This window comes from Strix aluco, chromosome 4 (genome assembly GCF_031877795.1).
Source record: "Strix aluco isolate bStrAlu1 chromosome 4, bStrAlu1.hap1, whole genome shotgun sequence".
Taxonomy (NCBI): domain Eukaryota; kingdom Metazoa; phylum Chordata; class Aves; order Strigiformes; family Strigidae; genus Strix; species Strix aluco.
In genome coordinates this window covers 129,837,658-130,414,373 of record NC_133934.1, presented here as the reverse complement: position 1 = coordinate 130,414,373, position 576,716 = coordinate 129,837,658, and the positions used below count along the sequence as shown (strand labels likewise).

Below are 576,716 nucleotides of genomic sequence, written 5' to 3'. Positions count from 1 at the left end.
AGAGCTGTATGCCCTCCGGCACATGTAAAGGCCAAGCAGAGCGGTGCCTCCTGGAGGGACAAAGCGATGAATTAAAATCTTCTGCCAAAACTGTGCAAGCACTGTTAGTGTGGCTGAGCAGAGCTGCCTCAGCGCCGAGAGCCGGCCCCGGGTACGGCGCAGGATTACCCCAGTGCTGTGGCCTGGGTCAGCTGGCTCTCACCACGTTTGGACTAATAAAAATCCTGTGCTGGCAGCAGCACAGAGGTACCTTTAAAGCATGTTTTTCTTTGTCTGTAGGAGTATGTTCCTCTAGCAAGGGCTCCAATCCAGCAAAGCGCAAACGTGCTTTATGCAGAGCTCTCAACCAGGGAGGTTGTGCTTATGCCTGGGGATGCCTGTGTTTGGCTTCATACCTGTCTGAAAAGAGATGCTTAGGTGTTAACTTGTTACCTTTGCAAAAGCTACCCTAGCTAAAGCAACACTTGGCACCCATGATTATGTTTTGCTGGCGGATATCAAAATTATTGCTACTATGGTTAAAAAAAACGAAAAGGACATCTGGACATCTCTGCACTGCAGTGGTGAGCGGGTTCTCAGCATTTGTGCTGATCTCCCCTGCGATGTTCAAAGCTGTCAGCTGAAGTGAGACGTCTGAAGGGACAAGTGAAGAGATGTTCTTTGAACTCATGTAGGGCACAGGGTGAGAGGGAAGGGAGAGCAACAAAGTCACAGAGGAACCCTCTGTACAGAAGGTAGGATCTGGAACAGATGGAGAAGCAGCAACAATCAGAACTGTTGTGCAAAGATTTCAGAAAGAGCTGAAAACTCAGAAAAATGATCCTACTTGAAAAATAACTGTATGCTTCTTGAACTTGCTCTCAGTTCTCTTAAAGAACATACAAAACATTCAGGAAACACTTTGTCACTGTGAGGGTGAGTGCTGGCACAGGTTACCCTGAGAGGTATCTCCACCCTTGGAGATACTCAAAAGCTATCTGGACACAGTCCTGAGCTCTCAGTGGCCCTGCTTGAGCAGGGGGGGTTGGACCAGATGACTTCCAGAGCTCCCCTCCAACAACAACTGTCCTGTGATTCTGTGATTAAATGGACGTTTCCAGGTCACTGATTCCCTGGTCTTATACGACCTCAAGCAGTGGCAGAGTGCTGGAGGTCTGCACTCTGTAGTAAACTGAAATTTGAGGAGTTTGGTAGGGTTTTAGGAACAAAGGGTGTCTCACAACTAGTTTAATCTCTTGAGAATCGTTTTGTGGCTTTTAGTTTTCTAGAAGTGGAGAAGCAAAACAGTCCAGCAGACTCAGGTAGAAGAAGGGTGCACCCAAGGATAGTTTCTGACTGAAACAGCACTCGATGGCATGGGGCAGATTTTCTAGGGCTATGGGTCTAATGTCAGGCTGTTGGCTCCTAGGTGTGACTCACAGATAAAGCAGTGAAAAAACCCCACCATCTGGGCTCCTGTTGCTGAGCTGCACTGGATCATACTTCCACAAGGGCCTGTGGCAGGGGTGGAAGTCTGGTACAGAGAGGATTACCAGGTGCTGTGTGTTTTTGTAGTGTACTGCGGTAAACTAAACCTAGGAAATGCCTGTGTGAGGTGGGCTGATCCAATACTTACCTGGATTCCCCTGCTTGTATCTCGAGTTAGTGCTTATGCACGCCAGGACAAAAAGCCCAAATCAATACATGCCAAAAGCATAGGCATGCATTTACAGCTCTATGTAGGATGAGATGGTAATTCAAGATCGAAGTTTAGTATTATACAGAGGGGAATGAGACCAAGGTTGTATTTGACTTGAGGACTTTTGGTACCAGATGAAAACATTGTGGCCCCAGGAGGTCAGAGTGCTCATCTTGCGTAAGCTAGCTCTGATAACCTGTTAAATCATATTTCACTTTGTGCCTGCATCGTGCACCCTCTTTTTCCTGCTGCCTTCATAAATCTTTCAGAAGAGGGGAAAGTCGGCAAATTTTCTTTATCACAGGTCCCATCTGAATGTACTGTATTTGTATAAAGTAGTAGTGTATGGATCTAGCATTAATGATTTTGGAAACACAACCTCAAACCTTCTGTGGGAGGGAGAATAAACCCAAAACTCTGCTCTTAAATGTGTCAGACTTGGTTAAAAAAAAAATGAAGAAACGGTGGTGTTTGCTCAGCACTGCACAGAGTACCAGTCTGGATTATATGAGTAGCTGCTGCAGGAAGTTAAGAATTTAGCAGGATTAAAAGAAATAATGATATTTAAACCCAGTTTCTGAAGGTTTATTAACCGCAAGTACCATTGAATAAGCTAGTTGTTAAATACTGGGATTAGAAGGAAACTGTTCCTGAATAGTAAGCTATTTTGTTGAAGTTGACTGAAGAATTTCTTTCTTAGCAGCCCTGAGTTTTACTGTAAGTTGCTTGGATGGACAGATTTTGAGTATGATTCTGGGTTTGAAAGCTTAGCCCGAAGGTCTCTTGCTAAAACCACCAAATTATACAGAACTCTAACATTCTAGAATTCAATTCAAATACTTCCTTTACATATTTTATTTTTAAAAAACAAAAATACAGGAAGCTACTATATGCAATTTCTGTATTAAAAGTTTTTTGCATGCCTGAGAACCACAACTCACATCATAGGAATTTAATAAGACGTATTAGGGCGTTATTTTTCCCTTGACAAACTAATGGATTTTACAAAAATGTAGAGTAGCAAATGGAAAAATTGCACCAATTAAAAATGAATCCTAAAGCTCAGACATTGGAACTCAATTGTCAAAATAGAAGTATTTCCAATGAATCCATTTTATAAAGACAAATAGGAGAGTTGCCCCCTCAGAAGGGTATTCCAGACAGTAGCAAAAATTTGACATTAGATGAGTGAGAAGGATGAAAAATTGTCTAATTTACAGTGTTGTGAGAGATGACTGTAGAGGCAACTGGGTAAGAGTCTTTCAAGGTTAATGAAACCAAACATTTAATTGGAAGGAAAAAAAAAAAGTTATTTTCTATTTTCTCACTTCCTCAACTTCAAAATATGAGCCTGACACTGTAAAACTTCCAACTTTTTCTGGGAAACATTGCTCTTCTTGGCTCCTACTTTGGGTTTCTCCTGCAGCAGAAATACTCATACAGCAATTGTGCATCTTTCCGCTGAAGTCACGATGAGTTAGGTGACACCCTGAATTAGCAGAGTTTGACCGACCATGATTCGAGAAGTAACTGTGGGTTTTGTGGAGTAAGTTGTGTTACAGGTTGCATGTGGTTGTGCCCCGTGTGAAGGCGTTTTCTGCTCAGTGCTGGTCTCCTCTGGCAGAAGGTGAAGGTATTTGTAGGCTGTTATGGACATGCTGAAGACACCATTTTGCATTGGTAGTGTAGCAAAACAGGGGTATGGTCTTTAGGTCAAAGTGGCTTAGATATTAAGAGTTGCAATACTCTGTGAGCTCTTGCACCAATTTGCATTTAAATTTTTCTAATGTTCAGCACTGTCAGTGGCAATAACCTCAGGACACGGGGGATGTTTCCAGCATTGCTGGTGTAAATCAGTCTATACCGACAGTTCTGCTCAAGCTCTTGAGCAAGCTCATGGCTCCTCTCCTTGCTGGTGAGGTATGAGGGATGTCTGCAGGCTCCCGGCAGCGTGCCTGCTAAATGGCCCTGCAAAAATTCACAAATTTGTAACATTTACAATGGAGTTTATTTTATAGCTCTAATAAAATCCTTCGGTGATAAATTATTTACATTAGTGTTGTTACTCCCTACTATGAATCTACCATTCAAAGCAGCTGATCAGTCACTGCAACAGCCCCATTCTTTACAGCAATAATTCCCTGGGGAGCTCGGCACGGACAGCCACGGTGCATGGGCTGTGCCGTGGAGGGGCTCGGGCCTCTCTGTACTCGTGAGCAGCTTTCTTACCCCAGCAGACAGCGATGTATTTCAAGGAGCACAACCAAACAGCAAGAACAGGTTGGGTTTGTGCTGTATAAAGCACTTTTTATATCAGTAGTGTCGGTATTTTTATTTTATTATAAAAGACAGTGTCTTACGCTGTTTCACCTAACAAATATAAGTTTGCACACCGAACGCACGAGAGCCTCCTTGGGAATGTGAGTGTGCCAGATTCTCACTGCTGCACTGTACTGAAAATCGCAGCTCTACAGTAACCTTGATTCTTGACAACAGAAAAGGAAAAGTTCAAGACAAGACCTATAAATAACCTGGCCTTCTATTTCTACATCATGTGCTGGATTTTCGTATTTCATAGTCTTTTCTCAGGGATGAATAATTTAGTATGTTTTGGGGGTATTGCCAAATAAATCCTAAAGAAAATAAAAGAATAAGATGGGGGAAAAGCCTAGCAGGGTTATTCACCCATTGAAAATTAAGTCTGTGAGAATGCATATAGGTATGTGCATGTTGAATTTACAGTCCGTTCACATTTGTTGAAGGCCCTGGCCCACCGCTCAGAGTCGAATGTTGAGTGCCACTAAAAATTCAGCATAAAAGTCACCTTGGGCACACCAGTCCTGTCCTCTGAGATGGAAAAGCCATTCTGGGGATGGTAGTCCAGGAGATCCACTGAGTCTCAGGCTGTGAAGTATTTTTGCAAGTTCTTGCCTTAGGGATATTCAGAGCAGAAATGCAGATGAGTGAGGAGAAAAAAACAGGTAGAAAAGCTGCTTAGAACAACTGGCTAACACAAAAGAACTTGTCACCACAATTTGTGATGGGTTTTAGAATTAATCGCAGTGATACAGCAGCATGCAGAGCTGTGAGGTTTTCTACTCAGGTGTAACAGGGTGATAATGCACAGGGTGAAGCCGGGAAAAGAAAAACAGACCTATTCTATTCTATTCTATTCTATTCTATTCTATTCTATTCTATTCTATTCTATTCTATTCTATTCTATTCTATTCTATTCTATTCTATTCTATTCTATTCTATTCATGGGGTTTGTTCATCAGTGAGCGTTTTACCAACTCCGAGCATGTCTGTAACAGAAGGAGATGGTGTTGCTGTTGGAGTTGGCTTCTCAGCTTGTTGCTCGGGCTGTTACTGATGCTTTTTTCTTCCTCACTGGTGGGCTGGATGGGTCAGCATTGTAACCTGAGAGGATTTCTTTGCAAGGAGTCTAAGAAATTGCACAACCTTCACTGTATAACTGACAGTCTCCACCTTCCTACTCTGGTTCTTGTGGCTCCGAATTTATTGGGGATGTGGGTTAGAAGATGAAGATCAAAATATAATTCCACACAGAGATAACTGAGCTCAGCTACCAGCAGCCGCACGGTTTCTTCTCACCAGGATAAATCACCCCAGGCAAAGCTCAGCTTCTCGCTGCGGTGCCTTGGCTGTTCCCAGCAGCCAGCCCTACTGAGTTTTACAGCTGCTTTAGTGCATCATTTCCTCTGTATAAATAACTACTCCAAACATTGAGGACTCGGGAAAGAAAGAGACTGTCTAATCACCCTCTTGGTTCCTTGGATATCAGAGCTTCACCCAGGGGTCCCTGAGACCTCATGGCTCTCTGCTTTAAAGGTTGTCACCCAGCAGGCATCTAGTCCTGGATGGAGGAGATGAAGGGTTCATCAGTCCTGCTAAAGCTTGTGCTCAGCTACCGCTTCTTCTAAGATGTTCAGCCTGGTTTCTCATTTTAATTTTCCTGTTCTGCCTTCCCTAGGATGGCAGAGAGTCCTCCTGTACTGGGCATTTTTCTCCCCATAGAGGTACTTATCCCACGTAATCACATTTCTTCTCCAATCGAGCTTTCAGGCTATGGCATTTTTCCCAGTCTTTGAGTAATTTCTGTAGTTCTTTTCCACCCCAATTTTTCAAGCTCCTTTTAGAAATGAAAGCACAAGACCTGTATTCAGTATTGAATTCCCAGCTACACCACTGTCAGATATATGGAGAGAAAATAATTTTTTTCTTCACCTATTTAAGCACATCCAGGGATGACCATGGCCCAAATCACCAACTTCCCTGAGGCTTCTTTCTGGTCTCCTCTGTTTCATTCACTGTGCCTTAAGCTTTTGTCACTCCATGCTCACACCTTGGATTTATGCCATTCCCTTACTGGGGTCAAACACACCCTTCATCGGAACTCTTTGGTGGCTCTGCAGAGCACTGGGCTCTCACACTGACTGTACATCCTCCTGATGACAGATGGGGACTGGTGACCAGCGGGCCCCTTTCCTCTGAGATACTGCTTGTTATAGCTGCAGATAAAAAAACCCAAGAATTAAAGTAGTAAACCGAAAGGCTTACCAGCTCCAGGCAGTAACCTTGGCAAGCCTAACATCTTAAGAAATACCAGTGAGTGTTAATTTTTCAGCCTCTTGGACAAGTCTTCTCTATGTCGAGAGAGCAAGCTGCAAAGCTGGTTACCCTTCTGCTCTTTAATGTTCTTAGGCTTCAGCCCAAAACAGATCCTGAAGGCTCAGCAGGAAAGTGAGCCAGAGACCTCTCGGCAAACGGCCGTGTCCTCGCCCCTCCCTTGCACTCGAGGGGGGAATTGCCAAACACTTGTTTTCTCCCCTCATCTCTTGCCCCAACAAACATGTTGACCACCACATCGCTCTGTGAGCCTGTGTTATTTTTCTTGCCTGCTATGAACATGTTTTATTCAGAGTCAGTCATTTCAGGGGGTGGGTTCCAGTCTTGCAGGGGTGACCTGCATTGTCTCTCTTTATATGTGCTCAGCTGTAAAGACACTCAGCTTCTGTGCGCATCGATCTCTACATGAACTATATTGCCCTAAATAAATCTCTCATCTGTTTTGTCAATCTTCCTGGCAGTGTGTAAGGAAAGAAAAGAGTTGATTTGTTATTTTGTTGTACTTTCAGCTCATTAATGACTATAGAGCATATGCTGGCTTCTAGCTGAGGCTGCCAGAAAACTCTTCCACAGTTCTCTACTGCCAACATTTTTTGAGATCCACTAGTTGGTCAGTGTTTAATCATTTCAGGTATTTTTCACTCATGTGGTCTAACACTAAGGCTTGGGAAGGCTTATTTGTTAAAACAGAAAGGTATGTGAGTCTCAGTCTTCTACAGCTATTCAATGGTAGTAATAACATACTGTGTTTGAGGTATGTCAATTAATCTGTCATTAATTAAAAGTGAAGATGCAGGTACAACCTCCGCTTGAGGAGGGTAGTAGACAGGAGTGCTGGAGGTTGAGACAATGCGCTGAGGGCTATCACAGCACGCCTTCCCTTCCTTAATCCTCTCAACCATCTACAGTTGGCCACTGCCAGAAGCAAGGCTGGGCAAAGTGAACCTCCTTTCTGACCCAGTTTGGCAATTTGCACTTTCTTGTGTAGTTACAAACTCTTTACTTATTTACCATGTTCTCTACCCGTAAAACACTGAAGACATTACAATATTAGTAGCTGAGAGCAAGCACTGCAGGAAAATATTGAAGAAATGACACTTCCATCTGCCAGCATCTATCCAGAAACATCAGTAATCTCTCCAGGAGTTGCAAAATGACATTCATATGCTATTGCTGGAAAAAAATTATAATATTGAAGTCTCTTTTGGTTCAGTTTTCTAAAAAATGGGTGGAAATCCCTCCCACTCAGGATATTGTCTGAGGCATCCTGCATATATGTTACCTAGTGAGCTTACCTCTGGTGTCACAGGACACAGTGGATCTCCTTTCTGTAGGGCTTTCCTGCCTTCAAGCCTGTGCAATGCTTCAGGCGAACATCTCGTCATACCCCCGGGTGGTGAATCCTCTCCTTCCCAAACAACGCTGTCAGGGCAATCTGGGTGGTCAAATTAATCCCTCACCTTTTTGTATTTGGCAGCAATTTGTCAGGGATGATGGCACTTTTGAGCACAAGCAGAGTGAAATCCAGGCGGTTCAGCCAAGCAGCCAAAGTTTCAGACCTTGTCTCAATAAATCCTTCTGCAGTTCATTCATCAGTAAAGGCAGTCTTGCTTGCAATTTATAAAGACTTTGTGCATGGCACAAGAGTTTTAATAATCCGAATGCTGTCTTTTAAAGACTGAAGTTGAAATCGCATTCTCATTGAAGCCATTGATCAAAGCTCCCATTGCCATAGAGGGACAGAATTTCAAGTAAAATATTTAAGTGTTCTTTTCCCAATTTTTTGGTGGCTGTTCCGAATTGCCAGTGATTTCCTAGGGCACTGCTCCTCTTGGCATGGTATGTGACAAGTCTCACTCTACCCAAACAGTCTTGTCACTGCAAAAGCTCCAAAAAGCAGTGCACTGTTCTGAAAGAAAGAACAAAAAAATGGAACAAGATAAACAAAAGTAAAACAACAAAGAAACCCTGCTAAGACCCCATTCCTATATATGAAGCCAGGTGTTAGGTAACTGTCTTCCATAAAAGAAAATAAAAGGATTTCCCCTGAGGTGGAAATAACAATATTTTTGTTGAAGCCTTCTGAAATAGCTCTCATTTTCCCTGTAATAAAGCTTTGACTGTCTCATGATTTCAGCTGCATGGTGGAGCCCTGTCGGCATTGCACCCCTTTCCCGCCTCCACGTTTTAATTTCCCCTCTCGCCTGCCCTCCCACCTGCAGAGCTCGAGCTGCGAAGAGGTAGGGAGAGGGGGGGCTGCAGCAAAGTGCTGCCCCTCCTGTGCCACCCCCAGGGCTGCTGAGCATCACTCCTGTGGCCGCTGCATCTCTAGGTGCCTACGGACTAGATAAACCACAGGCACTCCATTTGATTGTAGCTTTAACTTGTCTTTTTTAATAAGAAAAAGGGAATTGATAGGGCTAGGAGGTGCTTCACCCCCTTGCTGTGGCAGCATGCTTTTGCTGGGGATGTTCCTCTTGTTTCCTGCAGCAAAGCTGCTGCATTAACTTGCTGGTGCTGCTGTGCCTCATCCTTCCATCATTCAACTGCCCCTGGTGCTCCTGGGCTGTCTGAGAGATGAATGCTTATTTTTATTTAACTACAGCTTTAAAAAAACACATCCAGCTTCACTCACCCCCGCTCACAGAGTGACGAACAGCCACGCCAAGCCACCCTGGGTGGCTGAAGTTTCTTCCTGGCCAGATCCAGTGTGTTCCCATGGAAGGGGAATGGCCAGGAAATGCATTGCTCGCACACAGCACCAGCAAATAGCAGAAGTCATTTGTTTTCACGTCAAGCCACAAAGAACTGCGTTCTCTGCTCCTAGTTGCAAACTGCTTTGCTATTTTTACCTGTGGCTTTCTGCAAACTGGCTCTCCCTGTGCAGAGCATCTGTGGTGAGGCGGCTGGCCAGGACAGTGTGTCACAACCCATCACGTCTACACATGGCAGGACGCTGCCTCACGCAAAACGCAGGTGTGATCAGGCCTTGGTGTTGAGCTGTAGCAAGGCTGAACTTAGGCTTGGGAAATATGTGTGGCCAACAAAGATGATGAAGAGAATGAGTTATCATATGTGCTGCATGCAGGGTTTGGAAGAAATGGAGCTAAACGCGAGCTTTTAGTAAATGGTGTTTGCTACAGAGGTGGAAAGGGGAGGGTGAAATATGGGTGTGTTTTTTTGCTAAACAGCTGTGCAATGAGTCTCAAGGGTTCAAACAGCACCGAGAAACAGTCTGGAGCATCATTTTCTGTCCTGCTTTCTGCTGATCGATCCCATAGCTCGAGGTAAAATGCAGCATTTTTGTCTCCACAGATTTAGTTGGCTTTGTTCACAAGTAAGGATTTGTTTTCATAAGGGGATTATGATTTATTTACATAAATACAAATGTTCAGTCATGACCCAAGGAGGGTGAGAGAAGTGCCTGGACCGTGGCAGTATGGAGTAGTGAGTGCCAGGAAAAATACTGGTGTGGATGGATGCTGGAGTGAGACAGAATAAAAGGATGAAGCACAGATCTCATTAGGGCCTGGGAGGTTACCTGAACCTTCAATTTTCACACGTTCAGTTGCTGTTTTAGCTATAGAGGAGTGTCCTAGCTGAGTTTTCTTTCTGGCCACTGAAGTCTGGTGTGTTATTAATTATTTTAGGCTATGCCATTGTATATCTTTGTTGGTTATAGCAAAAGCAATTTCCAACAGGAGAGATCCTGCAGCCTGCTATACCAAGATGAGGGCAGCACTGAGCCTTTAAATACCCCATCAAATTCATGTTCATCTTCTCTTCCTTTCCGAGGTGGTGCATCCTTTTGTCTGAAGGCAGTTTTGGTGGCTGACTGGAAAGATCGAATTTCATGCATGTGCAGCAGCTCAACCATGTGGCTGAGCTGGAACTGACTGGTCTGGAGCATGCACAGATGGGTGTTTTGGGTGGGCGTGGGGGGAACTGGGAGCCAAAGGAAAGGCTACGCATAATTTGAGAACTGATCTCTGGTATTTCCACTGGATACCCCTCGAAGGTACTTAACTGGGAGAAATCTTACTGGAAATAAGTCTTTTTACATAAGAATGATAAAAATATTACTTGAACATGGATATTGGATTCTTGCACTGGAGAGCTTCCTCTGGGAACAAAATTTTTGGAAGTGTGCAGGACAGTAAAGCAAATAGACTGCCAATATACTGTCAGAAATTTGCTTTCTTGGATGCAGTTGCAGTATTGGAGTAATAAGTTTTAAGATGCATTTCAAGTCTTAGACGTGTGCAGTAGTCAGGCCTCCCAAAATCTTTTCTGTGTGTTTTCAGTAGCAAAGTATAATAATCCCTTTTGGCCTAGCACAAACAAGTCCAGAAATGCCACATTTGTAAAGCAAAACTAGGTGTATTGTGAGGTGGCTTCCCGTGCCGTAAGAGAGCTGCCCTGACACATCTGTAAAATTCAGACACCAAGGCTTTATGCCAGTCCTGTAAACATCAGGACTCTGTCTCCAGAACAATCAAACCTCACCTCGTTGCTTTGGAGCAGCACCTCGAGGCACCCAGTTCCCTGCATTGGCTTGGACACCGCCACAGCTGCACTTCTGCTGGCTTTTTTCATTACTGGCTGTGAAGAGTTGCTGCTACTTAGAAATCTGGAGTGAGCTGCACGGTCTGAAAAAGTTCAATTTAGGGTCAAGTGTCCTGAAATAGCACCAAGCTGCGCAAGGCAGAGGAGGACCCAATCCTCCTGTCACGGGGATGGGGGTCTGGATCTGACCCCCTGTGGCTGCTGCATCCGTTACTGAGCATCTGCGAGCGTCGATGTGGGCGCTGTCACTCATCAGGGAGAAATCCGCATGCATACAAAAATAGATGGCTCATCTTCATACCGAGGGGTTCAGCTTTGTACTGCAGATCAGCTGAGCTTCCCGATTTGCCTGCAGAGGTAAAAACCAGACCTATAGCTGCTCTGGTACCAGTGCAAGTCCAGCCGATGAGTAGTAAATAGATGGACACGCAGGGGTTCATCCTGGTGTGGTCTCTGGGCTGAAATAGCTCTGTGATCACACAGATGCTGAGCACAGGGAAGCTGAGGAAGGAGAAAACCCCCCATTTCTCATCTTGAATCTCATTCACAGGCTAAGTAGGATGGACGGAGGATATAGCCTGGAGCAACCCTGAGGAGTTTTAAGGCAACTGTGAATTAGGCTCTTTAGGGATGGGGGATGCTGGTCTGGGGACTTTTGCCCCCTCTGGAGACCACTCTGCTAGTCCAGAGATGATCCCACTGGAGACTTTTTTTTTTTTTTTGCCTTGAAGAAAATGACATTTTTATTTAGAGACGCTGTTCCTCTACACAGATTTTGGGTGTGTTGGAGAACTTTGCGGCTGTCTCAATATTTAGCATGAGATACCTTATTTATATTTTTCCCTGTAACTGCATGAGCCTAAATAAATTCTCTCCCCTTTCCTCTGTCAGTGCTCTCTCTGTCCCTCATGCTTCCCTGTGTGTACATCTCCTGTCACTGGAGATCGCTCTTACACGGGGGAGCAGAGCATCCAGCACCTCCCTAGCGGAGAGGGACTATCAACATCGGCTTTTGTTAGTGAGAAGTATGGGAAGCTGCTATCAGCTTCTCTGATGCATTCCACATCTCATGGGTGAACTGGAGCCAGACTTGTCTGCTCACCAGAGCTTAGTCAAACTTAAAGGCCCTTCCAGCCATGATTCTGCCAGCACAGCCTGGCTGATGGGAGCTCTCCTGCCTGCTTGTCAGTCCCAGGCGCTTTGCACTGAAGAGGTCTTTCCCCCTGGCCAGCCCTTGGGCTGTCTCGGGCTCCAAACTTGCCCTTCAGTTCATAAGAGGGGAATGGGAGAAAGTTTCCTTTTGCTGTGGAACAAATAAGCTGACGGATGCATTGCACGGTTTTGGTCAGGCAGGGATTGCAGAGGAAGGTGGTGGAACAGATGTTCTGCTTCAGGTCCCTCTTTCAAAAAGCTCAAGCAGATCAAAAGCTGCCTTTGTTTCTAAAACTGTCCTCATGCCCTGATTTCAGGGATCTGCTGAACAAGTATAGGTGAAAATAATGAGACATCTCATGGTCAAATGCACACAGAGCAATGCAAAAGGCAGAGCATTTGAGCTGTTTTCAAATAAGTGTGTTTCTTGCACAGATAACCGTGTAGCCAGGAGAGAATTTAGTGTGTGAGGTGTGTGAATTGAGAGCCTTGCTCTCAGTCACTGGAGAAAAAGTCTTCCTGGGGTGACTGCCAAAGTAAAGGTGGCACAAAGATGTGCTTGCAGACCTGCAGTGCTTTAGTGGCAAATAAAAGAAGGGACTTTGTAAGTGATATAGACTGCTACCAATAGACAGAGCTGATTTGTTTCTATGGTGATTTTGGTCCTTTTTAAACAGGACTCCTTGGCACCATGGGCAGGTTTGAGGAGAGCTGTGCATTTTTCCTGGGGGTCCCCACCTCCCTCAGAGGGTGCTGCTGCAGCAGTAGGAGGTAGGGCAATACCCTGCTCCTGCAGTGCAGCTGAATGCCAAAAGTTGGCCCTTTTTGGTGGGGCAGTAACCCTTGGTAGGACAAGATGGTCACCCTCGCAGTGACAGTAGCACTTTGGGTTCCCTGCTTGATGTGAGGTCACATCTCGCTTTCCCAGGAAAGGTGAGGAGGTCTCCAGGCTTCCTCTGAAGAACAAGAGGAGCACTGAAGGATGGGAGGGCTCAGAAGCTGCTGTGTGAGGGACACCCAGGCTCATCGTTGGCTGCTGGTCATTACATTGTGGACCTTCCTCCCCAAGACCTTCCCAGGGAGATCATCACATTGCAGCATGGCAGTGCAGACCATGGCACTTCTGTCTGCTGGAGCATGAAAAGGGCTGGGATAGCTCAAGGACTGGATGCTTCTGACACTACCCCACCACCAAGGGTCATGTCAGTTAGGCTACATATTCAATTTGGTATTTGGCTGCTTGTTGGCTGGCCCCCATGCCTGTTCTTAGCAGGTGTGGAGATCCATGTCCACTGTCCAGCCAAAAGCATGTCCCTTGAATGCTTTTCAATGGCAGGATTGCCATCCAGGAAGCAACCGTGGCTCCCTGCCTTTTCTTCTCATAGGGTGACGTGCACCTTGAGTCTTCTCTCCTGAACACTGGTCTGCAAGATGGGGAGGAAAGCTCTTCAGCTGCCTTAGTGGTGACAGTGTCTTATGTACCACTGCCCTAAACTGTAGGGGCTTGGCATATTCTTCTCTGATGAATCGCACCTCCAGCTCCTTGGGAGGAGGCTGGTTGCTGTGTACATGAACAGGAGATGACTTCTGAAGGATGAATATGTTTGGTCTTGGAAGAGTTGGTAAAGCCTAAATCTAAATGGAAACTAAGATATTCCTGGTGGCAGATCTATGGATGTGGCTGGTTTAGGTCCCAAACTTATATTTATAGGCAGAAAACAGAGTTTGAGATAATACGTGCAAATATCTTCCTCCTGGGATGTTTTTAAGCTTTTTCTCTTTTGACTGAAGATCTCAAAAATAGTAAGAAAATCAGAGGATGGGGAAGTCGTGGTGCGTTTGTAAATAAATTAGAGAAAAATCTACAGAAAACAGGACACGTCTGAGTCTGGAGATGCTGAAGCGTTGCTGAAGTTCCTTTTGTTCTCTAATGACAGAGAAGTCTGCCAGTCTTGGCTTTGCTGCAAGCTTCACTCTCTGTAATTAAAAATCAATTAGTATGTTTAGCAATTATCTAATTAACTTACTAAAGCTATCATGTTAGATTCATATCCAAACATGCCTCTAAATTGTATGTGTTAGTAATAATGCAAATGATGCATTTATTGCTCATGTAAGTTGGAATTAATTGAAGCGCGTGACATTTTTGTTAATTTGCACGTACCTAATACACTGTGTTTAGGGATATTTGAATAACCAATTAGGATCGTGAAAACTTTCCTGGGAGCACAATTTTGCAAGTCCTCTGTACATAGGACTTGCTCCCTGAAGCTCAAGAATGAGAAATAGTGCAAAATGTTTCCTGACATTGTCGTCAGCTTGCAGGAGAATTAAAGTCAGTGCAGTTTGGCTGTCCTTGGGCTTACTTTCAGGCAAGTTGGTGGCCCAAAGGACTGAGTGCCAGGCAACACATCCAGTCTCCCTGTGCTTGGCTAGTGGAATCGCACCTGCTACTTCTCTGTTTGATTTAGGCGGGGATCTCTGTGCAGCAAGAACCACTTCCTGACCAGCTTTGTTCACAGCATTTACTGTGTGTACCTGCTCGCAGCCAGATCCTCCTCTCAATAATAATAGAAAAAACTGACTGATGCCAAGGACCCGGTTGTTTACTGCATTCAGAGGTGAGGTCAAATTCATTATTGAATTAGCATTTAGAAAGCCATCTATTAAACCAGCTTAGGTAGTTTTCTCTGCTGCAGCTCTAACAGGTACAAAAAAAAAAAAAAAAGGAAAACATTCATGTTTTTGCAACTAGCTCTAGAAAGGGAAATGGAAACAGCTTTTACAGCCTCTTTTCTTTCTGAAACTACCCGGGTGTCAGCCCTTCCCTGGGAACCTTGTGGTTCAATGTATAAATGAGCGGGGTGTATAGGAAGGTAAACCAGCCTTGTAATATGCACCAGTGGCTTTGCAGAGCCACATGTTTATGTAGTCAAACTTGATGGCTTGAGTGTTTGCTAATGGGAATTTGAGAAAAAACAGAGCAAAATGCATGGCCAAATAATACAGATTCCATTTCAAAATATGGTTTTGAACTATCAGTCTGGATTACAGGGAAGGCTCCCTGTGTGTTCAGGCAGAGTGACTAAAAGATGACAGAAACTGCTGGTGCCACTGATCAGAGCTCACCCCTCTGCAGCTTTGGGATAGTTGCAATTGCAGGTGTTACCAGACAGTAATAAAGACAGAAAGAAATGCTCCTGTAAGGCCTCAACTGTCTGAAAAAAAAAGTGGTGAAGCTCTAGAGGTTTTGAAGACCTTAAACCAGCACTTTTGTCTCCCTCTGATAACAAAAGCAGTTTCCAAATCAGACATCTGTATATTCAGCAGCTTCAGCACTACTGAGCGGGACTTATGAATCAGTGTGCACTTCAAAGCTGGTCACTTCTACCTTATTAATAGCAAGGAACATGGTCAGAGAGAGAGCATATAGCTGCTAAACAGTGGTGATAAAGCCATCTAATTGGCTTCCTAAATTCCCTGGGAAACATTTGTCCTTGGTAAGAGGTAGGCTCAGGTTGTTTGGTGATGTTGAAGCCAGAGCTGCGTGAGATGTAATGGTGTGTGTCAGATGCCTGTCTGAGTTGTTCCAGTCTGTACTCCTATGGAAGCTGGATATCTTAGATCCTTCAGTCAGTTAGAAATCTCTAAGGTGAAAAAAATACAACAGAAAGGGCTCTCCCTGGGAAATATAAGCATAAAGTGACTGTGGGCCAGATTTGTGAAGGTCTTTAGGTGCCTAAAGATGGAGATAGATATTTCTGAAAAAAGCTGCATCCAGCAGTCAGTGGAGATGGAGAAGAAATAAGAGCAAGTTCAGAATATGAATAAGGAGCTCTGAGTTAGCAGGGTTAAAGAGAGGATGGGAGGCAGGTGAAGAGATGAAGCTCCAGATTTACCAAAGCAGGACTGATGTTTAGGAGCGTGCTTAGACCCAGTGTCTGAGCTTCAACAGGGATGTGACTCCAGTGTCCTGGAAGCAAAACAGCCCCATGGGGCAGTGAGGGGATGGAGCCAGGCTGGGGACGGGGCTGCTTGGAGGGGAGGGAGATGAGCTGGCAGTGGTTCTGGTGATGGCTGGGAAGAGAAAGACAAGAGGCAGCCAGATTAGTAAGTACCAAGACTTTAAAGAGAGATCTTCTGATACAGTTGTATTTCAAATTCAAATCACATATGAAAATCAAAGAGAAAAGTTCTATACTCACCCATTATAGTGCTGTAAAGCTGTGGCTCGGAGGACTGTCCAAACAAGGATTTCTTCACCAGTAATTATGGAACTGTAAATTGTATGCGAAGTCTTTAAAGCAGATATAGGTTTCTGTTTTATGCAAGATACGTCTTTTTGCAAATAAATATTCCCTTCTGTCCTCAGATCCTGATATCTTAAAGGGCATTTAATATTATAATTGTTATTGAGAAGGAAACCAAACATTTCTTCAGTATACCTGACCTCTTACAGCACTTAAAGCATTTGGAGTTAACAGCAGGCACTAAAACAGGTGACTGATTTTATCATCCTTGACATCTTGCTGACATTCATAAGCGTCTGCCAAATGCACTTTCTGTGTTTGGTGTTTCGTAGCTACATGAGATGTTCTTAAAAATTTATAAGTGTATGGCACAAAAGACACAGTCTTCCAGGAGCAGAAGCCCACTAACTTGCATTCCTTTTATGTCACCCAGAATAGAAAATTCATTAAGGCCTGTTTAAAGTTTTCATTATTTTCTTTGTGGTTGCTTTACAACCTACTAGAGCTGCTGAATTGTGTCATAAGTTTGGAATAATGTAAAGATTGTCTCCAAGAAGTAAGCAATTATCCTATTTGCAGCTGCCTATTTGCAGCATGTTCTTCACTGGAGAACACAGTTTTGTTTGTGGCTCTGGAAGCACCAGAGAGGAGCAATAGAAGCAATAAACTAAACCTAAAAACATTTATCAGTTTTCAAAATGTGGCCATAGAAGGATCTCCCTTCTCCCTCCCTCCAGACCACTGTACGGCCACTTCCATTTGGAAATAGAATTTCTCTTGTGGGGACTTTTTCTCAAAGGTTTGATGTCAAATCCTGATGTCTCCAGTAATTCACGTGGGAAGTATTTGAACACCTTTATAACACTTACTGCTTCGGCATGTTGCGTGGTCCCTAAATAATGCATCCTCACTGCTTCTCTCTGCGGAGAGCAGGCGCTTCATTTCACAGGCAGAAGGCTGCATTTAGAAAGAAAGACAAAGTAATTTAACCAAGGCTATAGATCAGGTCAGTAGCACCGCTCAACCTCATCTGCTATTATTCTACAGTGTTTGTTCCTCGGTGAATGCTTCATTTTTTTTAGTGTAGTGGAAAAAGGATTAAAGCTATAGATGCTTGAGGGGGAACTGAGATTTTTCTCTCTTCCTCTTCCCCTCTCCCTCTCCAGTAAGCCTGCCTTTGGCACACAACCACTGCTTATATTAAAAGTACCATGTAGAAGTAATGTAAAAAAAAAAAAAAAAAAAGATTTGACTTTAAGAGAAATTTGTTTCCTGCTTATATACCTAAGAAGGTACTGAGCAATTCTGAAGCTTGGCCTGGGCTGTGATCCCAAATACTGAGCAGACTGATCCGTGGGCTGATGCTTACGTGCTGTTTTTCTCTGGGCTACTAGTGACAAGTGACTAAGGGCTTGCTAGGATAATCCTTGTGGTGGCTTGGAACTTAACCGTACCACTAGTACCAGGCAACTTCCCCCCCCCCCCCCCCCCGCCCCGCCTCCAAGCCCCATCAAAACCCCTTCTCAGTTCTGCAATATATCAACAAATCCATGTTTTAGAGTTCTCAGGCTTGCAGGCATCTGCAAAATCATTATCTATAGGTGGGATAGCAAAACTGTAGGATTTTTCTGTTTCTCTCCAGGCTCAAAAGCAAGAGCCCACAGGGGTGTGGAGGATGAGAGAGGATGCCTGGAGCTCGCTGCCGTTGTCTATGCTCTGTGGCTGTGACTGCTGATGCTCCAGCAGCAGATAACTTACTGAAAACAAAAAGTTGCTTGGTAAATCCCTGACCAGGTCCTCTGGCTTGCATGAAACCTAAAATCATGGGGAGATTTCCAGTCCTGGGGATGGGGTGAGCTAGCTGCTGAAGGGCTGTTGAGCCATCCAGGGAGAGGCGTTGAAGCTAATATTCAAATATGCAACTTGGATAAGAAAATGGGAGCTTCCAGCTTTGATTCTGAGCAGCAGGAAAAACTGGCTGAGAACGTGAAAGTAGAAGGTAGGCATGACCATGAAATACAGAGGTCACAAACCATAGGAAGACTATGGAAAAATAATAAGTGCAGAAAATGGAAAAAAAACCCCCAAACACTCAAAAACCAAGGAAAAAACCCAACAATGACCTTCAGTAGGGCAAAGTCCAATAAACTCGGAACTGGTAGGTAAGATCCTTTGGGAAACAAGGCCAAATGAAAAAAGGAATTTAGGAAAGCTGGCAGTTCTTTAAATATGCTGTTAAGGACACAGGTACAATCCATCCCAATGCTGGGGAGCAATAAGAAGGGTAGTAAGAGACCACTGTGGGTAAATCATGAGCTCTTTTATTGACTCTGAGCAAAAAGGAATTGTGCAGAAAGCAAAAAGTGGATCAGCTGTCTGAAAAGCAGAGCGTAGGAGAGTACTGTAAGCATAGAGGAAAAAAGCAGGAAGACAAAAGCACAAAGCAAGGGTCAAGTAGAAAGGCACTCAGAAGTGCAGCTGCATTAGCTGCAAGAGGCCCAGGAAAAATCTGGTTCATGACTGGATGAATGCAGAAGGGGGGGCTTGCAGATGGTGCCTTCAATGGTGGCTGAAGCGCCAAGTGCTTCTTTTTCCTCCCGTCCTTGCTGAAAACAGCAACAGCCAACATGGTTAGCAAAGAGGTAAGCACTCGGGTGAAAAGAGGGGAAGGACTTTTAATAAAGTATTTGTATAAGGCAAATGTTGTTGAACCTGGTTTGACAGCACCATTTTGTTGTCATTGAGCTTGCCCGGCGATCATTAGCGGTTACCTGTGAAGAAGATGGGAGGGGGTGGCTCAAGATTGGGAAATGATTAACAAGATCAAGGATGAAATTATATCTGGGGTCACCTTAAGTTTTGGAGCAGGGGGCTGACCCCAAGCAGGTCTTGAAAGAGCAGGGCTCTGTGCCACAGGTGATGTCAGTGAAACTGTCCCCATTTACACCATTTACTTGTCCCTATCTCAGCTTTACTAGATAAAAATTGTATTCTGAAAGGTCAGTGCTTATGTTTTAACTGTAAACCAGAAATACCGTCCCAGACAAATGTTAGAGCTCTAGTTTACCATTGCGCAGAGTTTACATGGAAATTACTTACAGAAGTTCTTTGGGAATTTTACATGTTCATACTCACCAAGAAGGCTTCAGTGAAGCAAATAGCAGTAGTGCAGCACTAAAAAATTATCTTGGCGTTGATAGGCATTAAATTGCAGCAGAAATTCATGGCTCCTGACCAGGCCATAGCTACGCTGCGTGTGTTGAAAAAAAGGTGTTTTTCTGGCACGTTGCTAAGTAAAGGCACTGTTGGCAGCTGTCTCCAAAAATCAGGTAAAACCCTCCCTTGCAAATACGCAGCTAATTGTGGGTATGGAAATGCAGTTGCCCAGGGAGCGTGTGTGCAATGGGCTGCACGAGTCTGACAAATGAAGCAGATGCTTGTTCTAATTGAGTAACCTGACCAGAACCGGAGCCTTTATTATAAAGCCAGATGTATTGGCCAAGGCTCTCCCGAGGACAGTCATCTTAATTGTGGGGAGGAAGAGGAGCCTGGGAGAGGCAGTACTGGCAGAAGCGATTTTTCTAGCGCTAAGGTAAATCACAGCCTTTCACTAGGTTCTATCTGGGAGCAGGGAATATATCCCTACACTGACATTTGCCTTTCCCCACTCCCCACCACGTCCATTTCTGATGATATGCAAATGGCTGAGAAGTCCAGATTTTCGTGTGTAGCCAGATACTTGTTCTTGCAGGCGGGGTTATTGATGAGCTGAGTGCCTGATGGGCTGGCAGACGCTTTGTGTGCAGGGGTAAAAGCAAGCATCTGTAGATGAGCAGACTTGGGTTTAGGATCCATTTTGTCTTATTTATCTCCACTGTTTTCTCTTGACAACACAATTGACTGTCATGGATGGTATTTTCCTCTGGAGAAGAAATGGAGAGGAGAGGCATGTAGAGGTCTATTTAGGTATCTCATTAAACGAATGAATTTTTCAGTTTATTTTTTCTTGATAAAACTTCATCTGCTTACTGTGATGGGTTGACCCTGAGTGGACATTAGGTGCCCACCAAAGCCTCTCTAACACCCCCCTCCTCAGCTGGACAAGGAAAAGAAAATATAACAAAAGGCTCGTGGGTCGAGATAAGGACAAGGAGAGATCACTCACTGTCATGAGCAGAAGAGACTCAAATTGGGGAAAAATTAATTTAATTTATTACCAATCAAATCGGAGTAGGATAATGAGAAATAAAACCAAGTCTTAAAAACACCTTCACACACACCGCACCCCCCCCCACTTCTTCTTGGGCTCAGCTTCATGCCTGATTTTCTCTACCCTGTACCAAGTAGTACAGGGGGACGGGGAGTAGGGGTTGCAGTCAGTTCATCAACCATTTTCTCTGCTGCTCCTCCCTCCTCAGGAGGAGGACTCCTCACACTCCTCCTCTGCTCCAGCGTGGGTCCCCCACGGGGTCACAAGTACCACCAGCAAACCTGCTCCAGCCTGGACTCCTCTCTCCATGGGGCCACAGGTCCTGCAAGGAGCCTGCTCCAGCGTGGTCTTCCCACAGGGTCACGAGCTCCTTCAGGCACATCCCTTCTGCTCTGGCATGGGGTCCTCCCCAAGTGCAGGTGGATTCTGGTCCCCTGTGGGCCTCCCTGGGTGCAGGGCACAGCTGCCTCACCATGGGCTGTACCACGGGCTGCTGGGGAATCTCTGCTCCAGTGCCTGGAGCACCTCCTGCCCCTCCTTCCTCACTGCTCTGGGTGTCTGCAGAGTTGTTTCTCTCATGTATTCTCACCCCGCTCTCCCATCTTCAATTGCTGTTCTGCAGCAGTTTTTTCCCCTTCTTAAATATGTTATCGCAGAGGTGCTACCACCATCACTCATATTCTTGGCCTTGGCCAGTGGTGGGTCCGTCTTGGAGCCGGCTGGCGTTGGCTCCATCGGACATGGGGGAAGCTTCTGGCAGCTTCTCACAGAAGCCACCCCTGTACCCCCACTGCCACGCAAACCCAATAGAAACACTTACAGCGGTATCAGGCTGTGGCACACCATAGCTGCATATCTGCTCATAGCCGTTCTGAAGCAAATGTCAGCAAAAATGTCCACACGATTAGATCTACTCACATTTATGGAAGATGACCAGGAAGAGAAATAAGGAAAATGAATGGGGACCAAAATCAATTCTGTGAAGCACCATGGTTCCACAAGAAGACTGTAGAATAGTTGATACAGCTGTTACAGATGGTTTTGTTTCTAGAGCACGGTTATGTCCCCCAAGTGCCTCTGCTGTTACCCAGATGACCTGTTACATGGCTTGACATGTCAGGAAGGCGTTAAGCTGTAAGGAGGCAGCAGATGAGCAAACAGGGGCTGAGTTATACCCCTGACCTTGGTCTTCTCATCCTTTGCGTCCCAGAGCAAGTCATGTAGTCTCGTTGTTGCATGCTTTGGAGAAGAGACTTCAGACGGTTGATGCTCTTGCGGTGCAGCGCACTGAAGTCCTGAGTTTAGGGGCAGAGCTGCTCCTCCCTAGTGTCACACCAACGCTTTATGTTTACCAGCTCCAGAGCTAGGTAAGCTCGATGTCACCAATGAGTCCAGAACAGAAATGCACGCGTAGCCTATTTTACCCCATTCCATTGCTAGTTACATTTCATTTATGTGATTAAAGAAGGTTGAAACAGCAGCATACACACAGGTCTAGCATCTTGCAGTTGTGCAGTAACATGCCCAAGATTTTTTATCCTCTCTAAACCCCCTCTTTCTGACCCAAGCGTACAAATAAGATGCCGAACAACATTGCTGAGGGAGTAGATACCTCGTAACCGAGCAGGTGCCTCACTTTTCATTTGTGCCCGTGTGAACATTTATGATTTTATTTTATAATGGCATTGCAGTGAGCTGCGCCTTTACAAATAGGAAATTAAATCAGATGGTGATGTAAACCTGCAGAGGAGAACAGGCAGCTGTAATGGTTCTTTATTGCTTATTTCATCTGCTGTTGCATTTTGCCATCGTCTGGTGCTTAGTGAAGTGTATGATTTATTCATAGAAGACACTGTCACAGCCAAAGGGTTGTACAATAAACCACTGACAAGGCCTATGCCAAAAGCCATTAGGAAAAGAGAACAATAATCTAGACACAAAGTATTTACAGACCAAGTTGTCTTTAATTTAAAATCCTTTACTAAAGCTTGATGATAATTACATCACATTTCAAATCAGCCAATGCTGACAGGCTTCTGTGTTTTCCTCGTCAGTATTAAAAAAATCTGCAATAATTGAAATCTACCTTAAGAAGCCGAAACAAATTAATGTCATCTTAAGGTCATTGAGGCACTCATGCATGCTGATAAGAGCCAGATTTTTCTTACTTAATATTAGTGCCAGGCTGGCAGAGGAGTTGGCATGGCAGGTAGGTGCTTCATTATGTCTGTTGGGCTGGGTCCTGATCAATGGTCTTCCTTTCTACTCTTCCTTCTTCTCTCTCTCTTCCCATAGGGAGATATTCATACATATGTTTAAAATATATATATATGTATGATTTTGCTTCTTTGTGAAGGGGTGTGGTGTTTCACTAACGTAGGGATGGAGAGATGCTTTAAAGTCTGTAAACCCACTGGAATTCCCAAAAGGACCATGCCTTGGAGGACTGCTGTTCCCCTTGCACCTCCCTGTTTGCTACAGCTCTGTCTTGATCACTCCCCACTACAGATTATTTTAGGAGGCTCTGAGTGCCAAGGGTATCTCTGTGGATTCAGTGTAATCCAAGAGGGTGAAACACTGATATCAAAAATGCAAAGGGGCTCTGGGAGGGAGGTGTCAGTTTGTCATCATTCCCTTTGCTTACCTATACACCAATGCGCACCTGGAAATGGAGCCGTGCAGATCTAGCTTTCCAGTAAACGGGAATTGGCAGCTGATAGGGTCATCGTAAAGCCACCGTGCCGTGGATCCTGCAGCAGTGGTGGCCCCACAGGCTGCCCACAGCTCCCACTCTGTGGTACGGTCCCTGCCTAGCCATGGGCAGGTCCCTGTGTCACATCTTGTTTTAGGTTTTCAAAGTCTTGTTTGCATTTCTCATTTTCTGAAGCCCATGCTCCAGAACAGCCTTCACAAGCAGAACTCACTCTGGTCTCTATACTGTGATGGGAGGGGAAGCCCCAGGGAAGGGGTTAACAGCACAGGGCATGTCTTACTAATGGGAATTTTTTGAAATGCTGCAAACAGGCTATGGCTTTTTCCCACACTAAGATGTCTCTCTGAGGACAAGGGTGCCCATGTTGCGCATATCTATCTGGAAGATAGACTCATTTATTATTTTGAACATTATTTATTTTTTTGCTAGACAAGGACATCGGTGGCAGCACATCAGGCACCGGAGATAGAAAAACCTTTTGGTACCTGTATGATGTTAGTGACACCTTGCTGGTATAAAGCAGGTTTTAGTGATCACTTTGTTGAAGGGTAAATACCTGTATTCTCTACAAATGGTATTCTTTTTTGACAGGAGCCTTTAATTTCACTGTACCATATTGCTTCTTCTAAGAAATAGGGTTATTTTCTCTTATTGAGGGTCTGCCTGCACTGTCAGTGCTTAGAAGTGGAGATAACTGCTTGTCCTGTGCTTGTTCAGTCTTATTTTCACAAAATCTTGGTCAGCCCAGAGGTGACTGGGTGCTCCAGTGACCATACCAAGAGTCACAGAGAAATTACGGGATTCCATGTTACAAAACCACATTGTTATAATTTTTAAGGCTCATGTAATGTTGCATGGGTCAAAAAAAACCCCTAACCTGGATAGAGAGAGCAGATGTTGAAGAAGAGCCATCAAGTCATCCCAAAGGCAGAAGTGTTGTTTTGGAGTGGAAACTGGATATTTAGACTTTTCCCCAGTCTGCTAAAGCTGTGATTCCTCCTGCACTGTGTCCTTGGAACGAAATAACAGTCAACAGAGTATAAAATGTAGATTGCCTGTGCATAAAGCGTAGCAGAGTTTGGTGTAGTTTTGTTTGTTAAAGGGTTAATGCCACCAGATGTCCCTACGCTGTTTCCTACCAGCATAGATTTCATCCTGTTTTATGGCTACTTTTTGGAGACAATAGAAGAAAAATGAGGAGTCGTCCGACCTGCCTCCTTTGTCACTGCAAGTTTGTGGGTGATGCAGTGCAGCATGCAGGTAATTGCTATGCAGGTGTGTGCAGTTGCAGGGTTTTGACGATTGAGAGCAGTATATCCATTGCTCAGCGTCTGCTCTCAGGAGCCCCATGGAAGAGGAAGATGAAGTGCAGTCTCTTGCTAATATTTACATTCGCTATAACTTTGTTCTTGCTTTATTTCTCTGTGATCTCAGATGTTGCAGAGCTGTAAGGAATTGTTAAGGACTTTGAAAGAACGCATTCTGGTTTCTTTGTGATGTACAACGAAAGCAGTAGGAGTAAGAAATCTGTTTGTAAATCCAGCAATGTAAAAAAAAAAACTTTAATTAGCAGCCAACCTAATGAAAGTACTCCTCTTCAGAAACAAAATACATCTAGAGGTCTACCTCTGAGTGGGAATGCATGTTGTGTTTATGGGCCCTTCTTGAAACATTTGAGGGTACTTTTGTTGTAAATTATAACACTGTTCTTCAAGGAGTTTAAATAGTCTTTATTACTCCCAGCAGTTCTGCAGAGAAACTCATATCCTTTAAACAGGGTTTGTAGCATATGCAGCAGCTTTTGTCACACCTTCTGCTCAGCAGATCTCCAAGCTGGAAGCTGGATTAGCCATGACCATGCCTGGGGACAGGAGGTTAGCCTGGATGGACTTTTGGTCTGACCCGGTAAAGTCATACAGTCATTCTTGTGTTTTAATCAGCTTTAGATAATATTTCCTAAGAGTTTTCAGCAGCTGATGTGGGCAGGCTGGGGAGGGAGATGGGGTGGTGAACACCTGGGTGACCATGCTGATTCTACCAGGGTTGGAAAAGATTTTGAGGATGATTGTTTCATCAATAACAAATTAATTTAGACATCATGAATTCTTACTCTTCTGTGCAAAATGGTTTTAGACAGCAGATTTAACTAGGTGATGACACTGGAAAAAAATGAGCAGTCAGGTGTTCAGGCACACAAGCTCCTGGAAATTCAGAAAGATTCTCCTGATATGAGCTCCGAAAGCTTTACACAAGTAGAAGGGTCCAGTTGGAATTTTTATTGAATGTTGGGGTTTTTAAAAAAAGCAAACAGAAATCTCCACCTCCTCATTGCCTCTGAAACAAGTGGAATTCTTCTATTTGAGGTAGTTGCTACAAGAGTAAAGGCTGAGGGGGTCTGGCCTTATTTCTGAGACTCAGATAAGCCAGAGTCTCTGTTTCAGAGCAAGGGTTGTGACTCATCCCTTTGGGGTATTGTGTGACAAGATCAGATGCTGTCACTAGTTGGGCCACGACCTCCCACCCCAGAGTCTTCTCCAGCAGTGGTGGGAGGAGATGGGAACTCATCTTTGCCCAGCAATGAAGGCATTCAGCAGCTGGTAGAGGTCTGCAGTGTATTGTGCTTTGGGGGATGTTTGTAGGGCCCCAGCAGAGATTTCTCCTGGAGCTTATGCTGCTTCTCCAACCAGAAGGTACTAATGCTAAAAACAGACCAAGAGTGAACCGACAAAAAACACTCAGTCAGAAGCATGAAAATGTTCCCACTTCTCTAGGAAATCTCCCTCTACCTCCTCTCTGAGGCTGGAGGACCATCCCACTCCTGGTGTCTTCATCCTTCCTCCCTGATACCTGTCCTCCAGATCCCTCATGTGCCACAGGACTCCATGTGAATACAAACAAAACATGTGTCTGCCTCCATCCACAAGGATTAAGAGATGGAAAATGTAAAAAAAAAAAAAAAGAAAAGAAATTGTTATTTTCTGGAAATAACTGTCACCGCCTGAAGCTGGCGAATTGATAGAGGTGGTTTTAGTGGAGCTGACGATGCTGTCACTGTTTCTCACATCTTGTCTGTCTTAAGCCAGTGGCTGTGGGATGGGATTAGGTTGAAGCATCAGCCTGGCACCATGGCTGGTGCACTCCAGGGGCCAGGCAAACTCCGGCCTCTCCCCCTGCTCATTTCTGAAGCTCCATATCTGAAAATGAATCCCTGCCTCTGGTGTTTTCCACGCTGATTATTTTGCAGGAGATTCTGACTGGTTTACCATAGCTTCCCCCAATTTCTTCAGAAATTACATTGAACAACCTACTGTTTTTCATCTGTGAGCATCACACACTTTAAAGGACTTCTCTGTAAAGAGTTTTCTGCAGCCACTGTTTTCAACAAGCATGAGATGCTGATAGCTTCAAAAATCCTGCTTGGAATATGGCATTAATATTTGATCTTCATTGAAGCCAAAGAGTTGTCTGACTTCTGCAGACAATGCAGAGAATAATAAAGCTTTTGTTTGTTCTTCCTTCAAGAAAAAAGAAGGAAGCTTCTTTTCTGCTGATGTAGAGTGAATGTTAATGAAGGCGCTTGTTAGCGGAGAGGCTGCAGCCAAGCTCTCCACTTACAAAAATTTTCCAGAGCTTTAAATAGAGAAGAAGGTGAGGGAGGAAATCTGAGTGGCAGTGAGAGTATCCTGCCACCGATTGATTTGTATGGCTCTAATTTTCTCTGTGTGTGCATTTTCAGAACTTCGCTTGAAAAGGGAAAATGCAACAGGTTTGGGGTAACACTTTGCCGATGCGGAAGTCTCGGACACAACTTAGATGACCAATGTGATCAAGTTGATGCCACTTTATTAAAGGTTACACAGCAATTTATACTCTATCTCAAACTTCACGCGCCGCTATCTTATTGCTAATAGGCTAAAGCTACTTGTTCACGCGCCCTTTTGCCCCCTATGATTGGTCCCGGTGTGGCGTCCACGCGCTGCTCTCCCCCCAGGTAGACCCCCTGTTTTCGACATTCCAACATCTTTATCTCTTGGGAAGGAATGTAGTTTCTCCGGCCGTCTCGGCCTTGTTTTTGTCCTTGAACACAGCTGCAGCTTGTTGTTACAGTGAGGCCCCTCGGTTTGGATCGCTCATAATATGTCCATTATTTTCCAGCCATTCCACAACACTTCAGTGAAGATGTGTTACTGTATCAAAATAAAGGTATTAAAATGAGTAAATAACCCATTTTCACAATAAATGATTTTTGGCAGGGTGGTGAGGAGGAGGGTTTTTCTGGAGTTTGGTCAGCAGAAGTTCTCCTGGTTATTGCGCTGTGTCTATCTTGAAAAATAAATAAAATAAGCAAAAGCTAACGGAAAAAAATACTAAATTAACACAAATACACTATGAAGGCAAAGTGGTTGTATACGTGCATGAATTCTGAAAATTAAGATTTTTATCTGTCTTTTCTCACTAAAATTTCAGCTTGACAATCCAGTTGCCACATTTTAACAAATTACCGTGTGTTTCCGTTCCTTAGGAGGACGAGCGCGTCGCCCTGCGCTTGCCCGCAGATGAGCTGAATAACAGCAGGTGCCCTTGTCCTGCGCCTCTGGAGGGGAGGGCAGCAGCTTCTGCTTATCACCATGGTTGGTTCTTGGGGAAAAAGGAGCACTGGATAAATTACAAGAACAATCTTACTTTTTAGAATATCTAGATGCTGTATTCTTGATCTATATCCTTCCTGTTGTGCTAATGCTAGAAATGTTTGGGTTTTAATTACTTCCTTGCTATCATAAAAGGTTGAGAGGGGAGAAAAGTAGCTATAAAGGCAGGAGTGGGAAGGCTTTTGGCAGGAAGAAAGGAAGGAGAAAGAAAGTTACTGCCTACTTAGAAAGTAATGATATGAGCAATTACTACTGTGGTGGAAATGAGGTGATCTCAAATGAGTAAGTCACTTCTGAGACACCCTTAGCAAATGCATCTTTCAAGGATGGGACCTTCTCCAAAAAGCATTTTAACAAAGTATTTTTCATGGGAACAGTTTTATCTTTGGATTGGGAGAAAAACATGCAAAGTCTACTCTTTCCAAGCAGAAACATTTATAGTGTTAAAATAATGCTGAGCCAATTTTCTGGAAACCTCAATTATTTTCCCTTTGTAGATTATAAAGTCAGCTGAGGGTCTGCTCTAATGCCTATAAATGTCAATGGGAGATTTTGCATTAACTCTCCAGAGAGCTGGATCAGTTTGGTTCTCAGCTGCAAAGCCTTTAAGCTTTGCTATTTTTGAGCTATGTGAAAGTAAGATTTACATATTGGTAAATTGTACCCTGTGAGTTACAGAAGGTTGGTGCTAATTTTCCAGCATTTTGGGAAGAAATAAGATATGCGAGTAAGACCTAAAAATCAAATATAGATGTCCAAAGCATATCCTTGCTGTTGTGCTAAAAGTACTACCAGGTAAGTGCTTTGTTTCTTTTCAGTTTTTACATCACGTAGTTGAGACTGGGAAGTGATTTAGGATAACAAGGTTGTCCATGTAAGCAGAACGAGTTGCCTGCCACAGCAGTTGTCCCTTGTGCTATTTAGTGCCTGCTGTTCTTGAGGTTTTAGGAATGAGTTGTCGGATTTTTCTCTCTAGCCATCAAGTGGGACATTTCTCACTTCTGCCTTTGTCTGTATTGAGTAATTATAGGACATTTTTGATCTTAATGAAGATTTCTGGGTTTTTATTCAATGTTTATATATTAGAGTTCAGAAGCTTTATCCAGTTTAGGGCTTCACCGTGGCAGCAGATGTGCAAGTCTGTAGAGAGAGACGCTCCTTGCCTTAAGAGTGTGTGTGCTAAAGGGCGAGGTTTTCAGGGATTGGTTGGACCAAGCACATTTTTCACTAGAAAGAAAGATACTGGGATGCTTTATCCCTCTTTGTAAAGCCCCCTTAACGGTTGGACTAGATGATCTTCAAGGTCTTTTCCAACCTAGATGATTCTGTGTAGCAGGAGTTCTAAAAACCGTCTCTTTACTCCTGGGTATTTTGGCCAAAATAAAAGTGATCTCTTTAAATCTTGCCTTCCTGATGGCTGGTTACCAGTAACAAAGAGACGCGGTTGATGGTTTGGTCCTCTCCAGCACAGCCAGCAGGTAGAGCGGTGCACAGGAGGCGGGTGTGCAGCACGGGCACACACACACTGAAACGCGCTGCGCTGTAAATCAGGCACTGCCGTGTCTGCCTGCAGCCAGCCCTCTGATATACCAACGTTTACCATATTTTTCCACTGTGCTCGACTCCCCTCAAATATCCCAGCCATGCAAATACTCCTAAAAGCACATTTCCACTGGGAACAGATGGGGACCGAGGAGCAAGAGCTGCCGGTGCCGGCAGACCTCGAGCAGTGATGGATTTGCTCCATTATTTTCACTGTGTTCTGAAATGTGCTGTCGTCTCTTAGGCAGTTATACTTGCTTCCCGGCTCCCTGCTCACTGGCTTTTCAAACTCTAATAAAAGTCAGCCTGCAGGTAAGGCTGCTTCTATCTGCGGCCTCCAAGCTGGCTCCAGTGTGCTGTAAACGCGGGCTTGTTACACCTCTAAAACATAAATAAATCTGGAGGTCTCTGGCCCGGGTATGGCGGCTGTGAGAAAACTTATCATGTTCCACTTCATTTCTACCTGGTCTCATCAGAAAGCACTACCTGGACAAAAAGCAAACGGTGTGATTGAAGAGGCTGTCCTCTCTGCGCTTACCGCTGCTCAGCAGTCCTTTTGATGGAGTTATTTTTTAACCTGTATTTCTCTCATGTTCAGTGGAAAAAATGTGAATTAAAAGGGAGTCCCACCCATCTTCCCAAATTCACAGCACCCGAAGGGGCCGTGTGACAAGAGCTGTCATTAATGTCTCGTTTCCCCATCTCGGCTTTCTTCCTGCTTCTGCCATCCTTCGCACACTGCACCAGCAGCCCAGAAAACGTTCCTGCTATTAGCAAGTCTATTTCCATTGCATAAAACACACCCATCTTGGGCATTTTTTGGCAAAGAGTTGACTTTAAAAAAAAAATAATCCTGGTTTTACTTTGTTTCTCAAACACCTAGAATGGTTTTGACAGGTAGTTTCAGGGAAAATGAAGAAGAAGCCCCACCCATAAATAGATAAATAAAATTTTCAGTGTGCTTAAGCCTGCATCTAGGGTTTCTTGTCATGAAACCAGTCAGGTTTTGCATGCAACAAAAGCAAGCAAGACCCATCTGTGAAGGTCATGGAGAGCAGAAACAGGTTTTGCTTTGCCCTGCTTACCCCGTGTCCTGCCAAACATGCAACTAAGTCAAGGGGGGCATCCCAGAATGGGATCACAGCTTTTATTTTATTTATTTTAAATGACATTTGTTGAAAAAAAATTTGCCTCCTTAAATTCAAATAGAAGAAAAATGACTGAAGCTGCCTGGTAGGCAGTGGGTCACGCTGTCTGTGTCAGGGACCCAGGACAGAACAAAATACATTAATATTCTGCTGTGTTATCGTTTGGTTTTGGTGTGCAGCACATGCTGGGGGAGGAAAGTGTGTTGCAAGCACGATCACTGCTTTATAGGCATATTGCAAGATGCGTGTGGACAGCATAGTTGCGAAAGAGAGTCCTGGTGATGTCTCGTATTAAGGAAATATCTTCATTTAGTAGTGAGGAGACTTACACGTGCCATGGAAGTTTAGAGCAATACCAGCCATATGAACATGCTTTGAGATGAATTTCTAAGGTGCTTGCATTATTTATGTTTTAGTTTTCCTCTAGCTAGCTCGGTGGAGGCTGATTCTGATGTAGGATTAATGTTCTGCACACGAATGGCTTTTCATGGTTAACAGTCAAAACCATTGCTCTGCCTGGTTCTGTTGGTTGTTCCATTTTTAAAAGTCTGACCCTATTAAAAAAAATCTCCAAGACTAATGGCAAAAGCAACTAAAAGAAAAATAGAATGGGGATTAATTACCTGTTTGCAAATTATGGTCAAGTTAAATATTTAAAAGACTGAATTTTTAAAGTGCAGATACGATAAACACTATTAATGTAGGAAAAAAACATTAAAATTACATTAGATGCCTGACATTTTTTCTATACCTGTTTGAAGAAAACTGTCTCTTGATACTATGCATGGCTAGTGGGAACAGTCACTTTTATTGTTTGATTTTCATCTCAAAGGGATCTCTACCTCAAAGGTCAAAATCATCAATAGTTAACCAAACTGATTAATAGCTCTTAGTATCATTATTAAACACAATTTTTAACATAATTTTTATTTAATTCCTCTCATGTCCACCGACTTGAAAAACTTTTTTACAAGTTCTGTGTTCTAGAAATTTAATCACACTTTTATTGTTGTGTTTTGAGTTAATTATATAGCAAACCAGGTTTATCTCTTATATATTTAATCTAGCAAGTGCTCTTTTAACAATCAATTGATATTTAATTACCACAGAGAAGCTGCCCTATTAAATCTAAATTAAATGCTCATTCAAGGCTATTAAAGTGTTACCAGACCATCAAATAGCAAATGCGATACAATGCAGCATAAACCATTATGCGGTTGGTTTTCCAGTGCAGCTTTGTAAACCTGCGTAGAAAAGGTGACCTCAGATGACATTTTCGTCAATTTTTGGTGAATTCCTCAGCAAAATTACCTTTACAAAATCAATTTTACTTAATGAATGGTAGTGACAACACACGACCTTTTTTATATCTTCTAGCTTGAACATAATAGTTTAGAAGGGAAGAATTCATGAGCAGCTCAGGAGCATGGAGAAGGCAGGAGACACCCCAGCTCTCTGCCTGTTTTTCTCCTCTGACAGCTCAAGAGGAGCGTGATATTTGCTTTGAAGCATTGGTAATGGTGGGTGGTGGGCAGACAGGGTGACGTGGATAGCTTTATGTAAAGTTAATGGGTAAATAGACAGATAAACATTAAATTAAAATGCCAAAACTTGAATTGTTTAGGAAATATCTGTGGGACAGTTGTTGTTTTCCAGAGCAAACACAGAAAAATGCATCATATTTCATTAAGGTTTTGCATGGGCAAAATTCCTATATACTTCTTGATCAGAAAAAACAAGTCTGGATTTGACCAATTCCCAGTGCTGACCAAGTCTGCAGGAGCCATCTCTACTACTGATCACTGATCCAAGCTGTTGTTTTGCAGAGCCCCAGGCAGTTCTGGGTTCCTTGTTCTGCCTGAGCCACTGCAGTAAAACAAAATGTGCATGTGGCTGAATATGGGTGAAAAAACCTGCAACTTCTTAAATGTATATAACGCACCAGGCAATGCCATTGTTTGATCATCCTTTGTGTGTCCACAAAGTTCCACGAGGCTAAAGAGAGCAATGTCACTCACAGTATTAACTGGGTCTTAGCAATATCCTCACTCCTTTGGCTGAGCTCATTCTTCATCTCCGCCTGAGTGAAGGGACCTTCTTTATTTCTGATGTCTCTCCTGGTTAAAAGGGAACAGGCCCCCTTCCCCTGCTTTGAACAAAGAACTGCCAAACACTGACAAATCAATGACAGCAAAGCCAAAGATGATGCAAGGAAATAGGGGCTGGAGTATCTATTTTGACTAATGGGGCACCATTTTTAAACCAGGAAGAGTTTTTTTGAAATTCTTATAAAGAAAACAGTACTTAAGTTAAATAACCAAAAGGTTTTTTTGCAGTGCGATGTGGAAAGCATTAAGTGACTAATGTTTCATCTTGAAAGAGGAACCTCCATTACTCAGTGTAAGCCATTACTTCTGATGAGTTACGGGTCATTCGTCAGTCAAATCTATAATGTATCATACATATTCATGCCTGTACGTTCATAGAAGACTGATGTTAATTTTCGTTTCCCTTGACTTGTTTTCCATCTTCATTTACCTGTACTCTATAAGCTTCCAGTTTAAAAAGAATTGAGATTTCTGTTTGATAATCTTTATTGGGTGAATTAACAGTGGAGCAACCCTGCAAACAGTTAGGGATATACTAATGTCTGTGAAAAGGTGTTTGCTCACAGAGCAGAGCACAAGCACTGGCCAAGCTCAGCACTTCAGGCCTAATAGAGTCCACTACAGAGATCAACAGATGTAAGCTTTCAGTTTAAGGTGTATTTACCCTCAAAATGCACTTGATTACAGCAGAATCTTATGATCAGCTGCAGGTATAATATTGACATGTGAATAGGAAAAGAAAATTAATAGTTCCCAAATTTTCCCCTTGCATCTCCCTTTCTGAGGTCGGGACGTCGTTTCAGCGGCACTTCTAGGCTCACAACCTTACAATTGATCAGTGTTTTCTGAGGCATAAAAATAAAGGCTTCTAAAAACCCAGATTAAATACCCTTTTGATCTGGTCCAGGGAACAAGGAACAACATGATAGAGGGAGAAGCGCTGGCTGCTCTTCTTGGCTTTGCCACTTACCTGCTGGGTGAGGCTCAAACAGCCTCTTTATTTCTCAGTGCCTGTGTTTCCCTTTTGTCTCTTCAGATCAATAGCCAGTCTGGGCAGAGGCAATGGTTTGGACAACATGGTTTGCTCTAAGTTTGGACCTTGAGGTGCTAAACAATTTTTCTTTTAAGTAGCAGGCTTTGTCGATTATTCTTTTTCTTTTTTTTTCCAATGAAAGAACAAAATTGATTCTTTCTTTTGCACGGTGAGACAAAAAAATGCTCTTTTTACACAGCAGGATAGGGAGGGGGGAAAATCTCTTTGAGTAGAATAAGAAGAAAGTCTGCTCCTTGAAAGAGCATCCAGGGAGTGTTTGTACTGCTAGTTCAGGAGCCAGATCTTTTACAAAAAAATATCCCTTAAACAATGAGAGGGTACTTCCACGTTTAGAAGTCAGGAAGAAATGGATTTAACTGGTGATCCCCTTTCTTTTAATCAGCTTAGCATTATGCTCCCGGCTTTCACTGAGTAACAGGAGGTAATGATCCATCTGTCAATATTTAAAGACATTAAACACCAGAGGTGTGCCAAAGCAGACTGGAGTACCATCATGTGCCTAACTAGCAAATGAAGGTATGCAAAACACCAGGTTTTCAAGCAAAAACCACTCGGCAGCAAACCTGCTCTCACTGTGCAGCCCAGAGCTGCTCTGGAGACTTTCACTCCTCCCTTACTACCCTCAGTATTTTTTCCCAGCAGATTCAGGGAACATGCTGCCACATTTCCACCTCTCAGCTGAGAACCTTGTCCATGCTGGATGAGGAGTTCCAGGAGACCTAGGTTGTCTTTGGGCTCAGACAAAAGCAAATGGTAATTTTGGGGGAGTTTTTGTTGGGTTTTTTTCTGAGAAATAACATTCTTGTTTTCAGACAGCTCTAGAAAATTATTCTAAGCTTCCACCAACTGCCTGATTTGTGTTTAACTGAAAGCTAACTTACTTTTTTTACCATGTATAAATGATCACTGCATGTTATTCACACCACTGGAATAAGCTTCTACTTTTCAGCCATAGTAGTACCAGCACAACCCAAAAGATGCAAAACTTTTATTTCCCAACTGCATGTTTCTGAACTCCTGAATATTTTCCCTTTACAAATCTTGGCTTAAAGAAAAGGCTCAACAGTTTGGAGAACAGATGAGTCTTGTGGCCCTGTTTTATTTCCCTCATCTTCTGCCAAAGAAACTGCTCTGATCTTTAATTATTACCTAAACTGCTCTTTCTAATTTACTGGAACAACTTCAAAACGAATGCAAGTGTCTCTGGGCTGTCTCTGTGTATCTCTGGCCATAGTGTTTCTCATACCTTCCCATAATGTGTGTGCTTGTCTTAGGGCAGAAAAGCCTTGAGAGCAGTTTAGTTATTCCACCAGTGTTTGCAGTAAGGAAAGACACAGTCTTTCTGGCCAAGCAGACATATGAGCGCATACTTTAAGAGCAGCACTTGGCCAATTTTTTATTAATGTAGTCCAAGCGCAGCTCAGTTGATCTGAGGACATTTCTAGATGGAAAAATGTTGTGCAGGTCATGCTCCTTAGGCTATCCTTTGTGTGCCCAGTCCAAGCATCTCCCCAGAGATGGCCCATACCATGACAGATACTGTGGTGATGGGCTGCTGAGTGCAAACCTGAGACTCCTGTGCTACACCTTACTCACACAAACCAAGTCTGAGACTTACAGTGGCAGCTCTGGGAGCTTATTGCTATTCACTTTATAGAAAATAGAACATTTGTGTATATGAGGTGTTACTGAAGAGGACAGCTAAGAGCTCAGCTAAGAGCTGCTGTCCTGGCAAGGCCAGGCATGTTCTCCAGCTACTGATTCATGGGTGGGAATTGCCCACATTCTGCAAAATTAATTGCAACCTGAGACTGCCACCGCCTGTGAAGTCTCTCAGAAATCCCACCCCTCCCAGGCAATCAGTGTCACCAGACCTTCCAGGATAAGGTTTCAAGTGTTTTGTGACAGTTATCTTTGAGGGATGAAGGTTTCTGCACTCAAGTGTGCACTGACCTATAAGTTTTTAAAGCAAAATAGCGAAATGGAACTTCTTCTCATACCATAATTTTTAAATGTCCTAGAATTGATTCAATGGAATCTTACGTATGTGCATGTGATAATGCAGAGGTGAGTGACTGAAGAAAAACCCTTGAGTGAAACAGAAACAAGTTTGAGTCTTGTGTTTTTCTTTAATAGCTTCTGAAGAAGGGGAAATAGTTGACTTATAGCTTCTGTCATGAAGAACATGTATTTATGTTTTACATTAATCATTTATGTGAGGCATAACCAGGTGCATCGCATTGAACGAAAAGATGAAGGAGTGGTGCCTCTGAACCCCTACAGTGCCTCGCAACCCCATCTGCAAACTGAGGTTTCACCTGTCATTTGCATGCCTCCAGGCTGCAGTGTGGACACGGTGCCCGTGGGGTCCCCAGGACACCCCAAACTCCTTCTCAGCAGTTCTGGTTTCAACGGTGTGGACAGCGCATGGCCACAAGTGAGGGAGAGACGGGACCCGTGGATGGTCAGTGCTCTGAACATCTCCTGCTGTGTCCTGGCAGCTCATGGTAAGCATATCTCCACTTGCTTTAAAAGTTCACACTTCTGCTGAATGTGTTTCCTTCTAAGCCTATGTGTGTATTAACCTGACTTTTTCTTAATTGAAATCACATGGGTCTTAATGTCTTTCTGCAATATTTCCCTGTCCACAGTGGATAAAAATCTCACCCTATTAGATAGTGCCACCAACTCAGCACATTAATATTCATCATTAACTTTTGTATGCTGCCGTTCAATTAATTTCCAGCCCACATGAAAGTGCCTCTATCTAAGCCTATTTAATTAGTTTTCAAGGTAGAATTTCTCTGAGACAGTATCTGCCACTTCACTCCAGATATAATACAGATTCCTTGAATCTTCTTTGATAAGTCTATTGAAAAAGACAATCAGGTTTGGCTAGCAAGATATATTTTTGATAAATTCTACTGTCAGTGCTTTTCTGAACTGCTTAAGGATGAAAAGAGCTCAATCATTGCTGGTGTGGAGAGAAACTGCCTCAAAAGCCATGCTTTTGTGCAAAAAAGTCTTGACAGTACATCAGCCTCCCTGTGCTGTCACTGTGGGAGCAAGAGGGTTAAATGCTGCCCAAGCCACATATTGACCATAAAACCTCTTCTTAGATCCCAATTTGTGCTTCAAAAGAGAGCAGGGGGTGAAGAGCTAATATTTTCATTTTCAAACAAGTGGTCAATGAATGATGGAAAGATTATAGCTCTGCTGTGTGCGCAGCTGATATATCCTTAGTGCATTGTGCTGGGCAGAGCCCATAGACGGGGTTTGTTTTTTAAGCAGAAGCAGCTTGCAATAATGTACATAAATTTGGGAAGATGCACTGTGTAATGTACCTCATTATAGGATGTAGCTGATGAAACAAGAGTGTTTGGGCTTGGATACGCAGCCTGCGTGACGGAGGTGCTGCTTACAGGCTGGGTACGACCATCCTACCTCTTCGTTGTGAGTTTAAGTAGCCCCATTTATGGTGGTCCTCTGCATGCAGATCGTCAAACTTATTCTCTCCCTTGTTGTCTATGCTGCATTTGAACCCTTCACCTCAATCATAAGAGAATATATCAGTGCGTGACCACTATAGAGCCCTTCCTTCTGACATTTCTCAGACAAAAAATAAGTAGCATTCAATGTCACTCTAGCTGGCTTTCAGAAAGATTTATGGCTTTTGTTGTTGAGCTAGATATTATAAATAATGACTTTACTTTGAGTAAAAAATTATTGGACAGATGCTGCCTTCATGTCAAGTTTGATTGAGTAAATGCCAATGAAAAGTAGTTCTTCATAACAGATTCATCTTCTGACATAGAGGATATGGTTGTATCCTTGACAACAAAACTAAAAAGAAAAGCAAAACAAATGTTCTCGTTATGTTGGCTGAAAATTAAGTGGACCAAACCTGGATTGATCACTTCCTCAATGCACAGTTCAGTAGCTGTCAGTGTCCTCTGCTCACCTTTCCTTCAGTGTTCTCGTTATTGTATTTCAAAAATAACAAGCAAAGCAATGAGCTGGCTGAGATCTGGAGACAAAACCCATGCCAAGAATATAAGAAAAGAATGTGGTATAGGTATTAACCCAGGGAGCTTGTCTATAAAATTCATCTTCTGAAGCAATGAGCACAGCGTTTACATTTACAGGTATAGCTGTTGGTGATAGGTCAGCATGTAACAAGTACATTAGTTCCTTTCCTGATTTAGTTTTATATATATACACATAATCTACAGTACACACACATATATGTGTGTATATATATGTATTTTATATATACACAAAGTCTACCTCTACAGACATAAGTAGAGGAATAGGCACATTGTTCAGTCTCTAAGCTTGAAGAGCTGTACTTCTGCCAGATGTTGGCTGTGTGAGATTTACTGCCACTAAATGTTTTAGGGGGAAAAGTAATGAGTTCTCAGCAAGGTCAGAATCATTATCAAGCAGTATAGCTGGTGGATTGTGCTTTAAGTACTATTTGTATTAATAAATACCTGCTTGTTACATGGCTGGTTGTGTCAAGTCATCCAGGCAGGTATAATGTGGGTGACTAAACTTCCACCAGTTAAAGTTCAGGATCAGTTCTGGGTCAGAAGGAAATTGGAGCAAGGGGAGAGACCATTTATGAAACATGGAGAGTGTTGACACTTTGGGAATGACTTGGTGTCCGCAAGGGTGGTCTGGTTTGTGAGCTGCTGTGTCACTCTCCAAGCTGATTCCTACTGTACTTCACAGGAATCTTCTTGATAGTAAAGAGCATTAAAGGAGGTCCTAAATTATTTGCTGTTGACTGTGTACTGCACATAATGCAGATCAGAAATCATCTGTGTTATGCTGCATTTCTGAGAGTAGGAGTATGTTGTGTTTGTGGAAAGAAAGGTACTTGCTAAGACTTTTCCTGGGGTCTGGTGGAGCTGCACATTCCGTAGTGCAACGTGAATGTCTCTGATGCTTTGTTTGTTCGTGGAAATTGTGATTCAGCTTTAGATCCCCAAAGTATTCCTTATACCATGTCTTCTGGAAAGGACACAGGTCTTTCAAGCTGAAGGCTGTACATTATCTTTGAGCAGGTACCAGCCAGGTTTGATATGTGAATTGCTACCTGTTATTGCTCATAGTCAAGGAGATGCAAAGGTGAGGGATGGCAGCCAGACTCAGAGGTGGAGTTCAGGAGGGAGCATGAGGGGCACAGAAAGAAAGAACAGGGGCTGCAGGGACCATTCAGATTTCCAGAAGCGAGGGAAAATACACAGCGAATGTCATATATTTTATAAGTAATTGGTCAAGAAGATTTTGCCCTTCCTATGAAGCACGGGTGATGGATTAATGGCTGGTCCCCTCTCGGACACTGTGCAGAGAAGTAGGCAGTTGCTTTATTCTCTTTGTTTAAGAAAACCGTCACCATGGTGTTTTGGTGCACAGTTAATGAAAGTCAAGATAAAGGCTAATGAACCAGTTATAAGCAAGAGTATAAGCTCATTCCCAAAATTTAACTATGGACTTAATCAAAGAGATTTACAGCATCCATTTGAAAAATTATTTACATTTTCTCTGGTGACTTGCTATTAATGGAGCATACATCACTAATAAATTCCAAACTCTTCCAAGACTGTATAAACTATAAAAAGTCATAGGAGGCAGTTCACAAATAGGTGACTGGGATAAACATGTAGGCAATGGCAACTGCAGCTTTCCAAACATCCAGGCACTCGGACATTTCCAAAACCAGGCAACACAAGTATCAGGTATTCTGGTGACCGCAGCACACAGGGATGGGGCTGTGTCTAAGTAGCATCCACACATGTACTCCCTCCTTCTCCTTCCCTCCCTCCCTCCATCCCCTGTCCTCCTCACTTTTTCAATGCACAGCCCTGGTTGGAAAGGCCTAATGCAATCCCTTACAGCTAATGGACAGACTCCCATTAACTCCCAGTACACTCTGAAGTAGACCCTTAAGGCACAATCTCGCTCTTAACATTGCTGTACAAAAAGGTCATTCCTCTAACACTAATAACATACAAACACCCATTTACTTTGAATCGCAGAAACATTTTCTCTTGTTATTCTCAGGTATTTGAAATGCATCCTGTGTGCATAGTAAGTGGGTGGGGAGCGAAAGGGGAAGTTGCCTCCCTGGCAAGTTTTCTTGTTTCTTCTAATGTTCAGCGACTCCTGTGCACCCACCAACCTTGCAGTACCAGTGATGGATCCCACACATGCACAGCTCAAGCCCACCACACAGACTTCAGACATCCAGGCATTAAAAACACCCTAGTTCCTCCAGGGAAATAGTTTTATACAATGCCCAAGCACCAAGTACATCACCTGCAGCACCGTGAGGGTCAGGGGGAGGTAATGGTTGTGGTGGGAGGTCAAGAGGGGTTTGTGTGTCATTAGGAAAAGCCACTGAACTGCCAGCTGCAATATTGTGGTTCTCCAGTTTAGTGAAACCATGTTTTGACAGGAAAAGCTGAGGCAGTTTTCATAGCCTTCCCCGGACTGCATGCCCTTAATTCAGCACGGCACAAAAGTAGATGTCGACTTGCTTTCCAGCTAGGGAGGTTTGACTCCATTTCCAAGGTCTCCCTGATACTTGTCATGTCTGAAATCCTCTGTCTGGGGTTTTATTGCATGAGATCTCTATGTATGTTTCTCCCTAGTCACCACCGATCTGCTGAGTGCTTCCCATGGACAAGAAGATGCCTCTACAGCAGGGTGGTGTCAAATGCAGAGCTTCAAGAACCATCAGGGTGGTGTCAAATGCAGAGCTTCAAGAACCATCAGGGTGGTGTCAAATGTAGAGCTTCAAGAACCATCAGGGTGGTGTCAAATGTAGAGCTTCAAGAACCATCAGGGTGGTGTCAAATGCAGAGCTTCAAGAACCATCAGGGTGGTGTCAAATGCAGAGCTTCAAGAACCATCAGGGTGGTGTCAAATGCAGAGCTTCAAGAACCATCAGGGTGGTGTCAAATGTAGAGCTTCAAGAACCATCAGGGTGGTGTCAAATGCAGAGCTTCAAGAACCATCAGGGTGGTGTCAAATGCAGAGCTTCAAGAACCATCAGGGTGGTGTCAAATGCAGAGCTTCAAGAACCATCAGGGTGGTGTCAAATGCAGAGCTTCAAGAACCATCAGGGTGGTGTCAAATGTAGAGCTTCAAGAACCATCAGGGTGGTGTCAAATGCAGAGCTTCAAGAACCATCAGGGAGGTGTCAAATGCAGAGCTTCAAGAACCATCAGGGTGGTGTCAAATGCAGAGCTTCAAGAACCATCAGGGTGGTGTCAAATGTAGAGCTTCAAGAACCATCAGGGAGGTGTCAAATGCAGAGCTTCAAGAACCATCAGGGTGGTGTCAAATGCAGAGCTTCAAGAATCATCAGGATGGTGTCAAATGTAGAGCTTCAAGAACCATCAGGGTGGTGTCAAATGTAGAGCTTCAAGAACCATCAGGGTGGTGTCAAATGTAGAGCTTCAAGAACCATCAGGGTGGTGTCAAATGTAGAGCTTCAAGAACCATCAGGGTGGTGTCAAATGCAGAGCTTCAAGAACCATCATGGACAGCAATGGTGCGTCTATGGAAAAGGAGCTGCGACCAGGAGAACTGCTGTTGTGTTAGCTGTGCTAGAGACCGTGGCAGTCAGGCAGCTCGCAGCAAAACAACCATGACCATTCCTTAAAAATGATCTAAAACTTGACAGCCTGCAACCTGACAAACCTTTTAGGAACACAGTTTCTCATTAACACAGGCTGAGGGCTCCTGTCTCCAGCAATACTGAGCATAAAGTTGGTGAAGGTAAGACTTAGGTTAACCCTGAAACATTTTCCAGTCCTGCTTCTTATTTTTCCTTCTTGCTGTTACTTGTTTAACTGCCCCATTTGAAACTTGGATGCACTGGATGAAGGCAGGCAGGGATGGCAGAGATTTTAAATTATTTGTCCAGGTGGGCAACCGAGCCCTAGAAAGGCCAAAATTCCCACATGAGGAAATTTATTTTTGCAGCAGTTTGACCTAGATCTGATAGTAGAAGATTATCCCAAAATAAGAGCAAAGAAATGTCATCTTTAGTGTTTGCAAATGATGTTTGTGCCTCACTGTGTGACTACAACTTGAGAGCAGACAGGCTCCTGGGTGCTGCAGAGAGCTGGGCCTGAGCTGAGCAGCCCCTGCCCATGGTATGGAGCTGCCATGGCTTTCTGCCTCCAGGATCAGAAGGTCCTCCAGGATCAGAACCTTGCCACACCAGGTTTATGTGAGCAGCTGTAATGCCACAAAAACATGGAAAAGTGAAGTTTTTGGACTTGAGATGGCTCAGTAAACTAAATCCATACATTAGTACCAATTTACCCTCATATATCTCTTTTCTGAGTGTGGTTTGTGCCAAGTTGCAGCTTCTTCAGTGAGGCTAGTCTCTGAAATAAATTTGATGCTGCAGGAACAGCTAGTTAAAAGAATACGGCCTTACACAGGATCTTAGCTTGGTGATTTGCTGAACTGTTGTTATGATTATTTGGAAAAATCTGATAATGACTTGGTTTAAAATGCATCAAACGTTCTTGGAGCTTGCTAACTGATTGTTGCGAAAATAATCATTATGGTGCATTATGCTGAAGTGTTTGTTTTATACTAATTGTTCTGACCTTCTTCATCTGTATTTGATGAGATTTCTATGCATAATTAAAAGGCCCTCCAGGAAAAAAAAAAAAAAAATAGTCAGCAAACTAATCTATAGGACAAGTAAATGCAGATCATTCCTATCACCTTAATTAATTTAAAATTCAGTGTTCCTTTTCCTTTAAGTTTTTCCTTCATCAGTGCTTAGCATGAGCTAATTATAAGCCACTTTAGCCTGTTATTAAGATGCATGCAGACTTTTTTCCCCCATTCTGAAGCCTAAGTTTTTCGTTTCCTTATATTTTGAGGCAGCCAGATGTTTTTTTTAGGAAACCCAGAGCAGTGTGTGGAGGCTGTATCCTCTGCACAGTATCCTGCACACCTTGTGGAGGCCACCAGGTAGAAGCAGGGTGCTTCTGGCCAGTGCTGCTGCCTCCAGTTGGACATCCCTCTGCTGTTTCTGGGGTACAGGAATGAGCCTAGAGGGAAATATTTTGTTTAATCTCTATTAAAATAACAGTACTGCTTATTTTGAGAGGAAATTTAATTGGAAAGAACCTAATCTTCTCAGGCCTTCAGGATGTAAGTTCAAGTCTGGTAGGTCCTCTCTTAGAGATTTGGGTTCATGGTCTTCAGGAAAAGCCACTTGCATGTGGCTAATGTGTTATGACTTTGGAAGAAAAAAATTATTTTTTTGTGTGCGATTTCCTTGTCTCTGAAGGGTGTTTGCTCACTGAGGATGCTCGGTTCCCTCTCAGCAAGGCTCACCGGTCCACCAGGCAGGTGTGACTGGGACAGGGATGTCCTTTGCAGCTCCTGTGGAGGGGGAGAAAGCAGCTAAGGGAAGGATGACACTTGCAGAGATCAGAGGGAAATGAGAGGATGAGAGGAAATCTTTCCAGAGGAAAGATCTGGAGTCTCACCAGAGCAAGAGAGGAGGCTTGAGACTTTTTACATCACAAAATCCTCTTGGAAGCTGCTTTGCCTTCATCTGCATTCCACTGAATTTCTGGAGATCGTTTCACTGGCTTATGTGAAGTTTGACTGGATCATAATTTTTTTTTTTTAATTTCAATTCAAAAAATATAGATATCTAAAGTGGTGATTTCATTACCACTAATGTGGATATTGTTCCTTACAATAATGAGAGGAGTCTGGGGGCTTTTTTTATTTTTTGCCTTAGTCTTATCAACTTTAACCAACATAAACACAATGCAGTAGTCCTGAGACTGAGATCTCTGGACTTTATTGAGAATTTCAGTCTGTACTTTCAATTAAGGAAGCTACTACTGTAGTGGTAGTTTCTGCACTTTCAATCAAGCAAACTACCACTGTAGCGAACAGTAATTTAGCTAATTTGAAGTCTTAAAACGCAGCTATTTGCTGGCATCAAATCTGCGTGGATAGGTGCTTCTATCCTTGAGTAATCTCGGTATTTCGGTTGTGCCATTCTGTCTAGGTGGTTAAAAACCCAACCGATTTGTTGCCCTGTGTTAATCAGCAGATAATTGCATCAGGTCTTTGGCAGCCTCAGCAAAGGAGACCTCTGTAGACAGAAACTACATGTTGTTATGGGGGGAAAAAAAAGCATTAAAAATGACATGAATATCCTGTGTTGGTTTCTTTCTTTCATGCTCAGATACCGCAGTGGTTTTGGGGTGAGCCGTGTTTTATCTTCTCTCCGCAAAGTGCCTGTCGTCTTGTAGACATTAAAGAAGAAAAGGTGCAACAAATCTCTGGTACACTGTTAATGAGTGGTTAGGGAATAAAAAAGCTGGTTCAAGATGGAGATCTAAGTAAGGACTGAATCTTGGTCGGACTTTGAGTTTGCTGGGGAGGGTGTAGAGCTCAGCCTTAAGTAGCCGTGCTCATATCGTGAATGAAAGCGAAGTGCTGAGCCCCTGTTTAAATAATAAATGCTGCGTGTGACAGATTTTGTCTCCATAACTGGAAATGCACATAAGCACACACATTTCTAAATCAGACCAGGATGTTTTCCAAGGTGTTATAAATGCATATGATGTCTACTATGTTCGCTAAAGAGAATTAAAGGAGATAAAACTTAAAAAGACAGGAACCAAAGCTGAGAGCTGAGTGTTTAGAGCCAAGCGTCCAACAGAACAGTGCCCCTGTGCCTGCATAACAAGATTTGCATCTCTTTAGTGTTCTTTCCTACCACAACCTTGACATTTTAAATTGGTCAATAGATGTAAAATTGCATTGATTCATTAATTTTTAAAAGCAAACTTTGAAAAGCAGCCGAGATGCGTTTTAAAGAAAGGCGCATAGTTAGAAAGGTTAATTGTTGTTTCAAGTCGCTTGGTAAAATCAATAGGACTTGGAGCTCTAACGCTTTCTGTGCCGGGCTTTTGTGGAGAAGCAGCTAATGGCTGTAACTCTCCCTGCTGCAGCCCACGAGTTTAGTGCCTTGTGAAAACAAAGCAGTGGCTATGTAGGGACTCAGGGCTCATTCTCTGAGCAGGATAGCTGGTTCAAGCTCCTTGTGAATAACAGAAAATAAAGGAAATGTTATTTTTGCAAAGGACGGACAGGGTTACTAGGAGTCTTTGATTATATGTCTGCATGTGTACCACCCAGAAGCTGTTTTAAAAGCCACTGGTGGAGGTCACAGAGAGTCCCTCAGGAAGCAAGGGGCAGAATTAAGGATTTTTATCTGTTCCTCTTGAGGGACATGAATTGTGGCACAACATTTAAGGACATGGTCCGTTTTTCCTCCACTGAGGACCCTCTGAAGGGTACAGAAGTGGCAGTTCTCACTCAGCATCTGTGCTCTGGTTTTCTTTGTGCTGTTTACACAGTCTGTGGCTTCAATGTTCATCTGCTGGGCAGAATTCAAACCTGGCTCTAGATGGGAAACAGGTCACAATTTCTTGGAGGTGTAAGGGCTCAAGCACTTACTACAGGATCGAAGTGCTTCATTGATGTGGTTTTTTTTAAGAAACTCTTAGGTGAGAAAACAAACATTTTTTCTCTCCACATGAAAAAAGAACGGAGACTAAAAGAGATAAAATGAAAAACATCCCCTAATTCTAGGTGCCATGTTTGGCACGCTGTGGTCCTGGTTTTGTTGACAGTTTGGTGCCCATGCTCAGAGCGCAGCTCCCACTGGACCCTTCTCCTCTCTTCACCCAACCCCTGCCTGGCCCTGGACGCCTCCAGCACAATTCTGCCATTCACTTAGTGCCATCTCCAGCCTGACTCGCAGGAGCATAAATGTGATAACAGCTTTGAGATTGACTTAATAGATTTAAATGATAAAACACAACGGGAGTTTTGTTAAGAACCTGAGTGCGTAGCTCTGAAAAGATGAAACTATATAAAATTAATGTCATCAAGACAGAAAGCAGAGAGGCACTTCTGGTACTTCCAGCATGCAGAAGTTCAAAGCACCCTCATCAGGGTTGTTCTTTTGTCACCGCTCCCACCATGCAGCCATCTTTTGAGTGTCCTGATCCCAGAGCTTGTCATCCGAGTAATTCTGCTCTGAGCATTACTTTAACCATGAATCTAATCTGTTCCCACCCCTCTCCCCACACTGATCTTATTTAGATGGAATGATACAAAAGAAAAAGTTCCAGTTGTCTGAGCTAATCCAATGGATTGGAATTATTTAACATCCTTGTGTTCTTGCTCTGTACTTAGTGCATGTAGCACATGCAGTAGATTTTTATATACGTGTATTTCTGCATATGCACAAGGATACACTGATGAAAGCTCCTGAATGCCAGAAAGCGTTGAAATCATTGCTAATGCCCATTGAAACCTTACATATGAGTTTTAATTAGATATTGCTGATTAGATCTAGTTCTAGTGTACCTGGTTTTATCCCTTTTTCCTTGGGATTTAGCAGTAATTTGTATTTGAATAGCCCAATACTGTCTTTTTTTACAGCTCTATAAGCCTACTTTCAGATTTTATCCCTCCTCCTTTGATAGTAAGAAAAATTCCACAGAATTTTCACAATTCAAGCATTACTCTGGATTTTTATTCATTGTCCGGTATCTAAGCTTCCCTCGGGCATGCTCTTGGTGAAGATGGAGCCTTCAGAGAAATAACAAATGTTATCTGTACGAGCAAATGGGCTGATGCAGTGACACAGAGAGACATGAATTAAAACTGGTGATTAACTTGGAGTCTGGTGCTTTACATGGCAGCAAGCTTGCAGCTCCTGCGTGTCAATGAAGAGCAAAAAGTGCAGTCTCGTGATCTTAGAGCTCTTTCAACTGCAGACAATGTTCACTAAGTGTGTTTTGGACGCCACTGGCCCTATATACAGACTTGGAATGGGTTAGGGGTTGGATCTGATCTGAGACTGGATAGAGGGCACCTTTTCTGGTGAAGATTCAGTTCAAAAGTGAGACATAATGTGACAGAAGCCTTTTGTTGGGAGATGATGCCAGAGGAAGCTGGGGGAACTAAGTGAGCTCTTACCAAAAACTAATCACAACTGTGTTTAAGCAATGGGCCCTTGACTTGGGTCAAGAAGTACTTCCCAGACCTGGGAGCACACGTACCCCATTGGCTCTTGTGTCTCCAGGACTGTGTCACCTCTGTCACCAAGCCACCCGTGTGGTTAGTAGATGGAAAATGAGGACCCATGTAAATAGATCCTTGCTAGTGCTGCCCTACGAGAGCGCAGTCCTCACCTTTTGTGTAGGCGGTCACTGAGTTTTCACAAATGGAAGTTGTGTTGCTTTTTGAGCTTTACTTTAAGTTCCCCAGTTTTGGTCAGCTCCCATTGCTGTGTGCCGGGACAGATGAATTTGTGGTGTCTGACACCACCAGTGCTCAGACAGAGCCAAGAAAGGCTGCAGGCCTGGATCCTTCCCAGGCCTCTATGGGGTTAGAAGGAAAATTCCCCTTGTGTTTTGGACAGGAGGAGTCCAGCTTGCTTTCCTTACTGCCTTTGCTTCCTGCACTCAGAAAGAGCTGGCTTTGCTCTGCAGCATGAACAGCCTGGCAGCCCTGGATGCTCAGGGTTTGGATGAGATGTCTGTGCTTTACATGTTCCTGCCTCCAAGCCAAAACCCCAGCTTCCTCACACCCCAGGCCTTCCCTCCTCATCTGCATCTTTGCTTTTGCACTTCCTGGATGACATTGTTTTCCATGATACAAACAAGTTATTTTTAGACATCAAACATTTCAGTGTTGGGGGCCAAAACCCAAACAAACCCCTGTGACATTTTACAAGTTTCCGTTCAGTGGCTGTGGTCAAAGAGATGAAAGAGGTATTTTTCTAAAATAGGAGAAATAAAGGAGTGGTACCCCTACTGATCAGGAGGGAGCATGTGCTCTTTCTCTTTATGACCCCTTTGATGTTTGTTTCCACATTGGTTCCAGTTCTTTGTTTTAGTCCTCTCTAAATAAAGCATGACTTTTGGAGAAACAGTAATGCAAAAAAACCCAAGCCAAACAACAACAACAAAAAGCTTTAGAGAAAGGGCTCCAGGGACCTAGGAAAATAAGGAAACAGCCTGAAAATCAAAGGCTATATTTTATCTGTCCTATTTCCACAGCAGAAGTCAATGAATTTTAAGCGTGTGGATTGATGGCTAAAGCCATGATGCCTATCTCAGCAATGGTGAAGCTACGTGCTCGAAGAGAGAGCTCATTTAGTTGGTAAGTGGGAGTTTTGTACCTATGGGCAATGGTTAATCACTTCTCAGTTTAGTTTGGTTCCTCAGTCAAATTCTGTAGGGGCTTCAGTAGAACTTGCCCACCTTCCTTGAACTTCACAAATTTAGGATTTCTGTGATGCAGTCTTTTTGCAGGTTCTCTTGGAGAAGGAGAGGGTGAAATGAACAGCCACAAAAGTTTATTTCAGTTTCACTGTTTTGTGTTGTTGCTCAATGAGATGCAGAGGAGAGTTTCCATCCAGGCAAGCTTCCAGATGCAGGGAGCAGAGACTACTTCAACTTAATAGATCCAGTTCTACAGAGCCGATCTGAAACAAAGCCATAGCTTGGAAGGATGTTTCTTAACACAGGTTGCCCATGCTCATTGGTCTTGGCCTCCTGCAGTACCCAGAGATTTCTGCTGCACACACGTTAACTGATTTAGTTAGAAGACATCTTTTAGAGAGCCTTGAACTGCAAATTAGAGGAGATTTAGCTGGAGGTATGAAGAGCCTTGTAGCCAAAAGGTTTTAAACCCCCAAAAGTCTTCAGATTCAAGGTAAATGCTATGTCTACTTGATCATGGGTAACAGAAGTATATGCCATCTGCTGTGATTTTTGAGAGAGGGCTGGTTTTGGTACTTAACTCCAGGAGAGGTGGTTTTACATTATATTTTCCACTGTTTTCTTGTTTCCAGGCTTACAGCTCCCATTGGCTTGGGAGAAAGCCAAAGAAAAATGATACACCCACCAGAGCAAAGAGACACCCGCAATTTCAAACTCCAAGTCCAATGGGGGTGAGGTGAGCAGCTCCCAGACCTTTCATACATCAATGTTAGGGAGCAGCAGGGGCTGGCTGCTCCCTAAAGGTGGGGAGCCAAGTGCAGAATAGCGGGAGCTCAGCACCCGGAACCCATCCCACCATGATATGGGGCAGGTGAGCAGAGCAGTGACAGCAACAGCTCCTTTTGACAGTCTGGTGATTGTCAGGTAGAGACAAGGCAACAAGTGAGGTTTAACCAAGAGTACAAACCATCAGACAGGTTTGTGGTGATGGGCCATGTCCAAGGTCAAGCTGGGAAGTCAGTCTGCAGGCTAGGGTCTGGAGCACCATGGTCCATGGTTGGGCATGGACATGAGCATGGCGGTAGCTGATCGGGAGCCATTAAAGCATATTAGTGCTCTTAGGGCCCTGACAGTAATGAAATGTATCATGGATCCAATCTAACACTGCCATGTGATCGGGACTTCATTCTTTTGTCTTATTCTCCTTTAAAATAGCAGCAGGGCACATCCTTCAGGCTTTCCTTGTTTCTTGCCTTTGGGTTTTCCATATATTTTTGCTTGGGCTATTTTCATGCCCTGGATAATGTAGTGTGCTGTCACTGCCAGAACAGATCTGCTCTGTTCCTGGTTATGCTCTCCCTGGGTTGTCTTCCAGCTGATTTTCTGCCTCTTGTCTCTCCCTCTACCTCCCCAGCTTTCCTTCTCTACTGGTCCCTCTGGTTCATGCATCTCTAATACACTGTATTTTGTTTTCTCTCTCTTTTTGTTTCTGCTTTCATGCAGCCTCACTCTGCTGACTTTCAGCACACTACTGCCTTCCCCCTTTGCCTTTCAAGCACAAACAGAAAGGTGGGATTTGCTGTAGGCAGGTTGGGTGGGCTTCTCTGAAGCTAAAACGACTAAAATTGGACACGGTGTCTTACTGCTGGCCCCGACTAAACTTGGTACAAATGCACCCATAAGTAATTCAAAGTAATCTAAGACTTTGGTAAGTCCTAGGTCAGAGCTGGCCTTGAAAACCGTTTTTCATTTGATACCGCTGCGTATAGCAGGGTGAATTATTCGCTTCACTGCAAAACGGAGCTGAGCTGCAGTACTGCATGAGTTTGGGTTTGGGTGGGGGTGAGAACAGCGGGGAATTTTAAAAGTTGCTCTAGGCAATGTCACTGTGAAGTAAATGTAGCTGAAAGTGGAGCAGAAAACAAGATGGGACTCTGCCACTGCACACGTCTGGTATCATTTTTTCTCCTGGCATTCCCAGGCTGCGCATCGTGCATGCTCGCTTACAGCTCATTAAAGAAGCACCTGAACGCTCTCCCTGTCCAAATCCTCATATGTACCGATCCAAAATGCACAGCTGCAAGAGAGGTATTTGTTTCCCTCCGTAATTCTAGTAAGTTTTAATAACCAACTTGAAATTGGGTTCCTAATGTAATTCTCTGAATTTAAGCAATCTTAATTATGTTTAGGAAAGAAAAATCACTAATCTGTGGTTTGAGCACAGCATTTCAGCAGTTTGTATCAATTCATTCCCAGTATTTCCTCTATAATTACACATCTTTTTTTTAAAAAAATGGTTGATTTTATATACAAGTTTATATGCACAGACGTGTAAGCTATCTCGTTCCTCTTTAAAACAAAGGATATATATATTCACCAGACTGTCTGACATGTCTCCAAGTTTAAGAGTATGCTAAGCTTATAACTGTCTACGGTTATATTCCTTTGGGAAACAGGTCAGAGAGAAGTGTGAGTTCATCAGATGCCTCTGAGGTTTGTAAACGTGTAACCTTGTTTTCTAAGCCATGTGTTACTGAAGCAAGAACAAATCAACAAGTGAGAAAATGTAATGTTTCACTCCCAGATATATATTTGTTCAGAAAATAGTGATTTCACTAATGATATCATGTTATCAAACAGTTATCACTGGTCAAGGTGGTATCGTTGCTAAAACTTTGTTTTAAAATTAACTTTTTTCTACAAATATTCTACGTGGCATCCAACCTGAAAGTTTGCAAAATAGGCATAAGAGGATTTTTAGCAAAAAAAGCCTGAAAGACTGGGTTTTTTTCCACAAACAGGCTGTCTCCAAAGCAATTCTGTCCTAGCTAATTCATGAACATTTCAGTTAAATCGGTCTGTGAAGTAATAGGAGCCAAAGCATTTTTATTTTGTCTTTTTTGTGTAATTGAAGTATGAGAGGTTATGCTACCCTGGGAACGAAGAATCTGTCTTTTCTACTGTGCTATTAATCATCTTGCAATTATATGTCTAGAGACAGCGGAGAAGAGAATCACTGAATCTGGCTAGCTGAAATGGTAGTATTGTGGTCTCTATTTTGGTGAAGAGAATTTTCAGCTATATATCTGGGCTTATACAGTACTGGGAAAAAGCTATTTTGTAGACTTCAGCAAAGAAATTTTCCAAAAGGACTTGAACATCAGATTTTGATGATATGTAGGTGGCAATGTCTTTTATATACCTGTATCAAAGATGACTTTTTCTGTGTGTCAAAGAGGTGAATAAACCATTTCACTTTGCCTACAGTCATGTGGAGGAAAATTAATGACATTTGGTCATGAAACTTGGGTAATACTTTCCAGGAGGCAAAGCCCTTTGAAAGCAGTGAAGAAAAGTTTTCAAATTCTGGGTGTGTCCTCTTCTTTTAATCTTGTGTATAACCTCCGTGGGGTGGTTGAGGGAGATGTGAACAGATTTAGCTCTCCCAAAGGCTCTTGACAGTCCTTCTCTTTGGAGTGAGAGGTCGAGACCGCTCTGCAGCACCATCCCTGTATAACAGTGTTGTGCTCGTAATGGGGAAACAAGTCTGAGAAGGTTTGGGAGGGGATGATGATTGCAGGGCTGTTGCTCTTCACACGTCCTTATTTTTCCATGAGTCCAGATGCTTGTAAATGAAGAAGTAACAGAAATGTGTCTTTACTAACCTCAGTTCCTTATGGAAATCGGCTCTATCAGCCTGCAGCCCAGCAAGCAGAGCAGCATGAGAACAGAAACCTTAGACTATCGCGTCCAAAGAAGGGCAAGGAAGCTGGTGAAGGGTCTAGAGAACAAGTCCTATGAGGAGCAACTGAGGGAACTGGGGGTGTTTTGCCTGGAGAAAAGGAGGCTGAGGGGAGACCTCATCACTCTCTACAACTACCTGAAATGAGGTTGTAACGAGGTGGGGGTCAGTCTCTTGTCCCACATAACAAGCAATAGAACAAAAGGAAATAGCCTCAAGTTGCACCAGGGCAGGTTTACATTGGATATTAGGAAAAATTTTTTCATGGAAAGGAATGTCAAGCATTGGGACAGGCTGCCCAGGGAAGCGGTTGAGTCACCATCCTTGGAGGCATTTAAAAGACGTGTAGACATGGTGTTTAGGGGCATGGATTAGTGACAGTGCGAGGTTAATTGTTGGACTCGATGATCTTAAGGGTCTTTTCTAACCTAAATGATTCTATGATTCTAATGCCAAGTACTCACATCCCTTGAGCACAATTCTGCATGCACTGCAGCTGTGCCTTGCAGGCAGGGCCATCCTCACTGCCCCCACTCTTCCCAAATGCACAGAGGGAGATGGAGGTTGGGGCCTTTAGTCTTCTGGAGGTGGGTGTAGCTGGGGAAGAGCATGCCAACATCCCCACCAGATTGGGGCTGTGAAGCCCTGCTCTGCAGCAGCTCTGTCGCTGGGGAGGTGACTAATGTGGTCACTGGGGGCATTTTGGAGGCATGATTTTCACTGGTTAATATACAGGTTGGTTTTGTCTCCTTGACCTGATGCTACACTGGGATCCCTTTGCCCCTCCATGAACATTTAATTATTTAATGAAATGATCCTTAAAGTGATTGAAACTGCATAAACTCATAATCCGTACCTCTTTTATGGTCTCTTCATGCTGCCAAAGCTGTGTAAAGCATCTTTGATGTAGCTGGCTGCTAAGAAGCCTCAGTGAGTGTTTGAGGCTAAACAGGTCGGCACACATCAGCTGAGCCTCAGGAGCTGCTCAAGGGTGCGCCTTTCACCATGGAGTAATTTGACTTGTTTAAACCCATTTTGCTGCAGCCCAAGAGAGGTTGAATTAGTCCATTTGTTGCTGCCTAAATGCGCACCCATATGGACAGCTCGTCTGGCTCAGCTGACATATGGCATCATGTTGAACCTGACCCTGTGGCTGAGCTCCAAGAATGAGTAGTGCCGTGTCCAAGCTGGCTATCATGGCGAGGTTAATATCTGGGCCCTTTTCCTTCTCTGCACAATTCAATCATCAACTGTTTATGTTCATAGCCACATGCACTAAAAAATAGTTTATGGCAGCACTGTAAGAAGGGAACATGGAGAAAGGCCATCACAATAAACACCCTTCAACACCCATTACCGTGAAGAGCACTAAAGCTTAAGTGACAGCCTAAAAAGAAAGAAGTGTAATCTTTGATTCATGCGGCTGTTGAATTAAGCAATATAATCACTGACAAATCAATCATTACCAGCCATAAACAACTGGTTCATTAGTCGGCCTTCCTAAGGCAAATCTGTGGACCATTAATGTGTTACATGTTGGGCTGTTAACAGCAGTAAGAATCAGCTCAACACTGTCAGGAGAATTACCAATAATAAAGACCAATTTCTAACATTATGAGATGTAAAGCAGAATCAGAATCAATCAGAATAAATCAAGAATAATTCTTCCAAGCACAAAGAAATCACTGTATTGTAAATATCATTTTGGGAAAGATAAGACTCTGAGATTTTAAACAGCTCAAACAGTATTTTTAGGGGAATACCACAGAATCACAGAATGGCTTGGGTTGGAAAGGACCTTAAAGATCACCTAGTTTCAAACCCCCTGCCACAGGCAGGGTCACCTTCCACTAGCCCAGGTTGCCCAAAGCCCCGTCCAACCTGGCCTTGAACCCTTCCAGGGAGGGGGCAGCTACAGCTTCTCTGGGCAACCTGTGCCAGGGCCTCACCACCCTCACAGGGAAGAATTTCTGCCTTAAATCTCATCTAAATCTCCCCTCTGTCAGTTTAAAACCGTCACCCCTGCTAAAGAGTCCCTCCCCCCTTTCCTGTAGCCCCTTGCAGTCCTGGGAGGCCGCTCTAAGGTCTGCCCGGAGCCTTCTCTTCTCCAGCTGAACCCCCCCAACTCTCTCAGCCTGTCCTCACAGGGGGGTGCTCCAGCCCTGTGATCATTTTCGTGGCCTCCTCTGGCCCTGCTTGAGCAGGTCCGTGTCCTTCTGATGTTGGTGCCCCCAGAGCTGGACCCAGCACTGCAGGGGAGTCTCGCAGAGCAGAGCAGAGGGGGAGAATCTCACCCTGCTGCCCACACTGCTCTGGGTGCAGCCCAGCACACAGGTGGCTTTCTGGGCTGCAAGCACATGTTCATAGCTCACAGTCAGTTTTCCACCCACTAACACCCCCAGGCCCTTCTCCTTGGGGCTGCTCTCAATCCACTCCTCACCCAGCCTGCATTTGTACTTGGGATTGCCCCGACCCATGGGCAGGACCTTGCCCTTGGCCTTGTTGAACTCCATGAGGTTTGCAGGTCCCCCCTCTCCAGCCTGTCCAGGTCCCTCTGGATGGCACATCCCTTCCCTCAGCATGTCACCGCACCACACAGCTCGGTGTTGTCAGTGAACTTGCTGAGGGTGCCTCGATCCTACTGTCCATGTCACCAACAAAGATGTTAAACAGCGCCAGTTCCAACGCTGACTCCTGAGGAACACCAGTCGTCACTGCTCTCCACTTGGGCGTAGACCCTGAGGTAAGCAGAATTATCAGCACTTTAAAATTACCATTTTATTGGAAAGGGCATAGACCTATCTTGAAGGGCTAAAATTATATGTTTTACATGAACTGGCAAATTTCTTAAAGAAACAGAGAAATTTAGGGCCATTTTTCTTTCACTTGGTTCAGTTCCATTATGAGTGATTTGAAATTTTAAAAAACACCTCTACTGTAGTTTTTTTTTGGAGATCATCCTTTGCTGGATATTCCCTTAAATCATAATAACATTATCTATAACAAAATAGATGGGTTTTATTAAAGCAAGTGGAAACGCTGATTTCCAACAGTGATGCTCATTCTGATTGCTGAGATTCAAGGCCATAGATAGCTACACACCCACAAAAGGGACCTTGGACAAGCCGAAGTCAGTGCCAGAATTTTACCTTATTCATTGTAAAAAGTTTTAATTTCTTGATGGATGTGCTTGTGTCTTTGCTTCCTTCTCATATTTTGCAGCATCTCAGCATGCCTGTTTGACTGTCTTTCTATTTTTTCTATTTCTAATACCTCTTCACTTATTATGCATAGGAAGAGGCAATAAAAAAACGCATAAGAAAGCAAATGAACACCAGAGCAACATGTATGCCTTCACTCTTCCTCCTACATCTGCTATAATTCTACCCTATCGTATTTCCATCCTTGTCCTTCCCTCTTAAATCCACAGGAATCAAGAAATCTGTCACACTGCCCATACTTTTGAAATACACTTCTCAAAAAGAAAAAGTTTTTAAAAAAATTTGCCTAAACGCCAACAAACCTGAGAAGATTATTACAGATAACAGTATTTGATTCGGTGAGAACCTTTGGCAATTTCAGTAGACAAATCCTCTTCATTTAGCCTCTTGCCTCAGCTTTACTAAATTGGAAGAGCATTAGCACAGGATACTCAGCCATGGTACTGACCCGTGTGTCATGAGACCACGGCCAAGTTAACTGTAGCTGCAAGAGAAAGATCAAAATGGCAAATTCTGATTGAATCTGGAAGGGATCTGGAAAGCCACTGCAGACCTGGAGTCTGTACACACTACTTACCCTTCAAGACTACTGATGATATCCTGTATTATCTACAGATGTGCACTTTGAACTCTTGGGTCAACTCTTGGGTCAAACACTTGGGACTATTGGATCCCATGGAAGCTTCAAGTACAAAGTCCTATGAGGAATCATTGAAGAAGGGATCAGCTCCCTGATCTTTTATTGATCCCAGTTGCCTGCTGGAGGGCTGGTGAAGCATTGTTTAGGAACAAAAACTGTCCATGAGAGGAGAGCAAAAGTGCAGAAGACGGCAAAGCAGAAATGCTATCAATCAGCATGCAACACAAGCAGCTGTCCAGGCCAACTAGCCAAGAGCACAGAGAGGACTCTGCAGTGACAGCTCATCCAAAATGTGACCCGCTGCCTGGCCAGTTTGTTAATACAACTCCAGAGCTTAGGAGTTGTTTTTATTAAAGCTCTCTGTCTGAAAGAGAGGAAAAAAAATCATCTAGGACAGTGCTGATTAGGCATAATCTGTGCTGGTTGGGTGGTTGACTGCCACTTTGGGTTAGTGTTGAAACAGTTGTACATCCCGGTCTCCAGAAAAGATCAAGAAAGACAATCAGGCTCAAAAGAAAGGAACCCTCAAATCAAAGACTATTTCTGGAAGATAGAGTTTCAATTTGCAGATTAATTCTGGAAAGTTACCAGGGTTTGCTTTGCTTTATTTATTTGTATTATTTACCTTCTTATAACATGAGCTTCTCAGTTCATCTCTGCCTTCACTTGTGTATCTACGGAGCCCAGCACAAAGCAAATGGGTCTTAGGTCTAGCAACACTAACGTGTTACAAATTATGCATAAACCTTTTTAAAATCTAAAACTGTAACTCTCCCAGATATGAAAACTGTCATGTTGTTACTCCTTGTTTTTCTACGTGCACTTATGAATACTTTATATCTTTCTTGAATCACTTTATTTCTTCGGTCAAATGGTTTTTGTATGAGGGAGGTTGTGAGCAGAGTAGTCCCGGGAACTATAGATGCAAGATTATTTCTGTATTTTGGAATAAACGCTAGCAGGTTTGTTGTGCCTTGATGCAAATGCAAAATGCATCACATTAATGATGACTCCAGATCAGGGCCCTGTACAGCGGTCATGTTTTATGCATGAGATCTCTGCTCCTCCAAGGCACATCAAAGGTTCATCGCTGACCACTGATAAACACATTCATCCTCATTTGAAAACTTTGTTGTAAGCTGTGTTCTTCTCTTGTCTTTCCTAATGGTCTCTGAGTAAACACCTCTCCTGGGAGATGCTGCAGTCCAAAGCCAGGTTTCAGCTGAGTCATCAGCTCTCTCAAGGTTTCCTTGCAGCATTTAAGGTGCATTGTTTTTCAGGACTTCTGAGAATTTTCACGTTCTTTGTCATGCGCTTTTCTTTCAGCCTAGAAACGCGAGCGATTTGCCAAGCTCTGGGCCTGGATTATTGCATCGCACTGAGCTGCAGACATGGTCGGCGGTTTGCTGGGAGCTGGGTTGTGACTAAGTCCCACCACAAAGATGTTTAAAACCAGCTGGAGAGTTCCAGCCTGCAGACTCCTCTGCAAAGGAGGGAGCTCCAGCAGCAGTGTTTTGGAGAGGAGAGGGGAAGAGACTAAAGTACCTGCCTCCCCGTTGTCTCCTCTCATTGATTTGGGCCTTTCTGGAACACATTAACCTGGCTGTTCTCTTCCTTAGTTCTCACTTCTGCCTGGTTTTAGGTGTCCATTCTGACATGAAGGAGCATGTCCTTTCTTGAACCATCTTCTGATGGGTCAGGACTTGTGCTTTTCCCTGTTTGATCACCCACTTTTCTGGACTGACTGAAATCTATTTGCCTGGCACATAATGACAGAAGCAGGGCTGAGATGTTGTGTGAGATAGATAAAGCATATCATGTCTCGTCTATCACAGTGAAACAGAGTCTATGCAGAGGTAAGGGTGGGAAAAGCAAAATAATTTGATTATTAAAATTCCAAGGTGAAAGGTGTGTCTTTTTTTTCCTGAAAATGGTGTTGGGGCACTGTGAGATCATAGAATTAATGGAGACTGTCCTTATTAAATGGGTAGTTGCTTCTCATAGTAATAAAAGGATTTATGGAAGACCACAGCAGTTCAGCACATATCAGCTTAAAATACATTCAGAGGCTAATCATACAGCTGCCTGAGAGCTATGCAGAGAGTACTGAATTAATCAGGTGCTTTGGACTATGAAACACTGCAAAAGAAAAAAAAAAAAAAAAAAAAAAGAAACTGAATGAAAAGTGAAAAAGGAAAACATGTCTGCTCGCTGAACTGCCTGTAACTGAAATGGTACCCAGGGACCCCTTTAACAGGAGTCAGCAAAAGAAGTGACCTTCATTATCGAAGTGCTGACTGGGCACTTTCTGAGGTCTGCTTTCCAATGTCTCAGAAAAAGAAATATTGGGCAGAAAAGTGTGCTTGGAATAAACAGCGATTCACAGCCTGTAAATGGACTGGTTTTAAAGGGGAATCCTGGCAGCGTCCCATTTTGGGCCTGTAAATGACAGAAGGATTTGCGCTTTGTTGCTGACTGGCTGACATGTTATTTAGTCTATTTAGTCCTCAACTCTATAAGGGAAAAATGGGTGTAATAATTCCTCTTTTCTCCCAGCTTCTGTCATATCTATTGGGCTTGAAAGCACTTCAGTGTAGGAATAACCTTTTTTGCTATAAATACCTGTACTCGGCATGTGGTGTGTGGACACCCTGCAGAAATCCTGTGCTATCTGTCTCGTTTAATAAGTGATAGGTGTGTTTTTACTCGCTTGATCATTAATGTAAAGTCAGTATAGAGTGACATATATAGTCCTATATCCCTGCCAGCACTGCACAGAGCTCATTGGCATGCAAGTGGACAGCGGAGGGTCTCACATGCAGCTTTCTGGGGTAGATCTCCTGGCAGGGCTCTGTTCATTCAGGTAGCAAGTGCACTAATTGCGCACGGTGCAGCAAATTTATTCCAGCCAGGAGCATCCATACAGCAGGACATGGGAAGCTGCTTTGAGAGAATTGCTGCAGAGCGATTTATTTTTCCATAGCTGCTGCAGTCAATTGCCCTAAGCGTGTTAGCGGGGCTCTCCATCAGGATGTGGTCACGGAAATGCCAACCTCGCTGAAGACAGCCGGCAAAGAGAGCCTTGGGGTATCCCGGGACATTGGAGGGTTTTGTTCAGATCACTGCCTGGAACAAAGCAAATGAGTCTGCAGGTTCTTGTGATACATTTGTCACCCCACTTTCCACGACACGCTCTCCACTGTGACTTTCAACACCGCGCGGCTGACACTTGAGGTACAGCATCCTCTTTATGAAATTGTTTTGCCCTTGAAGATTGTAAGGGGTCCTCTGACTTCCCTGTTCCCGTGGGCAGGTCACAGTTGGTGGCAGATCCTGGACAAATGAGAAGGTACAACATTCACTTCCTCTTTGCTGCTCAGACCTGTAGCTCTGGCAAGGCCAGGGTATAAGTATTCATGTATCCCAATTTTTTTGAAAAAAAATAGTGGGGTTCATATCACTGGACTTTATTTAAGGTACATAGTTTAAAAGTAGTTCCCCACTACACTTAATGAGAAAGATGCTACCGCAGACGTGTCCCTTAGGAGGGGATGAATCACTCATAGGCACCGCCTGCTCTGCAGTTTTTTCAGAGAGCAGCCCCCATCCACCCTGAGAAGGATTCTCACCCTTGAGACTTCGTAGCTTAGGCAGCAAAAAAGTTTGGGAGAAAGTGATGGTGATGAACACAGTCGTTGCTGTAGAAGAGAAAGATTAAGCCCAGCTCCTCAAAGATATATTTAGGCCTCTAACTCCCATGGCAAGCAGGAGTCCTAAGGGGCTTGGCAGAAGCTGATAGAGTTACAAAATCATCAAGATTAGACAAATCTGCGTTTGCTTTCCTTTGATCTATAATTCTCTCCTGGATTTTAAGAAAAATGGGGAGGGGGGGCAGGAGACCTTTCCAAGACTCATGCCATTGTTTTGCTGCCAGGCGCTGCCTACAGGCAGCACAAACCTGAGCTCCTGCTTTCAGGTGGGGTCCATGGGGACGTCTGAGGAAAGGTATGGGGCAGGACTTGAGGCAAGGACTTGTGTTCATGGTGCCACCCATCGGGAAGGGTGTCAGATTTGCCATTAAGGGACAAGCAGCACTCCTAAAAAATTCCCCAACCATAAAACAAAATTCTGCTGAGCTTTAAAACACTTGCATGCAAAAGTATTAATAAGCAATTCAAAATTTTAGTTTTGCCCATTTTATTTCTTCTACAAAAGCTAACATTTTAGAAACAACAGAAAAATTAGAAGGGTGAAGAAAGCAAAGTCACATGGGATGACAAGCACTTCTCTCTCGGTGTTCAGGACTTACTCATTAGATGGTGTCTTCTTTCATTGACTCATCCCCCAGATGTATGTTAAAGACAAAATGGTGTGGGTATAATGACCTGGATGAATTCTGCATTTCTTGTTCCTCTTTTTCTAACCATTTTCAGTTTAGAAGCTCTGTCAGTGTCCAAAGAGCTTCTAGAACCAACAGTGCTGTTACCATGATCACTCTTAACCTGGTATAAACTCTGGGATGCATGTCATAGCAGAAAGTGAGGGGTTTAATGATTTCTCTATGCTAACTGCCATCTTTTGTATTCCCAAATAGTTTTGTTGTTGTTGTTGTAGCCTATACTGTTGCATCTGATGGACGAACAGCTGGTCAATTATTTCCTACAGTCAGAAGCAACGTTAAGGGAGTCAGTAACTGGACATAAAACAAAATCTGGACAATGTAGGACTTGGCTCACTTGTGTATTGTATACTAAGAACTAGCACCAGCTGCCTTAAACTGATGGGTACATACACCAGTTAATCTTCCGAGGCTTTATTTTAATAAGTAGATTGAAGGAAGGAACCCAGGTGCAACATAGATGAGGAAAGAAGGTCTTCTCCAAATGATCACAGTATTTGGTGGCCTCAAAGTTTCCAGCAGATGGGTTCATACAGTACTGGTCACAGCTTCAGCTGTCACTGATTTTTCAATTTTGTTTGACTTCCAGTTTGTTGCCTGCCAAAGCCCAAATAAACTCATCTGAAAAATGACAAACAGGATGGTTTGGAAAGTGGGGAAGTGGGACAATAACAAGGTCAGCTGTGACAGAATCAGGACCAGTCTCGCCATCATCTGCAAGTATCAGGTTTGTTCTGTTGGTAATGCTTCAGCACTTTTTTCCATTTCCCATATTTTTCCTATAACAGTGTGTGAGTGCATATGTTCTGATCGGATAGGAACTAAAGAGGCTGTTAGGACAATGAAAAGTAAGACCAGATCTTGATTACCTTCCACAGTTTTACTTATGTAAATTGTCAGGGATATTGCAAAAAAATCTTGAGTAAGAAATGAAGGATTTGACAAGGGAAAGTGGGAAATCACTTAAAGCCAAACTTCCTTGTTTGCAAGCACTGACAACCTCTGTAGCATTACAGCGTTAATTTACAAACTTTAATAGAGGCCCAAAACCGTAAGGTCCTCTTTAGCCCATGAGTTTCTTCTCCAGCTCTAATGCAATCTGTGATGTAGTCCTGTGTAGATTGGTGTTGTCTAATGCTTTGCTGAGAGGACATAGAAATGAGAGTGTGAAGGAATCCATGTCAGAGTTTAGAAACAACGTTTATTTCTGAATTTCTTTTTTTACCATAGAGCAAAATGATGTTTCTACACTTTATACATGACAAAAATGTTACAACATATCTATCAGACAATAGATGATGCATACTGATATCTTTCTTAAAGAAAGGATAATTCAGAGACCCAACGGTCTTTATTGACAATTGGTCAGTGGCAGTGACTATTGTTGCAGAAAAAATATTTTCAAAACTATGAGTTTAAAAGGTGCAGAACTGCATCATCATGAACTGCCTGATGGAATGGTGCCATCCAAAGCTGAGGAGTTACACTGGCAAGACACTAGCTCATTCAAGTTGGTAACCACCAGCTGCTTTTCAGGTGTCAAGTAACTAGACGTATCAAAATGAAGTTTAGTTCCATTTGTTGATCTTTTAGAAAGACATAGTTATTGTAATTGCAAAATGAATATTTAACTTTCCCATTCTTTGAAAATTAACGTTCAAAGCCCGTCATTTACAAAGGCAGTGACAGCCATCTTATCCCAAGATGAAGGACTGAAGAGGAGCAAGGCAGAATAGTGAAGGCTTTCTGCTAGGTCAGGGAACAATATTGAAATGATGAACTGGAAATTACTAAGGAAATAAAATTGCCTAAAAAATTTGTTGAAATTTTCCTAAGAGAAATTAACATGATGGAGAAAATTCAACAGAGGGAGGGCAGAGCTGCTCCCCAAGTGTGGGAGGTGCTGGGGAGGAAATGAACCAAATGCATGACTTGTCCTTGGGTACTGGCACAGGACATGTCTGTGGTAAGAGTGGAACAGTCAAGCTGAACTACCAGCTGAACTGAAGAAGAGACCACACACTATGGACAAGAGAAAGATCTCTGGTAATATCCTGGCTGAATCAGGAGTCTTATTCCTAAAATATGCCTCTACAGCTTTAGGCAGAGCCAGTCCTCTCCCAAGTGCTGAACTGGCCAGGGACATGTACAGTGGGACAAAAGCCCAACAGGAGCCTTTTCCTCTTCTCATCTAATGCCTAATTATAGTGTAAACCATTCATAATAACATCAGTAGCTTCAGCTGATGGGATAGGAAAGATTGATATTTGCTTTAGGGTGCTGGAGGAGAGGGAAGGAGCCTGAAGCAGAGGCAATCCCAGTAGTCTGTGGAGCACGACTCATGAGGGGAATATCGCTTTGGATGGATGGTAATGAATTGGTCACTATGAAAGGACAAATAAATCTAATGCCAGCTTCCCAGGCTGCCTCCCCGTGTTACAGATGTGCATATTGAGGGCAGCGGTGGCTGTGGAAAAGCTCTATCTGAAGAGCCATAATCTCAAAAGTTTTGCATGGTCTTTGTGACTATAACTCTGCTCTCTGAAGTAGGGCCAGTATTTCCTTCTCAGGCTTCCTTCAGAGGAATTCAGCACAGCTTGACTATCTCTATCATATATGAAAGGTGCATAGCTAGTGCTGTTCTAGGTGTTTGCACAGATGATCTCTTTGGGCTTTTCCTAGGCATAACACGAGCACTGGAGGTATTATCTTCAGTTCCCCTTTGTAGCACTTCATTGTGCAGAACTCATTGAATTTGATATTTACACATTTTTTCTGATGCTTCGTAAACACAAAGCACCTCCTACTAAAGAAGATATTAGGGAAAGTTGTACCGGTATAAAATTTTAGAAGCTCCATTCCTTTTGTGGAAATTAATACTGATTTGCATCAGTGTTGCTGCTGAGAAGAAATTGTGGTCCACAAGGAGGATGCTGGAATTTCCACTGTGAAGGGAAGAGTTCCAGTAAAAAATGCATGGGAAGTTGCATTGAGTAATCTTGAATATTAAATGAAAAAATAGAAATATATGTAACTTTTTGAAAGTAAATTCTGTCTGATTAGAACGAATGATTTGGGAATACTCTATAAGGTAATTAAGCACCTATTAAATTACAAGGGGTCAATGCAGAAGACTGGGAACATAACCATGTCCAGAGTCTGCATTCCTGCATCATGGTTAATTTAACGTTGCACCCACATTAAGAAGGTCTCAGCCTCTCCTGGAGTCTCCCCAGCCCGTCCCCTTTGCTGGCTTCGCTGGAGCAGCATCAGAAGACCTGCTGCCAAGACACGGGATATCAGCTGCTCAAACACAGCTGAGGGAAAGTGCAAAACGTAAGGTAGGGTGTCAACAGTCAGCGTTTTGCTGATCAATAGCTGCTGATTTTTGAAGGATACACAGTGAATGCTCCAAAATTAATTGCTGGAAGCTGATATTAATGCATAGGGGAAAAAAAAAATCAAAGGAGAATACATTTAAACTCCACCCACGAGTGATTTCTCCATGCAGAACACTCTAGGTTATATTTTTCTGCCAAGGGTAACTCAGCATCTTTCCTCAGTAAGAATGAATTAATAGTTCAGTTCTTAAGGCAAAGGCATAAAACTTACCTTTGCTACTTAATATTTTAAAAGTGCCACCTGCAGGTGTTGCTTTGGCCCTTGATAATTTTTTTCATTTTTCTCTGCCCACTGACTCGCACTTCTTTGTACAAAGGACCCTAGAATACCACCCTTTGACCATGTAGGTGTGTTTGCAACATCCCTTCTGGAGCTTGATGCAACTGAGCTGAACCCCTGGTCAAGTCAGAACATTCACAACCACATTCATTAGATCCTGTATCTTTAAATGGAAAGGAAATCCACTGTTTTATCATGAGAGCATGTCCTCCTGGGAAGCGGGAAAGGAGAAAAAATGCTATCATAAAAGTAGTTTATAATACCCAAACATGAATATACTGAAATATACTGCTTGTAATTTTTTTTAGAGAAATACAAGAATGTATATACTGGCCACTTTGCCATGCTGCAGACTAGAGAGCAGAAGTGGGTTTTGAAAATGGGGGCTCAGGAGAGCTAGAGTACCAAAAAAGTGCCAAAACTGAAAAATTCTCATGCACTGCAGCTTGTATTTTTCTGCTGTCCTGAATACAAAGATCTTTCTAGGTTGGGTTTGGGTTTTTTGGGGGTTTTTTTTGGTAAAAACAGTTCCTTTGCCTATGCACTCATAAAGCCATTTAAAAATCCTCTTATTTTACTGCTTTTTCTGTGACAAAGAAAAAAAAGCCCATAAAATCAATTTTCATTTAAAATTTTACAATTTTCATCCACAGGATTTTTTGAGCAGATCAATGTTTTTTAATTAGCTTCAGTTCACCTTGTAGGTTCATGTAGAAAAATTTGTAACTGCAACACAGGGAGGTCCACCAAGGTGGAGTGTGTACTTGCTTCAGAGGGCTTGTCAAATATTTGTCTGGAGAGCTCTGGGGAAGCCCATGATTGATAAATGAGTGGTAATAAAGGAGAAAGTAAGTTGTATTTTGATGATATGGAGTACAACTCCACTGAACAGTCACCTCCTAAAGCTTTACCAGCCCAGGAGATAATGGCCTGGCTCATGTACCCACAAACGAGTAACATAGGGTTCAGGTCTAGATGGAAATCTTTGCATCTCGCAGCCTTTCAGTAATATTTTTGGCCGGAATTACAGCTCACATTGCATATCATCATTTTTTCCACATGAAGAGAAAGCGTTGCCGCATTTGGAAGATTAAAAATTGCAATTCATTATTCAAGATACCTACTGAATTGCCTACGTTTCCTTTGCCTTCATTAGTAGTTATTAGGATATTTGTGGGTAAACAGCAGCTATTCCATTTGCACTTAGCCGGAGTTCCTGCCCTGTCCATGCAGTAATGTTATAATCAAGTTTTTGTGACATTACCCATTTGTCACCATGGGAACAATTTTGAGATCACAAATATGGGCTGTGGCACTAATGAATAAATAAGGAGGAAAGAGTGCTGATTACAAAGAGGGCATTAAAAATTTTTGCAATCAGCAGTAATAACAATAGAAAAAATATGCATGACAGATAATAAATGAGAAAATTCTCGGCATTACAGTTGGAAAACTCTGTGTCCTGCACTGTTTCTGTGCATTAGGCCAAGATGAATCTTCATGAGGCTGCCATCCGCCTTGGAGAAAAATAACTGCTGATCAGAGCTTCATTTTAAAGGATGAATTTTCATTACAAGAATAACATTTAACCAGTATCAGCTTCCAAAATGTTGTGAAGAGAAATATAAACCTGAAAATGACCTTGAACAAAAATATTTTCCTTTCCGCATATGATTTTAAAATACTTAATAATGATGGATTTTTTTTGTTTGTTTTTGTTATTTGATGAAGTGAAAAGAAACCAAGTAGGACCCTCAGGCTAAAATATCTTCTTATATTAGTAGAAGAATTCTATTTTGACCAGATTTCTGGTCTATCTACAGGTTATAAGGAACCTTGGCTGCTGGTTGATGATGCTGGTTGATGATGATGTCACATCCCTACAGACAGTGATTATTGTTCCTGGAGTGGGCTAGACCTCTTCTTAGACCTGTTCTTCCAAAGTCTTCAGCATCCAGCATAGGCCAGTGGGTCAGGGGGCTGCACCCCAGCCAGCAGCCTCGGTGATGCTCAGGGACTTTGCAGTTCTTCTGACCCCCATGTGCACACCCAGGGGAAATACTGGGTGTGGGGAGACTTATTTGCAATATAATCTACGTCACAAACGTGTTCATCTGCATCAGCTGAAGAGCCTGGTGTCAATTCTTCCTGGTGGTGTGGGTAGATGACAGACCTTCATGAGTCAGAGCCAGGACTGGTATTAAAGGGAGGACCAAGCAGCCCATCCACAAGATTTTTTAATACCGGGTTCAGAGTCTGGCTCAAGTGCACTGGAAAGCTGTAAGCTTCTTCCTTCTCTCTGCCAGCTGCTGCTCCCAGCTTTGCTGAAGATACCACGATCACTGGGGTTTAAAGACTTTCACAGCAGCAGCAAAGGCCAGTCTGCTGGCATGTCTGATGCACAAATGCACACCCCCCCTCCCTGCTGCTGCCCCGCTGGCCTCCATGTTCTCATCCAGCACTTTCTCTTAATTTCTCGTTATGAAATAAGGCAGCTAGTTCATGCCACAGATCCTTTAATTCATTCTCATGTGAAAACATTTACAAAAGGCTTGTGGGTTTTGGCTGTCAAGCCATGGAAAGCTGGTGTTTCTGACAGTGCGTTTAGTAAACATCCTTCCTCCCACAGGGAAGGGAGAGAACAACTACAGTTTCCAGCTCTATTAGGGTAAAGACTTTTAATCAACAGATTTTAATCAAGAAGGTAGGCAGGATAAACCACATAACTAATATATTTGGCTGTCATGCCAAGCTCCAGATAGTGTCTGTTGAGGATTGTAGAGGCCAGGGAGGACAGGAAAACATTAATATTGACAATTATAAAACTCAATTATGCCGAAACTTAGAAGAACAATGGAGCAAAAGCAGATTCCAAGGCTCATATGGGATAAGCAGTAACAGCACAATGGAATTATGTCTTCTCTGCATTTCATTAACAGTTGGCATTAATAATAGGAACACTGCTGTCACGTGAACTCCTGCGTCACTGAGTTCAATGTCCTGCTACTTTAGCACTTCACTGTGAAATCCCTTCTATAAATTTATTCAACACAGAGTAAGCACTGCAACAAATAAAACACAGTGCCAGCATGTGTCTTGTGTGAGCAGAATCTGAGCCTCCCTGTAGCCTCCCCTCCTGGAGATGAGGAGGTTGTAGACCAACCACCTCCAGCTTTTTGGAGAGTACCAGTGCAAAAAAAGTCCATCAAGTCCCTGACACCACTGCCATGATCCTCGTTATTCCATAAACTTTTTAGATTTTGCAATAAGCCAAATCATCTCCTCACAAGCTTCAGTAGTTATTCAGACAGGGTTTGCAACTTTTTTCCTGGGTTAAGCCACCTGGCCAAATAGTGGAGTTTCATCCCTGTCTCCATCTGTGATTGTGCAATCTTTTGCAATTATCTTTTATGGTAAATTCAGAGAAAATAAGTCCAACTCTGCAAACAGTTCATACATTGATTAAATTAACTCATATTCTTGTTCCCATTGGAGTGGTCCATAGTCTTGTATCTGTACAGAGAAGCTGTCCTCACTAAGATTTTCTTGTCACTGTTGGCTTCTTCTCTGAACACTCATGCATTCAAAATCTATTTGTACGACAAAACAAATGTAATTTTTCAAGAGTTTATGAAATCACCTCTTCAATTTGTTTGTACATAATATACACTACAGGAACATACCATTAGTACATACACAGATATTACTGGATGCGTTTTATTGTTCGAGTATACAAGTTGCCAAAATCACACATTTAAATATACTCAGAACTAGAACTCACATCTGGAAAATCTGTCTACCAATATTGCAGAGAAGCAGCCACCTACTCTAGGATTTTGTATTTTTCATGGTTTTCTCTGGAAGAAAGGAATACAAATGACCTTCAGATCTTAAGGGGAAAAACCACTTTTCTCAAATGTTTAAACAACAAGTGTATGTAGAGTGCTGGACAGAGATAATTCTGTAATATGCATTCAGTGATATTAATGTAATATGCTAATATGCATAGCTTATTTTATACGTCTTCTCTTTAAAGAAGTTAGCATTGCAGTCCTCATGTGTATCATATCTCACTAGAGCAAAGAAATGTGACTTTATTTCCTATTATCCCTATTATTTTAAAATTTATTTCTTTCAGAATCCTCAGAATTTTTACCCCTGAGGGTTTACTGTTCTTTAATTTCTTGTGGTTTTTTTCATAGCTTCCTCAGAGACCTCAGTCTCTGCCAAGGCCTCATTCTAAGCTCCCATGGGAAGTGCCCTTGGATAAAGAAATTTTGCATTGTATTTTAAATGGAAAGGCAAATTGAAACCCCATCAGCTCACTTTCCAGCTACTTCACCATCCTTCAATCAATTCATTTCCTATTCCTTATCAAGAGGTCCCATAGTCATCCAGTAAATTTTCTTGTTACTAGGAATTTTGAATAACTATTACTTCTTTATTCAAAGCTCTTTGTGATGTAAGTGAAGGTTTGAAATTGTCAGCTTATTTTGGTGACAAGAGTGTTACCATACTCCAAATGGCCTGACCTGTTGTTTGGCAAGTTCCCACCCTGCAGCAAAGACAGACTTGCAAGGTGACCTGCTCGCTCTCTGCAAGCTCAGTTGAGTTTCATCAAAAATCCAGGCTAAACCTGCACACAATTCCAGCTGAGCGGCTGGAGGGGTCCAGCTGAAGCAATGTGTCCATGTACTTTGTGCCTGAGGGCAGAATCTGGCTTTTCCCTATTTTTCAGCTAAAACAATTAGGACACAGGAAAATCAGCTTGAGAGCCACTCTCTTTCGATTTCACAGAATCTCAGAATCATCTAGGTTGGAAAAGACTTTGAAGATCATTTAGTCCAAGCATTAACCTCACACTGACTGTTCTCAACTCCACCATATCCCTAAGTGCTATGTCAACCCAAACTTGAACCAAATTTGATGGGATATTTTCAAGTAGTCATTTTTCCTTACAGTTCTATATTATCTTTTCAGCATTATTTTTTTTTTCAGCTTTAGTGCCCATTCTAGTTGAATAGTGTCTTTTTAGAGTACATAGCATCTTGCTCTACCATAGAAGTCCAGTAGATGTTTCCAAGCAAAACACACCTACAAGACCTACCAACATATTTTCACCATGACTTTTACACTTGTTACCTTACACCTTAACTGTCTGTGGCTAGTTAGTTATGTGGCTGTTTCCACTTTCTGCCTCCTCATATGAAATTTCTTTGGATGTGTTCTTCACTGCACTGGCTGCTGAGCACTACCTTGGTCTCTCTCAGGGTGCCATGCAGTCAGTGTTACCTTCTCTTCCTTTGAGGGAAACCCTTGTTGCACGTATCCGTGATCAGATGACCACTGTTCACATCTGGTCCCAAACGTCCATTAACACTCTGGGAATAAACAGGACAGAGTTATGCTTACACTGTATGGGAAGAAATCAGAACTTTAGACCGTTCATAAAAGTGCATTTATATAAATGACCTTTATGTTCCACAAAAAAAGTGATTCTGATAAAAATAATGCTGAAATCATATACTTTTAAAGTAGAAACCTTGATGCCAAAAATATTTAAGGCTACAAAATCATTTATTTTTCTTTTTCAAGGTTGAACAATCTGAACATCTTTGAGTTGCATAAATTTTCCACAAATATTAGTTTATATAATATTCTGTAATATTCATCATATCAGAAAAGATATAATCAACCCATTTGACCATTATTAAAATGTGAATTATATACAATCCCCTCTCTGTTATTATTACAGTTCTTTTATATTTCTTAAGCCACATGAAATTTAATAAATCTTTGCAGGACTTAATAAAGAGCAGAAGATTTATATATGTACTGAGACATTCATTTAGTCTTCATAGCCTATTGAATTTATTTTCATTGGATTCCTCATCACCTGCTAGTTACCATATTTATTGCATTCTCTCCATTGCTTCTCAAAGCACGTACACTTTGAAATGTTCTTCGAAGACTATCTGTACAGATGTTGTGTTCATCAGGTAAACATAACAAAACCGCCTGGTCAGCCAGGACATTTGACTTAGAGTAATTGAGAGGCTGTGGGTTCAAGGCATCACTGTCCATTGTGTGACAGCTCCTGGAAGGCATAGTTGCTCTTTTTTTTTTTTTCCAGAAAGGGCCCTACGATTTCAAAGAATAACCAGAAATCTGCCTGAATATTAGCAAGAAACAAGTGTTGTATTTGATAGCAAATGGATTATTTATGATGATTCAGACCCAGTTCTGAATCCATTAGTTCCTCAACAATTACAATGTGCAGGTTTTTCCAGAGAGGAAAAAGTTTTCTTCTGAAACCAGTTACAGCAGCACTGCCTCCTGCAATGATCCCCAGATTGACTGTGCGACTGCCTGGGACCTCTCCTGGAAATTAATGAGTATGTCCAGAGATTAATAGGAATGAAATTGCTTGAGACTCCAGACTGATGAGGATCTGAGAGATCCACCCTGCCTTTGTAATACCAGTATCTCTCCTTGAAACAAGGGACTTCAGGGACAAATTATGGGACTGTCCACATGCTCTCCTGCCAGCACAGAGTGGCTTTCAGCTGTGTCAAGAGTACAGGGCAAGTTTGCAGCAGACACTATGAGAGCATCAGTCTGGCTCAACTGCCAGCTACTTCAGCCCTCTGACCAGGTATTGGTCACCATTAGTGAAAAATTTACCTTGTGAGGAGTAAAATATGTTGCATCTACTCAGGCTAAAGTTGTGTTTAAAATGCTTTTCTGCCCTAAGGCATGAGAGATCCCGCTCCTTACTAGCTGCAGGAACAAAAATAGGTTCTATTTGTAAGAAGTGATTCTCTCCAACTTCCACTTCAGCAACTTCTTCATCAAATAATACTATTTGTCTTCCTTTTCAACCTGGCCTACAGGGCTAGACCAAAAACCCCTCTGGAAGGGAACCACAGGTCAGTCCCTGTTCGGTGTTGGGTCAGCTACACTTAAAACAATTCAGTCATGGCACTAAAAAATGTATTAATTGCCAGCTATCTTATCTCTAATCAGCAACGGAAAAGAAAATCAGACTACCTGGGTAAAAATCTTTTTGACTGAATCACTTCAGATCAAAATTTCATCTACTGCATCATCCTGCCCTCAACTACAGCCAACAGAGATGGTTAAGTAAGAGCATAACACAGTGCGAATAAACAGTGAGACTTGCCGGAAAACATCTTTTTTTCTTATTTCCAATGACTAAAACTGTCTTCTTGGATGAGGTTTGGCATATACAGAATGATGAATCGTGTATGAGAACAGACCCTAATACCATGACAAGATTTTAGTTAGCAATTGTTCCCCACTGACATTCAGTTAAGTGATGCCCTGCTCTCCTATAAAAGCCCTTGATGTCTTAACATGATTAAATTTATATTATTTGAAAAGATAACTCTAAAAAGAAACAACTTACCATACAAATTTAATGCCACTGGGACAGGTCATGTTTTGAACTATGTAAAATTTTCTTGAAATGATTAACTTGTTTCCCTGTTTTATGCAGATACCTGGCATTAAGCATTTTCATGAAATTTCTAATTTTTTCTATTTTTCGATACTGCCTGTCTACAAAAGCGTTATTTATTTATTTTGCTGCCTGTCGGCAAAGATACAATCCCAACTCAGGAAAAGAAAGAGTCAAAGTATTGACTGAAGCAGTACCAACAGAAACACAGAGAATATTGCTTGTGGTTGTAAAAAGGCAGTTTTATTTGGAGAAAATGCAACTCTGCTAACACTGTGGAACTACACATCTGTCTAAGCATTTGTAAAGCTGTTTCCATACCTCAGAGAAAGATTGCAACATGCCTCACTCACTGAAATAGAACAAATATGTCCTGGAAAATTGTATTAGAATAGCCCAGATGGAGATTGTCAAAATATAAATCTTTGTAAGTAACTGATATATATCTCAGGGAAAAAAGAAACAAACAGCACATGTAGGCCACTGCTAATGAATCACATTATTCATAATGCTGTTAATGACTCAGGCATGGATACCTTGTGTAATTAAATTATAAGGAAGCATAGTTTAAGCAGATGGAGCTTGTCAGAATTTTAATATGCTGCAAACTCCATTTCATACTAGAAACAAGGCTAATTGTTTTGTCAAGATTTATATTCTAGTACTGTTTTTATATATTACAATCCAGCAGTTTAGATTTTATCTTTCCAAATAGCTACATCCTATGCACATCAGCCTGAGAGTTGCTCAAATGACATTTCTTGATTTTTTTTTTTGTTGTTTCAATGACATCTCCTGAATCCTTAGTTTAGCCTCCATTTCTACATTCCTCACAATATAGATAGGAGTTATATCGGAGTAAAAGTTTTATTCTGAAAAGCTGTACCAGCTTCCAGTTCAGGGATTCCCAGGGAGCAAAAAAAAATTATTCTGATAGTAGCAAAGACCGCAGAAGTAACACCATGCTAGATACACAGACAAGAAAGTGCTATTAAGGAATTCTGAAAGGTAGGCAACCAATTGTGTCCATCTTTTTTTCAGATAGATGAAACCGAGTAAACACCAACAACACTCTTCAACAGCTCTTGACCCCTGGTCTCTGTGATTTGCTGTCAGCATTTGCATAGGGCTGGGTGTGAGTTCAAGGTAAGAACCCATGAGACCCTTCTCCATGGATGCGAAAATGTAGGACAGTGACTTTCCTTCAATAATCTGTAAGTAAGAAAAATCTCTGCCTGGTTAAGGACACAGAACAACAAGCAGTAATTTTTGGACAGAAAATGGAATAATATTTTTGGTAAGTGTGTGTCCTTTCAGGCTTCCTTTTTGTCCTATGTCCTATTTTCAATTGATAGTCTTAGAGTATGTGAAAATAAACACACTCAGTGTGGAATAAATAGTCAAATAGGATTGCTGCATAGAATCGTAGAATGGTTTGGGTTGGAAGGGACCTTAAAGCCCATCCAGTCCCACCCCCCTGCCCCAGGCAGGGACACCTTCCACTAGCCCAGGTTGCCCAAAGCCCCGTCCGACCTGGCCTTGAACCCTTCCAGGGAGGGGGCAGCCACAGCTTCTCTGGGCAACCTGTGCCAGGGCCTCACCACCCTCACAGGGAAGAATTTCTTTCTTATAGCTAATCTGAATCTACCCTCTTTCAGTTTAAAACCGTTACCCCTCATCCTATCCATACCCCCGTGATGATGAGTCCCTCCCCCCTTTCCTGTAGCCCCTTTCAGTCCTGGGAGGCCGCTCTAAGGTCTCCCCAGAGCCTTCTCTTCTCCAGCTGAACCCCCCAACTCTCTCAGCCTGTCCTCACAGGGGGGTGCTCCAGCCTGAGCATCTTCGTGGCCTCCTCTGGCCCCACTCGAGCAGGTCCGTGTCCTGTTGTTGGTGCCCCCAGAGCTGGACCCAGCACTGCAGGAGGGTCTCCCGAGAGCGGAGCAGAGGGGAGAATCCCCCCCCTCACCCTGCTGCCCACACTGCTCTGGGTGCAGCCCAGCACACGGGTGGCTTTCTGGGCTGCCAGCACACGTTGCTGGCTCACAGTCAGTTTTCCACCCACCAACACTCCCAAGTCCTTCTCCTTGGGGCTGCTCTCAATCCACTCCTCACCCAGCCTGGATTTGTGCTTGGGGTTGAGGCACTTGAGGCATTTTACACGATCCCTGTCCATGGTCAGATCTCTTCTGACATCCTGTACATTATAGACTTCTATATTTCACCCACATACCTCTACACGGATCCCAGAAAAGTCATGTAAAATATACCATTTTTGTTCTCACGAGACTAAACAAGAGACACTGAGGTCTACCAGTACTGAAGACTCTGGGGGAGATATGATTAGTTGAGGTATGAGGAGATCAAGGACCTACACTTAGAGGAAGGCAAAATCCAATATCAACACAACTGAAACTAATAAAATTCTTACTAGGAACACCCCTTTTACCATTTGTCTATGGCCAGCCATCCAAACATACTCCACACTTGCTTATGCTCTGTGCCTGTGTTGCGCTTAGGGTGAGAATAAGTTTGGTAAGAGATAAATCCCCTTGCATTCTAGCTGGTCCTCAGAGATTAGAGGGGCTAGGGATGGCTGGATTTATTCCTTAATAGGTCTGTCAATTGGAGCCGTAACTATAGGTCTGACCTGGACGCCCAAACAGCCCGTATGCTGTAGGTCCGGTTGTCTTCAAAAGAAGCTATCAGATTCACAAATAGTGCGGCTTAGTGGCCGTCACTATAGGTCTGACCCAGCCCAAACAGCCCATACACTGTAAGTCTGGTTGCATTCAAGAGAAGCAGTCAGATTCACAAATGGTACAGTTTATTTTCATGCAACATCTACAGATTCTTTAAGATTGCCTACGATAAATGCACAAACTGCAGGTTGGCTCTATAGCACTACACAAAAGAAAAGGATTGCAATCACACACACACAGTTCCCGGGCATACACTCGGCGTAGCCGAGGAAGTCTTACCAAAAGACGTCCCTTCTGGGGGGGTGAGAGCACAAACCCATCCATCTGTCCCTCCGATTTGGTGTCGGATTATCGTTCCTCCAACTTAGGTACAAACTTGGGGTACTATGTATCTTAGTAGGTATGGTGAGTGGGTGGGACGGTAGTCAAATCATTATTCTGTCAGTAATGACATAATTAATTTCATGGTGCCAAGGGGTACAGATGGTTTTTGTGGGAAAAAGAGGGAGGATGGGAAGCAAGGTCGAATTGGTACGATGGGTGCAGCTGGGTTGTGTGGGAAAGAAGGGAGGATGAGGCACAGAGTTGGACGGTTGCTACAAAAAATCATATTTTGAGGGAAACGAGTAGAACAGGAGATAAATCTGTCCTTGAAGTGAAAGAATGGGACCATGCGACCTGCACCCCGCTTCGCATTCCTCATTGGTGCCACATCAAACACAAATCACTGGACCTTCATCCCGTCCTGTGTTTATTCCGGGCACTCTGTGTCAAGGAAAATGTGTGCTTCGCAGATTTCTCACTATTTTGCTGTTTGGCCTTCCTCACGCTTCCAATACCTAACAGTCTGAAAAATGGAGAAATTTAGAAGTGATCCTCAGCTAGTTCCTTTAAGACTCAGATGTGCTATGAAAATGTTTAATTTTCCTTTGTTAACTCCTATCTCATCAATGCTAAAATGGAAAACGGAAGTATCTATTGAACAATTCTTCCTTTTCTACATCACCACTCAAAGGGTTACAGTCTGTATGTAGCAATGTTCTATATGCAAAACCTGGCCTGAAGAGGTTTTTTCCTAATATTTCTAATGACTGTTACTTATCTTTAATCCTGATAGGGATTTCCAACTCATTCCTAACTCTAGCTTCCCCGGCCAGTTGCTTCCTTTTTCAAACTTTGAATTTATTTCCTTTTCCGTGATGCCATAGCCCTCGGTATTCTTTTAACTAGGATGGTTTTTCAGTTTTGAAACCATGAACAGCTAATAGGGTATTTTTAAAAACTGCGGTCTTTATACTTCTCATTTTAAATATACACCCCTAGGCTATACTGCCAGCAGCTCCATAAACTCTGGACCATTTTCTTTGAAGGCGCGGGTCTATGTGGTCTGAGTTTGGGTCAAATCCAATGATCACTGGTCCCCGTCGACCACCACCTCACTGTGCACTGCTCACTTTAAAATCTTGACTCAGAGTCATTACAAGAAGGTTGTTTATCAATACCAAGAGGGTGTCTATGTTGGTTTTTTGCTGTGTTTCTGTGAGACATATTTAATAAGGTGTCTGTCTGATGCTGCCTCATGTGACATTTTCAGAAGCTGAAAAGTGGGGTTATATGTGAAACCACCATATGGTAAGCACGATCAGTGTTTTGTTGTCAAATTCAGAGGACATTTCGAATGAATTCCCATAAGATTTAGTCATGAGTTCAGTTCTATTCAATGCTTTCTTAATAGCCTGCATGATGGAATAAAGAACTCACCCACACAATTTGTGGATGACAGCTATGAAGGACTGCGAGAGCTTTGAAGTTAGGATGGAAATTTTGAACTGGACAAATGACACAAGAATCATAGAGAAACGATCCAGCCAAGACAAGGGCTGTGGTGTGCTTTTAAGAAGGAAACATTGGAATTTCATGTAGAAAACTGGAATTTCCTGATGCAGAACAGTATGGGGTTAAGATGAATACCACAGATAGCCAGAGAGATGTTGCAGAGCACACAGACACATAGCAGTACAATTCCACATGTAGGACCCAGGGACTTGGGAAAGGATCCCTAGGGATCAGGAAGACTGCTCCCCTTCCCAAAAGCAGGGCAAGCTGATCTCGAGATGTAAGACCATCTATTAATGCAGATTTTCACAGTCTCGTCATGTAATTTATTCCTCCTCCTTTCTTCCCCCACGTAAAACTCATAGTATATGAATCTGATGAAATCAGAAAAAAATAATATTTACCTGTTATGTTTTGGGACCTCTGAGATAACTTTAGGAAGTCCTTCTTCTTCCATCCCTCTGGCGGCAGTATGTCATCCAGTTTGCAAACCTTGGTCCTAAGGCACATCATTGCCGTGAGGGAGTCCCAGGTGTGCTGGGGGTTTTCTCCCTGTGAGGCTCTACATCCCTGAGCTCTAAGCCTCCTTCCCCCTCCTCCCAAAGCACAGGTTTTCAACTCTTCAGTGCTTTTTTTGGTTACTCAGGCCACAGATTGCTAAGACATGTCTAGCCAGAACATGCTTATAAATCATCCTTGTTTGGAGGGGAAGCTGTGCATATAATGTTGTACCATTTTCCTGGTTTGGGGTTGGTTTTTTTTTTAGTTCCACATCTCTTAATTAAATCATGCATTTACAGTCCAAGGCATAATCACCTCACTGTACTGAACAAGTCACAGCCTGCACTTAGATTATTACATAGCTATTCCATATTAAATTATATTCACAGCTATTAAAGGTGAAAGAAAAAGCAGTACTGAGAAACACGTGGCTACTGCTGGATGGCAATAGCCTTACAGAAGGCATTACAAGATCCACAAGGTCATTTGCAATTCACCATGCCTAATTAAGTTGTTCTCAACATTAACAGCTGAAAAGCCATTCAAAGTAGTTTATGTATCAGCTTTGTTAAGTAGAATATTAGCTGTATGGGGGTAAAAGGAAATAATGGACAAGGGAAAATTCCTCACATCTTAAACAATCAGAACATGATCCAAAGAAAAACTAATTATAATGATTCCTTTCTGTGCAAGTTAACAGATTTCATATGGGGAAAATACACTGCCATGCCAACTTTGGGACCTGACAAAGCCAAAACAACTTTCTCTCTATTACAGCTCTGAAGAAAAGAAGACTGAGAGAGGGCTTTCACAGCTCTTACTGTTCTCATTACAGCCCAGGAGGCTGCCTGGAACCACAGTCTACTATTGGAGTAAACCAACAAAATTCAAGCTTTTAATGTTGGTTATGCGGAAACATAAAATACCATTTCCATCACTGCATCCTTCTTCCTTTGAATGCATGAATATACTTTAGAAAAATGTATAAGGAACTCCAAAACAGTAGGAATATTAAAATAAAAGTGAACACTGAGGAGACCAGACTGTAGATTTGATCCACTACAACAACACCCTAAAGTTTAACTCCCTTCTTATTCTCTGCTCATGGCAGCTACAAAGAATAATTTTTTTTTGACTGAATGCGTTTTTTCAGGCATTTCATTTCAGTTGAATGAAAAAGTGTTTCTCCAGAACTGAAATTGTCTCTGGGAATTCTACCCTCCTCCTAATAAAAAAGATGATCTTATTGAGATGTTTACTTTCAGGTCATTGAGAACTGAAATAGAATATTTTTATTTTTTCAGCCCAGTCGTGGTCTCTGCACCACTTCTACAAAAAGTCCCCAAAGTCTCACCAAATTCCCAGGCACACGATTTTTCCTGCATTGCTTCCAGGAGAGCCCGTATTTCTCTGCCAGTCTCCCAGCCCCTCTGCGGGCAGCTGGGGAGTGATTCCTGCCTGCTGCGAGATTGGTATGCAGAGCCTGTCCTCACGGCAGACCTGGAGCCAGCGGACTGCTTTCCACCCAGATGACCTCGATAAATTTATCCAGTGAACTGCAATTAAAATGAACTGAGTAGTTCCGCTCAAACCGAGACATTTAGACCATCTCAGTAGACGACATTGGGACATTCGGCATGAAAATGCCAGCGATTCATAAGTTGGCTTTGTTTTACACAATGCAGAAAATTAAATGTCTCTCTGCCTGAAGAAAAAGTCAGCTTGTTCACACTGTTTTCCTTCTTAATATGAGTCATTGTGACACAGGAAAGGAAAGATGTGGTGGAGAAGCCCAAATCCAATTGTCCATTGAAGCTAGTGCATATTGGAACATATATAATTATTCAATTTAAACTGTCCATTTGAGAGGACAATAATAAATGGATAAAGACCAGAGATACAAAATAATCTAATAAGTAATTATTAATAAAATTCTGACCAACCCGCTGTTTTTAATTTTACCTCTCAAGTCTAGAACCAGCATTTCTTTAAAGTACAAAAAAATTTCCAAAAATTAATCACTCTTTTTGTTCTTTGTCCTAAGTAACAATTTATTGTATTTTACAATCAGCAGTAGGACTTTGGGAGTTTATATCTGCAGCTGTTCACTGCAGCTCCACAGCCTCATCTGACATAATTCAATGCAGCATTTGTGACTTCAGTGGAGCAGTGTATAGTTACACTGCCTGACAATCCTGCTTGCAAATTTTTGTGATGCTCTGAAATCCTGCAGGATCTGCCACCATTTTTCCTTGATAACCACCTCCACGATGCTTCTGAGACCGTGCAGTGTGTATGTGACAGGGAAACATGCCTCGCTGCCTTTGACATGGGATTTCTATGCCAGGCTGTGCCGAGCATCGCATTCAACTGCCGGCGTTACATCACAAGCTGATGCAAAGCACAAATCCAGAGCTGCTGAATTGATGGTTCAGGTGATTCTTTAGCTGTCTAAATGCTAAAATAGCTGCAGTAGTCAGAAAATGCCAAACCCAGTGATACACTGTCTACTTTTGAATTATTCAGGATACCCTTCTCAAAGATCTGAAAGGGCTTCTTTGATGTATTCTGCAACATTCACCAGGGTGCCACATCTGCACAGGAGTCTGCTGTTTGCACATGTTAGGGTAGAAATCCCGTCTTTGAGCGTATCCCTTGAAAACACAGCACTGTATACAGGGCTCTATGCATCGTGCATCACTTCACTGCCTTGGAGGATGCTCTGTGGATGTGTGAGCTAAAAGCAAACCGGTTGATATTAACATGTCAGTTTTCCAGTTTCATGTGATCTCATTCTTAGAATCATAGGGTTGTTTAGGCTGGAAGTGACCAAAAGATCATTGAGTCCAACCGTTAACCCAGCACTGCCAAGTCCACCACTAAACCGTGTCCCTAAGCGTCACATCTTTTAAATACTCCCAGGGATGGAGACTCAACCACTTCCCTGGGCAGCCTGTTCCAATGCTTGACAACCCTTCCAGTGAAGAAATTTTTCCTAATATCCAACGTAAACCTGCCCTGGTGTAACTTGAGGCTGTCTCCTCTCATCCTATCACTTGTTACTTGGGAGAAGAGACCAACCCCCCCCCCCCTCGCTACTACCTCCTTTCAGGGAGTTGTAGAGGGTGATGAGGTCTCCCTTCAGCCTCCTTTTCTCCAGGTTAAACACCCCCAGTTCCCTCAGCTGCTCCTCGTAAGACTTGTGCTCCAGACCCTTCACCACCTTTGTTGCTCTTCTTCGGACATGCTCCAGACCCAAAATGTGTTTCTTGTAGGATCTGCCTTTCACAAACCCATGCTGTCTGGGCCTGATCGCTTGTTTGTCCTGTATGTGCCATGTGATGGCACTCAAGATGATCTGCTCCATAACCTACCCTGGCACTGTGATCAGGCTGATAGGCCTGTAGTTCCCCAATCCTCCTTCTGGACCTTCTTGTAGATGGGTGTCACATTTGCCAACCTCCAGTCACCTGGGACCTCCCTGGTTAGCCAGGACTGGTGATAAATGATGGAAAGTGGCTTGGTGAGCACCTCCACCAGCTCCCTCAGCACCCTTGGGTGGATCCCATCCAGCCCCATAGACTTGTCTGTGTCTAAGTGGTATAGCAGGTCACTGACCATTTCCCCTTGGATTGTGGGGGCTTCATTCTGCTCCTCATCCCTGTCTTCCAGCTCAGGGGGCTGGGTACCCCGAGAACAACTGGTCTGACTACTATAGACAGTGTGAAAATATGCTTTACTGATCATCTTATTCCACAGCCTCTTGGAGCTACTGGGGAAAAAAAAGTTTATCGAACAGTCTTGTGGTCTCAGACTTGCAGAGGTGCTGGTGGAGTGGGCTCTCTACCATGTAGGATATGAGGAAAACAGCACACGTCCTACACCTGCTCTCACCCCTGACAGCCATGGCTTCGCAAGGCACTTCACTGCTTGTGTTGAGTGTGTTCAAATGCCATTTTCACCTGCAAATGACTAAGCAGACTCTATATAAATTTTAAAGTCAGGGTTACTGCCCTGCATACGTGTCTGGCATCAGCACTGTCTCTCCACAGAGAGAATCTTTTGTAACTCAGTTAAGAAAAAGCTGTAATTGTTGACTGTCAGTTGCCCCCCCATCAGTCCCTGAGGGATGCTCTTTGGTCAGAGCCCCAGTCCCATCCCACACAAGTGCAAGAAAAGAAGAGCACACAGCAGTGTGTGTAATGAGCAGAGAGCTCATTAACAATTAGGACATCAAATTTGCAGAAAACTTACAGTATTTATTCATGCTTTCTTTGCCTAAGCTCGAATTCATTGTGAATCTGGAAAGGGAAACTGGACAAGTTTACTGACAGGAAGGAAGTCTCTGCCTCTCAATGAAGTGTTGGAAGTGGGGTGAGTAACCTGGAGAAGTGCAGCAGTTATTCTCTTCCCTGAGTACCCCTTTTGGTCTTTGAGATGGGAATACCGTGCTACCGAAATTACTGCGCTGAACCAGTACATTGTTTCTTAAACTTTTGCTGTTATGCAGAAATGTGTTTATATTGCAACACAGTTAATTGAGTGGGAAAAGGACAGAGAGCGCAACAAATACAAGTGCATTCCTGTTAATTCCAGTACTCTGCCATGGCATGCTCAAATAGTAAAACTGCTATTAACATATTGTCAATATGTAGAGCAGGGAGAACAGCCGGAACTCCTTTGGACTCTGACCCAACTCATGCTGCAGTGTACCTCCCAGCAAAGGATGGGCTTGCTTACCTTTCTGTAAGGACAGGGTTGGAGGATTTACATTTATGTGCAAAAAAAAATCAATTTCTAAAGTTGTCAGCTACAACAAAAAACTTCTATGGTTGTTCTACACCTGAAATGAGTGAGCAAAACAGTGGGGGCAGATCCTGGGTTGGCCAGGGTTCCTTGTGTTCTGCTCTGGGGCAAAATGAAGGCATAAATAGCTGATATTGATGAAACTATGCAGATTTATATGCATAAATGCTCTGGGTTGCTACCTATGGACCAGTACAGGCTGTCAAAACCAGGCAGCTCCTTGTATTTACTCTAAGCATTGAATCCAACCCTACTACTCTCTAAATTACATGCTAGACTGGCTTGTTTTAACCAGCCTCTGTGCTTACAGTACAACTCAATCTCTTGTCCCCATCTTCTTGCTACTTATGTTTCAGGTGAAGCAGCTTTATGCAAGGAACTAACTGGGATTTGATGAGGGAGATGGACACCAGCCAGGGCAGGAGGCCAAAAGCTTACCTGCCACGGCCTTTTGATTAGCTTGGCAGTTAGTGACTTGCTGTAGCTTTGCACAGGATCCCAGCCTCCACGGTGAGACACCTCATTGCTTTCATGCCCTTACCCCAAGCCCATCATCCTGTGGAGCTGGCAATGAGCCCACTGCCACCTCCCGGCGCCTCCCTGGCTGTAAATTGCCGGGGTTGGCTCCCATGTGCTGCATCCGCTGTGAAAAATGAACTTTCAAATAAAGAAGAAATGCAGTCCTATAAATCTGTTGAGGAAAGGGAGAGGAATATACTTTGCACGTGCTTGGGTTGTAGAATAAGCGATTCAGCCACAAAGCTTTTCTTCTAAGAATAAAGCATTCAAAAAAAAAAAAAAAAAAAAAAAAAAGACGTGCAGAAAACGAGAAGCCTGCAAAGGCACAACTGGTGCTTTTTCAGCTTGGTGCTGAGTGATGGGTCAGAGTCACAAAACCTCCTTCCCCCTGCAATGCAGCCATGCTCTCTGGCACGCCGGGAAGGTCGGTCAAACCGAGCTGCCCAGTGGCAGGGCCCCAGCTCTCACGTTCTGCACGCAGTGGCAATCCCCCCATCAAAACACACTGCGCTCTTAAACGCCGGGTTGTGCCATTTTTCAGGTTGTTCAGAGGAAGAGGAAACTGCCTTAATTTCTGTACTGTTATATTTCACTCATTATATTTATTGTTTCTTACTGTGCTCGTTTATTACAAATGCATATTCTGCCTTGAAGTTGATTGTCTCGGCAATTCATCATTCCTGAAACCGCTTTGCTTTGCTTCCCTGACTTACAGCCCGGAGCTTGCCTCATCTGAATCGCTTCTCTTTTGTTATTGACTTCACTTTTAGCCACAGTTTTTCAACCAGGCCAGTAATCTGACTGCCTGATCATCCCCGAGTGCCTTAACACGTGGCTGTGTTGCAGGGGAGAAGAGGTCTTGAGGCTCTGACCCGTCATTCAGCACTGAGCTGAAAAGGTGCATTTATGTCTTTGCAGAAGTCTCATTTTCTGTCCGTATTCTTTGAGTGCAGTATCTTCAGGAGAAAAATGTTCTTTTTAGATGGTCAGTCAAGAATTATAGCTTCTTACCTTACCTGAGTGCTCTTTTTGTACTTCTCTATGTTTATTCCTTCCTCTCAAGGATGGATAGAGCAGACATTCAGTGAGTAAAACACTTGCCATAGGAAACTGTAATGTTAGCCTGAATGCCTGAAGTGTTCTGCATTCATCCCCAGTAATACCTTCCTCTGCAAGTGGTGTATCTCCCCTGGGCTAACAACAGAGCAACCGTCAGCTCACAAGTAGCTTTCAGGGGAAATTTAGCCCTTCCTGTCCAAAACCCTGATTCCAAAAATGGTTCAGCTGTTACTAAATGGTGAAAGTGTCTAAAATCCATCAATCTGCTTTTTAAAACAGTTATGGGGTTTGGTTCCATCCTTACACATAAGAGTAGTTATGCTTTGTTTTTACTTGATTCGAGTAAAAATAAAGACACCTGTGGTCATGTCACTTCATGGTAGATTTTCTCAGTGCATTTAAGTGACTTCACCCCCTGATGGGCGTTATGGGGAGTTGTAGGTCCACCCACAGCACCTGAGGGACAGTGGAGATGGGCAGGACCGGGGCGTGCTGGCATGCCTGCAGCACCCTGGGCTTTATCCCTGAAGCTGCCCAGAAGCAGGGCGTGCAGGCACAGCTCAGTACATGAATGACCCCAGGCACTGCAGTACCTCAGCCCTTCAGAACATTGCCCAAAATAGCAAATATAGCTCTCAGGTTTAGATAAGAAAATGTCCATGAAAAAACCTAGAGATACAGTTTCTTCTTGTTGTGGAAGAATTTGTCAAATCTGCACTGAAGCCAAAGCACTGTTGCTGATCGTCCTGAGTGCTTCACTAAGAACTGGTTATTTCACAAAAACTTCCAAGCTACTGATCCCTGGCCATCTGCTCTCTGGAGGCTTAGGCTGGCCTAAATGCTCTGCTCAGCTTCTAGCACAGGTCAAGGTGCTTCAGCTGATGGCGGGGGCTTGTCAACCTGCTGGGCTGGGAGCTGAGTTCAATAAGAAAGTGTGTTTCAATTTTAAATATGTTGGGTCAAAAGATCTATTTCTTAAAAACAAACAAATAAAAACAACTACAGTGACGACAACAACAACAAAACCACTTAAAAAGGGTTGGTACCTAAAATATGAAAGTCATCATTAGAATAACTTGTTTTAGTTTGGAGAGAAGAGTCTAATGACCTTTTTTTTTTTTTTTTTTTTAATATTAGCTCAATTTCTATCTTACACTATCTAACAAAGAAATAGTTGCAGGAAGACATAAATTATTTAAAAAAGATAATTTAATCTGACTTTTGTGTGACTTCATTTTAGACTTGATTGATCTAAGGTTGAACAAGAAAGTTTAGTCCATTGAAACCAGAATTACCAACTGTGATGAGAACTATGCTGGTGTTGAATTGTGGTGGTTTTGTACCAACTATGTTTTAATTTCAAATTAAAACTCTTCTTATTCTCCCAAAGTCTGCCTAGTTTTGCCCACAGGTCTCCTGCACACCAGCATCAGCATGTTTCCTGAATGTTACCTTGCAAACCTCATACATGTGGGAATTACTATGAAATAAAAATAAGCTTGGGCTTGTTCACATCCACCTGCTGTTTTCAAGATGAAAACACATAGGAAAGCAATTTAGAGTGACAGAACACTTTTTAATTAAAAAAAAAATGTTTTTATGGAAGCCTAGAGCATCAGATGAATTGTGAACCAGAGGAGAAACATTATGTTTTGGACTTACTAACATCTCCTGTACGGCACAGTACTGTTAAATACCTTGGAGGTCCACCAGGAATCTAAAATTCTCCACTCAATTAAAGCAAGCTAATTCAAGGCAGCAGCATATGTCAGACCTTTTTTATAAATGTTTCCACAATTTAGAACTTTTTATATACTGTATCTAAATTGTCAAATATTTCAAAGCTGTATTTTCTTTACTTTTGTGGGTTTTTTCCCCACAGACTTACTGAGACTTCCTGCAACTAGAAAAGACTCGTTTTGGTCTTCCCCCAACCTTTTGTAGTTTACCGGGTTTCAGTATTTCTTTTGCATGTTTGAAAACATACCACTGGGATAGATAAATGCCTTTGCTGACATACAGTGTTTCATCTACAGGTGCAGCAAGGCGTATGCTTCACTCCAAGTCCCATTAATAACATAACTTCAATGAGCAGCAATTTTCCATAGTCAGTTCTGACTTTCCCAACTTTTAACTAATTCAGGCAAAAAGATACTTTTCCACTGCAACAAAACTAATCCTGTAGAAAGTCCTGAAAGGGGCTGTCTTTGTTGTGTCCTGCTCATGAGGCCTGCCTTTCCACATGGTGATATCCTCTTCAAGACGGTTAGAGTGCAAACAACCTCTAAGCAAACACCTTATAACTCTTTCTAAAGCCTTTCATGTCTTTGCCCAGCAGGTCTTGGTGTCATTTACCTCCACTTTTGGTCCCCAAAGCAGCACTGCATGTGGGTCAGCAGGTCCCCCAGCTATGTCTGTCTGTCCTTGCAGCCTGACCTGATCCATAGAAACACGTGGCAAACAGGACCCTTGCCCAAACTCCTGCCTGAGATGCAGCTCTGCAACAACAAGATGAATCTGGTTAGCTACTCACTGCTTGTCTACCAGGAAGCACGTCAGGAGCCAACTAAAAGTAAAATATTTTGACATATCGGGAACGTTCAGATTGCACAATTTCTATCCATGAGTGTGTACTCGCACCGCTGCCCCCACCTCTTCCCAAATGTGCCTGCAGGACCTCAGCTGTGTTTCCCCCCCCGGCCTCCCACCATCCAGGTGGCCAAATTTGTGCTTACTCAAGTCAGGCTTTAAGTCTGAAAACATTTGTGTAACATAATGTTAAGTGTACGTACTCCACTCACGTGACTGGATATGCTGTTGTATTGACAGTCACACTCTGGTGTAGGGTTTGCTCGAGAGCTTCTCAGTTTGGGTGGTTTAGGAGCAAATATAGAATGTTTCCAACCTCACTCATGAATGGGGCAAAACTGAGAAGTGGTGCTTACGTCAGTAATTTCTGGTAGGCATTTGTCCTCTTATTGGTTAATAGACACTAAAGTACTTGACAGAGATATGCTGGTTTTTATTATTTTTTCTATTGGAAGACAAACAAGTTAACACACAAGAATGAAGTGGGTTTTGACTTTGCGTCTTCTGTTTCAACCTGACGGCTCAAATATGTAGTTAAAGAGGAAAAATAAATAAATAAATATTTTCAGTTTATTGAAATATAATTTTCAGCTGACTCCAAACATACTTGTGATGGTTTCTCTTCAGTAGCTTTGTCTGTCCTCTCTTCAAAACCAGACAGTTTTTAAATGCCAGATTTTCTTGAGAAATACAGTTCCTGCCCCAGTGCTGCTTAGTGCCAGTTCAGCTGCTTTTACAGGGGAGTGCTGCACAGGGGAGTGCATCCCTTCCAAAATCAATACTGTAAAACATAAGAAATATTTCCAGCCTTAACTTTGTGCAAAAAAGTGTCAAGGTTTCCTGGACAGCTTAGGGCTACCAGGATCTAAGCAAGTACAATTAATATCTAAGCTATAGGAAGGCTACCAAAGAGTCCTACTAGCACTGAAGCTGCTTTGACTCAGAAGGATCAATAACACTTATTTGCAAGTGTTTAGAGTACATTATTTGCATTTGTGAAGGTAATGAAAAAACTATTGAATTTTAATTAGCTTTTTCTGACTCTTTTGGGAGAACTCTGATTCAATCCACTGATACTTTCAGTATATTTCAAGACAACATTGTGGGCAAAATTCAGAATAGTTTCTGATGTTCTGCCATTACAAAAAACACCTCCAAAGCATAGATTTCCATAAGCTACCCACTGCCACAAGTTATTACAGAAGCATAATAATGGTTCTATTGTACTATAAATTGTTTTGTCATTTTAAATTTCTGGTAACTGCTGAGAAGAAAAATTAAATAAATAAAATGACCAATTTTCTTTTATGAAACCAAGCTTCATCTGTGAAAATGATTTTTTCTACTGCACGTAATAACATTTAGATAAATAGATCAGCTTTTTCTCTACTACATGCTCCAGAACAAATAATTGTACTAGATGTCCATGTAAATGTTTTAGATAGAAAAATACACAATGGGAAATAATAAATACTGTAAGTCAGAATGGTCACACAATGTAGGATTGCTATTCATCTGATGAGAATGGGTGTACTGTGAACAGGCTTTTCAGGTAAGAAAGGTAGATAGAGTAATACACAGCTATTTTAAAATAGACCATTAAAAAAAAAAAAAAAAGCAAGCAGTAAGGTTGTGTTCACAGAAAAAGTGAAATGCCTCCATTGCAACGAATGTTATTAATGTGTAGATAGAGTGGAGACATTCAGATTCCTTAACTCTCAATTTCCCACTTTCAATCCATTTATATCTTTAACTGTTCTTGGCTCTACGCTCCAAGTGGGTTTTAATTCTTATTTTAAATACATGTTTCCACACTAGGAACAAGTAAGTAAACTCTTTTTTATTGATCATCATTACTTCAGCAATGAGAGTGAAGTAAAGCTTCAGACTCATCAAGAATCAATCGCAACTTCTGTCAGGAAAGACACGACCCAAGTGAATTTTCAAAAGAACAACCTCCTGTGCCCAGCATGGAAGTTCTCCAAGAAGAAAGAGCTTCAACAGAACTGATGTGGTCCTTATCCGGTCCGTAGTTTAGGTGAGTAAATCCCTTTCAGTCGGGCCTGGATGGTGTTCTAGAAGCTGGCAAGAATAGCTGGTGCTCTGTACATGGGTGTGGTTTTTCAGGATTAGACGTATATTCCTATAGAGGAGGTTAAACAATAGAGGTGAAATCTTTGTCTGAATCACTTGGCCATAGGTAGAACAGGAGCTCAGAGAAATAATCTAATCTGAAGACTAGCACTGCTTTAGAACTGAAAGAGGCTATAATCAAAGCCGTGCAGATCAATGCAGAATGAGATGAGCATGACAGGTGATCTCCAAACAGCTCATGCCAACAAAACACAATAGCTTTTCCTGTAACAGCTAATTTTATAAGCATAAAACCCACCGTAGGACCTATATGTTGGGCTTTCAGTGTAATGTTTACTGCAGTGACACATTTCTAGTCAATTTGGAGATCAGAGTGTAAATTCAAGACGACGGGCTTAGTATAAAGAATACAGTGATATGATGTCCATGGCTGTGGGAAAGGACCTGATGGCTTTGTCTCAAACCAGAGAGCCTCTGTGGCCTCAGAGTGTGTGGTCCTCAGAGAAACCACACTGAGTAGGGATGTTTTCAGGCTCACCCTGGGTTGCTCTGAAACCTGGTACCTGATGAAACAGCACATCCCTAAGAGAAAAACTCTGCAAAGGGGTAAGCATCATCAGAGTACTCTTTTTTCCAGTCCCTCTTCCACAAAGGGTGTCTGAATGGACCATAGCCTTACACCACACGCTGCTTGGTCCCAAGGATGAACACAGGTGGTTTATGGCATTTACAGGGCAGAGTTAAGAACTTCAGAACAGAGGTTGGCATGTCTGGAATACATAAGAAGAAAACCAAAACCAAACAGTCTTTGTGATGCCCATCTTCCACAATTTGCATAATCTTGGTATTCTCTGTCAGTATCTTCGATGTGTCTTATACACACATCATCTGCATCACGTCTGCACACGTATAACACCATCCAATGCCAAATTAAACTGTGAGAACTTTGGTACGTGGTTAGAAATAGGGTGTCTGTCAATAGTTTGAAGTAAATAGCTTTGGCTCTACACGCTTGGAAGATGATCTTGAATCATCTCTGCTACCTGCTAAGAATGGCTAGTGCAGTTTTTTAATTCCTCCATTGAAATTCTGCCCCAGCTCTAGTCCCCTCGTTGCAAGCATCCCATTCATCAGCTCTCTCATGCTGCTTCAATTAAATCCTATCGCGCTCCGAGGCAATGTAGCATCCGCTCTGGAGAAGAATTTCAATTCGGTAAACAGGCCTGTAAATATGCTGCTGTGGATAAATTGGCCATCAGTGTGATAGAGAGAAGTAAAGTAAAATGTGTGATTACAGCTAGTTTTTATGTGCTAGGAAGCCACTGAGACATTATTGAGAGCAGGAACTATGTTTTTGCACCCCGTGCTTATCAGGCAGTTTTGTACCTATTTTATATTAGCTATTTTCAGGCAAATGTTCTATGTCTGACTGATACTTCTCCCTTGGAAAGCTACTTTTAAAATAATCTTGACCTAGATTTTTGTAATGAAAAGCAGCAGACAGTGCCAGAAAATGTTGTGCTGTTAGTGCCATTTCATCTCCATTCCTTAAACACAGTTCATTTAAAAGATACGACTTTAATCCACAGCAGAAGACTGATGGACAAACACTTAGCTTTCAGGCTTGTGTGGATTTCAGGCAGAGTGCTCGACTCAAACATGTGTCTGCTGGTGGAAGAGAGGGCTGTCCTTTTGCAGAGGGTATTTCTGGTTGCATCCTTGCTTGGTTTTGGACCTCTGCTGGAGGCAGTAACGATGCAAAGACAATTTTTGGTGGCTTGGCCATCATCCAGGAGGCCAGGGTAGCACTCCTTGCCCATCTTGTTCCCTCTAAAGCTGATCGCAGAGCCTCAGCAGTGAAAAAGGATAAACTCTTTTTTTGTAGTTCACTGGCCAGGAGGACCCCTGGGCTGTGGATCAGCAGTAGCGACCTCATTTTGGCACCCTGGGGACCAAGCAAGTGCAGTCTGGCACTTTATGCCAAAATATTAGTGACTGCCTGAATGCCTTTCCCATCTCCCAGAGGGATCTGTACGCTGCAGGAATTACATACATCAAACATTCCACTGCATCCTCATAATCGTTCTTCTTTATAGCAACATGTCCAAGAATGAGGAAACAGCCCTTAGGAGCAAAATAAACTTTTACCTTTTACCAGGTAAATCTTGCCCCAAGCCCAGGTTCTCACAGACAAGCACAGAAAACTACCACATCTCTGACATGGCAAATGGCAAACAGAGGAAAACACCGCAAACACAAAGATAAAGCAGTCTCGTTCCCAAGCTGAAGTCATCTGGTGACTTTCCTTCGAAATGCTGAGTTCAGCTACACTCAGACTCCTGAAAGCAGGGAAATGTGCAATAAATAATTAAATTACAACTTTATTGTCAAGGTGTTTCCCAAAATAGAAATGTTTTCAGAAAGGATTAGCCATATTCACAGGAGGTAGGGCCTTCGGAGCGTATTAAAAATGCTGATTTGGAAATAGCTTAAACTGCTTATTGCTGGCAGCAGGGAGAATATCTTGGGGCGGAGGTGATCCCTCACACACAGTCTTCCCTGGCATCTGCTGTTGCTCACCTGCAGACAGGACACCGCGATGAAGGATCTTTAGGGGTTTTTTTATGTAGAAAGCAGTTGATACCCACTGATAGGCATTCAACTGTTTCCCTATGCAGATGAGGAGCAGCTTTTACCCATTCCTGCATCCTGCCACATCTGCTCAGGTCACATCCTGATGCACGGAGACTTCCACGGGGGAAGTGATGGGGGAGTGCATTAAAGCTAAAGCTGTGCCTATACCATGACTTTTCAATTATACACTCTCCAGAGCTGGAGTTTAACTTTCTTCAAGGTCACAAAGCGCCATGGACCAACCTTATTTCTGCAATGACCTTTGTCCTTCTCTGTTCAGCGGTGCCTGGAGCAGTGATGGGCTGGCTGTTGGCTGCAGTGATGAGGGGCTCTGGCATGTGCCCAAGACCTGCGATCCCTTTGGGGAGGCTGGGAGCTTGTGGGACTGACCATGTGTCTCGGCAACGTTCATTCAACCTGCTGAATATTGATACATTTTGCTTATCCCTTCATACCTGTCAGGATGCATTTCTCTGGAAAAAGAGGGAGAAAAATCCAATATGTGAATGATTTCCTTGGACTGTCTGTGTTCATCTTGAAATCATCTGTGTATATATGAATATGGGGTATAACAGTTAGAAAGGAAAGGGGAATTGATTTATCCTGTTTGTTGGTGGTGGATTAGCCTGAGTTTCACTGCTGCATATTGGTTATGTTCGAACATGAATTCCTGTCTGTGCTATCCTCACAATACCTAGAGCATATGGAGAGTACGTCTATAAACAAATAAAACAAGCACATGAAATATTGTTCTTTTATAGCGTGCTTTGCCTAGAAGAGCTTGATGATATGCCATTGCAGGGGTGAGAATTCAACTGCAATAGTAAGGCCATGATATTCAATGAATTAAATTTTGACAAGCTGTGTCTATACAATTCTATGAAGGCGGAAGAATCCCAGTTATTATGATTTCAGTATGATCTGACATTGAGACAGCTCTGCATGGGCCAAAAGCACCCATCAGAGCTCCTGGGAGTGCTCTTCCGTGGCCTTGCTTGAGATCTATAAAGTACATACAGCTGCATTAACTGCAAGCAAGCTCTATCCGTTGGGTTGATTATAGACTCCTAGTCAATCTTTTCAATCTGCTCTTGCAGTTTGAAATGCTTGTACTTCCCTTCCTTCTTCACCTCTTTCACTGCAGCACAATAGTCAAGAGAAACATTAAAGGTTCTCGCTGCCAGATGAAAAAAAAAAAAAAAATACTGCACTGTCTCCCAGTTGCCCTTGCACAAATCCCTCAGGTTGCTGATCATTTTAGCCAGTTTTCCAGTGTCTTTCATAAGATGCTCCTTGTAAGGCATTTTATTTCCCTGTAGGAACCTGAAGCTCAGCAAAATCCATGCCCTGAATAAAGGAGTTATCCACTGGAGCTGCTGCATCCCTTTTTCCTCTCAGTAGATTACTGTTTTATGCAGTGAGATGTGATGAAGGACAGCATACAATTCAACTCTGATGGGAAAGAAGGAGCTCAGAAGCAGCTTGCACTATATTTTGGGGGAGCCATATCACCTCGTCAGGACCTACCAAATGTCAGCAGAGTACTGCACACTGGCAAAGCTGGATCACCCAAACACCAATTGAAGGAGGACTGCCCAGGGTTGGGAGCACTGGGAAGTATTAACTGGTTTATTTATGGTCCCTGTTAGATACTTTCAGATACCCTTCCTCTTAGCCCCAGACATTTTAGGTGCTTAATGCTGTGCTATGAATATGTGAGACCACTTCACCCAAAACGAGATCTGTCATAGTGAGTCAGATGAAATAAACATCTAGCCCTGTATTTTGTCTCCTATACAACCAACAGGGAAAGACTATGAGGACACGTACAGAATGAACCTTTCTCTGGTATGTGCCCTCCTGTAGAAGGGCTACAGCTGGCACAATGAGGTTAAAGTAGCTGGACATGTGCAGAAGATGTGTGGCAACAGATACATGATGCCATAGTGGCTGTTGTCTGGACACCCTTGACCCATGGTACTTGCTGGAGCTACCAGCAGAAGGACATAGCATTTGCAGGGTTACTCACTTCCCAAGATAAGTTTTAGAAGGAACATGCACAAAAGGAAAAACAAAGGCACCAAAAAACCCTCAAAAATATTACTACAGGGCTTTCCTGTATTATGAGCCTGAAGACAGTAACAGGAGGAGAATTATGTCAGAATTGGGACCGCAAATGAAGACACTTGAGAGTTACCAGTGTAATGTGTTGTGTGTATTTTTTGCGTTAGTTTCTAAGTGTATTAAAACATTAATTTCTAGCTCTGCCTAAAAGCTCTTCTGCCAAACTCCCAAAAGGATCTGCATATTAAAATCACTCAGGTATTCATACCCTTCTCATGCAAATTCAGTTCCAAATTAAAATAACTTGTGCAAAATCTTGTAATGTATCTTCTTTTTTCCACTTTCTGTTGCCCAAGTTCTTTCTTTAATGAGTACCGGCTGGGATAAATCAACCGGAGGATGCTCTGTTTGTAAATAGGTCATCAGTCAGTCATTAGTCATCATCCAGCATGACAGCTCACCTCTGCTGATGTTTTAGTGCATTGGCAACAGTCTGGGGAACACAACTCAAAAGCTCAGTTTAGGAGGAAGTCGTAAAGTTTGCGGCCTCCACCACCTTGAATGAAAATGAGCTGGGAAGGTGGGAAGGGAAGAAAGCTCTCTCGTAATTTGTAGAGGTGATCCTGGTTTCAAATGCCACTTCAGGGATTAAGACAGGGATGCTGCTTAGCAACATTTCAGCTATGGTCCTTTGTGGATATAATCACTGTGATCTTCAACAATTGTATTGCTGTAATATAGAAACTTAACACGTGTTATTTTTACAGCTATTTTCTTCTTCTGATCATCTTCCTAAAATGTTGCAGGGTTTTTAGGTATTCCTAAAATAGATTTCTCTGCCGCGCTTTGTGTTCAACTTGAAAAACAGCAACAAATTCTTCTTTTTTAATTTTTTTTTTTCCCCCATCACTGAAAGGTCATGAGCAATAAGAGATTTCATGTTGGCAGCATCCAGCAGTCCCACTTGCACATGCAACACTATTGTTGACCTGGCCTCAGCTCCCTCATCTCTCACCTTAGCCAGAAGATGCTCCCCACAGGTGTCCAGAGCAGCACTGCTCAAATAACGGGGCTGGCAATGCTCCATTTCTCTGTTGTGCATCATCTAAAAATTACCAGATCTGATCCACTTTTTTTTCTGTCCTCTGAATTTACGGTTTCTAGCAGGCACTTCACAAGAGTTTTGTTGGGGGTGGTCGGTGTGTATGCGTATTCTAAATTTAAACTCTAATTTTGCAGAAAGGCTTCAGCAGAACGGAAATCTGAAATTTTGTTACCAAATTCAAACAGTGTTTCTATTTTTTTTACCATTTTGAGTTTATCCAGTGTAATGACTGCCATTCTTTACTGCACATACCTTGTTTTCTGGAGCCAACTATTCTCTTGCAAAATGCTTATTCTGAGGTAGTTTGGGAAAGGAACTGTGTTTTCACTACATGAAAATTATATTTCTTTACCAAAGACTATAATTGCTTAGAAAGTGATACAGATGGATTATTGTTCTAATTGTCCAAAAGCTGTATTGCATCTCTGTACCAACAGGTGGGAAATTCAATATTCTTGACTCTTGTTATTAACTGGAACAGCGTTATGTCCTCTAGGGTATGATAAGAGCTGGGGAATAAACAAACCACCTGTAATGAGTTACCATAGAAAATTAAAATTCTCAAAATCAGTTTTCTTTACTGTGTTAAAACAGAAAATAAAATTTCCATTCTCATTTTCATTTAAAGCATTTAATAAATAATTTATTAACATTATTTTATATTTTTTTTGCATTTTCCTCCTTTTTTCTTTGTTTTTGTATTCAGTTTTTTTTTTTCCTTTTTTTGCTTTTCCCCCTTTGGCTTCTTTTTGTTCCTATGACACAATAGGAATGGGAAATGAAAAGAAACAGAAAGTGCAAACCAAACTTTTTTAAGATTTAATTTTTTATAAAATACTTAATAAATTAAAAAACCCTATATCCTCAAAGACCTGACATTTACAGTGGTTATTCCAGCCCTTTTCCTTCTTTTCTTTTCCACTTTTAGGGTTCACACTGTCAGAGACATCTCAACACCTCCAGCCTCCACCTGGTCCTTTGGTTACACCCTATCTTCCTTTCTCCAGCTTGCTCTTACAGGGATTTCCTCAAGCTTTGCTTCACTGACTGAAACAACCTTCATCGAGTCCACACAGAGCTGCAAATACATCCTGTCCACAAAATAAAATGTGAATCTGTCTCTATTAACAGCAGGGTAAATACTTCCTACGTAGCCTTAGGACAAAAGTACGTCACTAGGACCAAAGAGTATTGGTGTTTCAGGTCCACTGTCACCTGGTGCTGTGCTTTGTCATGACTTTATGAGCTCTTTAATGATGCCAAAGTGGACAGTCCAGCATTAGGATAACATGAGGATTAGTTACTTACTATAATTAGGGCTAGTTTGCCCATGATTGGTGTCTACTCGTGATGACTCTGGAGAGGCACCCAGTTGCTTAAGTAGTATTCTGATCTTGTATACTCCTACCTACCAAAAATCTGCCTGGAAACCTCACCACTATCTTTAAGGTACTGTGACCCTCACTGTTCCGACTGTCCTGTCTCCAGTTAAACACTAACACCGACACGCAGCATCTTTTCAAGGAATATGTATTTTTCAAACTGTGACATCTCACTAAGCACCCAGGTTCCAGCTCAGCCTTTAGCTTTTGATTTGATACAGGAAGCATGGATCCAACACTCGGAGCAGCCCAGAGGTTGGCCCTCCTGCCTTTTGGCAGCAGCCAAAAGAGAAAGAAGTTAATTTTGGTTTATTTGAGTTTATTAACAGGCTTGATGTGACGAGGTATCTCCAGGTAATGTAGATCTACCTTGGCATGATGTTGTGTCATTTCTTGACCCTTCACCATTGCAACCCAACACGCAGCAGTTGAGCTACTGCCATCACCCAGGGACAGCAGCTTTGTTTTTCCTGGCACATCAAGATCCACAAATTCATTGCTGATTAAGAGGGTGATAGCTTCTCACCCAGGCTGTGCTGCACTGAATCATGGCACTGCTTTCTGAGCACCAGATTTATCGGCCAGCCCCATAATGTGTTAAATTGTTATGACACATTTTGCTTGTTTAGAGCAACTGCAGTTCTAATTAAGATTAAAAGCAAGTTATGACTCAGAGTCCAATAGAAATACAATGTGAATTACATCGCCTTAAATTTAATTTACTTACCCATAGGCTGAATATCCTCATGAATGTAGGAAATGCAGCAAAACAATTATTCCAATTAAAAGGAAAGATTTGGTTAAGCTAATTTACATTTTAGTCCAGTCTCAGCTGTCCATTAAGAGAGAAAATCAAAGTGGTTAAATTGAATTATAGATTAGGATCTTGTTGACAAACCCTAGAGAGCAAGAGACCGTCAGGAATAAGCAGAAAAGCAGCTGTAACAGATTCATGGGCAAAGTCAGAAGAGTTTCAAAAACTCCTGGCACTAGTTCAGATGTACAAGTTATAAAACCTGAGGTGACCACTGACAATTTGTCCTTCCACACAGCACAAACTGCTGGAGCTCGAATGAACACAGGACAGAGTAAAGCAGGGCTGGAAAACCAAACTATCAGAATAGAGAATTCACTGGTGACTTCTTTGCTAAATTGTTCCAGTGATTAATTAACTACCACTGGCTGAAGCAAGCAAGGAGCTGCATGGTTACATCTGGACTGGGGATCAACTTGAATCCTTCAGAAGAGCCGCGGGAATGCTGGTTGGACTGGTGGAGGCAAGACAAGGAGCTCACCGAGTGTCCAGGCACCGGTGGGATGTGAAGGAACAAACACTGCCCAGTTTGGGACCAAAGGCTGGACTGCGTGGGTCGTTAATGAGAGCCAGCTCTCAGGCACAGAAACAGACACCTGAAACTTTCCCGTCTCTGGACATACCATTAGTCTGTCAGTGATTTATACAGCACCACCAGACCGAGCAACAAGAGTTTTTTATGTGTTAAAGAAATGAAGCACAAAGCATACCTGAGTACCCCAGAGCTACATGTCTTTCGAATAATTACCAGTGGTTTGGGGATGATGATTGCAGGGGCAAAATTTATGTAAAGACATCCACCTCTGAACACGTACAACCTGGTAAGTGTGTACATAACTGAGGAAGGCACAAGAACGAGATTGTCTCCTCAGTAGCGTAGAATCCATCAAAAACTGCTGTCCTGAATTTTTATGACCTGACTTCTTTAACACTTATTCAATATGGAAATTTTTATGTAGTTCTCATTAACAGATCGCATGGCAGTGCTGTTACACACAGTGTTAGGCCACCAAGGGAGAAAAGTCTTTTTCAACGGGCAATAGATACGTTTCCCATAAATACATTAGGCCCTCTAACAGAAAAGTATGACAACATGTAATACATGCGACTGGTGCCTGACTCGTGATGACCAAGACCTTATACTCTGTTTCTGGTTTCTTTGCCTTTCTGTTCTCTGTAACACAGTGAGATTTCAACAATGATTATCATCAATTTAGAAGATACATGGAATGATAAAGACAAAGGCAGGCAGAATTATATTATTTCTGGTGAAAATTAGAACATAATCCTGCTGGTCACAGACTTATTATAGGGGTAAGATTTTCAAGCTTCCCCTGTTACAACATAACCATGTAGTTCTCCTGGATACACTCTTCTGCCCCAGGATTTTCTAAAACTGTCATTCTCATCTTGCACCTCTCATTCACTACCAAAAAAATCAGTTCATCCTCCTCTCCTGCTATTCCTCAGCTGACGATGTGACTTCTGCTGTTACTGGGTTTTCTGTTGTGCTGTTTAGAAAGTACTCTGTAGGAATACTCTCGCAACTGTTTGAATAGCTATTTTATTACTTTTGATCCAATTCCATTTATCTTGAAAAAATGAAAAAATCCTACCAAGAGATTACATTTAGATATCCGTATGGTATAACGTTTATTCTACTGTTGGCCAGTATAGTGCTGCTTATCTGCTGCATGAATTGGAAAATGTACTTCAAACAGGGAAGTGCGAAATATAAATGAAGCACAACCGACTGTCTGAAGGGATTCTGTGGGTAAGCCACTACTTGTGATAAATGGTTAAAAAATGAATTGGTTTTGTCTGTATTTTTATTATTATTATTTGACTTTTGTTGTTGCTGACCTGCCAAATAAAGAAATCAATTTCCTGAGAGGTTTCAGAGTTAGTTTTGTGGAAAGTTCATGCCATTTTTTTTTTTCTTCTGATCAGAAGTGTTAATTATGGGGGTTTTTCTCCATTGGTTTCTTACAACACATGTTCCTATAGTATGATGGTAAACTAATATAATTTTCCATTGAAGTCCTTAAGACACTCTCTTTTTTACAATTTTGACATTACCCTTCTATATTTATTAGTGAAAAAATGTAAAACTTCACATTCAGAAACTGTGGCTTTATGTTTTTCATGCTAATTCAACAGCTTTTTATACTAACATTGCAAAGGAGAGCGCCTGGCTGCCCCAAGGAAATCCATTCTAATTTTGATTTTGGATTTCATAGTTACGTTAAAACTGGAATTGCATAAAACTGATTTTGGAGAACAATTAAGAATTTCATTTCTACATTCTTTAAATAGAAGTCTTTAAATATTCATTTAAGTTGCAAAGCAATGTTTATTCTTCCAGCTGTAAGTGAAATAATAAAAAATAGCTCAGAAATTCTGAGTCTTAGTTCTTGTAATCTATCTTTATGAAGGAATCCCTCCTCACATCACACTGCAGACTCCTTCACAGTTTCCTAATAAAAGAAAGGGAATGAATTTTGGTTAAGGCTTTAAATTTTAGGTTTAGAAACAGCAGGGAAGTGTTACAGGCCTGGGAAGTTATAAATGTGATCTGGAGATACTGAGTCCTGTTAATGCCCACTGAAACTGCAGCAGATTCATTATTTTTTAACCAAATATTTTTAACCAGAAAATCTCAAATTCCTGAAACTGAAAAACCTAATGGGAAACAACTTGTTTCAACTAATAATCCACAACTGTACTAAAAAGAAACAACTATTTAACATGGTCAAAATGTCAGAATTGAAGGTTTCATTTTAATTGGCGGTAAATGATCTAATGCATTGATCTAAACATGCACGGGCACACAAAACCAAACAATATCCTTTTTGTGGTTTCTTTTTCCATTGCTGTTGGCAATACATTTCAAGCTATTAATTTTTCCGCTTGAACATATTTCTCTTCCTTTAAATAGCAAGGTTTAATATAAGCTGGAAAAAAGCTAAAAAAACTACTAAAAAACTACTCCAGCCACCTTTGGCAGGGGCGAGCCCAGCTTCCATGGCAGTCAGGCTGCTGCATACACCTCTCGTGCTGGGTACACACTGTTGCTAGCTGATGCAAAAGGAGAAATAAGTGTTAAGAATCATTCTCACTCTATTCTAGACATCCTTAAAGCTGGCATAGCTGGAGGGGAAGATTTTTTTTCCGTGTGATTTATAACAGAATACTATGCACAGTGGAGAGCCTGTGTTATGCTTTGTATTTGATTTCTATGGGATTGAAAGAAAATAGAGGAGCCCTACCTGTGTGTCACGAACACAACGATGAGAATGGATGAACCCTGTGTGCTCTTGTGCGATTGCGGCAGGGTGTTGGATTTGATTTGTTTAAAAACAAGTGTTTTCATTGTGCTGAGGCATGTTGGGGAGGCTGGAGGTCTCACAGACTCTGTCACTTCCCAGCGCCCCAGGGTAAAACCAACAAAACCAACACCAACATGAAAAGCTGCAAATATTGTCCAGTTAGCAGACCAAGACAAGGGTTGGAGATAAAGCAGATAAACATTAGCTAGATTGTCTCCTGCCAAAAGGTTAAGGACAAATCCGCATTTAGGGGGAGTATGAAGGCAGCAGAGGCCGCTCCTGGGCTGGAAGGACAGACTCGGTGGCAAAGCATCTCCCAGGGTGATGTTCCACCAGAAATGCAGGTTACAGAGTGGTTCTTCACTTTCACATGTTGTGTTTCTACCAGCTTGGCCCAATCCTGCCGTGAAATCCATTGCAGCATGAAGCCAGGAGATGCTCTGTTCAGGGCAGGAAAAAAGCAGTACTTCCTCACACAGTATGCTGCTCTGGCACCACTCGGTCTCAGGACACTGCGGATGATAAAACTTGACATGGGTTTAAGAACTGATTAGGCAATTTCATGGAAAAAATAATAAATATTTGTCTAGGGCTTTGCATTAAGAGTAGAGATATTGATGGTCACTCAGACTGCCCCGTTTGCCCCTGCTAGAACCCTGCTCTGAGCTGGGATCCCCTGTGCAGTACCCTCTTGCAGACATCGGCCATGCATGCCACCTCTGTCAGGTTTCCATGACAACATGGAGATGGATCCTCCGGGAGGGAGGGAGGGAGGGAGGGAGGGAGGGAGGGAGGGAGGGAGGAAGGAAGGAAGGAAGGAAGGAAGGAAGGAAGGAAGGAAGGAAGGAAGGAAGGAAGGAAGGAAGGAAGGAAGGAAGGAAGGAAGGAAGGAAGGAAGGAAGGGAGGGAGGGAGGGAGGGAGGGAGGGAGGGAGGGAGGGAGGAAGGAAGGAAGGAAGGAAGGAAGGAAGGAAGGAAGGAAGGAAGGAAGGGAGGGAGGGAGGGAGGGAGGGAGGGAGGGAGGGAGGAAGGAAGGAAGGAAGGAAGGAAGGAAGGAAGGAAGGAAGGAAGGAAGGAAGGAAGGAAGGAAGGAAGGAAGGAAGGAAGGAAGGAAGGAAGGAAGGAAGCTGAACACCCAGAACATGGCATGCCTTTCACAGTGTCACAAAAGTTTCATGGTCTCCCCAGTAAATTGCAATCCTATAATCTCTGAGGGGTGTCCCTCTGCCCTTTTGCTTTTTATACTCACCTGCAGACCTTTAAATGTTAAACAGGAACATGATTCACCATATAGAAAGATTGATGAGTCTCTGGTAGTTGATGAGCTTCAGACTTCCCCTCAGGAGGCTCTATGGGACCATACCAACCTCCTTGCGTTCACATGGAGGCAAATATTTTCCCCTTGCCTTGCCTGGTGGTCATGGCTTTCCACATTAGCTCTTTCTAGCGACTGTCAGGCAGCAGAATACATTTTGTTTTTCATTGGCATTTGTTTCTCATTCAAGGTTTAGGCCATGCTCTTCCCAGTGTCCTTATGATGTCAGTGGTGAAAACAAATGAGTAACAGGAGGCAGAGGCTCACGCAGATACATCAGTGTCAAGTTCATGGAAGCATGGATGAAGTTAAACAAGTCACAGTATTGCCATTATTGCTGGTGAACTTTTCAACTAGGAGAGTCTGTGAGCAATTGCCAAAAGGCTCCTACCACTGCAGCATCTTCGCAATTGCACTGAGGTTTGGCTTATTTTGGACCCTTTCAAATCAAGCCAGTGAAATACTCTGCTTTTTTTGACCTAGTGTATGTCACCTGCAGAAAATGAGATTTAGTTTGGATGCCTCATCAGTTCATCTGTCCTGGAAGCTCATGAACTCCTGGGCACATCATTTCCTCCTCTGTTTCAATGGATGATAACTCCTCACCTGATGAACCACTGCAGGTTTTGAAGAATGAAGACTGTACGTGCATCTGCCAAAAAGCTGTAGCAAAAACCAGAATTAAAACTTAGCTGCAAAAATAGTGGGCTTTTTACTTTCTTGTTATTGGTTTTAAATCTCACCATTTACTTTCAAAAATATGGCAGAATTAGGAAGTTTATTCCAATAAGCTGTTCCAATGACTGCCCAAAGAAGCCCACTGCCATGTGGCCTTAAAAAAAAAAGCCAAAGTTGTTTCTTATAAATGAAGAACACAGGGAGCACAGGATCATTTGATAGCAATAGCTAATATTTCCAAATCCTGTTATAAATGAAAACCATCCCTTGTTATCGAGATAAAAGAAGAGCAATTTTAAACTCCTGAAATTTGCTATCAGGTTTTATGTTAAAAGCTTTCTGTGAACATACATGCAGACGCCCTTAAAGAACTATCATTGTGTATGTTTTTAGCTTTTATGAGAGATAGCATTATCTGATAGAATAAAACTTAGGATAAAAGGGAATAAATGCTGATGTTGTTTTTAATAAAAATCCTTTAAATTCATATGGCATCATATTATGTTTCAGTGTATGCTTGTACAAAGCCTAATACAAGTGGGTTTCATACTCTGCAGTGATTTGCAAGTGCTGTTGTAATAGAGAATAAAAATGTTGCCTTTTGTAATATAGATAAAAAATTATCCTTTTTTGCAATTTTCGGCTTGATTTGAATGCACATTTTTACTTAAAATACTGCTGAAATGGTTACTAACGTTTTTAATTATTCAAAAAACAATTCCATAAATATATTATACCGACTACTACAACGGTTTTCTTAAACATGTGGATTGAGTATGCTGTTAGGAATGTGTTATATTAAAAGAATTGTTCTACCTGAATTCTGAAAAACCAAACCAATAGTGATTTCTTCCAAAAATACTTTTCTTTTTTCTTTTTTTTTTTAAGTGGATCTAATAATGAATGAGAAAGGTAAGCATATTTAACACAAGTAGAACAAAGAAAGCATTCTGGTATTTTCATTTTCTCATGACATGTAAATGCCATAAAAAAACCACCAGAAATTTGTAAGGCAGCATTCAGGATAGAAAGTAACTTTTTTTTTTTTTTTTTTTTTTTCTGAATTGGAAAGTAGGCTGTACTTTGGTTAGTTCTTACTTTATTCAGGCACATTTCTCAGGAATATCTGGTGCAGTGATATTGCAGGCCATAAAATTGCATTATTTACTTTCTGTCATTTGTGAGGACCTGAGTTTATAGTCATAATTCACTGTTGTTTCCTTTCACACCTCGGTGAGATTGATAAGATGAGACAAATAGTTTAGCATTTCCAGCTGCAAGACACAGTGCCTGGAAGCATTTAGCTTCCAGAAATAAAACCAAAGCTGCTCCTTTGGCCAGCATTTACAGCTAATTTCCTTTCTGGTGAAAGCTGGAATCAATCACCTTTACGATATTTTATCACCAGGATCTGGAATAGACGGGCAGATGGATCTACTCCAGAATAATCAGATGTTTGCCTTTTCTCATGCTTTTTGCTTTTCATGGGGAAGTGTCTCCAAAGGTGCAGAAAGGCTGGTCTGGAGAAGCACCTTAACTAAACTGCTGTAGTGCTCTGGGTTTGCTGAGTGTTACAGCAAGAAGAGTCACCATACACAATTTCATCCTCTCCTATTGCAATGAGAATTTGGAAATACAGAAAAAGACATATTGCTACTTTGTGAAGCGTGCCCACTTTATCCTTAAAGCATTCATAATTCAGGGCAGAAGGTACTGTACTTTTCCCAGGAGACAATCCACCAGCCTATTTTTTTTCATCTAATCTCTACTGGTTGTATCTTTGTCATCTATTTTTTCTTAGCTACATCTAGCAAGACTCTAGCAACACATTACTGAGCAGTCATTATGTCAGAGTAGTGTCGCAGCAGTAGAAATCTCAGTATACATTAAAGAGTATGCAATCTATCATATGGGAGACCTGGTCTCACATTCTGGAGCTTGAAATGGGCCACTTCTAGGAACTGTTGCTAAAATAGACTTGGGTACTTCATAGATAAGCAGAAGTGATGTTGTTACTTATGTTTTCTTCTGTGCCACTAGAAAAAAGCCCACTGGAAACTATTTTTTCCATTTTACAGGTGAACCTCTAAAAAAACCATGTATGTTTTGCCATGCATTAATTTCCCCTGGACCATATTCCTCTATTTTACTTACACAAGTATCATAAAAGTCAAGGTCAAAAGCTTTACTAAATCAAAATATAAGATGTTCTTACCTCTCCCCAATCCATTGAGCCCATTACAATGTCACAGAAAAAAACTGAATCAGTGTGACATGATCTGAATAAGCCATGTTGAATCTTCCTTCCTTGACATCTCCTAAGTCTTTATCAATACCTGTTTCAGGACACATTGCAGTATTTTTGCAGGAATTGAAGTTGGTTGAGGTTGAAGTATAAAAAAGCATTACAAATCTTGACCTTCCCTGAATTATCAGATGATAAGTTTTCATACTTCCATTGCTGGAGGATCAGTTTGCTCTTGTTCAACTATTAATAACTCAACAGAGTGATTTCTTGATGTTTCTTTCTCTGCAGTATCTCATCTTGTGTTTCATACCTTCTCATTTTTTCCCATCATATGATTGCTATTTTTTTTACTCCTTTGCAATGAGGTGAAACAACTTTCAATTTCTGTGGCCTTGGTCATCATCTTGTGCCCTTCCTCGGCCCTGCTAGGACAGGCTGGTGGATTCATGGAGCCGGAGTTGCTGAGGTAAATTGCTGTAGGCTTTCCACTGATGGGACTGTGTCCCCAGCTTCGGAGTATTATGCACATATGACCAACCCAAATTCAGCTCCGTATTCACCAACCCTCCAAGCTGCTGACTGGCTTAGTAAAGTCACTAATCAGCTTGAGTTGTTATTGCAAAAGCATGCAAAAATCAAACATATCCTTTCAGTCAATCCTAATTTCTCAGTTCAGAATTTTTAGATTTTAATTTTAACACACAGTTCAGAATGGTGAAAATATATCCTTATATTATTATATTAATCCAGTTGGTAAATAATTGTTTGGCAATAATGTAAAAAGGGTATAAAATGTAAATGTGTGTTGCTTACTTTTCAGCCCCAAATAGAGAAATGTTATTGGAGTTGTAGGATTTGTTTGGGGTTTTTTTATTTGTTCATGTTTGGTTTTTTTTTTCAAAAATGATATGACTAAATTTTCACTTTAAGTAGTAGGAGAAAATGTGAGATTTTTTCTTTGAAGGAAAAATAATGCAGAGAAATGTTTGAATCACGAGTGACTGAAATTGTAGAGTTAGAAGAATTTTTTAAACTATATTTTATATGTAATCAGTTAAATCAATCAACAAGGTTGATTTCTGATTGCATAGGGTATTTAAAACACAAAGTGAGAATATTGCAACCATTTACTTTTCAGGCTGAATTATGTTTGTATTTTCATGGAAATATTATGCTGTCTATGACTGACAGAAAGATTTCTTGGACTTTTTTTAATGAGTTTTTGTAAATCACTTCAGTATGTTACATTATTGCCATCTCCTTAATGGCTTTGTGATTTTTTTTTTTAAAGGTTATTGAATATTTTTTTAAAGCACAACTTACTGCTTTTTAGTTTTACTAGGAAAAGATAAACTGATGTGGAGGTTGAGTGTAGCTTAGCAGAAAGAAGAAGTCTAACAGTATGAAGACCTAGGTCAAACACAAGAAGTTGTAGAGCAGGCCTACCCATCTGGCCACAACTTTCATTACTTCATATGAGAGTTTCTTTCTGCAGAGAATGTTGTAGTGCTGATCAAGCACCTGAAATGAGATGATGAAGGGTGCTCGCAGCAGCCCAGGAGGATGTGGGCTCCTGCTCCTCCGGGATATCTTGATGGTGGCCAAGCAGCCTGCTGGAAAACATAGCCAACTTTGAAGCCAACTTCATTTCTCCACATCCTGGCACGTACCTTGGGCCACTGTGGCATCTCTGAGATCATCAACTGCAGAACCAAGGAGAAACATGAACTGTGGTTCACAGCAGGGCAGAATCTTCACGTCTTTTGCTCTTTTGATCAAACAAGATGAATATGTATACAGGACTCTTCTTCTGTCTTTGCATGTTACCTACAGACACATGGTTGAACCGAGCCACTAGGCAGGACTTCTGTTCTGCCTTTTGCCTATGCTTTTTAACTTCTTTTATTTCTCTTCTGATCATCCCTTATATTCTTTTGCTTCATTCTTTTATTTTTGTTTTATGGGAAGCTTGGTACCTAGTGATGGTCCTGGGCCATGAAGGCAAAATCATTTCTTGGATGATCTGGGGAGTGATTTGAATACCACACAAAGCCAGAAGACAGAAATATTGCAAACTGTCTCATATGGAGGGACTACTTGGTCCTTTATTTATGGGGGTACACCGATCTTTGATGTGCTGGATGGAAAAATTTGTGTTGCTTGAGGCAGCAACATGAAATAGCAAAAATTATCCATCTATTTTCTATTTGCCATCGGTGTATTTGTTCAAAGTCTAGTATGGGTAGGGTGGAGCAATAAGGAAAGGTGGTGAATTCTGAGCATCATAAACTGAACACAGAAGTCTAGCCTTAGGAAGCCTAAAAAAGAATAAGGAAAGTCACAAGTATATAGAGGAAAAAGCACATTTCTTCTGGTTGGGGTTCTTGGTGTTCCTTTTCAGTATCTGTGAATTCATCGTCTGACTGAATTAACTGAATGATTTTATCCTCTTCCTTTTGATTTAAAAAATAATCTAAAGCAAGTAAAAAAGATATGTATTTTTAAAAAAAATCACATTCACTCCTTTTTTTTTATTTATGAGCTATGCAATTCCTTCTGATCCATGTGCATATATGTCTCCAGCCTCGGCCACTTTTAGTCTCTTCAGTATATATCTAAGCAGGAGCTGGTCATTAAAACGGTTTTGCTGAGTCCCACCGAAAGTTGTCTAAAAATCATATTTTACTTTTAGCAAATTCATTAGGGACTTAGAAGTAGGCAAGGAAAGATGCTGAAATACCTCAAGCACACAATCATTAGCTTCCAATAAGGCCTTTGAAAGTATTAACCTTTAACTGACTGATCTATTTATTGAGTATTGATCCATGGATTTGCTAGATGGAAGATGAAAAACTCTGGACACTCTCTCTGCTTCTTTGTGAAGAGTAATAGATGCACTCCCTGATGCCAACCTCTAAGGCATCACATCCGCTAAAAGCTCCTCTTCAGCTCTCCTGAGCACTTTCAGATATACCTATTTTGGGAGGCATTTTTTTAAGAGCTCCCCTACATTTTGAACTATTCTTTAAATCCCACATATTCAAGTAAGTTTTGCATGAATGTGTAAATAAAACAATTTTTTTTTCTAAGAAATAAACCCACACAAACCCAAACATAATACCTATGAATATGTTTTGCCTTGAAGCCGTGATCATAAAAAGGCTGTGCTAAAGGTGGGTGTTGCCTGCTACAGAGCTGGTTTGTTTTCCTTCTAAAATCATAGTACTTCTGTAATTTCAGGGATGCAGTCTGCTCTCCGTCATGTAAGAAAGACCCAAATTTGAACCAGTTTTGGGCATGCAGAGAGCTAATGTAACCGGCTGGAATCTATACAGGCCCTTTAATGAAGAGAAAAGCTTTTGTGGTGAGTTAGAGCACTGAGCTCCTCAGTGTCTCAGCAGATGGTCCCAAATCTGGCATCCAGCAGGACTATGTGTCTGCTAAGGAATGCCCACCTCTTTACTAGCTTATAACTCTCCTCTAAAGCCCTGCAGACATCTGCAGAAAACAGATAATCTGGCAATAATCACTGAGGACAAGCACTGGTTTCCAGTACAGACTGGCAAATGGCTAAACCCTGGGTTTGTCACTTGATCACGATCATTGCCTGAAAGTGGGGTTGTCACAATACTGTCCCAGTATTAGAAGGGTTTTTTTTCAGGAATACAGACAAATCTCTTCTTTATCTGAAGTCTTTACAAAGAAAAAAAAATGAATTTAGGAAGCAAGAGACAGTTTGTTCACTGTAATGGGCTGTCAGAGCTTGGGAATCTCAAGCTATGACAGCCCATTACCGTGAACAAACTGTCTCTCTTCTAGTTTGCATAGGCATTGTATATTCTTTTAATATTAATAATGATATAGAATTAATGATTCTAATAACCAAGCTATTGTAAACACATCACAATGTACCTTTCTCACATTCTTTCCTAATGGGGTTATTCAATTTTAGCTCTGTAAGACTGCAAAGCAAGAAGAATACTTGATCCCAGACCAAGAAATTCATCAGGTCTCCCAGAGACTATCAGCTGTTTGGGCAAGACTTACTGTGTAAAACAGTGATTCTCCATTTTATCGGAGGAAAAGGAGATACATTAGCTACTGCATGTCCACAAATGGTTCTTGTCTTACTGACACTGGAGACACCAGAGCAGGGAATGGTCTCCTTTGAAAAATCCAATATTGCTTTGTTCGTAGGCTGGTTTCCATTAATACACACACCCATGAGAAGACAACAGAATATGACCAAAGTTGCCTTCCATGAAACCAGACTGTTTTGTCTAAAAATGTTTTAACTCTTTCTTTTCAGACCTACCTTGATGGTCTCAGAACAAAACCCAACCAAACTTTCATATTATTAACCATGCTGACTTCTCTATTTTCCTTTGGATCATCTCTCCATCTTTTTTAAAGTATGAGGACAACACTGGAAAACAGTTAACCATTAAGTATTAACCCAGCTTTCCTTCAAAGTAAAGTAGTTGTTCACAAACCTCCTCAATATTTTCCTTTGGGATGCTTGTATCCTTTTATCTGAGATGTTTGATTTCAGCAGATACTATCTCACATCTGTCTTGCTGACAAAGATAAAACTCTCATTCCACATACAACAGCAAAAAGATACCTGCTGGATACATCTGCATTTTCCATGTGATCTAATTCCCTCAAAGGCCTCATATTTCATTTTTAAGAAATGCTACAACTGCCCACTGGGCACTGCCTCGTCCTTGCTCTATTTGCCTTCCCTTATCAGTCATTCCCATACTCCCTTTTAACGATGAGAGCAGTTTGCCCTGCATCGCTTTTATTGCATCTGTGGGATTTTATCGTGTGTGAGCACATGTCCTTGAACATTTCCTAAGTTCCATAAATATTCCCCGCATTACATTGGCAGGGCTAATCATGCCAAAGATTGCTCCGAGCTTTGGAAGAGAAGTTTTGATTATCCATACTCTCTGGTGTCCTTTTTGTCAAATACTCTCCAAGTATCAGAGCGAACACCCAAGCCCACAAGCAATAAAACACTGTTGAGGTCTACAATGTCTCTCTCACTATGACAGTGCAAGAGTTAATGCACTTTTATAGACTTGTAGCTCCTTGAGTGTCTCAGAGTGCGTAGTTCTCCTTGCTTTTAGACACCTCATGGAGAGCTGGAAGGTTTCATAACCTGGTGTCAGGCATGACAAATGTGCTAGCTGAGTGGGGCACTCAAACTATAAATGAGAAATGATTACTCCAGGAGCACCTTGATGAATTTGGAGAAAATCAGAGATCGCTTTCTGTCCAGATAGTCAGTGAAACAAATTAATGGAAAGGTTGCTGAAATGATAATAATCTGTAAAAGCATATGTTATGAGTAGCTAATAATGTCCCTTCTTTGTTGGAAGTGATTATTTTCCTTTAGCAGATCTGAACAGCTAAGTAACTTGCATCTTTTGCTCGTTCCATTCCTCTGTACCAAATTACAGTACAAAGAGTGAAGTTATCCTAAGGGTAAAAAGAAAATAGAACAATATATTAAACCTAGTTGTAAGTAATTGCATATTTTCTTAAATAGTCCTTTTAAAAATTACATTTTCTCAAATCCTTGAATTATGCAGCGCATTCAAGACATGAAAACAGACACAACTTACATGCTCTGAAAAAATAGCTGCTATTTTATTTACAATCTTTACATCAGTGGGACAAAATTACAAACGTTTTAGAGTAAAATTTACAGGTCTAAGTGAGGACAAACTAGGGATGGATTGTTAGCTATAAAGAACAATCAGTTTGCATAGAATGTCATCATGTATTAATTGCTTTTTATGGATTTGTGGTATCGCAGGTCTTACTATATTAAAGTTTTTGTCACTAGTTTTCTTGTTTCCTGGTGATTAAGGGGAACTGCACTGGATACCTTGTTATGTAGTCAAAGCCTGGGAGATACTGAGATTTCTTGTCCAGGCTAGTGCTATGATTATGTCTGCAATGATGTACCCACTGCTTCTTACCAACAGTCAATGACTATTGTTAATACTCCGTGTTAAATTAAATTCAGTTGTCCATTAAAATTGTCATCACCATCTCTCCCTATTTTAGGAATAGTAGTGTCAGCTCTAGCTTTGAGGACGTGTATGTGAAATATAGGATGCTTGACCTTGGAGAGGGAAATTTTAGGTGTGGCTAACTGAGGTTTTATATGTAGACTTTTTTGTTCATCTTTTCCTGAAGATATCTCTGTTCAGATATCTTCTTAGAAGATTCTCTGTCTTACTGTTGATGGGGATCACAAACATCTCTTTCTAGTATGTGCAGAGAGAGACTTTCTTATCTCTCACTTTAGGATGTGAGATCTTTCATGTAATAAATTTGGACTTTTAAATTTTGCCCTTCTTACCGTCCTTTCCTGTTGATGTATCCAATTCCACATGAGAATATTCTCAGGGACAGTCACTGTTAGTCCGTATTTTGTGTTTCCAGATAAAGCAGATAGGATGGGCTCTTCCTGATGTTCCTCAGCTTCAGAAGGACAAATGTTTCCTTCTTTGGGGACCATTAGTAACATGTGTGGTGCCTCTGTGGAAAAAAAAAAAAAAAGTCCAGTAAGAGGTGTCTGTCTGGAGTGGAGGCACAGAGGGAGACTGAACAAGGTCAGAGCAACAGGAGGTGCTCCATGGCAGAGCAGGTACAACCCCGAAGGGAACGCGGCCCAGGGATTACCCATGCCAGTGCAGAGGGAAGGCATAAGAAGGAAGGAGCAGCAGAAGAAAAGAATAAGAAGAAAGGAGTGGCACAGAGAAAACACTACAGTTTTCCATAATTTTCAAGGAAAGATGATTTGAAAACTTCCCACATTTATCCAGTTACATGTCTGAGTAAATTTTCTATTAATAATTAAAAATACTGCCATGGTTTGGAGGTAAGGAATATATATTACCTCTGTTGTTCTTTTCTTCTGAGACTGAATGCATAATCTCCATCTATATTAGAAGTGGTTCCCCTGTCATTACAGAAACATGACAGATTGATACCTCCATTTACCAGCTAGGTTACTGCTGCAGCAAATTAACATGAAATACACAGAATTAAATTAAACAGATGTCCAAATGTGATCACATACGAACAAAATTTAAGCTTAAATAATATGAAAATCCATCAAAGCTTTCTGACTGTATGTTTTCTTCACCTAAGAAGGTCTATGGTTTCACTACAGTGAACATTTCAGTCTGCTTTCATTTTGGGGGAAACCACAGTTGCCCGTCACCTGCAGAGGGGAAGTTTTTTGTCTCCATGTTCCAGGAGAATTCCTATCTAACTTTCCTAAATTACCAGCAGCATTAAATACATTGTAAGAAAAAATACAACAATTTCTCCTGCTGCAGGGCATGACAAATTTCACTTAACCATAACAAAGCCATATCTTAGGCATCAATTCTCATTTTCTGTTCTGGATGATCCATCATTTTCAGGATAGGCCAATCTTGCTCAAAGAAAGGAAAAAATTCCTATTCTTCTCCCTGACAAAGCTTTCAGATCCATTACACTGGCATTTTAATAGATGAACACCTGCAGGGTATGAAGCGTATTCATCCTTTAAAAGTTAAAACATACAAAATAAGGTATATTATACATAATAACTCCTCCACCATCTCCTAAGCATTAAAATGTAGAGTAGATTTATGCAAAAAATGTCACTACTGACATTACTGATAATATTAAGCAACGCTCAGCTTCTTGGCTAAATTATATTTTAATATCATATAGTCTTGATACAAAAGGCATAACAACTCTCTCCCAAGCTTAGGTCCTAGGAGGCCTGGCTTTTAAAACCCAACCAGGGGAAGAGTATTTCTTCAGTTAACTTACATAATGGATGCTTGGTAACTATGTACCCCTCGTATGAATTTCAAGTATGTTTGGCTGGAGAAGCCTTTCACAGTCAAATAAAAATGCTTGTTGAGCAGTGCTGGTAGCCAGACTCATTGCAGTGGAAAAGCATCTGCTGCTGGAGTTCAATCTGGATGAGTCTGTAAGAAGCCAAATGAAGTTCTAAAGCCAAATTCAATGACTTTGTGGGAATGGAACAACGATGTCCTATGGAAATGCTTACTATTGTATTTGTGTAATAGAGTTATCCATTCTGATTGATTAATCATGGAAGGAAAAAAGATAAAAGGGGAAAGAAGATGCTGAGAACATTGTACAAAGTCCTTTTCATCTAGAGAGACTTACGCAATCTTACTAAGTAAAATTTCCCAAGGAAATGAACGACCAGAAAAAACACAATTACTTCAACCAAACACCTGTTTTAAAACAGCGTATTCCCATGTGGAAGGCTGGTCCTGCCCTAGGGAGATCCTCTGTGAGATGATGGAGATGGAGGCCTGCGATACTGGACATGTACAACCTCTACACCCCAAGGGACAAACAGGTCCCTGTCCACTCTCCTGGGTCTGACTTTGGTGCTGCCGTGGGATGTCTGGGAAACACTCTGCTGTGCAAGCAGTCATTCACCGCCTCACAGCACTGGGACACAAATAAAGGAAGAACAAAAGCAAAACTGCAGAGAATAGGGGTAAATTAGGAGAAAAAGAGTTACAGCTGGAAAGAACATAAGGCAAAGTAGCAATAAGACACTAGAAGTAATGAGAGATAGAAAAATGTCATTTTGTTATTTCATGGGCAAGAAGAAACAATGAATAAGAAAGAGGCTTGAATGCTTAAAGCCCATTTTTCTCAGTCTTCATAGGAAAAAAAAAAGAATACTAATTAGGTTCTTCTGAGAATTAATATTAATGTAGCTAACAAAAACACAACGCAGAATCAGTGCAACATTATTTATCTGAGTTATAAATATTCAGCTCATCAAGACCTGGTGAAATCCATCTGAGCACTCAGGGAGCTAAACATAGCAATTTCCAAACCATTAGTGATTACCTTGGAAAACTCAGAAAGGGGTGGTAAGGTCCCCAAGGTACAGGAAAGAGCAAATACGGGACCTCTTTTTAAAAAGAGAAAAGATAAAGAGACAGAACTATAGACTTATCAGCATAACCTCTGTAAAGAAGGACACTGAAACATTGTTTAGCAATCTATTTATAAGTGCTAGGAAAAGAGTAAGATGATAAAACATCCAATGTGATTTTCTCAAAGGCAGTAGTGTCAAGCCAACAAATTTTCTGTTATCAAAAGAGTAATTGGAGAGAGAGGAAAGAGTCCCTATTTTTGCTCTAGCAGCTCTTTCTACATAGTTGTACGTGACATTCCCATGAATGAAATATGATGAAGGTGAAATCATCAGATTATTGATGGGTCATCAGCTGAAACACTCTGAGATTAGTTATCAGTGGTCTATTTTAGGGCATGTGAAATGTGTCTTGCAAAGGGCTGTCCTGGATTTAAATATTTTCCTTAGCATGCAGATAATGAAACAGAGAATCTGGGACACACTGTGTGGCTGCGAAACCATTGATAGTGGTGATACTAAAGAGTATTTTTTTGTGTTTGACAAAAATATCCTGAGGATTGCTTAGAAGCTTTTGATCCTGTTTTAGAGCAGGGAGATGGAAAAGATGACCTCCCAAGGTCCCTTTGAGATGTATTTTCCAATGACCATATTACTCTCAAACTTTGATAATTTACTAAAGAGATTGGAAAAATCTGTCTTGTCATTAGAGTGATGGTGATTATCTGCCTTTGGGAAGATTGTTGTTCATGCTTATAGAAATGAGATATTAAGACGACAAATACATTACAATAACACTACCACTACAAAGTGGGAACAGAGTTATAAGTACTGAGCCACCAGTTTGCGTGATTACCTGGATAGATGTGGTAAAAAATGCACAACAAACTGGAAATTATTGACTAATAAATATGAGGGAAAATGAAACAGGGCAAGACACGGGAGTAGTTAAAAATCAAAATTGTGTGGTCATATAGAAGAACAATTAGCATCGCTCAAAGGCTCTATATTAAGAGTATTAACAAAAGTTTTCTGTTTTCTCATATCGTTTGTTAGTCAAATGGAAAGAGAGTCTGGCTTCATTCTGAGCTGTCAGTGATTATAGCTGTGGCTTTTATCTGGTTTTAATAAAGCAGATTAAAGGATGTAAAAAAATGGTCATACCGGGGGGAAGCACAGCACCTCTCTGCTCATGGATGAGTTTTTGAAGTGGCCGAAGGAGCTGAGCATGTCAGCCACAAAGCCAGCTCCCTTCCTGTTCCATGGCTTTAGTAAGCCTGGGTGGTTCCTCTCCATCAGCATCCTCCTCCTGGGGAGGAAGGGTTGAGCTGGGTCTTGGCTCACCATCAGCACTGCAAGAAAAGCTCAGGGAAGAGGAAAGACACAGGGAAAAAGAGGGGAGAAATACTGGAAGGACAAAGAGAAATGTGCTGCCTCTGGAAGGATGCTGCTGCAGTGTACGCGTGGTGAGGTGGCTGTGATCTACAATAAATGAAAAACAAAGTCCTTGTCAGCCTCTCGAAGGGACTCTCCTTCAGTTGTTTGGTTACTGTCCTTTCTCCCATAGCAAACTCTCTCTCATTTGAGAAAGGGATAACATCCAGAATCGCTGTTATTTTATTCAAGAAATAGATCCTCCTCACATGCAAATTTTGGTCCAGGTTTGGTTTTTTTTGGTTTTTTTTTTTTTTTTTTAATATGTCCTTAGACTATGTCACTAGGCATATATACTTGAATTAAATGCGGCCACTACTCCTTCCTTTTGGTCTCTCCAGGCATTTCATTGATACAGAGGACTGGCACACTTGATACATGCCCTTTGGCTTATTTTGAGCACAGCTTTCAGCAGGCAGGGCACTGCTGGTCTGGGGGACACAGAGACCATTCTGGGGTCCCCCTGCCCTGCACGGCCACAGGGTCATGGCTCCCTGTTGCCCATCCTGGCTTAACCGTGCATCACAGTTTGTTGTGAAAAATGCAGAGATCTCGTCACTTTATAACACAGTATGAACATGCAGGCAAGCAAGTGCTCAACCTTGTTTTTTACAGGGTGAGAAATGTGCTGGAAGCTCCACTTTGAATATTTCAAGCCTCTTTAAAGAGAAGCACTGCCACCAGCTCATGGGAGCTCCTCAGCGATTGTCCCAGGGAACGGGCTGTTGTTTGTTCCAAGTGAAGGTAAAATAGCATCTGGACTATCACTCAAAGAGGTAACAAAATGCTCAACTAGGGAGGACTATTCCCTGCAAGCAGAACCCTCAGTAGGAGCCGTTGTTATTTCTCCACTGTGCTACTGGGATCCTCGCACCCCAGCTGCAGGCTTTCACCTCAGCAGTTTGCCCACATTAGCAAAAAGATGTATCTGACTTGCACCAAACTTCCTGTTTCAGCACCAAACATCCTCCTTCAGTCTATAGCTGCAGAAAAAGCTGGTTTTCCCCATTGCCTCAGGCTTTGAGAAATAGCTGTCATCACCATGCACCTTCTTCCACCGTACACAGAGAGGGCAACCTACACCCAGCTCTGAGTTTCTGGCTTTCTCTGCATGCAGCGTTTCCACTCTGCTTTTCCTCTCTCCCTCTCCTGCTCATCCATTTAGATATAGCGCTAACAAAGTCTCAGGAGTTGTTAAAAGCACTGGAGGGAATTTTTTGAAATATATACACTGTTTGTGTAGAAGGATTTATTTATGCGCTCATTTCTAATTCACCCCAGTAGCCTCACTTTTCCTTTCGTGTGGTGTACGTTAGTTTATGAGTTAGCACGAACTTTAAAATACTTCAGGTTTCTGAGATCAGATGTGAAATAACGGTCTTGGATTTTGATACTAGCCTCAATATTGGAAACACGGTTTAATTTTAATTCTATTTAAAATGTCCTTTCTCTGATCTTGCATGATTTTCCTACCCATGTAATGAGAACAGAAGTGTCTCCTACCTCTCAGCCTTTGGCTGTCTGGTGCACTGAGGCTATCGATGCTTCAGAACAGAGGTGGTGGTGTCAGGGGTAGCTCCACTCTCTGCTGTGATGAGTTGGTTGTCTTGGCGAAAGCGTCTGTAGAAATGCAATAATAATTATCAATATGAAGATGTAAAACATTGCTACTTAGCATAAATGAAAACAAATTCTGAAACATGAAATTTAAGCTCCGGATTTTGAACTCCATTGCAATTTTGTAACTCCTTGGGACTTGCTTTACCATTTATTTTTCTTATTTTTTTTTTTTTTTATCTTATACACAAAGTATTTTGTGTCAATAGAGTAATTTACAGGGGGCTAGTAGAGTTCTTGGCCTTTTATAAATTAGTGTAATAGAATATTACCTCCTTCTTTCATTCTCAACCAGGAATCCTCATGATTTATGACATTTAATGACACTTGATGGCATAACGCACTTATTTATTTTAGAATCTCTGCCATGCAAAGCACTGCACAATGAAAAATGTCATTTTTTAATGGTGCCTAGAAGATTCAGAAATAAAATGTAGAAAACTGCACTTTATTTCCATTCTGGCAGTCACATTCATTAAAGCAATTAAATTAAATTGAAATTAACTTCAGAAGATCTTCCACATGCTTAAAACAGCATATTTCCCTACAGTCTTTTGTTGTTACTATTCTTTTGACATTACTGCCTGATCAGTTCAGAAATGGTGATTAATGACACTTAAGAAATGAACTTGATTGCCCTGAATGCTTGAACCGATTATTTACGAAAATATTGGAACGCTGAACACAGAATATTGATTCTCTTTCACGAGATGGTAGACCTCAGTCCCATCCACGCTCACAGGGCTTGTCACTTTACTGACATAATAAGTAATAATCCCTCTCAGTTTCCCCCTTCACGTCTCAAAGCACTTCACAAACATGACTATTTCTCTTCACATTAATGAAGCAGGTTAAGGAAAAGGACTCAAACGTCCTTAAATCTAGAGCGTTTATGCTCCACCGCTATGCCTGATCCAACAACTTAGCTGAAGTCTAGCACTGAATGGCTGAATAAAGGGAAAATCCCCACATACACCGCATATCCTCAGTTCTGCCTTCTTCTGAGTCAAGATCACTTACTGAGAAAATGTTCTTCTGCTGACCAAATAGCTGAAAAAAACCTGAAAAACATCCTGTCAATGTGCATAACGCAAAGCACAGATTTAAACATCAACTTGAGCAATGATAAAAGTGAACATTAGCAGTGATAGAATCTTTATAGTTGCTTTGGTATCTGAAGGATTTGCAGTATCTGGGACAAATTTTACCAACATTTAAAGTAATGAAACTATGGACAATAACAGATGCCCAGATTTTAACAATTCTCTTGGTACAAATATTAATTGAATGGAGGATAAGAATTTCCTTTTTATTGGCTATAAGCTGCAGATCACAGTTCTCATTAGGTTTTTTGCTCTGTAGCTGTTGCAGGCTGTAGATTTTCATGCAGGAAATTTGTGTATATCATCCCTATATACAGTCATAAAGATAGCAGGGTGAAAAGTTTCCAGGCAGAGTCCTGGGTACCAAAGGCCGAAGGGCTGAATATTTGTGGATGCAATAGATATCAGGCCACTTACCAGCAAACCAGCAGCAACATAACGTCAGCAAATATAAGCTGATAATTTGGCTATAATAAATGTTGTGGTGTTTCTGTATCACTCATCAGTGGCGCCGTTCACATGTGCTGTGAGGGTATATTTAAGAGCATTTTAACTCAGGGATGTGAAAGGTGGTTGTGGTGCTCCTTACGGATCCAGGAGTGGACAGAGGCTTCCTTAGGGCTCTGTACAAATGGAATTACTATTAATTACTGCACAACCTGCCCTTTAAGGGCAAACACCCCACTTCCAAAAACCAGGTTGGGAAGTCAAATAGAACAATGGGGTGAGCTGCCTTTTACCCTTTGTTTAAGTGATGGACCCTGTTTCCCCTTGTAAGCGTTTCCACAGCAACAGTAAATAGTACCCCTGTTGAGACAACAGTATATTGCACTCCTGCTGAGAGGAATTTGCATTTCATTTGCAGATTATTATACCCGAGGCTTAGTCTAAACTGCTTTCAAATTTCCTTTGCTTCTATTGGGTATTCACGCCTGTGTCTAGATAGAATTTAGAAACTCGAAATTATTCTCATATCACGTACAAGACCATATGTTTCACCATAAGAAGTTTGAAATAAGAAATGTCCATCATTTTGCATGGATAGCTAATGTAAAATGGACAGATTAATAAATCCAGTAAGAGCCACATCCTCTTTCATCTACACGGATATACTTTCTGTGGATCAAAATGGAGTTACAGAAAGTAGCTGGCTATCAAATTTAAAAGTTAGGCTGAATTTGTTTTGGAAAAAAGATATTTCACAGAATCGCTGAGGTTGGAGGCAGCTCTGGAGATTGTCTCATCCAAGGGGCAGTGAGAGCAGGTTGTTCAGTGCTGCATCCAACTGGGTTCTGACTGTGTCCAGGGATGGAGACTCTACAACCTCACTGAGCAACCTGCTCCAGGGTTCAAACACCCTCATGATAAAAAAAGGTTTTTCATATGTTTAAGTGGAGTTTCCTGTTTTTTTTTAATTTGTGCCCATTGTCCTGTTGCTGGGTACCACTGAGAAGAGCCTGGCTCCATCTCCATCATTGCTCCCCACAGAATTACAGAATCATTCAGGTTGGAAAAGACCCTTGGGATCATCGAGTCCAACCATCAGCCCTACTCTACAAAGTTCTCCCCTACACCACATCCCACAACATCTCATCCAAACGACCCTTAAACACATCCAGGGATGGTGACTCCACCACCTCCCTGGGCAGCCTATTCCACTCTCTGACCACTCTTTCTGGGAAAATTTTTTTCATAATGTCCCCATCAGGCTGTGGATAAGATCCCCACCCTGAGCCTTCTCCTCCCCAGGCTGAGCAGTCCCAGCATTCCCAGCCTTTCCCCATGATGCTCCAGTCCCTTCATCACCTTTGTGGTCCTAAGCTGGACACTCTCCAGTAAGCCCATCTCTCCTCTACAGGGGGGCCCAACACTGGACCCAGCACCCAACTGTGTCCCACCAGTGCTGAGCAGAGGGGCAGGATCCCCTCCCTCGACCCAGAAGGGTGGTGGCCAGCCTTACCACGACGACATGTTGCCGGCTTGTATGCTGCCATCTAATATTACAACATCACTCTTCTTCCTGCCTGTAGATTTGATCTCCTTGTTTGTATTACTCACTTCCGTAGTCCTTTCGGTTTAAAGCATTCTTGTGAGTAAACGCCGCTCACAGTGAGGAGCTGGTGAGTTGGGACTCGCTGTCAGAGTCCTGGTGCATGTCAGCAGTGCTATCTCCACACCCTATCTCAGGTTCTGCCGTGCTGTATCTTTTGCTTGAGGTCTCTTGCTTCTGTCCCCATCACAGAAGTCAAATGCCATAGATATAAGATAAAAATCAACTAAATAGTTCTACTAAGCAGATGAGCAAGGCACATTATTAGCACAATATTGTTGAGTTAAAGCATCTTTGAGAAAAAAAAAGGGAAGATTAAATACAAGTTCTAAGTGACACACATATAAAGCAGCATAACCAAAACCTTCAGAGCACTTCTAATTCCACCGCAGTTGCTCAGAGGCTCAGTCAGACAAAGCTGCCCTTCTGCTGGCAAGGGTGCCCAAACCCTCAGCCACATCACCCTACTCTCTGCCAATGAAAAGATGAAGGTGAAATGCTTTTCTGATCATTAAAATGTTGTAAAATATATTGTACAGAAATGAGAATTCAGGAAGCAGGCAGACATTATGTTTGGTAATTCTTGTATCATTACTAGTTTGCTGGGTCACTTTGCTTTTGTAAATAAGTGCAGTGGTACAGCTCTGTTTTACCAGTGATATGCAAAACCACTCATCAGGTCAGGTAATATCTGTAATAACACCATTAGGGTATCAATTGTTATTAGAATATCTTTCTATCTAATATGTTAAAGGGAAAATGGCTGGTTTCACATTCAAAACTGTTCTTGGAAAATGCCCACTTTAACAAAGAACTGTATTCTATTAAGAAAATAAATCAAAAGTATGGAAAGACTATGTCTTGGGTAACTAAATTCTGAAAAATGTTAGGGCTGTGCTAGGTTGCCAAGTCAGGTGCTTAGTTTCTATTATGGAAAACTAAATTGTATTATTGCTGCTGTTCTTGCAGGTTTTCATATCCAAGTGAAAATTTGATACATGTTGGAGAAACTTGGGAAAACCTATTTCTTCACTAGGTATTTTTTATGGTAAAAAACCGTGCTAGGCAACAAAATCCATTACTTATTATCAACACAGAGGCAGACAGACATTACTGGAGTAAAATTTCAGCAAGAGGATGAATTGGGGTGATGCTCTTTCCAAGACATGGTGGTGCAGAATGTGCCCTCATCCAGGCTGGGCAGGCACCAGGATTTGCGTAAAGCAAGAGATCAGTCTCTGTCCTGAACTTTCCCCGAGATCAGAGCAGTTGCCAAAGTGCAAAGGTAAATTCTTGAGACCTGTTCCAGTCCAAAACCTGTAGGATCTCAAATGGAATTAATGAGGAGGTGGGAAAGGGCAGTAGAGAAGGACTGCTCAGGACCAGCCCTGGGGAGGTGACTGGGGACCACTCCTGAAGGCTGGGAGAAGAGCAGATCTGTTGGTATCACCTTGTTCAATAACAGGGACATGGAGAGCACGGACGGGCCAATCCTACACTCAGCTACAGAGATTTTATGCATTTAATCTCCAGGGCCGGGGCAAGAAGCAGCATGAGACCATGCTGCCTTGTATGACACAGAAGGACAGCAGGGATCAAGGTGCAGTAGTGGGTCCTTCGTGGCCGTGCTCTGTTGTTTCTCCGACCTCCCCACAAATGAGCTACTTCATTTTCCCTAAGCCATAAACTGTTTGGACAGTGACAATAGTGGCTGTGTTTTGCTTTTCATCTTACAAAACTGTGATAGATGTAAAGATTTAGCTACAGGCTTTTTCCAAAGTAGCGGTGAAGACCTCACATGTATGAGCTGTTGTCCCTTTGCAGTTTTTTCCTTAGGAGAAATAAGCATGGTAATATTTCCTCCTTAAGATGCCCAGGACTTAGAGCAAGTTCAGCATCCAAATTACTTTTTTGATATTTCTAATTACCCTTTGGCCTTCAGTTCTGTACATTTGACATGGACATGGCTGTCCCCTGCCACCACCCCACCTGGGAGCAACGTACCTTTGCAGAACTCGAAAACATTTTTCTTCTCTCTAAGATAAAAGATAGAAAAAGTAACTTATTTCACAATAATTCTTCTTCTCTCTCCCTCTTTTTTTGTGGTTTTTTTTTTGTTTGTTTGTTTGGTTTTTTTTTTTTTTAAATGCAGGTAAGAACTAGATCCTATTCTGTGAGAGAAGACTCTGATTCACCATTAACCACGTTCCTGACCCATAGGGCTATTCTACAATTTTATGGACCTTAATCGAAAGGAAAAAAAGCCAAATGCTGCTTGACTGCACAATAACACGAAACCTTATTAATAGTTACACATTAGTTATTAACCCCAGACATAGCCTGAATCATTTACTGAGGCAACCAGTCTCTTTTGTGAAATTTAGGTAGTGTTTGGGCAAAATAGAAGATGGCCCTGAGAAGGAAGCACCCCTCCCTCTTTCTTCAAGTGACAGCCAGTGGTCAGATAGGAATGTTTCTGTCCCTGTGAATTGTCATTTTTTGTGTTTTTCAAGCTTCCACAGCTTCAATGAAAGGAACAAGCAGCGTTCTCAGTTTTTCCTAGACCAGCCTGAATCCTGATGGTTGTGGTGTTCCCTCTAGCACCCAGCTGAGGTCAGCAATAAAGGCAGAAGTGTCCTGGTCTGTGTGAATGTTGCAGTCAACCTTGCATGGTGATTTTGTCTGGGGAGCTGTGGCATGTTCAGAGCATGGACAATCTGCTGGGCAGGGAAAGGAGGAACCATGGCTTCCACCTTCCAACCCACAATCCTGAGGACAGAGCAGTCCCATCCAAATCTTTTTTCCTGGTTTGATTTAAAGCAGGTCTTCACCACCCTTTTTGGTGGCACTAAAGGAAATGTTCGGTATGTACGTACAGACAGTGGCTCACGTCCCCAGCTTCCTCCATTCTTGTGTTCTTATTGCCCATCTCACCTCTCCGTAGCCCATGGGATGCAGCAGTGTCCTCTGCACTGCAAGGGCTGCACAGAGGGAACCCCAACTCTGCCAGCTTTGAGACCATCTACTTACTGCATGGTGGTTCTGAAGAAAATGTTGGAAGTCCTACAATAAATAAGTTGGGAAAATAATAAGAATAATACATTTTCTCATTCCTCACTGCAAGCTGTTGACTTATTTCTTAAGGAAGGTGGGTTTATATCCCTTCCCAAAATAATCATGGAGCATATAAACCCATTAAATAATTGAAAAACCATTGAATATCTTACAAATGAAATATAGAGAACTAAATGAATTTGGAGGAGCATTATTCTAATGTCCTTCAAAAGTGTGTCAAATGCTTCTGTCTTACTGCCTGTTACATTACCCAGTCATTAAACATGTATTATCTTTTGAAGGAAAAGCAGAGATTAATGACCTGAACCAAAATGATGAATTTACTGTGCGAGATGAGGTAGACTTCTGAAACAAGCCAGCAAACAGAGAGAAGAAATATTAAAACTAGATAAATAATAGAACAAGAAGGTCAAAGAAGGAGAAATTAATAGGCTGTTATTTTAAATTATTTGAATTCCATTCCCTACAGTTTAAAAAAATATTAACCAGATATATATTTATATTTTCTCTGCTCTGACTTTCCTCTAGAAGGAAATCTCTCCCTATCATAGTGAAAAAGTCCATATTGCAGTAGAAACCGAGGCTGTTTTAGATGGAACCTGAGAAGGGAACTTGTCCTTTGCTGAGGCTGTGCTGCTTCTGACAAGGATCCTGGGGCAGCAGGGCTGGGAGACCGAGGGATTCACTGCATCGGGCTCATCCTTCTGTGCAGCACGAGCCCCACCACTGCCACAGAGGGAAACACAGCGAAGCAGTTCTGAATAACCACACTTTGCCTTTAGTGTTTAATCATCTCCTTTGTATGCCATACATGAATTATAGTCGCTGAAATTGAAATTTGTTACATAAAGGATATTAATGTAGTTAATAAGACAAGCAATCGCCCACCAGTGGCCCTAGATATATCCAATAAGTTTTTAATGTTTTTTCATTGTTGCAATTTGCTACTATAAAATCACTAGGCCAATTTATGTCTGCTTCATCTTTAACAGGAGGTTTGCTGATGCGAGTAGCTTTAAATATTGGTCCTTTTTCCTAACATTTGGGTATGCGATATTTTCAAGTAGCACTGACCATTTTCAGGGTCAGTTTGCTCCAGTGTTCATTTAACTCTGTTCAGAGGAATGTATTTGCATTTATGGTAAGGAGTATGCGCTGAGTGGGCTGTAAGGCCATAAGGTGCATAAAGTTGAAGCAATTACTGGAGCTTCATGGCAAGCAGTGACACAGGCAGGTGCCAGAGCAGCATGGGAAGCCACCATGGCTGTCCCATTGCATGGAGGAAGGCACCACTCGTTGCAGGTGTCAGACCTGTTGCCTCTCCAAAATTGCAGAAGCCATTCCAGCTGGGGAGGACACACATCACTTCTTGACAAAGCGAGAAATTTTTCTATGCTCCTCCCGTAGCGGTTCACACAGGTGCGTAACACTTCACTGCCGGTTTGATGTCTTCGGCTCAAGTGCAGGGTTTGCAGTAGAGAGAGGAAAGCCAGGAGTTTGTTCCCTACTAGCAATCCTCCCTGGGAACTGCAGTGAGGAGAAACAAATGTCAGGAGAACAAAAATAAATGGATATAAACAAGCCATTTGCCTGTGCTGGGATGGAGACGGAAACAAAGAGAACTGTAATAGCAGGAGATAGGAGGGGTTGCTGAAACAGTCACTGCTGCAGAAGTCTGCTGCTGTCCTCCCGGATTTGAAAAGGTATCCCAGTTTAGAGCTGCCTTTGGGGCAGAACAGCGGGAGACCATGCAGAGAGCAAAGCGAACAGTGATCAGTGCGCTCCCGAAAAGCAAAATGACTGTTAGGGAGGAGAGAGGCAGTGCTCAGCATGAATGCCGGTGGAGACTGAACCTGATGTACAAAGAAACAAAGTAGAAAAATATCATCGGGAAACTAACGGAAAAGTACATTCTCAAGGTAAGGAGTGCTACACACATGAATAATGCTAATTCGGTGAACTGCAGCAGCATGCCTGGTGCTGCCTTTGGGGTATTTAAAATATATATTGGTTTTGTAAACCCATATTTGCAATTCAGCAAGTCTGTGACATTCCAGGCAGCGAATAGACATGTTGATCAGGGTAAAGTGCAGTTATTCATTCCCTGAGAGGAACACATTTTAAGGTGTGCTGAGTACCAGCTAAAATCTTCACCCATCCACTCTCCTGTTAAGAACACCATCAGGTTTCCCAGTGATGGTGCCAAAGCAGGAGATGGTGGGAGTGCGTTGGGCAAGGAGTGTGGCTGGTCCCAGGGCGTCCCGTCCCCAGGCAGCGGCCGAGCCCCTCACCGTGCCCAGGAGCTCCTGGCAGATTGCTGCCTGTTAGCAGGACTGAGCGTGCTGTACTGAGGAATGAAAGAGATCAAATATCACAAAGCAGAACATAGTGCAAAGTGGTAAGGTTGCAAACATGGGATATATCGAGATTTCACAGTTCGCATCAAGAAAAAAGCATGACCGCAGTACCAGCGCTCTTCCTTTGTAGGTGAAAAAGTATTTTACTGCTTACTGGGAATAATGACAATTTCTACTCGCTGTGCACTGTTCTGTGGACAGATACTGCATGGTTTTAGAAGACTGTTACTGCGAAATAGCATTAAAATGTTTAAAACTAGCAATCTCTAAGGCCTTGAGCTACTGACAATAACGATTCAAGTTCAGGCATGACACGATGCAAACGAAAGGTACCTATTGCAGCAAAGTCCTTCAGAGCGCCTGTAAAGAGCTCTCTGACTTCTGGCCAGAGCTTGGCAGGTAGAAAAAGAATTAGTGATTGAAATTATACCACAAGAAAAATGCCACAAGTATTAATTTTGCAGAGTTGCAATGGCAGATCACAAATTATTAGAGCCCACACTTAATGAATCATGAACAGGATCTGCTAGATCAGAGGACAATACTATTGCTATTGAAAAGGAATTTTTCTGTGGTCTCTACCAGGACATAGACCTGTTGTGCTGGGTCACACAGTAGGGAACAAAAGCACACACTGACGGATAAGAGAGTGATTGCTTTTAAAATAATTGAGATACTTGACAAAGGGATTAGCTGGGACCTGAGGTCCAAGGATACAAAATGCCGCAGCTCATCACACAACCTCACGTAGTATTATTACTAGCAGTGGGAGAAAAGACACACTTAGTAGATTGTGAGACATTACCTAAAGGTCCACTCCTAACTTGAAGTAGCGAAGAGCAATGGTAAGACAAAGGAGTCCCCTACTGAGTATTCAATTTGTGAATCAGATTTGAATGTTTTGTGCATCATATTGAATATCTAGTTTCTTGTAGTAAATAAGATTTTCATCACCAGGTATGAGTCTCTCTTTCCTCTCACTCACAGATGCTGATGTTTCTCTTCTACTTTTCCTCCTGGTCCCTTCACCCTAAACCAGTCCACCCTTTCACAGTCTTCCTTGTATCCTCTTTAATTCCCTTATTATTCTCTATTTTCACCTCTCATTGTCCTTCGGATGTTTGTTTGCATGACAGAAGCATTTACACATCTCAAAAAATACCCCAGTGACTCTACTGATCTGTTTCACACAAAGCCCAGAAAGTGTTTTTATCCTTTGTAACCTCACAGCTGTCTTTGAAAATACACAGCTATAAGTCTTTTTGCTGTTGTGTCCTCATTGTCTCTCCTCTCAGTGGCCCTCACCCTCACCTTTCCCGCTTCTCAGTCTAGGTACCATAGGACTGAGAACTGTAGGACTCCATTTCCTTCCTCTCCACCTTAACCACAGAGACTTCAAGTTCAAGCATAAGTTTAACTACTTCTAACAACTCTTCAGCTCCCAGTCTGTGTGTGCCTGTCCCAAATTAATCAGCAAATATCTCAGATTTTTATTATTGGCTGTTGAACCATGAACTCGTGTTCAACACAACTAATAAGCTTCCTACTTTTCCAGGATCTCTTTGCTCCTACCCAGGACAACAATACAGTTGCTAATATTGCTAACAATCAAAGCAATTGATCACTATGTATCTGAAGCAAAAAAGGATCAAGGAATGAAACAGAAAACTTTTGTTAGTACCTTTTGTGACGTAACACGTACCCATCCTAATCCTCTATTCCCCAGAAGGAAAGAATTTCACCAGAGGGAAGTTCACCTGGCTGAGAACCAAAAGCTTATTAACAGGGGGAAAGAGTGGTCCAGGAGTGTCTTGCCCATTATGAAATAAACTGTAAATATGAAACACACATTACATTAGAATCCTGACAGGTTATAAAGAGCTATTGAACTCTGATGTCATGGTTTAACCCAGCCAGCAAGTCAGCCCCACACAGCTGCTCTCTCACTCCACCCTGGGGGGGATTGAGGAGAGAATCAGAAGAGTAAAAGTGAGAAAACTGGTGAGATAAAGACAATTTAATAGATAAAGCAAAAGCCATGTGCACAATCAAAGAAAACAAGAGATTCATTCCCCACTTCCCACCGGCAGGCTGGCGCTCAGCCATCCCCAGGACAGCCGCACTCCATCACACATGTTGGTGACTTGGGAAGACAAACGCCATCACTCCAAACCTCTCCCACTCCCTTTTTCTTTCCCCAGCTGCATGTGCTGAGCATGATGTCATATGGCCTGGGACATCCCTTGGGACAGTTGGGGTTAGTTGTCTTGGCTGCGCCCCCTCCCAGCTTCCTGTGCACCCTCAGCCCGCTTGCTGCAGGGGGGCAGTGAGGAGCAGAAAAGGCCCTGACACTGTGTGAGCACTGCTCAGCAATAACGAAGACATCTCTGCATTGTCAACACCGCTTCCAGCACAAACCCAAATCCTAGCCCCATACTAGCTACCATGAAGAAAATTAACTCTGCTCCAGCCAAAACCAGCACACCTGGGAAGATAGATCTTTTGTGGGAGGCAAAAACCTACACAACCCTAATGGCTGGGAAACGCAGTCTTTATCTTTAAATGATAGACCATGGAACATGGGAAGAAAATCTAGAAATAATTCCATGGACAAGGCAGTGTTCCACAGAGAGAGGAATGAGAAATCTGTATTACGTATTTTTTCATCAACAAGTCTGGCCCGTGACTCTCATCTTTCATCACTTTTATCTTTCTTGACAAGGTCTGGTCTTTGGGGAAAACGTTCTCTTCTCTTTCATGATACACCAAAGGAACAGCAATATTCTTACACATTTTTTCCTTGTGGTGTTAAGAGGAAAGGGAAAAAAAAATAAAAGACTTAGCTGCAGTTGATAAATCAAATCACTTATTTTCCTGTAAACACTTTTGTTAAATCTTGACATATTAACTTTGCCAAGTATGACACACGGCTGGCTTTTCCACCCATACCTCCAAGCCAGTTCTGCCAATCATTTGTATGACTTTGCTGCTCATCATAGCAGAGACAGAAAAATAAGCCTTTGGCTTTTGACTGCCTTCTTTTTTTAGCAAACTTGATAGTGAAAAAGAAAAAAAAGACAACATAAACAAGAAGACTAGAGGGGAACAGAGATTTGGTCAAGCGATAGCTCCAAAAGGCAGCCTCTAAGAACCCTTTGCTCATTCTCCCTTCCCTTGCCCAGTCCCTCCTTTTCACTGCTGAAATCTTGGAGGTGGCTTAGCTTGCAAATATGCCAAAGAAAACCTGTTGCTGATCCATTTTGAGCCTTCTGGGCAACTGGCATTTGTCTGCCATCCTCTCACAGGCTCCCTGCCACCTCCCCAGCCTGGAGGTGTGTTCTGGTCAGGAAATAACAATGCACCTTGTTACAGCTGGAGGAGGATCTACTGGTTTAGGTCACTTCATGGTTAATTTTTTGGCTCCAGTAAATCCAACCAGATAGTGATTTATTATGAGCTTCTATTTTGTGTCATTTGTTCTACAATAATAATATTCAGAGATTCATGTCCTTGTTGAGAAAGAAAATCAGTATTGCAAATCCCTCTGACTTTCACCCAGCAGCTGCTTTGGGACATTGCAGTGTCTCACTGACTTCGTGCTTTCCCTAGTGCTCAGGCTAAGCCTTCCTTGCCTTGGGGATCTGTTCCCTTCTTTGGTGTCTGCATCTCCCAGAGAGCCAGAGATATGACGTTACCTCTGCCATTAGGAAGGTAATCCACCCTGCTCTTTAATAATTTTTAGTCTTCTGTCAATACCCAGACTACCAAAACTGCTCTAGATTACTTGCAATCATATTCTAACCATGGCCATTCTTCCACCCTCTGTCATCTGCCGTGTCAAATCCAATGTGTCTTACATGTAAATGCATCTCAGGACAACAGACATGGGAGAAAGGGACTCTGCAGGAATACAGAAATATCAACAGTAGGACAGATGAGGGTCCACTCTGACTATACCCTTTATTCCATGTGGGAGATAAGGACAGAGCATTCTTTCAACTTCGAAGGAAGAAAATAGTTAATTTAGCTGAAAAACTTTTATAGTTGTTGGCTACTGTGACCTAAAGTATTTCAAAACAAGTGATTTAATTTAAGGATTAGTCCATTGAAATATAGTGAATTTCCAGGGGAAAAGAGTAAGAGAGAGACAGGGATCAATTTCTCAATATTTACACATTTCTGCTTATGTCTCTCAGGACTCAAACAAACACACAGGTGAATCTCTCAAAGATAGTGTTAAATCCAGCGCTGAACCTACAGTTTTCTACAGATAACCTCAGATCTGTCCCTCACTCTCCTCCCCGTGGTGGCATACACCTTCATACATTTTGATGACAGAAAAAGACTTTTAGATATCAGATCCCTTTGCTCTTAGATTGAAGGAGGAAGTTATGTGACATACTTGCTGATAATGTTTCAATAATAAAATTCTTTCTACCAAACTATTAATTTCTTTATGAATTCAGCCAGCAATGTAATGTGTTCTATACCACACCAAAACACCATTTTGAACTGTCACTGCTTATTCTAATAGCTTGATTCTTTCATACTTCATTATTCTTTTAATTGAAGAGACATTTTCTTCCTTCCCTCACTGTCATGAATTTAAGGTTGACAGCTGTTTAATTTTTTTTGTAGCACACCTAGATTCAGAAACCATTAAAGAGCAAGGTGCTACCCAGGGCAAATCTGAGCTGAACATGGACAGTATCCATCCCTCCATCTGACGGCTCAGCAGGGTTGAGTGACACAATTACTGCAGATGCTGCAGTAAAGACTCCTTGAGTTGTAGGTTTTAGGGAAATTTTGCCTGAAGTATTGCACTTTTAATTAGTGGAGAATTCCACTCGCCAACAGACTGAGTATTGCTATATTCCTCAAGTGTACAAGTTTTACTGCTAATCTGCAAATGATCTGCTTTTATTCCTCTGTATGCCTCTCTGCTGCTGCGAATATCATCATTCAATCACCCTTGTTTCAGAATCTCCTTCAGCTATTTTTGTATTTAATAGGGCACATCTCAATCCAGAGAAGTTAGTGTGATCTCAGAAGACCTGGAGATGTTGGCAGAGCTGAGATAACTCTGTAAAACTGCATAAAGCTCAAGCTGTGCCAGGGGATGAGGGAGGCACCAACGCATCCAAGGGCTGTGGCTGGGATGTCAGCCCAGCAGTCATCCCGGTCCAGGGATTGGACCCAGCAGTGCCAACATGTACCTATTTGATCCCCATGTCAGAGACATGGGGGGTCCTGGGGGTGTGTTTTAGCATCACATTTTCAACTCTCACTTAGGATACAAAGAAAACTTTTACTTCTTGATTTGCCAAACAATAATGGAAAATATGACTTCTAAAGGCTTAGAGATCAGAGAAGAAAATGGAAAACAGATGTATTTTAGGGGGGGAGAAGCAATGGAAAGATTTTATCATTTGAATCCACTGATCATGAATACAAATTAAGGACAATTGCTGAATGAGTGTTGATAGCAGTATATTTACCTGGTATGTCAGCAACAATAAATAGCTTTTTTTCCCTTGCTCTAACAAACACTATGGTATTTTAGACTGGCTTCTGGAAGGCTGGAGAGCCTTCCTGTGTAAGCTGATGCCTCCAGTGCTGTGAAAAGCTTGGCTATTGCAGACCTTGTCTGATCCACTCACCGAGTGCAACCATACAGAGATGTCAGCTGGAGCTGAAAAGCAGTCAATCCTCAGCCTGGGTATCAGGAGCAAATCAGCCAGAGCAAAGTGCCACTCTGCTTTGCTGCTCCTCGCATGTGAGACTGCCCAGTTATGTGTTGGACATCATCCTTTTAAGGCTGATGAAACCAGCAGCAGAAGCAGAAAATGCAATGCCCTATGCTGGAACTATTCCTTACAGGGTGCATTTCCTGAACTGGTCCACAATACCAGGACCATCTACCTCAGAGCTACTGCCCTTCCCTGGAAGGCTGTTACCAGCACCATTTTGTTTAAGGTTGAAACATAAAAGTCTACAGAACAAAAATAATAAGCAGCAGGATAAGGAAATAGCAAACAACATTTGGACAGGACAGTTCAGTCCAAGTGAGGGAATCTAGCTGATTCAGCAATCTCAGGATCTTTCTAGACAAATCTTCCCCATTATAACAGATAACATTCCTTGAGATAAGCATCTGGTAAAGACAACAGGAAAAGAGTCTGTAACTTCCACTCTTTAAGAAGAGGGTTACACAGAATAGGAAGGAGAAGGGACACAGCAGTGACAACTGCCCTGGGGATTCTGGCAGAAATCCTGAAGGAATGTATAGAAGAACTGGATTATTTCTGCAGCAGTTTATCTCCTTAAAGATGTTATTTTGAAGACTTCTTTCAGTTCACAACAAGATCATGACCTCAAAGGAGCTGACTGATAAAGATGTAGCAATTGTACCATGGCTCCAGTCTTCACAGTATCTGCTTGACCATTCAATGGAAGAGTACGCTCCAGGAAACAGACATGACCAGGCTTAAGCAGACCTGTTGTACAGCTGATCAAAAAAGAATGATAATCATTTTGGAAGAACTCAACACATTTTTGGCACAGCAGGAAGTTGCCTTGTTGATCAGTGCAGGCACATGGTGGCAATCCTCCAATGTCTATTCTGCTGTCTAATGCGGTGGCTGAGTCTTAAACAGTGCCTAAATCTCCATCCACCCCGCAGAAATACATCTTGCCAAAATAAAACATTCCACCAGTCTCTGTGCCAGTCATCCGCAAAGCTGTTTTGATGGGGATAAAGCAGAGGCAGCAGATACTCATGGCTCATCCATGAAATGCAGCCTTCATGCAAGCAGCAGTTTGCATGCAACACTCTCATGGTAATAAGTGACAAAAGTTTCTTCTCACCTCAGGGTCCTGTGCTAGAAACTGAAGGATCTATATGCCCAGGAAAAAGGCCGTATGATCTCATGGAGTTCAACAAGGCCAAATGCAAGGTCCTGCCCATGGGTCGGGGCAATCCTAAGCACAAATCCAGGCTGGGCAAGGAGTGGCAGGAGAGCAGCCCCGAGGAGAAGGACTTGGGGGTGTTGGTGGATGGAAAACTGACTGTGAGCCAGCAACATGTGCTCACAGCCCAGAAAGCCACCCGTGTGCTGGGCTGCACCCAGAGCAGTGTGGCCAGCAGGGCTAGGGGGAGAGATTCTCCCCCTCTGCTCCATTCTCATGAGACCCCCACTTCAAGTACTTCATTTAGCCCTGGGAACCCCAGTAAAAGACAGACATGGACCTATGGGAGCAGGTCCAAAGGAAGGTCACAAAAATAACCACAAGGCTGGAACACTTCTCCTATGAGGAAAGGCTGAGAGAGTCAGGGTTGTTCAGCCTAGAGAAGGGAGGCCTTATAGTGGTCTTTCAATATATATGGGGCTTATAAGATGGAGAAAGACTTTTTATCAAGACCCATAGGACAAGGGCCAATGGTTTCAAACTGACAGAGGGGAGATTTAGACGAGATCTAAGGAAGAAATTCTTCCCTGTGAGGGTGGTGAGGCCCTGGCACAGGTTGCCCAGAGAAGCTGTGGCTGCCCCCTCCCTGGAAGGGTTCAAGGCCAGGTTGGATGGGGCTTTGGGCAACCTGGGCTAGTGGAAGGTGTCCCTGCTGTGGCAGGGGGGTGGGAACTAGATGGTCTTTAAGGGCCCTTCCAACCCAAACCATTCTGTGATTCTATGATGTCAAAATAGCATTCGAAAGCAAATGAAGCATACCAGTTTTTATATGAATTCTTCCCAGCCATTTCAGGTCTGTCACCCCAGATCATGCATAAAGCTATTAGTTCATTTATTCTCTGAATCATTACTACCAACTGTGCTAACTAACATAAAAAAGACTAATGGATTCCTTGAGGGAAAATTTATATGCAAGGGTCAACTGTTTTTTCTTTTTTAAAAGAGGCAGGCAATTATCACTACTTTTATTTAATGATGCCTTCTTTGAATATATGTCATATTTCTTGGAATAAAAGGCTACAAATTTGAGCATTCACTTGAAATAGAATTATTAATTCATTCAACATCAAATCTACTGTCTCATAATTACAGACAATGAAAAGCTCATCTCTCCCTCCTAACAGTGTCAAGCTGTTAATGCCAATCAAAAATGCTGAAGAACATTATAAAAATTGAACAACGCAAGATGAATGTTGAGACTTACTGTTCAGCCCAATCGTATGAGATGCTGAATGTCATCAGGGCACATGGCAAAATGTCAGTGTTATTTTCTTGTAATCTGTAAAGGAAAATAACACAATTGTGTTGTAAGAAAGATTAGTGTATATTTTGAGTGTAATTACAGCATGGACTATATATCTTGAGCTAGTATTAGAGTTATGGCCAAGAGAAGATTTCTTGTAAAATACTTTTGACAGAGAATGACCTATGGTGGGGTTTTTTTTAAAGTAAATACTGTACAATTTTAATTTCATTTAAAATGTCCTGTTTAGCACTGAAACACAAATAGCAGCTTTTTTAGTTTTAATTTAAAAATACAAAATTTTATTTTCTTGTCAGCTAGGAAGTTTTCGTGAAGGTCTAGGAGAGGCCACACTTCCACTTTTTTTTGAAGTGTCAGTGACAGCATGCAGCAGTCATTGTGAACTCTTCATTCTTACTGGCTTCTCACTAGCACTATCCAATGAGTAACTACGACTCAAAACACCTACTTAAGCAGCACAAAACCTTCATGAAGTTTAGGTTTAAACTTGCAAAATCTGTGTTTGTCTTGCAATGCTAAAAGCAAAGGTATTAAAGCTAACGTACTAAAAGCCATGTAGTTGCTTTTCAGACGTGTCAGACCTCTGTGCCCTCTCTGCCTTCTGGAAAGAACAGAAACTTGGCGTCTCTGAAAACGGCCTGTACAGTTTTAAGAGGTTAAGCCTTGCATTTCACCCACAAAATACTGGCATACCATGCAAAAAGACACAAGATCTTAAAGAAAATACTTTTGCTTGAGGAGCTACTCACCCAAACCTTATTCTGGATTTGTGTTACTGAACTCCAGCCATGGCTGGTGTTGCCCTGTACGAGATGTCACCTAAGTGCTTTGTATCAGACAGCCTCAGCTCAAGTGCTTATGGTTCAGAGAGACAAGGTGATGTACCTCTGGCACTGGGACACTGAGGCACGACTGCTTCAGTAGCCAGGATGGCAAGGGATCTCCAACTGAGGCAGGGCCCAGTTCTCCAGAGCACAAAGCCCTTGCCCAAAGCAACTCACATCACTCCTCTGCCGTGGTGCAGCACTGGCATGGGACAGCCATTAGAAGCCGCCCAAACTTGTTAGGCTCCCAGTAAAAAGTGGAGCACAACCTCCCAGCTTCCCAAGAGAGTTTTCCACCCCTTGGGTCACTGCTGTGCATGATGACTGCAATGAGGACCCACGATCACCACAAAGGGGGTCACAATCCTTCCATTTTCTTACTGGTCTGAAGGTTGTTGTTACCTGTTCATCTGCCCTTATTTAATAGATCAGACTGGGCTGGTTTACTCCAGGTCTCCCCTTCAGGTCCTGCAATGAGTTGTAAACATTGCATTTGAAGGCAGGCTTCTGTAAAACGATGTACAGCCACAGCTTAATAAAGCAGCCTGAAAACATGACACTTGGTTTAATAACAGTCTGTGTGCTTTGCTATCTTCCCTAAAAGCTTAAGCAGCTCTACCTTGTACCCAGCCATACATCTCTTATTCGAAATATCAGTCCTTCTGTTATCTTCCAAAGTTCTCTCTTCCAACCCAGCAACTGGTCTCAGTACCCAGCAGCTCGGTCTATCTCCAGAGGTGGACTTCAGCCTGTGGATAGGAGGCTCCAGCCTGTTCCTCCCAGGGTCTATAACGTGACAAACATACTATGGAATGAATTCAATAGGAATTCACAGTAAACTCCAAAATAACCACCATCTTTCACAGAACTATTTTGAGCAGCTTCGTATTTTTTCATATGATGGATTACTCATTTCCCGCCTTCTCCCATAAAATCATCTCATATTGGCTTTAAACTAAGTTGCCCAAGTCCATGGAAACGTACTGCATTATTTGATTCTATAGTAGGTGAGTCCCTAGGTTTTAAGATCAGTTAATCATACATTTCCCTGTCCTTTACAATTCTCTCTGTTACATCATGCTTTTCCGCAGCAGCGGTGTCCAGCAACTAAACCTTTTGCTGCACGCTGAAATTTTTGCTCTTGCAGATATTGCTGAATGACGTGATGTTCTGGGATAATTTTGTTGTCGCCAGCTTTCTCTCAAGTCCAGTGCTTCTTGGTATGCTTTGTTACATTATGATGGGCATGTTTTATGATGAATGGAATATTGTTTATTTCTAACATACAGCTATTCATTTGTTTTCCATTAGTTGGAAAGAAATGAGGCAAACCTACTTACCTGCTGGTCCCCAGGCAGAGTCTAGAAGGAGGAAGAAAGATTTTAAATTATGTGGGCTGATATAAATGCTAACTTTTAAGCACAAGAGGTTGAAAGTATGAAATCAAAATGAAGGAAAGAGAAATAACAGCCAGTCTGAAAGATTTTAGTAGGGAAACATTTTCACCTCTGCTCCTGAAGAAAGGGTTTGTCCCCAGCCTCCAGAACAAAATGACGTGTAGAAGAAAGAAAATTGCTGCAAGAAGGAGTAAGTGCATTGTGGATGGGATTTTCAGAACAACACTAAATGCTAGTTCTTGCTGCACTCACTGGAATACAAATTAAAACTCCCATAACCATTGTCAACTGTAAGTAACTTACCTCTTCTGCATCAACCTACAAAGAGACTGTAGATGCATTAACTCTGCTCTGTTCAGAGCTGAGGTACGCTCATGGAGTGCCTGGGTAGGAGCTGAGAGAGGGACCTCTCCTATGTCCTGCTCCTGCAGTGAATCACTAAACCCCTTATGCCTTGATTCTAAGCCACCTTAGAATCAATTTTATCATCATAAAATCATCATCATAGAATGGTTTGGGTTGGAAGGGACCTTAAAGATCATCCAGTCCCACCCCCCTACCATGGGCAGGGACACCTTCCACTAGCCCAGGTTGCCCAAAGCCCCATCCAACCTGGCCTTGAACCCTTCCAGGGAGGGGGCAGCCACAGCTTCTCTGGGCAACCTGTGCCAGGGCCTCATCACCCTCACAGGGAAGAATTTCTTCCTTAGATCTAATCTAAATCTGCCCTCTGTCAGTTTAAAACCAAGACCCCCCATGCTATTTTGCCCTTACACACATATCTGACCACCAGTCAAATCAGAAAAATGGAAAAATTACCTAATGGAAAACAATAAGATCTACCTGCCTAGCAGGGATACCTCCTGTCAACTCAACTGATCCATGAGGAATGGGATTGCCTGATGGACACCATTAGTACAGAGTACAAGAAAGAATACTTCTGTGAACAGTAGAAACTCTTGAAGTTAGGCTTGACGTAATGAATGTGTAAAGCCTTGAACGCACTCCCTGGTGCCTAATATTGGGTGAAATAAGAAAACAACCATTTCTCAGTTACTGGAGAAATTCTGAGGAGGAAGTAGGCTACAAATTCCCTTGAAGAGCTTATATACCTGGATACCTGTACATCACTGCCACATTTGTTTGAAGCTGACTAAAAATTTGAAGATATATTAAGGAAATGCGAAGGATTTTGGCGGGTGCTCTCAGGGCTGGATTGCTTCTTTAGGAAGCCAGATTAAAGTTGCATTAATTAAATTGGAGAAAGTGAAATCACGCAACAGCTGCCAGACTTCTGTTTCAAAATAAACTGTCCTTGCCCAGGAATAATCTGATTCAGTACCTTTTTAAGGACTAAATATTTTGCAGTCACAGAAACCTATTTCAAGCAACCCAGAAATACAGCTCCAGGTATACAGTATTACACCTGTACAAATTACAAACACTGGTTACGTGGATTTTACAGAAATCTGGGATAAGACCAAGCAAACAGCCCTGTTTTGTGGGGAAGAGAGGCTGCCCTTCAGCGATCGAGTTGGCAGCACAGCCATACAATACGTTGCACGGGGGCCTGGGGTGGGGGCACACAACAGTGAAGGACAGGAGGGAGCAGCAGCCACGGCTCTGCCTCAGGATGTGGGTGCCCGCAGTGGTGGCACTGGGTGGCTCTGGAAAAGATGGGACCTCTAGCTGTTATTTCACTCCCATCACCAAGTCAAAGCCAGGGGCTCGGGGTTACATGCACCAGTGGTTTATCGCTCCCTTGAATATAGACAGTGCTAAGGACATCCTGGACATGGCATTTTGTCTTTTCTACCTCTCCTGCCTTTTATCTTCCTTTTTAGGTTGTGAATTCCTTGGATCAGGAATATTTCATCAGAACAGCATTCTGCACCTGGCATTGCAGAGCCTCCACGGCTGCAGAAATGCAAGTAGTAACAATAATAGTAACAGTAATAATAATATAGTAGTAATGATATAAATTACACAAAGCTGACACACTCACCACTGAACTCATGCCAGCAGATGCTGCTTTAGCAACTAAAAAAACTCCCCAAAAAACAAGTCAGCAAGGTGAGAAAGCAGAATCTTTGCTCACCCAACTTGTGTCAGACTGTTAGCCAGGTCATGAGAGACTATAACAGTAATTTATTAAATAGGGTATGAATTAGATATATCAAATTAATATTGCACAAGTATTTTTAAAGCCCATGTTTTGGAATGCTTCAGGTAATCAACTAAACATTGGAGTAAATTCATCCCCCATCCCACCTTCTTTAATTTGAAAGGAAAATGGGGGGAATAAATTATGCACTTACTGCAGGCCCTTATTGCCACCTGTATGTTTGCTAATAGCTTTTCTTTTCCTTCTGAATATGTATTATTTATGCATGTTAAAGAACAGCACACAGCACAAAAGGACCTGGCCCTCAGCCTGCTCTCTTAAAGCAGGAAAAAGCAAGGTCATGCTGCAGATTCTCTGTTTCATAGTGAATGACTTTATATGCTAATTCTGTGGGCTGGTAATGTAGATTGAAATGTCTTAGCATTCCTCACACACATGGCAAGGTGGAGTGGGATTATTTTATGTTGCATTTTGTTTTGAGATTCAATAATGTGGGGAAAAAAAATAAAAATGTGCTTCATTCCCCATTTTCCCCCACTAGAAGCTACCAAAAACTCATGGAAACTTCACAATTGAATCAATACTGAAAACATTTATTTTCTTTTTGCTTCTTCCGTTTTTATTTTATTGGTTTTGGTTTTTAATTGAAGCAGAACTATTCTATTTCAAGACTAGCTGCAATTTTGCAGCAACAGTAAATAAAACCCAAGTTACTCTGGCTCTATTCCACACTGTTTATAATTTTGCTCACCAGGTACATCTCACCTGAAAGCAGTACTTTGAGCAGCAAAGCAAATACTAGACTGGTAGAGCTGCCTGTGGACTCACGCTTCTGTGGCTTCATGGACCTCTGCCATGGTGGAGACACATAAACCATCTGAAGCCTCTGGTTCAAAGACATGAGGTGCTGATGAGCATGAATGTCTGTGCTTACCTTACCTGTCAGGGAAAAAACACATGTGGCCATGATCAAAGCAATGCTCACCAAGGAATACCTTTACTCCCTGGGCTTTCTCTGGAGGCAGGAGTGCTCTCAGAGCAGATTTCACCATTGCTGGATGTTCACCTCCACCCCAAAGAGCATGTGGCTGGGCACAGAACATGGTGGTGGAGGGGGCTCCCCTGGCCCGCCCTTGGCAAATTGCATGGATAAAAACACCCAGCATGAAAGGAATGTGGGTGCAAGCCACACAGGTGTGGGCAAACACGCTGTTCTGGAACACACTGGGACCCAAAGCTGACCATGTTATGGAGGAAGATGACTGCCACCTGGATTAAGCAGTAAATCAGTGATCACAAAAAGACTTTGGGAACGAAGAAGCTTGAGAAGAGGTAGCAAAGCAGCATGAACATTTGTAATGGTAGGAAGAGACCTTGGGTGGACAGAAGTAAAAGCTGGTTTGATGCTACCAGAAGCAGCCCAGATGCCACCATGACCTCTCCAAGGCCACACAGAGCAGTCTTCCTGTTGGACACCACATTTGGGAGGAGTTTGTACACACACATCCTCTGTGTTTGCATGTGTGCACTGTAATTACAACTTTCTGGGATTGAAGACAAGTGTTCAGAATTTTGTAGCATTTATCACCATTTTGTGAGTGTCTAGCACTGTGGCTTACCTGTGGTACCACTGGTATTGATCCTGAATGTGCAGTTCACTGATTGCCAGTTAATTAAGTGTTGTTAATAAATCAATAATCCACTTCAGCCCTGATTTGGTTTAAACTATGTGAGCCAAGCAGGTTTTTTTTCCTGCAGCAGAGGGGTCATGGCGGTAATTCCCCATCAGGGGATCAGCCATTTCTAGTGAGTGCAGAAAGAGATGGGAGGGAACCTGGGCTGCATCCATGATCAGTTGTATGTGCTACGAAGACTATAGTTGGGATGGACATGCAGAGCAGGGGACTCCCAATCTTCCCATTTTTCCCACTGCATGAATAAAGCAAGCAAAAGAGATGAAGCTTCCTACAAATGGCACCTTGGATGGGACCTCCTAATATGAGGAGCATTGTGTAACAGGAATGTTAGTTATATATTAAAAATTCAAAGTGCTAAACCTCATGTGCTGCTTCCACTCACTTTGCTGTTGCAAGTTATTTATGCTTAAATGCCTATTTCAGCAAAACATATACACAAACAGCACGTTCACTTCTGTCCTACTGCTTCTGTCTTTCTGATGCGGCCATGAGACACTGCCTGTACCATAAGAACTCATCGCAGCCTGAGCAGAAAGGCATCAGTGCAGCACATGTTGTGGGCACAAGCAGATCCCTGCGAGCTCGGGGTCCCTGTGGACCTCAGCAGCAGGCACTCAAATATCACCCTTCCCTGTGAGGTTTGCCAAACCCTCCCTTCACCCTCCTGCACCCCCGTTCTGTGCACAGGATGGGCTACAGAGTGATACAGAGAGTCAAGAGCTGAGCAGAACCTGGAAACATCCCTCATACCATCCCTCTCCCTAGGCTGCAGCGCACCCCGGCACAGACCCAGCATGCCAATACAAAGCAGATACTTCCCCAGCAGTAAACACTAGATGAGCCCTATAAGGCCCAGAGGACAGTGCTAACTCAGAGCTCTCCTTGACACACCTCCAGCAGCTACAACACCCCAGGATGGCCTCTAAGTCTTGAATTTACAAGCTTGGGCTCTCACCCTCATGGCTCAGCTCTTCAAAGAGAGCAGGCTAGGACATACTAGGCTTGTGGGGCACAGGAAAGCTGCGGGCATTAATTGCTTTGCCTTTTTTTTTGTGTTTTCTCTGTTTTATTTTGGAGAGTGAGTCTGGGTAGAAAGATGGGGTTGGGGATGGGCATGTAGCTGCAGGTTCTGTCCCAGTTCTCTCTGGCAGGCAGACACTGCAAAGAGCCAGTGGTGCCTGGGTGGTGTCCCCAGGGCTTGCAAAGCTTGGAGAGAGCCCAGGAAATGCTCTTTACAGTTTGTCTCCTGCAGCCTCTGCTTAGCACAAAGATGCAGCTGAGCTGGGAGGGATTAGGGAGGAGGTCTGTAAACGGACCAGAAGTTTCTTCTGGGAGAGAAGAGGAAGAGAAAAAAAAAATATCCCAAAACTGGTAGGAAGGAGAAGTTACCATAGCAACTAGCACCACTTTTGCCAGAGAAAGTGAGGAAAGAATAAAAGATAAGAAAGTAGTAATCAAACCAGCTTAAGGAATATAAAAAAATAGAAATTGTTTATGAATTATATATAAGTCTGCTAAGAACTCTTATAAATCAATTCAAAGGAAAACAGATATGTTGAATGAATTTAAAGAAAAGGAAAAGATACTATTTGCATTCTAACACTTCACTATAAATTATGGATTTTTTGTTTGGCATTGCTGCTTTGTTTGGGAAACAACTCTGTGAGGCAAGTGAATTAATGAAAGTTCAAATATGTAAATATAACTCAGACCCTGTGATGGAGCCATCTTGCTGCTTACACCAGCACAGGATAAGCAACCACCAGTTTGGGAGAGCAGGCAGAGAGCCACTTCGGTTTTCACTGTGGCTCTTGTGAGTACCCCTGTGGAGAGACTGAATTACCCTGAGAAGTAGCTTGCCCTAAAAAGAAAATATTTTCTGGCATAACAGATAGTCATCCTAAGAAATTAATTGTCAGAAGAGACTCAGTGGTAAAAAGGACTAAATATGGTTAAGAAGAACAAGATTTTAAGTTACAAGAGTGAAAATACAAAATCTGAGCAGAGTCTTCATTACAGAGTTTTGCAAAGATTATGAAATCCTCATGCCTGGTACATAAAGCAGTTTGAAATCCACAGTGATTGGAGGAAATGAAGCTGAAGGTTATTGCACACCCAATGCATCCTGCCTTGCACTTTCCCAGACCGGCGGGTGCTGCCAGCACATGGGATGACAAGGACCATGGGGCTGGCTCACACCCACAGTGCCTCTGTTCACCTGGAGCTGGGTTTTCCCAGTGATGTGGAGATGTTTTCTGTTTGCCTTCCCTTCAGGAGCGAGTCTGGGTGGAGGGCAGCCAGTGCATCAAACCCATGAATTTTTCCTGACTTCCAAAACACATCCCTGAGGTTTCATTTGCATCTTCCACTTGTGTACCCAAAGCAACTGAAAGACATGTTGTTGCTCTCTCCCAGTGTCCTAACTAATGCCATTAATCACAGGCCTCTGCAATCGTATTGGCATGCTGCTTGCATTACTTCGTGAGCAGCACACACTTGCTTCGCCGCTCCCTGCTCCGAGGACGTCCTTGACGCAAGACCTCTCTTTGCATTCTGCTCCTCTGCCTCACTGAGGTACATTAAAGTCTTTCTCTGTAAGAAGTGTCCCACTCAAATACATAAATCTTGAGCTCCTAAAAGCAACTTCACAGAGCAGGTGGTTTATTTATTAATGCACACATTTATATAAAGTGCCAGTTGCTGCAAGGGCTTACTGTTTTAAATAAATATACCAGCCAGACAGTGCCAGACAGAAGAGGTCAAACCGCTCTGTGTTAGCATGCACACTGCAAAGGCTTCAACACTCACTCATGGAGATGTGCTGGCCTCTGAAGAGGAGCCTCATCGCTTGGTGGAGGCAGGCTCAGCAGCATCAGGAGAAATCCACTCTTCATGATTTCACCCCAGCACAAAAACCCCCTACTTCAGCTCCCTGGGTTTGGATGCAAGTGAGCACCCACAACAGCAGGTTGGACACAGGCTTTTCCAGAGTATCTTTTTTAATCTGATCAGAAGTGGTGAAGAGAACAAGGATTAAGTTCCTAATGGCCATATCTTCTAGGATACTCAGGCATGGGAAGATGCAGGCAGACCTACAGGCATACAGCTGAACTGAAGAGTTGCTTCGTTACGTATACATGAGGATACGTTACGTATACATGAGGATACTGGGCACAAGGGCTTGATCCACTTGGGTCACCAAGTCTCAGTAAACGGTAGCAAAGGGAGATCCTTTCTTGACCATTGCAGACCCCACCTGTGCCTCCTCCTGCATCTTGAGACATGACCTACTTTTGAAATACCACTTTGGGAACCCAAAACTGACACCAATGGATGTGAGACACTCAAGTGCTCTGTAAAACCTACTCCTGCCTGCCACAGTCCCTTCCATAAGGGGAGACCTTTTTAATATTGTATTACATTGCACTATGTGGCAGCTTCATAATAAATACATGCATTACATACCATATTGATATCAATCATATCATTAATATTTCATATTGCACTGTGCATAAGATCTACTAGAAAAATGTAATAGAACATGGAAGTGGTCACATAAGGGTGAAAGTTTTCATAAATACCAAGAGCATCCAGATGTAGAATATGAAACATGAGCAGAAATAAACAGAGTTTGGGACAGTCTATATGTGATGTTCCCTACATATGTACAGTTGGCTACAGGCCTACAGACAGCGTTTCCTAAAACTTCAGACTATGAAAAATGAACAAGTTTATGCCCATAGTGCCTCACTGCTGTCCCACGGCTCTTCTAGAAGCTGACCAGACTAGGTGGGTTTTTTGAAAGAACAAATGAAACACCTTTCCCCTCCATAAAACTGTTAAGGTATTCCTAAAAATTGCCCATCTTTTTTTTTTTTTAGTTCCTTTAAAGAAGGAAACCCTCAAAAAAGTCAAACGGTAAGTTGCAGCTTCAGCTTATGTTTTTTTTCCATTTAAAAAAACAAAAACCACCCAAACTAAAATATGTTTTATTAAAAAAAAAAAATCAATAAGAAATGTATACTGTGTTCTACAAAATTATGCTTAAATCTTTTAAAAAGTTTCTTTTCCATAAAAATTAGTTCAGTCACAGGGTAGACACTCCTTTGATAAGCATCAGAATATAACTGATTGCTCTTTTACAGGGTTTTTTTTCTGTATATTGAGGACAAGCAATGCTACCTCAGCAGAAGAGGTGGAAAACTGAAACTGCACCTATGAGTCTCCTGAACCCATTTTTTTACCTCTAGAAGCCTTTTGAAAACAGAAGTTCTGCAGTATGTGAGCCCCACCCCAGAAACCTCAGCTCAGGGAGGGGGGAGGGGGTTGAAAAGAAAAAAAGCTAAAGATGGCATTTTACTAATTTAGGAACATGACCCAGATTTCTGAGGTCAACACATCACCTTGCTGTAAATAGCAGAGGAGGAGCCAGTGGTGGGAGAGGTATTTTCCTCTGTTAGTTCAGATCTTTTTTACTTTCCGTTGGCTTCTCAACGCACCACTAAATCTGTCATTTGGTAAATTGGAAGATGTGTTAAAAGCTGTTCTGAGTACAGCTACGTGAGCAAAGCCAGCGCCAGCAAAGGCGACCAGGAAATAATGCTGAACATACACGTTGGAGTGTGCATTGCACAAAATGCAGTAAAGCATTTCACGTGCCACAAACCAGCCTGAAATGGAACCACTGACTGATGCCAGGCAGCGCCTCTGTCACTGCCGATATCAAACTCGCACACACTACAAATTCCCCATCATTTCCATGAAACTGTTTTTGCTACTGAAGCAGCTCAGAAGCAGCAGAAGCTGAAATCAATACCTGGAGCTTTTAATTAATAATTTTCTGCTACCTCCAGTCAATTATAAGAACATTTTAAAGGAATGCAGTGGGACGTTATGACATTGGAATTTCTTTCCATTCCGCCAATCTTTGTTTCAAGTGTAACTGAATATTTTTTTTATAGGGATGACAAAAGTTGATGTTTGTCACCCTCACATGGCCTGCAAGACAAAACTTGATCGCCAAGTTCTAATCTATAGATTGGGATGATGAAAATATTTTTGTTTCTTGGGGAGGCATGCAGAAATAGTAGGGAGAAGGAATCAGTTTGCATCAATAATGGGAAGAAAAATGATTTTTTTTTTTTTCTTGATAAAATAAAAAACTGAAAAATTCTGTTTCATCTGAAACATTGCGAAAAGGCACATGACAAAGCTTTTTTCAGGCATAGTTAGTGCAACTAAATGGAAGCAAGGTCTGGCGCTAGAGTGCTTTGGTACGAGGCAGCAGACAGGTCATAGGACACTTGCCCACGGGCACACCATGGCTCAGCACGCCTGCTTTCCAAGGAAACATTGATGGAAGTATTCATAACTACTGCTGGTTAGAGAGAGCGCGCGTGCTATTGACATCTCCTGTCAATGCTTTTCTGCTGTTGTACTGCACAGGTATTCCCTGGACCCAATGGAGAAACAGCACCATTTTCCCTGATCAGTTTTCAGATTCATTTTCTTGGATTAGACAGTGATTTTCTAAAGGATGTAAAAGAGGAAAAAAAAAAGCAAAACAAACTTGCGTGAAGATTAAAATTTCAAGGGAACTGTAAAATCCATATTGTTTACTTGCCTACTAAGGATTCAAGCCCATTGAAGACTTTTCAGCTAATTAAATTGTTTAATTGGCCAAAAATTCTGGCATTAAATAATGAAAATAATTTTCCATTCCCAAGACAGAGTATCTAATAGAGCGGCTCCTAGAGTACAGAGAAGAATGACATTAATTCAGTCTTGGGGTGCTCACTGTGAAGACTTATTATGTCAATTCAAGTGTCCACTTTTCAAACTATTTACTTGATACAAAGACGTGCAGGGGAAGATGGGCTGTATAAAGTCCCCCTGGGTGGGGGCAGGAACGTGCCACTCGGTGGAACGTTTAACCTGTCACCTTTACCAGTCCTGGTGGTCTTTGTATAGATTGGCTGAATATTTCTGTGGTATCAAGTCTATGTTGCCCATTTAAGTAACTTTGAAAGAACAAAAATATCAGCCACTCCATACAGACTCATTCAAACCCCTTAATTTCAGACCCATTTCTATCAGTCTATCAAGTCAAAAGGAAAGTGCAAAATGCATAAAGTAACAAAGATAAATTAAAGTATGAACAGCCTTTCATAGGAGTAATAATTAAATAGCCCAAACTCAGCTTGGAAGGAAGCGCATGACAGAAGTCTGTAAAGTCAAGAACGGCCTGAAGAAACTGTGCAGGGAATAATTGTTCCTGTCACTTCCAATAAAAGAGCAAAGTAGCATCAGAAGGGAGAGACTCACAGCGGGCACAAGAGGTTCTCCTTCACGCACCGTGCAGATAATCTGTGACATCCCTTTCAGCAGGTTCTTGTGGATGTTCGTGTTAACAGGGACTCAAAGAGCAATTGGATAAATACACGAAAGAAGAAAAATATTGAGAGCTATAGTGTAGAGAGATACTTGAAGTCTCTTAGCTGCAGCTCTCTAGGGAGTACTCTAAGGAAATATGAGCACACACGTGTTTTAATTTTTCTTTGTTATTTCCTATTGACACTGCTGAGGACAGCATGTTACACCTGATAAATCTTTATTGTGGTCTTGTAAAGCAGTTGGTGTGGTTTTAGTTTTGGGGAGCTGCTGCTGAGGGTGTGGGTTTCTTTCCACAAAACCTATTAGCTGATGGAAAAATTAATTTCCCCTTTCTAATCATTTTGTGTGTTCTGTGGTCAAAACACAGCTGTTGCCTCTGAAGGTCTCTGTGTCCCAGTGCTGTTTCCACAGGGCACAGCATCTGTTTTAACAGCTGCCTGCCAGGAGAGTGAGACCAGAGAGAGAGCACTTCAGGCAGGTCAAAGCATCACTATAGCCTGGACATCGCTATGCAGAAGCAATATCGAAGGTGTTATGGGCCAAAAGAACACAACTACACCAGAAGCAACCACCACAGCTGTTAGTTCTTCCAAGACCTTTTCTCTTCTACCTGGAATGAGAGCAAAGGTGCATTCCCCAAAGTGCTCCTGTAACGCCTCCTCTGAAGGCACATGGAGAAGATTATCTTCCTTTTGACCAGTTGTGGCAAACCTACACCAGAGTTATTTTGATATGCTACTCCTTACACTTCTCACAGAAAATTTGTAGTTACCTTGACCCTCACGTTAACTCTGAAAGACATTGCCAACTGGGATGGGTAACGCAGAAGCAATGAAGTAGTAAAATAGCTGTTTAACTTTTAACTAATATATAGTTACATGCTTGAAGCATTTTTTGTTTTTCACTCCAGGTCTTCAAATGACAGGAAAAATTAGAAGTGTATTCTGTTGGGTTTATTTCTAAAATTCTTGACCTGCATTATTTTAAGCCCTAACTTTTGAAGTAATCATAGATACAGCCACATCCCTCAAAGGCATGCTGCTATTAACAGTGTACTAATTTTAGTGGATGCATTATTGCTACAGAGCGCAAGGAACTAATTCATATTACAGTAACGTAACCTCAACTGTATCCTGCATAATGTTAGCAACACATGGAGTCATAGTCAAGGATGAAATATTCCAGTGCCAAACCATATTCTCTTTATACAATTTGTTCAGCAGGTTAGACACTTCTTCCCACTGGTGAAAGTCATCAGTCAATAAAATTAGTCTAAATGATCATACAACAGAGGGCTGTGGCCTTTCATCACAGATAACTAGGCCTCTACCCACTAGATGGTATTTAGATGGACTTCAACTGCATGGGTGAGTTAATTTCCACAGGCTTCAGAGTATTTTTAGTTTTTATTTTAGTTACTTTAGTTACTTTAATTTTAGTCACTTCAACACATTCATTCTTTCCCCTGCTCCTGAGCTGAAGACTATTAAATATGTTACAATGGAAGAAATTTATCCCTGCCTACTACAATATAAAGGAAAATAAAATAGCATACAGCAGATGACAAGACGCAGGTCTGATTCTGCTCTCACACTGACCAGTGACATGGACATGCAGTTTCTGTCACTGATGCAGCATCACCACATTTATACTAGCACAATCAAAAGCAGAGCTCAGCCTGAAGGTTTTGGGTTTTTTTCTGGTTTGGGTTTTTGTGGGGTTTTTTTTTGTTTGTTTGTTTTTTTAAATACGGGAGCACATTGTTTAAAGGCTTTTAATCTTAAATGAACTCGGTTCATGGATAGAGTGAACTGGTATTCCATGAATGAAGTTCTGCCTTTTCTCCAGGCAGCCTGAACACTAAGTTTACTGTCCCAGGGATATAACAACCCAGGGAGCCAGTTATTTCTGCATGAGAAAGCCCCATGTTGAGCAAAGGATGCATATTCAAGACTACAGTCACCTTAAAGCACATTACCAGGGGATTTCACTTACTTCTCACTAATTTCACATTAATTTCACACATCTGTCTTAATAGAGTCACTGCATTTCAAAAATAACACATGGGGGAAAAGATTCGCAGAGTGAGTAAAACACTTCATAATTTCTTTACATGCCACACAAAAGCTTGCTACACTTTCACACAACCCCCAAAGACTGCACCCCTCTTTGAAAATGAAAATAATAAAAAGCAATTTTTGCTGCTTTTGAGCTGATCATGTCCAACCCTGCTATGAACAGGGAATGAATCCAGGTCCAATATGTACACATGCACTATGTGACAGAAGAGGTAATTCGTTAGCCAGAACGGGAACTGGGCTGTTACTAATTAGTAAGCTGTCCCTAGGAAACTTTCCAGAATATATAAATGCTCTAGTGCATGAATCCAGGTTGTCATGAAAACAGTCAATGATGAAATTATTCCAATCCAGAGCAATTTAAAGTAGCTATGACATATCCACCTTCCTGATTCAACCAATAATAAAAAACAGTTAGGAAAACAGTCCATATCGATATGTAGTTGGCAATAAAGTTTTTCAGAGATGAAACAGCAGAATTTCTGTTTTTCCATAGTCATTTTGTTGACTAATGTTTAGCAGCTCTTGCACTGACATAATTGCAATGTAAATAGTCCAATTAATTAAATTATGAAAGAAAGTGGGGAAAAAAGGAGGATAATGGACTTCAAGAATGAATAGAGAAAATATACCCAAAAACAGATTATCACATCAACATTAGAGTCAGTGAACTTGATAAATCACAATTAAAACACCCAGAGAGCACTGATAAGTAACTCCTTGACATTACTACAAGAACAGAGAACAAACCAGAGACCAGCCTCCAGAAGGACCCAATTTTCACATGGGGTACCCAGTACAGGTTTACTTTATGCTTCACAGCAGCTATTACAAACTCAACTAGGATTCAGTAAATTTACGTACCTGAATCAGTAAATCATTATTAATCAAGAATTAAGGTGCATATATTTAACAATAGATAAAGGGTGAGATTTTTCCAGCAATTTTCAGCTTTCGCAAGGCCTGTTGCAGACTGCAGAACCTGAGCACAGCTAAGGGTCTGAACTAAAACCCCCCTTGGACCAGTCCAGCTAAATCCTCAGGCTGGCTTTGGCTCACTTTGCTTCAGGCCAGTTTTTCTCTAGAGGGAACAGAAGCACCAGTCACCTCCAGGAAGCTCACTCCATGTTGCCATAGTTGTCCAAACCAGAAAATTAAATGGTGGTTTTGGCAATGCCTCTCACTCCCCAACCACATGGTAGGCCTAAGCAAGTAGACTTTTTTTTAGCTAAATTTATGTAGAATGAATCCTTTCCTTAGTTTCCATCAACTATATCAACAGCAAATCCCATTGCTGACAATTATTTTTTTCTGTCATAAACCACATTGCACAGAATGGTTGAGGTTGGAAGGGACTTTGAGGTCATCTGGCCCAACCCCCTGCTCCAGCAGGGTTAGTTATAGCAGGTTGCCCAGGGATGTGTCCAGATGGCTTTTTAATATCTCCAAGAACGGAGACTCTAAAACCTCGTTGGGTAATGTGTACCAGTGTTTGGTCAACCTCACAGTAAATAAAATTTAAGCGGAATTTCCTGTGTTCCAATTTGTACCCTTTGCCTCTCATCCTCTCCCTGGGCACCACAAGGAGAGCCTGGCTCCATCTTATTTTCACCCGCCCTTCAAGTATTTATCCACATTGATAAATGCCCCTGAACCTGATCAGTCCCAACTCTCTCAGCCTCTCCGCAGATGAGAGATTGCTCCAGTCCCTTCACTATCTTCATGACCCTTTGCTAGACCCTATCTAATATGTCCCCATTCTTTCTTTTCCTGGGGAGCCCAGACCTGGACCCAGAACTCCAGGCGTGTCCTCATTGAAGTAATTTGTCATCAAGTTCACAGTTAAATCACTACCATGTCATCAGCAAAGCTGATGACCACACACCAGGAGGCTGCTGTCTGCTTGTCTCATGGGAATAAAATCATACAGCTAAAATAAAGTTGTAACACCAAAAACTTTTTTTTTTTAAAAAAAGGAGTAAAACATTTTTTGCTTATCAGTCAACAAAAATACTGGGTAGCAGGAAAAAAAGAAATCTGATTAATTCATTGTCTGACAACTGAAGATAAATGGTTTTAAGTAAAACCAACAGATGTGTATATAATCACTCTATGGAGGTGAAAGAACAAGGAAAGAGCTGATGACTGGAGAGAAAGCTGAGGCAGACTGGCCACGTTCAAGACAATAAACTTGATTAGGTTGGATGGGATCACTGACCACGTTGCTTGTGTCACACTGTTTACCGACTTCTTTTTAAAACCATGAGAAACTTCTTTATGAACTGTCTGATTACAGGGCAATTTATATGTACACAGTATGCTGCTTATTTATATTAGTAAAATTTCTTGATGTAGCATTCAGAGCTTGTTGTTTTAGATTCTGTATGTATAGGCAGGAAAAACAGACAAAAGACCTAACTGACAACGATAAAAGACAAAAAATGAAAAATGGAGTGGAAAAGCTATGTAAAGAAAAATTCATGGCATTTATACGTGTATTGGAATAGGTATACGTACCCTTCTTATCAATAGAGAATGCGGGCAAGTCATACAAAGAACCTCATTTTTGCAGCTCATTCCTTTTCTATTATTACAACTTCAACTTCTTTTGGGCAACAAGGAAGAATGAGACTTGAGAATTTGAAGGAAGATGGATAGATACTCTTTTCTACCTCTTCCAGTCAGAAGGTCACACCATCTGATCTTGTTATAACGTAATCTGTGCTTTAATTGTACACTTGGGTTTTTCAAAGAAATAGATTATTTTATTTTTAAAGGTATTTTAAACACTAAAGCATGCTGGTGCTGGGCAGACTATTCCCATTGGCTATTTTGATAGCACAAAAAATAACTTTACCAAGGTGTTAGTTAAATTTCAAAAACTAAATCCAGTTAGCTAGATTCATAAATAAAATATAGCCAGCTGGAGACAGAATGTAAGTTATCATCATTCAGAGTTTGGAGAGTACAAGATTACTACTTTTAAACTAAATTGTTTTTTAGGTCAACCTCACCTTGGAGAGAAAAATCAGAAGTCTGATATTCTTAAGCAGTCAGCCAGGAACTGTAAGACTACATAAATTTCCAAGAAGTATGTAGCTGTGTCATTAACAATGCAACTATTAAATATAAGCAAAACAAACGTTGCCAGCATGTACCAAACATTTGCACGCAGACTTGCAAGAGATTACCATGAACGTTTTGCTGTCAGACCACACGGGACGATCCAAAGCATCTGTAACGCATTTAATTCACTCTCAGGACTTTGGAAGAGAACAGGGATCTTTCTCCTAGGGCACTTGAGAGCAGTCACCCTGTCATCCAGACTGTTGGATAAAAGTTGGATAAAGTTGGACACTAAATGCTTTCAGCGTTGTGAGTTACCCTGACAAGTTTGGGCTGCAAATCAGGCCCATAAACACCATACAATTTAAAAGAAAAATCCAAAATACTCTCTCTGAGGTCTTACTGCAGAAATACCCACAAAACCACTTCAAAATCATGTCTCAGGTAAGCTTTCAAGTGCTCTTTTCCTCTGTCGCAGTAACACAGGGTAGGACATTGCCCAGCTGTCCATCCTCTCCCACGATGGGCACTGATGGGCAACAGGAATACACTGCTCGTGGCTGGCCCTTGGTGACTGACTGTGTGTGTTTCAGGTCTCTGACCTTCCACTGCTCTCATTGTAGCCTACAGACAATGATATTATTTCAGAAATCTCTCTAACATTTTTTTTGTTTTCAGTTAGAGGATTGTAATGGCTTATTCAATGTAAAAATTGTGTTTCAAAATTGGTACAAGTCCCTGGAAAAGTTCCTCTGTTAAACAAGTTATTTAAGTTTCAAACTTGTATCTTACCTTTAGCTTTCTAAAATATTTTCCTTCTCTTTCTGTATATGTATTACCTTAGAAAGAAAAAAAAAAAAGAATGTTTGGGCTTTTTAAAACTGATTTGACCTGCTCTGTACATACCTCAGCTTACCCCTAATGCATTTCTTTCTATATTTTGTACAGTTTATAACAGGGTATGAAAACAGACAAGACACCGATATGATTTCAAGCATGCAGAAGTGAACAGTTCTTACCTGGAAAGAAAACTATGTTTAAAGGATAAAATAAATTATTTTAGATTTGGCTCATAAATATATAGTTTCTCATTTGGGGTGTAATGGGTATATGGGGCTTCGATGAAGTTAAGACTTTTTAATAACACAGGAGATTGATACTAGCTGTCCATCAGTTAAATTAACAATTTCATCTTCTGACTCATTCACAACATGCTTTTGTAGGACAGACAGCTTCGCTCTTCAACAATATTTTTGTTTCTTTTTAGCCTGCGCACACAGAAAAAAGAATTTATCTATAGGTAAATGAGAGGCTTATCTGACAGGTCAACAATAATTTTCTTTAGAAACCTGCCTATGTCCACAGCCCAGTGAAGGCAGAATTTACCTCACTGAGCTTTAAGCAAGCCAGTTCGGGTACCTCAAAAAGGTAAGGTGTAACAGCATAGGTCTGGGCTACAGCTGAGATACCCGTCTCCTGATTCAAGGCATACCATAGCTTTTACCCATAGAGTGAAGATACAGAACAAGGGAAAAGACCCCAGATTTAACTGATCAATGGTTTCTTAAACGCAGATCTATAAATAATTCAAATTCTTCTCATTTATAATAGAGACATTCATTACTACATTGGCTTCATTTGCAAGTAGCTACAGTGAATAAACTACCTGTCTGGCTGGAAGCTGGCAGACATAGTTGTAACCATATCATTCACATATTCATCAGTATTTCATGGCTGCTAAATCATTCGCCTTCTTGGAGACTTTGGTCCTACTCTGATTTGTATAGATTTCATGGCTGTATGACTTTTGTATTTCACTTTGTATCTCAGTGACAGAATAATTTTGCTGTACCAAAGCCACCTTACAATGACAGACTATGGTTTAGTTTGCCCAGAAATAATCTTGAAGGGGAAGAAACCCAAGACATATGAAGATTTGCACGTATGGTAAGTGAGAACATACAATGGAAGTGATCTTTTCAACATAGCAGAGATAAAGCATAGAGAAATATTCCCCCTTGAATCTGACAAAACAGGAAATTAAATAAATCAAGACATTTTAATGGTGAGAGATATTAACTGTAGAGATCAACTGCTAGGGAAAATATTTGGTTTTAATCTCTTAAAAATCTTCAAGCCTAAACGCCTTTCCGGAAAACACATCTTAATCAATCACCATTTATAAGGCAGAATTCAAAGGTAATGGAGAAATATGAGACCTTTGGCATAAAAGTTACCAAATCAGAATACTTTGAATTTCTGCTTCCAGTTACAATATTTCTTATTGCAACTTACCCCCCACGCATTAAAACTTCACACAAGGAGAACTCATTCTTTGGAAAGTTCAGTCCCAGTGAAACCAAAAGCACCCATGTAGGGAAGGCTGTTCTTGTTTTCCCCTTAAATTAAACTGAAGTGATTACAAAATTTGGAACAGCTGGAAGTGGTCAGTGGTCAGCTGAAGGAAATCACAGGAGTGGTTCCTCAATTTGTTAGGACATGTGCTGTGTTTGAATGAGGGTTCCCTTTTTGTTATCATTAGTTCTTTATGACTCTAAGAAAAGGGAAAAAAAATTAAAAAAAAAAAAAAAAGGAAGAGCAGATCTTAAATTTCTTAAATATTTGTTGCTCAGTTGGCTGGCTTGTTCCCAGTATCTTTAGATCAGCAAAAAATCCAGGGCATCTTTTATGAGCTGCTGTACCTACTTGTTTCTCTAAGTGGCTTACTGGCCTTGAAAAAGCTTCCCGTTGTTCTTTTGTTGAGTAATGGAGAATTTTTCACACAAGAAAGAACTACCTTGATTTACACTGAGGAAAAACAAACTGTTACCATTCGCGGGCCATATATCCTCTAGGATATGGCCATTGAACTCTTCATTAAAAATTTGTTAGCTTGAAGATTTATTACCAAACCTCCTACAGAGCTCTAAGCAAAGCCCTGGAGAAGGGCACGGGAAAATCCCCTTAAAAGACCTGGCTGGGAAACCCAGACTGACTTCTTCACTAAAATTAACTAGAACCGATACAGCCCAAGGAATATTTCAGTACTATTTACTAGCATTTTCCAGCAAACCTCTCCCTTGACTTCCCATCTCTTAGAAGACTCCTAACTACATCTCGTCACAGCAAATCACTCTTGGGGAAGGTTTGCACCTCGCCATTGTCAAATCAGCTAAAAGCCCCCCTGGGGTGGAGGGTCTATAAGTCAAGTTGACCAGTAAATGCATCCATCGCAGCTCTTGCATTGAGGCTTGACCAGGTGCCCCTGGACCACGCCAGGTCTAATCTGCTCCTAAGGAAACCTCTCCATAGAGGTGGAATCCTGATGATTTCACTGTCGCAGATGGAAACGGTTGCATGATAGACAACCTCACCTCCAGCGCTCGCCTTAGTCCTGCCGCCCCATGCTTTCCTGTTGACACAGGCAGAGAAAGGGGCTGAGTCTTTTGATAACAAACTCTCAGATGCTACAAGATTCACAGCCTTACTAATCTCTGTTCTCCAGTGATCCGGGACAACTGATCACCATCACTCAGATGATCATCAGGTCACCCTGCTCATCTGTGGACCACATGGATGTCTGCTGATACTTTCTTGCCAAAAAGGCTTATCACATCCCCTTTCATCATCTCTCTTCCAGACAAGACAAAGCCATTTCTCACACCTTTCCTCAGGAGAAAGGCCAAGTTGCTCAAGCACCTTCTCCATCATGGCAGTGTCCTGTAGGATACCCAGCTTCTCTGGATATCTCCTGAGTTGTAATGCCCCAAACTGAACACAATTTTCCAGACCACTGTTAATCAGTGCTGAGCAGACCCCAGTAGTTACATCCATCTTGTGTTGACACGTTTCCTAACAATCCAGAGCATTTTTTTGGAGATGAACCATGGTTTATTTCTGCACTAAGGAAGTCAACGCATTCTTCTCTGGAAAATCATATTTTACTAGCAAGTAGAATAAGCATCTATTCCTCTCCTGATTCCCACTACATCTTCTTACACCTCCTGCTCAGCAAAGGACACAGTGCTGAGAGAGAGCATACTAACTCCTCTCTTCTCATCCAGATTAAACCTACTGTGTTGTTGTGTGTTTTTTTTTTTTTTTTCTTCCCAATGAAAAGCAAATAAATGAATTTTCAGCTAGATGCTGAAAAGTAGCCTAAACATAGTAGTTCAGTCCAGGGTTTCCATGAAAATATCTTACCAGAATATTTCCATTTCTCCCCTCCACCCTTGACTGCGTCTCTGATAATGAACTGTATCTCATACTAGTTTTGAAGTGTGGAGCCAGGTGTGATTTTCAGCAGGAGATAATCTTGGCTTTTCTCATATGTGAAATGAAACTCTCAGATCTTAATTATAATCCATTTGAATGAATTTTCAAATAAAGCAATTGGAAAGAATTTTAAATAATTTCTGCCTAGATGAAAAAGAATAAGCAATAACTTTTGGCTTAAAAGAAAGAGAGAAAAACAAAAAACAAACCCACACATTTCGGCTGGCATCTAGTCTTAAATTTATAGAAGGGAAAGCCAAGAGAACAGTGGATATGCTAGTGTGCTGCTCACAATATCTTTGGAAAGGATAGCAAAAGCATGGAGACACTGGAGTTTCTCTGCAAGGATTCATCTCACAACTGGAGGCAGAGGGATCTTGAAAGCAAAAGCCAGCACAGCCAAGAAGCAGAATTTGTTGGCTTAGGAGCACTAGAGAGAAAACATGCCCTTTTCTGCATCCAGACATAAGCTCTAATAAAGTTGTGCTGCATGATGTTTTCTAGACCTACATTGGCCAGTCGTGTGGGTCTCTCTGAAGTGTACTGACTGATAGATATACCCTTAAAGTCCCAGGTGCCAGAGATTTAGGCACATGAGTGTGTGAACATGATCCCTTCCAGAGGATTGTTCACTTGTGCAAAACTGAACATTTGCATAAATCTGGCAGGATTAAGAACTTCAGTTGCATTTTCCAAGTTATTTCAAAGCAAAGCATAACGGGTGTTGGTGAGACTCTGAAGACTCATCCAAAGCTGGAATAATTAGAATTGACATGAGTTTTCCATTGGATTAAAGTAACCAAGATTAAAAGAAACATGAGCAATACTGCCAGTGCATGGAGGTGTGCTTGGAAAACTGATTAACATGCATTAAAAAATAAAGAAAGATGGTTACTTATGAAGTCTTGTCTCCTTTAAGATTAATCAAACGAACCAATAAATCTAATACATTCTGAGTAATGTCTACAACTCAAAGAAAAATGCAGGACTTAGTCTGGATCTCAATATGATCATGTTCCTTAAGGGACTAAAATTAAGGTTTATTAGAAAAATAAATATACCACTTAAAAAGTGAAATGGAACACGTACTTTTAGTAATGAATTTAAATTTCACTACATACAGCAACAGCAGAAGCAGGATGATTAGTTCTTCAATTAATTTTTCATCTTAAATAAAAGAAATATCTCTATATTATAGAGGAAATACATTTAATATGCCAGCTAGGTATAGAATATATGTCCCAGATGTGAGAAGATTTTCATTAGGAACGACAAAGCAAGAAAATATGGTCTTCTGCATATCAGCAAAGGAAGATCTCAATTCAATTAATAAAATTGAAGGAAGTTTTACTGAGGTACCAATTCTTCATCCTTCTCTGAAGAGATTATCGTTGTCCCAAGGAGTATGTCCATGAATCATGTAATCATCTTGCAAAATGAGCCAGATCCTGTGCTTTGCTTAGGCCGTGCAAAGACGTTCAAGAGGGGCTGTACAAGAGGCACACAGCTCCAAAGTGCGTGTTCCCCTTCCTTTTGCACTGAAGCCCACACACTGCTGTATTGGCTCCGGGGGGAGGACGCAGCTCTCCCTGCTTCAGCTGAAGCTGCTGAAGGTGGCACAGCCATGCTGCCTTTTGTGGTTACACTCTTTAATGCTGCGAATTTTGTGATTTTTGCTGAACAGGCCAAATGCAATCAAGGGAAAAGTGGCCATCTGGACTCATCTGGCCTCTCCATTGCAGAGACCACGATGAGAAGCGATACAGTGCGATACGAAAGCATTCATTAGATGGAACTGGCTAAAGCTGCGTTTGCAGGGAGCACAGTCCTGCTGGCACGGAATACAGCCGCACACCACAGAGCCCCTGAAGAGGATCGGATTGGAGATAAAAGCCTGGCTAAACCTGCTGAAACTCTAAAAATTCTTGGCATGCTCAGAAATTATATATGGTATGCAAAGGCTGCAAGGTGGGGGTGGCAGGGACATGTTTAGAGTGCACAGGCAATTCCAGGACTAAGTGGTATCTGGCCAGAGGTTATTTTCATTGCAATTTTGGAATCTTGTGCCAACACCTCTATCAAATAAAGCCCTTGAGCACTCAACCACAACACTCTCACTGGACCAGGGCAGAAACTGCCAGCAGGAATGTGGTCAGTCTCATCCTGTCCTGGCTTAAGGTATGGGTTTGCAACCTCACCCACGTACCCTCTAGCCTCTCACTGCTGCTGGTGCTCATTTCTCACAGGGAATGAGGGCAGATTAGCCTGGAGGAGAGAGTCGGCACCAGTGGCAGTCAGCAGCCTGATCACCATGTACATCCGAGGATCCAAGCGCTGGCCAACCCTTTCTTTCCCTTCAGGAACACACCTTAGTACCAACCCTGGCTCTTATCTCCAGGCCCATCCTTGCCCTCAGCGCCAGCATCCAGTCAACCTCCCCAGATAAGCCAGACCTCTCACTTGCAGACTCCCTGGACAACATTCAGTCCTGCTGGGACAGATTTCACAGCCTACATCTGCTTGGAAAATGTCTCGGTGCCTTCAGCTTCCTTCTTCCTCAAGTTGCTTCAAGCCTCGATGTCTCACAACATCCAATGAGGTGGAAAGGCAGCGGTAGCAGTGCAGGAGATAGTGGATGTGTAGAGAAAGACCGATCTTTGAAGGGGGGAGTGGAGGAAGGAGGTGGAACTCAGTCATGGGGCTGGTCCCAATAAAGTCAACAGCCACTACCATATTTATTTAGAGTGTCATATGCTCAGCTTTGACCATGCTGTGATATGACATACTGGTCATTAAATGACAGCAGCCCATGGAAACAGATGAATTGCAATCATAAATTCTCCACACAAGGTGACTTAAATATTGTTATCTCCAAAGCCAAATTCTGCCAACTGCTCTACAAACACCAGTCCCATGTATGTCTCCCTTCCCAGGGCAGGATAATGGATTTGTATGATTTAAATCCTGGCATTAGATACACAGAGAAGTCCTAGCTAGGTAGGGCCTCGTTTTACAAGTCTATAAAAGACTGAGTTACCATCAGGAAGGCACCACAATGTTTCTGCTTTTAACCACATAACAAATATAAAATCCTGCCTGATTACTGATTTGAAAAATATACTTCTGCTGTGAGGCTCATGTCTACACTAAGAAAAAATGCATACAGTTTAAGTGCAGATGAAATTCTTAGATCACCTGGGTCGTAACCTGAATGTCACAGATCATTAAACTTCATTGGAAACCCCTATTTCACTCTCAGGGCAGTAAGTGAATGGAAATCTTTCATTCTTTGCAAAAGGATCAGCTGTTCTGTGCCACAGGAGACCAGCACACCATGGATGCATGGGCTGGGCAGGGAATGAGATAGATGGCCCATGCTAGACTGTCCTGTGGAGGAGAGCAGGAAAGAAGAAAACAATCTCTATTAGTTCCATCTGGTTAAAAATTCCTGAATGACCTGCAAATACTCCTGCTTACCCTACAAATGTGAACAAGAACCATCTGGCAGGCATCCGGACGGAGCAGCCACAAGCAGAACCTGCACAGCCACCCTGTCCATCTCCAGCTGGGGCAAATCTCTGATGCTTCAACATAACAGCGAGCAAATATAGCCAGAATGAGTGTGAGCAGCTGTGCCTGGAGGTGGATTCCTTCCTGGCACCTGCAAGCAATTGCCTGAAGCTGTTAGACATGAGATTTGATTATAATCATGGTCTTCACGTGTTCGGAGCGTGCTTTGGGCAAGACAGGCTTTTCTCTCCTCTCTTGCCCATGAAGGGTGGGTGGGAGGTTGCAGAGAGTCACAGACCCCAATGTCAAAGAGGACCACAAAGGCTGACTATGGCTGGATTTCTCTTCCTGGAATAAATCCTATCTTTTACAGTAAAATCTAATCTCACCTGACACACCCAAACTGATGGTAAACTCACCATTTCTCCTGGCAAGCTGTTTCAGTGTTGGCACCTACACCTGCTAGCAAATTGCGCCCTATTTCCAGGATTGATGTCACTAATGCAACTCCTGGCCTTGGGAGGCAGAGCTGGTCCCAAAGGAGGCCAGAAGGGGTTGGATACCCTACGCAGTATAGCAATAAACTTCTGCAGATTTTCAGTAGCCTGGTTATGGCAGTGCCCTGTCTTTTTAGGTCAGACAAAGGAAACTTTGCTCTCCTCCTCCTAATTTCCCAATAAATACTAAGACTATAAGATTAATCATTCTTGCCAACTTGCTAATTTTACTAGGAAAGGGATGATCTAGCTAATAAGAGATATCTTCATGTTCTCTACTTTTCTTCCTTGTCCTCACGTCCTGTGAGTCTAAGCAGGAAACTGAGCCACCTTTTTGATAGACACTGAATCAAAATATCCAAAACCAGGCACACCTGCATTCGTTTCTTATGGGTGAAGTGGACTTGGTCTAGTATTAAGACTCTCAGAGACATACCTGGAGTACGGCATAACTAACGCTACCACTCAAACCCTCACAACATTGACACATGCAAGGACATGTGGTCTTCTAGCATCCAAAGCACTGTTTGCTGAAAATGGTGCTTTCACAGTGGGTTCCTGGTGTGCAAGCTTTCACATGTAGCTTTGGGACAACTATGAGCTCTGCAAACACCCACCAGCCCATGCTGTACCCAGGCCCACAGAGTCAGGCCCCACTTCAGAGAGCTGTCTCTATCCACTAAGACTCAGTGACAGGTAAAAATCACAGCATCTTCCTATTTTCCTTTATTTTTTGAAAGATGATTAAGTCTTCGTTATCAAAAGTCAGACCTAATGCAAACAGCCGCTGCCTCTCTTCCTGACAGTTCCTATGTCCCACAGGGCATTGCTATCATTATTATAATGCTGTTGTTACTAGAAACAGCACTAATATCAAATTTACATCCGGTGCTCCTTTCAGGCAGCCTCATTATACCCAATATCGAACAAATACCCAGGGACGCATGTTCCCCGCCACGCAAAGGGATGCTGTCCCAGATGTTCCCTAGACTGAATCAAACAGAAAATGTCAGACTGCACTTTCAGCCGGTTATCCTGATAAATAAGTCTCTTTAATTAAAAAGAGCTCTTGATTTTTTTTTAATCTAATCAAATACTTTTTTTCCTTTCAAGTGGTCAATCTCCCCTGCATTAGCTCCATATTAGTATTCGTCTGTGTTCAAACCCAGCAGGGAATGGGACTTGCACTGAGAAGCCTCTTGCTGAGTGAGCAGCCGGACCCATAATGACAATTAGAAAGAGGTTTAGAGGCTATTTAAGCCTCAGTCAGTCTCTCTCAGTGCCTTCACACAGGATGCAATTACCACCTATTAGCAATGAAGACAATTTATTAGTAAGTTTTTGAACTTTTTGCCCTTTAAAGCAAAACAGGTTTTGTATTTGTCTTATTTCTCACTTTCTGTAAGGAAAGGGAGTCTAAGGACATTATTAACCCTTTGGATGGATCTCTCCAAGGTTAATGAAATGAGGCAAAGGTGCGAGAGAGCATCAGTGATGTTTCACAAGGGAATTGGAAGAACAGCACTGAAGGAGAGTTGGCAGAGGTGATAATAACCAGAGGAAGAACGAGGAGGACATACAGGGTAGAAAACCCTGACTGTTAGAAGACATTCATCAGCCTGAGAAGAGCTCCTGGAGAGGTTTCTAAGCGTGAATGTCCTGGTCCAAGTCCTGGACTGCATTTGCGAAGTTACTGTTTGCCTTTGCTCATTGAAAGCCAGGAGGGGGAGGATGTATGTCCAGAGGAAGGCAACAAAGCTGGTGAAAGAGCTGGAAGAAATGTCCTATGAGGAGCAGAACTTTGGGTTTATCAGTTTGGGGGGAAAGGAGGTTGAGGGGTGACCTCATTGCTCTCTACAGCTTCTTGAGGAGGGGACATGGAGAGGGACGTGCTGAGCTCTTCTCCCTAGGATCCAGGGACAGGGTGTGTGGGAATGGTTCAAAGATGGGCCAGGGGAAGTTCAGACTGGACATGAGGAAGCATTTCTTTACCGGGAGGGTGGTCAAACACTGGGACAGGCTTCCTGGAGAGGTGGTCGATGCCCCAAGCCTGTCAGTGTTGAAGAGGCATTTGGACACTGCCCTTAACAACATGCTTTATCTTTTGGTCATCCCTGAAATGGTCAGGCAGTTGGACTAGATGATCATCATAGGTCCCTTCCAAGTGAAAACATTCTATTTCCATTCTATTCCTATTCCATTCTATTCCATTCTATTCCTATTCCATTCTATTCCTATTCCATTCTATTCCTATTCTATTCTGATTTCATACCAGAAGGTGCCTGCCTGTGGGATCTCCTAGGAAGTAGGTGGGGAAATGCAGGACAAGGCAGCCAGGCTGGACAGCAGTGTATCAGCACATGGTATTTGTTGCACATTGAGACAAACTCAGGAGGAAAAGTTATTGTAAGGCTGAGTAATTCTTTTTGTATTACAAGGAATATGAGCAATCATTCCCACCTCTTTTCCAGACCCTGCTAGAGTTAGCAGACTTCTGTTATGCCCTCTCTCAGTGCCTCTTTTTCAGGCTGAAGAGCCTTGACTTTGTCTCCCCCCCATGCAAAACCTCTTTGAATCCTTTCCCTTACCCTTCTCCGTGCAGATGGCAAAGGCAGAAAGTCTCCAGACCATGAGCCCTTTCAGGGCTTGGTGCTTGGGAGCATGGCAAAGCTGTTTGGAAATCTGGCTGATTGAGTCCTTAGAGTGCCTTATTATCACCTAATTAGCAGTGTAAATATTAAGTAGTGCCTGATCCTGTCCTTAATATCAAGTCCTCGGTCCCTAATGGAAGAACTGGATGCTGGCAGCTACACTGACCCCAGGAGATTATGGGGGCAAACCTAAAATAATAATAATAATAAAACACCAAGGGATTCTCCCTTCTCCATGGCCACTGTTCCTTAATGTCCCTCCTGCCTTAATTCAGCTATTGCAGGATTGGGCCTGCTGGTATTTTCAGGCCACTGCATGAACCTGGCTTCCTCTCAATGCATTTTCCCTCGCTAGACTTTTTGCTGGCCACTAAATCTTCCCCACACTCAAGAAATATTCACTGTAGACTCCCCCTCCCCAGGGAGCAGTAACAAAACAACATTACCTGGTGGCTCATTTCCAAAAAAAAAATCGCCATTTTTAAATAAACAAATTGTTGTGATCTCAACTGCCCTTCAAGCCCATTTGAAATAGGACAAAAATTTCAGGACTTATGAAAATGAAAGGACAGAGATACAAAAACGGTTCACAGGAAGATTGTGTAAGCCTTGTTCCCAGAGGAGTTAGGCTGAAAATGTCAAGTATTACTGAACACAGCAGAAACACAAATTTTTGCTGCACTCAAAATACATTGGGATTTACATCCCTCATCAGAATGTCATTTTTATAGCTATTTTTTATTAATTTTCCCTCTGTAATTAAGGAATATGAGAGAAGCATTGTATTCTGGTGGGATTAGAGCAAATAATGGGGATTGTGAAAGGCCTAGAGCCACTACAATAATACTTTAATCCTTGCAAATACACCACTGTCCTTCTTGTCATTAAAAAAAAAAAAAAAAAAAAAAAAAGCAACATGCCAAAAAGCTCCAACAAGAATAAAAAGCCTTCCCTAGGGAGACAGATCTGACAGTCCTGGCAGCTCGACATGCTGTGCTACTCACGTCCAGAGCACTAATACACCAACTCCACAAAAAAAAGCAACTGATTAGGGCTAAGGATTGTCCTAAACATGCAGTCTATCCTACAGGCTAGGCTTGCCATTCAGTCCTAGCTAATTTTACTCTGAAGGGGTCCTTTTCCCACTGATAAAAAGTTTCCACAAACCGAAAGTCAGCTAAAACCTATCCAACAAATTTAACGGTGGGTTTTTTTTTTTTTTTTTAGGAAAACAGTGCCAAAATCAAACATTTTTGCATAGATGTTTATGTCAGTCTACCAACCTCCACAAACCTTCCTAGAATAGTCTGAGGCAGATTGTAGACAGGGTGACAACTGCAGGCAATGATGCACAGCACCTCCGTTTGACAGTGGATAGCTTAGCTGGGGTGTAAATATGATATATATAATACTTCTAACAGTAACATATATAATACTGGCTGTCTTCATACTTCATGTTATGTGCCCCTGGATCTCTTCTTGGCCCAATGTGGAGCTAAGACATAATTACCATGAGCGGAAGGGGGAGCAGATCAATGTGTCTGAAATGAAGAAAGGGCTGCAGCCCATCAGTGTGAGTACTGAACATCCTAAGGATAGGATGAGGGCATGGAGAACGGTTTCAGGTTGTGAGATCCAATGGGATAGTGGAATTTTTTAAGCTGAAAAAGAAGAGACCAGCAGGTTTATTTTTTTAAGATGTGAATTTCAGTGTGGTGCTGTTTGTCACCATCTGCGGTGGAGGCCACTGGAGAGCCAGACTTGCCTGGAAACTTGAGTTTTATCTTGTGAATTAATTTGAACATGTGCTTAGAAGCTGACAGCTGACAGTCACAAATCTAATCAAGAAAATGATGGAGGCAAGCACCGTAACTGAAAAGGGCAAAGAAATGTCAGTGTTTGCAAAATGTAACAAGAAACAAAGTATGGTCTTATTTATGTAGATTGTAGCCTCATTTCACCTACAATAAAAATAGACTTCTAATTCTGAAAGGTTATAAAAAAGTTTATCTCTGCACAGAGACCAACACAGCCACAGAAGGACCCACAAGGAGAGCTCCCTCTTCAATGCTGGTTCGCTCTTTCTGCGCTCATTCTTCCAGCAGCGTGACATGGACACACAACACGGCCAAATCAGAGCACAGCACTTTACCCTTGATTTGCACCAAACACCAGAGAAGTTTAATGGTTTACTTAGACCTTTTCAAAATATATAGTAGCTAGCCAGTGAAAACCTAGAGCGTTCATGTTCTTAAATGAGCTAATACCATAATTCAGGAAGAAATAACTCTTTGTTACAGTACTCTGGAAACCCCTTGATTAAAAGTAGGCCTGACTGTGCTGTACACGCACGGAGCTGGAGATGGCTCCAGGCCCCAAACTGCAGCCTCAAGAGCTGGATAAAAAATAGAAATGCCCAGATCATGCCTGCAGAGGAGAATGGGCATCAACCCCATGATTGCTGAGGTCCAGATGGACAACCTCCACAGAGGACCACGTAGCCACTGACCTTGACAAATCCAGACTCGACATGTAGTAAGGTCCGGGTTGGATCTGGGCATGCTGTGCTACACCACGCTGTTACACAAAGGCAGAGATACACTGGATGGCTGTGTGTGCCCATCGCATCTACACCCACATGGCTGGCACAGGGAGGAGTGCTCTGAAATAGCCGGGTCTGGCATGGCACACACATCTTCATGCAGTTTTCTCATGTTTTGCTTCGCAGGGATTGTGTGGGTATTATAGAAAGTCAAAGAAATGGACTTAAACCCTCAACTGTCCGTACAGCTGAGTACAACCTGGTTATTCTGCTGGCACCAGGCAAGGGAAGGAAAGGCCCTGGTAGAGAAGAGGGTGGCATGGTCTCTTCGTGGTCTAATCAAAACCTTTTAGTACCTAGCAAGAGGAGGAGGCATGAGATGGGGAGAGAGAGAGTCCTCCACTGTTACATCGCTCAGGAAGGCCAGGACACATCAAGCGAGAAATATCACCCACCAAACCGAGTCCCTCCCAACTGCCCTCCGCTCTTCACTGCAGTAGATCTGGGGTCAGGAGCAAAGGCAGCATGCAGCCAAAGAGGAAAAGACAGAAAATACTGCTGGCAATTGAAAAGGTAACCAAAAATACTGAGTGATTTTTTTTTTTCTTTATAAAATGTACATAAAGAACATATACCCTTTGAGGTAAAAGTGAGACCAGTTTGTAATTTAACCAGATACATTAACAACAATGACAAAAAATAAATCTACAGTGGGTGTGCTAGTAAAATAAGAGACCAAGTTTTGGCTATATACAATACTTGAGATCGTTAAAATGTAATAATCATTATATATACATTAAATACATACAATTACAGTTATTTATATAATATTTACACACACAAACACACAGATTTTTTCCCTTTGCAGTTGGTAGTGTGCAAGCAGAAGCGCATCTGATCTTTCCTGAGAAGGTGCTGAGGCTGCTAATTCCTACTCACAGCAACGTGTGTTTCTTCAATCTCTTTTGTGGTCATATCCGTCAAAACCAATTCAGTAGATTTACAGTCGTGGTTGTTGCAGTGTTCCTGTTTCTTCCCTACAAGCGGGGGACTGCAAACCTCCAGCCTGCAGAAGGTGAAGACTTGTTGCATGCAAAGATCCTGGATCCTGAGGAATCGGCGGTGATATTTCTCCCGTTGTCAGCCATGACCTTAGCTGTGAGCAAAGCTACATTAATATTCATTTGTCCAAGCACTTGCCAACATTCCAGTCTCTTTCTCAATGGAAAAAAATTTACAGAGAATAGAAATGGAAGGAAATTGGCTGCAAGTCACCTGTCATAGGTCCTTGGTAGGCTCCGATAAGGTGACATTCAACCTGACCATGTCATACAAAGAACCAGCTAGGAGAGACCATGTTAGGTGAGGTTACCAGGATGCATGCAGACACATCTACAGAGGGAACGCAAACATAACCGTCCTATTTATGTTCCTGTTTCTTGTCAGGCGGCAGACACAGATTTTATAATTAAAGTATTACGGTTGCTCTCAGTAAGTTCAGAATGTGGTGAATGACCAGGAGCTCATGGCTGAACTTGGATGTTTTTGGGTGTTTGAGGAGGGGCACAGGGGAAGGGGGGAATTACTGCCCACATGTACAGTGTCACTGTGTTCTCTGATGACTTGATCAGTTTGTTCTCACTTAAGTGGTCTCATTATAACACAACTATTGCTCTGAGAGGTATGGGTAAGATGCTATTTTCTTAAAGGAAAGTCTCAGTGTCACCACTGAAACCTCTGAAAGACTCGCTTTCCAGAAGCACTCCAGTGCAAGTGGGATGGCATCTTCACAGACTTTAGATGTGGTGTTCTGGGGAGAAAATACAACAAACTTCCCATGATATAAAGCTCCTAGTACAAGCTCCCTAATCTGACAGATACAAAGGAAAATTATATTGGAATTTAGTAAGTCACACCAGGATATACTATCTCAAGTATCCTGTATTTGGGCTATTCATAGCTCTAATTTTTTATTATATCTCTTTTCTAACCCAGAGATACAAATATTGTAGCCTGGCCAAAAACAGCCAAAGGGGGATCTGAACGTGGTCTGGGGATACAGAGGGAGAGTAGCTTAACACCAGAAAGGGAGGAAACGACGTTTTAACACTACTGGCACAGGAACAAAAGATGCTAAACTGACCGTGAACACATCTATGCTGGCAACAAGAATGGGGGTGGCAAACGTCCCAGCAGCGAGGATTTGCAACAGCCTTAAGAGGGCAAAAATCAAATGCATCCTCCCTCTTCTACCTTTTAATTGGTTTTAAGATTGATGAGTTTGTGAGCAGGGGCATGGTGGGTGGCAGCAGGCGTGCCCAGCACATCCCTCCTCAGCCCAAGTCCCGCAGAGCTCCTTTCCCTGCCTACACCTGCCTGTGCCAGAGCGCGTTCCCGTGGGATCTACGGGGTGACACCAGAGTTAGGGGTTTAGGGAAAGATGACATAAAACTTCCGAACACTGAAGGTCCGATGACTGTGGGAGTGCATGGACTGTGGGTTGCTAAGCTCCTTTGCACAAAGGAAAAACAAATTGTTAGGATGTGCTGGTTTAACTCCTTCTGTGCTGCTGAGAATGACACCGGCATCGTGGTGGGGCAGCCATAAACAAGGGAGCACGGTCCTGTGGTGTTGCTTTTTTACAAAAAAACAACCAAAAAAAAAAAAGAATTTAAAATGTAATAATAACCTTTTTTACAGCTTTTTATAGTTTTATGGGAAGATACAAGAATTAATCCAGATGGCACCCAATCTCTTTATTAGCATATATAGGCAGAGAGTGCTTATAATACCAAACTGTATCTTTTTTATTGAACTGCTCTAGAAAGCCATTCTTGTGATGGATCACAGTTCTTCTTGGGGAGGAAGAGAGTTTCAATTATCCTTTGATACATGAAAAAACATTACTAGCAAGTAAATCCTCCAAAAATAAAACCAGGTAAGCCTCTTCCACTAAGGGTGGAAAAAAATCTGATCATTCTGACTGAATTACTCACTACAAGGGATTTCACTGACCTTACAAGGCAGTAAAAGAGAAAACAAAGGAACAACAAGCTGTTTTTTCAACTGATCAACTTTGTTTTAAAGTTTGGGGATACCAACTGCTCCAAAAGCTGTTCAAACTAAACTACACTATTTACATTGGTGAATGCAGCAGAGATTCAAGTGCTGGGTGTCAAGAGGGAAACTGGTCCACCAGTGGAGATTGGTATTTGTGCGTGGGGCTTGCAGCCATTTGGGGACTGGCAGCTGCAGATCCATTTCAGTTGGGTGAACCAGCAGTTCCTTTCCCAAATTAAGAGGAAATTTCACATTTCCAAGGATTTCAGTGGGCCTGACAGTAGCACACCCTTAGATAACTGTCTCCAAAAACTGGCTGATATGAGATGGGCTTGGCATAAAGACCCTATCCTTCACTAGTTAACGTCTTCATCACATAAGCCATTGGCACTTCGATGGGCTCTCAAGGAGCTGCTCTTGCTTTCAAATAATTGTAGTGGGATTTGTAATGTGTTTGCCCCCTTTTAGTCTATGCTCTTTTATCCCCCCTTGTGTCCCATCCAGGATCCAAGCCTGGCTGGAGGTGGCTGGAGAAGTGGTGGGTTGGGAGCACAGTGAGATCAAAGTGCTTCATAACTGTATGTGGGATTTCACATTCCAAGGACATGCTTTGTGAAAGAAATGAACTTGCATGGCTTTGTTGGAGGCAAGGAAAGGGAAGCACTCCAATAAGGTCCTTATTCTCCCAGATCATCCTGAGAAAGAATTAAGAAAAACTGGAAAGTTTATCATAGGCTCCACCTACCTTTGCCTTGGGAACCCACAGCTAACTCCCACAGCCACTCCCACAAAAAACATGGTCGCCGATCCCAACAGCCAAGTGCTGTAGATTCTGCAAAGGCCACATTTGCACAATCATGTATTTGATGTCCAATTTAAAAATACATCAGAAGCATTACTGGATTGGATACCCAAGAACTGAATCATAGGTTTTCGCAAATTTCATAGAAGAGTGTCCAGTTCAAATTCCCTTTGTCAGACTGTCAGTCCAAAAATTTTACAAATACTACATTCATTTTCACACCAAAATGAAAAAGAAATAAAAGATCAAGACTAGGAAATACATATCTCACTTTGTATTTCTTACAGTTCAGACAAAGTAAAATCCCGTTGCCTTTTCAGTGGCTTATATTGGGAATGTAGAGGAAGATAACACTACTCCTAAATCAACACCTGAAAAAGAAAACCAGCTTCTGCACCCAAGCAGAGTAAAATGGAAATAGGCAATGGGAAATAAATTTCCTTCCGCACAAAGACCTGGGCTTTTCAGGACAAACAGATTATCCTGCCCCAAAAGAAGATGTCTGTGGTCTTTGTCTGTCAATCAAAAATCTTTATCAAATACTCAATGTGGTCCTCGACCAGAGGAAAGAAAACTCAAAATACAAAGAGGAAATATGAATTTCAGCTTGCAGTCTTAGCTTGGGATCTAAACAAGCAAGCACAATCTCCATTTCATTATCTTCCGGCTGCCTTCATCACAGCTGCCCAAGCATGAGAGGACATTGCAGGGAGTTTCCAAATCCTCCCTTCCCACAGAGTTCCCCGTCACACCGCTGCCATCAGCCCTGGAGCTGGAGCTCTGCCTGCCACTTCCAAGATGCCTCTCCTGGCCTGTGGTGATCAATTGGCATCCAAATTTCAGTTTACTTTGAGTCTATTTTTGGAAGGGATAAAGTCAAGGGAAAAACGCAAAAATATTTTAAAGGAAATAGAATGCATCACATTTTACTTCAAAATGATTGACAGATTGCCACTCTTTTTTTTTTTTTTTTCCTGTATTCCTCATTTCATCTGAGCAGGACAGTGAAATCGGGTGTCATAAAACACAGCAGAACAAGGTTTGTCATCAGCTTAGCGTGGCAAGGCATCCCCCTGAGTGGCAGGGACCTCAAGCAACACCCACCAGGAGCATCCCTGCAGCTGCTGCCCAAACCAGAAAATGAGCAAAAAGGAGCTGCCTAGATCACACGATGGTCAGAAACAGAATAGGAAACGTAACGGGAGAGTCTGCTGAAAAATAACCCCGTGCATCCACTTCTGGAAGGGCTCCTAGCAGCCTCGGGCAAAGCCAGCCCCTCTGAAGAGAGTCACAGCAAACACACCACAGAGAAGCCTCTCAGATGATCCCGCAGTTCTGTGGCTTTCACAAGAGATCAGCGGGAGGATACGGGTGAAGGTTGGGTTTCCACAAATCCTGAATTACCAGACACACCAACCTCCTAAGTAAAAATATGCATCAAGGTCTCACCATACCTGACCTGGTCCTCTGTTCACAGTCAAAATCCAGTGCTTGCCAGTGGGAAATTTGGGGGTTTTTTAGGGTGTCAAATCCCACAATCCATCCAGACTTGGGGCTCCCACCGTCTTCCAAGCAGCCTTCCCGCCGCAGTGCGGGGGATGACAAACTGCCTACAAACCAGGGAGCTGACAGCATCCTCGGAAAGCTCCAGCCCCTGAGCATCACCAGTATGGACCATTATATCTTCAGACAACACCAATTTATCAGGGGAAAAACCAAGCCATCCCAGTCACACCCATCTGGGGTGCACGGGCACATTGCTCAACAAACACACATACCACTTGGCATACCTTACCTGGAAAGAGGCTTTATTGAACATAGCTGTAAAATTATCTCTTCAGTTGAATTACTGAATTTGCACAAACATTTCTCTACAGAATAAAAAAAATCAAGCCTTGTCATTGTTTTACTGCATCTTGTTGTGCTTTTTATACTCATATTTGCAAATATTAGACTCGTTTGTTTGTTTTTGTGTTTGTACTCCAATTACTTGCATATCAGGTTTTTTTTAATCCTAGGGTGCTGAGAGAACACAGAATAATAATTATAATAATTATAATAATTATAATAATAATACTCTTCTTTAGACAAAAGTCTTTTTTTTTTTTTAAATGAAGTTAAAAGCTGAGATAATTTAAGGAAAAAGGTCTTCAAATTGTCATAACCAACTGTAAGGGAACTTTACAATGCAGTGGAAAACCGGCTGGCTAACGGTACGTGTTCGGGTAGCTCAAAACCATTTGTACAGCTTTTATTTTTTTGTTGTAAAAGTGGATTTTTTGTTTTTTTGTTTTTTTGTTTTTTTTAAATTTCGCTACAGTAACAAAATAATCTTTCGCGATCTGCACAGAGTCTGGCTCCAGGGCAGAGGCACGGCACCCTGGGTGCTTCGCTGGCGCCAGGTTTGCAGAGGTTTGCCAGGTTGCTGGCTCTGCGGTTCGCTCGGGGTCTCGGTGCGCACCGCCGTCCCCCACGCACGCCTCCCCGTCCCGCTAACGCTGGGGCCGACCGCCTTGCGAATGGAGGTTAGAGTAAGAAAATCACTTCTGTGTTTTACCACCTTCTGCGCTAAGTGTATCTTAACAACCTTCTCCTCTGGTTGACCCACTTGATAACCTGAAAAAACAACAACAACAACAAAAAAGTGCTGCTCCCATTTCCAGGACCAACGGAAGCTATTTTCTAATGGATAATAAGCTGAAAGGCCATGGCTGTCTGGAAGGTTAAACAACAAACATCTCATCCGAAAGGGCTTATGCAGCAGCTTAGGTCCATCCATCTCCAGAAGCGGCTTCGTCTCCTTGCCTGCAGTCTGCACACCCAGGCTCCGTAGTTTGTTTAGAAAATAGTTTGCACAAACCACATTTTAGCAGTGCAAGCTTCTGTGTTGAAACTATTATTATTATTTTATTTTATTTATTTTTTTTTTTTTTAAATCAGGCTTGTTTCATTGAAGGCACTTGGTTTCCATGGCAATTTATAAAAGATGGTGGTTTGGTTTCTTCACTTCATTAGAACAGATGACTTAGTCGGGGAGGGGAGAGGGGTGTTCGAGTGGCCGCAAGCAAACTCCGATAAGCCTGTGTAATATGTAAGCCCAGGTCGCATATCCTGGATAGTAATGCATGCAAAAGGAGACAGCATACAGTTATCAAGCATAGCCATGAGAAATGAAACATAAATGTCTTAAAACAGCTCTGATTTAGGGTTATTCTCTAGGGGAGGTGACAGCCAAAGTAGAAAGGGCCTACAATTATTTAACTCTATACTAAAAACCTTCTTGAAGGGAAAATGAATGCCAGCTCTTCACATACCCTGTTTACAGTGAGGTGTTTCTCTCTCTCTCTCTGTTTTTGTTTTTATTTCCTCTCTCTCTCTCCTTCCTTTTTTTTTTTTTTTTGGCAGGCCATTAGGTTTCCATGGTAACAAGCAAACTATTCATTTGAAACAAAACCAGCCATGACTTTGTGCTTTGACAAGGGTTTCTATAGCTCTTTTCCGAGAGTTCAACCAGATGATGCTGTATTCATTATTGACCACAAAAGCACCTGAAGGTCTCTTCCTTACTTAGGCCAGATCTCGTTCTCACACGTGGTTCATAGTGAGTTACACTCCCGTGATGCCTTTTATGTCCCCAGTGCTTTTTAATTTTTTTTTTTATTTATTTATGTATTTATTTAACTTTTGAGTCAGTCAGTGGAGGAATCTTTGGTAGTTTGTTTTTAAATGTCCATTTTACAAAGACTCTTTCTTCATGCCAGTGCCTGGTGAATCTTTTGTAGCCTCTGTCAGGATAAGGTCACCTCTGATGACTTAAGACAGACATGAGGATGATAACTGGGATAAGTCGTATATGCGCTAATGTCCCAACAGCACCTGATCGTAAATCTACAAAAAGGGGGGAAAAAGGTAGAATTAAAGAGCTGCCCAGACACAGTCAGCATTGCTACAAGGCTTAGAAGACAAAGGGCTCAGCCACCATAATCTGTCCTGCACACCAGCACGGAGGCAGTCGGGGAGGACAACGGGGTGGTGCTCACTTGGGCTGTGCCCGCTTGTCACAGTGAGTGCCACCAACCTCCCTGGCAGAGCCCTGGTCTCTGCACGGACAGCGCTCTGCAAGGTCACCTCCTACAAAGAGGGGACGAGAATAGTGCTCGCCAACCAAATGAGGCAGGAGACGTTGGGATAAAAAAAACCACCTCGCTGTGTAGTTAAGGGTCTGTATTGTAATACACACATGGGGGTGGAAGGATGAAACAAGGTCCACAGGGAATCACAACACTGATATTCATTAATTTCATATTGTTTGGACCCCCTGAATATTTTTTTAATGGTGCTTTCTCTGTCTTCCCACCGCCAATCATGGCCGTCCAGCTCAGCCCCACCATGGAGTGCAGCCCACTGCTCTTGCCTCTGCCAAATGCCTATCAGTCCTTCACTTGCATCTCTGCTAAACCAGCATTTTCCTATCTGAACAAAGACATTTTGACTCCAGAGCTTGCTTCCAAGGGAAACAGTTCACTTAAAGCCTCTCCAACTGAATCGAACAATATATTATTCTCCTGGAGAAAATCCATTTTAGAAGATGTCTCAAATTTATAACCACGAGAAGCAATTTGCTCTCCCCTACGTGTGGAAGAGCCACTTACTGTTGGCCGGTTGGTCTGATTTCATACACTCTCCTTCTACAATTGATACATCATCAATAGCAATATCACCTTCGATGCCGGGACCCCGGATCCCTTCAAATATGAGCTGCACAAAAATAAAGAAGCAACAGATCAGAGGATGACGAATGGAAAACGTTCAGCTGCATTTTGCGCAGCATTACACTACATCAATGGGCTTGGAATAATTTACAAACACTTTCTATGGTGCAAAAAAACTGCAAATGAGTTCAGATGTACTTGTAAGGTGAACACAGAAGATATGTGAGCTGTGGAGGCTTTTACTCTTCAGAATGAGCTGAAAAATACCAGAGATACTAGTCATCTGCCTAGTTGTCTACCTGGTGCCTCCAGGTCAGCTTCACCACTATGTTAACTGTAACATGTACTTATGTAAGTATGATATTTCTGGAGCCAAGAGCAGGATTAAACGGAGGAAAAGATTTAAAAAGATTTGGGGTGTTTTTCCCAGAAACTCCTGCCACCTGAAGTGAGTCACAGAGGCACAGGCACAGCTTGAAGAACAGCATCTGTGACGTGTTGAAGGACTGAGCACCCACTTGACCACAGACTGCATGAAGACACACAGAAGCCCAAAAAACTCCATAGCAAAATGAGGTTTCTGGCTCTTGAAGGTAGCCCAACCAGTCCCTCCACCCCATCTCCCACACTGGGATCCCATCTGCCTGCCAGTGGTGCTTTTCTGCAGGCAGGAGAAGGACAGTAGCTGCCCCCCTGCAACCTTCCCCTGGCCCATGAAAGCTTGGGAGAAACCTCTCAGGAGCCAGGTTGGTGTCCCTTCACCCGTAACACAAAGCTGTATTTATCTCAAGGGGTCAGGAAGGGACCACCTTTGATTTGGAACCCCTGAGGTCCCACAGTGATCTCCTGCGATCACCTCGGTGGATTTTAACCTCCCAGATACCCTGCTGTGGCAGGAATTGATGACGGTGACAGCCATGCTTCTCTTCTGCCCCTTTCAGTGGCTCATCATCATGTCTAGAAGCTTTGATCCCTTCTAGGAACGGTCTTATATTTATCAGAGGACATTGTGATGTGTTTTATGGCAGAGAGGGTCAGGGTATAGATTTTATTCCTCTTTAAGGCTTTAACCTCTGCTAAACAGATGCCTGTGATTTCAAGGTCCTATTAATCACTTTCCATCAAATATTCCTAGTCTGAAACCCCAACTGCTAAAGCTGGGAAAGGAAATGGTGTCTGTATGGAGATGGGTGGCTTGTTGCAAGGTCAGTAACATTATTTGTCGTGATGCTTGTTATTAGCTATGGATTACTATTGTACTAAAGAAACAAAGTTATCCGCTCTCCTTCCCCAAACCCAATGTGATGCTGGCCTGCCATACTGCTGCTTAATTAGCTTTGCAGAAGAGAGGACTCATTCTGTGTTGCGAGAAATTTATTCACTAGAAAACTTCAAAGCCTTTCTAAAGAGATGAAGGAATTATGTAAGGAATATATTTCCCAAGCAGCACCATTTGCACAGTTATCTCTCCTTTCCCTTTCTTCCCCCCTCCTCAGTCCTTTGAAATATTTTTGGTTAACTTAGATGACAAGTTTTTTAACTTTAATCTGCAACAATATATGCATGAAATTCAATGAATATTATAAGGGCGTGCTGTGGCACTAATGGAGACATTAACTCTAGGGGGTAGAGTCAATTTGAAAAAAAAAAATTAATTCCATCTGGAGCAAAATACTTAAATTACACTTCATAATGATCTAACTGCATCAGGGAGATGTCTGGGGCACTCAGATGGGCTCTGTTGTCATTGATTTCAGCAGGACACAGATCCAAGCCTCTTCTTTTGGCAGCTTCCAACATTTCTTTGCTCATTAATACAGTTCAACCAGAGCTGCTCGTTTGAAATGAATACCTTTCATTATAAATGACGAGTAAACACTCGGGGCAGTGGAAGATGACCCTGTAAATCACAGGGCTCCAGCAGCGAGTCCAGCTGGATGACTATCACCCAAGGACCGTATCACAAAGGTGCACGATGCCACCGGCATCGCACTGCAGACGCAATTCTCCACTCTGCCTTTCCACGGAGGGCACGTCCCTCAACCTTGGCCACAGATACATCTCGTCCTTTTGCTAAGCTGAGCGTCTCCAGGGGGTGCCTGACCCTGCAGCCGTAACCTGGCAAGGTAAGGCACGTATTTACAGCCTGCCTGTTGTGTCCTAGGCCAGGCGGCAAGGTCTGTGCTGGGAGCACTAAATAAACGTGAAAGCTGTGCATTTGGAGCCGGAGACTCCATCGGTATTTTATTGAAGTGCGACGCTGTAGGTTAATTACTCTAACAAGGTGGATATTAATGCAACAGGGAACTGTAATTGGGAAAACAGTAAGTTTTTCCATAATTTACCCTGTTGTCTGAAAACAGTGTCTCAAGTAATTATCCCTCTGACAATTTTTCAACTCTACCTCTGATGATGGGAAGTATTCAGCTCGAGAGGAGGGTGTCTTCTCTTCTCCCCCAAAGTACAGCTTGCCCTCCTGCTCCTTGGCAGCAGGCATATAACCAGCCAATGGAGTTTAAAGTCAAATCTTTCCTGATAATGAAAAACACTGTTTCCAGACAAAAGGACTCTATACAAATACAACGGCCAGCATTTAATTAAAATCTCCATTTGGCAGTGCGTTTTATGGGCCTCAGAGACGAGTTGCTCTTAGCCAGCTTGGCCACATGCTCAGAACAAATCACCACAGATGAGTGTTGGCAAGGCCTGGAGCACAATCCAGCCTGCAGTTCACAGCTATTTGTGGGACGTGCCAGATGATCAGAATCCCCTATCAGTATCCTGCAAAAGCTATTATCTGCATGTCCGTGACTTTACAAAGCTGCTGTTAAAAATACTGCATTGAGCTGAAGAATAGGGGGGCTTGCGTGGACAGCAAAGGCCACTCTGCTCTCTTAACAGAAGAAATGGAAATAAGCCCCGAGTGCCTCCAGGGGTTCAGCTTGTGCTTCTTCAACAAGATTTCAGACAGATTTTACCTTCCTGGCCAGTCTCCTAATGGTAGAGAGGAGCCTCATGACTGTCCCCAGCCGGAGAGCGTGATGATAAGGCTGTAAGCCCCTTGCACTCACTGTAAGGGGATGAAAATCTCAGTGGTCATTTAGTTAAGGGCAGATCAGGCCCTCTTTTGCCAAAAATGTCTTTGACACAAGAAGGTGTCAAGGAAAGTGTAGCTGAAGGTGGTGGTAGTGCTCCTGCTCAAATCTGGACAAAACCTGACACCTTCCTCGATGCCAGCGTGCAGTGTATCACTTCCACTTGCTCTTTTTTTGGTGTTTATTCTTTAAAAATACCTAATAAGTGAATATCTTACTGAGATTGATTTTATGCAATACTTTTTCTGATTCAAAGCACTGTTGGCCTCTCAGTTCTTCATGAGAGAAGCTTTGGTATATATCACAGGGACCGGGAAGGTATAAAACAAATCTGAGCTGTGCTTTTACCCATATAAATTAACACATAAAAAGTTTTAATTTCTGTGTCAGTGTACTGTGTTACTACAAAGATTCACTTCAATTCATTCTCTTTAAATTTAACTGGGAAGTTTATATTCTTTCCTACTTAGACTCCTAAATGGAAAATAAAGTTTGCTTGATGCAAGAGCTGCTAAAAAAGTAATTTAAGGTTCCAACCACTCTGACATTTATTTGTTATATTTGTGCAGAGCTTTATGGCTTTACATTCATTTTATGCTGAGGCCTTTAAACACAACAATGTAAAAGGTGAAAAACAGCCAAGTAGAGGAGCTTCCATTTTGTGTACCAGCTAGTGGCACCAGTGAATATAGTTTTCTGAGTGAGGTGCACCAGTAGCAGAAGTGACCCCTGTAACTTTTCTGAAAGCGACGGGGCCCTGTGCAAGGGCTGATGCTCAGACTCCACGGTGAAAGCAGCAACCTGGGTACTGGGAGGTGCTGGCTGTGGCCTCTGGCTGCCCTGCCAATGCCTCACCCCGGACGGCCCCCTGCAAGGCAGACACCCCAGCTTGCCCCCCCGCCCCCCATGCGTTCCTCTCCATGCTGATGAGCCCCAGGTGTGCACCTCATCACCCTCCTCCGCTCCTCTGCGTTGCTGGTGCCAAACCCTTTGCATCTTTCTGCCTGGGGCTGATGTCCTCGTCCTTCCCCTGCTTCTGCTAAAGCCCATCCCAGGTCTCAGGGACCCCTCTCAGACACAACTGCAATCACTTCAGTTTCAGCTTCCACAGCTGTCTCTCCTCTCCCTTTACCAGTCCATTTATTACGTTCAGATACTAAATCATTTTTCTCTCCTTCACTGTTCAGACTTGTTTGATTTAACCTAACTTCACCAAAGCAAAACTCACCCACACTGGTCAGCTCCCTTCTACTTGGCCCCAAGCTCTGAGTGTACATTAAGACTCGTATCCCTCTTCTCTGCACTCTTCTCCCCAGTTCTGCTACTTTGTTCCACTCAAACATCATGGCAACACCATACTTCGCACACCCCTCTCCTGCAATTTTCCTCTAATTTTCCCCCATGCAATGCTTCTGCGATCACATATGCCAAATCATTTCTCTCTGTCGTTGCCTCTCATGCATGGAAATAAAAACAAAGGGTCAGGATCAGTAATTACCCATAAAGTGAATCCCAATCTGCATGTTTAAGATAGCAGTTTTGACGTGCACTGAATGACTCTTTTTTTCCCAAAAGCCATTATCTCCCCCAGGAGACCTGAAGGTTACAGAGAGGGGAGAGAGGACCCCGGAGAACATCGCACCGCAGGGCACAGCTTGTGACTCCCATCTTCCATCACGATACTCCCAGGCTCAAACACACGAGGGCTTGCTCGTGGCAGCTGCCTTTTTGGGTTTGTTCCAGTTACAAACAGCTCACAGCGGGAATGAGAACTGCCCATAATAGTCTATCAGCATCTCACTGTCAAACCAAAAATGAAATGTGTGAAAACCTGTCATAACTTGCATGCGCCTGGTGAATGAGGTGTGCAGCTCTGCCGTGCCAGGAGCTCTGCACAGGCAGCACTGCTGCTCTGGCACCTTTCAGTAAAGACTCAGAGATCATTCCTTTTTCTGCAGAAAACGCATGTATTTCGAGACCTCTAACACAGGCACTGTGCCATGGACCCTAAATATTTTTTCACAGGAAGTAATTTTGTATTCTAGTTGCTAATCTAAGATAGAAAAAGGTTTTATATTGGCTGCTAGCATCTTCTGAAAACTGAAAGACATTTTGCCTTCAAGGAAATAGCTGCTGCTCTGCCATTAAAGTGGGCATTATTAAGCTCTATGGTGCTCACCTATTTAAAGCAAGGAAAGGAATTGTCTGTCCATAAAGCAGCTTTCAGAGCTGAAATGAAGCTGTGAAATCCTGTCAGAAGGAAAGGGTCAGTGTACACAGGCTCCCCGCTCTGAAAACCAAATATTCCCGCTCCCGGTGTGCAATGCACAAGCCATTACCTGAAATGAAGTCGGGGGGTTTATATTAACGCGGGCTTGGTTCCAGTGCTGTCCCTTATTTCCACTTGAAGACCACAACGGGTTCTCTATCGCAGTCTGACCTTTCAACCGCAGGTAAACGTTCAAGCTTCCTAGAAAAGAGGTGGAGAACTGGAATTGGTTAGGCTCGCTGATGGAGCTGGGTACAGCAGCAGTCCCCTGCCCAAATCCCCTTCCCATTTTGCATGGGCCTCTGCTGGGTCTGAGTGGATGTGGAGAGTTTCTTGTTGTAAATTCAAAAGCTTTTAAACCTGGGAACACTGTGAACTGGTGATGTGAATTCACAGCGGAGCTAAACTGAGCGCGCGGGGAGTGCACTCCCCCGCTGGGACACGAGGCTTCCCAGGGTGAGGTGGGCAAAATGAGTTCTCCATGCTTTAGTGAAAATGAGGCATTTATAACCTCCTTACCCAAGGAAAATAAGCAAGTTGGTTGCTTTATGCTTAGCTCGCACTTATAAAGACTGTCCAACTTCTCATTTACTTTGTACATCGTTTAACTAATCAAGTGCCATAGAGTCTGGCAAATCTATCTCAGAGATAGATGTGATGTCCTTACTCCTGCTAAGGAGTATTTTTGAAGGACAACATAATCCTCTGAGTTAAAATAACCTCGGTAAAGTCCCTCATTGTGGAGAAAAACCCCACAGACCTGGGTCTTGCCCCTCTGCTGACCATTAAGTTACTGGTTCCAGCACAGACCTTATTTGCAAGAGGTAACAGATCATCTGCATTCAGCAGCCCTTCTCTCTGGTTAACGTCACTGGCTCAGACCATGAACAGAAACCAGACTGTCTTGGTGCACCAAGAGACAGCAAATGCATCGACTTCATTTATCAGGGTTCAGTAATTCACACAGTTTGGAGATGTTGTTCCTTCTTGCCCACCACTGTTATCTGCAGATGTGCGGGGCAGTGGCCTCTTTGTACTATGTAAAACATTGCATTTGCCTTCATTCGAGAAAGTTCAGACAGTCAAGTTCACACAAGACTACTGTTTTTTTAGGGTGTTAGACATGGCAGCTGGGAAGCTCATACAAATTATATTTGCAATGAGACCTCTCAGATCTGAGGCAGCTGCACAGTGACTCAGCTCCTGCTAATAAAAAGTTCTTATTTCTAGCAATAGCAAAAGTCGGTGCCTTGAAAAACATAAGGCTAGACGTGTAATGGAGCAGCAAATATTCTCATCACGGCTATTTCACCAGGGTGCCCAGAATGAGGCCATACATCTTCTTTGAAGGAGGTGGGGGAAGCAATGCTCGCCAGAGCGACTGGGCAGCACCGTGTCTCCCACCTACCTCCCACCGCAGCATTTTATTTTTCAAATGCAGGGGAGGGTGCAGAAGCAGCACAAAGGAAACACGGCTTCGAACGAGGACATTCCATCCCTGCCTATATGCACACTACTGGGTAAAACAAAAAGACCTGAAACAAAAAGGGCTTGCAAGAAGGGGAATGCTCAGGAGGGTTCCCCGGAGCAGCCCTAGAGCCCAGCCCAGTAATACGTCACAGGGTTGTGCAGGGCTGCTCACAGCAAGTGCCTGCTCGGCCTCAGCCCTCTTCCAGACAGCAACAACAGCTCTTGGGCAAGGTTTATATAGGTCAGCTACAACAGTTTTCCTTTCCTTCCCATCTGCTGCTCCCTAAGACTTTTTTCAACAACTGCACTGGGTCTGTGGTCTGAAAGAAGGCAGAGTCTTAGACAAGACTACTTAAAGTTATAAAATAGAGTTATATATAATGTTATTTTTCTAAAAGACAAAAAGCAATGCCCATATCAAGCAAGGGGTGAACTGCCAGCTAATTATTTCACCTGTTTGTGCAGGCTGATACAGCCCATGCCACAGGGCTGTTTGGAATAAGTGAATAATTTGGGTAGGAAAAGTATGCAATGCCATTACTGAAGAGGTTACAGAGATTTAAGATTGTTCATGGCATATTCAACCTCTCTGTGTCACATAATTTCTTCAAATTAATCACAGAATGATCGCAGTCTGACTTAAAATACAAAATAGCCATTACTGTAGCAGATATGCTCGGTTGTTGCCCAGCATGTTGGTTAGTACGGATGTACCTGCCTGACCCTCGTTGCTGGAGATGCACACACACCTGCCCGAAACGTCGCTGACAACTTAACTAATGACATCTGAAACAGATGCTTATCCTTGAAATTCTGCCGGTAAGGTTTTGGAAAAGTTACACGGCCTTTGCAAAGCTGATGCTGTGGGAGAGGATGGGGTGGCCATAGGGTTCACACTGAGGTGTGCCCAGCAAGAACCCATCTAAAGATTTCAAACTATTCCAAACTCTAAAGAAATAGCTAATGAAGTGACTCTTGAGTAGGAGACAAAAACAGCGGACAGGAGTAACAACTGTGAATTAAGGAACAAAGTTTACTTCCTGACAGCATCCTGCCAAGAGAGCACGGGGTGCTCCGGAGATGTCGCCAGCCACAACACTGGGGTGGCACTTTGAGCGCTCATCACTCTGCAAACACAAACAGCTCTCACACTGGGCCCTGACAGCATGTTCCGCTTCCATTTTTTGTTTTGTGATGGCTCTCTAATGACAAGAAAAATTACTGTTCTTAGAGCATCAATTAGAAGTGCCCCATCTTGGGGTGTAGATGGAAAAATCAGACCTATAGATTGTTCTACAAGATGGTGACAGCTCTAATGGAACTATAACCTATTTCTGTCTTAACATAGAGACACGATAAGGACAGTGACTCTTCATTTTCTTCTTCCCCAACAATGGCTTATTGTTTGCTGCAAATCAAGTAATGGGAACTTTTATTTCTGTTATGTTTTAGGGATAATCTACCTTCTCCTTTTGATGGGTGTGGAGCGAAGCGCACGCAGTTTCTCTGGCAGCCAGCACTCTGAGAGTTAGCACTGTGCGATCTGTCAGGAATTACAATCTGACTTCTAAGTAAGAGCCATCTATTTCAGGTAAAGAAACACTTTATCTCTCTGAATCTAACTGCCATGGCATGGGATGTAGGTCCTTGTTTATCTCATCAGAGCTGTGCTGTAGCGTTAAGTGCTAATCTCAGATCTGTGCTCTGCTCTCTGCAAAGACTCCCAAGTACCTCTCCTTATCACTACAGAAATTTTCAGCCTCTTCTCCAGAGACACCGAAGACCTGAACAGAAGGCACAGAAGCTGAGCTGGATAAACTAGTAGGGTGTTTTTTCCCAATATAGGGCAACAGGCATATTCTCAAATCGATGTCACTGGAGTCACTTGTTTTTAAGAATGGAGAATGAAGTATCTTCGCCCCAAAGCCTCCAAGGCCAGTCCACAGAGGATCATTCCCAGATGATATTTTGTTTTATTAGGGATCCTTCAAAACCTTGTCAGAAATGCAGAAACATTTTGAAGACCACTGAAACTGTTTTGGAAACAAAGTACTTTGCCCCTGAGACACGGGAACAATAACCCAAATACTATTTGGAAATCTTATGGATACTGATAACTAGGGAGAATAAAGCAATCCAGTGGAAATGCACCAAAGTCTGCTGAACTTTGCTACAGCACTTTGGATGAAAAATCAGAGGTTAATGGCCATGCAACTTCTCTGAACACGCTGTCACCAGGTCCAAGGAGGAAAAGGCTGGAATTTATTTAGCCAAATTCCCCTGAAAGACACTTCCAGTTTTCAATTAAGTCAGGTCAAGAATCAACAGCTCACAGTTATTCAAAAGAGAGATCCTACAGCACAGAAATAATACACGAAGTCTCAGCAGCTCCTATCCTGCTCTTGTGAAGAAATCTCTGAGCTGGCAGCACATATTACAGCCAATAGCTGCCCTGACTGGCAGCGCTCATTCCCAAATGGGGATAAGAAACACCTTCTATATGTCAACTGCAAATTCCAGAACAGGCATGAAGGGTCAAGGCTTCTAACAGCCTGTGATAAAACAGTCAATCTGTTCTAGCAGTAAGATTCAGAATTATTCATGGGGCATTAATACTTAATTAAATGTAATTCTTCTGAAAAAAAATATTACCAATTAAATATTTCCCACAGAATGGTTGAGGTTGGAGGCACCTCTGGAGGTCGCCCCATCCAAACCCTGGCCCAAAGCATGATAGATCAGAACAGGTTGCCCAGGACCATGTGAAATTGGATTTTGGATCTCCAAGGACAGAGACTTCACAACCTCCCTGGGGAACCTGTGCCTATGTTTGACCACCTTCACAGTGGGGTTTTTTTTTTCTTATGTTTAAATAGAATTGCCTCTATTTTAGCTTGTGGCCACTGCCTCTTGTCCTGTCCCTGAGCATTTCTGAGCTTCAGCTTCTTTACACTTTCCTTTCAGGTATTCATATACATTGATGAGATCCCCCTGACCCTCCTCCACGCTGAGCAGTCCCAGCTCTCTCAGCCTTTCTTCATCTGAGAGATGCTCCAGTCCCTTCATCGCCTTTGTGGTCCTAGGCTGGACTCTCTCCAGTAAGCCCATGTCTCTCATGTACTGGGGGGCCCAGCACTGGACCCAGCACCCAGCTGTGTCCCACCAGTGCTGAGCAGAGGGGCAGGATCCCCTCCCTCGGCCTGCTGGCCACACTCTGCCTGATGCAGCCCAGGAAGGTGGTGGCCATCCTTACCATGAGGGCACATCATCTGAAACACAGAAGGAGGCTGAGGGGAGACCTTATCGCTCTCTACAACTACCTGACAGGAGGTTGTAGCAAGGTGGGGTTGGTCTCTTCTCCCAAGTAAATAGTGACAGGGCAAAAGGAAACAGCCTCAAGTTGCACCAGGGCAGGTTTATGTTGGATATTAGGAAAAATTTCTTCACCAAATGGGTTGTCAAGCACTGGAACAAGCTGCCCAGGAAAGTGGTTGAGTCACCATCCCTGAAGGTATTCAAAAGACATGTAGACATGGTGCTTAGGGACCTGGTTTAGTGTTGGACTTGGCAGTGCTGGGTTAACGGTTGGACTTGATGATCTTAAAGGTCCTTTCCAACCTGATTCTATGATAAGGTTTGATTTGTCTGGGCAAATCACTGTGTGATAATAACCCCTTTCCTAACCCAAAGTAATTTCTAAGACAACAAACCTTTAAAAACTCATTCAAGTAGTTACCTCATCAATATAACTATTCCTACAATAATCATGTGCTTAAATCATTGAAGTCTTAGAATTTCATCACTCATTAGGTTTTTCTTTTCATTATCCTCATGTGAAAAATTTCAGTGACAGTTCACATCTGGGAAATCAAATGGTATATATTTTCTGATTTCATAATTTATTTCTTGTATGCATGTTGCATTCTCCTGTGTTTCATAACATTTTATCATTATAAGGAATTGAAATTTTGAATTTAGTAGACATGTATGAGCATTCAAACATGTGGCTGACATTATTAATTTATTATTTTTCTGTCAGTCTGCTCCTTAAAGACAGAATAACATGTTTAATTTTGTACAAAACTATTCAAAAGTAGATAATTTTGAGCATTAGCTAAAATGATGGTAACTACATTTTTTAACATTAAGGAACAAAAGTGATATTGAGCCATTTTGGCTTTTGACAACTAGGTATCCACATTGCCATGATCAAATCCGATGCAACTATGATCACTAATCATCACCATCTTTACTTGTGGGTCAGCTCCTTCATCAGTCAGCATTATACATGGCAATTCAAGAAATTACACATAAAGAGGAAAGGGTGGTCTCAGGAAAAAAGCTAAGGACACAGACACTTGCTGAAAAGGTAGCCCGGGAAAAAAAAACAAAATTGCATCAATGAGAAGTCACTGTTTTCTGGCAGATGTCAGCCTCAGTGGTTGATTTTTCTTATATTTTATCCCAGCTGTAAGGTATTCCAGAAAAACTCTTTGACCCTTTATGTTTATAGCTTTGCTCTTCACTGTCATACACCAGAAATAGTCTGGTATATGACTATATAGGCAAGTTTATATTTTTTCATTAAGCATGGCATGGCTCAATCGCTTCCTTCCAATAAGCAGCCAAGCTCCCACTGCAATACCGAGTCAGGAGAATTTAAACCTAGGGCTGTATTCACACACTTGCAGTGCAGAGACAACTGAAAAAAAACCCTAAGTGAACTTGTCTGCTCTATTTAAAACCTGAACTCTGCCTTGGGTCAGAAAAAGGTTTTCTGAAGCAACCACCAGAATGCACTGTGAGGATGTGCTTGCCCTTGAAATATATATAAAAATATATCTAGTTGGGTCAGCTTGGCACTGGAAAGCCTCTTGACACACTGGTAAGCACCAAGCACCCCACAGGGATTTACAGGATTTATAAAAATTGGTTTTCTATCATTTATACATTTATATTTTCCCACACCTTTTTTTCATACCATGCCAAGAAATTAAATGTGTGTGTTGAAAGAGCTACGACTAAAAATAGACTTACAGATACACCTTGAAAATATATACTCCCACAGCTTGTGAGCAAATTGTTCACGACTTTTACAAAGGAGCCGTGTGCTGCTGCATCGCACACGGGCTGTGCCACTCCAGCTGCCAGCACATGAGGAGTGCTGCTGATAATTGCTTGATCCTGAATCTAGCCAGGAGTGACTCAAAACACCATGTTAGTATGAGGCAAAGTCCTTGAAAATATCACCTTCTCTGTTTTCACGCTCTAAAGTTCCCTGCTCAAAACCTCACATGTGCACTTCCCAGCTGTAAGAGGGGCCCCTGCTAGCGTGCTGGTTAGTGGAAAACACAATTTTACAGCGATTAGGGGTTATTGGGCACCTCTCTTGCCCGCTTTGGTTGTAACTGGCCCTTGCAGGTGTTGGCAGTCCTCCCGTGCCTTTGTTCCATACAAGTGGCCATTTCTCCTGCTATTTCTCCCAAAGTGAAAAGACAAGGTCATTGGCTTTCTCTCACCTATGTGCTGTCCATACATGTGATAGTAGAAGCTAAAACAATAGGCTGTGTTCGTAGCTCCATAAGGATTTTTTGGAGCGACACTGAAAACAGGACTAACAAGTCTGGCCTTTTCTCCTTCCAGCCTGGGGCGTGATGTCTCGATGTACATGTAGAAACCTAGGGGAAGTCCAAATGGAAATCATTAGGTTACAGTCTTCAAAATCCAATACATATACATGCAGGAAGACACCAGGGCTATGAAGCATCTTGATTCATTTTTCACATTCATCTGACATCACCGTGTTTTCTGGAATATATTTCTTCTGCATTAAGCCCATGTGCTTTCCACAACTGCTTCAAAGATGCATTTTCTACCGAGAGTAAAATCAGGGCTAGCAGGTCAGTACTCGTAAACAACTTCAAATCGATGTAACGTTGTAAATGCACAAGAAAAGAAAAAAATCTTTATGACGGGGTTCAGCCTTCAGTCTCAAGGTTGCAATTTGTTCCTATAAACAGTGTGCAGGGAGGACTTGTAAAGCAAAGGGAAAATATCTCGATGGAAACCTTTCAAGTAACATTTTCAACTGGCCATGTCAATCACATGTTCGAAAGCTCACTTTCACGAAAGAAGACATTATTCATTTATTCTGATCCTGGACTGTGCCCACAACAGAGGCAGTATTTACTTAATCCACCCAAGCAAATACAATGCAGAGTGATTTTTTTTCCCCTTTGGTAGTGCAGGCAGGGGGCATACAATAAAATAGCATGAGTTACTGCAGTACTTGATAAATTCAGCACAATATGTCTGACTTTTCAAATGCAAATATACACTGCAGTCAAGATGGCACACTTCTGTTAACCAGGGTAGCAGATTGAAAATTACACATTTTAGCAACACCCAAAGTAAAAATGGGGCAAAAAAAATTCTCATTGTGACAGTCTGAGAGAGTCCAAGTTAGAATTTAAATGACATAAGCCAGAAGAATATTTCAAGATGTGCCAGAATATTTCCCCACTAGACTATAACACGAAAGCAATCGCTTTGAAAATGGCACAATAGAAACAATACAAGATGCTTAATGGCACCATTAGCGGGTTGTGCTTTGGGACCAGCCACACGCATCAGCACCAGCAATTTCTTTTAGAAGTCCTTGAAGTATGTTTATTCTTGGTACGATCAGGAAAAACGAAGTAGCTGGCTGAATTGGCTGTCCTGGGCAGGTCCCTCACCCCAGGAAGCAGCAGTGCCGGGGGAACAGGCACACCGCTGGCGCTTACCTTCCTTAGAGCCAGTCCGATCTGCGTTTGGCCCCGTGTTCGGGGTGTATTTTGTGTCTCTAGTGGCAGTGCTTTGTTTTGTCCAGTCAAAATTGTCCGTGTCATCTTGAGTAAAAAGGCAAATGTTACCATCCTCAAACCCACAGTGGAACTCTCCTGCCAACACAGAAAATGAGCAGAAAGTTAGTGGCTGACGTTATTCATCCTACGCTTCTTTGTCAAAGTACTTGTCAATTATAGCAAACACATCGTGGGATGATGCTTATTAGCAGCACTGGAAAATCAACGTACATTTATTTCACGTCAGCTTCTAGTGTTTAGTGTATGTTTTCTTTTGCAGTAACCTCAATGAAAAAGAAATCATGGTCATCGATGTGTGTTGGTGTAACTTGAAATTGTATTCAAATCTTATTGTATAGCTGCTCCTCACGTACTCAGATGTATACAACTGCCCTTAGAGACATTGTCTCTTCTTACCCAGCTAGCATTTTTAAAAATCTAAGAACAGGCAGCATGTCCATAAAACATGAACTAAGGGAAGAAAAGCGATAAGTGGATTATTTTGGTTTAGGGGTAAGAACATTAGGCAAAAGAGGACAGCAACTTTTCAAAATGAAAACGTTATCCCCAAGTGACATCTCCTAAACTATTATTGGTTTTCAATAGGGAAGGGAAAGCAAGTAATAGCTAAAATGAGAGCAAAGGAGCTTTAGTGTAGACATGAAGAAAATCTCTAAAAATCAGGACAGTGAAGCACATGAATGGATTGCTCAGGAAGAGCACTGAGTCGCCATCACTGGATTATAATAACCAGTTAGACAAACACCTGAGAGGAAGGTTTAGGTCTATCTGAACCTATATGGGCAGGACAGGTAACTGTATCATGTCCTGAAGACATCTCCTAGACTTTCACTAAGATTTCTGTTAGGTACTTGACGTTGGGTGGTAAAAGCTTAAGTCTAAAGAATAAAAACACCAAGAACCCCAGAGAGGATTACTGGGAACATCTCCTTTGCAAAACAGAGGTCCCTGAGACACACCAGTCCAGTGTTCCTACCTTCTGGGTTATGATGGGACGAGAAAGTCCTACTGTCAGACATTTAGGAACCAAAATAAAACTTCAAAGTTCAGTTTTCATCCCAGAACAGAGTAAGGCCCCATGTAAAATGTGCAAAAGCTTAATTTTATGCACATGAACAGTTCCTGCCAAGTTTACTCTTCCAGCAAAGTCAATTGATTTATCTGAGAAAACAAGCAAATCTCTCTTCTCTAGGGAGAATGCAGCTGTCTGCACACTGTGTCAGCTATGGCCTTCTTTATAGGGGTGCAATTTATATTCATTGTTATGAGGAACTCTAACACCAGGCGCCATGGGATTATTCATCTGTGCTACACTGAGAAGGTATATAAATGTTTGCAGGTTTGGGGTTTCAGTGAACTATAAATCCACTTAAGCCAGTGGAGCTTCACTGTAAATCAGTGAAGACAGAGGGACCTGGAGCTTAGCTTCGATATGTACTGCTAAGCAAGGATGCTGGTCTGAAGCTTATTTAAAATCAGGTAATACTGCAGACTGAAAAAGCAGGCTTGAAAAATTCATCCCAAAGCACAAGGTGCATTAGGAGTGATTTCCAAATCTTCCTCCTTCTGCTTCTGCCTGTCCAAAGAGCAACACAAACTGTACTCCCTCCACAAGTCCATATAAAACACCATTCTATAAAACCAGGTGATCACAAAAATGCAGTCCACAGAAACTTCCTTGGCTATTAGTACCTTGAGCAGATTGGCTTGATTTCTCAGTCAATCCATCAACTTTATTAGATCCTCCAGGAGAATTAATTTCCTAAAACACAGTTCTTTAACTGGCAAATATAACTGATAACCATCAGCACGTTGGGGAGCCAATTTCAGGACCTTGCACCTTGGTTTGGTTCTGGAAGCAAGGTCTTCTCAATCGTGAATTTTGAACGATGAAGAAGTGGCAATATAGAAAATCATTTGATGGAGGAGCACCATCATGAGCATTGCAGAGGAGAAATACAAGTAGAGGCCTGATTGTGGTTCTTCCTGAGAGGTGAGCAAATCAAAAAACGAGGCCACAAGGAATACACATGGGCAGATTACCTCCAAAATCCCTTGAGAAAGAAGCATGTGAATAGATGAATAGATGCAGACCAACATCTCCGTCTTTATCCCAAAGACCAGGAAGAGAAAGCAAAGACCCTGACAAAGCTCTTGAAAGACACAAGGACTCTGAACAAAATGCCAGCTGTGCCTCTCATCTTCAAGAATACTTTTTATGTGACTTGAGCTCCAAATTTGCTTGGTTTACACTATATTTTGTGCATTTGGCTTCCACCTCCACTTATGCAAGCCCTTCCCATAGCAAAAATGGTGCTGCTTCTACACAACATGATGAAATTAAAGGGCAAAACAGTAACTAAAGGAGAAAAGTTCTGACTACCAGATCCAGTCCTGCAGCAAAGTGAATTAACACAAAGATTTTTCAGCCATTCAGCATTTTCCAATACTGCCCCTCCAGTACCTTAAAAGCTTCATTTGCATGTCGCACCATGCCCTCAGAGCTTCATTAAGAAATTCCACATCAGCAAAACAAAAGATTTTTCTTCAAGTTAAAAAAAAAAAAAAAAATCAGGCCAGATGAAAAGAGGTAAGTAAAAGTTTGCCATTTATTTAATAGGAAAACACTAGTTTCATGTGGGACTCCGCCATTTAGAATACATTGGAAAAGGTTAGTGCTAAATATTCTTGGCACTAAACACTTCTTAAAAACTGACAGAAGAATAAAAATGGGAAATAGTTCCTGAGGATCAGCTCAGGACTTTTCTTACGCAAGAAGTAGGAGCATTTAAATAGATCTGGATGGTCTTGACCTGTTCATTAATGGGGCACACTGAGTGCAGGAGGAAGAGCCAGCCCTTCCCCAAGCACCCATGGGTGCTCCAGCTCATGACACTGCTCAGACACTATGGTTTGCTGAAAGCACTAACAATGGTGTAACTTAACATTAAAGATAGTGGTCAGTGTTTGTCAAAGCAAATGCCAGCTCTGGAAGTAGACTCAGGTTATTAATAATTTCACTGGCAATTAGGGCAAAATCTGAAACTGTTCTCAAGGTGAAACACTCTTCATTATAGTATGAATTTTTGTCATCTATTTCCATAAAATTCATAGTCATTAATAAGACTAACATCTAATCTCTTCCATTATTCAAGTGTAAATCCTAGTTGTACTAATTGATTCAAAATCCTTATGATTTACATTAAATGGTTTATATTATTATATGTTACAAAATAAAATGTAGATCTGAGGCTAACTCTCAGTGTTTAAGTCATTTGATGCTACTTCCTTATGTATTGCAGAAATTTCATAAAAAAGAAGGATTTATGCAATGTGATTATTCAAGAACTGAAGCAGGAAGAATGTGACTTCAGTTTCCAATACACGTATCTTATCCCAGTTGAATACAGCTCTTATTTTCCATTCACAACAGTGTAAATAAAATCAGAATTCAGCCCCACAGGTTTAGAAAAAAACCAGAACTTTTGTAGAAAGCACAGGTAACAATGAGATTGAATTCGTTATGGGAGACACAGAATCTCTCTTCTCCAGCTTACAGTTTTGAACCCAGTTGCAGACTGAGATTTCTTCCCTGTCAAAGGATTTCACTCAAAAAGTCTTTGGGGAAAAAAGGCAAACCAAAATTTTAACGTGTTTTGGTCATCGGAAAGAAGTTACCCTGGGCACTCTATAGTTCTGGTGGGCGAACTTTCCCAGCACTACCAGTGCAGACTTAGCAAGCAGCTGAAGGGTGGCCAGGATGCCAGAGCTGCCCCCCCCGCCCTGAGCTAACACACTCCCCATTGCATGGGCCATTTGGATGTCACCTGTACTCGACCACGTGGCCACTACAGCTACAGAGACGTTTTGAAAATTACAGTTTCAGATCTTAAAATCATAGTGGACTACAGCGTGAAGCACGTGGGATTGCAATGCGTTTTCTTCGTAACATCAGAGAGTATATATTTAATATATTAATTAGCAAGGATCTCATCTACTGCTCATTTAAGTCAATGGGAGTGGTTCCTTCAGCTCCCGTGAGCTTTGAACTAAGCCCCGATTAATTATTAATGCATTGCACAGGATCTTCTGCAAATAAGTTTAAAATTTACAGATAGGCTTAGCCGTTGCGTGTGAGAGATGGAGAGAGAGGCTGCTCACACAGCCCGGTGCTGCTCTTCTGCCTGATTACGGCTGCACCACAGCACCAAGAACGGCAGAACAAACCCCACTCCCTACACAGGAATAGTTTTTGTATATGTTGTTAAAGCAAGAGTACTGGCAGAATATGTTGCAACAGCACAACATGTATTCGCTGCGGCGTGGAAGAAAATCAGGAAGTAGATCGATGTGGGGACTGTTAGGAATAAGGTGGTTTTACTGGGACATACTAAAGCTCCAGCCCAGTCTCCTGTCTGCAACATTTGTGGGGATTTGGTGCCCATGGAAAAGCGTAAGAACGAGCTGCAAGAGAAGTTCTTTCTACCCTGCAACATCCCTGTGCCCCAGCACCAGCACATTAGTGAATAAATAGAGTTTGCATTTTCAATCGTGCCTGTGGAGCTGCCTCCTGTGAATTTGCCTAAGCACTTTCACACCCTAGTTACACTTTTGGTCTCCACATTTCTCTGTGCAAATGAGGTCCATGATTCCTGTATGCGCTGCATAAAAAAACATTCTTCTTTTGGTTTTAAAGCTGCAGATGAGCTTCTGACTACCCTTGGAAGTATCAAAATAACTCAAGAACTGCAAACGTAGTTCTTATGCAAGGGCAAATGAATTTAGAACATTTCATAAACTGACTTTTCCTTCAAGATTTTTATCACACCTGTTGAGGCGCAGACACAGTTCCTACACAGTACTTGAACTTTCAGCTATTTAATTTATCTGTATGTAGCTACTCCCATGACTAAACCACAGCATCACCCATACACAGAGAGCTGTGACGCCCACAAGTGGATGTTATTTCAGAGCATTAGTATTTTCCTTTAGATGACTGTTTGGGCAGTGGGAAAGAAAGATGAGCTGGAGCTGTAATTTTTCCTTTCTCCATCTACTCTTGCTTTAGTGCCTTGGTATGACACCTTCAGCCACCAGCCCAGCTTGCACGCAAAACTAAGGTGGTCCCTGCAATCCACAGGCTGCAATTGAAGGTGAAATACTTATAATTTTCTTTTTAACTGTAAGGGACAACAGGTGCAAGGACAATTTTATGCACATAAAAGCTAAAAAGATAAAGAAATACTTACGTAGATGTGGATTTACTGGAGCTGGAAGACAGAGCAAAAAGAAAATTAGCACAAAGAAGAAATTCTAATTCATCAATATTCAGATTATCCTAAATTTCCTGTTGTTCCCACCCCCTCAAGACCTTGATCATGGCTCCTGCATCAACAACCAGCAAGGCTGGTAACATCCTTTTTGAGCAAATTTTGTGGCTCCCTGGCTATTCAAAGACAACGATTTCAGTGAGAAACAGTAGCCTCTCCCATCCACGATGTGTACGCTCCATCACTAGGACCTGCAGCTTGGGGAACAAGATGCTGTGGTTAAGCATCAAACCTAGATTATTGGCGCAGATACTGTAAGGGTGGGGACAGCTGCAGAGCAGAACTCCAGGGTGATGCCTTTGTATACGAACTCAAGAAAAACTACAGAAAGGAGGAATTCATCAAAAGCAGAGGTTCTGCACTGGACCTTGTTCATCACTTAAACTTTCCTTTTAGCACTGCTCAAGAATACTTAGCATAACGAATTACTGTTCTACTCAATAAATAATACTATTCTTCAAGATGTCTGTGTAAATATGAGTCTTAAGAAACAGACAACACTTGCATTCTTCTTAGAAATGCTGTTTTTTCTTTTAAATAGCAGAAAACATAAGCACAGCAAGTTTGTGAGGAGAGGTTTGATCTCACTAGACCAAGAGACACAACCAAGAAAACACATGAGAGTCTTCTGGCACATAAACCCTTTTCCAGGGAGGATATACTTGAAAGAAATTTAAGACAATGACAAAGGAAGGTGAAGTCTGCTGTCCTAAAAAGCTGCCAGCAGTGCCAGCACATCCTGTGCCTGCAGAGGAGCCACCTTCCATGACCAGGACAGGGACCTGCCAGCACAGCTGGGTCCTAGACGCTGCTCTCCTGGCGCTGTGCTCTCAGAGACAGGAGCACCACTGCAGCATCCCACCTCCCTGCATCCCACCTCTGCCCACTCCCCATCCCATGGCAGGAGAAGCCTTGAGATAACTTTGCTGAAAAATATTATTTCTGTCTGTTCTTTTATGGGCCTGTGAAATGCCCCGCATGACAACTGGGTATCTTTGGGGCAACTGGTAAAACCAGTACTCTTATTTCACAGACCCTTGGCAAAATTACAAAAACCTCTATGTACACAATTCTCTAATATTGAAGTTCATTTATTTATCACCTTAATAGGCTGAAACAGAATGAAAGTCAAACCTCAGTAGTACCTACAGATATCTTAACCATGGGAATGGCCACCCAGGCTGAGGTCCAGAGTAACCTCTACAATGCTAAAAACTGGAAATCAGGTTTGAATGAGAAATTAGTCTGTGGTTCTGTGCCACCTGTTTGCAGAAGGGTGAATTTGAGGATGGATGGCTTCGGAAACGGCCCTTCTGCTATAAGCCCTTACACATGGGAGAAACAGAAGGATGCTAAGCTCACAGTTGGAATTGCATGTTACTAACAGAAAATTTGAAATAAAATTTTATCTCCAAATAACGGGTACATCTGGTAATGCCAGGCACCATGTTGCTCCATGTTTTCTTGCTGCCCTTCTCACACCTTGTCTACAGACATGAACTCTAGGTTTGTGACAGATTCTGCATAGTTCTAGATTCAATCTAAAAGCTGCAAAACAGCTCTGAATTAGCAACTCTGCCATTTTATCTTGACTTTTCTGAAACAAATGAACAGTGATTTGCCCCAGTGCAATGTTCTTAAGAAATGTAGTCATTACATTATATTAGATAACCTCATAGCTTTTACCAACAAATTACCTTTCATCCTCCAAGAAACATTCATTTTGTGAAATCCTTGAGTGATTGAACTTGGAATTAGCTGAAATTGCTGGGAACTACATTTACTGATGCTTGATTTGTAACTAAACATACGGGCTTTTATGGAAACGATCATCAGCATGTAACCTTGAGTCATGCTATTCAGATTGTTCACAGCAGAGCAAAAAAGGCTTCTTGCCAAACTAGCTTCAGTTTGCACTGACTGACAAGAGCAGAAAAGAAAATTAAAGCAGTTAGGCTGAACTTTTCTAAGATCATAAAGTAGGAAAAAAAACCACCACAGCCAAACAAAAAACCCAGGCAGATCACTCCTCTCAGTAATACAGCACACTGCTGTAAGACAACGCGTAATGGCTCTAGCTCTCACTGCGGAAAGGTAAGGCTGCTGCGTGCACCACACACAGGTAGCAAGTTAAATTAGCCATAAAGGGAAATTAATGGATGCCTGAGAGAGTAAATTCCCAAGGCTGACTTTGAAATGTCTGGAAAATCTGCGCACCTCGGAGGGTTATCACTGCCCTGCGCGGCCGACCCGGGCTCACACTGGGAGGAAGGTTTTGCTGGCGGAGAATCTCGGGAGGAGAACAAAGTGTCATGAAATGTTTGAGCTTGGTTAGAGCCAAGACGGATGATCCCTTAATCTTCCTGCCTTTCCTCCAGCAAGCAGAGAATAAAACCTGCTGGAATTTCAGTTTTTTGGATGATTTTAGGTTTCAGTGATCTGTATTTGTGCAGATCACAGCAGAAGCACGTGGGCTGAATGTTTTTTCTGAATGCTTGCCCTTCTATTAGGTGTAACTGCATTTATACCAAGACAGTTAAATTTCCCACAGATCCTTCCCAACACAGACGCTTGTTCAGCTTACAAGTGAGGTGGCCTTCAGGGACTGCAACATGAAGTCCTTCCTTTAAAAAAAAAACAGCTGCAAACCAAGCTTTCTTAACCATGAAAAACATAAAGCCAGAGGTAAGTAGAAGCATGCTAGATGTTCAGTTGCTATGTTTTCTGCCACTGGAAACTGATTCCTTGTGGTAATTACAACCAGCACCTAAAAGCTTTAATCAAGATCAAGAGTCCATACCTCTAAGCACTTGGTTTGCACAGGAAAAGCAATCTTCACTGTAAATATTGCTAATCTACAAGGACAAGGCTTTCTTCCTCCCATAATAGCAATTATCCTAACTTACTATTTATAACACTGGATAATAATGGAAATATATATCTGTGCAGAGTTATAAATCCTATCATCTATGCCCTATTTGGTGCCAATCTTATTTTTCTGGGGCTAGAAATATAATCATAAGAATAGTAATAAATAATAACTACAATATATACACTCGTCGTCCATACAGAATCTGGGGAGTGTCTAAACCTCATATGAAAACGTGCAAGCTGGACTACAAAGTAACTGGCCACCATCATCTATCTGCTGCTGATTCTACAAACCAATAGTAGTAATGCTGAGTTGGTTTGTTTTTTTTTTTTTTTCATAGAAGGGATCTAAGCTTGCTTCTTTGATCACTGGTTAACTTTAAAAATATTTAAACATAAGTGCATGCCTAAAACAGCAAGTGCTGAAGCTTTAATTGGAGGAGTTGGGAGGACTTTACAGCCAGTTCGTATCAAATAGGCTGACACAGATTTATGTAAAGTGATGGAGATAATATTTAAACTGTTACTACGAGACATATCTCTGTTACTACGAGACATATCTGTTTTGTATTAGCCTACAAAACACTCATTAGTGCTACTGAAATTGCCCTGTTTGTATTTACTCGGCAGACTGTGTTCACTAGCAGAGTAACATATGTATCTACCAAAGAATTTGTCAAGTGATGTTTGGCTGTAATTATCAATGTCACTCCTACTGTGATGATTGCTCTTTTCTCCCGTCCTTTTGGCATTCAGAGGAGAGAATAATTCATGGCAGGCAAGGGATTTCCCTATGAAATGCCTGCACTATGGGTAAGTTTTTGATTCATGGGATTGGATACTGTGAAGTTTTTATTTTGTATTTACAGCTCCCACTTGGGATGGCAGGGTATACTGTAAAGAGCTCATTACTGAGGTTTTCCTGCTTTAATATCTCCTTATTTTGGACACTCAGATGGCTACCAGCAGGATAGCACATTGGAAGCTGTTATTTTTATATATTAGCAATTTCCACGTTAATCCCCAGTTGTGGGTTTTAATTTAAAAGGTGATGTGCTCTGCATCATGTACAAAGGAGTGTAACCCAATAAAAATGACTTCACAGGTAGGATTAATGTGGCTTAACCTTACAATCTAGAAGTTAGACACCTCATCTAAGAGTGTCATTGGAGTGTCTCTGAAGTCACTGGAGAGATATGGGCATGTCCAGAGGGTGATTCATACCCCAGAAGAAATCTGGAGAATCCTTCTCCTCTCCAGTAAGGCAGCAAATGCAGCCAATGCTCTAGAAATGTCACATTGATCCTTACACACTTTATTCTAGAGAAATCAGTTCTGCGCAGTACCTACCCAAGATTGTCCTACTACAAAAGAGAAGCGTAAGCTGTCAAAGTAAAAACTAGGCAGTGCGCGGCCTATCTATCCTCTATTTGCACAAAAATGAAACTCAACTGTAAAAGTTAAGGCATTTCTTAAAGGCAAAAGACTGCTACCATTTTTAGCAACTCTAACTACAATGTGTCTGATCTGCTTTTCACACTGCATTTCTTTAAAATGGGGTGAAATCCTGTTAGCCTGCTTAAAGTTTAAAAAAATGAGGGGAAAAGCGTTCGCAATGGGAATCCTCGCCAGCAATACAAATACATCAGTGCATTTATACCTAAGAAAAGCGCTTTTGTACTCCAAGGGTGATTGAGCACCAGACAGGGTGCCTAGAGAGATTCTGAAGTCTCCATCCTTGGAGATATTCAAGACCTGAATGGACATCGTCCTGGGTCCTGGTCCTCCAAAAAGAGTATTCCTAAAGTGGTGGGATGAGAAAGAAGGGGTGACACTGCCAGAGGCAGGTGTGCTTCTGGGGTACTGAGCCAAACTGAACACACAGAGGCACATCCACACACACAAAATCCCACTGGAACTATGAAAATTCAAATGTTTTCTTCCTTGCCCGAGGTCTCACAATCAAAAAAAAAAAATAATGTAATGGGAGAAAAATGTAAAAAATTATCTTAGTTCTCCTTTTAAGAAACATTCCCATGATGTCTTTTATTTCCTGGGTAATGTTTATAATTATTTCTTACATTGATGCAGGCCTGCTGCTGTGCATCCTGCTAGCCCATTAACTGCTTTTCTAAGACTCCAGCATTTCAGATTATAACTATTGGATTTACACTACAATAATGTATGTGATATCATTATTTTATAGCTGAAGCTATAACATCCTTAAAATTAGCTTGGTAACAGTTTGCTGACACTATAGTCATTGGACGAACGCTGAGATAAAATGCATATTTTAAGCACACAAAGCCTCATCGGTTCTGGGATCCCTCTTCAAAGGGAAGTCGCTTTAGGTTTATCTTATTGATTAGCATCTGGCTCATGATTTCTGAAGCTGTGAATTTGTCAGCACCAGAGTAATAGCACTGCGTATTGCTCCAAAAGCATCTCTCCATCTGGGGCACACGCAACGGCTTCCTCTCTCCTGGGTGGCTGGATTTTGCATTGGCACCTCATCAGCACGTTTGAAATGGGATGTTGTTCACATCTGCGCTAATGGCAGATTCTAGCAGAAAATTTTTCGGTAGACAAAATACGCCTTTTATGCTGCATGGAAACGTTCTTCCTGCCAGCCAGGGGCTAGAAATGTAAATCACATAATGTTTCCTTAAAACCTCAAACTCAGCACGGTTGTGAGCCATAGCTGAGACCTCAATCAACCTCCTGAGACTTGCCAGAGTACAACCACCACCAAAAAGGAGCATTAGTGACTGAGTGACCTAAATGGTGTTTTTTTCTCCTTATAGGAGTACTGGTCAGTATTTAAGTCATGGGAGAAATTTTGAGGCCTGTGGACGAGGGCAGCGGCTGCCTGGCACGAGCTGGCTGTGAGGATACAGGTCTCCCTATCACAGCCAGCATGGAGAGATTGGGATTGCTGCAGAGAAATCCCAAACGTCTGAATGAAGCTTCTGCTCCTGATCACCTTCGGGAAGACTCTGGGTCTTTCCCTTGTGCACGTGGGGAGCCCCAAGGAGACCGGACTCCTCCCGCTAGTGCCAGAAAATAGGCACTTATTAGGGTAAAGTGGTCCAACAAGGAGCCAAAGTCCAACAGGAACTGCAGCACAATGGCCATCATCTCCTCATTTGTATGTCCACAGATTTAGCAAACAAGTCCTTTCTTTAATTGAGAATTTGTTCTCAAGAGCTTTGGGAAACGCAGACTTTGCAAACACTTTCCTGTAACAGGCAAAACCTAAGATTCACTCACTGCCACCGTTAGCAAATCTGGCATTCAGTGAAATGTGCCACGACATTCTTTAGAACTGATACTTGAGATTGCTTAATGTAATTTTTCCCCTTGATATTAAAACAGTGATAAAAATAAATTATGATGAGATTGAGTACAGCTGAGCTAATGATTGATCAGGAAGAATTGCACACACAATGCACAAGACATTTAAATTTTTTTTCAGATTTGTTCACCACTTAAAATTATTTGATAACAACTTTTGAAAGTAATTCTTGATCCATGGGTGGTTTCTGGCCCTTCTGCTGCATGTGATTTCCTGCTTTGGGCTCTCTGATCTGCACAGCACTAATTACTGTTGGATCCAGCTCCTGGAGCAATTGGACCTATGTGGCTGGCTGTGACTTGTGCGTCACATGGCTTTTGTCTTGCAGGATTAGCAGGTTCCTCATGATAGAATCACAGAATGGTTTGGGTTGGAAGGGACCTTTAAGGATCATCTAGACCACCCCCCCTGCAATGAGCAGGGACATCTTCAACCAGACCAGGTTTCTCAGAGCCCCATCCAACTTGACCTTGAATGTTTCCAGGGAGAGGGCATTTACCACTGCTCTGGGCAACCTGCTCCAGTGTTTCACCAGCCCCATTGTGAAAAATTCCTTTCTTATATCTAGCCCAAATGTACCCTTCTTTATTTTAAAACCACTACCCCTTGTCCTATCACTATAGGCCCTACGCCAAAAGTCTGTCCCCAAATGATAAACTCATGCTTTCATGATTCCATGTTTACAAATATCTCCCCCTGCACACACTTTGCTTTTTCAATTATAAAACATTTCTGCTCAGCACATCAGGTTCCGTTGCAAACTGCACAATGATATCTTTAGCAGAGCTACCTTCTCTCTAAGGTACCTCTTGCCCATTCATAGTAATTTTTGCAAAAGAAAAACAGAAAAGCAATTCAGTTATTCATTAAATAAATATCCTAAGAAAGTTATTTTGAGGGATTTTTCAGAGCTTTAGGAATGAATTCCTGGTAATGCTGGGAGACTGAATGGAAGGATGTATGGATACTGTATTTGTCATGGCAAGACCTTTTAGAGGAAAATATCTAAATGGCCTTTTCCACTTGCATAGGACTAGAAACGGCCACTTTCTTTTTTAAATCATTCACATTCAAATAAAAACTTCTCAAAAAGTGCCCATTCTGGGGTGAAAAAAAGTATTTTGATGATATCACAACACTGATTTGACACTTGCAGATTACTACTTGTTTTGCAGAGTTCTCTTCAAAACTCATTGCCCTTCAAAGCAAGAACAAACCCTCAAAATGAGCTATTTCACAAAGCTAACATTAATCTGTTCTATTTTTTTCCTTTATTTCACAAAAACTTTGATACGATTTTGCATTTTGGTTGTTCAGATCATTTTTTTTGTTGTTGTTGTTATTCTGAATCTTCCCAGAGGTGGAGACTTTAATTTCTACCCAGTTTTACCCAGAACCTTCCTTCCTGGAAGCCCCTCGCAGCATTATTTGCAGGACTGGCAGTCAGTTCACAGCGTGCAACCCAGCCACCCCCTGCACAGCAGACAGAATTGTGCAGAACGCACCGCAACACATTCGCTTGTACACAAAGGTCTTCTTACCACTATACTTGATGACCCGAATAGTTGAGTCCCCCTCCCCAAATCTGGTGATGGGTGTTAGACGGACTTCATACGCCTCTGGCTTGATCAGCTCAGTTAGGTTGTAGGTAATTAATTCTCCCTTTTGAATATTTCCATTCACAGTAATTTCCTGTTCCCACCAACGCTGTTGTCCAGCCTAAAATCAAAAGAAGGATGCAAATGTCAGAGCTTTCGGGATAGATGTTCTCTGCACCTTAGAAATGAATGGGAGCACACACAGACCTGGGCAACCCCAGGTGTGTCCTTAAACCTTCAGACAGCCCACGAGAATTAGAAATACAGCAAGAACACAAACCTCCCTGAAATAACCCACTACTGAGCATTTCTGTAAGATATAGATGACTGATTGCAAACCCATGTCACCAAGAGGCCACCCTTGCCTGCCATCTGCCTTGTCCTCCTCTGCCCGTGCAGGTCCCGCACCAAACCTTGGGCAGCCCAATGGCATTTTTAAAAATCTCATTGAATCCTTCCATCTTTAGGACCCTAAATTTCTTTGCAAATCTGCCCCTCTCTTTAAAACCCTACTTGTCAAAAAACCTTAATTTTTTTCCTTAAAAATATGCTGTTCATTTCAGTTCATTTCCGCAGCTTACTGAGGCTGAGTCTACTGGCTCTCAAACGCTACGCTTTCAAACCTGACCAGGTAAATTGGCTCCTCATATTTAGTAGCCCCATTCCCTCCATGATTTTAAAATAATATTGGCCAGCTGGAGCGGCAGATGTGTTGTGTGCTGCTGTGTACACCAGGCTGGGACAGCCGTGGCTCCGTGAGCTGGGTGCTGCCTCCTCGTTAGAGGCAACGAGGTTTCACAGCTGTCATTTGGGACATCATTTGAAGCTAATAAGAGCACAGTGAAGAACTGAAATGCAGTTTGATTTCCAAGCACTTACCACTTTTGTTGATGAGTGAGAAAGAAATAGGCTAGCTATTAATGGCCTTAGTGCATAATTATCAGCAATCCTTGTAGTCTCAAAGATGGATGGATTTCAGAGAACAATGAAAGTCAATAGGAGCAATCAAGAGGCTGTTTTATTAAAAAAAGCAAAGCATAGATTTTTGTGCTTTATAGACTGCACATTCTTTTCAACATCAAAATCCATAGTTTCTTTTATTTATATGTCTTACCAAGAAATGAAAAGAAAAAAAAAATCTAATTAAGAAGAAGGCATCACAAGAAGAGAGTGCCACATTGTCTCTAACATTAACTAGTTTATAGATAAGCAGAAATCATACACATTTTGGGCAGCTGAGTGATTTGATACTGCAATATTACTTGCAGATACTCTGCCTTATTACAGACACTATCTGCAGAAAAACAAAGGAAAAATCATTAAATATTTACCGCACATCCCAAGACAACTGTACAGGTGCAGTGATGCTAAAATCAGATGTTCCACTAAGCTTACTACACCTGCCAGCGCGCTCAAGTTCTTACCTATTACATGCTCACCAATACAGATTTTTAAGGACAGCAAACTTTTTATTTCAAAACTTTAATTTGCTGATGCAATAAAAACGCACACTGAAATCGCTGAAATTCAGTACTAAATCTACCACATTTCATCCACATAAATTTGCAGCAACATTAACAGACTCCAAGCTTTAAATTCATAGCACTGGGACAGAGATGTCAATACTGTATCATCAATACATATTGTAAGTATATTACACAGGTACAGCTATATGCCCATTAAATAAAACTCAGACTGCAAAGCAAAGAAGCAAGAGAATTTCTTAAGAAAGTTGGGATGATGGAACAGCTCTAGACATCAGCTTTGCTTTGCTGCCACTGGTCAATGTGTGTTTTACTGCACTTTGAGTCTTTGCAGGGCTTGAGTTAGACCAATGCTGAGTGCATCTAAGATGTTACTTCAGGGTTTCTGCTCTTGCACGTGCTGGGTGAGCCATGCTATAAGGCTCAGGTGGCTTTTCAGGGCTGGCCCTGCAGGGGTTAAGTCATGCACAGAAGAAACACCAGGTAAAAAAAACTCAGATTAGGTTAGAAATGTAAAAACAAGTTACCGTAAGGGAAAACTGCGTTGCTGCCTGCCTGATGTGCAAGGCAGAGGGATGTTGGTTAATACAAATCCTGCACATGCACAGGGCAGTGATCTGCCTTTGAAACCTGGCCCTGGCACCAGAAAGCTTTGGGATGGACGTGTGGGTGTAGAGCAGGACGGGAGGTAAGTGCATTGCTGAGGGCACCCCAGTGCAGGGCTGGGAGTCGCGAGCTGCTGAGCCCAGAGATGCTGCAGCTCAGCAGCCTGCAGCGTCTGCCCCGAGAAGTACCACCAGAGCATCCAACCCCAGCCGTGTCACCTTCTCCCTCTTGCAAGCATTAAAATGACCCACTTCATAAGATGTGATATTAATGAAGTGTCCACCACAACTTTGTACAGAGCCTGAACTGTGGAGCGTTCCTCTGTTAATGGCTTCCCAAGGCCACTAAGCTATAGAGAGTTATTAAATGTAATAACGATACTGAAAATATGTATCTTTAAAAGATCATCCCAGTGGAGCTAATGAAAAATTTCAATTTGACAGATTCTGTTAGATGCCAACTCTTTCACAGCTCTTTGTACCCGAGTACCGAGACCAACAAAACAAGACGAAACCTAAGATACAGGTTGTTTAACAGAAATTCAGTCTTTTCTCCTTGTCTCTTCTTTAGATAGCCATGAATAAGAACGTGCCATGGACACCTGCTTCACCCAGGTTTTGCAGTGTGATATTTTGACATCGCACAGCTCGCGAAACAAACATCAGCATGCATTAGGGCAACCGTTCCTCCCATCCTCTGCTCTGTGTTTATGCCACACACACCAATCCTGCTCCCATCTCACCGAAACCTTCCAGGCACCGCTGAAACCCGGCTGCCCAGGAGAAAAGTGACAAACACTGTGTATGGTCAATACTACGTCTGGAAAAGCACGTGAAGGTGTAAGGCCAAGGCTCTGCTTCTCATGCACGCCAGGTAAAACAGCCATTGAATTCTGATCTGCATTGAATGCTCACAACAGAGATGCACAGATTATTTAAAACATTGCAAAAACCAAACGGAAACAGCACCGGGACCTTTCATATACGCTGAATAATGCATAAGCGCACCTTCACAGGCTGTCAGGGAGCCCTCCCGGTGACGGGTAAGCCCTGTCTTGAGTAGACCCTTATCACAGAATCACAGAATCAACTAGGTTGGAAAGGACCTTGAAGATCATCTAGTCCAACCAATAACCTAACACTGCCAGTTCCCAACTACACCATATCTCTCAGCGCTATGTCGACCCTACTCTTAAACACCTCCAGGGATGGGGACTCTACCACCTCCCTGGGCAATCCATTCCACTGCCTAATAACCCGTTCTGTAAAGAAATACTTCCTGACATCTAGTCTAAACCTTCCCTGGCGCAACTTGAGGCCATTCCCTCTTGTCTCTTATCCTTGAGAGCAAAGCGATGACTGTGCTGCAGAGACAATATTAAGGATAATTAAGAGAAGATTTAGACTGTATTTTTAAAGAGGTGCCTGAGGAACTTGCCCATATGGATCTTCTCGCTGGACCCATGTGGACAGACAGTCACCACGCCCAGCGTGGTCAAACTGCAAAGTGCTTCCAGAGAAAAGCTGCTGCACTCAGGAGAGGAACTGGAAACAAGCCTTTGTGAATGTTTGTAAATGTACCAAGTTACCCAGCTAGTCAAATAAAATTTTAAATGTACGAGTATTTTTGGGTTTGTATTTCTTAAACACAACTTTAAAATTTTCTAAACTCGATGTGGCCATTTTAAAATGTCCTTCAAGTAAAATGACCAAAGTAAATGAGAATTTTTTTTTCTCAAAGAGTAACTTTTTCATTCACACACCCCTGCTCCCACACTGAAAAAGAAATAAATAAATAAAAATAAAATTCCTGAGAAACTCCATTCTACCCAATATTTCTGACCCTACCAAACTGTGGTAGGAGCTGAACTCACAGTATCTTTCTAGACAGTGATTACAGTAAGGCACCTAGTGCTGTTCCTGGCACAATTTCTAAAATGTTTTATAATTAAGACTGAGTCTTTTATCTGAAATACGTGCTTGATTTTAAATTAAAATAATAAGCAGCAATTTATAGAATTCTCAAATGGGGAACAAATTTATATGCAACTAATTCAGCCCACAAATGGAAACCTAAATTCTATATATTTTTCTTATTTGGTCCAAACAGCTCCTCAAAAAATTTAAGTGATGTTTATATACTGGAACAGAAACTACTCTGCAGACCTCACAAAGACTGCTGGTCCTTCAAAAGGAAAATTCCTTGATCGTACTTCTGATTCCAATTTTTATTTTATTTTATATTCTTAAAACCAAACTATCAAGTTGAATACAAGCAGTCTTCACAAGGAAGATTAAAACCATTGACTATGTCCCCAAAGTGAGTGGTATACTACCAAACATAATTTCATGATTGTGTCTGTCCCTTTCAAAAAAATTAGGAATCGGAGAAACATAAAACTCTGAAGAAAATGACCTAATTCTCAACATTAAAAAAAAAAAAAATATACATCATTAGTGGGTTTTTAAGCCACATTTTTTATGCCAGCATGTTGGTTACCAATTACATTTGTGAGTACTGTATTAACAATACTGTGCTTCCAGTTGTGTGAGCTAATACTGACTTTCTGGCAGCTGTTTGAAGTAAGCTCACCTTTCCTTCAAGGTACTTCTGACTCCTTTACAGTCGTCTTGTAAAAATATTCCCTAGTACACCTCATCTTTGGATAAGGAAATACGAAAACAGAGATTTCAGCAAATATTTTTGATAATTAATACTTCATGTTTAAAGTTTACACTTAACAAAACTAGTCATGAATTTGTAGCAAATTCAGCTGCTGCTTTAGATTATCACCCTTTTCTACAACCACCCAAACAACAGCAATAAAGAAGCTCCATTATTTTATTCATTTTGCTAAAAGCAAAACAGTTTGATTTTTCATTTCAGTATTATGCATCCTAAGTCAGTAATGGATATTGGTATTTCTCCATAGGAAGCAACACACATCTTTTTGCCTTGCAATCAACACCAGATCCGTTCTAATTTTCATTTTTACCATGGAAACCAGAAAAAAACACAAACACCTCAAAACTGTCACTAGGTTTGGCACAAAATGTCCCCTTGCCTGATTTTTTAGCTCTGCTGTTGAACAAATAAATAAAGAAAATCAGTATCTGCACAGCTTTCGCCACATTCAGCTTTCAACCTTCTCTTTCCACTGGGAAATTAAACCCAACCTCGCACTGGAAGTGAAGCAGCTGAATGGAGGCATCGCTCCCAGAGCTGGGGACATCCCTGACAGACCCCTGCCAGTCGCTGCCTCCCAAATCTGGTGTGAAACAGCAGCAGCACCCTTGGCTGACAAATATTAAAACTGTTGAAAATAAGTGTAGCAGTTGAGCCCGTTTACTTGCTGATACAGAAAAAAATGAAGGTCAGATCTACATGGAATCGGATGCAACCGACTGGAGGAACAAGGGTTTTCTAGCACAACATTTTTAAAGGTCTGCATGATGCTGAGGCACCTAACGCCAACAATGAAATGCCCAAGACACCCTAAAAATAGGATTTAGATTCCTACAATGCCTTAGGGTGGTTTAAACTCCTAGCATGAAACTGGGCAGGCTCTGGAGGCACCCAAAGCTCTTGGTCACTCACTGGTTGGCATTAAAGCACCAAGAACAACCCAGCTTTCTGTCTTTGCTCCTGCCTCCAGAGATCTGGGCATCTATTCTGGGTCCCTTGGGTGGGAAGGAGCCTAATCCACATCACCCACTTCCTCGAAACCACCTGTACAGGCTCTCCCTAGCATTCAGGCTGTGCTTTTTTATATCAGAAAGTGAAGACTGATGCTTCAAAGAGAGAATACACAAGCAAACACAACTGTAAAACATCTGCCTGCACATCAAATCATGTGTCCAGATCTTTAAAATTAGTAAGAATCAGGATTTGCTTGAAAAAGAATTTTTGAAGGAGAAAAATTCTTATAATCAAAGCCCTTTACCTTACGAAGACGAGGATGAAACACATTTTGGGAAATTTACTTTGACAAGCTAAATCAACAGTTTTCCAATGGCTTTTGAATATTTGTAAAGCACTGAGGAGAAATCACATTAGTTTCTGGAGCATTTGTTAGCATTATCATGTGCCTAACCTGTCATTAATTTAGCAGAGCATACCTACGTTCAGTCAATCCAGAGCACGGAAGCCTTCACAGGGACTCCTTGGTTACCTCTGAATATTTAGAAATCTTTGTTCCCTAAAGCTAGCAGAAAAGAAAAATGTATTTCCCTGAAGCCTGAGAATGGGACTGTAAAAATGTGGCAGTGTTTTATTGCAGCAGGCTGAAACCATCTCCTCTATGCTGTCAATGGAAGGGTATTTATTCTGTGCCTGCTGCTGAGAAACACTATATTCTCTAAAATACTTGAACATATAGATTTCTTGAGAAATTAATCCTATGGGATGATTAAATATTGATTGCCTATATGCACAGTTATGTTTATAAAAAATAAACACATCCTTAGTCCATTGTACCTGGCCTATTGATTTCAACCATAAATTTCTTCATTGACTCAAAAAGTCAGACAAGCATCTCCTTAATTAATGACAACTGAATGCAATGTAAATTAATCTACTGTATACTCCTATAAAAAACTGTGGCAGTCTTTAAAGTAATTTCTTCACAATTTATAACAATGACGACAATTGATTTTCCTTAATAAAAAAAAGAGTTTTCTTTAGCAGTTATATATATAAAATAGCAATGTTCAGTTCATGGGCAAATACTTCTTCCATCTGCAGCACACCGCAAGGGAAAACTCCCATTTAGTGTTTGCCTTATTTCTGCTGTGGAAATCCAGTGGCTGCTCTTTACCAATTTTGCCCAGCAATATAATCAGAGCTATCTGGTCTTGAACATAAACCTTATCAGGTAGGTGTCTCCTGTGTCATCTTCATTTCAAAGGATAGTTACGGCCCTGAAATGACTCACAGTGACAAATATCTGTAATTCAGGCAAAACCAACAAGGCCAGCTGCAAAGCATGTTCTGCCATGCTCATCATCAGTTTATTTTCCACTGTGCATCCTGTAACACCACTCTTGATGACATCTCTTTTCTTTTTTGATGTTTTCACACACTATCAGTGGAACTGCCCAAACCTCACACTTGTTTCCGTGCCGAGCTGGTACCTGCTCTCTGCTCTCCTGCAGATGCCAGACGCTCTTGAAGCAACAGAGACCAAGAGGTCAAGCCCAGCGCGCCATGAGGTTTGCCAGGGACGTCCCCTGAGCTGAAGTGCCCTGCGTGAGGTTGGACACCGTTCTGAGGCTGGAGATATTTGCTGGAGGAGCATGTGGCCACCCCTCTGCTGGGCAGGACCTGCCTCTGCTGCCACCAGCACCCAGCGCTCAGCCTCCCTTCACCAGGAGACGAGGCACGTGGAAACGGCAGCCACACGATAAACCTCTTCCTTCCCTCTTTTCTGCCTGGAAAACAGTATCTAAAGCACATTTAACAGTGGGCACAATCCTTTTCAATTAGCTAACTTCTAATCCATAAGAACAATCGCAGGCATGTAATCGACTTTCTCCTTGCAGGATTACATTAACAATCATTCTGTATTTGCTCCTACCATTTATTTTACTTATTTTGTGTTTACCATGTTGTGTAATTGGTTTTATGTGGCAGACACAAAAGCATAAAAAATATTACTCTTTTTTTTTTTTTTTCTTTTTTAAGGAACTAAAAGTCCTTGAGTCTTTACTAATTAGGAACTTGGAGTCCAAAGATGCAGAATGTTATAGACACAGTTTTTATGGTCTACAGATTGATGGATGAGTGATTCAGATGTCAGAAACATCTGTCCATGATCCAAATTTATGGCCTGATATTTGAAGAAGAAAGAGACAGAAACAATTTAAGGAAAGCTGGTATGCAAAAGCTGGAAACTAGATGATCCAACAGTTAAGTCCTCTTTAAATATGCATTACATCTCAGGTTTTAAAGGCAGGGTGGAAAATGGTAGCCCAGGAAAAGAGAGGTCATTTTCATTAGATTAAAATCAAAATACAGCACAAATATCTGCTAAAAACTTTTTTACTGGAAGAATAAATACACTGCCTTCTGTTTTTCCATACAAATTAATGATAATAAAAACATCTGTTATGATATCAATTAGGACACTTCAGCCCATTTGCTAGGTAAACTGTAATTTAGGATATTTCATAGCTGGGAGGTTGTTGTTGTTTCTTTGCTTTTAACAACCTTACACACAGGGACAAAGGGCAAGCTCTGGATTTGTAACAGGTATGACTTTTTTTAACCAGAAAAGCAATAAAATTTATTCCCATTCACTTTTTTGTTTGTGGCAAAGTTGATGCACATCTGTACATGCACGGCTATGAGAACTATGCTATGGCACAGACAGAAAATTATATACTCCATTTTGCAGGCAGTGGCCATGCAACCTTCACAGAGATCCCTTTCACGAGCACATAATATGTATTTGAATACGTCTGACCCTGTACGCTGCTGAATGAAAGCAGAAGTTAAAAATACAATAAAGCCAAACGGTGACCAGAAGGAAGCACACAGAGAAGTGACCTGCTCCGGGCTGTCTGAAGAGACTTTCTTATTATCAACTGACTGGGACCACAGACATCTGTAGACTGAAAATAAAGGAAAGGTAGGAACTTTAATCTTTCAAATAACAAGCTTGAACAAGTTACTCTCTGGTTTACAGGTACCGCTTGACTTTTTATTACTTCTTTAAAGCGGAGCTGTTCGTTTTCTAGGTCACCGTGGCTGCATCGCTGCCGGCAGTCCGTGGAACGTGGCTATCGCCTGCTGAGGAGCAGAGCAGCCACCACGGAGATCAGAGCTGCAGCCCCTTCGTGTCTGCTCCGTGAAAGTCTCACTTGTTTCATTTGTGTTCATCCTGCTGACAGTAAATATCAGAGAGCTGGAAGCACTCGCTCATCGCTGCTTGAATGTTTGTGCAACTCAGGATTCGCTGTTATCATTTATAAAGAATTACCTGAATCTGTCTCCGGTGAAAGACAAACTATGGAAAGGAAACACCTCCACGTGATGCCCAGACAGCACCAGGACTGTCCTGAGCAGCTTCCACCCTCTCAGGAGCTGGTATGGAAAAGCACAAAGATATTCACAGCTGCTCAAGCAAAACTGAACATGTGCTCGGTGAAGCAAGAGCTTGAAGGTGAGGTTCCAAAGAGGGTTTGTTCTGGGTGGATAAACTTTCAGAAACACTCTGAGTGATGTTTGGGACCATTTTTGTATGCACTTTGAAAACATACAAGAAAATGTCAAGGAAATTCAACATGTAGGGTTTCATGGCCTTTTACACAGAATCACCTCAGTTGGAAAGGACCTTGAAGATCATCCAGTCCAACCGTTAACCCAGCACTGACAGTTCCCAACTACACCATATCCCTAAGCGCTATGTCAACCCGCCTCTTGAACACCTCCAGGGATGGGGACTCCACCACCTCCCTGGGCAGCCCATTCCAAAAAATTTTTAGCCCCAAATCCTGAATTTGCCTATGTTCCTAACCTGATGCACGCTATGCTATATGCATTTGCTAATTTATTTCATGATCTTCAGGCTCCCCCCATGGCTGAACTCCACTTTATCACTGAACATCTAATGAAAGCAACTACTGGAGCACTGGCCATCTCCAAAGGCTGACCAACAAACATGTACAAGGATGCTTTGAAATACAAAAAATTTGGAGGAATCTGGGTCACTAATTCCAAAGCCAAATCAAAAACTGAAATACATTAATGTCAGAATATTTTTCAGAGAGCTATTAATGAGACTGAAGAATGTTCCTTATGTGCAGACAATGTCTTGGCAGACCTCAGCACCTTCAGAAGCAAGCAGAGGGTGACCAAATCTATGCAGTTCACCATGATGAAAGACAGACAAAGTTGTCCTCATTCTTCAATTCCAATGTTAAGCAGGATAGTTACAAATGAAAGGCTCTGTGCAATAGTGACCCTGAGAAATGGAAACTCCCTGTACTCTACACTGCTTTTTCCATAAATGCTACACGCAGGAGGATTTATCATCTCCTGAGTAACACTGTGATACAGAACAGCTGCCCTGATGGTGTCGCACATGCCAGTTTTATTGCCAATTAGTTTGAACGCATCCTCACTCCATGGTTTAAATTAAAAAAAAAAAAAATCCAGTCTGCTATTAATGATAGATAAAGTGTTGTACCCATCAGCTAACTCTACTCACAGATCAGAGGCTGAACCTCACACTGACCATATTGCCCATCGACATTGCAGGACTGGTGATTGCTCGCTCCCAGACCCTGCCACAGCACCCCCAGTGCCACCTTCCCTTCCCTGGGGTTAAAGTCTGTTCTGCTCCAGGATCAAAGCTCACCTCAGCAGTACGGAAAACTAATGTTTCCTGATTATCATATTGATGCTTAATATCAACTGTCTGTCTGGGTTACTGGTTCCGGTATTGTTTTGGAACTTTTCTTGAAACAAAGTTATCTACAGTTTGAATAAAAATGTGAACGCTACTAAGAAGTCAAGTATAAAAACCTTTTGAAAAATTATTTTCTTTCTTTCTGTGGCTGTAATATGTGGCTCTGATCTCCCCAGAGAACAATGAGTATTTTCATCACTGCCATCACCCATGCAGTCCTAACCCTGTTAGATTCCACCATGCCATGTTTGGCTTGACCCACTGGAGATGCATCCTCTCTGCCTTCATTTTAATGGGAACAGTGGAAACACCCGTTGACTGAAAGTGGGTGGTATGATTTTGCTCTTGGTAGAGCAAATCTTGGTCACAATGTGACGCTAATGTGTGGACTCAGATCAACCACAACCTTGAATGTGATGACACTGCATTCAAGTCACTATCTTTTTTTTTTCCCTCCTTAAAGAATCCATTTTAAGACTTTAAAACTGGCTGGCTCCCAGATGAATTCACTGAAGTCTGCGGGATTTAACAGGAGCTGCACTGTTCCCAACCTCAGCGGGGCAGGTTCTCCTGCTCTTTCGCTACTGCTAGACATCTACCAAGAGTTTTTCATTTTTTAATCCCTGTTCTGTTGGACGTTCACAAAATGCGGCTTAATTATTAACCCCCGTTAAGGCTAGTTTTCAGAGAAAGTTTTCTCATTCCTTCTCAGTGACATATCAAATTTGAAGTTCACGTATTGGGAAACTGGGCCGGCACTGACTCTCACACTTCAAAGCTCATAGTACAGCCACATCACGGGTGAGCTGGGCACCGCCAGCAATGCTCCTGCCAACAGCACGATGTGGGTTTGCATATTAAGCAGCGGGTTCATCTATCTGCAATAGGCAGACTATTCTTTTTATCAGGGCAACAAGAGTTATAATTATGAAAGTGGCATCAAGATTAAGTTCCTGAGTTTAAATTAAACACTTCATGCTTATACCAACAACTACATTTCCATGATCAAGAATCTATCTGTCCCAAGACACATTTCATATTTCAGTGGCGACGACTTAGTGAGAATCCCACAGTGCTACAACCTTCTCCGGATGGATCTCGAATGACAGATAGTGCACTCCTGTCACTACTGAACTAACTAATTTTCTTGTGATTTCTAAAAGCTATTTACAAATGACCATATTTTTTCATACAAAATAATTACACAGTGACAAATTAATGACTGTAGCTGCAATCAAGATGACAAACCCAACCCTTTTAAAGTACGGCACGCTGGAGCTTCGCTGCTTAGTCAATACTATGAACAAGCAAGGTTGTCTTGGTAAATGAACTGGAAAAACAAGGCTGCATTTTAAGCAATCTACATGAGTCTCTGCACAAATAGATCAAGGAGTAACAATGCGTTAAGACAAGCGCATGATGCCAAAGTGCATTTCTAAGGAAAGTGAACATACTGATTTTGCTTAACTTTTTAAGTAAGAATGAATTTTTGCCAATAAATAACTGCTCAACTGTCAGATATGTATGTTTCAACAAAGCATTTTTTAAATACTTAAGACAATTGCTGCACAAAAGGAAAGGAAATAGCCACTAGATGTTTAATGAAGTTCTCAAAATGTAAATGTGATGTTTTAAATCAGCTCAAAAACACAGATGCATTGCAGTAGGGTGCTCATTTGCTTATTGAAAGGCAATATGGTTTGTATTCAATTTAAACATACGTATGTTTCAGAGAATAAACAGTTTTCTAACAACAAAAGAATGGATGAAGCAGTTGTCTATAGGAACAAATCACGCTCATCCCAACAATTTATAAGTTTTGTGATGCACATTATTTCACAAAAGGGCGTACTTAGTATACATTGGCTAGTATGTTCTGATATAACTACAAACATCCCTCACCTAGGAGCAAGCAAAACCTGTGTTTAAGGAATTGCCATGCTAATTGTGTTATTAAAGAAGGATAATTATCATTTACCACCTCTTCTCTCCAAACTGCAACTAAAATTTGCACAGGACTTTTAAAAACAAAGAAATTCTTTCTAGCCTCAGCTGGATGAACAGAGACAGTACAACACTGGAACAGAAACAGGTTTTGTTTCATAATGGCACTTCTCTCTTTTTTTTTTTTTTTGGCATAATGTATTTTTTATAATGAATTTTTTCCTAAATTACATATATCTGTTTCAGTAAGGACAGAATTTATGGTGAGAGGACAGCGAGACTATGTCCAGTAAAAAATACCCAAGTGTCTAGAAGACATCTGGGGTTCCTAATCTATTATCTTCAGATTGACACCAAAGTTAAGACTATACAAAAGTAATAGCTGGTTTTGCAGAAACCTGGAGACAGGAGACAAGGGATCATCCCAGCAAGAGTAAGCCCCGGTCTGCAGAGTTCCCAGTGCTGGGGTCTGTCCTGCACCAGCTGTCCCTTACTCAGTCATTAAGGCTGCTCACGGGGAGTAATGTTTGTCAAGTCTCAGCTTTGATCACTGGCAAACAGTTAATTCATCTCATTTTTATTTTTTACATCCAAAGACCTGCAGTGTTCATTTTGTAAATGCACTCATTAACAGCGCTAGGGAAAATCCAGGCAGACCTCAAACAGATTTAATAGTTTTTGTTCAGGCACCATATCTAGATGTGCAGATACTTATTCAACCTGAGTGGCCTCAGAAACAGGTCAGGGAGCTCAGAAGATAAATATTCCCTTTAAAGGTTGCCAGAATTGCTCATCCCGGAGGGGAGTGCAGAGGGGAGATGCTAAGGGATGTGACAGCTTTCTTAGCCACACAAGAGCAGTTCCATTTCTTACCAAGGACCAGAAATACAGTGAATACTCAATACTTGGCTGACAGAAAGAACACAAACTGGACTTTTTTCACCGCGAAGTATTGTGCAGTGAAACTCCATGTTCTTGTTTTGAGTTTGGTAGCCCTTGGAGTCTAAGCTCTTTTGTCATGCTCTTTAATTCTGAGAGCTGCCCCTGCCGTCCCTATATCTGGCTGCAGCGCTGAGTTTGAAGATAACTTGCCCATGAGACCAGATGCAAAGCCTACAGAAACAGAGAGATGTCTCAGGAGGGTGGTGAGGGGAAACACTGCACAAAAAAGCCCAGCATGAGAGTGACAGCATGTATTCTTGGTGACATGGGACATCCAGATTTCAGGTGAAGTGTCTCTGAGGGTGAATCTTGATGCTGCCTTTAAATACACAGAGGTAAAATCCCTTTTCCAAAGCGAGCCCTACTAGCAGTGAATATTTCTGACCGTTCTCTCTGTTTCAGTTTCATAAAATCATCTCAGAGGAATGATGTGAAAAAAGTTCCTTACAGCCCATGAAATAAGGCACGGATGTATCCTACTGACACGGGAAGAACGCAGCAAATCTATCTTTAGAACAGGTCTTGAAGGTGAGAGAACAAAGAAGACGTAAGGACACATATGGAACAGTCACAGGGAGAGTGCTGAAGCTCATTCAATGAGCAATATTTATCCAGTGGGTCAAACAGCTCTATTCTGGCATTATTTAATTTTGGGTCATGTGATGGTGTCAGGAATAGCGTTCTTTAGGCTACTTCTGCGTGCGTGAATGCCGCGTGCTCACTTCCCGTGCAAGGGGCAGTGGCAGCCAGGAACTCACTGACGTGGGGGGATACGGAGATCAAAAGCGCAAATAGTCCAAAGGGAACTCAACCAGTTCAGAGAAGAACGGTACATGAGGGGACACAAAATGTCACAGTTGAAGGACAACCTTTGGCTCAGACACCTTCCACCTCCATTCCTCTTTGGGTTGCACCTCTCCTTCATCACCCATGGCTTGTCTGGGGTGCCAATAAACTCCTGGGATAACGGACCTACACCTTGAGCGAGGGCAGCTGAGCTTTATCCTGATACCCTAACATATTTTAACAGGGTACCTGCAATATACTATGCAATTTATTTATGATTCCTAGGCATTGATGCTGCTCTGAAACTATCTTCACTAAAGAGGATGCATCCCTCATCAGAATTAAGTTTCTGTAATGCTCAAAGGCCTTTTCAAGTATTTATTTATGTTATATTTTACTATGACGAAAAGCATGCTGCATGCCAGACACACAACTCTTACTTGGCATGCATTTGCCTAAGGACACATGCCATAATTTTTATGTAGATCTTCAGTTTTCAAAGTTTCATTGCTCTGTTTCTCTGTTAGTTTTCATTTTTGCATGAATATTTCTGAGCAACTGTATGATATCATATGAAATCAACCCTAACAAGAAAATCATTGCTGTCATTTACAGATTTTTTTTAAAAAGTCCTGCCTCAAAGGAATTTATATAAATAAGGCAGAGTAATGAAAATTATTTCTAGGGAATCATATTTTTCATTTTAAACCTGGATCTGATCAGCGTCAAAATCCTGACTGCCTGCTGTTTGCATTCATTGGACAACTACACAGCAGCAGGGTGAAAAAAAACCAGTCGCGAAAACACACATCCCATCTTATCTGCTCTTCTGCTGTTTGTACTCTAAGTGAAGCATGTTTTCATTAAGGGCCCAGCTTCTGCTGGAGGGGTGCCCACACGTGCTAGACAATGTAAAGAACTGGATGGTGATGGTGATTTGTGCAACTCAGCCACCGCCACCCGAGGCTCTGGCTGCAGCCCACAAAGCCAGCGCTGTGCTTCGGTGCACGCACAAGGTACGTCAGGATGGGGAGCCTCAACCCTACCACAAGGGTTTAAATGTAGTCAAAAGCAAATAACTCATTTACTAAAACAAATTCCTGCAGCTTGAGTAATTTTTTTCTCGCTAAATTGCTCTTCAGTTTACTCCATTTTCTCCCGCATGTTTCCTAAAGTTTGACTGATGCACTGCATTTGTCAACAGTAATCAATTCATATTGCAGATTCTTCTGCTGAGACAGAATAAATGAAAGTTGAGTGTTACCACCACGCACAGGCTGAGGCTATAGCCTGGGACTTGATTCTGGCAATGTTGGGTGAGAGCGTATACTTCTAAGTACAAATAAGTCTGTATTTTTTTTTTTTTCACTGAAGGGAACCGTGCAACAAAAGCCTCAGGTTACATCACTGTTGCTGCTTCAAGCACAAGAGGGTGATAACCTCCTTCTCCTCATGCAGGACTTGTCCTTTAGGGAATTACCGTTTCACCATTGTTGGCAAAAGTCAAGAAGGAGACTTGGCAACAGAGATCTCTGGCTCCTGGAATGCATAAATGTACACAAAGCAATGTACAGATATGCCTGAGACACCCTGAAGACAAAGATCAGATATTGCCCAAAAATGCAAGGTATCCCAGGAGGGGGTTCCACAGAGCTTGCTATGAAGCTAGGGAACTCATACAGTCTGCCCCAGGTCCATGTTTTTTTCTTTTTGATTAATGTGATCCTACCCTTTCTTTTTTTTTTTTTTTTTTTTTTTTTTCTTCTATAAACATCTTTCTCAGCCCTCCTTGCCTGCTGCACCTCTCTTCCCTATCAGATCTGACCAAAACGATGAGCTGGGTTTAGAAATCACACGCAGTAATTTTAAGACATACTCATGTGTCTTGTTTCCTTAAGAAACCAGACTAAAAAGTTAATATGAATTAGGTATTAAAATTAGTAACGAAATAGCCAGAGTTTATGCTTATATAATGAAAATCAGACCAAGGCAGTCCCAGCAGGCAGTAATTGCTTGGATCAAATGAGTATGTTAGATTTTGCCTCTAAATTTTTGTGAAGAAAGGGAGTTTAGTTTCACGGTCCACGTTTTGTGGTAACGTGACTGGGCACAGCTCTGCCTGGGATGTTTTCTATTTGTATCTCTAGAAAATACAGTCCACAGCCTTCAAAACAAGCTACTCCAGAGGTGCACAGCTCAATTCCCAGACCAGGGAAAGTGGTTACCGTCAGGAGCCTCTTTGGGATCAAAGTCAGAACTTTGGGACCTGGCAGAAAAAGATGTATTTATGCGTATAACTTTTACCTCTGAATTTCTTAAGAGGTAATCAGTAGAATTTTTTCAGAATCATACGTAAGAATTTGCCTAATCTATCCAAAGACTGGGAGATGTAACCATTTTTAAATGGCAATTAAAAGACTTTGGTACAAAACTTAAATGGCAGTCCTCAGCCTGCTCTCTCGACAATCAAGCCTCAGTCTTGTGAAGAATGAGCAAAGGAGGTATCAGTATTGCAAACTGAAAATTGTAAAACAGAACCAATGCTTCTCTAATTCAATTTACCAAACCCAAGAAAATCAATAAGAAACATGCCTTTGCATGTTGCACTCTTATTTTTTTTTTTTTCCCCCCAAACTGTCTCTGTCTCATTTCACAAGTGCAGAGATAACAGAAAATAAAGCAAAGCCTTGTCTAGACTTCCAAAAAGAAATGCACGCTGTGAAATCTTTGGGACAGTTTACATCTCTCTGTAAAAGGCAGCTTAAAATTTTTCATGAAAACAACAGTAGAAATATTTCAATATACATGTGAATTTTCAACCCTCTCACTTCCGCCCCTGAAATTAATTACTACAGATGCAAGTAATTATTTTTGAATGGTTCTGAATACAACTTCTGGATACATTTGGATGTATAGCTATTTTACATGTTCTATAGCAAACCCAATGAAAATACCCACCTTGCAAACATCTTTCCCTTTGCAGTAAGATTGTGTGATGACAGCACCATGATCCTGATAGAAGGAACATCTGGAGAATTACTGCCTATCAGGTGGGGGCCTTGAGTGTGCTAAAATAAATTCCTCATAAGTGACTTCCATTCTAAATACTTCAGTAAATAATGATTTCCATTCATTTATTTCCATTTTCATTCTATAGGCAGAAAAATGACACTATTCTTGTGACTCCCTCCTTCAACTGACAGGACCTTCCCTCTCCTTTTTTGACTTTCTTAGCTTCCCTGATATGTTATTAAACCAAGCTCCACTTCTTTTCTCAAATAACTTTTCTAGCATTTGCTGTACCAGTTTCTCTCAACTTCTCTTTAACTAGTGCTTAAAATGGCAGATAAATTTCTCCTGTGTCCTGCTTTCCTACCCTTAAATTATCCTCTTGTGCCTGAGACATGCCTTTATTTTAACTCTGGTAGGTGACAAGAAGCAGGATCTGACAGAAATGTGTAACACTGTTCTGGTAATTAATACACGGTGGAGTCTGACAGCCCTATTCCAGGAATATTAAGAAAAATAAAGCAAACCCCAGAGAAAGAGGGCTGGAGAGACAGATGGAACCTGAGCCCTAATTCACTGCAAACACATGCCTGTGTGTCCGAGAGCTCTACTCATGGAACGCAAACATGTCAAAATCCTTGTGTTTTCAATATAATACTATCCCTTTTGGTCACTGCAACAGGCAATGTGGGCTCTTTAGGGGTCAAGGAGGTAACTGGACTTGCTCTGCCAGGTAAAGGCTGTGTGCAACCTGCACGGCCATGGTCCTGCAGAAGAAGCTGTAGAACCCCTCCATGACTAGATCAGGATCGCTGAGATTAACTAACTTCATTTGTTCTTCCTCTGCTTTCAGATCTGTATCTTCAAGTATGAAATGTCTTGCCCCCATTTTCTGCCAAGAAGTGGTCAGAGACTCTTACCTATTCCTCTTGACTATACCCTGCTCTTGCTGTATCCCTAATTTTCCAACTTACTCTGCCATACAAGACTCTGGCAAACATAAATGAGCATCTCAAATGGAGCTTAGTTTAGGCTTCATGTGTCTCTTATTTTTATGCTCAGATCTGTACTCAGGTTCTTCCTTCAGCAGTAGGAAAATTGCCACTGATGCTCTGAGGTACTAGAATGATGTGCTGCTCTTGAATCAGGAATGTGTCCTCCTCTCACTACCAGCCTGGAAAAACCTCATGAAAACTATGGGGCAGAATGGATGGGCTCAATTCTTTCTTTCCTTTCTTTGACACGTGGAACTCAGACAGCAGATGTTCTCGCACAGATGTACCAAGATAGCTGGTCACCACTTTTATGCTCTCTAAATTTGGGCATCACGCAGGAGAACGCATGGCAGTGAAAGGAATACTTTAATCTTTGCTTCCTTTGGCTCTGGCAGCCCAAGTAGATATTATATACATTGCGGTATTTCTCTGTCACCTTCTGAATCTTTCTTTATGGCAAAGGTTGGCAGCAGGACTGGCCGTACACTGAATCCATTGTCCTCAAGGGCATTCCTCCTTTCGGGAAAGGGACCAACCACTTCAAGTCCCTTTTACCCTGCCAAAATTGTCTAGACTGGTTTTACAAGAACTGCAAATCAGTCCAGGTCCCTTGCTATTACTCCTCATCAACTAAATGCTTTTTTTTTCTAAGTGAAGAAGCCAGAAATTTCCATGAGGAGAAGACCACATCCATAATAACTCCTTGGAGGGACGGGGCCTGGATGCATACTGCAGAGCTGTGCCGTCTCCTCAAGACATGCTTGAGGGCTCTGAGCACTATCAAAGCACATGAACAGCAGCTCTTACACTCACTCAAAAAGCAAAACTCTATGGCCACTTAGTTAGTGCCACATTTTTGAAAGTGGTTACTTGTCACTGTTCAATTAAAGAGGAGCGCAGCCAAGCAGACTGCTTGGTGGCTAGATGCTCCGTCACAGCAGGCTTGGCAGATAGTGCAGCTCAGCATCCTCAAAGCTGATTAAAACCCAGCACCGGGAAGCCACTGTCCATGTGCTGCATCAACTAGAAACGCAGACAAGAGCCTGTGCTTGTTAAAAAAATAACGTGAAGCGCAGAACGAATCCCCAAAAGGCAACAAGAGGAGTGTCTGGGCTTAAGCAGAAAGTGAAGTGCTCTAAATAATTCCTGTTCCTCCCTGATTCTCCCAGGAGGGAGCATCCGTCACACACTACCATGCCAGCAGGACAAATTCAACTGAACAGACTTCTGCTCACCATCAGTGTGCTGTACGTGCAGTTTGTAGCTTTAAATAGAGGGGTGGAGGGAGAGCTATAAACTGATCTTAATGAAAGACATATAGATAACATACATATAAATGCAGTGATTCTTATGGATTTTCAATTCACTTCTGAAATTGATTAGTTTTGTTCCTCAAACGTTTCTTTTCAACATTGCAAAGCAACCATGGAATCCTGAAGGTCCCGATAGCACAACAGCTGCTCCTGGCATCCATGGTGAAATAGCTCGTTCCTCCTCCTTGTACCTCTACGTACACAGAACTGAATTATTTTCATTGCATGCACCCTGCTCAGCACGGCATGGCTCCTTTGCTTCGGCATCTCTGTTCCACCTGCTTTCTGCCTGCACTGAACCTCTGGCTCTGGCCTTTTCTCTCCGGTAGTTTCTGTTCGCAGCAAAACTTTTCAAAACTCTTTTTGCCTGAGCTGGTCATTAGAGACATCTCCAGCTCTACAATCTTACTACATGCCAACCAGTGAAGAGACTTTCTTGTCGTTATAACACTGTATAATGTAATTATTCCTAGCAGAACAATCTGTCTTTAAGGAAAATCCTCAGTCTAGCACATTCTATTATCAGGCTTCTTTGCCCTTTAAAAGTTTCATTATTAAGCACATCTTCTGCGTTGCTTTCTACAACCACCTGGCAAATACAGAAATGGAGCTAAACCACTCTGCGTCTCCTAAGAAACTCTCACTTTTGTAAAATGGCATTAAAAATATTGTCAATATTACAGACTTCAACAAGAAAATTCAGCAAGCCTAAACCTGCAATCTACTAAATATTCCCAAAATCCTGCCTGGATTCTGTCTCAAGTGAAGCAGCAATGTTCAGGTCAGGTAAAGAGGAAGAGATGCTTGTGCTCTGATTTTGGCATTCTTAATACAAAAGCAATTTACTGATCAGATAAAGGTAATGGTGTTAATCGAATCAGAAGCAGCTACCGAGACACTCAGCCAGTGCATAGCCCACTGGCCGTGTTTTGCAATGCATTAGAAGATTAAAACGAAGATTAAGAGCAGTCCCTTCTTACAATAGCGGCACGCTGGGCTGCAGGCTGCTCTCTAGTTCAGACCCTCACTTCAACCTGGAAACCCTCCAGCCCTGACTCTGTGATGAACTTTGCGCAGCTGTGAGCTGTGTTTTCTGCCACTCCTGAAGGATGCTCGTCCCCACTTTTATTGTTAAATAAAAGCCACAGAAAACCCAGTAAAAAATACATTGCTAAGTCAAATAAACTAAACATAAACAGTGAAGAAGGCAATCTGCTGGTAGCTAGTACCAGTAGGTGCCAACAAAAATAAGAAGTTTAATTATCACCCTTGTTTCAGGGGGAATTACTGCAATAATGGATGAGTGTGTCCAGATAGCTCACTAGGTTCTAAATCACCCGCTTTTAAATGTAGCTTCAGATAGACGAAAGGAAAATATTTTGATTAGCCTGACAGAGAGTGTTGTCAAGGAAATTAGAGCAAAGTAACTCGAGATAATTATATAAATAGATAATTAAAAGTAAAGTAGAATGAAATTTAAAAAAAAAGAAGCTAAAAATCCGAATGCAATTAATTTAATTATATATTCTTTTACTTCAGCATTTTTTTTTTTAAATTTTATTAATTCCTCTCTGGTACTGGGAATAATGGAACTGATTTGTGCCCAATGATGCAAACACATATTGAGAGTCACCAATTTTCATTTCAAATTAGTTAGATTCAGTCAGAGACAAACTCTGAGTGAAGGAGAGCCAGCACCCTCCAGGTATCAAAGCCCTTCCCTGGACGTGTCCCAGTCAACTGCACAAGTACCACGGAAGTTATACAAGCAAAAAACCCCATCCACTCAGCATAAATAACATGCTCAATCGGTATATTTATTTTGCAGCTTACAAAGTTAATCACAGTAGGAGATCTGCGAGATAAGAAAATACTTTCTGCACTCACATTTTCAAAAATATATGTCTTCAAGAACCTGTCTTAATCCCCGGTCTCTTTCTCCCCGCATGAACTATTATTTCAGGCATTGAATAACCAAACATATACTTTCTGAATCAATCTGTTGTGATATTATTTGAAGAAAAGCAAGCTCAACAGGAGAGCATAAAACAAGACCAAAACAATATCAGATAGATTCTCACGAGTAAGCAGCAAAACATCCTCATTTGATTGTAGCTGGTCCTGGTTGGGAGCAGGAGCTGGGGGCACATGCCCAGGACCCAGGGTGGTGGGACCCCTGAGACCCCAACCAGGCACGGCACGGCACAGCCAGACCCCAAATCTGGCAGCCCAACTGGTAAGGTACAGAGGTGGACATGGTGGCCAAAGAGGTGTTCACAGCAAGGCGCATCATTTTCTAACCATACATTTGCCCTTGAGAAAGCCTAGCAATGCCGAAACCCAAGCCATCAGTATCAAACTGGCACACTTGTAGTGTTTGGTGTGGACACACTCTAGACAGGATCGTGAACGAGTGTTACAGCACAACAATTTTCTGCCTTTAGAACATAAAATTGTGAGATTTTGTATGGGCTTTGCTATAGGAAAGTGCAAGTGCAAAGATCACTTTGCCCTGCAAAGGGGAGTAAGCAGAGGTGTGGCCATTTAACGAGAGTTTAAGCAATGCACAGATTGGTTCTTTCACTTTAATTGACTATTAAACCTCAAGTTTGTAGCAATAACCTTCAAACAATTCTTTTAGAATTGTTAAAGGGAAAATTAACAGGGATGGTTATGTTAATTCAACATTTCCTCTGCAAGTGGGTCAGTCCCACGCTTCCTTAACAGTGCCAATTCCCATTGAAAAGTTCACAGTGAATCTATGAAGACACAAGTGTGATCAGCTTTAATGTGGTCAAAAAAGACATCTTGGTTCTCAGGGATCACCGCGTGCTCCCGTAGGAAAGCTACAGCTATCCCTGTATTTATCTATTTACATGGAAGATCTAAGAAAAAATATATAGATACATACAGAGAGATAAAAAGTTTAATTTCACTGCAAGTTTCTTTCATGTAATCTTTCCAGCATATCTTGAGCCACAGCCTCTGCAAACTCTCTGAGGAACAGCTCTTTAATCTCTGTGTTTCACACTGCAAAGGTGCAAATTAGTTTCCAGGATCTGCAAGTGGCAGAGGACTACCTCTGCAAGATGGCAGCAAACCTACCAGAAGGAGGAGGAACAACTCTGACTCACAGAAGATGAAAAGAAGGAGGAAAAAATAAATAAGTTTTAAAATAACATAAAATGAAATTTAAATAATAAATACAATACAATAAAATAAAGGCCTGGCAGTCCTCACAGAGGTCAGCAGACTTGAAAGGCACATCCTGCACCAACGAATTTCTTTCCTCACCTGCCTGATCCCTAAGCGATAGGCGAGGATGCGGTCCACAGCGTCGGGGTTCATCTGGGTCCACTGGAGACTGTAGGAGTAGACACGGGGTCTGTTCTGCCACAGCGGGTTGTAGGTGTCGTAGTAGAACTCGGGTGCGTAGGCTTTGCCTGTAGGAGACAGGAACAAAACCGGGGAAAACAAAGAAACCAGAGAATGATCAGGCAGCCAGTTTTGGAGCCAAGTGTTGAGACCTGTTGAGACCCAGCCTGCAACCATCCCCTCCCGCTGTGTTTTGAGTCATTTTGTTAAACATCTTCTTCCAGAAATACATTTTGGAATTATTTGCCTGCATCCACTTTTTTAAAGGATTTGTGGCTATGGTTTGCCTTTATCCTTACCTCACTCCTCAGTGGCACCCACGGCCCAGTTGTGGGTATGGGAGGGGAAAAATTAACTGAGCCCCTAGCAAAGGCAAGCTGGAGAGATGTACCATGCCTCTGCACTAATTTTTCATGGCCCAGCTGACTAAAATAGAGATATCAAACCAATCTGCACTAAACTGAGCAGAGAAAGACTCAGTGACAGCTGCTGTACCTGGCACAAATAATATGAAATGACAGCTGTGAGCTGGAAATACAAGATGGATATTTCTAGCGACCGCTGCCTTCATCACATCTTCCCCTCTCCAACTTCCCAAGTGAAAATGCATACAAGCTATCCTTTGTAACACCGCAGATGTGCACGCTTACATTATTTAGCTGAACATACTGATTTGCACAACAGAGGGAATCGACATCTCACAGTGCGTGTTGGGTACACTAGTGTTTCACCAGAATGATATTACAGCCTTCACCCTTTATAAATATGAAAAACCTAAGGATGATTTCCTGAACACATGCCAAAGTATTGCTTGAATTCAATAAATTCGAGTTCCCTTTGACTTAAACCCAGGAATGCTATACCTTTACCATGTAAGGTATGTAAAGGTGATACCTTTACATACTAATTACCTTTGTACCTGTATGATGTCCCATAAAGAGTGATTTGTCTATAATAGCAAAAATGACACAGGGTGCGCAACCTGTTTGCCGAGCCATGGGCATGTAGTGGCATCTGAGATGCAGTAGGGCAGCTGAGCCATCTAGACCGGGTGGATGATATGACACCAGAGCTATAAGAGACCCAGGACCTGCTAGAGCCATAGTTGGAGCTGCGTGCACCATCCTAGAGCATCTCATATGCCACTGGGCACCTACATACAGGCTAATAAGTTGAGTCCATAAAGGCTACAAATAGATGTGGTACGACAAGGGTGTCTGCAAAAACCTTTGAGGGAACTTCACTCCACTGGAATACACAATTCCAACATATCCCCCAAACAAATCTCAGTGGATTTGTCCTAAAGGAAAGTCAAAGAACCTTAGAGCACACACCAGTATGTGTCAGAGAGACATAGATCAGCTTTCTATTTTTAAGTCATTTTGCATTGATCTTTTTTTAGCATGTCATACCAACAACGCAGCATTGCTTCCGTTTCTTAAAGCAAAAAGGTTTGGATTGACTTGAAACAATTTTAACAGCTGCATTTGTAGGAAGCGTTGTTAACCACCAGTTTTTGTCCTGACTGTTACAACAGGAACGAAACCCCTTTGGTTACCAAAAAAATTGGTAACCAAAAAAATTAAATTAAAAAAAAAATAAAAATGGGTGCAGCCCTGCACAGAAGGGCTTGGGGGTACCAGTGGATGAAAGGCTGGACATTTGCCAGCAATGTGCGCTCGCAGCCCAGAAAGCCAACCATGTCCTGGGCTGCACCCAGAGCAGTGTGGGCAGCAGAGCGAGGGGGGGGGGATTCTCCCCCTCTGCTCCGCTCTGTGAGACCCCCCTGCAGTGCTGGGTTCAGCTCGGGGGGCACCAACATCAGGACACGGACCTGCTTGAGCGGGGCCAGAGGAGGCCAGAAAGATGCTCGGGGGTCTGGAGCACCCCCCTGTGAGGACAGGCTGAGAGAGTTGGGGGGTTCAGCTGGAGAAGAGAAGGCTCTGGGGAGACCTTAGAGCGGCCTCCCAGGACTGAAAGGGGCTACAGGAAAGGGGGGAGGGACTCCTGATCAGGGGGGAGGAATAGGATGAGGGGTAATGGTTTTAAACTGACAGAGGGGAGATTTAGATGAGATGTAAGGAAGAAATTCTTCCCTGTGAGGATGGTGAGGCCCTGGCACAGGTTGCCCAGAGAATCTGTGGCTGCCCCCTCCCTGGAAGGGTTCAAGGCCAGGTTGGACGGGGCTTTGGGCAACCTGGGCTAGTGGAAGGTGTCCCTGCCCGGGACAGGGGGGTTGGAACTAGATGATCTTTAAGGTCCCTTCCAACCCAAACCGTTCCATGATCCTATGATCTTTCATGGAATGGGTCCATCCTTGCCCTGCCTGGCTCTGCCTCCTTTCTCTGGAGTTTCTATGATTTGAGCTTAATGCTATTAGAAACAGAATGGGGGCAAACACAAACCAGGTTCTGCTGTGTTAAATGTTACTTTTTGTCACTTGAATTATGCAAAAAGGAGATGAAACATGGGAAACCAAAGCATTTGTAGATGTTATCCTCCTGCGAAGGTCTAAAAGAGACTTGTTATTAGAGAAAAACAGAGGCAGAGTGAGGTCTTTCCACCTCCCAAAGCTTATACCTCTGTCCTTCTGTTTCTGCAGGGGTTTTTCAGTAATTTCAGTAATTGTGAAATGCAGTGAAAAAACCAGAACAGCCTCATGGGAAGACGTGGTCTGCCTGCTCATGCCGACCTATGGGAGGGGTATGCATTCGTTACTCACCTCCTTTAATTCAGTTATTAGCTTGTGCCAAAACGCGTGCTGTATTTAGTTGGTTTTTTTTTTTTTTTTTTTGTCCTCAAAACTATTCTTATCTACAGGTGTAAATAGATATGGTTGGGGAGGCAATTTGACCTAGAAGTCTGAGAATTTCAACCATCAGAAAGGTAGACAGAAGAGGGGAAAAGTGTATAAAAAATATTTCTTTTTTAAAAAAGGGACAAGGGGAAAATAATGTGAATATATACCAATCTTGTAGTTATTGATAAAGCTTTTATCTTTGGGTGTGTCGTCCCCTCCAGCCATGCTTTTCTTTACAAAGGATGAAAAGCCCTTTTAGCCAAGATATTTTTGCCAATTGCCCAACAAAGCTGCACATTCAATCAGACAGGACTAAAGTAGGTATGCTAGTGCTGAAGTAGCAAACAACAGTACTCCAAGGACAAGCAAAGCAAAACTGCTGTTTTTAAAAAATGAAATGTAAGATAAATGAAAAGATCAGTGGTCGACAAGATTTGTTTTCCTTATTTATGTGCAGTGGAAATAATAGAGAAAAGCTCAAGCTGAATGCAAATTATAATCTTCCCCCTTCTATTGCAGGTGGACATAATGGCATCTTTGGGGGTCCACAGAAAGGATCCATAATTAGACGCTTCTCACAATATGGGCACTTGAACAACACAGTCACCTTTTGAGAAATAATGAGGACTCATGAAGAGTCACATTATTCTAAATCCCTCTGAACAGAAGAGCTTTCTGGTGTGAATGGAGATGTTGAAAATTTAACAACAAAACATTAAGATCTTAACTTATGAACTTCAGAAGTACAAGAAAGCTGGGCAGTGTTTCAGAGGGCACAAAAAGCAGACTTTGCCTTTGGAGGGGTGGGAGCTACGGGACACATAGGCACTCTGCCTGGGCTTGGCAGGCATTCCCCCCACCACAACCATTTGCTCTGACTCTGGACAAACACCCCAACCAAGCCTGCCACCACCCAACCGTGCCTCTTCCAGAGTCAAGGCTGTCCAACAAAGATAATCCTCCACTACAGAAATGAAGAAATGATGAAGAGTCGAACAGACCTAGAAACAGCCTTGGCTTAGCACCACTTGACTGTAGGAAGGCAGAAGCTTCCTTGGAAAAAAACACCTGCAGTACAGGTTAGCTCAGCAGCCCTGGCCATGCCTGGAAGAGGTTATCACATATTCTCCACCTGCAGAGATGTCCTCAATACCTCAACCAGGCATCCCTCAGGGCTGCCAGCTCTACCTCAACCTGCCTTTCTTCCTACAGCCATGCCAGCTTCACTTTTCAAAAGCAAACCCCCTTGTTTTGTTCCGAGTACAGGAAACATTTTCCTGGCTCACATCATTTGCCCTTTTTAAGCACAGGCAGCAAAAATGGCCTTCCTCTCACTCCCTTCAGCTTTCGCAGCATTCAAGGATTTTTTAAAACATTTTAGGACAGGCAGGCAGAGCTCAGCCTGTCCCTGGGACCAAACCTTGCGAGGCTGCACCTAACTGGAGGTAGTGGTAGCTGACCAACTGGCCACTCCTCTGCTGCCCATCTGCTGCTGGGAGGGACCCCCTGGTCTGTGCCAATTCAGATATATATAGGGGAAAATGGTGAAACTCTTCTCGGTCCTCAGGAGGCTGCTGGTGAGAGGAGCAGCACACTGCGGCCATCAGTCGAGGGGTAAAGGCAGGGTGAAGGCAGGGCAGCTTCTACGGATCCAGGAGCACTGCATCCCTGGGAAGGGCAGCCTCTCACTGATGTCCCAAGGCAGGAGAGTTTAATACCATGATATTCTTTGTTAAGGCAATCTGAACTTGGGTTTAGAGCTCCATTAACATGTACTAGTTTTAATTAATCCCTCCCTCTGTGCTCACGCTGCTGGAATCTGACTGTGATGCCTGGGGTTCTGCCAGGGAGAGGATTGTTTGTGCATTGTTTGTTTTCCTTTCTATCACTAACAAAACTTTTTTTTTTCACCTTCTGAATATGTAGGATGTGCAAAATAAAGAAGGTTGGGATTGTGCACACGGGGAGGGCGCAAGTGGGGTAAGGAGAGCTAATACTGTATGCAGTTTTGCTCATCTGGGCTGGCCCCTGCATGAGACAGAAATTCATAGACAGACCAAATGTTTCTGTTTGAAGACTACACTGCTAAAATAAAGTGTGAATTCCTCCCCGGCATGCTTGCAGAGGCCACCCAGCATGACCAGCACAATTACACATCCTGCTGCATTTGTTGCTGTTGTTCCATCAGCCTGAATGCATCTGCATATGAAGTCTACAATTATCAATTATGGCTAACGGCACTCCTGGGCACACAGGGCTTGCGCAGGATTTTAGCTGGCTCTCTCCTCAGGTTAGCACAGGGGGAAGAAATAAAACCCCAGCACCCAATTCTCCACTCCCATTCTTCTGGATTCACAAGCACATCCCAGCCCTGCTGAAGCTCCTGAATAGTAGAAACACTGCAGAGGCCTGTGATTACTGGCAGTGAGCAGCAATTTTTCCTTCTTGCATCTTTAATTTCTAGAGGCCAACCAGCTCTTTTTATGGGGCATTATGGGTGCATTTTCTGCATCTGCACTTAACACCCAGCAGCCAGGGGAAAGTCCTGCTGACAGACCCCCTTCCAGGGAAGCAGCCACAGGCTCTATAAGAGAGTCCCCCTCTCTGTCCTCTATCACCATAGTTAAAATTTGCTACATATTAATTTCTATGAAAGTCTGAAATAGGACTTTAGGGAGATGAGATACCAGGTCTCAAGAAATACTGATCTGAGGACATGACTGTGATTAATCAGTGTGGCACAAAGGAATGTAAGTCCCAAGGTCCTTTCTGAGTAGCAGTTCCCAATCACTAATGTGTCTTCTGGGTGGGACAAGAATATACTCACTTCTAAAATGTACTGAGCGTGAGGACTTAGTTGAAGAGTACTTCAAATAGTGGATAGCCAGCTAGGGACAACTTAAACAGGTATATTCATAGGAAGAAAAAGCTTACTGCCTGCAGACAGTAGCAGCGATCTGAGCCAGCTTCAAATGAGACAGCATCTCTACTGAAAGCAGTGTGGCTGCTCCATTGATGTGCGCAGGCAGGAGAAGCCAACGTGGCAGCAGGCAAATCAGTTCTGAACTCGTGCAGAGCGTGGAGGCTGCTGCCGTCCAGCAGAGCTTTGCCCCACACTCACCATCGGCTCTTGGTGTCTCAGGAATAAGCACCAACACAGGAATAAGCACCAAGCACTTCTCTGCTGCCGCATGTGCCTGCGGGCAAGCAGTAGGCACTGTACAGCTGCTTGTATGAGGAAGAAACTATTCATTATACAGCAAAGTGAAGAAAGGCCATGGAAAAATATACTTAACAATGATGAATTTGGAAAATACTTCCATAAAAGTGTTTTATTGGAAGTTTGTGTTTTGTTTTTCTGGTGACAGGTTGCATTTGTTCTAGGTGCGCTCCCTTCAGCACTGCCTGCCGCTGGGCAAGCAGAAACTCCCCTCAGACACATGCGCCGTGGGGATGGGCTGCACTGCTCAGCCTAAACCTCACTGAAATGCACCCAGGCCTGGCCAGGAAGGAAACAGTCCCTGGGTGAAGGTTTCACGGAAAAACATGGGATTTGAGAGAAGAGGAATGAAGTGACTCTGCAGAAGCGATGGAGCAAGCTGTTGCTGTTTCCCTGGGGGCCGTGGGAACACCCTTCTCCTGCCACACAAACCTTCTCTGGAGCAAAGCCAGCCCAGGGACAGGACACTCTGAAACGGCCCAGGGCTGGCTGGGGACACTTCTCAAGGTCGAGCAGCTCTGCTGCAGCTACGGCATCGCAACCACCCTCATAAATGAGGTAGCCAAAGTGCACTGCCTCTTTCTTCCTTTCTAGCATGAAGGCTCTCCACGACAAACAGGAGCATCCCTGAGTTTCTGCAAAAGTTTGCAAAACCGCCTCAACAGCTCTGGCACCGTCATCACCTCTGAGCCTTAACCACTTCTGCTCTTGATTTACAGAAATACTTGCCAGCATGGCGTGGGTTACAGCAGGACTTCCTCGGGCACTCGCTAATGCACAAGAAGGTACAGCTTATTTGATTACTGATATGATGTGTTTACCCATGTTTCTAAACAGAAATTAGTTTTTCATTCAATGTGCACCAGCTGACCAAACCATAAGCAGACATGCATCTTTTTCTGATGTATGGATGACAGCAGCTCACTAGTATTAAAGAGCATACTACAGCAGACAGTGCTAAAACATCATCATTTTCTGATGGGTGAGTCATTAAGTTGCAAGCCTAGTTTCGGTAATTACTTATTACATAATGAATCTGAGAGTGGATCAGGAAGAGGAACAAGCATCACCTGTCACCAGACCCAGTGCTGCAGAACAAATGCAGAGCTCGTCCCCAGTAACAGCCCCTCTCACTCACAGAGCCCTTTTGCAGTCATTGGCATCTGTTGTGCACCATTTGAATTCCTCCAGGCAGTACATCCAAAACATTATCTACCGACTCTCCACTAGTGTAAAGTTAAAAATGGTATGAAAGACAATATGGAACTGATCCACAGACAACAAGCAAACAAAGAGAAAAGCTGCTTCAACTGCTTACCATTAAATTCGTGCTACATCCCACTGCACCGCTGGGATCTCAGCAAATGCCAAAGTACCGTCCTGAACAGAAGTGGGTTGATGCACTTACTCGAATGGGTCCTGAACTGGTACCTATCAGAAAAACTCCTCGACCAGGCACAGGAGATCTTCCTGGGGTTCTTTTCAGACCACTCAGTCATTTATCCCTTAGAAACTTAGGGAAATAAAATAATCTTCTAAAAGGATTGTTTCATTTCAGTTGCCAGTACATGGTTTCCAAAGTAACGTAAGAAATCAAGAACATGCACGGCAAATTTAAATTGTAATGAGTGCAAACATAACCCACTGATTTCCAGCAATGGCAATAAACTAAACAACGACATTCTCTCCCTAATTATAGCAGCTGACTACATACCCCAGATGGAGTTTCAGAGTACTGGGTTAGTGTTTATGCTAGCTTGTCATGCAGAAACAAACAGTAGTAACTGTGCAGGCACAGCACCAGTAACAGTGACAGCTTTAGTAGACACGCAGACAGAGCACTAAAGGAATCATTTCCTTCCTTTGTCTGTTTATGTTCCCCTTATCTTCATATCTATTTCTGCTAATTCGCCTGGCGTTAGACGGTTTGCGAATGCAGCATCTTTGCCATCTCTGTTCCATACTGGTAGCACATATGCACTTTAGCTTATCATGACAAGGAGTTCAGTATAAGCGATGATCAGGGTGTCTTGAACTTTATAACAGCAGCTATAAACGTTTAGAGAAAAATAAAATAAAATCAGAGATTTACAAATACTTCCCCTTTTGGCAAATTCAGCTCCAGACCTTTCTATCTTTAAAATGCATGAAGAGTATAAATCCTAAACAAAACAATATATTTAACTGTGTAAAATACTGGGAGACACAGAGTTTATGAAAAATGCTGCCCATTACTGTGCTCTCTTTTATTACAGGATATATATTTTATGAAGGATTTTCAATAAGAAAGAGAAGATACTTTGTTCTTTATTTGCATATGTGAAAGGAAACATATGTCTTCTCCTAGATCTGCTCCTCCTCCCTACACAGTCCCACTCCTGCAGCCTAAGTATCCCTGTCACCTCCAGCCTCCCTGGAATCCCACACCTCTAGCTCTCCACATCCCTGTTTTGGGCTTTCCACCATCACTGACCCTACCGCCTGTGCCCATCCATCCCCAGTCCAGGCTGGAAGGTGGCTGATACACAAGCGGTTCAGGATGAACAACACCAAGGAATGCATTTCAACATTTGAAAAAGTCTCTCCCTATGATTTTTTGGCCAAAACTGCTCTTAGTGGCAAACATCCATTTTCATACAGCCTCAGTCCTTCTGGAAACTCCACCTGGTCAGGTACCAGAATCACCTGTCCACCCTTGTTCTCCCCAACTTTCCTCACAGCTTTCCTAAACCAAGCTTTCTCCTTATTGAAAGCTCATTGTGCTTTGCAGATCAGTCCCCACTGCGGCTTTCTGAGGGTCCTCTGCTCTGTGACACCATTTAGAGGCTCCACCTACAGTTCTCTTCAGTATTCTGTATTTCATACGCTACCAGCTTCACACCAGAAGTTAACAGTGCTTTTTCTTCCATAGCAGTCTAGCTCTAACCAAACTAAAAGCTTGGTTTATTCCCTTCTCCACCTACGCAGCTACAGATCCCCTCTTCCCCTGCTTGCAACCACCATCATCTTCACATCACATACTTTTGGATGGTATTTTTCATTTGGAACTTTCCACAGAGCCTCAAATCTTTCCATTCGCACTATTACGTCGCAGGTTGCATCTGCACAGCATCGCTAAGATATTGCCTGGTCAAAACTTGAGGATTGACAGCAAATAGTGCAGACAGGGCCTTCCCTTAGTCCTCCTAAAGAGTGACTCCAGGGAGTGGTAGTGTTTGGAGACAAATACAGAGCCTGAGAGTTGCAGTTCTGCAGTTCTACAGTCCGTACCTGTAGCCCCACTTGTGAGACCCAGGTAAATTCTGAAATAGTCATTTATGCTTGTATGAGAAAATTAACACTGATACCCGGCTGGTCAGACAGGAACAAGGCAGAGCGGGCTGCAAAGCAAAGCCCGGACTAGAGCCCAAAGCTCTAGGTCATAAGTTGGGGTTCCTGCCCTACCGAAAGCAGGTTTGCCCACAGGAAGATCTTTGGGCTTTGCTTTCCAGGAAAAGACAACCTAAGCTGTAACAGAACAGTCAGCTGAGCAGCTGAAGAGGCAGGTAAGTGCAGAGTAGTACTAAAGCTTATCGAGTACAAGAATTAATAATAAATAATCCCCACAAAGTAGGCGGATGAGGCCGCTCTTCTAGGGAATTCTTTACTGCAGAAACAGACAACCACATACCTGCTGCTCCCATCACTGTGAACTTGGGGAGGACACTTTACCACACTTTCCAGTAAAAGTCTCTTCCAAGGGATAAATAGATTTGCTAATATATTGTAACTGGCAGGGAAGGAATGATTTGGGAATCAAACTGAGCTTTCAAATGTTTCATTAGAGCACAACTTTAAATGTATGCGTGCTCTGTCCATCCTAAATGATTTAATAGGTTGCCATTCCAGGTATAGGAAAGTCTGCTTTGACCCAGTAAACCAACATCCCAGTTAACACTTACACTAATACAAGTTTAAGCCATGGAGTACACTACACATTTCATCCATGAGACGCCTTCTCCACGTGTTCTTTAATGATTTTTTCCCCTTTCTCCCCGCTTCTCCTGGTCCAATCCCGAGTCTCACACAGACCGCAGCACTTCAATCAAACGCCTCGCCACCGATAACCAAACGTGACATCTGCTGGCTGAGCCGCGGAAGAGCCCGCGCTGCTCTCTCTGCAATTCCTCCTCCTTCCAACACAGTAAAAAACATTCCTTTTCACATCGAGACCAGATCTCACCAAGAACTAAACACAGCGTGTTGCAGAGTTTCAATTCATTTGGGCCTAACGCGTCTGTGTTTGTTGACAAAAAGCTTCAATACAATTTGAAATCACGTTTATAACACGGTACAACAGATTTGGATTTCCTTTCAAACAGGTCGTGGTAAGACGTGACCTGTGCGATGACATTTTGAGGGATAAATAAATCTAGTTTAGAACAGTCTCTGAAGCTGGCAGATTCACACACACAGCCCCCTTTTTATTGATTGGCGAGCTTTCTGCAAGCTCACATGCACATATATACATACTTGCCATAATTTCATGTATTTTTATTGGTATTTACACACATACTTACATATACCCTACATATATGTGTGTATGCATGCATGTTTGCAGACACGTGTCTGTGCCTGACTAGAAAGCTGTTATTAAAGCAAGGTGAAATACAGCTCAACAGAAAACACAGCAAAGCCTCTGCTCAAGGTGGAGGCGGTAATTTACCTGTCACCAAAGTGAACTCTACAGAAATCCCCCAGGAACTGCGGGCGTGGAAGGGGGAAGCAGTGTCACTTGCCAGGAAGTGCTAAAGACCTGATAAACGAACGATGGGTAGGGAAACCAAAGAGGTGTCATATAGAGAGCAGGATGCTGTTGTGAAATCATAAATAATAACGTGTCACCACATGCACATAAAGAAAACTGTGGCCTCAGAGAAGGGGGTGAGGTGGGGAAACTCTGACAGTGCCTGGCAAAACACATATCTCGGGATCAGAGTGCAACCCTGAGTCACAGAGGAAAAATCTGCAGCCAGGAGAGGATGCGGCTCCGTGCAGTCCTTTGGGAGCAACACAAGGAACAGGCAGCTGGACCAGCTCCATTCATCCCTCAGCCAAGCTGCTCCACGAGTGAGCCTGGGGATCACTCATGCCACTCCTGAGCATCCCCCTGCTGCCGGGTACCACAGTTCTCCCTCCGCACATGCCTGCAGCCATGCCCACCCGTGGCTCCATCCATCGGTCCCAGCTCAAGCCCTGCTCCTCAGCCAGACTCCCCTGATGCTTCCTAAGCTTATCAGGTCTTCCTAGGCAGCTGTAAACTCTTGGCATGCAGAGTCAAGCAGCTGCCTTAGTGCCATCCCTTCCCTACCATGGGCTCCTAGTTCCTGGTAAATACAACAGCTCGTGGCTGCTCCAATCCACTCCAGAACCAGCATGAAATATCCTCACATCACACAAGCAAACAATCATTTTGGAGGAAGAAACTAAAGAAAATGCCAGCCAGCAAATGAACTGCCCCCGCTTCCCACCAGCAATATTGAACTGCAGGTTTTTACTCCTCCCTGGGCGTTCCTTGGGTCAGCTCCACAGTGGCGATGCTCAAGGGTTCCCTGTTAAATGCTCTTTAGTGCACTTTCTTTGTGCTCTGGGGGATTAAAACACTGCTGAAATTATTTGCAGCAATGACAGCAAGCAGGATTCTTCATGGGGAGGGCTGGGTTCAGCTCCAATATTAACTGGGGCATGTTCTTCACTCCCATGTATGAGGCTCCCCCAAAACACACCTTCTGGGTTGCCAGTAACAGAGCAGCCAGCCCATGGAAGGGATGTCTTTTGCTCTTCTTTTTTTTTTCTGCTTATCCAACATGAAATAACTATCACCAGCCCAGAGCATCGCACACACAAGCATCATCCAAGGAGGCAGCTCCATGCTCTCTAACTCTTGGGGTCATCAGTTTGGCACCCAGACATAGACCCTACAGCCCAGCCACCAAGAGCTCTCTACTTCAAAAGCTGCGCCATTCATCTTTATTATTCTGGTTGCACAAAGCATCCTGTGGTCAACAAGAAGGGACACGTTTACTCTTAGTTATCAGATTCTGGAGGGTACTTTGAAACATCCTGGGATGCAGTGGCAAAGTAGAGAGGCAGCAGCAATGTTGTGCTTGGGGACATCTGACTGCAGCTCGCCTCCTTCCCCTGGGGACCACACTCTATTATCCCAAAATGCTGCAAACCATGGAGGTCAACAGCACATCAGATGTTTAGACACATTCCTGGAGGCCACATCCACCAGTGCCCAAGAAACAGTGGTTTCCCATCCCCCTGGGATGGCAGCCTCCTACAGTACTGCTTGCCAGCAGACCGGGAAGCAGGAGATGGCAATGTCATCTGGAATCCAGACTCACACTGAGCGTGTGGGACTGGTCACTACTGGAAACCCCTGCCCAGGATCTAGCGTAGTGCTGGGATTTCCCTCGGATTGGCTTTATTGCACTGCAAAAGGAGAACCAGGCCAGGCTCATCATGTTCTGCCGTGGCTTTCAAGCAGCAACGCACAGAAACACGACTAAAGCCAAACAGTACATGCAAGTGGTAGTTTCTCAGGTGGTTCAATCCACTGTTGCATTCACAATCCTTTCCTTTTTTGGGTACACTAACTTTATTTTCCTTCTTCCCCCAGGGCAGACTTGCATTAAAAATTAATAAGTCTGAAGCACAGTGAAAACCTCAGATAACCCCTCCCTCCACTCCTCAAATTAGATACTTCAGCCTCAGGATGGAAATAATTAACTTCATTTTTCTCTTCTTACTAGATGACAGAAAAAGCACGGCTGAGATCCAGTAATAACACCTTGCCACTTTTGCTAAAAGGTCACATTTGGCACTGCCTGCTCCACTGATGACCTGCGAGAAGTAAACATCCCAAATTTTAAAACTCTGCCGAGTTTGGAAATTAATTGTCAAGAAGGCAGTCTCTGGCTCAGAGTCCACTGCCTTCGCTGGGCTTTGGACCAGGAGATTGGTGAAAAAACCTGTTAACACAGTAAGAACTGTCTTTCATATTTGACCACCCACAGTTTAAACTGCCCCGGTCAATCATGTGGGGTAGGGCAGCAATCTGCTTCTGAGGGGGCTGGCAAAGCTCCTCTTAATTCAGATTCTCCACCAGCAGGAGCGAGTTCAGCGGGAAACAAAACAACATCAATACTTGGCGTGCTTTGGAAATGGTCTTTCCTGCTGTACATTTTTAGGAGACGCTCTGGGCTCTGCAGCACTGTTATAATCTCCGCGGCCTTCAAGGTCTTTAATTAAAAACACATACCTACTGTGCTTAGCAGATGAATAAAAAATATTTTTTTAAATGGCAGCGATATTTCAGGAGAAATTTTAAAGACCACACAAGTGAGAACATAGGTGACATATGGTCTTTGACTATTTTTTCCACTTCCTAGAGTTCCCAGCCATCCATGACTGTCCCTAGATTGGCAAACTTGAGAAATATTTAAACAAGCAGGGAGATAAAATTACTTATTCTGACATTTTTGCGTGTATTTCTGATTTAAGGTAAGCATTGACTAGTTAATATTTAACTAAGGTAGAGCTTAACTGCTTATTCCTAAGGTCTGAGAATACAGCAGATCTCTTGCTGCAGCCAGGAAAGCTGTGGTTGGACTAAGGAGGGCTGCTGCTCCCAAAGTGGGGGAATACACAGATGTGGAGGACAGATGTGTCCTGCTCGTGAGGAGCAAACAGTGCTGCAAGAGACAAAAACCAAACCAAACCAAACCTGAAGAGGCCACGTGCTACTTTTCCTGGAGGAAGAGATGGTCCATGCCCGACTCCAGCTCCATGATGCGTTTTCCATCGGAAACAGGGCTGCCGCGAGGTGATGCTCGCAAGGGAACGAGGTGCATAGGAAAGCACTTCAAGTTTCAGACCAAAGACACCAGGTGGGTGGAAAAAAATAAAATAACACACACTGCCAGTTTGAGTTTGAGACATGGAACTGGGATACAAGACTGTTGTAATCAGTGACACAGTAAGAAATTTTCTGCTGTTCTTGGGAAAGATATAAATGTTACTGCAACCATCATTAAGCTTTGCATGAGAGACTGTAATTTATATAGTCAGTTTATAGCTTGTAATATTCATTTAGACTTACAGGAAAGCTACTAAGTTATAGCTAATAACTTATAGCTAATAACTTATAGTCAGCTTGTAATCAACTCTTCCTTAGAGGAAGTGCTACAGACAGCAAGGATTTACAGTAGTTTGTATGGGTGCCTTCATAAAGAAATAAATTAATTCTAACAGTAATTCAAACCACTCGCTCTACCAGCTCATCCCGTATTTAAATCTAACAGACCGTGGGTGCTAGAGGAGCCTCAGCTCCATACAGGCCCTCAAGGCTCTACCTCAAATTGACAGTTCCTCACCAAAACAGAGCATTTTCCACCAGGCTGGAAGGACCCAGCCCATGATATATATCTGTCCTGAGAAAAGGGAAAACAACACACTGAGCTATCAGTGACGTTAAACACCTAGTCATTTCTTCCCTCAGCTTCCCTGTGATAATTTTCCACCACTGTCAATCAAGACACTGATAATCCCAATGCCACCAGACTTGCAAAGCATCCACATGCCCCACAGAGCGACTGGGACATCTCTTGTAAACACGGCAACCTCCACAGGTACCACACAGGCACATGGGCCAATTTTAACAAAACAACCAGCAAAAAAAACCCCAGAAGAAACACATCAGACAGGGATCAGCTATCCCAGCTGTGCTCGGAAATGTGTCTACAGAAATCAAGGGTTTTGCCTGCTTCTAACATCGCTGCCCTGTGCACTTCTGCATTATCCAGGCACCCAGATCTTTAATGTGAGCAGTCCTGGTGAATTAAAAGCTATTTGCATGCAGGCAAAGACCCTGAGTGGAACAGCCGTTATGAACATGTCTGCACACGGCAGCATGAAAAAAGATGAAAATGCAAATAATGTAAATGGCTTGCATGTGTAATCTCTGAATTTCTTCTAAGAAGGGAGGATTGGGAAGAAGCAGTCCAGTCTGGGGCACACGTCAGGACGTGCTCCCACCAAGGCATGGTGAGATGATGCAGTGGAGGTGTACACGCTTGGGAGTTTCTCAGGACAGCAGCCGGTGGGCAGGACTGTGGGTGACCGCAGCAGGGTGCCACCCAGATCCCAGAGACAACACCAGCAAGCTAGCTCTGCAGTAGAGAATAAAACCACACCAACACAGCGCTGGGCTTCATCTCCAAACCCTACTTGAAATGCCAAGAGGTCTCCAGCGCGTTGGGGAGCAGACAAGGCATGAAGGCATTAGCTGGTGTCTCCATGCAGCACTGCAAGACCAGGCAGCCTGTGCTGGCAGTGGTTTGAGCATCTCTGCACGGGATCACGTGTGATCCACCACGTAGCACTGCCCAGGGTCTGGCTCAGATGCGCTGTGTAACACTCCTCCGCCTTGGCAAGCGACTGGCCGGCGAGGAGAGAAAGAGCAGGCGAACCCGATGGTCAAAGGGACAACGAGGGCTCAGAAAGCAAGAATACTTTGCAAAATCATTGATTTCAAACTAAATGAGGTTGAAGCAACCGATATAAAGTTCTGTCCATCAGTTATGAGAAATGCAATGGACAGATGAGGTATTAATAAAGCTGATTTCAGAAATGGGATTGCAAGCTGCTAACATGTTTTTCAAACACACCATTTCAACATACAATTTTCTCCATTTTTAAACACTGCATCATTTTCACATAACTTTAAGGAAAGTCTTGCCGGGAACTGGTTTTCGTTGTGCTATTGAATAATGGTAGGACGAGTCAGCTAGAAGGTGAATTATAAGGTACAGTTCAGCCTGGAGATTAACGCAGAGGCAAGCAATACCAGATGAACTCGAGTGAAAAGCAGCTGAATGCAAAGACAGTGTTGGATTTTGGACTCCACAGAACAGGTGGCAAATGTAACATGTAAGTTTTCCCCCCACCAAGTTTTCAGTCAATTCAGCGGGACTTTCTGAGGCCCAGAGTCTAACTGGTTGGACATAACTATTATGTTAGATATATTATACAATATAATTAATGCAGAAACAAATGTAATTATACTAGTGTTTCTTCATTTCATTTTACATTGTCTTTCCACAGAAAATTATCCTCAGTTTTGTGGCAAAATGGGACAGAGATGAATTTTCAAGGCAACGTAAAACGCTGAGGCAGAAGGCTGTAGCACATGGGCGCGTTGCAGCCCGGTCCCCAAGGAAGTAAGGAGGAAGGCAAAGGACCAGGCGGTCCCTACCTAAAGTCACAGTCATGGGCAAAGATCTCCACCCTGTCAAATCCCCTCTGTGAATACTGCATCCCCTTTAGGGGAATGAACCTTGTTGATATTTAAACATGTTGCTTCTGTGTCCCTGAATAGGCTTTGAGAAGATCTCTGCATGTGGCAGGCTTTGCTCCATGGCTAGATGCCAGCTTCCCCTCAAGAAGCCTAGATCCTTCTATACTAGTTATTCCTTCAGCTAAACCCCTGGATTTTGCCCGTGAGCAAGTGAAAGCCTGGGCCTGGCATCAGAAGCCCTGCACTCAGGGAACAGGGCTCCACAAAAAGGCAGTTTCTGCTCAAAGTTGAGGATAACCTGCTGTAATCCATCCCAAGATGATGATTTCTCAAAATGGCTAAACAACTTAAGAACCAGGCAAAAAATAAAAAGTACGCTACTTAAATTTTCTGTATGCACAGATAATTTAAATCCAAATTGCTGACTTCCATCTGCGGTTCTGACTCTTCTGAGGTTCAGCTATGCTCAAAGACTGCCAGGGAGGCAGCTGTATCCAGTAACGACTCAAAACACAGGCTACAAAACAGGAGTCACGTCACTGAAAAATGGCTTCATTCTTTGGCTGCTCTTGCTAATGGCAAAGCTTGGTGGATAATTTACACAGGTTATTTTACTCCTCAAACACAAGCAACAAGCAAAGGGGTAGGGTTGGTTTGTGCTCTGGATGATGAGCAGGAGCGTATCCCTGAGATCTGAGGTCATAATTCAATAACACACATGACTGTCAAAGCGGTCTTGAGTCTTGCTACAGTAAAGAAGCCAATGACACAGTGTGGACAAAAGGTCTCAGAGGAGTTTAATTAATTTAAACTGACTGTTATTCCACTGAAACATCAGAGCTGTAGCAATGCTCATGAGTTTGGCTACACTATTCAAGAAAATTAAAGTACATTAACCAAAGGTGAAGTGTGGCTTCAAACAGGTTTTAGGTTATGAATCTCCAACTTACTCCCTTTCTCAGTTTTGTTTTCCTTATTACCTCTCTCTTTCTTGTCAGGTTTCTCTGTCATTCTGTACTGTTCCTGTTTCAAATTGTGTTTGAGTTGCCCAGACTCTGAAGCATTTCAGTAATTTTTGGCAGTAGGTGGCTCGCAAAACATCACTGCTCCTCTAGCCAACCCTGCCACGTAGTCATACATAAGTGAATTTTTTTAACTAATTCTCAATTTCTAGCTGTAGAAAATATGCTAAAGACGATTTAGGAATGGACATAAACTTTTTCTTTGGTCAGAATACAGTCTTATTAATAGTCCACAGATTATGCCTTATGACTTCTCTATGCTGGGACACGCTAAGGTCTGAAAGTGTTTTATCAGTACTTTCTTAGTGCCAAAAAATTCTCTTCTATCAAGATAATCTCTTACATCGATTATAATCTGTCAGAGGCTTGGAATCATCTTACATGATTTTGTTGTACTGGGGTAAACAACCCAAAAAATCTTCAGCATACACCCAGTGTCTTTACATCATTTTTTAGTACTAAAAGAAAGAAAAACGTTTAGTTTAGATCTTTTAAACAATTTTGTTTCCTTTTTGGCATGATTCTATAAGGAATTGGGCTGGGACCAAAAGCCAACAGACTTCAAGGTTGCCTAGACCCTGCCGTCAGACAGAATGGGGACATCCCTCCCATCTTGCCTCACTGCAGCTCTCAATAGTTTGAGCAAGTTTTGGTAAATCTAAAATATCCCTCAGCTGAGAAGTACTGGGAGCTGCCTCTAGAAATCTGTACAGCATGACCTCCAGTTTGAAAGGGAATGGAAAAATAGCCAGGGTGGGGGGAGAAGCAAATGCCCCCAGCACTGTGCAGGGCTTTGGGGACAGCAAGACCTGGCATATTACTTTGCTGTTCTGTTAAATTATTACCGAGTCAGGGTACAGCTGAGCCCCATGCACTTACTTAACAACCTGCTGCCATCAGTCTGTTCATTTGTGGGTATTTTTTTATGTACGAAGAAGAGAGGGAGGCTTTAAAACACCAGGAGATGCCATTAGCAGCCATTCACACACAGAGGACTCGTTGTGCCACCATCACTACTTACCTCGTTGGAGGCATGGCAATAATAATCTCAGTCTCTGATTGCTTCTCAGAAATCTCCTCATGGGAGGGTTGGAGGGTTTTTGCGCCTATAGAGGCAGCAGGGAGCCGTCCAGCCCAAACCTCACGTGGCGTGCCAGATAGTGCCAGTGCAACGTGCTTCTATCCTTGGGGCTTCCCTTGATGTGGCCACCTGAGAGTCAATGATGCTCCTCAAAAAGAGCCAGGAGTTGCCTTGTATGGAGAAAAACACCACGGCCCCAAGATGAAAAACATAGTGGAAGACTGACGCAAGCCACTTTGGGAACCCTGCCACAGCATGTCCAGCAAGGCCAGAAACAGGCAGATGTGGCCACCAGACACAGTGCTGCCAGTCCTGGGGACAAGGAACCCACCTCTGAAGGGTCTCAGCCACAGCACACTAATCTACCCACCCCAATACCACCAAACAGAAGCCAACAGCGGAGCTGAACCACAATAAAAGATGCAATAAAGAGCTGGTATATTGAAAAGAGATGCACAAAGTTAATTATAAGAATTAAGTGAATAACTTTCTGTTGATTCTAATTTTAACTGCAAATGAAAAGCAAATTTTGATTGAAATCAAACAAAAATTGATGTTTCCCTCTGCTTTTGCTCTTAAAAACTGAATCCTGAAACAATTCAGTGTTGAAGACAAGATCCAAAGGACAAGGTTCCAAACACTCAACCTGGAAAAGAGCAAAGTGTTGATGATGGGGAAAGATGCTGCTGCTCCCACTTTCCCAGCAGAACCCCTTCACTCTTTATCTGAGCTCTGTAATGAGCTAATTCCGGTGCTATGAGGTGCATTGTGTTGGCTTTGGGGAGAAGGTAGGATGAGAGTGGAGAAACTTTCATCCTCTTCTGCTGACTTTGTTTTCTCCTTTGTATATGGCACTTGAACTTCTAGAGCAACAGAGATGTTGGGGTGTGCTCAACCCCCCTCTATCACCGTTGTGCTTCCCGTGGTGGACACGCTCCACAGCCACGTCCTTCCTAAAATGAAAGCATGAACCTATTGATTGCCCTGGATCTAGCTCATTATTTTATTTAGTTATTTTTTACCCTCAATCCTTCTGTATTTCAGGCTCATTTATCAAATAACTATGCCACTCATCCAAACCTCTACTCCACAAAGTAACGCTCCTGTATCCAGAGGGCTCTTCCCAGAGCACACATATATTCTTACTAGCCACAAAACTGATTGAGGAAAAAAATAACCCTGTTTTAAAAGATTTAACAGGACCTCATTTATGGACGCATATAAATTATTTAGATTAGCACAAACATGAATTCTGCAGTTGAGGAAAAAAACTATGTTTTACTGCACCAAAGAAGCTGTTTTGATGTTTGATTAGGTTTTCTTTGAACTCAGCAATTTTTCAAAAAACATACTTCATTTTACTAGGTTTAACCTCTCTGACTTAATCTTTGAAGGCCCCCATTTCTTCTTAATTCTGTTAAAAAGCCATTTCTGCTGTGTACCGTATCAGGATTTGTTTGGTTTATTTCCACACACACAAAAAGTTTCTCTTTTGTTAATATTTTAAGTTTTTCAGGACAGTGAATATTCCTTCTTGTACAAGTGTGAAACGCTTAACACAAAGCAGATACTACCCCACAGCTAATAATAAAACAGAATAAACAACAGCAGATTTTGGTCACGGCATAAACTGCATGATAACCAAAGGTGGCAGTTCTTTTGGACTCTAAAATCTGAAACTCGTTTCCTCTGGAAATTTGTGCAAGCTCTGGAAAATAAATATTAATGGAAAAAATGTTCCTATAGTTCACCTGCAAAAAACCCCACCTTCTGGATAACCTATATTATTTAAACATATTGTAAGTAAATAACAGGGCTGTGCTGCCAGCTCCTGCAGCAAAGCAGCCCGTGGGATGGAGAAAAGGACCTTGCCTTGGTCTGTGTCGAGAAGAAGGGGCCATGTTCTGCCTGATATCCTTCCTTTTTATTTGGCATTTTGAAACTACCCAAAGTTATTGACCTAATTAACATATTTGACATATCAGCCATGAAGCATGTTCTTAACAACAAGCTCATTTACATTTACTCCTCAAAGAAGAAGAGAAAAGATTCTCTACCTATACTAACACAGCACTTTCTCCAGAAAAACAGCACAGAGGTATTTTATTTGGTTTTGGGTGGTTTTTTAATCATATTTGATTTTTAAATTCTGTTTTCTGGAGAAAGTGGCACCACTAAGTACAGGTAGGTTTTCAGTAAAGCTCCCCTCACGGTCACGTATTAAAACATTAAAACAAAGCAGCGTTGACTCTTAACTGTTTTCAACACACAACTGCATCACTGTAAAGAAAGAGGGAAGAAAATATGGGACATTTTCATGCTTGAAAATCTATCTGCTACACCTTGAAAAATGGAAATGCCAGTATACCAGTCTGGGGACATGAAACAGCTCAGTAACTAACCCTGAACCCTTTTCTCTAAGCTGTCTCTAAACTTACCCTGTTTTCAGGAGCTCACAGATGTCAGACATCAGTTTTCCCCATCACACAGTGTTGAGGTCACGGGGTTGATAACACTGCAGTGATAGACCCCAAATTTCTGCAGCGTGCTGGAACTTGACTTTCCCAAGAGCACAGCACGCATGGGCAAAGGCAGCGTACCTGCAATTTAACAGTTTAAGCAAATTGTGCAGAAAATAGTACAAATGCTAGGGTTTCATTTGGTTGGAGAGGCTGTGTCTTCCTCACTGCTCCCGTTAGCTGTCCTGGCTGCACCACAGACAGCTCTGATAGACCACTGACTTGCAGGCATGGTTTGACCATGGCCAGGACTCTCCTCTTCAGTAAAGCACATGGAAGAAATCATCCCTCTGTCACTATGATATTATTAAAAGTGGTTTTGGTACTTTCTGGGGAACAGATACATCCAAATCCAGGCTGATCATCACACATGATCATCTCAGAGGGACCCTCACCTGAACAGAAGATGTGGGCAGTGACACAATATGTACAGTGTTACCGCTCAACCATCGCACAAGAGGCACAAAAGAGCACGTGGGTATCTCCAAACCAGTGCAACACCAGTTTCTTCCAGGGAGTCCTGCTCGGGAGGAAGAGCTGGGCTGGACCAGCTGGCACTGCTGGGTGGCTTCAATTCTCCGTGCTGCTGAGCACTCGTACATCCCATGAAGTCAGCGGGCTCTGCACTTGCTGACAGCCACAAAAATAAGACAGCTGGTCTTGTTAGCATTGAATTGAGGGTTTTTTTTTAAAAAAAAAGGACAAAAAGGAAAAAAAATGCATCATACTCCACTTTTGCATGGCTTTAAAGCAATTTTCCAAAACAGACATCACTGTGATAGCATCTTTGTTAGACTGTAAATCAGCAGTAAGGAGATGAAAATTCAATCCAAGGCTCTCAGTAACACTACCCAAGAGAAGAAGATAAAGAGCAAAGGGAATCGGACCTCAGCCTCGGCCTTGCACTCTGGCAGATTTCAAAAGGATAACCATCAGAAAATTGGCCATTAAAGCAAAGTATCTGAGTGCCTGCTGACAGACGGGAACGCACCGCTGAACTACCTAGGGCCAAACTACCAGAAGTATCTCAGCGGTTCAGGAAAATGTCACGGCTAATCTCGAGGCAGATGAAGTATCTAAAAGCAATAAGTAGGTTAGTGCTCCATGGTCTGGAGCCAGCAGCTAGTCACAAACAACCTGCACAAATTCAGGCAGAGAGTCCAAGCAGCACTTTGATTTCAGAAATGTCCTCAGACAACACGTACATGCTCTAAGATGATTTGGACTTTAAAGAGTAATACTAAATTGTTTTATTTAAAGTAATCTTTATGACAAGACAATGAATTAAAAAAAGAAATCATTTGTCTAACACTCAAAGAAGGTAAAACAGAGGATTTTGGGGCAGGAAGCAGATGGAGCACAGAACTGCAATGGAATAAAGAAGGATAGTAGCATCCCAGTACCCGACAGGGCAGGTCAGCTATTTTAAAAGAAATATTTGTGTATGTTGTTGGTATATTTGCGTGGACATTCTTTGACCTCATGTGACTTTTTTTTTCTATGCTTTGAAACCAGCGTGGGCCATGTGGGGAGAAGAGAGCGGGGAAGGGAGAGGATGAGAAGGGTGAGAGAGGGGAAACAAGAGGTCAACCTTCTGCAGGCCCCCTCCCCTTTTCATCCTTCAGTCTCCCCCACTCTTTGAGTACTAAATTTGGCTTAAACTAGAGGGAAAGGATATCAAGTGCCTAACAAATAGTCTAAGGGAGAAAATGGCTAAATTGAATTTTCTCATAATGTGGCAGAAAGCTGGTGAAGACCCGCTCTGCCTCTCTGTGTTGCCCTTCAGCAGTGGCCCCTGGGGCGCCCAGCTGTGAAGACAAGCCTTGCTCTGCATTAACATGATAAAATGACAAAAAACAAACTCAGGAGAAAAAAAAAAAAAAAAGCTGAAATAAACAAACAGGAATAATAACACTGAAGAGAGGATCTTTAGATTAAAAATTAATGGCAGCTAGCTAACGGGCACTAGCACACTACTGCAGGGCTCCCGCATACCCGTGCGGGGACTTGCTTGAACAGAGGGGACACAGAGGATGGATGCAAGAAGGCATTGGGGAGATATCACAGTATTAGAGAAGCAGACGCATAAAGAAGGAAGATTTCAACTTTAGAAAAAATAAAATCCACCAACCCTCAAGGCCGCTGGTGCTGACTCTACATATCAAATTTTGAATTCACCAAAGTGGATCAGTTTTCTTTAGACTTCAGTCGAACCAGGGTTTTACCCTGCCAAAAATATCAACAGTAAATGGTTTGGAGGGAAAATTTCACATATTAAAAAAAAAAAAAAAAAGATAAATATTTAAAAGAACAAAGCAAATATAATTCCTTAATTCCCACTGAGGGAAATGCGTATAACAGAAACAGAAGTGTATCTACCAAGGAGAATATTTGATTTATTCTATGAAAAGAAAATGTCTGTATTTCCAGCACTGCACTTGCCTTTCCCATATAAGCTTCCTAAAAGACCAACAGCTGTCCCTAACCAGCCCCAGTAACACCCCTGTGACTGTCATTTACCATTCCCTTCTGATTTTTAAAATTAAGGGGACGCTACCAATTGAACCACAAACATTTTTGTGCCAGCCAAATGGACTTTAGTGTTGCTAAGATAGAAACACTTCACAGTGTAGAATGGAAAGAGAAGAAAGAATATTTTTTTTCCCAGATTTCATTTTTCATAAGCACTTTGTGTTAATTGACCCGGGATGGCCAGCTATGCAGACAATATCCCTGTATATTTACTGAGGACATCAGCAGGAGAGAAAAAAACAGAGCTTTACGCCTGAAAAATATAACTGGATATGTTCCTATTAATGAGAGAGGGTGAGTGACAGGCCTTGGTATATGAAATTATTGTAATCTGATTCTTGAGCCTGATTAGATTTCCAGTAGATGCCTTCCTTTTAGCCATGACCCAGCAGCAGTCAATGATTTCAGGGGTTGGGTATTTTCAGCATGGGGAGGTGCATCCATCCTGGAGGATGCAGGGAACGGAGCAGGAATCCTGCCACCTCCTGGCTCGGGAAGCTACAAATCCCATTTGGCAACACTGAACCTTTTCATATCGACAAGCCAGAATAATTTCCTCCAAAGTCCCTGAGGAAAGAGCCAAGGAGCTCGCCTGCAGTAGCTGCCAGCAGAGCCTGGACTACAGGAGCACAGCCACCATCCCTGAACAGGGGAAGGTGAGGCTTTGACCACTGGCTGGAGGCTACCGGCTAGCAGGGCTCATACCCTGGGCAAAATAGCAGCGTGATTACCACAAGGCTTTCCAGACAAAGAATTAGAGCATAAAATCATATTATCACTCCCCACTTGCGCACATTTGAGGCTCATAGGTTTGTTTGGCAGAAGCTGTCCTTTCGGCAGGGGAGGACTGCAGCGTTACAGCACGGCAGCGTTGGGAGGAATAGTCAGGCCATGCTTGCTTCAGTTCTGGGTTACAGTTTTGTTTAGAAACAAACATAAAATGAATTGGCACGCACCTCCAATGGGTCAAAATCTTATTCTTTGGTAATTCTGCCAGGGACCTGGTTTTGCCCCTACATTATGATTACTGAGTTCTATAGACCCCTTAAACTCACAGTGTGTGAAGAGCTGGTGCTACAGAAAAGATAAGATGGTCTCTTATAGCCTTAAAGCTTACTAAGGTAATGAAAATATTCATTTAAACTGTGCTGGCATACGTCTCATTGAAGGAAAAAAAAAGTGAATAATTGTTTTCAACTCAGCAGTTAATCTTTCAGTAGTTTAGGAAGACTATTCTTCTGAAATATTTTAGACAGGTAGATTATTCTTGATCCCTACATTTCTACTTCCACGCTTGCCAATGAGCTTTCCTAATGTGTCCATGTCATTGTACTCATCTGAGAGCTGTTACCAAAAAACTGAACTGGTCAACCGAAACTCACACAAATAACCCAAAGCTCAAAACAACTGCTAGCAGTTATTGACTAGAACAATGAGGAGGAACAAATGGTTTCAGAAGAAAAACCAAGCATTGCAAGCAAGAATTCACTAATGCCTAGCACCCCTTGGCCACTGGTAGGGACTACCCAGCTGCAGTGACTCCAGTTTCTGGCACAACAGCTACAGGTTCCTGGAAAACGGAGAGGAAAACTGCTGAATTTGAAGCGTTTGTAAAGACAAATACAACACAGCTCTCGCATGTCCCTCCACCAGTCTGGACACTGGTCAATCATTCCACGATGGGTAACCACGCAGTGAGGAACAGAACCGACATTAGAGGCACTGCCATGTCTTCCAGGCCACAGACATTCAGTTCAGCTTGTGAAACTTGTGCTGATTTACTTGCCTTCACGCTGACAAAAAAACATTGTAGACTGAAAACAGTTCACTGGCAAAATCCTGACATTTTGGGATTGTGCAGGCAAAAAGAGTACAAAGAATCTGTTGCCAAACAAGTTTTCTAAAATAGGATTTTTCCTTGTTGCTTTACATGAATCCCATGGAGTTTTTAAGAAAAAAAAACAACTAAAATGGGAAGCTGCAAACAATATACACTTCTGTCCCTTAGTTCAGTGCAAAAGGCCTTCCCTAATAAAAAAGGATTAACGAAGCTATAAAACTTTAAATGGCAGAACACTGTTTAATTCAGCTAACAGGGCCATGGAGAAGAACTTGATATCCTGCAATTTCAAGTGTCTGCAATTTATTTTAAGGTGATGCCCTTGTGGCAAAAGCATCCCGGCTTTCACAAAAGGCTGGCTGGTAATTCTGATAGGATTTCAGCTCGATGCTGTACAGACCCCAGCAATATCACATATGGTGCCAAGGGCGAAGAAGAAACACCAAGGCAGAAATCACTGAACAGGTTTCTAGCGAGGATGTTCCCGCAAGGCTACGTGAGGAATCGCACAGCTCCTGCTGGGGATGGATGCTAGGATCATACAGAAGGGATGATTCAGTGTCCAGCTCCTCAGAATCAAATTTCCTAAGGCATGGAGGAAAGGAAGGCAGGAGATGGGAGATCCTCAGGCAGACTGAGCAGACACCCCAAGCTAGACTGCGGATGGACGCAGGCGGGTATGTGCATGCCCCCAGGTTTGCTCACAGTGTGCTCTGCTCTCTCTTTAATTCAGTAATGCCAGGAAGCTCCAAAGAAAGGGAAAGCTGTGGTCATGCTGGTAGCTAACAATTATAACCTACATAATTACGAGTTGATTGGCTTGACGTTGCTCTTGGCCAGAAGCACTGAAAATGTGACGCAAGACTGGAGAAGTAAATAATTAAAGATTGGCTCGTTAATTAATGCAATATTTTATGGTGAAGAAAATCCACAAAACAGAACAACACAAAATCAATATTCAAAACCGTCTTCGCTCAATGGTGGGATCAGAAGTTAGTTGGTAAAAGTAACTATATCAACATAATGCCATTAGTAGCTTTCTTTACTACTACCCAGTGTTACGGTTACTAATTGAAATAGTATCTCACAAATTATATATAGCATTGTCAAGCCAGCACCATAAACCACGGACAGACAAATTGCACGATGTAATTTAAGCAAGGAATCATGCACGGGTGTGTATTTGGCCCCTTCAAACATACCGATTAAGCAGCCGCAAGAATTTAACAGGGATGAAACAAAATATTGTTTCCCTGACTTAAAAAAACCTCCTTGGACAGCAAATTTTGTGCACAATTCAGCCTGAGGCAGCCACCAGCACAGCAAATTGCAGCACAAGTGGTTAAAGCTTGCCAAAGTTATAAGCCGCCGAAGATAAAGTGTTATGCCAAGACTTGTCAGGTAACCTCAATTATGGGTAATCTTAATCCTAAACAGCTCCCCAGGTGCGCAGAATATTGTTAAACAACCCCCGCTGTAGCACCAGCCCTTCTGACAGCAACGCAAGGGCTTGCTTGATCAATCTCTTGCACGCTGAGAACCTAGAAAATATAGTTTAACCTTCCCTGCTTTAAGGAAGCCCAACTTGCTGGGGAAAAGGTGTCTCCAGGGTGGTCTGGGCTGGCAGGAGCCAGGATGTGACCCAGGGAGGGCTCAAGTCTGCCCAGTGAGGAGACTTTCCGGGGAGGAGGACCCTGCCAGCCTCCTCCAGCACTAAACTCCTTCCTCCACCTGCATGGAGGCTTCTCAATAGTCAGTGCCATTCATGACATTTTCTGCATTTTTTTTTTTTTTTTTTTTTTAATTTGCTTCCAGCCTTGGCAGGGTTTAACACCACACCACCTGAAATGTACTTCTTGTTGCTCTTTGGATGTGATATGCACTAACAACCACTGAGTAAAATATATAGCTAGTGAAGCTATGAGTAGCATGAACTCAACTTTGCTTTCCCACAAATACAATTTTGCTTGTATGTTCTTATTTATCTTTAAGACAGTAGCAGGTTAAATCTGCCTCAGATTGGCCCACCTGATATAAATTAACCCCCTTTTCCACATGTGATTTATTTTGCTTTCATCTTCTCAAATCTGGCTCAAAATACAAATGCAGTAAAAACAGGTTTTGCAAACTCTAGGGCCACTATAAATCTTTTAATCCAGGCTGCTTTTAATACTGTACTGAAAACCTTTCTCTTAGCATACCAATGCTTCTCTGCAGCCCCTGCAACGTGAGCATTGCAGCACACTGCTACTACATGAAAACCTGGAAATAAAACCAACTAAAAATGGGCTACAACTCCCATTATTCCACCCAAAAGAAAAGCTCTCCACTATCACCAGATTCCTGCCATCAGGTTATTTATGTAGCTTTTTTCTTCATGTGCGTGTCTAAGAAGTGACCTGTTTCTTTTCTGTATTCACATTCCTGGTGAAACGTAAGCCTCCTTTTTAACCACTTTGTCATTTTTCTTCCACACGCTTTCAGTTCCCCAGTGCTTTAACTTCATCTGTCCTGATGAGACTTGGGACCAGAATACAGCTGCTGCTCTTTCCTGAGAGCAGTTTCAACTCCACGTGTCAAAGAATATATTTATAAATATGTCAGTTTTAACCTTAAAAGACTAAGGAAAGCATGAAAGTAAAAATGTTACTTTCAGCATCCTTAATCCAACCATACAGCATAAATTCGCATAATGGTATAAACTAAAAATGAGCAAGGCACACGGAGGGCTGCAAGACAGAGTATATCATAAAACCATTTTAGTACTAATTTTCAGTTATGTGGCTTACTTTGGCATGGTAATAAATCACAGAAAGCCACTCAGATTGCCCCAGTCTTGGCAAAATAATTGCCTTAGAATAGGTTTCCACAGTATCAGGTCCAAAGCGTGATGAACAGTAAATTGAACTGCATTTACTCATTTGAGGAAAAAGACTGTTTCTCTAGTTTCCTTCGGAGCCACCTTTTGGATTAAAGTCCAAAGATTTGGAGAAGTTGGTGGCTGTGAAAAAACTTCGACGCAGGCTCTAAACAATAAATCAGCCAAAGGCTTGATTACATTTTGAAAGGAGCAGAGCCATCCGTCACTGGGGTGCTCCCACCACATTTGTGCCGTGCACCATGTCCCGATGAAATCCCTGCCAACGAGATGCCATTCAGCTAACTCCAGAAGAGGAAAAAAAAAAAAAGTATCCACATGAAAGCAGGCCCACATTTTTTTCCTATAAAATCAAATTTTACTGAAAAACACCGGGGAGCTGAATCGAATTGTTTCTTTTATTCCCAGGACAGATGTGTACAGAGGGTCCACCCTGATATCCAGGACTTGTGCAGAACAGGGTCCCTGAAGGGGCTCTGCAGCTCATCCATTAAATCCATGCCCTTGCTGCTGGTACCAGTGAAGCTGAGAACAACTCCCATTTTCCTAAATAATGGCAGGGCTCAGGGAGCTGCCAAGTTGCCAGCAAACCCAAAAGCAAAACCTCATTTAGATTAGATTGTAGCTGGACCTGAGTTGATTAAACAAGAATAAAATCTCAACTAAGATAGGGGATCTTTCCTTCTAAGATAGCTCTCCTCTACATATTCTGAATTTCTTTTGTTGGTTTATTTTCCCATCACTCCTTTTCAAGCAGCTGATGGGAGGGATTTTGAGCTGAAATAGGGCTACACCTCCGACATCCTTAGGGAGGCTGGGACTGCTCGTGCTGACCTCCAGAGAGAGCCTATATAGGGCAAGTGGCTGGACACCTCTTTCAGCTGGTGCTGAGGAACAGGGGCTTCCTGACCCATTGCAGACCTTGGGAGGAGATGCTTCACTTACTAGAGATGCTTTTTTCCCTCCAGTGACTCTAAAAAGTGTCTGGACAACCAGCCTAGAGGGATGGGAACCTACAGCTGATGTGACTCCAGCGACCAGAGTATTTCAGCTTGGGCACAACATCTGCTGCAGGCACAAGGTGTTGCAGGATCAAGCAGCTGAGTCTTCAAGTCATGGTACCTAATTTCCAGTAGAGGAAGAATCAAGACTTTCACACCTACACACCCAGTTTAACATTTAAATCCAAGATACTAAAGATAAAAGACATATAAATTTTGTCTCAATCCAGTGCATTAATTACGCAACACGGAGTAGACCATGGCAGGGGTTGCACATCCTCCCCCAAGTCTGGGACCTTGTGTACTAACTTCACAAAGACCTTTGCTTTTTGAGAAAAGGAACAAATTTCCACACCCGTCTGTACTTGGGTAGCTTGAAGTGGCTTGAGACTGTGGTCTGCCCACCCCAGTCTCCGAGCTTGCTGACTGTACCAAAAGAGAAGAAGAAATTGAAGCCTTATTGCAAACTTCAAAGAGAAGAAATTTGCTGCCTGACGACTCTCTCAAAAACATACTGACAATGCCGGCAGAGAAGGGATATTTACATTTTGCACATAAAAATCTTTATCCTCAAACCACTGAAATAAGCTAAATCTCCTATTTTGTTTCCCACCTCCCCAGAATCCAAACCAGATGCCTTAAGCCATGACTCTACTTCCAAGGATGTATCTCTTTGGTAATTCATTAGTTGACGCAGGAGTAGCATTACCCAACGCCACGCAAGCCTGCAGCACGCTCAGTCCATCACCTTGGCCAAGACACCGCCAAACCTACCTGTCACGAGGAAGCTGCACCGGCCAGCGCCCGCTTCGTTGATGATGTTGCAGTTGTAGATGCCGTAGCTGTCACGGGAGAGGCTGCTGACCGTGTACTCGGTGGAATCCTGCACGTCAAACTGGCCGGTGCGCAGCAGCTTGCTGCCCAGGCGCCACTCGTAGGTGAGGACCCGGGTGGGATACGCCCTCAGGACTCGGCAGCTCATGGTGATGCTCCGGCCTTGGCCTTGCCGAATCTCCAGAAAAGTGGGCTCCACAGCAGGGGGATCTGCAGGGGACAGGAAGGGAGAGCAGGAAACTTGTAAGAGAATTAGCGTGAGAGATGGAGTTGACCAGCCACTGCTGGAAGGTCAAAGCACCACAGCATAACCCAGCATCCACGAGAGGGGAACTCAATAACGGTCAGTATAGAGCCTCGATAGATACCGATCAGCCAGTGACAGAGATGTACACATCCACAGCATTGCGTTCTGCTTATTGACCTTTTCTGGGGAGTACTTAAAGACACTGTGCTGCCTCATCGACTTTATCACTCAAGATGCAGCGAGAGATCCCGTGCCCGTGCAGCCCAGGAGGCTCAGCCCTCCCGAGCCTCACAGAGGAACCACAGACTCCGACACACAGGCTTTCTGGAAGAGGAAGGGGGAGAAAATTTTTCACAGAAAGAGTGGTCAGACAGTGGAATAGGCTGCCCAGGGAGGGGGTGGAGTCACCATCCCTGGTTGTGTTTAAGGGTCATTTAGATGAGATGTTGGGGGATGTGGTGTAGGGGAGAACTTTGTAGAGTTGGGCTGATGGTTGGACATGAGGAGCCGAAGGGTCTTTTCCAACCTGAATGATTCTGTGATTCTATCGTTCTATGAAAAGGAGATAAAAGCCTTGACTGGGTTTAGATAAAGCGCACAAGGCAACAACAACCCTGGCACAGAGTTGAGGCAGCGGTTCTGTGTTCAGTGGGGGACCTGACTGCAGTGGCAGAAGATGGATTGATGAAGCAGCACAGACACCCCTCCACAGCCCATCCCGGCAGCTGCCTTCAGGCTCCAAAAATATATATAATCATACATCAATCTTTTCTATCTACTCAACTGGTAGTTTTGATATTTCAGTAAGCACAGAATGGGCCCATTTTCCTATAACTTGAATTAAACTGCATTTTAAATAATTTAGATTTGCAGCTACAAACTGACAAACTTTTGATTCCAGTGAAATACAAAATAAATAAAATATAGCCTACATACTGTGCATGCAAAAACCTAACTTTACCCTCCGCTTTGCCTTTTGATAACTTAATCATTGCAGAAGAATAAGGGCAACCTGGACAGAATAATGTTGGCACTCAGCTCTTGTCAGCACAGTTATTTAGATCAGGTAACGTGCATGAGAAACGGGCATGTGCGTGCAATTGGATGCAAAACAGTGAGTGACAAGACATTGTGGTTCTTTAAAAAACACAGCTCATTTTTTAGCCCATGAGAAAGAAGAAATCCTGAAGGCCTCCTGTGCCAGTAAGATACATGAAATCTTTGCATCCATATTAAAAGAGCTGTCTTACAGACATAAAACATACAAATATAAAATGCCTGACAAGCTCTGCAAGAGAATGATCTTCACCGAGTCCACGCCGTGCTCTGTTCAGAAGGAGCTTTCTTTTACCATTATGTCTACAGGAGCATCTTGCCCTCAGGTTCATCATCGGTTGGTATCTCCATCACAGATACCAATAACCTTCAGACTCTTGATATTTATTTTCTTACATAGTGGTAGCTGTAAACAGATTTCCTCAGCTCCTGTAAATTAGGAACCATACTTGCACATATACTGCTGCTCGCCATCTCTTGCTTAGACAAGAATTCAGCTAAACACAGAGTACTTGAAATTAAGAGAAATTTTGGAGACTGCCATAGTAAGGCAACATTGTTCATGACATCCAGCTATCGTATTTGTAGCTCATGGCAGTAATCACCCTTTACCTTGTATCGTGACCCAGGTTTGGAATTACTGGGAGAGGACTGCCACGATTTGGCAGCAAGGTGAGCAGAGGGGCAGAAGTGGTGAATAGCATCATGATGAAACAGCAGATATTAACTCTGAGGACAACTGCGCCTGACTGAGATTCCCCAAAAAATGACTAATGAAGAAGAGATGATGTGGAAACTACCAATTCAAAACCCCATCAATCCCAGCCTGACCTTTCATCTGCGTAGACTAAATATCGTATGGCTTCGTATAATTCTGAAGCCAGATTCTTAACGGGTACATGGACTACAGCATAGCCACAGATAACTGCAAATAAAAGACCAGAAATCGTAAATCCTCAATACCGCAAGCCTTCTTTCCATCGATAATATCCCCCAATTTTGGGTCATCAGAAAATTCCATCACAGCGTGACTATTCTTTGTGCCCAGGTACAGAATAAAAACTACAAAAGAAGATAACTTCATGAGAAATTCCACTAGTCTCTCTCTCCAGCCTGATATTTGGCCTTTCAACGCAACCCAACAGTGTCTTCATCTGCCCTCACTGTACAATTTCTCCACCTTATTCTGCTTCACTAATAGTTTCCCAAGGCAGTAGCTTTGCAGGGAATTGTTGGCTTAAAGATAAGTGTTATTCTTGGGAAAGAAAATGTGCCAGATCTTCGCTTTCTTCTAAGGGAGAGCTGTTTAGCTAGTCAAGCCTGATCTGCCTTCACAGATTCTCTTATTTTCCTCTAACCACCCTGTTTTACAATTGCTTGTACTTTCCAGAAACCTTAGAAATCATGAGATATAACGGATATCAGAGAAATTACTAATCAAATTTACTACTATTTATTATTATCCAGTCATTTCTCAACCCTGAGAAGTAAACTCTCCAGGTTTTCTTTCCATTTCAGCTGTGATAATTCCATATCCATAATCTCTTCAACCCTATTGCCTTTACCCTCACAGCCAGCACCATAATATACTTTCAAATCCAGGTAAAATTATCACCAACTTTAAGCTGGACACAGATGAGCAGATAAAATGATACAGCATAAGGATGCTCAAACACCATCTGCCTGAAGACCCTCCTGGCCCAGCATCCTCCACTGGTCCTGAATGCCTGGGGGTGAGGGAGAGCACCGAGGGCACTGGCGAGTTCGGGACAGGAACTTTCTGAAAGCTCTGCGCGTGATGTGTTAAACCGCCTCTAACGGATGATTTTGTTATCATTTCCTCCCATTGCTTATAAACCCATTTAATGTTTGAACATCCAAAATTTGCCTACAATTTGCAATGATGTCCTTTTGTTTGTTTTGCTGCTTCCATTTGATGCACCATATTCAGTGAACAATAATTCTCCGTTCACCTCTCCATGGCAGCTCTGCTTTAATGACTTTCAGCATATATTGGTATTCAGTCTCCTCTTTCTTCTTCCCCTGCTTTATTTACTTATAAGATACTTTTAGCCTTATAAATAGCTTTTAAATGAAAGTTTCCTCTGCCTTTAAGGTCAAAATAGTCTTTAATATACAGAATTTTCATCTATCCATGAACAGATGATACGCAGTGACAGAAAAAGAAAATTAACTTTGGTTGCTCATTTCAGAGTTACAGTTTTGCAGGTAATAACTTTAATGGAAAAGGAAAGGGATGATAAAAACTACAATATATGATAGTAGCCAGAGCTCACAGCTTATTTTTCTGGTTTTTGTTTTTACAAGATAGTGACTTCGCAGCCAGTGAAGGTGCTAGTGTCTCAGCCATCTTCTGAGAGTAACGATGTTCAGAAGTAAACTTATTCTGTAGCTGTTCAGAACTTATGAGCGTTTAATTCATTTGTATTAGCTCTTCCCTAAGGTTTTAGCAATTTGATTTAATTTACTTTGCTGTTCTTATTCCTATCTTTCATAATTCTAGTATTAATTTTTGAAAAATATATGGAAAAGCCGCAAAGAGAGTACAGTTCATTCTCTTAAACAATTATCTGTGGGAAGCAAACAGTCTGAAGTTAAAACAGGTTTTATATTAATGTTTAATTAATTTTTTTAGCCTAAGTACATTCATGTCTTAAGGATTATAAAATGGAAAAAGAAGACTCCCTAGCTATCAAGAGAAATGACAGCAAGGATGCTTGTTTGTTTTAAACCAGACAGCTGCTCTTCGTGGTGCAGTTCCTACCATGGTCTTTATTGTAAGATTTGTTAAAGAGAAAACATACAATTCAGTGAATTTATTTTGACTGTGTGGCCTCGAGCAGAGAATTTACCTGCTGATTTGATTTCTCCAATTTGCATTCTAGCCTAAGCAGATTAATTATTTTCTCTCTCCCAGCTCTAGCAACAGGAATAAATATGAAAAACTGATGCCTCTGCCTCAGCGTCTGTTGTCTTTCTGGCCACTTTTTATTTGATTCACCCAACAGAAATGTTATTCTAACAACAATCTAGGTCAGCTACAGAGAAGGAGCAACCTTTAAATACTCTTGGGGTAGGATTTGCACCACAGAAAACAAGATCAGTAAATGAAAAAATCAGGCCAGGTGACACCATCTTATCAGGGGGATGAGAGTCTCGGTGGGCAGGGGACCACACCACTGCCTTGCAGACCAGCCCGCAATGGACTGGGCGATGTGGGAGGTGGGACTCACACCCTCCCAGCCAGAAAATGGTGCTAAACCGCCACATATTTAAAATACCAGTGAAGCTGAGACGATTTAAGCAAGCACTGTTTCCAATATCTGATTGAAACATAAAATAAATTATTTTATTGCCTGAGGGAGGTGCAGCGGAAAGTCAGGGTCATTCTAGCTTAAAAAGGCAGCCTTTCTTCTTTTTTTTTTTTTTTTTTTAAAGTTATTGAGAGCATTTTTGCCTGTGAGGGAAATTTACTTGCTAGGATTTGTATCCTGGCTGGTAATGAAGGCTTGGGCTAGGCAGTCAATTTTTTTTTTTTTTTTTTATTTTGTGTCTACGCCTGTGCCCTGATATATCATGCCCAGGCTCTGAAGATTACTCTCAGGAAAATGGTGTGACATTTCTTCAACTTCCAGCAGAGGCAGCACTTCGTCTCCCAGGCCACATCAGTGAGTATTTTATAGGTTACAAAGTAGGTATTACATATTATGTTGTTAGCAATGGGGTTTGTGTGCTTTTATAACAAAAAAAATGATTCATTGATACATATGTGTAAATATACCAGAATTGGATGCATGGGAGTCTGCTATCTGAGATGTGCTTGTATAGATCAATAGAGTGAATATAACATATATAATGTCTACTTAAATATTTTAATGGGTTTTACCTTCCTCCACTACTATTTGCTCTGAACCTAAAAATAAAGAAACTCTGTGCACTTTTGTTTGATATACAGCTCTGCAGACTTCCTCAGCAAAGCTGCTCAGAGAAGCCGCACTGCTGGAGTCCCTGTAGCAGACAGTCAGTAGATTTGACAGTAAAGCTGTTTTTCCTCTTTTTTTCTTTTTTTTCCAGTTCTAACAAGGTACCTTAGCAAAAGGCCTTAAAAAAACCCCCAAGCTCCCATGGATTAGGGTGCACAGGTGTGGGTGGGGGAGTCTTCTTGTGTATTCATAAAAGACCTGAAGACAGGAGATATGGGGAAAGAAGAGCTGCTGAGGTCACAGTACCTGGGATGTTGGCAGGTGTTGGTGGGGCTCCCAAAGATGCTCAAAGACACGCGCTGCTCACCTTCACGGGCAGCACGGCAGGCTGCAACACTGGGGATTTACATCTGAACCTGGCTAAGAGCGGCTGCAGAAGAATACTGCAATATTGAGTAAATCAGTAATAAAACTCTCTCACGTAATTAATTCATCAGTTGCAAAGGAAAACCCAGCTCCTAATGAAGTCCAATCTAATGGAGCCTAATCAAGTGGTGCCTTTCAGGAAGGAGATCTTAGAGCTGCCCTGGATATTTCTCTGAAAACAGCTCACTGTTCATTAACGGCGCAAACAGCCAACGATGTCCAGAGCTAACTGAAAGGAAGAGACCCAGTGAAGCTATCGTGCAGCAGGTTTAAGGCAAATGTCGGGAAATATTCCTTTAGACAAAGCACTGCAGCCATTTGGACAACTCATTGCCATTTTTTGTTCTGGAGGTTAAAGCCAGAACAGAGTCAGACCCAGCCGGGCATGATACGCCTACGAGCGGCTGTTAAAACCGGTGGTGGGAATACAGCCTCCAGCAGATCACTGGATGCTGAAACATGCTGGGGAAAGATCTCTCTATTCATCTGCACTGCAGGACTCATTACGATGCTGGCAAAGCCTTACACGATTTCCACCCCTCCGCAGTCGTTATTCCCATGTCTCTCCATCCTCCAGCTGTTCTTTCCGGGCGCCTCCAGCTATTCTGAGGATTATTTTCATATGCAATTGAAAACTAAAATGAAATGGCACTTTAAGCTTTCCAGGTCCTGACTTGGTTTTATTTAACGCAGTAGAAAACAAACCATCACCAAAAAATAAATTCAAATCAGCTTCCTGGCTATTGTGGAGAAGCAGCCAGACTGATGGTAAGGGCTGGAGAGCTCCAACAGTGCTCCCTTCCAAGGGATTTGTATAAATACTCAGCCGGGACCATTAAACTGCTCTCAACCCAGCTCTGCTAAAACAAACTACCCACTAAAAACCCTCTGATGGCAAAGGATGCGCCAAGCAGCACGGCTGGGAGCAGACAGCAGCTCTGCCTGCAGCATCCACCCTGTCAAACCTCCTCCGCTGTGCTCCTCTGGCGATGAAACCAAACCCCCCAAGCCCAGGACCCTCTGCCTGGGGAGGCAGGGGAAGGGGAAGCACCTTCGCTTGCCCGTCTGCTCTGTTAGGAGCCGCTGGAGAGCTGCCTCTGCTTTGGGCTCTGCAAAAACTCTATGAGTCAGTCCTCTCCCAGTGCCATATAAAATTGCTCTCAGATATGAGAATGGTGGAAGCACTATGCAAGTCTAGACAGTTAAATTATTTAGTCTTTACAACTCTTAAGTGATTTACAGCTGCTGTTATCCCTTTATACAGGCAGGGCATGATCTCCATGAAAATGCCTCCAACAACTTCCAGAAGTAGCTGGATAACAGAGCATCTCAACCCCAGCCCATCTGCACCTTTCTGAAGATAAATAAACACTGTATTTCTCTATATAAATAAAAGTCAAATATGCACACATTTGAAAAAAATAATAATAAGCCCTGTAAACTATAAATAACATTACAGTTTAAGGTAACAAAATGTGGGGTTTGGTGGCAGAACTGAGATTACGGGACATAATATTCCCTTGGTTCCCACAGAGGTCTGCAGAAAGCAAAAGCATATATATGAAAATAAGTGGGGGGGAAAAAAAAAAAAAAGCATAGGCTCTGTTTTGTGAAGAAGTTGAGAGATCCTAATAATGCTGAAGAGTTAAGCAAAAACCAACTGTGAAAATACTCTTCTGAGGCAATAGGAATCTTCTTACAGTGCTGGCCTTACAGATCTTGCTCAGTGTTTTTACCTAGGCAGAAAATTCAACGGGATTTGACCAGATTTTAAAAGTACATTTCAGAATTACTGTATTTCTGGAGTCTATACTGTAGTCAAATTTGCGGTTTTACTTAGCGACTCAGTTGGATGTGGAGGGGACTGAGTGAAACCTGAGAGCCAGGACACAGAGAAAACCAGACTAGATGGCCAGAGAGCTTCAGGAAACTTGAGTATGTAATGATTGTGATCCCCATGAAAATGACAACAGTAATTTTCCAGCCAGAGCTCGGATACAGATATTACAACCTTGGGTAATGGATTTATTTCAGTGAAATGAAAACATTATGTCCGGAAATGGAAAAAATCATTTGCACATCTACCCGTAAATTAAAATAGAATTGAAAAACCAACCTGGAACCATGCATTCAGAGCCCCATGCAGAGAAAACAACCCACGGCATGCCAAGGGGAATCCCTATTTGCATGGAAATTCACTTTCTAGATGTGACACCATAGAAGTTTTCTGAACTTTTTGGACCAATGGACAACCACCGAGCCTCAGTGTTTCTCCTCGGTGTGGTCAGGCAGGAGCAGTGCTAGGGAAGGGAGCGGTAAATGAGCTGTCTTTCTGAAGCACACCTTTGATAATTAGAGCTAATTAGGATAGGTAGCACCTAGACCAACAAATGGAGGAGGGAACATTCACATTTACAGTGTTTATCAATCATTGCTTTTACAATATACCACTGGCACTTGAAAAATACCCTAACAGGCTATTTTTAAAAATACATACCTACCACAAATTACTGTATTCTCATCAGTCCTTAAAAAACACCTTATGCAGGAAACATCTCAGTACTCAGGGCAGGTGCGCAGCTGGCATGAATAGCCAGGGCGCTGGGGGTTTCATCAGATACACCTATGGGTGCCGGCTGAGCATCTGCCCCAAGCTCTTATTCAGTTTCTGTCTACTTTCCCAAATCCTCATGAAGTAGCTTTCAGAGATCCTTTTCTTGTTGCGAGACTGTTGAAAAATATTTTAAAAAACTTTTATTTGGAAACAAAAAGGAAAAGGGAAGATCGTTGCCTGTGGTAGAACTATTTCAGGTAGATTTTCACACAGAATCTCAGAATCATCCCGGGTGGAAAAGACCTTGTAGAATCATCCAGTCCAACCATTAACCTCGCACTGACAGTTCCCAACTACACCGTATCCCTTCACTACAATAAAAACTGAGTAATATATAAAAAAATAAAAAAGGTATATTTTTAAATAAATAAATCACCAACATTTATACTTAAAAAACCCCCAAACAAACCTAGAAAACTAACTAGATATCTTAGAAACTACATGGATAACCTCAATCCTGCAAACTTGGCAGTGAGCATGCCGAGCCCCGCATCGGCTGTGCCAGCACCTCTGGTTTGCTGTCAGGTCCATCCCTCGGTCACCCGCATCCATCGGTGTGTCTCTCCCTTGGCTGAAACCCTCATCACACGCTCTCCGGGGCAGGACCCGTTCTACTGAGTAACACGGCTGTCATCCACACAGCGCGACACCGCCACGGCAGTGATTACAACTGTCAGAGAACATGCTAATAAATGAAATATGACAGCACTAACAAGTACGAAAACATTTTCCTCTGAGCCTGGCAATACTCTGTGTTGCCAAATTCAGTTTATAAGCAGTAATTATTCTGGAAAAAGGAGAACAGGGGAGGTGCATTGCCTTAGCATGCACAGATCTCTGTATGCCAGGAAGAGGAAGCTGAGAATTATATTACAGCCACTCAGGTAATAAGATCTATTTATTTTAGGTTATAGTGGTAAATTTAGCAGCCCTACCCATGTACAAAGGGTCAGAGAAATAAAAATCTGCTTTTACTCTTTAGCTTTTTTTAAAAAAAAAAAACCAAAACTTTTTCTCCAAATGAGGATAATTACTATTGCTCGCAGAGGATTCTTTACTTGACAAGTAAGTTGAGTCTTGGAGCAAATTCCCTTCCAGCAATTCTGGAGGCAGAGAGGACTGTTCAGCTCTCACCCCAAAAGCGTAGGGAGCACATTCATGAGTTTCGTCGCTGTGGAAGAGGTCAGAGATGAGCAACGCTCTGCCCAAGCTGCACTGTAAGGGTGATGCTCTGAGTCTCTCCTAGGCTCCTGTAGGGTGACAGTCACGGAGAACTGTATGGGGGAAATAATATATGAAAATGGGGAAGCTCCTGAATCTAACTCCTTCCAGATAAACATGATGGTGTGCATTATCACCTACTTCCCCCCCCGCCCCCCCCAATTGTAAAATTAATGTTAAATAGCAGTTTTCATTGATAGTGCTCAACAAGAACTGTCTTCAACATATCTCAATGGAAAATTGACTTTCCCCTAAATAATTTTCTTTTTCATCAAGCTGCTATTTTCTTCTTACAAAGTCAGGATCATCTGAAGCTCATCAGTGTCTAATTAGTTTTCAGATTATTTTGGTTAAAACCAATAGTGGTTTTCTTTGTTAGCGAATGCTCAAACACTTCTGTGGAGAGGGTCTAACAGATTCTCACAGTGAAAAACTTGCCGTTTTCTGCTCCAGGACTCTTAACAGTATAAATTAGACAAGGCCTGTGGGGACAGCATTCAGCAAGAGCTGGAAAGGTGAAAGAGGGAGCCTGAGCTCACAGCAGCGAAAGGTCACAGGAGACACAAGTCGCCAGTGCTTTTTTAGGTGCTTTCCATACTCTGTTTAATATACCAAAACTGAAATAACAGCAGCCTGGTGGGGAAGCTGCGCTGACACTGCTATGTCACGCGAAACCTGTCTGACATCCTAGAGGATGTAACAGGGTAAAATCAGCAAGAAAAAGGAGTCCTCTTAAATATATCATTCTTGTCTTGACATCCAGCCAGTGTCCCGGAGGAGGCATCTCTCAGAGGACATCTGGCAGGGCTGAGTTTCAGGTAAGAGTGAGCCGTGACCCCCCCAAAGAACCAGGGAATGCTCCCACTAGAGCTGCAAGCCAAAACCATGTATTACCTTCAGGGTCATTATGACAAAGACATGCCAGTGGGTAACTTCGGTTAGCTAGCGCAGGGAGGTGATCTCTCCTCCTAGACACAGACAAGACCCGCACGAAGAAGTCAGAAGACCTGACACAACCTGGTGTTTATTCCTGGCACTCAAAGCGTTGCACATCACCTTATCTACAGCACCGAGACTGGCTCTCAACTTCACCCAGCCAGGGGACAGCATATACCAGACTGAGCTTTCGATAGAGTCTAAAGTTTTCCAGCTAATCTAAACTTCAGACCTAACAAGGTCTAAATTTTAAGTCAGATGGATTTTGAGTTGGGTAGACTTCAGAGTAATTTGTCTTTTTTTTTTTTTTTTTCCCACTGGCTGCACCAGCCCATGTTAGTGTGAGGTTTGCAGAAGGGTTTACAATCGCAGAAGCCTAGTCACCACTCTCAAGAATTTGATAACTTTGATTTTGCAGTTCAAGTTGCATCTGCTGGCTGTAGGCATTTGCTGGGATTTTCCTGGCTGATGCCTCTGTCCTGGTCTGGTTTCTTGAGAAGACAATAAATTTTCTGAAAATACTGAACCAGCAGCAAGCGTCACACAGCAGCTCTGAGTTTTATAAGATCAAATATTTGTGCTAAAACACGTGAAACTTTTGCAAGTGAAAAATATTCAAATGAGTAAACAAACAAGAAATAACTTAGGACTAAAGCTGCAACATTAATTTCCCCACATATCTGCAAATCATTATTTGCTTTATTTGACTAGCTGTAGCGAGAATGTGATTGTTGAATAATGATGAGCTTCTTTAAAAAGCCACGAAGTGGGTATAATCCACAGTCTTTCAATAGCGTCTACTCTGTTGATGATCTTTTATGGGCTATGCTGCTCTTCCTTATATTTTGTGAAATGAAAATTGTAATGTCTGAAACTATAAATCTTGAACACTACTGTGGCAACTCTTTCTATCTTAAAAGATGTCACGAAGGAAGCAGTGTCTTAACCCTTAACAGCTGTGCCTCCCTCTGCACAGGCAAGTTGTGGCCCCCAAATTTGCCTCTCCCCTCCCCAGGACTGAAGAACATCTCTGGTGAAGCAGGGACCCACTGGTGACACCCCGCAGCCCACATGCTTTGCAGAGAGCTAGCTGGGAAAAACTCTTTTAACTTATTTTAAAGCATTTTTCAGCTGAAGAGATACTGCACACAAACATCATCTGCCAACTTTGCGGGGAGGTCTGAGTTGTATTTAGTTTTGCTAGCCGTGCACTTGGTCTCAAAGTGTTTTATGGACTCATAAAAGAGACTGCAATCCCACAACAACGCTGTGATGCAAAACAAAGGCTGTATGTCCCCATCCTGCGTAGCCATCGCGCTGTGCATGGCTGCAAGCCACGGGAGTTGCCTCTGCTCGGAGCTGCTCCCCACCAGCAGCTGACGGTCATAAATCAGGGCATTTGTTTTGGAAGTGGATGAACAAGTTGTGGAAAAAAAAAAAATGGCACTGAAGATTTGTCAAACCCCAGGAAGCTTGTTTTAAATTCAGATATGGGGGGGGAAGATTTCCATACCCGTCTCTCGTTCTCCCTGGAGCAGACTTCCCGCAGTTACCAAAGGGCTGACCTACCCGGAGATCAACTCAAAGCAACATCTAAAAGGAGTCCTACCAGAACCGCCTTTCTGTTGCACCTCAGTGTGGTCTCGTCACGTCCATTCTTCCAGACCAGCCCTAACCAAACTGCTGTTGATCAAATCTTCCCCTTCCCTGCTGCTAAAACTATATTGTTTCCCCTGTTCAAATGTCTTCACAGGCCTCCTGGATATTTAATCAGTGAATACAAGCTCCTCAGCTGGGGAGAAACTCAAGATTCAATGTGACTTTAAAGAAACTGGCAACATAACGACCTGATTAGACATGGGAACAGTTATTATTATTTTAGTACCAGACTTGCTGTCTCTCTCCATTACCTGTCCTCTAGTTGCTTATTTTCCCTGTTCTACAAGATGTACCCTTCCAGTTACTAGGGGGAACTCCCACCTCAGACCTCAAAAAAACCCACAAAACCCTGCTGCCTTGCAAAGACCAGAAAGGTCTCTGCTTCTTCTCAGGCCAATTTTTGATGTCTGAAGATAATTTAATCTCTCTCTTCCAGAATTTTTTTTTTAGGTAGGTTAAGATGGAAACTGAAAAACAAGCAAACCAAACTCACATAAACATAAAAGAATTAATGGAAATAGTACATAATATTTATTAAAACATATTGGTTTAACTCCTATTAAAGCTTATATGCCTTTCTAAGAGATAATCAAATAAACATTCAGGTAGACTATGTAAAAATGTTAATTTTAGAATTAAGAGATCCCCAATTCACACATATTGTTTATTTCCTTAAAAGTCATCCAGAAAATAACTACAAGATTTAAATATGTCACTGTTAAATATTATACTGCTTCAATCAAAAATCCCTAGGATTTAATTGCAAAGAACAATTTTCATAGTGGTTAAAGAAAACTACCACATGAAAGGTTAAAGAAAACTTTAACACACTTTATCACTTACATACTTAAATAACATCCACTATTCACTTAGTATGTGCTGTATCAAGCAACCTTCTTAAAAGCCTAATTGCAAATATTGAAAAAGATCTTCCCCTGCCTGGTGCCTCTGAACCAGGGCACTCAGCTCCCCTCCCTTAGTGATCCAGACAGGTGTCTACACCCGCGCTCTTCACTGAAGTGACTCATACCAGTTCCCTTGAAATATTTAGCAGTAAAATCAGTTTTTTAGGCCACTCAGTCCCATAATAAGCACTTCATAATTTCATAGAATCATAGAACCATAGCATGGTTTGGCTTGGAAGGATCATCTAGTTCTGACCCCCCTGCCATGGGCAGGGACACCTTCCACTAGCCCAGGTTGCCCAAAGCCCCGTCCAACCTGGCCTTGAACCCTTCCAGGGAGGGGGCAGCCACAGCTTCTCTGGGCAACCTGTGCCAGGGCCTCACCACCCTCACAGGGAAGAATTTCTGCCTTACATCTCATCTAAATCTCCCCTCTGTCAGTTTAAAACCATCACCCCTCATCTGATCCCTACCCCCCTGATCAAGAGTCCCTCCCCCCTTTCCTGTAGCCCCTTTCAGTCCTGGGAGGCCGCTCTAAGGTCTCCCCAGAGCCTTCTCTTCTCCAGCTGAACCCCCCCAACTCTCTCAGCCTGTCCTCACAGGGGGGTGCTCCAGCCCCGCGAGCATCTTCATGGCCCCCTCTGGCCCCGCTCGAGCAGGTCCGTGTCCTTCTGCTGTTGGTGCCCCCAGAGCTGGACCCAGCACTGCAGGGGGGTCTCACAGAGCGGAGCAGAGGGGGAGAATCCCCCCCCTCGCCCTGCTGCCCACACTGCTCTGGGTGCAGCTCAGCACACGAGTGGCTTTCTGGGCTGCGAGCACACGTTGCTGGCTCACAGTCAGTTTTCCATCTATTAACACTCCCAAGTCCTTCTTCACAGGGCTGCTCTCCATCCATTCCTTGCCCAGCCTGGATTTGTGCTTGGGATTTTTTGCAGGATCATGCCCTATAATACTGGGCACGTACAGAGCCGAGAGGATGCCCTGCCCAAAGCACCCCTCTGAAATGCAAGCACTAAGAAACAGCATGAATTGGGGAAGTTAGGGCACACATCACAAACTTGCATGGTGCAAAGAAGCAACGTGCCAATGGGGAGCAGTTGTACTACACGCAGTGCTGTACAGCCAATAAATCTCTGGCTGTGCCCCATGCCTGCTTCCCAAGTTCAGCACAGACTCAAATGCATTAGGACAAAGGCAGGCTTTGGAACCATTATCACCAATGCTCACATTGAATCCATATCTTTTACTGAATTATTTTTCTGGTCACCATCTGGTCCTTCAATAAAAGTAAGCTCTGCCAATCTATATGATTTCCTTTATTTCAGTCAGAGAAGCACAAGCATATTTCAGTTATTAAAGGTCTTCCTGCTCTATGCTTTTGTATTTTTAGTTAAAGTTCTTTGGAAATATTAGATACTTCAGTAGAAATCTCAGGCTACAAAACAATAAGGAGGAAGTCACCTTCTTTTAAATAAAATTTTGTTGAAAGGCCATCTCCTGATGATTACGTCTTTCATAAAAGAATAAAGAACTTCTAGTTCTTGTAACAAAAACATCCTCTTACATCAGATCTCGCAATCTTTGGAAACATTTTTTTTTCACAGCATTACCATGACATCATCGCATTTCATAGCACAGTCGCTGGTTGGTGCACAGAGCTCCCTGATGCTGCTACAGCACAAATTCCCAGTGGCATGGGCTGCTCTGCCAGTACTCCCAACATGGGCTCCCTTATTTTTCTCTCTTGCACTCTGAATCGGTGCACTTTCTTTGCAGTGTCACTAGCCTGCTGCTTGCTGAGTGAGTCCTTGACCTTGTTGACTGTATCCACTGAAGGTCTGAAATCAGGGGAGTCACTCAGAGCAAGGAGTAGTGGCCAACTCAGCTCTTACCAATGGTGCAAGACTCTTCAGGATGCCTACAGTAGGGAAATAACTAGGGAAGCTGCTGTAACAGCACCAGGATTGGATCGAGGTCAATACAGCACAAGGGTGCAATGAAATGGCACCATCCCAGCCAAGGGACAGGGTAGCACTGAGTTATTTTTACTTTTCCTCTCTGATTTAATATCTTCTACAGCTCAGAGCAGAGCAGAGATGACAGATGTATTGCATTTCTATCTCTGTCCATCTGAGCAGACAGATGATTGTGGTTCTCCTTCTCCCTTGAGTTCCTCATTACCACCCTAGGCCAAAAAAAGAAACAGCAAAGAGACAGGCTATGGAGTAGGAAAAAAGATTCCTGCATCTTGGCTAAGTCCCAAAAAGATAAAGTTGCCTGTGAGAGGTACCTGAGTTATTCTGCACTCAGATATTGGAAGGATGGCTGCTGCTCCCTGAAGTTAGGATGATGGCCAAAGCCTTCAAATTTTAGTGCAACTCACTAGCCACAGAATGATTTGATGGTGCATAGTGGAATAGTTTAAAAACAGATTTTCCAAGAGAACTTTTATGCAGATGGCGATGAAGTGTTTTTCAGCCTTAACAATCCATGAATATAAAGTCTTCCCGTTAGAACTATCATCACATTTCAGAACTATTATTCTCATAGGAGCTACATTTAAGCATTGTTATTGCTTAGCTAAAGCCAGTAATGCTACAGTGCTTTACACCAGCCCAGGAAAAGCTCCATGAATCTCATGTTGCTTTGCATTTACTAAAAATACCGTGCGGCATTAATACAAGATCCTAACATATTTCAACAAGTGCCTTTTATGCTTGGCTTTTGGATAAAAGTAAATGAAAGAAGATTTGAAAGGCCAAATAAGACAAGTAAATAGCATCAACTCTAGATTTGTGTGACTTTAAACAAAAGTTAAGTTCTGCCATTGTCCTTCAAGCGCTGGCACACAAATAAAAGTTCAGGACTTAAAGCAGCAAATCATTCACAACAGCATGTAATTTATAATGAAATCTTACAGAGCAATTTGCTAGTAATTTATGTCATGTAGCAGCCAGAATCAACCACTTATGTTTAATTTCCAACAAATTAGAATTGTCCAGGGTAGTAATTCTACCTGCGAAGTGATTCCTTTTAACGTAGTACATGTATGTAGGCATAAATACACGGTCATTGGAATCCAATTCCTACAGAAACCCCCATGGCAGCCATAGCGTTTTATTTGTGCTTTGGCTAATAGATCCTCTGCAGTGAATGAAGCTATGCAAATTTTTATCATTGTGAAGATACATTACAAGAATTAAAATGCAATGCCTGCATGAAAATTAAATGGGGTATAAAAATAGCTGCGACGGGTTCTTTCTAATGACTTCTATGACAGATGTAGGCATGATTAATGACGACACAATAATGCCTTGGCTGAACTTAATCACTAACACATCAGTTAATATTGACAAAGAGGAAATGAATGATACTGAGGCATCAACACCCAGAATCACTAGAACAGAGTGCATGTTAACTACTTGGGGAGGCTTAGCATAAGCAGAGGTGATACGTCATTCATAGCGCTGGGTCCAACTCGCCTGCATGACTTCTCGACGGGAGTCCTGCTGAACTCACGTCACCACCCATGGTCCTGGTGATTTCTTAGTCATCTGGGGGCTAATAAATCCTCCAGGAACCAATCCTTAATTTGTCACATTTTTTTTGTTTGTGTTTTGTAGCTGAAATATTTAGATGCATGAAATATGCTGGGACCTTTGAGTCTACAAACTATCTGGACACGTTCTGAGATCCAAGGGGTCCAACAACAGAAGGGACAATTGCAAGTAGCTGCTATGGCCCCCATGCCTCCAGAATTTAACTCCAGTATTTTCACACCATAACTCAACTCTGGGCTGGAAGATACAGACTTTTGCAGAAGACGTCCAGCTCAATTTAAAGATCTCTGACAACGAACATGACTCCACAAGCATTTTTTGGCTGTCCAAGTGATTCAAAAAATACATTTAATTCCTGGACCTTCCTCTACTTACTTTCAGAAACTGTATACTCAAAAAGTTATATATACATATAATCCATGTATTTTTTTTCTTGAATAAATTAAATAGAATTAGCTTTTCTGGTCTCCCGTGGCAAGGCAGTTTTTCCAGCTCTTGAACAGAAAACCCAGATCCCTTGCTGGATGTATGCCACAACACTGCATACCCTAACATTGCACTACATAGCTGATGGACACACATGGCCTGCGGAGGGATGTCACCAGGGAAGCAGTACACAGGGAGATTTCAATTAAATTCCATGGGTATTAGTACTACATCCTAAGTGGTTTAATCAATGACCAGGAAGGACACATGGACTTCTCATTGGGAAAGAGGACATACAACACAAGGATTAAATTCATATTAAATAGCAAAGTAGACGATGCAGTCATACCTAGAGCTATGTTAACTGGCAAGCTGGGCTTGTTCAACCAAATTGCAAGCTTCTGTACAAAAGCAGAGTTGCAAAGTTCTACACCAGCACCTGATGGAGACCAAGATGGTGCAGTGCAACCAGCCCAGGCTCTGCACTGCTGCCAACCTCGGACTTCTTCTGGGGTGGGAGAGGCATTAGGAAAGACCTTTTCATCAGGAGGGCAGTGCAGCACTGGGACAGGCACCATCTTTGGAGGTTGTGCAGTCCCCATCCTTGGAGGTTTCAAAACTTGGCTGGAAAAGTCACGGCTGATCTGGTCTAGCATCGGTGGTAGAGATGCTCCAGTGCCTCTGAAAAGTGCTGGCTGTATCTACAGGAGACTGCAAAAGCAACAGAGACATCGCCGTGCACAAGCGGTTCACCATGAGCTCCTGGCACAGCAATGAGCAGCTGGGGAAGCTGACAGGGGGAGAAAGGAAGGGACCGTACCTCTGCGGGCAATGCCAGCAACCCCGGCTTTGCAAACACTCCCGCTGTCTGCATGCTTAAAAGGTTGTTAGGGGAGAGCCTCAGAAAGAGCTGGAAAACTGATGTGATGGAGAGACAAAATGGCTTACCAGAAGCAGAAAAACAAGGAGTTTGATCTGTTTAACTTCTTGAAACAGGGATAAAGAAGTGACTGGATGGCACTCTATAAACACATCCACACTGTGCAAACGCTGCGTCCTACGAGGGCATTCCAATGCACAGGAAGGGAAGGCGAAACAGGAAAGAACAGGTGAGAAATATGTGTACGGGGAAATTTGGAGCAGACATAAGACGCAGATGTTAACAGCAAGACTGCTAAAACCGCAAAGAAAGCAATGGATCCACTGTTCCTTGTTATCCTCAGACGGAGCTATTGACATAAGTCATTGATACAAACGGTCAGTGACATCTGCAGCAGTATACAGGAACCCTGACTAAAGGATTTAACTGCTCATTTTAAACACTGCACCTCATTCCTGCAACTGCTCCTAGAGCTCTCTGCAGTTTTCCAGCGCGAGGCAGGGGAGTCACAGCCCAGCAGAGCAGTCAGCAGCAGCCCTGGTGTCCCGTAACTACAGACATGCCACCCGTCACACCCAAGGCTAGAGCAGCTCGGCCGTCCCGGGGCGACCTTCATCCCCCAGAGACCGTGGGAGCGTGGACTCCCAGAGATGCTGCAGGGTTGGGGCCACCACACTGCAGCCACAACCACGCATCGCCCCGCGAAGTGATGGAGAAGGATGCTACCGACTCTGGTACAACATGCAATGGGGATAAATCTGAAAAAAACATACAAAGAGGAGGCAGAGTAGAAACATGCTGAGTGAGGAGCAGAGTACATCTGGAAACACCTTGGGGGAGATTCCTGCACAATGTTTTGCAATAAAAAGCGTTTTTCACCTGGACAGGGGAGGCAAATAGATGCTCTGACAAGAGCAGAAAATGTAGGAATGTGAGCATAAAACAAGTGTATGGACTTAAAACAACGCAGAAAATTTTTTTACTGCTGCCCTGGATGGTGTTTGCAGCAACCTTTATTTGGCTTGAAACAGGTATCAGTTAATTCACCTACATACTTTTTTTCTCTTGTGGAAAAGGTCATTTTATAAACAAATGGGGTTTTCTTTTGCTGCTTTGTAGCAAAGAATCACCAATAAGAAAACAAATTTAATTCTTTTTTTGTCAAGGCTGGCTCTATTCTTGGGAGACTTTGGGCCATTTCACGTGCGAAAGTCATAGCATTAAGCTCCATTATGCTTGTACTTTTGGGCCAGGTTAGGCTTTCATCTCCTTTAGAGGCTGGGACATATAACAAACATCAAGAGACTACAGCCACACTGAAACCAGCTGAACTGGCCCTATTTTTTAAGCAGCCAAGGTCAATGCTTTCAAATTCAGAGGTCAGGGTTTTAAACCCTGGAGACAGCTCAGCCTGGGACTCTGTTACAGCCATGGAAAATGAGAGACAACAGGCTCCAAGCAGGAGGGCAAATTGTCTCACAGGTTACAGAGACAACTTTTGGCAAGTTTAAAAGAAAACAGGAGAAAGTAATTAGTGCCAGAAGAGAACAGCTCAGAGACACACCAGCAGAACAGGGGCAAAACAGTTTCACAGCCTATTCTCAGCCCAACCAGCCACTGCTCTCCTGGACCATTCCTTGGTGACTCCTCGAGCAGCAAGAGCAGAACGAGATGCCCTCAGCTGAGGCAGAATGTCCAGTTTTGGGTGTGTTTACCCTGTTTGAATTAGTTGCCCTGTGTTTAGCACATCTTAAGTGGTGGCACAAGAATGAGAAGTGGAGAAATAATGTGTTTGGTGCCTATAGCTCATGAGAGAGATGGTGAAATCTGCGCTCTGCAGTCCTACTGCAGGAATTACACTGCATAGCACTGAAGGTATTGAAGTGCAGCAGCACATCTTAGGGACAAGGGGAATGAATCACTTTCCCACTCTGGTTAACAAAATCCCTTGAGAACTGGCCACGGCACACCCTGGATACTCTCAGTGAAGCCATTCAGAAGAAGAAATAGAAAACCCCTTTCACTCCTGCCAAAACATCCCAGATCCCATCTGCTTTGTTGATCGTACTTGTTCTTCGAGGTATACAATGGCTGGAAATCCTTGGGCAGAAGAGGGAAGGGCATTGCAAATGAAGGCTTGGTTTTATAGGATAAAAGGGAAAATCACTTCCTCCCATAGGCATGCGGATTTAGTCTGAATTTCTTTGGAGTTTTTTGTTTGGTTTTTTTTTTTATTCTTTTTTTTTTTTTTTATGATTCATTTCTACATCCAGCCTCATGGGACTACTGACACAACTTTTTTTTTTCAGACGTAGCTAAATCTCTGCCTACCCCACTCAAACCTTTCACTCAGCAATATCCAGATAATTGCTGCCTAGGCTGCTCCAGCACCATGAGTTGAATTTTCCAGGCAAGCGATTGAAAAATAAACAGGTCTGAGAAGGCAAAGGGCAGTGCTGGGTCTGCGACAGGGATTTGCAGGGCATGAACTGAAGATCAGGGTCTTATGGTAGGTCCCAGAGTGACCTCAGGACAAAGCAGGTCCTGCCAAGAGTGGACGCTGCGGGAAAGAGCAGCGCACGGGGGCACGATGGAGATCCCAGGACAGGAGCAACTGGGGGCAGCTCCTGCAGCAAGTGCAAGCGTGGCACAGCAGATGTTTCTAATTGCAATCTCATGCATCGGTGCAAAACCCTATCCTCTAAACTGCAGGGTCCCTCCTTAATCCAGCAAAATGATCATCTCGCATGCTGGTTTCCTCTCCCACTGCTCTACAGTCCTGGCAGCTGAATGTCAAAGCAGCTCACCAATGACTGACTTACAGCCCAGAATGTCAATGTGCTGAGAAAAGAATAAGCATCAGGGACAAGATAGGCTGAAGTAGTTCCCTGGCCTGAAAGGAGAAGGGATGCTGTTCTCCCCCTACACACCATATCTTGCATCTTCCTGCCAGCTCTTCCCTCTTCTATGGGCTCTAGGAAATGAATATCATTTATCACTGTATTATTTATCATCATAAATGAATTGAATATCAGATTGGTGGGGGCTACACCACTTTTATAATTAAACCCATTCTCTTCCCCCCTTTCACCTGATCTGGAAGATGCAGAACAGTTCAGAGTGGCTCAGCGTGCATGAAGTGGTCTGCTAGGGAGTCGAGATACTGAGCTGAAGGAGAAATGCTCTCCTTTCAGGCTCTGTGGAAGAGCGAACTTCTTTTAAATCAACTTTTAGGCTTGTTCACTTCTTACAGCAAGCACTGCAAATGATATAAATCTACGAGTTTCTTTCAAAGCACTTGAATCAATGCTCTGGTAAACCAGATCACTTCTCCAGGACGGGTTGCAATCAATAACCCCATCAAATAGGCAATGGTGATCGTGAGAGCGTGTGAGAGGGACGAGCCAGCCGCCAGCGCTCAATTCACTGGCTGGTATCGAGCAAGGAGGGCAGAAAGGAAGCTGCCTCAAAGATATTAAGTTCATATAATTTTAATGAAAAAAAAAAAAAAAGTTGCTAGAGAAAGATTCAAGATCCTATTAACATCCTCACTGACAGGAAGATTGAAGTGCAAGCTTGACTTTATTAGCCATGGCAGGACGCAGATGGCATTGCAGTGGACTCAACATCATACCGTAAGCGCAGCTACAGCTGGAAAGCATCTTTATTAAATAAAATATAAGCTGGAGATGAACCCAAAGGAAGCTGTGCTGCTTGTTTCCCTCACCAGGAACTGTCTTACACTTTTTCCTATACATCCCTCACACACCAGCTTTTACTCCTGCTATCCTGAACCTTCGTTTCCTAACGACAGCTCCTTAGTCCTGCGCCAGACACACTGACACAAAACCAGAGTGAACCCTATTCCCATCCTACCCCTGTTCCTCTCCCCCAGGGTTATATTTTGAAGAGTTGGAATGGTTCAATTGTGTCCTTACTCCTGGAATGTCCTCCCCACTAATTAATTTTTTAATTTTTAATTAACTCCTCAAAGCAATGTCTTCGTGTAATTGCATTTTCTTAAGGACAAAGAAAACTTTGGGATGCCACTTAGCCGGTTTTGGAGAGGTTGTGTTAAAGGCTGCTGTGACTCGGAGATAGCACCTAATTGATGGGCCTGCCCAGAAGACAACAGCTCCCTTCCCAGGAAAAAATGCCATGTTTTGAGTTTGGTGTTTGCTCTAAGTCAGAATGAAAAATGATGGAAAATGGTGGCCTTTTAACACTTTAAAGATTAAAACACTCATGGAAAACAAACAAATAAAACAACTTTGACCCCCAAAGCTATGAGGATGTTTCAATATCTGTATTCAGCGCAAAATCCAGGCATCTATTTTGGAAAATTTGGCTGTAAAAGGTTTCAGCCACTTGTTTCTACCTCCAGCAATTAGGGTTTGAATAGCTCTTTTCGTTTTTGTAAGGATCTTACCAAAACAACAATTTTGGCTCTGTCACGGCCTTTAAGTGTACACATCAAGATCGCAAAAGCCCAGGTTCACCAAGCTGATGGATCTAGACTCTGAATTGGAAGCAGTTGTTCTAGCCTGTATAAACACTTATTAATTACACCACTCAGAAAAGGTGCCCAGTAATGAGGATTTCTATGTGAGATCAAACCCTTTCTCTAAATCAAGTAAAGCATGGACTTAAAAATACTAGTCTTTGACACTGCATGCAAATGTCCTAGCAGTTACCCTGTGGTTTGGTGTGGGTCTTTCTGGAACAGTATTGAAAAAAACCCAAAACAAAACCAAGCAAAGGCAACCCAGAAATCAGTCTCTAAAGCTTTTGTGACACTTTAATCCACCGCCAGTCTTTGCTTTGACAAGATAGCTTGCTGAAAGCATCATATTAGATCATCTAATGAGCTGGGGGCTGTGACAGCTCTGCTTGTGATTTTGAACATGCCATAATTCAATTGAAAAACAAAACAAAACACGCACTGCAGAAAATGTATCTGCTGCCCTCTCTAATGAAATGTGAGGCTCCCTAAAAATAAAACAGAGCAAATGCAATCACAATACATACACTGGGTAGTCCTAAGACTGCAGTATCCATTAACAATCATTTCTACCAAGAGGAAAACAAGGCAGTCCTGACCGGTATATACAACAGGTCTCTCCAGCAACCAACCAGTTGCTGGATTTGGGTCATTTTTGCTGACCTGAATACATGTTTTGGAAAGAACAGACACTAGAGAAAACGGGAATACAACAAAACCTCCAAAACTGTTTCCTTCCCTTGTTCACCTGAAGGATTCTAAAGGGAGCAAAGTATTTCACAGAAAGAAACATTGACAGAGCGATGGAGGTAGCAAATGACACTGGAGGCAGCAGTGGGATAAAAGAGCCCCCACAGAGGAAAATTTGGAGATTCTGGACAGGGGACACAGCAAACGGCCACCAGCGCTGGTGCATGAAGCACCTGCCCAGCTGCCCCCAGCTCTCCGAACGGGCTTGGTGCAACCACTTCCAGCCCCTCGCACACAAACCTGGGACCACCAGGTCTGAGAGAACAAGGTGCAGAAATAGAGAAACCAAGATAAATAAATCTTGTAGGCTAAGATTTCCATACGTCAGTGCCTACTGAGTCCTCCATTCAAAGACTGAGACTGAAAAATGGACTTTGAACAATTCTGCCCATTTATTTTTAAAACCCTTTGCCGGGCTCTGCTCCTTGAAGGAGGCAGAGTTGTTGCGGCAGTCAGTCTCACAACAGCTCAGCCTTCCCTCCTGTAAGAGATGAGGGAGTCTCTTGTTTCCACTGCCAATGGCTCCCACTTCCCTCCACCCTACTTTTGCTCACATACAAATGCTGGGAGGGATTTGCCACTGGAATTTTTTTGGTTTGTTTTGGTGACGGTGGGATGAGCTCTTTGAGTTTGTTCAGTTGTTTCTTATGATGAAAAACGCCCTTGCACAAAATTAAGGCCACAGCGTTTGCTGGATGCTGCCTCTTTCAGACATCCCCTTCTTTGAGTTGCCTCCAGCCTGGCCAGCAAATGGGCCACCACAACACGGGGAGAAGGGACATTCGTGCTTCCCACCCATCTGTGGCTCTCAGAGATGTTATTTGAACCCAAATATTCCAATGTTGTGGCTGTGCAGGTGCAAGTTATCCACCCCCCTACAGTGGCATCTCCCCATAACAGCCTCATCTGACACCACGGTGCTTCACACCCTCTGTGGGGACTCCAAAAGGGATCCGTTTGCTGTGATGTGTTTGCTCTGTGAAGCAGAGCAGTATCACCCCAAACCCAAGGTAGGAGGTGGCAGAACCTGCCAGCGACCCCAGAGCCAGCCCTGTGTGAGCAACGTGCCCGAAGCTCAGCCACGGGGCAGCAACATGAGCAGCCACAGGGAGAGAAAGAGTTACAACCTCCTAAAAAGAAATAAGCACACGATATCCCACGTTCTAAGTGTGGGTGAGGCCATATGACTCTGCACTTTAATGGTTAGCATTAAACCAGAGACTTGCTCTGAAATGAAACCACTGTGAGTAGATCAACCATCATACAACAGCAGAGAACCTATTTTTAAAGTTCACTTGTATTTTCCTAGTGCTGACCGCTGTGAATAATTTAATCCCCTTTCAGAAGACTGCTAATAAGATGCTGCCTTTCGAATGAAACAAGCTGCGCTTGTGAAACTTGGGCCTGGATTTGTATTCAGATACAATTTCAAATAAATAAATACATAAATAAATAATTGCATAAATAAATAAATAAAGCTTATAGCCTCTGTTTCTGGGGCTGGTTTTTGGGCAGCCACATTTGTCTTGTGTCCAGCAATTTTATGCAGAAGGGAATAAAGTCCAAGATTTAATTATTTGCCTCCTCCCACAGGATTCCATAAAATTTTATGTTATTTCTTCTAAGTACGGCTTTTTTTTTCCCAATGTTTTACACATAATTGCCTTTTTGTTTTCAGTAAATCTATATATTGCTATTCTCTTTCTTCCAGCTGTTTCGTCTACTGTTCTAGTTCATCTACCCTCTCAACCAATTTTATCAAGCTCTGTTTTATCTCCAAAATTGAATTTTCAAGGTTATTGAAGAAATATGTTTATCTCTATTTTCATTTCCTCTCTGAACTCCGCCAGGGCTTGTGTTAGATTTATTTTGGAGCTCTGCATAGTTAGTGGAGTTGCTGGGTTTATTCTACTTCATTGCTATGAAAAATGTACTGGCATATCCTTCCTGAACGCCCTGTGGTTTCTTTGCTTTTTCCACCATTCTACTCCACAAATCTCGCCTCTCTTTTCCACTAGAGATCCATCAGCCAAACCACAGGTCCATTATACAGATACCAACTATCTTCCATGATTTGTAACTGGAAGGGAAAACAAATCGTGTCTCGTTTCAATCTATAGCACTGCACCCAGCTGATATGCATTATCTCATTTTAAAAGATTACATACTGCATAATTCCAGTGAATGTGAAAGTGTAGCAGATATCAATTAACTGAATCATAGCATGTGCCTTAGGATACTTTCCTCAAAATCTCTGAGCAAGAGTAACCTTTCTCAAACATAAGACGAGAATGGACTTTTATCAAACGTCTTTATTTTACTTAAACAATACAAACAAACCCTACCAATAAACTGAGACCTGTTAGGCTAGCCCACAGGGTTTGATTCCCCACCACTGGATCCAGAAGTGTGACAGGTTCCCAGGAAGGGACGAGCTCTGTATACGCATTTTGTACCTTGCAGACATGTTGCACGCCTGCGGACGCAGGGAGGAACCACATCTTTCCTATTTCTGATCATTCCTGTAGAAAGCTCCTGGTTTCTTGCAGCATTTCCAGCCGCAACATCCTGTTGTATTTAACAGTGTTCCACAAGCTTCTCTAAAATAGGTGCTGCCTATGGGAATGCAAGAATACTCTGTGTGATTGAGCCACTGCACAGCTATCACAGTCAACTAGGCTGGAAACCATCTGATAAACCTCACTGCTGTCACGATTTAAAACCTGCATGTATTACTGCATCCTCAGGAATATGAAACACTGCAAATTATTAGTGTCTCCTCCTGTAACACACAATCCTGCTTTGCACATGTTCCATTTTGTGTCCAGCCATCACGAACGTGCACTCAAACGCACAGATGAGTCTTGATGCTGCCTTATGGAGAGGCTCAGAGGGATGCATGTCTGCACACTGAGCATCCTGGATGGCCAGGGCATCCCAGGATCAGGTTTTCAGGCCAGCCATACCTCAGTGATCCCTAGACCAGCTACTGCAGCCAGGCAGACCCTTCTCTACATCCATTCCGAACACTAACAAACAACCCACGTAAGCAATACATTTGCCCTGGTCTCCAACAACAGCAGCTTTCGTTTTAACCTTTGCAGTTCTGAAATCACCGAGGTCCTTTCAATATGATAACTCTGTTTTCCTCTACATGAGCAATGCTTCCCAGGCAGATTTCTATTAAAGCAGAATGATGTAGGTTCAGCATTTGTCTGCTGCTGGGCTTTGACTAATTTTACTTTTGAGAATCAGAAGTAAAAGGCTGGACAAAAGTGCAAGAATAATGTAGATAAATTGCTTCTGGCTACCCCAGGACAGCTTTGGTGAGTAACTGGAACTGCCCTAGGGCATGTGGACCTTACTACATGGCATCAGCAACTTCCATCAAAACATGCCCATCTTTTGTGCCATGGCCATCACTAAGACATTAAATATAACTGTCCCCAGGACTGCTTTTTGAGGAACTCCTCCCTTCAGAGTAATATTTCTCTTTTAAAAAGTATCTGTTGCTGCTCATCTTCGAGCCAGACCCTTTAGTTGCTTGTTAGACACACCTGAACCCACTGTTTTTACCAAGGTAGATACAAACCACAGTTTTGTAGAGTTAAAACAAATGTATATTCCACCTCTCCCTTGCCTCAAAATTAATTTTACTTATCAGTCTAAAATGACCAACTCTTTATGTCATTGATCTTTGTCAAACCAGTGCTACAGTTTACACTTCTTTTCCTTTAACTTCTTAAGTTATATTTACTTTTGAAGGTTTTGCAGAAACTGGAGGTCAGGCCTGTTCTCGCTAAGTTCATATTTATTTTACTTCATCTCTAATACAGGGACTTCCTTTGACATTCTCTTCTTCTGACTCAAACACTAGTTAGAAAACTTTGCTGCAGGACCTGAGACCTCATGAAACATTTCTTGAAGAAATCCGGACACCCCATATGCCCCATCCAAGCAAAATCCAACTCCAAAAGTAAAGCTTCATGAGTCTTATTCTGGTAATTTCTCCTTTCACATTCTTACCGACATTATTCATCCTATTTTTCCGTCCTGTCGTTCACTTCAAATAAAGACCATTTCCAAGTATTGACTTATTTTTGGACACGCTTTGATGATTTTGAGCTCTACTTCAGATCTAGCTGCTTCTTTCACCGATCTGATACATGCAGAGATGAAAACCCTTTCAGACCCATGTTTTCTTATCCTATACAAGGCCCAACTCCAAATGGACCCTGGACTCTCTCTCCTCAGCCAGGCACTTTTGAACTTCTCACATAACTTACTTTGTTGAATCTCCCCTATAAACTTCTTCTGTTAGCCAAAGCCATCTTTAAAGCAGCCATAGACCCACTTACAGTGGGAATCCCTTCCAACCATACTTTAAGTCTCATGATTGGACTGGCAGCCAGCCCACCTAAGAATCTCATTATCTAAAATTCAGAGTAATTTCAGTTCAAATGTAATTATCCAAGACTACACAATGGACACAGGGAGGCACAGCACCACCACCATAAAGTCAGCACATTTCCATTACAGTAGAAGGGCTAAGTAAGCTTCTCCACACCCAGTCAGAATTTGACATCACCCTAAAAATACTCCCCTGATGAAACAAGTCTCTGCATGAAGAGCAGAAGTAATGAACCCTGTTTCTCTTGCACTTCCTTCTCTTCCTTTTTCTCTGGATTCTCCGGTGCCCAATGTAGCTTCTGCAATGGTTTTGAAATGGGGAAACAGATAAAGAATCCATATTCTGTACCACCATCTATTTTAACATAATCACAGAATAATTTATGTTGGAAAAGACTCTTAAGATCATTGAGTCCAACTATAAACCTAAAACTGCCAGGTCTACCATGAAACCATATCAATAAGCACCACATCTACATGTTTTTAAATACCCCCAGGGATGGCAACTCAACCACCTTTCTGGGCAGCGTGTTCCAATGCTTCACAATCCTTTCAGTGAAGAAATTTTTCCTAATATCCAGTCTAAACCTTCCCTGGCACAACTTGAGGGTGTTTCCTCTCATCCTATTGCTTGTTACTAGGGAGAAGAGACTGACCCCCACCTCTCTACAACCTCCTTTCAAGTAGTTGCAGAGGGCGATGAGGTCTCCCCTCAGCCTCCTTTTCTCCAGGTTAAACATCCCCAGTTCCCTCAGCTGTTCCTCACAGGACTTGTGCTCCAGACCCTGCACCAGCTTCCTTGCTCTTTTCTGGATGCATTCCAGCACCTCAATGTCTTCCCTGTAGTGAGGGACCCAAAAGTGAACACAGTGAGGGGCCCCAAACTTAACCCAGGAATTGAGGTGCGGCCTCACCAGCGCCAAGTACAGGGGTAAGATCCCTTCCCTGTCCCTGCTGGCCATGCTATTTCTGACACAAGCCAGCATGCCATCGGCCTTCTTGGCCACCTGGGCACACTGCTGGCTCATACGATGCTTGAGCTTTTTAGTTCTCTGTCACTAGGAAGAAGTCAGTTAACATTGCATACCAGACTTAGAAAGATTTTGTACAGAGAGAAAAACAAGAACAACAGAAAGTGGACGCTGGTCCCAAAAGATCACTCATGGCAAATGCTCCAAGAAGCAGCGAGCATGCTCTCCTCCCCAGAAAACACCCCTCTTTCAGCAAGATTAAAATGCAACCTCAAGCTTTCCGTGCATGCTCTGCATGCCAACCACGCTCATCCTGGACCATGCTGCATGGCACCAGCACCCAAGGGAGTGCACATAGGTAAGGCCTCAGGTACATCAAGTGTTAATGATGACGTTACCATACATATATGTGTGATAACTACATACACATATCAGCACACAGAACTATCAGAGGTAGTTGGGAACTGGGCGCATTTTTTAGCTAGAAGCAATCAGCAACTATACATTGTTGAATTTCAGTCTGATGGGCACTGATTATATATCAGACATGGATAATTTTTTCCTGAGAAACCCTTCTTGATTTGAAAAGAAAATCAAGGCGGCCCTTAAAAGTAGCCATAAACTGCTAATTTCCTCTTTTCGCAGAAGAAAAAAAAAAAAAAAGCAACTATCAAAATTTCTTTTCAAGGAGGCTTTATGAAGGACTGGTCCTAGACTAAGCAATATCCTAAGGGCCACAGAGTTTTGAGATGGGTGGCAGCAATCATCCTGCATAATACATCTATGAGGAGTAAAATGCTAATTACCAATTTTCAGAAACAAAGCTGTATGAGCTCCTGTGAAGGAGTGTGATTAGAGGATTAGTGAGATATGGCTGGATATGTACAGATTTGTTCTGTGTGAGTGTCCAACACGGCACGAATAGCACAGCCCAGGGAAGATGCTTTTCATTCATTTCTGTAGATCATTTAACATCAATGTTCTTATTCTCGTTTGTCTTTTCACCATCAGCATGTCTACATGCTGCCTACACACTGCAGCACGTTAGTGTCTGGATCCAGAATTAAACTCTTACGGGTTAGACAGAGTGCCTTAAAGAGATGTAAAGATGAATATTACTATTAAAGGGTTGTAGGCTCACAGCTCCATAAGGTTCAGTAAGTACTAGGTATATGCAGGAGAATCCCTGCAAAGGTCAACAATCTTTCTAAAAACTTTCCATCTCATAACTGCCATCACCTGGTGAGAGGGAGCACAGCCAAAAGAAGATCAGGCTGCTTTTGTTAGCGGTTCAACACCTTCATTTTTTTTTGACCAACAAATTCAGGCTGGTCAAATGTAGATCCAACAGCAAACAGGCTGCCAGATTGAAGATCATGAGAACAGAAATTAGCAAGACAGGTAATACTGTAAAGAGAATCACAAATCTGATTACACCTGGGCTAATTAACATCCAGGTCAGAAGTCCAGCGAGGATTCAAATTAATTTTCTCCAAGGACCAAATTCCCTTCTGGCTTATATGAACACAACACTAAAATCAGTGGAGCTATCCTCCATGTTCACCACTAGGAAATATGGCTTTTGTATCTTAAAGATACATACCAGTGCAGCAGAAAATGCCTTAAAATAAACTCTTTGATCTTTTGAGACATAAATCTTCCAGTCCAAAGAAAATGTGAGTACAATTGTGGATGCACTAAATAATGACCACACCAAAGAAATTCAGGGACAAAATCAGAATTAGATAAGTTCAAAATATAGGAGGCCTCTGTGGATGTCTGAGCTTATTATAAAGTCCTTTAGTCTTCTTTCTCCTCTAATCCATTAGACAGGAGACAGTTTGCTCTCTTAATGAAGCTGAAAACAATAAATATACAATAAACATTGTATATTTACATCAGTGTGGCCTCTTTCATGTTGAGCTTTGGCACTCAAAATACAGCAAGAGCATACAAGGTATTTGTTAATAAAATCAGTGGCTTTCCTCAAAAAGGCTTGTAATGTGAGTAATTAGGAAAAGAAATCAATTGGCTAACTGCAGTGTAGGCTTTAAGCTCTAACATGAGACTTCGAATGAGAATTTCCAGCTCAGGCAGTCAGATGCTAAGGACTAAAGTGGCAAAACACCATTAACTGGGCACATGCACAGGCTAAACTTCACACTTGGGCAATACAACCCTGCCAAGAGCCTAACCAAAAGGAGAGATAGAAGCAAAGAGGGAGAAGGTGGGAACTTCCGTGATTAGCACCTCCAGGAACTGAAAGGTCAAGTCCTGGTAGCTTGGTTGTTTAAGAGTCAGTGCCTGAGAAGTCACAAATTTGGGGCCTTGCAGGCTCCATGAAAGACTGGAGTGAATTTTAATCTCTACATGATTGAAGAGAAAAGGCTAGGACTGCCTCAAATCAGGCTGAGGCAGAGGTGATGAATAGGACAGAGAGGACTTGCAAGTGAGTTGACCTTGACATTGCAGTCAACTATCTTTTCTGAGAAGAAAAACAGAAGAGTGTAACTCAGAGGCTCTGATTTCTATCTGGAGAACAAAAAGTCAGCCTAGATCTGCCTCAAGGATATGAACAAAAGCACATACAGCACATATAAACTTGACCTGTGGTTACTCTAATTTTCCTGGTGGCACTGTGCAATATCAACAATTTCTTTGAAATTAATTAGAAACATGATATATTTTCATTCAGTTTTGGAGACACACCACACAAATAATGTTTGGTACAGAAGAGCCAAGCTCTTTCTTTCCTTTGGTGCAGCAGGATTTTCTAAGAGAGCTGACCCTCCTCAGAGATCAAAAATAATTCACACCTGTAGGAAGAACTGAGCTTAGAAGAATGTAAAGAGTACACAGATATATTCACACGGGAGGGGCCTGGACAAGCATCCGTCTAAAATAAACACTGAAACCTCTAGAGAAAACTGGTGGGGAACCAGGGAGGTACAAAAAGGCTACCCAATGACAAAGCCAATGCCTGCCTTGAAAACGGGGTGGGGGTGGGAGAAGGAGCTGAAGAGCTACACCCCAGACACCTTAATTTCAGTTCCCAGAAACATTCTGAACAAACAATTCAATAATTTGCAAGCGCTTGGAAGATAACACCGAGATGAGTAACTGTCACTAGGGATTTGTCAACAGCAAATCATGTCAAAATAATGTAATTTCCTTCTTTGAGAGTATGAGAGAGACAGGTGGTTGGTGAGAAATCACTGATATCCTGCACCTTATCTTGGCCTGAGCCAGGCATCTGATGCTTTTTCTGTGACGTTGCTGTAGAAGTGTGACCTGGTATGGTGGGAAACTTGAGCACGGGGTGGTGTAAAACTCATCAGACAGCCACATTCACAGGGTCCTTGCCAGAGGCTCCTGGCCAGAGCCTAAGGGTGTATTGCAGGAGCCCTGGGGTCTGGGTCTATCCAAGCCAGATGCTTGGACAAGGAAAAGGAGCTGAACAAAGACAGCACGGAGAACTGTTGGGTGGAAAGGCAGTCTGCAAAATAATGTCTTGGCTTCACAGTAGATCACAGCTGAGTGGGAATCAGCAGTGTCATGCTGCTGTGTGTCAGCCTGCGATGGAGGAACGGGGCTACACCGCAACGCTACACCTCTCCTCTGCCCACCAGCTGTAGGCAGAAGGGAGCATAGCTGTGCCCAGGCTTGGAGATGCGCTTCGAGAAGATGAGGGTTAACCTTGGAGAATATGGATGAAAATAGCAATAGTGATCACATCTAGACAACTCAGTGTGTACGGTAAATCTGCAGGAAATGGGTCCATGTTGTAAAGAGAAACCTGAAGGTCGACAGGACACATCTAACTAGGTAAGGAGCGACCAAAAGATGATAAACTGCTCTCCATCTCCACTGTGGGTTGGAGGAAGAATAAGGGGATAAACTGTATGAACAGAGGTCTGAATAAGAAAGAGCTGTAGGGCAGGGATGGACAGAGGGCATGCGGAAACTGGAGAACATGAACAGTCTTGACTGATGCATTTTAGAAGCCAGGTAGGGCTGTCTTAGGGCAGCTTCCACCAGCGCACCACAGCCACAACACTGGCAATTTCAGAAAGCCCTATGCATGTGCATATTAAGAAAAATACCTTTTTTGCTAATAGCTGTACAATTTCAACTCTAACAGAGCAAGATGTTTGGTTCTCTGGGTTCAGTTACAGTGCTTTGCTTAAAAAGGGTAATAAAACCCATCAGTCTCTCTTTTCATACCACCAAAGATTTAATGGAGGAGATACGTAAGATGCCTGTGTTTTCCCTCCATAGCTCTGAAAGTACAAAAGCGTGTGTTGAGGGTACCAAAGGAAATACAGGAAAAACACATCTAATGAGATCATTCAACAAATAACAGGCTTCTTCACCGATGAAAATGCTTGGCATGGTTTTATGTTGTAAGCCTAAACACATTGTAATTACCGTTACAAAACAAGTTACAGAACATACTGCATCTGTTGGCCTTTCCAGTGCAAACCACGACGTCCAAGAGAAAAAATAACCACGCCTCATTGCAGAGGCCAGTCCCCTGTTGCCTCATTCTAACGAACAGCAGGCATCGCTTGCGGCCCTGCCCCTCTGTGTGCAAGCCAGTCCTGTCACAAACAGGAAAATGAGGATAGATAGAGTCTATTAGGTGTTACAAACAGGGTAAAAAGGAGAAACTATGCCAATAATAAATATGAATGATAAAATAAATCTGAATAAGCTGCTACACCTTGAGGGAAACAGTCGATTAAAACAGGGATAAAAATGGCTTTATTGATAAAAATATGTATTAATGGGCATAGTAACTACAAAGGAGCCTGGAAAAGTGAGAAATATGTATTAATTCTGAATGGTTGGAATATATTTTCAAGGGCCTGGACTACCCAGAAATAACAATTCCTCTAAAAAAATATAGGATATGCCTTCTCTTTGTTTACTCTCCAGAATTTTTATTTACTGACCCAATAATAAATGAAAGGTGTGAAAATTCCCTTTTGTTATGTAGAAAGCATCTGAATATAAGAAGGACAGTGCAAGAAATCCTGTTACTAGGAATTTTCTACCATAAACTTTCCTCAGGAAAGCAACTTGTGCAGCTTACCAATGTTGCCACCAGCCTGCGAAGACCCTCCATGGTAGATAACTGTGGCCCTCACAGCAAGAAATGGAGGTCAGAGCAGTGCACGGTATTGCTGCTTGGTAATGACAGGCATGATTTAAATCTCTTTGCACCAAGCAGAAAGGTGGTGGAGCTGGACAGCGAGGCCAAGTGCAGGGAGCACAAGGTTACGTCCATACCCCACTAAGCCATTGACACAGAAGATGCACAACCTACGTGTCTCTGAAACCCTTCATCCACTGATGCTGCTGGCAATACTCCTTTCATCTTCAGCAATTTAACTCATAACGTGGTTTCTTTGCTGGGAGAAGAACAGTACAAGAGGATCTCTTGCAACATGGATGACACAGATTTTTCCAAAGCCTGATGGGAGCAACCCAAAGAAGAAGGGTCTCCAAAAAAGCATCATTGCCCCAGAGCAACAAAGATCCTCCCAGTTTTCACAGCATCTCAGTGACTGCTGCAATGAGTTTAGCATCCTCTGGACTAGCTCCATTAGAAAAACCTGATTATATACCAGCACAATTCAGGTCTAATTTCATTCCTGCTGCTGACACAATTTTTTCCTCCACAGGTAAAATGATTTGCAAAAATTCTTATTAACAGCAGTGGACAACACATCTGAATAATAAAAATAAAATCTGCCATTGGGTAGTGCAGAGAAAGTGGCAACCTTTCTTTAAATATGCATGTAGCCCTAAAAGACTCTATTTTTGAGACACAGTCACAATGCCAAACATTTGAAAGTTAGACAGAAAGATGGTGATTTATAGAGCAAAATAAATAATCATATAAACAAATACATGATGTAACACAAAAGCATTCACGGACAAAATTAGTTGCATGTCTATGTCAATCCAAATAACTTAAAACTTTTAATGCTTCACTTGGCAATCATAGCTTTAGTTGAAATGTATATTTCTTTCATTATGGGAACAAATCTCCAAAGTAACATGGGGAAAAAAAGGAAATATATTTACCAAGCATCTTCATCAGTTAAAATGGCCAATGGCAAAAAAATCTAGCTGAATGCCCAACCTAATTATTCCAATTCACCTTTCCATGAGTTGGTTGGTTTTGACTTTGTTACAACTTTGCTGAAAGCACGCGTTTGGGCCCGAACTGTATGTAACTTTTTACAGACAAAATAAGAACTGCTGGCAAGCATCTTAAAATACTAAGAAATTAGTAAAGGGGCCAAGGGGAGATAAACAATTTAAAACACCTACAACAGGATAAAGGTGTTTGCTGACATTTGTGTTTGGGTTTTTTTTTCTCTTAACTCATGTTTTTTTAATTTTTCCTAACTGAAACATTCCTTCTCATTCTGCTGTGGTTATTTCTAGGGACTTCACTGAATGCCACAAGTCCTAGCATAGTCTCACAGATTTCCCTCTCAACTTTTCGGTGGTAACTCGCTGTACATCTGCTCTTTGATTTCTATCTCTTAACTAGTTATTAATTGTGAAGCCAGTCTCTCTTGCAACATAGTTTCTTTAAAATGGGACATGGCCTAATGCACAATACCAATCCAGAAGAAAACTTTCATTCTTGCAAATACCATATGTAGGAAATAAAGCCCCATAGACAGTCCACTGTCCTTTCAGGCATTCCCATTCGCTCTCAAAAGCCCATTAAAGCCTTTCCAAGAAACAACCAGGTTTTTCTGGTTCCTTCCAGGAGGTGCTGCATATCTGGTAGCTGTGCAAGCTGACACACTAATCAACGTGGGTGCTACCAGCTTCTTCTTCCCCTTGTGTTATCTCTGGCAGGGTCCCTCTGCAAGGACAGCACTGTGAGGAGGAACTAATCACTTGTTTGCAAGCCAAGGGAGTAACACCTTCCTTGCTGACGTGGGAGCAGAGCACTGCCTGGTTAGGCAGGACCTAACCGTGCCATATCTCCCCAGTACCTCCCCTCACTGCTACAGACTCAGGAAGAAAGCTCCAGTGTCAGTGTGTCCTCACAGAAACCATGAAACCAGTATTCTACAGAGGAGGAGAGCAGCGAGAGCTGTCGTGGCTCTGCAGCACTTTAGCTCTGCCAGGAAGTGGGAGGGAGCATCACGCTAACCCTGGAAGCTCCTCACCCTGAAGAAGCCCTGAGCGTGAGTCAGCAGCAGGATGTCCCTGGGTGTCCCAGACCTTCAGGGATACCAAATCTGCATAAAGGCCAGGGAGTTTATTTAACAGCATGTGCAGACACTCTCCTCCATAGCTTCTCTAGTGCTGGCTCCATCCTATCTCCCTCGAATTTCCACAGCCGTCCCACCCACCTGCATTAGTCATAAAACTATTAGAAAAGGCACCATCCAACGACTATTTATCCAGTCCTAAAACCCACGCTGGGATGAAGCAGGGTGAAACATCACAGAAAGATGTGTTCTCACTTGATGTACAAGAGGGGAGACACACGCACACACAAGCCTTTCTTGACTTTCAGAGGTCTATGTTTATATTGGAGACTTCCTGCCCAACTTGGTGACATTTAGGATCAGAGCATCCCTGTGCTCTGGGGAGAACAATCTTGTCCTTGCATTAGCATGAAACAAACCCAGACTCCAGCACATTTCAACCTACCATTTATACGCACTGAAGGTTTTTAATGGAGCAGAGATGCTGTTTGCTTCATGCTGATCCTCCCTCTCTTGAGTTTCAAAGGATGGCCTAGCTTCATGGAGCTAACTTGAAACAGCTGGAAGTACCAATACACCAGCATCAGCGAAGAGCTACCACGGTTAAGAGAGAGCAGGTTTCTGTGAAAAAACCTGAAAGAAATACTGATGGATTAAGAACTGCCATTCTCCCAAAATTATCAATTTGACTACTCAGATCCTGGATGCCGTCTCCAGAAGAAATAGAGCATTCAAAGGCATCCTATTCTGATTCTTCATATTTTAAATATAAATATGCAACATTTACATCTACTCCCATTCCTCCTCCCATTCTCACTTCTTAAAAAAACAAAAAACTTTTTGTCTAGAAGACTCTTTGGTCTTGCCCTCAGACACTGCTGTGAACTGCTCTGTGGTGTAAGACTATCTTCTACATGACCAATTGTCAAAAAGAAACCTCTATGAATAATGCAATTTTTTCCAATAACATCCATGTTTACGCTTCAGGTTCTGGGGTACTCGCTGCTATGCTGTCTTTTGGAATTTCTAACAAGAAAAAGATACATCTCAGGAGATTCTCTGAGCAACTGTAGTTTTAATATTAAATAAGAAAAAATTCAAATGATCTCATTCTCATTTACAATTTTCCATGTTGCCAGTGTTTGCATATTCATTACCTCTCCAGGTCACCAGACACACATTGACCTTGACCTTGTTAAATGTCAAAAAGCTCCCAGTATTTTGCTTTGCTGATCAAGCCATCAATTATTTCCATATATTTTTCCTCCCTTGCTCCGTTCAGATGAATTATATAGAAAGCCATAATTGCTTATGCACTATGCAGAAATCGTTCTCCATCGTCTTTCACTGAGAATTTTACAGAAGAGATTTTGACCGTTGTTTTACATAGAAGCACTAAGAGAGTTTTCTGGAAAATTTCTAGTCTAAGAACTAAGGACCTGGGAACTCTACCCATAGGTTAAACACAAGGACAGTGGTAACAATATCTGGACTGCCTAAATATATATCACCATAGGGCAGACTGAATCTTTAGGCTCAGGTAGGCAGCGTGTATCTGTGCCATTTGAGAGGAACTCTGGGAAAAACCTACAACCCAGGGATGCAGAGTTCCTCCAACACAACACACCAGGATGGAGAAAACAACTTCTGAAAGCAAAGCAAAATGATAAAGGCAAATGGGAGCAACATGTATTTTGGTTTTAAAGTTGCTAAGGTAATTTATTAATTCCCATACTCCCAAAAGACATAAAAAATGGCTCAGAAATATAAAAGTAGCGAGGCCTTCCCTCTCTCCCCCCACAAAGAGCCTAAATCAAACCCAAATCCCATCTACAGAGAAGGAAGTCTTTCAGAAAGTAATAAGCTCAACAGTCTGGGAATGTATCGGGTTATGTAAGACTTGTCCTGAATACTAATCAGCTTCTTCCACTCAACTCTTCAATCGTAACATAAGGGGGAAAAAAAGTATAACTGTGATGTAAATAATGCAAATTTAAAATGTAAATACTGATTTTCTTTATCATTTCAACCTGCTTAAAAATAGATTTTAATGATTATTTAAAAATAAAGACATTTTCCCCATTCAATTACTCTTCTTGCCTATGGAGATTCCCTGACTATCCCCTTTTTAATACATTTTCATAGTTAAAATTTTATAAGCAGATCTGGAAATCTAGAAGGTTTCAGTCTCTGGGAGTTTTACTTGCACTCCTGATCCCCACTCACGAAACAATAACATTAGCTCTCCTGGCTCTGCCCAGCAATATGAATGAAGAACTTGAGAGTGCAAAAATCTTCCTAAGTAATGAGCTGTTGTCACAGTCCCGGGAAACACAGGGCACGTTTCTCTGGAGCTGAAACTCACTGTGAACATCTCCAAACTAGAGCAGTGATCCCCGGCCCCCTTCACCATCTGTGGTGGTGCAACTCCCCCCTCTCGGGCCGCTCGGTGCAGTTTCCACCCCCCAGAGCCGCACGCCAACCCAAGATGGATTGGGAAGGGCAGTAAACCAGAGTGTTAAGGCATGCCCTTAGCACACCCAGTTCCTATGTCCCCTACCACTTGGACACAGGAATGACAATCAATCACCTCCTGACAGCCCAGCACATCCATACTCGGGTCGTAGCCCAAAGCCGGTGAGAACAGAACTCCAAGATCTAGCAAGTGCCAGGTGTGCACAACTGGTGAAAAGTACCAGAGTATTTCATCAGCCAAGTTGGGTTGAAACAGAAGAGTACCTGACAAAAGCCAATTATCCCAGACCCTACAAATAGTCACCCTAAGTGAGACCCTTTGAGCTCTCCTGGATGGCAGCAGGATGTGACCAGCAGCATCTCCCCTGAGCTGGGACACCTCTCAGGCTCAGACCCCTCAAAGTTTGAAGACCCTCTGCCCACAAAGCCAACGAAAGGCCAGGGCGAAGTCAGACTTCCTGAGACTCAACTATCGTCTGTTGAGGAATGCCAATGCACTGTGAGTATTTGCTCCAAACTGGAGAAGAGGGAAAGTTTAACTACAGGCTAGCCTCTTCTATGCACCTCGTTACCTATCTATGTGTTTAAATATGCGCATTTGCCTTCACGAGTGTGGGTGTCTACATAATTCGCTGGATCCAAATATTTCTGTCTGTCTCTGTGTGCGTATGTTTTGTGTTTATACATATGCACATACACACGTTTTGAGTTAGGGTACCTTGTAGTAAGTTAGTGTGAATCTTGTAATTATCAAATCTGTAATTAAGTTGCTGTTTTAATTATAACATTCTACCAAATTACCTTGTTAATCTCTAAATTGGTCAGTCATTAACTGCTGCTAAAATTCAACCTTTTGATCAGCCTCACACCACTGATAAATCTTGAATTGCTGCTAAATCATAACTGTATCAAATATTTCATTGCAACATCATCCCCAGTCCCTGCGGGGCTTTGTCCACCCACTTCAAAAAAACCCCATCCATGGACTCAGAGTCTGTAAGTCTCCTGGCAAATTACTGCAGGGATTAGCCACCCTACCTGTTAAAGTTTCTCATAATTACTTTCCTAAATCTCCATGAGTTTTAAGCTCATTAATTCTAGTTCTGTTTTGGATGGAGAACACTTCATTCCTTTCTTTTGTAACAAACTTTTATTTCATTATTAATATAATATATAATATTTACATATAAATATTTCATCAGGCACATATTTAGACAGTCACAGAATAGATACGGCAATTTTCCGAGCTGCCAAATTGCCTGTCGAAAGCATAAAAGATTATTTTTTCCCATCTTCAGCTGCAAATAACATCTACAATCAAAGTAAAGCAGACCCAGTTCTGAACTCTCCTGCCGATGTAAAACCCGAACAACTAATTTATGCCCCACTGATACACTGCAGATTTGCAATGATGCACCTGAGATCATAATTCAGCCTCATATTTCTTACTAATTAGCTCTGTTCCATTTCAAATATAATCCCTAAAGAATGTTCCCCTTCAGCGTGATTTCATTAGTTGTTTAGAATTTATTACCGAGTAGGAATGACATACATAAACTGGAACTCAAACTGAAAGGCAAACTCAGAGCATTACAATGTGGCCAACTGCTCTGCCAACCAGGTTACCATGAAATATCTTTGATGTTTTAAGAGGCTTTACAAGTACTTGGAGACCAATGCATTTGGAAAACAGTTTATATTATAAACAATATTTTATGTAGCACCAAAGTAAAACTGGAGCATATAAAATCCAAGCCCAATGTGCAGCAATGTCCACTGTGAAAAATGATTCTGTCCTTCCTGCTATCATTACTTGATAAGGTACACGATGTAAACATTTGATTATATTGTACCTGATGGCATTTTTATTTCCCAAGCATTCTCTTCCAGCAGTAAAAGTGGTGCATTTAAATTATTACTAGATTGCACCCCGTCTGCCAACAGCAGGCATTTATTTATTTATTTTAACTTTTATTTATCCAAATTTGCACACAAGAAAATGGTGCTGCGAGCAGGTGCAGGGCTCTGAGCACTGTCACCGCAGGCAATTCCACTTTCCACTTGTCTGTCTCGGTGCCCTTCTGAAACTGAACTGGGACGAGCCACCTTTGGGAGCACATGTCTGGAACAGCCCTTCCTTTCCAGATGCCACACTCTCAACTCAGAGCAAGGAAGCCACATCCTAGAGACCTTCCTGGTTCATGGAAGGAAGGTTCATGCCCGGTGGCGTTTCTGATGGGTCCCTCAAGGGCAGGCACAAGCTTCAGCAAGAGCTGGGGCTCCCTCTGGACCAGCATCTTTCATTTTGGGGGGAAACGAGCAGCGTGCCTTGCAGCAACAGAACAATATAAACAGTGCCGTTGCACAAGCACTTGAAGTCACCATGAGCCAGCACAGGTCTCTAAACAGTCACATACGAGCCTCCTCTGCCCCACTCAGCCTCTCTTTCCCATGCAGAGGCACGCAGCAAACCACACTGGGGAGATGAACTAGTTAAACCCTGGCACTTCTGCTTTGCGAAGCTGATTTTGCACCTCCCAGTAAACCGCTCGTGTCATTTAAACCTGCAGAAGGGATCCTCCTGGACCCAGCAAACAACCTTCCCCGTGAAAAAAAACTCTCCAAAACGTGGAAGGAAGATGCAGAAGGATAAATGCCGTTCTCTGAAGGGCTCACACATTGAGAATACTATGGATAACCGCACATCCCAAAGAGCCTAGTCATGGGTGAGAAACAGGCAGAAAGGCCCTGCAAAAGAGGGCGCAGAGGAGCAAACCAGGCCAGCAAGCCAGGCTATTTGGTGCTGCCTGCTCCTCTCCAGGGTAGCGACACCGAGACAACATCCATGGGTCCTAGGAAAATCTCTGCTTTCCGAATGCTGTCTCTGCACACACGGCTCCTGGGGAACCTGCGCCAGCAGGACTCCACAGACCAGGCTCTGCTGATGACCTATCTACAACGACAGAGCTCCCTCAGCTCTGTCCCTAGCATCACAACTAGCTAGCTTCATCCTTCTTTTGTTCTGTGGGGAAAGACAAGCAAGAGCGAGAAATGAACTCAAGCACTTTACAGAGTGATCTTTTACTCTTGTTTTTCCCCCAGAGGTCTTCTCCAACCTCCCACGAGAGGTGGACAAAACAGTAGCAACAACAATCAAATCCCACTGAAGGTGTTTAGCTCTGCCTGCTGCTTCCATGATCCTAATTAATCTCTCAGAGAAAAGCCAGCAGCGCTCACAAATTCTGCCAAACAATAAAGATCAAAGTCAGTAAAGCCCATAGCTTGTGATGAGTGCCAACACACCTAAGATAAAAAAAACACAGGATAATAATAGCAATAAGCAAAGGATACGAGGTTTATTGATCAAATCAGATATTGCACGTCTTTCCTTACTACAGCATCCTCAGAATCTTGTCTCCAAAACCTCTCGGGTGGGAACTGTTATTTCTATTTCACAGAAAGAGAACTGGGACAAAGAAAAAACATCCCAGAGACATTCCTTAGGACAGGCTCTGCTGATTTCTGTGGATGCTTCATTCTCCATAGCCACACAGGGAGCACAGGCACCTAACACTCAAATGGTTAAAAATTTTAGTTAAATTCCTCTCTAGGATCTACTCACAGTTAGACCTCAAAACAAGTATCATCTTTGCTGTATTTTACTGTTGAGCAATCAACTTCAGGACATGACAAGGATGGCATGACTCAAAGTGTACCGAAAAGCACACTGACCACGTCTTCTCCAACAGACCTGGGCTCAGGGAGATGAGTCTTCCTTCGCTTTTGGTTTCCCATCATGCATTTTCATTTTCCTATTAGAATTTTTAGAATCTGATGGTAAACATAAAAAAAATCAAAAATCTTAAACCACAACTTGAGGCCAAACTGATGAGGCACAGAAACCAGCCATTTTCTTAGAGAACTCAGTCTGGGATCCTGGCATCACTGAGCATGGGGTTAAAGGGATGGCAGAGGAAAAGAGAGGTAAGGAAAAGAAAAACACTGTTAAAACTGTTCAGATGAACTGCAAGTGGGTCGAATAAAAAAAAAAAAAAGCCCCTTCATCTTTGAATTTATCTTTCATTTTTCTTTAGTTTGAACCAACAGGTATGACCTAAAGCAGTAGTTCCACTGAAAGATTTGCCCTGTGGAGCAAAATAGAGTAATACACTACCTCGGGGAGACAGAAATTCCTACTCTCACAAGTAGAAACTCTTCTGACACCCCAGAGAATGGGAACGTACCCAGCTACCAACGACCATGAACATATCTGGTTACACACCCACGCACCACACACAAAGTGAAATCAATGAGTTATTATATAAGTGTTTCATTAAATATCTTTCCCTGTTTATAAGTGATAGAAGGATCTAAAATAAATATTACAAAATTCCTGAAAAGAACTGATTTTTATGACAATTAAATAAATGCTATCCTCATTACGGAAATGATGCTGAAGTCGATGTGAACACACGTACTTTCCTCCCACAAGAAAAATAATGAAAGCATTACATAGTATCTGCTTTGTCCATTCGTCTCTAAATTGTCACTTGCTGGGATCTGAATAAAGTGAGTAGAAATCTAAAAAGAACAGATTAAAGAAAAATCTCCTGTAAATACCTGTTATACCCCTGCTTATTATAACCATTTTCAAATTGTGTCTCTCATCTCTTTCAGAATATGTGAACTGCTGCATCTAACATAGAACTAAAATTACATAAAAACAGAGCTTTTTTTCAATCAGTAAAATATTGTAAATTAACAGCAATCCAAGCAATGCCTCCACCAGCCTTTGGAAGTCAGCGGGAGTCATCCCAGTCTACCAGGGACTGGCTCAGGTCCTGAAGAAGTACAGCTGGTAGGAAGTCCTCATCCACATCCTGGGCAACATTCCCCAAGACACAGACCCAGTCATCCCTTCCTCTAACATGAAACACATGATTACCTTCCTGCTGAAGAAAATAACAGCATCTACTTAAGAGCCTTGAAATGGAGACCAGGATAAATGATGCAGAGCTTGCTGGATAAATAAAAGAATTTCTATGATGCGAAAGACTCAAAAGGCAAAATGGGGGACACATCACAGCTGTTATACAGAACCATGTCAAGAGTGCTTCTGAATACTTGTTCTTCTAGTATCCCCCAGTGAATTGAGCTTCAGAGGATTAAAAAAAAAAAAAGGCAAGCAAAGCTGAAAATTACCTTTTATTGCCTGAAAACACAAGGAACAGAGCTCCTTACGGGCTCATAATGCTCCCAAGGAGTGAGATGAGAAGTTCTGGGCACTGGGGACAGAACAGCCAGCTTGTCCCGGTCATTACTTTGTGGGTTTGCTGTTTGTAACTGCTGGAGTAGATTTACTTCCAGAGCTTTCCCACTGAAGGTCTTGTGCATCATCAGGAATATCCTCCACACCCGTATTTGTACATGAACTGAATGACTTGAAGAAGCCTCCATCATCCCCACATCATCGCAACCAACCCAAACCCGGATGTTGCAATAACCAGCCTGGACTCTGCACAGACATATGGAAAAGATGATGTACGCTGACGAAAAGAGAATATAAACTAAATGATTAAGATGAAGGATCCCAGTGGCCAGAAAACAAAATCTTTTCTAGTTCTCATAGCAATTCACTGACAGAAAAGGGGAAAGAAGCCACTTTACCGCCTCCTTGTTCGTGGAGACCGTTGTTCCACTATTTGTGTAGCGGTTCTCGTTTGCAGATTCACAGGGGACTCTGCAAATCAGTTCTTACTGAGTTTATTTTTCATGTTTCCTCTCTGCTGTTCAAGATCATCAAGGCCTGCAACACCACAAAGGCCGGTCTTCAGTCCAAGCTACATGAAAATCTTGCACATTATCACCTTTCTCACCCACCACTGTTGCTCTCTGGGGAACTAGTCTTTGTCATGCTGCTGCCATCCTCCTGAGCTGTCCCAAGCCAGTGTCCCAAGAGCAACAAGCCAGGGAGTATCACAGCAAGTTTTCACAACCAGTTGTCTTTAATTTACAACCATACTGAGCAATCTTTTCTTGTCTTTTTAATGTTTGCAATGAATAACAAAGACATGTCCCAGCAAAGTTGTGGTAGCCAAAATATACCACATCCAGCCTCTGCGCATACACCTGATAAACTGCAGCAACTGAAAATCCCTGCAATGGTTTTGTGCTGCTGCTCTCTGCATTTTCCCCAGCATCGACCCCTCCTCTCTCGCACCGTTCATGCTGTGAGGGCCCAGGACATGGCATCACCAACTCTATCAGCCCTGACAGCGACCTGTGCGCGGTGGCATGTCCATTTACAGAACAGACTTGGGGCCCTGTCCACATATCTTACACTCTGCCCTTTCATGTCTTTCATCTTCTACCTTTTCATGATGTTTACCTTCTGTAGATCACCTCTTCCATGCAGCTAAAACTGAACACCTACAATGATGATGGCTGGTTATAGGGGATCTGAAAGAGAACCTGCGTGTCATCAGGAGTAGTCCTAGTCATGATAAACACAAACCCATCATCAGAATAACCATGATCCTAGTAATAATAACATGAGTTGTTATTAAAATTAAATTTCTTGTGTCAGCAATTAAAATTCTTGTGTCAGCAAGGGCTCCCCCGTGCTCACAGCTCTGAATTAAGGCAGCTCACGCAGGCTGGTCCAGTCCATTCGTACAGGAGCCAGTCTTCCCTACAACAATCCATGTGCTTTAAAACTTCCATCAGTAGGAGACTAATCCCCCCTGTGATCATTTTACACTCTATAGGGTAAGACAGACCTCTCCGGAGGATGACCTAAGATCCAAGCCATTTTCTGCAATCTCTAGAGACGGAGCCAAAAACACCCCTGCTCCCAATTCAGATCCATCGGTGTGGGTGGGATGAAGCCAGTCCTAATGCAGATGAACCCACAACCAGGAGAAGCCTAAGTGAGAAGGGTCCAGATTGCCTGCGGGATTGACTCTCAGGAGGCTTTTGGTGACATTAATCCACGTGACTGCTGGCTGGGACAGAATCACGCTTTGATAAAGCCGGCACACCAGTAAATAGCTCTGATGAAAGCGCTGCAGATACCACAACATGTAATCAAATGCATAAATAATTTGTTATACAACAGACCTTGGAAAAAACAAATCAGTTGATTATTAGTAATAACTATGTATATTGCAGCATCTCATCCCTGGAGGCCCCAAAAGAGGTCAGTTGTGCTGAGCACACAACACTTAGAAAGCAAGTCTGCCATAACATTTGGGCATCTGAAACTGGAATAAAAGAGAGCTGCACAAGACACTTTATAAAAAAGTAAAAATAAGTACCAACAATACAACAGACACACGAAAGCCATTTAGAGAACATCTTTATCAGATACACAGCAACAAAGAACGGCTCGTTTTTTCCATAAACCACATCAAACCAGACTTTTCATTTTCCAATAATAAACGCTGAGCATTTCCAAAATAATTGATTTTCCCTTATGCTTTCCTTCCCACTCCTGATGCTGATGGTTCACAGTCAGTCAGAGAAGACTATGCAGATCTGCATGCAGATCAGCTAAGATGGAACAGCTTTTTCTCATTTTTTTCTTCTTGTTTTACACAGTATCAACAAATGAGATTAGTATCAGATGTGCATTTATAGAAATATGTCCTCCTATGTCATTTACTTGTTCCTGTGTCAAGAAATTTAAAGGTAGGCACTGGGGAAATAACGATTGCCTCACACTTTTTTTTAAATATAAATAGTACTCCTATGTCATTTTTACTTCTATATTTACATTAAAACATGGATTCAGGGAACTACAGAGCCAAAAAACACAGCATCAAAGATGTAACAACCGTAAGACTCTTGCTTCAGGGGAGAAGTCAGTCAACTTTTTCTCATCAAAACCACATGGAAAGAAAAGAAGGATCTACTTACACTGTACAATGAGCTGTACCAAAGCTTCTCTGGGTTTCACATTAAACCCATTGTATTGGCTGGTCTGGCACCTGTAGGTCCCCGTCATCTCCCTGGACACGTTCACTATCCTCAGGATCCCATCGTAGCTCTCCGTCTGCATCGCCCCGTCTGGCATCGCCACCTCCTTGTCTGCTCGGGACCAGAGAATGATGGGCTTGGGCTTCCCTGTCACCTGGCACTGCAGCTCGATCGTGTCCCCTTCCCGGGTTACCAGGGGTGACTTTTCTTGAGGAACAGTCAAATTGGGTGGGACTTCAAAGGAGAAAAAAAGACATTTCAACAATCAGCATTACAGAGACATCAGGTGGTTTTCTTGCTTGTACAGCCATAACTACATATGAAGAATTAATTTATACACAGACAGCGGCGCACAGTGACTATATATTGGAAGACTGTGCAGTGCTACTATATTTATGAGGCAGTGTGCTCAGCTGCTTGAAGTGGTTAAAACAAGATTTAACAGCCCCAGCTATGGCACTTATTTGCCTCCCTGTACATCTCTGAATGTCAATATGCCGTACCAGTGTACATCAGCACCTTTGGACCACCAGTCGCAGCTAGTACTTTTATCACTGCAAGTTATGTCTTTCCTTTTTATCAGTATTTGGCACTAAAACCCCTTTTTTATAACCGACTGGCTGCTGATTTTATCCAGCTCATAATGGCTGCACAACGAGGAAGAATCGTGCCAATTCAGAAATCAGCTCAGAATTCAAGACCTGAACCTGAAATGCAGTTGGCATCTATCACAGGAGGTTTATCGAAGTGTTATTTTTTCCATAGAGATTTGCATTAACAAATCTGGAAGAAATACCTGAACAACTGTTTCCAGCAGGATTTAGACAGCCCTTTGGAGCAGGAATACCTGGCACCACTTGTGATGCCCAAGGACCCATCCTTCCTCCCCTCCGCAGTCTTGCAAGAGCGAGACTTTCTCATTACCCCCAACACCTCTCCAAATTATGAGCCATGGTGCTGAATCACCAGCCCTCGGCAGCGAGAAGAGAGCTTGCTGCGGAAGAGACGCTGCTGTGCAAGGTGCTTGATCAGGACAGAAATGCTGCAGAATCCCTGGCAGAGGCATCAGTGTTTGCACAACAGGCATCCCAGTGAGCTTCCACCATCGGTCCCATCAGAGGTGGCCCCTCCATTTAGGTGACAGAGTTTGATAATTACAAAGCACCGTGAGCTCCGCCGGCCTGATGAGAACTGTTTTGCCATGTCCAATTACCGTTCCCATCTCATCATACCTATATTGGGTTTATAGCCAATCTCTTACTCCTCTCTTAGCACAACACAAACGAAAGCTCCATCTCTGAAGCCACCTGCGATCTCCAGATCACACGTGGTGCCTTCGGTGCCGCAGACCCTCGCTTAGAAGGAGAGGAAGAGCTGTCGTGTGGATATGGAAAATATATGGAAAAACGTGATTTAAGCACTGCCTGCCCTCTCTTTTCTTTTGTGCCTTCTGAAAATTCAGCTGCCCTTACAGGTCTTCTGTTCTGACTCATGCAGAAAGATGCTTTCTGTTTTAAAACAGTCCCTCCTAGGAGCATTACCTATCCACACTGTCCTGCCCTCAACCACTTTGCTTCAATGCCAGGACTTACAAAATACAGCTTGCACTGCAACTCCTGTCTGCAGGAAAAAATAATCAAAGGCTATTTTCAGGCCTCCAGAGGTGGAAACGGCAGACTTGTACCACTGAGAAGCAGTTCCAGTTTCCCCTGGGATCTACCCCATGTATACGGACCTGAAAAGCCTGCTAGGAATCAGAGTTTAAATCAGGGACTTTCATAGGTACCAAAATGCTGTTTTCAGCTGTTTTGAAGACTTTAATAGCTTCTTCTGAATCTGGTGAGACATGCAAAAGTGGAAATAACTTTTTTCCACAGGAGAGCAAAGGAAAAATTATTTTATACTTTAAAAAAAGAAGGAAAAAAAAAAGAAAAAGAAAAAGGAGAAAGACTGCTTAATAAAACATTCCCAATATTAATAAAACATTCGTATTTTTCACTTATGCCCATGTGTGCCATTGCAGGTCCTGAGCACAGGCCAGTGCCCAGGAGACCTGGATCAACTGGAGAGAGCCCAGAGGAGAATCACCCCATGAAGATGCTTAAAAGCCCCCGTCTGAGGAAGGGCTGCAGGACATGAGATGGTCCACCCCAGCGAAGGGAGGGTGGTACAAAGCCCTGACCACAGTCTTACCAGAGCTCAGAGAAAAAATACAGAGGGAAAAGGGTGCTGAAGGTGGCGAGGGATGAGACAGAAGGAGCAGATGTGTGCTGCTCTGTGGTTCTCCAAGATATTCTGATTGCATTTCTCCACCAGCGTGTGCCCTTCCCTCTCCCTCATTTCTACACCCCATGCTTTCGCTGTGAAGAGCTTGTGCTTGACCTGCATCAGTCAGGTGCTTGTGGTGGGACTCCTCTACCTTCTCTCCCAAAAGTGAGCACATCTAATAGATACCAAACGGCCACTTTCTAAAGCAATACTCCATGAAAACACAGACAAAACTGGGAAAAAGATATTGTTCCAAGACGGAAAATACAGTTTAAAGAGGAAGGTTTGAAAGCATACTGCGCTGCCCCCCTGCAGGAAGGAGCATTCTTCTGAACATTTTTTCCAGCTCATCTGGCTTGTGGCTTCTCAGCTTAGTTCAAATAATATGCAGCTCTGGATCAGTAAAAAAACCCATTTAGTTTGTCCCTTCCCCCCCGGGCAGTGGATCTGCTTCCCGCTGTGCATGTGCGTCGATCAAAGCATGTCCCAGTTGGTTCAGATGCTGCAGGCTCCCTCGAAGCTCTCCTCTCACTCCCTGCCCCTCCAGCACCTCCAGCTGCCCCAGGGAAGCACAACCTCCTCCCATCTCAGGGATTCACTGACCGTGAGAACTGTGAGGCCAAGACCGTGGGATCACAGCCCTCAAACAAAATACCTGTTGTCAGGAGGGAGAAGGTCTGTGATCTGCTACGTACCCGCCTACAGCGCTATCGACACTTCTGCTTTCAACCCCATGGTCCAGATGGGTCCAGGACATGAGTCTTCCCTTTGGTGGTTGTCCGTGTAGACCTACTTCTAGACATGTTGTGCTGGCAGCCTGTTCCAGACTCCATCCTTTCCAGACTGTCATCAGAGCAACAGGTCTGGACTATAAAATCACGCCCTGTCTTGGCCTCAGAAATCACCCACTTTCTGGCTGTAACTTCTCATCTCAAGCACTGAACCAAGAGTGGTCTTGGGCAAATGCTGCCTATGAAGGCAACACATGACAGAAGAGACAAAAAATGAGAGAGGAGGCAGCAAAACCAGCTTTGTGTGTGGAGGCTGACCCAACCCTTCACTTGAAACAGGGATGGGAGACAAACTGAGGAGCTGTTCCCCAGATATCCTCAACTTTCTTCTGGGTTAAGGAAGTCCTTCACCCAGCTCGTCAAAGGAGGAGTAAACAGACAAATTTAGTGTGTGCATGGGGTGGATTTAGAGAGGAAGAGTGGCAGAGATGTTTGGGTGCAAGTAGGGGCTCAGGAAGACTTGCAGCCACACTGCGGGGATGAAGGAAGGCACCAGCCCTGAGCTCCAGCTGTGGGAGCCTGGCAGCTGCAAGAAACAGCACCTCAGACTAAGAGGCAGGGGAAACACAGAAATTTGTACACTCAGAGAAAACTATGATTCATATAAGGAAGAAACCAGGAAAGAATATACCCTGCTTCTCACAGTCAGATGTAGCTTCTGGAGGCATTTGAGAGGAAGGAGAGTGAATGGCACAGGACATGCATGTTTGGGGGGGAAAAAAGTAGTAATAAAAAGAAGATGCATGCCAAAAAGGTCCTGTGCAACTGTGAGCAAGTAATTTACCCTCTCTTTAGCTCAGTTTTCCTTCTGAAAAATAGAGATAACAGTACTGCAAAAACTGCACACTGCCAAGATAAGGACCATAGCCTACGAGGTCTGCAGGCATGCCGATAAGATAGGCTGTATCAGTACCCCAGATGGAAAGATACCTTAAAATACCCTGACTCATCTTCTCCTGTGGCATTTTGCAACACAACCAGTCTCTGTCACATTGTAAGCCAGCCAATATATTATTATGGTTTACTGCATTTATTAATGTTCTGGATACTGGAAACAGAGAAAGAGAAAGGAGGGACAAGGCCATCTATTAAAACAAGTCATTTCATGGGCAATGTCATAAATAAAAAGCCTGGCTGAAGCTTTCATGTATCACATTTGACTGACAGTGCCCAAGACGGTGAGCTCCCACAAAGTGTTTCTCTACCCCCACCGCAGCGGCTATGGGCACGGGTCCCACTTAACTCAGATGATGAGTTTCTGCTGTCTCATTAGAAGAAGGACAGCACTGAATCTTTGCTCAGGGAGGAGTTTTGGTAGGGTTTCCCTTTTTTCACTCCCTATTTATTTTCACAAACTCACAGGTACTTAATTATCTCTGATATGTCTATTCTGATGTCAAATTAGCTTAAATTAGCTACAAGGTCAAAAAATATCAGGGGGTGTGGGGGTTTGCAACACGCCAACTGACAGGAACAGACAGCCTGATCACGTATGACTTGTTTTCATAAGCAATAAAACTAAAAAAAAAAAAAACAAAACACAAAAGAAACTCAAATCAATGCAATGCCCACAGAGAAATCAGGAAGATAGGGGGTGTGTAGTGTGTGCAGAGAGGGGGAAAGCTAGAGAATCGAGAAGAAAATGATAATTCAGAGTTTTTCTTCCTTTACTATGATCCAAGATGTAGGGAGGCCCCAGCACCAGGCGGCTGAGCCTGCCGTGGAGGAGGGTCCGGGGAATTCTGCTTGAGCAAGGGTGTAGAAACTTAGAATGACAGCATCATTTAGGTTGGAAAAGACCTTTAAGATCATTGAGTCCAACCATTAACCCAACACTGCCAAGTCCACCACCAAGTCCCTAAGCGTCACATCTACGCATCTTTTAAACAGCCCCAGGGATGGTGACTCCACCAGTTCCCCAGGCAGCCTGTTCCAGTGCCTGCCATCCCTTTCTGTGAAGAAATTTTTCCCAATAACCAATCCAAACCTCCCCTGGTGCAACTTGAAGCTGTTTCCTGTCGTTCTATCACTTGTTAGTAGAAGCAAGGATGCCTGAGCAAGGGTGCAGAAGCAAAGATGAATGAGCAAAGGTGGGTGAACAAGGGTGCACAAGCTAAAGTGCATAAGCAAAGGTGCTGCCATTGGGGTGAGCAGAGGGGGGGGTGCCAGTCAAGCAAGCAGAAGCACCAAGTAATCAGGGTGCTGCCAGCTGTGCCAGGGTGCTATTGGCCGTTGTTGGGGCATTGCCAGCTGTGCCAGGGTGTTGCCAGTTATGTTGGGGTGCTGCTGGCTGTGTTGGGGCATCACCAGCTGTGCCAAGGTGCCACCAGCTGTGCCAGTCTCCCTGTCCCAGCGGGTGCTGCTGTGGCACAAGCCGAGTCTCGGAGGGGCTCAGCTCCCCTCGTTGAGGCATCAGCATGTCTCCTGCAGCACCAGCTAGAAAGCTTGCTGCAAATAAAGGCCAATTCTGTCGCTGCTTGTGCAGAATAATATATTAGTTAAACCCTATATTTGAAACAACAAAATTACCTTATTCATGCAGCAAGTGACTTAAAAAATAAGTTAATACTCTTAGCAGTTCAATCTGTTTCCTGAAGCGGAGGGTTATCAATTGAAAAACAAAAGTGTTAGTAACACTAAAGTAGCACCTACTTTAAGAACACATACTGTTATCCTTTGAAATTGGCAGAGGCACACGCAGAAGAGGGTTCCTGTTGATATATGTCCACTCCTGGCTCTTAAGTAAAATGGTCTGAGACAACCTTTGCCTCTGAAAGTCGCTGACTCACCAGAAGGTCAGATGGCAGAAGGTATCACTGTATTCTTGTCCTTTTTATTTTATTTTTGTTCAACTGCTCCTTAGGCAGACGTGTCTGGGAAACCAGACTAGATCCTTCTGCCTGTTCTCCTCTGGTAGTTCTACTGTAATTCCATTGATTCAGCACAGTCACTGTGTCTACAGGAGAATGGGGACAGGACCAAAGTAGCTATTTCAAAGAAAATGCATGAGCCTAATATGTTTATTTGCTGGTATTCTGGGTAGGTCCATTCTAGTTCCACAATGTCTGGGTAGACATTCTGGTTCTGGTCTACTCTAGATCTTTGAAATCCTGATGGGTCAAGTTATTGTCCCTATTTTGAACCTCTGGATAGCTTAATTAATTCCCAAAGAGGCAATGGCAGAGGCAAGAATCTGCTTACACAGAAATCAAGGGGCAGAAGATGACCAGAGTGAGAGGACAAGGAGGCCCTAGAAGTGGTGACCCCATGGTAGGCTTGGGAGGGGACAGCACAACTCCTGAGCTCTTTACCAGGGATTACAGGTGGCACAGGTGAAGTAGGGGCTACTGTCGCTCTGTATTTCCTCAGGTGCCTTGGACAGGCAAAAAGGAAAGCCACAGCCCTCAAGCAGTGAGTGCCAATCCTAGCAGTGATGGAGAGCCTGCGGGCTTGGGAGGAGCTGTGGGCTAGTGTGATCAGTCTGCTTAAAACAGACTAATGGTAATAACTAGTAATTATAGGATAGAGCAGAGCAAAGGAGTGTTTGAGCTGCATATCAAGAAATAATCCGTAGTGGAGATTACTCAGAGATAATCTCCCAAAAGAAGTGTTGGAAGTCACATTGTTCAAGTAATTTAAAACGAGCCTGGATAGGGAATATTGAAGAATCTGCACTGTTCTGGCTGGGAGATAGAGGTGAAATTATTTGCGTATCCTCCTTCTCTAATATTTATGAATTTGAAGGTCTGAATCTCTCGTATTAATCATCCTCTGCCAGAGACATGGATTTTGGTCCCTGTTCATGATTCATACTCCTTATGTGATGGAGGGACTTTTTAAGGCAGGGCAGACTAAGCTGTCATATAGGAAGCCAAGCTGGTATATAAAATGTATTTAAGGAAGATCATTTAGCCTTTGAAGGGCAGCAAGCGATAATTATTCAGGTTCTGTAGACATTTCTGTAAACAGAGACTAAAACTGCTCAGTGTGCCCCTAACATGAGGTTCTTCTAGGAGGGAGCATATGCTGAAAGGGTCTCCTGAGGTGAGAAAAGAGCCTCGGGGGAGACTGCTGATCCAGCAAAATGGTTGGAAAAGCAGCTGAAGTCAAGAGAATTTACTTTAACCTTTCCATGGCCTTTCATCACTATGAAAGATCCATCTAGTCGTGTGGAAGGTAAATCGAGCGACCTGTAAGGAAATCAAGTCTTGATTTCACGGTCGCTTTCTGTTCTCATTGCTCCAGTTCCCTGCGTGCCATCCTGCCCGTATGCAAAGAAGAGAAGGCACCACAGCTCATGTTTTCTTAGGCACAAGCCACTTCTGATTGCAAGTGAAGACATGAACATCAACCACCAATTTCCTGAGATCTGCTTAGACAGTAGAATAATTCCAGAATCAGTTCTTGTGCCTCTATGTACTTTTAATACCTTAAAACACCACCTTACTCTGCAGTCAGACTCTGAAGAGGCACATTTTAAACCCAGAACATACACAGCCAGCAGCAAATTAGCCAAATTAGCTTTCAGTGATCTCGCAGGAGTCATGCTGCGGAGCTCCATGAGCCATATGCAATGTGAGATGATGAGCTGACTCCACAGCCCTCCGGAGAAGAATAAAGAGACTCCACAATACGTGGTCGCTAAAGAGGGTGTCTGCTTCCAGAAACCCAGCAGAAGGAAATCCGCGGTGGATGAACACATCCTGGAGAAATCAGATGTCCTGGGGGAACCAGGGGCTGGGGAGGGAAGGAGCTGCAGAGCAGGAGATGGCCCGTCCTCCCCGCAGGAGCAGGCAACCGAGCAGCTCGGCCAGCCCCGCTGCAAGCTGCGTGACGGGAAGGGACGGCGGCTCCCAGGGATAGAATTAAAAAGAAAAATCTCTGCACATTAAGTACTAAAATAGAACTATAAAAGAAAAGCTTTTTAACAAAATCTGGCATTTATCTGTCCCTTCTGTTCACCTATTCCTTTCAAACATAAACTCCAAAGATAATGGCTCACAAAAATAATCAATTTACTGCAATAATGAAACGTCTGTCTATTTTCCGGCATGTCTCAGGGTTGCCCATGAACAATCACTCTGGACAGTGCTTAAGGTTTACAAATATCTTAATTGGACCACTAATTATCTCACAAAAAGCACTTTTTCATTATGCAAAGAGACAGTACTGTGATTTTAATAAACATTTAGAACTAAAATGAAGGTCTCTTTTATGCCTCATCAAAGGAGGAACAAGATGACCAGAGGACACATACTTCACAAACAGATCAAGGCCACACGTCCAAACACATCAGCCTGGACGTTTAATTAATTCATTATTTAATAGATAGCTGATTAGCTTAACAGGGAAGCGCTCTTACCATACTGCAGGGAGGATACACAGCCTCATATATACTAGTTCTTCAGGAATTTTTCTGCCTGTCTGTGGCAGCACTTATGGAAAACCAAATTTATTTGTCGACATGACTAGCCTTGGAGGTACAACAGGAGACCTGGAGGCCACCAGCCTGCCCGGTGTTCATGCCCAAAGTCCATGTCCCCCTCTGGGATCTGCCTACCCCAGGGTACCTGGGGTGGTACACGCTCAGCACATCTTCAGGTTCACCCAGAGAAGAAGAATTTGGTTGACATATTTGCCATGTAGGGTATCTAGCTGTGCTCACACTGGGTGGGAGTGAAACAGTAGAAAGGACTCTCTTGGGAAAAGAAGGGTCACCATCACCCTCCAGCCCAAGAGTATCAGCGCTCTCCTCCATCCAGCCTGTCTAGTAGCAATTCAGAGCAGTGCAGCCAGAGAATAAAGTAAAATAACCCACCTGAAACAACAAGTCACTTTACTGCACAACGCTACCTCTGGGGGAAAGATGAAAAAAGAATCAGCCAGAAGTGACAGATGTGACATCTCTTACTGTACTGATACTGATTTTAGGGGGAAAAAAGACAGTGTTAAGAACCTGTACTGAACAGAGCAGACCATACATCACCTAAAGCCTTATTCTTTCTGCTTTGAATACAATATTTAAAGCAGAGAAAAAGATCGCTTACAAAGACTAACACACTCTCCTGATCCACCTCTCTTTTCGGCTTATCACAAACCTATTTTACTGAGGTTTTTTTGTTGCTGTTTTAACATTTTCTGCCTTCAGATTCCCCATGACATGCACACACACACACAGAAGAGCCATCCTGTCTTTCAGTAACATTTGCCCAGGTTGGTGTTATGGATGACAGGGCTTTTATAGGGCAAATATTCAACATTTGAGTCTTTATTTCCACTATTGAGCAACCTACCTCATGAAGATGTGGGTGGGGGAGGCTGCTAGGGGATTACTTCAGGTCCATTTATAGAAGATACTCAGGACATAAATCTACACCTTTCCTTCTGAAAGTACAAAATGACAAGGGAAAACCATTCCTGCTAAACAAGCGTAATGCCAAGTATGCCAAGAGGTTGGCATGTCCCTTGCACAGCCACACGTCCCTTTCCAATCTGCCGGAGGGACAGAGGAGACCTAACTGTCTCCCTCCTTCCTTACAAGGTGACACAGCCCCTCCTGCCTCACTTGGTGACTCCAGGAGGAACCTCATGTAGGTCAGGAACAGAGAATTCTCCCCAAAACCAGCAAACAGACACACAGCGCGATATTAATGTATGCGTGCAAGTCCTGGCATTTGGAAAACGTGTTTGTGCCTAGGCCTTATGTTCATAATTACCACAGCAGTAATGAATCCCAATGAATCAGTAATGACCTTCAAAAGCACACTGAAACTATTTCAGCTTCCACTTAATCGGGTAATGAAGTCATACAATTAGGCAGAACTTCTTTTAAGATGCTAAATAAGGCTGATCCCAAACACTGTTTTTTCTTCCCCCTTTCTGATTTTCTTGAGTGTTACGGGACAGTAGATTTAAGAGCTGACATAATTCATCACTGCCTGGAGAAACTGTGACAAGCTTATAGGTACGGCCATCTAATGGATGTTTCCAATAAATCCCATCAATTTCCCAAATGATTCCCCAGCAAGTACAGATAATATAGTGGTTGCTGTCTGCCAGATGGGCAATGCATGACTGCACAAGCGTCACTGTCCACCTCACCCTGGCACGCAGGTAGCAAAGTTTGCATGCAACTACCATCCATCATGCCAAACTCGACTCTTACCCTATGATAATCCTCTTGGTTCTTTACCTGTAAGATGTGCATTAATAAGCTTGAAGAACATGTTTCTTTCAGCCAAGAGACAGGCTGTTCCCTTGTCCATGAATCTGTTGGTGTTTCTATCCTTGCAGTCTCCATAGGATAATGGAGGGAGCTCAGGAGCTCTCTAGTCTAAGCCCCAGCTCAAAGCATGGCCAGATGCGAGGTCAGACCAGGCTGCTCAGGGCTTTATCAGGTCTTCACAACCTCCTGGGATGGAGATGCCACAACATCTCCATTTCCCACTCGGACATCCTCATGGAGAAAAAGTTGATCCTTGTATCCAGTCTGAACTTCTCATTTCAACTCATGCCCATTGCCCCTCACCTTCCCAGTACACACTGCTGCAAAAAGCCTGGCTCCATCCTCTTGATACATCCCCTGTCCCCAGGGGACAGCTGCTGTTAGGTGTCCCAGGGCTGTCTCTTCTCCAGGCTGGACAAGTCCCCTTCCTCCAGCTGCTCTTGACCATATTCACACCCTCTGCTGGACACACCCCACCTTGTTGAAGCTTCTCCTGCATTGGGGGTCCAAAACTAGACACGGTATCCATCAGCCTCCATCACTGCCAGGGCACACTGCTGCTCGTCTCACTCCTGCCTCCTGGGACCCTGCAGAGCTGCACCCTGGCCAGGCAGTCCCAGCCTGTACCACTGCAAGGGAACAACCCTCCACAACTACCTCCCCGAGCTCTGTGCATTGCTCCAGCACGGACATTCTGAAGATAACCAGAAGTCCACAAAATTGTGCAAAATCATTTCAAGAGTTAGCAAACAGTAGAAGTAAATACCTCTGGTTATACTTACAAAATTTAGCAAAAAGAAGCAAAATATTCAAGGATCCCTGAACAATAACACAAATAGCAAATAATAAAATAAGAACTAAGCTAAATAAAATTAGTGTTTTCCTCCTGTCTCTAAATGTTTGTGTATGTGTGCATTATGTTTCAGGGTGGGACACAGCAAAGGTGAACTGTGTAAATGCTGACTGCTCGTTCACTTATACACACACAAATTTTGACTCTATCAGTGAACACAACTCTGCATCTCATTTTCCAAACACACCTTATGCCCAGTCCACCTTTCCAAACTATGCTTCACCAGCTTGGCTATAAAGATGCTACAAAAGACTGTGCTGAAGGCTTTACTAAACTCGATGCAACAACTTTGCTTTCCATCCCCCTGCCCACAGAGACAGTCTTTTCATCACAGCAGGCAAGCAGGTTGGGTCAGGCACAGTTTGCTTCTGATAATCCATGCTGATTGTTTCCAGTCACCTCCTGGTCCTTCACATGGATTGACATGACTTCTAGGTGAACATGCTCCCTGGCCTTCCCAGGGACTGAGGTGAGGCTGACTGGCCTGCACTCCCCTGCATCTCCTTCTTGAAAGATGGGATAAAATTTCCAGTCTTTGTTGGATCTCCTTAGGTCACCACGACATTTCAAAAGTAATAAAGTGGCCTTGAAGTGACACTGGTCAGTCACTTTCTGTCCAGTCAGATACCACCTATCCAGTCCCATGGGGGTTCTACATGTCCATTTTGCTTAAGTGGCCCCTAACCCAATCACATGGCTTTACTTCCCAGGCTCCTATCCAAACCACAGGTCAGTCCTGTCTCAGCTCCCTGCTGTACACAATATTCTTCATGAAACCCTTTAAGTGGGCAAACCTTCCAGAATCCTGTCAGAAGTGATGTGGCACTCAAGAGGGATCCATGGGACCAGTATCCTATTGAAGATGGAAGGCAGGCTCATGTATTAAAATCTAAACAATAATTTATCAAGAAAGTTGAAAGAGAGACAGTTTAGATGTGACATGTACTGGCGAAGTATTATGATGTAAAATTTGGAGAACAGAACTGTGGATATACTCTTTGAGGCAAAAGTGTGCATTTAATCTTTTTGAAAAAGTAGAAAGTATATACTTGAATGTGTTTGGTAAAAATGGGTCAGAAGTTGTCTATTAAACATTTTCCTTCCATGCTATGAAAAGGTTTTCCAGTGTGTTCTTTGTTGTCTTACTTCTAATGGCATGCACCGCATGCTTTATCCCAGTGAATAACCACCACAGTCTGAGGAACAGCACAGCAACACTTCATATAAAAGACAGGATGGATAGTAGATATAATAGACTCTATTTGCCTCTTCATTTTAACATGAAATAATGTTCTGAAAACAGAAATGCATTTTTTTTTTATCCTTCTCTGTAGAAGTCAATCAGCAACAACTCTTTTTTTTTTTGGTTGCAACTAAATTTTGCAAGAAAAAAATTCTGCATTCGGAATATTTTCTAGTTAATTTTCTTAACATGGACTACCTCAGTTATTAAAGTCAACTCTGTGGGGAAAAGTCTATGAAATCCACGGGTTACAAACCAGCTATTAGCAACGAGAAAGAAAAGCAGGCACGTTACATATTCCTACGCTATAGTACAAGATATTTATTATCAGTCAAAGTAACAGCCAAGGCTCTAGCTCATCAAAGAGAGAGATATTTCAATCACTGATCTGGAAACATACGTAATAGATACCTTAAACTTTTTCCCTACTGGGAATAAGATGATTCACCAACATGCAATGCGTAATCTTTAAGAATAAGGAGCTCCTTCCTCCATACTTGGCACTGACTGATCAATTAGAGTAGCTGGATGGATTCAGTGGTTGACATCACACCCTCCTGTTTCTCCTTGTACTTTCCTACCAGCTATTTTTTCATGACTCTGGATGCCTTGAAGTCCTAAATAGAGGCCAAAGTCCTTTTATAGAAGCATTAATTTTTCTGACAGTAAAGAGGACACGTCTGGGTAAACCAGATACTAGCATGTTCTTGGGAGAGTGCATCACATGCCACTATTCAGGTTTCTGTACTTTAATCAAAGCAGCTCAGGTCCTGATCTAGGGTCTGTTTAGATATCTTCATGGTGAGAAGCGTTTGGTGTACACACCTTTTTTCCCTGAGTAAAGGAAAGCCATAGCTTCACTATTTAATGGTTGGACTAGATGATCTTCAAGGTCTTTTCCAACCTAGATGATTCTGTGATACTGAAGTAAAACTGCTATCAAAGAAACCCTCCTTACCTGTACTGCTGGAGATGTTGACATCAATGCTGATATCCGATATGCCACCTCCCTTCAGAGATGCAACGCACGTGTATGTCCCAAAGTCAGTGAATTTCAAGTCAATGATGTCCAGGTTTGTGGTGCCAGGTGAAACATCGGGGTCAGTCTGTGTAATGACCATCCTTTCAGAGCTTCGCAAGGGACGTCCATTTTTAAACCAGCTGAACATAAGCTCTTCAGAAGGGATGGCTTCCACCTGGCAGGAGATTTTCACCTCTCGCCCAATCTGGATGTTGTCATCTTTGTGATATGGGTCAGGGGTGATCCAAAAACGTCCTTTTTTTAAGGCTGAAATATGAAAAAAAAATAATACTATAATAAAGTATAAATTTTGCATATTCGGACTTTGCAAAGACTTATGCTCATGCTTCACTTTATGCCTCAGTATGATTTTAATAGGGCCTGTAGAAAAAGGACAAGGGGTAATTGTTTTAAACTAAAAAAGGGTAGATTAAGACTAGATGTAAGGAAGAAATTCTTCCCTGTGAGGGTGGTGAGGCCCTGGCACAGGTTGCCCAGAGAAGCTGTGGCTGCCCCCTCCCTGGAAGGGTTCAAGGCCAGGTTGGACGGGGCTTTGGGCAACCTGGGCTAGTGGAAGGTGTCCCTGCCCGGGGCAGTGGGTTGGGACTGGATGATCTTTAAGGTCCCTTCCAACCCAAACCATGCTGTGATCCTGCAATGTTCAGGAAGTCACTGAAACTTTCAGTACACACATTTAGCACATGGTTAATTTTTTTGCAAGATAAAATCTTAATCAAGTATCATCACAGAGTATACATCACTAAAGTACCTGTCATTTCCAAAATGAAAAATAGGAAGCCACAGCACCTAAATGACGCTGAGCTGCTGACAACCGAAAAGTAACCAAAATATTTAATGAACCTTCAGTGGTTTTTATCCATCTATGGAGGTATTTACAAGCCATTCCTCACCCCCATGCTATCAGACCAATGAGAGAAGAGGAAATAGAGATATCAACCGAACATCACTAATACAATCAGTAGTGTCATCTCCAATCTTTCTGGAAACAAACATAGCCATGCAAAATAGCTTTGTACCAGCTGGTTAAATAAGAAGAGGTAAGCACTTGCCCAAGGCTACAGCCTGCCCTGGTTTACACACCCTGCTCCTTCCCTGTGGCAATGTGGGGGTTCCCTCCGTCCCTGCAACTGCTGTACCCCAACAAACAGCACTGCCTTGTTCAGGTGGGGAAGCTGTGGCCGGCTCTAAAAGGTAAGAGGGCTGAAAGTACATCTTCAGGCAGTGGTCAGTGGGAAAAGGCAAAAAGATGCTCTTCTGAGATGTGACGATGTAGGACAGCCCATCACGAGCACCTTGGTTGCGCTTCCCTGGCTGGGTCTTCTCAGATGAGGAAAACCCATCCTGTACTCGTAGGAGAAGCATGAGGCTGAAGGTTGCACACACAACTGAGAGAAGAACATTATCATTGAGAGGGGGACAGTGTGTCCCAAGGATCTCTGTCTGCATCCAAGACTATTCAAGCCTGCAGTACAAATTCAGTTAATTCCCTAACTCACAGCAAAGCAGAGATAAGGTACTCTCACAGTGTTTCAGATGGGAACCCCAAGGCGAATGAGTGTTTTGAGACCATCTCAAAGGCCGGCTCAGTGCTCAGGAGCGCCCTACACCCATGCAGGGTACGGCAACTCTGGAAAATGTTATTTCCCACCATCTTCCCAGTGAGATCAGCGTCTTCCACTAGCATTCCCTCATCCATCTATTGCACAAGAGCAAAATAATACTGCAACTCACTTAATGTGATTTTTCTTGCACTCTTTAAACGAGCATACAACTATCCAGAAAACATCACCATTTACATGAATAAAGTGATTGCTCTAAAGCAGTGTTGGCATGATACTTATTTTTGGAAGAGTGCTTCAGAATCAGCCATTAAGTCTTTCAAATACACATATATTTTGATGTACTGAATATAAAATAATACTTATACAATCCCAAGATTCCTCTCCCCCTATATATGTGTGCATAAGTATGTATGTATGTTTATATATGCTACCTCCAACTGGAATGTCCGGCAATGAAAATACCATCTAGAAATGTTGCAAGTAAATACCCAGAGGTTGAATGCAAGCACTGCAAGACAAAATATTTAAATCCACCATTTCTTGTCATCGTGCTGACTTGTGTTGAAAAAGTTTTCCAAGTTGTCCTGTTTTCCCCTCCCACTCTCTCTGCCCCCATCCAGGCACAGTGCCCCACATGTGGAACATTTGGGTCAAGGACCCATTTGCAGCCCTCTCATTTCTGCCCTCCTCTATTTACACGCTTACAGCCAATGAAGCATGACGTTACAAACGGCAAAGGCCACAAGGTGAAAGTTTCCCTGGATCCCATATTTTGGGTAATCCATACTTTTCACTTGTTGCATACAGAAAGTGTAACAACATCAAATGGAAATAGATGTATGAGGCACCAAGCATGCTAAGAAAGCACGGTGCATCGGCTCCTTACATCTCTACAAGTGATGAAAATGTTAATTCAGACTCAATTTTGTTAGTTCAGTACCTCCTTGAACAAAACAGCTCTTTGGAGCTTGGAAATGCCATGCTGAATTAGCACTTTCACAGCTTTGAAAAGCATTAACATTTAATTAATAATTAGGGTTTTTTTCAATGTGGGAAAAGCAGAATAAAATCTGGCTACTTGTGGACATCCCCTCACACATGGTGTGAGAAACTTCTTCCATTGAGAAAGCTGGCCCTTTTCATCAGAGAATGAAAAAATCATTACATTTGCTGTGCTGATCAGGTATGGCATGAAAGCAATTTGTCTGGGTGCTGCTATTTAGTTGTAACTGTGTATTGAAGAATCCAAGTGGTTGATGTGTTTCTAAGAATTTATTATTGTTTCATTTATTTAAGAAAGTTTTGTGACTTTTATCTAGATTAAATTTGCGACAAAATGCACCAGTCCTTACTGAGCATCTGTCATTCGCTTTTAAAAGCTGCAGCCAGTTCCCCAGGAAGCAGAATGAACACAGGCTTTGATTCAAGAGGACGAAGCATACATTGTATGACAGCTGGAAACTGCCACAGCAAGTAACTTTGAAACACAAGCTGAACTTTTTTGTTTGAAAATGGAAGAACAAACAATGCTTACATACACAAAAAACCAGTAAATATATTATGCAAATAATTTTCAGACGGGGAAAAAGAAAAAATAACTCGATAGGCATGACGAGCAGCACATTTCAACCAGAATTAGTTGCTAATAACCTCAATAAACTATTTTTATTTCTGAATTTTTCTCCTTTGCTTCAAGTGCTCATACAGATAATTTCAGCAGTTTCTCATTCCTATAAGGGAACAACACGGTCTAGCAGAGAAGTCCCATTAACTTCCCTCTGTCCTTTGTTATGGCTAGTGCTACAATACCATCTGCAAGATGAGACAAGGGGTACAGAACCTCAAACTTTGGGCCATAATCCACTTACTTCATGGGCCAGGAAGGGCTCCACTCTCTGGCTCATGGACTGAATTACAAAAACAAAGTTTTGTGGCTGTTTTGTTGGTTTGGTTTCATGAAGGCTGCATCACATACAAGAAACAACTGGGCTGGATCATCCACTTGTCCTGACCTGCTACTGCAAACTCCAACCACCAGAGAACTGTGCAGAGCAGAAACCTGATCTAAGTATTTTTCTGTACATCCGAATACAAGGAGTTCAGAGGAGGGCTGTGACTCAGTGCACTACATGCAAAAAGTTAAGGGAGTTTCTAGGAATTCTGAAGTGAAGGAAGAAGTTTCATTACTCTATTCCTCTTCCTCTTCCCTTCCCCCAAACCAAACTTCTTAAGGTCTCTTAAGTCATGGGAGCATACACGCTCTAATCATCAGTAACAGCCATGAAATCCCCACATCAAACAATCCAACAACTGTGTAACTACAGCCTATGGTTGAAAGTCAATGTATTGTTTTTATAAATGTAATCTCCAAGACTCCACAAACTGCACAGTTACCAGCATTTTCTTCTCTCATCAACAAAATCAGCAGAAAATTTGACTTTAAAATACAGTTAAGTTAATACAGTTAATTTGACTTTAAAATACAGTTAAGTAAGATCATTAAACAACCCATATCTGTAAATCCCTAATCGTACTTGGCACCTGAATAAACACAGTGATCTCTACAATTAACCTGTGTATCTCGGAATTCCTAATGTGCCACCCAAGCACACGAAAATCACCATCCATACCTGGAAGATGTCCCCAAGAAACCAACCACAGGTGCCCAAAGACATCTGATAGCTGCAGGCACATGGAGCTGGAGGGCAGTGGGAGCAGCACAGGGCCATGATGGACAGACACACTTCTCTCTGACCTGGGACCCGGGACTATGGCCAGAACTGTCCCAGATGTCATAGTGCCAAGTTGCTCAATATTTGGCCCAGAAGCAGCCCAGTCTCTCACTGGAATTCCTGATGAGCTTGCTCCACCATTCATTTTCAAGGATGGAAAGCACCGCAAGCTGCAGTACTGCCACCACCCCTAAGCAGTAATAAACCTCCCTTCCCCAAATCCTGAAAATGACAGCAACAGCTACGGTGCTACAGCACCTTAGGAGCTAGAGCTCTTTGTAGAAAGGGGAAATTGAATCTGGATCTCCCACTCCAGACTGATGAGACTCCAAATCACTTCACATACGGGAAACTTCCTGACCCAACAAGTCAGAAACCCTTCCGAGCAGATGAACCACTCAGTTACACTGAGATGGAGAAGAGGACTGTGTAAGTCAGAGTTTAGGGCACTCTTGGTCGGCAGAGACAGGAAGGGCTGGGATGACCCTGCTCAGGTCTTTGAAAGAAAAGTTATTACAGCAATGAAGGGCTCCATTAAGCTAGTCTGAGACCCAGAACTAACAGGGTTGCCCTTGGCAAAACAACATGGGATCAGTAGACCTCTCCAGAGTGACTGTGCCTCCAGCAGACTTGGGAATACAAAGCTGTTTCCTGCAGGCAAGAAGGTCTTGAGTCTAAGCTACACATATACTAGATGTGGTCTCCAAAAAGATATCAGACCTGACAGATTTTCATTGTGTGTCATATACTGACCTCTTGGGAACACCTGAGTTGAGCCTGGTACAAATATACCAGGAAATGGAAAAGTGATTTCTGTATGTGTTCTGCACATGGATTTGCATTCACAGTCAATCCCCAGGAAATTTTCCCCATGAATTTTCATGGAAAAATCCCCATGAAAAGTGGTTTGGACTATCCTCATGTGTAGGTTCTTGGACCATAATTTCCAGGCATCCCCCTATACAATGTCAAGTATTTTGAAACATGCAATGGATTCTGGCTCTGGCTTTTCACTGTATTATCAGTTATATTTGAGGCATCATTGAAAGGTTTCCATGGGGTTAGAAAGAGCAAATAAGAGACACACAAGGTTAACCAGCAAAATGTGGGAGATGGTGCTGCAGACATGCTAACCACAGCTGCTTCCCAACAAAGATTTCAGAACATAATCAACGCGAAGGGCTACAAAATAGCAGCAAATATGCAAATAACTCTGTAACTGTACTTTGAGAATCAGGAAAGAGCCAGTCTTTCTCCAAACCCCAAAGAACTATGATGTGATCAAATAAACAAAGATAAAACAATTTTTGTCCTCAAACTCCTCACAAAACTGTCTTTGCCCTCCCTCATTAATTACATTTCAAAGTAATAAAATGCATTTCAGTATCTCAACTAAGGTCTATTTGCATTCATCGGGTTACGTCGTATCTTGCCACCACCACCCCAATCAACCCAAAATGCTCCTTTAATGCATCAAAATGTTCCTATCTCGTCAATGCACATTTCATGACATATGAATGGCATCAAACACCATAATTGAATAAACTAGCTGCTGCACTATTTGCAAGCTTGGACATAATAACTATTGGCCACTGGCTGCTTCCTAAGCTGATGAAGGAAATTGGGAAATGTTTGGCTTTTTGTTTGCTCTGGTTTGTGTCTGTGTACAGCCCGCAGCAACAGCAATATTAAGTAGCAGAACTGTGTAAATTACTGATTTTAACCTTGACTGAGCATTCGAATGCCACATGAGGTCCAGCCTCTGTGCAAGCAGCTTCATCTGATTTTGATTGTTCCCCTTCACATTTTGTTAAGGCTCGTGAGCAATTCTGTTTCAGCCTGTTCCCAGTGAACAAGATGAGAATGCCACCTGATAATCCACCAAGCAGATGTAAAGACCTGCATGTGTCTTGGAGCACCACAAGTATATTTTGGAGGTTCAGTGAATACAGGATCCAGCATGCCACTTGTTTCTGAGCACCCAGCACTGGCATTTTATCAAGTGACAATATCTTTACCTCCAGATCCAGTTCACTTCCAGGATCCTCCAAATCGCTGGGGGTTCTGTGTTTCAACCTCATCCCCTGACTCAGGCAAGGAGCAATCCCCTCCCAGTGCTCAGACATTACTGACCCCTTGATGTTTCCCCCTCACATACATGAAAAAGATTTTGTGCTAATTGGAAAGATTCTTGACTTTATTTTTAAGGCCTGCAGAGAAACAGCAAGGAAAAGACCAATGATCTGATCTGAAGTTCACCACAGTGAACGATGGTCCTTCCATGGCTTCTATGCGATTTAGATTAAATCCTTTGCTGTGAATTCTGTTTCACATCAAAGGAAAAAAGCAGAAAAAGCACCGTGGGAACAGTTTGCTTGGAAAGTGAGCTGCAAAACCCAGCTTCATTCTCAGGAAACTCCAGTCTGTTAATCCAGACATAGGCTGCTTGCTTTAAGAGACTGAGAAGCAACTCTCCACATTACTGCTGTGATCTTTGTACCAAAAGATGATTACTGGGATGATTCATTGGTTCTTGAGAGAAAGATATAAGGCAGGCGCTGGGTAAAGAAAGTCAACTCTTATCACCAGCTCTTACTTCAATCACACCAGGTCCCTCATCTCCTCAGAGCCTTACAGATGGGAAAAGCAATCCTGCTTTCATACAACTGCAATTCAAAAGATTCACAGCCTTACAACAAAGATTTTAGATAGTCCCTAAAAGACTCGTAAAGTGTATTCGTAAACCTAACCCTTTTTCCTAATCTGTCAAGACATCTTGAGAAGCTAACTTTTCTCATTGCATGCTGTTGCTCATACTTGCAGTCTGTGCTGGTTCCCAGATTTTGGAGAGGAAAATAAAAACTCAACTTCCTTCCCCTCAAGGAACAATTCACTGATTTTGCCTGTAGCTGTGGAGGTGTCAGCCACAGCTCACCTGCGCCTGTCCAGGTTTAAGGCACCAGATTTGTCATACAGAATTTCAGCAATAAATAAATACAGCAGTCAGTTAAATACACAAGTTCAACATACAGAATGAATGCATTTAATGTATGCGGTGTAAGCACCTGGATCTGGTTTGGTAGATTCCACGACTAACACATGATCTTTATTAAATCATAAGTATCCCATCACTGAAAAATAAGAAAAAAATAAAATTACTTGGTTCACTGTCATTAAAGGCACACAAAAATGTGTAGCAGTACATCAAATGATGTTTTACTGCAGGAATTCTGAATTATTTATGTTCCCCTGAAATAATATCTTTCAAACTTCAAACAGCAGAGAAAAAGGCACATTTCAACTTACATCATTACTCCGATGCATCATTTCTGTGACCTGAACTTTGCTGTATTACAACAATACATGTAACTAATTGCAAAGCAATCACAAATTTGGATTAATATGCAGATCCCCTCTGTTAAGTGAAACAAGATCTGTGTTTAAGCTGGGGGATCACGGACCACCAGCAGACCAGGAGTCTGTAATACTGGTTTCCTATGAGATAGGGACCATCCTACCACGTGCCCTCGCAACACAGGTAAACAACAAAACAACTAGTAATACCTCTTGATGCTTTCTTAGACACCTGTTTGTCAAAGCCATCACCTGACATCTACACAGCTGGGCTGGGTTCCACATTTGCTTGTCTGAAAAATTAAATAAATGAATGTATGAAACAAAGGAATCTGCTCCAGTAGCACACCTTGGAAATGGCTGTGCAGTCCATGTTGTCTGGTTGCTTTATTTTTATGTGAAAGCCCAGCATAAATGTACCTATATAGTAAATAAAAAGTCATTCCAACTGAAGAAAGACTCATGGAAATCCTTCTCTGATGTTTTTTCATTAACATATCTACCTCTATCAAATCAATAGAAGCAAAAAAAGTTCCTATCATTAGCTCCAAAGAAACAGTCTTTTGTTTATTTTAGCCATGGGCAACAAAGCTTCATTGTCTTCAGTATTCTACAGGATATTGCCTTAAACTGTATTATCAAACAGCTAAGCTGAGTAGAGACAGTTTAACAACTGTCCAAAATATCTTTCTCACTGGTGAATATCACAGTGTAGTCCGTTAAACTTCATTCTGTTACATTAAAATACATTTTGACATTATTTTATGTACAAGGAATACTGAAAACTCAAATTTGCTTTTGCCAACCACAAAAACATTTGAAAGGAAAATAACAAAAAGAAAGTAATTCAGTATTACAGTCTTGTAGCCTTATTCTAAAACAGAAGAGCAAAACCACACTCCACGTAACAAAGTTTGCAGGTATCAGCTCTCCATAACGAAAATTTATCTGGCCTGTGACATCTGTACAGTCTGCACATCAGTTCTGGACACAGACGAGACTACTCTGAAGTGTCCCGTAGATGATCACTTCTGCTCCTTTCTGATGAATGACTGTCGTCCATCATGCTCAGCGCTGTTATGGACAACAGCCACATAAGGAAAAATTCAATAACAAACAGGAGACTGCATTTACAAAGTGAATGCTTTTTAGGGCCATGTTATTCTGCTGTGAACATCACGGCCACATCGACACCTGTTGCAAAGTAACGTCTCACCTTAGCTTCAAGCCCAAACATACCTAAGATCCAACCTGGAAACGTGCTTCATGCCATACTTCAAAGGAAGCAACCTGTAGCCAGGTCAGCGGTGGAAAATTTTGCTCTAGCGAAACTGAACCACATGATGATGGTGGGTTTGAGTTTGGAGCATGGTGTGACTCTTGGACAATAAAGAATAGGAAGTTTTAGTAACAGGATGCAGTCGTAGAAATTGTAAGTTTGTCGGATAAAACCCGTGTCCAGCTGGTGCTTTAAAAGGTCAATTTTCCAAACAGTAAGGGAAATAAGATTAACAGATTTGGGGTAATAATAGAAACTGAGGAGGGGGCGGGGGGGAAGTATGTCTATATTTAGTGTTACTTAGAGAAGGTGCATTTAAGGCTAAAATATATGGTTAAAGGCTCATTCATCTGCCGGTGAGCAATTAAAATAATGGATAGAGGAAAGAAAAGCTGCAGCTCACAGTTCCATCTGCAGTTCCTCATTGTCACTGAGTGCACTGAGCACTTCCAATTAGACAGTACATGGCCACAAACTGAGCTGCTTAAGTAGCAGCCTTCCCTCTGGATGTGCAGGCTCTTCTGTTTCCTCCTTCCACTGTTCACCTTTGATTTTTTGTGCTATCCTAACACTCAGCTACTACAATCAGTGTTTTGTGGGTTTTTTTAATCAAAGAGTGATTGCGAGGCAAGAGACACCTCTTTCCATCCAGCTTTTGTCTTGGAACAGTCTTGAAAACCATCCTGCTCCACAGATCACAAGAAGTCATCACCTCCTTGGGGTGTTTAAACCGGGTCTCAAATAATAAATCATGGTAGAGGAGCCCTGGAAGGGTCTGCAAGATCCACCATATGGACCAAATTGGCGTACATTTAAATATCTTTCAGTAGGGACAGTCACCCTCCCTGGTCATTCTTGAAACCAAAGCAATAAACCTCACAGAAAACGAAAATTGTGGGAATCTGCCAACATGTGCTTTGTCTTCCAGTCAGTTCATAGGACCTAGAAACTCCTACAGTGACCACCTTGTGTCCAGCCATGGGCTTCACCTTCTTCTCTTACAGAAAAACAAAACTGGATGAGAAGAAAGTGGATGGGATAGATCCTTCAACATCTGCCTAGCAGCAGCCCACAGCATTTTTTGAATTAAATACTCAAAGTCTTCCCAGCTTGCCTGCACAGCAGTTGCATCTATTTTGTACTCGTTATTCAGATTCATTCTTGGCTGATGGGGCACCACCGGGTCTGCCAAGGTCAGCATCACACCGTTGGTTTTTTTCTCCTCAGGCAGGGAAAGCTCTCTTACCTTAAGGCTCATCTCTATAACCCCATAACTGCTGAGATAGGGAAACTTTCGTGTTCTGAAAGGAGGCCTGCACATTTTGCTCAGAATTAAAAAGTCAGTCTAACATCAAATAAAATCACCCACAAGCTCTGAACAGAGCTAGCTTCACCTGCATTATCAGAAAATAATGCTAGTTGATGTTTTCACATAAAAGAACTCTCTCCAGCAGAAAATACACCTGACAAGCAAGCAGGCAGGGTGCACCTTGTTTGGGTCATAAGGAGAACATTAGAAAATGGCATAACTACATAAACATTCACAGAGCTTTTAGGGGGAATGCACCAACATTTACCACCACTCTCTAAATTTAAATTTCTTAAATAGGGTATTTAGGACTCTGTAAGACAATTATGACAAAATTATGCTGCCTGAATGTTCCCTATAGTCACCTTTCTGTCCAAAGACAGATTTGAAGTCTTGCTAAAAAAAGACACATATTCTCAGCATTTTACCAACAGTTCATTTTGCTTCTGTCAACATGGTTTTAACTTAAAGGTTTTTAAAACCTTAACTTTCGGTAGCTATCAGAACAATTAAGTTGTCAAGCATCTTCTACTAGAGCATCTCCAAACTTTTTAATATCAAGTAATTATTTGGCACTTACAAGACCAGATGCATTCACGTTTTCAATTTAAATGCAAATACTGTGGAGAGATTTCAGGTTTTGTCTCTATTTTTATAAATGCTTCTAATTTTTAAAAGAAAAGGATTTATTATTCTGGAGATGCCATGTGGCAGGTGTCTGTTTGTACGTATGCTCTAGTTAATTAGCTCCTATTTCTTTCACTGCTTTTCTTTTGAAGGAATAGGAGGTGTATACTTCTTTGTCATGAAGAAGACTTCAGTTTACAAGTTACTCAGTATATGATCCATTAAATAGATGAAGCCGAGATCACAGTATGTGAAACAGCATGGTTTCTCTTTTAACTGCTTTTAGAAGTAAATATTCAAGAGAAATAAGCATAATCAGAAGAGCAAAGACATATAGGTTCATAGAAATATTCAGGTGGGAAGGGAGCTCAGGAGGTTTCTAGACCAATCTCCTGCTCAAAGCATGGCCAGGTGTGAGCTCAGACCAGGTTGTTCAGGGCTTGAAACCTCCAGGGATGGAAATGGCACAACCTTCTGCCTCTGGTTCCCTGCTTGTGAAAACCAGGAGTGACCCCAGTGGTGTCATCCCGGTATAAAGCTGATTTGGGGACAGAAAATGCAGTGTCCTACCAGGGACCAGTCCCATCTGCCAGATGGAAGGCTGCTTTCATCTCTGATTTTAAGCAGATGCAAATAAAGATTCAAACACTTCAAAGTGGGTACATGAGGGTGAAATAGCAAAAAATGAAGGTTGATCAATAAGCAGTGGTGACAAATTGGCAGCTGGCATTCAGTACTTTTTGAAACCCCAGGCAGAAGAAAGGGAAAAAAACATTTCCTGTGCTACAAAATCTCACGCTGTTGCAGCTTGCCAAGACAACGTACCCCACGCAATCCCAGCCAGGCTTGCGGGCTCAGGGCTGCCCCATCCCACAGACTGCCCATCGCTCGGGCCAACGGCAACTTCACAAGTCTCGTCATAAGCCAGACAACAATTGGGATATAAATGAAACAATTCAGAGAAGCTGACACAATCTCCAGAGGGCTGTGCACTTGCCAAACAAATTATAAATCCTCTGAACATTGCAGCTGGGTGTTTTCCAGGGCCAATGCCTTTATAAAGTTTAATTCTTGTGCCAAAGCTGTCAAAAAAAGAAAATAGCCTTGCTGAGTTTTCCTGGATGCCCGAAAGTAATATATCGCAAACCTTCACTCTTCTCTTTGCCCACACACTGCAAATGAAACTCAGCACACAGTACTTGCCTTTCTTCCAAATCCCAGAGCAAACCCCCAGTTTCCAAGGCTTCCACACTGGCTTGTCCCCATCTCCTGCTTCTTGTGTGGCTCAAGAGCTTTAGTTGACTGCAGGATTTTATTAGAGCTGGGATTTGTTCCAACATGGGATGCATTTCCCTTCAACACTTTGTTTTTATCCCACAGTTCAATGCTTCAAAAATTAATCGGGATCCTATAAAACTTTCCAAAATGATTTGTCAGACTGGACAGAGACCTACCAATCTCATTCACAGTTGCCTGATGCAATATCAGTAAGGACCTCAAAACACATTTCAAGGTCATCAAAGTACCTTGGTAACATCAGAACAAAACATTGTGCAGTTCTTTCTTCTCTTCCTCTCCCTTCAAGATGAGATAAAACTTTGAAAAACTCAATTTTTTATACCAAAACGATAATGTTGTTAAGACTTCACAGATCTCATCATGTATTAATCAGCCAAGATCTAATACAATATTAAACTATGACACCACAACCCTGCCAAAATAATTTATCGTGTATTAGTAGTTAACAATTGCTAGCCAACCAACAAGTAGGGATAACCTTTTTTTCTTGTCCCTGGTGAATAAAGACGGTGTCTACCTGAAGCAGCCCCAATACAAGGGTCAGAAGGAGAGAGATCAAATGAATACTGCATCTTGAAAACCCTTCTGATAAAACTTCATCGATATGTGGTGTCCAACAGGCACCACATGATGTTGCAGAGCAGCAATCTTATTTAAAAATAAGATTTCTGTACACAAAAATCCTGGGAAGTCCTAATGAAAGGGCAGAAGAATCAATAAACCATCTACATTTTTATATGGAACCGTTTTATGAACTTGTCGGTGATACACTCCAGCCTGGGAGAGAGTGCACATGTCTGAGACGACTATTGCAGATAATAAAAATAAATGGACTTATTAAACTCTGAAGCTCAACTTTTTTACACATTCATTCTCAGAGCTGTAAACTTTTAGGATAGCACACTGGTAACTTATGACTGTAGCAACATGCTGGATGGGCTGTAAGATCAAGTTTTCTAGGCTAAAATCTTGTCTCATTGAAATCCCATTCACAGGGTGCATCTCTCAATGGAAGAATCAGAATTGGCTGGCTTTTTTCTGGTTTTTTGGACTAAATTGTACTCATGCTTACAAAGCTGGAAGAGGCCCCAGGGAGAGCAGCAGTGCTGGCTCCTGCAGGTAAGCCGGGAGGGCTGGCATGGGGTGGGAGACCAGGCTGGTGCCCAGCCCCCAATTCACTGTTCTATTCTTCATCCTCACCCAGCACAGGAGTGATGATGTCTCCCAAAGGGAGGAGTCTCCCAAAACCCATTTGCAAACATTTGTCAAAGGTCCATCTAAACCCCACATGGGAGGAAGGTATTTTGTCTTGTCCAACAAGACACAGCAGAAACTAAGCAAGGTGGTGAGTGCTGTTAAAACAGGGAGTTAAGTAAATTGCTTAAGACTGTGATAAAAAATATACATTGGCATAACACAAGAGGGAGGACAGGGAGAGCCCCCGGCAGGGTGAAGGTGCCCAGCTGCTACGGTGGTTCAGCAAAGGCAAAGCCCAGCCCTCCGTCGCAGCACGGCCTTCGCAGAGCCTGGCTGATGCCACCACACAGCAAAGCTGCTTTCAAGGGATGGCAGACCCACCACAGACACGTTGTGATGGCAACAGGAGAGGATCTCAATGTCAGAACAGTGAGATATAGCAAGAGATTCCTGGGAAGAGCTGGAAGGGTGCTGGAAGAAAGCTATTGAAATTGCAGGTGGAGCTGGTCATTTTACAAACAAAAAGGTTCTATGAGAGATGAGATGAGATGAAATGAATGCCTGGGATAAAGACAGCTGGATTCCATGACCCAGGGGAGCCCTTCCAGTCCTATTCTGGAATACAAATTTCAAAACCTTGGCACTTTCATGAAATCACTCTTGCTTTCTAGTCTGCCCCAAGGAAAGCACAACCATCCCTGGATGCTGAAAGCCAGCACAGGGGCTGTGAATTTCCACCCTACTGAAGCATCCCGGGGAGCTCACCTCTGCCAGCCTCCCGTGGCCTGCAGCACCCATGGCCACACAGCACCACGAAGCTCCACGCGCCTGCACGGTCCTTCATTAGGAAGCCAACAGCATTCGTCACTTCTGCATGGTGTAGTAATGTCCGTTTTATGTGTATGGATGTTTGCCAAGGCCTTCGGCTTTCTCCAGCCATGAAACAAGCACTAGTATAATCAGTCTTGTGTGAGACCTTCCCAGAATACAGAGAGAGGGAAAAGGAGGAGAGAAAAAAATGGTCCTTCTGCTAGTTGCACAGAAAACTCAACATTTTAGACTTGGCATGCTGGAGCCAGCATCCCCAACCAGGGCTCCCGCTGCCACAGATGATGCCAGCTAACGATCACACGCATCAGACGGATGCATCGCTCGGCCACTGGCCAGTGTCCAGCAGCTGCACAACCGCCAGGGTGACCCTCTGGGTGACGACTGTCACGAGTGTCACCAAAACCCAATTTCCACCTTTAGGAAAAAACTTATGAGCCTTGCCTTTGTTCTGGCACTCGGCATCAGCCCATGGGGGCCCTGCTCACATTTCAATTAACAGCATTTGAGGATATTCAAGGGGTGACAGCAGAGGTGATGATGTGCAACCAGACAGACTTATTTTTATCCTTTACTTCATGCAACTGCTCTAAAACAAGGGAAAGTCTTAAGAAAAAGCTCTGGGATGAACAGAGCCACTGCAGGAAAGCAGAAGGGTAAGTAGGTGTGGGAGAATGAACATCACTACTACCAGATTACAGGACTTTTACTTTTTTTAAAATCTATTATAAAAGCAACAAAAATTTCATTTATTTCACAATCTGCGTCTTCATTTTTTTTTTTTCACCTTCTTTTTAGCAGTCACTACTACACAGTTCACATACAGTTTTTAAAGACATAATGGAATAGGTACTTCCAGCAATCTTGGCCTTCAAATGCATTTCCCCAGAGTGCTTTTTGTTCAGCAAAAGCTTTTGTGCTAATGTTGAGCACAGGTCATTATTTTATATTTAAGCTGACAGGGAATCCCACCCCTTTGAAAAATTAACTCCAAACACTATGTTTCTGCTTCACAGAAGGGAAAAGTCACAGTCGGAGTCAATGGGCACTAAAAAAACCGTTGTAGTTACAATGGAAGAGACAAAGTGATCTATTTAAAGAAGGTATTGGGAGAAGTTGCTGATGAGGCAACAAATCCGAGTCGGTGCATGCTGACACCCTTCCAAATCATGTCAGTGCTCTGCACTTTAAGACCTGTACAACATTCCTCTGGTTCTACCTGTTTCCCAATCTGATGCACAGGTGTCCTTCAAAGATGCTACCCAGCATTTTTGCTCTCTTACTAAATGGAGGAGCCACCTTACATCCTCCATCATCAAAAGCCTTTAATTCTTCATTGACATATTTGTAGCTACAGAGAGATTTTATTTTAATTTTCCCCTTTGCAGTGTCTTTGGAGTATTTGTTCTTCCATGCTCTCATAATTCTGAGTACCCAGTTTGAGTCATGTTGAAAATGTATAATTTTCCAGAAGCCGTAGACATATGATTATCTTGATTCCTGCCTCTTTTGACATTTCCAATTGTCACCCAAAATCTGTATGGTATTGTGATGATCACGCTTTTATGTCATATCTTAAGGATTACAAGGCCAATATTACCATTTCTCTAATGCCTTTTGCTTCCCTCTCCAAATACGCATCGAAGAGAGAATTTTAAGGGAGTAAAATAACCTCCAACAGAAAGTCTAAAAGATCCTCAGGCTAGAAGAGTTTCCTGGGACACGGGATAAGCCAGATGTTCAACTCCCCATGCCAGATCAAGGTGGGGAACTGAGCCTGGGACCACATCAGAGGTGAGGTCTGTAATTACCAACCTCCTAGCAATAATGTGAAGTCCTCTCTGTGTGCACGGGACATTAAGATGTACCCAGATCGCCGTGTGTGTTGGCCCAAGGGCTGTGAGTAAGCAAGGTTTTGCATTTTATTTTAACACAAAGGGGTGTGTGTGCGTTTTCTTCTTACTTTGATTAACAAAACATCCATAGGAAGACTGATTATCATTTCCCTCTAGTTGAGGCCAACAGAAGTATACAGTGACAAATTCATGACAAAAGCAAATTAACAGAAATACTTTGGGTGGGAAAGAACTGTGAAAGAAGTGCAACAGATTTCTCCCATCCTGACCTTTATGACAAAAGATTTCCACTGCATCAGAGCAACAGTTTTTCTCTCTGCCACGGAAAAGTCAGAAAAACAGAACATCCTCCAAGCAAGCACAGCAAAAAATACACACATCAGGCATGAGGTTGTTGGGAGCTTTGTTTATCCAGAGGGGGTGTGCTGGATTTGCTACTTGAGAGTGCACTTTTAAAAAAAAAATAAAATAAAAAAAAAAGGATAAAAACATCAAGTTCTACTGGAATGAGAGGAATCAAGATTCCCTTAGAGCTTCCTCTGCTTTCTAATGGTTTTGTCTAGAAATATGCTATGGGAAGCTATTCTAATCATGTCTGAGAGCAGGATGTGAAGATGCCACTGATGAGAACACCCACCAATACTCAAATGCTAGCAGACTTGCAATCATTTAAAGAACTCATTAATCTAAAGAAAATACTTAGAAAGAAACTTTCATAATGAGAATTGGTGAGCAGCCAGCTTTGCTGAAATGAGAGAGCATTTCTCCTTTCTCTGGTTTGACCCAAGACACCTTGATGGACGACAATGTCTTTGATGGAATGAAATATTTTGCAATAACTTTGGGTACAGTTAAGCTGATAATGGCGTTCTTTCAAATGCTGTATTTCACAGACTTTCTCACTAAAATTTTGACAGGTAAACAGCACATGGTCACTGACTTGCCTCTGGTGAGCTCCTGTTCAAAGCAAATGGAGGAAATGAAAGATAACGTGTTATGTCTGTACCTCTTGGTACTCAAAACAATTTCTCTTTATCATCTCAGCAAAACTTTCATTAACATTATCTGACGGCCGAAAGGGAAAGGCACTAACACAACAGCTCAGCAAACAGAGACAAAGGGAGCAGAGTTTGCAGCTTACAGCTTGCTTAAGAAAGGGATATCTTTAAAGGATGCTGCTTTATCCAAAAGTGTTAATTTAACCACTTGAGGAGGCAGTGTATGAGGGAGTCTCTTTCCTCAGAAGCTGTGTGCAGGGTCTGTTCATCCAAACCAACAAGCAAGCACCCAGCTTGGTTTTGTGGGAAGAATTTACAATCACTTTTAAGTTATACAAGCCAAAAGCCAAAAAAAAAAAAAAATTACAAAATATCCAAGACGGTTATGACTAAATGGCTTCCTCCCCGCAATGGCAACTTTAGTCTGCTTTTTATTTTAAGAACAAACACCTCCTTCCATGCCAATGCTCACTGGAAGGGAAGGAAATCAAGTAACAGCAGAAAAACAGACAACATATTAAATGCTTATGCGCATTAGGAGGCTTCCAGATAAATCCTGTAGCTAGCAAATGGAAAGCAATGTACTGAGACCATTACTGGCACCTGCTATCCCACCACTCCTTCAGCAGCATATGGCAACTGCAAAAACTAGTTATTTACAACCCACAGAAGTGGAGAACACGTATTACTAGTTATTTACAACCTGGAGAAGCAGAGAACTCACATTACACAGCACTTCCACACAGGCACATTTTGCACCATCTATTAGGTGATACGTATTCCCCCAAATCATCATATCTGGTCATCTTGCCATTTCACTACACTGATCCCCACTTTTTAAGGGTCCCAGGAAAGATGGAGGGAGGAGCACAGAGGTGACCTGAACACACCTCGGTGTCACATCAGCACCTCACTGCCCGAATCTGCTCTTTAAACACAGCCTCATCTGTTGCCTTTATTGCTCATTGATCCACATAATTTCTGACTTTCAAAAAGGATAAATTACTTCTGTTACTAATTCATTTAGTTTCATTTGTTTCTTTTTGAAAGATTCTCTCTGGTTTTAGATTTTTTAAATTATTATTAAACACGTGGCAGTCATATGGCTTTTATTTGTTTCTTTTTGAAGGATTCTCTCTGGTTTTAGATTTTTTTAAATTATTATTAAACGTGTGGCAGTCATATGGCATCGTTTACAATAGGTTTGAAGTCAGGTGTGGTGGGTAGTCACAGACTTAGGCAGTTAGTCACAAAGATAGGAAAATGCCCAGAAAAAAATCAAGACCTGCTGAAAGTAAGGTAGCATCCATGGAATGAAGGACATACAATAAAAGCACGTTCAGATAAATGCATGGTGAAATTTAGTGAATTTTAAAGGGAACAAATTTCATCTGAGCTCTGATGATGCTTTGACACAACTTCCCATTTCTTTCAGGGTAAAATTAAGGGATTATTGTCTAATCCTGGGATGGGTAGTCCACCTAACAGATGATGTGAACTTCAACTACCAAATGCTTCTCCTGCAAGGCTTAGATGCTATTTCAAGTAAATAGTCTTTTCTCCTCAGCTGCTGTGTGAAAATTCTGATACACAACAACAACCAAAAAAGAGATTAAATAGAAAGAAGCAATGAGCTACAGGAAAAGTGCTAAGAAATATATACACAAAGTAAAATCAAAACTCTGATATGAATTTCTCTCATATTTCACTCTTAAACGCAGCATCACTTTTAGCAAAGATATATCAATCAAGACCAGAATAAAGATTTTTTTCTAAAAGACAGTTCTTCCCCTTTAACAGAAATAATAAGGGGAAAATCATAGCAGGTAGCAATGAACCGAGGCTAGAAGGGAGCTGTGCTTCATTTATTTAATGGGTTGTTCCTCATTGCGGTCCCTTCTCAGAATTAACAGGGCCACACAGCAGAGAGGAAAAAAGAAAAAAGTCACCTCAAAAGCTTTAATGATATTTTGTTCAACATCTTGCAGCTCCTAGGCATCTCATAGGCATGGTCTTCTATAAATAAAAATGTGAGGGCATATTATTATTATGCTATGACTCATGAAACTTGTATCTGCAGGGAGCTAGGGACTTTGGCTTTTCCTCTGGGCTCTTTGGTGCTGTCTTCTGGGTCAATTAAAATATTGAGATCTCTTTCCACACAAAGCCTTTCCTCTCCCTTTGCTTTTTCCGAGTGTGTGTTTCACTCACATCTCCCTTTCACAACCTCATCACCATTGTAAATCACAGCAAATTAACGTCGATGCTATGTTCCTGAAACAAGACTGCTTTTGCCTCTTGACAACAAAACTCCTAAGTCAAATATCAAAAATTCAAATGGAAATACAGTATTACAAATAAATCTGTGGACATCTCCTGAGAAACTCCTGCAGACTTAGGCTGATGCAATGCTCTCTCCCTGACCCCCAGAACAGAAATAGCTTCTAATTCCTCGTCCTGCTGAAGAGTATGATATGTTGGGCAATAAGAAGTGAACAGGGGTTATGGCTCTCATAAAATATTCACACCACTGGCTCTCTATACAGCAGTTTCTCCTGAGTATGATTAATCACATGCTATTATTTAAAGTTCCTATAGTGTGGGAGTTTATGTTTCACTACCATTCACAGATTAGATTATAGAAAATTAGTTTCAGATGAACTGTTTGGTTCAGGTAGATTAATCCACTCTGATGATGCCTATCAGCCAATCGAACTCCTTCTTCAAACCAACTGGCCATGTCCCTGGGGTTAGCCGGAAAGCGATAAACAACCAGGGAGAGTTTCTCTCCACCTGGCAGTAATTGTTCTGCAAGCACTCTTCTCTTACTTTTATCTAAGACAGACATTTATCCTGCTATTTAGTATAATTAAAGCACAGGTACTAATCTAAAGCTCCTACCCAGGGAGCAGTTGTCTGATGGCAGCAGATTCACAGCATGCACAACAGCCTTAATTTCAATAACATGTTCAGCTGATGAGGAGGAAGAAAGGGGTGAAGTAGGTAATGACATCTCCAGGAGCTCAGGATGCATTCACTGCCAAGACAGCACGTGCAGGGGATCAGCACAGGCAGTGCCCAGAAGACAGGGTGTCCTTTGGCAACCATTTGCCTCCAATTTGGACGGGAGAGCTGCTGCATCTTCACAACACAAACAGGCACCACGCCACCCCTGTTCCAGAGAAGGGGTTTGAGCCCAGCACAAGGGCCACTGGCTATTTGAAGCCAACAGTAATTAATCTCATACATTATTAGAAATGACCAGAAATAAATTTGGAAACATAGGACAGCACTATGTGAACACCGCTATCCTGTCAGATTAGGATTCAATTAATCTTCCAAAGTCAATAGTTTGCCAGCTCAACTTACCTCTTACGATGATGTTGGTGGACTTTTTCGCAGGATTTCCAACATTGTTATTGGCAATGCAACTGTACGTGCCAGCATCTTCTGATGTGATGGCAGGTATCGTTAAAGTGCCGCCGTTCAGGACCGTCTTCTCGGGCAGGATGCCGGCAGACCTCACCCACGTCAGGCTGGGGGCTGGCTCCCCTCCTGTCGTCACACAGACTAAGGTGATCGCTTCTCCAGGGTTCACCACTATCGGGTCATCCACAAGAAGCTTAATTGAAGGGGATGCTGCAAAACACAACAGGAAGAGAAAGATGTAGCGGGGCTACGTCTGTGGTATTGCTCAGTCCTGACAAGCACACTCAAGCCAACCAAGATCAGCAAAGGCACGTCGGCTGCAGCGCTCTTCACACGACTACGTGCCCCCTGAGAAGGGTGCTCTCCATCCTGATGCTCCCCCTGACACCACATTTCTCACCCTGCTCAGTCATCTTTCACCTTGCTGTCAAACTGCAGATGAGGATTTATGTATGATCAACCCTGTGGCTGTACTTGGGAACGAATGTATAATGTATGGCACAGGTGCCAGAACTCTGGATTTTAAACCCTGGAAGAAAGGAATTAGTAACAATCTTCTTATTTGGCATGGAAGGCATGTTGTTCTCTTCAAGTCTGATTCTACCCATTGAAAACCAGCCTCTTAGTCCACCCGCCTCCCCGAGGAACGCCTTGGGCTACCAACTGAGATGAATTTGTACAGTTCGGGTTGGGTCTGTTGAGTCAGGAAGAGTCGTCTCCCTTGGGACAACATCTCCATGCACACAGAGAAACTGAAGAATCCAACACAGATGGTTTTTACCCTGTACGGCCTGTGCAACCTGCAGGTCACAGCACCAGCACACAGCGTGGCTGCGGCTCCATCTCCTCACAGACACACAGGAGAGGTGCAGGCTTGGGTCCCTACTAATTTCCATACAATATCCTATGACCAGCTGCAGGGGCTTTGTTTGGGCAGGACCACCAAAGCTGAACTACACCGCAGCACAGGCTAATGGAACAATACTGCTGCTCTCAGAAAGGAGAAGCAAATGATTAAATTTCATTCTCTCTTCTTGCTTCTTCTTTTCCATTAAATATTTGCATATGATAGCAGAGGAGCAACAGAAATGCTCAATATGAAGAGACAAGGCAAGGCAATTCGGTTTAGATTCTGGAATTTAAAACCACAATCTGAGCTGTGACATCCCCCGTCACTTCCACTGAGGGATCCACCTTTGCTGAATTCAGGCTTTGCTTGAAGGCAAACCCTAAACTGCATAAGAGATGAGCCAATATATAAACACATATTGCTAGTTCAGAAAAAGCAATACTAAATAAACACAGGCATAAAGGTGAAGGATTGAAATTCTGGGCAAAGAATAGCAGAAAATGTGACAATAAGAAATGAAAGGAACTAAAAATCTTACATCCAAAAATCATCACCATTCTCATTATTACAGAGTGTGGTGGGTTGACCTTGGCCGGACAACAGGTGCCCCCAAAGCCGCTCTATCACTCCCCTCCTCAACTGGACAGGGGAGGCAAAAATATAACAAAAGGCTCCTGGGTTGAGATAAGGACAGGGAGAGATCATTCACCAATTACCATCACGGGCAAAACAGACTTGACTTGGGTAAATTAGTTTAATTTTTTACCAATCAAATCAGACTAGGGCAATGAGAAATAAAACCAAATCTTAAAACACCATCCCCCCCACCCCTGCCTTCTTCCCGAGCTCAGCTTTGCTGCCGATTTCTCTCCTTCCTCCCTGGGCAAGCAGTGCAGGGGACAGGGAATGGGAGTTGCAGTCAGTTCATCACCCATTGTCTCTGCCGCTCCTTCCTCCTCAGGGGGAGGACTCCTCACACTCCTCCCCTGCTCCATCGTGGGTCCCCCGTAGGGTCACCAGTCCTGCCAGCAAACCTGCTCCAGCGTGGGCTCCTCTCTCCATAGGGCCACAGGTCTTCCCACAGGGTCACAGCCTCCTCGGGCACATCCCCCTGCTCTGGCGTGGGGTCCTCCCCAAGTGCAGGTGGATTCTGGTCCCCCGTGGGCCTCCCTGGGTGCAGGGCACAGCTGCCTCACCATGGGCTGCACCAGAGGCTGCCGGGGAATCTCTGCTCTGGGGCCTGGAGCACCTCCTGCCCCTCCTTCCTCACTGCTCTGGGTGTCTGCAGAGTTGTTTCTCTCACGTATTCTCACTCCTCTCTCCCATCTGCAATTGCTCTTCTGCAGCAGTTTTTTCCCCTTCTTAGATACATTATCCCAGAGGTGCTACCACCATCACCGATGTTCTCGGCCTTGGCCAGCGGTGGGTCCGTCTTGGAGCCGGCTGGTGTTGACTCCATCAGACATGGGGGAAGCTTCTGGCAGCTTCTCATAGAATCCAGCCCTGTAACCCCCCTGCTACCAAAACCTGGCCACGCAAACCCAATATGCAGAGATATATTGTTGTGTGTTCTGCTTTATATAGGAATCTTATTTCAATATTAAAGGAATACACACTAATCACTAAAGACAAATACAAGAGTCAACTATAAAATAAGTTTTCTTTATTTGGAGTTCACCCAAGAGGAATTAGCTTTCTCTGCATTCAGAAGCTGGAGCACACAAATGGGGAGCGCTTCATTTACACCTGTCCTAGAACAGAGAGCAGGCAACCTCCAGCCAGGGAAACTCTTTAAGAGAGCAGAAAAGCAGAGGTTTACAAGCAAAGCTTCCTATTTGAGATCCTCCCAGCTTGGGACCCTGCAGATACTTCCCAGCATAAATTCCTCAGTTCATGGGACCAACTTAAAAGCAAAGAAACTGGGTGCACGGCTGAAAAATCAGACAGAAAACAAGTCAGCAATGCCCACTAAGCGTGTCAGGGCTTCTTTGCTCACGTCCTCTGACCTCACATTGTTTCATCAGTTGATCCATCCATCTGCCTGTGTTTTGGGATTAGAGGTATGAAACTGGGCAATATGTCATTTTTCACACTTCGGTAGGATTTTGCTTGGGCGAAGGCAGCAGAAGAAGGGATCGAGGTACCCACTGTGGAACTAGAACCAAGCTCCAGACCTGCAGGGTCATCACCAACCAAGGGGTAACACTCAGCTGGCCCCTCTTTCTCTCCCCCTCCTTCCCTCCTGAGTTTAATGATTTTTCCTGAACAACTCTGGCAAGGAGCTGCTCTTGGCTCTCACTAAACGTCAAGTCATGAGACAGGGAACAAGAGAACCACAAATAATGCTTCAAAACTTGGAACAAAAGATGAAAGCACCAACAATGTCAACCCAACCTGGTGGTGTTGTTTACCATAATGGCCTCATAATCCTCCAGATGAAAGGGGGCCCTCTGCCATCCTTCAGGTAGAGACAAAGATAGCAGCTGATGTGATAAAAATGCTGTGATACATCCCTTTCATCACAGCACTCAAAACAGTAAGTACATGAAAATTATGGTTTGCATACAGTAATTTCTGTTTGCTTACACCACACATTTCACTTAACTACAACCTATCCCACTAGACAAACACAAACAAAAATTCAGCAATACACTCAACTACTAGCATTAAAAGCCTGATTTAAACCAAAGAATATTAAGAAATTCAGAAGGGATGTTAAGGTTTCCAGCAGATGAAACTCAGCGTAGCATATAAAGGGTCAAATACCTATTATGAATAGAATATGAATCCACAACAACAACAAGCTATTATTCTGGTATTTCTCTGCTTGAAACCTTATACAATCCGCACTGAATTGTAATGCACCAATAACACAGAATCTCTTCTTTTCAGCTTTACGGTGCAACTGAGGATAGAATTGGGTCTACCACACTGCCTGCCTGATTTATTGTCATGTGCACCTTGCCAAGCTCTGGCCTAGGAATAGCGAGACTGGACATTTCCTGGTGGTCACTTGGACTTTGTCCTTCCACCGCTGAAGCACATTCAGCCCCACCACCAGCCCCACACTCGCCCATCTCTGAGAGCGCAAGTTCCACTCTCAATTCAACCAACATTGACCTCTCCTCCTTCCCACCGGGAACAGGGAAAGGTGGCAGTCAACACCCATCTGCTCCTGTGCCAGACACGAACTGAAGACCCCTGGCTTCTCATCACAGCTCTCACTGGATGTCTCAGCAAGGAAAAGGGAGAGAGAAAAAGGGAGAAGCAGGGAGAGTTAGTCAGGGAATGAAGGAGGCAAACGGCAAAAAACCCAAATGTCAGTAACTCCAGTGATGCTTTCAGACACAACGGGGTGGCAGAAAAATAGCTTTAGCTCTAAGTTAGACAGTGATTGTGTTCACTTCTTGTCAGCCTGGACCTAGATTTGGAAATGAATGGGGCTAAATCACAAGTTTAGTCACCTGCTGGAAGATCTCTATTAATTAGCTTGTGTTCATTAACAGCATGTAGGGCTTCTTCAGGTCTGCTTTACTGGATAGCTCCTCTGTTTGACTCCATCCAGAAATGCTTTCCCCTCCCAAAGCGGAGGAACACCTCTAACTGCTCCCCACAGGATGCTGCAGCAATGCAGCTGCAAACAGCTGCCTCTCCCCATGGATTGGGCATGCAAAGCTGTAGCAGAGAAAAGAATAACGAAGGCACAACAACAAAACTCCACGTTACAGCGGGGACAGTAAGCCCTGGACTGGGCTGCTCAGGGTTGCTGCAGAATCTCTCTCTCTTCCAGGTTTTCTGAGCAAACATCTGTTAGACAAAAAGTTTAGGACTAGCTCTTGTTTGAGCTAGGGAAATGGAGCTATCATGCGAGATCGCTCCCTGTTCTAGTTTCAGTGACAGCAAGAGCTACTGCCAAAAGGCGATTCCTCTTATCTACCTTGAGCTATCTTCTTGCAAGAATCTTCCCCTGTGGTATCCATCTCTCTGCTGACTGCAGACAGAGCCCAAAGATTAGTTTAATCTAGACAGGTAAGATTTAGATGACAGAAGATGGGTGACATCAATCCTACCTTTAGGATGAGGATTTACAAATGCATCAGGAGCCTATAGATGGGAATGGGCAGAAAGTGCCATTTTTAATAACATACATGTGCCAACCTCGCACTGATCCCAATGTTTCACAAATCCTCTTAGATCCTTGCACTTTCAGAAAACTGAAATTTTGTTCTAATCCTCTCTCTAAAATGGATTTATTATCTCTTTCATTTATTTGTAAACTTTTGGGGCTAAGCACCATATACAGCACAAATCTGAACTGTGTAATTCATCGCCACATATTTTTTTTTGGTCCAGCATGATTAAAAAATGGAGTAGGCATTTATAAAAATGACAAGATGATCCAGAGCAATTATAATAGTTGATGATTATACCAAAATATTGTTGAAGGATTATTAAAACTCATGCTTCAGGGCATAAAATGTATCTTTTTCTGGAACGGGAGGGCAGGCTATCACATATCTCTGCCGCGCACTTTTTATGCACTCTTCTGAAACGTCTCCTTCTGGCTCTTGTTCAGGGCAGACGTGAGATCTGATCCAAAAGGACAATGCATGTGTTTATAAATCCTTTGCATTTGTAAAGCATCTGGTGTGACTGAACCCTAAGTAGGAGACCCACAATGCAGTCCCAGCAGCAAAAGCTGTGATATTTGTTTAGATAGCAGGAAATCATGGAATTGAGTTGGAAGGAAGAGGAGATAAAGGCGTCTCCAAAAGATTTTATTCTTATTAAAATGACACTACTGTAAAAGCCAGTACGTGCAATTGCGTATTGCTCATACGAGTCTGAAATGTGTTGGTTTTGCCTTTATGGTGCATGTTGCTTTGAGAAGTCAGGCTTCAGCCTCCAAGACACTAATGGCTTCACCCAATGGCATCCACACGAAGCGTGGGAGCAGACATACAAGTGTGAGCCAAGCTCCCTTCCATTTCTACAGTCCAGCTGCTTTCCCAAAACAAGGCTGGAGCCAGTACTGACATTCTTCCTGTTCAGTTTTTGAAGGCACAGAAAGGTAACCTAAGCTTTCTGAGCTTGTGAAGACCCTCACATCCTTACAAACAGCTTTCACATGGTCCCAACTGAGATTATTCAAAAAGACATATACTGCAGTGACAGTAATCCTGCAATTTATGCCTCCAATCTTGATTTTATTATTTAAGTTTTATAAAATTTAGTTTCACCAAGCAAGGTACTTTGCTGGTCACCACATTTACACAGGGCTCTTCATACATGGAAAGCACTTCAAAACTGAAGTGCCTCAAAGCTCCCAGAACTGAGCAGGTAGATGTGCAATCAAAAGAAAAGATGCACAACTGTACCAGCCCAGAATTTTCCTCTGCTAAACAGCTGCCTCCTGGCATAAGGACAAGGTCCTCAGGTTCTGCTGAAACCTTGCTAAGATCCCACAAAATTCCACAGAGAGTTTTAATTCAGAGATATATTTTATTATTGTCTACTGCTGTATTCTTCTGGATTTGGTTTAATCTCACATATGTCACTTACTTATTTCTGCTGTCTTCCTTCTTATTCGTCTCCTCTCCTAAGTAAATAGTCTGAATTTTTTCAACTAAATAGTCTGAATTTTTTCAATTTTAAGCCCCAGAGCTCCATCTGTTCATACTATAAAATGCTGGGTCACAGTTCCGGTCATGGAGACACGCACACATGCAGATACAGGACTGATATTCTCAATTTCATGTGGAGTTGAAGAGTGATGGATTTTATAGTTTTAATGATGTTCAGTACCAGTTTGGAAAGTTAAGCATCAGAGCCAATAGAACTGCACAATATCAAAACTGATGGAGACACAGGAGGTGCTCATGTGTGAAATCTTATAAATTTTTACAGAATTCCTAGTGCAACAAAACTATCGCTGCCAAAAGAAGTCAATACTAAATGGAGCGTATTATCACCCCCAAAGCCACCTCAAAAGCTTCACCCCAGCTGAGGTCCCTCTTAGACGATTATGAGCCATCAGGATTAACGAGACAAATTATAGGGCCATCAGGTTTGGCAAGGAAAGCATCTCCCAGCCAGAACCTTCACGCCGGCACCGGCAGAGACTCAGCCAGGCAACCTGCCCAGCGGAAACTTTCTTTCAACTCTCTGATAGGAATAATAAAATTCATTATCAAACAATAGCAAGCTTTGGTAAATATTTCCATGGGTGAGTGCATGGAACAAGCTTTCCAAACATCGTATTTGGACATCGTTATGAGAACGGCTCAGTGTTCAAAAGAGCTCTGCATCTTTTCTCCCCTTTAGAAGTAGGGGTTTCTGAGCGCCAGTCCCACATTTCAAAGTCATGGTTGGTTTGCCAGGGGACAAAGACAGCCGCAGTGCCACTGCGAGCTCTTCCCCGCGAAGAACAAGGCACTACTCATGACGAGGGAAACTGTTCAGGTCCCCATTCATATTGCAGCTGCATCCTTTTTAAAGGGACTTCAATTCAGAGGCTTTCGTGTGCAAGCACTGCTTCTGCATCCAATGTATTTCATGGGACAGTAGAGCCTGGCTGTGAACTCAACAGTGCATATGACAAAGTGCTCTTGGAAGTACACCCGGTCACAATACACTGCCCTGCTAGTCAAGTGACTATGGAGAATTTAAATCAGAACCACATCAATATTTTTACCTAGTATTGACATGCGCACACAAGACAAGTTAGGCACTGATGACACACAGATGGAGATTAATTCTAAAACGTGGCCACAACATATACCAGTCCTCACAGAGTAATAAAACAGCATGCAACACACACTGGTTTTGATTAATGACTGGGCAAAAGTTTCTCAGATCCAGCACAAAGCTAGCAATCATTAAGTCATCATTAACACTCTGAGATACCCGCTTAACAACACTAGTTTACCAAGCACCTTCAACATAACAACCTAGTTGTACAACAAAATGCTTCCACTTTAAACAGAGCTGCCACGGAATCATTGGCAGGGAGACTGGAAACATCTTCTAATCAATGATCTGATACAGATGTTCACTGAACTTGAAAGAAGCAGAGTCTTTACTGCTGCCTGAGATGGGTATCTGAGACAGATACTATGCAGGAAGGAAAAAGATACGTCACTGATGTAGCATACAGAAAAAACCTGATGCCAACCTGTGTTATAATTACAGTGAGACAAATATATGTATTTAGACTGGGTATATGGAATTGAGAAATATCACAACTGGCTTTAGGGATTACTGGAAATGCAAAAGAAATCTAATACTTTAATAGCAATATCAAAGTAGAGGCAGAAAGTCATGTCCTTGACAACTCACTCGTCTATGATGAATAAAAATGAAAGTACATTATTTCCTCTAGTTTTGTGAATTATTTCATATGCAGAACCGAAGTAATAGAACATAATTGAATTATACTTTCATATATATGTGTCTGTGTATGCATCCGTTTAATTTACAGCCATGATTTCTTGCAGGAATTCAATGCATATACTCCTAACTATACACATTATGAATAGTCCCTTTCAAGTCAGAGCAAAAAGAGAGAACTTCTGAGGTCCCTGCTGAGCTGGGAGCATCATTTATGTACTTATTTACTCAGTAAATTTCAAAAAAATAATAGATTAAAATTCCCAGCTGAGGTCCAGATTTTGAATTACAGGGTAAAAATAAACTTTTTATTGACCACACTGGCATAGCCTCCTGCTATATGGAAGGTCCCTTCTCTTCATCATTAGTCCTTAAAAAAAAAACCAAGAACAACAAAACCAAAAACAAAACCAAAAGAACCCAGAACTAAACAACGATAAAAATCACTTTTATACACCCATCCTCTCTGCTTTATCCTCCTTGCTGCTACCGAGAGGGGCACAACCTTCTGACTGCTATTTGACAGTCCTCCTTGTTGGTCTCACAAAAGAGACAACTCTTCCAGGCAGAAAGTGCCAGCGTGTATTGAACCAGCCACTATAAGATATTCCAGTGGTCCAAACTGTCAAGAAAACATGCACCTACGTGCGCCAACAGTTCATCTGATCTCAGGACATGCAAATGTAGCTGCAGACTCTGCTGGGAAGGGGCGAGGCTTCCCAGGACAGGTTCAGCTTTTGTCTTGGCAAGGAGTTCTCCAACAAAGCCAAGGGAGAAAAATTATGCAGACACACTTAAGCATGAGCTCTTAAGCAGGTCAGAAGCAGAATTCATCAGAGAGTCACAGGATGGTTGAGGTTGGAGGCACCTCTGGAGGTCATCTGGTCCAACCCCCTGCTCAAGCAGGGTCCCCTACTGCAGGTTGCCCAGGGCTGTGTCCAGATGCCTTTTGACTATCTCAGAGGGTGGAGACTCCACCACCTCTCTGGGCAACCTGGGCCAGTGCTCAATCACCCTCACTGTAAAAACATGGTTTTATAAAGCCACTGTCAAGTAGCAACCAGTCATGTAGAGCTTTTAATTTCAGAGGTTTCTTGTTCAGGTGCTGCATGCAATCCAAGTGCAGAAGAGCAGCAAAATGCTCCAGCTGTAATGACTTCCAGTTCTAAAACCTCTGTGTTTAGACACAGAAAGCAGATATGTTCACCACACATCTCAATCCTTTTTTATGTTTTACTTGCTCTTTTTCCCATTTCATTTTCACTGCCTTTAAAATTCCAAGACTTCTAGGTGGCAAAGGAAATAAAGGCAAAGTTCTCAAATCCCAGTTCTTTGAGGTATATGTCCGTCTTTTGACTTCACACATGGAATTACAAAAGTAATATATTCCCACACCAACTTTCAGTATTGCAACTGGTTTGGGGTTTACTCTGACACACAAGGTGAATTCTCATCTTTGCAAAAGAACCCACACCTGTTCTAGCACAAAGGGGTGGCTCCCCCCTCCCCTGGACAGCTGCCCCCAACAATTGCCAGAGCCACCCATTAGTCTGCGTGCCGTAACCTCAGACATGCATGTGCCCTCCATGTACCAGCAGTCACTGCTCAATTTGAATATGCTACTGGACCAGAGATTAAAAAAACCCTCATATTTTTCACTTTCCCCTGAGCCTGCCACCAAAACAAAGAGTCTTAAAAGTTGAGTAAACGGCAAGACCATCTTGTCTGGGCATACAATCAAGCATGGAAAATTATGAGGTTGCAGGGGAAGCAGAGAGAGGAGTTAACAGGAAAGAAACAAAGCAAAGCATGAGATTGTATTTAGCAGGGTCCATTGGCAGCTGGACTCAGTCTTTATACGTTCACATATACGTGAACAGGCTGGCCTGGAGCGCCAGCCCAGGTAACCGTAGCCCGCTCCCTGCGCTCTCCCTCTATTCTCAATAGCCTTTTTTTTCCTCTTCCAACTTTTTCTGAAATCCTCTGTTTTTTAACCAATGGGGATGCAGCTTTGATGACTCATCTCTTTATTCCCGATTTGCCTGGCTGCTTTTCATCCAGCAGCAGCAGCACTTTGATGACTCGCACTTTGCTCGTGCTGCCGTTCACGCACAGATGTGGCATTGATAGCTCCAACAGGGAGGAAGGGAGGCGGATACGTTTGCTATTCAGAGCACTTCCTCGGTGGTTACGCTCTGGAGACGACTACAATAGCTCACAGCTCCCACGCTGTATGAACTATTCATTCTGTGGACATTTTATCAAGAGGGTACGAAGGGAAGGCAGGATCCTCCCTTCAGCAGCAGAGCAGTGTTAAATCAGCTTAACCCAATCACGAAACTGTCTCCTTCATCACTATATTTAGATGCACGGTTGTACACGTAGGCTTAAATTCCTCTCGGCTAATTTCAACCACCCAAAAGTCAGGCATGCAATCCGAGGTCATGTATCTCGGTGAGATATAAGCACCCCTAAAGCACAATTCCTGCTCTCCAAAAATAGATGGGATGAATTGCTCTTTGGAGCCATCTCTCTCTCTCTCTCTCCACTGAGTACAGTGTTCCCTGAACAACTGGTGTAGTACAGACACCTAAGCTTTCAGACTGCTAGTTAGGTGAGACAAATCCTGTCTTGCAACACCAACAAGCGCCCACACAATTAGCGGATCAGGAATGACTGGCTAATGAGGAGCTGCAGAGAAAGGACCCTCAGGGCTATGGTGGATGGCAATCTGGACACAAAGCAAATACCAGCAATATGTGCTAAGTAAAAGGGAGTTTTTATATAAGGATGTATAAACAAGAACTTTGTTGGAAAATGTATGGAACAAGCCCTGCACTGAACCCCGTGCTGATGAGGCTGGGTGCTGTGGAGCACTTTTCACGCCCTGAAGCACTGAACTTCACCAAGGAGGTGGACAGAGGAGATCAACAGGAACACAGAATCATCTAGGTTGGAAAAGACCTTGAAGATCATCCAGTCCAACCATAAACCTAACATTGACAGTTCCCAACTACACCATATCCCTAAGCGCTACGTCAACACTGTGAGGTAGAGATGATGTGACTCACAGGCAAAAAATAAGGAGCTAGGTTCATTATCCAACAGAACAGATGGGACAAGAAAACTTATCTTCAAATACATGAAATGTAGATGCAAAGGGGAAGAGGATAATTCTTCTTCATACCATGGTGGACAGGACCAGGGCAACAGGCCAGACTGACCACAAATAATGCAGTACCTCTGCTGCTGGCAGCCCGGTTAAACAGACATCGGTAGGGTGAGTTTTAGATCTAGTGCCTTCCTGCCATGAAGAATGAGACTAGGCAACCTCTTGGGGTCCTTCCCAGCTTTGTTTTCTATTACTCTCTTTTGCTAAAGCATTAAAACCATCCACCTTCAGTATTCAGCCCTGAGTATAGAGCTGGCTGTATTTCTTATCTGACGATTTCAAGCCTCTTTAGTGCAGGATCACACCTCGCTGTCGCAGTCTCCAAGAAGGCCAGGGAATGCTAAGAGAAATAATTTTTCAAAATGAGATATTATCTTAACACTGTGTTGTCTGAATGAAGGGAAACGAAACAAGTTTATCATGACAGACTACTGCTTAATGGAGGAATTAAAAAGTGAATTAAGCCTTTCTCAATTGGTTTCCCACTACATGCCCCAGACAGAACGCCGGCTTCAGCTGTGATTTGAATGAGCTGTGTCATGCAGCTGAAAAATCACATATTGAAATAGTCATTGTTCTTGGTAAAAGTTACTGTTGTGGATGATTTCTGTGTTGGAGGCTGCCAAAAATCAGCCTCCATGCTATGTATTAATGATCACCCGCACTAAGCAGCCTGAACTGGCTGCTAATATACAAACTAATATACATTTTCAAATTAATCTGTGCCGCTAAAAATGCTCTGTAGATCAAAGATAAAAGTTTTATTTGCTTTCACTCAATCATATTAGAGGAAATATAAGGAAGCCCAGAATTTTGGTGGTTTTATAGGTAAATATCCTGTCTTCTGACACTTTGAAACAATGAACACTCTTAAAAGCATTCGTTCATGTTATTATTAGACCTAGGCATTCAGATGTGCAATTCAGAGTTAGCTGTATCTAAAGTTACCTTTCCCAGCTCTGAAAATTAAAGACTGAGTCACATGTAAACTGGTGACAGATTTTAATCTCATCTGTCAATAATTCATGTTTGACACAGAGCAGAATTATGCTTGGAATAACATAACTTCTGTATTTCTAAAAGAGACTGCATTTGTTCCTGCTAGGCATCTTCAAAAAGAAGCACCTCCTGACCAACGTATGGTCCAGGCTAAGGCAGGGCGATAGGTCTTCAGGACTTTCAACAGTTCTTACACAGACAACAATATACTGGGGAGAGGAGATAATGCTGAATTCAAATAACAATTTCCACAACACTGTTTTGCCTTTTAATCGCAGACTGTAGCATGATCTCCATCAGAAGGGATCTCTGGAGGCCTCTGGCCAGAGCCCTGCCTGAAGCAATGCCGATTAGATGAGGTTGCTCAGGCCTCATCTAGTCAAAGTTTAAGCATCTTCCCCAAGGTGAGCAAACCTAGATCCTTCAGCCTCCTCCCACATGTCACCTGCTCTAGTTCCAGACCATCTCTGTGGCCTCCACTGGTCTTTCTCCAGACCATCCAAGTCTTCCTTGCTCTAGGGAGCCCCAAACCGAACAGAGCAGTGCCATGCAGTCTCACAAGCACTGAACAGAGGGGAAGGATCACTGCCCTGGACCTGCTGGCTGCAGTTCTGCTAGTACGGCCCAGCTCAATGTTGACCTTTTTCACATGGGCACATTGCTGGCTCATCTTCAACTTGCCTGCGGGGCAACCCAGCTCCCTTTCTGCAAAGCTGCTTTCCAGCCAGTTGGCCTCAACATGTACTGGTACATAGGCTGGTCGTTCCTCTCCAGGGGCAGGATGTGGCATTACCCTGAGCTAATTTCATGAGGCTCCTGTCTGCCCTTTTCTCCAGCCTGTCAAGACCCCTGTATTGACCACTACTCCCAGTCTGGTATCTGAGAACTTGCCAAAAGTTCACTGGGTCCCATCATTTGGGTCATTAATAATTAGGTTGTCCAGTATTGCTCCTGGTTTTGATCCCCAAGAGATGACATGAGCAAATGACCAGCAGTTGGACATCATGTCACCAAAGGCTGAGCCAATTTTCCACTTATTATTTGCATCTTGCAAATCTGGCTATAAGGAAACTATGGGAGGTCATACCAAAGTTCTTACTAAAGACAAGGCAAGAGGATGAGAAGGTATAATAGAGCAATCAAGGTGGTGATTCCAAAACACTTGTAAGTGGGAACAGGAATGAGTAAGGTGTTTGGGATTTGCTCCTGTGAGAAGACACAATCTGTAGCACTGTGCTCCCCTCACCCCAGAAGCCTTTGCTGCCAGCTCTGTCTTTTGTGCTTCTTGCCATTTCCAACTGTGAGGACTGGAGGAAAAATTTCACTGATTTCAGGAATACAAATACACTAAGAGCTGTAAGAGGGTGAAAAACATGAACGGGGAGAAAACCCTCTGAGGCCTTGGGGAAGAGACGGGACAGTAGGAACCCCAAGAAAATCCCCACAGGTAGAGTAGGAGCCAGAATCAGATCAGTCAGATTTCTTCTTGGGTACAGCACGGACATAGTGAGGCAACAAAAAACGGGTAACGTAGACAGAAAGTGTGGAGGTCGTGACTCAGTGTGACACCCACCCTCACAGCTGCTCCTCTTCCGACAGCATGGATTCAAGCACACACACTGAGAAAATTGTCAGGGTTCCTCCTCCTTGTCAGAATAACCCCTTGATTTCGTTGCACAGCAGCTGCATATGGTTTTACAACTCCTGCTTGCATTAACTTACCCAAATTAACTTCTATGTGCTGATTTTAAAGGGACTCAGTCTACTAAAAACAAATGAGAGTTGCAAAATTAGTCCCTTAGCTGTTCTTCCTCACATCTTGACTTCTATTTCTGTTCCTGCCAGTCACCAGCAATCTGCCAGCAGGTGAATCACTTCACAGTGTTTCTGCTTCCCTTCAAACTTCTCATCTATTTAGATAATAAATTTGCAGAGTAATAGCTGTCTTTAGATAACAAGTGGGTCTGTGCTCAACAAGTGCCTCTACCTACTGCTGTGCAATATTACTGCTAATTGTCATCTTGGGCTTCAGCATATGCATGGTCACATGCTTCTGAGATGATCTCAGCTTCTCTCATTACAACATCCACTTTGTTTTTTGTATTTTAAACTAGTCTGCAGTGGAACAAAGAAATCTGTGTGTCTGAAAAATGATGCCAAACAGACACATCGATGGTGTGCCTAAGGCTTCAGCCTCACGCAGACCAGATGTAATTAACACACCGCTGTCGAATGAAGGGGGTGTGAGTGTACCTAATTATACCTATGTGTAACACTTGAAACCTGCATCATGTCCAAAGTGTACTGATGAATACATGTTCATCTGATGGCATCAGCTTAATTAGCTCGCTAATTATTCAAGAAGTATGCAGAAAGTTTCCTTTGGATTGGTTCTATCACAGTAATTGATTGTTACTCTGGTGATGCCACGACACACAATCAAATAATCAGCAAGACGGAGTAAGCACAGAAAACAAAAGGGTCACAGGGACAAGCTGGCAGACGGCACTGAACAGAAACCTGAACTACTCACCCGGAGACGTGCCTGGTGTTCCACAAATGAGGCTCTCGACTCAGGTGGGAGCACAGGCATGTAGATGTATGAAAGACCCTGCGGCATAAATACAGCAGCAGAGCATCTGTATCTGCAATGTTTTCCTTGAAACAAGAGTCTACACTCATGCCCGAGTCACCTATAGCTCTTGCTGAGGGAAGGCAGGGAGACTTGAGTGTTTCAGAGAAAGAAAGAGGAAAAAAGAAGCGTTCATGTGCCTCTGTCACCATATTCTCCAACAATATGGGAAGATTATCAAGTAGAAGGTTCAACAGGTGACTTTACTGTCATCTGTGAGAACCTCAGTGGCCCTGGATGCAGAAAGCAGGCAGGGTAGTAGCAGGATATTGTAAGACCAGTAAGGGTTTCCAGGCATACAGTAATAGTTACACTGGGTTATTTTTCACGTCTGCTGAGCACACTTCCTCAAGCACAATCTGCCAATGATCATCACACGTGACGAACGCTCGTGGCAGCGTTCAAAAGTCCTGCTGTGCGTCGGCGGGCGGTGGCAATCACTCTGTGCCAGCGCGGAGCTGAGGTGCTCCCGGCAGCCCCGCAGCCTCCCTGCATGCATTGCGTCCATCAACCGAGGTGAATGGCAAGCCACTGCGTGCAGATGGTCCACAAACCCTCGCCAACCCCATCTGGCTGGTGTCCCTGAGCAACCCAAGCTGGAGAGCACATCCATGGCAGGCAAAAACCTTCCCGACTTTGCCCACAAGTCAATCGATCAAAGCGAGCCTGACAAATCGTGCAACAGTCCCCATATCCTGCAGTAAAAACCTGAACTCACTGAGCCAAATCACTACTGGAACGAGATGGAAACCCACAGCTGCTGTAAGCCTCAAGTATTCTCCTTAGTCATCTCTCTCATCAGTAACATCCAAGTCCAACAAAAACTTCTCACACCAGTTATGCTTACAGACCTGATAAATGCAGAATAGCCAGATTGCCACCAATTTTACATTTTGATCACATAATTTGCAGCTGAACTTAAATTCACTTGTAGCCACATTAATTAAAATAAATATCGTGAATGTTTGCCACATTACAGACACTTGTTTGTGTCTCCTTTGTTTTCATTAGATAGGCACCTCCATTACATGCCTCCAGCTTTAAATTAAAAACAGATGGACAGACTAGGACGGCTCTATACCAAAACAGATATCAAGTTCAGAATCTGATTTTCATTACTTTGGATTTATCCTGGATTACTCTGGATTTACAATTTATATAACTTCTATGAAGTTACACCAGGTGAAGTTCTACCAAAGGACTTCTATATCAGATGAAGTCATACCAAACAAGAAAAATTTTGTCTCAGCCATCAACGCATCAGTCATTGTCTTTAATGAGTTGTTGCAGTAATCAGTATACATATTTAATCTTGACCTTGGTGATGGTTGCAACCAAGTTCTTCATGAGAAAGTGTGAATCCTTGTAATTTTTCAAGGCTTGTTTACTTTGGAAACGACTCCAGAAGAGCAATTCCTGTTATTGTAGCAAGACACCCTTCTCCCAAAGTAAACATGACATTTGTAAGGTAGGAATAGTTCATTCTTTTTGCAAAATGAGATCATGATCACCCATCCTCGGTTTGGAATAGCTATGCTATTTGATGTTCCCCCATTACTGTAACATAAACTTCTGTTCTGGATGAGGTCTGACACGGACAGAGACTGTTGTGGATCCAACAGCAAAATTATCGCTCTGAGAAATGGAAGCGGTAACAACTTTCATACTCTGCTCTCATAGATGAAGAAGGTGGATGAGTTACTACTGGTGTTGAGAGGAAAGTTGCTCCCACCTATCAGCTACACCTCCCCATGGCAGACACGCTTTCATGCCTCTTCTGGTGTGAAACCAGAGCAACTAATGAGGGGCAAACACCTCACATTACGATATTTTTTTTCCTAGCAAAATAAATGAAAGAGCAAATTAAGGGCTTCCAAATAATTTTGCCAGATACCTTCAGGGCTGACTGTAACTCCCCTACTGCCAGCAGCAGCTCTAAAGCTGAGCTGTGAATTTGCTTTGCAGTGGGTTGTGTACAGAAATGGTACATACCACACAGTTTTGAAGTCTCTGCTGTCAACTCAGAAATTTAGAAAAAGCTGAAGGCAACTCCTTGGAATAAAGTCATGAGGACAGAAATAATGTGAAATGTGCAAGTGCAAATAAAATTCATAGTTCATCTTAGAGGCACTCAGCATGTTAATGCCTCAGCTGTTTCATTCATTTGCTACCAGTTCTCAGTGCCCTGAGGCATTCGCTCTTAAGGCATACATCAACAAAAATCTACCCTGGAGTCTTCAAATGTTACAATATTTTCTGCAGAACTGTTCTCCAGAAAACACTTCTCTGAAATTTCTAGTTGTTTAGAAATCTAAGCTGAGAACTTTGCTCTTTGGCATCAGGTTTATAAACCATTTCCTACACATCCTCTGAGGATCCTGGACACTGAACCTTTAGCAGAGTTAAAATCTGTAATTTCCATCCTCCTGGAAACCAGCATTCCCAATTGCACTTCTTGTGATCAACCACTGGCACGAGGCTCTTGAGATACACAGCAGTGATATAGCCACAAAGAGAGGGAGATGTACAACTGGCTGTTTGCTCAGCCAGGGAGAAGTCCACAGAAAAGAGCAAATGCACAAGAAATTGTGTCTCCGGAACATGGAGACAGCTTGGTCAGAGACTACAGCTAAATGCCTAGTTATCTTTCTGCAAAGTATTTTAATGCAACTGCTTGAATATTTTAATTTCAACCAAACAAGTCTGAAAGAAAATATTTTTTTAAAAATCAGTGTCAAAAATCACTGTTTAAATCAATGCAATAATATATCAAATCAATTATGTAAAATCAATCATTTAAATCAATGTAAGAATATAAAAAGGTGTTTCCTAAAATATTACGTTGACCAAAAATAACTAGCTTTCAACAAAGCAGCGAGAGAAGTATTTGAGTATTTGTTTTCTCTCTGTGTCCAGCCTTGAATGACATGTCCCTTCCTCTTACCTTGCTGCAGTATCTTCTTTGAAGTCTATCCATAACCATGAACCTCCCTCACACTGGGGGAAACTGTAAATCCCAATAATAAAATCCAGAGAGCAATAAATCACAGAATCATAGAACAGGTTGGGTGGGAAAGGACCTTAAACATCATCTAGTTCCCACCCCCCTGCCATGGGCAGGGACATCTTCCACTAGCCCAGGTTGCCCAAAGCCCTGTCCAACCTGGCCTTGAACCCTTCCAGGGAGCTTCTATGGGCAACCTGTTCCAGGGCGCTTCTCTGGGCAACCTGTTCCAGGGCCTCACCACCCTCACAGGGAAGAATTTCTTCCTTATGTCTCATCTAAATCCACCTTCTGTCAGTTTAAAACCGTTACCCCTCACCCTGTCCCTACACTCCCTGATAAAGAGTCCCTCCCTACTTTTCCTGCAGCCCCTTTAAGTACTGGAAGGGAGCAATAAATTGAGGAAATAGAGAGCAATAAATCAAAACTCTTCTTTAAATCTTAACTTTGTTGCGAAAAAAAGAAAACACCTCAAAATGGGTTCTCCAACTTGCTCCTGAATAGCTCTTACCACTGTGCAGCTGCACACGGTCACGTACGTTTTAAGCGAGAGAACACCACCAAAACACAAAAGACCACGGGGACATCAAAGGACCCGGGAGGGTCGCTGCTGGAGGTCCCACCTGTTTTATTAGAGAGTCGGAAGGACACCATCTTGTCAGGGATGCTGCAGACATTCCTCACCGAGGCGATGCAGCTGTAGTTAGCGTAGTCCTGAGGTCGGAGGTTCTTCAGCTTCAGGATCTTTGTTTCTCCCTGCAAGAGAGAGCGTTAGGAAAGGACTGAGGCAGGGCAACAAGCAGCGATGCAGGAAACACTGAGACTGGCTTTCAGGAGGCAAGAGGAAGATGCAGAGGTGGCTAATTAGAAGCTGATGTTGAAGTGGTCAAGAAAACGTATTTATTTAATTACCTGAAAGAATAACAGCTGGCATAACCTAAAACTGTAGCCCCACTTATATATTAAAGGTAAAAGAAAAGAGAGCAGCAAGGGGGAAATTGGTTTGACAAGAGTCTTTCAAGTTGCATTATTTGGGATAATATAGCTTAGGGTACCGATCTATGTGATGAAAAAAATCACAAGCTACAGAAATCCTGCTGTTTTCCTTTGAAAATGAGCTGCTGATGGATTTTATTTTTAGCCAGCAGTGTAAATGATGGAGCAGGGACCTGAACGGGATATGTAATGAAGGAGTTCCTTCAGACACAATCAAGAGAAAACTGAAAAAGATGAGATTTCCACTGCAGTACTATGTGAAATGGGCACTGCAGAACCAGAAACTCAGGAGAAGCAGTAAGTTGCAGAAATATGTATGTAAAATCTTACAGTATTCTTAGAAACAAGAGTAACAAAAAGCCAAAAGGAGTGTCAAAGACAAAATCCTGAACATGAAGAGATGTCATGGGACAGAGCAGGGAGACTGAAAGCACAGGGAGCACAGCAAAGCACATCGGGGTGTCAGGCATGAGGATGCAACAGCAGAGAGGGCTGCGAAAACATCAGATAAATCTTTATGTATCAATACCTGCACATTATTCACTGTAGCATTAAAATAACAAACTTCCTCGGGCTCTCAATCTCCTCCTCCAGCTGCCCGCTTTCAAGTCTTTGCCTGCATTTATAGTGATAAGCTAAAAATGTATTATGCTTAGACAAGGCTAAGGCAGAATGCCAGCCCAGGGAGGCAGACACTCCGAACGAGCTCACAAAGCATCAAAAGAGCAAACTTCGGAAAATGTTCATTATCGTGTGTCCTGTTAAAGCTGAACAACTGTTAATACTACCACAGCTTGAGCAACATACTTAGCTTTTTTTAACAACATTATGTGCACCAACGGCCCAAGCCTATATAAGCAAAAATATAGTAGTTTGTGAAAAAGCATGTAGAGAAGTAGCCAAACAAACAATAAAAGAGAAGCTATAGCTAGCCAGAGAAGAAATGAAACAGTTGTGAGATCAAGCTTGGTAGATTTTTTGAGTATTGGAACTGAAATTATAGGATTAAAATTAAGCACATGCTGATTTCATGTTTGCAAGACGAAGTCTTTGAAAGGCTGTTCCTAAAGATAATGATCCTACTTTAAGAAGAGTTTATCTGGGCTAGAGAAGGGCCTGGTCCAGGTTAGTAGGAATGCAACTACCAAAGTCACTGAGTTCTGGAAACATGGAGCAGCTGCACCTCATCAATTCATTCCTTAGTTGTGGACTCCAAGCTGAACTTGTGGGCTGAACTCACAATGGTATTCTGGATCACGGCCCCAGATTTATAAAAATGTATATATTTTCTTCATTGGTTTGGATAATTAGTCTAATTATGCCTAATTGCATAATTATTGTAAATACAGCAAATTTAATCTTGTACTCAGGCTGTGCAATTACAATGTGCAATGAGGATGATGCAAACTCTTGGGAAAATATTCTGCATCGAGATTTTGGTTTTGAAAAGTTCAGTATTTCAAACACTTCCACAGATGAGAATGTGTATGCTCAATTTTTTTCCCCATGGCAGCCAAATTAAGTAGCTGACATTACCTGACTCACAAAAAAAGAAAAAAATCTGTTCGAAGTTCAAGAATCTATTTGTATACGCCCAGTTTTCCAGGTGCCTTCTGTGATTTAATAAAACAAGAAAACCACCGGAAAGAAAAACTGGTCTTTTTTGGGGTACAATGCCTTAGAAAATTTAATTGTGTAACTACTTGTTTTCCATGTCGTTTAATTTTCAGATTGATAATCCACCTTCAAAGCAATCAGAAAAAATGCCACCTCAAATTTGTATCTCTTGATGCTCTGAAGTCAAATCCCCTCTATCCCTCTCCACATCAGTTCTTACTGTCTGTTACCATATCATAAGCTGAACCGATTATGCAGAGGTGTGCAGGAGACGTTTATGACTCTTGAACCTTTAATTACATCTTTTCCTCTTATAAACATATATCAGATCTTGTAGACACGCTGACAAGATGCACTAATTCAACCTGACCTCCAATAAACGTAAAAAGGTTATAGATAAGCTTTCACTATCAACATGACAATCTGATTTATTCATTAATTCAGCCCGGACAGAGGTTTTAAGAAGAATGCTCCTAGTAACCTAGAAATATATTATTTTTTTTAATATTGAATCTAATTTCATGTGACACATTTTATTAGATATGCTCTTATTAGATGATAGGGAAAGTAATCATCAGCATTTCCATATTAAAATATAAAACAAAAAGTCCCACATCAAGGGAGTCTCACACTTTTTAATTAAAACATTAAAAAAAACTCCTGTTTACACACTTGAGGCCAAGGAAACAAGCCACAGATTTGCTAAACTGGGTCCGTACATGCTAAATTAAAAATAATCTCATCGCATTTAGGAGACCAATAACTTGACTATGTAATCTAATTCTCATCTCTGCAAGGTTCCAGGCTACATGTTTCTCAGTAAAATACCAAGCCACTGTAGTAATATAAAGCTGTCAAGTACAATAAAAAGAAAAAATGACGGTGCTCTCAAATCATTAGCTGAAAATTATTTATGGAAGTTACAGGTTGCTTTCTGCTATGAAGACCAAATTACCAGGCAGTTTTCACCTCTATCTTTGCTCGTTATTGCTTGAGACTTTCCAAAACAATTTTTCAATTTTTTCTCCTTTTTTTCTTTTTTTCTTCTTCTTTTTGCAAACACCATCACACACTTTTGTCCATAGACAATAGGATATGCCACCTTTTTTATTCTGAGACTGTGCAAATGTGCTAACAATAAATTAATCTGATCTAATCTGACAGACTCTTTTGATGGCCCAGTCTGCCTTCATGGCTGTGAGAGAGAGTAGAAAGACTTAAAAAAGCACTTATTTCCATTTTTGCCGCCTCATCTTTTAACTGTGTAATTCTGGAATAAAAACTGATATTCAAGGAAGTGAAAGGCAGAATAAAATAAAATTAAAAAAAAAACAAACCACCCAACACAGGGAGTTTAGCTTTCCTGAAAAGCTTTTTAGGCTGTATCTTCTGTGCAGAATCACTTTGCATCGTATTGGAAAAGATTAGGAAATAGCAGTCAAATCAGAGGTTTGGGCTTGCAGAGCCCAAGCAAAAAGACTTGAAAGGGGCTCCTGCAGACAGCACTCACTGTGTATCTTCCCATAATTTACTATTTCACAATTTGACAAAAAAATTAAAAGACATGTTTTATATTAGGGAGTCCTATCATAACACACGGATGCATTTGTGCCGGGATGTAGTTATCTGGAGGGCATGCCCACTTACCCACACCACAAACCCAGCAGGGGTATGCAGGCAGATCCAGTCATAAAGAATCTGGTACAAGGAGCCTAAGGAAGGAAAAATACTGTACTTTCATTCCTACCTGGGTAAAGAAGGGCTCATAGATCTCCACTCCTTTATCAGACCCTTGCAGCAGTACCTCTTGGCCGCGTCGCCAGCTGTACCGAACAGGAGGATTGGAGTTGGCAACGCACCTGAGAAACACTGTTCTCTCATAGTAAAACTGCTCTTTTGCTTCCCCGATGCTCTGGTGGACCGTGACTATTGGATCGTCCAAATCTGGGAAGACAGAAAGAACAACGGAGGTAAAGTCAGGCTTGAGTTGACTCTACGATGGCTCTGCGATGGGCAGCGCGTGAATCGCCTTCTACACAAGTCAACAGCAAATCAGAGGCAATACAGCTCTAAAAACCACAGATGCACATTTTAGGACTTTTGCAGCAGAATTCAGTTTTACAGTTTGTTTTCATTTGCACAGCATCTAGCACAACTGGATCTGCATTTACGACTCAGGCTTTTGACTATAACAATATATACACTATCATGTATGATAATGTCTGTCAAGTTTCTGTTATGTTTCCACTAATACTTAGGTTTCATCTGGTTTTCATCTTTACTACTTGTTTCTTATGTATGATTTTAATTTAAACGTCTCTTAGACAAAATAGTTTATAAAGCTTAGGAAATAAATAGACAGACTAATTTGCATCCTAATGGTAGGATCCACTAGAACATAGATCTTGCGCATGCAGCTGTTTTCCTTTAAAGCAGCAATTTAATACAGTAATTTAATGCATATTCCCTTCTTTTAGTTACATGCATTTAACTTCAAGCAGGTAAATTCATCACAGGCTTTAGAACACACTTCTCTTGATTAAAATACAGATATCATATAATTACTCCCACTGCATCAGCTCAAAGAAAATTAGATCCCCACAACAGAATTCACTCATATATAGGGAAAAAAATAACGATAGCCCTTGGAAAGAGAGTACACCCTAATTAATTAATTTGGGCTTTGTTCCATCAGGAACAAGTAATACCTGTTTGCAGGGTGTTACTATTGTTTATCACGAGCTTTCTCTGAAGGTACGATTACATCAAAGAATGAAAAAAAAAATTAAACAAAACAAGAAAAGCAATGGCTAGTTTTACTAATTACTAGTTAAAAACACTTCACCCCCAAACGCCGTGGTAAGCAACTCTCTGGTGAGCTTTAGGGAGAAGCTACACTGCCTGGAGAGCTGGCAGCCAAGGGGAAGTTGATTCTCTAAATCTAATCCCTACATTTCAAAGATACGTCCAGGTTTGCCTCCAACAGTCACAATACAGGCACTGATGCTGTTACTCACAGAGAGTACAAACAATTTGCCTAACTATACCTCTACCAATCCGGTCTACAAGCACACAGCAACACCGCATTTCCATGCGCAACTCAGCGTTGACTGAACTAATTTCAGCCCCTTACCAGCAGTGCTTCTTCCTCAAGCCAAAACATACACAATGCTTTAAGTCGTGCTTAATTACTCATCCGCAGATTTAACCCTATTTTTTGCAAAGTCTTGTGAGAGCAACTATCCAAATGTCAATTCATCAGATTTATTTAAGGCCACGGTTCAGCAAAACGCAGAACGAGGTGTTCAAATCTTTGCGTGACCACCGGTGCCGGAGGGAACGCAGTCATGCTCAAAGGCACCCGCACACTTGACTCCCTTTTCAAAGGTGTTGAAAACAAGGACTGTCGTTTTGGGGAAGCATCACATGCATTTTCCTCCCATGTCCTTTCCCCAAGAGCTAGACAAACACCGCTGAACCACCATGGTGTATTGTGCAAGATGGACCATCAGCATGGTAGTTCCTAAAAAACTGGGGGGGTTTAATAGTTTTATAAACTAGAGGTGAGGCAGAGGCAGATGGCATTACTCATGGAAGCCCATCATTAACAATCTGAATAGATTAACATGTTTCAAACGTCCACGCTGAAAAGCAGTCTGCACTTTAAAATTATTCTTTAGATGCTTACATTTTGATTTGCATAACAAGAATAAAGCTTGAGAGTCTCTTGATTAATTAGAAACAAAACATGTTCCAAAATTTGGAATAATTCAAGCAATAATATCTTGTAATAGTGCACGGATTTTAGGTAAATGTTACCTTCATTCTACTCTACAAAACATTTAATTTAATATCACAGAAACAAATTATGAAACTGTTGCTCCAAATTAGGATGGCATTTTCTAATGAGAATTCATTTTTGTTTTAAAGGTTATTTTAAATCACAGTAGCATTTGAAAAGGGATGAGATTGCTGAAACATTATGTCTTCTACTCATGCAATAGAAAATAAAAAGAAGGAAATTAGCTTGCTTCAATTTCTAGGCCAAAACACCTGTTCCCTATATTTTGATGAACAACAGAACTTTTCACACATGAATGCTTTCCCATGTCTATTATTAAAGCACATCCTTAGACCACAAACAAGGATCACTAACAGCCAAGAACCAGCAACACCAACTCAAGGGACTGCTCCTTGAATCTCTCACCCTTCAGTGAAGGAGCATCCCCCTAGGTGAAATACCCAAGAAGTCCAAGTCGTGACTCAGCTTCACTTGTATGAAATTAATCAAGACTAGACAGACTAAATTACTTAAAGCCTAAAAACAGGACTTAAGGCAAGGCCTGCCAGTGTAAGGTGGCAATCAACACCCCGACAGAAGGCAGGCTGAGGCCGACTGGCCAGAAGGCAGCTTTGCAGAAGAGGCCTTGGAGGTCCTGCTAGAGAAGCTGAACAGGAGGTGGCTGACTACATCCCAGGCTGCAACAGCAAGTCCAGGGAAACGATCCGTCCCCTCTACCCTGCACCTCAGAACACATCCTGAGCACCTTGTCCATCCAGGTCAAGACATGGACATACTGGAGCGAGTGCAGAGGAGACCACCATGCTGATCAGAGGACTGGAGCAGGTGCCATACAAGCAGAAGCTGAGGACCTGGGTTTGGCCAGCCTGGAGAAGATAAGATGAAGTGGTGATCTAATTTCTGTCTTTGACTGACTAGGGAAGTTACAGAGAAGATGAAGGCAAACTCTTAGACGAGCAGAACAAAACATGAGCCGACAGGTATAAGTTGCACCAAAAGAAACTCCTTGGTGAAAACAAATTCCCCATGCAGTGCGACAAGTGCCCAGAGAGGCTGCAGGATACCATCCTCGGAGACTTTCAAAAGCTTGACTGACACAGCCCTGAGCAATCTAACCTAAGTGTGAAGTTGGCCCTGGTTTGAGCAGGTTGGACAAGAGGCCCTTTCCAACCTAAATTACTCCATGACATCATGAGCTGTGATGCCATCGCTCCCTTGCGCTACCTGCTCTCTTGTGAAAGGTCCAGGCTGGATGTGTGCTCACCCCCTCCAACACCGGGACCCCTTGACCACAGAGAGAAGCAGACCCCCTCCTTCCGCATGGTGCTGTACTATGACAGGGGATGGATTTTGAGAAGAGTGTAAGGAAACCTCAAAGAAATTTAAGTTAGGAATGCAAATGTGGCACAAGCCCTCTGCCAAAGCATTTCATAACGGTCAATTAATAGAAAATTTGCACCGCAGAACTTGACTGATTTTTCCATCGGCAGTGCTGGAAAGATCTCAACAGCTGCATCAAAGCAAAAGAAGCAGCACTAATAGGAGACAAAATAATGCTTGCAATTGTTGTGAGATTTCACTGAACACTCAACTGCCTGCCCCGCTGTTGGGCAGGGTTAGACAAATGTTTTACTGGATTGTTATATAAGACTGTATTTTGCTCAGGCAGTGTGAGAGCTGCAAACACAATACAAAGTATGCTTTTTCTATAATACTGCCAAGGTATTCTGCAGAGTGATTACAATGGAGGCATGCAACTGCCAAATTCATTGCCTTTAGACAGGCTATTTTAAAGTCACCTAATCTTGGTGGCATCAATGCTCACTTGTCAAAGCTCTCCAGAACTCCAGTTTCAGTGGCTAATTTAACTTACTGATACTCAAATTTCCAAATAGACTTAAAAAAACCCCAACCAAACAAAAACTATTTAAAGCTCTGTGCGTATGTGTATCTGTGGGTGTTTGTTCCCTAAAAGCACTGGAACAGTCACAGGGCCTCAGCAGTCTGGGAGGGAAGCCATGGGCTTCAGGTATTGCCCAGCAGTTAACCTGGGAAGAGGAAAGAGGGGACATCGCTGAAGAGACAGGGAGATCTTACTGCAATGGAGAAAGATTGAGCATGAGGAAGCTCAGCTAGATGAATTGTTGAAGTACTTTACAAGAAAAAAAAATAAAAATAGAATTTTCATTTTGGGTTGATCAAATAATGAAGAATTAACTGACTAATCATTCTTTAAATTAAACTGAAGTCACGGGTGTTGCTATGTAGTTAAAGTCTATTAATCAAAATGAAAATAATTACAGAAGTATGTTTTCCACAGAGGTTTATGCCACCATTAGGTTCAATTTTTCAGTCTTTAATCTTTGAATTGAACCAAACAGTTTCCAAAACCCAGATGGCACAGGCATGCTAAACACTGTATTGGAAGAATTCCCTTTGCACATCCCTAAGCTCTCAAACAAACAGAAAAGCCAGTATATAAGCTGTTCAAAACAGGTCTAATCTAAATGCACTGTGAATTGCATCACGACGGTCAGAGATGTTGGTGTGGAAGGTGCACAGAAGTGTGGCAGATGCTATTAATCTCCTCTCTGTGCTGAATTGCAAAGCACTGGAGGCATCGCACTGTCTGTCAGTAGGAAACACGGACCATCTCCTGCAACCCTCACCTGAGCTCCAGAGGAGCTTCACATATACAAACAGGAGAGCAGGATCACAGACTATATCTGCTATATCATCTTTCTTCAGCTGCTGGGACTACACAGCTTGCTGATTTCATTTGTTAATTAGCTGCCTTTGTCTTCAGATGTTCAAAGCAAGTGATGCTTGGAAGTCAGGATAATAATAAAACACGCATCTGGTAAACTGATTGAAACTGCTTCATCAAGACACCCAGAGAGGAGACAGCAGTGACGCATATATTTAGCCTATCTCATAAGTTGTTCTTAAATATAAAAATACAACGTTTTTCATGCTATTTTCCTTACTATAGCCTCCTGGACCTAGCACAAGCTATCAACAATTATGCAGGTTTGAAGTGCTTTGTGGTACTGTACGATATAAAGCAGTTACACATAGCTCAGAAAATACACAAAAATTCAACAAATACATATTTCTTGCATACCTATGGAAGGGATAACGAGCTGTCTTGCGTGCCATCCATTAGTACACGCAGTGTGGAGACACAAGAGCTCCAAAGAAGCTGGAAACAGGGGAGCCAAGTTACCTGGAGCTCCACATAAGATATTTTTCCCTCTACAGCCCTTTAAAAGAGATTTATTATGCATCTGCAGTGCCGTATTGCATGTGCAGTACAGATACAGCAGTAGAAAGCAAGCATCATTTACAAGGCCAGATCCTAAAAGAAAGCAAGCCTTTCTTCCTTGCTCCCACAAGACTAAGAGCGTGACCCCAGGAGACCCCTGATGAGCTTATATTGATGTCCAATACCGTTTTGGGAAGATCAAACACACGCTAGAAGGCTGCTAACATGGTCAAACACAGAAGGACAAACAGAATGACCTTAGTAGTCAACAATACCCCACGCAGCTCGAGAGTATTTCTGCCTGCCATGCGTTATGAAGGGCTGGAGTCTATCAGCAAAGAATCCGAGAGGAGAAATGTAATGAACACTCGGTGATGGTTTTATGGATTAAACGTTTGCTTTATTCTTTTGATGAGGTTATAAATACACCTGATTGAAACCCATATCAACCGCTCCCACTGGATGAACGGTTCATACCGGCATGTCCTAATGCCATGGGGAGGATGGCACAGGGCACACAGCCCTGCAAGAGGGCAGCAATAGTTTTGTTTATCCAAGGATACCAAACTTACCCAATTCTCATTATTTATGAAACAAAATTAGCACTGGAGGCCCTGGGCAGCAGATACGCTGGTGCTGAGGATTTTGCATTCACAGCACAAACAGCAGAAAAAAGCAACACTTACTACAGTACTGAATTTCTACATGCCTGTGCATGTGCATACACGAATAAAGATCAGTGGGTTTTCCAAATAATGAAGAGTCGGATGCTCACACAGAACGATACACATCTATGAACTCGTAATAGAGGTTAACAGCGCAAGACTGTACCCTGGCATGGTCTGAGAGAGACGCCAGCAAAGTCCTCTCAGCACAGTTCTGAAATAGATGGGACTGCTGGAATCACTGTGTGCAGTAAGAGCACGGATATAATTTTCTTTCATATATAGAACTGGTGACCTGAGTGCAGGACCCTAATCTGGTGCCAGGCATTGTTAAGCAACATTAAGAAATTAAAGGGCAAAGAAAAGAGCAACAGAAAAGTACTTATGCACTAGAGAAAGTACTTGTGACTTCATCTGGCAGTGAAAGATGTAAAGAGCAAGACGCATTTAATTTCCCAGAAAAGAAGACTGAACGGTAACTTTATTATAGGATGTAAGCACCTCATGGTGGGAAAACAGCAGGTACAAGAGAGTTCTTTTGACTACCGATAATATATACAACAAGTAACAATAGCTGGGAACTGAAGGAAACCCAATTCAGTATGGGAAAGAATCAGACTTATTTTTCTGAAGATGAAGCAGTTGAACAGAGAACAGACTACCCGGGCATACAGAGGATTCCTCACCTGTTCAAACCAACACCAGATGCTTTTTTAGCGAAATACAAAATATTATACCCAATGTAAGAAACGTTGCCAAAAAAGCCAGATACAGCGGTAAGATTAAGAAGGTCAAACTAGATTGATGTCATGGTCAATTCTAGCATTACATTTTATGAAAAAATGTAATTAAAGAGAGAGTTGATTAGAGAATTCCATATCATTATTATTAAATCAAGTGCACTTGAATCAAGAAATTACATTATTTAAACTATCTTTCCATTCCACTTGCATTAGACTATACTGGAGTGTCAGCATACTTTGGATCCCCACCCTGCCAGACATGGCTGTGAATAATGCTGATGAACTGTGACTACCACCAACAAAGCGTGTGAGAAACAAGAGCTAAAGCCTCTCTGACACTGCAGGGATCGGAAGGACAGTGAGATAACAGGACAGCAGTTACAAAAGTACTTGTAATGTACGATTCTGCTACAGGATTTTCACTTTCCAGTAATTTATCTTCCTTTTATGAACTAAGATTCAGCTATAAGTATACAGGAGTTGGACAGTATTCAAGAAACACAATTTCTTATCCCAATATATACAATTGCTTGAGGAGGAATTCTGCAATAATGGCCCTGTTATTATCCTTGTTCTTTAAACAGGTAACCTTGTTTTTATAATTTTCTCTGTACCTGTAAAGAAACAGAAGATTACATGATTACTATGAGGACAGGCTGAGAGAGTTGGGGGGGTTCAGCTGGAGAAGAGAAGGCTCTGGGGAGACCTTAGAGCGGCCTCCCAGGACTGAAAGGGGCTACAGGAAAGGGGGGAGGGACTCTTGATCAGGAGGGTAGGGATAGGATGAGGGGTGATGGTTTTAAACTGAGAGAGGGGAGATTTAGATGAGATGTAAGGAAGAAATTCTTCCCTGTGAGGGTGGTGAGGCCCTGGCACAGGTTGCCCAGAGAAGCTGTGGCTGCCCCCTCCCTGGAAGGGTTCAAGGCCAGGTTGGACGGGGCTTTGGGCAACCTGGGCTAGTGGAAGGTGTCCCTGCCCATGGCAGAGGGGTTGGAACTGGATGATCTTTAAGGTCCCTTCCAACCCAAACCGTTCTGTGATTCTAAAAGAACAAAGAATTTACCATCCAAGCCAGAAGAAACAGCACTAGAAGGTAAGGCCACCTGACATGCATGACTGACACATTACTAGGAATAGCTGCAACAAATAGGACTTTTTAATATGATAAGTAATTATGGGTTGAATAATCCCAAACCTACTTAATGCTTGCTCCTTTATTTTTTAAAGAAAAGAAACTTAATTTTGTTGAAGCAATGAACATCGAACTGGGATTACAAGGTCTATTTTCAGACCACATCCATCTCCAGTTAACGGCTTTGGTAGAATTCTTCCAGAGACTACTCACAAAGTTTAAATCCCTGTTAACAACTACATTCTGAATATACTGAGTGCAAACAGTGGTGCCTTGGAGAGCAGGTGTTCCTGATAACACTCCACTGCTCTCTTACTGCCTTCTTTGGGACTTCATATGTTCTAAAATGAGCACAAAAATATTTTACTTTAGTAAAAAAAATATATGACAGTCCATACACATAAAATAAAAAGTGCCAGGTTTCCTTACCCCCACCCGTGTATGTTCTGCTCTTCCAAGATTCACATTTATTTTCCAGCCTTAAACTCTTTACCATTAAAAATGTCAGTACAGAAATCTCACCAGTGCTCTGCATACTTTCTCGCAATCTCTGCTCTTAAAGATGACCATATTTTTTCCCAGTTTCACTTGAACGGAATACAAAATATGCATTTTAGGGGAAGAGAAATAAAAAGAAAGCCAGGACTAGACGAAATAAATAATGGTGAGTGGATGATGAAAAAAGAAGGGCATGTAAGAATCTCCTTGGAGGCAAATGAAGATGACAAATCAAACAAAACTACAGCAAAGAGAAAGAGGAAAATGAATCTGCCCAGAATATTTAGTGCCCACACCTGAACCCAGACAAGTGAAGCCTTTCTGCTGACTTGAAAGAAATCCCCCAGCCAGTGCATTGCAGGAGCACAGGCAAAAATCCCATCCACCTCAGAAGGGACCCTCAGGAGGTCACCTAGTCCGCATCTTGCTTCTCTGAATACATACGATGCCTATCAATTCTGCATGATCAGCAAAAATTCATCCCAAACCGTTATTATAGCATATAAATGCAGTTGAATCCCAAAGAGCAGCTAAGATTTGCTTCCTTAAATAATTGCATTTGGCTGCCCATCTGCCAAACCCCCCTTTCCCCAAAACCTTCTGAGCTTTTTAGCTTCTTTTAGTAAAATTTCAAATGGGGATTGAGATCCCAAAGATAATTAACCTCCAGCACATTATATAAAATCGGTGTATGTACGTGGGGAGAAGCGGGCACTGGAGCATGGCTCAGATTAGCTGAGAGGAAACGCTGCACGGTGAGCTCACTGTGGCCAGCTGGCATGCAGCCAGCACCCTGGCCTCAGAAACCCATGGGTGCCCTCCACGGAGCTACGAGGGAGTCTATGGGGAACAGCAAGTCTCACAGAATCCTTCAGGTTGGAAAAGCCCCTTGGGATCATCGAGTCCAACCCTCAGCCCGACTCTACAAAGTTCTCCCCTACACCACATCCCCCAGCATCTCATCTAAATGACCCTTAAACACATCCAGGGATGGTGACTCCACCCCCTCCCTGGACAGCCTATTCCACTGTCCGACCACTCTTTCTCTGAAATTTTTTTTCCTAATGCTCAGTCTGAACCTCCCCTGTTGCAGTTTAAAGCCGTTCCCTCTTGTTCTATCGTCTCTTAAGAAGAGGGAAGGGAGCTGGAGGCATGGGGAGGAAAGACAGAAATCTGTAAGTTTTATTAATTCTGTTACTCTATTTATACAAAATAACGTATATTTCTGCAGGTGGAGGATGTTGAGCTGTTTGGTTAGACATCTTCTGCAGTGCTCCTGGTAGCCCTGCACATGCTGGCTCCCAGGGCTGAGCCTTCCTCTGCACCTTTTGCTCCTTACATAAAGGAAATTAAGTGAAGGAGTGCATTCATTTCTGGTTATAACGAGACAACCCACACTACATTTCCTCAGAACAGCAGCAAAACTTCACCTTCTGGAGTAGCAGCCTGCAAAGCAAACCATATGCCAGGGAAGTTTTCAGATACATACAGTTGGCAGAAGGGGAATACTTCCAGTTCACAACAGCAAATTTTAAAGGCACCGTAAACTGTAAACTCAGTGCTTTATATAATCTAGGCCTATTTCTATTATGGCTCAAATCAGATTCCTACAAGCAGACTGAATTTTCAAGCCATTAATATGGTCTATTTTTCCACTCGAGGGATATTTACAGCATCAATTATCTTGAACTTCATCTTACACGTACTCATTTCAGACTGATCTAACTACAGCTATTATCATGTGTTAGAGACAGTTTTAATTTAGAAAAAAAAATAGCATAAAAGGCATTCAAATAACCTTATAGCACTCTTACTAGATTTTTTCAAGGAAGAAAATAAAATCTGCATATACAGCCAGGTAACACTATGGAATTAATACTCCATAATTAATTGTGAGCTTTTTTCTTTAGCTAAAAAATACTGATGTCAGGAGTATTATATTGAACAAATTCTGTGAGGTACTTCCTCAGCAGCTATTCGGGCCTAATTAAACATCATTGAGATGAGTTTAACATGAAAATAAAAATCTTCCTTGGTTGTTCCTAATAGAAATTTTTACATTTCCATTCCTGCATGCATGCATATTTAATCTTCACTTCTTAATTGTCACAAGCAAGGCTGTCAATATGTATTCGTTGTTTTAGTGTTTACTACAGAAGGTCTATGTCTTTGGCCATAGAAAGAGAAATAGCAAGGTGGGTGGGTGCGCTGTGGCAGCTCTCGCTCCTGCTGACCAGCACCATTCCTCTGATTCCTTGTTTTCTGTCTACTTCTATCTTTCATCTCTTTTCTCACACAAACTGTGTCTGCCAGCGTCCCGTGTTAATACATCCCCTCGTATCATAGTTGTAGCACCATCAGTGTATTATTCTCATGACAATATTCACCCATAATTGACATAATCATATGCACGTATTTTAACCTAATGGAAAAATAGACCTACTTATGAATCTTTTAAAAACTGTCCCCTTTTCAGAGCATCCCTAATCCAGTCAAACCTGTAGCAGAACTGCAGACAGACAATTGCAACTTGGTGCCAGCAGCAAGGGAACCGGAGCCAGAGCCAAACCCTGAGCATCCCTCCCCGGCTGGATGACACTGGGGGACAGCCCAGGTCCAGGTCTGTCTCCAGTGCTCAGTCTCTGAGTCACATTTAATGACAACACATCGCAAATGCAAGACAGACAGAGCAGGGAGTCTTCCTCTGTTCCTAAAGAACAAGGAATCGGAGTTTGCAAGAACTGTGCATTTGAGTGTCTAGAAGAAACACTGGAAGGAGAAATATCTCTGCATCTCGGCGGGAATGGGTCACCAGACACACCTTTGTGCCTTTGCATGCTCATCCCTGGCACATGGGGATGGCTTCTCCCACAGGGCTCCTACCCCAAAGCAAAGCACAGACCTTCCCACCCGCCCTGCTGCAGAAGCAGCAGCAGCAGCACCATCTGATGAGAGGTGACAGTGCAATTACACCTCCCGAAGCCCCAAACTCCACGAAAAAGCCCCAAAACAAAGAGACGAGTGCAAGCAACGGCAAAGCACAGTCAACAAACCAAGAAAGCGCTCACCAACTTAAGCTATGTTGCTGTATTTTCAGCCTCCAATGATTTTTTTTTTCTAAACTGAGTTTATTTTAGCTAAATTACCCAACGGCAAACACAGGCTAACACAGTCTGGATCAGGTGAGGCCAGTTCTCATCAGTGCTGGTTTTATCCTCTCCTCATCATCTCCTCATCACGCAGAGGACCAGGAGTTTGACAAGGCGAACACAGGCCAGAGCAGTCTGCACCTCCACAGGCGGTCGCAGGGAGCCGTGCAGAGGGTTTGGGTGATCCTGGGGCACAAACTGATTTGGAGCAAATGAATCCTAATGACGTCACGTGTTTTTAAATCAGCAAATAAGTTAATACTACTTTTAGCAGCCTGCTTCGAATTTTGCACTCAGATGAATGCCTGGGGCTCCTGGGGAGTTCGGTGGGTGCAGTGCCTGCCTCTCAAGCTCACGTTTCCATCTCCAATGGAATAGAGGCTCCCCTCATCCCCAAAAACCTTGAGGGGTTTGACCCTGGCATTCTCACATGGAATAAGCACTCCTACTTCAGCTGCAAAATCAAACAGGAGTCTTTATTTATAACCACAGAAGCAATTTTTTTTTCTTTTTTTTTTTTTTTTTTTACACAACTCCCTGTATCAATTGGATCCTCCACAAGCTAAGGACTGAACCACTAACGCAGGCCTACTGACTTCACTGCATCTGCCATTATCTTTTAATAACACTATAAGAAGATTTTTTTTGACCAGGAAGGGATCGTAGGGTGTTGCGGAGCTCGACAGGCTGCAAACCCACAACAGCACTCGGATCCCTGCTAAATCCCCAAATCACCTCGTGTTCCTAGAAAGGACGCAGAGAAGCATCACTCCTGACACAGCCTCGCTCTGCTGTTGGTAAGGAGGTGCCACTTGCGACAGATGGGGTGACCAGAGTGGGGCAGCAGCAATGCTGCCAACCCAGCCTAAATCCCCGCAGAGTCTGTCACAGGTTGGGAGATACTTTCGAGCTGTGGGGTTTTTCCTTCTTATCAACCTGATGGAGGTTCTTATATTTCACTAACGCTCAGCCCATGACTGTGGGGCAGAGGGATGGCTCCTCCCACTCAAAGCTGGCCTGCAGCCTCATCTGTGCGGCGTGAAAATTCAACAACTGCAAAACTTTGAACCCAAAAGCACCTCTAAACCCCATCCCCTCCAGGGATGGCGAGCACAGCCACTTTGCTTTCCAGCCACGTTCTACCACACTCAGAGCTGCTCCTGCTAGCTGCCCACAGAACTTCCAGAAACAAAAAATTTTGTCCTACCGTTGAAACACCTTGTAACATTTTTTTGGTGAGGTTTGTTTGAATTTCCACAAACAATGGGCACCAGTCCTACACTTACCAACCCATACAAATAAATAGCCCATGATAAACTTTTATTTTTCCCCTCTCCAGAAAATAAGATGTGCCAGGAACACACTGCGATGCAATCAGACTGATGAAAAATGTTAATATGAGAGTTCGAGAGCCTTTTTGTGGAACCAGAGGCTCGACCTTGCATTTGTTTTATACTTGGCTTGCTTTTATTGAAATTGCTGTAATTTTAATAACATTTTCTAATGGCTTTGAATCTCTGTTCTTACTGCTGGTTTGTGCCTTCTGTGTCTTCCTGATACCCATCACTTTGTAAGAAACAAGCACACACAAAAGTAACCTTTTATAATTCCACATAACCACCAACCCTGTGTTTTAGTGATATTTCAGGACAGCAAACTACTGATTCAAAAAATGCTGCATATTTATTGTCAAGATCAGTGGTCAAGTCAAATCAGAGACTTCTTGTAAGTGAAGAGATTGCAAATGAAAGCATGGTAGAGCAAGTCCTGGACAATAGACAAGTTATTTGGTCAGACAAACTGTACCTGACAGATGCAAGTCACATCACTTAGCGCTGAAATAACGTTGGAAAGCACTGAAATACCGCAGCAGTCATACAGGATGGAAACAATCTCCTCTTTTTCAGGAAATATGCATAAGTATCCCAAAGTGATGCCATGTCAGCAGTCTGGCAGTTATTCCATGGTTGTTTAAGCTAATGACAAAAATCACAACTTCACTGCTCCATCCCTGGGTGACAGCAGTATTATAAAGAAGCTATAGGGAAAGGGAGGAAGAGACTTTGGATCTCAGCTGTTCTGACCAAGAGTTTAACAGACTGCAAAAGGTACAGTGCAGATCTTGTAGAGCTTACAGGACAGACTAAGACTCACCTGAAGAATAAAAAATTCTCTAAAATCAAGGTAACTCTTTCTTAAAAACAAAACAAAAAACACTCGAGATATTTGCTACACTGTTCAATGCTTCAATTATGATTTGCAAAGAGAAAAAATAAATCAACAGTATAAAGGATCCTTCCCTTGCAGTCAGATTCATTTGCCTGGACATACTAGAATTTAAATCTAAAGTTGCAGAAGAGAAGGGAAACGAGCAGGAAGGTTCCTGCTGTGCAATTCGAATCCATGGCAGCAGCTGAGGCTCAATCACAGCACCATCACTTCCCTACGAGTTTTTGGAAGGGATTTTTGGGGATGGTCTACCAAACTAATACTGGTCAAAGAGAAATTTTCTTTTGAGCTCTTCAGTTGCTCTCAACAGACCTTCTGGCATTTTCTCATGATTACTCCAGAATTTCAAAGGCAGACTAAATTAGTTGGTTCCTTATTATGAAACTGTCATGAAACACATAAAGTCCCATGGGAATGGACACATGTAAAGCAAATTAGGCCATAGACTGAAGAATTAAAGAACATATTCCAATCAGTCTACACCTAGGACCATATTCTGAGATATTTGACTGCTTTACTGGAAGTAGGTTGGTAAACTTGAGGTTTCATCATATTTTCTCAGTTTGTAACAAGTAGCAATACTTGCTAAATAGTTTCCCAAGAACGATAAACCTTGGAAAGTGCATTTATAGCTCCTCAGACCAAAGAGAGAGGCAATAAAACGCAGCAAGTCCAAACTCAAGCATTAGCAGCACTATCTACACCAGTGTGTTAACACAGTTACCAAATCAATGCTAATTAGCCAAAGAAGATCATTCAGAAAATGAAATTGAGCTTTTCCTTGCAAGAGTTGTGAAACCGAAGTGAATGACACTGAAGTTGACAAATGACTCCACTGAAGCTGAAGAAAAGCTAGATTTTTATTCATGTTCTCCTTATAGATATTATTTTTTACTAACACCACCGCTGGATATCAGTTCATATATGCAGAACTGAATGACTTCCCCACAAGTGCTCTGGCAGTCTCTTAATTAGCTTTTGACTCACACTCCTCCTATCGACTCCTGGAGTCTCTCCCATTGTTGCTGGAGGCTCCCCAGTGAACTTCTGTATTTGCAGCTCTGGCCCAAGCAGCAGGGTTGAAAGGTGCACAGGCCAGGAGCTCTGTGACCCCAGAGAGCCGGGCTGTGCCAGATTAATTAACACAACCAAAGGGTCCAATTGATGAGCAGGACGTACAGAATTTGACTCCTGCTTCTGAACACGCAAACCAACAATTATCACATGGTATGAGCTCCTGTTAGCATTGAGACCTGCAGAATTAGTCTGGACACCTTGAAAAACACATGCTGCCCAAATTTACTGTCCTCTGTGTCACCATCCTAGCAGGGACATTTAGTTATACAGTGACAGCAGCAACTCCCAGCTCCGCTGGGCCACGCAGACCCAGAATGAAGCTTCCTGCTCTTCTTCACCTCATATTTATTAAGGTCTTTTTTCACGTGACTTTGGCCAGGCTTACACACTCCCTGGCAGTGTGCATGCCAGGAAGGAGCCCCTACTTTACAGGCTGGCTTGTAAGCATGCCTCCCAGAAAGATATGGTAAATATTTTTATTTATGGTTTATGTGCAGAGTTTGTCAACTTCCATTCATCTACTTCCAAATCAAAGTCAACAAAAATTTTCATCAGAATGCTCAATATCTGTCTGGTCAAAATAGGAGGGACACATATTTTGAAGTTATTTTTTCCACCCGTTCCACTTACATGGACTAAGAGCTGACACAGACGATGGACACACTGCATGATTACACGTCTGGGAAGATGGAAAGTCACAATGTCAACTCCTCTTACTTCCATGGCTGACTCCAAGAGAAGGTCTCTCATGCTGAACAGCGCACGTCACACGTGCACAAGCCTTTCAGGTTGCAAGGCTGATTCTCTTTGATGCTGTGCAAAAAAATCAGGGAATCTAGTCCATCAGCTACTTAATATATGATCAGCTGATGGTACTATATGCGAAGCATGTAAGAGAGGTTGCATATAAACCTCTTTGGTCTACTGTGAATAGCAATTTTTTTTGAGAACTCATAGCTCGTGAGCTGAGTTTGGATTTCACTGTTCCTCTCATCTGCCCTGTATCACAGCCATTTCACTTTCCTCCCATTCAAGGAAATTGGAGAGATCTGAGTAATCAGTGAAGACCAAGATATGGGAAAGCTTTTCAATCCAGTATATATAAAACCAGCGACAAGAAATCTTCATACGTGGCATCCTAAAATCTCCAAAGGCAGTTCAATTTTACTTTTTTTCTAACCTACAATTTAGTCCAGTCTAAAAACCGAAGTGCAATATACATTTTGCACTAATTCATTAATTACAAGACTTTACAGAATCAACAAACAGTTGAAGTGGAAGAGATCCCTTGTGATCACCCTATCCATGCCCCTTGCTCAAAGCTGGGTAAACTAGAAGCATGTTGCTCGGTTCCATGTCCAGATTTTTCTAAGATACCACCTCCAAGAAGTCCTTGAATAACAGAATTACATTTGGCTCCACACATGCTTCTGAGTAATGGATCCCCTTATGCGTGTAATGGTATCCAGTGACAGGACCTGTGGAAATGGCTCAAAGCCGCATCAGGGGAGGTTTAGACTTGACTTAGGAAGTGTTTCTTTACCGAGAGGGTGGTCAAACACTGAGACAGGCTTTCTAGAGAGGTGGTTGATGCCCCAAGCCTGTCAGCATTGAAGAGGCATTTGGAAAATGCCCTTACTAACATGCTTTATCTTTTGCCCAGCCCTGAGGTGGTCAGGCAGCTGGGCTAGATGATCACTGTAGGTCCCTTCCAACCGAACTATTTCTATTGTATTCTATCATTAAATTAATCATGCAATAGGTTAATATTTATTCTTCCTCATTTATTTAAAAAAATAATAAAATATGTTTAAATAATGCTTAGCAAATTCTTTGAGAATAATTAATAGTCTTTAAAATGGCTAGCAAACACTAATGTGCTGCACTTGAATCTTCATGAAGTTATTGCACTATTTCAATGGAATTTCATTTTTTGTTCAGCATTTCCTAAGTAAAAAGAGAGAGAAAGCAGTAGCATGAGCAAGTGTAGCTGCTAAGAAAACTTCAAGAATGGGAGGTGAGGGAGATGACAGAGTAGTTTGCAAATAGGCTGAAGAAGCAGCACTAAGAGCCATATGCCCCTTGATGCATTTAAATAAGAGGTTAATTCAAATGCACAGCCAGTTGAATTGCTCCAAAGTTTCCTTTCAAGATACTGATTTCATTGAGTTATAGGGATTAAAAAAGCAAGCCTGTGAACACAGTATTTTTGACTAGTATTGAATTTCCTCAAGGTGACTTTGCTTTCACTGAGTTCCTCCATAATTAAGTTATGGAAATAAATAAATTCATAGTCCAAGCATGTGGCTAATATTTTTCACATATGCCATTTAACAAAATTAGAATTGTTGATAAAATGCTATGTTTCTTTTTGTTTGGTTGGTTTGGGGGGAATGTTTGGTTTTTCTTGGGGTTTTTTTAGCAAAATCAGAGATCAAATAGTCATGCAAAGAAAGCCAGGGTTTCCTTAAAATATTGACAGTCTAGTATCCTTAGTATTCTAGACCAGTCTTCTGAAGAAGTATTTTTAAGATGGCATATGTGTTTTGCCTGTGTTCCCCATCCACAAAACCCATAAAAAAAAAGCAATAAAGAAGGCCGCAGCATGGTTCCAGAAGTTCCTAGTTAACTGATTAACTCTAAGACATCAGCACTTTCAGCTTCTGTTACCACCTAAACTGCCTGTACCTAATGCACAACAGCTCATTTAAAAAGCTAAATCTAGCGCTGGTCTAGTCTGGAAAATAATGACCATACTTGTAAAAATCGGGTCATCACCAAATCACCCATATCACAAAACCAATGAGAATTAGGCGTGGCTGACCGCTTCTGGTCGGCCTCCGAGCGCCGTGCTGATCTCCATGCTGAGGACAGACTCAAGTAGGTTATTAAAGCTCAACATTTGCTGTCCCACACTGACTGACAAGCTGGAGGATTTCCTCGAGTAAGGAAGAAGATGCTGTAAATAACAGCATACGCTGCGGGAGAGAGAGATGGGGAGAATGTAGGCTGAATTTCAAATGGTACCCACTGAAGCATCTTTAGGATGCAGTCTGTGATTTCCTTATTTAAATGGGCAGTATTCTCACAGGCCCAGAACTGTCTTTTTTCTTTTTCTTTCAAAAAAAGGAACAAAACCCCCCATCCTTTTTCTAGTAATTAATTTCCTTGGGATCTTTACACGTTGGGGTGGTTATTTGTCTCCTTCTACTCAATGTTTCCCAAAGCACATTCACATTTCCAGCATAAATTCCAATGACAGACCAGGGCTGCAAGATTCTCCTGCTTTGGTTTAAGTTTTTTCTGTTCTGGTGAGCTGTTTGCCAAAAAGCTAACCCCAAACTTCCAGAATTAGAATACAAACCCTTTAACAAAGCATACATGCCCAGGGCTTGTCCATCCAGCAGAGCTCCTGCCCAGGAAGGCTGGCGTGAGTCTGTGCTGTGCCAGTGCCACAGCCCCTCAGAAAAGAAGTATTTTCTTAACAGACCATCCTGCAGCATCACCTCTCTGATGCCACAGCAGTATTGAACCAAAGCGATGCCTCCTTGACTCAAACTATTGGAGTGCACGAGCCATGCAAAGTAGCAGCGGTTGTGCAGATTGCCCACAAACAGCTGTTTTGCTTCTAAATACTTCACAAAAATATCAGCACCGTGAATTACTCCCCCTCTTAACACCCAAGTGTCTAATTGTTTCGTTTAAGAGTTACTGTAGACTTATTAAAAAAGCAGGAAGATGCCACCCACTATATGCTAAACTGCCGTTGGCACTGTAAGAGATGTTGTATCAAGGTTTTTTTGGCGATGCTGACATTGCTTGCAGGTTAGGGCACAAGAGCAGGAAAAGGCAGGTGGGTGAGTCTCATCTAAACTAATACCTGTCTGCATCAGGATGAATTACGCTCACTCTCAGAGTGCCCATTCTTTTCTACCTAGTGCTAATAAAAAAAAAAAAAAAAAGAAATTTAAGTAACTGGTTCAGAGAGGACATTTACATGTGGGCACACGTATCCCACCACATACAAATGGATCAGGTGTGGTCACATTCTCAAGAAACTGTTTAACTTCATGATCCTATTGATGAAAGAGAAGCACTGTACACGTGACCAGTAGTCCCCAAACTCTCTTCAAGATTCCTGTTATAAATATCCATGTTTATCATGGGTAAATTCCAAAAGATCTTGTGTGACCTGAGAAGCTAAATGCTACCATGCCTTTGAAGAGCATCTTATTTCATCTAATTAAGAAGGCCTAAATACTTGATCCAAGATTTGCTTCACTTATACACTCCTGGATTGTGCAGCCCAAAACCCAGACTCAAATACCTGGCCTCTGTACTAAATGTCCAAAGCCCATGAGGCAACTCAGAGGGCTCAGTGGGGGCAGATGTAGTTTGCGGAGCCCTTCCAGGCTGGGTCTCCTAATACCAGTGCTACCAGTGCCCATCTCCTGGAAACCCCTGCAGCAGACAGTACCAAAAGCAATAAAGCAATTATCTAACACCCATTGCTTAAAGTAACTACTCAAAAAGTGGGATAGCAACCCATGACTCTCCTGTTTTGGATTGACACCTCTCCTTCCCAGAAGCCTGCCCTGACCATGGGTAGTTCTGGGAAGCAGCACTCTCCCAAAATGATGCCATGTTCCAGTAAATACTACAATATCAACTAATCCACAGAGAGATGGTGGGTAAGGACATGAGTCTGTAGCTCAGCATTCAGTCAGCTCTTTTGGAAGGGGAAGATCTGTGTCCCTGTTCCTGTGCCAACGCTGGAGGACTGAGGGCATGTGGGCTATTTATCCTTCCCCTCATCACAGTATCAGAATATACCTTAGGGTAAAAAAAAAACCAAACCAAACAAACATTAGGCAGAAAATTTCCTGAAGACTACCCACAAAAAAAACCAAATACAGAGTTTCCAGGAAAACTACTGGGCAGGGAATCCATGTAAGATCTAGCGGCAATGAACGTCCCCAGGTGCAAGGCCAGTGCTGCAAGCATTCAGTTTTCAGGGGAATGGTGGATATTGGACAACTCCTGATCAGTCAAACCACCCCTCTCCTTGCACAGGAAAAGACTAATTTCCCAATTAACTCTTCAGCACATTTACCAGACCCAAACCCACTGTGTCAGCTTTACCAGGCTGTGGCTAAACTGAAGCAAGGGCACAAACCTCCATAAAGCAACACCCAGGACGAGCTCCTAAGACAACTGCTCAGGCTCTTCTTCCCTCTCCAGCAGCTCACAGAACACATTTACCTCTTCTCATCTTAGCAGCAATGACGGAGAAACGTCGTGGCGCAAAGCAATGCCAGTGATCCTCCAGCCCTGCTGAATTACCGTGTCACCACTAATGAGATGGGTGCACTCAAGAGGGCCATCCCATACTGCTCCATGAGCACTACAGTTCAATGCACAAATATGTTTTGCTTATGGATGTAAATGATGGGCTAAGCTTATTTTAAAATTGCCTGTCCTTCAATTTTTTATTATTATTTTTAAGACAAAGAGGGGGAAAATGAACGCATGTAGCTAGTTTAAACTGACACTTCAGTCAAGGGTACAGACTGGATGTGTTATTAGGAGGATGGTAAACAAGCCTCCTTTTTTGAAACCCAACCTGCTTTGCTATTGTCCATATTGTTGATTCAAATGTTTCTACTTCAATGTGCCTTAATTAAAATGTTAGCGGTCAATATTTCCTTGAAAGCATCTCGAGAAGTTTTTATTCATGTGTAATTGCTTTGCAGATAATGCCAGAGGAAAACAATCAAACAGCTGGCAAATAAGCTCTCTGTTGGGATATTTTAACACATCCCATGTTCATCTGTTTAATTTAAAATCAGCCCATGCCATTCACAGCCTTGCAGACTGCACTGGTGTTGGGCTGGGCCGTTTCATAAACACAGTGGGACCAACTCTGTTTTAATTTATTTCAGTAGATCTCCTGGATCCGGCAGGAATATAATCACAAAATGAGCAGTGTAAGTACATGGGAATTCAAGTCCAAAGCTTAAATAACATGGACAGATTCCTCTCAGCATTGATGAATTTATGTGAAGATAAACTGAATAATGGCCTCTGAGCTGGTTTGCATTTTCTGCTTTCAAAAGAGACTAATTATTATTTCACACACACACACAAAAATACCAGCAGTCTATCTGCAACTCTCTTGAGCTGTATTTTTAGAAAACATAATGCGTATATAATCCAATATGATATATGGTTATGTTTGGGGGGGGGTTGGGGTATTTAGGAGGTGGAGAGGGTTTGGGTTTTTCCCCAGTTTTTCCCAGTTCCCAATTACCTAATCTCTGTATGTTCCAATGGACCTTCTGCATTTTTCCTTCTTGCAGAAAGGCCACCTCAGCCTGTGACGGTCTTGTGAGGAAACCACATCACAGACCTGGTCAGGACCGATGCTGGGAACAGAATCATGGAAAAAAGGGACCAGAAGAGCCCTCTTAAACTCTGGCTCATCCTTTCCTGTGCCCGGAGGCAGGGGTGGCTCTGCCACTGCCAGCACAGAGAGATGCTCCTCCAGCCTGTCCCCAAAGAGCTCCCTGTTCCCTGCAGCTCCTGTTTCAGTATCTGCCCATCTCTACCATCAAACAGCTTTTCTTGTCTAATCTAGATCTCCCACTGCAATTTAAGCCAATTACTGTCTGTCTTATCCTTTGGGGATCTTCAGAAAAAATTCTCCTTCTTTTCTTTTGCCCATCTGAAAGCTCCTATTAACAGCACCCTTCCTTGGCTTGGCTTTCTCCTCTTCGCTGTGAACAGTCCTCATGAATCATTTCACTCCTGCATCAGAAACCTCTCCTGCTCATCTGTCACTCCTCTGACCTTTTCCATCGATTCACATCTTTGCTGAGGTATGATGCAGCACTCCCCAGACCAGGAAGCACTAGAGCAGAAGGGCTACTTCAATTCCTCACAGAAATATCCCCTCACCTCCTTCCAAGTGCAATATTTCTGCTTTCCAAAATTGCACAGCACAGTTACAGCACGTTCAGACTCAACTGTAGCTCACAGACCCTCCCTGCTGGCTATTTTCCTTTCCAGACTCTGAGGACATAGATCCTGCCACCTTCTTACCAAAACACACTTCACAGATCACTTTTCAAAACTGTCCAACCTGTTTCTAAGGTCAAAGCTGCCTCCTTGCAGTCCTTCTCAGCTTGGTGTCACCTGGTGCCATTTAACAAGAAGCTACAAAAAGCCATTTGAGACATCAGCTCTTTCAAATTCTGGTTACCCAATGTTTCAGTTTTTCACTAATCACTGGCTGTTTAATTTATGAGCAGTGCCTCCAGCACACTGGAGCAAGATAAAACAGGACACATTAAATTTTGACACTACACATGCTCTTACATCCCATTAGAAGTTATGGATCACTCGAAATTCCCATCTCACGGTATATTAGGGTGTCACAGGAGGGTATGTTACAACTTACTTTAACTGCAGTTTTACTAAGCGCAGGCAATGCAGATACTTCTACAAAAGCAAAGGAAATGCGAACAAGATAGGAATTTTTTTCCGAAAAATCTGCATGCATTAGAAGTTCCTACATGTTCTATCCCAGTGACCTACCAGATATTTCTGGAAAAATATCTGGGGAGAAAAAAAATCCCCCCCAAACCCTGTCAACAAGTAGCAAAGCATGGAGACATCGGCATACCCACAGCTGCTCTCCAGCCTGAGTCTCCTTTATTTCAAGGAGAGGATTAAATAAAGATTTTTCTCCAAACAAAGTGTACTTTGACAAGGGTCACTGTCAGGGCAGGCTACCCACAGGGAAAGGGGGTATGCATCAGATTGCAGTTTCAATTTTCTATAAGGAACTGCACGGACAGAGGTTTTCAGATGTAACGCCCCTACACCCCCCCGCGCTCCTCCTCCTCCCTGGCCTTGCTCCAGGGATGCTGCCTGTAGCTCCGGAGGCCACGCTACCTCCCTTGTGCGTGGAGATCAACAGGGTGATGAAGGCAAAAAGCAGCGGAGAGTGAAAAGGAGGGAAGGAGCATGAATAGATTTCCTGAAAACTGTAAATCAGTAGGTAACCTGGCTCCTATTTTACAGGAAAATGCAGATTACAGGAAAGCTTGCCTTAATGCTGGGAGGCTATTTAAAAATCCATCAGAACTCTAAAATATGCTATTAGGGACTCTGCAGTCCCAACACCTACTGCATAAAAATCCCAAGCTATTAGGCAAACCAACATCATTTCAGATCAGGCCACCAGCAGGTTGCCAAGACTTAAAATAGCAGCTGCATTTAAATTATATTTAAACAAGAGAAGCGGGAAATTCAGCTCTGATCTTCAAGGTCTTTTCCAACCTAGACGATTCTGTGATGAAACTCAGCACTTGGCCCCCAGAAGGTGAGCTAAAACGAAGGTGCCAGGCACCGTTGGCATTGGTGGGATGTCTAAAAACCCCAATTGATTGGGCTGCAATTAGCACCTGAAACACCTCGGCATTACAACGCAAGGGAATCACGAGGCTGTGCTCCAAGAACCCGCTGAAATGCTGCTCTCCGGGTCTCCTTCCTGAAGTCTCACTCGTTTGCCAAATCCCACCACCCCTCTTGTCTTCTACCAGACCACTCGCAGCATCTGCTGGGGTTTCAGTTTTCTGGCTCTTGTATTTGCTAAGTAGGTGACGGTAAATGCAAGCCTCACCCCAAGCATGGCTGGCATTAGAAGTACTGGAAAACAAAAAAACCCACAGTAATCCCACTGTCTTCCCATCATCCCTACCCATTTCACAGGGGTGCTTCATCACACAGCCACAGACGTGAGAATTGCTCTTCCTTGCTCTATGTTACCAACACTCAGGAAATTCTGGGCTTTGTTATTAAAGTGTGACACAGGCACCGATTGTCACATTACTCGTGCTTTTGACTTCAGCTCTTGTTCCTTAATTCGACTGCCCAGCACTTATGAAATTAGCAGAGACAGAAGGCATGAGACCAACGATAAGTTGCTGCAAATAGAAGCATCCTGGAAATGTTACAAGTCCAGCAAATCACACATGTAGACTCAGTGGCTTGTAGTAAGTAGGGATTGTACCCCCTCTGTTCCTGGGCTATACTACTCACCCTCTTTCCCATTTCAGAAATCTTGAGGAGGCTCCTCCCCTTCATAACCATTTTTCTCTCCATCCCTGCTAATAATAATCTTCGTCTTCCCTGCAGCGGAGCGCACAGACACCACACTCCCAATGGGATCAGAAATAACTGAATAGGGCAACAAGACATCAAACACAAACAGCCTCGTGCCAAGTGCACAGGAGTTTATGCAACCCCACTGTGCCATCTCAGCTTTGGGGGTTCACAATAAATTTGCCTGCTCAGGAGCATCCAGGATTCAGATCAGCACCCTACGGGAAATCTCTACACCAACCTACACCATCTGAGGCTTGCATTTTCAATTGTGTTTTTCTACCAGGAAACAGAGGTGTGCAACGGTTTGTGTTACAAAAATGGACATAGAGACCTGACACCCTGTCTAATGCCCTCATTTTGGACAACTAAGTCTTACATCAGTATGCTTAACTTGACTCAAGCACCCTAATGTGAAACACTTGTGGAAAACAAGCCTCATCCAGCACAAACCCAGGGAAGGTGCAGGCAACCACATGGGCCAAAACATCTTCCTCCTTTTCTCTTCAGGATTGAACTCAAACACACCCCAAAGGGAGCAGGTGCGGTGCCTGGGGCAGCAGCAATCTCTCCAGAATTTCCAGTTCCCAACAGGTTTTAAAGATAAAATTTTTTGTTATGACCAGTATGTCACAACAGACCATTCTGCAGAGCTGCCTGGCAAACATAAAAGTAGCAACAAGGGACTAAAAAGCAGTTTAGGAGAAGGACACGTACACTTTCACACTCTACATCTGGTCAGTTTAGGGGTTTCCACACAGAGCTGAAAATCAGACATGCAGTTATGGAAGTTAAATAGAACAAAACAAAATAGAATAAAATAAAAATATAAAATAATAAAAAAGATAAAAGAGAAAGCCAACCAGCAGTTCGCCTTCCTTGCAGCCTACCAGAAAGGCTCTGTGCTGTGCTGTCGAGGCACTCGGGGCTCAGACTGGAATGACCGTGTCTCCCAGAAGAACGCAGCTGCTCACTCCACCCCAACCACACACGAAGCTCCTTGCCAGCCTCACAGCCCCAGCAGATCTTTCTGAGCTGAATTAAAACAGGAGAGCTCACCATAAAATATCTGATCAAAAGTATGCCACAAGCCAGGAATTCTGCGGCTCATGAAGCCCAAAAAGCATTTTATCATTGTGGCTTGATTCTGAACATACAAGTATTTTGTTGGCATGTTACAAGCATTAAGTACAACCTTTCATCAGTGAGAACAACATCAGGCCTTTTTTTTTTCCTCCTGCTTGTACAAAGATTTTCATTGTAGGAAATAAAAATGCACACAAGCTAGTAAGGAACTGATAACATTTAACAGTCACTGCAAAGCTATTTAATTCAGTCTGAACAGTGTGTCTGCTGGGGGTGTAAAAAGGTATTGAAATTACTGTAAGTGCTCTACATTTGCATTAATATTTTATGGTAGAGCTACCTCACTTATTCCACAGTACACAGCTACATCCTTCCTTACCCTTTTCATACTGTTGCCAGGGACCACTGTGGTGAATAATGTCCACGTGCACTGTGCTAGGCTTTGCTTAACCCTCATAAACAGGCTTGCTCTCAGCTCCTCAAAACTTATGTTTTTTTGATGAGCAGCAGAGGTGCGAGGGTGATTTCTACCAGTACTACCTAAATCAGCCTCTGAGGTGTCTCAACGAGCACCATCACCAAGGACAGCCTGAGACACCACTAGCACCTCATGCATAAGACTTTTCAGGGAAGGTGTAAATGCAGTAATTAATGTCTCCACAAACCCTGTTTTACCAGCTCTGCTGTTTCCCGCAAAACAAAAACGTTGCATGAAATTGTCCCAATCCATAATCCACTGTCAGACACCTACCATAAACCTTCTCAGCTACTCAGTCAGATCATTAAGACTGGACTCCTGGGCATTTGATATCCAATTTCCAAATTACAGGTACATGATAATAAGAATAAAAATTCAAATCTAGGTGGAAGCAGTAGAGCCCTGATGCCAGAGGCTCTCGTGAAATACATTTACACCATATATATCTTCACTTCCACTAAGAAGAACGGTTGGGTTCAACTCTGGTGGCTTTGCTGTGAATATACAGCAAGACCTCATTTCAGAACATCTCCGTGAGAGCTGAGCCCGTGGCAGAGAGCCCACCCTGCTCCCCACAGCAGGGAGCAAGACCTCAACAGAAACCAGCACCAACACACCAACAAAGAACACGGCACTTTCCCACTCAGGGGAAGCAGGAACCTCTACACTCGCATGTGTACCAACTGTATAAAAACCAGGAATAAACCAGGTCTTGTGCTGTGAAAAGTAGTCTTCAATCTTTAGACAAATTCTTTTTCATCAAAAAAAAAAAGATGAAAAGTTACAGAAAACTTTCTGAAATATACACATGCACAGAAATTTAAAAAAAAAAAAAAAAACAAAACAACAAAACAAAACAACCATTAAAAAAAACCCAAAAACCAAAGACAAATCTTTACAGAAGGCGTTTCTGTTTGTACGCCTGAGGCAAACCTCTTTTCAGATAATAAAGGGTAGCTCACTGATTTGTCACTGCCCTCTGAAATTCTGCAACACTCCCACCCTTGTCTGGGCATTCTCCCTTACCCTCGTGGGTGACATGCACATGCATAGCAGGAAACTAATTTCAGCCAAATACTGCTAAGCAGCCTCTGATCTATTTGTGAGACACCATCATCTGCCCTTCAGCTTCCCAAATGCATCCTCCACTGCAATCTTGTACCTCCTCGGGCGATAATTAGGCAGAATAATTCTCTGTGATCCAACTGTCCAGCCAAAGGATTCATCAGAAAGATAGCGAAGGATAAGCAGATTCTCCCAGGGTAATGAAAAACGCAGGCACAAGTAATGGCCAAAGTGATGATAGAGAGTGAAAATCTACCCCTTTAACAATTATTTTAGGGAAAGACACAACTTCCTTGAGACTTTTACATGTTTTACTGCTCTGTTGCTTCAGCCATTGCAAAATTCTCAGAGAGGGGCTTGAGCCGTTGGCCACCACCTGGCACTTCACTGAGAGGATGGTCTCAAACCTCCTTTGACAGCACTACGTGTCAGTCGTTTTCCTCCTCCATTGCTTTCTCACCATGCTCTCAGTGAAGCTGCAGAGGAGTCAGCTGTGTGGTGGCCAAACTGCACCAGGTATCTGTAGTACTGGTGAGCACCCCCGGCTGCTGTAATTCCAGTGACCTGAGACACTGTGCACAACAACTTTCGCTGTTTGAGAAAAAGAGAGCTTCAGAGTGGTGCTGGAAACGAAACGAATCACAGAATGGTTTGGGTTGGAAGGGACCTTAAATATCATCTTGTTTCAAGCCCCCTGCCACGGGCAGGGACACCTTCCACTAGCCCAGGTTGCCCAAAGCCCCGTCCAACCTGGCCTTGAACCCTTCCAGGGAGGGGGCAGCCACAGCTTCTCTGGGCAGCCTGTGCCAGGGCCTCACCATCCTCACAGGGAACAGTTTCTTCCTTACATCTAATCTAAATTTCTTTCAGTTTAAAACCATCACCCCTTGTCCTATCCCTCCCCCGTGATCAAGAGTCCCTCCCCCCTTTCAGTCCTGGGAGGCCGCTCTAAGGTCTCCCCGGAGCCTTCTCTTCTCCAGCTGAACCCCCCCAACTCTCTCAGCCTGTCCTCACAGGGGGGTGTGCTCCAGCCCCCCGAGCATCTTCGTGGCTTCCTCTGGCCCTGCTCGAGTAGGTCCATGTCCTTCTGATGTTGGTGCCCCCAGAGTTAGACAAAGTCAGTTTTTGGCTCATAGTCAGTTTTCCATCCAAGGGATGGATCAGAAAGTAGCAGGTAGCAAGGCTGGCCATTAGTACATCTGGCTGTAACTTCAGCAGTTGCTTCCAGCTCACCTAGGTTGCTGACCACACAAAAATCCCACTGTGGCTACGTCCCAGCAATGGAGCTAAGGCAGTCTCTGCCTGTGTGATGCTACTCCAGCTGAGTTGTAGGGACACAATCACAGCAGACCTACCAAGGCCCAGCAGTCCAGGAAGCCACGATATTATGACTTAGTACCAACTGGTCCACACTAACACCCAGTTTTCTGCAGTCTCTGATACTCCCACAGAAAATCCTCATGCACACAAGTGGGGCATCTTTAAAGCAGCGGCTGGTACTCCTCTCCTCTTCCCACAGGGAAACTTATTCTTACTTTCCAAACACATCTGCAGCTCCAAAATCCATATACTTACAGAATCACAGAATCGTCTAGGTTGGAAAAGACCTTGAAGATCATCTAGTCCAACCATTAACCTAACATCCTCCTGGAATGTGGGGGGGGGCATTCTCCCAGTCTCTGTCTTCTGGCTGAGGAGGCTGGATTCCCTCTATACAACTAGTCTCGTTATTAAAGACTGAGGCAAATAAGGCATTAAGCACCTCAGCCTTTTCCTCATCACTTGTTACCATGTTTTCCTCCTGCGTCTAGCAGGGGATGGAGGCGCTCTCTGGTCTTTCTTTTGCTTCCACTTAATGTGGATTGAACCCAAATCTTTCTGTTTCTATAAGTTAGGAAATGAACTGGGGTCTGATGAAGACATTCATGCCATGGGATACCCCAGGTGCTATGAGTCCTGTGCCAATCCAGCGCAGACCCAGGCCATGGCGCTCCCCAGAGCCGTCCAAATCCAGCCAGCCCGACCTCTCCCAACACGATGTACTGGGGAGAGATGGTCCTCCTCCAGTAAACATCATGCACAGCCATTTTCAGAGGCTTTAGTGTTGTAATGCATGAATTTGACCTCAGAGGGGGAATAATCAGAAAGCCACAAATTAAATTTGTATTTCTCTCATGTTGAAAGATTACAATTATCAATACTGGAAAGCTTTTAAATGCTTTCCCCATCTGCATAATATCTCATTTCAAAGTGTCTTCTTTTATTGTATCATGCAAAAAGAGTGATGAAAGATGAATGTATTTGCTTTCCTTATATGCCAATGCTTTTGCTATTGCTTTATATTTATTTTCCTTTTTTTTTTTTTTTAAATTTGCATTCATTGTTTCTGGTCATCCATCCAACCATGTGAATGATGATTTAAGCATGTCACTGGGCTTCTAATAAACGAAAGGCCAAAAAAGAAGATCAAATAACATATCAATGAATATTGGTAGATACCAGAGATGGAAATTAAAAATGTCATTTCAATAAGAACGCATGATTCACTGCAGCCACTACAAAAGGCAAACACAAGTCAAAGAGGCAGCACAGAAAAGAATGAAGCAGCTGAACTATATTTTCAATCCCTGAATTATATCTTAATTGCTGCGGCCAGAAGACTGATATAAACACCTGAAAAGAAGCATGCAGAAAATATGTACCAGGAAAATATGGGATTAAGGTGCCACCCAAGCCCAAGCAGGATATACCCTCAATGCAAAGCCTGACACGAGCTAAACACGTGCTGTGCACATCTACAGCCAGCTCCTTGCACAGCCCTGCTGCCGTCACGGAGAGCACAAAGCCCAGGAGTTCAGCACCCAGGCAGCACTCTGAGCACACTCAGAAGGTGCCAGTGCATCAACACCACATCAGATGCTCCCTGTGTGAACCCCAGAGAAAAAAGGATTAAACTGCTCCTCAGGCAGTATAGTCATACTAATTTTAGTAGTCCCACAGCTACATCTGTGCTATTTAGAAAAAAATTTTAAGGGAATACTATAGCGGTCAGGATAGAGGTTCAGCTCACACACATGCATCGCTCACCCTCCTAAAAGCCATTCTAGCAGCAACAAACACATGTGAATCTAAAGAAGTGGATGCTGCCAGTGTCGGTATTTTAAAATCTGATGGTTATTTCAGAGGGAGAAAGATGAGTGAGTTGGGTTTTTGAAAGGGATTTAACACTCTCCTGCAATGGAAACTGGAACACATGGGATGGTGAAAGACTGACATGGCAATTATCCAAGGAGGTGCTGTAAGACTCACCAGAAAGCACCGTCAGTACTCCCTTTTATCACCAATGTTGTACGCATAAAACATCCTCTTGCTTTAAGTCCTCCCTGTGAACTTAGCATTAATTGCTTCAGTAGAATTAGTGTAAAGAGCTCAGTTTTGAATACTTTTCCATATAAAATTCCCCACACTCTTTCCTTCCCCGTGCAAGGCAGACTTGGCCACATACTAGCAGTGTAGTGAGAGGCAATCGGAGGGCAGCCTTCTTATCATTCAAGAAGAGCACACAATTATCTCATCCAGATAAAAATAGTACTCCGGGAGAAAGCATCACCTCCTCCTCATCCCAGCAAGTTTAAATCCAGCTTCTTAGGACTGCGGTGAACTGGGGAAGGCTGAGAAGGACACGGAGCAACGTGAGGAGCAGCTGGCAGTTTCAGCTAATCCCCTTCCCCGTTCCCAGTATTGTATCTTCATTATCACCTCTATTTTGTTGTATGTAAATAAGCACATCACGCTAGTTGTGTGCGCACGTGTGTAAATGCCATTTATGAAGAGATAAAGCAAAGCCGTGGCACATCCCAACAGGCACATTCAAGCCCTTTGGCACTGCACCGCACCAGTTGAAGCACAACGAAGAGTATTTTTGCTGTGACTCGACAGAGTAACTATTAGGGATTAAATAATTATCGATATTGCATTTAATTCTGCATTCTAACAATAGGATTTGCGCAGAAAATTCGGTGTGAATTTGGACTGCCGAGTGTCAGGACAGAGCAGCATGGCTGCCATTAACACTAATGACAGAGAGGGAGAGCAATGCAACTAAATCCCCCTGCACAACACTCAGCATTTCCTTTTCCAGATTGATAAGGGAAATTAGCGTCACCATCCCTGAATTACAGACCCTGCGCTCCCTCTGAATAACACTTCTCCTGCAGACTCGTGATTGCACATGCTACTAGGAGACACACTCGAATGCTGAAGAAGATTAGCAGTTTGATATTTTTGTCATTTGACACGTATTATCAGCAGCATTTCATGTCATCCCAAGCCAGGAAAGCTGTGATGCTCCTTGTTTGCTAAAATAATCTGTCAACACTGAACATGTTTCAGTCAATCCCACATCACGAACATTAAAGCTGGGAGGTCTCATCCCTCCTGACTCCAAAAAGCCTGGGAGACAGGTACAGCCACAGGAGGTGTTTTGTCAAAGTCTCCAGTCTGAGACAGGAATTGATGAAGTCTTTAATAAATGACACTGATGAAAAGGGGTACTCTTCAGAAAAAAATGATCCCAATTATTAAAGGCATCAAGACTGGGCTTAGAACCGAGACCAAAGCTAGATCTTGCTTTGCTGTCTTCTTCACTGACACCACAAGATCAGGATGCTATCCTGAGCGCTCACAGGCCTTGCTAACACCGGTCCTGAAGCTTCCTGCTGCTGTTCACAGCCAGCCCAGGGCAGATGCTGCAGCCGCCAACAACACAAACTTCCTTGCGGCAACGGAGACGATGGACAGCACAAGCAATTGCTGCAGCCACGTGCCACGAGACCCATCAGAGAAGTGGAAACCATACGAATAACCGGCAAAAATTTGAAATGAGAGATTTGAACCTGGAAGTGAAAGAGTTAGGGAAACCTCACAGGTGGTAAGCAGAGAACCAAGATGACTATGACCCCCCACAAATATTACACTTAATATACGTGGACATCAACAGGTATTTAGGAGGAATAGCTAGGGACCTGCAGGAGCCTTCCCCGTTCTGTAAGTGCACTGGTGTTACGCAGGACGGGAACTGGTCCAGGGCATATTCCCACCACAGGATAAACTGTGTGCTGTGAGTAAACTACATCGACCTGTCCCAGCCTCCCCCATGCCGTAATGCTATTGCAATGCAAAAGCAGCCAAAATCCAGTGCACACAGAAGCAGCTGATGGTGGACAGACTTAATGTTCCATGCGAACAGAATACCCTGTGGTGGATCCAAGTAGTCTTGTGTAAAGACACGGTTTCTAGACATAAAGATGCAAGCAAAGATTTAAGTAGATCTCTGAGCAAAAGAAACCGTTGTTTCCCCTGAACATCTTAATCCTGGAATTACAGATTTTTCTCAACAAGCAGTGTTTTCTTCACAATGTATGTCTCATATACCACGCAATAAAATCTTAACATACCTGTGCGCTAGAACTGTTTGATAAACATTTCTCAGCTTGACTTCCAAATCAATTTCAGAAAACTTTTAACATAAACCTGACCTTTCGCTCCACCTTCTCTTACTCAAGCTGTGTAGCCTGCCCTTGTGTCCATAACTGTCTGTGAAGCAAGAGGAATACAAAAATACATTTTCAATTAAGCAATTAGTACTTTTTTTGTTAAAAATCTGGTAAATTGTCCTTCAGGAACAAGCAGAAAAGCTTTCCTGTAGGAGCTCTGCTTCTTTAAATAAAAATAATTTATACTGTAAGTTTCCTTCCTTATAAAAGGAGAAAGTGTCCTCCACGAGTCGAGCAAAAATTTTCCTAAGAGTCAAGTACAAAAGGTTTTTCTTCAAAGAGTAAAGACGAGATGTACTTTAAAGAGATACTTCCAGAGAAAGAAGAAAAACAGTTCAAGTCTAGGATGAATACAGCTTGTATATATGAGGCAGTTTCTTCTCCTGGTGGCTCAGCAAGATGGAAACCTCCCTCCTGAGAATATGCTGCCACGGGGACCGAGCGTGTTTGTTTTAATCTGATGTGAGAGACGAGGATCTTCAGCCAAAGCTGGGAGAGCAAACTATTTTCTGAGACACAAAGTAAGAAGAGAAAGTTGTCTTCTAAATAAGAGATTGTTACCAGTCTATTTACCACAGTCCTATCCCTCCAGAAAGCAAAAAGGAGATTTTTCTAAAAGAAACTAGCAAGGAATCATAGAATAATTTGGACTGGAAAAGACCTTTAAGATCGAGTCCAACAGTAAGCCTAACACTGCCAAGTCCACCACTAAACCACGTTCCTAAACACCATGTCTACACGACCTTTAAATGCCTCCAGGGATGGTGACTCCACCACTGCCCTGGGCAGCCTCTTCCAATGTTTGACAGCCCTTTTGGTGAAGAAATTTTTCCTAATACCCAATCTAAAACTCCCCTGGTGCAACTTGAGGCCATTTCCTCTTGTCTTATCACTTGTTACTTGGAAGAAGAGACCAACCCCCACCTCGCTACAACCTCCTTTCAGGTAGTTGTAGAGCACCATAAGGTCTCCTCTCAGCCTCCTTTTCTCCAGCCAAATACCCCCAGTTCTCTCAGCCGCTCCTCGTAGGATTTGCGGTCTAGAAAGAAAACCAGGAAGATGAGTTGCAAAGTGTTGGAAGGAGGCCCTGGGCCTGCCCACGAACAGGCACGGACTCCTCACTCTTTCCAAGAGTAGCTGTAGATGAAATGAGAACTTTGGCAACACTGAACCATCTTTTTTTTCCTTCACCTTTTTTACATTCGAGTATTTTGAACCAAAAAGGACTGCTAGTTTTCAAAGGTTTCACTTAGATCTGCATATGTTAAAGAAACAGAAGAGATTGTAGCAAAGTTTGGCGTAATCCATGATAGCTTTAAATAGGTATGGTGCCACCACCATCACCTGCAGAAATGCCAGCAAAATTCCCTCTCCTCCTTGGTGCATCACTAGAAAGGGTCACGACTAAATGCAGCTTAATGGGTAGGATGCACCTGAAGGACTTTCCTTGAGCTGTCAGAGATTTAGTCATCTAGCAGGCCTGTCTGGTGTGAACAAGTAAAACCAGCCCATCGGGATACACACTTACATATGCTTGCCTGGAAACAACATGAACTACTCATTCTTCACAAAGAGCTTTTTTCTCTTCAGTCCAGCAGAAGATTTACACCCCTGGCTATTTTCTAAATGATTGCATGTGTTTAACTCCTTAGCTGTGTTCCTTACCCATGAACACAGTTATAAAATGTTTAGGGTTTTGTTTAACTTAGAGCAGAATAAAATACTATGCCCTCAAGCAGCATATAATTCAGACTAATAGCCAAATACTTTTTAGAAAGTGGTAAACCAGAATTACAGGGTACACCAAAAGAATACCGAGGAACCATTATGCCTGCACTGAACTCGCGGAGATGAAGGAATAAGATGCATCTATGAACACTAATATTATTTACTTCCAAATACTGAATGAATCTGCCCATCTGGATCCTGCTACGCAATGTGCAAACTGAGACCCAGCATCTACTCTTTGCAGATGGTCCCAAACAGAAATGAGCGCTGGGTGAGAGACAGGGATGGAGATTTTCAGAGGAGTGCAGTTCACGCTTTCATTCCCCAAGCATTTTGGGCAAGACCCAAAACACATCAATCCAGCCAGACACCAGCTGCTGGTGTCCTACCATTGGCAGGTTTCTGCAAACTTTCTGCAGTCACCCAGGAGCTTTAGTTTAGATCTTCTTTACAGAAGATGCATCAAGTACCTTTTGAACACCTTGGACCAAGTGGTTAGATTTGGACAGTATCATCTGAGATCATGAGAAATTGATAATGAGGTTTTGAGACTTCTTTAACAGATAAGCCACCTGACACGTGCAGATGCATTCAAAGCACCTGGCAAGTTCTGATGGAACCTTCCTGCAAAAACAAAACTAAAAGCATTTTCAAGACTGCAGAAAGTCCATAAAAATAAAGTAACCGCCCCCTCTCCTCTCACACAACCCAACACTCTAGCTCGTTCACCACTTATATCTGTATAATTAATTATTGCAGTAGTAACAAATGTGGCTCCAAGTGCTGCTGAATGCCAGAACGAACTGGAAAATGAAAAACAGGAAATTACTGGAGAGTGAGGTTTCCCATCCAAATGTTGATATTAAAATTTCCCAATCAGCCAGGAAGTCAATGATAGAGATAAATGAGGAAACAAAGATTTTCTGTGGATTTTTTCAACAATTCATTTTCAAGCTACACAGCTATAGTACCTTTTCAAATTTTAAAGTAGAGGCTGAAGATTAAAATTAGCCCTTAGGAAGTGCTCTTGATCCAAAACTAATGTGCATCACAACTTTAACGTTGTTTTCTCTCGTTAGCTTTACAAGCCAAGATGCCTCCAAAGTGATTTTTCATTCATATTGTTCTTAAATATAAACATTTTACTTGTTTCCTTAAACACATTTGAGAGTTTCATCAAAAAATTAAAAACATTTCTTTCTTGTTCTGATAGAGTTTAGCTTTCAAAAGGGAATATCATCTGGTTTCCACAGGTTTTTGACAGTTACCTAAATCTGTAAGAAAACTGTCTTTCTCTATGTAATTTTACTAAATATGTGTTCACTAAAAAAACAAAACACATTTTGATAGAAAATGTTGGCTAAGTACTTGTGATCATTATGGTTCAATTTTGGGGTATCTGAGCAAAAACATCTCATGATGCAATTATTCAAGAAAACACCCCTGCCCCCAGTATTCCTGCTCAGTACTGCCCGGAGTTCTTGACATAGCCCACACAACATACAATCTATAAAGTAAATATTCAACAAACAGAAAATCAAAACAGAAAATTTCAACTAAAAAAAGACAAAATTATTTTAAGCTACTTGGAAATTTTGACAGGAACATTTCAATTTCCAACACTTTGATCTCTTACAAGCTTTTCTGTGGGGTACACGTTTTTTAATCCTAACTTTTTCACAGCTAGATCCAATCTTTGCTGGCACCTTGAGCTTACTGCAGCAGTACTGTCTACCTGCAAATATTTGATCATTAATAGATTAAAATACCCAGTGAAATATCAGGCTGTATGTGAAGGGAAACCACCGAGGATTTAATCACAGCTGGAACCTGAAGTTTGTCACGTTCCAGAAAGACATCATCTGTATTTGAGGTATATTAAGAAGGAGCATATGATGTAAAAACCAAAATTAAACCCATAATAAATCCCAGACAGCAAATCCGTGAACACGTATTAATAGCTAAGCAAAATATTATACAAGGAAAAAGACATATTCCATAAGGAAGACTCAATGAAATTCAAGAAAAATCAGAATTTCAAAACAATGTTTCTCAACCATTCCTGATCAGACCACTGATGTTGCAACTGCCTTTCCTGCCAACATCAGTTTCATAGCCATGCCTAAAATTTAGAATTAAGGAGAATCTAATACATGGATGCTGGGGTAAGAGAATAGTGCCTCAATTGCTCTTGGGGTTTTTATTGAACAGCTACACAGAGCTGACCCATGAAATGCTTTCAGCAGCCGGGTGCGTGTGGAGGACTCTGGGGCTCACCGGGGCAGCCCAAGCCCCTGCCCAACGCGGGTGCCAGGATCACGACCTGCACCACTGAGCCCTGATGTTGCCTGGACTGGGCATCCTGCTTGCCCCTCGCTGCAAACCTCGGGCCAGCCCCATTACAAACCCCAAATATTTCGTATGGTGTGCTTATACACAGTTGTTACGGTTGTCTGTTCATTTATTGGACTCCAACAAGTTAATGAGCAATTACTTCCTAATTCAGTTATTGTTCATAAAGGATTTACAAATCTGGCATTGGTATGTTATAGCTCGTTAAGCACATCATGAAGCTAAGTGCACACACTAGGCAAGAAAATCCCCCAAAAGGCAGTTGCCCCCCTCCACCAATCCCATAACTAACCCACAAAAACTGTCACCACTTGGGTCTCTAAATTAACAAACATCCTGAGAGTCATCTAACAGGGGACTTTTTGGGAAACACAAGCCCAATGCTTGTATAGTCATAAGACAGGTTTATCTTTGAAGGACTCAGGAGACAAAAGGGCCAACTTCGAGTTCTAGCTATTTGTTTAACTATGTATGTGGCACGTAAGCACATTTGTTTACATGACACTACATTAGAGGAGTCTCCAAACGCACACTGCCAAGACTTTCTATCTTTGGAGCATTTCAAACAGATTTAGAACAGTTTTTCTTAATCTGAAGCGTACACAAAACTGCAGTTCTTTGAGGCATTCAGGTCTTCACACTTCCTAACAGCTGAGTCCAGTGACATAATTTACAGCCAGATGCAAAGTTTATCATTAAACCTACAGCAATAAACTATGGGATCACAAGTGAGAGCTGTGCTTCATCCGAGTAGCCCACTCACTGACACTGGAGTCTGTGCAAGTCAGGCTCGATTTTTTCTTTTTTTTTAAATTCCATTTTGTGCATTTATTGCAGTAGGATGTTTTCAACTGTCTCCTCTTTTTCTGTCAGCTCTAGTGACCAATTGCATTACAATCCCAAGACTTCAAATTTTCCACTGCCCAACATTTCAAGTGCAGCTTTTAATACAGTGTATCACAGGAATAGATTGCCATTTGAGGAAGAAAAAAAAAAGCAACATCTTTCAACAGCAATGAAAGCAAAATAGGAAAAAACATCTGTACTTGCTCTCATATTAATTTCAAGGGCAAGTGCAGCCAAAAGTACCAGAGATTAAAGGCTGTGCTACAATACCAGATCTTCACCCCACAGAAGCTGCAGACAAATCTTCATCTGATATCTAAGCAGGCCAAGTTGTCCCTCAGTTTCAACTTTCTTACCAAAGCATTGAGATTTTGTTTAAAGATATTTCCATATGCGAGCAGCCCCACCTGACTCCATTGGGAGTCTTCTAAGCATAAACACTCCCGAAAGCTACAGAATCTGCCCTAAAGCACTGTTTAAAACTGGACTTCACAGAGAGCTGGTCACTTCTTTGTAAGGGCAGCTATTATAAGAATTTAATAATAAAAAGCATAGTAGAACTTTCCAAGCAGTTTACTTACAGTACACATCCACTCTTATGGACTTTATGGCTGGTGAACCCAAGCCGTTCTCAGCCTTGCAGTAGTAGCGTCCTCCCTGGTGTCGCTGGATGTTGGATATCCTCAGGGTTTCATTGAAGACACTCGAATCTTGAAATCTGTCAGAGGCACTTCCTGCTGTTTTGGTCCACCTGATCTGAGCAAGCACCAAAAAAGATTGTTACTTTAAGTCTGTAAAAGTGAGCAGAGTATAGATCGCTTCACTGAACCCAGAACCACACGTGCGGCGGCCACGATTGTATGTTGGAGGACTCTGGGAACTTCTCCAGAAAACTGAATAACTCACATTTCATCTAAGAGCCCCTGAATAGTAATCTTTCATTTATCACCCTCTCTTAGAAATAGTTGATTACTTTTGATGGAAACACCCCATTAAAAATAAATGCCGCCAGCAGAGAGATGGAGAACAACTCAAGCCACCACCAGTGACACAAAGCTGGAACAGCTGCAGAAAAATTCTCCATGAACAGCAACAAGCAGAGCTCACCAGAAAAGGTGGCTGTACTCGTGCACCGAACATGGGTAGTTATAATTGAAATCATATTCATGAAAGATGAGGGCACACTGGAAAGCACCTTCAAAACAACTGATGGATTGTCTTTTAGCAGCAGTGAAATCCAATTTTAAAGAGTCAAATGCTCAGTTGCTTGAAACTGCAACAAACTACCAACATCTATTTCCTCAAACAGGTGGTTTGGTTTTTTTAATGTTATTTACAGCAGTCAGATTGCTTTACTCTGGTAATTATTTGCCAGAAGTGAAGACTTTTTAAAGGGAAATTTTTCATTCCAAAACTATAAAAATGTCAGTAACAGCCCACTGCAACCAACAGCTGCACAGAGGTGGAGACTCACAGTGCTAACACCCATACTTGATAACCCGAGACCTCGCCTGCATGACTCAGTGGACTAAGCAATCTCATGAAATGCACCAGACCTCCAGAGACTTCCCAGGTACCTCCTCCTCCTCCAGTTCACCCTAATTCAGTGACCAGGACAAGCAACACTCAGTTCCAGACCACAACTGCTTTTTTAAATGGTAGGTTTTTCTTGCCTATAGAGGCCACAAGTGGGATACTTGCATGAAGTGAAGTTTACGTCTCATCTGATGCTTCACAAAGCTGTCTCTTCTCAACCCTATCCACTAATTCCATGCCAGGATGAAGACCAAAAATTCTGTGGTCATTGATAAAAATGAGATTGACACAAGACAAGATAATAAATATTTGGCTATTAGTTCCCAGGTTACGGTCCCCAAAGATTATCCAAAAGTAGTCAGTGAAGCCATGATTTGAAGAACAGCATTTAGACATGGATCTGTTTGGATCTGCTAGGCCAGCTGTCTACAAGCAACCTTGAGCCATCGTTGGCTTGGGCTGGACAAGGTGTTGCAGCCTTGGCAGCTCAGGCAGTACACGCCTGCCACCAGTAGCAAGTGCCTGTCTCCGTGCCCAGCCAAGCCCGAGCTGGACACGCTGTGCTTCCAGCCCTCTCCCATGAGAAGGAAGGTCCCATGGCTGAGCCGGGCAGTCCTTGGTGGACACCGAGATGGCCCGAAGGGTTGCCTTGGCTGCAGGGAGATCATTCCCCCAAGGTTCAGAGACACTTGAGTTCTACCATTCCCAGTTCTGACCCAGAACTAGGGTCCAGATCCCCGTAACCTGCACAAGAGCACAAGGTGGGCAGGGATCAGCCCTCCTCTCATCAAGAACTTCTCCTGGACAGGAGGGATCTTCTACAAAAGGCTCCAAACTGAAAAATTCATGACCAGCTGTAGCCCATGTAAATTCTCCTCCCCTTGAAACAAGAGCAGGTGTGGGCTTCAGAGGCTGAAATTACAGCAAAAATACTTCAAAAAAAACCCGAAAACCTGTTTCATCTCTTTCTGGCTTGTTAAATTCATAAGCCTGACTGGCTTTGCCCTCTTGCCAGGTGACCTGCATAACTCTCACACAGTTCTGCTGCTCTGGGGTAAAGCAAATATGCCAAACTCCACATCTACAACATTCGGTCTGCATGTGAGAGAGACACTATTAGCACTGCTATATTTACCAGTCTCAATCTGTCTGTACTTCTATTCTAAACTCTTGGCTCTAGGGCTTTTTAAATCATCCATATAAATGTGCTGCAAGATAATTTTGGAACACACAGCTTCTGCGTGCTGCAGAATACAATTTCATCATATATATTTCAAACGCTTGAGAAGTATTTTAAAACAGTATTTAAGACGTTCACTGGATCTCTTGCGTGCTTTACTTCCCTTTATGGAATCAGAATGGTAAAAACAGCTGTTTGATTTTTAATTTGAAAAAAATTAATAGCACGACTTCTCTCTTCCTCCCTGACAAAAAGTTTCCAGTGGAAGGCAATCTGCCCTGACAAAAGAACATATAACTTAAATAACATAAGTATTATCAGCATCTATGTAACTGGTAGTGTTACATAACTTACACAAAAACCATAGCAAAGTTTATTTAGATACTGTCAAGACTTTTATCTTTTTTATGACTGCAAAAGTATTCCCCCTCCACTGCATCTTTACATTGATGTATCTACTCTTTATTGTTAGGAATTTTAACAGGATGCTGTGTGACTGTCAACAAAAGTAGACTTTTCAGCTTAAAAAAAAATATATATATACACATGTATATTTTAAAGGAAAGAGAAGTAATTTTAACATATTAACTAATTTCGTAGTGTATGTAGAGATCCCTGAAGAATAAAAGGAACATTGTCAACTAGATTCTCTCTTAAAAGATATCCTCCAGGAATGCCACTGTTCTGATTTAACTTCATTATTTATCTTAGCTTTAACTCAACATACACACAAAAACATGCTGATCAATACTACATTGTAATTTATCGAATGCACTTCGAAGAAAGATGACTCTCGAACACTATGCTAATGCAGTAATCAAAAAATTGGGCACAGGAAAGCCAGATGTCTGAGGCTGAAAAACTCTTCAGAGAGATCCTTGGTGGCTCCACCCCCTGCAAGCTCCAGTCCACGATTCGGGGTGACCTCTAATGACTTTAAGAGACTGAGACCACCAAATCCATCCTTAGAGAGGGAACATCTCATGGCTGTAGTGTCCAAGCCCTCGCCACTGCTTAACGTGGTGACCTTCAGAGCAACCCCTGCCACAGCACTGATGTGATCCCGTTTTCAAGGTGGGGAGCAGTGGCAAAGGGCAACCACAAGCTTGTGGGACGCTGTGGCAGGTATCAGCCTCGAAGCCCAAAGCAGCTTCCACGCTTCTTTATGGCAGAGGATTCAGAAAGCCTCTAGATTACTAGCTTTTTTTTTTTAAAAAAAAAAAAAAGCATTAAGTTGTATATTCACGTATTTCAGATACTCCAGTATTTTCAAATAACTTGGCACAAAGCAATTGCTCACCCAGATGCATTTTATCAGTGTTTGCTATTCATAATCTGCTCCTGTTTGAAACTTCCCAGTCCCTAGTGCAGAAGCAGCACTGCGTGCTCTGCGTGTCTACTCAGAGAGCGTGGATAACGTGGGAAGTAAATAAACCCTGTTCCACCCAGAAGTCAAAGCCATTCTTGCTTGTAATGCAAAATTTTAATTAAAAAGTTACACAAATTGGACTAATAAATGTTAATCCATTACGCAGATACTCGCTGTCTTCTGATGATACAATTTTCCAAAGTATTCACTGTTACTCCAATGCACCTTTGGGAATCCCACCCACGTATTGTCATTGCTCTGCCGTGTAATTATGGTCTTGATTTATAAAAATCTTTCTTTTCTATTTTTTTATTTTTTCTTGCAAAACATGCAGAAGTAAAAAAATGATTTATGAACAATTTAAAATTATTCAACTTTTAAAAATTAGTAAGTTATGACCCATCTAGCCATATCACGACCTATGTTCTTGTCTGATTTGTATATGCCCGTAAGTTCTCTTAACCATCAATATCTTTGACAATATTTTATTGGCTTAAGCAGATGCCCTGAGACACACAGTCATATTTCACTCCACAGCTTCAGTTTTCTCAGTGAGCTGTCCTGCAGCTTCAGTAGAAGTCATAGACTTTACACTTTTAGACAAAAAATGCAGGTTAAAAAAACCTCAGAGAATATTTTCCCTAACTTTCCTCAGTTTCAACAAACTTCTCGTGCCCAAAAAGAGAGCAGCAGATAAGGAAAGTATTTAATTTTGACATTATGAAAATCAAATACTTCTGGTTTAAATACTGTCTTGGTCAAAGATCATAAACATTAAAATATCTTTACTCTGAATACCAAACATTTTGCTTGGTTCAAAACAATAACCACCACCAACCACTCCACCCACCCCCCAAAAAAGCCAATCAAAAACCACAACCATTTTTCAATGGAACCTTTTCTTTCTTCCATGGAAATAGTTGGTAGAAAATGAGGTTTTGACAATCATTTTCTTATACAATAACAATGAAATCTGCCTAATGCAGCAACTGCAAGTAAATACGTTCCTTAAAATATATCCAGTGCCTGCACTGGGGGTTGGTACCACATCTCACAGCCACTGAGTGCAGTCGCTGCCTTCTGACATTGCTAAGAAAACAAGGATGAGGAGAACCTCCTGATCACTGTTATCACCCCCAGATCAATGCCTCAAATTAAAGATCTCCTTTTTATGAAGTAAGAGATCTTTGCACAACTTCACTGGGATGTGCTGGAACATTTATTCATGCCTAAAGACATCAGAGCCTTGGGGAAAAGCCGTTTTAAAACATACCCACTTGCCCCTTTTCTAATAAAAAAAAAAAAGGAAAATAAACCCTTCCATTTTTTTTCCATGAGATTATTTTTGTTCTCAGGAAAGCAATGGGTGGGGCAGCAGCTACTGAAGGCAAGAAGCACTTGCTGCCTTCACAATAAACACCAAGGACACAATGCACAAAAGACCCTTTTTGGGCCAGGAAAGAGAAAGTGACTTCTGCTCCTTTATTTAAGGGAACTATCTGAAGCAGTTTTGAGCACATGTATCTCTCCTGACCTCTTCCTTCTCTCCAAGTGGGGATGTAACCACACTGCAGACCTCATGCCCTCTGAGGTACACCCAAACTCATTTCAAAAGGGTCAGCCTGGGGTCTAGCCACAGCCTTGTGGAGATTTCCATATGCTGCTTTGTTAGACAATGAAAAAAAAAAAACCACAAACAAAAAACAAACTATAAAACACACAAAAAAAGAGAACGAAACAAAAAAATCCAGGATTCCACATTGGATTCAAGTTTTCATTATCTGACACCAAGAGAGACCATTAATACCCATATGGAATTAGACAAGAAGAACATGCTTTGACCCAAAATCACCTTTTTTTCAAAAAGTTCCCCCTTCCCTTCTTGCAGGTCACACAGCCAAATGATTGCAGATGTAAACCACCACCGTGGGACTGGCTGGGATGGATTTTGTACCAGACTTACAGGGGCACAGGTTCATGGTGGAGAGCAAGTTATTCAACTCCAAGGTTTCTGCACAGAACTGCTCCACTAAGACCATCACCAGGAACATCCAACAGCTCCTTGTCTGAACGGCTGCCCACTCACTTGTGTCCAGGCAAACGCTTCTGCAGGGCCTTTTGATGACTCAGGGACAGTCAAATCAAATTTACACCTCCAAGGGTTTCTAAACATCCTTCCCTTGGTCACCTAAAACAAATCACAGCTATTCCTGCACCATGCCCGCAGAACAGGAGATGCAGCACTGATCTAGAACACCACCACTCTGCAGGACACCACCTTGCATGTACTTTTACAAGGACACATTTAGTCTAGGAAATCCACGTGCTCACCACGTCACCCTCACCATTCATGAAAGGAAATATTTCACGTGTCTAAACCACAGGATTAACTATGTATAGCTAAATAAAATGGGAGGGGGATGTTGCGTTTTGATTTTTTTAGCCAACCGGAGGCAGTATGATGCAGCACACCCGATGAGATTGAGGGGACAAAACATCTGTCATTATTGGAAAAGATGTTGCTGCAGGCTATCAATATGCAACAGTGGTATGAAAAATTCTATTCCTATTTATCTCATATGTTAATGTTTGAAATCTTGGGCTTGAAAATGGCTTCAGGTAAAAGTACTGTTCATTGTTCAAAACTTCTTACGTGGAATATTAGAGTGGCAAAACAGCCAACTCAAAACAAGCCCTGCTTACTGCGAAAAAATGATGATCCTCTGTCTTGGACAGAGCTAGAAAGCTGTTATTGGTGTGTAACCAAACGCAGAACTGGAAAGTCTTTGGTTTCCAAATGTATTTCTTCAAATTTGCAGTAGCCAAGACGCAATCATCTGGGAAAACTGGGTTTCATTGCTCCGTACTTGGACTGCTCAAACTTCACAGAAAAACAAGAGAGACGACTGAGCCATGCCCCCAGGCCAGGCATGTGTCTGTTGCCTTTATGGGAAAACTCGTGTGCTTATGTTTACACACATACTAATGCTTCAGCAGGCTGGCATGCAAAAGCACAAATTTTTACTCATCTAACTAAAAGCAGTGTATGACAGTAACTGTTAACATGCAGGACATGATCAGTTCTGATTCGGTGCCAGAGATCACAGAGAAATCGTTGTTTTCCAGCGTGATTGCTATAACACATAGGAAGAAAATATTCTCCAGCAGAGGAAAAAATGTGGTTATTAATTACAGAGAAAATCAGCATTAAAACCGCAAAGTTACAAGCAATCAAGTCCTACAGAAGAACTTCAGTGCTTTGTTCACATTTCACTTCAGCCCAAATCACACCAGTCATAGCAATGCTGTGGCTGGAGTCTACGGATGAAGACCACAGCGTTGTGACTCCAAACCAGTAAGCTGCAATAAATGAAAGGGTCAAGAATAACAACTGAAGACTCCAACACCTGATAATGTGAGAAAAACTATATCTAAGCTGACTATTCCTTCATCTCTGAACTTCCTGTACTTCTGCGAGACAGGATTTATACCTAAACCCAAGTCACCCAAGCCCCACCGGTGTAATTCAGCATCCCAAAGGCAGGAGTTTTCTAAGAACTGACACCCTGTGCACACCAGTGACGCATCTCATGGGTACACTGAGCAAAACACAGCTCCTCCCAGCAGCAATTCCAACACCTAATTGTATCAAGAAACTTTTATAGCAATTGTGTGAAACATCATCTTATCCCCCCATCACCTTGGGTTGCATGTCATATACAACAGGGTAATGGTCAACGACACACTGCCACTAAAGAAAACAGCAGGCTTAAATTCCATTTTTAAGTTTGAAGACAGAAAACAGGCTAATATGGAGCAATGGGATATATATACACACAGAGTCCAAAATTATTTTAATTCATATTAGCCCTAATAGGAATCTCTCAGATGTGAAGGAACAAAATAGCCACACGAAAAAGACCAAAGCTGGCAACAAATCCAACTTCTACACTTGCCACGAATTTCCCTTCACAGTTGGCATTGGTTAATTTACTATAAATGCTGCAAAAGCATTTGTGGAGCTTTACCACACCACAGCTCAGCACCCATGAGCCGATGGAGCAGAGTCCATCTCAGATGTGTCACCAGGCAGCAGACATGGGGATGGGGTAGTCCAGACCAGCACGGTGGAGTAACGTAAGGAAAGGATGGGCTTTAGGTAGGACATGCCCCAAACAAAGAATATACCTTTGTTTTGGTCTTTCAGATTATACGTCCGTTTGACTTTCAGAGAGGTTTCCCTCAAAAACTACATCTTGAAACACAGTTTCTCCAATTTTACAATTTTAAGGCAGCAGAAGTTACTTCACTGTTCTTAAATTTAAAAGGCTCGTGTCTCAGTTGTTCCACCCAGACTTGAACACGTTGTCATCAAAACTGCTCAAAATTACGCACCTCACAGGTCTAAGACATCTGAACACCAAGAATTAAGAATTTTGGCTTTGAAAGTGCAAAGGAAGGATTTCTTACACGCAAAGACTGAAAACCTAAAGACTAACTGAATACAAATGAAGACATTTTAAGTGATCGCTAAACAATTTAAGAGGAAATAAATGACTTAAGAATGTTGCGATCATTAGGTAAATTGGTAAAACAACCCTCCTTTAGACCCTTCTTATAGCATCTTGCTTAGTTGAGTAAGTTGGTGTTTCTTTATGAAAAGGTAGTGTCTGGGGAAACATCTATACATAGTTTCTCAAAAAACCTTTGAGAAACCTGCTAAATGATTAATTGCAGCAATTTATCCTAATTTGACTATAATGTTTTTCCTTATGAGTTTAAGATGTTTCACTGCTTCAAAAAATTAGCGCTTCTATACTGAAGAATCAATATACATTTTACTATAAATATCTCATGGAAGGATGGAGGTTTTTGCATTCTGCACGGCAGGAAAATACCTTCTCTAGCATTAACTGGGAAGGACTGAGTTCAATGAATTTCACAGAGCCTTGTTGCTACTGATGTCAGTACCATTTTAAAATTGCCAATAGCTACATGACTTACAAGGGCCTTGCGTGGTGATGTGATATTTCCCTGATGGAAAATTATTTACTGTCCACCAACTAAGTTATTAAAGGGGTTCCATGAAATGATCCAAACATCTCTGAATGTTGTATTTTTATTATTACCTCAGCTTTTGTTTATCCAGCAGCATTAATTTGCTTCAAAATGAAATGCAACTTTTCACCTTCATAATAAAGAACATAATCTAAGGGCAGAACAAAGCAAACATAACACCGTTGAATTCCTAGTTATTAATCTTTATGGTGACCTTTTGATGTTGGTATAGCACGTTAAACCACCAGAGTCATAAACACATCCTCATAACTTAAACACATCAAAATTCATTCACTATAGTTCTTAAATGGTTAAAAGGAAAAGAAATACAAGACGTTTTGTAGCTTGTAGCTACTACCACTAGCACAGAACTAAGCTTGGTGATGAGACCCTATCATATCATATAGAATCATGTCATAGAACAGTTTGGGTTGGAAGGGACCTTAAAGATCACTGAGTCCCACCCCCCTTCCCCAGGCAGGGACACCTTCCACTAGCCCAGGTTGCCCAAAGCCCCGTCCAACCTGGCCTTGAACCCTTCCAGGGAGGGGGCAGCCACAGCTTCTCTGGGCAACCTGTGCCAGGGCCTCACCACCCTCACAGGGAAGAATTTCTTCCTTACATCTCATCTAAATCTCCCCTCTGTCAGTTTAAAACCATCACCCCTCATCCTATCCCTACCCCCCTGGTCAAGAGTCCCTCCCCCCTTTCCTGTAGCCCCTTTCAGTCCTGGGAGGCCGCTCTAAGGTCTCCCCAGAGCCTTCTCTTCTCCAGCTGAACCCCCCCAACTCTCTCAGCCTGTCCTCACAGGGGTGTGCTCCAGCCCCCCAAGCATCTTTCTGGCCTCCTCTGGCCCCGCTAGAGCAGGTCCGTGTCATTCTGATGTTGGTGCCCCCAGAGCTGGACCCAGCACTGCAGGGGGGTCTCATGAGAGCGGAGCAGAGGGGAAGAATTCATGTGCTCCATGCCAATCCCACCACTACTCTGAACTACCAGTGAACCAAAAAGTTGAGAGATTTTTTGGTTGTATAAAATAGAAAATAATCAGATAGATTAGGAGTTCTACATTTTCTCTACCTGAAACTTCTACAATTGCCCTTGGAATAAAGTCTAAGGTGACAGTCCCACTCTGAGGGTTATAAACTGAGGAGGATGTTGAAGACCTGGCAAGGGTATAGAGAAAAGCCACAGTACTCATTAAAACAAGAGAAACACGCTCAAGAGCGCAAGTAATAAGCTCAGCAAATTTGCAGTATCAAATGAAAAATCAGGGAAAAGCAATCAACATCTTGAAAACATACATGAGGGACCGAAATTCGATAACAGATCAATTTTTCAACATAAAAGGCAAAGTTAAGTCAGTAATAAAATGGATTAGAAATCACTTTCCATTTGCTCAGCCCTAAGATGTTTATGCAAAACATCTTCTATCCAAGACACTTCACTAAATCAAAGTCAGCAGTGCCAAAGGACCTTTCCAGGAGTGCTGGAAGTTTCAGCACAGATCCAGGGATGTGAAATCTCCTCCCTGTGCTCACCACCAGGAACCAGCTCTACAGACCAAACCATCGCCGGGTACTGAATTTCCACCACCCAGCAATTCTGAACAACTGCAACCAAGGCACCATCTTCACAGTCTCCAAACACATAAAACCCCAACTTTAACATAAAGAACTCTTTCTTGTCCAGTTTTGCAAGCAAAGTGCCTTACATGGCTGCTGGCCTTCCCTGCACAACCTTTCAGAGCCCAGTTTTACCCAAATTCAGTACGGGCATGCAGCTGGCCTTGGAGCAGTACAACCCTCACCTCCTGGCACCCAGAGGTGATGCCTCTGTCCAGTTTGGGGACAGGGATGTGGGAGGACATTAGAGGACAGAGGTCTAAGGAGCTGCTGTTCAACCACAGCACAAGCAGCAATGGGAAACACCAGATGCCACCAGCTCCCACTTTCCCAGAACTACTTGTCTCTCTCAAGAGCAAAAAGGCATAAAAATGTGTTTCTGTCATTAAACTGAAGACAACTGGAGTCTAAACAGAGAGAGGAAAAAGTGGCTGCTAAACAGGATTTTTCTACTTTCAAGTCACTCTTCATAATAGAGTCGCGTTTCAAAGTGACAAAGCCATCTTGAAATCCAGGCAGTTTAAAATTGACGCTTTTTCCTTTTATAACAGTCCTTTCAGGTATTATTTCTGCTTCTCATTCTCTCCATCTCTACCCATTTCACTCCCCTGCAAGACCCCTGGGAGAAACAGAGTATTCAAGAGAAACAGCTCTACAGATCACACCCAAAATGCTGTCAGAGACTTACAACAAGGAAATTGATAAAGACAGAAGAAAATGTTTCTCTTCTGGTCTTTTGATAATACAAATCTTGACTACTTCCTGCAACAATCATTAGGGGGGATTTTTGGGCAGACATGCAGCCTTTAAACTGACAAGTGTCAGGAATAAATGGATCTGAAAATGAGAAAACAAAAGCAGCAGTCGCTGACGCCAGCACGGCTGCATACGTGGCGAAAATAGAATTGCAACACAAAGCTATTTCTGTGCAGATGGTGAATGCTATGAGGCAGAGACCTAAATACTTCTAGTACGAATGAGCCATCAATAGAAAGAAAAATGCACTTATTTTCCTTCCGTGCAAAAACAAAAACATAACTTTGCTTCCAGAACACGCTTGTACCTCCAAGGGCTAAGTGCAAAGTTTGGTGGATCCTTAACGCTTTGCTCCTGCAGGAACATGCAAAGCGCTGCCTTCCCCCCTCCAGCGAAGCTCAGGCCTGCAGAGGTGCCACCGCTCGCACCGCGTGGCAGCTGCACCATCCCGTGGGCTCCGGCAGTAACCCAGGCACATTTCTGGCCCACCTCTGCTTGAACGAATTAAATCCACTTAACTGAACATCATAAAATGTTGGGTTTTAAATAGCTCTTTTTCCACTATGTTGTCTTCTGCAAATAGCACCGAGGTTATTGATTTCCTGCGATGCAATATCAGTCTGTTTACTTAAACTAGTTCCCATTTTAAAAACTTCATAAAACGTAATCCAGAAAAATCATGCTGTACTTCAAACACCACTGATAGCAGACTTGGTGCACAGAGAGATTCTTAGAAAAATCCCTTCTACATATTGAAAGCTGATGACCACCGGGCTCTGCCTTTACATTCGCACTGGACCTTATCAGCATTTCCAACAGCACACCCTGCGTTGCATCCCTCCGAGACTGAAGATGCACACCTGCCTTTTTTCCAGACATCTTTCTGAATTAAACCCTAAATCTCAGCGATCCAGTAACATTACCTGTGCTTTATCTTCCTTCCACAGGAACCGACGCTCATACATGCTGAATTACACCTTACTGTCTCATTGAGCTAAAAATGAGAGCGAGATCCTGAGATTTAACTTGTTTTAGCTGCGATGACAAAGAAAGGAGATGACATTTTATTTTCCTTGAAAAGTGGGAGAACTGGGAAGGGGGGTAGCAGGGAGAAAAGGGAAAAGAAGAAACTTGACAAGAGAGAGTTGGCGGCTCAGCTGAGACGGCAGCTTGGTATGAAATGCTATCAACAGAACTTAAGGCCAGAAAAGATCAGCAGCTGCCGAGCACAAGTCACAGATACTGCATCAAGCCCACGATTTCCTGTAACATAAGAAATCAGAGGCATTGACTGAAATTATCAAACAGCCAGGTTTGTTTCAGTTTTTTTAAAGAACACTGTTTTCCCTCTCAAAGTGCAACTTATGATTGTGTTGTGTAACTAATAGTCACAAATTATTAACCAACATGATGACATGAAGGCCAGGGCTCTAAACTGCTTCCAAAAGAGAATAAACATTCATTGGAATTAAGTCTATCCATACCTAGTTACCATAGTCATCAGATACAACTTTCTGATCAGGCAATTCCTAAATATCAGACACCCAGAAGCTGCAAGATGAAGCACATCCTACCTCTACGCTCCAGGTGCTGGGCAGGAGATGGGACAAGGGCTCAGTCAGGATGGAAGTTCCCAGGTTTCTGTTTGAAAATGTCAGTGACAGACACCAAAAACCACCTCTGCTGCCATGTTTTTGCTTCTGCGTACACTTTTTTTTCCCCTTTGTTTCAGAGGATGAAGAACCGGCAAAATCTCCTTCTGACAGTGAAAAAGTCTAAACCAATATTCAACAATGAAGGAAAAGGACAGAGTCTCTTCCACTCTGTACCTGACACAGTTGAGAGAGGTTCTAGCAAGACCTTTATTCAGGGAAAGAAATTGAGCACATATTTGAATCCTACTGACTTTAAGAGTTTAGCTTCTTTCCAATTCAGAACTCAACAAGAAGAAAATTTATGAGAAATCCAGTAATCGCAAATAGCATCATTCATGTCTTGCTGAGCTTTCCTGGCATACCTTTAAATGACTCCCACGAGTGCCAAGGAAGGGATCTGGGAACAGTTCCCACATATCAAGAGAATTGCAAATAGACATTAAGGGAAAAAAAAAAAAAAAAAGAACCTGGTTCAGCCTGCAGCTAGAAATAAAAGGACAGGATTAAGGGAGAGAATTAAGAACTTGTAGAGTGAAGGCTAAGAAAATCATAGTGATATTAAGCAACAATGAACTGAGATGATTTGTGAAGGGAAACGAAGATAGCTTCAAATCAGGGAATACTTAAAACTGGGAAAGTTGATAGCACAGGGAAGAGGGGCTACAGCCACTAATTCAGCATTACCTGATACACGGTAACGAGCCATCCCCAAATGCAGCTGAGGAGTTAACTGAGGCTCTGGACATCCCACTACGCTTCTACTGTGTGAGCCTTAACCAATTTTTAGCAGTTGGAAAGGACCTGCAAGGCAAGCTGGTGTGTCAGGGGAAATGCACTGCAGGGGCTGGTGATGAGGCTCTAACAAGCCCCCACCCCGGCTGTGCTGCCACTATGAGCCCGTTCTCGGTATATTAAGGTTGTGCTGTTGCATTAAAATGGAAAAAAAAAAAATAATGTTGAGCTTTCCCTTCCTTCTACATTAAGAACCCACAATTATGAAGACAACGCAATTCCCTCCCCACCCCAATCAAAGCCCACACCCCAATCAACCACCAAAATCCAGCCTATGGAGGTCAGAAAATCATTGTCAGAGACCAAGGCAAACGCAGCTACAGCACAGCTTTTTGCTTCAGTGCTCACCTTCCTTTTACAAGGAGACTACAACTTTGAAGAGGCAGCTGAACTTCAGCCCACCAAAAGTTAAATGGCCAGGTCTTCTCCAACTCTACACGGCTGGCTGGCTCTTCGAGTTTTCAGACTGAAAGGGTTATTTGGTTTTTATTGTGATTTTTACTTTCTTTGGCTGTTGTTGCAAAATTCCTTGATTTTACAAGAGATTTTTAGTTAATTATGTATTTACCTAGTTAGCATAATTGTCTTCAATTATGTAATTAGTGTTCATATGTGTAATCATTTGAACATGTAATTATATCTAATTACACCATTAAAATGTGCAAGTCATAAATATCTTTATCATTTTGATTGATAGACATACAGGGAGGAAAAAAATCTCACTTGTTATTTTTATCTCCTGGATCATGAAATCTGCAAGAGTAACAGGATTCAGCCTATAATGTTGCTGTAATTATTTATAAGGACCTATCAAGACTATACCAAGGTTGTACCTTTCAAGGAGAGGTAGAATGAATTGAACCACTCAAAACTAAGGAGTAAAAAGTCACCCAGTGCAGCAAGATTCTTCTGTAAAAAAAACCACTAAGAAAAACAATCTCAAAATGCTTATTGTTTAGTGTCTAATTATGCACTTGCTGTTATGAAGAATAACAGCCCACACAGAAAAAATAATACAGAAAAAAACCACACGCAGTTGTTCCTGCTTGCTCTGATGGAAAGTGCTGTTGTGCCCTAGAAAGGGATTTTAAAGCTCCTTGTACTTTTTAGCTCCTTCCAAAACAACCAGTGTAGCCATACTTAGCAGAACAGTAACATTTTTTAGTTCTGCTTAGCTTTATTTCAGCAGCTGTGCCTCATGCCCTGTAGTACAGTACCAGAACAAATACCTGGCACATACCAAATGAATTAGGACAGCAACAGTCGAGTCTTCTATTTAATTGCTTTTGGCTGGGAAGGCAAACATTTACACACAGATTAAATAGTTAAGCTTATTTAAAGTTCAGCTTCTCCTCTCCAGGTTCAGATTTCTTACCTTTACTAACAGACAGAACAGTCTATCAAAAAACAAAACAAAAACAAAAAAACCCCACGTGTGCCTAAGCTGACTCCAAAAGTTGGCGGTGGGGGCAGGGGGGGAAGCCTGACACAACAACTAACATAACAAGAGCTCTTCAGCACCACTTGGGAATAACCCTCAATTACAGAGCATCCTTCAGCAAAAGGCATATGGTTTCCAGCCTGATAAGCTCCCTCATGCTCTGCAGAGCATTCAGATACAAGTGCTTAGGTGGATGGCAGCAAAAAATAAACCCGGTACTTCCCAAAACGGCCCCTCCCAGCTGCCAGAGGCTGAAGAAGAGCTCAGCCTACGATACAATTTTATCTACGAGAAGAGCATCACAGAGAATAAAACCACACAAGAAGGATCACAGAGGGGTTGTTAATGGTCATCCCAGAAACAACCCGATTTGTTCAAACTCTATCACCACAGACACCTCAGAGGGACTAGGTTTTGTGAGCAGCATTTCTTTTCTTAAAATGCAAAAGCAACAATCTCAAGAGCCTGCCTTCATAGTTGAGGGTGGAGCTTCTGGTCCTCGGGTGCCATCAGGTCACTGCTGTGAAAGCACTGTCTTTAGGAGCACATGGAAGACAAAACATGATGTTCACTGCACGCAGAACCACAGTGTGATGCAGAACCACCTTCCCTCTGCTCCCTGAACTTAGTGGGAGATAAGAAAAAGGCTCTGAAGAACAGTCAAGCCTCTAAAGTTCCACAACTGAACTGTCAGTCATGGAAGGGCACACTGGTGTTAAATAAATCTCCCCTTGAAGGGCATCAGCTCTAGAGACAAACTCTGGAAGGCACCAGCGTCAAGTGTGCAGTCACACCACACCTTCTCAGAGGCACTAACGCACGTTTGGACCTTCAGATCTAACCAATGTCATGTTGGGAGAACAACTCAAATGGGCAGCAAAACAAACATGGTTTCCAGCCATGAACACTTCTTGCTGCTATGGGAAAATATACGAGGAGCTCGTCGCTCTGAGGTTTTACTTGCAGGTGTAGGAGAACATGTCTTTCACTATGTCCACGGCGACAGGAACGATCCCCTATTCTGCTCCATAAAAAGCATCTTCAAGCATTTCTTCAGGAGATATTTTTTCACAGACCAGCTACCAGAATGTACTTCTGCTTCAGCCACAGCAGATCTGCATATGCTGCTAGTTTCCCTGGGTTACTAAATTATCTCTTTACTCATCAAATACATTCTTCTTCAGCAAGCAAGACCTCACAGCAACAGACCTCATTCCAAAACCACCCACTTCATTTTTGCTTATGAGACTAGTATGTTCAACTGTCATGGAAAAACAGCTACTTCTGCAGCATCCCAGAGCGACTTCTCCATCCTTTCAGCCAACATCCTACCTTTTAAGGGCCATCAAGGAAAAGGAAAACAAAAGCTGACAATATACAGACAGAAGCCAAAGACTGCAGAGCACTGCTTGGGCAGAAGATGTAGGGGAAGGGGAGAAGACAGATGCAATCCATTCAGCGGACAAGTGTCCATATTAACTTGTAATTTTATTATATTAACTGTAATAAACTGGAAAATTTTGCTGTTTTCCTTGCGATTACAGGAGAATCATGCTCTTTGTTCATTGGAAGCTTTCTTTAAGGGATTTCTGGCAGCTTTTAAGCTTCCATAAGGGTCAATATGAAACTGGTATGGTAAAAATCACCCACGGGGATTGTCATTTCCAACTCCACGTGATTCTCTGATAGTCTCATTTCAGTGATTGCTGATGCTTTAGCAGGCCTACGCTCAATATTCTCAACTGAGATAGTGTCACTGAGATACACACTTCACTTGCCCTGATGTTGCATTTATCTTGATTTAAGCTGACCTCTTTCCCCCACCACTTGCAAGCCCTTTTTAGAAATCTGCAAACATATTTCTTGTCGAGAGACAGCAGTCACCCGGAACCAGGAGAATCAGCAAGACACGACTGGTCAAATTATTCAGAATAAAACAACCAAGGAGTTTAATTTCTTTATCAGCTTGCAAAACACATGCCTTTTAATCTGGCTTCCTGCAGATGATAGGGTGAATGGCTTTACGTTTCTTTCAGTGGCAGATTCACAAAATATTCAGTGGGATAATGTGCTGTTTGCAGCATACGACTTGAGTTACCACATCAAAATGACATCATTCAAGACAGGATTACATTTTATGGTTACAGAGGGAACAGAGACAAGTCCAACAAGCCCTTATAGTATAACTTAACTGTGAGTTTTTAGAATTAGATTGCCACTAGGCAAGGACTTCAGCTCCAAAAGAGGTTTTGGGGGAAATGTCTTCTTTAGGGGTTTGTGTTTTCTTCTGGGTTGGTTTTTGGAAAATCTAAATTCCTATAACCTTCACCAGCAATGCCATAACCAACAGAAACAGCTGAGTCTCACCACCTCCCTCTTTCCTCACTTATTTCACCACTCTGCCTGCTCTTACTTCAAGGCTCCCATAGTCATCCTCAGGAAAGCCCTTCCTCCCACAGCTGAGGCTACGTAAGATCTAACATCGAGAAAACACACAGAAGCATTGAGACAAAACTACATTTACTGACAATATCAATAAATGAGGTTTAGAAGCAAGGAAAGGCAACTTTTCAAACACGTGGGGTACATGGGGATATCACAGAGCATGGCAGAACCCCAGTCCATGAGCGTCTGGGGTTGACAGGGAGCTGACATGCACCACAGTGCTTCGCTCTCCTGCCAGCTCCGACAAACCACCTCCTTGCCGAGCAGCCGGTATCTCCATCAGCAGACATATGTAACCACGGCACATTATGGAAACACCTTCATTATTTAAAATGCATACCACCTTAATTACTCAGTGCGATTAATGTAGCCTTCTCTAATGCTTCAGAACAGAATCCTACCTTCACCTTATTAGCGTGCGGAAAGAAAGAATTAACATTTTCTGGCACTCCATCCATTAAAATATAAAAAGCAGCATTTCAGAAAAACAAAACAAAAAACCCACGTGATGTTCTCTTTGATCAGCTGCAAGTGAAACATAAAAGGCTCCTTTGAGGTAAAGTGAATGCTACATTTTCTATTTTAATTGATAGGAATTCTTATTAACTGCCACTGATGTGGCCAAAGAAAGTAATTTGTGGGGAGAGGGGGTTACTTGCACTGGAACAGCTGTTTTCCTATTGCATTCTGCATATCCTTATTACAATAATTGTACTCTTGTTAGGAAAATTGATGATGATTTCGTATGACACTCCTCTCAGTTCATGGGAAGACTTTACAAATGTTCAGTGAACACCTGACAAAATCCAGCCTGACTCATGACTAAATTAGCCTGCATTTTATGCTGTAAAAAACCTTTCATAAACGTTTGACTCAATAAAGCTCACATTTAGCTACGAAGGACATGTGTTTCCATTGTTCTTCAGCATTAAAAGAAATATGTGATTAAACTGTACATGCCATTTTTGCTGTTGATTTATTTGATGTTTATTTGATGCTTTCTTCCTAAAGTATAGGACCTGAATTCACACCTCTGCAAAGCACTGCAGATACATTCAGTGTTCACTCACTACAACCCTCCCCTGCTCTGTCTGACAAGAGAAATAACTGTTAAACGTGAAAAAAAAGTCTGGGACAGAAATCACAGCATCCACAGTGAGGGACAGCATTGAAAGACAAGCGAGCAAGAGACTCCTGGAGTGGCACCAGGCTTCTTGGGACCGAGACACTCATCCATATGAGCACATCGCAAACCGAGCGCCCAACACGCTCTAACCCAGCACGACAGCACTGCTTTGTGTAAAGAAGAGCAGTTAACCACTCCACGGACATGCTGGGACCTACCAAAAACTGAATTAATTCTAGAAGTTTGGCTTATTCCCACCACTTGTTTGAGACAGGAGAAAAAAAATCCCAATAGCAAGTGAAAGCAGTGGTCCTACTTTGTCTTTTTCATTCCCCTCCCTGCTGTCACTTCTAAATGCAAACTCAGAAGGCCAAGCAAAAGCTGCTGCTGACTTGGGCTACGCTGGGCTGGACTGACCTTTCAGACTCTCTCTGCACCATGGTTTTGCCCTGACAAGGACAAATGTACCAGCCCTTTATCCACCCATACATTCTCCCTATTGATCCTCCTCTCTAATTTGAAAACTTTGTTGCTTTCTGCTTCTCCAAAGAGGCTCTGCGTTTGAGGAACTCAGACATCCCATCACACAGGAAGGTGCTGGCCAACGTCTCAACACAGGCCTTGTCCACCCCACCTACATTAGGTTCAGCATGCTTCCTTTGGAAAGGAAAAAAAAAAAACCCACAACACAACCCAAAACCCAACAAATTAAATGCAAGGCAACACAAGGCTTTCTCCTCACTGTGATATCAGTGCTTTTCTGTCCCGCCTATTGCTTCTTTCAGTTGTTTATTCAAGCCCCATCATCCCACTCAGAACTGGATGATAATTAAAATCAAACAATTGCTTCTTCTGCAACATAAATCAGCAATACGAACCCTGACAGCCACACACTGTGGACAACAGCTGCAACAACGCAGGTGCAAAACAGGTCAGCCCTGCTAACTCCAGCCCATCCTGATGTGGCTTCCCCGGGTCAACCCAGGCACCTTTGGGGGCTCAAGCCTACACTGAGAATGTCCCCTGCCAGTCACCACCTCCATTTCTGTAGGACAGGCTGTGTGCTCAGTACCCTGTTGCTCCGACCAAGCTTGAGCGAGCTCAGCATCCCCAACAGTCCCCTACAGCCAAGGAGAGTATCTGTACCACTGTGATCACCCCCTTATAGAATCACAGAATCATTCAGGTTGGGAAAGACCCTTGGGACCATCAAGTCCAACCATCGGCCCAACTCTACAAAGTTCTCTACACCACATCCCCCAGCATCTCATCCAAATGACCCTTAAAAGGGATAGTGACTCCACCACCTCCCCAGGCAGCCCATTCCACTCTCTGACCACTCCTTCTGGGATTTTTTTTTTCCTAATGCCCAGTCTGAACCTCCCCTGTTGCAGTTTAAAGCCGTTCCCTTTTGTTCTGTCACTAATTACCTGTGAGGAGAGACCAGCACCAACCTCTCTACAATGTCCTTTCAGGGAGCTGTAGAGAGTGATGAGGTCTCCCCTCAGTCTTCTCCTCACACTGAACAGTCCCAGCTCCTTCAATCGCTCCTCACAGGATTTATTCTCTAGGCTCTTCACCAGCTTCGTTGTCTTCCTCTGCACTTGCTCCAGCACCTCGAGATCTCTCTCATATTGAGGTGCCCAAAACTGGACCCAATACTCCAGGTGTGGCCTCACCAGTGCAGAGCACAGGGGGACTATCACCTCCCTACTTCCGCTGGTCACATTATTTCTAATACAAGCCAGGATGCCGTTGGCTTTCTTGGCCACCCGGGCACACTGCTGGCTCATGTTCAGCTGTTTGTCAATTAGAACCCCCAGATCCTTTTCTTCCAGACAGCTCTCCAGCCCCTCCCAGCTCCCAACAGGCAGGGTGCGTGTCCCCAGGGCCACACACGCCATCCTGTCTCTGCTCAGGGTGTGCAAGCACCGAGCTCGGGAAGCAGAAGGGATCTCCTAGCAGCCTCTCAGCTGCAAGGGGAGTAGCTCCTTGTTGACAGAGTGGCCATCAGCACAGCACTCCACTCCTACAAGTGGAAAGAAAACACAGCATAACAGAGCCAGGGAGAAAATTTTGGGTCTTCCAAATGCAGATCCTCCCATGCACTGCTTACCAGGAGAGCCAAGCTATCTGCCACTCTCTACACACACAGCCAGCAATAAGTGCACGTCTTTTCCCCATCCCTGGAGGGGTTGAAGAGTCGGGTTGACACAGCACTGAGGGATCTGGTGGAGTTGAGAACGGTCAGTGTGAGGTTCATGGTTGGACTGGAGGAGCTTCAAGGGCTTTTCCAACTGAGATGATTCTGGGATTCTTAGTCCCTTGATTTCAAAGGGATAAAATGACACAGTCCAATAGTGCTGCATAGGAGAAGGAGTAGCAGAAGGATGTGAGGGGGTGGAACCTGCTATGGTTCTGCAGAAGAAAGCCTCAGTGCTCACTGGGGCATGTTGCATCCTCAAGGTAGTCAAAATGCCAGAGCTCGCTGTGAGCAGAGAGCACACAACTCTGACAACTGGCCTCTCCAGACTCCTGGAGCTTGGTCGGGGCAAGGGGACAGATGTGGGGACCCCATCACTTGCCAGAGAGCATCGGGCCATGCTGGTGGAGACAACAGAGAGCGCTGCCACAGCTGCCCCCACTGCCACAGCGAAGCAACTGCATGAGGACTCGGGCATCCCCCCCCTCCACTCAGCACATTTTGCATCTCAGAATGTACTGCTCGTGGTAGGATAATGTAACCCAAGGTCTGACAGCACACAGAGGTGGAAGACATGGGGAAAAAAACATCCAAAATTTAAAAAAAAAATAACGTGGGTGAGGTTATACCGATAAAACAAGGTCTTTAGCATTCAGCCTTTAGTGGACAACAAGGAATATAAAATCCCTGCCACTCCCAGCTCTTTCAAGATGCTGCTGCCTCCTCCGACCCCCGGGGCCCAAATGTCACTCCCTACCTTGGGACAGACCCAGTCGCTGCTGCCAGCGGCCAGACCCTCCCAGCACAGGCTAGAGCAGCCAAGGAACATTACCATAAGCTACATCCCCCTTCAGGCTGCACAGGAGAGCCTCACTAGTGCAAATAAAAGGTCACCTATTACCTACACAAACCAGCAAATAACGTATTCACGTCATGGGGATAAGTGGCCTTAGTACCTCCTCGCTCGTCTCTTGCCGAGCTGACGCGCAGGTACAGCACAACGCTCGGTTCCTGGGCTAACGTCTGCAAAACAGATGGGTCTGAAGGGTGACACAGCAGCCCCTCACCCTGCGGGACACCCAGCCAGCACAGTGACTGCCACACGGGCCGCAGGCTCAGCTCAGCCAGCCACACACCGAGGAGGACTCGTCCCGTTGCTCCCCTCCCCAAACGGCAAGGGGCTTTGCAGAATTTTGTTCAAAAATCCAAACCAACCTCTGGGCAAAATCCTGAAAGCAGTAATTTATGAAAAAAGGGCTGCATTTGCCCACCCACCGTTAGCCTCACCTGAGCATGGATGTGGCATTTTAAAAACTTAATCAAGGAAAATTAGTTTCTATGGCAACTAATGGCACATTTAATAGATCAAGTGATGAGTGCTGTGTATAAGAATGCTGCAAATTATGAATAGCAGTGATACATCAAACGCTACACAATCACTCCACAGATAACAAGCAGACATGCAATGATGTGTTGCGGTGCTCGGAGCTTTCCGTATAATTAGGAGTGAGGCTAAGTTTTGGGGAACAACAGCACACATTTGCAATTCTCTCCCCTTGCAATAATTACTGCAGCTTTATATTATTCTCCCCAAAAGCCTCACTTATATTGCTTAGACATCAACAAATTTGGTTGATTACCGTGTTCAGTTTTGGGCCCCACACTCCAAAAAGGACACTGAATGACTCGAGCGTGTCCAGAGAAGGGCAACGGAGCTGGTGCAGGGTCTGGAGCACAGGTCTGATGGGGAGCGGCTGAGGGAACTGGGGGGGTTTAGTCTGGAGAAGAGGAGGCTGAGGGGAGACCTCATGGCCCTCTACAACTCCCTGAAAGGAGGGTGCAGAGAGGGGGGATGAGTCTCTCGAGCCAAGGAACCAGCGCCAGGACAAGAGGGAATGGCCTCAAGCTGCGCCAGGGCAGGGTCAGACTGGCTCTTAGGAAGGATTTCTTTGCAGAAGGGGTTGTTGGGCGTTGGAATGGGCTGCCCAGGGCAGGGGGGGAGTCCCCATCCCTGGAGGGGTTGAAGAGTCGGGTTGACCCAGCGCTGAGGGATCTGGTGGAGTTGAGAATGGTCAGTGTGAGGTTCGTGGTTGGACTGGAGGATCTTCAAGGTCTTTTCCAACCGAGATGATTCTGTGTTTCTGTAAAATTTTAAACAAAGTTTCAAAACAGTTTCCAGTTTGAAAGTGCAACCACCTCTCTGAATACATGAGTTTCCCTATCTCCACCTGCCTGCAACTAACCCTAGGGAGAATTCTGTGGCCCGTGGTGGGAAGCCAGAAAGGGTAAATCTGAAGACCCATTTCCAAAGAGAGGCCCCTGCAGAGCAGTGTTACTTCAATACAACTTGGAGCACATCACAAAGAGGCACATGCAAGTCATCAGCCTGGTACAGAACTACAGCAATTGATCAGAAAGTTAAAAGCAATGCCTGGAAAGACAAAAAGGCATAAACGTGCACTTTGGTAAAGCACACGAGAGTGCTGACATGAAAGAGGAAAAAAAAAAAGAAAACATTCATTCCACCTCCCAAACTTCCACCTGCAGCAGACACCCATCACGGGCAGCCGCACATCATGGGAAGGTTAAACCACAGCAGTGTGTCCTGGTACCACGGCGTGCACACCCACACCAGCCCCGCCAGCCTTGTTTTTTAAAGCCCTGAGAGTACTCTTTGGGCAGAAACCCCATAAGCAGCACTTTCTCTTTGCCTTTTCCAACCTGTGAAGGAAGGAGGAGAAAATACAGGTCCCACCTTGTCTGGTCCAATTCCCCACTGCTACAGTTCCTCATGCCCGTGGGGAGGGAGTGTAAAATAAACACCAACACACAGGTGGTACAAGCAGAAGGGACTTTCCTTTGAGAAGTTGATAAGCACATGTGTTCCAGGGGTCTCAGTCCTGCCCTTTTCCCCAGGAAGGGTTTTCAGATCTACAAGCACTCAGTTGCAGGCGTTAATGTGCACACAAAGCCATACTTATGTGTAAATATGTCCTAGATACAAAAATTGGATATTCAGGAGCCACCTTGCAAAGCAAAGGAGAAGGACACATCTGCAAACTTCTGAGAGAGATCATTTTCTCTCTTTATATCCCAGGGGAACTTTTAATGTGGTAGAAAGGAACACCACATAGACACTGTGCTGGTAACAGCAGTGCTGCAGCACAGGAGGGTGAATAGAGCACCAGCAAAGTCTCCTCTCCTTGGGGATAGTCCATGGGATGGTGAGGATCAAAGAGAAAGGTGCTTACAGTGGCAGAGCACATAGAGGAGCCTTTGGAGATGCCCTGAGGACCATCTCCACTCACAGTAATTCACAGAAATGGTCTGAGGCTGACTCGTAGGCACCGCTCTAAGCCACAGAGACACTGTGATCTTTTTAGGCAATGACTGGACAAACATCAGACAAGACCTGATGTCCTCTACAGGCAGCCAGAGGGCTCAGCTTGGTCCTTCTCTAGGCTCAGCTTCTTAAGCTGACCCGTCCCGTAGCGCTGGCATCTTCTCCAGCCCATCGCTAGGTCTGGCACATGCTTGCCTGCCATCTGGCTGAGACCTTCAGAGGACCCAGAGGAGGAAAGTTCACAGGAGATTTTCCTCTACCTACCTGGCTTTTGAACTGCCTCTCAATAGTTGTGGAGACCCTACTGTGAGCTCAGAATCAGGAAAGCAGGTGAATGCTAATTAGCCCCCAAACCAGGAAAAAAATTCTTTGTTAAGTAGAGTGCATGATTTTAAAGAGACTTTAATTCTGTAGGTGTAATTAACTGTAGCTCCAAACCCCTAGCTATTAAGGTGCTCAATTACTAAACTCAGCTTGCAAATCAGGAAGAGAGCTTTCTGCTTTAGCACTTGCACCCGCTCTTAAATGCTATTCCCAAAACTGAAGGCTTGCAGAAGGTACTTCCACAGTTTTGCTGTAAAGACACTAAATAAAGCTTGTTACTAACACTAGCCTTACATTTTGAATGATGTTTTTACTTGAGCGCTGCCGCCTGGCTCCCACACCTCGCTGAGCCGGAACGGAAGCAGACGCTCCGTTAACGAACCAGCACGATGTTTGTGAAGACTGAAGCCCAAAATCCAACTCTTGCCTCCACGCAGTGGGGACCGCACATGCGCTTACGGGCAGAACTTGGCAGCCTCTGTTTAGCTTTAACGCCGTCACGTGCAACGGCCAAAGCAGTAACAGTGAGCAGAGACACAAGGCGGGGGAACGGACAGCACGTGCAGAAAGCAGTTTGCTCTTGGTGCAGAGATGCATCATTTCCCTGCCTGGCCCGGTGCTAACATCCTCATCCCCCTCCATGAGCCACTGTTGTGGCAGCGTGGCATTTCTACTCCACAAGACATCTGGGCGCTTTTCTTCCAGGCAAGAAATGGTCCCTTATCTAGTTGCTGCTGAAGCACAGGGCAGCAGTTGGCCAAAACTTGAGTTTACTGCGGAAAATAAGGGATCTATATATATCCCAGAGTCATAGTATTAAAAAAAAAAAAATAAAGCAGACTATGGCCATTCATTAATCCAAGCAACCTGGTAAAACCTTGCAAAGACTCCCAACCCTGGTGCTGCCCACTCTGTATTTCGGTGGCCAGCACCACCCGGCAGTCGTTACCCCAACACGTCGTGGCTACTTGGTGGGAGAAATGAAGACGATACAGCCTCCGAGAGCCAAAACACAATCCCACCAACAGCTCGGGAGACTGAAGGGCTTTTGCAAGGTGGAAGGGTCCAAGCCACCCAGCATCGGCAAAGGCCACATCTTGGAAGGAAGGATGCAGGATGGATGGTCCCATCAACCGACTCGCAGCACGCTTTCACCACTTCCTTTTCTCCTTGGTTAATGGGTGTTTTCTGCCCACTCCTGACTTGGGGGGGAATACAGCGAACACCGATGGGGGATTTTATAAGTGCTTAGTGCAGGGTTTACTTCTTACAGAGTCTAAAACAAAAGGTGTTTCTATGTATGCCAAAAATAATTGAAAAAGTTTGAGAAACACATGCAACTTGAATAGCATTCTTAGAATAGATACATAATTATGTATTTTATAAACTCGCTTCCTGGGGTCTGATAAAATATCATTTTGAAAATAATTTCCATACGATTTGCAAACCAAATATGATAACCTTCTGTGCAAAATTGGTAAAAAATTGAAGTACTAAGATGACTGGCAATTACCACAAAATGTGGATGGGAGTCTCTTGCAGAAAAAAGAAAAATAAAAATGTATTTTCACCACTTGCATACGCAAGGAGAATACGAAACATCTTGCCAGATATTTCCCCTCAAACCCAACTCATATTGAAGGCTGTCTGAACATGAGAATCCAACAATATATTATCAAGTTTCACATATAAATTCTGCACATATAAAGTAAGGCAGGCTTAAAAATAAATGCTGTATCACCCCTTCCAGCCAGGCACTGTCTCTTGGTCACAACAAAAAACACACTGCAGACCTCCTGCTAAAGAACCAGGCCCATAAAGCAGAATGTATCCAAGCAAAATAAAAACCTTACACTACCTGTATTTAAAATACCCAAGAGTAATTATTGGTGAGTAGTTCTCTGACAGCTACAAAGAGTGAGCACCAGCTCACTGATTTTACATCCACCCAGATCTCCAGCCTGACCCTGACCGGTGCTTCTCCCCAACAGCCCCACTGACAAAATCAACACAAGCGGTGGTGCCATTCACAGCAGTCTTGTTTAAAAGAAGCCAAATTCCACGGGCAACGAGTCCAAGGGGCTGTGGCTCCCACAGAGTTGCATGCCAGAGTTTAAATATGGCAATGCAAAAAGTTATGGTGTCTTAGGCTTTTTTTTTTTTTAAAAAAAAACCAAACTTTCCAGAGCACTAAAATTGAATGGAAATTTAATAGGAAGGTGATAAAAAGGCTAATGTTCAAACGCAGCCCTGCCAAGCCTCCTGTATTTCGCTGCAGAATCACCCATCTGAGACTACCAAAACTATCCCCCTGCTCACAGGCAATTAATCTGCAAAAAATATTGCGAGTCTCAGAGAGCTGTAACACGAAAGCGAGCGCGAGAGCGCAGACCGAGGTGCTGGCTGACAAAAAAAAAAAATCTATAAACAGGTAAAATGAAGAGAAATCAATTTTCCACCCTGAATCCCTGATGCGAAAATAGAGATTTTTATGAAAAAAGCAGCCGTGTGGTTGCTTTCTTGATAAGATGTTTTGGTTGAACAGCCTTTTTTTTTTTTTTTTTTGATTCAGCAGCATCATAAGCTTTGTTACTGCTTGAGATGCACCTTTCATAGCTGGTCCAAAGCATTTCCCGACAGGTGACAGCCCTGCTCACTTTGAAGCTGCCTCAGGCCTCCAGGCAGGCAGGTTTGAGAGGGATCTTTGATTTCAGCCGCACCAAACCTCACAAGCTGCTGGTCAGCTTTGTTGGAGCAGATGGAGGAGATGGTTTGAGAACAAAACATTCTCCAAGGAAGCTCACTGGAAGTGTTTAGTCTACCTTCATCCTACTCTTTTCTGCCTGTGCACGAACATGCTATTTACTTCCACCCAAACACACAGCATGCCAAGAGCTGCTGCATCCAGAGCCAGCTGCTTTGGGTCTTGAAAAGTCATTAAATAAGCCTGGATAAGAAAAGTTTGGGAAGATGGAATTAATCCAACATTACTAACAGGCGCTGAGAGACATGGACTGGTTTCAGAGGTGGCTGGAGAAGGCAGCCACCCTGGGGCAGATCCATCTCCCTCACTCTGAACAGCACCTGGTGCCGTAACAAATCCCCTAAAAAGCATCAGGGTGTCCTCAAGGCAGGAGGTGCTCCCTTCCTGCCTCAGTCGGTGCTACATTAAAATGTTATTATCAACTTTTGTCAACGAGGTCTGTATCAATCCAGGGTCTCTCACTTGGCTCTTCCAACGAGGAGCCACCAGCATCTTCCCTGCACGTCCACAGACAATGTTCAATGAGCCACCAGTCTACCACGGCGTGAGCAATGCCAGAGCAAAGAGGGCAAGGGGAGAGAACACAATAGCAGGGGAATAAATACTTTTCATACCTTGTGAGGCACTGAATATTAAACTTCATAATAACAGAACTGATATTAAAACATCACTGTTCTTATTTGGGGTGTTAACAAAATATCTGGATACTTAGCCCAGTCTGGGTGTTCTTAAGCTTTTTTTTTTTTCTCTCTTCTTTCTCCTTCACATGGCAAAGGCCAGAGAGTGCTTAATTTAAAAGAAAAATGTTTTATAACATGGCTTTAATGTGTGACTGCATCTGAGAGGGTGAAGCTGTGTGCAGTTAGAGTTTTCTAAGACACAGCCTGACCTACACCTTCCCTGCAACCAGCACAGGCTAAACTTCAACTTTTATTTTTAAATCTTCTCATTAAATTGGAAGCAGCTACGGAATAAACAGCAGAGAATCAACACATTTCTTATTCCTGGAAGGACATCACTCATCTGCAGACTTGGGATCTCCAGTGAACACCCCTTCCCCAGATCCCACCTGTCCTATGTGGTTGCAAGAGGGAGGTGTTTAATTCACCACCTTGCAAAAAAAAAAAATCCTTACAAGGTAATCTAGCATTCAAAATCACATACAAATATGCTCACTGTGAGGGGTGGTAATCTCAGCTGATTACAGACAGACCCTCAGCTCTCACTACTCAGCTTGTTTCCCAGCAGAGCAAGATGAGGGGACACGGCAGAAGGCAAAGTGGCAATGGCAGAAGAGGGAACAGAGAGCAGCCTTGGTGCAACAAGCAAAGGAAAAAGTGGAAATGGAAAAGCAGAGCAGGAGAAGAATAAAGCATTACACTTGCAGGGGTCTTAAAAGTTCCTGATCTAAAATAACCTGTTAACAGGGTACCCTGGGCAAAGCGGGGGGTGACGGGGGACATGGCTGTAGCAGAGGTTGACAAGAGGCTTTGGCTTTGAATGTGATGCTATAAAATAGAGTTAGACCTGGAAAAAGGCAGGTTTTTTCTGTTTAACTTTCGTTTTCCGCAGCGCTGCAATGCTGTGGTTCCAACAGCACCCAAGACCCAGGTGCACAGTGAGACTCCCCCGAGTTCTCATGTGCTCCCTTCTCCAGCCGTTCACTCTGGTGCATACTGTCCGCTTTCGGTTGTCTCTGTCCTTTGTTTTTCCTTTCCTTCTACCAACCTCTGTGGATCTCAAACACTCACATCAGGACCCCATGTTAAAGTACAATAGAGATTTGCTGCTTTTAATGCCACGTTCCTAGCCAGTCATTCAAAAAACGTCATAATCTTTTCTGCAGTTGATGGGGTTCTGCAACACCCCAATATTGGGAAGGATTTCTTTGCAGAAGGGGTTGTTGGGTGTTGGAATGGGCTGCCCAGGGCAGGGGGGGAGTCCCCATCCCTGGAGGGGTTGAAGAGTCGGGTTGACCCAGCGCTGAGGGATCTGGTGGAGTTGAGAACGGTCAGTGTGAGGTTAATGGTTGGACTGCAGGAGCTTCAAGGTCTTTTCCAACCCAGATGATTCTGGGATTCTGTGAATATCAAACTGACAGCCTGGACAAAACATGCCCCTGTCCCCCCACCTCCCATTTCCAGGGTTCTGTTGCATTGATCTCTACCACCCTGCACCACTCTAGTCCTCAGCAGAAGACTAAACTTGTAGAGGCGCGGTGACCAGCAGCGGGGCTGCCACCGGGCACGGCGGGGGCTCACCTGTGGCCGAGGATGGCCGGTGACCAGGCAGGTCAGCTCCAGTGTCTCTCCCTCACGGATGGTGTAGACCCTCTCCGAGTAGCGCTCCTCCTCGATGTTGCACGCCAGGCCCGAGTGCACGATCCGCACGGTTGGGGGGGCTGCAAGACCCAGAGAGAGAAACCAGGTGAGCACCATCGCCCGCACCCCCGGGGTCTGCTCCGCAGCAGCCTGGGATCCCGGCACACCCCAGCTGGGAGAACCGAGGCCAGAGGGGGGTATTTTCACCACGGAGGATGCCTTTGCTTACTCAGCATGTGCATATCTGGCACCAGAAGGGGTTGCCACAGTGTTTATTAATACCTAGCAATGCCCTGAACAAAACCTTCACAAACTCATTTGCATTCTGGTTATTTTTGTTTCCGTTTCCAAATGAACTCTGCATTATTGTTCTTTTTTATTATATATCTTTCTAAATGCACTATCATGTTCGTTATGCAAATGAGAAGCCTTAATTAAACCATTAAAATTAAGCAGGAGAAACAGAGGGACTGATGCTGCTTCCTTTCAAAGCCGATACCAAAACCCTGTTGCTGTCAGAGGGATCAGAATTCGGACCAGAGGTTAAGTTCAAGCAGAACCCTTACTTTACTTTTCTTGTATATGCAACCTGAACAACAGGAAGTTATGCTGTTTTACATGTTGTACAGGCAGGAAAATTGCAATACTGTTGCTAATACCACACGTACAAATTACAGCTCTGTTTCAGCAAGTCTCCAAAGCATGTTCCCGGCTCTACGATTTTCTTTACTTCTGAACTGCGAAATTCACAACTATTAAAATTTTCAGAGAGTGGATCGATAGGATAAGAAAGTTGAGTTACAGTCCTACTGCCAAATAAAATAACATAAAGTAAACAGCAGAAGAGATAAAATGTAATTCTGGTGAGTTTTAAAGACTCACTATTTCACCCTCTCTGCTCGTCAGTGCGCTGTTCCTGTTCAGTAGAAGTGGATATGCCATAAAGTCCTAACTGAAGTCTTAAACCACAACCAGCAAGCAGAACAATTAGAGCTGAGCCCAACAGGGCTTGAAGCCATCGAGCTCCCAGCGCCATTCCCCGTGGACAAGAGCTGGGACATCGTCCGTGTGCTCCCCCCACATCCCCTGCAACAGCAACAACCAGCCCCCCAAGACTGCAGCTCCCTTTTCGGGGCTCTGTGCTGCACGTCGCCAGTCTACTGCTGCTTTGATCGATTTGTAATTGCTTGGCTAACGCCCACGTCAAGCGCCAGTGGGATTCCTGGGGTGCATTGTTCTGGCACCCCTGCAGAAGTTCCCCATCAAACATGCCATTACGGGTCCGACCCGCACACGGCGCCCAGCTGACACAGCCCGTTCTGTTATCAAGTGCTGCACAATGCCTAGAATTGATACAAGCCTGCTAATAATTCAAATTTCTGACCCTTGCTCTCCAGAGGCTGAAGAAAATGAGACTCAAGCAAAGGACCCTGAACAGGACAGTGTCAGGTCAATCAAATGAACAGGAAGAGAATAATTATTTCAGGCTGTAATGACTAAGCCTGATATTCCCAGCTACCTTGCATTGCCACTGTCCATCTCAGTCTACTATATTTAGATCATTTTTCAATGTGCTTGGCCTAGGTTAACCTCTTCAGCAAGTGTTTAAGAAACCTGGCGGCGGTGGAGCCTCTCTGCAGAGCACCAGCAGAAGAGCTCGGGCAGGGAATGGATGTTTCCTGCACTCCTGGTGTGCTCACAGATCTAATGGCAGAAGGTGACAGAGGTCTAGAGGACCACCAGGATCAGCAGAGCAACAGCTTGGTGGGGCCACTCAAGATTAACCAAGCAGGCACAAGAGCAAAAAGGCCCCCCCGAGCTTACAGCCTCCCATCAGGTGGGGGTGGCCCAGCAGCTCCAGCCTCAGCATTGAACTCCTGAACTTTAGCAAAGCCTCCAGCAAGTTCTGCTCCTCGAGCCACCCCGCGCCAAGTGTCACAGACCCACCAGCTCGCCCCCTCGGCTCTTCCGCAGGCAGCCCCTACTTAACAAAGATGAATATAGGTGAAAGACCAACGCGCCCCTGCTCTTGGCAGTTTTATAAGGCCAGCAAAAATCGCTCCTTAGCATCAGTTACTTCCGAGCACAACACAATGACTCAATACATCCACAGTGCTCAGCCTATGGCCACATTTAGTCAGACAAGTATATCTACCCGCCTCCCTACACAGGAGCTGCCTCAGCTTTGCTACCCTACGGCTCAGGAGAACTGTTTGGCAGTCCCAGCACCCACCCCGTACAAGTACACAGCTGGCACTTTGCAAGGCTAAAGATGCTATTTACTGTTTAAAAGAAACAAATCAAACCTATCCACCTTTTTGTAGTGTAGATCCAGGCTGCTCTTCCCATGGAGCTCACTGTCCCTCCTGCAAGGACAGATGTCCTTGTTTACGAGTCAGTCCCATGTGTCACATACTGACCTTAAAGAATGTTAATTCTTAATTGTTATTATTTTTTCTAAGGAGAACAGCAACACTAATGCTCAGCGTACTGCGGCTTTCCCTGGGCTAGGAGAGCTGCTTCCCCTCCACACGCCTCAAGGGTTCAATGTCCAGGGCCACGGAGCATCCTCCTTGTTCTGCCACGTGCAGCCACTGTACAACAGGGCTCTGGGCCACGATTGAGGCTTTTAGAATCTCCCACAATACAGATAATAAAATACTGAAATGCTAAAGCAGTGCTGTGGAACAGAAAGGTAAAACAAGGTTCAGCATAGATCATGAGACTTCTGATAAAATTAGAAGAGTCAGCAACATTATGCCAACATCCTGCTGCCTTTTAAATCCATATTACATTAATATTACATTTTCATTCATATTATATTCATATAACTCCAAATTACATTAGAAGTGTCCTTCATTTTAGTGTCTATGCCACTGCTCCATATCCATTAGGTTTTGGAAGGCAATACAGAAAAGAAAAAACACCCCCCCTGTGTATTATTATAGCAAAAGAATACACTGCTTTAAGAGGAGATCAAACAAATAAAGAAAAATAAAAAATATTCTTACTACTTTAAGTTTTAAAGTCTTATGGTTCAGAAGACATTGCATAATTATGAAATGTCACCTCCCTCTCTACTGCAGGAATATTTGTTACAGCTACTTCTGAAATATGCCTCCAAGGATTTAACACCAGACAAGACATTAAAGTAATATATACTCAGCATTTATTTGGTTTGTGGCACTTTAGAAGAATTTGTCTTGTGATTATACACAGTAAATATTGCATGAAAGAATCCATCACGGTGCTGTTCCCAGCAATGCGCACACACGACGCATGGAAAGCTAAGTGTCAGGTCAGAAGGAAAGGCCGTAACAACAAAACCAAGAACAACCCTGCCTAGCTTCTGCTGCAAAGACCTCGTGTGGCGCCATGAGATTTCTTCTTTCAGATGAAAAATGGTGCCAGCCTGACCTTTCACCAGATCTCATTATTTATTGACGTTACATAGGTCCCCTTTATTGGCTGCTCTTTTCCAGCAATTTCAATTTCTTTCCCTTCTCTGTCTCTTGCACACACATACACGCCCACACAAGTGATTTGGTTTCAACTTGCAACAAGTTCCCTAGACAGCAAAAAAAATAAAAAGTAATAAATTTTCTGTGGAGGCAAAATTAGAAATGTCCAACGCTGAATATGTATGCAGGTATCTAGACACTCCTAATAAAAAAAGACAAAGAAAAAAACAGGTGCTGTGATAAACGCTAGCTACCTTTGAAAGCAAACACGCAGAATAAAATGTATTTTCTAAAGCAGTGCAGGAGTCAGTAGAAAAAGAGGTTTTTTTCAAACCAAGCTGGTCACCCAGAAAAAGCAAATAAACAAGTGAGAGTTAGCATAATACTCAGCAAAGAGATGCTTCATGACTGACAGGATGTTTGTGTAGCTGTGCTGCAAATAAGAGACCTTGGACAACTGGTGGAACGCTCCAGTCTGCCTTTCTGTTTAATGTGCTGGTAACTCTCTTGACCTTAATCACAACGTTTACAATAATTGGTATTTTTCTATAAAAGCTCAGCTGCTGTAATCTTATTAATAAATGACCATTTCAGCTCTTACTGAAAAAAAGGTCTTAGTCGATGTGATTGTACTGTTTCCTAACTGCTCAAAACAGAAGATGCACAAAATCTCAAAAGTATTTGTTCATTATTTCTAAATTAATCTCAGAAGTTTCTAGGGCACGAGATATTTGTTTACATGTGACTTTGTGACACCATCTGATAAAAAAACATATCAAAAGGTAAATTATTTTTTTGATAAGAGGGTTGAACCTCCACAATAAGCACCCTCAGCTTCTCAGTCTTCCAGTGACAGCTAGAAGGTGAAGCCTTTCTCCTCCTTTTCCACACACCCCCAACCACCTCCATCTTTTGATATGTAATGATTCATCCTGGATCTACACGCCTGGACTTGCACCTATGAGACCAACAACAACAAAGAAATTGCACAAAACCTTTGCAAGAGCTTGTTCTCATGCTTCACCAGTACAAACCGGGGGCTCTGTCAGCTTCAGGCAGCCTCCAGCAGGTCACTGCAATTAGCGGGAGCAGAAGATGCCTGCTTACGAGATGCAACAGTGACCACTTCATAATTCCAAATCACTTTAAATAAGAAAGAAGGCCTTAAAAGAGACAAGAATCTAATGTCTGAAGAGTTATTGCTGCCTCTTCCCCATCCCTCTCCAAACCGCAGCATATCTGCCATTCCAGAAATAGATCCTGACACACAAGAGACCATATGCCATAGATCACAAGTTTTTAATACTTGCCCAGCAGGAGGAACAATAAACAGCAGTGTAATGAGTTGTAAGGGGAAAAAAAAAAATAAATAAATCTATCTGTTCCTAGAAACAGCATCATGGTTCCCCTAACTCAATAGATACTCTGCTGATAAGCCTTGTAGTGTCAAAATTAGGTCAGGCTGTGACAGTAGTGTTGGGAAGCGGTGGTGTGATTTAATTAGCTCGGTGCCTTCTTATGTTAGTGCTATCAATCAAGGCGGCTTCCTGAGCTCCGGAATCGCAGTTTAAGTCACAGACATATGGGCGAATATCAAGCAACGTGGCACAAATCAGTCCAACCGAGGAGGAAAAAAAAAAAAGTTGATTTCATCCTTCTCTTGCTAGGCGAGGTGAGCTCAGGGCCAGCTCAGAAGAGGGGAGTACACCACAGACGCTACCATCTGCATAAAGTGAAAGTAGGTAGGAAATACTTACAGGAACCTTTTAAACGGTGGACCTCTGCCTGCTATCACTCACCTACTAAGGCTACTGAAGGTAACATATAGCCATAATGCTATTTAAAAAATAAATTAAAAAAAATACTAAAAAGAAGATATTTAAGAGTTTTAGCTAAATATTTTCAAAAATTTCCACAGGAGGACCCGTGCTTGCTCAGTAGCGGTTTGCACAACACAGATCGAATGAGGAATGTCACAACTGATTTCAAACAGCCCTTACCCGGGCAAGCCCCTCGTGCAGCTCAGCATCACACAGCTTCCACCTGAAGGCCTCCTGTATTAGGGACCTGGCATTTGCCTCAGCTGGGACCCAAAATGAAGAATGTAATCAATATCCTGAATGTTTATTTAATGAAAACTTGTTGTACAACATTTCCCATTCCCCACTTCCCCCAAAGAATACTGCACTTTCAAAAAAATTTTAAAAAGCTGGCACAATAATAAATTTATTAGTAGACTGAGTATCACCTAAGCTCCAGTTGGAAAAGGACACGACAAATCCCACATTACCTGCAGCACAATACTCTCAGCTCTGCATCAAGGAGAATTATTGCCATAGGGCAGTGCATTCATCACGGCAATACCACCGAGACTCCCGGTCACTTCATTTGCAATTAGTAGAATTAAGAGCTGATATGAGAGTATGGGAAAACTTAATTCTGAGAGTTGCAAACACATCTGCAATTATATCTGCAGCGGAGCAGGAGGGAGAGCTGATGAGTAACGTAGGAGTAAATGCTTCTGCTCTCAGACCTACGTCTGCCACGCTGTCCCCACCCCGGTCACTAGGGCGGTGTGGCTAACACGTAAGGACATCGTAGCCATACGCTCATACGGTGACCGATTAGTGGCCAAGCAGAGACTGGTCTGGAGAACACCCAGTTCTCCAGGGAGTTCTGCACATACATAGGCATTCGTCCTGCTGCAGGACTGGGATTCATATTTTCCTGGAGGAGAAGCAGCATTTTATTCATGACAAATAAATTCTACATTTTCCAGCAGAATCATTACGGATCTTCTATTTCACACATATATATGCACACATATATGAGCATATACAATTTTAAATTACATTAAGTAATCCTGCAAGTTCCACAAATGATGAAGATCTTATCATCGCTCAGATTAAAGGAAATAATTACAGAACCTGAGTTCTGATATTGGTCAGAGTTTAATTCTCTCACCATTGTTTTCCAACAAGGTCTCGGTCAAATCAGTGTAAGCGGAACTTTTCACCAGCAAATAACTGTGGCCAGAGATAATTACATTAGGGAGGAACTGTAACACTGAGGCTGTCCATGCCTGGCAGCAGCCCCCAAGCAGACAGTTTCCAGTCTAACTGGCCTTCAGCTAATTACAGGAGTACAAATATAGAGCATCCTTTGCAAAAAGCTCTTTCAATGTGAGTTTTCTATGAAACTCAGAGAAGAAAATAATCCCTGAAAAATACGAGAACTTGGTTTCTAGTTAGCTTTAACCATTCAACAACTTGCTGCTTGTTTTTCCTCAGTGTTTATTTGTCCTTAAACATCTACCCCTGTTTAGCAATACAAAGCGAAGTTGATAAGAACAGCTGCTCTCTTCACGGATGAATTGAAAAGACCCAGAAGACCCAGGGAAGACCCCAGGCAAGACAACATTTCAGTCTCTCCTCTGCTCAGCCTGCCAGGACAGCCACCATGCCCACCCAGGTGGGTGAGCTCAGCTTTGAAAGACTTCTGTACGATCCCAACCACCCTATGTATTTCTGTACGTATGGGTCTAACACAGGCTCCCTCTCCCATACACAGAATTAATTGATGTCGGTGCGGTTTTATTTTTTTTTTTAAATATTTTTGGGGACTATCCTGGAATATCAGATACACCATCATGCATCAAAGAAAACCCTTCTCCTGACACATACACGTTTCTTGAACTAACTCTGCCTCTTTCTACCTCCGCTGAGCCATCAGAGACACCTCACTGGGATTCCATTTCTGCTGCCGTTTCCGCAGAAGCAAAGGGCAACCAATGCAACTGCCGTTGCTGGGTCACGATCATGCGTCCCTGACAAGGCAAAGAATTAAGAATAATTTCCTCTATGCTCTTGCAGGAATTTATCTCCTGACTCACCTCTTGCTCTTTCTTTCACCCATCAAAAAGTCAGCTAATTAAATTCAAGACGATGGACTGCTCTTCTCCACACTGCAGGACTGCTAGCGCGCACACGTCCTGATAAGATTTACAGATTTTGGCTGCCAAGTTTCTCCCAAAAGAAATCTGAGGACAACAAGGGTACCTCCACTTCAACCAGCGCTGCGCGTGGGAACACATTCATGGCAACAGTCTTTCTCTTGACCTTGGAAATAAAAACTGAATTGCCTCAAGTATTAGCACTGAGGAAACGTTCCTCTGGTACCGGACTTCCAGACAGGATTTCTGGGGAGTTTCTTTGGGGGGGGGGGGGGGGGGGGGGGGGGGGGGGTGTTTGTTTTTAAACTGGGTCGTGGCTGCAAGTAAAAAGAAAGTCATTGAGACACACTACCTTGTAATGTTTGCTCCTGCGTGACACCCTTAAACTCACAATTATAGCTCAGCACAGTAGTCATGTTTTCCTATGCCACAGAAAGTGCATATTCCACACTTTCTGTACTAAAATAATGGCCCCTGCAATTGGTACTTCTAAATTTCCCAGCTTCTTATTCCAGCACGCTCAGAGAATGACACTATCATGATTTCTGGGTTAGTTCACAACATGCCAGGTTGATGTATCCTTTGCACACAACAAATGTGGCATCTTTCCAAGATCGCACCGATTTGGGGGGAATTATAAAAACAAGTGTAGAGGGAAGCCTTCCTACACTACATCCTCCTCCCAGAACTGCTTTTTGAGTAGTTTGCAACCCACAGATTGCAGGCAGTGGGTTCAATGAATCTTCTAAAATAAGAAGAGAAATGATCTACAAGTGACGGGCTTAATTGAAGCAACACTTTGTTGTTCCTGGCATCACAAAACAGATGATGTTGCCAGACCTGTTTCAACAGTATTATAGTCTGGCAGTAAACATGTCTTACTTATTTGGCTGTTCTGAGCATACAGTAATATGTTGACTTTCCCCCACCTAAAATGGCAGAGAAACATGAAAATCAAACACATTAAAAATCACCTCTCTGAAATGAATCCTGAATTCTTAACCACTGCTCTCATTTGCACGCTTTGATAAAACATCTTTCAGAAATGTATTTTTAACCAAAAAAAACTCTGGTAGCACAGTTCATGACAAGCAGCACCAAGGAGGTGGATTCAGCCCTGCAAAAACTGCACACACACACACACATATATATATATAAAATGCTACAGAAAGAAGCCACAGGTCCCAGCACAACATGGCAAAGGTCATGTCTCTCTTCAGTAACCTGAAGTTTCATTAAGCTGAGACTGTGATGAATCACAGGAGGGAACCCAGACCCACGACAGGAGCTCTAGGGAGGCACCAGACCTTGCCCAGGACCAAGAACGTCCAGAGCAGGTCAACTCTGGACCTTCTTCCCGTGATTCATGGAGACTCCCCTGTCCCACTGTAACAACAGAAGCTTCATTTGCTGCTAGTACAAGCTGGCAGAGAACTACCTTGCCTCCACCTCCCCTCCGCAGCCAAGCATAGCAAGGTCCATTGAGAATCTCTCTGAGGTGCAGAGATGCCTAGACCTATTAATTTGATAATGCCACTATTACATGACACCTTGCTCAAAGCCGTGCTGAGGTCCAAGCCATGGCACATCCATAATAGAGCACTTGCTGATGAACCAACGGAGTGCAAACAAGCAGAACGAGGCTGGGGCTGGCATCCAGTAAGAACATTAAAATGCCTTTCTCCAGGCCCATGCTTTCACATACTGCTAGGACCTAGTGAACCACAAATCACTGTCTGCTCCACAGACCTGTACTTACCTTCAGGATCCATGATGGGGTCAGCTGAGTTCAGGTGGAAAAGCTCTAAGCTCCAGCTTTCCTGGAGCTACCTAAGCCCTTGGAGCCAAGTCCATCCTGGCTTGCCATCATGAGGCACAGCTTGGCAGCATCAACACTTGGAAGAGGGATGCCCAGCAACACATGCCCAGCCAGGGCACCTCACTGGGAGGCCCATACCTGTGCTCCACCACCTGCAGATGGGCCATAGGCATCTCATTAGAGTAAGGATGGAAACATTGAAATGGTGCAGAGCACTGCTTAAAGTCAAAGAAACCGGACCATGCTTGTAGGGGAGCTGCTGGGTGGCTGAACCACCAGCTGTGGGAGAAAAGACAGCCCAGAAGGATTGGCTAGAAGGAATCATAGAATTGTTTAGGTCAGAAAAGGCTTTTGAGATCATCGAGTCCAACCACTAAACTAACACTACCAAGTCCACCACTAAACCATGTCCCTAAGCACCACATCCACATGTCTTAAATACCTTCAGGGATGGTGACTCAACCACTTCCCTGGGCAGCCTGTTCCAGTGCTGAGCCCAGTGCTGCCCACAAAGAGCTTGAGGACTATTCCCAGAGCTCCTCCTTCCCTTGCTCATGCAGGCACATGGGGTGGACAGGACTCCTGGCCCCACATGGCTTGCAGATACAAAAAAGAAGGTCAGCCTCACCTCAGAGCATTGCCACAATCAGCCTTCAAACACACACACACAGCTCCCCTGCCTCCTCCAAGAGCCAGGTAGTGTTTCACTTCTCATCAGCCTAGGCAAAAGCACTAAAAATACAGTTTATGAGGGTGTCCCCAAGCAGGAGGAAGTGCTGTAGGTGCTACAGATCCCACGCAACTGCCAGCAACAGGGATCCCGTTGTCCTGAAAAAAAGCCTGTTCTTGTTTGGCTCAGCAATTCAAGTTTCACTAAATGCTGTACAGGCCTCAGAAAGGGTTTTGTTTTAGTTTGCTGGCTGAAAAAAAGACAGTTTAATATTAAAGAGGAATTTTAAAATACATAACCTTACATGAATGCAAACGGAAAAAAATGCTGCTTTATAGTGTTAAGCAAGAATAAACAGCTTTTTAAACAACAATTTGCATTTCTTGTGAGATAGCACAAAGCTGTCCCAGTGAGCAGGAACTATCAAGAAAACAAACCTCCTTTCAGGAAGAAAAATGATTTCTTGAATTAAAATTGTGTTTCCTGTACTTCAATGTCTCACACCTAGCTTTTGCATCATTGTTTTGAAACACTCGGTGTAGGAGTAACTGTTGAATGACTGGAATACGTTCCATTGTATAAAGCTAGAAACCTATTACACCAGATTTTATATATTCCAGGCACTATAAAAACTTGTGTAATTCTCTTTAGCTTCAGTAGGGAAAGAGTAATACAGTTAAAAAATAAGCAAACCAGCAACAACTCAGCAGAAGCACCAGGGAAACGACTTGTTTTTCTATTAGCTGTTGTACTCCAGGATTTTAATATTTTTGCAGGCTCAGCCACCATGCACCCCCAGCCCTGGGCACTCTGGGGTGGGAGGGAGACTGCACACCCCAAGCTGCAACGGTGCCTGGCACCTACGGCTAAAAACCAACCTGCCCAGGGCTCCACAGGCTAAAGCAGGATTAACCAAGCGTGTTCTTGCAGCTTGTGATGTCTGTTAGTTCAGCCCTAAAAACCAAGGGAGGGAAAAAAATAAAAATAGTTCTTTGCGGGAACTGATTTGTTTGAAGCAACTGTCTGGATTAAATAATAAACGTTCAGTTTGTTAGCGCAAGAGGTTGTCACGTTCTCGTGACTAAGCCCAGTCCTCCCACTCCCTGGAGGAGCGGAGCTCTCTCGATGCTCCATGAGGAGAGGGACCAGGCTTCCAGGAGAAAAGCATTGCCCGAGGAGAGCAGCGGCATCGCACACAGCCCACCAGTGCCAGCAGTCACCAAGGAGCTCCCCACCGCCCAAGGGCGGCAGGGCCAGTGCAACCTCACCATCACCAATCCCCACCAAACCCACCAGCGATGAAACATGCCCTGGGAGGGAGTAACACAAATAATATTTTTTATTACTGAGCCTTTCAAAACTGTGTTTCTCGTTGAGAATTTGTCATCAGACAGAAAGTGCCCATCTCTGATTTGTTTTTGAAAGGTCCTTTAACACTGGCAAAAGGACAGTGATAACAATGATTTGGTACAAACTCTTTCTGCATATACAGAAGTAGTGTATCCCCTGGGAAGAGGATCCAGACCAGTTGTGGAAATGCCCTTCTTTGAGGGTGAAGCCTTGGTAGACTCTGCCATGGCTGGCCTGGCCTAGGGTTGGCGACAGTCCCACTTCAAATTCTCAAAGCCAGTTTCAACCAACACATCCACGACTGTGATTCTCCCCCAGCTCCTGAATTGCATCACTAACAATTGGGTTATTTTCATTTTCATTCTGAAAAGCGAACATAAATGAAGTAGAGCTGTTTTCTCTCTCTTTCTGGTATAAAGTTATACCAAGCAAAACCAAGTACTTTTATAATCATCATAATTTCTGGGGGAGCTGCACACATAAAGCTTACCAGCCCCTGCTCAGCTTTATAGACCACCTTTATGCTTTGTTTGCTGTGAACTGATTCGTGCCCGTTGTGCCACAGAGTTGCAGGAGCTGGGTCTATCTAGGATCAGGCTGATCTCAAGAGACTATACACACCAGCACTGGTTTTAGCTGGAGAGAACGAAAGCATAATCTCATTCTCGACCAACTTATTCCTCCAGCTTCTCTGGGAGAGAGCGAATATGGGGACTGAGTTTCCCCAGGGCAAAAATCACAAAACACCTGACAGCAGGAGCTGGATTAAAATACTTTCGGGTGACACAGAATGGGAGCAGGTGGGAGAAAGTATGAGAACATGCATGAGGAGGTGAGGAATTCAGCGGGTGAGCGAGGTGCTGCAGTCCTCATAAGCAGAACAATCTCCAAAGATCATTTTAAACTGGGGACAGAGCTGAGAAAAGAATTATACATGAGCATTGTCTCATGTTTTTCCATGCCTGTCTCGTACTGGCCATTGGCATGATTTCTTCAGGAAGAGCTTATACAACCTTCATCTCCTGACCTTCCTCGGAAAAGAGGACCCACAAAGCCCAGCAGTCCAGCCCCCAATCACTTCAGTTGCAAATATGCTTCATCAGTTCAACCATGAAGCGACAACCACATTTGTCATTTAAAATGTCCATAACACCATTTCAATCACTTTGCAATGGACAAGGTGATTTGCCTTAAACACACCCGTTTCCTTCAGGCACTGGCATGGGGAGCAGAAGCGGGGGCTCTGCCAGCCCTAAGCCTTTTCCTCCTGTGAAGGAAATCTGGAGCACTGAGTTGTGGAGCCATTCCAGGCAGCCCAGGGAAGATCCTGCCCACCCATAGCATAAATCAACACATTTCCAAATTTTGGCCAAAGCATGCCACGAGGCCAGATAAGCAGAAGCAGGAGGGTGACTGTTTTCCTTCCCGTTAGTAAATCACAGGCTGTGCTGGTACAGAAGGCGGCTGCAGAGGACGACTTAAAATGGAGGGGACAGAGATCCTCAAATGCTGCGTGATGCTTGCATGATTTTCTGCACCAGCTGCCCTCACACGACTGACAGTGGTACAGGATCATCGGACCCACCACCCAGCCAGCTTTGAAGAACTACCAGGAAATAAGGAGGAGATGTTTATAATAGCCCAGTTTCCAATGGCCTGTCCTCCGGGGAGAGGCTCTGCATGGGCCAAGCTCTCACTGAAGCTCTGCTGACACTGGGGAATCATTAACATTTCTCTGTCAGTTAATCCCCACCCTCTCACCTTTGCAATTCGTTGATGTCTACTAGGAGATGGGCTCCCACTGCAATTTTTCTACTGGAAGAAGTACTGTTAGGACACTCCTTTGTGTTCAACCATTGCAAGTGGAAATAGTTCCACAAGATCTAGCAGCTGAGCAGTCTTTGAGGCTCCTCTATCAAGTGTGCTTCCAACTGGTCCAACCCTTTCAACACTAATTGGGAATTGGATTGACAGACAGACCAGCAGAAACACCATTCACCTCCCCATAGATCTTATTTCCTTGGGAAGCCAAACTAATAGCTTGGTATTGATGTGCTATTGGCTATGTATCTTGCCTTCAGAGTTAAGTTCGCTATCAGCATTTCCATGATTTATTTGAATAGGCATCAACGAACGATCAACAAATCAATAAAAATTAATGATGAAAATTATTAAACTCCCACCTTGGTACTCAGGCAACATTAGGTTGTGTATTACTGTTTATATGATTTACCAGTCCCGTTTCAGTAGCTGATGACATCTCCAATTTTATTAACAGAGTGCAATTAGCCATTAAGTTTCATTAGAGTCGCTCCTTTCGTGCAAAAGTTGCACAAGCCTGTTAAAACATTTACAGTGGGAAATGCATCTCGTCTCTCCTAGCCAAAATTAATCACCGGTGCTAAGCTTTTCGGTAGGCTATGCAACCCCCAATTCCAGTGGCAGCATGCACTCGAGCGGTGCCACATCTGATCCCCGCTACAGTCAACCAGCAGTGACTTCCCGGGGGTGGGGACCGGCAGGTAGGAGCCCCCAGCCATCGCTACACTGTTTGGGCATTTGCAGATGAATGCAAGCAAAATGTTATCAAGCAGAAGAGCTGCGCTCTGCTTTAGTCACCACATGCTTGGCATGATGATAAAGCACAGCATTGGGGCTCAGGCTTTAAGAATAAAAAGAGGGAGATAAGGGAAAAGATGAGTATATTCCTTGCAGCTTCTCTATTGTCAACAAAACCCTCTGGCACACTGGATATGTGGCTTTCCTGGATGTGACACACTTAAACGCAATCTGTCTCTCAATTTCTTCAACTTTATATTCTACTGTGAAACTGTACCAGAGACCTCAGCAGTGCAAAGGCAAAATGCCCAGGGCATACGCCAGTCAGACATGCTGACCTGCTAATCCAACCCGCACCACACGGCTGGGACCACGACTCCAGCTCGCATTGTGCTCCACGCACAAAAGCCACTGACCTGGTGCTACGCAGGAGTCAAGAGTTGCCAAAAACTATGGCCCAAGAATGATTCAGATTCCTTGCAAAAGGCACCTGGGGAAAAAAGCTCTTATAAAAATTACTAGAGTTATTTTGTTAATTCTTTTTATTATTTAATAAAACACCACGACAAAGTCAAACACTTCCATCATTGTAAACTCTTTGCCCATTCCCACACTTAAAGAACAAAGCCAAAAAGTTTAAAAGCTCCTCTTATAGCTGAGCTCTGCTAAGCAGCACAAGGCAAAACCATATTATTTATGAACACAGGGAAGCCAAAATCAGCCATCACTCCAGAAGTAATTTGCAAATCCTGCGAGCGGTCTGCTCCCTACTATCATTTCAATTCAGATGAAAAAAGAAGACATTTTTAGTTCCTATCGTGAGGTTGTCTACTCATAGTACTGGATGTCCAATAGCTGCAGCCCAAGCAGAGTGACAGATCCTATAAAGGGTGAGGCAGAGTAGTAATCTATCTCTGGGTTTCTTAAAAAAAAAAAAAACAGCTACTCATGTTCAGCCAGTCAGTGTGCAGTCCTGTTTATTCTGTTTTCAAATCTTTGCAGTTGCTCTGACAACAAGTTTAGACACAGAACGCATGGAAACAAAGCGAAATGCAGGACAGAGGTCACCAAAGGGTTTCTGAGGACAGGCTAAGCCAGAGACAGGATTCACCATTCAAGAAATCACAGGCAGAAGGCACTCCACGTGCTCAATTCCTAACAAGGTGCTAAGGCAGAGGATGAAGGCAAAAAGGGGGATTCTCCCATAATCTTGTCTGGATGCCTGCAGACCCCCCAGCAGCGCAGCTCTTCCCCACTGCTTCCTTCATCCAGTCACTGGGGATTGGTCATGTAAGACCACAAACTCCCCTTATCCCTCCTCCTGGGAGCAAGTCTGTTCAACAGCACCAAAAAAAGAAAAGGAATGGCAGAGGAGAAAAAAACCACAAAAACAACACACAAGAAAACAACTTTCTAAAATTTTCTTCCTTCATCAGAAGAGAAGTTATGAATCGACTTTTAAATCCAAAACATGGAGATCAACTTTACACTTTGTCAGACTACTGATTTTTTTTCCCCCCCTTCAGGAATTCTATCAAAATGGATTTCATTTTTTAATTGGAACTTAAAACATTTGCAAAAGACAAGTAATGAATAAGCAGCATCTGCCTGCCTGGATTTTTGTGTAGACAAAGAGATACAGTGACAGAGCAAGTCCCCTCTGAGGACCCCAGCAATGGAATAGTCACAGGGGAAATAAAATTCAGAGGATCTTTTTAGATCTCAATCCTAATGAAATACATCAAAATACAGAAAACATCCCTTTATATCTTCATATCAACACAGACATTATCACCATTAAATAATTTGCAGAGCCAAGTGCCAATTGGAATTTCTATGTGAAACAGATTCTGGTGACAGTCAAGGTGTTTCCAATCACATTTCTCTCCTTACATCTATCACAAAGTGTATTTTCATGCGAACAAGGCCTTGATTTGAAGAGTTTAACAATTCTTCTTGCATATTTCCCCAGGCAAAGCAATAAACTTCTGGTTGCAGAACTGACTTCAATGCACAGGCAGTGGAGGAACTTCACACAAGAAATGTGAAGCCACAGCAGATGAATTCTTGAGGGATGAGCTTTGGGGACCGCATCTTCAGCTGGAGTAATTCAGCAGCACCTAATCAACTTCACTAGCAGTACTTTGATTTCCAGCAGCTGACAATCTTGCCCTTACACTGCTGCTCTGATCTCAGAAAACAAAATGCTTGAGAAATAACAGATGAAAATGGAAAAAAGTGTGAGCAGATTTCTTCAGAACTACTAGATTATTGGCTCTTTAAATGCACTCCTAATTAGCGTATCATCAGCTGTCCTTAATACATTTCTCAGCACAGCAAACTGTCAGATTATGTGGACTCCTGGAATTTCAAATTAATTGGAAGAACTAAAGATAGCTCTCAATAATGAAAATATCCACATATGCTTTAAAATGTTTGTAATAAAAATAACAATTGCATCAATTCTTCTTCCTACCTCAAAAAATAAGATTATGGCTACCTAATATCCTCCTCGTTATCTAGGTCCTCGTAAGTCACAGAAGCATTTGATAGTTTTAAATTATAGCTGATTTCATAAGTGTCTGTTTAAGAACAAGCTCCAAAAGGCTTAACATCTCACCACACGCACACGAGCACCCAATCTACACAGAGGCGGATGTAGGCGCAGGAAAAGGTTGAAGCTATTGCTCAAGGAACATCGAACACTTTGATCAAACCATATTAAACTGCAGTGAAAAATAATACATCAAAGGCAGCACTAATTCCCCTCTGCGTGAGCTGCTAGCATGGTGGCACAGTGGGGGACATCCCAGGAACCCAGAACTCAAGCCACAGCACCAGGGCTGCCCTGGTTGGGCCAAGGTGGCCACCTGAACATGGACCTCCCTGGGCTGCTCTTTGCATGGAAGAGGCCGCACAGAGAAGAAATAGCACATGAGAGGGTTTTTTCTGGGTTTTGTTTCCCTCTGGAGCAGTGTTAAGCATCTCTCTGAGGATGACAGGGCTGAGATAGATTGTGGGTGCAGAGTATAGGAACAGTCTTCAGTGAAAATGAGGACTTCCATACCCCGACTCTTCTTCAGGAGCCAAGACCTTCTTGCACTGAAAGTCTGGGCGCCTCCACTCAACACCCAAGAAAGCCTAGGAAAAACCAGATTATTTTCATGCATTCTTCTGCTAGAACTTGGCAAAACCAGACCTCTGTACTGACTGTGCAGCTCTAACTCCTAAATATTCAGCAGATGGTTCTTCATTAACCGAACCCAAAATGGAAATGAACCAGCAGGAAAGGAAAAAGTAGCAGGTTTCCCTGACTGTGTGGTTAAAGTGCGCTGCCCACACGAGCTGTTTGGCCACCCCAACGGGCTTCACGCCACCCCGTGTCACAGATGGGTGGAGGCTCAACAGTGCTGGTCTGGACTAAGGGGAGCAGACTGAGACCAGCAAGCTTTGTTCCTTTCCAGCATAAAACTGATTCCAAAGGTGCCGATGTAAGTAGAGAGATGAAAGTGGTCTTCTGATGAGGTCGAGACAAAAAATAAACAAAACAAAAAAACCCCAAAAAACCCCCCACACCAATAGCCTTTTTGGTTTGATTTAAATGAAATTTGCACTGAAAACATTCAGCTATATCAACATTTAATTTCGCAAAATTTTCCACCAACACTAACAGCAAAAATAAAGCCACCTAACATTTTCTTAAGGAAAAAGTTCCCCTAACCACTTTATTTGCACACAGACGGCAGGGGATGAAGGAATAGTTCAGAATTACTGTAAGGGTCAGACAATATAATATAAGCTAGTTTAAATTACCTAGTAATAATGGACTTGCTCTTTTGTGATTTACAATAGGAATAAATGCCAATGGAGCAAAACTGGCATAAATGGGAAGAAAATACAGCCTTCTGCATGCAGTATAACCATCAGGATAAATTCTCCGTTTACCTGCACAAGTGCATTTTCATCAGATTTCAGTAAGGTCACAGCTTATAGCAACAGGATGAGAATATTCAGCTTCCTCCACCTCCATGACCCTTCTTGGGGCCCTCACAGATTGATTTAGATCATAAATTGCACAGCAAACTAATACTTTTTGCTGGTATTCAGCTGAGACTTGATAAACCAGATCCTTGCTCCTGGTTTTCGCTAAAGCATGTTCCAGGGTCCTGACTGGGCCATGCCACCAGAGAGATGCACAAAGATCCTGCTGTCTCCCACCCCGGCCTGTCTCTTCCCACTCACTCCTGCTGAAATCCCTGCCTCCCACCCTCCCACCGGGCATTTGGAGGATGCAGGTACCCCCCGTCTCCACTCACACCACCACAGCCCACGGAAAGAGAGGAGGAGCGAAGGTGCAAACCTACCTAAAAACCTGCCCAAACCAAAATGGAAAAGTGCCTCGCTTACAGTCTTTCACTTCTGGTTCACAGGTTTTATAAAACTTCTGTAACAGCTTGGAAAAATGTTCCATGTTCTAAGAAAACCGTTAAGCAGGTGGAAGGAAGGAAAAGGTGAGGGTAGAGGTGGTGGCTTTTACGCTGCATAAAGCATGTGTGCAGCTACAACCACGCTTAAATAGTTTATCTGAAATCAATTCTGAATCAGCTAAGGTAAAACAAATTAAGTTACTCTTAAACTGAAAAAAAAAGTTAAAATTGTCCAGACTGCTATCTGCTGTTTAAGAAAGCAACTCAGATTTAAAAAGGTGACGCAGAAACTTTCTACATCGCATAATACTGGTGCGTAAGAGATATTTCCAAGCTCAAACAAGCAATGCCTAGGAATCTCAGATGATGAAACCACCAGGCTGATGGACCTGGTTCTCCAGGCTTCACAGGATCCACAAGCTCAGCCTGGGGCTGCTGTTGGACCAGACGTGGGCCTGCTCTGTGCTGGCTGGATGGCAGAACAGACACGATGCAACACCTCCAAACTGGCCAGAGAAGCTGGAAATGGAGCGATGGAGCCGTTTGACAGCAGCTTCTGCTCAACAGCCAAAGCACTGAGGAGAACCAGCACTTGTTTCACCCAGCAGCCGTCTCTCTGAAGAGATGCTCTTTCCGTGGACTTTCACCTGGGGCATCTTGTCCAGGGCTTTCTGTATTAAAAGGCAATATTGATTTCTAGGCAACACTGAACAAGTTAACATGATGAACAAATGTGATCCCAACATGTGTTGGCCTGTGTTTCTTCTCAGAAGGAAAACGTGCCTGATACTTACAATAAAGGTACCATTCAAAAAGCTCTCAGAAAAGAGATCACCCATGGAGCTATTAATATCAATCCTCGAGCATCCTGGGCTGCGAGGGGAGGCAGGGATGATGTCCCAGCACAGCACAGAGGAGACTTGCCCATAACAGAACAGCCTTGATGCCTGGCACAGGCACTTACCCTCCGGAAAACAACGCATCCGTGACACACATAGCATCTCACCCCGTGCCCATCACCAAAAACAAAAAGCCTTTTTGGCCCTGGACTGGCCACTGCAGAGCCCACCAGCTGCGGTGAGGCGTGCTCACCCCCCACCCAACAGGGTCCCCTCCATTTACCTGTGGCCATGCCCCACACATCAGGAAGAGCTACCCAAAGCTGGATGAGGTCACGGCGGCTCCAGGCTCACCGTGACACAATTCATGAGCAAGCTGGGGCTTCTGAGCGCTCCGAGCTGCGGGTCACTCCCACGGTGCTGGCTGTCAGCCTGGCCCTGCTGAGGAAGGGGGTGACAGGGTCCCCGGCTGCAGCACAGAGAGTACACCTAAACCTCACTACACCCAACTGCACGAATACAAGACAAGGCCCATGATCCCAAGGAGCCCCTCAACACTGGGAGGACACAGACAGGTCCTCTCCAAAGGGTGCTCTACCCTCTGCCTACCCATGGGCCTGCCCACACACCCAGAAAGTGGAGGACTTGTGAAAACGCTCAACAGAGAGATGACAGAGTCTTTCCATCCTTCCAGTGGCCACGGGATCAAAGCTTTGCAAAAGAGAGAAGCCATATCTACATCAGTTTCTTGGGGTTTTTGTGGGGTTTTTTCTTCCCCCCAAGCATCACAATGTGTTCAGGGCTGGATCCCGCTCTTATGGGAAAGTGCGTCATGACTCAAGCCGGAGCAAGACGCAGATTTTCACAGCACGATTTAGTTCCCATGCTGCACAAATGTGCGAACATGGTGTCAACCTACAGCCTGTTCTTGTGCTGTGATGTTCTCCCACTCCCGCCTTTCCACTTTCTATCTCTCTGGGTGTATCGAGGCCAAAGAACAATTTACAATGCACGACATAAGACACAAGCATAGACCCCTTCAGGACTACAATCATAAATATTAGGTGTTAATACAGGAAACCCTCGAGATGCTCAAAATCCAGCATTTCTGTTTATACTTACTGACAGCAGAAATCCATACTTTTGTTAAAATAACCAAGCATGTATTAATTTGAGCCCATTCTCTTCTCAACAGTGCTTCACTAGTGTTTTACATCCTCTCACCCCTCACTCCGCAACGCTGCTGCGTGGAGCCTGCTCTCTGGCTAATCCTGTTTCCCAACACCTCCACTCCTCACCTTACACAATTCATCCAGGCATACGCTGTTGTGCTTCTCAGCGGTATTTCAGCCACTGTAACTGCCACTGAACGTCAGGTGTTGAAGGTTTCTCTTCTGACAACCTTAATACGACAAGAGCTATTTATGAACTAATTCTGCATATCTGGAACCTGCTTGTGCCCCATCTCCCCTGCCAGCTCAGACACCTAAATGTTTACAGTCGCTGTTGAAATCCACTGCATTTATCCTCCTTAAAAACAGAGCTCCAAAAATCCGAACAGTAAAAGTGCCAGCAAATACATATTTTATAAGATGACACATTAAGATATACATCTTTATATAGGCAAGATCGGTCTAGAAGGATTTCTGCCCAGATACTTTGGTATGGGCTGAAGCCAAATGGCACAAAATCCCTTTGAGCTGCATAACTTTAGACCATTACTGTCTTTGAGGATGAGTTAAGCAAACTTTCAAGAGAGCAACTTTCTGCATCCATGGGAGAACTGCCATCTGGCTGTCACCTATGATCTCCACCAGCTTTGCCTACAGTCAAACCCAACGCCAAAATCTCTCTTTCCATACCACCAGCCCTCACACCTCTACAAGCCAAAGCACTCACACGGCCCAGAGCCACAAGGCATGGGCCTCAGCTGAAGGGCATGATTGTGCAAGGGGTAGTTCTGTGTGTGGGTCCTCTGAGGACCCACTGATCCCCAATGAGACTGTGTGGGCCAAGCAGCCAAGCCCCATATCACACGGCATGAGCAGCACACCCTCCAGCTCCGCTCTGCGCTTTGGCCCATTGGCTCACACTTTCCTTCCTCCGTTCAACACGGCATCAATACTTGAGTGCTTGTCCACCTTCAAACAACTGTGGCCCACAAAACGTTTACTAAAATAGGATAAACCAGAAACCCAGTGTCACTTGCTTATTCTGCATCGCTTTGAACATGAAAAAGGAAAGCCAGAAAACATGGTTTGGTATCAGAATAATGTTGAAATAATGCAGACATATATATCAATAAATGTTTAAATTCTTTAGAAAGTTAAAAGAAAAGTCTTGAACAAGACTGCCTGCTCCACACTCGTGTTACATGGACTGGGAATCTCACACTCTTGTGCTGCAATGCTCATTGTATAAAGTTGCAAGGAAGATAATTATTAGTCATTGTTAATGTTGCAGTTCATTAGGAATATAAACCCAACAATCGCTCTGTGTGCTCATTATTCAAGCATCCATAATATGACCATTATCAAGAGACACACTAGGCAGGGCTGAGCTTTGACCAGACTTGGCACAGCAGGTCAGAAGTTCCTGTGAACTTGGACCCAAATGCGTGGAAAAGCAAGTTTTGAATAAGTGAATGAGGATGCTTACAACAACTCTGTTCAGTCAGGATGCAGGAACGGAGCGCGGGCGAGAGCTGCAAATGTGAACAACTGAAATCATCTACTTCAAATGCTGAACACCCTGCATGCTCAAGGAGAAATGAATTACCAAAATTAATCTGCAAATAATTTCAAATAAACAAATTTGTGATGACCGAAAGCTGTTTACACACAATTAGCAATCAGAAAAAAGAAGAGCAAGCAGAACAGCTCTCATTAACTTCAATAGGCTCTAGATCAGGCCCTGTGAATGAGTTGGTTATTACAAAGTTAACTGAAAGAGTTATTCACCCAACTCCATTTATGCTTTTAGACAACACACTGATAACCCTCTCTTAGCGATCATTAGAAGTGTGGGAGTTACAACGGGACCTCACAAGGCCTCCAACCACTTCATCAGCCCCTCTTCTTGCAGCCCACAAAGCAGCTTGCTGCTCACTGCCACGTGTTGCCTCCATCCCTCCAAGCGTTTTCCACTCACAAGGCAGCACTCAAACCACGCTCAATTATACCCAACCTCGCTGGGGAGGCTCCACCAGGCACGGCTTCAGGTACTTCAGTCAAACCAAGACTTGTGCTGTATCTGCTGTGATTTTCATTCAGAGACTTAAGAGTAATTCAATGAAAAAAAGCAATCAGCTTCGTATGAAAGAGTGTAAGAATAATGAATGAAGCCTTTAGTCTTTTCTGTTAAAGCTGTCGCAAACAAAGTGTGCTCCATAGTCAAATCACCTGCCATCAAGACAAAAAGTGACATCTCTGAATGAGAGCTCAGTTGGAGTTTATTAACCAATAACAGCTAAAATGAGGCTGAGGAATACAAATCTAACTGAGCTTTCTTCCTCTTAATTTATTTTGTCAGAAGACAACCAAAATGAGAAAATGGAGGCACACAGCTTTCAGGCGTCAACATGAGCCTCTTCATTCACCTGCTGGTGGGGATCCGCATGCAGAAACACTTCGCTAACCCAGGAGATGTCATCACTCCCTCAAGCCAGCCTTGAGGGAAGCCCACCAACAAAACAGCAGGCAAAATTTATTCCATCAGTGAAACACCTCCCTCCCCAACACAAAAAGAAACGTTAGGATTTTTCAGAAACGGGAAATACAAATCAAAGGCTACAAATTGTAAAGTTTCTTAAAACTAAGAAGTTTCTTTTTAAGCAAATAGGAATATCTTGACTTTTTTTTTTCTCAAAATCAGTAACTTTTTGTTCATCAACAAACAGAATTGGTTTGCAAAAGGTAAGATTATCTTACCAAAACTCAGTCAAATAATATTATTAATTCCCCATACAGCTTCACAGTGATCTATGAAATGTAGAAACTGGCACAGGGTAGGAAAAGCACCAGCAAACCACGCAGAATTACTAAAATATCTCAATATTTGTGGCAATCTAGTTGTTCAAAACCGCACAAGGTCCTGAATGCTTTGAAATACTATCACATACACGGTTATTTGATTCCCCCCCTCCCAGGGGAGATGGGTTTACTCATACAATATTCAGACCACCACCCCCAAGCAGTAATACCCTACCCTGTTTCGGCAACACGTTTTCTGAAACATGTTCCACTTTGGCTCAATTTATTTTAGGTCTGGTTGCCTGGTTTCAATAATTCTAAAGATAACACAAGTGTCATGAGATATTGATGGAGAGAAGTATTTTAATCCAATTGCTGTTAATTCTTTGGTCCCTTTCACAGCGTAATGACCCACTTAGGAATATCCATTGTTTGCAGAAGATACAACCATAGAAAAACCACAGTCTCTATCAGCAGTCAACAAGGACACGAGCTCGCCCTTCGATTCAGGATGAACACCTTGGAATCCATAATGACCTATATAAAGGCTGTGAAACAGGTTCTAAATACACATATTATGATAAAACAAAGTGAAACAGTATCAGTGCAACCTCCAGACTTCCCTGCTGTTGGCCAAGTTGTCATCTTGGTCCAAATGTGATGTCTTCAGTTGGATGCTCAAGAAAAGGGACAGCCGATCTTAAAAGAAAAGACTATTTCAGCTTGTTGAGCTACCAAAGCAACAGTCAAGCTGCGATACGGTTACGGCCTGCAAATCCATGCAGGGGATGTATACCGAAAGGAATTCTCTCTACTGCATAAGAACAAACTATAATCGATTGGCTGGAAATTACCTTAGGATGGTAAATGGGAAAGTTTTTACTCATCATAGGAGGTCCTAGAATATCATGGCAATAACTGGAACGAGCACAAGAGAGATGCGTAACAACCTTCAGGTTGAAGTTTACGAAATTTATGAAGTTTATGAAATTAATCATATGGGATAGCTGCCTGCAATAACAAGTCCCAGGATTTGGTAACTCAGAACCATCACTGTGGTCCTGTGTTTCTCCCCAAGTTATATGTTATTGACCACAATGTGTCCCGCAAAGCGGCTTTCCAGGCTGCTCCTTCCTCCCTAGCGCATCCACAAAGACCCGCCAGGGACTGACAGTCTGTCTGAAGGATTCATTCTCCTACCTGGCACTGGCTCTGGCAGCTTGGCTCACGCTTCTCTGGAGTCTCTCCCAGTGTGCCTCCAGGTTACCCTAAATCAGATTTTCTGTTGTTGCTCTAATGGTCTTATTATCCACCCATGGCAAGTTGAAATGTATTTTGTCGCCCTTCCAAAGGTAATTCTCATTCAACAGCAAAATTTACATCTCTTTAAAGAAGGAATAAAAGGAAAAAACATCTAAGATGGCTGATTACGTTCAGTTGGCAGAAGAGAAACGTTGTTTTGACTTTTACAAACTGCCATTCCTGATTTCCCCCCCTCATACATAAAACTTCCATTTTCAAACTGCAACTTTCACTCCAATACCAAATCTGTACCCTGCTGTGCAATTACTTAACAGAGTTTAATCCCAGTTCTCGTCATAATCCAAACAAAACATGTCTACATACATCTAGAAACCTTGGAGATAATTTATCCTGGTGATCCTTCATGAAAAAAGATGAGAATGTTCCCAATATATTACTGAAGCATAAATACAAATTAATCACCTAGATGTTTGTTTGTATGTTTAAGCATATCATATACAATTAATTTATCTTTAAGAATTACTGAGCCAGATTCTCCCAGCATAGATCAGGAGTAATTCCATTTACTTAACGGTTTACCCTCTGCGTAGTGTGAGACTACCTTTTACTTACACAACTTTTTTTTACTATAGAGGTATGTAATCAAGATTTGAGGTTGCAGTATCAATTTTTAACGCCTCATTTTACTACTCACAGGGTAATAACTTGTAATATTTAGTCATTTTAGCATTACTATTTCTCGGGGTGTTTTGTGATTTCTTAATTTTTTTAATGCATGTCTTATCATGTAGCACCAAATTAATGGAAGAAAATCCTACCGAGGGCATCCTATTAAACACAAAGATGCCAGCCTGATTTGGGGAGGCTCAGCATTGAAGGTGTCTATGAGCTGGCAGATGACAGCCCACAAGCATCCCTGCCTGTCTGCCCTGCTTTGTGCATTCCCACCACACCCATGGCCTCCTCCTCTGTGCCTCTTCACATCAGTGGCTGGCAAGTAAATCTGTTATCCCACGGCCTGCCAAGTCTCTGGACCAGCAGTCTCACACCAAGGAGCCCAGCAAGGGCTCTGCACACTCCAGACTACAGCAGGAGACTTTGCCGTGCTCTGGTGACAACAAGGTCTACCAGGGGCTGGTGGCCACTTTACTGCCTTGGTGGCCCACCACCGCATGAGGATCTGGGATCACACCATGGAGGGAAATTTATGATAAACGCCTGGCATTAGATTTGTTTGTAGCATACAGAGGATGAGTTAGAGAGTTAGCAGTTATTACTTCCAATAGATAAAATATACATACATGCAATAATGCAATCCCAAAGATCAAACTTCTGCCCAAGACAAGCCTCAGCATTAGCTAGCAAGACTCCCGCGTGTCAGCTTCTGTCCAGTGGCACACCAAGTGCTCTGCTAGCAGCATATCCAGACACCGCCGAGTTCCCAGCCCACTGGGATCCAACCTCCATTTACTCTCCAGCCTGCTAGGGACAACTGCCAGCATAAATTTAGAAAAAGATGCAAATTCCTTCTCCGTGGACTTGCTGCATTGCTCCGCCACCACCTCCAGCCTCAGAAGGGGGCACTGCTCCCATTTAAGTAGCACTGCACTGAAAAGGTACCACTGCTAATGGGATTATCCATTTCAGCCCATTCAGTAACAGGGAGTAATTATAAAATACTATTGATGACTGAGCAACTTCCAGAGCATCAGCTTAGCCTAAGACATTTCTGACGCTCAACAGTTTAAACTAAACATGACTGAAAAGCTGAGTATTTTGCTTATTTTTAAACACCTCCTCCAACATCTGCCCAGGTGTTTAAATATCTGAGGCTTATCAGAGATGGCCTGGTTTTGCTTTTTCCACATAAGATTATTTGGATTAAGCACGTACATGCTAAACATTTGGAGTTTGAAGTCAATGGAAGGTTGTTTGATCTAATTAAGCTATGGATCTGATTTTTCTTTTGTTTTTTTTTTCTGTTTTAAAGCAGTTCCAGCTTCTGGAACTCTTACTGCAGGATACAACATGCAAACAGCTCTTACATGCTGTTCAAGACCTGTGGGTGACCAATCCTTTCAAGCAGTATTTGTACATATTCCCCACCCCTTCCCTCAACAACCACTGAAAACACTTTTTGCTCTCAAATATAGCAGGATACTTGTTTCCTCATTTTTAAAGCTGAAAACTCACAGTGCCAGAGCAATTGCATTGGTCTGGAGGGCAGGGAGAGCGTGCAGGCAGTGGATGGCAGGGCTTTTCGCTACTCTCCACGGCCGCCAGGCAATGAGCTCCTGCCAAAGTCACCACTGCTGCTCCCTCCCCTTGCCAAGACCATCCTCCTCTGTCCCGGGTACCTGGTGCTCCCCACACTGTGACACATCCCTGCAGGGTGACAAGTCTCCCAGCCCCAAACCAGCAGGCTAATAATAATGTGTCAGAAGAGCTTAGTGTTATTGTGGGTGCAGACAGGCACCTCCAGATAAATTGACTTTTTCCAGCTCCCATGAACTAAAGCAGCAATTACTATCTCCTTTATGATGATATTTCCTTGATGTCCACTTCAGGTGCTCACTTCGGGTTTTTAGGGGTTTTTTGGGTTTTTTTCCTTGCTTGATCCCCAAGCTGCTATCCACTTCTGCAGAGATCCAACCAGTCCTGCTCACCACATCCATTTTTGCCAGAATAGCTTATTCTTAAAACAGGCTCGGATGCTGACCCCTGCTCATCCCCCAGGCGCTCTGCACGCCTGCCTGTTGTGCTCTGGGTGCATCAACAAAACGCCCAAGATCCTCCCTACTACTTATTTAAATGCTAATGATCACCCACTTCTTTTACAGGCACCATGGCACAGAGCAGATGGGATAAAAAGGATATAACAGGGATAAAAAGGACTATGCCAAGATATACTCTGAATTCTTGCAACAACTGACAAATGAGAGAATCCTATCTGATACGTCACCGATAAAAATCGCCTAAAATCAACACAGTCTGCATCAAAGTATTATGTGAACTGAACTTTAGGCCTTTTTTTTTTCCTAAAATATATATAAAACATAAAAATATAAATATATATTTTAAAACTAAATGAAAACATTAACACTAACAACTAGCCACTGGGTGAGGCAAACCTGTGATAAAAATAATCTTGCATACTTTTTTGCCCTGAGCCAAAAATCCGTATGCATATTATCTTATTTCATGGGTCCAGTTAAAACACACCACTTCCTCCTTCAGCAATTTCAGTGTCTGGAGAGCCAAAACTGCCACCCAGTTTCTGCAGAGAGCAGGACACGAATCTGGCACAAACCATGCTGGCCCATCCTTTGATCCCGAAGTCAGAGCTGGGCTTGTTCACATTCACGCTACAGATTTCCCTGTTAAGTATCAAGGCCAGGTGGCGAACAGTGAGGAAGACCCACCACGATGGTGTAACTCTCCCTTACCCACTCCTGCTGTTGTTCACGTGCTGAGTCGCTCGGGGGCTCACTGTGGGCTGGATGGGCCAGGGAAGTGATGGAGGAAGGAAGGAAGGGCTTTGCTTTTGTGCAGCCACAATGAACAAATTATCTGTGCAACCTCCTCAGGAAAACCATTGATGTTGGCTGGAGAGGCAGCTGCTCACCCATCTTTGCAATGCAGGAAAGGTCTTGGGCTGGAGCCATGAAAACATGTGACAGTGGGAAAATCCGAGCAAAAGAAATAAAGACAAGACTGTTTCCAGTGATGCACCAGAAACAGCTTAATAAGGAGGTCCCTGTTCCTCTGAGGAGTCTGACCATCGCTTCAGGAAGCTGCAGGGTGACAGGGGGCCCAGGAGACACTTCTGTTCCTCAGGGCTGTGAAGGTGGCCCTGGTTCCATCCACAAACCCCACGGTCAGTGAAGGAAAGGGCAGCCTTGAGGGAGAAGCACCTTCAGTGGTGGCATCTTCCATTTCTTCTACCAGGTTTCAAGAAAATCCCCTCATACAGAGCTGGCCGTGTTTACTGTACAAATACTAGCTACTCCTTTACTAATATGTTTGTCTTCTGCTAGAAGAATACAGAAAGCCTTTTAAGTATCCTGCTGTAAGAAACTGTGAAGAAACAACAGCCCTGTAGGTAATGGGATGCCTGTTTGTAAATCATAGAATAGAATCATAGCATCGTTCAGGTTGGAAAAGACCTTTAAGATCATCAAGTCCAACCGTTAACCCAGCACTGCCAAGTCCAACACTAAACCACGTCCCTAAGCACCACGTCTACACGTCTTAAATGCCTTCAGGGATGGTGACTCCACCACTGCCCTGGGCAGCCTGTTCCAGTGCTTCACAGCCCTTTTGCTGAAGAAATACTTCCTAATACCCAATCTAAACCGTCCTTGACAACTTGAGGGTGATTCTTCTTGTCCTATCGCTTATTCCTTGGCTCAAGAGACTCATCCCCCCTCTCTGCACCCTCCTTTCAGGGAGTTGTAGAGGGCCATGAGGTCTCCCCTCAGCCTCCTCTTCTCCAGACTAAACCCCCCCAGTTCCCTCAGCCGCTCCCCATCAGACCTGTGCTCCAGACCCTGCACCAGCCTCCTTGATCTTCTCTGGGCACACTCCAGCCCCTCAATGTCTCTCTTGTAGTGAGAGGCCCAAAACTGGACACAGTATTCAAGGTGTGGCCTCACCAGTGCTGAGTACAGAGTGACAATCACTGCTGGCTACGCTATTTCTGATACAAGCCAGGATGCCATTGGCCTTTGTGGCCACCTGGGCACACTGCTGGCTCATCTTCAATCAGCTATCCACCAACACCCACAGGTTCTCTTCCTCCAGGCAGCTTTCCAATCATTCATCATATATTCAGGTCAAAATAATAGCATGTAATAAGCCTGCACTTAAACACATGGATACCAGCATTATTTGAAGGGAAAAGATATTACAGATAAAGCTGCAAATGGAAATATTAGGGGAAATGCATTGCTTTTCATTTACTTTTCTTGATATCTTAGGAAAAAAAAAGCTTATTATACTCCAAAGCCAGGCTTGTGACATGCAATAATTACTTAAAACAAAGCCTAGCGAGCGCATCCATTTCCAGGTCAATGAATCCAAAGATTTTTAATTGCTTCCCTGAAAGTTTTTAATCTGCCCACCACTTTTGTTTTTGCACTACAGTTTACTGGCCAGTTTTAACCATGAAGCATGGGCAGAGCAACAACTGCACCTACTAACCATGACCAAAGAGTCAGCACCCTCCGAAAGAGCCTCCATGGTTGGGGTGGCTCACTCATCTTCTCCCCATCACTGAGGAGACAAATCAAGCGCTCTGAATCTCTAAAACCCATATATACAGAGCTTTTTAGTACATTGACCAACACATTTTAGCTCTCCACTGTGTCAAAATTCATTTTTAAAATGCTGACAACCACAGCCAGACCAGTGCTGTCCTCACCTCTGAAGCATGGGGACATACCACCACCCCAGCCCTCCTCGTGCTGCTGTGGCTCACCTTCGGTTAGTCTCTTGCTGTGAAACCCAGATCTTTGCAAGAGGTTTCACTCTCCCAGAGCTCCTCAAGGACTATGTCATGACCACAGAACTCACCTCCCCTGTGCATGGCCTACACTCACCACCTCTAATTTCTATTTTTACCAAATCTAACTTTTCAGACCCCAGTATGCAAGTAGACTGTTTTCATCACTGTGTACTCAAATTTGTTTCCAGACCATCGTATGGACACAGTAATTGGTGGTAAATTCAATCACCTGCAGCTTTTGTGACACCACAAGCACTAATTCCCACCAGCCACCATTCCCCATGAACTACTCCTGCTCAGGAGAGCTGCCAGTCCTTAAGCCTTTCAATGTGTCAGGTTTTGACAGGCTGCAGGGATCACTTTTTAGAGTGATATTTAGTTCTAGGTCAAATGGCTTCTAATGATCTAACTTCAGCATCTTGGTGAATTTAACTTTGCCAGTTAAACGTGCAACCTCATAGGAGGAGGAAATTAGGTCTGCGTGACAAGACCACTTTTCCACATCCAGGCAAAGGCCATGGATAATGTTCCTAACCTGTTCATCTTCGCTGATGGAATACCACACTAGACCTACATAGGCAGAGAAACGTTGATTTCATCTTCAAAAACTAGCATTTTCCAGAAGACACAGAATTTTATCAAGAAATTACTAGCAACGTTTAGTAGGAAATACCTGTAGAATCCAACCAAATCAAAAAGCAGGTCCATTTAAAGAAAACAGAGTAATTATTGTGCTGTTGGAAACAATGGATTTATGGAAATACTTCTGTTCTAAATGCCACGCTAAATAACGCAAAGATGTTCACTTTTACAGAGTTCTGTTCCACACACACGGCTCTGCAGCAGGAATAGAGTTTTTATATGAAAATTTTCAGTATTAGAAAATTCATTGAAATACTAAACCAGGAAAAAAAATATGTATTTTCATTGTTAAAGCCACACGCCCTACTTCTACACCAAGTTGTTAGCAGTGGTCAGAGCAGAGACCTTTGCTGCCGTAGCTGAGGACTCGGCTCTGCTCTGAGCGGTGCTCATCAGCTGTTATTCTTCTGATGAACGCACCACAGAAAGAGACTCTGACATACTCTGCAATAAGCTGGAGGGTACATTGGGATGGTGAGTGTTTGTGTAGATTCAAAGAGATCTACAGAGAAGCCAGAGCACAGCTTTGGAAAAACAGGCTAATTTATCAAAAAACACAGATATACTGAATAAAGTCCATAAAACAAGAGCACGGTTGAGATTAATGCCGAATACACAAGTGGCATAGCATGACAAACACCTGTGCAATGCTAAAATGGCTCACGTGCTGAAGGATAAAGCAATGTATTCCACATCACACACAAATACGAAGGGATGTAACCTTAAGAAAAAAAATACAACACAGCTGAAAAACTACGCAGGGAGAACAGCGGCGAACAAACTTGGGCAACCTCTTAGTGACTGCAAGTGCTCTTCCAGCCATGGCCCCATCAGATGTAGCCCGCCAGGCAGGTACACACAAGAGAGCAGGTCTCTCTCTCTGCGGAAGAAGGGAAAGCTTATCTGTATTTTCCGCCAGCACTTTGAGCAGTAGGTATTACTTTTCATAGCTCAGAGGCATTCCAGACAGACTCTAAAACTCTTCAAAATCTTATCTGCCCGCTTCTAAGAACTAAAAAAAAAAAAATACCCAGCAGTTCTCTAAACAGCGGTTCAAAACCAGAAGTATTTTTGTATTTGTGCACAGATATGAGCTCATGCTCTATTTTATGTATAAATAATGCCTGTGTATTTATAGATATACTCACCCCCAAGAAACTTAACTATTTTAACAGTTATGCACCATCAGAAAACAGTATTTCAAAACCGTGCCATTTCCAACAAAAACTGTGAGCCAGTTTAGACCTACTGATGTTCAGGACGAAGCCTGAAGTATTGAACACTCTTACTGTCTCCAGAGGGAATGACTTGGGTTGATACCTTAAATACCAGGCATCACTGTTTTCTGAAATTGCTCATTTCCTTAAAAACCCAACTGATTGCAGTAAGTTATCCCATGGGAAAAACCATGCACGCACCTTCATGTCATTATTCAAGAGGCTGTAATATCAAATATCTTCCTAATACTCCTGGAACCAAACTCTGTAGACAAAAACATCGTGTAGTTTATCGCAAAAGACATTGCCAAAACAATGGCTTTTAGCAGGATTTATAGGATTATAACTGGAGTACGTTGTTCTTAACAGCAGCGTTGCACATCGCTACTGACAGTTATTGGAGGGTTAAAGACATTAAGTGGAAGCTCACAGGTACTTTTTGAAAAGATAACATCTAACCAGAATATGACATTTGGGCTCCAAAACTTGTAATTTCACAAGGAGCAAAGTTTCATAAAATTAATTTAAATTTATTTTATTTTTGACTGAGCCATTTTCCTTATAAAACTTTTGATACTATGGCAGAAATAACATTCAAGAAAAATACTGCTTATATTTTCCTTGCTGCTGCTTTTAAGTACTTGCTACCTAAAACCCAAGTCAGACTCTGTTTCTCTTAATTCTCCCATTGAAATCCATTAACCAATTCCTACGCATTTTCCATAATACACACACGATTTACAGGCTACGTATCCCCTGTAAAGAGCAAGCTGCCCACGAAAGCCTAGTAGTCTGCCATGCCTGAAGATTTCCTGATGCCTTGAGCCAAAGGTGTGCTCATCAGTTTTAACATCAACCCCACGGCCCAACAGCCTTATCGCACGCACCGAGTGTTGCATAAGAACATGAGATAGCTGCACGACAATAAATATTCCTGTCTGCTGTGTTAACAGCAGAAAGAATCTCCTCTCCTCATTGTGTCTCTTAATGAGAGAAGGCAAAACTCCTCAGCAGGTAAAAAAAAAAATAAATGCATACATTTTTAGCTTTTCCCATCCCATGCATCTGTCACATAATTACACGTAATCCTCCCAGAATTTGAAGCACAGTACAATAGAGGAAGGACTTTAGATTATAAATACCTTAGGTGAAATAATGACACAGAGAAGTGGGTCAAATTTAATCTGTGGATTAAATTATCAGCACTAGAAAATTATTTTCTCCAAAATATCCATAAAAACCATCTTTTCTAATCAGCATCTGTGAGAAACTGAAGGGTAAACAAAACATTTAGAGATTTCAACTATTAAGGCTCTTTCTCAGTAGATTAATAATCATAGAAAATTATCAGCCTGCTATTTCAGATGATCCTAGAGACTTGGCTTGGAGAGGAAAAATAATTTATTTCACAGCTTGTCTTCAGTTTCTAAAGCATTGAGGTTAGCACTCCTACACGGGAGAGAGGCAGAGACTGTACAGAAGAGAGAAAAACACGCAATTGTGCTGGATTTCATAACCTTTTCTAGTCGAATCTGTTCTCTATTTCTTAAATCCTATGAGCCCACGACAGAGCTACGGAGCAGACCATCCCCGATGTGCATGACTGAGTACACACTGATACAATAAATTGCTCAATCCTGTGCTAATTAAACATCTTACATGCCTCCGTAGTTAATTGCCAGAAGCTTCTTGTAATCAATCACCACTTGCCAGAGTGAATCATCCCTGGAGTATCCCTCACCAGCGGCTGCTTTGGGGGAAGGCCGCCCCGGCCACGCTGCGAGGACTCAGCAGCCGCTCTCAGCCCTTCCCCTTCAGCAGTGTGCTCTGCTCTACATCCTCATCACACCTTGGCTTGCCCCCATCTCCTGACCCTCAGCTCCCTCACCGACTTCCCTAGCCATTGAGTGATGCTCCAGGCCAGCTCCTGACCCAGCCTTGGCAGCCCACCACATGCTGGGTTTTCCCTGTACCACCTTACCCTTAAGGTGTTAAAATAAATTAAGATTTATCCTATTACTCAGAAGTCTTGAACACAATCAGTAAATGCCATTTGAAAAGTCACTGGCCAAAAAAAATTATTATTTTTCTCCCTTCTGTGAAAATATGAGAAACTCTTTCCTCCCTCTCCTACATACAGAAGCATCCCCAGAGCAACGCTCCCATCCACAGGCACTGCATAAACCTACTGCTCACAGGAGGAAAACTGGAGAAACTAAGACAAGGGTCCTGCTGCCCCATCGCTGTATCAGATACAGCCTGGGAATTCAGCACATGGAAAACAGCAAGGAGGAACATGGGCTGGGCACAGTGGTTGGTGGCGAGAAATCTCCTGGTTGGTACACGTATGGAAAAGTTATCTAAATATGAAAATTGTATTAACAATTGAAGAACATTGAGAAAAAAACAATGAGGGGAAAAAACAACAAGGGAAGAAAAAAGGGTGTCACATACAACTTAATCTCCTGGATATCCCTCGCTGAGCTAACAGCTACAGAAAGACTTTTGCACAAACTCATCAACAAGATGATTTGTTTTCATTGGGAGTCCAGGATGCAGCTCAGGACCACTGTTACCATCCACTAGGATGAGCACTCTTCAAACACCCCTGGGGTAAATTCTGCTCAAAGAGCTCACCAGTTCCAGAGAGGTGGGGGCTTTCAAGTAACTAGATGCAGAGAGAGAGAATGCACCACAAAAGCAAACCATGATGCCAAAATGGTCAGTGTATCACCCTGATTCCCATCTCACCATCAGCCACTGAATCATGGCCAAATCTGATTTTACTGGGTTTCTGTGCGTTTTTCTCTTCTGTGGTAGCATCACAGCAGTAAGGATGGTTTAAGACTGGCAAAGGTTGTAGTCATAGGTTGTTTTTTGTTTTTAATGTCAGAAACTGAGAGCCAGAAGACCTCCTAACAAGCCATCTTCAGGTCCAAAGAGGAAGGAGCAGACTTGAAACAGTACAAGGCTGGAAACCATCTGTCTGACCCCGGAATCCTAGAATGGTTTGGGTTGGAAGGGACCTTGAAGATCATCTAGTTACAACGTCCCTGCCACAGGTCTTTCTATTGACGCACTGGAGAGAGTAGTGTGCTTAGCCTTGTTTTCAGTGATTGTGGAAATCCTCTGGGAATTAAAAATTTTGGTGGACACTTGCAGAAGATACTTTTGGGAAGAGAGCTGGAGGAGGGCAGCGAGGCAGCTGTGTGTTAGCATGGAAGTATTTTGGGAGGCAGAGTTGCAGTGTGGGAATCCCAGGGAGGCGCGAGGCTGATAGCCCAGGCAAACAGCAGGAAGGCCACAGCGATGGACCATGGGGAGAAGAGCCACCCTCCAGCTCCCAGCTGTTCCACAGCTAGATGAGATGATTGTGGACCACCCTCTTGGAGATACAGATCAGGATAACACCTCCATTGCATTCACTCCTGTAAGCAAGGTTTGGCTGTTACCCATGACATCTACCTGGTGTCTCCCAGAAGATCATCTAACTATCAGAGAGAAAACCAAGCTACCACATCAGGCTGAAACAGCTGCTCATGATTTGTTCCTGCAGTTCCTCCTAACCCTAAATAACACACCAAGTCTTTTTCTTTTCTTACTGCCTCAGCAATGTTCCTGAATTTCCTTCCATGTCCTCTCGTTCTTCTTCTCTCTGTAATTCTCCAAACACGAAAACTTCCCCTTACATTTGTTTTTTTTTAGTGCCTTTTCAGTTTTTGACAAACAGAACTAAAGCTGCTCAGACCTGTGTGAATAACACAACAACGAGGAAGAGTCAACTCCCGTCTTCCACCCTCGTCTCATCGAAAAAGTAATGAAAAGCAGCACACGACTTTCCCTATTTTTAGCTCTGCAGGTACGGTTTCCAGGAAGACTTATGCACCGTGACACCCCAAAGGGCCTGCGGGGCACTCATCTCAGAACTTATTATTTCACTTCAAATGCCTTGGATGAGGAGAAGTACATATGAAAAGCAGGTCCTTTTTTCCCCTCTGAGGCAGCATTTAAGCAGACAGACAGCACAGCTGAGGTCACAAAAAAAGCAGAGAGATGTTACCATTCAAGTCATCCTTTCAGATTCAGACAACTAAAATACAGGCCTCCTTAAAGACACTAATTAATTTCAAACATAATGAAGCGTTATCTTCTTATAGCGTTTCAGCTATTTCCTTCACTGGTAGGGAAGATTTAATGATAATGGAACTCTTGAACCATTTCATGCCATCACATTTGTTTGTAACGCACATATCCTGGAAATAGTTTACAAATCCAGCTCTTAGTTTTGAAAAGATATTTTTACAGCAGCTCTCTGCACCAGTGGTTTGATATCAGATCTGCATCTGGCTCAAGTCTGGCTACTGCACTCATGGAATAGAGAGGAAAATACATATTTGACTTCAGAAGCAGAAAGCGTGTCAGGCTCTCTCAGGGACAACTTAGTCTCCTGACTAACTTTCCAATCATTTAAGTACAAGCATAAATGTTCATGAATTATGAGATGACTTACTGTCTCCCCCAAGATGCTTACTGTGTGTCACAAACACAAAGAAAAGTAACAGGATAAAAGTGCCATAGAAATTCGATCCTTCAGCAAGAAGCTGAGAAGAACCACTCAAGAAGATGGAAGATGGACACTGTAGGGTCCCCAGAGCTGCAAGATCGCTTCTAGAGAGAGCGCTTCAGGACTGGCTGCTGGTCCATCATATCTACGTCCTTAGATGCCCAATTAGGGTGCTTCATTTTGTGGCCTGGTTTTAGGTAGTCCTGACCATGTACCCTCAAAGTCAGGCCTGCTTTGACAAGCAGCACTGAACACTGAAAAACCAAACAAATTGCTACTTTCCTGTAAAAATGCAAGGTTGTGCACTGATAGGAAGGAAGTGAGAAAATAATTAAGGAATAAAATGGAAACTAAACAACAGCTGTTTGGAGAGTCACAATACCATGTGGAGCTCTCCTACATTTCAGGAATGGTTTTTAATTACTTCACTCAAGCCACAGCTAATTGTGCATTTCACACATGTGCCTTTAAACATTTGGCCATTATTACATTTTCATGAAGTTCAACCCTGACTTAAATTCACACAGACATATTACAAACCCAGCAGCACCACAGATGCAATAAGCCAGATGCTGAGTAAAGCCAAAGGTAAGTGAAAAAGATAACATCATTAAAAGCTTACACAACGCTTTATTTATGGACCTTATTCTCAAAATATTTTTAATTTTACTGCACGTAAAATGACAAAAAGTTATTGCTGCTGTGGCACGGTGCTGTTCGCTCTGACACTCGCCTTCACACAGAAAAAAGTATGCCCTTGAGTTTTTAGAGAGAAACAAGTGAGTAGTCCTGCAGATGTCAAGGGTCATTTGCTCCTAGAAGCTCATAAAGACTTACACCTGATTATGTGGCTTTTCTGGTTGATTGGTTTACTGTTTTGGTTTGGTTTTTTGTTTGGTTTTCTTCCCTTTTTTGGGTTTTTTTTTTTTTTAGTAACATGGAAAGCTGAAATTTCTGAAATAAGCCCCAAAAATTTACAGCACACGTTTAAGGAAAAGAGGTGACATTAACTGGTGTTACAGGAGAGAAATCTGGATACAAAGAACAAATTTACCTGAGCACAGGACTACAGGATTATCCTGTGATAAGCCAAACTATAGTGATCCTAAGACGACCTGTGAACAAATAAGTCTTGAAAGCAATAAAGCCCTGCCCCAATGATGCCCAAATATAAATCTGTGAGGAATCAGAAACAATCTCCTCACACTCAAAGAAGCTGCTTCACTGTCCCAGTTACCAATTTCTCACATCCCCAAACATGACTGCCATAGAGGGATTTATTCCAAGTCCATCTCCCAATCTTTGATTCTCTGTCCATCTCCTTAGACCTGCAGAAAGCTCACTGAGCCTTTTTGCCTGCAATCATTGCTAACACCCACCCAGCACTGCCCCCTGCCATCAACCCTGCCTTCTCTTGGAGCATTTACAAGGGCAAGATGGAGAAGAAAGAGGTCGTCAAAATCCCTCAGGAGACTCGTCATGTGCAGAGTTAAGCCTGCATAGTAGGTTTTGTGCAAGCTTTGGGGAAAGATCTGCACTTCTGCTGGGCTTGGAGCTTATTTCTCAAAGAGAATATCCTGGACATGGGGAACGTAGGGGATAGGGACTGAGCATGGGAGAGAATATAAATGGAAATCCTAGGGAGCAAGAAAAAGCTCGAGAAAAGAGGAAAACTTGAAAAAACGAAGGATATAAGAGCAGTGACTGATTGGAAGAAGGAAAAGGAATGGATACAGGTGAAGGGAAAGCAGCAGGTGATGCAGCTTTAAGATTATATATAAAATTACTTATTCATGTATGCTTTATCTATTCTGTATCATGATACAGTGCATATATTGATACAAGAGCCATGCATACCTCCACAAATATATGAGTAGTTGCAGGCCATCACTCTTCGTAAAATGCCAGCGTGGCTATGGGATTGAATTACAATACCTACACCTTGCTGGATTAAAAAAAAAAAAAATCTTCTGCTTCCTGTGTTCAGCATTAAGGTAATCTTCCAATCTCCAGAGAGCAAAGTATCCAGTGTATTCTCACTTGCATGCCAGAACTCAGGAAGCAGCTTAATCTCCCAGATAATCCTACCAGGAGCAGTGCCCAAGCCTGAGGGAGATGCCAAAGCGCTGAACATGAAATTGCTCCACTCCGCTGCGAGGCAAAATCCGGGATGCCCAAACTGCCCTCCTGTTTATCCAAGGCTGCGTGGTGAAGGGGTCTAAAATGCAGCACTCCAGCTGCATCACCTCTCACAAGACTGATCACAAGTTTTCAGCCTTATATTTTCTACAGTAACTTCTCATTTAGACGTTTCTTTCAAATTGCTTTCAAAAAAAAAATAAAGATCCTGGATTTTGAGCTATTTTTATATGAACTAGAGTACTTTACGCAACTACCTGGACATCAAATATTTCAAGACAGTGCAATGGTGATGTGTTTCTCTATTGTGTTGCTCTCCCCTTTCCTCCTTACAGCTTGGCTTCATCCACCATGCCAGGTAATTTCTTTCTCACTGGGCACTCTGGAGCCAACTGTTAGCATCACTTCCAAATTTAAATGTCTCCAGAAACACCAGCTCTGCCAAGCAGGAAAGCAGAAAATTTTGAGCTCGTAACCCGTCTCAAACCAGAAACTACCACTGAGCAGAACTCCCTGCAAACCAAGATATATTTCAGCTGCGCTTTGCCAAGGAAAGAGGGGAGAAAAACGCTGAAAGGAGATTGAACTAAGGCAAAACTGAGGACAACATTCTCGCTTTCTTCTCCTAGATTTTAAGACTGTTGTATCTGGCACAGACTACCAGCTGCCTTTAATTGTTTTATACTGCACACTAAAGCAGACTAGTATTGCACCTGCAATTACTTGAAAGACTTAAGAACCACACAAAGATCATAAAATATTGGGGACTTCAGGGCATGCTGTAAATCTGTACTCAGACACAAGGAGCTGCAGCAATGGGAGTTTTAACACCACCATGCCCTAAGCCGAAGGAAGACTTTGTTCTACTGCTCTAGGGAAAAAACTTGATCCTAGAGCATACTTCCACCCCACCCTAGGAATACTGCAGATGTAGAGCCGCTCTGCCATCCCAGCACTGAGAGTGCCTTTTAAATGGGGAAAATGTGAAAGCTACAGCTTAACTGCTCTTAATTCTCTTTTTTCACAAGGCAACTCAAATGATCAGCTACCCAAAACCTAACAGTTTCACGCTTTCCAAGGGGCTTGAATTCACACAACACTTTTTGACATATTACTTTATTTGCTGGCATGCAGTATACGTGTTTTCATCTGCTTTAATTGCTTATTTCTGTCTCCTAATTTAATTTGTACTACTATCCAAGTTGGGTTTTTTTTTTTTTTAAAACCACTCATGTTTTGTGTTCATGCAGCTTTGGAAACCCATTTGGCATGGATATATGCTTTGTTTCTTCATGCTGATATCTTCTTTGTAGCAGTTATTCCAATAGAGTCTGTCAGTGGGACACATTCCAAAATATAATGTAAGTGCTTCCAAGTTGGGTGGCAGTATGTGTATTAGGATGGAAGGAGGCCAAGCAGGTAGATGGAAATAAAGGGGACTACATAGCTCCAGTCCTCTCTTTTCCACTGAAGTGTGGATAAACCATTGAATCACAGAATGGTTGAGGTTGGAGGCACCTGTAGAGATCATCTGGTCCAACATCACTGTTCCAAGCACACCAGCTAGAGCAGGTTGCTCTAGGGAACAGTCAGGTTTTGACTGTCCCCAAGGCTGAAGACTCCACAACCTCTGGGCAACCTGTTTGGCAGGAACATGGAAGGTTTCTGGTCTTCCCACCCCAAAGTCCACATGTTCTCAACCTACAGGCTCATGGCTCACGAACACGAGCTGAACTACCTGTGTTAACAATACACCACAAGAACACAACCATCTACACAACTGACCTTCTGGAGCCACACTTTAACACCACTCAGCAACTTCTGTATTCATGAAAAGGTCTGCAAAGCCTTGGAGGAAACCAAGAAACAAGTCAGCTGATATTTTCTTGAGTGGAAATGTTTTTTCAGGAAGGTTTTCCTCAGTGACAGAACAACATAATCAGCTCTATTTTCCTGCTGACCCTCTTTTTGCTTCGGCCTGTCATCCAAATACAATATGCCTAAGATGGTCTGGGGTTTTTTTTCTGCTTTCATTTTTATTCTTAAGATTCACTTAACTCACTTCTGTCATGAAAATGCATCCTGCCTCATGCAGCCCAGCTCAGATTCAATTTACACTTACACTGAAACACCAGCCATGTGTAGCTGAGGCATTTGGTACTACATTATACTTCCCACCTTAAAGCCCTCACATGACTAGTAAAGTAGCCTCAAAGCCAGGGAATTACAGCGCTCCTGCAATTTGCAGTCATTTGGTCCTTTATGATGCCCTCAAACAAATCAGCCATAAGAAAGAGGCAGATAGAAGAGGCGGTGAGTCTCTCTTGAGGATTCTGGTAGGGTAGAAGGTGAGGAGCTCTTCACTAGGATCATCACTCAGAGGTTGCTGCATCAGTTGTACATTTTTCAGTCAGTTCAAATATGAAGAGTTAATGGTCACGTTCTTGTTCAGCATTTCCAACTCAGGCCTGTACCATCTAGGTGATGTCCCAAATAAGATGCAGTAGGAATGTGTTGAGGTACAGGTCTCAGGGTCCATGTTCCCCAGGGAATGGTATACATCAGCACGAAAACAGACTGTGGCAAAAGATGACCCACGGCCTGGCTGAAATGCTTGCCAACTGTGGAGAACAGGTTGCTGGTCTGTCTGCTCTAGCGCGAGTCATTTACGGGAACTACTGTTGGCTACAGGTTTAAGCCTACGTAAGAGTCTCCAGAGGAAATTGTAGCGCTCAGTCCAGGCAGTTTGTTGCAATACTACAATTAACCCCAAGCTCAAAGAGTGTGTAAATCTCCAAAAAGTGTAAGACAGTGGAAGAAAGTCAGAAAAGGCAGATGATCAGAGGTGCAGAGTACATGGAAGCAGGCTCCTCTGAAAACTGATTTCTTCATTTTCACCCTCCTCAGGAGGAAGAGACAAGCATAGTGGGGGACATGCAAGGATTGCACGTGTTCTGCATAGAAGATAGAGTCATACTGTGTAAAAAAAACACATTCAGCTATACAGGGAACTCACGACCTGTCATTAGCTCCAGAGACTTCATAGCTGCTGCAATTACCATTCCAAGGTCACTCACCATAGCTCTCAGCTTCTTCAAAGGTCTTGAGAAAAGTAGCTACAAGCTCCAGCTCATCTTACTTAGAACATAAAAAACCATAAGAAACCTCTACAAAGCAACAAAACCTTTGGCCATCTCAAGTGACATGCATGAATAGCCAAGACATGATCTGGCACACTGAACTGCCCTCTGTCCTTCCTCTGCGGAGTTGCCAGCATGTGTGTGTGTATAATCATATTTTCTCTACGCTGTTCCTAGTACAGTCCTCTCAGCACTTTCTCAAAGCAATACATTATAGACCACAGCCTTTCCTCTGTGAGAAAAATCTCTACGGGCAAAAGTGGGAACAAAAAGGCTGGGGTTGACCTTTCAATTCATTTTTATCTCCATGGGCACACCAGATATCTTGTATTCATTTAAACAGAGCTCCAATAAGCAAAGCACTATGTAAAAATGAGACCACCTCCCACGAGGCTTTATTAGTATGCCCCCAAAACCTCCAGGTGACTTAAGCTGAAGTGACCTCTACTGCAAATAAAGCAGGAGCCCTGAGAGTGTTTGGAACGGTGTTGTCAAAGAGAAGCAGCAGCCTGGAAATTGCTGCAAGCAAATGAACAGCACAGCAGGGAGCAATTGGTGTTTTAGGAAAAATATCTGTGATGCTTCCTGGTTAGCTAATCACACACCTTGAGCTAGTGCTGGTGGGCTGCCAGCCAACGCCCCGACCTGCTGCACGCTCGCGATGCTTTCGGGGCGATCGCGCTGAGGACCGGCTCAACCGGGGAGAGGCAAGGATGCTGGTCAGGCACTGGGCACCACCACCCACCATCCTGACATGTTAGCTTCTCCACAGATGCCAGCAGATGCAAAGCAGAAAGGTTATAGCTACTTTCTGGTGTAGAAGCAAGCGATTACCTGCCTGTTGCTACAGCCAAGCAATAACACACAAGAGGCAAAATACCCATCTTGGCCCTTCTCCTCCCGACTTTAACATCCTACTCCCAGGGACAGGAGAATGAGACTAATTTAGGGGCTAATTCAAACTGAGGAGCAGGCAGGGATGGAGTAGGCTGTGTAAAAGGTACAAACACAAGCAAATCTACCCTACAGCAGAGATTAAAGCTAATACCAGATGATGCTATTTTGAACCTAATGGACTCTGAGCTGTATATTAGCAGTGGGTAACCGGGAGGTACAGATGTACCTCTTGGAGGTCAGGTTTTCATGAACTGACTTGCACGGGAGGCTCTGGAAATGCAGTCTTATTTTCTCTAGCAAAGTAAGCCCTTTCCTCCCAGGAATAAGTCAGTTCTCATTAAAAAATAATATACACATCCTCTTTCTCTGTTATATATGTTTCATTTCATGCCCGTGGAACATTATAGTTTTCCAGAGAAAGACTCGGGTATAAAAACTACAGTCACACACTCACATGCTGATAAATGGGAGTCCAGACAAGATTTCCAGCTAAACAGAAACTCAGGGTATATAATAGGGAAAAAATTATTATTTACATTCAAACACACAAACAGTAGCAGAGCATCCCTTTCTGGGGGAAAAAAAAATGCTGACACCAGTTCTCAGGCTGGGTGGCTTCGTGTGGAACAATCTAGGGCCTTCTGGATGGAAACCTTGGAGCTGGAGAGAGCAGATACCTACATTCACACTGGGGCACACCACGTATACAAGACAAATTCAAGTATAAGTATCCAAATATAAAGGCAGTAGGAATAAAAGATCTTGGAACTTCACTGTCCTGGACCCCAACTCTTAATACTACAGGTATCTCCAACACCTAGCCCTTTGTATGAACTATCCACCTTGAAAGTGCAGAGCTGTTTTTCACCCCACTGCTACTACTAAAAAAATTGTTCCGCAGCCTCACTGTCCTCATGATTATAACTCTCCTTCCTAATTGGAGTCTCAAATGTCTTCTTGCTTTGTTTTATATTGATTTGTTCTTGCACAATTGCTGTTCTCTGGCTTAAATATCTAAATAAGCACTTTTGCCTTTTCTGCTGAGAGCACTGGATCCCCTCTCAGCTTGCAATTAGCTAAGTTAAAGAAGCCAAACCCACAGGATAGAAAGGCTTTCCAGCTCCTGGCTCTTCCCAGTCATCTTTCTCTCCCATCACAAGCTCAACTCCCTTTTGGCATCAAGCAAAGGCAGATGTTAGCTGAAACATGTAGGTGGAAGACCAGATAGATTTAGTGGAAGACCTGATACATCTCACTGTAGGTGGCCCTACCATTGGCTAAAACACATTCAATGCACTCAGTGTTTTCCCAGTACAAGTAGGCTTGGTGCATTCAGGCTGGAGGATGAGGTGGAAGACTCATTAGGAATACTGTAGGTCAGTAAGAAGTAGTAAATTAATAGAAAGTGATCTGCAGGGCCTAGCACTTTATCCAGTTACCCAAGATGCAGAAATATGACTAGCCAGTATCAGTGCAGGGAAGTGCGACTGGGAAGTTATTGATATTCCACTGTTTTGTGATGCATGAGCATCGAAGCATATAAAAAGAAAGGCTGTGTGTGCACAGAGAGATGCATGGCCTTCTACAAGAAGCCCTGTGGGAATGGCTATACCCTCGCTGTGAGATAAGCTGACCTACAGAGATGCAGTGGGGCACATCCAGCTCAAATTGTGCCATGAGTCTACACCCATTGGTACCCATGTGGGGGTCAGGCAGCAAATGGTGACCACCACCACCTCAGGCAGCACATCAGAGACCAGGGTCAAAAAGGGTGAGGGGTTCCACCTTGGATCTAGAGGTAGAAGTTTGGTCTTACTTTGAGTTTGTGCCAGAGACTATCCTTAGTCAAATCAGATTAGGCGTTGGAATGGGCTGCCCAGGGCAGGGGGGGAGTCCCCATCCCTGGAGGGGTTCAAGAGTCGGGTTGACCCAGCGCTGAGGGATCTGGTGGAGTTGGGAACGGTCAGGGTGAAGTTAATGGTTGGACTGGAGGATCTTCAAGGTCTTCTCCAACCCAGATGATTCTGTGATTCTGTAAATATACGCAGGTCAGCTAGGTGCAGATACAAAACCAGAGGTAGCACGAGCCTTGTTCTCACGTGTGCGTGTGCCACTGAGTGGTGAACCTTCACAGCCACATGGGCTTGGCTGACATCATTATGCTGTTTGATCAGCCTAAGTATCTTTTTCATAACCCATTTAAAAGGAAAAAAACACTTGGGGAGAAAAGAAGGAAGACTGGACCCAATTTTCTACCAGTCTACAAGTTGTCACGTAACACTGGGCGGCCATGAGGCATCTCAGTCATCCAGACTGCATGGCCACCATGGCATGAGCTGCCTGCACGCAGCAAGGCAGCTCCAAGACAGCTATCTGCATTTCACCCACCCCAGCAAACAGTTGTGACTGCGATCTCCCTTTGGGAAGGCTGCCAGCAGGTGTATGATAACGAGAGGTATCTGTGATGATCACACTGTTTCCCACATCAGCAAACTTTAATAATGACTGATAAGCTTTTCATTGAGTGTGTCCTTTTTCATGCTGTTAGGAGCTTCAACAAATTTATACATTAGCACATACATTAGCTTGCTCCACAGAAAGACAAGAGACTTAAACAAGCACAGAAAGCCCTAGCCCTGCTATGAATTACAAATACATAGTTTCATTTTTCCCTCCAGTCTGTTTGCAATGCAAGACTATAGCCCTGTTCACTTTTCAGAGGACAAGGATGTAAGTGACAGTGTCACCTCCAATCCTCCACAGACCTCAGCCTTGAATGCCAAATCCTCCTGCAGCTTTAACTTCCCAGGTGTCACAACAGTCACATCTAGGTTGCTGTCCTTCATGTCACCAAACGGCTATTTTTCAGAAGACAAAAAGCATATTTTAAGGAGAAACAACACTCCAAGACTGAGATTTCTGTCTCTAATGAAGAAATACCCTTTCGTGGCTGTAAGGAAGCAGCGCAGAATGAGATTCATACTGAATATTACAGATATGCTACGTTGCTCTGTTGTTTCGTCCAGAGTATTACCTAATTTAGAGAGGAGCAAAGAAAGGGCACTACTGTTTTTACTGAGGAAAAAACAAATTCAGAGATTTTGCAGGCATCTGGGCTATTGTGCTGCAATCAGGACCACAGAACAGAAGCTTTCATTGAAAAACTGATTGCAGAGACAGCATTATTACATAAATGAAGGCCTACCCATCCGCAGCCTTGCAGCCAAATGCTGACAAACATAAGGAGGGATCCACATCACCTCACTTGGCACCCAGCTGTGGGGGTCAACCACCACGGACATCACTGCTTGAAGAGCAATGGCTGCTGCTCCTCACACATAGCCGGCGTAACCAGGTCAGCTCTGTGAGCCTCCCCTCTGCAGCCCCCTTCTAGTGCTGTATTTTTGGGTGATCTCACCCTCATCATGCTTATCTCACCTCCAGGTCCATCCTCTGTGACAGCACGTCCCCCATCACCAAGCACCCAACTGAGCTGAGCAACTTGCTGCTGTCCTCAGCCAAACCCCCCTGAGAGGACAGTCCTTCCCTCATGTCTGTGTGTCTGCCTTTCCTAGAAAAGAATAAAGACCACAGAGGGTGGACGCAGAGAGACAGCAGCTCACTAAGAGTCTTAGCTCAATTTTAACTTTTCTTTAGATCCCCCAGTGTATAATGCCTCTGCTAACCCAGCTTAATAGTGTTTTAGGCCAAGTTTTAATTGTTTCTTTTCTTTCCCATAGATATGTCACTGCAATGAATGATGGATAACATGGCATCTGACAGTGATGGCACTGCTGTAGGGATAACAGAGGCTGCAGATAGACAAGCAGTCCCACAGTTTCCCACAGAGATGCTGTATAACCTTGGCCACCCCTCAGTTCCTGGGCAGGAATTCACACTCTCATACTGTCACTCCAAAAAAACCCAAACCAACCACCATGTCTCATTATTTTAAGAATTTCCTCTATCTTTTTTCTTAACATGGTCTAAATTCATCACCCAACCTTCTTTTCACTCCCCATCTGCCTCATCTCAAGACCTACATCAACACCATCTATGAGGATGAGGCTGCCCAGAGGTCCCAACCACTGCTTTGAAGACCCAGATGCTCCTGGGCTGAGGTCTTTCCACCAGTCTCTTCCACTCTGAGCACCTGTCATGACTTTGGAAGCGACAACACGGCTGCAACGTGCTCATCATATGGGCCATGGGTGGAGGGTACTGCCAGTTCGGCTCACCTGAGTAAAGGTCTGGATCCCTGGGCTCCCCAGAAAGTCCTCCTGGCTCTGAGCATATTTGGGATTGCTCAGCAGAAGTAGGCATCTGGATCCTGAATGTGATGACTCTCAGCTGAAGCACACTAACAGCACCTTGATGTCAATTCAGTAATCATACTCCCTGGGTCTTGAATTTGCCAGAACTCAGACAAAAATCCTGGAGGCAGACAGAGGACCTTGATACCTGACAGTTCCTATTTTTAAAAGGCACTGACAAGTTGCTAGATTTAAAAACTGACCTACTTTAGTGGCTGTTTCATATTGAGTTTTTTCGCTTCAGGACACCAGCTATTCTTCTTCTGCTTTTTCTTCCAAAAAGCATTTTTGTACTTTGAAATAAATATAAATATAAAAAATAGACATGCCGCTCCAATTACGGCAGTTTTCCTGCCAGGTTAAGTGCAAGCTATCAAATATTTTTGTGAAATATAGACCAGAAAAGTACCAGAAAGATATACACAAATGGTTTCCACTGTCATGTCCCTCGTTTCACACACAGTCATTTACATATTAAATAACCGCATACCTTTGTGACAGGCAGCACTCCTATGCCCAGTTTGAGATGAGATATTTCTGAGCACTTACACCAACCTGGCAATCACAAGCTACTCAAAGGCATAAATACTTGAAGAAATAACAGCGATATTGCTTCATCTCCCAGAGTATCGGGTAACCCGCTGACCAGAAGTTAGTACCGTTTCCTCAACGCCGCTGCTTCGCTACAACTACTAGGATCACACCCCTAACTGGGCTGTGATGGGAAGGACTGGTTATCCCCCTTCTATTAATGACACTGGCTAAGGATGAACCAAGCTACTGACAGCAGCAATTGTGTCTGTGGTAAAAGAGGTATTATACATATATCTATTTACTGCAAATAAATATACTTTCCTTAAATTGAAAGCTAACTTCTATTGAAATGGCCTACACGCATTTTGCAATAAAACAGAAACTGGAAGAATTGTTACAAATATTTCTCCCAGAAACTTATGCTCAGTCTAGCACTAGCTGAATTTGAATATCTTTCCTTATGCAGGCACCCAGATTGCAAGCATTTGTTTAAACTTGTGCCACCACCATGTTTTACAGCCCAAAAATCTTTTCCCTGCAGAGCAGAAGACCTCAGTCCAACACAGGACTGACTTTACTGCTAAACAAAACGTCGTAACAGGCAGCCTCTCTACAGCCTTTAAATGAGCCTTAAAAATTTATAATATGATGAATAATATAATCGCTAGTCTTGCTGGATTTTCCCCGAAAGCACTCTCTCTTGGTTTCTACCTGAAGAGAAACTGCATCCCGGCGCCCCCATAATGACAACTCCATGTGCAGTGGCAACTATTCAAGCAGAGTTTGTTCTGTTCAGTCAGTTCCTTCCCAAGAGGAAAACAGTTCAGCCCAGTTTCCTCCTTTGGTCCAAAGCACAATGCTTCAAAGAGTGTCAGCATATTGTTTCCGTAGGCAGCTGTACTTGTTAAAAGACACACCAACCTGTGGAAGCACCTTCCTGACTCTTACTCCTCTTGAATACACTGGATGAAAGTCTTCAGATTTTTCAGCAGCAAGAGAGGGGTTTTGGCTAAACCCTCGTGTCTGCAACAAGCAGCAAAACAATTTGGTGTGCTACTACGAAGGAAGATACGGCTTAATTAAAACTGAAAAGGAGATCAATTGCATTGATATTTGAAGAAGTGTTTCCTTTAGAGATATGACCGCACATTTCTATTAACAAAGCTTATCTAAGAAGTTTGATACCTCCTTCAAACAAATTCAATCACAGGTAGCCCTGCTGAGCTTGTCTGAAGCTGTACACCTGCACTTCACTGCTTTCTTGGAAACGCAATAACCAGGCTTGTGAGAGCAAGCTGGCATTATATGGCTGTGCAGGGAAGGCAGCTGAAGGACTCTTTCATTCTGGGAGAGAAAAATCACACTGTTCGACCAGGCGCTCGGATAACCCAGTGACGGGCACTGTTGTAGTGCCAGCAGCACACGGCTACACGTGAAAGCAGACCAATTCGACAGGAGTCGAGGAAGGGATGACAAGCAGTGGGGTGTGGGGCTTTTTCAGATTTATTTTCTCATTATGAGCTGCGGGTAACGGTCAGCCGGAGGCGACGAGGTGCAGGAGCACACTTTGTGTCTGCAGGAGGAGACAGCTGGCCCTGCGCTGAAAGGCAGCACCGCACACCATCCTGCTTTAGAGTTTATCAAAGCGTTACTCAGATCATCAATTACAATTCCATTTTGAGAGAGAAAACGACGCTAATGAAAAATGAGGAACAAGAGCAACAAGAGAGAGAAGGGAGAGGAGGAACAAATAGATTCGTAATGGTCTTCCGGAGACATTAATTAGAGAATGAATGCTATTGCAGGTAAGTAGCAGATATATTGCAGTTTTCATAGTGTTTCAAGTGCAGAAGTGTTAGTGAGCTGCTATATAATTATTCTTTAGGTCCAGGTACTTGAAGTCTTGGTAGAAACAGTAATTAAAAGCAAAGTAGAAAAGTATCTGGAACATGTAATTAGACAAATTTGAGATGGGCAGAGTGTGGACACTGGGCAGGCAAACTGTGTGCAGATACCTCCACTGCTCCACCAGCCTCTGGCGCGTGTTACCCCCACAGGAAGCCCACCGCTTCCACACCGCTTCGCTGAGCTGTTGGTGGTATGTCTCGTAGGGCCTTTAAGACACAGACCATTGTCATCATCATTTCTCCAGCAGCCCTAATCCTCAATTAGAAACACAACCAGAATAGAAACTTATAATAGAAAGAGCTGGAGATGTCAAAAACAAGGCCTAGGAAGAGGTGGCCTATGGGTAGACCACAGTAATCCCAAAAGCTTCCAAGAAGCAGCCCACTGTACCAGGCCCCCAGTCTGTCCCTTTTGGCATTCAGTTGATCATTTATTCACCTGAACGGGGGGTCAGCAGGCCCCAAGCTGGGCTGGAGACACTCAGAGACATCTCAAGCTCCAACACAACCAGTTATCATTCATAAGGAGCTGTCACATGTGAGCTGATCTGCCACAGCAAACAATTTCTTCTGGGCTTGGCCGGGACTTGTTAAGTCACAGTAACATGGTCACAAGGCTTATGTTACAATGCTATCCCGAGGCTTGCTTACAGACTGAATTAATATCTGAGCTTTGGTCTGTCTTTTCTCAGATTCATCCCACAGAAGTGAACAAAAATAACACCATCTATTTGTTTTAAGATATATTTTCTTAAACAAGCACATTATGAGCATGACATGCTGAGCATTATGCAAGAGCTAGGTTTTCCTGGCCGCTGTGGACGACTATCACAATAATCTTCACTTACATTCCCGTATGCTGCTCTTCCACAAGCACTCACTCTCATTCAGCAAGTGAGAACTTACTCAGGATTTCTCAGTGTTCCCTTCACGCAGCTGGTATTTCCACTCCGTGCCCACATTTTCCACTATGCAGAGATATTCATATCCTTGTGGGGTTTTTTTTTTCCCTAAAATGGTCTCACTGTAGTTGATTAAAGCTGAAATTTTAAAGATGTATAAAGGTGCACATACTTATCTAGCTGTGTCCAAGTGACTATTTGTGCATTGAAATAAAGAAAGATTGGACAATTAAGTGCTTCTGAAAAATCTCTTCTGTGCCTACGTGAATCCCCTTTGTGCCCAAATCCAGAAATTCATGTTTTGCAATACCCGATTCATAGAAATCCGAATCCTTGCTCTAAATGCCTTCGCTCTGGAAAAACACGCAGAGGAGCGTGAGGGTGTCTACGTGGGGCTACAAAAAAACAGTTCCCTTAGCAAGTGACTGCCCAGCTGCTCAAGACAACGCTCTGTGTCTGATCAGCTAGTCCTCATCCTCTGACACCTCCTGGCTTCTTCTCGGGGCATCCCACCCTACTTCTCTCTCCTCTGTGCATTGAACGTGACTTTTACAACACTTGTTCTCTCTGGTTTTGAATCAGAAAAGGCCCCTCAGACTCCACTGATCACACATTTAGATTTTTCAGGCGCTCCTAACTTGGTCAAATATGAGCATCTTTTACGAGAAAAGCATATGTCTCCATTAACTATCAAGGCATTGCTCTACAGTACGAAGTTGCCAGAGCTGCCTCAGGGAAATGGCTCTAAGCCTATCTTTTAAGATGAGCAAAACAACGTAATTTTCCTTACTCTCATTTTGTCAAATGGCTGAAACATATTAGCCGAAATATTCCTGAAAACCTGAGTCCTACGAGGACTCCCTAAAGGGAAAATTGAAGCCTGAAGAGTTGAAAATGCCACTCAGTTATATGCTATCAAAACTCAGATGTTATAATGGGATCTATCAGGCAAACTCAACCATCTGGGCCATTATAAACCAGTCAAGCAATTGGTCGGAGATGACTCCTCTGGACCATTGCAGTGCAGTTTCAGTGGAAGTTTGAGAGCCAAAACCAGAGATCTCAGTTGGATCACTGTGTATTACAGCATTTAATTCACCTGGTAGATGTCCTCATTAAATCTGAACTGGTGTTTTTCCCGCATACACATAAAGATAAAACGTAAGGTCATCTGCGTGGTCTTTGTATCCATCTGTCACATAAGCAGTCATAATATATTATATTTAATATGGCAGCCATGGGCTTTTTTCCCCCCAGACGTGTCCTTGATCTACAGGTAATGCCTTCCTGGAAGCCCATATCTGGGTCTTAACAAACAGTACACTCCAGCATATTGACTATATATCAGACTTCTAGCAGCTCTGCTAAGTCCAGATGATGCACTTCATCCTCTTTCTGAGGCCCGCTTAGGTGGCTCCCAAGCACACTCACATCAACCTCAGTACAGCCTTGTACATCATATGGGCACAGGCATTTGGGTTTCTGTGCTACCACCCTCTCCAGCTGACACAGGGTTTCCATTCACAGGGCAGATACAAAAATAGACATTTTTATCCAAAAATGGGTAGGACCTGCCTTCTGGAGGCATGTGGGAATAAGAATCCACCTCAAAAAAGCTCCCAGCAGGGCAAGAGAGAGCTCGCATTTTCCCGTCCTTGGGTGCTTCATTCCTTTTGCATGGGGGAGACCCACACACCCCGAGCATCACCTGGTGTAGGTGCCTGCACACGAAGCTTATGGTGTCCACATCAGTGCTAGCAGGTACACACCTCCTACGGACCTAGAGCACTCAATGCGCACCTGATTTAAGGGCTTACGTACTTTTTTCTCCATCAGCTCTATAAAAAGCATAAACTCCAGTCTTAGACACAAAAACCTCTCACAAAGATGGTATCTAAAGCACCCTTACTGTATTTTTGTTAAAAAACACAACAGTGATAGAGAAGCTTCCCAGAGCCTGGGCTAAGAAGGGGCACTGCAGGGAGAGCTTCAGCATCACCAGGGACTGCCCAGGCACTGCAAACGCCTTGCTCTTCCCTTGGGCCAGAAAATAGTTTATTTGTAACTATAGTATCAGTAGACACTTTGCATCTTGATTGCCTCAACTATTTGGGTAGAGGATTGACCCAACTTTCAAATAAATTCATCACATCCAAGAAGCACGAGGCTTCTGTTCTCAAAGTCCTCACGGTATGTATGACCCTTTTCTCTGGAGAATGTGCCCACTCTATACACGCCAACAAAATCTTTCTACATGACTAATTTTCAAGTTGAACTGCCTTGATAAATAGACTGACTCACTGCAGAATTTAACTATGCATTAGGTCCTATTAGTGAATTAGGCCCTTTTGTTTTGCTCCAGAGTGCTGTCAAGAGCTGTAACAGCTTTCCTGATTAATGAAGAAGGGAGAAAAGTTATTTCAAAGACAAGGGCAGATTGGAATTTTCTTCCCTTTTTCTTTTTTTGGTAACTTTAGAAAGATGGAGTATTCCATCAGTAAGAGCAGCAGAAGATGCCACAGGCTTTGGCCTCAGCCTGATCCATGCTGCGGATGCAGAACAGACGCCTCTGCTATTTGCTCTCCCATCCCCACCCCAATCCTTGAGCTTTGGTTCATGTTACATGAGCTCTAGCACAGGATCCCTGGTGGCTTCTGACAAATGACTTGTGCCTCCCCTTGCCCCGACCCTGCCTGTAGGTACCACGGGATATATCGTGGTGAAGATAGCCATTTTGTGAAGTGACGGAAAATGGTTTATTGGTGTTACATGAATGACCCAGGTCTGGTTATCTTGGAGTTGTTAGCTCCCAAAGACACACCTAAATATCTTTTACCACACTTTTGCCTTGCAGTACCCCATGGTTTTCATATTTGATTGCACACCCACACCATAACGCCGATCACCTTATAGCATGTATTTTCAGTGGAGACTGTTACAAAGTAAAAGCATATTTTAGTGATAGCATTGATCTTCAGGGCTCTCTGTATTGAAGGAACTCCATTAGCTACGTCAATGGCTTCTTTGTTTTCCTTTATTTTTTAGCATTTCCTCCATTGATCTGATACTGACTGGACAAGGGTTATGCGTCTGGGACTTTTCTTTGAGAAAGGAAGGGATTTTGAAACTCAGTCTTAAAACAAAGCTCAGAACATGACCGTATTGTGCAGTGTTTACTTCCCCAGGCATCCATATCTCCCTCCATGGTGATGTGCTGGAGAAGAATGGGATGAAACTCAAAACCATGACATGTGGCCAAAGCTAAACTGTTTTGCCTGGGGAGCTCCTGTATGAGACCCAAACCCACACTCAAAAAGGACTAAATCCTTTCTGAACAAGGAAGGCCCGTACCCCAAGAGAAGATGGAGTTTCTTCTCCTGTTCAAACATGTACAGTAGAAATAACGGACAAGGTACAAAAGTGCAAAAAGGAACAAAAAAATCACCAAGGGTGTGTGAACGCTACAGGCCTCTTCTCTCAGGATTTGCTTTGCTGCATTTGCTCCTGTTTATTAATAACCTGCTTGTGAGATGTTGCTAGGGACGCTGCTCTTCACAACAGATTTCACTTCTGAGCTGGGGTGGATGCAGCAGGAACACCAGCCACATGATGAAGCACCAGAGACCTTCAGCCATGTCACATGCAGGTTTCCACACATCTGAGCAGAACTTGGGCTTTTTGGCCTTATGAAACCAACTGGGTGCATCTTTCCAGAGCCTGTGGTTGAGATGGTTGGGCATCACCTCTGAAAATCTCAGCATAACCTTATCTATGGCCAGTTTTGTCCATTTACACATTTACCAATTCAGCCTTTTGCCTAAATTGCCCTTTTTTCCTGCCACATATTCCCACAGCAATGTATTTATGGACATCAGACAGATCTTCCACGCCTAATAATCACAGGCTCCAATTCTGAAATCTTTCAACTCCCACTTTGCACATCCTAGTCTGAAGGTCGACAGAGAATCAAAGCCTTCATAACAGTCTGCCAACAAATCTTATTTAAAAGAAAAAAAATCACTAAAAAAAGTCAAAAAAATGTGTCCACATTTTCCTTCTCCTGCTTCAGGAGAAACAGCATCTTTTCTTTTTTTTCCTGTATAGTCTGCTGCCTATCCACATTCTGCCAGTCTATTTTGTGTTAAATCCAACCTGTGTCTTTTCATTCATGTTTAAAGTGCCAGGCACAACTCTGGTGCTATATAAATAATAAATAACAACAGCATGACATCAAATAAGGCAGTTTAAGAAATGCAGCTGACAGTTTTTTCTCCCTTGACATTTTTACTGAATTTCTTCACCTTTGTCATTTGACTTAATGGCATTGCAAACTACATAACTGTAATTACTCTTTAGTTTCTATTAAGATATAAGTCTGATGCTTCACCAGGATAATACCTGAGAGAGGGGGAGGTAAGGCAGGAAAGCGAGAGGGAAGGCTTTCAGAGTCAGAGCGATTTCTTGTAGGTGGCTGTAACAGTTACAAACAAATAGGAACAGCAAAGTAATGAGTCAGAAAAAGGAATTCAATTTCTTAGTCCTGCAATAGGAAGGTACGTGATAAATAGAAGGGAAAAGAGAAGACAAACAGGATATTGTTATACCCTGAGGATGTGATTACAGACAGGCAAGTCCTAAAACTTCCAAGCACTCAAAGTGACTGGATTTCTGGGTCCACCTTCAGCACAGTTCCCCACTGAGAACATCTACCTTTTGTAAACCTCTTCTGACCCCGATCCAAAATTGTAAACACATTTCAATACCTCATTCCAAACACTGGTAAAAACCATCCTCTCACCAACTATCACAGCAATTCATTAGAAATCCCAGACCACCCAGAAATCCTCTGACCAGACAGAATTATTGCCAACAGCACATCTGAGTTGTCTGGAAGCATGCCACGGGAAGGAGGAAGTATAATAGGAGAGTCCTGTGCATTTACACACACAGCATTCGTTTATTATGTTTTATCTGAAACAAAGGTAAATCCTCATTTGGTTTAACACAATGAAGATCCATTACACTGGAGCTCTGTCACTACAGAGCAGGAAAGGTCTGGGCATGAGAAATGGTCCTGTAGTCCTCCGCTTGGAGACATGAACAAAAATACAGTCCATCAACCTGTACAGCACGAGTAAGGTCAGCCATTAAGGCTGAATAAGCTGAACCCAAAGCAATGCTCAGCTGAAGATGATGAAGGAATCATGCAGGCTGCAGTGCTTCAGGAGACCCATGTATTTTTCGTGCGTATTATCTGGAATTATTCCTACGTACCTGTCAACCCACTGGTTTCAGTGAAGTTATTTCTGAGTTTCTTCAAGAATGGAAAGTGGCCTTTCTGCTTTCAGGATTTGACCTGAAATCGTGTATTTTTTGACCTACACCATTTTCGAAACTCCAGTTTTCAGATTCCCATTTGCCATCATCATCTTCAAGTAGACAAAGACCATTTTGACTTATACCACTGCTCTGACAAAGAAAAAGATTTAAGGGGGATAACAGTAATCCACCAGCACCACAAAAGCATCAAAAAGAGTCATCCCTGGCAGAGACTTGCTGGAAAGTTCCCAGTCTCCCACAACGCACCCAGCTACTACTGTCAGTACAATAACTTACATCCTGAGATGTCCCATCATAAGACAAACATGGACCTTGTGACTTCTGACAAATTCCACCTCACTCAGACGCTGGCTCCTTGAGTATAATCTTCATTCTCCTGACCATCAGGAACATCTTTTGAGATTATTTTGAAACCAGAAACAGAATTCAGACCTTGCCTGATGGTCAAGTGGAGAACAAGCAAACATCCATCACGTTATCTCACCCACCATAATTATGGATGACTTCCAGGAAATAGCACTTGTAAAAATATGGCATTTTCACACATACTTGTTGTACTTCACTGTCCTGTGATGAGGTGCCTATCTGTTTATTCCACACCTTCTTAGATCAACAGGTAGATCTCCAGCTAAGAATACCTCAAGTCAAAACAACCAGTAAGACAATCACCATTAGCTTACGAAACTGCCGGCCAAAGCTGCCTATGCCATTTTTTTATTGACTTTTCAGCAGCAAGTCTTACTTCACATCCTCTAGTTTCAGTGCCCCATCTTGCACTCACAAGGGTTTTTCTGCAGATGTTTTCTCCACTGCGTCAGGCTGTGTTTGTTGCTTGTCACAACTCCTGTCGTGGGTCTCTGCAAGACCCCAGGGTATTATTGCAATAAGTGCCTTAGCGTTAAGTGCCACACACCATGTTCCCAGCATGGATTAGCCCTGTCCCCCTCGGACACAGCTGCCCAGGCAGGTTATGTAGGACACATGTTTTAGTGAAAAGCATAGATGTTATTTCTGAGAGGTCCTCAGTCACTTTTGGACTCTAATGTCAGTTTGAAGCAGAAGTTATCAAAGATGGCAAGGGATGCTAAAAAAAGTCTGTGTGGGACTCATCCCGCTTAACTTTAGCCAGCCTAAATGTGGAGTCTAACCCAACTAGGTTCCTACTCCTATAACCAGCATAGAAACAGGAGCAATGCCAGGGGATGAATCATTAAATTAAATGCCAGGGGATTAAATAGGATCGCCCCTCTGTTAGGGTCGGGCTCCAAAGAGAAATGAGATGGCAGCACATGCCAAAGGAACGATGGGCAGAATGAATCCAACCTGGCAGCTCTCTCCAAAAGCCTCCCCTTGTGTTTTGTTCAGCACAAACATGGCAAAATGGCTCTTCCCTTACTGATGGGCAAACTTTCTACTAGTTTGACTTTGTTTCCTCAATATTAAGGACCCAATCCCTCCATGGTGCTTTGTCTTGAAGAAAGAGTAACTTTGGCCCAGTACTCATACTTGAAGCTCATCTCCAGTTAACAAGTTGTAGAATAACCAATGAATAAATGAAGCAGCAGTTGATCACACACTTTCCAAGTTCCCAAATATCCAAATACCTGTTTAGTTCCCTGTGTTGGTGCAGACAAACCAAATGTGTTCTCCGTAACTGAAAACTTTTGTGAAGGCTTTACTCTTCAGTCCTGGGCATGTACCTAGCCTAGCTGGAGACAGTGGAAATCTTACTGGCAAAAAAATACAGAGTAAGAGTCAAGGGAGGTATGAGCCCAGCTACAGAGACTGAAAGTACCTAACTACAGCAACAAGAACAAAATAGAGGAAAAATAAGACATGGCCTGCAGAATAACCACAACTGGCCCCTTCCCTTCACCCCAGGCTACACCCATGAGATTGAGGGGACAGAAACGCTGATTTGGTCACTCCATGCCAACCAGGGTTTCTCCACAGTCAGATATCTACATGTTTTTTGACCCCATAAGTATAGTACCAAGGGGCTGATACAGGGCTCTGCACTGACATTCCAACTATGTCTTATTTAGACCCCCACGTCCTGCCTTTAGACCCCCATGTTCTGAATCCCTTTAAGAGTCTTTTTTGCTTGTCATGGAGAACCAGCTTGCATTTTCCTTCTCAGGCACCTATAAACTCCTTTCTAATGGAATAACAATCATCTAGTGAACTTGCAGATCCAGGGAGAAAACGAGCCCTTCCACAACCTCCTTCCACAGGTCAGAGAGATGTTCCCTGTTTTCCTTCTCTAATTCATGCAATCCCAACAGATCTGACTGTCAGCCACGACCATGTCTTAGGTCACTAAGCATGAAACAGAAGTGTTAGCATCAACCCTCGTTTTTCATCTTCTTCTAAGCATATGAACCTGCTCTGTCTCCAGCAGAGCAGCACTCAATTATTCTCTGCAGAAAAGGAAATAATTTGTCTACAGATATTTCTTCTTCTTCAATCGCTGCTTCTTGTAGCTGTTTTCATGTCCCCATGGGTTACTCACCTCTTTCCTTTGATGCAAAGGTATATCATATAATATTAAGTTTCTGAGGTTAAGTTCAGGGTGCCTGCACCAGAATGTTTCATATCTATTTATCTCCATCTGTACTCGTATGTGGTATTCAGGGAACAGAAAAAGAACCCATGGGTGGAGTTCAGTAATATGTCCTTACGCTGCTTGGTTTTCCTTGGATCCATAAAAATTTGTTCTCCTGAAGCGCAAATAGCTCATTCCTTAAAGATCTTAGTATCACTTACTAAAAGCTGTTATCTGTTTACCTAGCATTACCTGCAATGAAGCTTTTAACAAATGTTTTCTTTCCTTTTTTTTCTTTCATTTTTCTCCTAGTAGATATTGGATGCTTTATGATATTCTTCATTTATTTATTTTAAGGCTTGGATGTACTTTTTATACTCCCATATTTTCAGAATAAATTGACTTCTGAGTCTGAGAGCTGCACATTACACTGAGGGATTCATGGACGTCTTTTGCCAAAACTGTTTTCATTTAGATTTCAATGCAACCTCATCTATCTTCCACTGAAGATTCACTTTCTTCTGGCTTATCAGATTGAGCATCTGAAGATATAATACCAACAGTGTGCCAAGACAACTGCAGTCCCCCTGGATAATCCAGTTATTCAAGCTGGAGCCAATACCTTATCAGCTGTGCTGGGAGTGACCTTCTGGTTAGACAGGTCCAGACTCAACACCCTCAAGGACGACTACAAAACTGTCCCCTTTGATCACGCTTTTCAAATTCATTAGATACCTGAGCAGACCACAAGATGGTTTGATCCATTTTTATGGGAAAACATTTACAGGTGCTGCCATTTCCAGGTGGAAACACATGGGATGCAAAGCAAGAAGCTCCCTGGGGCACAAGACCTCCACCCTGCTATGGCTTCAAGATGTGATGCTGCTTCTAGCAGCGCTGTGAAGCCAGCAAGGACCTGACCCAACTCCTGCTGAAGTGCCAGACGCAAGGGGACTGGAACGGCACATTGAAATTTCAGCGTGATTGCAAACAAGTCCGCTCTCTGATTTTAACAACAATCCTGTTTCTACTTCAGTACAATACTCCAAGAACACCTCTGCCAGTAGGAGCTTCACACTCTCATCACTTCCACAAGCTCTTCTAACCTCCTCTACACAGCTGCTCGCCCCATTTCTCCAGACTGCAGCTTTTCTCCCATTAACAGCTTCCACCCAGGTACCACCTGCCCCCGGAGAGCTGTTACACTACACTCATTGCCAACGCATTGGACCATCAAGAAGGAGGAACAATGGGTATCTAGGAATGAAGTAGAGAAGAATAAGTCAACCAGGAAAAAAAAAATGCCCCTTTGGTCAAAAACATCTTCCTGCAAGGGGACAAAAAATTCGCTCAATACCACTAATCGTTAGGACATTGATCCATCAACCATCCACCAACTAAGTGATCAGAAGCAGGTCTGAGATCCTGGTGGAACATGAACAACTCCCACCTGGTTCACCAATAAATGGATATTCCTCATTTCTTCACTTGCAATTATAAGCAAACCCAGGCTCACAAGCCCTGCTGCCAAGCAGACTGTCCTATTGCAGGCCAGGAAATCCCAAAACAACCCAGGGTCCTAATCATGTGTCCAGGGCACACTGGACATGGCGTGGAGAATATACTGTCTATCACAAATAGGATGTAAAATCCTCTTCAGAGTACAGTGGAAAAAGGAACCATCCTCTCCCAAATGTCCTTGCTCCTCATCTGAGCAGCCTTTTCTGCTCTTGCCTGCCTTGTATCTCACTGAGCAAAGAGTTAACTCTGCGCTCAGACAGACTCTCCTTTGTACTCACCAGTAACATTATCATCGTGCAGCGTGTATTCATACCAGACACAACCAACAAAGGTCTTCATCTGGGGACTGTGTGTGAAATGAAAGATCATGCTCTTTGAATAGTGCTTTGTGACACAAACAAATGGAAGACAAGGCAAGCAAACACGCAGCCCTGACTTTCTGCAGCAGTGCTGGGTTAGGATGCCATTTCTCCCAGCAATTCCCACCTCCTAGCAGGCAGGCGGGCTCATCTGGCAGGCAGGGATGCTGCTGCTAACACAGCGTCGGCACCTACTGCCTGTTCCCATCAATAGTCACCAAATCTGACACTGAGGGGATTAGCTGCGGCTCTGGGAGTTTCCTCGTGCGTGGCACATAACGCTCCCCCTCCTTGCCTTTTAGAAGTGCATTTAATGCCAAGGTGCTGTTAATCCTGGAGACTCAAGGAGACTTCTTGGTTGTGAGGACTAGTCAAGGACCTATAGATAATATCCTCTCTATTGCACCGTCAGAGATGTTGGGACAGTTCTTGCTTTACATAGACTTCGTTCTCTGTACGATTTCACTGGATACTTGGATGTTTCTCTGTCTAAGGATCCACCAAAGCTTTCTACCAAAAAAAACCATCAACTTTGGGTCAGCCTTCCTGCACTCCCATCCCCACCCTGGGGTATTCGAACCCATGGGGACGGCTGCAGAAAGCCTCGCACCCTTACGAAAGAGCTCGCACCACGGTGGCTTTGGAACCCGTTTTACATCTTCCTTACCCAGATGCAGCACTATAAATCACAAAAAAAGCATTGTTGCTTCCTACAAGTGCCACGCTATCGATTTTACTGATGTTTGTGGGATTTACTGTGATAGAAGCAAGAACAAGAATTGTTTTCTTTGGGCAGAAAGAAATTTACTTTGCCATCCAAAATATTTATGAGGGTTCTGTGACATTATTTAGGATATCTGTATTTAATGTTTCTCCTTCACATCATCTTTTATTCTTTTTTTGATCTTGTGGGTGAGCTCCCCTGTACTTTAGGGGTTGATCCCAAGTTTAAACTGCAGTTTTTTGTTTTGTTCTGCTTTCCATTCTTAGCATTAGGAACCAAGATTTCTATTCTGCACATGCAAACCCATCGCATAGATATATATTAAAAGTAAAACACCCAGCACAACTGGAAGGCCATGTACATAATAAATGACTGCAAAGCCACGAGGATAGTGCTGTTATTTAAACATTAGGGAGCAAATATGGTTTTGGTTTTCTTATAGCTAATTAATTCAGGATTTAAGAATATTCTGTGAAGGACGGAAAGGACATTGAGGAGAGGAGAAACTCCTGTTTCTTTGTTACTCTTCAACAGTATGTGTGGAACAAGGAGAAAAAAAGTAAGTGTTGTGACAGGAGAGCATGGTACCCCATGGGAAAGGCTGTGCTCTGGCCCCTTCCTCGCGGCAGCCCCACAGCGGGCGGGCTCCTCCACCCCACGCCATGGACCTCCACGCCAAGGCCACCGGCGGTGAATGTGCCGATTGTGCAGGGCACGACAGGCAGCGGGAGCAGCTCTGATCCGCTCCCATCGCCCCGGCTCTGCTCCAGGCTAACAAAAGCAGCACAGTAGCTCAGCAAGCTGCAACGCAAACAGCACAAGAAAGCGGTGTTTTGTTCCGCCAGAGAGACGGAGAACTGGGATTGGGATTACTCATGGACATCTGAATGCTTGTTACGCTCATTTGAATATTGTGGGGGAGGGAAAAAAAGTTTCTGATTCTACATTTTGCAGAGAAGTAACAGCTGCAGCTAAAGGGAGATGTAGACAGGCACTTTTGCAGCAAAACCACTCAGCTCCTGCCCCAGAGGCACGACTGCCGCAGAGGGACCAGGGCAGCGCAGGGAGCCGCCGCTCAGCCCCACGGCGGAGGAGGAAAGCTATCAGTCTGCTCAGATAGCAGACGACATCTTTAATTAACAACTGCATCTTCAATGGCAAAGGGGAAGAGCAGAGAAGCAGATAAATCAGTACAGACAGTCGCTCTGGCTGCCAGGTCAACACCAAAACAAAGAAAAACACCAAGGAGCTTACAAATTCCTTTAAAATAGGGAACTGGAACCAGGAAATAACATACAAAAGCTTAAATAAGCCTTGTAATCAGCATTAGAAGAATTGCAGCAATTTAAATTGCCAGTGGTATGTCCTGTTCTGAGGCAAGGGGCCACCGGCTGTTCCTGCTCCCCCTCCCTAGCACACTCCAGGCTGCAAAAGCGTTCAGGTCCCAGGAATATCTGCAAAGCCTGCCAAGTGCAGGTTTTACCACAGTAAGTCATAGAAATAGGGTGACAGCAGAAACGTTCAAAATAAAGATCTCGGCACTGTTCGGTAGCAGCAGCACGCTCCTCGTGTGGTCAAAATGGCATCATTGCCTTTCAAAGTCAGCAATTCTGTCAGATTGTATTTTCCCAGCGATCACTACGGCGGTGGAGAACACAGTCTCACACCAGTAAAAAAAATATCACTGAAGTGCCAACAGTTGAACAGAGCTGGATTTTACAGCTTTAAGCGACCTAAAAATAGTGGCACCTTGGACGCTGCCATCCTGCAAACTGGCTCTTGCAAGGGTAACCCAACTAACTCCAGCAAAAACCATCCGTATTTAGAGCAACATGGAGGAAGGAGAACCCGAGAGATTAATCAGAAAACGTTCCTCTGCTCCATGTTTTCTCCAGGTGGAGTTTCAGCCATCAGCAGTTTGTAAATTCAGCCCCACACGATGTGCAGTAAGGTCAGGAGGTTCCCAGGGATGCCCCAGGCCAGCAGCTCAGTTCTTGCTGACACCCCAAAATACAGAGAGGAAAACACACGGCCAAGGGGCAAAGCATTGGATCTTACAGCGGTTGTGCACTACATCCACAGAGCAAAGTCAAACGGGAACCTTTAAGGGGGTATAAACATGCCCCCCTTATTCTCCACTGAAGCATTTCTTAATTAAAGTAGCTGTAAGCAACAATACAGCATCCACTGGGAAGGTGGGGGGGCAGGGGGGGCACTTGGGGACCACTCGGCTCCCGCAGGCTGTTGGTGCCCTCACCCCCCTCCCCCCAGCAGGTTACACCACGGTCCCGTCTCAACGCTGCGCAGCACTAACCCAACTCTTCATTGCCAATAGGGAACTTTGCCCAACTATTTTTACCTGAATTCTGGTTGTTGAATGTACAGGTGCAGCTGTTTGGGTTTTCAGCATACAACAGTGAAAAAAAAAACACATATATTAGCTGGTTGCAGGGTGCACAGAGGTGTTGCCTTGGGTACACAGTGCTGTATCTTGGACTGCACCCCTGAACTCATGGGAATGGTCCCGTACAAACTTGCCAAGCACAAGCACAAAAAAAGCTTATTTTTATATCAGAAGAAAAATAGGGGTAAATTGTTATATTGTTCACTGCACTTTTTTTTTTAAAGAAATAAAAGCCCCTGGGCAGAACCAGCTCCCAGCCCACCACACACACAGGGCACAGCGCTGCAGGACTCTTCCCATCCTCCAGCCTTCTGCACATGCAAACCGCTGCCAAAACGTTGCGCTGGGTTTATGACGACTGTGACTTACTGGTGGCACCTAACGACATCCGAGTCTGTAGAGAACTTGGCCCTCGCAACGTCACTCAATAAAACACAAAACTTTGCGCTGTTTTTTCATGGGAAATGGGTTTTAACCACTTAAATTAAGCTTGTTCAGTGCAAACTGCCAAAAGGGGATGAAAGGAGGAACAGAAAGAAGAGAGGAAACAACTCATGCCATTATGAGAATTAAGAGTGAACACAACTGGGAGGTTTGGGGACAGGCAGACTTTCCCGTGCCCTTCACCCTATCACCCGAGCCCATGTGACAGCAATTATTTGTCCCTATGTGCCAGAAAGCTCTTAATCAGTGCTGAGAGGAATAAGTAGTTTTTCTTTCTGAGGCCTCTTCAGGAAGAGATTTACGAACACCCTCGCAGCTCTGATCTTGATGAAGCGTGGCATTTTAGGCCAAAATTACTCCAATCTCAAATGATACTTAATAAATCAGTTAAAAACGCAGCCTCGCGTCCTTCGACACGGAGAGCAGATCTCTCGGTCCCCATGGCTGGAAGGAGATGTGCCCACAGGCACCCCGCCCTGCCCAGGGCGCTGGCAGCCTGAGCTAAAAGCACTTCTGACAAGACCCCCATGGTCTTGCGGGGGGGTGAAAGGATTAATGCAACAGTGGGAAATCTTCCCAGCAGCATCTCCATCCTGCAGGATGCTGCTTTTGAACCAGTTTACCAAGCTAGAGCAAACGCCGTCCCTACAAGCGCCTGCATCATTCAGCTCAGCCTGGCAACCCGCCCTTTAATAGTGCTTGCTCCAGGAAACCATAATTTGGCTTTTCAGAGTTGTTTTTAAAAGCAACACAGATTAATCACCACAGTCTCCATCCATACCTGGAAGATTTCGAGCCTTTAGTCTCTAAGCCTTACACAACCAGAATTGCACCTTGGGGCCTCTGGATGCTCACATATGGAGTTCTACTCAAGAGCATGTACATCAGATCAAGATCTTTTTAATTGTTTTCAGAGGTTATATAGGAACACACAGAGATTTAGTGGGTTTTTATACCAGGCACAACACAACATAGCAACCTCTCTGCAAAACGGCAGATGATTTGGCAGGGCCACTGCATCTCAGTGAAAGATCTCCCGCACACAGTCCCACCTACTCCACATTTCCCTTACGACCTGGCAATGCTTCTACGTTCAGCTCGATTGTCAGTTGTCCCCAAGTTCTGATTTTATTAAAAAAATTTAAAAAATCACATCTGGCTTTTAAACTCCCCTTCCCCACTCAGGTACCAACAGCAAGACTGATGAGAACAGAGCTGAGCATTTTGTTTGTCCTACCCAGAAACTGCTTCTTATAAAGTCCTTTCTATTTAATTATTAGCTTATATTACTTATAAGTGCTCAGCCAAAGCTACAAGTTGAGCAGTCTGCAATGATCCTTCTGTATCTGCATCCCCGTTTCCAACCGTTCCTCAACACCCACATAGGTGAAAGGGTGTCTCTGCCCTAACTTCCCTAATCAACCTCTTCTGTCTGGCCTCCCTTAATTGCTGCTGCACTCCCTGAAACTTTCCCAGAAGGATGCTCAAGGCTGGTTTCAGTGGTGCCACAACACCCATATTAATGTCTAGCCCGTGTTTGCTCTGCCATTGCGGGGTTCTGCACTCAGGCCAGTCATTGCCACAAATAGGTTTTTTCTTTTTTTCCCCCCCCCTCAAAGACACAAAATTTAGCGCTGAGCTTTCAAAGGGTGCTGTTGACTCTGCTCCATCAGCATGAGCCTTGCTCTCGCCTTAACGCAGGATCCCACCGCTCTCCTCCTTCACCCATGGGTGCTGGGCAGAACCAATGCCCAGTGCAGCCAAGGATGAACCAGCATCAGGGTGCCAACCATCACTCCCCTGGACACACAGTGACTTCACGGGCCACGTTCCCAGTGCTAACGAGTCTAAGTGACAGTAATTCTTGTTACCACACAGAAATAAGTGTTTTCCGATGTGGTATTGCAAAACAACATGCCCAAGACAGGGCTGTGGGCAGCAAGGTCTCACTGCCCAACTCTGCCCACAGGCATGCAGGAGCTTCACCCCCTGCCTCAGTGCTCAAGCAGCCCAAAAACATCTGGCGTGATCAGGGAGACAAGTTAATGGTGTCTTTTCCCATGCAGAGAGGAGGCAAGCTGTGGGGACCAGCTCTCCCAGGAAAGCCTATGATCCCATCTTGCAGCCAGCTCCCAGCTCCACCTTGTTTCCCCCAGCCCCATCCTGCAGCACCAGGAAGGATGGCTGAAGCCCACACACATTTCCAAGGTCTGGCAAAAACATCCCGGGTGACCCTAAGCCCTTCAGCTCATGGTGAAAGTGGTTACACCTCATGGACCGCCAGCTCACCAGATCTCACTGCAGGGTGTTTCGCAGCTCACTGAACCCACTCAAGCACTTTCTGCCACACCAAACTAACGTTACATAACTCTGGAAGTACCCAACTCACATCTAACTTCATTTGGGGGGCCAAAGACAATGTTAGAGACTCTCTTGCCATGAGCCACCCAGGTCTAGGAAAGCACCAGCCCAGGTGCCAGGTAAAAACTAAAAGCATATCATTGAAAAGCAAATAAAAAGGTCTTGAGCTGCAAGGATATAATGCTAAGCAGCAGAATATTCGTTTGCTAATACAGCATCACCTCAACCTCAAAGTGTTTTTAAAGTAAACTGAGTCGTATATGACCACCTGTGTTACATTCTCCTGTACAGAAGCACCATGGCTCAAACTGCTGAGACATTGCAGTTGCTAAGGTAACTCATCTTTTGCAAATACATCCTGGGCTACCATGATAAATTCAGGGGTTGTAAGATATTAATTGCTCCAGGAAAGAAGCAATTTTCCAATGGAAATGCCGGGTTCCGGTCTTTATGATGCAAATTATTGTACCTATAATATACTGCTTTTATAATCAATCACATTTTCAGAAGAGGATCATAAAGGTCAAGCAGCAGTATCTCCATACATAATTAATATTTGTTTTGATATAGCCACAACTGGCTGTTTGGTTATTAAAGTTTGTTATTAACTATTAACCTTGGCATACAGCTTCTTTAACACATAACTAGCAGCTTCTTTCATTTAATAATTGTATTAAAATAGAAACTGTGTCAACTACAGATTAACTTTAAAAGCCTCCATGGGCTAAAAATAATGAACTAATCTACATTTACTAAAAGAACAGATTTCAGATGATTATTAATCCCTTTTCAGGATGCAGGGGAGGGGAAAAAGTTTGATCCTCTATTTCTAACTTTTAATGTGATGAATTTGCACTTAATCCAAGGCCTGCAGTCAACAGGACTAGAGCATCCAAACTCCATCTACCAGAATCATGCCTGAGGGCTGTAGCTTCTGCAAGCCCCATCCGAGCAGCGAGGGGATGTGACAGACGAGGCTGAAGCTCACCGAGTCCAAGCTGCCAGCTCCTAATGTGGCTTTTGAAAGGCTGAAGCTCTAAGTAGGACATTTGCTGAAGGAACTGCTACAAGTTGCAGAACAATCAAGTGATTTACACTCTTGAGACCAGCCACATAATTCCAATTATATTACACTGAGTCTTGCCACAAGAACACCAGCTGAAAGCGAGCAGGCGAGCTGGTGGGGACACACGGGGTCCTCTGCAACTTGACTGGCACCTCGTATTTCCCAGTCTCCTTGACAGAGAAGCTGTTAAACAATTACCTGTGTTTACAGAGGACCCAAGCTCAGAGGGCCAAGCTGAGGAAGGTCACACAGAAGCCGCATGCGGCAGGTTGTGGTGCATGAGAACGTTGCATCAATTCAAACCATCTCCCCTGCCTCGCATTGCCACCACTGGGAACGCAGCTATACTACTATGAAAAGACTCACTACCGTGTAGTTAGTCTAATAGAAGCACCATAACCTATGTTGTTGAGCTGGTAAAAGGCTCCTTTCTACTAATAAAAGTAGAAATCAGCAAGACCCAGACAAGCGATTATCTGTTTAGGTACTCAGATGGTGATACCACTATATAATGTCTGTAAAAACAGTCCCAAAAAACGGTAAAAGCCAGGAAGCTCAACATCTGACCCAAAACTAAGTCCTGAGTGCAGAAGGTAAGCTATTCCATGCATGAGGCATCCCCTTCCCAGGACAGGGAGCACCTCCAGCACGGGCTGCTGCTCACCAAAAATCCTGAGAACTTTGATGCTTCCCATAACACAGCACTCGTAGGCAGAGACAATGATGGGGATGGAGTACGGTCTGTGGAGATCCACCCAGTTGTCTCCAACACGTAAGCCTGGCCAACGCACAAGGGAGGCAGGAGAAGCTCTGCCATGTTCTTACAGTCATCACATCTGCTGGAGCACTTTAAAGCACAAAAGCAGCCCTCAACTGAACCCTCCCTTCCTCTGCAGCTCTTGTGGCACATCACAGAGTAACTGCTGTAGCTACTTCTCATGAAACAGGGATGCTAATGGGACTGGACCCATGTCTGTGGCTTCTACACTATGAGCAACTCTCATTTAAGAGCTCCCTTTAACTGTAATTCTCTTAAGGAGAGTGAATCATACAAGTAGCCTTTGCAGTGGAGTGTGCAGCTACAAAAGCAGCTGTGCCGAGATGCCTGAAGGCACTGCCCATACTCTCTTGGACTTGCAAGACTTCTAGACCAAGCTTAAACACACAAGACACAAACCTTTGGGTAACGAGCATCGACAGAAGTTGGATAAAGGCATAGTGCGTGGAGACACATTTCCTGTACTTAGCTCCTGTTTCAGTTCTTAACTTCAGGAGTAAATACTACATAGGACCTCATTCCCAGCTGTGATCTAGGATCAGCTCCAGCTGGCTTCTCTTCAGCAGAGCCCTTGGTGACTCCCAGGGGGCAGGTGCACACTCGGCTCCTCCTGCAGTCTAGCCAGGAATACCCACACACATCTGCACGCTCTTGCATGGCCCCCAAAGTCTGTGAGCCTCTTGCAAAGGAGGTGAAGTCCTAGAAGTAGTTTTCTGCCATAACTTCCAAGTGTGAGAGACAACTAGCACTGCAATAAATCCACAGCAAACAAGGCAGCCTGGTGACACCTGTGAGGAACAGAAGTGCTGGCATCCCATGGCTTTCCCGATTGAATTTCAATAGGGAAGCAGTGGGGTGCCAATCTTCAGCCAGGCAGCACTGAAAAGCTTCACCTGAAAGGGCACTCTGGGAGAATCATCTCACCTTAAACACTTGCCCTGTTTCAGGGTTGAGAGGAATGAGTTATTTGCTGACACTTGACAGATTTAACCCAAAACATATTTTTTCCCAGACACCTAGGCTGAGGTGTGGGGTATAAAAATACCCACTCCAGCAATCCCCTCGCTCACTTGCCATCTCCAGAGCTGCTCTTCACTCTCACACCTTCTCCAGCTCAAAGGTGCAAAGCGAATGTCTACTGCTTATCCTGGGCTGCACTTAATTAAACTCTTGTTAACAGCTTTCTAAGTGAGAAATTTTCTTGATGTAGCACTTTTTATTGCATTGCTGTAGCAGGACAGATGGGTAGCAGGGACAACAGTATTGATTATTCCTTCTGGGGACCGCTCTGGTGCTAAACCTGATGGCTCATTTTCCAAGCCCTGTCTGGCCTGCCATACAGGGAACCACACAGTGCAGAAAATCCAAGAAACATCGTTAAAATGCCACAAAATAAAATATTCCTTCCTTTGCCGGAAGGAAAACATTCAGGCTGGAGGTGGCAAGTCACCCCACTGCCAGTGGCAGGAGCTGGTTGCAGGCATGGTCTAGCAAAGATTGAAATCAAAGGTTGACCCAAGCCATTTCCAGAGTGATAACCTAGGGTTAATAATTTTATAAGTCTTAAAGAAGTCAACTCTATGCTCTGCACGCACGTACACAGTTGCATAAACAAGGTCTTGGCAGCAAGAGGTAGCTGGTGAGACAGTCTGTGGGATGGCGAGACAGACAGACCAGCCCATGAAGATCTCTCTTGAATCAGGTAGTTAAAAATAAAGGACATGTGCTCTGGTGCCTGTCCAGCATTCAAACCTGTGGGATACACTGCTGCAACTTCAGCCAACTAATGTCATGTCTCACTTCTCCTTTGTCTTTCCTCAGCCCTTTTCCCTTTCCCTGGCTGATGTTTACTAAACCTTTCTTTCACACAATGTTGCAAGAGGAGAGGTGGGGTGGACACAGCTCTCAGGGTCTACTTCTGCATTACCTAGTGCAACAGCAGTTAAGAAATTTCTCCAGGGCACTAAGATTTCCTCAGAGAGCACCTCTGAGCTGCTGAAATGACAGTGCAGAGCAAAGGTGTTGAGAGGAAGGGAAATAACTGGTCCTCTCCAAAATCACTGGTCGTTGGAACCAAGAGCTTTATAATTTCTACTGAAACATGCACAAAACTGTCTGTCTACAAAGCAAATTCACTACCTGCTGTCTTTTTAGACTAGTTTTGTTGTTGTTGGGGCTTTTTTTAAGTCATTTAAAACCTTTAGTGAAGAACTAAGAAGCTACTTAAACCATCTCAAGGCCGCTCTGGTCGTTTCCTGAAACACTCTCACCTGGCCTGAACTCTGTTTAAATCTTGGCATCAGTCAAAAACATCCTATTGCTCGCTCAGGGTGGGGAGCACTCGACAGCATTCCCCTGCGATGGCATATCTGCGCCATCAGCACAAAGGGAGGGAAGCCTATCTCTGCCTAGTGTCACTCAGCCTTGGCATAATCACATCGTCACAGCAAAGCCCAGAAGTCCCTGCACAGGCACATCCCTTAGGAAGGGCCAAAACCAGCTGGGGAATGAGAGGTAAGAGTCATCCATGAAGCCTTGGACCCAGCAGCAGCCACTGTGCAATGCTCAACTGGGGCAAAATTCAGAGGAAAAAGGTAAAGACCCACAACTATATTTAGAGAGTATAAAATGCAAATAGCATACTGGATTTTGAGAGGGGTGAGGGGACTGCCTCGTGGCTTGCTTGTTGGAATTTAAACAGCCATTTCTGCAACTGCCACATTTTGCTGCAATTCCCGTTACTTTCTATTCAGAGCAAGAACAGGGCTGAAGAGAAAGACTGCAGGCGTCTGCACTGCTTCCCCCCGGATCCCACGCTCTGATCCCAGCTCACGATGCCCACCCCTCACCGTGCACCCAACCGCCACCCCCCCACCCCCCTTCCTGCAGCGCTTGGCTCCTGCCTGGCGCGACAGACACCGTGGGAGCACCTTTGCAATAGGCAGGGGATTTGCTCGCAGGGATTAACTGCTGATTTCATCCCAGCCCACGGAAACACACCACAACGGGCAAGTGGTGTCGCCTCCCAAATGCGTGTTTCTGTGCAAAGCATGACCCGCTATTCATTTAGAAACAACAGGCAGGCGGTGTGATTCATTGCCTTGCCTACCACCACACAACTCATTTAATACAACTCTTCCTGTAGTCTAGATTTTATTTTGTCTTGTCTGGTAGAAGACTCTTCTCTATTTTTGAGAAATCTTTGCATTCAGTTCCTTTTACATCTTCAACGGCCTTGGTTGGGGTGTGTGTTTTCCCCCACCTTTGGTAACGCAATTTTCACATCTCGCTAAATCCTATACAGACTGCTCAGAGGATGGTTTTTTGATCTTTTAATATCTTTTATAGCTTTTTTATTTTTGGTGAGAAGAGCTGCTACTTCTGTTACAGTGATTCAGCAAACTGCTCTGGCTCTGTTGCAGGAAAGCACGCAAGCAGTTTTAGCCAGACTGGGCACCCGCTCAACATCAGGACTCCCTAAACTGGGACATGAAGTTGATTATTGCTGAAGCAGAATATTGGAAAGCCTTTCAAAAATACTCCTGTTACCCATCTGTCTCCATTTTATCACAGCCATCACTGGTAATTTGTGATTGTTTAACCAAATTAATCACGCTCTTGGAAGCAGGGGGAGCAAAGCCCTCAGACACCTGAACCTCCACTTTCCCTCGCTGAAGTACCTGCCAACAGTTGATGCTGCGTGATGGGGAACCTGCTCAGTTTTGCCTTCGTAGCCAGACCCGGTCTGCTTCTTCAGTCTCCAGCTCTTGATCTCTTTCAAACTCAAGACCCATCGCCCTTCTGGCAGATGTGGTTTAGTCCATTATATGGTGTAAACTGAAGCTTGGGGAACAGCTCACAGAAACACTTTTCTGGTGTTTCTGTTAAAATCTGCTAATCTCACACATCTTGTACTAATGTAGGGCCTATTTAGACACATGTTGTAAAACAGGTTCAACAGATAATATTTAGGCTATAGTAGTACCCTCCTTGTGGACAAGGTTGCTTTTCTGAGTCCCTAAGAAATATTTCTTGGTGACTAGCCATTTTATTAAGTTCTTCATAAACAGCCTGGGGGGAGAATCTGGCTGCTCCAGAGACTCCCAGGTAGTTTTTGCTAGAGAATTGATCCATCTGTACGGAGATAAGACACTTGTTCATAGTCAATATAAGTTGTTCCTGCAGATGCAGAAGTGGCCATATAGGACCGTGGTTTTGTACACAGTTTAGTTGTGAGATGTTTCATCCACAGTTTGCAATAACCTGACAGCGACTGCCCATCCTGTTCAAGAGACTGATTCCCCACTCCAGCGTGACCCTAGACCAAGATCCCAATAAATTATTTTTCTTACCTAACTCTCTACCCACAAGTGTGCGTGCACTGGTGAGAGGATGGGACCAGCCCCAGCACCGATGCTCACGAACAGGCACCACCTTTTCACACACCGTACAGCAATGGGGTCTCTGTGCTTCATACCACGCTTCCCAGCAAGCAGAGCTCACTGCTGGGGTCCCTGAGGTCCCGTCCCTGACCCAGCCTCCTGGGAACATCACAGTGACTCCAACTGGGACTAATGAAGCAGCACATCACACATCCTTTCTCCACCCCATGACTGGGGCAAAAGACAACATACTCTCCTGTAAATAACCATATTTTGTCACTGGGGGTCCTGCCCTGAGTCCTCCTGTCCCAGGAACAGCTTGCTCTACCTGCACAGCAAAATTAGGCCACCACATTTTCAACACACAATGCAGGATGTAGCAAGAAAAATCACCTCTTGCATTTAAAGACGACCTTAGAAACCTGCAAGCCATGCAGGGAGGAGAGCAGAACCAAGCCAAGAACTCCAACACTACTCTCACTGAATTAAGAGCAGAGTGGTTTCACTTAGTATGTCACGCTATGTCTCAAGGTCTCCAAACCCTCCTGGAAGACCAAAGCAATCTGCTGTTTGCTTTAAGATACAGAGCATATCAGAAGGGATCGCAATCTGTCCCATGCAATGTCAGTCAAAAGACTCTTTCAGGTTAACAGAGGTTTCCCTGAGGATTATTCAGCCCTCGCCTGCAAGGCAGGCAACAGCCTCCAAGGCACTGCAGCCACACTGGTGGGGAGGACAAGCCATCACCACACTGCAGGGGCAGCAGCGCTGCTTGGCAGAAGCCCATGCCCAGTTTTTACTACTTATTGTGGCACTGAAGTTTCCCTTTCTTTGTTTTTCCCCCCAAAAACAAAATTTAAAAAATTCTGTTGGAGCACGCAGACTGATAGGGACCTGTTACACCTCTCTAAGCCACGAGATGAATGAATACACAAGACAGTTTGACCAGAAAGCTGCAAAGCCACCAAAGCCTTGTCCCCCAACCCTGGTGTCCACAGTGTCCCCTGTCTCGCTACCCTCAAGACCATTCATCCCACAGAAGCCCCGAGATGTGCACATCACCTGGTTGCTTCCAAAATACACGTAATACTTTTCCCAGAGATAGGGGTGTCATTTTTTTACCTCTACAGAGCAGCGCATTGTCCCAGAAATCTTCACTATCCAAGACAACTTCTTCTGTTGGTTAAAACTGGTCTCTGGGTTCAAAAGATTTTTGTTCAAGCAAGATGGCAAAGAGACAGATGGATGCACGGAGAGCGGGCCAACTGCCTCGCTGCCTCTGAGCCAAGCAATAGAGAGGCAGTGGCTTAATATAGGCTCCATCTGCCAGGCCATGGCTCTGGAAAGAACTGCAGGTCGGAAAGCATATAAGCGAGCTCTTCACTAGACGTACATGACCAGATTCCCCACACAGCATTAGGGCTTATACAGGCAACGTGCTCTTCACACAGACAGTGGGTCAGGCTCTCTCCACGGCTGTGAGCAGAGGCCTCCACCATGCTGAGGGAGCAATGGCTGCACCCCTCTGTGCTCGCTGGAGCAAAGCAGGTGCTCTGCTCCAGACTCTGGAGGTGTCCTTGGGGTGCACCACCCCTCCCTAGTGCTGTACTTCAACATGAAGCCTCCTGAGTCCAGTGTGGCATATCCTGCTGCTTCCCACCCACAGCAGCCCCAGAGCTGCCTGTTCCCTCTCCTCCACTCCAGAAGGTACAGGGAGACTTCTTCAGAATTTGGTGTCCACTTCTTAAAAGCCTAAGTTCGGATCAACAGGTTCCCTTGTGGGTGTCAGGAGAGGTTCCCACAACCCAAAAATTACAAGAGCTCCATCAACTCCTTAGTGAAGCTTTTCCTGCTGGGACTTCTATTGTGATACCCAAAATCTGTAGTCTCTCGGAAAGCCCAACATTTTACATCAGGGTTGAAAAATGATGCTTGAATGCATATGGGAGGCTCTTTCCGAGACCTCCTCCATGGGAACAACTCCCATGTCAGAAATCTTGGCCAAACTACTATTCAAAACTCATCTTTCTCCTGTATTTGTTTTCAAAACAGTGACTTGGTTGGAAATAAGTGCTGGGTTGGCAAAAGCCTCATAAAAGGCTCATGACTAACACGGGCAATAATGCTGGTGTCACCTACTTGTCATCACTTTAAGGTAATTTAGCAAGCTGATGGCTTTGTGTGAAGAACTAATGACATTATTTTAATCTGTAAAAAATCAGGCACAGGAAAATGAGCTTTTGGCATCATACTAAGGAATAAAATTAATGCACAATCTCTGTATGCCAAGCTGAAACACAGTCTTTTTTGGATGCACAGTTTTAAGCATTCAAGTATTACTAATACACTTGCAAATTTGAAGTGAAGAGGCATTTAAGTTTTTCTTTGCTTAATAAAGGATTTCTTTGTGCTGCACACTAGGAGTTTCCTGGGGCCAACCCCAGGGTAGATGCAGAGCAAGCCCTCCCCGCTCTGCGCAGCTCTACAACACAGAGTTCCCAAATCCACTAGACACGAGTGCCCCCGGGGCTGGGGGCGATTCCCTCTCATTAGCCTGGCCATGCCTGGGTCTCAGCTATGCTTGTGGCTTTTGAGCCACCTTGTAAGTCACCCACGGGGAGAGAATGCAACATAAATACACAAATTCCAACCAGCTTGTACAGAGCTAACCCCAAACTTGCAATTGCAGGGAAAAGCTTTAAAAGAAAAAAGACCCCATCCCCAAGGAGCTTGCTTCAGGAATCAAACTCTTACAAAGCCTTGGAAGAAAGGAAATTAACTGTCTCCTTCTTATAGTTCAATAATTTGTTTGTGAAATAAATATTATTGTATTCGAAGTAAAACATTTACTTTATCTAAAGGAAGAATTCCCGCCTGCCATTCTTGCACATCTTGCTCGGTGTCACATCCCAGCTCTCAGTGTGTTCCTGCAGCTACAGCAGAGAGACCTGTTGGCTGTCGGTGCTGTCAGACTATCACATGCAACACATTTCATTCACATTGGCTTATTTGCAAGTCTTAATTTTTTTAGGTTTTTTTTTTACAGCTTGCTTACAGTGAAAACCTAGATAATACTTATAAAAGAAATTATTACAAACATGTTGTGAGTGTTCAGTTTAATTCTTATTTTGTTCTTCCCCACTCATCCCTGCTGCCTTGCTCGAGGCGTTAACAGTGTTGGCCTCACAGTCCAGCTCTGCTCCCTGCCTGCCCGGTGAACGCTGTTACTCCCATCCTGGCACATGGGGTTGTAGCGGTTTATCCCAAGTATCCAGGTTTTCCTGCAAATCTGCAGCACAGGAAGGGACTGAGGGCAAATTTTCCCATTTCAAAGTGCTTGTTCTAACCTTGGAGAACTTTATTATATGGTTATATACCTAAAGGTTTATTTAGGTTTAAAAATATCAACAGCAAGAATTAACACAGACTGCATCTTGTGTTTCTGTATATCTCAGAACAAGTTAATTTAGGATTTTAATTTTTTTAAACCAATGCATAAAACCACACTTCTTTGTGTCTACAAGACAAAGCAATTTCTGGCAGGCCGTATTCTCAAGAAACATCTTCAGCACAGGCACCAGAAAAAATAAGATATCGATAAACCAATAAAGATGTCTTTAAAGTTTAATGGATGATTCATAGGATGTGATTTAGTGCAATGAAAAGTCCAATGTAATGAAGCAAAATTTAATTTGAAATTAAAACAAAACAAATTGCCATTTATTATAAGTAACTGAGAACATGTATCGAACTGTTCAGTCCGGTGCTAGCTGACCCAATGACAGACTGGCACAGCACCAGGTTACTAATCACTAGAATAAAATATCTGGATGTTTTTACATCTCCTCAAGTATTTTGGAGCAAACCTAATTCTTGGACGCCCTTCTTGGCTCAATCTCAAACTGGCCACAGCCTGGCATGGAAAACTGCCTCTGCAATGACTTTGCAAACAAAAAAACATACCGGAAAAAATGTAGGAAGGCCTGTCCCTCTTCCAAGAAGAGTCTGGCTCCATGACTGATCTCCCACACGTATAAAAGCATTTTTTGGGTTTAGAAAAGGCATTGTGGGATCCCCCAGCACTGGTGCAAATGCACAGAGGTTAAACGCAGCAAGGGAGAAGTGCAAGCCCTCTTCCAACTGAAGAAAAGAGGAGTCTTCAAATGTGCAAAAACAGGAAGAAAAATTAAAAAGGGAAAGCAAATCAGGTGTGAGAGCAAAGAAGAAAACAGCAGGAAGACCCTCAAGGAGCACAAAAAATGACCACTGATATCAAGCTTCCTCATCTGTTGCCATAAAGAGCTACCAGAATAGCCGAGGCTTGCTTCAACCTACTGTCATACCCAAGAACTGGAGAAGCAATCAGAAGCTGGTTTGGTTCTCTCAGCTAAAAGAAAAATTGTGGTAAAAATAGTTCCAGTCAAAGTGAAACGTTCTCAGCAGTCCCAGACTGAATCTTTGTTTTGTTTTCTTTCCTAGGACTGCTTTAAAAATAAAAGCTCATTTTGACATGAAAAATTAATGTGTTTCCCTTTGAAACGGAAATAAAATTTCACTTTTAATTGCTATGTTATTAACTTTGTCTTGCTGTTTGCTGAAAGTAATCTGAATTTCTGAGTAATTTGTTTTGCTTCTCATGCTGAAAGCTCCTTGTAGAAAACAGTTCATTTTAAAAAATTGCTCAGCTATCACTAAATGCACATGATTTGTATCAGAAAGGTGCAAAGCAGAATTTGCTTGTGCCTTGGAGAGTTCTATTAAAATTAAATAATTGTTTTGAATTTCTGAGGTCAAATTGCTGAGAATTACAGTTTTTATTCTACTGCTAGTCATACTTTAGCTGGTGCAGCTCTGGTTTATCAGGGAACCTAAAGGAAAGCTTCCTGTCCTGGCTCAGCAGTGTGGGGTGTCAGGGGGGAGGCAAAGGAGTTAAACCTCCCCTTAAATGTTGCTGAATAATTGCTCTGCTAGGAGGGGAGAGAAAAAAAACATATGAGACTGAACTCCACCTATTGTCTCTGCTCAACCAAGACCCAAAGAGCAAGATGATCATGGAACGACATCATGCAAATTATTTCTAGTTTGGCTTGCTCTCTACTTTGGAGTAATTCCTTCCCAGCCACGTTTGCTAGAACTGCATTTACCTACAGTCACCTCCTCTCCTCTTCAGGTTTTGAAATACCAAGACCTAAAACCTGCTCAACTTCTCCATTCCAGGAGGCTCCTCCAAGGATTGTACCTTCCTCCTCCTCTCCAGACCACTTCCCAAGGAAAACAGCTCCCTCCAGACTCTGCCCATGGGACTCACCAGGACTCCCCACACAGCCCCATCCCATTTCCCGTGCTGTGCAGCTGGGGACCAGAGCTGCATCCCTCCTCCCCAACAGCACAAGCAACCATCCAGAAGAACCTCACTCTCCAAAATGCTGCAAGGAGTTAAAACTTCGAGAAAAACTTCTAGAGCAGAAACAATTGCTAATTAAAAATCTTTCTCTTGCCCAGCAGAAGGATGGGATCTATCTGCAGCCTGTCCCTTGGCAGGGAGCTGGTCCCGCCAACACCCGGGCAAAGCCACACCACACATCCTGAGCCACAACAGACCTCCCTCAGCAAATCATCAGGTGGACAAGTGAGGATTTATAGTGACTCCAGGGCTGGGAACTGCAGCAATAGCAGGTAACGCAAGAAAAACAAAGCGGATCCATAACCCACCAGCATCATATGCTGTTCTGCCACTGAGAAACTAGATTTAGGAACAAGAAGAAAAAAAGTGGTGAATATGAATGAAACCAAAGCAGTGAGCAGACTTTTAAGATTTCACAAACTTTTCTGCTCACTACATCAGGCTTCATCCGGGCTCGAAAAGAGTGAATCCACAGAACTGCTGCTCTAGATGCCAGAATACACCCAGATTTCTGTCCCGCAGTCAGGACTGCTCTAATCCACTCAAAAGTCACATAAAATTTGCACAAATTTTATATGCATATTTATATCAAAGAGGTTGATGAGAAATCACTGAAAAGGTCTTAATGGCCAAAATAAAACAGTAAGTTTTGCTAGAGTTATTTGGAAGAAGGACCTACAAACTTCTATCTTACAAGTATCTTACAAAAGAGGACAGGAAAAGAACTGAAGTACAGACACAGGCAGAGAGGCTAATATTGGGCAATCATGAGAAAAAAAATAAAATGGGAAAACAAACATTCACTGGGCCCTTATTATGCAAAAAATGCACTTTAAATTTGCCCATCTCCCTGATTAGGCCTATTTGCAATCCTAAAGACTTGCTTGACATTAATCAAGTCATATTAAATGGAAAGATTAGTTACTCAGCTCATAAACAAACTGCCCCCCCCAGCGCGTGAGAAGTTTCTCGGTACTACTTTATGTTGCCACACCAGATTTTCCCTCCTTTTCTCCTGATATCAGGTTTGCAGGTGCAGGACCAGAGGGCACAGGCTTTGCACAGCTCGGCTCTCGCTTCCCAACTCAGCACAGACATGCAGGCTGAGTGACTTGTTGCAATACCATGGTTTCAGTTTCATCACACCGTCAATGAATTCCTGCATCATTCACCAGCTGCTGCAATCACCGGATAGGGGCTGCCGGTGCACAACACTCCCAAAGAGATTCTCCACACCCCAGACACCCACCTCCAGCTCCCATTGTCCAAAAAGTGGATTTGTCACCCGGCGTGCAGTAGGTCAATAATCACACCCTCAGGAGAGACACTGCTTATTTAATTTAGGGTTCCACAAGCCTAGATGCTCAGTGGTTTCCCACATATCAAACACACCAGAGCTCTTCCTGCTATATTTATACACAAAACTTGCAGAGTTAGTAATTTTCCAAGTCTACAATGATTGGTTAGTAATTTACATACAATTATAGTACTGCTGACAATACTTGTACGTGCTCAGGGGAAGGGTCGTCACCTGGGGAAGGGTCTTCTTGACTCATGGGTGTAATTTTTAGTATTAGAACGAGGCTAGTTCAGTGAAGGACACATGAACTTGAGTTTGCTTGCCAAGTTGGCACTGTACCCTCTTCAAGGTCTAAAGGCTCTGGGATGTCCTTGCCCAAAGCAACCTATCTACTTGTTCTGCTGATGAGGGAGGCCTTTAACATAGACAAAGAACATCTTTCTTGACCTAAGCATAATATTGCTACATTGTTCTAAAAGTTTAACCTTCAACACCATCACCACCTTGGTGCTGACCAAGAGTCAAGTGGCTCCTCTCAGCACTTCTCCATGCTTTGGTGGTGGTACAGTAACTCTGCGTGATGTAAAACATGCCTATAGCTACCTCCTGCAGTGCTCAGCCAAGCATCCCAGTTAAATACGGGCAGGACGAGGCAGTTTGCCACAATCTTGTGATCTACAAATTAAAGTTTTGCCTTCATTGCTCCTCCATCAGCTGGCCTCCAAAGGCCTGAGGTACCCACAGCACTTCTGCCCAAAATTAAATAAAGCCTTTCTCCTTTCCAGCTCAAACACAAACAGACCACCCGGGTCCCTGGTGTCAAGATAAGGGATTTCAATATAGTTTCATGGGCAGAGGATCCAATTTTTGGAGAGTACTCGATTCCCCTATAGGCATCCCATGATGAAGCCGGGTCTCCACAGATGCTCAGAGCTAGAGTAGATCAAGGAAGGGTTGGAGTAGTTTTGAAAACTTTTTCCACATTCAAGTGACAAAAATCAAAGCTACTGATGTGCAGGACCGTTGGGAGTTGGACACAAGGGACACTGGTGACTGTTTCATTAGCTGTAGCCATGTCTGCTACATTGAAATTTTATAGCATCACTGTGTACGTTAAAGTGCATGTAATAGAAAAAAACAGATTAGGATGCAGAAGAGTGGCAGTTTTCTTGAATATCAAGGAGTGCCACTGTTTATTAATGTTGACTTGTACAATTTTCATTGAGTTGTGGCTTGTTCATGTCCAGTGAGGCCTCAGAATGGCTGCTGTCACACAGACTGGAATAATCCATAAAATAGTTGTCTCCAACAAGGAAAGGAACTTTTACTTTTTAACTTTTGTTAAGGATTTAACTGCATTGACAAAAAAAAAAAAGGGCAGCTCAGGTTCAAGGTTGTTCTGTCCCTAAATCCCCTGCTCAGCAGCATACTGCATCCAATGTCCAAGTGCATCTCCTGCCATGCCTGGAGGTAAAGGCTGAGCTGAGCACAGTTAACCCTGGACTTCTTTCCTTTTCCCAGTTTAGTTAGCCCCACTACATTGTTGTGATGTTGATTCCATAGTTCCTTGTTCATCTTCTGCTCTTGAGTGTCACAAATGGTTTCTTTTCCCCCTTTTGGTACAAAAGCTGCCACAACAGCATTGCTACAGCTTGTAGAGCTCTTTCTGTCTGTGTTTGGATGTAGCCAGCAAGAGTGAGCAAGCTGGAGCCCAACTCCCACACCCCCAAGGAGGAAGACTCTTCCCCCAAGGCTCACCCAAAACCACCCAGATTCCCCATCTTTTGTAACAATAAAACTACATTCTTTGCACAGCTATGCAGAGTCCATGCCACCAACACCCTCAGCAACACTCCTACCAAAAGGTCTTTTCTAACACTATTAGATATGAAGTGGCCCCATTCATCCTTCCTTCCAACCCTCTTTCTTATGTCTTTGGGAGACTTATTTTTCTTTCTGCATGGTCAAAAAAAAAGAAAGTATTTTTTCTTTGGGCAGCTGTCAAGAAAGCTGAGAGAGAAAAGAGAGGCACATAAAGCATTTTCTTTTCTCTCCAGCACTGAGGAGCACTTTCTGCCAACATGATAAGCCTGACCCCAATTGCAGCTGTCACCCTTTCTCCACCAAACTGGGACTTGGCACATGGAGAGGGTGAGAGGAGTCCTTCCACTCATACCAACAGATAACAAAGCTGAGACCCACACAAACTTTTTGCACTCGCAGAGACTCAAAATGAAACATATTGCCTCCAAACTGATGACAGTGCTGGCTGTACAGAAGAATATGGCCAGCAAGCGGGAAGCAAGGACCAGTGCTGGAAGATGGACCGTGAGCCAAGACCCGGCTTTTTGGCTTGCCAGATGAGCATGCATGCTCTGCCAATGAAAAATGAAGAAGCTTCAGAATTTCCAGAAGGGGGATATTTAAGTTGGACAAAAAGAGGCTTTGTTTGCAAGTCTGTTGGGTTTCTGCATTTTTAGATATTAAACAGAAGCAGGTTCAGAAGTAAAACCTCGATTCAGAGTGGCAAAGTCATTCTGTTCCATTAGGAAATGTCAGAACGGAATAATCCATAAAATAGGTTTCCTTTTTCAGGGTTATTTTTTTTTTAAATCAGCTGAGGAGTTCAGGATGAATTCTTAAATAATTCAAACCATATTGATTGAAATATTCCTCCTCACCCTCCTCCTGACAAGCTTAAAGCTACATGCGTAAACAGTGACCTGCAGCCAGACTCTCATCTGATTGCAGGAAAATATCATCCAAGAGGTGAAGGAGGACCTTGAGCCCAGCCTAGGAAAGGGCAGGACCAACTCCAGGTACAGGGGCAGCACCAGGTGAGCTTTTTCAGCCAGTGCCTCCTTCAGAGCATGGAGAACACATCCAAACAGCACCTTAAGAGTGATGATCCTGAGGATGAGGCAGATCAAAGCAAAAAATCTTGCTGTTGTGGGAAATAAGAAATAACAACAAAGCACTGTCCACAAAAAAAATAAACCAAATCTCTCCAGTTAAAGCTTATACCATAACGGGGGGTACCAGGAGAGGGGCCACACACCTGCACTACAGAGGCACAACCAAGTACAGACAGCAAAGGACATTCATCATCCTCATGTGGAAACTACCACCCTCCTCCTCTGCTGCTGCCATGCTCCAGCCCCAGGGAGACATTGTTCACACCGAGAGCTACGAAGAGTAAAGCATTCTGAGGAAAGCCACTTGCTGTAATGTCAAACCACTGCTCGGACGCCTGTGCATGGTGCACCCATGACCTGTTCACTGTTTGTCTTCAAACAAAAGGCCCAATGCCTTTTCTTACAGGACAGGGAGGGGTTTCCATGGCTAATTTTGACACCTTTCCCCCTCCCACTGGGGAAGCTGAAGGCTCCTGCTAGCAGGAAGAGTCTTGGCAAGGGCACCGCAGGGTTTTGGGGCTGGAGCACAGTAAGCACAGACCTTGCTAACTTACAGACTTAACACTGCCCATGTGGCCATGTAGTTTAATGATGAGACATAAAAGGAACTAGAATACGAATTAAACCAACTGTTTTACTTCCTGAAAGGATCTCTACCTTAAGAGCAATGGTCGGACTCGATCTTAAAGGTCTTTCCCAACCTAAACGACTCTATGATCCTATCTCACCCAATGTGAAGGAACTGGCCATCTTCACACTGGTCAAAGAAATAAAGAAGTGGAATATGTTTCACCACACTTTAACATGTTCCAAATTTTTCCCCCTCAAGCCGTGCACATACACAGATTTCTAAGGCAAGACTTGAAAGGGCAATCATTTTTATAGCAATGCCAATGAAAGATCTAACAGTAACTTACATTTCCGATGACTAAAGCAGAGCTATTTCAAGGGTAACTGAGGAACATAATCAGGAACGAGTCCCAGGCTGCCTTATGCAGAAGGCATTTAGTAAAGAAAACAGCCCTAACTAGAGCTGCAATGAAATATGTTTTCCTTCATTTACATCCCAAGAGTCTCTCTCGCTCACCCGTGGCCACGGTCCATGCGCAGCGCTACCCAGCTCAGAGCAAAAGAGCTGCTGGAAGCACTAACAAACAGATGTCATTAACACAAAGCTCTGGCCCAGAGAAGCGATGACCACAAACTTGAGACCTCCCAGCTCCCATTATCTTGGCTGTTAAAAGAAAGGGGAAGAATGGCCTATCCAATTCCTGTTACATCAGTTTTGGGTAGGAAAAATTATATTGCTGCATGAAAACCAAGCACGTTAACTACGGAAAAGTCTAATCCAAAATCCAAACTCAGCTCGGAGTCCGTGACTGCAGATGAAATCTGAGATTAAAGGATGTTCACACAGTTTTCTTCCCCTGCCTCTGATTGAAGCCTTTGTATTTTGCCACAGAAGAGTTAAGACAAGCCTCTCTGGCTCCTGTGCAGCTTCTCCTTCTGTCCGCCTTTTGAGAAAGGGACATCTTGCTCCCTCTTTCTTTCAGGAGACTTCAAAGAAAGCCAATTATTCATTCTGCAACACTGCATCACTATAATAGCTTCAATAACAGCTTATAGTTACAACCCCCCCAGGTATTGCTGTATTTGTACAGAGAGGACACAGACTCCTTTAGGAGTTGCACCTGCAGAAAATATTATAGACAAGAGGAACCCCCACTCCTTTCCCCTCCCCAGCCATCGCACAGGACAGTGAGGCCATCTCAATCTCACCTGCAGCTCTAAGCAGAGTAAGGTGTCAACAACCTGATGTGATCCACATGGTTACGTGGATCTTCTGCTCTTCCCCACGCCCCTCATGATGGGGGGGCTGAAGGAAGGACTTGGGGGGAGACTGATTGCCCAGACACCATTCCTCTTGCAAGCACTACTCAAAAATGTATCGCTGACTGCTATTGTTGGGTGGATTTGCTTCTCCTGGAGTTACATTATGGCATGCTGGACTTTTACATCTGGAGGTTACCAGTTGAAGTCTAAGACCTTTGAAATTTATGTAATAATACTTAACAGCTAGTACATGTCTATGACATGCAGAACTCCATGAGACACGAGTCTCAATCTTCCAACCTCTCTTGCCATTCCGGTATATTCCAGCTGAAACAAACTACAAAGCTCTCCAAGAAGTGTCTCGCATTCTGCCAACCCAACGATACATCCTCATTCCCACTTTTCTCAAAGAAAGGATCCTGACGTCATCTACCAGAAGGGAAAATCAACACAAGAACCCAGAGCAGATTCACAACCAGGGCACTCACAATCCATCAGCACAGCTCAGATATCAGCAAATAATCTTCAAACATCAACAAATATTTTCCTAGTGCGAGTCTGCTGACTACTTGTCAGACTGAGAAAACATCAAAGCTCGATTGCGATTCATTTGGAACAGGACTTAGAGTACATATTGAAAAAGTCTAGAAAGGGTGTAATGTGTGTGTGCGTGTGCCTGTATATATATAAATAATATCTCTCTATAAAAAAGCATGCCCGCTGAAAACATGCCTGCAGCTGCATTTTACAGATAACAGAATCTGACTGAAATGTGGGAGTCAAACAGCCATTAAAATCAAGAGAAGTCAAGTAAAAAAGCCACCCTGCAGATGTGTAAGGAAATTACAACATGGAAACACATCCCTCGGAGAATGATGACGGGTGAAATTGTTGCAGGTAAAAACACAGACACCACTCCTGTGCTTTTTTAGCCCTATATATAATCCAGAAACACAAGAGAAGAGAAGACAATCCAAGGTGACAAAGAAAGTGTAACTGAGGAGCTCAGGGGAGAACTGCAGTTATGGGCTACTGATATTTTATTGCGTTTTTTCCAATCAACTCCACAAACAAGACGCACATTATCGCTGCAATTAAACCACTTTTTTATATTTCATTCAAACCATTTTTTCCACAAAGCATATACTCTATAGGGATGCCTGAGTACACGCTAAATTAAAAAAAAACCACCACACAATCAGCATCAGCAATTATCAGAGTATCACATTCTTCTGAGTCCCATTAGCAGCGTGCTAGCTGCTGCTTACACAACATATCTGCGCCTACAATTTTGAAGTGGAGGGGTCTAAAACCCATTCATTTAATGAGTTTAGGGGGAGTTAGGTACTTACATACCCTGGTGGGCAACACTCCAATAGTCTCAACTCCCAGGAACTGCTGGGGACACGAACAGTGTTCAGGTTTCTAGAGGAGTTGCTCTCTTGCTTTCAACAAGAGTTTCTTGGAAAACCCTATTCATTTTCTTTGACCAATTGTGTCAGAAATAAAACCTTTTAACTAAAAATAGCTAGGCTGGACTACTTGCTAATTTTAGAGGGTGCATTTGTGGAGACGTAATAAAAAGATCAGCAAGCAGCACAAATGTGCTTCACTCATGCTAATAACCGAGTAGAACATTACACAGAATGACAACCATAAAATCATCCAACTACCATTCTGTACCTAGCACACATCCTGCTCTCCACATAACATATATTCACTTACAGCTCAAAATATCCACTGTTACGCAATCCCTTTGCATGAAAATGGAAGTCTTAATTTGTTGACATGACAGGAGTTTTTAATTATTTGATCCAAACTGCATTTCTAGCAAATGTTCCCCTTGCAGTACCTCCAGGGCCAGCTGCAGAGGATGCTGTGTTATGATGCTGCAGAAACCACCAACCAAAATTATGCCCACCCCTTCCATTTTATGAGCAGAGGATGGTCCTCCCATCTTCTGCACCTGCTCTCAGCCATTTCATACGTTTTCTGCATAGACCAAAAGCCTGCAGTGAAAACCCAGACTGGTGAGTCTTTCCACTGGAAGGTTTTGTTGTTGAATTCAGCTGAGCCATCGTTTCAGGAGGGATGCTGCAAATCTTTCTTCAGGGACTCAGCAACCACTGTCTGTATTTTGTGATTTTCCCCAAGTGCTGAATGCTTTGTTTAAAACATCAGGAGAGAGGATTTCTAGTGGGAGCTTGTGAAGTGCTCCAGGAACATCTCCCAGGCCCATGGTTCACCAGTGCAAGTTGGGCACCAACTGGGAGGCCCATAGGCACAGTTGGCACCACTCCAGCAAGGACCCACACCACCACCCCCCACAATAAACCGCTTCTAGGCCAGAGCTGGTTCCCACCTGGTCTGCCTAAACAGGAAAGTCTGGGATCATCAGGAAAAAGGTAACAGGAACAATCCCACTGGCATTAGTTGGGAAGCGGAGCTAAACATCCTCCTTGTTCATCAGCTGAGGTCACCTGTGGCCTTGAGGCTGCAACCCACACTGCAATTTGACAGAATAGCCTGTTCTATTTCCTTTTAATAGATTTTATTTAAGAAAGGATGAGCAAGCAAATATGCACTAAGCAAGCATGTTTACAAGATAATTCAAGATAGGACAGAACGATGATCAAATTGTGGTTGTAACTGAGGCTGAAACCAGTAAGTTTCAAGAGCTCTAAATCATCAAACCACCCAATTAATATAACATGTAATCAAACTGAGTTATGAGATTGAAAATGAAAAGAAATTATTCATCATTGGTCTTGCTGTGGGAGTGTGCAAGTGGGGAAACAGATCTGTTAAATCTGAGACCTAGTCAAAGGACTCCTCAGAGCTGAGGAGGCTCCGTCGTGCCCTCAGCACACAATGCATGTGAGACCACCAGCAAAAATTCTCTTGAAATGTCTTCAGACTTACTCAAACACTCTCTAAAAATGCATTTTTTCCAGGACAATTATTCTAGCCACTTTAGTATTTCACTAAATATCCTTTAATAGTTTTGTTTCAGGTATTTTTAAACCAGAAAACTAGTACACAACCATCCTTTGACCTCAAACTTCTAGGTGTTTGATGGGTCTTTCTCATGATTGGTCTTTCTCATGATTGAGTCATTGAAGTTCTGCTGGGTACAAACAAAGTTTGCCACGTTTTGTGTGCTGGAAAACGCTGAATAAGTTCACTCAATCTGCCCCCTTCACGAGGCTAGGAAAAACTCTCCAAATGTAAAGTGAAAAAGATTTATAGAAAAAAAACTCAGTAAAAATAAAAACTATCTATAAAATAAATCATCCTCTCGACGTGCTGTAGCATCTAATTTGGTAAGATGCCTACGCCAGGCTGAGATCTAACCAGTTTTTATATTCTTTAGAGAGAGCGCCTTGGCTGGGAGCAAAGCGGCCTCAGAACCGGTCTCAGCTCTGCCCTGTCACAGCCCCAGACACATGCCTCTACCCCAACGTCCTCCTCTGCAAAACAGGAAATTAGTCTGAATTTCTTCCATAAAACATTCCGATGTATGCAGACGAAATCACACTACAGTACCACACCACCACTGTTTCTCGCTGCACTGAATGGATACCATTCCTGAAATACTCCATGCTTTTTAGTAAAAGATGGATTTCAGATGTCAGACAGACCTGACCCTCAGTTCCCACATCCATAAACACGGACTGGTCTCTAAAACAAGCACATTCAGCCTTGCTCATATCAAATACCAAACTCTTTTGTAGAGAGGTGACCTCCACGCCGCATCCTGCGATCACTCCCTACTTCTGCTGTCTCCAGTGTTCTCAGATCAAGGCTCAAGCTCACTGCAAGCACGACCCCAGGAAGAGCTACTGGCAATGTCATTAACTCTACCAAAAAATACATGAAGAAAATTTCATTATCATTACACGTCGGCGCCAGGAAGCAAAGGTAAAAAAATTCAAAAAAAGAAAAAAATCCCTCTGGATTCCTGGGCCTAAAAGAGACTGTCACAGGTATATATAAAACCATGTGCTTTTAAACAGTATTTGTATTTATATGGGTAATTAAAAGCAATAGCACAGAAGCAGCCTCCCAGCAGTGTAACGCCGGGACAGGTTTCCCATCGCCCTCCCCAGCCAGGCTACGGCTGAGCAGCCAGCCAGCGGCACAGCACAGCACACGCCGTAGCTGACATTTTATTAACAGCTCCATTAAAATAAGCGGGAGCGCATCCAAGCAAACAATCCCCAATCAATAGCAGAGTTTAAATTAAGACCTCAGCTGAGCCGGAGAGGTGGGGCAGGACTGAAAGGCAGCCAAAGCAGCGTGGTGCAGGCGACATCCCCGCCCGGGGCGCGATGCCTGACTCACATCTCCGCTCTGAGCCAGAAGTTGTTTAAAAAAATAAATAAATAGAGAGCAGAAACCCACCCCATCGTTCCAAGGAGGGCTGATCCCCATGGCGCAGCAGGACGATGGATGCAGATAGAGTACATGATCCTGGCTTCTCCTGGCTGGGGTCAGAGCTTCACCTGCTGAGCTTCACAGGCTGGAAGCATCTCAGAGGGGTGATCAGCTTCAGGAGCAACGAGTCACCCGTTTGCTCTGCACACGGCATGCGCATCCCTGGCGGCTGCTCTCTCCACTCCCAAAGTATTTGTAGCAGCCAGGAAAGTGTCGGGGAAGTTTCCTAGGCAGCTCTAAGATGCTCCCAAACCACCGTCCTCATGACACAAGTTGCCTCTCCAGCCAACAGTGCCCAGCTCCCCACAGCACTCGCAGAGCCGTGTTCGAGAGGAGCAGGACGGGAAGGGGACACACCCGCCCTCCCTGAGGAGAATTTACAAAATGCACACCATCTGTAAAGCTGCGTGAACTGTTTCAGGGGCAAAACGTTTGCTCTTCAGAGGGATGTTTATGATGCAAGTACTCAGATACAAATCATCTCTTGTAGGGACAGTTCAATGCACAGACAAGGAGTGGATTCCTGCCACGCGCAGAGAAATCACACTGAACCCATTAGTGGCTGAAACTGCCCCAAATCTGACTCTCCTTCCCCTCCTGCTGCCCCATGCCTCAACAAAATGAATAAACCCAACCTCACAGCAACATCCCGAGGATAAAACCCGTACGTAGCTGTACGACGGTCAGGTGTTCTGGGGATGGTGGATGCAGCCAAGTAACATGGCTTGGGACAGGTTTTGCTCCTTATGTACAGTAATTGTTCCCACCCTATCCTCCATCTTCATGTGCAGCTCAAAAAAAAAAAGGCACCAAGACACACTGAAAGTTAACTCCAGTCCTAAACAATCTCAGGTGGCAACTGCATTTCCAAGCACTTTGTGTCCCTTGTCAGCTGCCAGGAGATACAAAGGCATTTGCTCCTGCCCCAGCAGAGCACTACCCAGATTGAATCAAACTGACATTAACCATCACTTAAAAGGGATAGTGGGGAGGCAATTAAAAATACTCCTTAGATTATGACATTTATTACATTTTGCAGTAATATCAAGGTGCTATAGCACACTGTGTACTCACTCTGGGCCAAAGCTGACTTCATCAGCACACCCAGGACTGTTTGCTAGAGCAGACCAGGACTAGGGCATTTGAAAGGGCACATGCCCTTGTGAATGATGATTGATTAGCACTCCACCAAATTAAAAGCACAACAAAATAAAAACCTGGATCATTAACTAATTCACTATTAGAGTAAATCAAGCTGTGCTGCATTACACTGCTGCTTTAGCAAAGAAGAGCAGGGATTTCTAAAGAAACAGCCCCACACACGCAGAGAGCATGCACACTCATTCCACTAGCCCACTGGCGTTTGTTTTATCCTTTTGCTAAAAAGCAGCAAGTCCCAGTTTGCATCTCCAACATCCATTAATCATCTTCTACTGACTTTGTTCAACAGAACATTAAACGATGAAAACTTCAGCGCTGCTCTTTTAAACACTGAGGCACCCTTTTCATCTGCCAAGGATGAACAGTTTGGTTGCCAACTAAAGTTAAACAAAGCAACAGGAAGACTTTCGGCCGGCAAAATATAATGGTCCACGCTGGATTTTGGCCAAATGACTAGAAGTGACCCCACCGCATTTTTAAATTGCCATCTGGTCCCACAAGCGAGAACAGCACACTCATCTTCCAGGCCAGAGTAAAATGGATGGCATACAGCCTGCATTTAACTTGCAATTAAATTTTCAGTGGTTAATGAAGCATTACTGCAAACATAAGCACCCATGTTCCTTCTGTTGGCAATGAAGAGAGGGAGACGTGTCTCTTTAGGGGGTCTCCAGGGGAAAACCCCATCAGAGAGCAGTGGCTTTCAGTGGCATCTCTTCATTGATTTAGACAGGGGTGGTGACTTCATCAGCTGAAGGTGAAGGGGTTGGTTCATCAGTTGGGGTTGGACCTCTCGTTTTCTCAGCTGGTTATGATAGAGGTTACCTGTGACAGAGTCCACACTAGCTGGCTCCGATGGTGACATCAAGTTAGATGGGACACATTAAGCTTAAATACTCAAGCACCCAGAAATCCTGGAGGATTATTGGAGTAAGCTCTGGACAGACATCAATCTCATGAAAGTTTGCTGCATAAACTATCTTCAAATTTATAATAAAAGTGCTCCCAACGCTCACAGCAAAGGTACACAGCCTAGCCACAATGACATATTTTTCCTGCAAGCCCTGCAGACCCTACCTGGCCTGGAGCAGAGCTTTCTGCCCCTCCTACAAAGCTCAGCAGCTACCCCAGAAGTAGCAGAGGAACTTCCCAAACAGAGCCAAAGCTGCTGGGGAAGCCACCACCAGCTTTTGGCCAGCAGCACAGAGACACAGTGAAAACCTGGTTGTGTCAGCAATGCCAGCAGGTCTGAACTGAGCACAAAGAAGGTGTTGATCCAGGTGAAGAAAACATTTTGGCTTTTTCCAACTTCAGCATGCTAAATTTTTTTTTTTTTTGTCAGCACTGTCAATGAAGTTGCAGGTTAACTGAGGCAGAAGGTGAGAAAAGCCCTCTAGGTCTGTATCCCCCAGTGTAGAGGTGCTGATGTGCAGGTTTGGGCAATCACTGAATGAACCACACAGCCTGCTGCTGCTTGTACTGACATCGCAGCCACGCAGCCCATCGCATCAAGATTCTAGTACCTGATTAGAACCAAGAGACATCCCCAGCCTTGTAATACAGCCCGTCACATTAGAAACAGGCTTTTGCTTTGCTTTGGAAATGAAACTAAAGTGTCCCCATTTCTTCCTTCAGCAGCTTGCAAACTGAGAGGTGTATCGAATGGGAACATAATGCCTCCACCAAAACATTTACTTCCCTGAAAACAATCTTCATACAGCGGAACTGACAACGTTTTTCAGTAACACTCGAAGACAAGTCAAGGACAGATTAAAAAGATGCAGTAATCTAATTCTTTTTTTTTTCTCCCTCCAGTAGAAAATAATGCTTTCAAATGTAAAATATCTACTTCACTAACTTTGTTGTACAAAGCATATTTGGGAAGAAACATGTTATTATCATTTCAAACCAGAGTAAGTGGAAAGCTTTAAGTCTGGGTTATTAGAAGATGTGATCGAAGGTTTGCAAACACTATAACATACAGAAAGCGCTTTTATAGCAAAAATAATTATATAAAATATGCTGGGAGGAATGGCAAGTGTATAGAATAGTTAATATCCTAAATATACATGGGAACCAAACAGCAAGAATGAGCCCTTGGCACCCTCTGCTTAAGATATGCTCCTACAAAAGCACCTACTACCTGGACTGCTTGGTGCTGCCAACTAAGAGGATGAACCTACCAGGGCTGCTTCCAGCCAAAATTCTGCATTTGGAGAAGAGTAAAGGTATTTGCACCCTGTATCAGCAGTTGTCAGTGTGCTGGCAAAGCCTGAGGAGACTAGCCATTGGATTTAGGTGCTACAGAGGGGCACAGAGGAGTTTGCCAGCAGTACATCTGCCACCGATCAAGGCGGCACTGAAATGATCTCTCCAAAACAAACATTTTTCCCCACTTCCTGCATGAGAGACACTACTGCATCCTCCCCTGTCCTCTTTGATGGAGGTAGACAGGAGGTCCTGGGGCACCCAGGCTGGTGTCGAACCTCTGCACCCACAGCCACTCTCCAAGAGCTCTCACAGCAGCTCTCTGGCCAAGCCCATGACATGCACCATGACCACCAGCTCCAGAAACATCCCTGCTAATACATTTTCTGGAAACCATCTCTTTCCTTCTTGCAAACACCAGGCCCACACAGTTCATCTGCCTCTTCCTCCAGTGTTTCTCAAATAACTTGATGACCAACTGGCTCTGGGTACTGCCTCAGGAGACTTCAGCAGAGCATCGTGCGGGTCTGCTAAGAAAAGGATTTGGATCTGGGATTGACACACAGCATCATCTCCAAGTCTGTCATACAACAGCATGTGCTTCACCTCAACCGTATGTGCCTGCCAGCTCCCTGCTGTTGCTCACACTGCTGGACATGAACCACACCCTCAGCAGGATTCATCCATGGAAGTCCTAAAATGTGCAAATCAAAGATATTGCCCCCCCCCGCCGCCACGCTCTGGCAGACCAGCAGCTCTGGCACAGGAACCCACAGTTGCCCCTTGCAAGCTGCGTGGCACAGCGCATCTCATGGCTCCCCCCACACAGCCCATGGACCTTTTCTGGGGTGTAACAAACACCCATCGCATCGTCAGCTCGTAGGGCTCCTCCTGCCGTGGGCAGGAGGGTGACACTGACTGCGACTGACAATTGTGGTCTCCAAAACCAGCCCAACACCCCTCCCAAGGGGCACCCACTGTGCTTGCAAGGCTGAAGTGACAGCAGAACACATCTCACCCAGGAAGACTAGAAACAATTTATGATGACCCAATGAAACAGGGAATGAAGTCACCCCTCCCACTCGAGGCAAGAGGGTTATCTTCTCCAGCCCTTCCTTTGCCAGAGTCATAACACAAACAAGCTTTCAGTGCAATTTGCAGCTGACAGCCCGCAGCAGGACACAGCTGAGGGCACACAACTACAGCAGACCTGCTGCTGTAGCTTAAGTCAGTATGAGGTTTCTCTAGTCCCCTTCCTACCACAGAAGTGTGGAAACACTTCTTCCAGGAAACTTCTTCCTCCTGCACACCTCCAGGCTTTCTCACCCAAGCTGTGCAGACAAGCCAAGGACAAGGGAGCTTTAAACAACCTCACCAAGAAGGATCCTCTCCCCCCATCCATCCCCACTGGCGCTCGTCAATCCAAAGCCATCTGCGCAGAGGGCCGCGGCGCTACCACAGATGAGAAGATGCCACCAGCCGCCCAGGGAGCTGCAAACACGTGCTCAGGGAGGAACAAAGATGTGGTTGGGTTCAGTGCTGCAGCCTTGCTGCTGCCAGCAGTGGAGGAGGCAGCTCAGCACCCGCAGATGAGACACGGGCAGCCGCCCACAGGCACTACACACCCCGAGAAAACAAGCTTTCCCCAGCAGCAGCACGTGTCCCTGAGCACAACAGAGGAGGCTCTGCTGCTCTGTGAGCATCTCTGGAGCCACCCCATCATGGAGGATAAGGGGGTTTTCCTGATTGCCCATACCCAGCAGACTGTGAGCTTTTTGGGGCAGAGACTGTGCCCAGCGTGTTTGTCACCAGAATGAATTAGGGAATAGTCACAATGGAAAAAATTACCAAAATATGGAGAAAACCTGATTTGGAGGAAAATGTCCTCCTCACGGACATCTGAGCCAGGCAGAGCTCAGCCACTGCACAGCAACATGCCACGCGAGTGCATAAATTCATCACGGGCAGATGGCTGATTTGACTAAACCAGCCTTAGTTTACACTGGAGCTGATCCATCCATCCCGTGCCAGAGAGTTATGGCTCATGTCGAATTCAGCTTCGCTACTCCATAAATTTCAGGAGAGGGTGTCTCAGGAGGGTAACCTTCACTTTTCAGCATATTCCTTGTGCATAAGCAATGGACGGGAGCACAGCGTACGGCTCAAAAGCAGCCATGCAGAGGAGAACGTGCAGAAGGCTACCAAGAACGGTGAGGGGAGGACATGGAGGCAACCAGGGCCAAACGCAACTGGGAGGGAACATGATTAAGCTGATGCCTTTGAAAAGTACCTCACACTATTACAGAGCTCAGGTTTTGCCTCTGTATCTGCCATTTGCAATTTAAATCATGGCACTCAGCTATGCAAATCCATATTTAAAAGAGGCAAGAAATAAACAAGTGTTACAGAGGCTCTCAGAGCATCTTGAGGCTTTGATAGTATATTTTTAAGTGTATGCAAATATGGGAATAAATGATGTGGTGAGCTTGCATATAGAGGTATGTATGAGGCAGGTCTTGTTTGCACCTTCATTTTTCCAGTTTCACTGATTGGATCCCTCCATAAAGGTTATGTAAGGGATGGGTGTATAGATACATGCAAAACAGAGCTTTTAATGATTTTTTTTTTTTAATTTGAAGTTATCACTTACAAATATACACAATTTCAATGGCATGCATCCACATGAGTCACTTTTATTCAGTCCCTCTCCCAGCCCCAGTTTAATTTCATTTTCTAGAAATTTGAATTTAAAAAGTCCGCTGTTTTCAAGAATGACAGCAGTGAGGAATAAACCTTCATAAAAAGAAACCTAGTGGCTTTTTCCATATTTTTTGAGCTACTCCATCACATTCCTGCTGGAGCACAGAAATCCAGTGTAGAGAAGAGCAACCCTCAGCCTACAGACACAGTAACTACCTGGAAAGACGCAGCTGTATGTTGAATCCAAGTGCTCATGCACGATGAGCGGCTCGTGCAGCATTGGAAACCCTCTGCCAATACTAAACACAGTTACTTGGGAGCATTGTCAGTGCTCCAGTGTCCCCCAGAGACACCTCTCACCTCTTCCCACTTCCAGCCCCTTTTGGTTTCAGAGTACTGTCTTTTAAAATTGTCTTTATCACAGACATAAGCAGTAGACAACCTAAACTTTGGGTAAAAGCCATGTTTGGAGGAAAATTACTATGTGCATTAGGAAAAAGGAGGGAAGAGTGCACTAGCAGGTTATTTTGAGGTGTTTTCCCCCACTTGTCATTGTCTGGAGTTATGTAAAAAGTTGCCATTCTAGAGTCAGCCCAAGGAAGACCACAAAGTAGCTCCCACTTGCATCCGAGTTAGAAATAAAGTCTAATCTGTAACGCATGTGGTCTTTTGGTTTCTGGTGTTATTTTATTTGACTGTGTGATTACTGGGGCTCACCATTATCACAGCTTTTGTGATCCAGTGTCAGAAACAACCTGGGAAAGACTCTGGCACACCAGGCTCTGCCACGCAGCGTGCGGCCCCCGCGAGCCCTCAACCTGTCAATAACCCCACCCAGGAACAGTTTTCATGCCACACACTGACAACTTCTGACTATTAGAAGTCCAGGGATTTCTCCATGTCCCTTACCCCCAACTCCCATTTCCAATATGCCATCCAGGCTTCTAATTAAAATCAAATTTGAAATTATGACACTCATTTTCACAGCCTTACCAATACCTTGGGGCCAGTGTTCCCAACACGCCCCCAAACCTGCATGGCCAGGACAAGCTCAGCCTTGACAGGGTCAGACCTGTCCACAGCTTCATGGCACAGCCCCACTCCTCACCCCAGAACACCCAAACAGCAGCTACTGGCCCATACCAGGGCTCAGACAAAGCAGAAACTGTAACATGATGAACATCCCAGATTACTCTGAACCTCCTCTTGTTATCCCAGCCATTAGCAATTGCTGGACCAGCAGACCAATCTGCCCATCTAACCACTTGAAGACACTGCACATGGCAAAAGATGACATTATTCCTGCATTTAGAATCTAAAAACCCCACTCATTAATCCAACAATATATTTCAGTGGAGATACAAAAGTTTTAATTCTCCTAATGAGGCTGGGAGTCATTTTATAAGATGCACACGTTGGTTTTTGTGTTCCTTTGGATTGGGTTTCGTGCTTTTGAAGTGGAAATTTTGCAGCTCTTGTGACTTTGCTGTTTCCAGCTCCCTTATCCCCAAGGAGATGCACTGGGAGAGCACTGAGCCTGCTCACAGAGCCATCAGTGCTAGCAAAGTACACGGCCAGAAAGGCCACCACATTAACAAGTATGGAAAGTGAGATGGCATCTGCTTTTCATCACATAAAACAAAAAGAACAACCAAAACTCTACCTTGGAAAATGCAAGGCAGACTCCCAGTTTCTTAGGGAACCATCAGTGCCACCCTGCCAGGCCACAGGCTGGGGACATGTTATGTACTAAAGCCACCTCTGACTGCATTTAACACCCAAACCCTACCTAGGAGCAGGAGAGAGTCTATGGAAAAGATTCTTTCAGAGATTTAAAAATGCATTTCTGGCACTAACATGATGGGCTGGAGCCAGTTTTAGCTGCAAACCACAAAATCCATAAAAATTAATTTTTGCTTCTAGAGGAAACAAAAAGTGCTTGCTGGGCAGGGCAATCATTTCAATTTGTACCATTCTGTATATGCAGAGATTAGACGAGATTACAGGGAGTGGCTGCAGATGCGCAGAGAGATAACGTAAGGGGACTTGGGAGCGTTGACGCATTCAAACATTAAACCAGTATCACTTGCTTAGACTGTAGCCATCAAAGCATATATTTGTGTACAGGCTGCTGCTAACTTCGATATAAGGTCTGTGACCTCCAAAAGTGCAAAAAAGTCTTTTGCTGTGTATTTGTGGTTTACTACGTATACTGAGAATATGTGTCTCACAAACATGTAAGTTGTAGGAATAATTTTTAGCAACTGTTATCACAGTGAAAAATAAAATTGAAGTCTTAAAATCCCATCATCTTTAAATGCAAAGACTCTGACCTCTAACTGGGCACCGAACACTAAACAAGCATTCCCATGGCTGGAGTCTGCCGAGTCAACATGAGAAGCAAAGAGCCAGAGTAGCCCAAAAGAACTTCTTGGTAGGGTTCAGAACCATCTGCAGAAGGTCCAACCCAACACAAGTCAATAGGACCTGGCTGAGCCCCTCATGCTCACAGCACACAGGGCCATGCAGAAACACACACCAGCACCCCACCACCACACCCAACCCTGGTGATGCTGGAGTGGGGCTCCTGCACCACCTGGACCTGCTAGCAGGGGTGTAACCTCCACCCTGTCTCTCCAGGAGGATCTCACAGCCCTTCTGCCCCATTAATCCACACATTAAAAAAATTAGATGATACTAGCTGCTTCTGTAGCCCTGATGAATGCTCACACATCCTAAATTAGCAGTTACTTGCCTGGTATTAGTTTTTATTTATTTGTTGTTCTGGGGAATAACATTACCACCCTGCAGCACTGTCTGCTGATGGATGGTTTTAAGACTGTCACCAGCAGCGGTGACAACCCAATGCCTCCAAACCCAGGGAAAAACAACACAAGGTGTTACAAGGGAAAGTTAAGCAGAACCAGAAGTGCAGATGCAGCTCTTGGGAGGTTGCTGGGTTTTTTTTTCCTCCTTCACAAGTCATTAACAAGCAGTCGGATCCTACAGTGATAAGATGCAGAAATTAGCCGTCCTGTATTCTGAGCAGCATCATGGTTCCTGCGGAGTGTCTGGATAGTGAGGGGCACCTGCAGCTACGTGGCTGGCTGGGTTCCCGCCCAGCAACCACGCCAGTGCCGCCACAATTTATTTATTGTGCTATTAATGATGCGACAGAGCACACAACCTGGATCAAGCATCTTTTTCATTTTCTGTTCAGGTTTAAAGTAATAAGAGAAAACACCACCAAATGAAGAGAGAAGAATAAATTGAACAATGTACCTGCTCTATACATATGAGTGGGGATCTTGAGAAAGCTATTTATGCTTATCTAAAATTAAAGACTATAATAAAAAGTAATACCAGCAGGAGTGGATAAGGGAAGAGCAACTGACATCATCTACCTGGACTTGTGCAAAGCATTTGTCACTGTCCTGCATGACATCCTCGTCTCTAAATTGGAGCGATGTGGATTTGATGGATGGAGCACTCAGTGGATAAGGAACTGGCTGGATGGTGGCACTCAGAGTTGTGGTCAGCAGCTCAATGTCCAAGTGGAGAGCGGTGACGAGTGGCGACGAGTGGCATCCTCAGGGGTCGGGGTTGGGACCAGGACTGTTTAATATCATCGTTAATGACATGGACAGTGGGATCAAGGCACCCTCAGCAAGTTCCCGACTGACACCAAGCTGTGTGGTGCGGTGACACGCTGAGGGAAGGGATGTGCCATCCAGAGGGACCTGGACAGGCTGGAGAGGGGGGACCTGCAAACCTCATGGAGTTCAACAAGGCCAAGGGCAAGGTCCTGCCCATGGGTCAGGGCAATCCCAAGCACAGACACAGGCTGGGCGAGGAGTGGCTGGAGAGCAGCCCCAAGGAGAAGGACTTGGGGGTATCAGTGGGTGGAAAACTGCCTGTGAGCCAGCAACATGTGCCAACAGCCCAGAAAGCCACCCGTGTGCTGGGCTGCACCCAGAGCAGTGTGGGCAGCAGGGCAAGGGGGGGGATTCTCCCCCTCTGCTCTGCTCTCAGGAGACCCCCCTGCAGTGCTGGGTCCAGCTCTGGGGGCACCAACATCAGAAGGACACGGACCTGCTCGAGCGGGGCCAGAGGAGGCCACCAAGATGCTCGGGGGGCTGGAGCACCCCCCTGTGAGGACAGGCTGAGAGAGTTGGGGGGTTCAGCTGGAGAAGAGAAGGCTCCGGGGAGACCTTAGAGAAGTGCCACCTCCACTATGCTCCTCACTGAGCCCAACACATTCCTCTACCAGTAATCAAAAAGTGGGTCTGTTCACATGGTGAAGGGAGCTCTACAGCTGCAGCCTTAATTACTCAATCACTTCCTACTTCGAGATTTGGCAGCACTGGAGCACAGTATGGTTATTGCCCTGTATTTACCTTACCTGCAGCATATAACCAAGTCATCAGCTCAGTTTAAAGGGTAGTAATTGCTTTAGTTGTATTTCTCCCAGGCATGGGAGTCCTCAGCTGGAAAGGGGAAGGACATAGGCACAAGCAAAGACAAGGGAAAAGGTTTGTCCCCAGTTTTAAAATCCATGATACTGGAGTGCTGTCCTGACCCATAATCACTGCAGAAGAAGCTGAAGCCACACTGATGATTTTGAGTACAACCACACACTTGTGGACCCTCCTCTATCAAACAGAAATTACCAAGCCACCACCCATGACGAAACACAAAACCTTCTCTCAGCGTGGCTACAAGGGCATGTTTCAAAGCAAGGATGAGGCTGCACCACACTCGCTTTGAAGGGTTAATGCTGGATTTGTCATCACTCACAGCACTCCAGTCAGCATCTGTGGTTGGTCAAATATTTCTGGGCTCACACCAAAGATAATTGGGTTTAGTTCTGATGTGCAAAGGCCAAGCAGTGCCAGTCTTGTCTGTCACTGAAGAGGATGGGAATGCAACATGCCAAATGGACATGTATATATCTACATCATCCAGAAAGCTGAATGACAGGTTGGGGTTTGTTTTTGTTGTCACAAGTCAACCACAGGCACTCAATGCAAAATAAATACATAAAATACCCAGGAAAGATATGATTATTTCTCCCAAAGAAAAAAACAGCCTGTTTATAAATCCTAGATATGGAAGATGTCATCCTAATAAAACCTTCCTATTTCTTCAGATAGCCCCATTTGTATTGCATCTTATCTGAGAGAAGCAGGGAAAGCTTTGAGGAAATCCATGGTTATGCCAACCCTGGAACATAGGCAAGCCTTCACCCTGTTCACTTCCTACACAGAAAAATTTAGGTTTTAATTGTCACCTCCCACTCCATACAAAGCACAGCCCCTGTGCACACAACAGCACCTCCCAACACCAATCAGACTTCTGCCTGAAACAGAGATAAGTTTTTTAATGGCCGAGGCCTCAGTGCTCTCTTCCCCTCCAAGCCAAATGAAGGGTTGCAGATTGCCAGGCACTTTCCATTTGTGAATGGGCAATATTCAGATATTTAAAGTTATTCACATAGAAAGTCTTGCATTTAATTCAGTGTTACAGCTATGGAAGTGGACAAATGAGAATACAGAGATAAATAAGTGAGGATGCACCACCAGCCGTAGGTGCCGAGTACCAACATCTCTGGAACAGGGCTGCTTCCTCTGACCCACAGCCACACACCTCGCCCAGCCTTAATTTTTAATGTATCTGCAAAGGGAAAAATAAATACTAATTTCCCCTTCTACTACTGCAGCCTTCAATTCTAGAGATACAAAACAAACAAGTGTTTAGTTATTCAGGAGGAGATGGGTGCCCTTAGCATGTATGTTCAGCTCCTAGTGCTGCCACTGACTGTTGGAGAAATAATTTCATCTTTTTGACCCAGTTCTAGAGCTGGGCAAATATTGATTTTTTTGGTTCACTTGCCAAACTGGGGGAAAAAAAATTTAGGCTGAACTGATATGGTATTTGCTGTTACCACTGGGTTTTTGATTTTGTTGAAACATCACCATCTTGGATCCTCTTACTCAAACACAAAATATTTATGCTGTTGTCCTCCGCTTTAATCTCTTCATTAAATATGAAAAAACCCAAATAAAAATATTGAGACACAACAAAAACATTTTAATAAGATATCAACTGAAGGGAACTCTTGCAGTTCTCCAAGTTCTTTCCCCATTTCTCAGCTGCAGCTATATCCAAGAGCTATTTTCATGTGAATAAATTATTCATGTAAAATGAAACAAAATGAGAGCTGAACTCTGCCCTGATGGCCAACTCCAAATGAAGGCAGCAAAGTTCTCTGAACCTTCTCCTATCTATTTGGTTTAATGGCTTTAGGTATATTAACTATGCATTTGTAGTACATAAACTACATTAGAGATATATTTTTTTATATATGTAACAAATAAGGACTGCCTTAAGGTAGGTGTACAAGCATTTTTAAAACTGCTTGGGGCCCCAATCTCAACTGGAACCTTTAAGGTTGACCATCATACAACAACAGGCAATGTGACTACTCCATTTCAGTGCTGGAACAACTACCAGCATCTCCATAAATACACTGGGCATTTGTTTCACATACCAGCAGTGTGAGACTGTCATGATCAAACCCCTCAAACCAACCACTGGGAACCTTTTGATAAATATTCATTATTGTGGCACTCATCTAAGAGGGAAAACTGCAGAATAATTAGCAATCCTCGCATACAAGCTCAGGATGTCAGGCAAGATGTGCAATTACAGTTTTGCCATGGCACTCAAGGGGTATTTAATGAGTTTATTTGGTTGAACATTTGTTATTTTCTGAAGCAGATGTCAACACTTCTATTTCAAGAAAATAATTCCCCCCCTCACGATCATCAAAATGTCTCCAGTTATTCCATATGCCAGGAGGCAAGCGACTGCCCTCCTGAAAGTTACAGAAATGATTCAAAAAGTGAAGACAGGATGCTGAAAAACAGCATCAGAGCTCCCACCACACTGCGATCTTCAGGAGAAGAGCAGCTTCGGAAAACCACGGAAGCTTGTGGGTGGGAAAACATAAGTTCTGTCACTGGTCGTTTAATGTCATAATTACTTTTCACATTGATTAATTGCTCTTTAGTGCTAGAGTTAGAACCATGCAAATGCTCTGGCAGCTTCTTAGCTCTCTTATTGTATGATTACTTCCATGCCAAAAAAAAAAAGCATGAAATACCCCAAAACTGCATTCTCCTGCTCAGCCCTTTAAGGCGAGACAGCTGGTCTGCAGGTTAGAAACCACAGCAGTGGTTCAGGATTTGGGTCAGGCTTTTGGCACAACACTCTGCAGATCACATGGATGCACTGAACTCTGGAGTTAAGCAGCACCAGGGGACATTCCTGGGAGGTCACCTGGAAGGATGAGTTGTTGGAATGATCCACAGTGATTTGGCCTGGGCTGAGTATGATGATTCTGTGATTCTGAGTAGTTCTCAGAGCTGGGAGCCCACCCCAACAGGCAATGCCACACGTGGACACCCTGTTATTGAGGTGAGCGGAGTTCTGTGTGTTTAACCACACTGCTCCGTGCCAGGTTGGGGCACTCCCAGGGACCCTGAATTTAGCTGGAGATACAGACTGGAAATCAAGACAATAGCTAAACTAGAGACAGCAGTTTGTGGGGTACAGATGCTCTCAGGATCCCAGCACCTGAGCTGGGGTAACATATTCACTTTGAGCTTTGCCCACCCGCTCCCCACTGTGCTCCTTTCCTCCAGGTGCAGCACAGTTCTGGGGTGTTTTAACTTTTAGTCCATCCACTACAGACAGCTTTTCACACCCCACTTATGTTGGGGACCTGCATTTCATTCACCACAGCCATCAGCTCTCTCATTCACTTGACTTTGCTACTGTTGGTATTTCAGAATCATCGCTCGTTTCCCCACCTGCATTGTCCTTTCTGAAACCCATGTACCCCCAAGGAGGATTCAAGCAATCCCACTCTGCCAGAGCAGGGTCTCTGCTATGCCTGCTTTTGCAGTCTTCTCTGGATTTTGTTCCTTGATCCTTCAATCATTTTGATTTCCAGCTTTTTCCCAGCTACTTCTTTGACCTCAAGCTCTCACCAACTCCATTAGATCTGAGTCGATGTGTTTTGGGGCATGTGGTATAACTGCACTTCCTGGACAACACTCAACCCATGGGAAGAGCCAGTACATCAAGAGTTCCTAGAAGTAAACTCAAAGTTATTGCTTTTCAAGCCCATAAGAGTCACATTGTCAGGCTCTTCCATACTATCACGAGAGCTGTAAATTTACTTTAAAAGCAACTGAAAGCTCAGATGCTATCTGTGCCACCATCCTGAGCCTTTCCAATGAAGCTGACAGGGTCTTGAGGAGCACAGAAAAAATACTGTTAGCCCTTCAATAAATTCCTCATAGCAGTAACTACTCACACTCATTTTTCCTGCTCAGGCTCCAAAGCACTTTGCAAAGAATATCAAAGACTTCAGAACTTGTACTCAGGAGGTGGGACATGCACATAGACATGAAGCCTGTGAGCAGTAAGGAGTCTTCCTCCATCCCTTCGTCAATTGAATAAACTGTAATGGAACTAACTGAAAAGGCAAAAGAATGTTCTGGACCAAAGCCAGAACAAAAATGTGCAAAGAACTACAAAAATTTACAGAAAGCATTGCTCTTCTTAACAGGGGTTTTCCACTTCTGACTATAGGATGATTCCTTAGAAAACACATGTGCATCTTTAAAGGCCTCCATGTTGCACTGGAAATAATCCGAGGATTTCACAGGTTGCTTCTAACCTTAACATCCAGGAATCTTTTATTTTTCCTGCCAGAATACAGAGATTTGCTGAAGAATGCACCCCATTCAAATGCACACATAATTACATGCCATCAGCATGCTGCAGGAGCACTTCTGTCATCTGCTGGAAGAACCAGCATCCGAGTTTGTCATACTAGCACTGCAAAGGAAAATGGCAGCAGTCATTGTTCTTCTACACGGCTTCATCTGGTGCTGTAGTCTCTCAAAATCATTAATACCATGAGAAGGTGGCAGAGGGAACCTGCACTGGTTTTCGTAACAGAAGAACTAGGAGGCAGCAATGAAATTATGTGGCTGCTGCTTCACACCACGCAAGGAAATTGTGTAGCTCTCAGAATATTTTGAAGACCAAAAATAGAAAGAGTTTCAAAAACAGTGCAAAGAATTGAAGAAGGAAAGACTCATTTAAGACTGAAATGCAAAGATATGTGTGCAACCTCCATTTCAGGAAATCCTTCAGACATGGCAGAAATCAGGAGGGCACAGTGGGGGAAGCACCATTTCCAGAGCAGACCTTATATTCTGTCTGCAGTCATCTGCCACAAGTTCCTGTGAAGGAAGACAGGGGACAGTGTCTGACCTAGGGAGGCCATTCTCAACCCAAACCAAGGGCGTGAGCATAAGTCACAACTTCTGCTCTACCTGTTGCACATCAGCATGGAAGAGACCCCCTTGTACAGGTGTGATATTTCCTGTAAATACATACGAGTAGCCACTGTAAAAAGCAATTCAAAGCTGTTCAACTGCAGAACCGGCAGAGATGATGCTCACTCATCACCCACACTAGCTGCTCAACCATCCTCCCAACCTGACCTGGCCATGAGGTAGGGGGACAAGGTAGTACTAACAAGTCTAGATGTCACCTTTGGGTGGGCTCATCTGGGTCCTGCAACAGATCCAGGTCTGAGAGCCTGGACTTTGGGATGACCTTGAAGGGTCTGAGAGTGTCCACCCATAAGAGCTTGCAATCCTACCTGCAGCCTTTCTGTGGATGCGTATCTCCCACAGCCAAAGAAACACCCTGCCAAAACAAGCACGGCCAAGGGAATTAAAGCTTTCCTGTCCTGGAGAAGTAAACCTGTGCTCCCTGCACAACCACCACATGCATAATTGCTTCCAATGCAAAGGCAAGTTGTTGACTGGAAAGAGCTGGAAGAGCTCCTGAAGGAGCCTGGCAGGAGGCGGCGGCAGCTTTCCTGCAAGGATCGTGGGTGCCCTACTAGGAGCAGGGCACACGTACGGGTGATAACCACACTGTGTTTCGACAGCCAAGTGTCTGTGGAAATTCAAAGCAACTCTTGCGCTCCGTCTGATGATCTGAACTATTTTCCTGTAAAGTCTTGATTATATTCTTTATTTAGCGCTTATGTAACAGGATGGTAATTTTAATGTTCAGTCTCCTGAGCTTCATAGCCCTGCACTGCACTCCACAGCAAGAAACAATGTGCCTTAAAATAATCTTTGACTTCTTTTTCCTTGCTCTTTCTCTCCCTGGAGACTTGAAAAAGGACTTTCAGAACTGTTTTACCTGAAATATGTATGGTTAAGAACTCTTCAACTCACAGCTGCTCTAGTGAGCAATTTCATTCATGTGCTATAAAAAGCCAACATGCTGAACTAGTTCAACTTTCCCTGTTGCCATTTGCTTAAGCAGCATGATGTCATTCTGCACATTTTTATTCAATTCACACAAAATGAAAGCTATTTCTCTGTGATAAAGGAGCATGTCACACAAACATAATTCCACAAGACCTACCTACCATAGCCAGGAATAGAGGGAAAAACAATGCGTTTATGTAGTTCTAACACTTCTACCATGCTGCCTAGTGATGAAGCAATTAATGACGCACTCTGAGATTCTCTCTCATGGCACTTGACACACGAAGAACACAGACCTGCAAAGCTCCTGCAATGCCCCAGACCCTGAAGAATTGGGTAAGAGACATTGCACATAGACATTTACAACACTGAATCCCTGATGAGTCTTTCACACCCTGCACAGAAAATAGAAGACAAGCCAAAGGTTTCTAGCCCTCCTTCCCCCATCTATAATTCTACAGAGAATTCAATCCCATCCAGGAAACCTCCTAAGCAGTCCAGCTCAGAACTTTATGGCAATGTACCTATATAACTTATATAATGCAAGGAGCTCTGCTATGTTTATGAAGAGCCCTTGCACATGAGCACCACTCACTCCTCCCTCCCCATCGCACACATGCAGGAGATGCAGCCTGGTACATCACTGCACAGCCTTCAACCAAGGAGCTGCTGTAAAAAGATAAAAAAATACAATATCAGGAATGCCCTTTGCAGTCAGCAGGCTCAGTTGTACTCTGGCCCAGGGTACTGCCCCCCTCCCCCAGCTTTCACTGTGAGGAAAGGGGAAATCCTGATGCAAAATAAATTTCTACCCCCTCACTGCTTATTTTGAGAAATTAAACCTGCTCATGAGAAACCTCAGTGCAGTCAAGGCCATAGGGATATCTTTAGCAATAGCAAGGCAAAAGACAAGACAGGGCCATAACTGCTCACACCAACTATCTGAGCCATGGGCCACCTCAATCTGTAGCTGTTACAAGCAAGGGAAGAAACTCAGCAGGAGTTGGATCCTGTCATCCTGAAGCTACCTTCAAGCCTTGGACCCATGAAGAATCCCCATACACTCCTGTACTTCCACAGTAGAGTCCTGAAAGCAGCAGAGCATACCCAGTCTCTCTCCTGACTGCCCCAAAATCCTCATGGGAAACCACAACATGCAGATATATATGTTAACCTTATCCCACAGCTCTCTCCTGTTACATGATGACTTAACTCAATATCCATGTCGATGGAGTTTGGGGCACTACCTGTTCACCTGCCAGCATTGTGGAAAGGATCAAGGTTCCTAGATACAAACATAGCTAAGCAAACCACAAGGAAAAGCCAGTACCCTTCCTAACAATATTACTACTCTTTAGAAGATACACAGCTTCTCTCCTGCACCTCAGCCCTTGACCTAAGGACCAGAGTGGCCCATCTAACCTCCAGCTGGAAGGGAAGACATCTTCCACCATACTGTTATGGAATGTCACATCGCATCCCAGCTGCTCAGCAAACGTTGTCCCCACACCAGCCCACGCTCTCCTCACTTTACCCTGTTTCTTGCTTTGACAAAAGCATCTGCAGGTGAGCAGAACATGTCTTCCAGTGCCACTGGATTAAGCGAAGCCTTTCAAGGAGAACCTGGTCCCCGCCGCAGGGCTACATGCGATTTTTGCAGTACTCTGCACTGACGGTACAGACGACGTGGTATGTAAAGCCTCCACCTGCCTGCCACTTCATTTAATATACTGCTTTTGCAAGGTATAAAAGACTGCTTTACCTTAGGGCAAGTGTTCAGGTTAGTTAGATGGAAGTCTAAATCTAAATCCCATTAGCAAATAAGAGGATCTACATACAAAAGGGCCCCATGTGGCAGCACGTTGTGTAGCTCTCCCTGCTCTACGCGTCTTCAAGGATACACTATGAAAAAGGACTACAGCATCTCACACCAAGACATTTATAACACTGCAATCGGTTGTAGCTACTGGGATACACTTGCAAAAAAATAATCATCTGAGTGACAAATGGGAGCAGGAGTTCCCCTGACTCTGAACATGGGCTGTCGCTAATGGAAATGAAGGTCCACAGCTGCAGGGCTCTGTGCAGGACCCAGCGCCCATCCCTCATCTTCCCAAACTCATTCAGACTGCCTCAAACTCAGCAGATGGAGAGCCAGAGGTGCCAAGCCTTGGACCACAGCTCAGACAGGCAGAACTCACTCAGCACCTTTGCCAGCAGCCTCTGTGTGTTCAGTAGGATTTCAGAGCCCACCTCGAGGTGCCACGTTCACTCTCTCCGTGCCACAACACAGGGCTCTGCTCCCTGCAGGTCAGTCTGAGAAGGTCTGGGGTTTGGTTCTGCCACAAACTTCACATAATTAATACTTTTTTTCCACCCCCCATAGCTTCCTTTTCCACATGTAAAGAAGCAAGCAGGGGAGAGCAGGAAAAGCAACTACAAAGATGCCTTCATTTCACACAAAGAGCACCCGTCATGCTGGTCTGGCTCAGTAATCCCTGGTGGTCTGCACAGGCAGGGAAGCACACACACACACGAGTGACTGAGGTGCCAAACGATGGGGCTCCTGCAACCCAACGATGGGAGAAGCAGCTCAGGCACCAGCCCTACAGTACTGCAGAGACAAGGATATTTTTTCTTGCAGTGACTGCCTCCTGATAGAAATTTCTAGTTGTCTCTACATATAGGAACATGAACTGGTAATTGTGCAGCTGGGACTGCACTGGGTTTGGAAAGCGCAGCCCACAAAATTAAGCTCTCTCCAAAGGGACAGGAACACAAGTTGCACAACAGACACTATGAACCAGTGGCCTCTACATTTGGCCACTTAAAAGCAATGTTACAGATGCAAAGCAGTCAAGACACCCATAGCCAGCACCGACTCTGCTCTCCAAGGAAGCAGAGGGCAAGTGCTTCGAACCCCCACGTTCCCTCGGGGTAGGCAGAGGCTCTTCCAAAGCACAGCCCTGGAATTGCAGGGTGCTGCTGCAAGGGATGGGGGACACAGGGGTGGCAGGGCGAGGCAGCCTGGCTGCTTGCCTCGAGGCAACACCAGGTTTAATTGCAAGGTGAGACTTGCCCCAAATAATGCAGTGCAGTCCTCCGCGGGGTTGATGTGAATTTACAGGTCACCCAGATAAATAACCTGAGCAGGACATGGGTGTGAGGCTTGTCGAGCCATAGAAGCAAGCTCAAAGCACCACTCTGAGCTAAATACTTGCTCTGCAGTTCTGGACCCCAACACCTACACACTGTGCCACCTCCAAATGCCATGTGTAGGCTTGGGCTGAGTCCCTGGCATAGCTTCCTCCAAGCTCTTCACTGCAACAGCCCTAATTAATAATAGTCCTCAGAGATGCAGAGCTCTCAGGACTTTACATCTGCAAATCTAGAAGTGCTTTCCAAAACAAGTTAACTTGTTTTCAGGAGGGTACTTAGCCTCATCCTTCAGATCAGGCCTACACTTAAATCTCTCTTCAAATAGGCCATAAACTACTTTCTCCCCTTTCAAAGTGACTACCAACTGCACCCACGCAGCAAAATTAACAGCTCCAGCTTCCCCAGTACCATTCTCTGCGTTGTTGCACTGCACCGGATCTTTGCCCGGGTCAGCGCTGATCCCCCTTCCCTGCGAGAGGAGAGGACACTGCCAAAACTCAGCACCATACATTAATTGCTACCCCCCAACTCCACAGGTATATCAGGGCAGCGAGACACAACCACGCCATGTGCAAACATATCAAGCTACTAAAGCCAGGAATATCAGAAACATCCCCACACTGGCATGGGGCTCAGCACAGGGAGCAAAACCTGCCTGGGATGCTCAGTGCAGTCCTCAGCGCCTGAACTGCACAGTTATACCCACCTCAGCAGTATGAGAAAGTCAAGAAGTGCACAGACATTTCCTGACTATCAGGGAAATAATGTAGTAACTCAGGGCGTAACTACAAAATTTTGCTGAGGGTTGTAGTGGGGAACCCATTTTAGGATGCTTCCACCTACATTTTCACTCCTGCCCCGTAATTCGCATCTCCTGGGTTCAGCTGGGACAGCTGTTTGTGAGGACCCACTACAAATGGCATCTCTGAACACACCCAGCTTAAAGACAAAAATCAAGGTATTTCAGCACAGCTGAGAGGGCAGACAACACAGCTAGAGCCATGAGAAACTCCTAACACACCTTTGCCTCTGACAGAAGACCCTCACCAGCGACACTGAAGCACAGAAATTGCTGGCAACACTTGTTTTTAATGCACTATCTATACGTGGTTCCAGTTAAAAGTCATTTGGGATTTTAAGAGTTTTGCACAAAACGTAGCAACTCTTGCTAAAAGTATAATCCACCTTCTAGAAATAATGTGAGCCAGGAGAAGATCACTGAGCATCCCTTTATACAGTTTAAGAGCATGTTGCATTTCAGCACAAGGAATGCAGCTTTCAGTGAAATCAGGTATAACTGGAACTACTGTAACATCGCTGCAAATCGAAGCATCCAGTGGCTTCTCCCAGAGCTCCCAGGAACCCTGTTCCTCAGCACAAGGACATATAAAGTGTTTGGGGTTTGTTTTTAGAAAGCTATCCATGTCAGTAAGAGCGGAGCCAGCCACACGTACGTGTACAGGGATGAGGGTGCAGGGTGGGAGAGCACTGAGCATTTCAGGTTTCATGCCCTTGAGGACACCCTCAGATGAGTAAGAGCACTCTCCAGCTCCGAGAGCCAGCAGCAAGGAACAGGCACACAGACAGCACGGTTGAGTAAGCCTCATTTTCCTAGGACAGCAAGCCAATAAATCACTTGGCCACAACCGTGTTAAAACCTGGAGTATTGCTTTTTACCCAAACAAGCATTGCATTGGTTTGTGCCTCCTTTCATATTCCCAGGGAGGCCGCGATGCTCTCAAGGTCTCCAAGACCACTACTACCTGATAGGTTGTTAAAAGGAAGATTTCTGCCTTGAAAACACTTTTTTTTGGCAACTCTACACCAAGAAGAGAAACAAAAAGCCCTGTATCTTCCCTTAGAAGTCAGAGGGCTGCACGAGAAGTTTCCAGATTCCTCTAAACGCCACAGCACCCAGGTCCTGCTGTTTCCCCCACACCTCTCTCCACTTCAGAAGGACCTTTCAAGGACCTCCAGCAGCCACAGCTGAATGGTGCCACTTCCCATCGTGTTTTCTGCATCGTGTCCCGATTTGTGGTTGGGTTCAAGCACACCCTCGGGGATGCCTTGTCTCCTGTTCTGCTAGAGACTGTTCCTACGGGGCTGCCCTGCTCCTGGGGACATAAGTGACCACCTCTGACCCCAGAGCCACCTTCTCACCAGGACTCAAACCCACACCGACACACCTAGACACAGATATGCCATCCATCCTCCTGCATGTTGCTTTGCCCAAATACCCTTTTCAAAATTAAAGGTCTACTGAATGTCTTCAGCCCAAAAACCTGAATCGTGTGGACACAGGCACACGTTCAGGAAGAAATCCTGTTTCTGGCAGGGTAACAGTATGTCTGGTTTAAGTCTGAATGCCTTACTGGGGAGGGTATTTTCCATTTTCTGCATCTCCAGTTTAAAGCAGCCCCGTGCACTTCTGGCAAGCAGACTGCACCTCAGCTAACACGAGATGTCCCCTGGTCATTTTAACCCTCCCTTCCCTTTAAAATAAAACCCATCCAGGCTGTGAGTTAGTGTTCTCACCATCTACATGTCACAATAAAAGATATCATGTAGTACCCTAGAGGAAGTGTTTTTCCAGGGAGGTTGGGGCAAAAGATTCCTGTTGTGTCCGAGACACTCTCAAAGTGAGCTGCTTCAAAGCATCGTCCATTTTTCAGACCTGTTTTGTCCAAATACAGCTGCTCTGCCAGTACATACTCCCTCTCAAGTCCCCATTCCACCCTTTGCAGGCTCTACATCGTTTTCTCTATGAAAGTCCATCAAAAGAAACACACAGCTCAAAACAAGCAAGACTTCAAGAGTTTTCCTACCACACGTCATTGCTTTTGGAAAGGCAAAGCTCCTTCCCGCAGGGGTGAAAGATCTATGGGATGGTTTAGTCATGCACAGAACAGAAGTTTAAGTCTGTGCCAGACTGCAGAGCAAAATGAATCAACACAACAGTCCTGAAACCCTTATGGGGAGCTGCTACTCAACAGAACCACGCTCAGAGACTAAAGAAGGGAGATGAACTTCAAGATTCATCTTAAAATGAAACTACACACCAGCAAGCCCAGAAGGTGGTTATTTTGCTAACAGATCCCCTGGACTTATTTTAGCTCCCACTATTGCAGGGATCAGAAAAGATACCGTGTACTTATCCCTGAAGAACAAACAGCACAATGCCTCAGTGTGCAATAGGACAGCTTTGCCGTTGGGATTATTTGAGTTTCACCATTTCATAACTCTTTAAATGCCTGAAAGCTTAAGTGTTGCTGTTTCTGGGCTGCTTTCTTTATCCTAGACAGTGCCCTGACCAGGGTGTACCAATTTCCTACATTATTGTATCACTAAGGCACTAGACTGTTCTAGTCACACATGTAACATTACAGAGATGAAAAACTGAAAAAGGTTTTTTTCCCAAGCAAAGGAGAATGGATTCTGTTGAATTACAGTATCAGCCCATGTCAATAGCTGGTCTCTCCCTAGAAGAGCATGAGAAAGTCTTTCAGTGAGCTAATTAGAGCACGTACTCAGCACTAACCACCCATGACCCGAATCAGAGGCCCAGGCTGCTTCCTCATTTCCCACCTCTCTCTGCTCAAGTTTGGGAGGATTTGCTCAGTGTTTCTCTGATGCACATAGGACATACTCCAAGACAATCAGAAAGCCATCACCATTCTTCCTTTGATTACCACTTCCTTCCTCTGTAAACCTCATTTTCACCTTCCTATTTAAAAAGGCAACAAGCCAACGAGCCTTGCAGACCCTACCATATTTTCTGATCTTCCAATTTCTTTGTTTCATGGTTCGGGTTTAATACATAAAAATGGAAACATTCCACAGGACCTTCTAGAAGTTACTCTGAAGTTGGACAACAGTTTACAGCTCTCCAGCATCTGGGGCTCACCCTGCTCCATCCCTGTCCCTCCCCAGCAGCAGCAGGGATGGGGCCAGTGCAGCAGAGCCGACAGGATTCACACTAAAATGGGCTCCTGGCACCAGATCTCCTGCATTCGCCATGCCTTTGTGAAAGGCAAATGAGCCTTTAATACTTCTTACAGTAATTAATAATGCTTCTTTTTTTCTCTCCTCCCCTTAAACTAAATACTACCATGACTGCTTCATAAGGACATGCTAATTATTATTTACATTGCAATAAAACCTTGGAAATCCTGCCAGGAGCTGTGATCCCACTGTGACAGGTGATGCACAAACACAGCATAGTCCCACCCTAAAGGCTTTGCAGGCCAACTAAATTTGTCACAAAAAAAGGAAAAAGCTCTAGTTTTCTGCCCACTGCTAAAGCTCTTTATTTGTTTCCTTGGCACACTTTTCCATCTCTCTCCTCAACTACCCACCCTACATAGTCCGCCGATGACTTTTGCATCACACCCTCCAAGTGGCTTTTAAATTGGGAAACCAGCCTCCTTCTTCCAGACCTTGAGAGCTTTAATACTCCAGGAACCTTGTGTTCCCCCTGCACAGGGATACCTGAGAGCAAACACCTCTGAGGGAGCATCCACAGAAAGTCCCAAATTAAAGTCCGTACACAGACAAAATAGTTTAACTGATCCATTAAAGCTTGTCAGCTTTGTACAGATTTTGTACAGCTGGTCGGAGTTTTGCTTTAAACGCCCGTGCTTTAGGTAAGTTTTATTAACATTTTAATGTGTAATAACACAGTCTTACAATTATGAAGTTAACACAACCATACTCAAGTGGTAAAACGCATTTCCTGCTTTAAGTGAGCAGCTGTAAACTTCAAATTTTAATTGAGAAAAATCAACCTTAAGGAGATATTAATCCACACGTGATTTTGTTCTTACTTCACAGTGATCTCAAACTAGCTAACACTAGAAACTTTTCTAGCACAACACACACCCAACAGCATCTCAGCAATGCAAGAGATTTGATCCTTTGGGGATATTTTACATTTCCTGCACAGTTTGGGAGTAGCACCCAGGCTCCCTGCATGCCGAGCTGGTGGCCAGGCAAGCAGCAAACTCCGCAGGCTGCAAAGATTAAACCTCTGGCACAGAGCACGCGGGAAAGGTCCCGAGTTCTGTGTCAAAAATCGGATTTGAGAGAGAGAAGGAGAAGACAAGAAGAGACAGACACAAGAATAAGGTCTTGCTAAAATAACATCGGGAACCATGACTATAGGTGTCTCCAGGCTCACTTTATCCTCACCACAGCAGCACTGAGCTCTGCCCAGGCTCAGCATGAAGCCCAGGAGCTGAGCACAGCTGGCCTGCAGCTGGCAGACACTGCACACAGCCTCTGCAAGACAGCCACCGCCTCAACAACCTAATCAAGATTGGCGAGAGACACACACAAGGATTAGCCAGGGTAAACCTTGTATTCCAGTGCACAACACAATAAGCACAACAGGTTTTCTAGTCAACATCTTATATTTAACAACATCAGGGAGCCAGCGGTGAAGCTTTAACAGCTATAATAAATTGCTTCTAAAAACCCCACAAGATCATCCTCATCATCCATTACCCATCTGATTTGCTCCGCTTGCTGAAGTTAAGATAGTTCTAATATGACTGAACCAGGCACGTTCTCACACACACCTGATTTTTGTGACCAAATATTATTGCTGCGCATTGACGCAGCGCTGAGGGATCTGGTGGAGTTGGGAACGGTCGGTGTGAGGTTCATGGTTGGACTGGAGGAGCTTCAAGGGCTTTTCCAACCTGGATGATTCTGTGATTCTGTAACTGGAGAATTTGGGCAAGCAAAGGGTACACCCAAAACCAGAGGTGCATTTCTGGAAGGCCGTGACCCAAAACCCACTGTTACACAGGGGAGTACAGTGTCACACCTGGGAACAGCCCTCACCACCACAGCGAACACTGTGCAAACAATCATCCAGTACAAGCCTTGTGGAGAGCTACTCACTTCGGGAACACGTTCTACAACAGCAGAAGTCAAATTCTGTTTTATAGACCCCAGGTCCTTCTTGCAAAGAGTGGCTTTTACCCGCATCAGCCCTTCTGAGGAGGATGTGTGGCACAAACTGTACGACAGACAGCAGGGAGTCAGCCAGAAACACACAACCGCCATCCTCAGAGGGACTAGTGCTATCAGCTAACATCGCTCAGCACTCAGAAAGAGCCAGGGCTTTATTTAATATTCTTCCATATGGTGCTTTATAAGCTAATAACTGCAGAACAAGCAGCCAAGTGCTGTACATTCGCTATCTGAAGGATGTGAGGAAGGAAGGAGCACATTCATTCCTTGCAAGAGCAAAACCACTGGTGAGTCATTACAGGCTTATGAAATAGAGACCATCTTGGCTAAGAAACCAAATGTGCCAGCAAAACACCTGGTGGGTTTTGCCCACATTACAATTGTAGAATTGATTCCTTAATGTGCAGCCCTTGGCTTCTATTACCCTTCATGGGAATGGCACAAGCACAGCCCTGGGCAATGAGTGGGCTACCAGCCCGACCGCCTGCAGGCCAGACCCCATGGGACCAGCGCTGGGAGCACATCCGGGCACACTGACAACGACATCTATATTAGAGCCATGTTACGAAGCCTTCTGATGGCAGAGAGCAGCACAAAGCCAAGCAGCCACAGAGGAAAAAAGCATAACAGAATTCTGCTATAATGGATAAATAATGAAATAACTAAAAATGGAATTTTTACAGCAGAACGCTGATTTGCAGAGTCCCAGTGTAAGCAGAGCACTTCCCCATTCATCACACCAGTAGATTTACTCCTCTTTTATGGATTCCTCCCCCAGGCTGGCTCACTTTTATCCCCACTGGCATGACTTATCTTGCTAACCTTCTTTCTTCCCCAACCTATGAATTACCACCAAATCAGGCTGCCAATATAATCATCAGCCTGGCTGCAGCAGGAGCCACAAGCCACCCACCAGCACCCACCCACCATGGCTGCGCAGTGAAAAATGTCCCTCAACAACCACATCCTCCACCGCCTCCCAACAGTGTTTGCTTCAGACAGGGCAGAGCCACCGAGCACGCTCACTCTGAGACTCACTTTGCCGTTCTTGTGCAAAAATACATAACAGCATGTGGTTAAAATCAGTTTGCCAGAGCAATTTTAGCCATATTGTTGTGACAACATAAGAAATAAAGCAGGATTTCCCAGTTCTTGTCATCCTGTGCCACAGAAGAAAACTTGCCAATACCTGTTCTTCCATTTCTTTTTCTTGATCTTCCAGTGGCAACATGGACACTACCCGTATTTGCTGGCTTTAGAGGAAACAAGAGCAAATAAAATGGAAAAGCAGGACTGTCCTTCTAAACACTGCAGTTGACTTTGGGCCAAAGCTCATGAAGAATCACAGGATGGTTGAGGTAGGAGGCACCTCTGGAGATCATCTGGTTCAACCCTCAGCTCAAGCAGGGCCACCTAGAGCCAGTTGCCCAGGACCATGTCCAGCTGGCTTTTGAATATTCTCCAAGGATGGAGACGCCACAAGCTCTCTGGAAAACCTGTAAAAGGCTTTTCTGTGCTCAATTCTCCCCCTTTCTGACACCAGAATAGTTAAAGTGTTTTTAACCCCTTTTTAAACACAAGACCCTAAAAACAAACTAGGCTTTAAATAGGGACAGTGATAGACAGGTTCCTCTGGACATATTTCACCACACAACCAATTTGTGGAGCAGGTTTTCAACACCAATCCTAACTAGTGTTGCAATTTAATTTATTCCTGTATTAGCTACAGCTGTGCAACTCTCAATGGTGGAGCACTGCTGACCCACAGATTAATCTTCAGCTGTCCTCATTAACACACACTCCCATCTGCTTCATTTCTGCCCACATGTATATGCACACCCCCCCCTCATCAGAAGCCCAGAGACTGACCAACACAGGTCAGCACTGCTCCAAGCCCGTACCCTGCTGCCAAGCACGGTTACACAAGCTGGGGATGACCACATCGGGTTTGATGCACTTGGACTGAAGATTACAGACCATCAAGACATCAGGATACAGATGTATTTGGTGGAGGCATGGAAAAAGCTGCTCCAGCCTGCAATGCTGTCTTAGTAGCAGGATTTATCAGTAGCAGAGATTATATAAATCAGCACAAGGGCTGAATCACAGCCCCACAGTTAAGGTATTTCCCCACTCCCCTTCACAACAGTTGTGTTTCCAGCACAGCTGCTCCCCAACACCTTCGCCAGAGCCATCATCCACCACACCAGCACAGTTATACTTCATACCCAGAGCAAAAAAGCAGCCTGGGCTCCTGCCTCCGAGGAGAGGTGTCATGTAAAAATACCAGCTGCCAGCGCTGACAGCTCCGGCAGCAGGTTTGCAGCACAGGCTGAGCTCTTCCACAGCCACTTTCGCCTCCAATCAAGAGAGTGCTTCCACTCCAGTAAAAACGTAGAGGTGAGAAACCCTGCTCACCCGTTGCGTTGGTACTGGAGAGCGTTTGGGGTCAGAGTGACCTCTCCTCCCATGCTCTGTGCTGCATTTTCAACCAGCAGTTCGGGAAACGTGAACAGAAACCAGCTGAGCCCAGAGATCTGAACTTCTACCAGCACTGGAAGATGCCAGGAGTGCTGGTCACAGCACTCAACAAGGTGGCTCTGCACCATTCACCCATGCCCCATCCAGCTGCTTTGACCCAGGGTCATTAATGAGAATCACACAAGGGCAAGATCATGATTTTGTTTGTAGTGAAACTGGAGCCACTCAGAAGTGTTATTCATCTGATACACAACAGCAATGCTCAGAGGTCTCAGCCCTCTCCCACCCTCCTCTTGGCTGACTCACTGGCACTGATTTGGGTGGCTTCAAGGTTTCCTCTCTGTACCCTACTGTGCTAAGACAAAACTCAGGTTTCCCATAGGACGCAAGCCATCAGGGTCCACTGCCTCAAGAATATTTTGATTACAGTAGAGTCTCTAAACACAAATTCAGTCATTTCATGGCAATGCATTTCAGTAAAACCTCTCCCAGCTTGGCCAGCTGAACACCACGCAGCTGTGTCACTGCATAAGGGAGCAGATGAGCATGTCCAGAGAAGGGCAAGGAAGCTGGTGCAGGGTCTGGAGCACAGATCTGATGGGGAGCGGCTGAGGGAACTGGGGGGGTTTAGTCTGGAGAAGAGGAGGCTGAGGGGAGACCTCATGGCCCTCTACAACTGCCTGAAAGGAGGGTGCAGAGAGGGGGGATGAGTCTCTTGAGCCAAGGAACCAGCGCCAGGACAAGAGGGAATGGCCTCAAGCTGCGCCAGGGCAGGGTCAGACTGGCTCTTAGGAAGGATTTCTTTGCAGAAGGGGTTGTTGGGCGTTGGAATGGGCTGCCCAGGGCAGGGGGGGAGTCCCCATCCCTGGAGGGGTTGAAGAGTCGGGTTGACCCAGCACTGAGGGATCTGGTGGAGTTGGGAACGGTCAGTGTGAGGTTCATGGTTGGACTGGAGGATCTTCAAGGTCTTTTCCAACCGAGATGATTCTGTGGGAACATCTAGAAGAGTATCACAGGCAGCAATGGGGAACTGAATTCTGGGAAGAGAAGGCTATTATGCATCTTCCTCACTCCCAGCTACAAGGAGTTTTAATGCAGACAGAGGGCTGGAAATTTTTGCACCCAGATGACCACACAAAAGCTCCAGTGGTTGGAACTGCAAGTCTCAAACACAAATCCCATTTGCCATGTGAACACTGGGTCTGTCCCACCTTTACAACACCAGGGTTGGTGAACAAGACTACACTTGCCCTCATGGATCAATCTGCCACATTCATCTCCAGTGCAACAAATCCAGCTACCAGCCCATGATGAATGAGCCACTGGAGTGAAAGAACCTGCTAACTAAGCTTCAAGTAGTCAGTATGTCAGTCAAGCAAGAGGAGGAAGGTCTACAGAAACAGCAATACCCACATCTAAATATCACCCTGTTGTGTTTCCACACTTGGTGTCCACCAGCTCTGTTTCAGGGTTCACCAGCCAGCTTATCTCATACTGCCAAGACAACACTGTCCATACATAGTTGAGTCCCCAGGTCTCTCTATCTGAATTCACTATTACCTGAACAGCTTAGGCAGAGCACGGGGCACCACTGTTTCTCCAGAACATCAAGAACTACCTAAGAGTGAAGGAGCTCAGACCTTGGCTGGCAGGCACAGAAGGGAAGGACTCATTCCTTAAACACACTCATTTCTCATGCTTGCCCTAAGTCTGTGCATCACTCCTACAACTTATCATAATTCTTAAAGCAAAAATACCCAGAAACTCCACTCCTTTCTCTATGAGTCATCACATCACACTGGGGAGAGGGCTCTCCGGGAGCTCCTACACGAGTGCTGGGAGGATGGGAAAGCCCATTAGTGAAATCCCATCAGACTTTACTGGACAGGAGTTTAGTTGCAGGGTATTGGTATTACACTTCTAAAAGCCCCTGAAGTTTGACGACTTGACTTGCTTGAGCATAGAGTAGCTGTGGGCAACAAGATGTTCTCTTTATGAGAATGTTTAGCCACAACAGTGACAAATATTTTTTTAGGTGCCTGAGGTAAAGTTAAGCTTTCTTATAAGGAAAAACATATACAGTAATTAAACCAACTAGAAAATGTGAAGGCTTCTGCCTCAGATGAGCAGTCTCATAGCTTATTAGTGAAAAGCTCTTCAACCTGGTTGACCACAGATTTTGAAGCAGATCTTCTGTTTTATCCAGAAATATGCACTTGGCTAAAAGCAGGCACTGGCTGAACATTCACAGCAGCCCGGGAAGGCATTGATACCAACACGAATTAAGTCACACCACATGAATACAGAAAAGGCTTATTCGTACACATTAATCATTTCAGTCCTCTTTTCTGCTGACACAGACATCCCAGCTTCTGCATGGGAAGGGACACCTCAAACAATTGTTCATCCACATCGCCATTAGCATTTACAGTCATGTACAATGAATTAACTGATAATCAATTAATTAGCATTGCGATACAACAGGACACTATAGGCTAGACAAAACCCAGCTGGCATCATGAGCTGGATCTGACCTCCAGCCACAAAGAAAGCCAAGTAGTGACAACAGCCTTGCTCATTTAAAATAGATCACTCCAAATGTCCGTACAAAGGAAGCTGATGGCACATGTACAGTCTTATTATAAAAGGAGAAATTATTGAAAGGGGACAGATTTCTTGTCTACGACTGGAGATCAGCTCATTTCTCACTGACCTAAGACTTAGGACACAACATACCAGACGTGGTTCACTGCTACGCAAGCTCAAGTGGGAAATTTCCCCCCCCACCTCCTGCCACAAAACTTTTCTCCAGCAAAGTGGTAAACTCCAAAGCCTGACATATTCCATAAATTCATGACAGCATTTTTGAATAACTAGAAAACATTTAAATGTTTTGACATCTTTTTAAGTGAAACAGTTAAATTTTTCATTTTGAAATAGCTGTTTGAAAATTCCCTTCTGTTTTATATTGAAGCACTCATGCAGGTTAAAAAAAAAAAAGCCAAAATCCAAACCAGAACAACCCCCAGCACATTTCCATTTTGTCAAAACACTCTGATCACCTGGGATGACTCCTGCAACTCTTAGAAGTTACCACTTATCCAAGAAAACACATATTTCTCCTTTCACCCCAGTTCCAACCTCAGTGAGCTTAGACCAGGACAGCCCATAGACCCAGTTCTCTATACAGCATCATTTTTCTCTCTTCCTCACTGGGAGTCAGGCAAACATCACACACGATAACCTGGAGAAGCACAGGGCAGCTCTGCCCCAGAGGCACAGATGCAGCACTGGGACCAGAGCATCCCTACAGACCCACCACAAAGCTTTACTCAAGAACCCACAGAAAAACTGAGCCCTACACAAAAAAGCCAGCTCCTTAACCACATTAATCTATTCATACAGCACATACAAGAAAGCATTAGCTTCCCCCACACACCTTTCCTCCCCACCCCACAGGCAAATGAGCAATTTTAATCAAAGAAAAGATTAAAAAACTCACATTTGGAAGAGGAAAGTAACTGGAGCACCCCAGCTTTACCAGCTCACTCCAAGGCTACTCCTAGCTCCTATGGGAAGAAAAGCAAGCTACCAGCCTGGCCTTGCTTTAAGTAATGATTGGAATTAATTACAGCTGTGGGGCTGCTGATATGCCCCTTTTAAAGAGCTCTACAATTGACTTTGTATTGGCAGCCTTGCTTATGTGCAGAGGAAAAAAAAAAAAAAAAGGGGGGAAGCTGTGCTAAATTTGAGGGGGGGATTGCAAGAAAGTGTCTGATACACAAAGTTCTCTTTTGTGTTATTTGGCAGTGATGGGGGGGGAAAGGGCAAAAATATGGGGGAGTAGGGAACAGCCCTGGCTGGCAACTGAATTAACGAGCTAAGTGGCAGCTGGGTGTATGGGATGCTGTCAGCTGCATGAAATCACGATGATTCCCTCTCGTCTGCATCTCACCCCTCTGCAGAGGAGGTAGAGTATGAGACTTGCAAGGAGAGGAGGAACTTTGCCCCATCAGTCGAGGAGATCTAATGCTAGGGCAAAACTTTTTCTAAAACAGCTATTGTGGCAACACTCCCTCATTGCTTTGACCCTTGCAGTGTCAAATGCTGCCAAGGCTGCTTTATTGCTTTATATTCCATCAATATAATGCTAAGCAAAAAGAAAAAAAGAAAGCAATCCAACACCCGGAAGAGCAGAGTAACTCCACCTTGAGGAAAAACAGCTATTAGTCAGGTGGGCAGCCTCATGCAGCATCCAATTCCTTCAGCTCCTTCCACCAGGAAATACTCATTTATTTGCTAATTCATAATCCGAGCCCCTGAGCCCTAAACCGTAATGACCTTCAAGTTTTTAGCTGAGTTTGGTTTTAGTTTCAGTTTTTAGCCACTGGTGGCATGACCAGGACAGGCAGCACCATGATGGGAGTGGATGGTTTGATGGAGGACAGGATGGAGGTGGGGGCATGGGAGGGAATCGCCACCATCCTCCCCCTCTTCTCGCCTTTCTCCTGCCCCTTGCCCACACACATCTCCCCTTTCAAGCACAAAGAGCCACCAAGAGTGGGCAGATCGCACAGCTGGGATGGTAAGGAACCTTTTTATTGACTCTTGGGGAAATCCTGGAGTTTTTCAGGTATCCAGCTCCTTTTTTTATTAAATACCGCTCTTAACAGTACAAATAATTTTCTTAGAAAAGGGGTCACATTACAAGATAAAGGACTATTAAGTCAGGAGAGGTTGTTGTTATAAACATTATCTCAATGACTTTTTATTTAATCAGTTCATCAGATTGGCTCGTCCTTCTCCAAACGGATGGGTTAGTCTAATTACAGAATGCAAATCACCCCAGTTCTCTCCACCGCGTTACTCCCACCAAGCACATTTCAACAGCCAGCTCTTCTTCCAGCACCCATCTCGCTGTGAGCACATTCACAAGGATTTTCGGTTTAACAACGGTACACTAAGATGCCAGATATTCAAAGCAAAAACCCGCAGTCAAAAAACTGCACACTCCTTGTTCACGCAGGTGAGGACCTGCTCCCTGCAGGACCCCTCCGAGCTGCTCTGAGATGTGCCACCTCCATCAGGTTCATGAGGAGTTATCATCCCACCTCCACCAGTCCCAGCGTGGCGAGCTGGGAACACAAACCAGACTTTTCTTTCCAAGCATGGGGCGAGAATCAAAGCATCACTCTGCCCTGTTTGCTCCTGGTCCCCCATGCTCAGAGGAGGGTCTCCTCTTCCTAGGGGAGATGCTCAGGGCGCTGTGCCACTCTGAGGGTGGGGACAATATAGAGACGTGGCCCAGGAACACAGAGAATGGATGGGGAAAGCCAAAGAGCAGGACAGGCTGGAGAAACGGGCTGACAAAAACTCCTGAATTTTGGTACAGACATATACAACGTTCTGCAGCTGGGAGGAAACAAGCCCATTTGGCAGGGCAGGCTGAGAAAGTGTCTACAGAAAAGGTTTTGGTGCACTCCTGCAGGGATGAAAGCCAGCCACGTCCTGGGCTGTATCAGCAAAAGTACAGGGAGCAGGTCGAGTAACCCAGAGTGGCCCAGAAAAGAGAAGGTGAAGACACTAATTGCCATCATCACACCCCAAGTCATAGAGAAGACAGAGCCAGTGTCTTCATGGAGGTGTGGAGCAAAATATCAAGAAGCAACTGGCACAGGAATGGATGCAGGAAGGCAACTTGATACTGGGTGCAAGGCACATTTTCACAAGGGGTTTGGCCAAACACTGGGACAAGGACCCAGAGGGTGTGGGTGAACATCTTCAGAGATGTTCAAAACTGGACCAGGCACGGCCCTGAGCAACCCATCCCAGTGGTGGAGTTGGCCCTGGTTTGAGGAGGGGTTGGACCAGAGACTTCCCTAGCCCCCTTCCACCCTAAACGATGCTCTCATGGTCCAATACTTTAAAGTACATCCCCCCTGCACACAGCAGCTACCGTGCAACACGATGCTAATGAAACGCTAAGGCCACTCTTTCCAAAGAGTTTGAGCAGAAGCAAACTAATGTGGGTAAGTGATTAAGCAATTGAAAAGAATGACTTCAACTGCCAAATGATTGCAATTGTGCTCAGTGAACATATAACCCTCATCCCTGTAATAAAGGCAGTGACCACACGACGCTGTGGAAGGAACGCTCGAGCTGAATTTTTATTCCCCAGAAGTAGGTTATTGTACAACTGTGTCAAGATAGCTCCACAAACCATCCAGGGATGACTTTGGGAAAGGGAGAAAACAAACGTGAGCACAAATCCATAACTATCTAATCACGGCAGCTCAAAACGGTGAGACAGTCAGCAGGACTTACCTGCAAGCCTGTCAGGCTCCTGTTAGACCAAAAAGATTTCCAAAAAGCAGACACGGACCACTGGAAGAAGCTGCCCAACATGGAAATCCAGGTTCCCATCCCAGCAGGGTCAGGCTCTTCTGGTGGATGGCAGGAAGCTATTTAACGCCTGTGGAGGTGCAGACCCTTGCGACACGGAGGCACTAGAAGTACTTTCTCAAAACATTGAACAAATAAAAGGTACCTAAAATCAACATCATTTTTATAAACTTCCTCCCAGGCTGCTTGAGGCGGACTGCAAAGCACAGTAGCTCCAGTAACACCTCATTATGTTACGTCACCTCCCTGGTATGGAAAATACTTTCAAGTTCAGCATTAAACCTCCCCCAGGCTCAAATATTCATAAGACAAGAACTGCCCCGACAAAGCTTAACTCCAGTTTGAGAAATAAGACAGGAGCCCGGAATATTAATCCAAGTATTAACAGCAACACCGGCTGCGCATACCTGCGAGGGAGCCGTAGCGAGCCGTGCTGTGGCACGAGCACGCCTTGCCCTGCACGCGGATGGAGCAGGCACGGCTCCTATCAGCTCCTCGATTGGAATTGAGCATCACAATGCACCCTGCTAAAACGGGAGGCTGACTGACTGCTCGTCGGTCGGCCTGATGTAAGGCTTTTATCTCCCTGCCTCTTTGATCCCTATCTCGCAAATCCATAGGACACCAGCCAGAATTAGTCAGTGAAACGATGTAAGGAATAGAAGTCCCAGCAGTTTCACGTTCAAGATGATGGCGCAGCTTTTCTGTCCGTCTCCAGAGGATTGAAGGCTCCCAGGTTGGTGCATCAAGGACAGTTAGATCTTAGCTTCACCAAATCAGAAAGGCTCGCTTTAAAACGGACACCAGTGCTGCATAACAAGACCCTTGGCATAGGGCTGCTGGATCCCAACTCTCCCACTGCACAGGGAAGATGACAGAGATGCTAAAAGCCGTAAGAGGCTGCCAGCACGCAGCAAACAGATGGCACGTATCCACCTGGCCCCGCAGGACATCTCTGCCAGGGATGGAAAAGCACCAGAGCTGGTCGGTGGCTGTAGGCAGGCAGGCTCCCCAGGTCTTCTTAGCAGCACACCACCAAAGCTCCTCTCTGTCTCATCCCACGTGGTGGGTTATGAGGGGGGTGAATCTTTTCACAGAATCACAGAATCGTCTCGGTTGGAAAAGCCCTTGAAGCTCCTCCAGTCCAACCATGAACCTCACACTGACCGTTCTCAACTCCACCAGATCCCTCAGCGCTGGGTCAACCCGACTCTTCAACCCCTCCAGGGATGGGGACTCCCCCCCTGCCCTGGGCAGCCCATTCCAACGCCCAACAACCCCTTCTGCAAAGAAATACTTCCTAAGAGCCAGTCTGACCCTGCCCTGGCGCAGCTTGAGGCCATTCCCTCTTGTCCTGGCGCTGGTTCCTTGGCTCAAGAGACTCATCCCCCCTCTCTGCACCCTCCTTTCAGGCAGTTGCAGAGGGCCATGAGGTCTCCCCTCAGCCTCCTCTTCTCCAGACTAAACCCCCCCAGTTCCCTCAGCCGCTCCCCATCAGACCTGTGCTCCAGACCCTGCACCAGCTTCCTTGCCCTTCTCTGGACACGCTCGAGTCATTCAGTGTCCTTTTTGGAGTGAGGGGCCCAAAACTGAACCCAGTCATCGAGGTGCAGCCTAAATTCCCCAATTTTGAATTCCCCAAGAGCCTGCATGCTGGTAGAAGAGCCGGTCTCTGCGTGGCAGAGCTGCAGGACGGGTGGAGTCACGACAATGACTTAGAGGAACAATTGTGCTGGTGACTTCATTAAATGACAACTTTAGTGAACGGGATCCAACTGACAACCTTGGAGAAGCGAATAAACGCGCTTTGGCGATGAGACTATTTTCCAAACAACCCGTCAACGATCAACTGATCATGATTCTTACAAAACTTATACACATGAATATATGTAAGAAAGACAGGGAGAAAGATCAGAAAGAGGAAGGAGAAAAGAGAAGAGGAGGGGATAGGAAAAGGGGAATCACCACCCTTGGATCCCGTGTTGTCATAGAGTAGCAGTCTTGATCCGTAGGTGGTTGGTCAACAAAGACGCACGTGGGGTGTTGCCTTTATATAGTCTCTTACGCCTGCGCAATAGGTTGTTCCAGAAGGTTCTTGTTTTCCCTGGCTTGTGCCTGCACAGTGAGGCAAGTTCTGTCTCTGGGCAACAACAGGAGGGAGGGGGAGAGAAACAGCCCACCGTGCCCCCTCTCCGCAGAGCTCGCTCTGCTTCTCCCCCACAGGGCGTCCCACTCGAGTTGAGACATCCTCATTACGAAGAGTTTATTTTTTTACGAACAGTTTGTGACACTCTCGCCTTTCCAAAGTCCTCCCGACCAAAAGCAAAGGTCTCACTGGCCGCAAGTGCCATTTAGCGTGTAATTACAGCCCTGGCAATCAGCATGCTAAATGCTGCCCTGTCCTCCCGTCCTCCTGGTGGTCCCAGTGACTTTGTCAATTCCCATCTGGTGGGTATAAACCATTTTTCTCAATTGTGGGGAAAACAAAGTATTTAAAAACTCGTGAGTTTTAAAGAAAATTTGTCATTTTAATAATTTTTAATGGAAACTGCGCTCTTCTAGGAAGCTAGAGACTCATTAATTTAACTACATTGCCCAAGTTATTTCCATGCAGTGCAGACACGACCAAGCAAGGCAGTGGCTAGCAGCGGCCAAGTGCGAGCCAACGCCAGCCCACAGCCAGGAGCTCACCGTCCCCTCACCAAAGCACCAGTGTGATTTCTAAGACACCCCGTTTCAGTGAGGCGGCAGCGGTGGACACCGAGCGTTGTACGAGCACACGCCAACAGCCGGGATACAGCCACTCCGGGCTCCCGTGCTTGCTGCACAGCCTGTGTACACCCCGCCAAAGCTGTAGGCAGCTCACACCTAAACCCACGGCCACGGGTGAGCTCATACCAACTGCAGTTTAACTTTCTGGGGAGTTGTTGCAGCATCCTTACCACCTCACAAGCTCCAGGAACCGTCCTTGACGGGGCTGGGTGCAAGGAAAAGCAGGGTGCCTTACGAGCCCACCCTCTCGCGTGGTGCAGAGGGGTACGTGATGCTGTTGTGTGTTGGGGTACACCTCAGGTACAGGCCATGTGAGAAGAGCAAGGTGCCTGTCAGAGGCATCTCAACACCATTTAACAACCCGCCCTTCTTCCCCAAACATTCAAATGCTGACGTATTGTGCAGCCACATCCATTTATTAATAAAGAAGTATGTTACGAGCTGAAAATGGTTACAAATGTCACACAGTTCTGCAAACGAGTACCAGCCCAACGTGTGACAAAAGCATCCAAAGATGAAATCCAAAACGAAATCAGTGAACCCATGAGCACTGAGGTGTGTCCCTCATCATGCAAACAGTCCTGACATGGGATGTTTGGATGTTTGAGGTGCCTGTGTCAGTCCACAGTCTGGGATGTACCAGCTCCAGAGCCATCCCCCTGCAAGCGGGACACAGAAGAGGCTTCAGCAGGAGCTGAGGAGGCTCATACCTCTATCTAAAGCATGTTTTTATTTCATCCCAAAACACCAGTGTTCTATAAGCCCACAGCTGTCTGTGTCTCCAGCCCCGGGACACCCCAGAGTACCAGTGCTGGGTGCCAGGCAGACCAAGGGGGCCCTCCCATGGGGCGAGTGGTGGGAAGGAGGTTTTTCATCACTGGCTTTTAGAAGAGCACTGCAAGGGCTAGAGGAGGTCTAAAAAGCACAATAAAGGCAGCAGTAGGGTGTTTTCTTCACCCTAAAATTACAGCTATCTTCTTGAGTTATTCCTTCATGAAAAACTGCCCGGTGAAAGCCAGGGGAGCAGCACGGGGGCTGGAGGATCACGCCACACCGCGTCCTTCGCACCCCAGCTGGGTATCGCGTTGCCCTCCCCGCTCCACCATTCCCACCCCCGTTCCCCTTCACTCCTCCGCTGGTGCTTACCGCTTGTGTTAAACGAGAGAAAATATTACTGCTACTGTGGATTTGTACTGCTAGCAGGCTAAAGAGAGAAATGCATGTTGAAACACAGCTTGCACTTGCTTGCCTAGCAATTCCTGCCTTGCCTTTTATTTTTTTAATCACAGAATCATCCAGGTTGGAAAAGACCTTGAAGATCCTCCAGTCCAACCATGAACCTCACACTGACCGTTCTCAACTCCACCAGATCCCTCAGCGCTGGGTCAACCCGACTCTTCAACCCCTCCAGGGATGGGGACTCCCCCCCTGCCCTGGGCAGCCCATTCCAACACCCAACAACCCCTTCTGCAAAGAAATACTTCCTAAGAGCCAGTCTGACCCTGCCCTGGCGCAGCTTGAGGCCATTCCCTCTTGTCCTGGCGCTGGTTCCTTGGCTCAAGAGACTCATCCCCCCTCTCTGCACCCTCCTTTCAGGCAGTTGTAGAGGGCCATGAGGTCTCCCCTCAGCCTCCTCCAGACTACACAATTAAAAATAGTTATCTTTTCATACTTGAAATCCACATTGGATGAAGTGTGAAAGGGGCCAAGGAAAGGATGTGGCTCTTCCCTAAGGCATGCGTCATGTCTCTGAAGAGCTTTACTGGCACCAGAGGAAGGTTTTCCCACCCCACTGCGGCGCCCTCCTGCAATGCCATTAAGAGGGGACACCCCCTCCCCAACCCCCAGTGCCTGCTTCCCCCCAGCCCAGCCACGCACAGCCCCCAGCACGGTCCCAGGCTCACTCCAAGGTTGATTTTCTTCTTCCACCTTTCATCCAGCACTGCTCCCACGTCTCCAGTAAAATTCAGGCTGGTGATGGTGGGGGTCAGAGCAAGCATTTCACAGCAAAACGTGAAGGCACCCACTCACCAAGGGCTGCATCACCCTCCAGGGCCTGTCCACTCCTGGCATGGGGTGTCCCGTGCCTGGCACCCACCTCTTCGTGCTCTAAGGCCACGTTGCAGCAGCCCCTGGTTGTTTCTGCCCCAGCCCCAGCCCCAGCGGCCTCTCAGCTCTCCAGCTTCAAGACACCAACACTTGTCTGCTCTGCATCTTCCAGGGAACTCTCACAGCATATGAGGGATAACCAGCTATTCCATCATGTCATGAAAACACATTTCCAAGTTACAAGATGATGCTCGGGGCATTTCTCCATTTGCTGGTGCCATGAGGCCCAACGATGTGGCTCCAGCAGAGCAGGCTCTGCCCAGGCGCTGCCTCTCAGAGCATGGCAGCTCCAATGCCTCCAGAACCCCCCCAGAGCCCCGTTCCTGGGGTACCCGGGCACTGCTCTCATTTTAAAGCCAATGGGACTTGGGCACATTGGCACTCAGAGGCCACCTGCCAAAAACCTGGCTGTAAGCAATGCCTAGCAGGGCTGGAACTAGGCGGGCACCATACGCACCAGAAAGCCCAAGGAAAGCGACGCTGCAGGTGTCACACACACAGGCAGAGGCATGGGAGGGACTTTTCAGACCCCTGGTCCCATCTCCTCCTCCCTTCCCACATTGAGTGTTCCTGCCAACCCATTTCATAGACTGCACTCTGAAGGGTACTCGGCGCCTTAATCCTGTAATGTATTAATAACATAATTAAAGATCCGACCATTTGCTAAGTAACACATATTACTCCGATCGCTGCTTTGATATATTAAAAATAGATTAACTGCTTCCTAGAGTTTGAGGCCAGGAGAGACAGTGGGTCTCATCTCGGTTGACCTCCCACATATCTATGAGCCAGAGATTTCCCTTAGCAATCCCTATCTGTATCGAGCTTGCCAATTTAAGAAGCAACATTTGATTGTATATCAAAGACATTTCAACATCAGGGAGTCCAGCACATCTCTCGGTGAGCTGCTCCTAGAGCTAATTACCCCAGCTGTTAAAAAACCTCATCTTTATTTCCACTGTGGGCTTTGATAACTTCAAATGATTGCTGTTGGCTCCCCTAACACCTTAGGTGGCTGCTTGGAGCTAGCTCTTCACCACTGCCTGCCTCTTCTTTCCTGAGATAATTATAACATACGTTTATCTCCTTCTTTAACTACCTCAGTCAGTCGTAACCACCTTAAGGCATGGAGCTCCTCTAGTCCCTCCTCACAAGACCCGTTTTTCAGATCACAAACCTCCCTGGTAGCCAAATATGCTGGCAACAAGCACTTGGGGCAAGCAGACGTCAAAATCAAGCTAAACGCTGCCAAGAGCGATGTGGGCCTGGAAGGATGTTCAAGGCCACCGCTTGGTCCTTCAACCTTTCATGGATGCAAGAAGCACTCATGGAAAGAGGTATCTCCTAGGCTGGGCCTCCAGTCTGCTCCTGGGCACCCACCATGTCTTGAAAGAAAGTCCTCCTGCCAGAAGAGCCGGGCTTCAAAATCTGTCTGAGAATAGCAAACCGACTTCCCTCCATTTTCAGCTATATTTAGCGAGGCCATTATTTCTGGAGATGGCAGGAAATAATTCAGCCGGATCCAGACATAACTCAAAATCGGAAAGAGGGTCTATAAAAAGATAAACCAAAGGACCTAACAGGGAGCCAGTCATGGGGACTCGGCGTGGCTACAAGGGAGGGCTCTTCCAGCGGTGATGGACCACTGCCAACACCGAACGCGTGCGCTGGGTCAGACCCGGGTCACGGCGACCGATGGAGCTGCCTTCCCTCGGACAGCTGCTCTCAAAAACCCCTTTTTCAAAAAAAAAAAGAGTCTCTTCCATCTTTAAAAAATATGGTTTAAGAAACAACTTATGGCGCTGAGCCCACCTGAGTCAGGGAGAGTGCTGGTGTCCCGGCACTGGCAGGGGGAGGCAGGAGCATCCTCCCCGCTTGCCTTTGCTTCCTGCATGGCCTGTGGCTGGGTGTCTCCCATCCAAAAGGGTGTTTTTCTGCTGGAGGAAGGGGATAGACCACAGAAGACCCAGTGCCCTACAAGAGCATACATATATATACACGCACGTATAGGCTGGCACTGTGGTGGTGCAGGGAGCAGATCACCCCTTCACCGAAGGACGTCCCAGAAAATATGTGAGGAGAGAGAAGACAGAAATGAGCTTTACTCATTCATCTGTTTCCTTCCTCCCCGGCACTTCATCTGACTGATTCTAATTAAACTGGATTTTGCTCTTCTGAGCCAGGAGAAGTTTTATTTTATTTGTTTAAAGACTGCTTCCCTGGCACCGGATTCCCTCTAAATCTCCCTCACACGGAGTCCAAGGCAACATTTTGGCCAGAGATGCACGGAGCATCAGCTGCTCCTGGGAGGATGAGCAGTGCTGCAATGCCATCCAGCACAGCACGGAGGCAACTCGCTGCATGCCAGGAGGATTGCCGTGAGCTGTCGCACCTCCTGGGAAACGCGAGACCCGACAGAAGTTTCTGCGTCGAATCAGCAGACCTGGAGTCAGGTTTAATCTCCGTCGCTGATCTTCTCCCACACATTCACTACTGAGCGTTTTTACAACTTGACTCAAGGTGTTTGAGCCCCTCGACCCCAAACTGCTGCGCCCCAGGGCAAAACCAGCCCCCCCTGAATGCACAGAGCAGGCTCCCTTACCTACGGCACAACCAAGAACCGGGGGAACAGAGTTGATCCCGATCGCTCGGCTGCCTGTAAGAGGCGCGACGGCTGCTCCCCCGCCTCCGCACGCTCCCAGGTTTAGCTGCTGAAGCTGAAGTTCATCTCAGACCACTGCCGAAATCCCAGTGTAAACATCTGCGGTGCGAGAGAGGGAGGAGGAGATCCCTCTCCGGGGCTCAGTTAAGAGTTAAAGCTCGCCACGATCAGTTGGCTCCTGCAAAACCTCCTGGAGCGGGCGGCGGAGGAGCCCACAGCTGCTCAGAAACGCCGGCCCCTGCGGCACCGCATAATTCCTCCCCTGTTCCTGGGGCCGCCGCGCTTCCCTCGCACAATATCCCGAATTGTGCGGGGTTAAACCAGCCCACACAACGCCCGCATTCACACCCGGCCGGGGCGAGCAGCGCCGTGGAAATACCCTCCGTCCCCGCACCGCCCCGCTGACATCTGGGGCCGGTGATGCAGAGGCTGCCCTCACCAGCAGAAACGGGCAGCCGGCCTTTCTAACGGGGAAAACGCTCTTGCTCAGAGTGGTTTTATTCCTTCCCTTCCCCTCCCTTCCTTCTTTCATCCTTCCAATCCACTTGTTCGACCGGGGCAAGTGTTAGGGAAAGGCAAGGTCAGCAGCGGCACGCAGACACTCTCAGCTCCGAAGCCAGCCGTCATTAATCCCCCCGGGGAGCTGAGCGTACCACAAAATAATCATCATCATTATAAAGAGGCAGCCGGAGGCGATGGAAGATCCTTCCTGACACAGCGTGACCCCGCTCCACCTCCCCCGGGATACAAAGCGCTTGATCCGACCCCAATCAAGCTGCCATCTGGGTTGGAAGGGGCAGCTCTGGGCTTTGGGTTCCCCATTTCCCAACCTGTTGCTTTATGAAACGCGCAACCGGAATAAAAATTAAGTCCGTTGGATAACGTTTTGTGCTTGGCACGAGGAAGGAGGCCAACCTCTCTGACATTTAATACAATAAATACCTACGCTTCCACGTTACTTCACACCAGCAATGACAAGCCGGGCTGTTTTCTCGGCCGTGGTCGCTTCTCCCAACACTTTGCACGCTGAGTTCCGCCCCCCCCCAATTTGGGGCACAGCCTCGGGGAGTCTCTGCCGTGTCTGAGCACAGTGGATACTCATAACATTTGTGATCACTGGTTTTCGGGGGGCATTTATAGCCATCCTACCGTTACGTGCATCTGCAGGCAGGATGTTCAGCACTTTTTATTCTAAGAGTTGGCGTAAAACACAGTGTGGGGGTGCACGGGGGGATGAATATCGCACGCTCACACTTTTCCCGATGACATACCTGGTGTTTACACACATGAAAAGCTTCTCCTCAGTAGCTGCCCTGCTTATTTCCAGCTGAAATCAGGGGAAAAGAACTAAAAGTGCTGCAAGAAGCGGGTAAAACAGGGCCCAGTGGCCCTGGGGAAACCGTGTGGCAGAGGGGGCTGCTCCGGGTGCTGGGGGGCTGCCGTGTCCAACACCCCCATCCCTCAGGCAGGGCTGGCAGGGTCCCTCCTGCCCCCCCTGGGCATCCTCCAGCCCCCACCCAGGAGGTGGTGGCAGCGCTGGGGCTCTTCAGGCTCTTTTCCAGGAATTCACGCCGCCACTCCTCGCTCCGCAGGGCACAAGGTGGGACCCCGGGGGACATCGCACAGCTCAGCGCCCAAACCCCGGGTCCCCAGTGAGCGCCCCCCCAGCCGGGGCAGTTTGGCACCAGGGAACAGCTGTGGAAATTTGCTCTCACAGAACTCCCACATTTTGATCAGCTGCCGCTTATCTCCTTAAAAACGTTCCGTGCCCACGTCGGCCTTCTCATTTAGCCATTTCTTCTCTTGCAACTTGAAGTTCCGTGAAAGGATAACCATCATGTTCTGAATACCTACATTTTCTGCTTTATTAACAGTGCAAGTCATGCATAATTTAAAGGGGAGGAAAAGTGCACACAGCACTTGAGTTTTTCTAGATTATTTCACCAAAAAAACAAGCTGGGCAAAGCAGAGCTGAGGAGTTGTACGTCTTGCCGGGGATTTTAGCAGCTTTGCTCTCCCCGCATCCCCGGAAGAAGCAGCGTGCGGCGGTGGGTACCGGGCAGAGCTGTGCCTGCCCTGGCTCCATCACTGACCTGCTCTTCAACCTTGGGAAACTGCTCCCGGCGTCGGTGCCTCAGTTTCCCCTTCGGTTCGGCGGCACGAGCAACCGACTTTTTAATCACAGCTTTACTATTCAGAAGCAACAGAGGAAAGTTAACGGGGACACATACAGCCAGACATCACGGGACTTTAATTAGCTTTTTGGTATGAACCCCGAATAAGCAAATGTGGAGTATTTATTTTGCATTTAAAGGCACCAAAACAGCTCTCAAGTGCTGCTGTTCTGCGTGGACATGCACGCTGCTGTGCCAGCACAGGGCAGAGCTGCACGGTCCTTCTCTGCACCTCCGGCGGTGACAGAGAGGAGCATCGTGGCAGGCAGAAAGACAGGCAGGCAGGCAGGCAGGCAGGCAGTACCAGAGAACAGCTGGGTAGAGCTTGGGCAGTGCACACCACGAGCAAGACCCTGTCCCGGGGACACAGGTCCTCCTGAGGATGAGACACAACCTTCACGGGGGGATCTGGAGAGGAGCCGGGGTGGCCAATGGCACCTGAACGATGGGTCTGGGCAACCTGCAAAGCCACACGTTCTCCGTGCAGCGCTCGGGGAGAGTGGCCAAGCCCCCCAGCATGCTCCCGTGCCTTGCGAAGCCAAGCAGCACCCCGAGCCATCCTTACTGGGGGGGGGGGGGGTGTGGGGGGGTGTGCTGCTGCGCTCTGCCCGCTCACAGATGGGACACCGGCATTCCAGGTTATTGGCGCAAAAGCAGGGAAACAAGTGGGTTAACTCAGCAAGACACCTTCCTAACCGCACCAGCCTGGAAGCAGAGCTGTGAGGATCTCGAAATCTTCAATCAGGGACCAAAAAAAAAAGTTGTTCAAATCCCACAGACATGTTTTTTTCCAAAGCAACAAGGAGGAAGCCGGCTCCCTCTCCCAGGCTGGGGCTCACTTTTGCTAATGTAACTCAGGGCACGCTCCCTTCAAACCCTCCTTTCTCAAAATGGCCCTGGTGCACGGAGCGGGCTCTCCAAGGCGCTCCAGGCTGGAGGAGGCAGACCCTGGGCTTGGCTTTTTTTTTTTTTTTCTGGCAGAGCGCTGTCGGCTTTCTCCAACCCACCTCCAGGAATCACTTGAAGACACACAAATCCACAGGAAACAGGTTTCAGACACAGTGCAGCCACATATGACTGACTTCACACCACTCCAACCCCCCGTCGACACCCTCACCAGCCCTTCACCCATCGCCCTTAACCTAAATTTAAGGCGTCACATTTTACAGGATGAAAACACTCCGTTACCAGACAAAAAGTCTTACTACAAACGTGCATGTGACATCGCTCGTGCAGCGCTGCTGGCGTTCGGGTCTAGGGCAAGAGCTCCCTTTCCTGTAGGCCCCCACCATCCAGGCTCTGCCTGAACAAGCCCTCTGCTATTCCCGACAGCGGTTGCTCTTCCAGCGCATCCAACAATATGTGTCTGTGTGTCGGGGAAGGCAGAGAGCCCCGGTGCTGCCGGCACCGAGAGCTGCGCGTTAGTAATCCAGCCGCCGCGAGCAGAACCCCTCAGACATTTTCAATTACACTAAAATTTGGCAAAATGAAGAAAAATAAGGCAGGGAATGGTGGGGGGGGAGGCGGGGGGGGGAGAACATCTCTAGCTGGGGCTGCCTTGCTGGTGGGCAGCAAATGTTTTAGTGCCGACACAGGCGCAGGGGCTCGAAGGCGCGGATGTCAAACGGAGCGTTGACTGGCAAATTCATGAAGTCTCCTCAACACCGAGTGCCGGAGCCACCGCTCCCGGCAGCCCCGCACCGCCGCTTACATAACCCCCCGCCGCCGGGCCGGGGCAGCACCGGGGCAGTACCGGGGTATCACCGGGGTAGGGGCATCACCGGAGTAGCGCTGGGGTAGGGGCAGCGCCGGGACTGGGACATCACCGGGGCTGGGGCAGCGCCGGGACCCGAGCAGCACCGGGGACAGAATATCACCAGGACCGGGGCATCACCGGGGCATCATCGGGGCCGGGGCATCATCAGGACCGGGGCATCATCAGGACCGGAGCATCTCTGGGACCGGGGCATCACCGGGGCCAGAACATCCCCGGGACCGGAACATCCCCGGGACCGGGGCAACCCCGGGACAGGGGCATCACCAGGACCGGGGCATCACTGGGACACGAGCATCACCGGGGCCGGGTCCAGCGCACCGGGCGGCGTCCCCGCCGCGCAGCACCGCGGTCCGATGGGGGGGCCCGTCTCTCCCCGCTGCTCAGCTCCGAGCTTCGCCGAAACGGGGCCAACTTGGGGGAAAGAGCAGGAGGGAAGGGGGGGGGGGGGGAAGCAACAAGACCCGCGGCCCCAGCGCTGGACCCCGCGCAGCCGCCCAGGACGCGGGGGCTGCAAGCGGGGCAGGGGATGCCGCCGGCTCCGCGGAGCACACACCCCCCCCCCCCGCCCAAACTCCCCTTTTCCGCGTCCCGTTCCGCGGCGGCGATTTGCAAGTCACTGCCGGGGGGAGGCCGGCGGAGCGGGGCGCTCCCCTGCGCGCCCGCCCGCGGAGCTGCCCGCGCCGTTTGGCCGCGGGGACTGCGCGCCCCCGGCGGAACACCGCGAAGTTTGCGGTTCGCCCCCGCCCCTCGCTCCGCGGCCGCGGCCGGTTAACAAGTGCGGCCCCGCGGCGCTCCGCGGGGCGCGGAGAAACCTCCATAGCGGCGGCGACCACCCGGGCCGGGACCGGTCCAACACACCCCCCCCCCTCCACCTTTTCCGCGCAATGTCGGCGTCTCATGGCAACGGCGCTGCCTCCGCGGCCGCGGAACGGGGGAGAGACGGGACCTCCCCGCCCTCCCGCCCCGGCGACAGTCGCGACAAGGTCACGGCGCGCCCCGGACTCACCGTACACCCCTTGCGCGGAGCTGCCCTCCAGCAGAACCGTCAGCAGCCCCAGCAGCGCGATCGCTACATCCATCTTCACGTGAGCATCCACATATCCAGCCCGGCGGGGGGGGGGGGAGGGATGGAGGGGAGGGGGGGGCCGCGGATTTGGGAGGGGAGGAGGGGGGGGGGGGGAGCGCAAAGGCAGCGCAGCGCCCGCCGGAGCCCCGCGCTCCGCTGCGGCCGAGCCGCGCACGCCCGCGCAAGGCAGGGCGGCGGGGGCAGGCGGCGGGCACCGCTCCGGTCCTCCTCCTCCTCCTCCTCCTCCTCCTCCTCCTCTTCCTCCGCCTCCTCCTCCTCCTCCTGCGCAGCGGGCGGCGCGGAGCGGCGCGGAGAGGCGCGGGGCGAGCCCCCCCCCACCCACCCCCCCCCCTTCTCACAGCGGCAGCCCCCTCAGGGCACCGGCCGCCGCCGCCGCCGCCGCTTCCCGGGGCCGCCGAGCGCCATCAGATGCCATCGCAGCTCCGCGGCCCCCGCATGGCTGCGCGGAGCCCCCCGCGGGGCGCGGAGGTGGCGTCGGGGTGGGGGGGGGGTGGGGGGGGGGGGCGGAGGGGAGCGCGGAGGTGTGTCCTGTCCGTGCGCGCAGGGAGCGGCCCTCACCGCGCCTGCGGAGGGGCGGGTGAGCCCATGGTGGGCTGCGGGAGGGGGTGGGGGGGGTTGGGGGGTGCGCGGCGGGTTCCCCTCCGCCGGGTGCGGTGGGTGCGGGTGCGCGAGTGGGGGGCGGCGGGAGCCGTCACGTTGCGCTCTACGTGCCGGCAGCCGGGGCCGCGGAGCCGCAGCCCGGCGACGTCAAAGCTGCGTGGCTGGCTGCTGCGCGCCTTCCTCCGCCTCCTCCTCCTCCTGTTCCTCCTCCTCCTCTTCCTCCTCCCTCTCCCTCGCCGCCGCCGCCGGGCGCGCAGGGCCGCGGGCGATGCTCCGGGATTACGCGGGGGGGTGCGGTGTTCCCCGCGCCCTCAGTCCGCGCTGGCTGCGCGCCCCGCTCCCGGTTGAGTAGTGGAGGGGGGGGCGCGTGTGACACAGAGAGGGGGCACAAAGGGGACAATCCAGCCCCGTGTGCCTGGCAGGCAGCGATGCAGCTCAGCACGCACCCCCCCCCGCTGCCCATTGATGGGGTTCAACTGGTCACACCCCCCCCCCCCTTCGGTGGTATTTGGCCTCCAACAAGTATCTGAGAGACCTCAGCACCTCCCCGGGCTGCTCGGTGTCCCCACATTTTGGGGTCCCGTGCTGGTGAAGGTCTCTCGCCTCCCAATTTCCCAAAGCGAACCGAGGACTCAGTTGGGAACCTCCCTCCTCTCCCCTGCTCGCTTGGTTCCTGCGAGGATTGCACCAAAACCACCGTTCCCTTCGGCTTCCTCCTCTGCCTGCCATAATTCAGGATTAGCGCTCAGGGCCAGGACAAAGCGACGGTGCTCTGGACGAGGCAGTTGCACTGCCAGGGTTTGTTGTGACCCCCTGGGCACGAGACCGGAGGCTCGGGCTCTTCCAGCGCTCTTGGGTGCTCTCCTGGGTGCTGGTGGCCGGGGCTGAGCTCCTCAGCGCTGCCCTTCGGGGATGATCTGCTGCGTTGCTCAGTGGAGCTTCCACCCCCGAAGGGCTCGGAGCCATCTGGTCCATCGTTTGGAAAAATGCTGATAGATGCACAAGGCCGGATTCGGTTCCCGCCAGGGCTGCTCCCTCTTCCTGACCTGGTTAAAAAGGGGGAGGTGGAAGGAGGGACGGGCACAGTGCTCCTCCACGCCAGCCCCATGCCCATGGAGCACGGCAGGAGCTCGTCACTGACCTGCTGTCAGTTGGTGCCTGCGAGGAAAGTGTTGAGATTTCGCTCAAAATATTGTGCCCCCCCTGCCCCCGACACATTGTTTGGTGACTTTCCCGATGGTCTCACTGCCTCTGGAGCGAAGGTTTAATGCAGAATTGACCCTGTACACAACCATTTTCACGCAGGAAACCAGGGCAGGGGGGGATCCAGGAAGGTTTTCTCTCCCGGTTGAAGGTCGGGAAGCCTTGCAGAGATCCACACTGGTGTAGACACACGCTGAAACCCACATGGCTGTTGCTTCGCTTGCTAAGGCAGCCAGTAACACCAGCAAGGGCAGGGTGGTGCCTCCAGCTGCACTGACTCCTCGAGACAGACTGTGCGCGGCCCCTGGGTGGGGGTCAGCGAAGGTTTCTCCATGTGGGAAGCCAGAGCAGAATCACAGAATCATCAAGGTTGGAAAAGCCCTTGAAGATCCCCCAGTCCAACCATGAACCTCACACTGACCGTTCCCAACTCCACCAGATCCCTCAGCGCTGGGTCAACCCGACTCTTCAACCCTTCCAGGGATGGGGACTCCCCCCCTGCCCTGGGCAGCCCATTCCAACGCCCAACAACCCCTTCTGCAAAGAAATACTTCCTAAGAGCCAGTCTAGTCCTAATATTTCCTAATATCCAGCAGCGTGGCCTCCTCACTCTCAGTGACGTACGGGAGGAACCCATCGACTCTTGCCAAGCAGCTTCTTACTTGACTCTAAGACATGGCAGCCCAGTGGCCATTTAATGCAGGTTTCCTCCTGCTTCCTGGACAAAAAAAGCCTTCCAGGTGTAGTGGAGCCACTTACCCAGAGGAGGTGAAGGACTTCCAAGGTGTGGACATGTCCCAGTCAGTGCTGGGGCATGGAGGGGTGATGGGAGACGGCGGCCTGTAGCTCCCTCCTGCACACCAAGTCCCAGGGAGGTTCAGCTCAGGAGACCCAACAAGAAGCCGTGGGCACCACTGGAGGATGGAGGAGGAGATCCTCAGCGGCCCTTGCGCTGCTCAGAGCTTAGCAAAGCTATTCCCTCCGTGAAACCACCCGAATGCATCCCATCAGCCTCACTGATTGGCCTCCCTATTTCAAGGGAGCCCCAGATGGCATGTCTGGGTCTATCTGATGCTCCTTTGTATCTGTCTTTCAGTTGCAAGGAGAATTTGGGGTAGTCTGCCTCAGCAGATCTCCAGAGGTTGCACTCGCAGTGCGGCCTTCAGGGGATTACATCCAACCTTTGGCTGCCGTTTGTCTTTTCTCTACCTTCAGCCTCTCCATCCTCCCACACACGTGCCAAACTGCCCCTCAAAGCAACAGCTCTGCCACGTTTTCTGGGCTATGGTCATCCCAACCCAGCCCAGACTTGCACCCAGGGCTCTGGTCCCCCCCCCAAGCTATTTTTCCTCCCCAGAATCCTTCCTTAATCCTATGGCCAACAGCCCCACAGCGTGGAACATGGACATACTGCAAAAAGCTCTTTGGACCACAGGAGGACCGTACGTATTTTCTTCACCTGTAAAGCCCCATCCGTGGCAGGTCTTGGCAGGAGAAGCCCAGGGCCCAGCCCTACCCCTTCTTCTTGGAGATACCTCAAGTGGAGGTGGAAGGAAGAGAGGCGTGTACCCTATCTTCTGCTTTGTAGGTTGAACATCAATAACCCCTAAAGGGCTGATCCTTTCTCACCCCATTTCCAGCCCTTACATGGTTAAATCCAAGATCCTCACAGCAGGGATACATGTTATTTGATCCGGAAGGCTGCAATCATTAACTGGCTGCTGCTCTACCCTGTGGAACAGCCATTAGAAGGGACTCAGCATTTTCTTAGCACATCATTGGCACGCTTTCTTGGAAGTTCAGTCTTGGGCGCTGCAGAGGCTAAGGCACCTAGTAAACCTTACCACAAAAGCACCGCAACTGAAATTTGTGAAAATAACTCAGTCTGAAATTAAGCAGGTGCATAAATCTCTGTGGGATAAGTGCCCAAATGATTTCCACTTAATAGTATCATCTGGCATGGCTTTTTTTAATGTATCTTGCTCTTAAATGTTTAAACATTACAGCTACTGCTAGGATCTGCTGCGTGGTGTTAAGCTGTGAACCTAAACCCAACCATCTCACTAGATAGTAGTTTACTGAAGAATAAGGAGGAATTAAAATAACTCACCGAGTCAGAGCCGACAGTCACCTGGAGTTTCCCCCAGTCGCTGTCTATAATGACACTAAATAGCAGTGGGGCTGCTCCCCACTGAAATAAGTGAGCCAGGAATTGTTCCGGGGGTTGTGAAATTCAGCTGGTCTCATTCGGGGTGTTCCCAGGGCTGGGACTAGGCTTTGTGGCTGGGCTCCATCAGCTCCAGCGCTTGCAGTTTGCTTTGGGAAGGAAAATAAGTCGCGAGGAAGGTCCCCACAGACAACTTGCGTACACCGCTGCGGCCTGAGAATCCCCCCCTGGTTCATCTTATGCCTTTCATTTATCGCTGGAAAGGCTCGCAAGGCTCATTTGCTGCTTTCAACCCCAAAATGAGTTCCTGTTTCAGTACCATCCCCTTTTCCCTGCCACCTTCCAGAAACACAAAGACCCTCCTCTTGCTAAGACGAGGTGGAGTGACCCGCCAGCGCTGGCAGAGTCCACCCAGAGGCTGCCCAAGACCACGCGTTGGACAGGTGATGCATCCACGGGGCGAAGAGCCGGGAGAGCAGGAGGACAGCAAGGTCGACCCAACGCAGCCTCCCGGGCCTCTGCTTGGGGTCCCGTGGAGGAAACGGGGAGCTCTGGGGCCCATCATCCATGAACTCGGTGGGTGTTTCAGTCAGGGGCAGAGCACAGTCCAAGCTCCTGATAAAAGTTTACTTTGTGCTGTCCAACCTTTGGGTGTCTGCAAGCATCAGGTTGCTCTTACTTTTATTTTTAACTGCTCACTTGGCTTCATTTTAGCCCTCACACTTCAAGGAGCTGTGCGGTCGGTTCTCACAGATGGGGCTGCAACGGTTCGGTCTATCAGAATATCAGTGTCAATTGTAAAAAGGCATCGGATCCCAAGGAAATTAATGGCAGCACTTTCCTGGGGGAAGTAACGGCCACCTTAGTCCCTCACCTTCTCCTGAGACAGGTCTGCAGCCGAGCACGGGGCATCTTCCCAGCCTGGGCGTTAACCGCCCCGTGTGAGCGATGCTGCCGTACTGCTTGGGGCAGAATATTCCCATTTACATAAAGCTGACTGTCCTTTTCTACCCCCAGAAATAAGGAGCCATCAGCGAAGCGCGTCACGGTGGGCTGGTTTGCATTTCTCAGTATCAAGAGGATTTTATAACGGTATGTATCGCCAAGTGTGTGTTATAGTCCCCTCCGTTGCAGGAGGGAGCGAGGTAAATAAAATGAAATGAAATCAATCAAACTGAATTAGGCTAACTACTTGAATAACAAAAGTTCTGGGACTCTAATGCTTCCCACACTCCAGCAGCCATTTATTTCAGAAGCTCTTTTCTTAGCAGCTTTTTCATTTCATCCAACACCAGACAGAAGCAAATTATTTTCTCTCTTGTTGTTGGGAGCAAGTCTACAAATAACTGAGATTTGACTAAAGGAGACCATTAAGTACCATTAAGATTCTGAGTAATTTGACGGTGTCAGTGAGCTGTGCACGTTACTCTAGTCCCTCCTTATCAGTCAGACTGGCTTGAGATTTCCAACATTCAACAAAACTAAGTCAAAAATAAATAATTTAACTCGGTCTCATAATTCTGTTGAATTTGGGGACTGCACGTACCTTGTGAGGCATGTTTAGAGCGTGAGCAGATTATAAATAATTAGCAAATCATCCTGGAATGAGTATCTAAAAGAGGGGCAGGAAAGTATTTGTCAGGTGCCCGATTCAAGCGATTCAAGTGTGGAGCATTTACTGTTTGTGTTCTTGTAAAGGCGGAGCAGGAGTCGCTGTGCTGGGACAGCACCCGTCCCTCTACGGTGCCCGGACAGGAATTGTGTCAGCCCATTGAAGCCAGATATTGCATTTCCCAGCCTTTTTATTTGCGTGACAGAGCTCTCCGTTGGGCTGGGGAGGCGTTTGCTTCGCAGAGAGACAGCCTTTGGGCGTGGAGGTGTCACGGGCAAGCGTACGCCCGACAAGAGGAACGCAGAGTAAATGGGAGCGTTGCCCTTACCCACCTCCCCGCCCGGGGCACAGAGCGGGTCTAGGCCCTGTGGGTGTCAGGTGGGATGGGCTCAACCAGCGTGAGCTGTGCGAGAGGAAGTGTTTCGCATGGCCTGACCATCACCCACCGTCCTCTGGTGGAAGTGCAAGAGGGGGCGGAATGCCGGGCTTAACCGCTGTAAGCGGCGCAAAAATTGGAGCATTTATTGCTGTGAAAATGTCACTTTTCTCCATAGCCAGGTAAGAGTCGACTGTCAGCTCTGCTTGGGCATCGCAGTCTATAATATTTTTGTTAAAGCTCCCATTTCTGCAGTTGCAGCATGATGAGAGTTCCTCCTTTTTTATGTAATTCTTACTTTTCTCTCAGACACACATACCCACTAAATCTCTACCCTTCGTACCAGCAGAGGAACAATTTACGAGCACAAACACTAAATGCTCTCCTTTCGGACAGCACAGGCGCTTCCCAACTTTGTTCTTAGCCCGTGGGTTTCAGCTGCCGCATCAGGGAGGATTTCCCTTCTTCGGGCCAGATGCTGGCAGTGAAAATAGCCACCGAAGGCCCGTTTGAAGTGGCGGCCCCAGATCCTCCAAAGGTTTCGGCAGCATCTGCCTGTGCCTTTTCACACTCTCTCAGTAAGATGTAGTTTGTTCTGAAAATTGAAACAGGCTCATTTAACAATGTTTGGGGCCAAACCTCCAAGGGATGGAGTTATTAGATAAATAACTAAGTGTGACAGACCCTTTAGACACACCTGTTATCTTCACTGGTGCAGTTTAAGTCTCAGAACTATTATAAATGACGTCAAACTACCTAATTTCAGGCTAGGTCTGCTCTCCAGGACTGGTGTGAATTGAGAAGAATCTTCGTGGCATCTAAGGATTTACATGGATGAAACAATCTGGACGGCTGGTGGGAGATACACCAGCCTAAGGCCAAGTTAAATGTTATCCTGTGCCTTGGGCTTACTCCCTCTGGTGGGATATTCATGTGTTCAGATCAAATGTAGTCACTTTTGGTATCCGTGCACCCCAGGATAATGTCAGTTAACGGTCTGACTGATGCTTCATGGCTGAAATTTGTTGTCTGGGTTATTGCTCTGGATCCAGAGGAATGGCTGAAAAAAGTGACTCCGTTTTAAGTGCCTTGGCAGCGGCAGCAGCCTCACTCGGAGGGAGCCCAACCCCTGGGCACTGCCCAGTAAAATCTAGAATAAGGTCCGTCTTCTCCAGGGCTGTAGCCCAGCCCAAGCAACCAGGCAAAATATTGCTTTCCGCTGATTTTCAGTAGAAGACTTCATCCTGTAAAAGTGGAAAGAAGCAAACTGATCTGCTGATCTGAAGCCAGGCAGGAGGAAGGGACCTCTCTCCTCCTCCTGGTACCCTGATGGAGGCAACAGCAAGAAGCCACGGCACTCTCAGGGAGTGAGGTGGGTTCTGTTTTTTTTCTTCAAACAAGCTGTCATTTTATGGTGAATATACTTACAATTTGGATTGGAGGGAAAATTTCCAAACGTCCATCGTGTGGTTCGGGAAGAGAGAAGTGGTGATCCGTAGGTGTGCATCTGTCTGTCTCTCACTGAGTGGAGACATCTCTGCACACACGTGTGCAGGTTGTTTTACATCACCCTGAGGGGGCGATGTCTGTCAGAGCAGCTTCAGGTTTACCCTCCTGGGGCAGAGTTCAAATCTATGTAACATCCCTCTGGTCTTTCACTCTTTCTGTAATGCATTGCTGGCTCTGTTTCAGTCTCCAAAATAAAACCACAGAGGCTGCAAATGAAACCGTTAATACCTGCCACGAGAACAGGGTTTTGCCGTCATGTTCCAACTTTGAGGCACAGTTGAAGCTTCCATGTGCGTCAAGTTGTAGGGGTGTACAGACACGATAACACCATCCAAACCATGCAAGAGCCTTCCCGGGCTCAGTGAGTCAGAGGGCAGTGGAAAACACCTGCAACAGCAATTCAATGTAATTAAAATACGGCAGATTTTTGGCACTCGTTTCCTGGATAACTCAGTTTCCTGTACGCCCATGAGCTCTTCATCGTCTCTGTGAAGAGAGGCAGGTCTCTGTTGGGGACTCCAGGGCCAGCAGCCATTTCATCCAGAGACAAGGAAATGATGGGGATGTGGGTGCTCCCGTTGGATCCATGTCTGTGTCTCTGGAGGTGGGTAGAGGTGGCCTGAATGAACTCATGCCTATGTACACGTCATCTGCTGTGAGTAACAGGAGGGTGGCCAGGGCTACCACCCTTTTGCCCCCTTCTTCTTAGAAAAGATCTACTTGGATGCTTGCTTGGGCTCGCTGAGCTTTGTAGGAAGCTCCCGTGCTCACATCTGCTGGTGTTTCTGCTCGACAAAGGGGAGCCCTGTAAGCAGCCCCTGCCTTCATGTGCTGGTCTCACCTACGTTTTGCCCTCACCCTTATCTTGCATCATGAGCCCTTAACAAAATGCTGGCTTTGCTGCCAAGCTTCATCCCTCCGTAGGGTTTCCATGAGTCGTGGTCATGGGCAGGACAGGGGAGCTGGGGCCAGGGCTTGCAGAGGAGCAGGGCTCTGCTCTGCAGTGAGCACCAGGCACGCCAGCTGTGACGTGGAAAATAAAATACCCTCCAAGTCCTTGGGCCAGGAGGAAAGGAAGAGGCCTTCTTAGATCCTCATAAGCTCAGCGGTCCCATCCACCACACTGACGCATCATCCCTGGAGGGATGGGCCAGCTAAATTTACTTAAACCCTCGGTGTTCAGACACATCCCCTGTCTGGTTTTGGCTTCCTACAATGGCAATGTTGTTGCACCAGCAAGACGTGTGTGTTCCTGTTCGTGCGTATGCACAGTTTTGGCTGCAAAATGCAGCACTGTTGTGTCAAATAATCAAATAATATTCTGCCCTGCTGCACTAACACTGACTGGCATGTGAACAGCGATTCCCCGGAGTGGAAGGGAAGGACAGCGTGAAAGAAATGGGTCACATTTAATTAACCAAGGAAAAATGGGGCTGCTCGATGTATTGGCTACATTGTGGGCACAAGCTTCAAATTACAGGCAACAGAAGAAGTTGGACATCGGAGCAATAATAAACAAAATACTAAAAATTGCAGTCCTTACTATAGCCTGGCTATTTTACAAACAAGTAGTGCACAAAGATAACTCCAATAAGGCTGACATTCCAAAAATAATGAGTGTCTTGTGCGTTATCAGCAGAAAAAAAAAGTGAATTCTTGTTAAGTTAAAGGGAAATATTAATACACAACACTCCTGCTGGTGAAGTTGCCCCCGTTGCACTATGGAAATGAATCCTGGGAATTATTTAAAATAACACAATCAGACCGAGTTTATTTCCCTGAATAAAATGAAATCCCATTGGAGCGTCTCTATTCTTCTTCATAATGCAGGGGGAAACAATTAAGTTTCAGTAGCTCCTCACAACAGCCACTACATATTAAACACAGGATGGATTTTATTAGCAGGAGAGCTTCGCACAAGCAGAGGATGTCTTTTGAGTGCACTCTGCTGGCCGCGGGCCGAGGGATGAAGCACCACCAGATCCTGCTTTGCTTTCTCACCCCAAATCCTTGCAGGAAGGCAGTTCCCCTTCCAGAGAAACCCACTCCAGTTTTCAACTCACTGTGGTTAAGGATGAAAAAGAATAGACTCACTTTAATTCAGTTTGGGGGCTTGGAGGGGAGCTGATGGGATGCTGGGCATTGCCTCGCGGGCACAGGCAGGTTTTCCCTGTACACGATGCTCCTGGGCCACGTGGGATGAAACCTCCCGGGAAGGTGCAAAGGGATCGGCTCTGCGAGTCTCACACTTCTGGGGAACCTGGAGATGAACAAATTAATTTTTTGCTGGGCTATTACACTGCGAGTGCCGCTGATGATTCATGGCCGTGGACAGGGAGCTTAGAGGTGTCTGGAGAAAGTGTTAATAAAATTTCAGCAGGGTGAACACTGTGTAACTGCATTAGAGTCCAGAAGGTTTTTGACTGAGGGGACCAGCCTGCCAGCTGGTGCAAATCAGTGTGTAATCATTTACACCTGCAAAGCAGCTGCCCCCGCAGTGTCATACTGCTGGTAAGAGGGGGACTGGGTGTGTGTGGCTGGTGTGGCCTTTGCTTTTTTATGCTTTTCTTCTGGAGGGTATTGAGTTGCTCGTGTTGGAGAGGTGGGTTCCAGAGGTTACAACTTGTTTTATGTTTTGTACCAGCTCTGTATCAGAGATACTCAGAGGACACGTGTGCTGCTCACAGCATCTTTCTGGAGGTGAAGCTCACATCTCCCTGTGCTCCAGCAGCCAAACTGCTCCAGACGTTTCCTTGGGGCACAGCACCGGGACAGCCACGATGCAAACTGTGAGCTCAGCAACGCCTGCCCCCAAGGATAACATCTTTGGTGTGGTCCCTGGGCTGTGTGCCGCTGGTTTTCTCTTGTGTGATCCTCCGTGAGAAACTTTTTTTTTTTTTAATTTTTTTTTGGTCCTCCCTTGGTGCTGTTACTGACCAAAGCAAAAGAAATTTAGACCAGAAAACCCTGCCCTCAAGGACAAATATCCAGTCTGAGCACCACCTCTGGCAGCTCCTCCATTATGCCGCTGACCCACAAGCTCCTGCCCCCTCCCAAGTGGGGGCTGTGGTGATTTGCCACCTCTCCCAAGCACCAGGAGATTTGCAGCTGGTCTCTGCCCTCAGCTGGGCCTGAACAAGCATATTGAAATTGTTTATGCTGAATAGAGCATTCTTAAAGGCAAAAATAAAAAAAAAAAAAAAGTTTTCAGAAATGTGGACACCCAACTTGGTGTCGTCCTCTTTAAAATGATAGCTCCTGTCAGGCAGCAGAGCAGCAGTGTAATAACAGGAGGCACTTTGCAGATCTCAGGCCCAGTAATTGTTATTCATGTAAAAGAACAGCAATCAAACCAAGACCTCCTCTTAAAGGGTTATATTGATTTTTTTTTAAAGTATTGCTGCTGTGGACCTCGCTTTGTCTGTCCCTGATTACCTGCCCCTCCTTGAACCTCTCTCTCTTCTTGTGGATTTTCATGTCTTTTTTTTTTTGTTCTTTTTTTTGACTCTCAAACTGAACACCCGTGCCTGCCTTGATTAACGCTACGAAACCCCAGAGAAACAGGCTTTCAACAGCTCTGCAATGCACTTTGTTGCCTGAGAAGTCTCCTTCTGGTAGCAAACATGGCTTTGCCTCTGTCAGAGGCTCTCCTGAGAAAGTCTGCTTGGAAATGCTTTGATTTTAAGCTAAGATTCATGGCTGGCACATGAGGCTAGAAATTAGCATGACAAGCCTGAAAGGACAAAAAAGCCTAGGAAGTGCAATGGCTCTAAATGACTTTATTTCCCAGCCACATGTTGATGCCAGCTGAGGATGGCCAGGAGAGATGGAGGGCAAGAGGCCGTGCTCATTCCTAAGCAGGAGCTTGTCCTGGGCTACTGCTCCCATGTGCTCGGGGCTGCACAAATGCAGGGGGAAGATGGTTTATCATCTTAGAGCACATCTTGGGAGAAGCTGGATGCCTTCTCATTCTCTGATTCCTGAAATGAGCTTGCTTGCATCCCCACCCAATAAGAGGAGCTATTAACCTCCTCTAAATGTTGATAAATGGAGATAATTCCCTTTTGGGAAGTGACTCTCACCAAAAGCTCTTACTGATGAACCGACAAAGACTCTTTTGTCATCCTCATTTATATCTTGCCTCAGTTGGCCCCCAACTGATGCCATAAACTGCCACAAAGACTTTTATGGAGCTTCAAGGGATGGATTCAGGGTTCAACTTCTTCATCTTAATTATCCATCCAACCTAGGCCTTGTACGTAGTGCATTAAAGAAACTCACAGAGGCACCTGGATGAAGTCTACTCCATTTTCATACTGGCCAATCTGAGCCAGTGCCCATGCACCCAGCACATTTAACAGCTATGTCTTCATCATCAGGTGTTTTAAAGGTGTTTTTTTTTCTGTAGGAGAGGTCAGACCAGCAAGGCTGCAAATGCTGCCAAGGCTGTTAGCTTCAAGGAGCCCAGCACTGGCTCCAGGACCTGCCAGACCCCCTCCTGCCATGGGACATGTCCAGGGAGCATCTTCACCAGAGCTGCAGCAAGAGACTTGCAGTTGGGTCTTGCTGGTTTCTACCAAGTCACCTTTAGGTCCACGGTGTCCCTGGACTCATGGCACTAACAGAGGTGCAAGAGCATGATCCTGGAGGCTGGTTGGGAGTAATTTAGGAGCCAGGGAAAGTTTAGGCTGGGTATTGTCCCACATGGTGATAGCTTCACTGACCTTCTGATCATCATTATGTCCAGAGCATAACGATGGAGACAAACAGGTTGGAGTAATCCCCTCTCTTTAGCCCAAAGGGTGACTTTTTCCCAGTGACAGGTACCCCACAGACTAGAAAAGAGCCTTAGAGACACCCGCACAGTGGAGGAAACCCCTTTGCTTCACGGTGTGGTGGTGGCAGCGGATCAGGGTTGCTTTCCACGTGACCACTCTGTGGGACAGCTTTGCCAGCAGCCTGCCAGCGGTCTCAGCATGGCTCTTGACACCACGCATGGCCCTCACCTTGCCAACAAGGACACTCATCCTCAGGGGCGTGCAGTGCTGCACAGTGCCTCTGAGCATACGGAAGTCTTTGCCATCACCCCAGGAGGTTCACGTAGAGGATCACGCAGTCTGGACATTGCTCTGCTTTGAAAAGCAATTTTAGGCAAGGCTTCTAGTTTTTTTTCCAAAATGTAGTGGTGATAATAACCCTTTCCCTTGGAACCCAGTTCAGCTGGACCCAGAGTACCAAGAGGAGCCAGGCTTCCCTGGACACATATGACAAAGGACACTGGTTGATTTTTAAGACCTTTAAAACACTTATTATAAATGTTAGGGGAGTGTGCAGTGTCTGGAGTAGTGGGGTTTGTGCAACGGTCAATAGGCCATGGTCTGTGCCAGCCTGGAGTAGATGGGGGCGAGTTCTCCATCTGCCCCGACCAAGCCCTTGGGGTGGAGCTGCTTGGAAATGTCTGCTTAGGTTACGTTACACCTCCTAAAGTCCAATAAATGCAGCTGCTGGGCTTTGGTGGCCGATGTGCTTTTGATAATCTAAATGTACCTGCACCTTTAGGTGTTTTCCTGTATGCACAGGGAATGCTGCAGTGGGGCTGATGTGCAGCTGCTGGACAGGCTCTCGTTCATCAGGAACTAATGTCAGACATTGCAAAACTCTTCTGCATCACGAATCTAATTATTTATCCTGATTCAGGCCAATGACAGGAATTTGAGACTAAAACAGAGTGGAATTTGAGACCAGATGCTTTTAGGTGCAGTCTAGGTCAAGTCAATGGAAATGTCTCCTGGCTTTTAAAGAAGAGTGTAATTGTCTAATATGCACTAAGTTTTCTGAAAAATCTGCCTTTTAATTTACATCCAGTTTATTAGGTACTTCACACACACCTGTCTAATAATTTTAACAGTAAAAGGCTGTTCACCTCAATAATAGCTTATGGCAATGAGTTTTTCAGGTGGATTCAAGACAAAAATTACTTCCTTTTCATCTATTTTCAGAAAAGATGCATTTCTATTCCTGTTTCAGGTGAGTCAGACTTTTCTTCTCCTTCTGTTATTTTCTAATGTCTCTTTTTCATCTTCGCAAACTGCTTAGCAAGGTAGGCTGAAAAATGGAAGTGATCTGAGCTGAACCACAAACCTATTTCAGTTCAACTTGGGTCAAAATGGCATGAAGTCTCTCCACTTCAATATGATTGAAAAATTAATTAAATAAAATTTCAGCGGGCTCAAGAGCATGTGTGTATTTAATTTCATTCCACAGGCATGTTTCCCCTGTGTCTTTAATCACTGCTGTGGGGTTTCCAGGAGTTGTTCTGCTGTTTCAACTGGTCCTTGGGCACGCAGGAGCAGGAACTGATGTGAACATGAGCTTTTTGCTCCTGCAGCAGCGTTGCAGTAGTGGGCCTCACCCTTCCTCAGAGCAAGAGCCCCCGTAGTCTCAGCTAAGCAAGGACCAGGCTCCCACCATCCCACAGCGCTGAGGTCTGGCCCTGCTGTCTGCGGTGCCCACGCCTGTTGGGTGGGAGGTTTCAGCTTGTGCAAAAGCTTGTCTTTTTGCAGACGAGTCTGAAGCTGTTGCTGCGTGATTTGAGGCTGTGCTGGACCCTGGTTTTAGCTCCCAGCTGGGGATCTGTGCCTGCTGCTGTGCAAAGCTCATCTGCTCTCAGACATCTGCTGTGAGGAGATGTCTTTGCACCCCAGAAAGAGGAGACATCGAGTCCCAGGGCAAGTTTGAGCATCCCCAAGACTGTTTTGATCTATCCTGAGGGACAGCCCACGACTGACAGTCTCAGTGTCAGCATGAAGGTAGTTTTTGACTGCTCTTGCAACTGCCAATCTTTCTTGAGATGCAGGTTCGTAGGAGTGGGAGGAACATGGCATGAATTGGTGGCAGATGTGATGGAGGACCAGGGGTATGAAGTCTAATTGAGGACTTCAGCTATTCTTGTAAGAAATTACCCAATAAATTAAAATATCAAATATTCATCCAGTAATCTGTTTGACATTCCATTCAAACTCATGCATTTTGAGGGGAATACATATTTGGCCATTTTATTAATAACATCTCTATTATTTATGTATTTCTGTATTATTCATAAAACAGAAAAATAAAGAGTGTTTTTCTGTTGAAGTGCACATGGAGTAGAAAGAAAAAAAAGAGTCTACCATACAATAATTATATGAGGATTACCGGAACTTTTAAAGATATGCACTGTAGATCATATTTCAGATGGGTCAGCTTTCCATTCCTCAAGGGATGGTTTTGACTATTTTCGGTTTGAACTAGGAGTTTCAAACCAGTTGCTGGGATGAAAGGGTTTCATTTAGTATTTCAGCCAACTTTCAGAGGAAAAGGGCTCATAGCTTGCTATCGTTATTACATTACTCAGCCTTTACTTTATTCAGAATGTCTTGAATTCCTTCTCAGACTTTACATACACTAGTGAGGTCAAGTCTGCACAGAGAGGTAACACTTTTAATTGGTTTGATGGGTACAGGTAGAAAACATAGAGAAGTCTTCAGCACATTTTCAAACCTGAACTATTACCTTTTCCAACAAATTTCTTTCTTATTCCTTTAGACTAACACATCTGTATTCTGAAAATAAATCAACAGCAAAGCGTGGGATTAATTCAGGTACCACTTTTAGTGCCACACCATGGGGGAAGGCTCACAATGAGAATCACTTAAAAAGGTTGCAGTTTGACCCTCACAGAAATGAATATGAATCTCTCAATTTCTGTCTTCTGGGTACAATGCTGGTCTCTGATGGGTGATAATGGCAGCACTGTATCACATCATCTTCCACTGAAACCAAAATATCAAATGACTGCGTCACATAGAGACAAGAGGAAGGAATTGTACGGAGTATACGAGTTGCCTTGTGTTACTGCTTGTGGGGTCTTTCTCAATGAAGAAAAAAATGCAATGGGGATGGTTTGTCCTGTGCAATGAAGCTCAGAATTGGACCTTGTAGTCCATATCTAATTTGACAGCACCATCTCACCATCAACAGGATGGAAAAACGGCTCCCACAGTTTTGGCTCTGTGAGCAGAGCAAAGGCTCAGTGCCCTCATTCACACCTAAGTCAAAACACTTGGAAGCAAACCAAAAATAACCCCAACCACTAATTCCCAGAAAACTGGGCAAAATATGTTAGTGAAAATATGTATAAGGGTAAAACAGTAAGAGAGGTATCAAAGGATAGAATGAGTTAGCCATAGGATAGTTTTGCCTCATCTGTCTTTGATTAAAAGGATAATAAAGGATTTTCATAAAAGCTATTCTCAGTCTAGGACTGATAAATAATAGTATTTGACTGCATTGTGCACTCCTGAATTCCCTGTTGTGACTGAGGGTGGAGGTTGTAATATTCTTTTTTGCTTTAATTATACAAATATGATAAGAAGCGCTTGTTCTCCTCTTTCCCAACAGGGCGAAGGAAGAAGCTCAGACCATTAAACGGCTTACCAAAAGTTGCACCTTTGATTGGCCTCAGGCAGCTACATGCCTACCTCCAAGATTAAAATACAGTAAGCATTAGAGAACAGGCTATATATTTAAAAAACCCAACCGAGGATTTGCTTTCCAGTTGCAGTTTTAAAGCAATCTGAAGCATTTAACCACGTACGTCAGTGTGGAACCGGAGACCTCATGAGGTTGGCTCAGACAATGGCTGCATAGACGGGTTATCTGAGATGGGAAGAGCGGGACGCAGAGTTGGCAACGACATGGAGCCAGCAGGCAGGTTACGACGGCTGAGGACAGGCCTCCCAGGACTTAAAGGAGCTACAGGAAAGCTGGGGAGGGACTCTCGATCAGGGAGAGAGGGATAGGATGAGGGGTGGTGGTTTTAAACTGACACATGAGAGATTTAGATGAGATCTAAGTCCCTGTGAGGGTGGTGAGGCCCTGGCACAGGTTGCCCAGAGAAGCTGTGGCTGCCCCCTCCCTGGAAGGGTTCAAGGCCAGGTTGGACGGGGCTTTGGGCAACCTGGGCTAGTGGAAGGTGTCCCTGCCCATGGCAGGGGGTTGGAACTAGATGGTCTTTAGGGTCCCTTCCAACCCAAACCACTCTATGAGTCTATGATATATTTATGTCTAACAAACAGAGGTGAGTAAATCTGTGTCTGTATAGAAACACACAGCGACATGGATATGCATTGAGTACACAGAAATACACACAGACCTTCACGAGCACATGATTTAATTGTACTCTGCTGCCATGTTTATATCAGCTTCCAATCCTTTCTTGAATCCCGTTAATTCTTTCAGTTTCTATAACATTTATTGACAATTAATTAGACAGTCTAATTCCATGCTAAGCTCTTGTATCAAGGTAGAGTTCCCTACCGTTTCATTTCCGTGAAGTCGCCCTCATCCTGCGGCACAGGACAGGGAGAGGAGGGCTCCCAGTACTCCCTCCAGCAGATCGCTCATTATTTTGCGTAGGTTTATTATGCTCCTTGCTGTTGGTCTCCAGCGTAAGGAAAACCAACTTCATTGTGAACAGAGGAGGTTTACAAAGTCTCCATTCTTTGTAAAGTTTTTCTGCACTAATTCCTGCTCTACATAAAATAATCAATACTGTATATAGACAAGTCACATAGTAGCTTGCAAATTTTTTCTGCATTATTTTCCATGTGTCGTCTAGTGTTTAACTTGCTCTTTCTCTCATGTTAAGCAGAGGACTCTGTTACACTCTGTGTTAACCCTGTTATCATTTTCACAACTGACACAGTTAATAGAGAAACTTGGGGGGCGTGAAGAGAGCTCAGTCATGCAAATGTGGAGGAGGCAAGAGGTACTGCAAGCTCTATATACCCACCAGGAGATAAAACAAGCACACCACCACTAGCTGGGTAAAGCCACAGACTTTCCTGGTCATACAGGAACCTGAGAGAAGATACTGAGAATGAGCAGAGACTTCCCAGCAAACAGAACAGGGGATGTGTGGAAAGGTAAATTTTACCTCAGAGGTCAGAAAGTATAAAAGAATGGCCAAGAGCCTGTTGCAACAAGTTATGTGGTTGTATAATCAAAATGGCTAAACAGAATGAAGATTAGGGATAATTGAGAAAAGGCCAAATGTCAAATGAATTTTCCTTTGTTTTCTGTAAGGAGAAGGTTGGGTAGGAGTCTGAACCCTCCGTCCACTTTATGAAATGAAAGTGATGCAGCAGAAATTGCAAAATACAAAAGCAAGAAAACCTCCAACTGCTTCATGTTAACTATGGTAGAGCCTATCCTCTTTACCTTCAGTAGTGAAAAAAAAAAAACAACCACAAAACATCAGCATCAATAGCAAGGCAAGCCGAGGCACTGAGGTTGAGAGTCAGGTCTTTGTGGGTTTAGCATATACTGTACTAAAAAAACCTGTATATGTGAAGGGGCCTGTGGAGCTCTAGCCTTGATGGTTTGAACTCAATATTCTGCTCAGTCTCTAAACACCTTCTGAAGGAAAGAGTAATTAAGGATGTGAAAGCAAAGGGTAGACAGGATAAATTACATCATGGTTTTATCAATGTTAGATTACAACACAGACATTGCATATCTTTTTTTTATATATATATATATGAAAACAGTTTCTTAGATAAGGGAAAAACAGCAGATCCAGGCTATCTAATTTAAGTAAAGCATTTGACTTTGTTCCCACAGGAAATTATTACTAAAGGTAGAGATGCTGGGGATTAATACCAGCATTAATACGAGCTGGTTAGGGAGTTGGCCAAAGGGAAGGTGTCTGTGTATGTTGAGCAGGGGTGTCTTGGGATGGAGAGAGGTGACTGCTAGAGATTACTACAGATATGTCTTTGACAGGTCCTACTTAATAGGGACATTCATGACATCAGAGGAAGAACCACAGATGAGTAGTAGGTGCAGAATTTGGGGTGTCTACCTGAGGTGCTTGTGCTAAGGAGTTTGGCTCCATATGCAGCCAATGGGAGAGGAGCATCTGTAGGGATGAGCAGAGTCTCCTGGAGAGAGGCCAACCTGTTACAGACCTGCTGACTGGGAAGAAGCTGAGATAAAAGGTACAGACCCCTCCCTGTTGATCAGCCACGGGGAAGTTTCCTTGGTGAGAGGTATTGCTAGTACTGAAGAGGACCAGTTTGTTGTAAAGGCATTAGATGACTTGAAAAACAAGATGTTTAGCAGCGGTCAGTGTAGCAAGCTAAGAGTGCACCTTTGAGCAGACCAAGGTGAGACAGGGTCTTTGCGAGGGTCCTAGTGATTTTGCATTTATTAGCACTGAACAGACACTGCCATCATGTTGCCCATCTCCCCTTGCTTATCCAACTCAGTGTAAGTACTCCTCACTCTGCTAGATGGGACTTGGAAATGATGAATTACTTCCTTATTAGATTAACTTAATATTTCTTAAAACTCAAGTGAAGTAGCTTTATTATGATTTTGTGGTCAGTGATATTTGATCAGATATTAAATTAATGGAATCAGAGGGTAATTTAGGTCGGAAGGGACGTCTGGATGTCACCTGGCCCATGCTCCTTTTTAAAGCAGGCCAGATACAAAGTTAAATGAGGTAGCTCAGGGCTTGGGCCAGTTCACTTCTGAGTATCTCCAGGGACAGATCCCTTCTTCTTATGGTCAGGGCAAATTCACATATTTCTACTTCTAGGAACTTTTGTTTGATTCATCTGTTTGCACAGTTTTCCCAAGGAGCCAGGACATTATTCACACCCACTAAACTCTCTTAATCTTAGAACAAAAAGCCCCCAAAACACTGGAAACCTGAATTCAGAGCTGGCTTCAGCAGGGTGTGAAGATGGTGACTGCTTCTCTCTTGAGAGTTTTAGGAGATAAAAAGGCCAATCAAACCGGTTGGTGTTCAGCCCTGATAATTGTTTCCTTTGGCAAGAGTCAGAACTCATTCTCTCAGGGAATTATCTAGGAAGTGAAGTTTCACACCCAGAAAATTGACTAAAACAACCCGTGCCCACAGTGAAGGTGATGTGAAATACTGCAAAAACTTGTGGCATCCCCCAGCTGGGACAAGGCACAGCTGAGGGGACCGGAGCATCTTGCCAAGCAGGGTTAGACAAACCATGGTCCAGTGCTGTGTTTAATGCCTGGTCAGTCAGAGATTTCTGCAGAAGTGCAAATTACGATAGTTGTGAAGGTACAGACAAATCATGATGTGGTGGGTTGACCCTGACTGGGTCCAGGCACTCCCCAAACCTGCTCTATCACTCCCCTCTTCAGCAGGACAGAGGAGATAAAAACATAACAAAAGGTTCCTGGGTCGAGATAAGGACAGGGAGAGATCACTCACCAATTACCATCATGGGCAAAACAGACTTGACTTGGGGAAATTAACTTAGTTTATTGCCAATCGAATCAGAGAAGGGTAATGAGAAATAAAACCAAATCTTAAAAACACCATCCCCACACCCCTCTCTTCTTCCCGGGCTCCGCTTCACTCCCGATTTCTCTCCTTTCTCCCCCGAGTGGCACACGAGACAGGAAATGGGGACTGTGGTCAGTCCATCACCCATTGTCTCTGCCGCTCCTTCCTCCTCAGGGAAAGGACTCCTCACACTCCTCCCCTGCTCCAGCGTGGGTCCACCACGGGGTCACAAGTGCTGCCAGAAAACCTGCTCCAGCCTGGGCTCCTCTCTCCATGGGGCCACAGGTCCTGCCAGGAGCTTGTCCCAGCGTGGGCTTCCCACAGGTCACAGCCTCCTTCGGGCACATCCCCCTGCTCCAGTGTGGGGTCCTTCCCGGGATGCAGGTGAATTCTGCTCCCCCAGTCACCTCCATGGGTGCAGGGCACAGCTGCCTCACCATGGGCTGCACCTGGAACACCTCCTGCCCCTCCTTCCTCACTACTCTGGGTGTCTGCAGAGTTGTGTCTCTCACATAGTCTCCCTCCTCTCTTCCGCTGCAATTGTTCTCCCACTTCTTAGATACGTTAGATACACTTTCCCCTTCTTAGATACATTATCTCAGAAGTGCTACCACCATCGCTGATGTTCTTGGCCTTGGCCAGCTGTGGGTCCGTCTTGGAGCCGGCTGGTGTTGGCTCCATTGGACATGGGGGAAGCTTCTGGCAGCTTCTCACGTAATCCACCCCTGTACCCCCACCGCTACCAAAACCTGGCCACGCAAACCCAATACACATGAAAATATAACCTTTTTTTTTGCATTGGAAATCGAAATATGACAGTTGGTTCATAAGAGTTGTAATGCACGTGTAGGTTTTTGGTGCAAGAGTCATCCCAGTGCAGAGAACTGCCATCAGTTATATGTTGATTGTCAATCCTCAGAAGTGTAAAAAAACATGTTTGTGCAGTTGTGGCCCTGCACCAAGGCTCGCATGAACTTACTTTGCCTCTTGCTCCTGATAGACATTTTCTGTGTGACACTGAACATGTCCCTCTGCCTTTTGCCTCAGTTCTCTCAGCAAACCAGGCACAACACTCCTTCCCCTCCCAGGGTAAAATCACACAAGGCACATTAACGCTAATGAATTCATTAATGATAGCACTCAGGTAACTATGGTGATGAAGGCCATGTAAGTACCTAAATAAATTAGAGGGGCTGTGCCAGAACATGGCCCTTCTACTACCATTTATAACAGCATTCAGGCATATTACGCTTCTCCAGGACTGATAAATTGTGCTTTGCAACATTAAATCTACTGCAGAATACAAGGAGGTTAAATAGTAAAAGT

The 576,716-nt window shown here is 43.7% G+C and overlaps 1 protein-coding gene across 1 annotated transcript; it reads right to left on the bottom strand.

The window, feature by feature from the left end:
• Nucleotides 1-163,329: 163,329 nt before the first annotated feature.
• MDGA2 (MAM domain containing glycosylphosphatidylinositol anchor 2) lies at nt 163,330-555,639 on the bottom strand. The gene is made up of 17 exons (XM_074821198.1): nt 555,470-555,639; nt 420,568-420,707; nt 391,274-391,448; nt 353,602-353,798; nt 349,865-349,997; nt 331,136-331,405; nt 310,642-310,971; nt 297,244-297,537; nt 251,039-251,308; nt 220,949-221,097; nt 198,109-198,286; nt 190,261-190,281; nt 184,931-185,086; nt 183,665-183,823; nt 176,746-176,876; nt 171,252-171,357; nt 163,330-170,487 (listed from the first exon to the last, which is right to left on the bottom strand). The coding sequence occupies exons 1-17, from the start codon at nt 555,540-555,542 to the stop codon at nt 170,399-170,401; spliced, it is 2,871 nt and encodes a 956-aa protein (XP_074677299.1). The 5' UTR covers nt 555,543-555,639; the 3' UTR covers nt 163,330-170,398.
• Between the last annotated feature and the right edge of the window lie 21,077 nt (nt 555,640-576,716).

What these genes read in the sequence shown, in the direction of transcription:
- MDGA2 (XM_074821198.1), bottom strand. Translation starts at nt 555,542, where the DNA reads ATGGATGTAGCGATCGCGCTGCTGGGGCTGCTGACGGTTCTGCTGGAG. An exon ending in CACCAACATCATCGTAAGAG is followed by an intron (nt 310,972 to 331,135) that starts GTAAGTTGAGCT and finishes TTCATATTTCAG; the next exon opens with CCTTAAAAAAAGGACGTTTT. An exon ending in GTGCAGCTTCCTCGTGACAG is followed by an intron (nt 221,098 to 251,038) that starts GTAGGTTTGGCG and finishes TGTCTCCTACAG; the next exon opens with GCAAAGCCTACGCACCCGAG.